At 43.7% G+C, this 576,716-nt stretch overlaps 2 protein-coding genes across 14 annotated transcripts in view; both read left to right on the top strand.

Moving 5' to 3' along the window:
* LOC130297316 (speedy protein 1-A-like) overlaps window positions 1–5,745 on the top strand; it is a 19,771-nt gene extending 14,026 nt beyond the window's left edge. The window contains exons 3-6 of one of the 2 annotated variants that reach the window (XM_056549654.1): window positions 4,684–4,742; window positions 4,884–4,966; window positions 5,189–5,357; window positions 5,440–5,745. In XM_056549654.1, the coding sequence (XP_056405629.1) occupies window positions 4,684–4,742; window positions 4,884–4,966; window positions 5,189–5,357; window positions 5,440–5,661 (533 nt within the window). In that variant the 3' untranslated portion in view covers window positions 5,662–5,745. The remainder of the gene's footprint in view (window positions 1–4,683; window positions 4,743–4,883; window positions 4,967–5,188; window positions 5,358–5,439) is intronic. The other variant, XM_056549655.1, reaches the window with a different exon arrangement.
* A 118,245-nt stretch (window positions 5,746–123,990) lies between these two features.
* On the top strand, window positions 123,991–557,696 carry PTPRT (protein tyrosine phosphatase receptor type T). 12 transcript variants are annotated; one of them, XM_056549647.1, is made up of 35 exons: window positions 123,991–124,021; window positions 320,743–320,868; window positions 321,236–321,501; window positions 341,160–341,241; window positions 350,813–350,928; window positions 352,639–352,813; window positions 378,631–378,924; window positions 427,420–427,716; window positions 429,574–429,683; window positions 429,776–429,977; window positions 430,095–430,197; window positions 431,528–431,801; window positions 434,006–434,042; window positions 440,995–441,051; window positions 441,251–441,386; window positions 461,326–461,355; window positions 468,305–468,447; window positions 474,353–474,430; window positions 474,739–474,774; window positions 476,341–476,418; window positions 477,929–478,116; window positions 505,283–505,370; window positions 507,486–507,562; window positions 507,660–507,696; window positions 509,725–509,822; window positions 511,084–511,200; window positions 511,283–511,437; window positions 513,330–513,465; window positions 515,280–515,429; window positions 519,540–519,713; window positions 520,159–520,290; window positions 536,324–536,449; window positions 537,734–537,897; window positions 552,571–552,706; window positions 556,878–557,696. In XM_056549647.1, the coding sequence occupies exons 1-35, from the start codon at window positions 124,006–124,008 to the stop codon at window positions 556,929–556,931; spliced, it is 4,488 nt and encodes a 1,495-aa protein (XP_056405622.1). In that variant the 5' UTR covers window positions 123,991–124,005; the 3' UTR covers window positions 556,932–557,696. The 12 variants fall into 12 exon arrangements, with proteins under 12 accessions (XP_056405622.1, XP_056405628.1, XP_056405619.1 ...); XM_056549653.1 differs by lacking the exon at window positions 123,991–124,021 and adding an exon at window positions 126,855–127,199; XM_056549644.1 differs by lacking the exon at window positions 123,991–124,021 and adding an exon at window positions 173,603–173,997 and having other exon boundaries at window positions 511,286–511,437.
* The last annotated feature ends 19,020 nt before the right edge of the window (window positions 557,697–576,716 follow it).

Below are 576,716 nucleotides of genomic sequence, written 5' to 3'. Positions count from 1 at the left end.
AGAATATAGTGCATAATGTGTCAGTGACTTTATACACACATGTATCTATATGTAGAATTGTTATATAGTATAGAATATAGTGCATAATGTGTCAGTGACTTTATACACACATGTATCTATATGTAGAATTGTTATATAGTATAGAATATAGTGTATAATGTGTCAGTGACTGTATACACACATGTATCTATATGTAGAATTGTTATATAGTATAGAATATAGTGCATAATGTGTCAGTGACTTTATACACACATGTATCTATATGTAGAATTGTTATAGATAGTATAGAATATAGTGTATAATGTGTCAGTGACTGTATACACACACGTATCTATATGTAGAATTGTTATAGATAGTATAGAATATAGTGTATAATGTGTCAGTGACTGTATACACACATGCATCTATATGTAGAATTGTTATAGATAGTATAGAATCTAGTGTATAATGTGTCAGTGACTGTATACACACATGTATCTATATGTAGAATTGTTATAGATAGTATAGAATCTAGTGTATAATGTGTCAGTGACTTTATACACACATGTATCTATATGTAGAATTGTTATATAGTATAGAATATAGAATCTAGTGTATGTGTCAGTGACTGTATACACACACGTATCTATATGTAGAATTGTTATAGATAGTATAGAATATAGTGTATAATGTGTCAGTGACTGTATACACACACGTATCTATATGTAGAATTGTTATATAGTATAGAATATAGTGTATAATGTGTCAGTGACTGTATACACACATGTATCTATATGTAGAATTGTTATATAGTATAGAATATAGTGTATAATGTGTCAGTGACTGTATACACACATGTATCTATATGTAGAATTGTTATAGATAGTATAGAATATAGTGCATAATGTGTCAGTGACTGTATACACACATGTATCTATATGTAGAATTGTTATAGATAGTATAGAATCTAGTGTATAATGTGTCAGTGACTGTATACACACATGTATCTATATGTAGAATTGTTATAGATAGTATAGAATCTAGTGTATAATGTGTCAGTGACTGTATACACACATGTATCTATATGTAGAATTGTTATATAGTATAGAATATAGTGTATAATGTGTCAGTGACTGTATACACACACGTATCTTTATGTAGAATTGTTATATAGTATAGAATCTAGTGTATAATGTGTCAGTGACTGTATACACACATGTATCTATATGTAGAATTGTTATATAGTATAGAATCTAGTGTATAATGTGTCAGTGACTGTATACACACATGTATCTATATGTAGAATTGTTATAGATAGTATAGAATATAGTGTATAATGTGTCAGTGACTGTATACACACATGTATCTATATGTAGAATTGTTATATAGTATAGAATATAGTGTATAATGTGTCAGTGACTGTATACACACATGTATCTATATGTAGAATTGTTATATAGTATAGAATATAGTGTATAATGTGTCAGTGACTGTATACACACATGTATCTATATGTAGAATTGTTATAGATAGTATAGAATATAGTGTATAATGTGTCAGTGACTGTATACACACATGTATCTATATGTAGAATTGTTATATAGTATAAAATCTAGTGTATAATGTGTCAGTGACTGTATACACACATGTATCTATATGTAGAATTGTTATAGATAGTATAGAATATAGTGTATAATGTGTCAGTGACTGTATACACACATGTATCTATATGTAGAATTGTTATATAGTATAGAATATAGTGTATAATGTGTCAGTGACTTTATACACACATGTATCTATATGTAGAATTGTTATAGATAGTATAGAATCTAGTGTATAATGTGTCAGTGACTGTATACACACATGTATCTATATGTAGAATTGTTATAGATAGTATAGAATATAGTGTATAATGTGTCAGTGACTGTATACACACATGTATCTATATGTAGAATTGTTATAGATAGTATAGAATATAGTGTATAATGTGTCAGTGACTTTATACACACATGTATCTATATGTAGAATTGTTATATAGTATAGAATATAGTGTATAATGTGTCAGTGACTGTATACACACATGTATCTATATGTAGAATTGTTATAGATAGTATAGAATATAGTGTATAATGTGTCAGTGACTGTATACACACATGTATCTATATGTAGAATTGTTATAGATAGTATAGAATATAGTGTATAATGTGTCAGTGACTGTATACACACATGTATCTATATGTAGAATTGTTATATAGTATAGAATATAGTGTATAATGTGTCAGTGACTTTATACACACATGTATCTATATGTAGAATTGTTATATAGTATAGAATATAGTGTATAATGTGTCAGTGACTGTATACACACATGTATCTATATGTAGAATTGTTATAGATAGTATAGAATATAGTGTATAATGTGTCAGTGACTGTATACACGCATGTATCTATATGTAGAATTGTTATAAATAGTATAGAATATAGTGTATAATGTGTCAGTGACTGTATACACACATGTATCTATATGTAGAATTGTTATAGATAGTATAGAATCTAGTGTATAATGTGTCAGTGACTGTATACACACATGTATCTATATGTAGAATTGTTATATAGTATAGAATATAGTGTATAATGTGTCAGTGACTGTATACACACATGTATCTATATGTAGAATTGTTATAGATAATATAGAATATAGTGTATAATGTGTCAGTGACTGTATACACACATGTATCTATATGTAGAATTGTTATAGATAGTATAGAATATAATGTATAATGTGTCAGTGACTTTATACACACATGTATCTATATGTAGAATTGTTATAGATAGTATAGAATATAGTGTATAATGTGTCAGTGACTGTATACACACATGCATCTATATGTAGAATTGTTATAGATAGTATAGAATCTAGTGTATAATGTGTCAGTGACTGTATACACACATGTATCTATATGTAGAATTGTTATATAAAGTATAGAATCTAGTGTATAATGTGTCAGTGACTGTATACACACGTATCTATATGTAGAATTGTTATAGATAGTATAGAATCTAGTGTATAATGTGTCAGTGACTGTATACACACATGTATCTATATGTAGAATTGTTATAGATAGTATAGAATATAGTGTATAATGTGTCAGTGACTGTATACACACACGTATCTATATGTAGAATTGTTATAGATAGTATAGAATATAGTGTATAATGTGTCAGTGACTGTATACACACATGTATCTATATGTAGAATTGTTATAGATAGTATAGAATATAGTGTATAATGTGTCAGTGACTGTATACACACACGTATCTATATGTAGAATTGTTATATAGTATAGAATCTAGTGTATAATGTGTCAGTGACTGTATACACACATGTATCTATATGTAGAATTGTTATAGATAGTATAGAATATAGTGTATAATGTGTCAGTGACTTTATACACACATGCATCTATATGTAGAATTGTTATAGATAGTATAGAATATAGTGTATAATGTGTCAGTGACTGTATACACACATGTATCTATATGTAGAATTGTTATAGATAGTATAGAATATAGTGTATAATGTGTCAGTGACTTTATACACACATGCATCTATATGTAGAATTGTTATAGATAGTATAGAATATAGTGTATAATGTGTCAGTGACTGTATACACACATGTATCTATATGTAGAATTGTTATAGATAGTATAGAATATAGTGTATAATGTGTCAGTGACTGTATACACACATGTATCTATATGTAGAATTGTTATAGATAGTATAGAATATAGTGTATAATGTGTCAGTGACTGTATACACACACGTATCTATATGTAGAATTGTTATATAGTATAGAATATAGTGTATAATGTGTCAGTGACTGTATACACACATGTATCTATATGTAGAATTGTTATATAGTATAGAATATAGTGTATAATGTGTCAGTGACTGTATACACACACGTATCTATATGTAGAATTGTTATAGACAGTATAGAATCTAGTGTATAATGTGTCAGTGACTGTATACACACATGTATCTATATGTAGAATTGTTATAGATAGTATAGAATATAGTGTATAATGTGTCAGTGACTGTATACACACATGTATCTATATGTAGAATTGTTATAGATAGTATAGAATATAGTGTATAATGTGTCAGTGACTGTATACACACATGTATCTATATGTAGAATTGTTATAGATAGTATAGAATATAGTGTATAATGTGTCAGTGACTGTATACACACATGTATCTATATGTAGAATTGTTATATAGTATAGAATATAGTGTATAATGTGTCAGTGACTGTATACACACATGTATCTGTATGTAGAATTGTTATAGATAGTATAGAATATAGTGTATAATGTGTCAGTGACTGTATACACACATGTATCTATATGTAGAATTGTTATAGATAGTATAGAATCTAGTGTATAATTTGTCAGTGACTGTATACACACATGTATCTATATGTAGAATTGTTATATAGTATAGAATCTAGTGTATAATGTGTCAGTGACTGTATACACACATGTATCTATATGTAGAATTGTTATAGATAGTATAGAATATAGTGTATAATGTGTCAGTGACTGTATACACACATGTATCTATATGTAGAATTGTTATAGATAGTATAGAAGATATTGATTGAATAGATAAAAATAATGGTATTTCTGTTATTTTTGTAGACGAAGGACACATCCAGCTATTTCTAGGCAGGGACAGCTGCTATAAGATCGCGGACAAGGTAGTATATAAAGGGAAAGAATAGATGTTGTACAGATAGTAGTAAATACAGGGATATACTGGAGACACACAGGTACTGTATAATAGAATGTATTTAGAGAAGAAATGTATTACCCGCCTCTAACTCTTCTCATCCCTCTAGTATCTCCTGGCCATGGTCTTCATCTACTTCCGAAGAGCCAATCTGCGTACGGAGGAATATAACACCTACTTCTTTCCAGCGCTGTGAGTTTATAGTAATGTTATTGCATTTATACACATCTATATAAATACATATATATACACATCTATATAAATACACACATATATATATATATATATATATACATACATCTATATAAATACATCTATATACCAGGCACTCTATATTGTACCATTACTACCAATGATATCAGCCCTTGGTTCTTCTTCCTCTTGTGATATGTTGTATCATTTTCTTCCTTTTAGGTTTCTTGCCAACCAGTTCGAAGAGGACGAGATGTTTAGACGCGAGATCTACCCCTGGGCCCTCGGACCGATGTGGACGGCGATGAAGACCTGGATGCTTCACCTGCGGAACCTGCTGCTCCTCCGGATGAGATTTAACGCTTGGGTGACCAGAGACACCTGTGATCGGGTCAGTGACATAAAATATAAACTATTCACTAGGAATGAAAGTCTGTGTTTATTATAACAATTTCTATTGTGTTTAATTCTAGATCATGGCACAAGACCCCGAGCACTGGGCATGGAAGAGAGAGCGGCAGGAACATCACGGCTGGGCCATACGCTGGTACCGGAGGGATCCTGGAGAGAACATCCCGAGAGGCCCATGGTGGATCCCTCCCGCCTGCTCCGTCTGTAACACCGATCTGCAGCCGTGTGCCGGGGAAGAAAACACCAAGCGAAGAAGGACGAAGGAAGAAGACCAGAACGGATGAAGACCAAGACGTCCCAGATATATTCTTAAGGGCACGTTCCCACTTGGCGTTTATGTAGAGTATTTCACGCTGCCCAAAATCTGCAGCATCAGCGGGAAATACGCTGCGTATCCCTCGCTCACCATACACACAAGGCTTTCCAGAGGCAGCCCTATGTGCGCAGAGGCGGATCCACCTCCAAAACTCACTGCGCACATAGGGCTGCCGCCAGAAAACCTTGTGTGTACGGTGAGCGAGGGATACGCAGCGTATTTCCCGCTGATGCTGCAGATTTTGCACAGCATGAAGTACTCTGCGTATACGCCAAGTGGGAACGTGCCCTTATAGTATATTTATTGTTACACATAATGCACACACTAAATCACAGTACCCAAATCACACACACAAAATACTTACAACATTCATCCCCTACACACTATCACTACATACACATTCATCCCCTACACACTATCACTACATACACATTCATTCCCTACACACTATCACTACATACACATTCATCCCCTACACACTATCACTACATACACATTAATCCCCTACACACTATCACTATATACACATTCATCCCATACACACTATCACTACATACACATTCATCCCCTACACACTATCACTACATACACATTCATCCCCTACACACTATCACTACATACACATTCATCCCCTACACACTATCACTACATACACATTCATCCCCTACACACTATCACTACATACACATTCATCCCCTACACACTATCACTACATACACATTCATCCCCTACACACTATCACTATATACACATTCATCCCCTACACACTATCACTACATACACATTCATCCCCTACACACTATCACTACATACACATTCATCCCCTACACACTATCACTACATACACATTCATCCCCTACACACTATCACTACATACACATTCATCCCCTACACACTATCACTACATACACATTCATCCCTACACACTATCACTACATACACATTCATCCCCTACACACTATCACTACATACACATTCATCCCCTACACACTATCACTACATACACATTCATCCCCTACACACTATCACTACATACACATTCATCCCCTACACACTATCACTACATACACATTCATCCCCTACACACTATCACTACATACACATTCATCCCCTACACACTATCACTATATACACATTCATCCCCTACACACTATCGCTACATACACATTCATCCCCTACACACTATCGCTACATACACATTCATCCCCTACACACTATCACTACATACACATTCATCCCCTACACACTATCACTACATACACATTCATCCCCTACACACTATCACTACATACACATTCATCCCCTACACACTATCACTACATACACATTCATCCCCTACACACTATCACTATATACACATTCATCCCCTACACACTATCACTACATACACATTCATCCCCTACACACTATCACTACATACACATTCATCCCCTACACACTATCACTACATACACATTCATCCCCTACACACTATCACTACATACACATTCATCCCCTACACACTATCACTATATACACATTCATTCCCTACGCACTATCACTACATACACATTCATCCCTACACACTATCACTACATACACATTCATCCCCTACACACTATCACTACATACACATTCATCCCCTACACACTATCACTACATACACATTCATCCCTACACACTATCACTATATACACATTCATCCCCTACACACTATCACTACATACACATTCATCCCCTACACACTATCACTATATACACATTCATCCCCTACACATTATCACTACATACACATTCATCCCCTACACACTATCACTACATACACATTAATCCCCTACACACTATCACTATATACACATTCATCCCCTACACATTATCACTACATACACATTCATCCCCTACACACTATCACTACATACACATTCATCCCCTACACACTATCACTATATACACATTCATCCCCTACACACTATCACTACATACACATTCATCCCCTACACACTATCACTACATACACATTCATCCCCTACACACTATCACTACATACACATTCATCCCCTACACACTATCACTACATACACATTCATCCCCTACACACTATCACTATATACACATTCATCCACTACACACTATCACTATGTACACATTCATCCCCTACACACTATCACTATATACACATTCATCCCTACACACTATCACTATATACACATTCATCCCTACACACTATCACTACATACACATTCATCCCCTACACACTATCACTACATACACATTCATCCCCTACACACTATCACTACATACACATTCATCCCCTACACACTATCACTACATACACATTCATCCCCTACACACTATCACTACATACACATTCATCCCCTACACACTATCACTACATACACATTCATCCCCTACACACTATCACTATATACACATTCATCCCCTACACACTATCGCTACATACACATTCATCCCCTACACACTATCGCTACATACACATTCATCCCCTACACACTATCACTACATACACATTCATCCCCTACACACTATCACTACATACACATTCATCCCCTACACACTATCACTACATACACATTCATCCCCTACACACTATCACTACATACACATTCATCCCCTACACACTATCACTATATACACATTCATCCCCTACACACTATCACTACATACACATTCATCCCCTACACACTATCACTACATACACATTCATCCCCTACACACTATCACTACATACACATTCATCCCCTACACACTATCACTACATACACATTCATCCCCTACACACTATCACTACATACACATTCATCCCCTACACACTATCACTACATACACATTCATCCCCTACACACTATTACTATATACACATTCATCCCCTACACACTATCACTACATACACATTCATCCCCTACACACTATCACTATATACACATTCATCCCCTACACACTATCACTACATACACATTCCTCCCCTACACACTATCACTATATACACATTCATCCCCTACACACTATCACTACATACACATTCATCCCCTACACACTATTACTACATACACATTCATCCCCTACACACTATCACTACATACACATTCATCCCCTACACACTATCACTATATACACATTCATCCCCTACACACTATCACTACATACACATTCCTCCCCTACACACTATCACTATATACACATTCATCCCCTACACACTATCACTACATACACATTCATCCCCTACACACTATCACTACATACACATTCATCCCCTACACACTATCACTACATACACATTCATCCCCTACACACTATCACTACATACACATTCATCCCCTACACACTATCACTACATACACATTCATCCCCTACACACTATTACTATATACACATTCATCCCCTACACACTATCACTACATACACATTCATCCCCTACACACTATCACTATATACACATTCATCCCCTACACACTATCACTACATACACATTCATCCCCTACACACTATCACTACAGACACATTCATCCCCTACACACTATCACTACATACACATTCATCCCCTACACACTATCACTACATACACATTCATCCCCTACACACTATCACTACATACACATTCATCCCCTACACACTATCACTACATACACATTCATCTCCTACACACTATCACTACATACACATTCATCTCCTACACACTATCACTACATACACATTCATCTCCTACACACTATCACTATATACACATTCATCCCCTACACACTATCACTACATACACATTCATCCCCTACACACTATCACTACATACACATTCATCCCCTACACACTATCACTACATACACATTCATCCCCTACACACTATCACTACATACACATTCATCCCCTACACACTATCACTACATACACATTCATCCCCTACACACTATCACTACATACACATTCATCCCCTACACACTATCACTACATACACATTCATCCCCTACACACTATCGCTACATACACATTCATCCCCTACACACTATCACTACATACACATTCATCCCCTACACACTATCACTACATACACATTCCTCCCCTACACACTATCACTACATACACATTCATCCCCTACACACTATCACTACATACACATTCCTCCCCTACACACTATCACTACATACACATTCATCCCCTACACACTATCACTACATACACATTCATCCCCTACACACTATCACTATATACACATGACGAGGGGATATCCTTATCCTAATTACTGGCCCTTAAGACCCACTATACCTTAGAAACGACAAACACATTAGTTGGGTACAAGGGCCACAGCAGACACACATTTATATACATAACAATTTAAACATTGTTTTAACAAAATTAACCCCCTCCCGTATGAACATCATACAACCAAACCAAATACAAAATACTTTAACTTATACCTGCCCAGGATAAGGACTAGAAGACACCACTAATTCCAAGGGGGGGGCCTCCTATTTACCCCGAGCCGTGCATCACCAAGCCCAGGGGCCCCAATTATCGGAGACCCACAACCCTCCCTGGGGGCCCCCATGCCCTCAGGGAATTATCCACCAGGCTGGGTACCGTCCCCAGCCTTAACTCAAACCTCCTATCAGCTGCCACAATAACCATACATGCCTCCAATCCCTATCCTGCTACCTCTGCTGCGACAAAACATCCGAAAAACAAACTTAGGGTGAGTGGGCGGGACATCTGCTCCTGTGGCCATGATCCAACTGACCCCCCCACCCCGCATCACCCCTTTCCAGTCTCGCTCCCTGACCTCTCGATAACCTTAACCCCTTCCTGGCCACTAGTCTCCCCTACCATGTGCCCCTCCACTCCATGCCCTACACACTATCACTATATTCACATTTGCAGTCATGTTATAGCGTAATCCTCCTTTAGTATGCCCAGAGGAAGGGCCATACAGCAGCCATGGATTCCCTACAGGTTTCCTCCCCTATGGGGGTTTTTCCTGTCCTGAGCGCTGCTGTACACTCTTCGTGAGTGATGGGAGGTTACAGCACATTAAAAATACATATAAAATATAATAATAATAATAATAATAATAATAAACTTCCCATTAATTACATTTATTTACCTTGTCGGACTCTTATGTTATTATTATGTGTGAATGGAAAACTTTATTTGTGTGTGTTGAATGCTCTGATGCAACCTACAGTATGTTCTTTCCTTCCCCCTATTAAAGTAAATATATAGGTTTCAAAAATTAGCAATTTTAAGCAATTAAAGTTAAATCCCAGGGTGTATAGGAAATGCAGAAGGAGAAGTGACACCAGGGCCATGTCATTGGCTACTACCCCACTACGCCCCTTTTTTTCCTTTTCTTCTTCTTTGCAACCATCATGTTTAGACATGAATGGAGGGGGCGTGGCATGACGTTAGGGATTTAAAGGGGTACTCACGCTTTTCGTGAGTAATGGAAGTTTACAACACGTTAACAATGTAGCCGATTGTTTAGAACACCAGGTGCTGCGGGAAATGGCAAGGGGGGGGCCCAGCGGCGGGACCTCCATGATCAGACATCTTATCTGCTATTCTTTGGATAGGAGATATGTCTAGCAGCAGAGTAACCCTGTAATCCTGAGTCTGCAATAATTTTAGGTGTCTGGTGTGTGGTTTACATTCATTTAATGTAACGGTATGGGGTCTGAATTACAAAAGGGATCTGATATAAGGTAAGAATTAATTTTTGGTTGCCATAAAGGCTGGGGATAGCTGCAGAAGAATGAGGCTTTACATCAGGAGTCATGGCAATCATAGACTGTATGAAGAAGAAAAGTAAACTGATCATGTACAAATAAAGAAGGCGTCACCTGGGAGTCCTGGATTTATAGAGAACTGTCACCATGTTTACAAAATATTTAAATATATAAAAAAACAAATTTTTGTTACCATCCATGTCATTGGATGCATTAAAGGGGTACTGCGGTGGAAAACTATTTTTTTTTTTTTTTAATCAACTGGTGCCAGAAAATTAAACAGATTTGTAAATTACTTCATTTTAAAAATCTTAATGCTCCAGAGGAAGTTGTGTAGTTCTTTTCTGTCTGACCACAGTGCTCTCTGCTGACACCTCTGTCCATGTCGGGAACTGTCCAGAGCAGGAGAGGTTTGCTATGGGGATTTGCTCCTACTCTGGACAGTTCCTGACATGGACAGAGGTGTAAGCAGAGAGCACTGTGGTCCGACTGAAAAGAACTACACAATTTCCTCTGTACTATACAGCAGCCGATAAATACTGTAAGAATTAAGATTTTTAAATAGAAGCAATTTACAAATCTGTTTAACTTTCTGGCACCAGTTGATTTAAAAAAAAGTTGTTTTCCACAGGAGTACCCCTTTAACATTTACCAATCTGTTTGTGTGTATTTTAGCATTAAAAACCTATAAATTTTTTATCTCTACTTTTGATTTTTTATTGATAACGTTGTAGACAGTGTGCACATACAGAAAAAGCTGCCTATTGCTCTCATTCTAAAATGGTTCCTGTTTCCTCCTGTAAAACATATACTTAAAATGTATACAAACATATTGCTTGAGGTTTGCCTGTATCTTAGTATCAATGTTCCAATATTTTTTCAAACTACGTAAACATTCATGATGTACTGAAAGTTTATCTGCAAAAGGTATTTGTGTGCATCCCGCCATATTCATTACATACACTTAGGTACTGTATTATAAGACGTAGGCTACCATCAGTAACACACTACGCTGCCAGGGACTCAAATCATGCAGTGCCAGACGTGTCCCCTGCTTAAGCCAGTACATGTCCCGGCCCGCCTGAAGTTTGTTAGAGAGCATTTGATGATCCAGAAGAGGATTGAGAGAATGTCATATGGTCAGATGAAACCAAAGTAGAACTTTTTGGTAAAAACTCAACTTGTCGTGTTTGGAGGAGAAAGGATGCTGAGTTGCATCCAAAGAACACCATTCCTACTGTGAAGCATGAAGTAAAAATGAACAAAAAGAGGTGCGCTCCTAGTGAAATATTGCGGGGTAATCAGTAAGATGAATGTAAAATAATGCACCTTACCATGTGGTGTTGCACTGAGAGTGCAACACCTTCGATGACATATAGACTCTATGAGCCAATGAAGGTAGCAGCCTCCGCGTCCCTTTTCCCGTGACTCTGCGGTCCGGTAGGAACATGAAGAAAGGATTAAAGATATGGAACCTCCGGACGGCGCCTTCCTTAGGAATTGAAAAAACTTGCCAGAGCGTTAAAAAGGCAAATTTTTATTCGTAAAATGGTGCTATTTATTTTCCGAATAAAAATTTGCCTTTTTAACGCTCTGGCAAGTTTTTTCAATTCCTAAGGAAGGCGCCGTCCGGAGGTTCCATATCTTTAATCCTTTCTTTATACTGTGAAGCATGGGGCTGGAAACATCATGCTTTGGGGCTGTTTTTCAGCAAAGGGACCAGAATGACTGATCTGTGTAAAGGAAAGAATCAATGGGGCCATGTATCATGAGATTTTGAGTGCAAAACCTCCTTCCATCAGTAAGGGCACAGAAGATGAAACATGGCTGGGTTTTTCAGCATGACAATGATCCCAAACACATTGCCTGCCCGGGCAACGAAGGAGTGGCTTTGTAAGAAGCATTTCAAGGTCCTGGAGAGGCCTAGCCAATCTCCAGATCTCAACCCCATAGAAAACCTTTGGAGGGAGTTGAAAGTATGTGTTGCCCAGCGACAGCCCCAAAACATCACTGCTCTAGAGGAGATCTGCATGGAGGAATGGGCCAAAACACCAGCAACAGTGTGTGAAAACCTTGTGTAGACTTACAGAAAATGTTTGCCCTCTGTCATTGACAACAAAGGGTATATAACTAAGTATTGAGATGAACTTTTGTTATTGACCAAATACTTATTTTCCACCATAATTTGCAAATACATTCTTTAAAAATCAGACAGTGATTTTATGGATTTTTTTTTTCTCATTCTGTCTATCATAGTTGAGGTTATAACCTATGATGAAAATTACAGGCCTCTCATCTTTTTAAGTGGGAGAACTTGCACAATTGGTGGCTGACTAAATACTTTTTTGCCCCACTGTATGTGTGTGTATGTATATACACATACACACACAGACATGTTTGCATTGCATTTTCAGGTGTATACGCCAGGTCGAGGATAAATCTGAATGGGGCCTTACTTGCATATTTCCTTTTATTTGCTTTCCTATTCATTCTACTCCTGCAGTCTGTAGAGATCAGGTTTGTGGGGTGAGGCAATAACCAAGTCTTGTATTGTTCTATATTAGAACACAGAAATATAGGTATTGAGACAGAAAGGTGGAAATCCGTGCACACACTCCACCCTGTCACCAGAACCCCCCCTCCCCAAAAAAACATAGGTCTGTAACACAATTAATTATAGAATGTAATCACCCTCTTAGCTCCCCCAGGCTGTCCAAGCCAATTCGCTAGTTCCCTGCAGATCCTCAGTGACTAACACACCCTTGGAGGGACACCAGCCTTTAGTAATTAAGACGGGATTGGGAAAATAATTAATGACTATAAAGTTGTAATTGGTGGGATGATTGATTAGTTGTGCCTGTGATGAGATAGCTGTCTATAGTCACATATTGATTCTCCGGCTCCGCACTCGCTGTGTAATTACACAATTCCTTTTCATTAGATTAGCATTAAAGAACATTTTCACGTTGAGTAATTTGCAATTAACGAGTTTGCGCTAAGACCTGGAACACAATTTAAAACAGGGCTATGGTGCAGCTATGGTGGGGGGGGGGGGGGGGGGATGGAGTACAGAACAACTCCTGCATTCTATATTGGAGGTATGCACACAGTATGTACACACATGGTCAGGGTTGTATTCCTTTTGTCACTGGAGACTGAAATAAAGGAACTATCTAGGTCATTAACCCCTTAGCATTACATCAGATGTGTACAGAAATAATATAACACAACTTCAGGAGCTGAGCCTGCTCCACATGTGGCAGGGCTGGCTGTATTTTGAATAGTTATTGTGTAATATTATGTCTGATACTTCTCTTTGTTTGTACCCCATAATTGTAAGCGCTGCGGAATCTGTAGGCGCTATATAAATAAATAAAATAAAATAAATAAAAAGTAGGGTCAAACAGAACGGATCCGCAGCGTATTTTATGCTGTGGATTAATTCCGTGTGACCCTACCCTGACAGTTGAAACCTGCCTGCAGCAGCTGGGATCAGAGGCAACTCTGATCCTGGCCATTTAAAGAGTAAACTCTCATTTTAAACTGTGTATATATGTATTAGGAATCGATCGATTATCGGTTTGCCGATGTTATCGGCCGATATTCACGATTTTGGACGTTATCGGTATCAGCAATTACCTTGCCGATAATGCCCTGCCCCCACCCCACCGCGCCGCTCTGCCCTGGCCCCTGCCCCATTGCCTCCCCCATCCCCGGTTTTATAATTACCTGTTCCCGGGGCCCACGCAATTTCTGGCTCCTGCGCGTCCTGAGTTACGCTGTGCGCTGCGCAGCGCAATGACGAGTGACGTCCTCAAGGCGACGTCACCGTCATCGATCCCTAATATGTATGTATATATTAGTTTGGAGTAGCTGTATTAGTCCAGTGATGCGGTTGAAAAATCATCAAGAAAAAATGCTTTTGACTTGACAAAAGGAGGACTCCCGAAAGCTTGTCTTTACACAATACTGTTAGTCCAATAAAAAAAGGTAATATATATGAATGTTCTGAAAAACCAATGCAATGCATATATCCTCTTCCTTTTCCGCTTACAAGGCTCCCTGCTCCACTCTTCTCTGGCCAGCAAAGTAAAGCTTTACTGAGAAATCAGGTTACACTTTCCAAGGAAGTCTATGGAGAAGGGAGGGGCAAGTAAGAGTAGGAGTATGAGTGAGAAGGTTTAAAAAAGTGCAGGAAAAGAGGTCGAAACACAGACAAACTCTACAAGCAAGCTTATCTTACTATAGTGGTGGATTCGTGGCTTAGACTGCTCAAGTACTGCTCTATAATGTTCTCCATGATGCTGCTACATCTGAAGGTTTGCTACAGAGAGGTAGGGCAGAAAGATCCCATTTTTGTGTGTATGCTCTTTACCATAGCCATCATTTACACCCTCAAGCCTTCTGTATTAGTTTAGTTCTCACATTATGCCCTAGCAGAGGGGTAATAGGGTAACTGTAAAACCACTAAAGCACCATGTCCTACAATACAAAAACAATTAAGTAGTGTACAAGTGATCACATAATCACATGCTCAAGGCCCTTTAAAAAAAAAGAGTTTACATTTTTTTTATCTTTTTCCTTTTATTGTGTAAGTAAAAAGTATACACGATAAAAAAGCAAATATAATTGGTATTATGTCCCAATAGTCATCCCACACAATAAACATCATAAAGAAAAACTTAATGCCAGAATTGCAAAAAAGTTATCAAAAAGTTGTATGTATCCCAAAATGGTACTAATAAAAACTAAACTAAAAAAAATAAGCTTTCCCATGTCAGAATACTTGTTGGCAACACAACGCAAATAAAGAAAAAAAAAATTTGTATACAAAGGCTGGTGAGACTAACAAGCACTGGGCCTTCTTTCTCCAGCCCCATATCGGTTGCATGGTTTGCCTCCAAGGCATGTACGCACATAAACAATAGATCAGACCTGTCCCATCGGTGGTGCTGATATAGAACACTTCTAATATTCAAGACATTTACCTTTAGCTGTATAACATTTTCTAAAATATTCTGTAACGTTCAGCTTAATAGCAGTTTTTACATCGTGCCAGAACTTGTCCCTGCAATGTTAATAATAAATCTGCTCCATCGTGGCAACCAGGTAATGTATATTTTGTGTCAGGGGAACGAACGCAAGTAAAATAATTTCCATTTCAATACTTACTCTGGGCCATTCTGTAAATCATGGGTCATGGGTTCATGTTGTGCACCATGAGCAACAAAGTTCTCTTCAACCAGACAAGGTTCTTCAGGCCTCAATTACTTGGCAACCCACAAATTAGATCCCGGAGGGAGAAAAACACAGAAGGGAACGGAGGGTGCTGTCTAGGTCAGGCATAGGCAACCTTCGGCAGTGCAGATGTTTTGGACTACATCTCCCATGATGCTCTTACAGCCAAACTGCTGCAAAAGGATTATGGGAAATGTAGTCCAAAACATCTGCAGTGCCGAATGCCTGGTCTAGGTGTAGTATTTAAAACAGCAACAATTGTCAGTATAGATACCTGGATTTTTTTTTGCAACCTCTGGGCACTACTCCGCATAACACCTGGTGGGTCATAAGACCACTATCTTTGGAATCATGGAAGGGCTCCAATCCAGCATTCCAAGTAGTGCTGGGCGGTATACCGGTTCATACCGAATACCCAAATTTTTGGCCTGCACGATATGAATTTTTCCCATACTGCAATACCGGTTGGGCACCTCCCCCTCGGGAATGAATTATCAACCCAGCGCTGCGCTGTCCCCCCATCGGGGAACTAATCATATGCCGGCTTCTTACATGAAAGTGCGCTCAACCTATCACCGGCCGAGGCGGAACATCGCTGCGGCCGGCGATAGGCTGACGGCTCTCCGGCATTCTCAACCCCAGGAAGCAGGTGAAGCCGATACCGAAGGGGAGTTAAAGTTTATTTTGTTAAGCTTTTGCCGCCAGTGCATAGGGATACAGCGTACAGTACAGAGTTCCAGCGCCGGCGGCCTGCAACAAACAGGAGGACGAGGAGGGCAGCGCTTGCGGGTGACATGTGATTAGTTCCCCGTTGAGGACAGCACAGCGCTAGGCTGATAATTAATTGGGTGGGGGGGGGACCACCATAAGTTACAAAAATACACTGATACACATTTTTGGTCATACCGCCCAGCTCTAATTCCAAGTAGGTTACAATGTTGTCTGGTGAGTTTTAGTGGGATGGTATTGATCAATAAAGTGTCCCAATTGGTAGACAGCAGTCCAGACCTATTCTATCACAACCACTGGCCCTACCTACTTCGATGACCCTTCCAAAATGGCAGCCCCCAACTGGGCAATTGTCTCTACACCCACTACATGCATGGGATGCAAAAAGGATGGTCAGACTGGGCGGGTCAATAACACATGGGCACAACAATAACCAAATCAGAAACACAAGAACGGAAACCAGAGACAAGCCAGAGTGTTTAAACCAAGAGAGCAGCGCAGTACAAAACCAGAATCAGAACACTTAACTGGCAGTGGTCAAACCAGGAAGTCGTGTCCAAATCAGAAGGCAGATGTGAGGTCAGATCAGGAACGCAGGGAACACACAAAGAACGCGAGTGATGTGAGGAACCACTAATAAGGGCATCTCAGTAAGACAGATGCCTGTTTAAATGTCCTGCCGCTGGTTGGTGTGGCAGCAATGCCACCGATGCTACCACCTCCCGTTTGTAAGGATATTGTAGAACACCAGAAACAGTACTTAGTAGGGACCCGAGATGGCCATGTGAGTTTGTAACAAAAATACTGTTTTATGGCACTGTTTAACTCTACTTGGAAATCTATGAAACAAACTCCTCCTTTATACAATGTATTTCGCCCTTGGAATAAAACCTTTGTGAGGTAGCTGGTAATAAAGTCTGATCATCCGGATAGCCTACGTTAGTGAAGGGGTTGTTCAGCCGGGACAAGTTCACAAATGAACAACCAGCAATATTGTCTTCTTCTAAACCCTGTCTATGATATCAAGGACTTCAGCTGACTATGACCCGCCTGACTACTTACATTTATTTTGTCAATAACCTTCATATAGAATTACTGTTTCCATAAGACTACTGACTGAGTGCTTTCTTTTGTGTTTTGTACCATTCTCTGTTAGGAAAACCGCAGAAAATAAAATCTAAAGCCAGCAGATCCTTTACAAATAATGTTTTTACAATTGTCATTTCTCATACAATAAACTCACAGGATGGTTCAATGGAATTACATCTCAGCAGGTGGAAATACAAGGACTCTGTGTCCCTTCAAATCAGGTTTAGGGCTAAATGATCTAGAATTAAATGTTTTTAGCCAGAAAACAAAATTCAACCAACAATATAGTTTTTCCCTATAAATTTAGATTTTTATTATACAAAGGGATTGTCCAAGCAGAAAAAAACATTACATTTCCTTGCTCCCTGATGGCTCACTTTCTGCTTTGTGCTAACACAGTCCTATAACTTCCTCTACTTTTAAAGAGGGCAGGCTGTGTTAGTGGGGCAGGTACTATGCTGCGACTGCCACACTCAGGTGAAACCATGCCTGCATGCAGTGGCCAATGGTCACATAATGTTGTGGCAACATCATGGGTCCATCTGCCACCGTATTCAGGTGTGGTTTTACCAGCTTGTCGTGACTGACATAGCCTGCCCCTTTGGAGTAAGAAGGAGTGAGCCATTCAAAAGAGAGAGAAAATGAAAAGGTCTGGGCTGCTGCTCCAGTCTCGGAAACCTCTGTGTTTCCAAGACTGGAGATGTGACGTCATGCCACGCCCCCTCCATTCATGTCTATGGGAGGGGGCTCTGGCCTAGTCTGTTGTGACCACAATACCTTTGCCACTTCTGGCAACACCACATACATTCTACACCAGGACCAATGAATGAACTTAAGTTTCTCCAGTTTGTTGTTGCAACTTTTTTTGCAAGATCTAGCTTACGTCAAACAACAGGGGTTGTGAGGACACAAAAGAAGCCTACCACCTGGTAATGCTAAGTACACCACTCATTAGACTTGTAATGACTGCGCTCGTTCACATCTCAGAAGAGTGCCCTCCATCTCCATCCTCCTCCACTTAATTCCTCTATATTCCTCCAGTTGCCCCATTTTCCAAGAAGATTCATCATCTTAGTGTCATTTATGCTGGAATTTCAGCCTCTAAGTACTCTGCCGAGGTGCTAATAACTATTTATTCTAGAAAAATGATCAGCGAAGACAGAACGAAGAGGGCTTTAGTACTTACTTAACTCACGCAGCTAAAGCGGTTGCCTAGGTTACTGAAGACATATTCTAAAATTGTGGATAATGTAGTCAGGGTGAGGAAATTATGTTAAAAAGGCTCCTTAATTTTAAAAATAAAGTGAGAAACTGAAGCAATGTGCTTTGGCTGTGCATGTGTTGTTACAAACTGGGTGCATCAGCTTCTTACACATTAAATCCTTTCATATTTAACTCTTTTAGGAAAGACGAAGGCCAGGTAATGCACCGTTAATGGAACGCCATTACCACTCCTTATATCTAGCCGCTATCATGCTTCAAGATGTTACGTATTCTGTTAGGATTCATTTCATTTAGCCCAATTTTCCCCACTAATGGGTATAATTAAATGAATGGAGTGCTCTTGCCAGGCTGAAGAGTTTTTTCCCTGCATTGTGCGGTGGGTATTGGAACATTTTTGGCATAGCAGACCCGCTACTAAATTTGAATACTAATACAAGTATTAATTTGCACACTATAATAAGCAAGATCAGGGTGAGGAGGTGGAGGGAAGAGGAGGGCAGCTGGCTCTGTGGACGTGAGTCTGAAAAAGGTTTACACGTCGAAAGTTTTAATCGGTTGGGGTCTTAGTGCTGGGACACCCAATGATTGCGAGATAGATCTGATTCTTTGCAGGAGAGTGTTCCCATAGACTTCCTATGAAGCTGTCTCTTGTAATGAGTCCGATCAAGCGGCAAGCCGATAAGTGAAGCAAACCACCCGGTGTTCCTCCCTGATCAAAACTTCTGACATCTCTGTGTCAAACATTAGCAGTGAAGCACTTGTTGGCCCACAGCTCTATTTGCTCAGGTCATATTGCAGCGTTCCCATACCCGTGTCCCAGCTATAAAAATATAAAGCTGTTAAGTGGCTGAGAAATCCCATTGCACAAATACCTAAATTTGTGTTTGGGGTATCATGAGTTAACATATTCAGCTGCCATTTTGTGTTTTACACTACCATTTTAGAATTCACCTTGTTATTGTGAAAGTGTAAGGGTCAACATTTGCATTACATTTGTACAAGATGAGTGCATTATTGGTCAAATGACACTTCCCAGACAGGTTCTATGTAGACGCTTCTAGAAAAGCAAAGGGAGGAGAGAACTGGACTCAAACCAGTTGAGTGTGGATCCAGCACTAGTTGTGTGCTCTACTAGCTCTACTCCTGCTAGACAGATTAGTTTTGTCTTAAAGTTTGGCTTAGGTCAAAGAAGTGTAGGCACCTAGTCAGAGTTCACATGTATTCAGTGACTAGTTAAAGCTAAAGTCTGCTGCACGCAAGAGAACAAGTACTGTTCCACTTGCTAGAATCTTTCGATCTGAGATAGATCTGGGTTGTGCGCACAGTTATCGCGGCACTGTGCAAAGTTTTGAAGGTTTCACCCAAAGGTCGTAGAGGGCATCAAACTCCAAATATCCTGTGTCCAGGTCCTAGAAGGGAATCTACTAGTTAGAAATGGAGAACCAGATAAGCAAGGACCCTTCTGCGAAACACTAATCTCTTTGTGGACTTCGAGATAGTGCTGCTTGACTAAACGCGTAATGAAGTTTCTTCAGCATATGCCCAGCACATAGGGTAACTGTGAGTAAAGTCTTCAAGTATCTGCACCACAGTAAGCCAACATGTGTAGGCACCTCACAGTAGAGTCCGATCTAAATGGACTCTGCCTTTATCTGCAACTGCATCTGTTCTGAGCAACTATCTCACTAGTAACATTACCCAAAAAGTGCAAGAAGCACTACAGAGAATTCTAGACAGTATATCTGCTACTAAAGCAATCTTAAAGGAAACAGTGACCATCGCTGACTTTCCTCAAATCTGCTTGAAAGTCTGTAACTTTCTATATCTGCTGCAAAGTGACTTTATTTACCTGGATTTTGCACAGTGAATTTAAAGGGGTACTCCACTTCCCCAGCGTCCGGAACATTTTGTTCCGAATGCTGGGTGCGGACTGCGAGGGTCTGGACGTCGCATCCACGCCCCCTAGTGACGGGACACCACGCCCCCTCAATGAAAGTCTATAGGAGGGGAGGTGGCGGCTGCCGAGTTGGACTGTTCTGGACTTGATGGTTCTGGGGACAGAATCTACAGAGACTACATGTGAAGTTCCCTCTGGGGGTGCTCTTCTCCAACCATGTGGAGTGTTTATTAACATCTAACAGGTGACGCGAGGGCATCACCCAGAGTGGTACTTCGTCGATGGGTGACTAGGGGTATTTTTGTAAACATCCTGACAGGAGAGATGTTGTCTTAAGAGGGGGGGGGGGGAAGTTCCCGTGGAGATAGACCACCTAGGTTTTAGTCCAGTCAGCACTTTTTCTGACACACCTGTGAATTCTGTAACTAGTGACATAAGTTTAGGTCCTTTTAAAGGTAGGAAAATATCCAGGTTCTCTCCTCCAGTCGTCCCTGGTAGCTCTCTTGATCTGTTCAGGGAGGCTGTGAGTAGAAAGGTAGAGTGGTCTCAAACTGGTGGCCCTCCAGTTGTTGCAAAACTTCAACTCCCAGCATGCCCGGACAGCCATTTGCTGCATCTAACGGCTGTCGGTAATGCTGGGAGTTGAAGTTTTGCAACATCTGGAGGGCCACAAATTTGAGACCCCTGCTCTAGATCCTGCATTAATCCATTGCACATAGTGCAGTCCTCGTCACCCGTCACACACAGACCCTTCTCCCGGCCGGCCCACTAATCCAGGTCCTTATCATGGCTTATTACTGATTACTATTTCATTATCTTAACTGACACCACTTCAGGGCATTTCGAGGGCAGCAATCAGGATCATCCTTGTCTTTGTGGAATGGTTATAATTATTAATGTCTCTGTTTTCTTTCAATCACTTTGGTGGTTACCTGTTCATTCTGGAATCAAAAATTATTATTTTTTTAATCAACTACAAAGTTCTCCATGATGATACACCTTGGAAATAGAGATGAGAAAATCTCCCCGGATTCATTCCTGGTCTAATTTCTGCAAAACTGGGGTTAAAGGGGTACTCAGGTGGAAAACATTTTTTTTTTAATCAACTGGTGCCAGAAAGTTAAACAGATTTGTAAATTACTTCCATTAAAAAATCTTTACCCTTCCAGTACTTTTAAGCAGCTGTATGCCACAGAGGAAATTCTTTGCTTTTTGAATTTCTTTTCTGTCTTGTCCACAGTGCTCTCTGCTGACACCTGATGCCCGTATCAGGAACTGTCCAGAGCAGCATAGGTTTGCAATGGGATTTTTCTCCTGCTCTGGACAGTTCCTGATACAGGCATCAGGTGTCTGTAGAGAGCACTGTGGTCAAGACAAAAAATAATTTCCTCTGTAGTATAGCGCTGCTAAAGAGTACTGGATGGGTAAAGATTTTTTTATAGAAGTAATTTACAAATCTGTTTAACTTTCTGGCACCAGTTGATTTAAAAAAAAAAAATGTTTTCCACCGGAGTACCCCTTTAAGATGTGCCCTGATTGCCCTGCAAAGAAATAAATAAATAAAATTTGCACAGGAGCAGGGACACCTGTCGAAAGCAAGAGTCCCTGCTCCTTTACAGTTGACTGAGTGATTTGGCTGGGTGCAGAATGCCTGCCTAGGGAATGCAATAAGTAGAACAGTGTTTTCCAAATAGTGTGCCTCCAGCTGTTGCAAAACTACAACTCCCAGCATGCTTCTGAGTAGAAGCTGCAATACATACAGTTTATATACCTTCATATCTTCTCACTAGAGCATTATTTACCAGGGTGCCTCCAGCTGTTGCAAAACTAAAACCTCCAGTATTCCTGGACAGCCAAAGTTGATTGCAAGAAAAAAAAAATCTGCCGGTAGCTCTGGAAGCTGATCGGGACCACGACAGCAAAATAGCAGGGTCCTTAAAGTTTCAATCACCCCCCTTTTCCCATTTTTCAAATAAAATAATGTAAAGAAAAATAAATATAAACATATGTGGTATCACCGCGTTTGCAAATGTCCTAACTATTAAAATATAACGTTAATTAAACTGAACGGTCAATGGCCTAAATGTAAAAAAATACCAAAGTCCTAAATTGATGATTTTTGATCACTTCATAAACCAGAAAAAAAGTCAATAAGAAGTGATCAAAAAGTCCCATCATAACAAAATTGCCATATATCTATAAAAACAACAGATCACGATGCAAAACATGAGCCCTTATACATCCCTGTATACGGAAAAATAAAAGAGAGACTATTTTAAGCACACTAATTTTCACACAAAAAGTATAATTTTTTTTTGTTAAAGTAGCAAATTAAAACCTATATAACCTGGGTATCATTTTAATCGCATGGACCTATAGAATAAAGATAAGGTGTCATTTTTACCAAAAAGTGTACTGTGTAGAAACGGGAGCCCATAAAATTAGCAAATTGGCGTTTTTTTTTTTTTTCAAATATCGCCTCAAACATTTTTTGTTTGGTTTTGCTGTAGATTGTGGAGTAAAATGAGTGATGTCATTACAAAGTATGATTGGTGGCGCAAAAAACAAGCTCTTGTATGGATCTGAAGGTAGGGTATTGAAAGCGTTATAGCTAGTAGAAGGCGAGGAGGAAAAAACGAAAGTGCAAAAATGAAAAATACTGATGTCCTTAAGGGGGTTATCCACCATAAGCTGATATTACTACTTATTACCAGACAGTAACGGACATGCTTAGGAAATATCCGTGATTTTCTTGGGCTAAATTACTATGTTGTGAGTCCACCATAACACTGCTGCTTTCTTTTTGTGAATTGGCAATTTCCTGTTAGAGTCTCTTCCCTCAAACTACAAATCCCATGATTCCTGTTTGTAAGTGTGAAGTCACTATTCTCCCTCCCACACATCAGACACCCCATCCACTAAAACACACCTGGGACAATTCCCTGCAGCCCTGTGGAGAATGATCTCCATCCCACCCAGCGGTCGCTCCCCCCCATTGAAGCACAGACAGGCTCCCTTTCAACACCTGACTAGTGATGCAATGTCTCGGGCCGCACTGCAACCTGCGAAAACCTGAAACAACATTAATTTTGTATGCTGCTAAAAATGAACATCGGGGCAAAGATCACAGAAGAATTGTGAGACCACCATCAACCACAGGAACAGACACTATGTAAAAAGCCTAATTGGCTGCATTTGTGGGAGTGGCGTGGGGTATATAAACTCCCCTCTCCCTCAGGTAGGGGCGTATGACTCGTGGGCGGTATTTCTCTTGCAGGATACCGTGTTAGGGCGTACGTCTCGGAGGTGTCAGTTGTTGCAGTGGGTTGCAGTTATTTCGTGTTTCGTGTTTCAGTGACGGCGTCGCCCGGCACCGCGGCGCTGCCGCTGCTCAGCCGTAGGACGCTGCCACTGACGGCCTCCACACAAACGGCCCCAGCCATAGGGGAGGGGTTTCCCAGGACCCGCAATACAGTCCCGCTCCCCTTCGCCGCTCGGCTGGGGGGGGTCGATTCGGTTTCAGTTAGAGCCACGCACGGAGGCCACAGCTTCCCTCCCCCCCCCCCCCCCCCCCGTTTTCACATACAAGGTGGGCACATGGCAGGAGCCGCCAGGCCCAGCAGGTCCTGGTTGCCAGGGGGAGGGGGCGTCAAGGGAGGGGGGTGGGGAGCTGCTTGTCACCACTACGGCGCGGAACTTGTTTGTTTGATGTCACTGTATACATATATTTAGCTTGACGGCCGGTGGCTCGTCAACGTTGGCAGTCACGGTCAGTCAGGGTGCTTCCTGCCTCATCACGTTTTGCTTGCTCCACAGGGTACCAGGTGGTCGGATTGTGTCCGTATTCCCGTATACATCTCATACAGCTTTCAGTTGAGGTACTTACAGAATCAATATTAGAGAGGGGAACCGTATGTTCTCCCCCCGTCTATCACTCCATACTCATCCCGTACATTTACGCAGTCACGAGCACTCCCGCCACCGGTTAGGACGCTGCTACTGACACGTCTTCAGAGCCACGTGCGTCACCACACTCACGTCAATCGGCCCCAGCCTGACTCAATTTCAGTTGGGGCTTGACGACATGGTTATTTCTGACTCTTCTTCAGAACGACTCGACATCACTCATAGGCAGAGGATCACCTGCGGCTGACTCATCTTCAGTGGGGTCCTCTGCGTATGCTGTTCTGACTCTTCTTCAGCGCAACAGCATACATTTAGCCTCAATTTCAGTATCACACTTTCCTCCATCACGCCTTTTTCGGTCGGTCACATTCATGTGTAATTAATCTTTTCCTTTAAAATATCCACAGCCGGAAGCCATTTACCGTGCGGTCAGTACTCCCGGTGTTGGAAGCTTTTCAGGAAATTCAGCAGGTCAGTTCCCTCCTGTAGCCAGGAGAACGGAAAAAAAAAAAAAAAACCTGTGTACAGAGAGTATATATGCATATATAGGGAGGGTATATATATATATATTTTTTTTTTCTTTTTTCACTAGTCATTTTTTATTTGTTCCCTTTTCCTCTTATTCTTGCCGGCACCCTTCTATGGCCCGGACAGGTTGCCAGCAGCATGTCTCAGCCAGCGGATATCGAGGAGGCACTCTCGGTTCCTGAGACTCCTGCCAGGGCCTCGGACCGAGGCAGCTTGCCCTCGTACAGGTCCTGGACCATCCCCAGGCTAATGGAAGAGTTGAGAAGGAGGGGTGTCCCCTTTCCGGCCTCAGCTAGGAAGGGCGAGTTATTCAACTTGCTGAATGCTGACCAAGCCCCCCGGGGTAGCCAGGCTGCGGCCCAGGATCAAGTTTCAAGCGCCTCCTTGTCTCAGCTTCACACGATGATGACTGAGGTGCTTACGACGGTGTCAGGTTTCAAGGCTAGGCTAGACCTAATGGAACTCTCCAGGAGTGACGTAGCAGTCCCGACCGCAGCTTCGCCCACGGCTTCTACCTCTCAGGCCACGCCTTCAGGTATGCCACATCCTCCACCGATCATCACGCCCGCACATTTCATCCCGGCAGCCATAAAAAAGGACATCCTTGAGGGAAAAGAGGTCAACCTCGCCTCTCTGCTAATTGCCACCACGGACGTACATGATACCAAAACCGTTGCCTGCGGGGAGCTGGCGGTCACGTTCAAAAGCAAGGACGCTAGGCTCAGCAGGAAGTTGAGTGTCACTGAGTTTGTGCTGGCATTTGGACTATTCAGGGACGTACTCTGTTCAGTCAGCCCTGGCCGCAGGGAGGAGTTGGACCTGTACTTACACAGGGTTGTGCAGATGGCGTACAAGTACGGGGGTACCACGTTTTACGAGTATCACAAGTCTTTTTCAGCAAAAGCAGCAGCCGCATACGCGCAGTTCGGCTACGTCACCAACTGGGGGTCCATAGACACGGAGCTATACTGCGAACATTTCGCGGGTCTGAAAGCCCCCTCCTGCACCGCATGCGGGGTGACCACGCATTCCTTCAGCTGGTGCCCGCAGGTCAGCAACCCAGGGGAACCCAGCACCAGTAGGAGCCTGAACGCCTTCACCCCTCCAGCTCCAAGGAACGTGGCCGCCCTAGATAGGCTCGGTAGACCAGTGAGGTACCTGGGCAAGACCCAGATCTGCAATAATTTCAATCTTTCCTCCTGCGTGTACAGCAATTGCAGACTACTACATGTGTGTTTCATTTGTTTCAGGGCTCACCCCAGCTCTATCTGCTCCCAGAAGGGCCCTCAGGCATGACTAGGCGTGGTACAGGTCCAGGTCCTCGCCCAGGTCCTAGCTGGTCATCCTGAGCCCGACTGGGTGAGATGGCTGGTGGCGGGTTTCTGCGATGGGTTTCACACAGGTTTGGTCGCTTTGCCACAAAGCACGCATGAATGTGGTAACCTGTCGTCAGCCCTTTCTGAGCCAGAGATCGTGTCCGGGCTAATCCAGCAGGAACTGGCAAAAGGTTTCATGATAGGTCCCTTTGATGTGCCCCCTTTTTCATGTTGGAGAGTCAGCCCTCTGGGGCTTGCCACAGGCAAATTTTCCAATAAAAGAAGATTAATCTATGACCTCTCAGCGCCTTATTCCTCCATCATTCCCAGCATCAATGCTTTAATCCCCTCCGACGAGTTCTCCATGAAATATGCTACTATTGACCGAGCCATACAGATCATCCTACAGTCAGGGAGAAACACTTGGTTGTCCAAAGCGGACATAACGGACGCTTTCAAACTACTCCCGATCAGACAAGACCTCTGGCAATGGCACGGTGTCAGGTGGCTGGACAAGTATTATTTCGCAGTTAAGCTCACATTCGGGGCAAAGAGCAGCCCCTGGCTCTTTGACCAACTAGCCACAGCACTGCATTGGGCACTCCAGAACGTGGCTGACTGCCAGCACGTCATACATTACCTGGATGACTTCTTACTACTCGAACATCCTAGTCTCGCTCCTTGCAACCTCACTTCACTACTGTCTCTGTTCAAGGAAATCGGGGTCCCAGTGGCACCTCACAAGACGGAGGGCCCCGTCAGGCAACTGGTGTTCTTGGGCGTCATCCTAGACACTGTAAACATGCAGGCTAGGCTTCCCCAGGAGAAACTAGTCAGAACCCGGGAGATGATACACAACCTATCCAGGAGTCGCACAGTAACCAGGGTCGAACTCCAGAGCCTCCTGGGCATGATGGCTTTCGCTATGAGGATCATCCCGCAGGGGAGAGCCTTCATATCCAGACTTTTGGACCTTCTCCCTTCAGTATCGGGTCAGAGGCAGGTCATCCACATCAACAATGAGGCGATGGCTGACCTACTCATGTGGGATCACTTCTTGGAGAGCTGGAACGGCGTCTCTTTCTTCGTTCCCCCTTTATCAGACGGGTCCCCGACTATAGTGTCCGATGCCTCATCGGTTGGCTTCGCAGCCATTTTCGGGAACAAATGGTTAGCCGGCCCCTGGCCAGCTGAGATCCGCAACATTCCTGACTTCACAGTCACGTCAGCCCTGTTTGAAACATTTCCCATCGTAGCCGCCGCTGCTGTCTGGGGAAACTCCTGGGCTAACTCCACAGTTCGATTTCTGTGCGATAATTCCGCTACGGTCGACATTCTCAACAGAGGACGCTCTAGGTCCCCCCACATAATGCGCTTTGTCAGGAGGTTCATTCTGTTGTCTCTCCAGCACAATTTCCATTTTTTGGTCGAGCACATAGAAGGTAGGAAGAACTTGGCGGCTGATGCACTCTCTCGGGCTAAATTCGGTGTGTTTTTTCAGGTACAACCAGACGCAGACCGGGTCGGAGTCCCGGTGCCTCCGTTCCAACAACTGCTAACGGACTAGCCAGATACGTCTCCATTGCCAACACTCTAATCAAGAAGTCTTTAGCTCCCAGCACGGTCCGGGCTTATGATACCGCTTTGGCGGTTTTCTCCTCCTTCATGCAGGGCTTAGGGCTTTCCCCCACAATCACTTTACACTCTGCCCTAGCTTTTGTTGGTTTTTGCCATTCTTCTTTACACTTATCCCAGAACACCATCAAACTTCACTTAACAGGTCTTCAACACCACAGGTCACTCTCGCACCCTCACGCCTCTTCTCTACTCTCTGCTCATCCGATCAAAGCAGCACTCAAGGGCATTTCAGTCTTGTCACACCCCAAATCTCTTTCTCGCGCTCCGGTCACGGGGGATCTTTTCCGGGCTATGTCTTCCTTACTGGACACGCACCCTTTTGGCTTTCACCTCAGCACGGTCATCAAAGCTGCCATACACCTTGCTTTTTACGGCTTCCTTAGAGCGGGGGAGTTCACGCGCACTGGCTGCCGAGCACCCGGGCCGACCCTGAGCCAGCTATCACCCAACAGGCTAGGTTTCATTTTCACCCTTCCGTCCACCAAAACCTGCAGATGGGGAGCATCCATCAGATATTTCCCCACCTCACATCAGTGGTGCCCAGTCTCGTCTCTCACCGACCTCCTCTCAATGCTGTCCGGGCAAGCAGCGGACAGTCCGCTCCTCCCGGTGGCTGGGCATGCTCTGTCTTCCTCCCAGTTTACCAGATACGTCCGCTCCCTAGTCACCATGCTAGGTCATGATCCCGCTGTCATCTCAGGACACTCATTCAGGATCGGAGCGGCCTCCGCAGCCTCCAAACATGATGTCCCAGCTCACATCATTAAGAAGCTAGGCCGCTGGAACTCCAGCTGTTTTGACCGGTACATTCCGGATCCCTCTACCGAAATGGCTAATGTGTTTAAAGTGTTGGCGTTGTGATACAAATAAAATAGAGTTACACCCTACTCTTGACTCTTTGCCCTCTATAGGCGTGCCCTCGGTCGCGGTTATTGGGCACACCTCATCCGCTGTTTGTATTTCTTAAATTCTGTACTAGGTCTACCGGGGTTCCAAGGCTCAGGACGGTAAGTACTCTTGTTCTCCTTTTTCGTATACTTGCTCGTTCGGCCTTTCGAGCCATGACCACAAGTAAAAAGCCTAATTGGCTGCATTTGTGGGAGTGGCGTGGGGTATATAAACTCCCCTCTCCCTCAGGTAGGGGCGTATGACTCGTGGGCGTCACCCACCCAACCCTCCCTTTTTTCTATCACAATCCATACATAGGGCATGCCCTCTATAGGCGTGCCCTCGGTCGCGGTTATTGGGCACACCTCATCCGCTGTTTGTATTTCTTAAATTCTGTACTAGGTCTACCGGGGTTCCAAGGCTCAGGACGGTAAGTACTCTTGTTCTCCTTTTTCGTATACTTGCTCGTTCGGCCTTTCGAGCCATGACCACAAATAATGAATAATGAACTACACTAACTTTACAGCCCCTGTAGCATAGTCAAACAAAAACAAAATCTGTAATACCCCTTTACAGAGTTAAAACCTCTGGTTACCTACCTCTCTCATTTCTGTCTTCAATATATTTCCTTTGTTTCACCCATGTTATCAAACGGTTATCTTAGACACTTAGACTGTCTAACAATATTGTTGTTATTGATGAAACAATGTTATTATTATTATTATTATTATTAATAATTGTTATACCTCTGGTACTAAATAGTTGTGACCATTGGAAATGTACCCTATTAGTTCTCACCTATTAGCAGTAAATGCTTCATCTAATTCACTATCACCCTAGAGAAATACACATTGGGCACGACAAGGATATGATACTTTTAAGGATGCAAATTATACTTTATTTGAAAAGAAAAACTTTCTTGTAACTATAAATGATCAAATCCATTCACCTCCATCCTTGGGGTGAGCCATAATGCTGTAGGCATCAGAGCTTCCACTTGCAAAAAATTACTGGGACACTCAGTGTACTGAACAGGAGCAGGGATTCTTATCTTTGACAGATATCCCTGCTCCTGTATCACTGGTAACACTATGCATGGCATTAATCAGTGTAGGAAAGCATTCTGAAGTTGTAAAAGTCCTCTATGGTGTAGGTATAAGTTGAATAACAATTAAAATAAATAAAAATAAGCCCCTCTCCTGATAAAAATCAGATTCCTACCCCCTTTTAATTTTTTAAACAAACCCCCCCCCCCCACATATTTGGTATTGCCGCATGCAGAAATATCCAAACTTTTAAAACAGAATGTTTATGATCCCATATGGTGGACAGTGTAAACGTGAAAAAAAAATTGTCCAAAAAGGTTGCAGATTTTGGTCACATCACAGAAAATTCTTAAATGCGCAAAGGTGGCACCAATAAAAAAAACTAAAGATCATAGCCCATAAAATGAGTTTAAATACAGCAGCAAAAATAAAATAAAAGAGTTATAGGGGTCAGGATAGGGCAATTTTAAACAAAAGCTGTCCGGGCATGCTGAGAGTTTTTGCAACAGCTGGAGGTCCACTGGTTGGGAACTACTGGTATAGAGACATTTCTTACTGAATAAGGGAATGACATAGCTTAATTAGCAATTTATTCCTACATTTCCAAGAGGAGTAACAGTAGAACAGAACAATGCAAAGTTCTTAAAAAAAAAGATATTCCAGAATTGTTATTTCGTAAAACGTTGATTTCCTCACAAAATGGCACCACTCCTGCCACCAGGCTGTGTGTGGTATTGCAGCTCAGTTCTATTAAATTGAATAGAGCCAAGTTGCAATACCACACTCAACCTGAGGACAGGTGTGGCACTATTTTTTGAAAGAAGTTAGCTCCGTTTTTCTGTTCCTGCATCACCCCATTTAACCCCTTCCCAATATAAGACGTATAGGTACGTCTTGTCAGTCGGTACGTTCCTGCAACAGGGCATACCCATTCGTCCTGCATATTCCCTGCGCTGCTGGGCGCGGTGCAGGAGATTGGTGGTGGGACCCAGTCTTGGCAGTTAACCCTATAGATGCCGTGGTCAGTACCATGGCATCTATAGGATTGAAAGGGGGAGGGACTTCCTTTGTCTCCCTCAATTTTTGGGGGGATGGTTGCCATGACCACAGGAAGCTAGCTGATAGCCTCTTGTCTGTCAGGACCTTGGCAAACAACAACCATAGGCTGAATCTCACTGTAGCATGGCATGACAAGTAAACAGTAAAAGGTATAAAAATACAAGTTTTTTTCAACAAACTGTAAATAAATAAATAAATAATTAAATAAAAGCCCTGTATTATCACAAAAAAAAACAACATACCAAAAATGTATTGCCACATTCGTAATGACTTGTGCTATAATACGACAATGTTATTTATCAACAAAAATTTACAACAAAAAAGCATAAGAATTGCTCATTTAGGTCCAAAAAGTGGAATAAAAATGATCAAAAGGTAGCATGTATTGCAAAAATGGCACCAATCAAAAGTACAGCTGGTTCTACAAAAAATAAGCCCTCACACAATGGGGTCGAATGGAAATAAATAAAAGATCTTTTGGTGAAATTGAAAAACCAAAGAACATAAAAAGCTATATAAATTGGGTATCGCCGTAATCATGCCGACCAACAGAATTAAGATCATTTTTACCATGCAGCCAATGCTGGAAAAAATTATTTAAAAAAACAAAACAAAATGCTAATTGTTAACAATATTTTAGTTTTTCACAAACAACATTTATCACTAAGTACAATATGTCACAAAAAATGAAATAATCTCATAATCGCTTCCAAAGTTATTACCACTTAAAGAGACAAGGGTCAGATTTGAAAAATGGGGCCTGGCCAATAAGATAAAAACTATTTGGTGGAAAACTATCAACTGGTGTCAGAAAGTTAAACAGATTTGTAAATAACTTCTATTTAAAAATGTTAATCCTTCCAGTACTTATCAGCTGCTGTATACTACAGAGGAAGTTGTGTAGTTCTTTCCAGTCTGACCACAGTGCTCTCTGCTGACACCTCTGTCCGTGTCAGGAACTGTCCAGAGCAGGAGATGTTTGCTGTGGAGATTTGCTCCTACTGTGGACAGTTCCTGAGAAAGACGTGTCAGCAGAGAGCACTGTAGTCAGACTGGAAAGAACTACACAACTTCCTCTGGAGCATACAGCAGCTGATAAGTACAAGAAGAATTAAGATTTTTTTTTTTACAAATCTGTTTAACTTTCTGGCACCAGTTGATTTAAAAAATAGTTTTCCACCGGAGTGCCCCTTTAAGGGGTTAACACATTGCTATTGTATGCTAAAAGAGGCTTCGATACATACTGGGAAATACTGAGAACATACAGTACAACTCGCAAGAGAACACAATGTGTTACTGAATATTAGCGAGGGGAAAACAGAGGGAATGATTGTTCCCGACACATAAATGATGTATTAAAAGATGTGTGTAATGGAGCGGAGAAAAAAGTAAGAGTAATTATAATGATAAATACACAAATGTTCTGGTAATTCGGATTCCTTGGTTACGAGGTCCCTATGGGAGCCACCTTTCCAGCAGTATCATCAGAGCATATGTAGCGAGGAGGAGCACGTAAATACCAGGATGTCTCCTCTCCCCATCATTGTTCCTCTAACATATATTAAATATGCAGCAGTGTGTCAAGTATTATGGATAATGCAACCAGAGCTACATCTGTATTATTCACACAGCAGAGAGTGTCTGTATACTGCAAGAAAAGGACAAACAAGTGTGCTGCTCGAATATGATGCCCGTGCCGGCTATGGAAGGATTCCTGCATCACCTATCATTTCGGAATTATTCAGATTTGTTGCAAATTAAAAAAACAAATTTAATTGGATTTGTACAAATCCAAATTTTTGTCATTCGCTTCGGAAAAATCTGGTATAAGAGCTGTTGCACTTTTTACACCTGGCTGCTCAGCCTCTAAATAGTGTAATACTCACCTGCTCCCTGGTCCTGTCTGTGGCTAGGCCCAGACCGGTGTTTTACTCTAGTGTAGACCTATTGGTCACTAGAGAGCTGCAGAGGAAACCACAGATCTGGGCCTCCCCACAAACCAGAGCTGGTTGTGTATTTTTAAACTCCGCCTAAGGGTGTGTTCTCTCGAGCCCCCTGGAAAGCAGAGAAGCAGGGACTTCTATCATCTTGACAGGAGTCCCTGCTTCTCTACAGTAAGCAGCAATACGCTATGCATCGTTGTTGTTTCTACAAGGAGGTAAGTGGCAATGTCATGCATCACCATGTAACTCATTGTACTTGCTGGGCCAGGCGCTCGGCACCTGGCCCAATGAGTATTCACTGAGAAGAAGGCATAAAGCATATGGTTTTAATGGCGACCAAGCAGAGGGCACCATGGAAGCAATGTAGAGAGCAGACAGTAACAATGGGCAGACAGTAACTTTCTTGCAGAGCCGTGCCCCCATCAATAAAGCACTCTAGGTGGCTGCCTATTGTGCCTATAGGTGGAGCCAGCCCTGCCTACAGTGAAGCATGGTGGAGGCAGCATCATGTGTGGAGGAAACTAGGCACTGCCCATCACCTGCCCAACACCATCCCTACAGTGAAGCATAGTGGGGGGCAGCATCATGTCTGGAGAAAAACAGGCACTGCCCATCACCTGCCCAATACCATCCATACAGTGAAGCATAGTGGGGGGCAGCATCATGTCTGGAGAAAACCAGGCACTGCCCATCACCTGCTCAATACCATCCCTAAAGTGAAGCATGGTGGGGGCAGCATCATGTCTGGAGGAAACCAGGCACTGCGTATAACCTGCCCAATACCATTTCTACAGTGAAGTATGGTGGGGGCAGCATCATGTCTGGGGGAAACCGGGCACTGCCCATCACCTGCCCAATACCGTCCCTACAGTGATCATGGTGGGGGCAGCATCATGTCTGGAGGAAACCAGGCACTGCCCATCACCTGCCCAATACCATCCCTACAGTGATCATGGTGGGGGCAGCATCATGTCTGGGGGAAACCAGGTACTGCCCATCACCGGCCCAATACCATCCCTACAGTGATCAGGGTGGGGGTAGCATCATGTCTGGAGGAAACCAGGCACTGCCCATCACCTGCTCAATACCATCCCTACAGTGAAGCATGGTGGGGGCAGCATCATGTCTGGAGAAAACCAGGCACTGCCCATCACCTGCCCAATACATCCCTACAGTGATCATGGTGGGGACAGCATCATGTCTGGAGGAAACCAGGTACTGCCCATCACCTGCCCAATACATCTCTACAGTGATCATGGTGGGGACAGCATCATGTCTGGAGGAAACCAGGCACTGCCCATCACCTGCCCAATACATCCCTACAGTGATCATGGTGGGGACAGCATCATGTCTGGAGGAAACCAGGTACTGCCCATCACCTGCCCAATACCATCCCTACAGTGAAGCATGGTGGCGGCAGCATCATGTCTGGAGGAAACCAGGCACTGCCCATCACCTGCTCAATACCATCCCTACAGTGAAGCATGGTGGGGGCAGCATCATGTCTGGAGAAAACCAGGCACTGCCCATCACCTGCCCAATACATCCCTACAGTGATCATGGTGGGGACAGCATCATGTCTGGAGGAAACCAGGTACTGCCCATCACCTGCCCAATACATCTCTACAGTGATCATGGTGGGGACAGCATCATGTCTGGAGGAAACCAGGCACTGCCCATCACCTGCCCAATACATCCCTACAGTGATCATGGTGGGGACAGCATCATGTCTGGAGGAAACCAGGTACTGCCCATCACCTGCCCAATACCATCCCTACAGTGAAGCATGGTGGCGGCAGCATCATGTCTGGAGGAAACCAGGCACTGCCCATCACCTGCTCAATACCATCCCTACAGTGAAGCATGGTGGGGGCAGCATAATGTCTGGAGGAAACCAGGTACTGCCCATCACCTGCCCAATACCATCTCTACAGTGATCATGGTGGGGGCAGCATCATGTCTGGAGGAAACCAGGCACTGCCCATCACCTGCCCAATACCATCCCTACAGTGATCATGGTGGGGACAGCATCATGTCTGGAGGAAACCAGGCACTGCCCATCACCAGCCCAATACCATCCCAACAGTGAAGCATGGTGGGGGACAGCATCATGTCTGGAGGAAACCAGGCACTGACCCTCACCAACCCAATACCATCTCTACAGGGATCATGGTGGGGGCAGCATCATATCTGGGGGAAACCAGGCACTGCCCCTCACCAACCCAATACCATCCTTACAGTGATCATGGTGGGGGCAGCATCATGTCTGGGGGAAACCAGGCACTGCCCATCACCTGCCCAATACCATCCCTACAGTGATCATGGTGGGGGCAGCATCATGTCTGGAGGAAACCAGGCACTGCCCATCACCTGCCCAATACCATCCCTACAGTGATCATGGTGGGGGCAGCATCATGTCTGGAGGAAACCAGGCACTGCCCATCACCAGCCCAATACCATCTCTATAGTGAAGCATGGTGGGGGATTTCATAATGAAAACCTCATCTAGAATATGTTCTACAAAAAATAGTCTGTAAGAACATTTTAAATGAAATCTTGGAGTACTTTGGAAGCTAAGGGCCGACAGAGGTGTGGCGGGACAGTAAGCTGCTCATACATTTGCACATATCGCCTGCAGCCTATAATATGCATTCCACCAGGATAAATGTCCTCGGTTTATAATGGTTGGTAGTCCCTTAATCCCCAGTCATAGTATGTGGGAGAACGCCTGCTGATATTCCTCACTTAGCCAACATACCTCTGGCAGCCGTTCTGACAACCCAGACATGTACTATATCTGTGGCAGACGACATAACACACATTACAGACAATAGGATTGTAAAATGCACAGGGAATGTAAGTTCATCTCTTCTGCATTATTATCGGAGAGAAGAAAGTGAGAACGCCACTTGCTGATGGATTGCTGCCAGTATAGCCATGGGCTAAGTGCACTCTTATTATGCTTCCCCGACTCCTCTTATTCCTAATTAGATACAAACTGAGCTGGGAAATCATCTCTGCGCCCGCTATTGTGCCCGCCACAGTAGTCTATTGGGGTACGGAACTTCATCGGAGTCTAGACAATGCCGTCTGCTTAAAAGGGATATAGAAATAGACCAAATTTCATCCAAAAACAGCACCACCCCTGTCTCCATTCACACACGTGATTCCATTCACTTCAATGGAAGTGAGCTGCAATATCACACACAACCTGAGGACAGGTGTGGGGCTGTTTCTGGAAGAAATCTTCTCTCTTTTTCTAATTATGGATAACCCCTTTAAATTAGGAAAACAGAACTAATTTCTTAATTTAAAATAAAAAAAGACAGTGCCACCCCTGTACTCAGGTTTTGTGTGGTATTTCAGCTCCATTTTATGAATGGATTGAGTCAAGTTGTAATAACACAAATCACCTAACGACAGCTGCGGTGCTGTTTTTAAAAGAATTTAGCTCAGTTTTTCTGTTCCTCGAAAATGTCTTCAGAGTGTATGTTCACACTGAGGAACTGACAAGGAATTTAACTGTGTAATTCAGCACCAGGACTCTTTGAATAAAGTTCCGTTGACTTTAATGGGAGATCAAGAAGGTGACTGGAAGACATGCAGGTTTATCTTCGGCGCTGGGCGAGGAAATTAGCAGGACCAAGGGAATAAAACCAGGCTTGTTTACACCCTGTTCCAAATTATTATGCAAATTCTATTTAAGTGTCACAAAGATTAAATATTTTGTTTTTCAGTGTAACTCATGGATACATTGTGTCTCTTTTGATCACTGAAAACAATCTCGGACACCTGTGATAATTAGATTGCCAGTTGAGCCCAATTTAGGGAAAAACTACTAAAGGGGGGGGGGGGGGGGTTTGTTCCACATTATTAAGCAGATACCATCTTCAAGCACTATGGGGAAGAAAAAGATCTCTCTGCTGCCGAAAAGAGTGAAATAGTTCAATGCCTTGGACTAGGTATGAAAACATTAGATATTTCACGAAAACTTAAGCGTGATCATCGCACTATTAAGAGATTTGTGGCTGATTCAGGACACAGACGGGTTCGTGCAGATACAGGCACATTGAGGAAGATTTCAGCCAGATCCATGCATCGGATCAAGAAACCCTAGCACAAATTCTGAGCCTAACGCTCAAATATCCACTCACCTCTGCTGGGCCTTTTCACAGGTGGAGTTTTAAATTGTATATGGATCCAGTCAGAGGCTATATGCCCAGCAGAGGTGAGTGGATATTTGAGCGTTAGGCTCAGAATTTGTGCTAGGGTCCCATCCTAAATGAGGCCATCTCCCCGTGGTGGATGGGGGACACGTTTTGATCAAAAAGTGCGCTAAGAGCCTCAATTTTTTGACCAATGTGTGCTGCTGCAATCCTCTTTTTTTGTATAACCTATATTTATGTCACGCAGTGTTAACTGTCTATGAAGTAACCGCAGGAGCTGCGCTAGCTCAAAAGATCACGCCAATATTCACCATTAACCCTTTAGATGCAGTGATCAATGGCGATCATGGCATTTTAAGTTAAAAATCACAGGTGCCAGGGGTGTGGGGGCTCTCATCGACCACCAAAGTGCAGTCGCGGGGGTCTGATGAGTTCAAATGGCGGCAAGAGGGCTCTATTGCCGCACTGTATTTTACAGGCTGCTACAGCAGCCTGTAGTAATAGAGTGCAGATAACACTGATCAACAGTGTGCTATGGCACAGCATTGTCCAGTGTTACGCCGGGTTTACACTGAGAATCTACGGCCAGAAGAATTCCGGATGGAGATTCCAAATGTGTGGCCAGCGCTGACTGAAATAAGTCAGTGCGGACATTGACCTCCCAATTACTGTAAATGTCTGCTGCACGGATTCCACCAGAATATTAAGCAAGTTCAATGTTCCGCCAGAAAATTCCATCCTGCAGAAAATTCTGCAGTGTGAATAAGGTAACAGTAAACTATGAAGCGAAATTCCGGTAGGAAATTCCATAGTGTGTACTTGGCCTTAGCAATCAAATAATTGCATGTAATAGTCTTCTATGGGGACAAAAATATTGGGGAAAAAAATATATAAAAGTGTTAATGAATGTGAATAAACATTTCCCCAAATAAAAGTTTAACACCATAAGGACATGAATTTTTTATGGTATTTTTTTTGCACTTCGGTATTTTCCTCCTTATCTTCTCAGCCATAACGCTTTTAATTTCCGCCCTACAGACCCATATAAAGTCTTGTTTTTTGCGCCACCAATTGTACTTTGTAAGACCTTGTAATTGGAAAAGAAAAGGCCATTTTGCAACTTTTGGGGGCTTCCGTTTCTACGCAGAGAACTTTTCGGTAAAAATTACACATTGGGTGATATTTATCAAAACCTATGCAGAGGAAGAATTGGCCAGTGGCCCATAGCAACCAATCAGATCGCTTCATTCATTTGTAAAGAGGCCTGTGAAAAATGAAAGGAGCGATCTGATTGGTTGCTATGAGCAACTGGGCAACTTTTCCTCTGCACAGGTTTTGATAAATCTCTCCCATTATCTTTATTCTGTAAGTCCATAGGATTACAGTGATATTCCAATTTTTATAGGTTTTGTTTTATTTAATTACTTTTAAAAAAAAGTAAACTTTTTATAAATATTGAAAATATGAAAATAGTATGCTTAAAAAGGGTACTCCACTGCTAGACATGTTATCCCCTATCCAAAGAATAGGGGATAACATGTCTGATCGCAAGGGCCCCGCTGCTGGGGACCCCCGCGATCTCTGCCGCAGCACCCCAGCCATCCGGTGCATGGAGCAAACACTGCTCCTTGCCAGATGACTGGCGAACATAGCCGCCAGGCCCCCTCCCATAGACATGAATGGAGGGGCCGTGGTGTGAGGTCACGATTACGAATACTCCAGGATTCCGTGACCGTAGCCCCGCAGCGCTGGCCCAGAGATCAAGGGGAGGCTGGATCCCCCGTGATCAGACATGTTATCCCCTATCCTATGGATGGGAATAAAATGTCTGATCGCGGGGGTCCCGCAGCACCCGGCATTCTAAACAAACGCCGGGTTCCTGCGGCAGCGGTTGTTACATCACAACCATACCCCTTGTGACGTCATGCCATGCCCCTCCATTCATGTCTATGGGAGGGGGCATGTCGGCTGACACGTCCTCTCTCATAGACATGAATGGTGGGGGCGTGGCATGACGTCATTAAGGGGGGCATGGCTCAAAGCGTTCTAAACATTTTAAAATTCCCCTTTTAAACTGTTCTATTTTGACCCCAATAATTCCTTTATATTTCCGTAAACGGGAGAGCTAATTTTTTTGCACAGCGATCTGTATCTTTTATTGGTACCATTTTTGTTTTGATGTGACTTTTTTATCGCTTTATGTAAGTTGTTTTCTGGTTTATGAGGTGACAAAAAAATCTGCAATTCTGGACTTTGGGATTTTTTTTACGCTTATGCCATTGACCGTGCAGTTTCATTAAAGGGGTATTCCAGGCCAAAACTTTTTTTTATATATCAACTGGCTCCGGAAAGTTAAACAGATGTGTAAATTACTTCTATTAAAAAATCGTAATCCTTCCAATAGTTATTAGCTTCTGAAGTTGAGTTGCTGTTTTCTGTCTAACTGCTCTCTGATGACTCACGTCCCGGGAGCTGTGCAGTTCCTATGGGGATATTCTCCCATCATGCACAGCTCCCCGGACGTGACATCATCAATGAGCAGTTAGACAGAAAACTTCAGAAGCTAATAACTATTGGAAGGATTAAGATTTTTTAATAGAAGTAATTTACAAATCTGTTTAACTTTCCGGAGCCAGTTGATAGATATATAAAAAAAAAAGGTTTTGCCTGGAATACCCCTTTAACATCATATGTCATTGATTCAAACATTTACGCACGCAGAGATACCACATATGTTAATTTTTTTTTCACATTATTTTATTTGAAAAATGGGAAGGGGGGGGGGGGGGGGGATTTAAACTTTTATTAGGGAAGGGGGAGTGAGCCACAATGGCCCTGTGGCTTATCTATGTTAAAAACACATCTGTCTAATTTGTACATTAATAAATAAATATTTATTTATTTATTGTAGTGTGATCTCAATGTCCAGTTGACCTTAGAGCACCCAAAATATATACTCCGGGCATGCTGGGAGTTGCAGTCTTCCAACAGCTGGACGAACACTTTAATTAAGAAGACTGGATAATCTCCCTCATAACTACAGTATGATTGACCTTCTATACTTCCGGTTCAGGCCTAGGTGTGGGGTTTTTACCCAAGCCAAGCTTCTATATATATTTGTTTTGTAAGTTGATTGAAATATCCAAATTAAAGGGGTACTCCAGTGGAAAACTTTTATTTTTTTAAATCAACAGGTGCCAGAAAGTTAAACAGATTTGTAAATTACTTCTATTAAAAAATCTTAATCCTTCCAGTACTTATTAGCTGCTGAATACTGCAGAAGAAATTATTTTCTTTTTGGAACACAGAGCTCTCTGCTGAATCACGAGAACAGTGCTCTCTGCTGACATCTCTGTCCATTTTAAGAACTGTCCAGACTAGGAGAAAATCCCCATAGCAAACATATGCTGTTCTGGAAAGTTCCTAAAATGGACAGAGATGTCAGCAGAGAGCACTGTGGTCATGATGTCAGCAGAGAGCACTGTGTTCCAAAAAGAAAAGAATCTCCTAAGTAGTATTCAGCAGCTAATAAGTACTGGAAGGATTAAGATTTTTTAATAGAAGTCATTTACAAATCTGTTTAACTTTATGGCACCAGTTGATTTAAAAAAAAAAAAAAAAAGAGATTTTCCCATCATGACTATGTGAGCTGAGATCATCCGAATAAAAAGAAAAGTGGATTAAAATATCTGTTATTTAAGAAAACTTTACACTTTATATAAGAAGACTGAGTCTCACTTATAACTACAGTATGCTTGACCTGCCATACTTCAGGTTCAGTCCTAGTGGTGAGATTTCCCCAACTTGATAATGTGAGCAAAGATCACTCAAATAAAATGTCTGTTATTTAATAAATGTTTAAATTTTTACATCTTTACATTTAAAACTTTATTTAAGAAGACTGAGTGCCTCTCATAACTACATTATATTTGACCGGCCGTACTTCAGGTTCAGTCCTAGCTGTGAGATTTTTCCACCATGACGATGCGAGCCAAGATCACCCATATAAAATATCTGTTATTTAAGAAAACTTTAAGAAGCTTTACATTTTAATCTTAATTTAAGAAAACTTAATCTCCCTCATAACTACAGTATGATGGACCTGCCATACTTCAGGTTCAGTCCTAGCTGCAGAACTTTCCCAGCATGACAATGTGAGCCGAAATCACCCAATATAAAGAAAGAAAAAACTGTTATTTAAGAAAACTTTAAACTGTATTTCAGACTTAATTACTCTCATAACTTCACTATAACTGACCTGCCATACTTCAGGTTCAGTCCTAGCTGTGGGATTTTCCCAGCAGGATGACACAAGACAAGATCTCCCAAATTTAATGTCTGTTATTTAATGGAGAACTCCGGCGAAAATTAACTTATCCCCTATCAACAGGATAGGGAATACGTATCTGATTGTGGGGGGTCCGACCACTGGAGCCCACCGTGATCTCCAGGACGGGACCCCTGAGCTCTCAGTGAGGCGTGTGTGTTGTCTACCGGTAGACGGCACATGCTCCATTAATTTCTATGGGAGCGCTGATGATGCACAAGTGCTGTACTTGGGTGTTTTTGGCGCTCCCATAGAAATGAATGGAGCCTGTGCCGGCTGCAGCATACGCTCCTCACTGAACGCCGGGTCCCGCCCCATCAATCGGTGGTCAGTGAGGATCGCGTACTGCAGCCGACACTCGCTCTCTCCACCCCCCCCCTTACCCCCCCCCCCCGATTTGCTACTTATTTCCTATATTGTGGATTGGAGATAAGTTAATTTTTGCCGGAGATCCCCTTTAAGAAATCTTTAAACGGGGCGTGGCCTGCATGCTGGACTGAGAGGACATGTGAGACTGAGCTCCCGAACCCTTAGCCACAAAAAATCCTGAAATACCTATCCTGAGAGTCCGCAACTCACCTGGCCTTGCTGGGGTGGTTGGCTGCTGCTGCCCTGCCTGTGGTGGAACACTCAATTCTCCTGACGGGGAGTCCCTTGGTCCGGAGCCGAGGGCAGTGGCTGTCAAGAGGTGCCGGAACCTGAGAGGTGGCTGGTGCTTATCTGTGGAGGCGAGTTCCGGGGGTGCCGCGGGTCCGGTGTGCAGGTGTCGGGGAGCTTTGGGTGGATTTCTGGAGGGCACCGCCATTGTTGCCTTCATGGGCGGCCCCAGCTGGTCTCTTAGGAAAGTTCCACCGGCGGGACCGCGTGGCGCGCTGCACTTCCCTTCCTCTCCTCCCGGCACTGCTGACTTCCGGCTGACGTGCAGTGCGCACATCTCACCGCTGCTGAGAGCTGCACGGGCAATCCCCAGCTGGTCATCTGGATTAGTGCTAATGGTGGGAGAGCCCTACCCTCCCTTTCGGGGCCTCTGCTAATCCTCTCCTACTAGTGAAGTGGAACCTCCTCTGCTGTGCCTGTCTGCCAGTGTCTTGGGCTGCTGCTGCTACCCTGCTCTGGAGTCTTGAACTGAGTCTGCTGGACCATGTTGTTCTTCCCCTTGGTGCTGGACTGCTGCCTTATTTATACTGCTGCCTGTGCGATACCTTCTGGCCTGTTCCCCTTGTGTCTACTCTCTACTTATTGCTGCCTACCCTCTGTGTTGCTATGGGGGCTACCGCAACAAAGCTTAAAAGGTTGTTGCGGGGGCGGCCTGGCAGTCCTCTAAGGATGACAACTCCTCTGATGAAGGTTCTCAGTGGTCCGGTGAACCTTCCCGTAGACTCATGTGTACCTACTCCATTAACATCTAAAGTGTCGACCCATGCGGCTAAAAGGCTCAGTCAATACTCCAGGGCCCAGGACCACCCAGGCCATGCTTCTCCTGACCCTTCCCCACAGCCCCATTCTCCGGCCCAATCTGCCTATACTGCCTAGGATATTGACCAGAAATTTGCCGAGGTACTGGCAGCCATTACAACATGCCAAATGTTAATGCTTTCCAGGGTTGATGAACTGAGGGAAGACTTTGTAATTCTGCGCCATGAAACCCAGAAGATCAGAGAGCGCACCACGGAGGTGGAGTGGAGGATATATTGCAGCCAATTCCTCAGCAAATAGCTACTCTCCAGCGCCAGATGAAAGGAGTGGCTGATGGGGCAGACGACTTTAAGACACGTTTACAGAGAAATAATATCGGATTGGTTGGCCTCCCGGAGAGAGCGGAGGGTGCTGATGCTGTTGCCTTCCTTGAATCCTGGCTTAAGGAGCTCCTGCCTGCCGATACTTTTTCTCCTTACTTCTCAGTGGAGCAGGCGCATAGGGTCCCTTGCAGACCTCCCCCACCTGGGGGTCCTCCTTGACCATTTCTGGCAAAATTGTTGCACTACAGAGACGCTATCGTGAGAGCGGTCCACATTAAGGGTGAAGTTCTTTTCAACTTTGCCAGTGTGGCTTTTTACCCAGACTTCTCGTTGGAACTCCACAAGCAAAGAACGAAATTCACAGAGGTTCGCCAGTGCCTTAGGTCCAAAGGATACCAGTATGCTATGCTGTTCCCAGCACGGCTGCGAGTGGTGGATGGCGAGTCTACGAAGTTTTTCACCTCTCCTTCTGATGCTCTGCAGTGGGTGGGTGCTGCGCCACCTGCTCGCTCTCCCGACTAAACTCTGCTGCTACAGGACTTATAGTCTCCCCTTATTGTTTAGTTAGTCCAAGAGTTAGGGATTTCTGCTCCCCTAGGGCTTTCAATCACAAGGGTATTGGCCTTAGGTGGGTTAGTTGTTCCCTATAATTCTTTGGTTGGGGAGTGGATTGCTGGATTGTCTTCTTAGCTAGAGCTAGCTTCCCCTTGACTGTAGTTCTGTTTAGGGTATAGGTCTTCATGTGTTTTCTTAGTGTAAGACCGGGAGTTTTGGGAATGTTCTTAACTGTTCTTGTTTTTCTGTGCCCAGTTTGTTGGTATGTCCGTCGTCTCTCTGATTTGTGTGCTCTGGGGTGCTCCTCCCTCCACCTGGTGTATTGGCATTGTCTCCTCTGGTAAGTTGCGGTCTCTGATGGTATTATGGGGTCACAAAGTTTTTTGTTGAAATGTCCGAGGCCTGAATTCTAAGTTTAAGCGGGCCTTGTGTTTGGATTTTGTTAAGCGCCACTCCCCTCATATAATTTGCCTACAGGAAACTCATTTGATGGATCAGAAGGTGTTGGCCCTTAATAGGGCATGGGTAGCCAGGGGTTATCATGCCTCCAATCCACTTCTGCTAGGGGGGGGGTTCTGGTGTCTAAAGCATTGCCTATAGAGATCACTCAGGTAGCCTGTGACCATTTTGGGTGTTTTGTTATTCTCCACTGCTCTTTGTATTCTTTTAGTTTTGTCTTGGTGTCCTTGTATGTCCCTCATCCTTTTTGGATGGAGGTGTTGGATGTAATTACTGCTAAATTGCTTACCTTTCCTGCTGACCCTGTTTTTTTTATAGGTGACTTTAATGCTGTCCCTGATCCACAGCTCGATTGCACTAATGCCGCGGACCTTGGCTCTCTTCAACTTGCATCTTGGCGTCTGGCGTTGGCTCTCACCAAAGACTACAGATGGAAGCATCTGATTGACTTGGGCTTTTCCTTTTACACTGCAGTGCACAAGTCCCTTTCCCGAATTGACCTTGCCTATGCCTCGGCTGACCTACTGCCTCTGGTAAGCGATATCCTATAAACTAGTAGAGGGATCTCAGATCATTCTGCTCTTATTCTTACTCTAAGATAGGGCCCGGACTCTTCCTCTCAACTCTGGCATATGCACCCTGGGGCTATGGAGGAGGCACATACTAGTTATTGCTCATTTTCACCCGGATGCCCTGGTCCAGTAGGATGCTTATAAGGAGACTATGAGTGGGGCTTTTATAGCAGGGGTGGCTGGCCAAAGGACCCTTCATGCAGCTACGGAACGTGCCCTACAGACTGAGATGTGGTGCTGGAAGCGACGATGGTTAGGGATCCCTCTCCACAGGTTGAACAAGCTTGGGCCAAGGCCCAGAGATCTTTATTGATTTTGCAAAAAGATCAGGTACTTTTGAAATTGGTCGATAGGGAGGCTGCCTTATTTGAGTTTGGGGATAAGAACGGAAGGCTCCTGGCCTATTTGGCGAAGGAGACTAGACCGGTGTCGTCTATTCCCTGTATCCGTGGAATGGATGGCGTCTTAGTCCGAGATCCTGTGGTGGTTAATGGGGTTTTTAAGACCTTTTATAGTGATTTATATTCTTCTAGTTATTCTAGTGTCCCGGAGGGCTTGGGTCCATTTTTGGCAGGTCTTTCTCCCTTTTCCTTCTCAGGCTTCCGCTCCTGATGCTCCTTTTACGTTTTAGGAGGTGTCTCAGGCAATTAAGGAGCCACCCCCCGGGAAGACCCCAGGCTTGGATGGGATGGTTGGGACCTGGTATGGGCTAAATGAGGAGAAGCTAATCTCTACATTGCTCAAATTATATAATGCTGCTTATGAAATGAGAAGACTCCCTGACTCTATGAGAGAGGCCTTGATTGTTGTTATCCTTAAGCCCTATTTCCCTTTTAAATGTAGATGTCAAGATTATTTCTATAATACTCGCAAATAGGCTTAAGGGGGTTATTACTTCCCTCGTTCACCCTGACCAAATGGGATTTATGCCAGGTAGGGCTACGGATGTTAACGTTAAAAGGATTCAACTCAATTTATCCGCCTCATGGGTGATGCATCTGCGGGATTCATGGCCAGCTTGGATGTCTATAAGGCCTTTGATTCCGCTGAATGGCGTTATCTTTGGTGCCTACTGTGTCCTCCAATTCGGACCTCGATTTGGGAATTGGATTCGGATGTTGTATGATCAGCCTAGGGCCCGCATCCGCACTAATCTTGATGTATCTGACTCTTTTCCTCTAGGAAGGGGTACTCAGCAGGGCTGCCCCTTGTCACCATTCCTGTTTGCTCTTGCAGTAGAGGCATTAGCGGTGGCGATCCGGGTCTCTAGGTCTTTTCATGGTATTTGGAGGGGGTCCTTGGAGGAGAAGGTCTCTTTGTAAGCTGATGATACCTTAGTCCATCTAGCGGATGCTGATTCCTCATTAGTGGCTTTGTTTGACCTTCTTGACACCTTTTCGGGGTTACGTGTTAATTGGGCCAAATGCACTTTGATGTCTTTATCTAGGAGCGTGGTTCTCCAGCATTCTCTTCCTCAGGGCCTTCGGTTGGTGGAGGGTTTTTGTTATTTGGGGTGGAGGTATCTGTCTCACAGGGTTTCTTTATGGACCTTAATCTGGTGCCTTTGTTGACTCTTACTGCCACCAGACTGAGGGGTTGGTCCTCTCTGCCTCTATCGTTAGCATGTCGGGTGAATTTATTAAAAATTATCTACCTTAATATGTTTCTCTATCTCTTCCATCTGTCTCCTATTGTTCCTCCTAAATGGTTCATTAAACAACTGAATGCTACTCTGAGATCCTTCTACTGGAAGGATAGACCCCCGAGACTGAGTCAGGCTCTTCTCCAGGCGCCAAGGCGGCCTTGCAGCTCCGAATATGTATGCTTATTTTCTTGCTTCACAGCTGGTGTACGCGGCATGGTGGATCGACCTGGATCTCTCTAATGCAGCAACGGCACTGGCAGGGGCGCTCATGGGGTCTTATGAGTCCTTGACTAATAAGCTATACAGGTATTCCTCCTCCTCCTTGTTGTTTGGTCCTATCAAAACTGTGGCATTGGTCTGGTCGGTGGTCTCAGCTCGCTTTCCACTATTGGTGGTGTTTCCTCGAGCCCCCCTGGGGGGTAACCAAAATTTGGCACACCTTCAGGGGTTAGAGGCGGCCAGATTCTGGAGCTCACATGGAGTCAAGTTAGCTATGCACCTATTTGAGGAGGGCGTATTTCCTTCCTATTCTGCTATGCAGACCAGATTTAATATCCCTAGGAGTGCCTATTTTACGTATCTTCAACATGCACAGTTTGGCTCCTTGGATGTAGCTCCTGCTTTTTCTGATGTTGAACTGCTGCTGGGTACCACCGACCTTGCCAAACCACTTACGCAGTCGTATGGGTTGCTTCATACTGTGGAACCAGATCCTTTTGCTCTGGCTTATCCAAAATGGGTGGAGGATATACCGGGCCTGTCGGAGGAACAGTGGAAGGAGGTGGTGCTGTCCTATTATCCTACTGTATTTAGTTCCCGTAATCTCCTTATTCAGTTTTGTCTCATACTCCGTCTGTATTATACATCCGTCTGCCTGCTTCGCATGGGTGTTTCACCTTCTGATAGTTGCTTCCGATGTTGTATTCACAGGGGCTCGCTTTTACATGCTGTTTGGGAATGCCCGTGTGTGGTTCTCTTCTGGAAGGAGGTATTGCAGTTTTTGTCACATTGAGTTTTCATATGTTTATGCCCAGGAGGTGTGTCTGTTGGGTGTTCTTAATAGGTTGGAGTCTGGAACGCATAGGCGTCTCTTAGTTCGTTTTCTTCTTTTCTGTGCTTGCAAAGTAGTCACCATGGCCTGGAAAGATACTGAGGGAGATTTATCAAAACCTGTGCAGAGGAAAACTTGCCCAGTTGCCCATAGCAACCAATCAGATTGCTTCTTTCATTTTCCACAGGCCTTCAAAAAAATGAAAGCAGCAAGCTGATTGGTTGATATGGGCAACTGGGCAAGTTTTTCTCTGCACAGGTTTTGATAAATCTCCCCCTCTGTTACTCCCCCGCTTTCCAGTTGGGTGGCCTTTGTTAATAGGTATGTCCCCCTGTATCGTGCCTTGTACATAAGTCGTGATAAGGAGTGGTCACCTTGGTTGCGGCTGGAGGCTTCGGCTGATCCTCCGGTTAGATCTGAGTCACAGACTTAGTGGGCTTATTATTGTCGTAGAGGAGTGGAGGGTGGGGCCCTCGGGGTTGTGTGCGTGAGTGTATGGTGGTGGGTTTGTGTGCTGGGCTTGTTCTTGCTGGGAGCTACATGGGCTGGGACTCCTCCTTTGGGGTATTGTAAGAACAATATGGGACTCTTCTGATACAATTTATTATGTGGACTTTGCCTGTCTGTTCCCATTCACCTGTTCTTGGAACTTGGTATCCTTGCTTTGTGGTCGCTCCTGTGGGGCTCCTAACTGTATTGTTTTATTTGTTGTGTTTATTACTATTCTTTCAAAAAAAATATATAAATAAAAAGAAAAAAAAGAAATCTTTAAACTTTGCACTTTAAACTTTATTTAAGAAGACTGAATCCCTCTCATTACCACAGTATGATTGACCTGCCGTACTTCAGGTTCAGTCCTAGCTGACGATGTGTGCCGAGATCACCCGTATGGTTTTGGATACCCAGAACCTGTATATAAAATGCTCAGTTGAATCTAATACAACATGAACCTTCTTTACAATACAACATATTCCCGAACGGATCCAACTGGCAATTTAATGTGAGTCTCATATAGAAAGAAAATCACATTACCAGGGGACATTAATTCTGGCCCACACTATGCATTAAAATGGTGATCCGGCCAGTCGGAGTTTATAGGCACTTAGCTGTGCAGCAGCGATAAGGGAGGTACTGCTTTGTTATAATACGCTCGTAAGTAATACTTTGTGCACTATACAGGATCTGTGCTGTGTGCCAATGATAGAGGTTATTATGTGCAAAGTCTAATATGCAGCCTGCAGAAAATGGAATCGTTGGGCTGTATGGCAGTTGTTTGTATACAGCATTGCCATCTCTTATCTATGTTGTTTATTCGCTGTTATCTCCAGCCGGTGATAGATTAGTCAAAAATAGCCAGATAATGGCAAAATAATGACTTTTGCTTTTTCCAATGTGTAGATGCATGCGGCAAACAAGGGAACTGATGCCGCTGTGGCAAGTTTGTTATCTAAAACAACTTATGGGGGATATCATAATGCGCGCTTTGTGTTTACAGGTGAGGCATTGCGTTTTCGGAAGGCTGAGAATTTTAGGTAAGACTCGAAATCCAAGTTAGGGCAGAACCAAGGAATTAGAAAGGTTGTCTTATAAAGCCATGGCAGCAATAAGTGGATCACAGCAGCTGCCGAATATCTATGGCAGAAACATCTGCCGCAGAAACTCCAATTCCTGGCTCTGCCTAAAGAATTAACATGTCAATCCTTTTGGCAGAATTTGCGCGGAAATGCTTTGCCGTCTACAGAGATGCCGAACTTCCGTGCAGATATTCCGCAATGTGAACATAATTAGTGTCTCTTTTATCACTACTTGTATCCAAAGGATAGGGGATAAGATGTCTGATTGTGGGGAACCCGCTGCTGGGGCCCCCCGCCATCTCCCGATGCACCCAACGTTCTAAACAAACGTCAGCTTCCTGCGGCAGTGGTCGTGACGTCAGGATCACGGCCTCTGGCTCTGATCGTTCTGAACAAAATGTTCAGAACTCTGGAGCACCGGAGTACCCCTTTAATGGGCTCTACGACACTATATTTTCTTATGCTAAGCACCTGCAAAGGGTTCGGGCAGAGACAGGTGTGTGTAGTGATGGTGCCACCTGTGTCTGGATGGTGGATAAGGGAACTGTGGGTGCTGCTCGGGCTTATCAACTGATCTAACAATCCTCTTTGAAGCGTATCCGAGTGTGAGGTGGGGGAAACACCATTACGGACAGCTGCACTGCACTTTGGTGGGTATGCTCTGCCATAACTATATGGCGGTAGATATTGTATGCACTAGCACTTTATCTGGATATTTATGGCTGCTTATCATCTGCTTATTTACCTACATGGTGTAGGACAGGTTGTATTATATTTTGAACACTTATATATATATATATATAATTTATCATATCTAGTTTTCAGCTCCTTTGTATATTCAGTCTGCCCTTTTATAAGATTCATATATTTTATTTCCAGGACTGGTGCAATGATTTTTGCCACCCTAGGCAAAAGCTAATTCTGCCGCCCCCTCGATTTAGCCCATTAACTCACCTCACCTTACTGCAGGGGTGACATATTAACAAACTAACCTCCTCCTCATGTAATCACATAACTATAGTGAGCGGTTGCTATCAGGACCTGGAGACAGTGTGCAATAACTTTCTTTCAGTGGACAGAGCAGCGCCCCCATCAAGAAGGCGCTCTAGGCGGCTGCCTATTTTGCCTATAGGTGGAGCCCTGTTCATTTCCCAAGGTGTGTTATTCTAGTAGTTGGTCCCAATACATTTTCTACATTAGTGTCATTCTTTACTGCATATTTAGGATGGTGTTCCCCCACCATAGGTTTTTAACATGTCCTTTGTGTTAATGTTTTTAGGAAGGGGGGCTTTTTGTTATTATATACATATTGTATTTTTTTTTATGATTAATAAAATTTAATGTATTTACAAGTATTGTGATGTTTATATTTTTTACCATGATTGTGAAGAATTTGGGTTTCAGTATATCTTGCAAAATTTTGGCATACACACATGATTTGCGGTTCTGCTTATGTAGGTATAACACTCTGACTGACCCTTTCGTCCGGACATAATTTTCGCTCCTTTTTGGTGGTGTTGACTTAATGAAACTTAAAGGGGTACTCCACTGGAAAACATTTTTTTTATTTTTTAAATCAACTGGTGCCAGAATATTAAACAGATTTGTAAATTACTTCTATTTAAAGATCTTAATTCTTCCAGTACTTATCAGCTGCTGTATGCTACAGAAAGTTCTTTTCTTATTCATTTTCTTTTCTGTCTGACCACAGTGCTCTCTGCTGACACCTCTGTCCATGACAGGAACTGTCCAGAACAGGAGTAAATCCCCATAGCAGTCTTATCCTACTCCGGACAGCTCCTGACAGCAGAGGTGTCAGCAGAGAGCACTGTGGTCAGACAGAAAAGAAATTCAAAAATAAAAGAACTTCCTCTGGAGCATACAGCATCTGATTAGAACTGGAAGGATTAAGATTTTTAAATAGAAGTAGTTTACAAATCTGTTTAACTTGCTGGCACCAGTTGATTAAAAAAAAAAATAATTGTTTTCACCAGAGTACCCCAATAAGCTCCTTCTTGGTGGTGTTGACCCATATATGCTAGATGAGACATAAAGGGGTACTCCACTGCTAGACATCCTATCCAAAGGTAAAAAGGGGTCCTGCTACTATCTCTCACAGCACCCGGAATTCTAAACAAACACTGGGTTCCTGCGGCAGTGGTTGTGATGTCACGGCCACGCCCCTCGTGATGTCACACCACGCCCACTCCATGTCTACGGGAGTGGGCGTGTTGGCTGACACGCCCCCTCCCATACACATGAATGGAGGGGGCGTGACAAGACATCACGAGGGGACGTGGCCATGGCGTCCTGATGACAGCCTCCAGCTCCGAGCGTTCTGAACAAAATGTTTAGAATATTGGAGCACCGGAGTACCCCTTTAACTTTCTATGCCCTAGCGTAGCCTCCGATTATCATTGGAGATTTATGTCAAAAAAGGGATCTAGAAACCAACCAAAGGTCTGTAAAAACTTATAACGCTCTTTTACTTCTGAAACATACAGCATACAGGTAGGTTAATCTAAGCATTAAAATGGGTTTCACGTATAAAATTTTGGTTTAGCTAAAACCACGAGAGGAACCAATGCAGAGAAAAACTCTCTCTTGGACCAGAGGGTGCAGAGAAAGCAATCGCAGCAGGGCACTGTGACTAAAAGGGCCCCAAGCCACCATTGCCCCATGAGAAGACACCAATAGTATAAATGGTTAAGATTTTGCATTGGGGCCCAGACGCTACTAGTTGCACCTCTGTCTTGGACCCGTTACTGGTTATGGCTAAAAATACTTACCAAAATACTACATGTGAAATAAGTGTTGTGTTCCAGTACCAGAGTGCGTCCTGTCAGGTGAACATTGCTTCAGGTGCCTACAATAGGCCCTGCTGCTCAGGTGTTTGTGGAAAGTGAACGGTGATTCCAAGGGAAGCCTAAAGAAAACCTCTTATCAAATCAACCCCACCATTCTGCAAGTGTTCCCTGCATAGGAGTTGGTGAGTTCTTATCCTGGCGGTGTCAGTAAATTGGACCTTAGCAGAACCCTAGTCAGTGTGGGATATCTCAAAGTCTCAAGTCTGTCATATGTAATAGCCAGTCAATTCAAGTGGGTGAAAAGCACCATAAGACCCAGCAAGGCCACAGAGCTCTCACAGGTTACACTGCATCCCTTCTACTCTGCTCTTTATTGTGAGTATTGTAACATCTGCTCCTGCCTCAGTAAAAAAGTCTGTTATCTGTAACCTGGCATCGGTGTGTTTATTGCCCCGCGCCCGGCCCAGGAGAAGCTGTCTCCACCTCGGACTATGTAGGTTAACGGTGCCCTGGCATCACGATTTTTCAAGTGTGTCACCACTTAAGCCTTTTTATATAAGAGGAGGTAAACTAACCAAGCAATAATCAACAGAAGTCCAAACAAGAGCCACAAAGATCAAATAGCTTTTGGAAATGCTAAATTTCCTGAACCAATAACCAATCACTGTTGCAGAGGGAGACGCATCACACAGGCACCCTGTCTTTGATGGTCTCTGAATACCTGTGCCATGCAACACCCCTTTAGGCCCTGGTCTTGGCACAACACAGTGTAAACAGTTACTTAAAGGAGAACTCCATAGGGCATATGTAGCTGATCGTGGGGGTCTAAGCCACTTATCCCCTATTCTGTAGGGGATGAGTTCATTTAGGCTGGAGTTCTCCTTTAATTTTTTTTCTTTACGTTTAATTGATTGCATCTTATTTCTCCCATGGATACGCTTAAAAATAAACAAACACCAACCCATACAACATATGGCAATAGTAGCCTTTATAACTGTGTAATACCTTGTAGTGAATTGTTAATATGTTTGCATCTATAGTTCTATAAAGCAGATGCTGGTTATTTTTGCATTGAACATTTGTGTAGCTCTAGAGCTTTCTGCTCCCAAATTAAATGAACAGAAACAGGGCGGACAAAGTGGAGGACAGATGGCACCGTGTCCAAGCAGTAAGAAGTGTGAGGCTACTATACAGTACCTTGGATATGAACAGTATTCTGCAGTGATATATACATGTAAAGCATGTGCCTTGTAACAAAAAACTATACAGTAAGGTTGTCTACTATAGAAACAAGTATAATGTCACAAGAGGAAAAGAGTCATGGGAGTTTGGGAGTTTGGCGTACCTATTGGGCATGTAGAGGGGGCCCAAAAACCACTTAAATGGACACTGTCAGAATAAACGTTTTATATGTTGTACATCTTGATAAAACATTAACCTTTCTAATATACCTACTAATATAAGATTTTTTTTGCTCCTTTTTATAGAAATCGTGGCTTAAAAAAAGGCCACTAGGGGTTCCCATACCATCCAGAAAATAGCTACTATATATCGTGATCCCATAGAGATAGCAGCAGTATACAGCTAGAGCTGGAGGTAATGGGTTAACTACTATATAGTATAATCCAATAGAGACAGCTGCAGTATACAGATAGAGCTGGAGAAGAGGTGTATTAATACTATATATCCAGATCACATAGAAATAGCAGCAGTATACAGATAGAGCTGGAGGGGAAGTGTATAACTACTATATATCCTAATCCCATAGAAATAGCAGCAGTATACAGATAGAGATGGAGGAGAGGTTTATAACTACTATATAACCTGATCCCATAGAGATAGCAGCAGTATACAGATAGAGCTGGAGGAGAGGTGTATAACTACTATATAGTCTAATCCCGAAGGCTGTCCGGGCATGCTGGGAGTTGACGTTTTTCAACAGCTGGAGGCACCTTGGTTGAGAAACACTGGTTTAGTATTGCATGAATACAGCTCTAGGAATGATCTGCAGAGAGGTAACGGCGCCACTTTCTGAAACTACCTTAAAGCTCAAGTCTTGCATTTATATTCCATATGGATACAGTATATTATTTCTTTTGTTTCCTGAGTATTTAACCTTTCTCCACAGGCGCCATCGGTCATTGACTACATAATTGTAAACGCGTAATTCACGTGGGGCGATAATTGCGCTAAAAATCAGCAAAAATATTACAAAAGAAGGCTGCTGAATATTTACATGATGCTGGTGGGAAAGGATATGTTGGGGGGGAATTATATGTTGGGGGGGGAAATGATATGCTGGGGGGAATGATATGCTGGGGGGAATGATATGCTGGGGGGGATGATATGCTGGGGGGGGAATGATATGCTGGGGGGAATGATATGCTGGGGGGAATGATATGCTGGGGGGGATGATATGCTGGGGGGGATGATATGCTGGGGGGGATGATATGCTGGGGGGGATGATATGCTGGGGGGAATGATATGCTGGGGGGGATGATATGCTGGGGGGAATGATATGCTGGGGGGAAGATATGCTGGGGGGGATGATATGCTGGGGGGGATGATATGCTGGGGGGGATGATATGCTGGGGGGGATGATATGCTGGGGGGAATGATATGCTGGGGGGAATGATATGTTGGGGGGAATGATATGTTGGGGGGGATGATCTGTTGGGAGAATGATATGCTGGGGGGGATGATATCCTGGGGGGGGGGGGGGAATGATATCCTGGGGAGGAGGAATGCTATGCCGGGGGGGGATGCCGGGGGGGGGGGGGGGGGAATGATATGCTGGGGGGATGATATGCTGGGGGGAATGATATGCTGGGGGGAAGATATGCTGGGGGGGGAATGATATGCTGGGGGGATGATATGCTGGGGGGGGAATGATATGATGGGGGAATGATATGCTGGGGGGAATGATATGATGGGGGAATGAATGATATGCTGGGGGGAATGATATGCTGGGGGGATGATATGCTGGGGGGAATGATATGCTGGGGGGAATGATATGCTGGGGGGATGAATGATATGCTGGGGGGAATGATATGCTGGGGGGATGATATGCTGGGGGGGGAATGATATGCTGGGGGGAATGATATGATGGGGGAATGATATGCTGGGGGGAATGATATGATGGGGGAATGATATGCTGGGGGGAATGATATGCTGGGGGAAATGATATGCTGGGGAAATGATATGCTAGGGGGGAATGATATGCTGGGGAGGAAGCGATATGTTGGGGGAATGATATGCTGGGGGGGAATTATATACTGGGGGGGAATGATATGCTAGGGGGATGATATGTTGAGGGGGGGGAATGATATGCTGGGGGGGATCGATATGCTGGGGGGGAACGATATGCTGTGGGGGGAATGATATCCTGGGGGGGGGATGATATGCTAGGGGGATGATATGCTGGGGGGAATGATATGTTGGGGGGGATGATATGCTGGGGGGGATGATATGCTGGGGGGGAATGATATGCTGGGGGGGAATGATATGATGGGGGGAATGATATGCTGGGGGGAATGATATGCTGGGGGGGAATGATATGCTGGGGGGGAATGATATGCTGGGGGGGAATGATATGCTGGGGGGATGATATATTGGGGGGGATGATATGCTGGGGGGGGATGATATGCTGGGGGGGATGATATGTTGGGGGGGAATAATATGCTGGGGGGTGATATGCTTGGGGGGCATGATATGCTGGGGGGTGGGTGATATGCTGGGTGGGATGATATGCTGGGGGGATGATATGTTGGGGGGAATGATATGCTGGGGGGAATGATATGCTGGGGGGAATGATATGCTGGGGGGAATGATATGCTGGGGGGAATGATATGCTGGGGGGAATGATATGTTGGGGGGGAATGATATGTTGGGGGGGAATGATATGCTGGGGGGAATGATATGCTGGGGGGAATGATATGCTGGGGGGAATGATATGCTGGGGGGGATGATATATTGGGGGGGATGATATGCTGGGGGGGAATGATATGCTGGGGGGGAATGATATGCTGGGGGGGAATGATATGCTGGGGGGGAATGATATGCTGGGGGGATGATATGTTGGGGGGGAATGATATGCTGGGGGGGATGATATGCTTGGGGGGAATGATATGCTGGGGGGTGGGTGATATGCTGGGGGGGATGATATGTTGCGGGGGGAATGATATCCTGGGGGGAATGATATGCTGGGGGGGGGTGATATGCTGGGGGGGGAAATGATATTGTGGGGGGAATGATATCCTGGGGGGAATGATATGCTGGGGGGGGTGATATGCTGGGGGGGGAAATGATATTGTGGGGGGGATGATATGCTGGGGGGGATGATATGTTGGGGGGAATGATATGCTGGGGGGAATGATATGCTGGGGGGAATGATATGTTGGGGGGGAATGATATGCTGGGGGGAATGATATGTTGGGGGGAATGATATGTTGGGGGGGAATGATATGCTGGGGGGGAATGATATGCTGGGGGGGAATGATATGCTGGGGGGGAATGATATGCTGGGGGGGATGATATGCTGGGGGGGATGATATGCTGGGGGGGATGATATGTTGAGGGGGAATGATATGCTGGGGGGGATGATATGCTTGGGGGGGGATGATATGCTGGGGGGGGATATGCTTGGGGGGAATTATATGCTGGGGGGTGGGTGATATGCTGGGGGGGGATGATATGTTGGGGGGGGAATGATATCCTGGGGGGAATGATATGCTGGGGGGGGGGGGGGGTGATATGCTGGGGGGGAAATGATATTGTGGGGGGGATGATATGCTGGGGGGATGATATGTTGGGGGGGAATGATATGCTGGGGGGGGGAATTATATGTTGGGGGGGATGATATCCTGGGGGGAATGAAATGCTGGGGGGGAAATGATATGCTGGTGGGGAATGATATGCTGGGGGGGGAATGATATGCTGGGGGGGAAGCGATATGTTGGGGGGATGATATCCTGGGGGGGAATGATATTCTGGGGGGGGATGATATGCTGGGGGGGAGTGATATGTTTGGGGGGAATGATATGCTGGCGGGGGGTGATATGCTGGGGGGAGTGATATGTTTGGGGGGAATGATATGCTGGGGGGGGGGATGATATGCTGGGGGGAAAGTAATATATAGTGCACGCCATATACACACACAGTGCAGTAGACAGCAGGACTATACATCATAGTGATCTGTACATAATACGCCCGTCCTGTTGTGCGCAGTATACAGAATTGTGGCGGTGATCGGGGACAGACTCTGTCTCAAGACGCTCCAGTTCCGCCTGCGAGAAGCTCTAATGAAGATATAATGTTGACATACGTCTCGGCTCCTGACAGCCTCACAATTTCTGATCCCCGACAGCTCCTCATTTTAATACAATCTGTGGCTTCCGCTATAAACAGGGGTTAACCCATTGTTGGCGAGCAGCAGATCTTCCCGCCCTGCTCCTTGCTCCCTCATCTCCGGTGGCTCTTCCATGATATACTGTATGGTGGGGCCTTTAATAAAGCAGCATCAAGGTGACGGCCATGTATTCTAATGTAGCGAGTGTTATCGAATGATTCCTCGGGTTTTATTGCTTTCCATTAAAGCGTTAGGCTCTGTTCACATCACGTTATCAGCCTATATTTACCGAATACCCTAGGAATATATATATCGCAGTGAATATAATGTATCCACAGGCAGGGACAGAGTTAGAATTTATAGGGACCCATAGGAAAAATCTGAATTACCCCCATTCCTTCTTCCCCAGACCTGCCAGGCCACCCACTCATTGTGGACTATCAAGCCACATTCGCTCATTGGAATTTACAAGCGAAATCTGGCGGAAAAATTCAGACTTATTATTTTCAATAAGATTCTGCTGCTACGGCACATTTCAAAAACGGTCCTAGCCGTGGACGGAATATTCTGCAAATATTACACTGTGTGAGCATGGCCTTAGGGTATGTTTACACTGAAGAATTGATGAGTCAAGTTCTATTGACTTAAAAGGGTACTCCGGTGGTGATTTTTTATAAATCAACTGGTGCCAGAAAGTTAAACAGATTTGCAAATTATGAATTCGGGTAGAAAAAGAAAGATTTGCAAATTACTTCTATTAAAAAATCTTAATCCTTCCAGTACTTATTAGCTGCTGAATACTACAGAGAAAATTCTTTTCTTTTTGGAACACAGAGCTCTCTGCTGACATCTCTGTCCATTTTAGGAACTGTCCAGAGCAGCATATGTTTGCTATGGAGATTTTCTCCTACTCTGGACAGTTCTTAAAATGGACAGATTTCTGCAGAGAGCACTGTGCTCGTGATGTCAGCAGAGAGCTCTGTGTTCCAAAAAGAATTTCCTCTGTAGTATTCAGCAGCTAATAAGTACTGGAAGGATTAAGACTTCTTTCTGTCTCAGGAACTGTCCACAAATCTCCATAGCAAACATCTCCTGCTCTGGACAGTTCCTGACATTGACAGAGGTGTCAGCAGAGAGCACTGTTATCAGACTGGAAAGAACTACACAACTTCCTCTGTAGTATACAGCAGCTGATAAGTAATGGAAGGATTAAGATTTTTAAATAGAAGTAATTTACAAATCTATATATGTGTAGCAGAGAGATAGAAAAATGGAACAACTCACCACACCGACCTAGGTATTCTTTGCAAGTGGTTTCTTTATTCCATGTCTTCAAACATAGAAAACAAGCAGGGGAGAGTGAACGTAGGACGCGGGGGTATCCTCTCAGTGACGGGACCGTTTGGTGCTGAGGCGCTTTGTCAGACCCGGTCTGTTTTCTATGTTTGAAGACATGGAATAAAGAAACCACTTGCAAAGAATACCTAGGTCGATGTGGTGAGTTGCTCCGTTTTTCTCTCTCTCTGCTACACATATATTGATTGGACTTGCCTTGACGTAGAGCACCACTGAAGTCCCTCCAGCAGTTGCAAGGGAAGGTACAGGGAAACCGGATATAGAGCTATATCCCAAGTGCTTACAGTGGTGGTGCCGGGTCTTTCTTTATTTGAGTAATTTACAAATCTGTTTAACTTTCTGGCACCAGTTGATTTAAAAAAAAAAAAGTTTTCCACCAGAGTACCCCTTTAAAAGGGGTACTCCGCTGCCCCAGCGTTTGGAACATTTTGTTACGAACGCTTGGAGTGGGTGGCGGGGGTCATGATGTCACTGCCATGCCCCTCATGACGTCACACCACGCTCCCTCAATGCAAGTCTTTGAAAGGGGGCATGGCAGCTCCCATAGACTTGCATTGAGCAGGCGTGGTGTGACGTTACGAAAGGCATGGCCGTCACGTCATGACCCCTGCCGCATGCACCCAATTATCACTTAAAACGTCACTCTATTGCCGCCTCTACATGTTTCACTGTGACACCGGCTTTCTCAAGAGGCAATGGTGGCAATGGCTCAAGCCATTGCCATCATTGCCTCTTGAGAAAGCCATTGTCACGGCGAAACATTAAAACGTTGTATTTACCAATCTGGTCCACTCCGATATCAGTATTATATCTTTTTGTTATACGTTTTAACAGTACACAGTAAAAGTTATGTTTTAGGGGTTGTTTATCAAGGTTTTTTTTATACCCTGGGCCGTGGCCCAGGGGGTTTGGAATTTAGTGTCAATTGGCCCCTAACTGCCCTCGGATAGTATTTATGACTATCCTTTGAAAGGGGATCAGATGTCTAGGGGATGAGTACCCCTTTAATTATCTTTCCCCCGCTCTGTTATCACTAAGGAATTTCCACGGATAAATTTCTGGCGCAGAGTAATATTCCACCTGAAGATTGAACACAAACGGGTAAAAGCTCATTGAAATCAATACGACTTTAATTTTCCTGACAAAAATACGTTTGGAGGGGAGAATTTTCGCGTGGGTGAAACCCAAAAGTGTCTGAACTTACTCCACTGCATCTCCTGATCCTCTTAAAATTCCAAGTCAACTTCCGCACCAATTTGGCGCCATGTAGAAGATGGCAGATTTCCGGAAATTCCTGACCGAAATGATTCCTTTTCAATTCCCCAGTCTGAACATATCCTTATAAGATATAACACAGTGCGGGGAGTAAATATATAGGATATAACGCTCCAGTGCAGAGAGGGAGTAGATATAAGTTATATAGAATATAGCTGCAGAGCAGGTAGGTTGTGGACTATAATAAATTTATGGGGGGGGGGGAATTTATCAAGAGTGGTGTAGGTAAAGGATTTTTCTACACCTCTAAGTTTGTGTGGTGGTAACATATATGTGCGCCAAATGTATTTAATGGTTGCAGGGCATAATAAATAATAATACATGACCTGTATTCATAACCAGTGCAAAAATGTAACCAGACTATCGCATGGCCACACAATTTTTAATATAGTCTTTAAAGAAAATGTCACAATGAGAAGTATCTAAACAGCAACTGAGATAAATAAACAACACACAAAAAGGTTATAAGCAGAGCTCAAGTCCTGCAGGAACGCGTGGAAAATGAGTTCCTGCCTTTTTTCCACAGCAGGAATACAGTTCCCATTAGCAGGACCAGCTCTTGAGTTGAAATTTTGGGTGAGTTCCCACACTTTTTTTCCACCCAAGGACTTGACCCCTGGTTATAAGGCTCCAGCACTGAGCCTCATTGCAGAGGAGAGCTTCCTGTGGCCAAGAGCCCCTCCTGCTTTATAGAGCATTAAACTTATAATATCCCATATCTTTATAATAGTCCACAACCTTCCTGCTTTATAGAGCATAATAATATCCCAAAAATTGAAAAATACAAAGCATGTATAATGCTTTTTAGAGCTGTGAGGATGAAGGTGAGGGGATGTTCCTCCACTATAACGATTCTGCTTAAAGGGGTACTCCGGCGCAAAGCATCTTATCCGCTATCAAAAAGATAGGGGGACAAGTTGTTATATCGCGGGATACCACTGCTGGGGACCCCCGTGATCGCGGCACCGCGGTCATCCGTGCATGGAGCGAACTCCGCTCCGTGCTGGATGACTGGCGACTACAGCCGCTGTGCCCCCTCCATGCAGGTCTATGGGAGGAGGCGTGATGGCTACGTACTGGCCATCATACCCCCTCCCATAGACATGAATTGAGGGGGCGTGACGTGACGTCACCAACATTGGAGCTCCACGCTTCCGTGTTCCAGACTTCGCTGCTGCCGGCCCGGAGATCACGGAGTCCCTAGCGGCGGGACCCCCACTATCTAACATCTTATCCCCTATCCTTCTGATGTTTTGGACCGGAGTACCCTTTAAGCCCTGGGAGGTAGAGGGAGGGCCATATGACAGCGGCTGGAGCTGGGTGGAGGAGGCTACCGCAAAGCTGCTGTTCTGGTAGGGAGAGAGGGGATTACTTCTTGACTGGTCACACGTGTTCCAGGGTACTGGGCCCGGTATTGGCAGATGACGTCTCAGCATAAAACCACCAGAGAGCCTGGGCAGGAAAAGCTATGTGCAGATCTGTATGACTGCGACCGCGGAGCGTACATAATCCTTTAGGTAGGCTGAGGGCATAGAGGCAGACCATGGAACCCCAGTTGGGCCCCATGTTCTACGGGCCCCATAGCAGTTGCATGGTCTGCTTATATGGATACTACACCACTGCCCTCCGACCTCCATTCACCTAAAGTTTGTCCTTGTGGTCTGCATCTGGCAGATATACCTTTTTTTAGTATGGTATAGCATAGTAGACTACACTATCCCATAAAAAGGTATAGGGTACTCAAGTTTACCAAGTGGTATTTGTTTTTGGTACAATTGTAGCCTTTTAGAAACATGCCTATAAACTGTATGTCAAGAGAAATCCCCATTATGTAACTCCAACATACTGCTCTTAAAGGGGTAGTCCAGTGCTGAAAAACGTATCCCGTATCCACCAGATAGTGGGTGTCAACCACCGCACAAAGCGGCGGCCGACACGCCCCCTCAATACATCGCTATGGCAGAGCCGGAGATTGACGAATGCAGCGCTCCGGCTCTGCCATAGAGTTGTATTGAGGGGGCGTGTCAGCCGCTGCTTCGTGCGGTGGTCAAAACGCCCCCTTGCTGGGGGCTGCCGGGGCCCCGTACAAGAGATCGCGGGGGGCCCCAGCGGTCGAACCCTCCTGCGATCTGAAACGTATCCCCTATCCTTAGAATAGGGGATGAGTTTTTCAGCACTGGATATCTCCTTTAAGGTAATGTGAGCAGGGCCTACTGTAAACTATACATGAATAAGGAAGGTGACCGGAAAAGCAACAAACAGGAAGACAATTTGGGTTACAGCTAAAAACTAGGTAAGGAATAAGAATGGGCGAAGACAGTGAGAGGTTTATTGAGTGAAATTAAAAGAGACAGAGAATGGGATGAGAAAACCGGAGATAATTTATTGGAGACAAGAGAGAGGACAGGACGAGGAGCGAAGGGACAAAGTAAGTCGTGAAGAGTTATTGTCATTTAAATAAACATTCGACATGTCAAAAGTTTAGATCGGTCGGGGTCTGATTGAGTGCCGAGCCCAGGTATAGCTGACGGCCAGAGGGGGTCCAAGACCAATTTAACTTTTGACATGTCTATGCCATGTATATAACATGTGAAAAGTTTATTTAAAATGACAGTAAGGGTTTATTCACACAGCAGAATTTCTGCCTCAGATTAAAGCCCATAGACTTCTATGGGATTCCGCACTCCAATTCACACTTCTGAATTTCCGCTTGCGGAAATTCAGAAGTGTAAATGGGAATGCGGATTCCCATATAAGTCTATGGGTCTTAATTTGAGGGTTAAATTCTGTGTGAATAGACCCTAACGCTTTAAGATAGCAATTCACCATCAATACTTGTTATCCTTACATCTATACGGCAGACAGCTATCTCTCCCGTTTACTCCATACACGTTTACGACTATTCATATTTAGGTTCAGGTTTTTTTTCTATAGCATAATCAAACATTTAAAGAAGCACTCCAGGTTTTTTCCTGCCCATATCATGCACACTCACCATCACTACTTCTACAGCGCTATCTGTTTCATTCCAGCACAGCTGCAAATAGGTGTTTCACGATCGCGGGGGTCTGATGGGTTAAAATAGCAACTGGAGTCCTCTTACCCTCCTCTGTACTGCAGGGACTTTCATCATCTTGTATGGTCTGCCTGACTTTTGGTCACATCTTATATCCCAAAAAAAGGACAAAAAGAGATTTAAAAAAGTCCAATCTATACAATGACCCATCTAAACGATGATACCGATTAAAACTACAGATCATGGCACAAAAAGGAGTCTCACACACTCCCATATATGGAAAAAATATAAAAAGTGATAAGGGTCAAAATTGTAAGTATACTTAATTTGTCAAAAAAAGTGGTGCAATGATAGAAAAGCATGTTACCATGGGTATCTTTTTAATCAAATTTAATCATATTGACCCACAGAATAAACACCCAAAAGTCTCTTAAAGCGCAAGGGGAAAAAACGAAAAGGCAAAAAATGAAAATTGGCAGCGTCGTCAAGGGGTTAAAGGGCTACTTCGGTAGAGCACAAATATTTTCAAATCAACTGGCTTCAGAAAGTTAAACATATTTGACTTCTATATAAAACTCTTAAAGGGGTATTCCAGGAAAAAATGTTTTTTTTTACATATCAACTGGCTCCAGAAAGTTAAACAGATTTGTAAATTACTTCTATTAAAAAAATCTTAATCCTTTCAATAATTATTAGCTGCTGAAGTTGAGTTGTTGTTTTCTGTCTGGCAACAGTGCTCTCTGCTGACATCTCTGCTTGTCTCAGGAACTGGACAGAGTAGAAGAGGTTTGCTATGGGGATTTGCTTCTAAACTGGGTGGTTCCCGAGAAACGTGTCATCAGAGAGCACTTAGACAGAAAATAACTCAACTTCAGCAGCAGGATTAAGATGTTTTAATAGAAGTAATTTACAAATCTGTTTAACTTTCTGGAGCCAGTTGATATATATAAAAAAAAGTTTTTCATGGATAACCCCTTTAATTCTTCCAGTACTTAGCTGCTGTATACTACAGAGGAAGTTGGGAGGTTCTTTCCAGTCTGACCACAGTGCTCTCCGGAGCAGGAGAGGTTTGCTATGCGGATTTGCTTCTACTCTGGACAGTTCCTGACATGGACAGAGGTGTCAGCAGAGAGCACTGTGGTCAGACTGAAAAGAACTACACAACTTCCTCTGGAGCATACAGCTCACATAAAAATGTTATATATAAGTAATTTACAGATCTGTATAACTTTCTGCCACCAGTTGATGTGATTTTTTTTTCTTCACCGGAGTACCCCTTTAAAGAAATAAAAATTCTGATAATGGAATTAGACAGCAAAAAAAAAAAAAAAATATCTAAAAAAGGTAACATATGTAAATGCATACAACAACTACTATTGCTCTATGTCTACAAACTCAAAGACCTCTGAGAGAACTGTAAAGAGAAACAGCACGGCTTAAAAAAATGGGGAAAAAATGGTATAAAACCAACCTCTGACCACTCTATATCTACTTCATTTTTTTTTTACTCCTAAAATAATGCTCAGTTTAGCTATATTTATAGCCTAAATGAATCACGACAGCGCTATTTATTACATAGCTCTAAGTGGCCCTATAATGGTGTTCCTCTGCTGAACTGCACAATATTATTTTATTATCTACTCTGTCAAATGTGCGGACCCAATGTTCTCCTCTTCCGAGATGCACAAATCATGGGTTTCTGGGGGTATGGAGATGGCTGTGTGTGTTCTCCGTAAAGCGAAACGCTATTATAAAAAAAAAGTTTAAAAATTAAAAAAAAAATACCCGCAACTTTTTTCTATTAATTATTAAATAGCTTGGATTAATACATAGAGAAGTCCTACAACAGTGGTGTCAAACAGTGGCCTTCCAGATATTTCAAAATTTCAACTCCCAGCATGCCCGGACAGCCAAGCACCTGTCTGCCTCCTCCAGAGGATCTCCACTGATCATGAACGGTAAATCAAGGCTTCCCTTTTGCAAAACTTCAACTCCCAGCATGCTTTAGTGCATGGAGTCAAGATTGGGGAGCTACATCTCAAAATGTCCAGCTTTGGCTGACAACTTCTATATCACTTCTATATGACGACTATCATTAAATTAAATGTTTAGCAAATACATCAACTTCTCTGAGAGCGTTGTTCTTAATATTTCCCTAGACCCATCTGTTGTTAATATTTTAAGCTCTAATTACTTCTCCACTTGGCAAACAAAATCTTTTCAATATTTGGAAGTCAATGTCCCCTCTGACTCTCACGTGCCCCATGGACAACATTTTGCTCCTTAACTTGGTCATTTCGGACTTGATTTATCCAAATAGGAATACACAAAAAAATTCTCATGAATTTTCTGTCTCGCCTCTTGTACCTGCACAATAGGAATCTGGGAAAATGGCTGCTTATCACGGTTATTAGTCATTTACATATCGTGACGTCAAACCTTTCTAATGGGAGCCTGTAATAATGATAATCCTATCTAATCTGCAGGTATCCTGTTATAGAGCAGGAGGAGCGGAGCAGATGATATATACAATACAGTACAATCTGCAGGGATCATGTTATAGAGCAGGAGGAGCTGAGCAGATGATATATACAATACAGTACAATCTGCAGATATCATGTTATAGAGCAGGAGGAGCTGAGCAGATGATATGTATATATATATAATACAGTACAATCTGCAGGTATCCTGTTATAGAGCAGGAGGAGCGGAGCAGATGATATATACAATACAGTACAATCTGCAGGGATCATATTATAGAGCAGGAGGAGCTGAGCAGATGATATATACAATACAGTACAATTTGCAGATATCATGTTATAGAGCAGGAGGAGCTGAGCAGATGATATGTATATATATATAATACAGTACAATCTGCAGGTATCATGTTATAGAGAAGGAGGAGCTGAGCAGATGATATATACAATACAGTACAATCTACAGGTAACATGTTATAGAGCAGGAGGAGCTGAGCAGATTATATATACAATACAGTACAATCTGCAGGTATCATGTTATAGAGCAGGAGGAGCTGAGCAGATGATATATACAATACAGTACAATCTGCAGGTAACATGTTATAGAGCAGGAGGAGCTGAGCAGATGATATATACAATACAGTAAAATTTGCAGGTAACATGTTATAGAGCAGGAGGAGCTGAGCAGATGACATATACAATACAGTACAATCTGCAGGTATCATGTTATAGAGCAGGAGGAGCTGAGCAGATGATATATACAATACAGTACAATCTGCAGATATATTATAGAGCAGGAGGAGCTGAGCAGATGATATATATACAATACAGTATAATCTGCAGGTAACATGTTATAGAGCAGGAGGAGCTGAGCAGATGATATATACAATACAGTACAATCTGCAGGTAACATGTTATAGAGCAGGAGGAGCTGAGCAGATGATATATACAATACAGTATAATTTGCAGGTAACATGTTATAGAGCAGGAGGAGCTGAGCAGATGATATATACAATACAGTAAAATCTGCAGGTAACATGTTATAGAGCAGGAGGAGCTGAGCAGATGACATATACAATACAGTACAATCTGCAGGTATCATGTTATAGAGCAGGAGGAGCTGAGCAGATGATATATACAATACAGTACAATCTGCAGATATATTATAGAGCAGGAGGAGCTGAGCAGATGATATATATACAATACAGTATAATCTGCAGGTAACATGTTATAGAGCAGGAGGAGCTGAGCAGATGATATATACAATACAGTACAATCTGCAAAGACTTATTGAAAGAAACCACTTAATGGGGGCATCTACCTAATAGGAGGTTCTCTACCTACCTACTATCTACAGGGGGCTTCTACTTCATAGGAGGAGTCCCTAATTATCTACCTACTGGGGGCTTCTACATAATGGGGGGGGGACCCTAACTACTGGAGGCTTTAAACTATTTGGGGTAATTCCCTACCTACCTATTAGGATCTTCTACCAAATAGTAATTCCCTATCAACCTATCTATCTACCTTCCAGGGGGTACTACCCGATAGGGGGGATTCCCTACCCACTGATGGGTTCTTTTTAATAGGAGGGATTCTCTACCTACCGTATTACTGGGGCTTCTACCTAACAGGGGGAATTCCCTACCTACTCATCATTTGGGGGCTTCTAACTAATTGGGGGGGATTTCCAACCTATCAATCTTGATTCGCTACAAAATTAATGGGGGCTTTTACCTATTGGGGGGGGGGGGTCCCTACCTAACTACTAGGGCATATCTTAGTTATAAGTTTCAGTGAGAGCCTCCTGTTTGACTTTTGCCTAAGGCTGTACAAAGTTTAGAGCCCCCTCTGCAGTCACATGACATTAAACAAAAGTATCGGTAACTGGTATTGGTGAGTAGTTGAAAAAAGTATCAGTACTCAAAAAAATGGTATCTAGACATCCCTAAAGTATACTGTAGAAAACATACTGGGGCTAAAATATAGATGATACATAAGGCCAAGATATATACATAGGAACAGGAAAAGTTGAGTTGTGGTGACGGGGTGGTACTGGTGATAGTGTAGGGTATATTGGTGTTAACCCTTAACTGTCGTGAGGCCAGGGTGAGGTTTCCTCAATGTAATGGTCCTACCGCCATGGTCCCACAAACGGCAGGGAGAAATAACGCAATGTCCACAGCAGATTTTCTGAAGTAACTTTACTGTATATTTTGTGCAACCGCATGTAACACAACAGTCTTATGAGTGAACCGGGATACAGGTTCCTCACAGGTTTGCTGGGACTCCGGATCAATGAGCTTTGATTGCTAGCCACTGTGCTACTATGTTTAGGAGATTTGAGTTTCTAGTAGTCACACAGGATTCAGTAATTTGAGCTTGAATAACTCACGTTTAGTGGCTGCGGATTCTTAGGCTTTGGGCCTAGCTTGAATTAATTGTGCTGAGATGTGCTTCTCTGATAATCCGGAACTAAGAGAGAGAATTTAGTGGCAGCAGCCCCTTATATATTAAGGGGGTAAGACAAAGCTCATTGGTCAGCAGAACCTGTCAGTTATGAACCCAGTGAACTCTGGGTATCAAATGACCCAAAGGTCCTTGAACCATAATACAATTAATTAAAGGCACGTGACCTCTAAGGTCCTATACAGAGATATTCCTATATAACATATTAAATATACATTTGTACATTATAGAACATTTACATGAGGCGACTAGGGGTAAGTCCTAAGGGAGAGCCCTATTGTCATGGAGGGACTCTGGCTGTGGGGACCCTAGACAAAGGGACAGGACCAGGTCCTGTTCTGGGACACCACACAGGTGCCACAGAAAACCTCAGCAGAAGCCGCCACCGCAGCTCCACCGATTGTGACTCAACTTTTCCAGGAACAGATATGACGAAGGAACAGATCTCACCTTGACGAAGGGTCATCCAAACATTTTATTTTAAGGAAATGTTCTACGAGAAATTAAATGAACAGAATAAGGAGAAATTGTCAGACACTATGAGAAAGCTAGAGGAGGATGAAAAGGGATTAACAGAGAAGGAAGGGTGTGACATGACAGGATGTCAGCAGAGGGATCCGTGTAATTATTCTGTAGGGGTTAAATACGAGGCACCCCCCCCCCCTCCCCCCGTATTAGGGACCGCTGCGAAGAACGCAGCCCGGGGATCTAATTGCCTCTTTCTCTCCGCATGGTCTGCGAGAGGTAATGAACTTAGGGCCATAGAAATGAACAGGGCCCCCTCGCTGTCTGCGGCTAAAAGGGAATAAATGCTAATTATCCGGGATTGAAGAGGCTCCTTCAGCGGGGGAGGGGAGGGGGGAGTTGGGGGGGAGGGCAAGAGATTTGCTTTCGTGCATCTTTGGGAAATACCGGATCATTAATTTAGTTTATGATTAGTGTAAAGGGATTGACACACTAACCTCTTTTTATAGGATCCCCCAGGGATATGTGGGTGAGAAGCAGCATTCGGTCCTCATTTCAGCACAGACATTGCCATTTACCCCTTTAATGCTGAATTACAGCCGCCGCTACGCTGTCTGCATTTATTATGTAGGAGATTACGATACTAGGTAACCCGCAGACGGAGGCGGAAGGAGTACGACCCAATGCAGTATCTAAATAGGGGTCTTACCCCTAATATGGGCCATTTATAATATATATACCGTATATATATATATATAATATATATATATATATATATATATATATATATATATATATATGTTCTCCTGATGCAGTAAAGCAGTTTTCCCAATATAATCGCCTCCAGCTGTTGCAAAACTACACTTCCCAGCATGCTCGAACAGCCTTTGGTGTCTCAAAGAAACAGCATTTAGTGAGAAAAATGGTTGGATGTGTTCAATACTTAAATCTCACCCGCTGTAAATGCCCCTTTCCTAATAAATCACTGTATTATCACAAGAAAAAAAACTATAAATAATAGGAATCTCCACGTTCATAATGACTTGAACTATAAAACAATAAAAAGAAAAAAAAAACCTATAAATACCCGGTAATAGGAATCTCCACATTCATAATGACTTGAACTATAAAACAATAAAAAGAAAAAAAAATATCTAAATAATAGGAATCTCCAGGTTCATAATGACTTGAACTATAAAACAATAAAAAGAAAAAAATATATATATAAATAATAGGAATCTCCACGTTCATAATGACTTGAACTATAAAACAATAAAAAGAAAAAAGAAAACTATAAAAAATAGGAATCTCCAGGTTCATAATGACGAATTATAAAACGATAAAAAAAATAAAAATATATATACAGTGGTCTCTTAACATACGTTGGTAATCCGTTCCAAACAGACCATCGTTTGTTGAAACCATCGCATGTTGAGGGATCCGTGCAATGTAAAGTATAGGACAGTGGTCAACAACCTGCAGACCTCCAGATGTTGCAAAACTACAACACCCAGCATGCCCGGACAGCCGTTGGCTGTCCGGGCATGCTGGGTGATGTAGTTTTGCAACATCTGGAGGTCCGCAGGTTGTAGACCACTGGTATAGGAATTTGTACTCACCTGTCCCCGCCGCTCTGGACCGTCACCGCTCGTCACCGCTGCCCAGGTTGCGCCGTCCATCGCTGTCGCCGCGTCCCCAAGGTGTCCCCGACGCTCCGGCAAGGCCTCTGCTTCCCCGGCATCCGCGCTCTCCGTCGCCACCATCCTATTGGATGACGGGACGGCGTGCGCAGCGACGTGATGATGACGATGGAGAGCGCCGACGATGCAGGGGATCCCGAAGAGGACGCGCCGGAGCCCCGAGGACAGGTAAGTGATCGTCTGCAGACCACACGGGGCACCGTAAACGGCTATCAGGCGGCAGCTGAAGTAGTCTGCGCTGCCGGATAGCCGTTTATGCGATGGCCCCGACATACAAAAGCATCGTATGTTGATGCTGCCTTCAACATGCGATGGCCTCTGAGAGTGATCGTATGCTGAAATTATCGTATGTCGGGGCCATCGTAGGTTGAGGGGTCAATGTATAAATAATAGGAATCTCTTGGTTCATAATGACTTGAGCTATAAAACGATTAAAAGAAAAAAAATTATAAATAGGAATCTCCAAGTTCATAATGACTTGAACTATGAAACAATAAAAAGAAAAAAAACTATAAATAATAGGAATCTCCACGTTCATAATGACGAATTATAAAACGATAAAAAAAAATATATAAATAATAGGAATCTCTACGTTCAATGACTTGAACTATAAACGATAAAAAGAAAAAAGCACACAAATTGCTTATTTTGTTCCAAAAAGTGGAATAAAAATGATAGGCAGCATGTATCAAAAGGTAGCATGTATCGCAAAAATTGTACCAATAAAAAGTACAGCTCATCTCGGAAAAAATAAAGCCCTCACACAATGGGGTCAGACGGAAAATAAATAAGTTATAGCTGTCGGAACATATCAACACAAAAAGGGGACAAAAGAAAAAAAAAAAAAAAGGTTCCCTTACGTCCTAACCAGCAGCACAAGTGGGGTGTTCTGCCCCTGTGAAGCTGGCAGGACGGTGGAATTTTTAATTCCGCCCAAGCAATTTAAATTAATTAGCCCCCCCATAAAAGGCCTCCTCCCCTAGGCCATCTCGCTTTTTTTCTGTCCTGTGTAAGGACAGCAGGACGGTGCAGGCTCCTTTGGAGCCTGCCTGGATGTCTCCCCTGTATTGGGGAGATATTTTTGGGGCGCAGTACCTTTTTCAACTGCCCCCTGTTTTTTTCTCTTTATATTATCTGGGCCTCCGGCCTGGTTTATCTTAAAACTATTTGTTTTGACTATTTTATTGCTACAAGGATCCGGTGATCCCTCATAGCATTAGGGATGCCGCTGCAGGTTTTTTTCTTACCCGCCTGGCGTCCCACGTGTCCCGGCTCACGCTCGCCTCCATTACTCTGTGCGAGCCGTGGACCGGAGGTACGTCATCTGACGACTTCCGGTCCCGGCCTCACTTTCTTCAGCGCTTTGCGCTGCCTTTTAAGTTTTATACTTAGGTGGAAAGTCAGGCGTGAGCCCTTTCCTAGTTAGGGAAGGGCTCAGTGGATAATTTTTATTAAAAATTCCCTTCCGGGTGTTTCAGCCTATTGCAGGCTGATCTTCTCTGAAGGGGGCGGGGCTTCCGGGCCCTTTCCCATATAAAGACAGCTGAGACCTTCATTCAGTCTCTGCTGCCATCATAGCTAGTCCTATTTACAAGCCTAGCATTAGTGGTTAGAGCTCCTATCTGCATTATAGGTATCTCTCCCTCTCTATTTGGCGTTAGGGCGATAATAATTTTGTTTATTATCCCTAACTTATTTTCTTTCTTTCCAGAGTCATGTCTACTCCTTCCTCTAGTGACCCACACTCTGGTGGTCGTAAGGCTAGCGCCAAAAAACGCCATCTAGCTTGCGCCAATTGCGGCACTCCGCTTCCGGACGCTTACGAATATAACAGGTGTCCCGGTTGCCGTCCACCCCCTAATCCAGCTGAACCTACTGTCCAGGACATGTTCATCTGGATGAAGGAGTTTATGGGAAATTCCATATCTGAAATTAAGAGTGCTCTTGTTCCCAAAAGAGCTAGAACTGAATCCACTCCTCCTTCTGTGGCGGAAGAATCCGTTATGTCGATCGATGTATTGGACCAGAGGTCATCTGTACAGTCTGAACAGCCTGTTGAGGTGAAGATGTGTCCGCCTCTTTTCCCTGCGGAAAAGACGCAGAGATTACTTAGGTCCATCCGGTCAAGGGACCAGGATGTTGACCAAGGGGAAGCCTCTGCATCCACCTCTAGAGAACCTTGGGTTTTCAAGGTGAATGATGCACGCAAAAAGATGATGAAGGCTGAGTGGAAGCACCCAGATAAACCTGCGCTTGTCACTCGTACCTTCAAATTGATGTACCCTCTCTCGGACGCGGAATCTGATTCCTGGATGCCACCTCCTAAGGTTGATATGGCAGTAAATAAACTGTCCAAGAGAGTCTTGGTTCCCGCGGATGATGGAAGCAACCTCCAGGACCCGCTTGATAGGAAGGTGGATTCCCTTCTCAGACGCACATATTCAGCAGCATCAGCGTCTGCCTCTGTGGCTATTGCCTCGGGAGAAGTGTCTGACTTCGTGAAGGAGCGTGTGGAGCGCATACAGACTGAGATTGACAACAATGTCCCTAGGGAAGACATCTTGGACAGCTTCAAGACACTCCTCCTTGGTATAGACTTCCTCTGCGAGGCCTCCCAGCAACACCTTAAGCTAGCTGCCAAGTCCATGGCACTCGCTTCTGCTAGCAGACGTCCCTTGTGGTTACGCCCTTGGGTAGCGGACAACACCTCCAAGTTTAACTTGTGTGGGATGCCTTTCGAGCCTACTTGGCTATTTGGTTCTGAGCTGGATCGCATAATGGAAGGTTATGCTGACAAAAAAGGCAGGTGCCTTCCTGTTCAGGCCTTTCGGGGTAAAGGTAGAGCAAGAGGGGGGAAGTCCCAGGGCCCTCCTAGATCCCAGAGACGTCAGTCCTTTCAAAAACGTGGTGGAGGTCGCGGCCGCGGTAAAGACCGGAAGGCCGAGCTATGACTCTCCACTGACATCCACCAACGTTTTCCCTCTCCCTTCCCCTCAAGTGTTTGTTGCAGAGAATCTATCTGCCCATCCTCCTCCAGTAGGAGGACGTTTAAGTTTATTCCTTACAACCTGGATGCAAGAAATCCAGGATCCCTGGGTTCTGAAGGTTATTCAGTCGGGGTACAGGATAGAATTTACCTCCCCTCCCCCAAGGAAGTTTGTCTTAACAAAGTTACTTCCTCAGCCAAAACAGGCTGTCATAGAAACCTCAGTTCTCCAATACTTGGGAAAGCAAGCTTTGGAAGAAGTTCCCCCAGATCAAAGAGGATCTGGCGTCTACTCCCCGATATTTTTGGTTCCCAAACCAAATGGCGACTGGCGCATGATAATAGACCTGCGCTACCTAAACCGATTTATAAGGAAAAGGCGGTTCAGAATGGAAACCATTCGCTCGGTGGTCAGTATCCTGAACCCACAAGATCTCATGGTCACTATAGACTTGAAGGATGCATACCTTCATGTCCCTATATTTCCTGCCCACAGGAAGTTCTTAAGAATCGCCGTCACCATAAAAGGTATGGTAAGGCATTTCCAATTTGCTGTTCTACCGTTCGGCATTACCTCCGCTCCCCACACCTTCACAAAGGTGGTGGCTCCAGTTGTCTCTGCTCTAAGACTAAAAGGCCTAGAGATTGTTCCTTATCTAGACGACTGGCTTTTAAAAGCCGCGACTCTAGACATTCTTCAAGCTCATCTTCAACTGACCCTGGATTTTCTTCAACACCTAGGGTGGCTCATAAATTGGGAAAAATCCGAGATCATCCCATCTACCTCAAGAAGGTTTCTGGGGTTTGTCCTAGACTCCTCTCGGATGACGCTGTCTCTCACCCCAGAAAGGAGAGAGCGCGTCATAAAAGCCGCAGAGTTTTTGTCGGTACCACGCAGAGTGCCCATCAGAACTCTAATGAAGATGTTGGGCCACATGTCAGCGTCTGCAGAAGCAGTCCCCTGGGCCCTGTGGCACCTCCGACCTCTCCAAGATCAGGTCTTGACTGCCTGGAATCGCAACCCCAGTGGGTTGGACAAAAAGTGCACCCTGTCGTCCGAAGTCCGTGCCTCTCTCAGGTGGTGGACGAACCTGACAGATGGGAAGTCCTTGATTCAACCTCTGTGGATCACTCTGACCACAGACGCCTCCCTTCTAGGGTGGGGAGCCCATCTGGACGACCATCCGGTTCAGGGTACCTGGACCCCTCAGGAAAGGTTACTCTCATCCAACATGAGAGAACTGAGAGCAGTTCGTCTTGCGCTCCTCCACTTTGCTCCCCATATCTTAGGGAAAGCAATAAGAGTCCGGTCAGACAACACCACTGTAGTGGCTTATATCAACAGACAGGGTGGCACAAAGTCCCAAGTGCTCCTCAGGGAGACCGGACTTATTCTATCATGGGCAGAGCTCAACCTATCCCACCTTGTTGCAGTCCACATCAAGGGGGATCTCAACGTAGTGGCAGATCGTCTAAGTCGCGGGCTTGCAGTCCAGGGAGAATGGTCTCTCAACGAGAAGATCTTCAGGAGGATAACCCTGAAGTGGGGTACACCAGAAATAGACCTCATGGCAACCCGGCTGAATGCCAAAGTGAGCAAGTTTTGTTCCCTTTACAAGGAGGACAATCCGGTGGCGATAGACGCTCTGTCCATCGCATGGAGGTTCAGGCTGGCCTACATATTCCCTCCACTTTCCATGATACCCAGGGTATTGATGAAAGTCAGGCAAGACCAGACCTCAGTGATTGCCATCATCCCATTCTGGCCGAAGAGGTCCTGGTTCACCCAACTCATGAGGATGAGTCAGGGGTGTTATTGGAGGCTTCCCCACGTGCAGAACCTTGTGTCTCACAACACAGGCTCCTGCCTAGATCTGAGGAGACTCAATCTGACAGCCTGGAGATTGACAGGACCCTACTAAGGAGTGGGCTTCCTGCGGAGGTCTTGAGAACTATTGCACACTCGAGAGCAGAGTCTACAAACAAGGTTTACTCCAGGATAAAGAAGATTTTCCTTCAATGGTGTGCAACGAAAGAGGTAGTTACCTCAGATCCTCCTCTTTCTGCAATACTGCGTTTTCTCCAGGATGGCCTTGACAAGGGTCTTAGCCCATCCACCTTAAAGGTTCAGGTCGCAGCACTCTCTGCCTTCCTAGGCAGGTCTCTATCACAAGAATCCCTGGTTAGAAGATTCCTCAAAGGGGCTGAAAGACTTAAACCTACAGTTCTCAGACCTATTCCCAGTTGGGATTTAACCACTGTTCTCAGGGGGTTATGCGCTCCCCCCTTTGAACCTCTGGAAGAAGTAGACTTTAGGTATTTATCCCTTAAAGTCACTTTTTTATTGGCCATAACCTCAGCCAAGAGAGTGGGTGAGCTTCAGGCCCTTTCGGCTTTCGAGCCTTACACTGTTTTTCTACAGGACAGAGTCCTGTTGAGGTTTTTACCTACCTTCCTTCCTAAGGTTCCGACTTTCTCCAATACCAACCAGGTCATTTCTCTTCCAGTTCTACTGCCTAATCCATCCTCTCCTGAAGAAGCGGTTGACCACACTCTGGACATCTCTAGAGCTCTCAGAGTCTATATCTCAAGAACTGGAGAATTCAGGAAGTCGGAACACCTCCTTGTCTCTTTTTCTGGAAAGAACAAGGGCTTGAAAGCCTCTAAACCTACCCTGAGTAGGTGGATTAAGGAGGCAATCCGAGAGACCTTCATAGTCCAGGAGCTAACTCCTCCTGCCTTTGTCACTGCCCATTCCACTAGGGCAGTCTCTACTTCCTTTGCTGAGAAAAGGTCTGTTCCTCTGGAACAGATTTGTGCTGCTGCTTCTTGGAGCACCCACAATACTTTTTTGAGTCATTACAGGGTTAATGCCAAACGATCGGAAGAGTTGGCCTTTGGGCAGTCAATCCTAAGTGCCACTCTGCCGTAGTCCCTCCCTATTTGTGTTGTTACTCGCTAAGTCCCCACTTGTGCTGCTGGTTAGGACGTAAGGGAAGCGTTAATTTTTAACGTAAATTTGTTTTCCCTTAGTCCTAACAGCAGCACACAAATTTCCCGCCCTAAACTTTTTTGTTACTTGTTATTAAGCGAGATGGCCTAGGGGAGGAGGCCTTTTATGGGGGGGCTAATTAATTTAAATTGCTTGGGCGGAATTAAAAATTCCACCGTCCTGCCAGCTTCACAGGGGCAGAACACCCCACTTGTGCTGCTGTTAGGACTAAGGGAAAACAAATTTACGTTAAAAATTAACGCATTTTGTTGTAAAATGGAAAATAAAAAAAATAAAAGGCTATAGAAATTTAGTATCACCATAATAGTACTGACCCACAGAATTAATACCACATCCTTTTTACCGCACAGTCAACACCATTAAAAATAATCAGAAAAAAAAACAAAACATACATTTTTCAATTTTTCACAAAATTTCACAAAAAATTTACCACTCCAGGTAAAAACAGGCGGCGTCCTTAAGGTTAAAAATAATAGAACACCATGTAAATTAGCAATATTTGCAAACAATCAGAAAAAGACTGACACAAGGTGAGTAGAGGATAGCCCTTCTATGCAGTACAGATTAAAGGGGTATTCTGGCCATAGACATCGTATCCCCTATCCTTTGGATAGGGGATAAGATGTCTATGGCCAGAATACCCCTTTAAGTAGGCTGCTTCTGGTTGGGATCCACACCAAAAATTCCATTCCTAAAGGTAACCTTGGTAAAAAAAGGATATCCAAAACGGCATTTACCCTGCTTTTTACATGTAGTTTTCCCTAGTTGTCAGTGTTTAATTCCATCTTAAAATCTGGGAAACTGACTGGGAATGTATGCCAGAAGGAAAGAATAACCATCTGTAGTTTTGTGTTGATTGTCCTTTGTCAGTACAGAGCAGGGTGTTGGCTAGATGGTGTAAGGCCTATCATTGTGGGATTAAAGGGGTGATGTTTCTCCTTAAGGACAGTGTCATAAAGACGTGTAGAGACTTATAGGCTATTTACGCTCCACTGGAAATTCTGAGAATAAAGCAAATGTGAAACAGCTCTCATATTTTTTCCAAGTGCTTTTCCCTTTAAAAGTCATTGTGTCACTTTGGCTGTTTCGGGGTGATTGCCCATCGCCAGTACAGAGCAGGGTTTTGGCTGGCTAGTGAGAGGCCTATCATGATGGGACTAAAGGGATAATGTTTCTCCTTAAAGGGGTACTCCCATGGAAAACTTTTTTTTTTTTTAAATCAACTGGTGCCAGAAAGTTGAACAGATTTGTTAACCACTTCTATTAAAAAATCTTAATCCTTCCAGTACTTTTTAGGGGCTGTATACTAAAGAGAAATCCAAAAAAGAAATGCATTTCCTCTGATGTCATGACCACAGTGCTCTCTGCTGACCTCTGCTGTCCATTTTAGGAACTGTCCAGAGCAGGAGAAAATCCCCATAGCAAACATATGCTGCTCTGGACAGTTCCTAAAATGGAGTACAGGAGTACCCCTTTAAGCAGTCAACTCAAAACAGCAGTCTGCAGATGGCTATTTTTCATTTGCAGAGATCTCTAACTTGGCATACATTCCCAGTCAGTTTCCCAGACACCTAGTTAGAGTGAAACATTGATTTTTAAAGGGAAAACCACTTGGAAAAAGAAGAGCTGCCTTGAATATCCTTTCTTCCCAAAATTCCCAATAGAGTATCAAGGGCCTATAAGTCTCCATGAGTCTTTATGACAATCTTCTTGAGGATAAACATTACCCTTTTGTCTAAAGGCACCCTCCTACCCATTCCTACTTACCTAACCTATCCTACTTACCTAGCCCCCCTCCTTAAAGGGGTACTCCCGCGGAAAACATTTTCTTTTAAATGAACTGGTGTAAGAAAGTTAAACAGATTTGTAATTTACTTCTATTATAAAATCTTAATCCTTCCAGTACTAATCAGCTGCTGTATACTACAGAGGAAGTTCTTATCTTTTGGAATTTCCTTTCTGTCTGATCACAGTGCTCTCTGCTGACACCTCTGTCCATATCAGGGACTGTCCAGAGCAGGATAGGTTTTCTATGGGACTTTGCTCCTACTCTGGACAGTTCCTAAAATGGACAGAGGTGTCAGCAGAGAGCAGTGTGGTCAAACAGAAAGGAAATTCAAAAAGAAAAGAACTTCCTCTGGAGCATACAGCGGCTGATAAGTACTGGAAGGATCAAAATAAGTAATTTACAAATCTGTTTAACTCTCTGGAAGCAGTTGATTTAAAAAAAAAAATGTTTAACCGTGGAGTACCCCTTTAACCTCTCTCCAACCCCTTTGCCCTGGTTCAGTCCCCCCACTGCCACCTAGTCATGTTAGGCCCCCCTATAGTTCTAAAGCCAGGGGCCCCCTATATTTTTCCAGCTTGGAATCACAATACATTGTACCTAGACATACTGTACAAACAAATATTGCTTGCTTAGTGTGAGGTATTTCCATCTTTTTTCCCATTCTAAGAAAGATAAAATATGAGGCCTGCCACAATACAATCATGCCAAGCTGCCGCTTAATACACACCGCTAGACCGTGCCAACCACTTGGAGATGCGGCTATGCCAGCCAGGGTGTTTATTTGTAGACATAGAACCGTACAGCATCAATCCACCCATTCACATGTGCACACAATGCTTCTGTGCCAGACTATTCAAGGAGGTCTCTGCCAACCGGCACCGCCAGACAAGGAGTTAGCGCCAATAAATAATATGGTCAGACTCTTCTTTATTCTCTCATTTTCTCATCCATATTTGATGCCATGAGATATTACCATCCTGTCAGGAATATCGCTTGCTGAAATGACAGGTATTGTATCAGCGAGGAGCGAGCGGAAACAGATCAGCAGTAAAGGAGTCTGCGGAGGTAAAGTCTGGTGAAAGGGAATAGACTGGAGAAGCGGGCTCCTCTATCGGGCCTTATGGAGATACAAGGCTTGTCTGAGATATTAAAGGGGTACTCCGCCCCTAAACATCTTAGCTGTGGTTGCCCATCATCTCACACGGAGCAAAGTTTGGTCCATGCACTGGATGCCTGGGGTGCCATGCTGTAGATCACGGGGGATCTCAGCGGCCAGACTCCTTTGGATAGAGGATAAGATGATTAGGGGCAGAGTACCCCTTAAAATGGGCACTATTACTTAAAGGGGTACTCCACCCCTGCTCCGGAAGCGATGGAGGGTCTGGGTCCTGACCACCTAAACGGAAGTCCGTGACGTCACGACTCCGCCCCCGTGTGACGCCACGCCCCGTACCCTCAATGCAAGACTATGGAAGGGGGCGTGACGGCCCCCTTCCATAGACTTGCATTGAGGGGACGGAGCGTGACGTCACACGGGGGGCGGAGTCGTGACGTCACAGACTTCCATTCCGGTGGTCGGGACCCAGACCCTCCAGCGCTTCCGGAGCAGAAATAGGTGGGTGCCGCATGCTATATTGCGGGGGTCCACAGCAGCGGGACCCCCGCGATCAGACATCTTATCCCCTATACTTTGGATAGGGGATAAGATGTCTAGGGGTGGAGTACCTCTTTAAAAGTTTTGACACATCCTTGCTAGTTTTTTTGTTTCTCGGGGTCTGAGTGTTCAGACCCCGACCTATCACTAATATTGGTTGGGAGAGAAGCGCGCTAATGAGACAAACTTAAAATGTAAATCTATGGGATTATTTCGCTTCTCTCCCCGTCCAATCTAGTGATTGATCATGGTCTCAACACTCAGACCCCGACCGATCAAAAAAATTTTGTTTTGTCTCTAGGACATGTTTTTTTTCTCTCTTAAAGTGACAGGTACATTTTAATAAATGTAACTAATTTCAGAAAATGTAACAAAATAGAAGAACCTTAAATCCTTGCAGCTCCAGCGCCAATGCCAATGCTGCTACAACATCACATACACCAACATGACCACTGTGTCCAATCACTGGCCTCACTGGTGATGTAAGTATGCACACCATGTGACTTCTCCAGCCAGTTAATGGTCATGTGAATGGAGGTCACGTGACCAAGAAAAATGGCCGAAGTATTGGCATGGGTAGGACATGGAAACTTTTAGTAAAGTTAATTTTTTTACATTTACAGTAATTACTTTAGTTTGTTAAACTCGCCCACAGCAGTGCTGTAAAACAGTTACAGTACCTGATAGTATGGGGTTTTGCTTTACCTGGGGGCATCACTATGTCTTCAATTTCCAAACTTTGTATCTTATAAGAAACCATGCATTGTCTGAGTATCACACGGCAAGAGCATCTCTTAGCTTTCGGGGGGCCATAGCAAATATCAGAATTCTTTTTAGTATAATTATCAAAGAGCTTGTAGAGGGATAATATTGTAAAGTATTAATCTTTAAAGGTGATAAAAACTCTGCAAAGCGGTTAACACAATAGAAGACAGTGCACTGTGTACAGTAGATACAATAGAAGACAGTGCAGTGTTTATAGCAGATTACATAATAGAGGACATTGCACTGTGTATAGTAGATAACACAACAGAGAACAGTGCACTGTATATAGCAGATAACGCAATAGAGGAAAGTGCAAACGTGCACAATATAGTATAGTGCACTGTGAGGATAGTGCACTGTGTAGATATCTACTATATACAGTGCACTGTTCTCTATTGTCTTATCTACTATATACAGTGCACTGTACTCTATTGTGTTATCTGCTATATACAGTGTACTGTGTTATATTGTGTTATCTACTATATACAGTGCACTGTCCCCTATTGTGTTATCTACTATATGCAGTGCACTGTTCTCTATTGTGTTATCTGCTATATACAGTTGTGTGGTAACACAATAGAGAACAGTGCACTGTATAAAGCAGATAACACAATAGAGGACAGTGCACTGTATATAGCAGGTAACACAATATGGGAAAGTGCACTGTATATAGTCGATAACACAATAGAGAACAGTGCACTGTATATAGTAGATAACACAATACAGAACAGTGTACTGTATATAGTAGATAACACAATAGGGGACAGTGCACTGTATATAGTAGATAACATAATAAGGGACAGTGCACTGTATATAGCAGATAACACAATAGAGGACAGTGTACTGTATATAGCAGATAGCACAATAGAGAACAGGGAACTGTATATAGTAGATAACACAATAGAGAACAGTATACTGTATATAGTAGATAACACAATAGGGGCCAGTGCACTGTGTATAGTAGATAACACAATAGAGGGTAGTGCACTGTATATAGTACATAACAAAATAGAGGACAGTACTCTGTGTATAGTAGATAACACAATATAGGACAGTGCACTGTATATAGCAGATAACACAATAGAAGACAGTGCACTGTATATAGCAGATAACACAACAGATGACAATGCACTATGTATAGTAGATAATACAATAGAGGGCAGTGAACTGTGCATAGTAGATAACACAATAGAGGATAGTATACTGTATGTAGTAGATAACACAAATGAGGACCGTGCACTCTGCATAGTAGATAACACAATAGAGGACAGTGCCTTGTATATAATAGACAACACAATAGAAGTCAATGCACTGTGCATAGCATATAACACAATAGAGGACAGTGCACTGTGTATAGTAGATAACACAATAGAGGACAGTATTCTGCCTTTATGGGTGGTCCATCACAGTCTAGAAGGAACAAGTGAAGGCTCACGATGACTACAGGCACTCATAAAACCGTGAAAAACTAATACTGAAAAATTTAGGAAAATCAAATACGTTGTACGATAAATACACTGCTGAAACCACAAGAATGAGTTAGATTTTCCCAATTCAATGACTGCGATCTCTACGATCAAACAGATAATGTGGCACAATTTGTCCTAATAAAATATCGGCATATAAACGCAAAGCTTAGATCAATGTTCTTGGAAATAGTCATTTAGGCATCTATCTGATTCCAGGAAGGATGAGGGGGGGGGGGGGGGGGGGGAATGAAGAATACATACTCAGTCCAACCTTTACTGATAAAGTCGATGTGTAATAAAAATATGGGGGTTTGATTTATCTAATACAGACTGGAGCAGTAATATTTCAAAACCTAAACAGGACATCTCACGCACGGTAGATTTGTGTTATGTATTCCGACTTCACTCCTCGAATACATTACATCCAACAGATAATGAAGGCAACGAGAGTTTGCGGCTTGTGAATCAACTTACTCACTAAACCGATGGCGCGGTCAGTAAAATGCGCTCCGGAACTGTTGTAAAACTACAACTCCTAGCATGCCGTGACAGGTCTGGGCATGCTGGGAGTTGTAGTTTTGCAACAGCTGGAGGCACACTGGTTGGGAAACGCTGCCTTAACCAATAACTCAACCATCCAATGGGATTGAATGGTTATCATTTAAGACATCCAATGGAGATTTGGGATGAGAAGTGGCAATTTTGGTTCAACGCAGATAAATGTAAAGTTATGTACATAAGGAGGACATATATCTAGGTTAGGAATGTGTATTAAATAGGAAAACACTTGGAGCGACTCACATGGAAAAGGACTTAGGAGTTTTAGTCAACAAATGTATCTGTAGCAACCAGTGTCAGGCAGCTGCTTCCAAGGCAAATAAAATCATGGGGGACCCAAAAGGGACAAGGAAATAATTCTACCACTGTACAGATCACTAGTCAGACCACACATAGAATACTGTGTACAGTACTGGTCAGACCACACATGGAATAAGAGTTTTTTTGACTTCCTCTGGATCAACACAGAAGGGACACAATGGGGGTGTAGGCTGAACTAGATGGTCTTTTTTAACCTTATGAACTATGTAAGTATGACCACCAGGGGTTATCCTAGAAGCTACTCGATATTGTCATTTTCATTCTTTTTTAGCCACTTACTCTTTGCAGCTCTGATCTGATCACAGCACAACGGCCATCTAAATGAAGCCTAACCTTCATTAGGCTTCATTTAGATGGCCGTTGTGCTGTGACCCGTTCAGGTTTTTTGCGACAGACCGACCCTGAACAAGTCGGAACACAACTGACACCACCAGTTCTGGATGGATGCCATTGTCTTGAATGGAGTCGTCGGGTGCTTACAAGAGTTGAGCGGAAAAAATAATCAAACACGCTCAACTTCCGTTTGTCCGATGGACTGGTCAATGGAGCTTCCTTTAGCCGAGCATGGCGGCTGTGTGAACGAGCCCATAGTTGTGACAGATATAGGCACAATTCTATTTCTCCCATAACAAATCCCGATACTACTGTTCATATACATGAAGTGGCCACTACTAAAGAAGTCCAAAAAATACTGGTTACTATTTCCATTAGATAGAAGAGGGTCCACTGAATGCCAAACCGTTATCAAATTCTTCCTTTTTATTTTCAAATGAAATGATAAAATCGGCCAACGTGTTTCTATACTTAGCACTTGCGCTTTCTTCAGGTCTAAAGAATACTTACTGCTTTTCAGTCTTCATGGAGTGGAACATCTCAAAGCTGGGGTTGGTTTGATATAAGTTGTAGTGATGAGATTTGCTTTCAGTCAAACTCATTGTTTTCCAACCAGTGTGTCTCCAGCTGTTGCAAAACTACAACTCCCAGCATGCCCGGAAAGCCAAAGGTTGTAGTTTTGCATCACTTGGGGATGCTTTGTTTGAAAAACCCTGTGCTAGAGGTTGGAGGAGCTTGCTCTAAACCCAGCCTCTCTACAGAAAGGAAACGGAAGTTTTATTTTGGCGTCACGAACAGGACATAAAGCTGTGGAGGGAAACCCCTGGAACCTTACTACAAATCCTGAGCTCATCCATGGAGATGAAACTATGCTATAAAGTAACTATCTGGCATGCTGGAAGTTGCAGTTTTGCAATAGCCGTAGGAACCTTAGTTGGGAAACACTGGTCCACCTAAACAGAACATCCAAAATTATCTTTAGAGGAGAATGGACACCTTGAAAAATACTGGATCATCGGTTCTCAAGACGGCAAAAAAGTAATTATCACTGTCAATAAACACCATACAGAAATGCAGCATTAAAGGGGGCACTCCGCCAGGTCGTTTAAAACACCTGCATCTCCCATAGCCAAGATAATCTGCCAGATCGTTGTACGGAATAGATGGCCATAAACGTTATATTAACATTAAAGAACATTAAAGGAGATGTTCACTTTTGCATATTAACTTTTAAAGTTTATGACCTATCGTCTTTACTGGAGATATGGATCAGCTACAAAAGAGACAAGAGACATCCACACAATTTACATTCGTCTATTGCTTCTCAGAAAATAACAACATGTTTCAGGTGCAACACATTTCAAGCGCAATGCAAATGTAGAACGAAAAACAAAAGAGACATGACTGTACATCCATACGATGTACATTTATCTATTGCTTCACAGCAGACTCAGGGAGGAAGTGAATGCATGGTGAGTGAGGGCGGGCTCAGTGCTTGCCTCTGACATGCCCATTCTTGAGCAGTGGACGTCAGAATGAGTGAGCAGCAGAACAGAGGGATTTGTGAGTCAAATACAAAAGCTAGACAAACACATATAAAGCTCATTTTTGTCCTGTATGCGGTTTTCCCACCGAACCTAAAACCGTGGTCCACCACGGTTTTAGGTCCGGTGGGAAAACCACATATGGGACAAAAATGAGTCGACTGGAGTCAGCGCTTCATTGGTCGGCTCATTGAAATACATTACATATGGGAAGCAAACGGCAGGGATACGGGAGCGCCCCGTTTTATTTCCCCCCACCCCCCCCAGCGGTATTCAGTCCCGTATTGCATAAAACGTAACGTGAACCCAGCCTAACACGGAATTAATTCAGAGACAACAGGACTATTTTGCTTAGACCTTTGACTGATGTCAAACCACAGGGGTGGCTTGGCATCACAGACCAGGCTTGCCAATAGGGGTAGAGGTGAGTTATCCAAGCATCTTACCAGTGCTCCTGCACATGAAGCCATGCCCTCTGACCTCCACAGTTGGTAGCTGCTGGTGTGCAGTGCGTTCCGCTCAGTTTTTCCTCCTCATTGCAGGCTCTTGACTTCCTCCCCTGTGACCATTTCTGGCGCACTCTGTAGGGGCCACCCTCATGCACGGGCTGTCACTTTTAAGAAATTGTGCATGTCCCTGATTCCTGTCCTCCTCCAATCCCTGTCAGGCACCACCTGTTTAAGGGAACTCCTCTATTCCCTTGGTGTCTGATCAATATTGTGTATCTGTGCTGCAAAGGTGTCTATCTGTTTCCTGACTCTGCCTTAACCTGATCCCTCGGTACCTGTCTTCTCACCCGAATTGCTGACCACAGCTCTGTCTGCTGATCAGTTTTTAAGCTCTGCTGTTCTAACAGCTCCAGCTCAGCTTTACACTAAGTCCGCTTTGCTTCATTAGACACTTTTGCTGCACTAATACCATCAATAGCATCAGTCACTAAACCAGGACAACTTTTGCAAAATCTACCTGCTATCTTCCCTGCAGCTGAAGTCTAGCTTCTGCATCCTGTAGAGGGTGAAAACCAGGGGAACACTTAGACACCACCCCCCAAGGCAAACCAGCAAGTGATACAGTAGGAAAATGTGAAGTATATTCACCCACCTACGAAAATTGAACGTTTCAACCTCACAATGAGGTCTTTTTCAAGCCTAGTGACAAGTGTTTATACAGAGTATATATGAGGACATCAATTAATGACATCATAAAGAAGGAGTGGTTAAATGGTGACATCATATGTATATACAATTAAGTGTGACATTTCTGTGCGTGAGCATGTACACATAAGATGTCCAATACCACAGCGGTCATGAAGCCATGCCCCCAGTGAACCTTAGAGGGGTACTCTGCTGCTCAGGAACGCTGGAGCTGGGAGCTCGTGACGTCATAGCACCGCCCCCTCATGACATCACATCCCGCCTCCTCAATGCAAGTCACGCCGTCACGCCCCCTCCCATCGACTTGCATTGAGGGGGCGCTGTGTGACGTCATGATGGGGCGGGGCTATGACGTCACAAGCTCCCGGTGCCGGCTCCCGCGTTCGGAACTATTTGTTCCAAACGCTGATCGGCAGAGCACCCCTTTGAGGACTAATTTATATATATATATATTTTAAAAAAATGGTAATTATTGGACAATACCGGATCGGAGTCACGCTTGGCGCCCCTTCTTTTTCTGCTCTTCTGACACCTGGATGTAGTGTAGCACCTGCATCAACCCAAAATAGTAGATTATGAAAAAATATTGATAGTAAAATGGAAAATTAGAAATAAATGACCAGAAATTCTTTTAATATCAGTATAAAGCGTACCTGTCATATCACAGACAAAATATAATGCTTCTATTTGTTACTCACTAGGTCATGTCTTATTTATGTGTCTATCTTCTGTATTTAGCTCACAAATCCCTCTGTTCTGCTGCTCACTCATTATGACATCCACTGCTCAGGAAGGGACGTGTCCGAGGCAAGCACTGACCCCACCCTAACACCATGCATTCACTTCCTCCCCGAGTCTGCTGTGCTGTGTCTCTTCATCCAATCACTGCAGGCTTCTCTGTAACCCCCTCCTCTCTGTTTCCATACTGCAGTCTGAAAGGACAGGAGTGAGCACAGAGGAGTGCTAGTCCCGCCCTCACCTCATGGCCTTTGTCCCTGCCTCTGCTTTAGCTGGGACAAAGATGATGCTGCAGCCAGACAGGATTTTGTTCTGGATGGTATGGGGACCCCTAGTGGTCTTTTTTTTTTAATAAGCCATGATTTCTATAAAAAGGAGATACCATTTATTAGATAAAGTATATTAGAAAGTTTAATGTTTTGTCAATGTTTTAGATTTTTTCAGGGCCCATTTAACATAAACACTTGATTTAAACAAGTCATTGTCTGAAGACACGTTCCCTTTCTGATGCCAAGACAGATAATATGGTGTAAGCCAGTGGTCTTCAAACTGTGGCCCTCCAGATGTTGCAAAACTACAATTCCCAGCATGCCCGGACAGCCGTTGGCTGTCCGGGCATGCTGGGAGTTGTAGTTTTGCAACATCTGGAGGGCCACAGATTGAAGAGCGCTGGTGTAAGCCATATGTGACTGTTCCCTATGGAGGAGCTGGGTACTCGTATAGATTCCCCAGCTAAGGGTGCATGCACACCACGTTTTTGCTATACAGTTCCCGTATTAGGTTTTTGATGAAAAACGGATTCCTCAAAACCTGACTAAACTGTATCAAAATGTGTGTACAAATTTTTATCTGTATATGGTTTGAAAAATGATGTCCGGTTGCATCAGTTTGTTAAGAAAAAAACGTATACGTTTTTAACTTTTCGCTCCATTTTGAATAAAGTTTCACTTGTTTGATTGAAATTCCAAGAAAAACAACTGTGCCAAGTCAAAAACCGTATGGTGAAAACCGGATGGAACCGTACGCACATACAGTTCTGTACGGTTCCCATTGACTCCCATGTTTAAAAAAAAAAACGTAAACGGTTTAATACAGTTTTTCACCCGGACCAAAAAACGTGGTAGACTACGGTTTTGGGTACGGGTAAAAAAACACGGACAAAACCGTATACGATGCAAAACGGACTAAACTGGATGATGCGTTTGACGTACGGTTTACAATGTTAAGTCAATGCATACGGTTTTCTATACAGTTCCGTACGGTTTTTAACTTGAAACCGTATACGGGAACTGTATAGGAAAAACGTGGTGTGCATGCACCCTAATTAGACAGACTTCAGCTGGCAGAGCTCCCTGGCCTGTGCTGTTTTACAATATGACTCCTGGCTTGGGTTTAACAGCGTTGAGTCCAGAGCTGCGTTATTAATGAATAATAATGTAGAATGTAAATGAAGTGCATGTATGAATGGGTAACATCTGCAAGCCCACTCCTGCACGTACACGCCTCTGAGCGGCTATAAAGCCTATGTACGGCAGCATTATGCCAACGTCTGTATATCCGCAAGTGCAGCCTCTGGCATCAATGTTTAATATAGACAGAGAGGCACAATATTCTTTAAAGGGGTACTCCGGCAGAAAACTTTTGTTTTTTGTTTTTAATCAACTGGTGCCAGAAAGTCAAACAGATTAGTAAATGACTTCTATAAAAAAAAAAAAATCATAATCCTTCCAGCACTTATTAGCTGCTGAATACTACAGAGGAAATTATTTTCTTTTTGGAACACAGAGCTCTCTGCTGACATCACGAGCACAGTGCTCTCTGCTGACATCTCTGTCCATTTTAGGAACTGTCCAGAGAAGCATATGTTTGCTATGGGGATTTTCTCCTACTCTGGACAGTTCTTAAAATGGACAGAGATGTCAGCAGAGAGCACTGTGCTCATGATGTCAGCAGAGAGCTCTGTGTTCCAAAAAGAAAAGAATTGCCTCTGTAGTATTCAGCAGCTAATAAGTACTAGAAGAAATTTACAAATCTGTTTAACTTTCTGGCACCTATGGAGATGCATCAATCAGTGTTAAAGATCAGTTAATGCAATGTTATAGCCCCCCCTATAGGAGCTATAATATTGCATTAAAAAAAAGTGTAAAAAAATCATTATCCCTTTCAATTATCCCTTCCCCTAATAAAAGTTTGAATCACCCGGCATTTCCAAGAATAAAAAAAAACACAGTGTAAATAAAAATAAAAATATGTGGTATCGCCGCGTGCGGAAATGTCCAAATTATAAAAATATACCACTTTTTAAACCGCACGTTTAATGGCGTACGCGCAAAAAAATTCCAAAGTCCAAAATAGTGCATTTTTTATCACTTTTTATACCACAAAAAATAAATAAAAAGTGATTAAAAGTCTTATCAGAACAAAAATGGTACAGCTAAAAACTTCAGATCACGGCGCAAAAAATTAGCCCTCATAGCGCCCTGAACACAGAAAAATTAAAAAGTTATAGGGGTCAGAAAATGACCATTTTAAATGTATAAATTTTCCTGCATGTATTCATGATTTTTTTCTGAAGTGATACAAAATCAAACCTATATAAGTAGGGTATCATTTTAACCGTATGGACCTACAGAATAAAGATAAGGTGTCATTTTTGCCGAAAAATGTACTACGTAGAAACGGAAGCCCCCAAAACTTACAAAATAGTGTTTTTTCATAAATTTTTTCGCACATTGATTTTTTTTCCCGTTTCACCGTAGATTTTTGGGTAAATTTACTAATGTCATTACAAAGTAGAATTAGTGACGCAAAAAATAAGCCATCATATAGAATTTTAGGTGAAAATTTTAAAGCGTTATGATTTTTTAAAGTTAAGGAGGAAAAATTGAAAATGAAAAAACGGAAAAAGCCCGGGTCCTTAAGGGGTTAAAGTCGTTGTATCACCTTTTTTTCTTTCCCGTTCCTATTGTCTTCCTCCTATAGCACAAATTTGCTTCAAATTTATATTTTTCCACCATTTTCTTTTGAAATAGTCCTTCCTAAAGTTGTAGTTTTGCATCATCTGGAGGAACATAGCATGTATACTATGTATGTGTAATGGTGTGCAAACTGTGGAACTTTGGAAGTTGCAAAACTAAAACTCCCAGCATGCCCGGACAGCCGATGGAGTTGTAGTTTTGCATCATCTGGAGGTCCACAGTTTGGAGACCACTGTTGTGCTCATATTTATTTATGACTTATAACATCATGCAGTGTCGTTGTCTTCAAAATGATGGAAACTGTAAAGCCATTGGGATCTTTTGGAAACTATTTGGATCTGTTGTGACAAAAATAATTGGGATGCTGGGTGTCGTAGGGATGCTGGGAGTTGTAGGGATGCTGGGAGTCATATGGATGCTGGGAGTCGAAGTTTTTTTATGATATGGAGGGCCATATCGTTGGTCATACTTATTTGTGACTTATATAGGCAAGAACATAACAGCATTCAGTTTTTCGGAAACTATTCAGATCTGTTGTTACAAAGAATTCGGAATGGGATGCTGGGAGTTGTAGTTTTGCATCCTCTGGAGGTCCATTGTTTGGAGACCACTGACTGGCAAGAACATATGATCAGTGTCGTTGTCTTCAAAATGATGGAAACTGTAAGTCATCGGGATCTTTTGGACACTATTCGGACCTGTTGTAAGAGAATTAGGATACTGGGAATCCTTGGGATGCTGGGTGCTGTAGTTTTGTATCATCTAGATCAGGCATAGGCAACCTTCGGCACTGCAGATGTTTTGGACCACATCTTCATGATGCTTTGGCAGCATTTTGTCTGAAAGAGCATCATGGGAGATGTAGTCCAAAACATCTGCAGTGCCGAAGGTTGCCTATGCCTGGTCTAGAGGTTTTATGACTTTTGACATAACAGCATGTAGTGTAGTTATTGTCTTCATAATGATGGAAACTATAAGTCATTGGGATCCTTCGCATCTGTTATTACAAAGAAATGGGAATGGGATGCTGGGAGTTGTAGTTCTGTATCATCTGAAGGTCCACAGTTTGAAGATTATTGATATACAGCAGCTAACTCTATATATTTGTCTGTTTAAAAAACCCTGCCCCAAACATGTATAAAACATACACGTCACAAGGCACCCCTGGATAAGCCCTCACCCTATACTATATAGTGATACTATATGGACCCTCATACTATGTAGTGACCGCCATACTTTATTTTTTTTCTGTGTGTGTATATATTTATTGCATTATTTCTGTGCTTAGAGTACACACCATTAAAAGGTTAAATGCGGAGCTGGCAGTGTGGGGCCGGCCCATATATCGTGCCTGGCAGTGAAGGGCACAGGGATATAAATTAGCGTCTCGGCCAGGGGCAGAAGAACATTTTATGTGCCTGCACGTGTTCAATCAATAGGGCTGAAATGTGCCATAAATCACAACCTGCAACTATCCTCCAGTTCCACTGCTTGTGGGTAAAAGGGACGGGAATTGGGAAGAGTTATAGACAGAATCCTTTTATGGGGCAACAGAACATGGATGGGGTGGCGGGGGATCTTTAAACTGCAAAATATTGCGGAATATGTAAAGTAGGAAAAAAAAGGCTTGTCAGGTTTATCCATAAAGAAGATGGTAGTATAGGTGGGCTGAAAATAGGTTACATTTTTTTTTTTATAAATCAACTGGTGCCAGAAAGTTAAACAGATTTGTAAATTATTTCTATTTAAAAATCTTAATCCTTCCAGTACTTATCAGCTGCTGTATGCTCCACAGGAAGTTGTATAGTTCTTTTCTGTCTGACCACAGTGCACTCTGCTGACACCTCTGTCCATGTCAGGAACTGTCTAGAGCAGGAGACGTTTGCTATGGGGATTTGCTCTTGCTCTGGACAGTGATTTAAAAAAAATGTTTCCGGAGTACCCCTTTAAGAACTTTGCTGTGCTATATAGTCTACTTACTGTACAAGAAGTAATATGAATAAGGAGTGAACTGGGTCATCGTACGCGCGAAGTGTGGCCCTGTGGCATTGTAAATGGGTTTAAAGCTGCGGACACCAAATTGTGGCCATCAAGATGTTGAAGAACTACAACCCCCAGCATGCCCGGACATGAATGTTTAGCTTGGGGAGAGAGGGGTTAAGCCACTGCCAGGCAGTTCTTGCAGCAAATTATCTCCCAGCCTACATAAATGGTCAGGCCTTTGAAATCGATCATACCCGATCCTTCTATTCCCCCAACATTATCGGTAGGTTAGCAAACAGGAACCAGATATAAAGGGGTACTCTGGTGGAAAACTTTTTTTTTATTTATTTATTTTTTTTAAATCAACTGGTGCAAGAAAGTTAAACAGATTTGTAAATGACTTCTATTAAAAAATCTTAATTCTTCTAGTACTTATTAGCTGCTGAATACTACAGAGGAAATTATTTTCTTTTTAGAAAACAGAGCTCTCTGCTGACATCATGACCACAGTGCTCTCTGCTGACATCTCTGTCCATTTTAAGAACTGTCCAGAGTAGGAGAAAATCCCCATAGCAAACATATGCTGCTCTGGTCAGTTCCTAAAATGGACAGAGATGTCAGCAGAGAGCACTGTGTTCCATAAAGAAAATAATTTTCTGTAGTATTCAGCAGCTAATAAGTACTGGAAGGATTAAGATTTTTTAATAGAAGTAATTTACAAATCTGTTAAACTTTCTGGCACCAGTTGATTTATAAAAAGAAAAAAAAGTGTGTTTCGGTCATTAGTCCTTAATACCATCCAGAAAATAATCCTGTCAGGCTTCAGCATTATCTCTGTCCCAGCTGAAGCACAGGCAGGGACAAAGTCCAGGAAGTGAGGGCGGGACTAGCATTCTTCTGTGTTCACTCCTGTCCTATCAGACTGCAGCAAGAAAACAGAGAGGAGGGGGTTACAGAGCAGCCTGTAGTGATTGGATGAAGAGACCAAGCACAGCACAGCAGACTCAGGAAGGAAGTTAATGCATGGTGAGTGAGGGTTGGCTCAGCACTTGCCCCTTCCTGAGCAGTGGATATCAGAATGAGTGAGCAGCAGAATAAAGAGATTTGTGAGCCAAATACAGACACACATAAAAAAGACATAAAAAGAATCTGCCCGACCTTGTGAATAACATATAGAAGCATTATTTTTTCTGTGATATGACAGGTGCACTTTAAGTTCCTATAGGGGACTACTAATAGTAATCATTCAATGGCAAAGCGCTGATCAGTACTATCGGTGATCTACTTATACATCCTAGGCAGCCTGCTTAAAAAGATCGTAGAGCAGGTGGCAAGAGGTGAGAAGCCCTGCGGTTGCAATGTAAGCTGATTGAGACCGCCGTACTACAGAGGTCCCGAGAAGACCCCCCCAAATCCCCGACACCTGTCATTTCTCACTTTTAGGTGCCACATCTGGCATTGATGTGATCGTGACTGATGTTATCGCTGATGTGTCCGTCATTAGTGACGAGTCCTGGCTGATAACAGCTGGTACTCACCGGGTATGAAGCAGGCTCAGCCCTCTAATAGGCAGCTGCTATATATATATATATATATATATATATATATATATATACACACAGCATTTTGCATGAAGGGGTTAAAGGGTATCTTTCATCAAAAAAACTTTGGATATGTTATAGATGAATGTATGTAGAATAACTTTCCAATAGCATGTTATTATCCTTTTTTTTATAGATTTCGGACTCATGCTGGAGTCCTAAATCTCAGACTGCAGCCGGGACACAGACAAGATCAGCACTGCTCCCTTGCAGGGAGCAGTGCTGAGTTTGTCTGTGTCCCGGCTGCAGTCTGAGATTTAGGACTCCAGCATGAGTCTGAAATCTATAAAAAAAATTAAAAAAAAGAACTGGTAGGAAGACCTCTAGTGGTGATTTTTTCAAAGTGGAAAATTAAAAAGAAAGACGCATATTTTTTTATAACATGCTATTGGAAAGTTATTCTGCATACATTAATCTATAATATATCAAAAGTTTTTTTCATGAAAGGTACCCTTTAAAGCGCAACTGTGATGAAATCTGGGTGCAATAACCTGCACACAGCCTTTGTACTGTGTGCAGGTGATGGGTATAGCAATGTTTTTACCTAATATTTGTCGGCTTTCATGACCCCAAAAAATGCTTTTGATCAAAGCCACCGACGGTCGGATAGGCGTGGTGCGAGGTACGTGATGCCCCGCCGCCACGCCCACCCCCTGTATGTCAGCGCTGAGACCGTTGTGTGATTGACACACTGGTCCCAGCGCATGCGCCCTTCAGCTCATCTAACGTGCGCTCCCCACCGAGCCCTCGCTCCCGCCGCCGTCTTCCTCCACAAAGCGCCTGCGCAGTGCTTGGTGCAGAGAGCGCACTTCCTCTCTGCCCCTAGTATCGGGAATTGTCCTGCTTGTGCGCGTGTCTCCACCAGAGAGAAGAAAGAAGATAACGGGCACGAGTATAATAACCAGCCAAAAAAGGTGAGCTGAAGGGCGCATGCGCTGGGACCTGTGTGTCAATCACACAGCCATCCCAGCGCTGACATACAGGGGGTGGGCGTGGCGGCGGCGGGGCATCGCGTACCTCGCACCACGCCTATCCGACCATCAGTGGCTTTGATCAAAAGCATTTTTTGGGGTAATGAAAGCCTGCTATACACACCGACTGCACACAGTACAAAGTCTGCGTGCAGGTTATTGCACCCAGATTTCATGACAGTTGCGCTTTAAGACAGTGCTTCCAAACTAGGGTGCCTCCAGCCGTTGCAAAACTACAACTCTCAGCATGCCCGGACAGCGAACGGCTGTCCGGGCATGCTAGGAGTTGTAGTTTTGCAACTACAAGGTAGGCCACTGAACAACAATTTTTCACCGAAGACGGCAGATGTAAAGGCTTTGGCTCCAGACCGGGCGACAGTCAATGTGTAGTGCAGCACATAAGAGGTTAATGAAAGATGCTCCGACGATGCCCACAGTTGGCGGGGCCGGGTTAACCTGCAGGCCGTGCTGTTGTGCAGCTGTTTGTGTGATGCTGTAGAGCGATGTGTAAATTCCGCTTGCTCAGACACATTTTAGTAAGTCCCCTAAGCCCAGACTGCCCCTTTATGGTTCTTCAATAGCTGGAATGGAGCGCGCACATTTTTTTCTGCCTTCACATTAAAGACACATCTGTATCTTTTGGCTTCTGTAGACAAAGTGTCTGGGCCGCTCGCTGATGCCCACAAGAATCTCAATGATCACTGAACTCTTAGTTCTGCATCTTGATGTTCAGACAGTAAATGGAGATGTTGGGCACACATGGGATGACGGCCATACGAATGACATTAATAAATTACCAACACCATTAAATGTATCAGATTATAATGTGTGACCATACAAAGCCCGGACGGGGTTAGTAGAGTCGTGTCAGACAGGACGGACACCTTTTGGCCCCTGTAATAAGGGATTATTGACAGATCTGCAGATGGGGGGCCTCTCTGGCTGGGGAGCGGGCGCGCTGTCACCGAGACATGTGCAGTGTGTTAGAGGAAGATGTTATTATGCTGAATAACAAGGACATCTAATCTGGTTAATTATGGTAATCACCTGACTGAGACACATCAGATTAGACCACTAGGAAACCGGGGGGGGGAGGCTGCAGCGACAGCAATATGTCAGCCTGCCATAAGGGTCTGCAGGAGAGGTGAGGAGAGTATGGTAGGGTAAAGCCTTCATTCATGGTACAAGTAAAATAATGTATACAGGTAATATATATAGTAACACAACAATCATCACCGGATTAAAGCCTGTACCATGAGATATTCAACCAGTATGTATGTGTGTAATATACAATAGGTATGTATTTGTGTAATATACAGAATGTATGTGTATAATATACAATAGGTATGTATGTGTGTAATATACAATAGGTAGGTATGTGTGTAATATACAGTATGTGTGTAGTATACAATAGGTAGGTATGTGTGTAATATACAATAGGTAGGTATGTGTGTAATATACAATAGGTTTGTGTGTATAATATACAATAGGTATGTGTGTAATATACAATAGGTAGGTATGTGTGTAATATACAGAATGTATGTGTGTAATATACAATAGGTATGTATGTGTGTAATATACAGTAGGTATGTATGTGTGTAATATACAGTAGGTATGTATGTGTGTAATATACAGAATGTATGTGTGTAATATACAATAGGTATGTGTGTAATATACAGTAGGTAGGTATGTGTGTAATATACAATAGGTATGTGTGTAATATACAGTATGTGTGTAGTATACAATAGGTAGGTATGTGTGTAGTATACAATAGGTAGGTATGTGTGTAATATACAATAGGTAGGTATGTGTGTAATATACAGTATGTGTGTAGTATACAATAGGTAGGTATGTGTGTAATATACAATAGGTAGGTATGTGTGTAATATACAATAGGTTTGTGTGTATAATATACAATAGGTATGTGTGTAATATACAATAGGTTGGTATGTGTGTAATATACAGAATGTATGTGTGTAATATACAATAGGTATGTATGTGTGTAATATACATTCTGTATGTGTGTAATATACAATAGGTATGTATGTGTGTAATATACAGTATGTGTGTAGTATACAATAGGTAGGTATGTGTGTAATATACAATAGGTTTGTGTGTATAATATACAATAGGTATGTGTGTAATATACAATAGGTATGTATGTGTGTAATACACAGTGTGTGTATAATATACAATAGGTATGTCTGTGTGTAATATACAGTATGTGTGTGTGTGATATACAGTTGGTGAGTGTGTGATCTACAGTATGTATGTGTGTAATATACAGTAAGTGTGTGTGTAATCTACAGTATGGATGTTTGTGATATATATATATATATGAAGAACATTTGAGGTGGAAAGGCTTCCAGGAAAAACGGGACATCAGATAGGGAGCCGGAATATATAAAATAAATGATGACGTTTTATTTAACAGGTGCAACGCTAAAACACAGAGCGTTTCGAGTCTGAACCAGGCTCTTCGTCAGGCAGTAGAAAAAACATGTGGAATACTCAACATGATAAAGGAATACAGTAAAATTACTTCCGGGTGAGCCCACGGTAATATAAACCGGAAGCATAAGAAATAGTGCAATATAAAACTAATATTAAAACAAACTACTCAATAGATCAAGAAAATTGGGAAATAAAACACCAGCAATAAATTAGCAATAAATAAAAAAAACAATTAAAACCAATATGAGTGTAAATATAAAACCAAATTGTTACCGGGACGATAAGACCGGTGATAGCCGTAATAGGATACCTGAATGCGCAATAGGTGTGAAGACGCTGCAATACGTATGAGACGTAAGTACTGGAAGAAAAGCTGGCGCATGCGTATTGCTAGTGATTGGGAAATTGATGATATATATATATATATATATATATATATATATATAGTTGGCCTCATCTGACCACAAAACTTTCATCCAGTTTTCCTCTTAATCATTCAGAAGATCATTGGTAAACCTCAGCCGGTCCTGTACATGTGATTTCTTGAGCAGGGGGACCTTGCGGACACTGCAGGATCTTATTCCCTTACAGTGTGTTACCAATTGTTTTCTTGGTGATTATGGTCCCACCTTCCTTGAGACCATTGACCAGATCCTCCCGTGTAGTTCTGGGCTGATTCCTCACCGTTCCCATGATCATTGAATCTCCACGAGGTGAGATCTTACATGGAGCCCCCGACGGTGGGAGATGGACGGATATTTTATGTTTCTTCTATTCCTGAATAATCTCACCAACTGTTATATACTTGTCCCCAAGCTGCTTGGCGATGATCTTGTAGCCCATTCTTGTGTAGTCTACAATCTTCTCCCTGACATCCTTGGTAGAGCTGAGCGAACTTACAGTAAATTTGATTCGTCACGAACTTCTCGGCTCAGCAGTTGATGACTTTTCCTGCATAAATTAGTTCAGCTTTCCGGTACTCCGGTGGGCTGGAAAAGGTGGATACAGTCCTAGGAGACTCTTTCCTAGGAATGTATCCACCTTTTCCAGCCCACCGGAGCACCTGAAGGCTGAACTAATTTACGCAGGAAAAGTCATCAACTGCCGAGCCGAGAAGTTCGTGACGAATCGAATTTACTGTAAGTTCCCTCATCTCTAATCCTTGGACATTTCTTTGGTCTCGGCCATGGTGGAGAGCTTGGAATCTGACTGATCACTTCTATGGACAGGTTTCTATTATACAGGTAACAAGCTGAGATTAGGAGTGTTCCCTATAAGAGAGAGTGCTCCTAATCTCAGCTCGTTACCTGTATAAAAGAGACCTAGGAGCCAGAAATCTTGATTAATAGGGGATCAAATACTTAGCAGGAACATAAGATGTATGTGCAATAGTGTGCAAACTGTGGACCCCCAGAAGTTGCGAAGGCTGTCCGGGCATGCTGGGAGTTGTAGTTTTGCATCATCTGGAGGTCCACAGTTTGGAGACCACTGTTGTGCTCATACTTAGTTGTGACTTATAACATCATGCAGTGTTGTTGTTGTCTTCAAAATGATGGAAACTGTTAAGCCAATGGGATCTTTGGAAACTATTCGGATCCGTTGTGACAAAGAGAATTGGGATGCTGGGAGTCGTAGGGATGCTAGGAGTCGTAGGGATGCTGGGAGCCGTAGGGATGCTAGGAGTCGTAGGGATGCTAGGAGTCGTAGGGATGCTACTAGTCGTAGGGATGCTGGGAGTCGTAGGGATGCTAGGAGTCGTAGGGATGCTGGGAGTCGTAGGGATGCTAGGAGTCGTAGGGATGCTGGGAGTCGTAGGGATGCTGGGAGTCGTAGGGATGCTGGGAGTCGTGGGGATGCTGGGAGTCATAGTTTTTTATGATATAGAGGGCCACAGTTTGGAGACCACTACGTTGGTCATACTTATTTGTGACTTATATAGGCAAGAACATAACAACATTCAGTCTAAAAGAAACCTAGGAGCCAGAAATCTTATTTCTCTTAGTAAAATGCAAAGCAATTTATAACTTATATGAAATGCTTTTTTCAGGAATTTTTTTTGTTGTTATTCCCTCTCTCGCTGTTCAAATAAACCGGCCATTAAATTTATAGACCGATCATTTCTTTGTCAGTGGGCGATGTGTCTATTGTGCAGCGCAGCGAACCTATCGCTAGCCTGTTACCTAGGTTCACTGGTGCCAATGTGATTTTGTTTCTCTCCTTGGGGTAAGTGGAGTGCACCCCCGCCCCCATAATTGAATATGTTAATGCACCATTAACACTGTTGTCACCTATTTGCACATTATGCATTGCATGTATACATATGTGTAATGAATTACTATAGCACTATGGCGCTGTATTTATCTCAGTCTTTTTATTAATAATGAATGATCTGGATGCACTGAAGACTTAATTGGATACATTGATTATCATTGTATAATACCTGAGACTGATCACTATGTGGTGAGGATCGATATATCTGAAAGGACAGGATCTCATATCTATCTATCTCATATCTATCTATCTATCTATCTATCTCATATCTACCTATCTCCTATCTATCTATCTCATATCTATCTATCTATCTATCTCTCATATCTACCTATCTCCTATCTATCTATCTCATATCATATCTATCTCATATCGTACCGCCATGCGTATCGTCATGCACATTGTGGTCATCCGTTAATTCGGATCCCACGTGCGCTTTAGGTTCCCCCTTTGTGCGCACGCATAGGGTGGGAGCCTCCGGTGCTTAACCCTCTTGTATTTGCCCACATCATATTCACTTGCTTGAGGGCTGCCAGACCCTCCTATGGCAATACAGGACTCACTAACACACTCTGCGCTTGCGCGCAGCTCTGTGGAGATTTGCTACCATGGCTGCAGTGACGCCGGCCTGTGATTGGCCTCCCGCTCGGTGAGTCATTCTATGTGCATGCGCGTTGACCCTCTGGACGGCGCGATGCGCTGGATGTACGAGCGGCGTCCCACGCTACTATAGCAGCCATGGCACAGACGGCTTGAACATACATACAACTGTACTTTAATATATGAATTCATGTATGATCTGCCCCTCTGTTATCGGATTATTACACTGTCACTGTAATTGGTACCTGACCTTACTATATGCAGATCACTGGTTTCAGTGTGCAGCATCTAATTTGTATAACTCAATTTACACGTGTCTTATGATCGCACTTTATATATTATTGTATCATTATACATAAAAGATGACTTTTATCACTTATCTTAACGTTGTTAACCAATTGAATTGCTGTTCACTTCCTGTATAAATACTTGGTTATTGTCATTGGTTGCTGAGCTTGAGAAAGACTGAGATCGGGCAGATAAAACGTTGTTCCTTGATGTCAGGTCAATAAACCTTTTTTCATCTTTACTCATTGAAGTGCTGCGGTCCCTGCATTTTGTTGTGTATATCTATCTCATATCTATCTATCTATCTATCTATCTCATATCTATCTATCTCATATCTATCTATCTCATATCTATTCATCTATCTATCTCATATCTATCTATCTCTTATCTATCTATCTATCTATCTCATATCTATTTACCTATCTCATATCTATCTATCTATCTCATATCTATCTATCTATCTATCTATCTATCTCATATCTATTTATCTATCTCATATCTATCTATCTATCTCATATCTATCTACCTATCTCATATCTATCTGTGGTGGCCCAGTACGGGTGATGTTACCCCGTACCCTTGCTGCCCTGTCCAGCAGCCTCCTTCAGTATTCCCTGGGCCCTTTGTACTTGTTTCTCCCTTGTACATATGTTCTGCATTGTAAAGTGTTATAAAAATGTGATGTTGCTTTAAGAGTTATACCATGTAATATGTCATGTGATTGTTACCCAGGAGGTACCAGTGATCAGGTGACCCCAAGAGTGACCTATGGGCTCCCTGCTGGTCTCCCCCATATAAGCCCTGGGTGGATCTTCTCTCTCTCCTCTGCTGAGGTCCAGTGCAGTCCTGTCTAGTGTGTGTGTCCAGAGTGTTGGAGACCTCAAAGTCCAGTCCTGCAGCCGCCATCAATTCAAGTAAGATAAAGTCACAGCTTTATGAGTCAAGTCAGTCCCTGTCATCTGTCAAGTCAGCGTGGTCTGCATTCAATTGTCCAATCCTACTACAAGTCCCAGCAAACCCTTAAGGTCTCTGGGTCACTGGTCACCTCCTTGGGCCCTGGCTGAACTGTATAGACTTTATCATCTGTCTACCCTCAGTAAAGCTTCTCTTGTCTGTAACTTGGCGTCGGAGTCTTTATTGCCCCCGTGCCTAGCCCAGGATCCAGCGTTATACCTTCGGGTGGTTTTAGGCTAAATCACATCCTGGCATCACGAATACAAGGGGTTCATGCCATCTGTCCTAAGGGTAACAACATCTGCACTCATCACACCCAGTTACCACATATCTATCTCATATATATCTATATATCTTTCTACTTATCACTCTATTTAATATCTATCGTATCTATCAAGAAAAATATCATAATATCCCCTTTTCTATTACACAGGGAATTTTCATTTCTTAATAATGAATCCCTATATAAAGACTGACCAAGTCTCTTCCAGGTATTTGCTGGATGTAAGACGAGTATTGGGCAGAGTCATAGTAATATACTTGCATAGTAGCCCTGTATTTGGTGTAGGAATAATGACACCAAACATGGTCAGCTTTTCTGGTCGGCGTCACGTGCCGCTGTACATTTTATAGGCCCCGGCAATGAGGCAACTTTACAGATGAGTTTGTGCCTGTGCGGTGGAGGAAAAACCTCAGTCAGAGCGGTGTACAGCTCCGAGCCATCAGGTCACCTCCGCCATGGGGGACTCAACCAGTGAAGTGTTTAGCTTTCATCCCACATACAACCCTGGAGGCCAATGTTTCTACAAGATCTCTCGGAGGTTATTTCTGCTCAACAACATCTATGAGATAGAACCCTGGAGAAATCCTTGTAGTCAGAGAGCAACAAATAGTCTGATTCCCCTATGAAGACACAATGTGCGGTGAAAGCATTACGTGACAGACAGGACCTATGGCGGGGAACATGAGAATAGGATCATGCTCTGCACACTGATCGTGAGCTGATCCTAATGTGACAGGACCTGCTTTACAGCACGACACAAAGGCTTGTTCTTTTATTTTATCTATATATAACCAAGTGGTCTCTAAACTGTGGCCCTCCTGGACAGCCAGTAAGTCTAGATGTCTACAGTTTGTAGACCCTGAGTCCAAAGAAGGGATAGTAATGGTAGCCATACACCAGGCACATCAGGACACAGGAATGACTAAGGACCCTATCACACAAGGGGGGATTATCGTCCATATAGGCCAATATCGCCCTGTGTAATAGGGCCAGCGATGAGCTGCCCATTCATCAGCTGATCTGCAAAAAAAAAAAAAAAAAACATCCCTCGTCGCCCATACATCTCCCCATGTGATCGTTCATGTGGCCCTTTCCACACAATGGTCATGAAATACTGTAAGTTCTTCAAAAAAGAGCTGATCTAGTGACTTATAGATGACATCTTCTCTGATCAGAGGTGTTCACTTTCCCTTTTCTCCGTTCGGCCCAGACCGGCATGATGATTTCTTCGATTCACAACTTGCGTATGCAGAACCAGCCCCACACACATCTTAGATTCCGCACTTTAGGCTGCCACACAAACATCTCAGGCTCCCCACAAATGGCAAAGACTAACCTTCCTTTTTTGTCTGGCTACAGACAGGAATCGAGTCAGCTTAGTGGTGGATGAGGAAGGAGGACATGGAGAATGAGGAGGGAGGATGAGGGAGGAGCAGGCTTAAAGGGGTACACTTCTGTTCAGCGTTCCAAATGCTGGAGCCAGGAGCTCGTGATGTCATAGCCCCGCCCACTCACGAAGTCGCAACCCGCCTCCCTCAATGCAAGTCTATGGGAGGGGGCGTGACATCAGTCACGCCCCCTCCCATAGACTTGCATTGAGGGGCTGTGAAGTCATGAGCTCCTGGCTCTAGCGTTCAGAACAGTTTATTTCAAACGCTGAGCTGCGGAGTACCCCTTTAAGTCCTGCAGGAACGCATGAGAACTGAGTTTCTGGACTTTTTCTACAGCAGGAACACTGTTCCTATTAGCACGAGTCCTGCAGGACCAGTCCTTAAAGGAGTAGTCCAGTCCTGAGAAACGTATCCCCTATCCGAAGGATAGGGGATAAGTTTCAGATCCCGGGGGGGTCCGACCGCTGGGGCCCCCCGCGATCTCCTGTACAGGGCCCCGGCAGCCCGCGGGAAGGGGGCGTGTTGACCACCGCACGAAGCGGCGGCTGACACACCCCCTCCATACATATCTATGGCAGAGCCGGAGACTGCCGAAGACAGCGCCAGCATTTTTATCTATTTATTTATTTTTTACAGCAAATCGGCATGTAAAAAAAAAAACTACACGCTGAATTTTACGCAGTGTGAACCCAGCCTTACTTTTAAATGTGATTGTGGATATGTGTGGATATAGGTGACCTTGTGTGTATTAAAGGGGTACTCCGGTGAAAAACTTTTTTTTTTACATCAACTGGTGCCAGAAAGTTAAACAGATTTGTAAATTACTTCTATTAAAAAATCTTAATTCTTCCTGTACTTATTAGCTGCTGAATACTACAGCGGAAATTCTTTTTGAAACACAGAGCTGTCTGCTGACATCATGAGCACAGTGCTCTCTGCTGACATCTCTGTCCATTTTAGGAACTGTCCAGAACAGCATATGTTTGCTATGGGGATTTCCTTTTACTCTGGACAGTTCATAAAATGGACAGAGATGTCAGCAGAGAGCACTGTGCTCGTGATGTCAGCAGACAGCTCTGTCTTTCAAACGGAAAAGAATTTCCACTGTAGTATTCAGCGGCTAATAAGTACAGGAAGGATTAAGATTTTTTTATAGAAGTAATTTACAAATCTGTTTAACTTTCTGGCACCAGTTGATTTAAAAAAAAAAAAAAAAGTTTTTCACCGGAGTACCCCTTTAATGTATAACAAGTGTTCATGCCTGTGTATGACAATGGCCTCAAAGTGTTGCCCTCTAGATGTTGCAAAACTTCAACTCTCAGCATGCCCGGACAGCCAAAGGCTGTCCGGTCATGCTGGGAGTTGAAGTTTTGCAACATCTGGAGGGCAACACTTTGAGACCATTGTCATAAATAGAAAGCGTATGTGTCTGTGACTATGTACTATGACTATATTTGTGGCAGCTTTTGTGTGTTTAGAACTTTGGGGTGACAGTTTGTGTATGTGTGCGACTGTGTACAGTAATTTAATATGGACATTTATGTTCGTTTTAGGTGTATAGGGTACATTCTGTTATCTACCTTTTTTTCTCCACGATTTCTTCATCCAACCTCTGTGTTATTTTCCTTTCAGATCCGGCTGCTACGTTCCCCACCTGGCAGCAGTACATCTAACAAATTAATATAAATAAGAGAAAGATTGTATCGGGTTTATTATTGGAATAATCATGTCTCATAAAGTTATACATGAACTTCTCAATAAAGATATATTCAAAGTATGGAATGTTAAAGGGGTTATCCACAATATGGTGATTTAGTACTTACCTGCCAGACAGTAACTGACATGCTAAGAATGGATCTGTGCTTGTCTTGGGGCTAAATGGCTATTTTGTGAGTCCACCATAACGCTGCTGCTTTCTTTTTGTGAAATGGCTATTTCCTGTTGAAGTTCCCTCGCTCCAACTACAAGTCCTGGAATCCCTAGTTTGTAAATGTGAGGTCACTTTTCTTCCACACATCCGTCACCCCACCCATTGCAGCACAGCTGAGCTCCCTTCCATGCTCTGCTGTGCTTGAAACTTCAATTCCCTGCAGCCCTTTGGAGAATGATCTCCCTCCTACTTAGCTGTCGCTCCAACCATTGAAGCACAGACAGGCTCCCTTTCAACACCTTACTAGTGATGTAATGTCTCAGGCCGCACTGCACCTTTGGAAAACCCCAAGACAACACTCATTTTTTATGCTGCTAAAAATGAACATCTGACCAAAGATCACAAGAATTGCGAGACCACCATCAAACACAGGTACAGACACTATATTACGAAGAACTACACTAACTTTACAGCCTCTGTAGCATAGTCAAATAACATAAAATGGAATACCCCTTTAAGGCCTTCACTTTTTCCTCCTTCATTTTCTTATATTGTGTACTAGTTATTTGTAATATTATATTTGTTTTTTCCTTTGTATATTTAGTGTACTGTAAGGAGCTGCATGGGCTGTGATTTTCTCCATAACCACTACTGTTGTCCATTAGATGAGGGTGGGGCGTGCCAATAATTGGGTGGCAGAACTAATCCATGGATCGGGGGGTGGGGGTTACCAAACCAAATTTTTGACCAAAAATTTCCCAAATATAACAAGTTAGTACATATTCTACATACTAGACAATCATCCTACGAAGCGGTTAAACTATGCCGCAACACGTTTTGTCGTCATTTGCCCTGCCAGGTCCTTATGAATCCTAACAGAGGTCTGGGAATTAGGACAAGATCTGCATTGGCTGCGGAACGAATACAACTAAAGCTTGTACCAAAACATCCAGCGCAGAGAGGATTATGGTTTTTGGCAGGTATTCACATCCAACTACACACGCGGTGTGAACTGTCTTGTATCTGCTGGGCTGATCATAAATTGCCTTCCTTCTTTATACTTTGCCTTGTTCTCAGAGTATAAGGCATTGCAGGCAGGGAGTACGAATTGTTTTTTAAAGGAGGATCTAACGTTTTATATTGTTTTTACTTGCAATGATCCTAGAAGAGGTTGGTAGAAGAACGACTTTAGCTGAAATGAATAGTGAAGTGTAAAAAAATGTCTTAAACACTCATGGGGGAAAATGTTAAATACTAGCACACAACACTTGCTATATAAAAGTGTCTAATTGTTGTACCGTAAAGTGTTAACGCAATTTTATCACTTTTTTTTCTACTTTTTATGTTTGGTTTTTTTACAGTTCTTTCTTACATTATTTCTTTTTTGTTAAATTTTTTTTGTACATTATTACAGGGGCAGCCATCTTGTTTGAGGTGTTTTTAACAATATTTAGTGATATGCTTTACAGCAGGACCCATGGATATAGACAACAATAGACATGAGCTGTCCCATTCAAATGAATTGGAGACGTTACTGCTCATTCTCTGTGACCTTTTAAGAAATGATTCTTCACGGCAGGGTAGGCTGATCTGTAAGCAATCATTTTTGTGTGTACTCCTGTTATTTATAAACTAGTGCAGTGTTTTCCAAACAGCCTGCCTCCCCCTGTTGCAAAACTACAATAGACAGGAGCCGTCCCATTGGCATTATTTGGAGATGTTACAGGGCATTCTCTATGACCTTTTCAGATATCATTCCACAGGGAAGGGTAGGCCGATCTGTAAACAATAGCTATTGTGTGTACTCCTGTTATCTATACACGAGTGCAGTGTTTTTCAAACAGCCTACATCCAGCTGTTGCAAAACTACAATAGACAGGAGCTGTCCCATTCACATGAATTGGAGGTGTTACTGGGCATTCTCTATGACCTTTTCAGAATTCATTCTACAGGGAAGGATAGGCTGATCTCTGAGCAATAGCTATTGTGTGTGCTTGTTATATATATACTAGTGCCTTTGGCTGTCTGTGCCTGCTGGGAGTTGTAGTTTTGAAACAGCTGGAGACACACTGATTACAGAACACTGCAATATTTCAGGATTATGTTATAATATAAATAATAAAATGGGGAAAAAAAATTGATTTAAATGGGCACTGTCAGAATCAGAAAAACTTTTTATATGTTGTTCATCTGTTGTAAAACATTAACCTTTCTAGTATACTTCATAAAAAATGGTATCATTGAAAAAAGACCACTAGGGGTCCCTATACCATCCAGAACATAATCCTGTCCAGCTGCAGCATCATCTTTGTCCCAGCTGAAGCACAGTATGGGACAAAGTCCAGAAAGTGAGGGTGGGACAAGCATTCCTCTGTGCTCACTCCTGTCCTATCAGACTGCAGTATGAAAACCGAGAGGAGGGGGTTACAAAGCAGCCTTCTGTGATTGGATGAAAATACCCAGAATAGCACAGCAAACTCAGGGAGGGAGGAAGTGAATGCAGGGTGAGTGAGGGCAGGCTCAGTGCTTGCCTCAGACATGCCCCTTCCTGAGCAGTGGATGACAGAGTGAGTGAACAGCAGAACAGAGGGATTGGCGAGCCAAATACGAAAGCTAGACATATAAAAAAAAAGACATGTAAAGCATCTGCATGACCTAGTGAGTAACATACAGTATTTCATGCCGGCACTAGGGACCCCACGATTAGACATCTTATCCCCTATCCAAAGGATGTCTAGTGGCGGAGTACCCCTTTAATGTGTGTGTTTGTTGACTGAGTGTGTGATTCTGTCTGTGTATGGGAGTGTAAGCAGTGAATCTGATGCATTTAGGAAATTCATTGGCAATGATTGTATACAAGTATGTTTTATAGTACTAAACACTAAGTAAAGTGAACCTGTGATTATAAACAGCACTCCATAATACGCAATAGTACAAGTGAAGAGAAGAAGCTTTGTAATGTATCTTATTACAGAAAAAGGGTCTTCACTTATTAAACTCTGCATCTCCCCCCCCCCCCCCCCCTGTATTGATCTCTCAGGCTCTATTCACATTGCTTTTGCAGCGTTAATTTCTCTGGCTTCCCAACATATATCAGGTCAAACATAGTTCCAATTCTACCAATGGAGGCCAAGAGTGTCCTTTCATCCTCCGATGGGCAGGCATATGTTGGTGCAGTGGGTACTGCTATTCCAGACAGAGGCATCCAGCAAAAAACATACACCACATATGCTATGGATACCTTTGGGAATCTATTGGTAATCGTTGGAATGATATTGTCCTCCTCCCCAGTGCTGGCATAATATTGTCCTCCTCCCTAGTGCTGGCATGATATTGTCCTCCTTACCAATGCTGGCATGATATTGTCCTCCTCCCCAGTGCCGACATGATATTGTCCTCCTCACCAATGCTGGCATGATATTGTCCTCCTCCCCAGTGCCGACATGATATTGTCCTCCTCCCTAGTGCTGGCATGATATTGTCCTCCTCCCCAGTGCCGACATGATATTGTCCTCCTCCCTAGTGCTGGCATGATATTGTCCTCCTCCCTAGTGCTGGCATGATATTGTCCTCCTCCCCAGTGCTGGCATGATATTGTCCTCCTCCCCAGTGCTGGCATGATATTGTCCTCCTCCCCAGTGCTGGCATGATATTGTCCTCATCCCTAGTGCTGGCATGATATTGTCCTCCTCCCCAGTGCCGACATGATATTGCCCTCCTCCCTAGTGCTGGCATGATATTGTCCTCCTCCCTAGTGCTGGCATGATATTGTCCTCCTCCCTAGTGCTGGCATGATATTGTCCTCCTCCCTAGTGCTGGCATGATATTGTTCTCCTCCCTAGTGCTGGCATGATATTGTCCTCCTCCCCAGTGCTGGCATGATATTGTCCTCCTCCCCAGTGCTGGCATGATATTGTCCTCCTCCCTCGTACTCGCATGATATTGTCCTCCTCCCCAGTGCTGGTATGATATTGTCCTCCTCCCCAGTGTCGGCACGATATTGTCCTCCTACCTAGTGCTGGCATGATTTGTCCTCCTCCCCAGTGCTGGCATGATATTGTCCTCCTCCCTAGTGCTGGCATGATATTGTCCTCCTCCCTAATGCCGGCATGATATTGTCCTTCGTATTGCCGGCATGATATTGTCCTCCTTCGTATTGCCGGCATGATATTGTCCTCCTCCCCAGTGCCAGAATGATATTGTCCTCCTCCCCAGTGCCAGAATGATATTGTCCTCCTCCTTATTGCCGGCATGATACTGTCCTCCTCCCCATTGTCGACATAATATTGTCTACCTCTTTTGTACCGACATGATATTATCCACCCTAGGAGCAGCAGCCGCGTTCCTCTCTTTCTCCAAATATATTACAAGTTTCTTATCTCCGTCCGTTCTACTTATTTACGAAGAGCTGTTTATAATTGTTGGTACACTTTAGTATTCCCGGGTGCATGGCCATGTGGGCAGCAGATCCCTACTGTACGGACAAGCTGTGCACACTGTTCTGTGTACACAGCTTCATACTTGGATTATCTATGTAATTGTATACACACAGCTTCTATGTAATCATTCTGCTATCATGGTCGCCTGAGAAAGGCCTTAGATTCTTATTAATGACCCCCTTAGTGTTCAGTACATTGGACTCTGTGTAATGAAACAACATAAACTCTTTACGTAGCAGATGTCATGTTGTATCTGCTATTTGGTGCAGCCTCGTGATTGCTTTTGTCGCTTTTTTCATCTCTTTTAAATTGTTAGTTCCAGCTCCTTCTCCAATGAGCCTATTCTATTAATCACCTCCAGTCAATACAATAAGAAAACCATTCAGTTCTGCCTAATACTAACCGCTCGTGTGTGTTCCTGGTGTAATGGAGAGTGGAGAGTCATACAATACCGTATGGTATCACAATGAAAAACTGCTATATCAGTTTTTTATGGTGCCTATAACCTTATTGTCTGTACGTCTATATAGCTGCATGCATCTATCATTGACTGCCATTATTATCCAAAATACTCTATTTTATTCTACCCATCAGTTTACACATTTGTATAGAAAATACAGTCAAATCCTGATGTATACTGTCAAAACATATGCAAAAGGAATTTTTGGACTCTATTTGCACTAAAATTATAGGTCTATTACCAATGTTCCACAGATGTTGTGTGAACTGAGCCTAGCTGCTTTCTGTGCATTCCAGTCTGATAAAATTAAAGGGGAACTCTGTTGCTAGACATTTTATCCCCTATGAAAGGATAGGGGACAAGATGTCTGATCACGGGGGTCCTACAGCTGGGAGCCCCCCCCCCCCCAGGATCTCCGTGCAGACACTGGGCAAGGTGAACATTATGTTCAGAACACTGGGTTCGGGAGGCCTTGGCCTTGCCTCCTCTTAATGTCACGCCAAGCCCCTTCCATTCATGTCTATTGAAGGACCTAACAACTGTCACGCTCCCTCCCATAGACATGAATGGAAGGGGCGTGGGGAACAAATCATATGTGACCTGCGAGCGCTGTTCTGCTTTTCTTCCGCCCCCCAATGAATTATCAGCTGCGCTGTCCCCACATCTGTCCCTACATCATGTCAACTGCAAGCGCTCCTCTGCTCATCCTCCTATGAGTTGCGGAACGCCGGCGCTAGAAATCTGTACTGTACGACAACTAACGTTGCCTGGGCTGCAAAACTAAACTAAATAAACGTTAACTCACCTTCCGACGTTCCCCGTTACCAGCCTCACAGTCCCTCCGCTGCTTCACAGAGCTGTCAACCTATCACCGGCCGCAGCGATGTCCCACCTCGGCCGCTGATAGGCTGAGCCCACTGTCATGTAAGGAGCAGGCCGGCTTCATCTTCATACATGACAGTGCTCTCAGCCTATCACCGGCCGCAGCGATGTCCCGCCCCGGTCGATGATAGGCTGGCAGCTCTGTGTCTTTCGCGTCCCAAGGAAACAGCAAGAGGACAGTGAAGACGGTACCAGAGCCCGGGAAACGTTATTTGTAGTACAGTACCGATTACTAGCGCCGGCGGCCCGCAACTCATAGGAGGATGAGCAGAGCGCTTGCGTGTGACATGATGTGGGGACAGCGCAGCTGATAATTCATTGGGGGGGGGGGGGTGTTGGAAGAGAAGCAGCGCCCAGGACACATAGGGGTGGGGGGGAAGAATACCGTTAAATACCGTGGAACCGCCATCACTTACAAAAATACCATGATACACGTTTTTGCTCATACCGCCCAGCTCTAACGGAGGACCCCGTTTACGGCTTATTCCACTTATTCCACCCAATAGAAGAACACATTTCTCCAGGAAGTTACTGAGTCTACAGTAATCTCTCCTAGTAAGAGGATGTGGTGACTTGCTCTTCTACCTCCTCTTAGGGAAGAGTAGGCCTCATAAAGGACATTGGGGCCCAGTTATTCATATTATATCCTAGTGATTTATTCAAGTCCTCATCTGAATGCTGGAAAGGGTGAAAAGGAGACAGTGATCGAGACCTTGGGGATAAGGCATGCAATTGCCCTATAGTTGAATACTAGGATTGTTCAGGGCTTTAGGCCAGTTCTAGTACAGTGTGGCTTTTAGGTCAAGCACAGACCAGCACCCTACAGTTGGGAACTGTGGAATCAAGCAACACGAATTGAAAAGATAGATACTGATAGTACCTGCAGACCTTTTTTTAACAAAAAAGTGTCGGGGCTTAGCTGAAGGGAGAGTGGCCTTCTGCAGTCCAACAATTACGAAAATGAATGCTGGAAATTAACATAAATTGTACAGAAATCTAAACTAAATAATGTTCAATTTCAGGCATGTGTCTCTTACTAAATAAAAAATAACACAATCTCAGAAGGTCTCTGGGAAAATAGATTAGGTCCAAAATTCTTTTGGATTAGTGGGCTTAAAGGAGTACTCTGCCCCTAGACATCTTTTCCCCAATCCTAAGGATAGGGTATAAAGATGTCGGATTGCGGGGGTCTGGGCCGGCAACCCGGCGTTCTAAACATTTATGTTTAGATCGCTGGCTTCAGGCATCCGTGGTGTGATGTCCAGCCACCCCCGTTATTCATGTCTATGGGAGGGGGCATGACGGCTTTGGTCAGCCGCCACGCCACCTCACTTAAACATGAATGGAATGGGCATGGCGTGAAGTCATGACCACGGCCGTCCAAAGCCAGCGTTCTGAATATGAATGTTCAGAACGCTGGGATGTCGGCCCCCAGAGATCACGGGGATTCTCAATGGCCGGTGCCCCCCCCCCCCCCCCCCCCCCGTGATCAGACATCTGATCAGACCCCCTATCAGTCTTTTGATGTTGTGAACTGTTTGCTCTTTCTCTAAAAATGTGGTGGTGGTCAGGTGTGAATACAACCTATACTACAGGACAGATTTCAAGGTAATATGGTACTTCAGGTTTTAATAGTAGCAATTACGGTATTTATAAAGAGTGATCTGACAAAAACTTCATGTGACTTCATGTAACAAGAATCATACAACATCCATAGATTAGACAAACTATGAAAACAAGAAAATAATATTTTGTATTTCACAAGAGTTTGGAGATCAATGCAGATTATTACCAAGGGGTCTTTGGCTTAAACTTTTATTATTTAATTCAAAGCATTTGCAAAACTAAAAATGTTATTATCTAAACCCTACAGCTACATATACACGTAAATATTTAAAGAGTTCCTCCGATGGAGTGAGATTTGTGAAGCGGGATAGCCGCACACGTCCATTATAATGGACATGAACCGATCACTAGATGTCACACTGCTATGTCCAACTACCATCAGCTCACTACACCTGCAGCGCCACCACAGGAGAAATGATGCATTACATAGTGCCCCAGGTCTTTAAAAGTGAGAGTAGGGCTGGGCGGTATGGCCAAATATGGATATCACTGAATTTTTGTAACTTATGGCGGTTCCACGGTATATAACGATATTTCCCCCCATCCCCGAATTTTTTTTTTATTATTAGCCTAGCGCTGCTACTCACGTCACCCGCAAGCGCTGCTCTCCTTGTCCTCCTGTTTGTTGCGGGCCGCTGGCACTGACACTCCATTATACTGTAAGCGGTATCCCTATGCCCGGGCTGCAAAAGGTAAACAAAAATAAACTTTAACGCCTGTTCCTACGTTGGCCTTACGCTCTGTTCTGCCTCGGCTGGTGATAGGCTGAGCCCACTGTAATATAAGAAGTCAGATTCTTACATGACAGTGGGCTCAACCTATCACCGGCCGAGGCGTAACATCGTAACATTTCCGACGTTCCATTCCCTAGGAAGCTGGTCCGGACCGACGGGGAAGGTGAGTTAAAGATTATTTTGTTTACCTTTTGCAGCCCGGGCATAGGGATACAGTATAGAGCAATGGTCTTCAACCTGCAGACCTCCGGATGTTGCAAAACTACAACTCCCAGCATGCCCGGACAGCCAACGGCATGCTGGAGGTTGAAGACCACTGGTATAGAGTGTCAGCGCTGGCGGCCGCAACAAACAGGAAGACGAGGAGGGCAGCGCTTGCGGGTGACATGTGAGTAGTACCCCGATGTGGACAGCGCAGCGCTAGGCTAATAACTAATTGGGGCGGCAGAACAGCGCTCGCGGGTCACATAGTTCCCCGATGTGGGGACAGCGCAGCGCTGGGCTGATAATTAATTGGGGGGGGAGCAGAACAGCGCTCGCGGGTCACATATGATTAGTTCCCTGATGTGGGGACAGCGCAGCGCTGGGCTGACAATTCATTCATTCCCGAGGGTGAGGGGCCAAACCGCTATTGCGGTATGGGTTAAAATTCATATCGTGCAGCACAAAAATTTTGGTATTCGGTATGAACCGGTATACCGCCCAGCCCTAAGTGAGAGATGCTCTGCACTCTTGGTAGTAGATCTTAAAAAATAAATTAATTAATAAATAAATAAAACACAGCACATCTATAAGGGCCCTAAAAAAAAGGTCGACAATCCATGACCCTCGCTCCGCCAGGCAAGGCAGCTGCATCCAACTATAGACTGAAAGAGGGTAAACATCAGAGCCGCATCAATATGAAATAAGCGATAAGCTACGGTACTAAGATTACTAATAGCATCTATGTTTAAAGGGGTTATCCAAGAAAAAACTTTTTTTTTTTATATCAACTGGCTCCAGAAAGTTAAACAGATTTGTAAATTAGCATCAGTTCCCTGATACAAGAATGAGAATTAATAATAATAAAAACTGGATCGTGCTTCAATTAAAATATGAAAATGTATATTTATTACACTGTTTAAAATACGTATAATTTTTTGTCAGTATATCCTCTAAGCACAGGGCCCTTGTGCCGAGGGAATTATATAAAATAGAATAAAAATAACAATATCAACAAACACCGATAACTTGCATAGAAAATGTATAGGAATGTAACAATTTTAATGTCACTTTGGATGATCCGGCCTCCGGTGATCCGGAAGATGAGCTCAAATCCTATAAATGTTGTAAATTCCAAAACAATATAGGTGAAATAGGGTAAATTTATAATTACCAGTCTGCAATATACTTGTCACCTGGACTTATGTTGTGAGGTCCGCACTTTTAAGGTGGTAGCAGACGCTGGCATGCGTCTCAGCGGCGGTCCGCCTGCCACATGCCAGCGTCTGCTACCACCTTAAAAGTGCGGACCTCACAACATAAGTTTTTATTATTATTAATTCTCATTCTTGTATCAGGGAACTGATGCTAACTTTGAGGGGTTGGCTACTGTTTAAACAATTTATTTGCTATTCCCTAACACCTGGTGTAGGTGTATAGCCCTCTTACCTCGGATAGCTAATTGTGAGCTGCACATCCCCAATTTCTTTTTACCTACTAGATTTGTAAATTACTTCTATTAAAAAAATCTTAATCCTTTCAATAATTATCAGCTGCTGAAGTTGAGTTGTTCTTTTCTGTCTGACAACAGTGCTCTCTGCTTGTCTCGGGAACTGCACAGAGTAGAAGATGTTTGCTATGGGGATTTGCTTCTAAACTGGGCAGTTCCCGAGACAGGTGTCATCAGAGAGCACTTAGAAAATAACAACTCAACTTCAGCAGCTCATAAGTACTGAAAGGATTAAGATTTTTTAATAGAAGTAATTTACAAATCTGCTTAACTTTCTGGAGTCAGTTGATATATATATATATAAAGTTTTTTCCTGGATAACCCCTGGAGAATTTTCTACTCAAGGAAACCCGTAGGATCTAAAAGAAGAACCCACAGGAGGAGTACAAGTCTAAGGCTGGGTTCACACCACGTTTTGTACTTACGAAACACGTTTTTGCCTACGGTTGGGAAACCGCATACGGCCGAAAACGCAGCCGACCGGAGGCTGCGGTTCACTCCGGTCGGCTCATAGGCATGCATTAAATACGGTTCCCCTATACGACTGAGTGCGGGCGCCGCGATTAATCCCCGCCCCCTCCTCCCAGCCGTATAAGGGAACCGTAAGTACAAAACGTGGTGTGAACCCAGCCTAAGAAGTCAGGTTTTTACATCCTTACACTGTACGCTTCTTGGGTGTAGCAGTTAAAGAGTCCCTGTCACCAAACTTTTAATATATTGTTCCTTATGTAATTATAAGACACTTTGCTATTTACTTGCTGTTAAAATTCTCAACCTTTATATGTTTTTAATGTGATTGAAAAAATGCCCACTAGGTGGCTCTGTTCTGTTCCCTGCGCAAGTCAAACAGTGACAGCCTGGCAGGAGACAGAACTCAGGAAGTGGGTGCGGGGCATGGCGAGGCACAGCTCTCAGTGACGCCGTGACTGCTGGGGAACACCCAATTTCTCCTGCACATATAATTTGAGGAAGGGGAAAGGTATGATACACAGATTTTGAAAGCTCGGAAACATATTTTAAGGGCAGGGGGGGTGTTAGGAGTTGCCCAGTTGTCCATAGCAACCAATCAGATCAATTCTTTCATTTTTAACAAGGCCTCTGAAAAATGAAAAAAGCAATCTGATTGGTTGCTATGGACAACTTTGCCTCTGCACAGGTTTTGATAAATCTCCCTGTCCAAGGACACTTCAACAGAAGTTCTGTTGAAGTGTCCTTGGACACGAAATGCGTCAATTCTATCTTCTCTTTGCGAGTTATTTATTTGTCCTGATGGTCATACTGTGATTTGAAAGTTCCCAATAGATTGAAGACTTTTTATTACTGTGATCGCTGGCCTCCCCTTCGTGTTTGCTATATTGGTTTGGAGACCAGGCTGTGCTGATTAGAGGTGGTGAGCGGATCTTTATTCTTCCAGTTTCTAGCTGCTGTATGCTCCACGGGAAGTTGTGTAGTTCTTTCCAGTCTGACCACAGTGCTCTCTGCTGACACCTCTGTCCATGTCAGGAACTGTCCATAGTAGGAGCAAATCCCAATAGCAATTCTATCCTGCTCTGGACAGTTCCTGACACGGACAGAGGTGTCAGCATAGAGCCCTGTGGTCAGATTGGAAAGAATTACACAACTTCCTGTGGAGCATACAGCAGCTGATAAGTACTGGAAGGATTAAGATTTTTTTAAATAGAAGTAATTTACAAATCTGTTTATCTTTCTGGCACCAGTTGATTTGAATTTTTTTTTTCCACCGGAGTACCCCTTTAAGTGTGAACACTGGCATAAATGGTAAAATAAGTTAAGCTGTGACTACTTAGTGAAGTGGAGTATATTGTTTTCATTGCATCTGGAGGTGATACAGCTACAGAGTCTTCACGATAAGAACCCTTAGGCTATGTTCCGTAAAATGTGCGGAATGACTGATGCGTGGCTCCGACCCCAAACCTCACTGATTTTATCAGGCTGCCGCTGGATAGCCCTGTGCGTGTGCTGATTGGAGAATATGCAGCGTATCTCACGCTGAGCACAAGGCTGGTGCAACGAGTTTAGCCACCCTAGGCGAAAGCTAATTTTGCCACCCATTGGCTGCGCCCTTTGACACGTCCCACCTTACTGGGGTGACACACTGAAGCAAACCTCCTCCTCATGGGGCAGATGTATGGAGGCGCGTGCGATGTCAGGACCTGCCTGTCTGACCTTTGAGGTGGCCCTTCGCTCCTCCAGCAGGCTGAAGAATGCAGATTATTATGGTAACGGATGTGGGGGGCAGGAGTTGCGATGGTGGGCCCTGGCTGGGCGGGTACTTCCGATGGATGGTGGCTGGCTCCTAAGTTGCAGCGGGCAGAGTGGCGCCACCATCAAGAAGACGCTCTAGGCGGCTGCCTATTTTGCCTACAGGCAGAACCGGCTCTGGTTGAGCAGCACAATTTGCGCAAAGTGAAATACACTACATTAGCACTATATGGCAACGTACCCTTATAGAGTATTTTAAGATGTTTTTTCAGAACCAGACAACCCCTGTAGAGGTACAAGACATCAGTGTGTGGAGAGTGATTGTTGTAATAATACACAGAGGGAGAAACAGGAGCCATGATTTATAGGAGGACTGATGGCCATTTCCTTTGTACAGATCACGGTATCATCCCCCAGGGGATGCTGGGATCTCATTACGTAAACATGGAGATTGACATTTAACACATGCCGCCATCTGCGGAGCTGCTAAGCCTTTGTATACCGTAATCCAATAAGTAATGAAATTCATCTTCAGTTTTTATGTGCAATTTTGCTAATATGGAAATTTTTTAGTTAAGTGACAGGTCCCCTTTAAAGAGGTAGGTACTCAGCTGCTCAGCGTTTGGAACAAACTGTTCAGAACACTGGAGCCAGGAGCTCATGATGTCATAGCCCCGCCCCCTCAATGCAAGTCTATGGGAGGGGTCATGACGGATGTCACACCCCCTCCCATAGACTTGCGTTGAGGGGGCGGGGTGTGACATCATGAGAGGGTGGGGCTATGACATCACGAGCTCCCAGCGCCGGCTCCAGCGTTCGGAACAGTTTGTTCCAAACGCTGAGCAGCGGAGTACCCCTTTAAAGGGCCAGTGGTGTGGAAATTATTATTATTTTTTTTAAACTACTTGTCCAAGGGACTAAAATGGAGCAAAATCTACTTGTCCCTCATGATGATCCACTTGTCCCGGTACACAAAATAATTTTGACCAAAATAATCTGTAAATAAGGTTTTTATTCGTTTATTTCGTTTTTGCACTTTAGTTTTTTCCTCATCGCCCTATAACAGCCATAACTCCTATTCTTCCATCTACAGACCCATAAGAGGCTTGTTATTTGCGGGACCAATCGTACTTTGTATTGGCATCTTTTATTGTTCTATAACATATGCTCCGAAACGAAGAAAAAATTATTTGTGAAGTGAGATTGCAAATATGGGTTTTTTATTTTTTACGCCATTCCGACTTACATGGTATTTTGATACTTTAGGTCACCCTGATTACAGCAATACCAAAATTGTTTAGTTTCCGTCATGTTTTACTAATTTAAAATTCTAAACTTTTTTTTGTTTTTTTGAGGGCTAATTTTTTATCGGTACAATTTTGGTATTGATCGGATTTTTTGATCGCTTATTACATTATTTGGACATCAGGTTAACATTTTTTTTTTTATGTTAACACCATTGACCGCACGGGATATTAGGGGTGGGCGGTATGACCAAATATGTGTATCACGGTATTTTTGTAACTTATGGCGGTTCCACGCTATATAACGGTATTTCCCCCCCCCCCCCCCCTCCACACACAAATTAATTATCAGCCCAGCGCTGCGCTGTCCCCATTGGGGTAAATACTCACATATCACCCGCAAGCGCTGCCCTCCTTGTCCTCCTGTTTGTTGTGGACGCCGGCGCTGACACTCTATACTGTACGCTGTATCCCTATGCCCGGGCTGCAAAAGGTAAACAAAATAAACTTTAACGCACGTCCCTACGTCGGCCTTATGCTCTTCCTGGGAACGGGAACGTCGGAGAGCTGTCAGCCTATCACCGGCCGCAGCGATGTTCTGCCTCGGCCAGTGATAGGCTGAGCCCACTGTCATGTAAGAAGCCGGCTCCTTACATGACAGTGGGCTCAGCCTATCACAGGCCGAGGCAGAACATTGCTGCGGCCGGTGATAGGCTGACGGCTCTCCGACGTTCCCGTTCCCAGGAAGCTGGTCCGGACCGACGGGGAAGGTGAGTTAAAGTTTATTTTGATTATCTTTTGCAGCCCGGGCATAGGGATACAGCGTACAGTATAGAGTGTCAGCGCCGGCGGCCACAACAAACAGGAGGACAAGGAGGGCAGCGCTTGCGGGTGATATGTGAGTATTTACCCCGATGGGGACAGGGCAGCGCTGATAATTAATTGGGGGGGCAGAACAGCGATCGCAGGTCACATGTGATTAGTTCCCTGATGTGGGGACAGTGCTGCGCTGGGCTGATAATTCATTCATTCCCAAGGGTGAGGGGCCAAACCGGTATTGCAGTATGGGAAAAATTCATATTGTGCAGGACAAAAATTTCAGTATTCGGTATGAACCGGTATACCGCCCAGCCCTACGGGATATATAATGTTACATTTTAATAGTTGGGACAATTATGCATGTGCCAATACCAAATATGTTTATTTTTATTATGTTTACATGTTTTTTTTTAGAAAATGGGAAGGGTGGGGATGTGAACTTTTAATATGGAAGGAATGTGTGTTTTAAATTTTTTAACACTTTATTAGTCCCTTAGGGGACTTTTAAAAGGAATCATTCAATTCCTCACACAGATCAATGCAGTTCTATTGATCTGTGTGATCTGTGCTCATATGATTGAGCCTCCTCTAGGCAGGCTCAATCAAATACAGATCCATGTCAGCCATGGAAGGAGAGGTAAGCCCTCCGGCTACCTCCATAGTGGATCGCGTCTAGACCACCAAAAATGGTTAAAAGGTACCTTTAGACGCCACTGTCAACTTTGGCAGGGACATTCTAAATGGTTAAAGGGTACTCCGGTGGCAAACATTTTATTTTAATTTTTTTAATGAACTGGTGCCAGAAAGTTAAACAGATTTGTAAATGACTTCTATTAAAAAATCTTTACCCTTCCAGTACTTTTTAGCAGCTGTATGCTACAGAGGAAATTCTTTTATTTTTGAATTTCTTTTTTTCTTGTCCACAGTGCTCTCTGCTGACACCTCTGTCCGTTTCAGGAACTGTCCAGAGCAGCATATGTGCTCTGGACAGTTTCTCGTGCTCTGGACAGTTCCTGATACGGGCATCAGGTGTCAGCAGAGAGCACTGTGGACAAGACAAAAAAAATAAAAAATTTCCTCTGTAGCATACAGCTGCTAAAAAGTACTGGAAGGATAAAGATTTTTTAAGTCATTTACAAATCTGTTTAACTTACTGGCACCAGTTGATCTAAAAAAAAAATTTTTCACTGGAGTACCCCTTTAATAACTGGCCGCGGTGATCGCCACATGCCGGGGTATGGAGCGGGCTCTATACACTCTGAGCGCCGCGGGGTTGTCTGGCCGGCTCTGCTAGCCCGAAGCAGGGCTAAATGTCAGCAAAATTCACCTGCCCAGCACCCGAAACTGCATGTCCTGGGCATCGGGCGATAGGATTTCCCCATCCCTGACAGTGACAGAAGGGGACGGGGCAGAGCTGTCACCTCAGCAGTAGTTGTCCGGTCACACTCTTTGCGCTGCTTGCGGTCCATCACTAAGAATAAATATTTATGTATAAAAAAGAAACAATAGCCGCAAGCAAACCACGCTACCAAGCAAAAGAGGGTGCAGACAGTCTGTGAGGGACTGGGTCCAAAGTCCCTATAAGGAACCAAAGCAACCAGCCCCTCCCCCCCTCACATAACAGTACTCCACTTACTCCCCAGCCCCCCTCACATAACAGTACTCCACTTACTCCCCAGCCCCCCCTCACATAACAGTACTCCACAGCCCCCCCTCACATAACAGTACTCCACAGCCCCCCCTCACATAACAGTACTCCACAGCCCCCCCTCACATAACAGTACTCCACAGCCCCCCCTCACATAACAGTACTCCACAGCCCCCCCTCACATAACAGTACTCCACAGCCCCCCCTCACATAACAGTACTCCACAGCCCCCCCTCACATAACAGTACTCCCCAGCCCCCCTCACATAACAGTACTCCACTTACTCCCCAGCCCCCCTCACATAACAGTACTCCACAGCCCCCCTCACATAACAGTACTCCACAGCCCCCCTCCCTCACATAACAGTACTCCACAGCCCCCCCTCACATAACAGTACTCCACAGCCCCCCCCCCCCCATAACAGTACTCCACAGCCACCCTCCCTCACATAACAGTACTCCACAGCCCCCCTCCCTCACATAACAGTACTCCACAGCCACCCCCTCACATAACAGTACTCCACTTACTCCCCAGCCCCCCTCACATAACAGTACTCCACAGCCCCCCTCACATAACAGTACTCCACTTACTCCCCAGCCCCCCCTCACATAACAGCACTCCACAGCCCCTCCCTCACATAACAGTACTTCACAGCCCCCCTCCCTCACATAACAGTACTTCACAGCCCCCCCCCCTCACATAACAGTACTCCACTTACTCCCCAGCCCCCCCTCACATAACAGTACTCCACTTACTCCCCAGCCCCCCCTCACATAACAGTACTCCACTTACTCCCCAGCCCCCCCCCCCCTCACATAACAGTACTCCACTTACTCCCCAGCCCCCCCCCCCCTCACATAACAGTACTCCACTTACTCCCCAGCCCCCCCCTCACATAACAGCACTCCACAGCCCCTTCCTCACATAACAGTACTCCACAGCCCCCCCACATAACAGTACTCCACAGCCCCCCCCTCACATAACAGTACTCCACAGCCCCCCTCACATAACAGTACTCCACAGCCCCCCTCCTTCACATAACAGTACTCCACAGCCCCCCTCCCTCACATAACAGTACTCCACAGCCCCCCTCCCTCACATAACAGTACTCCACAGCCCCCCCCTCACATAACAGTACTCCACAGCCCCCCTCCCTCATAACAGTACTCCACAGCCCCCCTCCCTCACATAACAGTACTCCACAGCCCCCTCCCTCACATAACAGTACTCCACAGCCCCCTCCCTCACATAACAGTACTCCACAGCCCCCCTCCCTCACATAACAGTACTCCACAGCCCCCCTCCCTCACATAACAGTACTCCACAGCCCCCTCCCTCACATAACAGTACTCCACAGCCCCCTCCCTCACATAACAGTACTCCACAGCCCCCCTCCCTCACATAACAGTACTCCACAGCCCCCCTCCCTCACATAACAGTACTCCACAGCCCCCCTCCCTCACATAACAGTACTCCACAGCCCCCCTCCCTCACATAACAGTACTCCACAGCCCCCCTCCCTCACATAACAGTACTCCACAGCCCCCCTCCCTCACATAACAGTACTCCACAGCCCCCCTCCCTCACATAACAGTACTCCACAGCCCCCCTCCCTCACATAACAGTACTCCACAGCCCCCCTCCCTCACATAACAGTACTCCACAGCCCCCCTCCCTCACATAACAGTACTCCCCAGCCCCCCTCCCTCACATAACAGTACTCCCCAGCCCCCCTCCCTCACATAACAGTACTCCCCAGCCCCCCCTCTCACATAACAGTACTCCAAAGCCCCCCCTCCCTCACATAACAGTACTCCACAGCCCCCCCCCTCACATAACAGTACTCCCCAGCCCCCCCCTCCCTCACATAACAGTACTCCAAAGCCCCCCCCCCTCCCTCACATAACAGTACTCCCCAGCCCCCCCCCTCACATAACAGTACTCCCCAGCCCCCCCCTCACATAACAGTACTCCACAGCCCCCCCCCCCTCACATAACAGTACTCCACAGCCCCCCCCCCCTCACATAACGGTACTCCACAGCCCCCCCCCCTCACATAACGGTACTCCACAGCGCCCCCCCTCCCCTCACATAACAGTACTCCACAGCCGCCCCCTCCCTCACATAACAGTACTCCACAGCCCCCCCCCCTCCCCTCCCCTCACATAACAGTACTCCCCAGCCCCCCCTCCCCTCACATAAAAGTACTCCAGACACTTTCCCCCTCACATAATAGGACCTTATATACTTCCCTGCCACCACATGACAGTACTCCACTTACTCCCCCTCACATAACAGTACTCCACTTACTCCCCCCCCTCACATAACAGTACTCCACTTACTCCCCCCCCTCACATAACAGTACTCCACTTACTCCCCCCCCTCACATAACAGTACTCCACTTACTCCCCCCCTCACATAACAGTACTCCACTTACTCCCCCCCTCACATAACAGTACTCCACTTACTCCCCCCCTCACATAACAGTACTCCACTTACTCCCCCCCTCACATAACAGTACTCCACTTACTCCCCCTCACATAACAGTACTCCACTTACTCCCCCTCACATAACAGTACTCCACTTACTCCCCCTCACATAACAGTACTCCACTTACTCCCCCTCACATAACAGTACTCCACTTACTCCCCCTCACATAACAGTACTCCACTTACTCCCCCTCACATAACAGTACTCCACTTACTCCCCCTCACATAACAGTACTCCACTTACTCCCCCTCACATAACAGTACTCCACTTACTCCCCCTCACATAACAGTACTCCACTTACTCCCCCTCACATAACAGTACTCCACTTACTCCCCCTCACATAACAGTACTCCACTTACTCCCCCTCACATAACAGTACTCCACTTACTCCCCCCCCTCACATAACAGTACTCCACTTACTCCCCCCCTCACATAACAGTACTCCACTTACTCCCCCCCTCACATAACAGTACTCCACTTACTCCCCCCCTCACATAACAGTACTCCACTTACTCCCCCCCTCACATAACAGTACTCCACTTACTCCCCCTCACATAACAGTACTCCACTTACTCCCCCTCACATAACAGTACTCCACTTACTCCCCCTCACATAACAGTACTCCACTTACTCCCCCTCACATAACAGTACTCCACTTACTCCCCCTCACATAACAGTACTCCACTTACTCCCCCTCACATAACAGTACTCCACTTACTCCCCCTCACATAACAGTACTCCACTTACTCCCCAGGCCCCACATAACAGGACCCCCCCCCCCCCCCCCTCACACAGTAAAGTATTATGTTCCCTTTCCTCACCTGGTGCCGCACATCTTCCCCGAGCAGCTCCAGTGATTATGTGCAGGAGGAGAGGTGAGTGTCCGGTCTGTACAGCTCCCAGTACAGACTCTATGGTCCCCGGACCTCCGCTCACTGTGTCCGCTGTCAGTGTGAGGACCTGTGTGTGATTCTGCTGTGCACAGAGGTCCTGAGTCCTGACAGGATGATACAGTGACTTGTCGGGACTGTCCTCAGCCACTGCCGGCACCTCACACCGGAATTTCCCCGGTATCCTGGTAGGGCAGTCCGGCCCTGGATATGTGGTGGCCCAGTACAGTAGTTGCCCCCCTGTACCCTTGCTGTCCTGTCAGGCAGCCTCCATACAGTGACCCCTGGGGCCCCTGCACCTGTTCCTTTGTATATCTGCTTCTATGCCTGTTATATAGAGGTTTTTATATAAAATGTGTTATGCCTTTGAAGGACATCTGCTGCGTTTTAACACTTATCCCCTAACCTTTGGATATGGGATAAGTGTTTGAAGTCCGATCGCTGGGACCCCCGTAATCTCCTGAACGGGGCCCCCGCATTAGCGCTCAGTGAGTGCGCTAATGCGCGTAGCGTCAACCAAGAGAGGTCCACAGTGCGCCCCTCCCCATACATCTCTATGGAGGAGGCCTGTCGGCTGTGATGTCACGCTGTGGCAGGCACACCTGCACGGGAGAGCCATGGCCCCGCGCAGGAGATAGCGGGGGTCCCAGCGATCGGACCCCCGCAATCAAACACTTATCCCGGCCTATCCTGCGGTTAGGGGATAAGTTGTTTTAGGCCACAGATGGCCTTGAAGAAATGTGTCATGTGATTGTAAGCCAGTGAAGTCAAAGTCAACCAGTCAAGTCAGTCAAAGTCAATCTGTCTCAAGTCAACTTGGCCTGCATCAAATTGTCCCAGTCCACCATAGGTCCCAGCAAGCCCTGTGGTCTCTGAAGTCACTGGTCACCTCTATGGACCTAGCCAAGCTGTATAGACTGTTACATCTGTCTGATTCAGTAAAACTGCCGTTGTTCTGTAACTTGGCGTCGTTGTAATTATTTGCCCCCCATGCCTAGCCCAGGATCCAGCTAGGATAGTGTAGAGAAGAAACCATGCCTTGGCGTCACGAACACAAGGGGTTAATGCCATCTGCCCCTATCACACCCTCACCACAGATAGATATGAGATAGAAGTAAGCTTTGCTGAATAGAATTTGTGCGGAATTGCGGAAATTCTGCCATGTGAACATTGGGGGGAATCCGCTCTGAAACACATTGGGGGAGATTTATCAAAACGTGTGCAGAGGAAAAGTTGCTGAGTTGCCCATAGCAACCAATCAGATCGCTTCTTTCATTTTTAACAAGGCCTCTGCAAAATGAAAGAAGCGATCTGATTGGTTGCTATGGGCAACTGGGCAACTTCTCTTTTGCACAGGTTTTGATAAATCCCCCCCCCCCTCAGAGAGACTGTGCAGTTGCTCATGGCAACCAGATCACTTCTTTCATTTTTAAAGAGACCTGTCAAAAATGAAAGAAGCCATCTAATTGGTTGCTATGGGCAACTGCACTGCTCTTGATCTGCACAGGTTTTGATAAATCTCTCCCTTTGACTGTGGAGAGGGTTTATAGCTGGGAAGGCTATGTGAGTCCTGCAGGAATCAGGTGAACCCTTTAGGGTGCGTGCCCACACGGCGTATACGCAGCGTATATGACGCTGTGCAAAATTTACGGCAGCAGCGGGAAATACGCTGCGTATTCCTTGCTCACTATACACACAGGGCTTTCCGGCGGCAGCCCTATGCGTGTAGTGAGTTTTGGAGGCGGGGCCGTGTGCCGGCGTGACTGTGACAAGCGGCTCCGCCTCCAAAACTCACTACACGCATAGGACTGCCGCCGGACTGCCGTCGAATACGCTGCGTATACGCCCTGTGGGAACGCACCCTTAGACTAGGTTCACGCTACGGAATTTCCGCTTCCAATTCCGCTTTAGAAATTTCAGGCAGAAATTCCGCTTACTAAAATGTATAGTATAGTGAATGGGTTTCCGTTCACAAATTCACACTTCGGAATCTGTGAAGCGGAATTTGTGAACGGAAAATCCGCTTGGAAATTTCCGCCTGAAGAATGGCGTTGCTCATTCTTCAGGCGGAAATACTCAAACACATTGCAGTCTATTGGAGACTGCAGTGTCCGCGCGGTCCTAGCGCCGACTGATTGAGTCAGCGCTGGCCGCACTCGGAAACTCCGGGCGAAATGTTCTGCCCGGAGATTCAGTAGTGTGAACCTAGCCTTAGAGATGTGTTTTCCAACCATTGTGCCTCCAGCTGTTGCAAAACTACAACTCCCAGCATGCCCGGACAGCCTTTGGCTGTCCGGGCATGCTGGGAGTTGTAGTTTTGAAACAGCTGGAGGAACACCGGTTTGTAAACATTGGGGGAGATTTATCAAAACCAATGTAAAGGAAAAATTGTCCAGTTGCCCGTAGCAACCAATTAGATTGCTTCTTTTATTTTTAAAAGGGCCTCTGAAAAATAAAAGAAGCGATCTGACTGGTTGCTATGGGCAACTTTTCCTCTACACAGGTTTTTATAAATCTTCCCATTGAGTTAGGGACAGACAAGTGGTCTGTTCCAAGAGGACTTGAACCAAAGTGGAGTGATTTTCTTACAGCAACCAATCACAGCTCAGCTTTCACTTTACCTCATCTGCTTAGCTGAGCTGTGATTGGCTGCTGTAAGAAAATCCCTCCACTTTTTCCCTCACACAGTTTGATAAATCTGGGCCAGTGGCCAATCAGCCAATCACAGCTCAGCTAAGGAGCTGAGGTAAAGTGAAAGCTGAGCTGTGATTGGTTGCTGTAAGAAAATCACTCCACTTTTTCTCTCACACAATTTGATAAATCTCCCCAAGTGTTACTGATTTTAAAAGAGTGTTTCTGACCAAATAGAAGGGTCATTTGCAAAATTGACCTTGCTCGGGGCAACTCGCCTCAGCAGAGTCCAAGACTAGAGATGCAAAGTTAGGTGAGGGAGGCGCCATGATGTCGTTGCTAGGAGCAACAATCCTCGCCAGAAAGCGTCTGTCACTACTATACTTCGCTAGGAGCCATGTTGGAGGTGCCTGACTGTCCTATAGTCAGGAGGCTGGAGAAGATGGAAGTAAATACCTAAGAGGTGCTGGTGGGTGGAATCTCTCTAATGGCTGCGGAGGTGTCAAGGGACTATCTGGACATTATTTCATTGGTAAGACTCTTCTAAGGCTGTATTTACACCACATTTTTGCAATAAAGTTCCCGTATCAGGTTTTTGATGAAAAATGGATTTCTCAAAACCTGACTAAACTGTATCAAAATGTGTGTACTAATTTCAACCCGTATACAGTTAAAAACCGTATACGGTTTGAAAAATGATGTCCGGTTGCATCCGTTTTTTAAGAAAAAAACTTTTACGTTTTTAACTTTTCACTCCATTTTGAATTAAGTTTCACTTGTTTGATTGAAATTCCAAGAAAAAAAACTGTGCAAAGTCAAAAACCACATGGTGAAAACTGGATGGAACCGTACGCACATACAGTTCTGTACGGTTCCCATTGACTCCCATGTAAAAAAAAAAAAAAAAAAAAAAACGTATACGGTTTAATACAGTTTTTCACCCAGACCAAAAACCGTGGTATACTACAGTTTTGGGTACGGGAAAAAAAACTGACAAAACCGTACAGGATGCAAAACGGACACAACCGGATGCATCTTTTGGCATACGGTTTTCAATGGAGAGTCAATGCATACGGTTTTCAATACGGTTCCATGCGGTTTTCCCATAGAAAACGTATACGGGAACTGTATTGCAAAAACGTGGTGTGAATGCACCCTTAGGCTGGGTTCACACCACGTTTTTGCAATACAGTTCCCGTATCAGGTTTTTGATAAAAAAACGGATTCCTCAAAACCTGACTAAACTGTATAAAAATGTGTGTACAAATTTGAATCTATATACGGTTTGAAAAATGTATACGTTTTAACTTTTCATTCCATTATGAAAAAAGTTTCACTTGTTTGATTGAAATTCCAAGAAAAAAACTGTGCAAAGTCAAAAACCGTGTAGTGAAAACCGGATGGAACCGTACGCACATCCGGTTCTGTACAGTTCCCATTGACTCCCATGTTTAAAGAAAAACATATACGTTTCAATACATTTTTTCACCCGGACCAAACAACGTGGTAGGCTACAGTTTTGGGTACAGGAAAAAAACTGACAAAACCGTACAGGATGCAAAACGGACACAACCGGATGCATCTTTTGGCATACGGTTTTCAATGGAGAGTCAATGCATACGGTTTTCAATACGGTTCCATGCGGTTTTCCCATAGAAAACGTATACGGGAACTGTATGGGAAAAACGTGGTGTTAATGCACCCTTAGGGTGCGTTCGCATGTGCGCATTTTTGCTGCAGATTTGCTTCTGCAGATTTTGCTGCCCATTAAAGTCAATGGGCAGCAAAATCTGCAGCAGCAAGATCTGCAGCAAAAATATGCACATGTGAACACACCCTTAGGCTGGGTTCACACCACGTTTTTGCAATACAGTTCCCGTTTTACAGGTTTTTGATAAAAAACGGATTCCTCAAAACCTGACTAAACTGTATAAAAATGCGTGTACAAATTTGAATCTATATACGGTTTGAAAAATGTATACGTTTTAACTTTTAATTCCGTTATGAATACAGTTTCTCTTGTTTGATTGAAATTCCAAGAAAAAAACTGTGCAAAGTCAAAAACCGTGTAGTGAAAACCGGATGGAACCGTACGCACATCCGGTTCTGTACAGTTCCCATTGACTCCCATGTTTAAAGAAAAACATATACGTTTCAATACATTTTTTCACCCGGACCAAACAACGTGGTAGGCTACAGTACGGGAAAAAAAATGACAAAACCGTACAGGATGCAAAACGGACACAACCGGATGCATCTTTTGAGCAGGCACACAGTGATGTGCGAGTCGCCGCGCGCATTCATGTCATGTCTACGATTACACTGCGCATGGAGACTCGCAGACCGCTGTGTTTCTGCTCGTAGCGGCGGATTTCCCCTATGAGCAGGCACAGCTGGAGGCACACTGTAGGGTCCGACATCGGGGAACCGCAGCATAAAATAGGCTGCGGATCCGTTCCGTGTGATCCTACCCTAAGGGTACGTTCAGACGAGTGGATTTTCGCAGTGTATTTCGCTGCGGATCCACTGCTGAAGGACCTCCTATATGCTGGCTTTACATGTGCCTGAAAAGAGCGGCAATACGCCGCTACGAGCAGACACACTGCGATGTGCGCTGTATCCTCGCACATCGCGGCAGCTTATTGAGCAGGGGGAGCAACCGCGATGTGTGTGAGTACACCCTGCAGGCGCGGCAACTCGCACATCGTTTCAGTGTGTCTGCACGTAGCAGTGTATTGCTGCTCCAAGCAGGCACATGTACAGCCAGCATATAGAGGTCCTTCAGCGGCGGATCGGCAGCGTAAAATACGCTGCAAATCCGCTCGTCTGAACGTACCCTGAAACATGTTTTGGAACTGTGTGCAGAGCTGGAGGTCGAGGGGGGAATTTAAGAAAAGTAGTGTTGTTACGTGATTTGTTTCCATCCTTTTGTTGGGTGGTGGTTTTGTATCGACATGCCAGAGTTATCAAAATGGTGCAGAGCATTTGATAACTCTGGCGCAACGTCACCAAACCACCACCAAACAAAAAAAAGTGGAAACAAATCACGTAACAACAATCCCCTCCCCAGTGACATTTTTTTTTGCTGTGTGCCGTCAGTTTCTCATGTGTGGTCTGCCCTGGCGTGGGTTTGCGCCATGGCAGACCTCCTTGTGCCAAAAAATCGCAACTAAGTAAAAAAAAGACAAATGTAGTAAATCCATGCCCATTGCAAAAGGCAAAACCGAAAGTGTTTTAAACTAGAGCACTTTTGATTTTGCTCTAAAAAGTCCCAATGTGTTGGCGCAAAATGTGCCTGCACCAAACACATGCGACAATTATACAGTAGCACAAAAAAAGCTTCCAAAATTAATGTTAAAGGGGTACTCCAGCCCCAAGACATCTTATCCCCTATCCAAAGGATAGGGGATAAGATGTCTGATCGCTGGGGACCCCCACAATCTAACATGCAGCACCCACCTGTAAGCACTGTTGGAAGCGCTGGAGGCTCTCAGTGTTATGCCTCCCGACCACGGGGACGGAGTATCGTTACATCATGACTCCACCCCCGTGTGACGTCCTGCCCTGTCCCCTCAATGCAAGTCTATAGGAGGCGGCAGTGATGTTTTGGGCACTGTTGCTGGGCAACACAGACTTTCAACTCCCTACAAAGGTTTTCTATTGTGTTGAGATCTGGACACTGCCTGGGCCACTCCAGGACCTTGAAATTGCTTTGTTGCCCGGGCGGTGTGTTTGGGATCTTTGTCATGCTGAAAGACCCAGCCACTTTTCATCCTCAATGTCATTGCTGATGAAAGGAGGTTTTCACTCAAAATCTCACGATACATGACCCCATTCATTCTTTCCTTTACATGGATCAGTCGTCCTGGTCCCTTAGCTGAAAAACAGCCCGAAAGCATGATGTTTCCACCCCCATACTTCACAGTAGGTATGGTGTTCTTTGGATGCAAGTCAGCATTCTTTCTCCTCCAAACACAACGAGTTGAGTTTTTATCAAAAAGTTAAATTTTGGTTTCATCTGACCATATGACATCCTCTCAATCCTCTTTTGGATCATCAAAATGCTCTCTAGCAAACTTCAGACGGGCCCGGACATGTACTGGCTTAAGCAGGGGGACATGTCTGGCACTGCTTGATTTGAGTCCCTGGCACCGTAGTGTGTAACTGATGGTAGCCTTTGTTACTGTGTTCCCAGCTCTCTACAGGTCATTCACTAGGTCCCCCCGTATGGTTCTGGAATTTTTGCTCACCGTTCTTGTGATCATTTTGACACCACGGGGTGATATCTTGCGTGGAGCCCCAGATCCAGGGAGATTATCAGTGTTCTTGTATGTCTTCCATTTTCTAATAATTGCTCCCACAGTTGATTTCTTCACACCAAGCTGCTTGTCTATTGCAGATTCAGTCTTCCCAGCCTGGTGCAGGTCTACAATTTTGTTTCTGGTGTCCTTCAACAGCTCTTTGGTCTTGTCCATAGTGGAGTTTGGAGTGTGACTGTTTGAGGTTGTGGACAGGTGTCTTTTATATTGATAACAAGTTCAAACAGAAGCCATTAATTAATACAGGTAATAAGTGGAGGACAGAGACTCTTAACCCCTTAAGGACCAAGCCCATTTTGGCCTTAAGGACCAGAGCGTTTTTTGCACATCTGACCACTGTCACTTTAAACATTAATAACTCTGGAATGCTTTTAGTTATCATTCTGATTCCGAGATTTTTTTTTCGTGACATATTCTACTTTAACATGGTGGTAAATTTTTGTGGTAACTTGCATCCTTTCCTTGTGAAAAATCATAAAATTTTATAAAAAATTTGAAAATTTTTACATTTTTCGAACTTTGAAGCTCTCTGCTTGTAAGGAAAATGTATATTACAAATAAAAAAAAAATTTATTCACACATACAATATGTCTACTTTATGTTTGCATCATAAAATTGACGAGTTTTTACTTTTGGAAGACACCAGAGGGCTTAAAAGTTCAGCAGCAATTTTCCAATTTTTCACAAAATTTTTAAACTCACTATTTTTCAGGGATCAGTTCAGGTTTGAAGTGGATTTGAAGGGCCTTCATATTAGAAATACCCCACAAATGACCCCATCATAAAAACTGCACCCCCCAAAGTATTCAAAATGACATTCAGTCAGCGTTTTAACCCCTTAGGTGTTTCACAGGAATAGAAGCAAAGTGAAGGAGAAAATTCACAATCTTCATTTTTTACACTCGCATGTTCTTGTAGACCCAATTTTTGAATTTTTACAAGGGGTAAAAGGAGAAAATGTATACTTATATTTGTAGCCCAATTTCTCTTGTGTAAGCACATACCTCATATGTCTATGTAAATTGTTCGGTGGGCGCAGTAGAGGGCTCAGAAGCGAAGGAGCGACAAGGGGATTTTGGAGAGTACGTTTTTCTGAAATAGTTTTTGGGGGGTATGTTGCATTTAAGAAGCCCCTATGGTGCCAGAACAGCAAAAAACCCTCACATGGCATACCATTTTGGAAACTAGACCCATTGAGGAACGTAACAAGGAATAAAGTGAGCCTTAATACCCCACAGGTGTTTCACGACTTTTGCATATGTAAAAAAAATATTTTTTTTTCCACTAAAATGTGTGTTTCCCCCAAATTTCAAATTTTTCCAAGGGTTAATAGGAGGAAATACCCCCCAATATTTGTAACCCCATCTCTTCTGAGTATGGAGGTACCCCATAAGTTGACCTGAACTACACTACGGGCGAACTACAATGCTCAGAAGAGAAGGAGTCATATTTGGCTTTTTGAGAGCAAATTTTTCTCGGGGGGCATGTCGCATTTAGCAAGCCCCTAAGGTGCCAGAACAGCAAAAAATAAAACACATGGCATACCATTTTGGAAACTAGACCCCTTGAGGAACGTAACAAGGGGTACAGTGAGCATTTGCCCCCCCACTGGTGTCTGACAGATCTTTGGAACAGTGGGCTGTACAAGTTTTCATTTTCACGGACCACTGTTCCAAAGATCCATCAGACACCTGTGGGGTGTAAATTCTCACTGCACCCCTCATTACATTCCGTGAGGGGTGTAGTTTCCAAAATGGGGTCACATGTGTTTTTTTTTTTTTTGCGTTTGTCAAAACCGCTGTAACAATCAGCCACCCCTGTGCAAATCACCTCAAATGTACATGGTGCACTCTCCCTTCTGGGCCTTGTTGTGCGCCCCCAGAGCACTTTGCGCCCACATATGGGGTATCTCCGTAGTCGGGAGAAATTGCGTTACAAATTTTGGGGGTCTTTTTCCCTTTTACCTCTTGTGAAAATGTAAAGTATAGGGCAACATCAGCATGTTAGTGTAAAAAATAAAAAAATTTTACACTAACATTCTGGTGTAGACCCCAACATTTCCTTTTCATGAAGGGTTAAAGGAGAAAAAGCCCCCCAAACCTTGTAACGCAATTTCTCCCGAGTGCGATACCCCTTATGTGGCCCTAAACTGTTGCCCTGAAATACGACAGGGCTCCAAAGTGAGAGAGCGCCATGTGCATTTGAGGCCTGAATTAGGGATTTGCATAGGGGTGGACATAGGGGTATTCTATGCCAGTGATTCCCAAACAGGGTGCCTCCAGCTGTTGCAAAACTCCCAGCATGCTTGGACAGTCAATGGCTGTCCGGCAATACTGGGAGTTGCTGTTTTTCAACAGCTGGAGGCTTTGCTTTGGAAACAGTGGTGTACCGGACGTTCTTATTGGGGGGAGGGGGGCTGTTTAGGGGTATGTGTATATGTAGTGTTTTTAACTTTTTATTTTATTTTGTGGTAGTGTAGTGTTTTTAGGGTAAAGTCACACGGATAGGGGATTACAGCGAGTTTCCCAGCGCAAAATTTGCTGCATCTCAAACTTGCAGCGAGAAACCCACTGTAAAACCCTCGCCCATGTGAATGTACCCTGTACATTCACAGGGGGGGTGCACCAGCTGTTGCAAAACCACAACTCCCAGCATACATGGTCTGTTAGTGCATGCTGGGAGTTATAGTTTTGCAACAGCTGGAGGCACACAGGTTAGGAAACACTGAGTTAGAAACAGACAATGTTTCCCAACCAGTGTGTCTCCTGTTGTTGCAAAACTACAACTCCCAGCATGCCCAGACAGCTGAAGGGCATGCTGGGAGTTGTAGTTCGGCAACATCTGAAGGGCCAGATGTTGCTGAACTAAAACTCCCAGCATGCCTGGACAGTCAGTGCATGCTGGGAGTTGTAGTTTTGCAACAGCTGGAAGAGCACAGATTGGAGACCATTATACAATGGTCTCCAAACTGGGGCCCTCCAGATGTTGCAAAACTACAACTCCCAGCATGCCCAGACAGCCAAAGGCTGTCTAGGCATGCTGGGAGTTGTAGTTTTCAGACTCCTAGAAGCAGCAGTGAAGATCTTCACTGCTACCTCTGAGGACCATATACTTACCCGCCGGTCCCGTCGCTGCTCGTCCACGTGGCCCGTCCCGCGCTGCTCCTCGGTCCCGCCGCTGCTCCAGGTAAGGCCTCCGGTCCCCGCGTGTTCCCCCACCTATGCCGCAGGTCCCCGTGAGCCCCCGCAGCCATCGTCCCCCGTTCTGCCCGACTTCCAGGGGCGGGCAGTGCGGGGGATATGAACTTTCACCTCAGGTCACTGTGATTGGTCCACAGGGACCAATCACAGTGATCGCTGACCAGGACCATCAATGGATGGTCCTGGGGGGTGAAGCAGAAGTTGTGCCCTGCTGGAAACAGCGGGACTTCTGCTGGTTAACCCGTGCGATGCTGCGCATCGCCGGGTTAACTGAATGTCATTTATAAACGTCGGGATGCGCGAACGCACTGCACAACCCGGCGTTTATATATGACATTCTGAGGGAAGGGGTTAAAGAAGAAGTTACAGGTCTGTGAGAGGCAGAAATCTTGCTTGTTTGTAGGTGACCAAATACTTATTTCCCACCATGATTTACTAATAAATTCTTTAAAAATCAGACAATGTTATTTTATGGATTTTTTCTCATTCTGTCTCTCATTGTTGAGGTTATTACCTATGGTGACAATTACAGCCTCTCATCTTTTTAAGTGGGAGAACGTGCACAATTGGTGGCTGACTAAGATAGATGTGAGATAGATAGATAGATATGAGATAGATATGAGATATAGATAGATATTAGATAGATATGAGAAAGATAGATAGATATGAGATAGATATGAGATATAGATAGATATTAGATAGATATGAGAAAGATAGATAGATATGAGAGAGAGATATATAGATATGAGAGATAGATGAGATATAGATAGATATGAGATAGATAGATAGATAAATAGATATGAGATAGATAGATATGAGATTGATAGATAGAAAAATAGATATGAGATAGATAGATAGATAGATAGATAGATAGATAGATAGATAGATATGAGATAGATAGATATGAGATAGATAGATATGAGAGATAGATGTGAGATAGATAGATAGATGTGAGATAGATAGATGTGAGATAGATAGATAGATATAAGATAGATAGATATGAGATAGATATAGATATTAGATAGATAGATAGATATATAGATAGATATGAGATAGATAGATATGAGATAGATGATAGATAGATATGAGATAGATAGATAAATAGCTAGATATGAGATATATAGATAGACATGAGATAGATAAATAGATATGAGATAGATACATATATAGATAGATATGAGATAGATAGATAGATAGATAGATATGAGATAGATAGATAGATAGATATGAGATAGATAGATAGATTGATATGAGATAGATGATAGATAGATAGATAGATAGATATGAGATAGATAGATAAATAGATAGATATGAGATAGATATGAGATAGATAGATAGACATGAGATAGATAAATAGATATGAGAGATAGATAGATATGAGATAGATATATAGATAGATATGAGATAGATAGATATGAGATAGATAGATAGATATGAGATAGATAGATAGATATGAGATAGATAGATATGAAATAGATAGATAAATAGATAGATATGAGATAGATATGCTATAGATAGATGAGAGATAGATAGATAGATAGATAGATAGATAGATAGATAGATATGAGAGATAGATAGATATGAGATAAATAGATATGAGATAGATAGATAGATATGAGATAGATAGATAAATAGATAGATATGCTATAGATAGATGAGAGATAGATAGATAGATAGATAGATAGATAGATAGATATGAGAGATAGATAGATATGAGATAAATAGATATGAGATAGATTTGAGAGATAGATAGATATGAGATATATAGATAGATAGATAGATAGATATGAGATAGATAAATAGATAGATATGAGATAGATATATAGATAGATAGATATGAGATAGATAGACATGAGATAGATAAATAGATATGAGATAGATAGAGATTTTTAGAAGTAGAATTTCCTATTTTGTATTAATGAATAGCATTAAACCAGTCATAAAAGATCTACAAATAGTGAATATGGAGTAAAGTCGTGATAACAAGTGGTGACATTTTTCTGGACTGAGCAGATGTCATTAAACTGCACTTGAAATATATATATATGCGACTTTTAAAGGATTACGTATCCCTTGAATGCATTCATAGTATCATTTACTTTAGGATAAGCCCCTTAAAGTGCATTAACGTGTAATGAAATGAAAGGGAGGTAGTATGACTTTTCCGTATACCGTTGCCCTATTGACTGGGATGTGGCGGGGGTAGTTTATAAGACCCTGCGCCCTAAAAGGTACTTACGAAAAACAAGCTAGGATTTATGGCGAATACCGAAAGTACATGAGTCAGACGTGGCCCCGTTCTAGTATTGGTACCAGCGGGGACCTCCAGAAAGGCATGAAATATATGGCTCCTCTCTTCAGCCACCGATCTCCTGATTAATAATTTACTGCGACAGACAACCGCAGAGGAGCGAGAAAGAAAAACCTTTAGTGGAGAATAATTTGTTTCAGCAGATAAAGGAAATAATTTTAGAAATAATTTTATTAGGAGATAAAGGTTCGGATTCGGTGCCTGTTGAGGGGTGATGGAAATCTCAATGTGAAATAGTCTGAACCGCGCTTCATGCTGAGATATTCCTATTATGCTAGGAACTTGTAACCAGGGACTGGAAGGCATTTAAAATAACTATTCAGGGTGTAAAACTGTTTTTATAAGGGTCTTGTGTAACGGTTGTCAATGCCACATTATTATTATATTATTATTATTATTGTATAACACAGTGTTTCCCAACCAGTGTGCCTCCAGCTGTTGCAAAACTACCACTCCCAGCATGCCCGGACAGCCTTTGGCTGTCCGGGCATGCTGGGAGTGGTAGTTTTGCAGCAGCTGGAGGCACACTGGTTGGGAAACGATGGTAAAACAGGTACAGGAGCTGTTTTTTGTTCAGTGGGGGCACAGTTATTAGTGTGTATGTAGGGTGCATGTGCAGTGTCTCTCATAGATAGCTAGATATGAGACAGAAAGAGAGATAAGAGATATGAGATAGATAGAAAGATAGATATGAGAGATACATATGAGATAGGTAGAAAGATAGATAGATATGAGATAGATAGATAGATGGATAGATATTAGATAGATAGATAGATAGATAGATATGAGATAGATTGATATGAGATCGATGGATAGATATGAGATAGATATGAGATAGATAGATATGAGATAGATATGAGACAGATTGATATGAGATAGATAGATATGAGATAGATAGATAGATATGAGATAGATAGATATGAGATAGATAGATATGAGATAGATAGATAGATATGAGATAGATTGATATGAGATAGATAGATAGATAAATATATAGCTAGATAGATATGAGGTAGATAGATAGATATGAGACAGATAGATAGATATGAGGTAGATAGATAGATATGAGAGAGATAGGTAGATAGATAAATATATAGCTAGATAGATATGAGGTAGATAGATAGATATGAGATAGATAGATAGATAGATATGAGGTAGATAGATAGATATGAGAGAGATAGGTAGATAGATAAATATATAGCTAGATATGAGGTAGATAGATAGATATGAGACAGATAGGTAGATATGAGGTAGATAGATAGATATGAGAGAGATAGATATGAGATAGATAGATAGATAGATAGATAGATAGATATGAGACAGATTGATATGAGATAGATAGATATGAGACAGATTGATATGAGATTGATATGAGATAGATAGATAGATATGAGATAGATAGATATGAGATAGATAGATAGATAGATAGATATGAGATAGATAGATATGAGATAGATTGATATGAGATATATAGATAGATAAATATATCGCTAGATAGATATGAGGTAGATAGATATGAGACAGATAGATAGATATGAGGTAGATAGATAGATATGAGAGAGATAGGTAGATAGATAAATATATAGCTAGATAGATATGAGGTACCGTAGATAGATAGATATGAGATAGATAGATAGATATGAGATAGATAGATATGAGACAGATAGATAGATAGATAGATATGAGATAGATAGATATGAGACAGATAGATAGATATGAGGTAGATAGATATGAGAGAGATAGGTAGATAGATAAATATATAGCTAGATAGATATGAGGTAGATAGATAGATATGAGATAGATAGATAGATATGAGGTAGATAGATATGAGACAGATAGATAGATATGAGGTAGATAGATAGATATGAGAGAGATAGGTAGATAGATACAGTACAGACCAAAAGTTTGGACACCCCTTCTCATTCAGTTTTCTTTATTTTCATGACTATGAAAATTGTAGATTCACATTGAAGGCATTAAAACTATGAATTAACGCATGTGGAATGATAAACATAACAAAAAAGTGTGAAACTGAAAATATGTCTTATTCTAGGTTCTTGAAAGTAGCCACCTTTTGCTTTGATTACTGCTTTGCACACTCTTGGCATTCTCTTGTTGAGATTCAAGAGGTAGTCACCTGAAATGGTTTTCACTTCACAGGTGTGCTGGTGTGGAGGAGGAGGTGTGATGGTGTGGGGGGGCTTTGCTGGTGACTAGAGATGAGCGAACTTACAGTAAATTCGATTCGTCACGAACTTATCGGCTCGGCAGTTGATGACTTTTCCTGCGTAAATTAGTTCAGCCTTCAGGTGCTCCGTGGGCTGGAAAAGGTGGATACAGTCCTAGGAAAGAGTCTCCTAGGACTGTATCCACCTTTTCCAGCCCACCGGAGCACCGGAAAGCTGAACTCATTTATGCAGGAAAAGCCATCAACTGCCGAGCCGAGAAGTTCGTGACGAATCGAATTTACTGTAAGTTCGCTCATCTCTACTGGTGACACTGTTGGGGATTTATTCAAAATTGAAGGCATACTGAACCAGCATGGCTACCACAGCATCTTGCAGCGGCTGCTATTCCATCCGGTTTGCGTTTAGTTGGACCATCATTTATTTTTCAACAAGACAATGACCCCAAACAAACCTCCAGGCTGTGTAAGGGCTATTTGACCAAGAAGGAGAGTGATGGGGTGCTGTGTCAGATGACCTGACCAACACAGTCACCGGACCTGAACCCAATCGGGATGGTTTGGGGTGAGCTGGACCGCAGAGTGAAGGCAAAAAGGGCCAACAAGTGCTAAGCATCATGGGAACTCCTTCAAGACTGTTGGAAAACCATTTCAGGTGACTACCTCTTGAAGCTCATCAAGAGAATGCCAAGAGTGGGCAAAGCAGTAATCAAAGCAAAAGGTGGCTAGAACCTAGAATATGACAGATTTTCACACTTTTTTGTTATGTATATCATTCCACATGCGTTAATTCATAGTTTTGATGCCTTCAGTGTGAATCTACAATTTTCATAGTCATGAAAATAAAGAAAACTCTGAATGAGAAGGTGTTTCCAAACTTTTGGTCTGTACTGTATATATGATATGAGATAGATAGATATCTAGGAAGGATGCCGCAGCACACGGAGAGTTCAAGTACAAAAACAGTGGTTTATTCCATGGTAATACAAGCTAGCAACGTTTCTGCTGCCAATGCAGCCTTTTTCAAGCAACAAAATGGTGACCATACAAGATATTTATATGCAAATGAACAAACAAATCAATCAAACATGTGGTAAATCAATTAGTGCAAATAAAGTGTAAAATATACGTTTAAGATATAGGGTAGTTCACACCACTATAATGTAAATATTGCACAAGTGCCCATTAATGAAATTCAAATCAATATACATATGAAAAGACTGCTACATATAATATAAAAGTACATCACAACATAAATAATTTTGCAAAGGTCCATGTGTACCTAATCAGAAATGATGAGAGGCGGGGGCAGGATGGTCACGTTCTCCCAACTCGTCTCCATGAGAACCGCCGTTGCTGTGGGTAACAGCAAGGTTACAGCATATGTCTAACATAATCAAATCCTTGCAGGACTCCAAGAGCAGCCACATGACCACGGTATCAGCTGACTCGGATGTCACGTGACCGCTCCCCCGCCTGCGCACGCGTACTATAGAAAGTAAGCACATACTGCCATGGTGGATAAGGGAAGGTCGGGCAACCTGATTTCCCTATCCGGAGTGCATCTGAATAAGACGCACATCGGAGCGCAAGTAACAAGTGCATAATCTGAATGTGCATGTAAGAGTATGTGAGTGTGAAAAAACTGGAAAAAAGCTGAGTAATCCAGCATCACTGTCATCGGAGCACAAGTGACAGGTGCATAATCTGAATGTGCATGTAAGAGTATGTGAGTGTGAAAAAACTGGAAAAAAGCTGAGTAATCCAGCATCACTGTCACGAATGTGCCTAAGCAAAGGCACAAACCGAGACATAGATGATGGATATACATTTTGAGCAGAAATAAAGAAGTAGAATAAAGATAATCAAAGTAAAAAAAAATGAATGGTAAATCATTTTAAATGATAAAAAATGAATAAACAAAAAAAAAATAAAGAAATAAAAAAAAAATGAAATTAATATAGAAATAATAAAATAATAATAATAATAGTTGTAATTATACATTCTAGATGATGATAATGCATTCTGGACAGTGGTCTAAACCCGGCTCCACGCATGATTGACACACACATCGGGCTGTTCAGGCCCAGCACCTCAGTCGCCCATACTCGCCCCAATTATTTTGGGGGGATTCACCTCAGGGTACCCGCCGGCGTTAACCATCAGTTTCGGGTCCCCAGTGATAGGCCTATAGAGGTGGGTATCCACCAAGGGCAGCCCAGCAATACTCTCTCACACACTAAGCGCGGGTATATTAAATACCACTGTCCATTTCACTTTACAAAGTATATATTCAATAGTCGAAAATGATGAATATAAATAAATAACTAATGGCTGAATAATAATAAATAAATCAATAAAAACCAAAAATAAAAATACAAAGAAAAAATATAAAAAAATAATAAATAAAAACTAAAAATTGAAGAATATAAAAAAATATAAAAAATAAGAATAGACACGGTTAAATATAAAAACAAGCGAAAAAATAATAATAAGAAGAATGTAGAAGAGAATAAAAACTAAAAATGAAAAAGTAAGGTGGTAGTGGGAAATAAAGATAGTGAATTGAAAGAAGCATAGACATAATCTACCTATGGACATAGATATGTCAATATATGTGCACAAAACTAAGTGAACTAAAAAATCATTTATTACAACCCCATGGCAGAAGACATTTGAAGTAAAATCATTATAAAATTAACAGCTGACAAGCAGGGACATCTGTGACCACCCTGTTCCCATGTATATCTGGAAGACAAAAAACAAAAGATATAGGGGGAGATTTATCAAAACCTCTGCAGAGGAAAACTTGCCCAGTTGCCCATAGCAACCAATCAGATTGCTTCTTTCATTTTTATGAAGGCCTGTGAAAAATGAAAGAAGCGATCTGATTGGTTGCTATGGGCAACTGGGCAAGTTTTCCTCTGCACAGGTTTTGATAAATCTCCCCCATAGTAGTTACAATATAATCATAGTGAAAATTTATGTACATGAATGTCACCATTCCTACTGTTGGGGGGTTACATCGAGTTTATTTATCATCATTACTACGCATTATAAATTTGAGGTGTAATACTGAAATCTACATTAAGCCCTTTAGGTCGGAGCGCCTGTGTCTGAAAAATCCATTTCAGTTCCAATTTCCTGAGTTTATTCGTATGATCGCCCCCCCTCTTTAATGGAGGGATGTGATCCACTAGAATGAATTTCAGATCCCATTCCGAGTGGCCTTTCTCCACACAGTGTTTTGACACCGGCAAGTCTAATCGTTTTTTACGAACAGTGTATCAATGATGATTAATATGAGTTTTAAGGTCCCATGTGGTCTCACCAACATAGATGAGACCACATGGGCACACCAAGATATAGATGACATACGAAGAAGTGCAAGTTAGGTAATGTTTTAATTTATGGACCCTGCCGGTGTTCGGGTGTACAAACTGGGGTCCCTTCAACATCTGTGGACAATTGATACATTGGCAACAAGAATATGATCCTTTGTTTTGCAACGTTAAATATGCTTGTGTAGGCATTTATTTTGAAACGTCCGTCTCCACAAGTTTATCCCTGAGGTTGCTCGACCTCCTGTATGACATCAGGGGGGGACTGGCAAACTCAGGGATATTTGGAAAACTTCTTTGTAGAATTTTCCAATGACTATTAATTAGGGATGTAAGAAAAAATCGATTCTCGCGATAATCGCGATTTTTCATTTGCCGATACAGAATCGATTCAAAATATTTTTGAATCGATTCTTTTAGGGATGTGGAATTTTTAATAAAACGCACTTTATCTTACCTGCCAACGAGCCCGCGGAGCTCCGGTACAGGTGTTCGGTCCCCGGGCTGTATTCTTCTTACTTCCTGTTAGTCCGGCACGTCACATGGAGCTTCAGCCTATCACCAGCCGCAGCGATGTCCCGCCTCTGCTGGTGATAGGCTGAAGCTCCATGTGACGTGCCGAACTAACAGGAAGTAAGAAGAATACAGCCCGGGGACCGAACACCTGTACTGGACTGTACCGGAGCTCCGGGGGCTCGTTGGAAGGTAAGATAAAGTGTGTTTTATTTTATTTTGCAGCACCGGAGTACTAGATCGCCGCTGTCAAAGCTGACAGCGGCGTCTATTGGGATCTATGAATGCTCCCAGGTGGGCGATATATCGCGATGTATCGTCACCTAGACGGTATCGCGATATATCGCGATATATCGAATCGCCACACTGGTATCGCGATTCGAATCGAATCGCCAAATTCTTGGCGATTCACACCCCTACTATTAATGGTTCGGGCAATTTGGCTTGAATGTGAGCCAAATGTAGTTACGCATGCTACTCTAGGGTTGGGTGACCGATTCCTAGACTCGTGTATAAGATCATGTCTATTCATATCCATCACCTTCTTCTTACTATCTCTCAGCAATCGTGGAGGATAACCACGTTGCAGGAAATTTTTTGTCATTTGATCTAATGCCAATTCCGCTTCATCATCTTTCTTGATGATGCGTTGTGCCCGTAGCATTTGGCTTGCTGGCAGTGACCGCACCATGGGGCGGGGATGATTACTCTTGTAATGTAATGTAGAATTAGTGTCAGTCGGTTTGACATATAAATTCGTAACAAGTCTGTGATCTTGAATAGATACTGGTGTATCTAAAAAATTTACAGAATTACGTGAGTGTGTCAAAGTAAATTTAATATGCTCATTGATGGAATTCAGAAAGTGATGGAAAGAAAATAAAGACTCTTCTGTACCCCTCCAGACCAGGAAGACATCGTCTATGTACCTCCACCACCCCAATAAATTATTGGAGTGGTGGGATACATAGACAAGGTCCTCCTCCAGTACACGTTGGCATAGGTGGGGCCACGTTTGTGCCCATGGCGGTTCCGGTGGTCTGGAGGTAGAATGCATCATTAAACATAAAGTAATTGTTACGTAAGATAGTGTATAGTAACTCAATAATGAAGTCGACTTGTGCAGAGGAATAATCCAATTCTATCATGGACCTGACAGCCTGTACACCCCCATCATGTGGACCAGATCATTGAGGGCGTGTATTTCAGCACGTGTTAAATTGGTGTTAGAAAAATCTATCTGTGTAGTTTTAAGTTGTTCAATGTCACGTCTAACGAATTGACAGTATGTTTCAAAACCACAGGAGTCAATGGAAGGCTGGAAGGCTTGGTATACATAAATCAAAGTCAGAAAAATTAAAACAGTCAGATTGTAATGCATTAGAAGGTACAAATATGTTATCTCTAACTGGATGTTGTGCAAACCATATTTTCAACTGAATTTTTCTAAAAAATTGTAATAGATCGAGTTCCAATTGGAACCAATCTGTCTGACTAGATGGACAATAATTAAGTCCTTTAGCAAGAAGTATCAATTGGTCAGGAGTTAGTACAGCGGAAGATATTTACCGGTGATGGTGATTCTATTTCTTCTTGAATGGCAATTTGGCTTGAGTTGACTTGGGATTCCTCTGTGCGCGGGTTTTGATGGGGCCATCTATGTCGGCGGCCTCCCCGCCTGGTGGGTTTCCTTCGGAATGTTGACCTGTGCCTAAAAAATTAGGGTTAGTGTTATCAGCAGAGTTAGCACTAGAAGTAGCATTATCAAAGTCCATATTAGAGTCTTTGTTTTTTCGGAATCGTTTCTGAGAAGAATTTTCTCCCCATGTGTAGATGCGTCCTGTTGTATAATCAAAATTGTCCCATTGCCATTTGTGACGTTTAGTTGTTTCATGGTCCAGTTTAAATTTTTGAAGAAATTGTTCTTGTTTATCCACAAAAAAATCTTCTTCCGTGCAAATCGAACGCATGGAGGTCACAATTGTGGCAATCCTGGCCTGAGTATCTTGAGCGTCCTTTTGAAGGAACTCCATGTTAAGTACCATTAGATCAAAAGAATATTTGTTAGAAATAACTTTGTTGTGTATATACATGTTGTGTATATCAGGTACTGGGTAAGTTCACTGTGAGTGCTGAACCCGGCTTGCTATGGGTAGGGCAAAGTTGTGTCCCCTGGAGTACCCCCTTAACCTATTGGTGATGAAGGGCATACAGGTACGCCCTTGCTCCCTGGTACCTGTACGCCCGTGGGAATTTCGGTCCCTGCTGGGAATGCCTGCTGAAATCATTCAACAGGCATCCCGTGACAATGCGTGGGGGGGGGGGGGGGCTGAGAAGATCGCAGGGTATCCCAGCAGTCGGACCCCAACACTTATTTCCTATCCTGTGGAAGGGGAATAAGTTGTTAAATACCAAATACCGGAATTCCCCTTTAATCATGTGTCTTATAAAGGGACACTACTTTGGGTGGTAGATTAAAAATAGGGCTCCGAGTTGCCAGCAATTTCACGGCTAAGAACTTAATGCCGAGTGACACTCCTGAGTGTAGATTTCGATATCATCTACGCCAGTGGTCTCCAACCTGCGGACCTCCAGATGTTGCAAAACTACAACTCCCAGCATGCCCAGACAGCCAACGGCTGTCCGGGCATGCTGGGAGTTGTAGTTTTGCAACAGCTGGAGGCACCCTTGGTTAGGAAACACTGACCTATACTACTACTACTGCTATATATTCCAACATGCTGGGAGTTGTAGTCTTGCAACAGCTGGAGGTGCCCCTGGCTGGGAAACTGACCTATACTATATGCTACTATATAGTCCAACATGCTGGGAGTTGTAGTTTTGCAACAGCTGGAGTCACCCTTGGTTAGGAAACACAAACCTATACTACTACTATATATTCCAACATGCTGGGAGTTGTAGTTTTTCAACAGCTGGAGTCACCCTTGGTTAGGAAACACTGACCTATACTACTACTATATATTCCAACATGCTGGGAGTTGTAGTCTTGCAACAGCTGGAGGCACCCCTGGCTGGGAAACTGACCTATACTATATGCTACTATATAGTCCAACATGCTGGGAACTGTAGTTTTGCAACAGCTGGAGGCACCCTTGGTTAGGAAACAATGACCTACTCTATATACTACCAATGACTGTCCTGGCATGCTGGGAGTTGTAGTTTTGCAACATCTGGAGGTCCACAGGTTGAAGACCACTGATCTACGCCTTCCATCAGGGGTAACCGCGAGATCCTGCTGACGTCTGGCAACACTGAAGTCACAGTCACGTCTCCCATAGGAAAGCTCCTCTATTACAGGAAGTGTCAGCGCGTCTGCGATACCAGACGAGTGCAGTCAAACACTAAATAATAGATACCCTCTGTTTATTGCCTTGTTTTTGATTTTTAATCATCTCATAAATGAATAAGACATGCCGAAGAATGTCACAAATCTGACAGCGCTTCAAGAGACCCGCAACTGTATTAACCAGATCAGTCCCAGATAAGAGAGAGAGAGGGGAGGGGGGGCCTGAGACGTGAGCCATATTCCCAGTATCATGTGCAATAACCACTCTGTAAGATGTGCTTTGTAGCTAGATATTGATCCCAGAGAGAGTAATGCAGTTTATAGGCAGTAATACCATTTGATCTGCCAACATATCAGCAAAGTTAGTTGTTCCTCTGTTGTGTCGTAACATGCCTCTGTAATATAGGATCTCGCAGGACTGATATTCTGCTGCATGAAAAGCGCTTTCATGTTATAAAATATCGTATTAATTCAGCTTTTCCAATCCTCCATCTGTTACTCCATGTAACACAATTTTACACTGTAAAGATTTCTGTCACCTTGTACTATTTACAGTGGCTATAAATCCACCATTGTGGTAATCTACCCTCCCTTACCAATGCTGCCATACATCTCCTCCGCCATTGGGGTCACCATTTTTAGATAAAATAATTCCATGGTCCTCATCATAAAGACACTTGATCATTAAAACCCCCCACAGATCATGAGAACTGGGGTCCCAGTGTAAATGGAGAGGCAGCCAAGTATATAACAGCATTAGGCGATCTTCAGCAGTCTCATACAGTGTGAATGGAGCATCAGTTAAAGGGGTTCTCCACTGCCCTGCCTTCCGGAGCTCCGCTCGCAGCGTCCGGAAGTTTATTACTCCAAACACTGTGTGCGGGCATCCGTGTTCGAGGCCGCCCCCTCATGACGTCACGCCTGCCACCTCAACGAAAGTCTATGGGAAGGGGGTGGGCGTGACGTCATGAGGGGGCGGCCTCGAACACGGAAGCCCGCACACAGTGTTCGGAGTAATAAACTTCCGGACGCTGCGAGCGGAGCTCCGTAAGGCAGGGCAGTGGAGAACCCCTTTAACTGATGCTCCATTCACACTGTATGAGACTGCTGAAGATCGCCTAATGCTCTTATATACTTGGCTGCCTCTCCATTTACACTGGGACCCCAGTTCTCATGATCTGTGGGGGGTTTTAGTGATCAAGTGTCTTTATGATGAGGACCATGGAATTATTTTAATAAACTTCCGGACGCTGCGAGCGGAGCTCCGTAAGGCAGGGCAGTGGAGAACCCCTTTAACCCCTTAAGGACTCAGGGTTTTTCCATTTTGTCATTTGACATTTTTCCTCCTTACCTTTAAAAAAATCATAACTCTTTCAGTTTTTCACCTAAAATTCTATTTGACAGCTTATTTTTTGCGCCACCAATTCTACTTTGTAATGACATCAGTCATTTTACCCAAAAATGTACAGCGAAACGGGAAAAAAAATCATTGTGCGACAAAATTGAAGAAAAAAATAAATTTTGTCACTTTTGGAGGCTTCCGTTTTTACGCAGTACATTTTTCAGTAAAAATTACACCTTATCATTATTCTGTAGGTCCATACGGTTAAAATGATACCCTACTTGTATACTTTTGATTTTGTCGTACTTCTGAAAAAAAATCATAACTAGAAGCAGTAAAATGTCTATGTAAAAAATTGTCATTTTCTGACCCCTATAACTTCTTTATTTTTATGGGGACGGATTGGTGTGAGGGCTCGTATTTTGCGCCGTGATCTGAAGTTTTTATCGGTGCCATTTTTGTTTTGATCGGACTTTTTGATCACTTTTTATTCATTTTTTATGGTTTGAAATGTGACCAAAAATATGCTATTTTGGACTTTGGAATTTATTTGCGCGTACGCCATTGACCGTGCGGTTTATTTAATGATACAGTTTTATAGTTCTGACATTAACGAACGCGGCGATACCACATATGTTTATATTTATTTTTATTTACATGTTTAATTTTTTATTATGGGAAAAGGGGGGTGTTTTGAACTTTTGTTCAGGAAAGGGTTAATACATATTTTTTAACTATTTTTTTCACTATTTTTTTTGCAGTTTTATAGCCCTCATAGAGGGCTATAGCACTGCACACTTTGATTCATTGCAAAGATCCCTGCCATGGGTTACCATGGCAGCGATCAGTGTTATCGGCACTTGACTGCCCCTGCTAGATCTCAGGCACGGAGCAGCCATTCGGGGATCGGACGCTGAGGAGGCAGGTAAGAGCCCTCCCAGTGTCCTGCTCGCTGTTCAGGACGCCGCGATTTCACCGCGGCGGTCCCGAACAGCCCGACTGACTAGCCGGGATAGTTTCACTTTCACTTTAGAAGCGGCGGTCAGCATTGACCGCCGATTCTAAAGGGTTAATACCGCACATTGCCGCTATCGGCGATGTGTGGTATTAGCCGCGGGTCTGGGCGTTGATGAGCGCCGGGACCGACGCGGTATGATGCGCTTCATATCGCGGGAGCTGGCGCAGGACGTAAATATACGTTCTGCGTCGTTAAAGGGGTACACCAATGGACAACTTTTTTCTTTTTTATCAACTGGTGCCAGAAAGTTAAACAGATTTGTAAATTACTTCTATTAAAAAATCTTAATCCTTCCAATACTTTTTACGGGCTGTATACTACAGAGGAAATGCTTTTCTTTTTGGATTTCTCTGATGTCACGACCACAGTGCTCTCTGCTGACCTCTTTTAGTTCCTTTTAGGAACTGTCCAGAGCAGCATATGTTTGCTATGGGGATTTTCTCCTGCTCTGGACAGTTCTGGACTGTCTGTCTGGACTCTGCGTCACGGAGCACATTACATATTTTAAATAATTAATTAATAAATGTCTATCCAGTATTCAAGATCCTGAGCCTCAATTTTCCTTATAATTAATTTACAAATCTGTTAAACTTTCTGGCACCAGTTGATTTAAAAGAAAAAGTTTTCCACGGGAGTACCCCTTTAAACTTTTTAACTAATAGCGCACGGCTATCTTCATCTATCAGGTTAAAGGAGTACTCCATTGGACAACATTTTCTTTTAAATCAACTGGTGCCAGAAAGCCTAACAGATTGATAAATGACTTCTATTTAACCCCTTAAGGACTCAGGGTTTTTCCGTTTTTGCACTTTCGTTTTTTCCTCCTTACCTTTTAAAAATCATAACCCTTTCAATTTTCCACCTAAAAATCCATATTATGGCTTATTTTTTGCGTCGCCAATTCTACTTTGCAGTGACATTAGTCATTTTACCCAAAAATGCACGGCGAAGCAGAAAATATAATCATTGTGCGACAAAATCGAAAAAAAAAACGCCATTTTGTAATTTTGGGGGCTTCCATTTCTACTCAGTGCATATTTCGGTAAAAATTACACCTTATCATTATTCTGTAGGTCCATACGGTTAAAATGATCCCCTACTTATATAGGTTTGATTTTGTCGCATTTGTGGAAAAAATCATAACTACATGCAGGAAAATTTATACGTTTAAAAATGTCATTTTCTGACCCCTATAACTTTTTTATTTTTCCATGTTCAGGGCGGTATGAGGACTCATTTTTTGCGCCGTGATCTGAAGTTTTTATCGGTATGATTTTTGTTTTGATCGGACTTTTTGATCACTTTTTATTCATTTTTTTAATGGTATAAAAAGTGACCAAAAAACGCTTTTTTGGATTTTGGAATTTTTTTGCGCATACGCCATTGACCGTGCGGTTTAATTAATGATATATTTTTATAGTTCGGACATTTACGCACGCGGCGATACCACATATGTTTATTTATTTATTTTTTTACACTGTTTTATTTTTTTTATGGGAAAAGGGGGGTGATTCAAACTTTTATTAGGGAAGGGGTTAAATGACCTTTATTAACACTTTTTTTAAACTTTTTTTTTGTAGTGTTATAGGTCCCATAGGGACCTATAACACTGCACACACTGATCTCCTATGCTGATCACTGGCGTGTATTAACTGCCTTGATCTCAGGCACGGAGCAGTCATTCGTCGATCGGACACTGAGGAGGCAGGTAAGGGCCCTCCCGGTGTCCGATCAGCTGTTCGGGACGCCGCGATTTCACCGCGGTGGTCCCGAACAGCCCGACTGAGCAGCCGGGTCACTTTCAGTTTCACTTTAGAAGCGGCGGTCAGCTTTGACCGCCGCTTCTAAAGTTTTAATACCGCACATCGCCGCGATCGGCGATGTGTGGTATCAGCCACGGGTCCCGGCCGTTGATGAGCGCCGGGACCGGCGCGATATGATGCAGGATCGCGGCGCGATCCCGCTTCATATCGCGGGAGCCGGCGCAGGACATAAATATACCTCCTGCGTCGTTAAGGGGTTAAAAATCCCAATCCTTCCAGTACTTATTAGCTGCTGTATACTACAGAGGAAGTTCTTTTCATTTTGAATTTCTCTCCAGTCTGACCACAGTGCCCTCTGCTGACACCTTTGTCCACATCAGAAACTGTCAAGAGCAAGAATGGTTTTCTGTGGGGATATGCTCCTACTCTGGACAGTTCCTGACATGGACAGAGGTGTCAGCAGAGAGCATTGTGATCAGACAGAAAGGAAATTGAAAAAAGAAAAGAACTTCATGTGGAGCATACAGCAGCTAAGTGCTGGAAGGATTAAGATTTTTAAGTAGAAGTAATTTACAAATCTGTTTTAACTTTCTGGCACAAAAAAACAAAAAATGGTAAAAAATTTTTTCCAGTGGAGTACACCTTTAAATGGTGTGACAGCACATTTAGCCTTCCACGGCTTTATTCTATCAGAGACACTTGGGGCACCACGATTGTTGGCGAAAGGTTATAAAATGTTATTAGGGGGAAAACCCTATTTACATCACTAGTATACATGCTATTGAGGTTCTGCCTTTGCTTGGCACACAATAATATAAGTGTAACACCTGGCTCTGGCCGTACACAAATAATTTATTGACTCTAGTTGGACTGGAGCTGCTTTGGAGCTCACCTGTGTCGTCTGGGTGTGGTTCTCAGCTCTGCTACCTATCAGGAAGGTGTATCCCTGATCACCTGCCTCTATAAGGCTGGGTCCACACTACGTTTTGTAGGTCCACACTACGCAAAAATGAGCCGACCGGAGCGAACGTTTCACTCCGGTCGGCTCATTGAAATGAATGGCATACGGGAGCGCATACGGTCACATACGGGAGCGCGAGGTTTTAGCTCCCTCCTGCCGTATGCGCTCTCGTATGGGACAAAACGTAGTGTGGACCCAGCCTAAGATAGGAGTAGTGATCAGTTAATTGTCTGTGAGAGGTTATACCTTACCTGACACCTCCTGCCTACTGGATACCTGCTTGTTTATTGATCTTTGGCTTTTCCCTTGACTCTTCTCTTGCTCTGCGTTCCTGTACTCTGCTATTTTCTGTACCGACCTCGGCTAAACTGACATTGATTTGACCATCTGTGTGTCTTAGTGTATCTTTGTTAGTTTGTGTGCCTCCAGCTTTTCACCGACTCCTACTGTTCTTGTATTTTATTATTTTGACAGCGCTGCCCTAGCACTTAGCAGGAAGGGTTTGTCATCATGGTTGTCGATCCGTCCCTTAGGGCAGATAGGCAATAGGTAGGGACACTGGCTGTGGGTGAGTTAGGGCTTCACTGTTCCCTGCCCATATGTTACAATAAGCTTTATGATCTTAAATTGATTCCTTAAACCAATATGAATAATTCTTGGGCGTGGCATGGTGACCATTGTTGTTTTAAAGGGGTTGTCCGAGAAGCAGAAAAGTTCTGACCTATTCTGTTCCCCGGTGCTTCACCTCTGCTCCCTGGTCATCTTGGAAGTATACTCTTCTGAGATGGGAGGGTGCAGGGGCTTTTTATTGCAATGTCCAAAAGACACATGATGTTGCCCCCTCCCATCTCAGAACCGAATACTTCTGAGATGACCAGGAAGAAGAAGAGGAGTGCCATGGAGATAGGTTGTACCTTTTCTACTTGGCGGACAACCTCTTTAAAGATGAAAGCTGGGGTGTTAGCTATAGGCTGAGGTGTAACTTCAAGCTCTTGGGCACCGATGCAATATCTGTGCCAAGGTCCAGACCTACCATGGACCATATTGATACTGGTATCTTCATATAAGATTTGTCAGACATGAGGGCCTGGTGGAGACTACTACTGGTGCACTCACTATAGCTACACACCTATACAGAGGTAGAAGTTGCGCCAGATCCCTGAGAAGGTTCAAAGGCCAGTTTTCTATACAGGTAAGGTAAACCTCAGTTATGTAAATGATAAGTTGGGGCCCTGTTGGAGAAGTTACATTGGACCCATAATTTAAGTGCAATGCCAGTGAAAGCTCAGGGGACAGGGTATATGCTTATATTGTTATTCTTGTTCCTGTGCCTGAGACTTGCAGGAGACTACGACATTTAAAGGGGTATTCCAGGAAAAAAAAAATTTTTGTATCAACTGGCTCCAGAAAGTAAAACAGATTTGTAAATTACTTCTATTAAAAAATCTCAATCCTTCCAATAATAATCAGCTGCTGAAGTTGAGTTGTTCTTTTCTGTCTGACAACAGTGCTCTCTGCTGACACCTCTGCTTGTCTCGGGAACTGTACAGAGTAGAAGAGGTTTGCTATGGGGATTTGCTTCTACTCTGTTTCCGAGACAGGTGTCATCAGAGAGGACTTAGACAGAAAAGAACAACTCAACTTCAACAGCTCATAAGTACTGAAAGGATTAATATTTTTTTAATAGAAGTAATTTACAAATCTGTTTAACTTTCTGGAGCCATTTATTCCTGGATAACCCCTTTAATCTTTGCGGAAGTCTCATGCAAGTACAGTATATGGGATTTTTGCCAAATCAGTAGAATTGCTAAAGGGGTATTCCGGGATTTGTTTTTATTTGACTAGGCTACATGGGCTGTAAAGTTAGTGTAGTTCATAATATAGTGTCTGAACCTGTGTTTCATGGTGGTCTCGCAATTCTTCTGTAGTTTTTGCCCAACTGTCTATTTTTAACAGCATACACAATGACCATTGTTTCAGGTTTTGCAGTATGGCCTGAGGCATTACATTACTAGTCGGGTGTTCAGAGGGAGCCTGTCTGTGCTTCAATAGTGGCGCAATGGGTGGGAGGGAGATCATTCTGCATGAAATTGTAGTTTTTGCAACAGCTGGAGTCACCCTGGTCGGAAAACACTGGTCTATTGCATAATAGGGATTACAGGTGTGTTTCAATGGGCAGGATGGCTGATGTGTGGGAGGGAGAAAAGTGACCTCACACTTACAAACAAGGAATCATGGGACTTGTAGTTTGAGAGACTCCAACTTAAAATAGCCAGTACACAAAAAGCTAGCCACAGTGTTATGGTAATCTCACAACCCAGTCATTTAGCTCCAAGACAAGCGCAGATCCTTCCTAAGCATGTCCATTACTGTCTAGCAGGTAAGTACTAAAATCACCTTATGGTGGATAACCCCTTTAAAGGGGTTCTCCACTGCCCTGCCTTTCGGAGCTCCGCTCGCAGTGTCCGGAAGTTCATTACTCCGAACGCTGTGTGCGGGCTTCCGTGTTCGAGGCCGCCTCCTCGTGACGTCATGGCCGCCCCTTTGTGACATCACGCCTGCCCCCTCAACAAAAGTCACGCCCCCTTCCCATAGACTTCCGGACACTGCGAGCGGAGCTCCAGAAGGCAGGGCAGCGGACAACCCCTTTAAGTTACACCACAGGATGACCGTAAACGAGAACTGGTACATTGGTTCCTTAACCTGTTGCTCACCTTCCGGCACTGATGTTTATGGTCTGGACCTGTTTGTCTTTAATGGTTGATACGTATGTAACGTACATATTTCCATACGTTGCATCTGTACAGCCGCCTATAACACGCCGAGCGAGAGAGAAATTTATTTTTTTGACAAGCCCATCGATGGCATCTCCAAGTTGTAGCCTATTCCCTCTGGTCATACGTGATGATGATAAATAGGATTCTCCCACATAGTAAACAACATCAAGTAATAATTAGTTTTTTTTTTATTATTATTTATAAGCTGCAACATATGCTGAGCAGCAGTGAATATATTCCTACTGTTCCCTGTCATACTCCCTGTAGTGTCTCACGTTGCTACACATAATAGGACCTCGAAATCTTCCGACAGAAGCTCTTGTGTTATTAATTCATTACTGGTAGAAGTCAGCTGTCTTGTAAGCTGGATGGTATTTTACCTTCGGAGCGGGTCCCAAAGTGGTGTATCCGACCTCCAGGCCACTGTACGTCTGAAGCTCTTCTTGAATGGTCTCCAAGGTGTCTCAAAAGCTTCTTGATTGAAGCTCAGACACAATAGGGGCTGGTTTACTAATGCTGGCTAAGTCTTAGACCAGTGTTTCCCAACCAATGTGCCTCTAGCTGTGGCAAAACTACGACTCCCAGCATGTTGTCCGGGCATGCTGGGAGTAGTAGTTTTGCCACAGCTGGAGGCACCATGGTTGGGAAACCCTACCTTAGTGTAAATTTATACACAACTTATGACAAAAAAAAAAAAAAAAATATATATATATATACGTTTTTTTTAAATTGATATATATATATATATATATATATATATATATGTTTTTATATATATATATATATATATATATATCTCAATAAAAAAAAAATATATACATATATATATATATATATGTTTATATACCGGTGTGTGTGTGTGTGTATGTGTATATATATATATATATATATATCTATATATATATATATATATATATATATATATATATATATATATATATATGTGTGTATATATATATTTTTTTTTTTTACTGAGATATATATTTATACATATTTATATATATATATATATATATATATATAAAAATATACATTTATATATATATATATATATGTGTATATATATATATCTCTCTTTATATATTTTATTTATTTTATTTATTGAGATATATATAGTCAACAGCACAAGGTGGGGGAGGAGGAGAGTATAAACCGTGTGGTATACAAAAGTTAGTGTAATGAAAAACAAAAGGAACCGATGTTGTGCAGTATGTAGATTTTTACTCCGACACGTTTCAGAAACAAATGTTTTCTTTCATCAGGGGGGTAGCAGTCTGGTTCAGGCTTCTTATACATACCAGTGACCTTCACGCGGCTCTTAGACTTGGTAGCGCACGAATCATAGTGCTGATGTTTATTGTATGCACACTCATATCGGTAAAGTATGCACAATTATTAAACAGATTTGTACACACATCCATATTGCATTAGTCTTAAATGCCAATCCCCCACTTGGTATTTAGTAACATACACAGTATGAAGGCTACACACTGCATTAGCCATGCTATGTGCTGGGAGTTGTCGTTTTGCAACAGCTGGAGGCACAATGGTTGGGAAACACTGCCTTAGACAGTGGTGTTTTAAAATATGACAACAAAAAAAACTTTATAGTCAACACTACAAGGTAGGGGGTAAGGTAGAGTATAAACCGGTGGTATAGAGCGTTTAGTGTAGGAAAAAATAAAAGGAACTGATGTGATGCAGTACAGAGCCTGTTACTCAGACGGGTTTCAGAATCTAATGGTTTCCTTCTTCAGGGAATTAACAATCTGGTTCAGGTTTTTTTTTATCTATACCAGTGAGGCAGTGACCTACCACAGGGCTCTTAGGCTTGGTAGCGTGCAAATCATAGCACTGATGTTTTATTGTATGCACACTCATATTGGTAAAGTGTGCACACATCAATTTTATAATACGGATTTGTACTCGCTTCCATATTGCATTTGCCTCAAATACCCCTCCCCTACTTGGTATTTACTTACATAAACAGTATAAATGCCACGTACTGCACCGGTCAAAAGATGTCCGGGCATGCTTGCAGTTGTAGTTTTGCAACAGCTGGAGGCCCACTTGTTGGGGGAAACACCACCTTAAAAAGTATAGGCTTAGATTAGATAGTCTCAAAATGTGACAAAAAATATACATATAAATATATTCAACAGCGCAAGGTGGGGGAGAGGGAGAGTATAATCTGGATGGTATACAAAGGTTAGTGTAGGGAAAGATAAAAGTAGTTGATGTCTCGCTCAAGCGGTGTTATAAGGTCATTCTCCAGGCTGTGCCGTCACTATGGAATCCTGCGATTAGTCTGACGCATTTCAGAAAAAAATTAGTTTCCTTCATCAGGGAGGTAGCTGTCCTCTCTCTCTCTCTCTCTCTCTCTCTCTCTCTCTCTCTCTCTCTATATATATATATATATATATAATATACCTGTGTCCTTCTTACAATAACTAAATATGGCAGTACTTTCTTGGCCTATATCCATGGTATACCTCACCCCAAACTCATTTATTCCATAAAGCGGTTTCAGGGTCACCTCTGGTGAAAGGAGGGTCTTCTACTCCAGTCTTTCCCAACCAGGGTGCCTCCAGCTGTTGCAAAACTACAACTGTAAGGATTTCTTCCTGGGGATAGCTCTGAGATCGACCTTGACACAATAAGGTGTAAGACATAAGACAGTAAAAAACATAACCCTAGACCATATAGTCACTAACTAAACAATCCAGCATGCCCTGACTATCTACTGGTGGGTTTTTCCCGGCCAGTTAAACTTATGCCTCCTGCAACCTTCTACTCACCGTTCACACACAGCGTTTGCAACCTCTTGCTGTGTGTCTCGTCCTTGCCACTCTTTGGGGCCACTCACAGTTCGGGCTGTGTGTTCCTCAGCAGGATCCCTGCCTCCCCCTACAGCCACCTTGCTGTCTTCATGGAAGAGCCCCAACTATCCTGTCTGACTTCCTTTTAAACACACTTCCCCTTTCTTCTACCTCATTAATTAGGCCACAGGTGGAGGTTTCTCCAGGGATAGCTAGGGAAATACACCCTTCCCTTGCCGCACTGTCACAATATATATATATATATATATATATATATATATATATATATATATATATATATACACAGTGTATGTGGAATATGCAAGACAGCTCACCACACCTAAGGAGAATATACCAGCACCAATACAATGCTACACAGTGTAGGCAGTCATCATCGTTATTGCAGTACCTGCAAATAGAGAACCATGTTAACATCGCATTACACATGACAAAATGCATTGCCTGCAATATAATAGGCATCAAACTGTAACATGTAACCCTCACTGGGGTAATATCAGTCTAATGCACCGCAATAAAGATCAGTACCCTTTACATGAGTATGATGAATGATTTAGATGTTTAACGCTCAACCACCCCCTTACATGTCTGCTGGAATAAGCCAGTGCAATATCCATAATCCTTACAAACTATGGCTGTGTTTCCCGGGTGCCTCCAGCTGCTGCAAAACTACAAATTCCATCAAGCCCGGACAGCATGCCCGGACACAGTACCACGTCTTTATAGGAACTGCTATTTTAAGGGGTATTCCAAGAAAAAACTTTTTTATATATATCAACTGCCTATAGAAAGTTAAAGAGATTTGTAAATTACTTTACTATTAAAAAATCTTAATCCTTTCAGTACTTATAAGCTGCTGAAGTTGAGTTGTTCTTTTCTGTCTAAGTGCTCTCTGATGACACCTGTCTTGGTAACTGTCCAGAGTAGAAGCAAATCCCCATAGCAAAAACCTCTTCTACTCTGTGCAGTTCCCGAGACAAGCAGAGATGTCAGCAGAGAGCACTGTTGCCAGACAGAAAAAAAAACGCAACTTCAGCAGCTGATTATTATTGGAAGGATTAAGATTTTTGTAATAGAAGTAATTTACAAATCTGTTTAACTTTCTGGGGCCAGTATCTGAGGCAAGCACTGAGCCCGCCCTCATTCACCATGCATTCACTTCCTCCCTGAGTCTGCTGTGCTGTGCTGGGTCTGAGTTAATGTGAATTTGTCTTTTTAAAATGTTTTGCATGCGTGTTCCTTGATTGTTAACTTACCAATGTGAACAGTTGTCTATCGAATATCTCTATATAATCCTTTCCCTCTCCACACCTGGTACGCATGACTAAGGGAGCACGCCCCCGAAACGCCGTCGCGTCCTAGGTGTCGAGCAGATGGAAGATTACAGCTCCTATTTGTCTGTTTAACAGCTTTGCTCCACTTTGTAAGAAGATTTTTAATGAAATAATGAAAATAAAAAGCTTTTGAATACATATGAAATGAGCTTCATAATCGTCAGTTACTACCCTGCTGGGTCTTTGAAAATCATGGACATTGCCTGTATATTGTCTTAGCCCACTGTGTGTTACCTTATCCTGTGCTGGGTCGCGTCACCCAATCACTGCAGGCTGCCCTGTAACCCCCTCCTCTCTGTTTTCATTCTGCAGTCTGATAGGGCAGGAGTGAGCACAGAGGAGTGCAAGTTCTGCTCTCACCTCCAGGACTTTGTCCCTGCCTGTGCTTCAGCTTGGACAAAGTTGGATGCTTCAACAAAACAGGATTATATTCTGGATGGTATGGGGACCCCTAGTGGTCTTATTTATAAGCCGGGATTTCTTTTAAAAAATAATTTTTTATCTCAAGTATATTAGAAAGGTTAATGTTTTGCCAAGATGTACAACATATAAAAAGTTTTTGTGATTCCAACAGTGACCATTTCAGTGTCCTGCTCTGCATTGACCTGCACTTAAAGGGAGCCTTTCAACATCATGAAGGTGCAATCCAAACTATCAGTATCATGTTATAGAATATATATACATGGTCAGATTTTTCTATAACACGATACTGATAGTTTAACTTAGTTTACCTTCATATACTTTATATATATATATATATATATATATATATATATATATATATATGTATATATAATAAAAAAAATAAAAATAAATATATATTTATTAGTATATGAGGAAAAAGATTTAGTGTAATCCCAAGTAATCAGACAATTTACCCCTTTAATTAATGCATCTTGACCTATTCTGTTATCTTCTAAAGATGCAATATATAATTTTTAATGGATAAACCTATTGTGTTTTTTCGACTTCATGTAGAACACAACTCCAAACAGCTTATGCCATTACCTCAATGCGTAGAACCATTATGTGATGCCAGATATTCCCTAGTGATACGATAAAAAAGAAAAGGACACATAGAAGGTGACCCGCGGTTCTCTGATGTATTATACGTCTTTAATATACATTATGATGATCTAAATTTAAACTATATTCCTTAGCCAGCCAGACATTTTATAGCTTTGGCGCTAAACGGGTTAACACCTTGTATTCCTGGATGTTGTCCAACTCCATTACAGAACATTATGGGAGGTGGGGGGGGGAGCGAATCCTTTTTTTTTTTTTTAATTGGGGCAGACGAGCAGAGGCGAGAAACTTGGCCGAACATTGGAATAATTAAGTATTTCTAGAGTATCTGGAAGTGGAAAGCAGGAACGAAGCAAAGTCAGGATTACAGGATCCCAGGAGAAGACAAAACTACTGGAGTCAACTCAATAGTCGGAGTTAGCCTGTCTCTTGGTCTCATCCCCATTGATGCTCTCTCCCCCAGTCAGCAGTTATGTCTACTTAGTCTATACGTCTTCTTTTCTGCTCAACCACTTACTTTGGAAAAGCACAACTTTAAACTTTTATTGTCATAAAAAAGAGCATAATATTCAGAAATACATATAAAATAAAAGATTTCAGACATTATTTCCTTTAAAGGGGTACTCCACCCCTAGACATCTTATCCCCTATCCAAAGGATCTGATCGTGGGGGTCTCGCCTCTGGGGACCCTGGTGATCTCGGCTCCGGCACCCCAGACATCCGGTGCACGGAGCAAACTTCGCTCTGTGCTGGATGACTGGCGATTTGGGGAGGAGGCTCGTGACATCACGGCCATGCCCCCTCAATGCAAGTCTATTAGACTTGCATTGAGGGGGCGTGGCCGTGACGTTTTGAGCAGGGCACGGCCATGATGTCATGTGCCTCTGGTGCTCAACCCGATGCTGAAAACGAACGCCGGGTGCAGCACGGAGAACGCGGGGATCCCCAACGGTGGGACATCCGTGATCAGACATCTTATCCCCTATCCTTTGGATAGGGGATAAGATGTTTAGGAGCGGAGTACCCCTTTACAGTGTAGCTGTGTCTACAACATGGATACAGTTGAATACAATGGTGGAGCAGCGAGACGTTGGCTCCCTGCCCTGTCATTCTCTCACAGACTAGTGTGTAGCTTGCAAGTTTCCATCCTGATGGCAGCATGGTGTGAACATAGGCTTGTTATGAGTACAGTGGTGATGTGATGTACTGTTGGGATACTATGCTATTATAGGGGGAACGTTGGTTATGCAAAACCTATAGATAAGTGTCTGTTCTAAAGGGTTCCGACCCCTGGACCACCAGCAATCTTCAAAATGGGATCCATCTTATACCTCTGATCACTCCGGCTCCCACCTTCTGAGACAAACTGGTCTCAGAGGTGGTGACCCGCTCCACCAATCACCAGCCATAGCAATGTCCTACCTTAGCAGAGTGGGCAGCCACTCCTGAGACCAGTTTGTCTACGAAGGTGGGAGTCGAAGCTTTCAGAGTTAAGAAACAGGACTCCTTGTGGAGATGAGACAGAAATCCTCCATCTGTGGACAGAGGATATGTTTTGCATAACCGAAGAACCACTTTAAGGTCTCCATATGCATTGTTAAAAAAGTCAGCCAACCCACGGATTTTGGTGGGACCAGCCAACAGATGATATAGTCCCCTCTACACTCCGACAGATGATATAGTCCCCTCACATTGATGTATGGCTGGTCAAGAAGGGTCGAGCAGTTGAAATCCTTTTTGTTTTCTACAAGTTAAGCTTCCACCAGAGCTGTCAGGCAGTGGCTTACCTCCTCTTTGGCCAAGCATGTGTATGGGGTATATGTTCATGCGTATGGGATGAAAAAGAGAGATAGGTGCACGGGAACTTGTAGTGTTGATCGGCTCGATGCCTAGCAGGAATGGGATGCTCCTTGTTTTTCTTAGCACTTTTTGTGGGGGCACTAAGGAGACATTTTTACCTTGTATGGGCCAACTTCACTTGGGATGGACAGTGAGGGGGCATTACCATTGTGTATGGACAGTCAGGGCCAGCCCTACAATGGGTCATGCTGGGTCCGTTAGTCCCAGGCGACACCTTCACAGGGGCCCCCGAGACAATGGCGTTGCTAGGGGGGTGCGACCACACAGGGTGACACCCCTAAGTGAGGTGACACCACCAAGCGGGAAGTAATCCTGCAATGGTGTTACCCCAGCAACGCTGCGTACACAGAGGCAGTATGTCACTCTCACACGCTGCGAGCACTTCATGCCACTGGGACTCGATCCCCTGGCAGGCCTGTGTTATGATGTGATGTTATTGCGCCTGCCCCAAGATCCCGTCCCTGCGGCTCACACGCTTGCCGCAGGGATGGGATCTTGGAGCGGGCGCAATGACGTCACATCATAACACAGGCCTGCCAGGGGCATGAAGCGAGGGAGAGACCAGTGTTTCACTCATGGACCCAGGCAGCACAATGAGGCCACTTAAAAGGCAATAATACTATGGTTGGGGAACTTTTACTATCTTTTTTTGGGGGGGGGGGGGGGGCACTAAGAAAAGCATAAATAGCATGTTAAAAATAGTAGTACTATGATTGAATACTAATTGGGTACACTACAGGATACATTTAATGTATTAAGGCACTATTACTATGTTGACACCACCAAGAGAACACTATGACTATGTTGGGCACAAAGATGGCTACAATTATTTTATAGGGCACTATTACCATCTAGGGTTATTTTTTTGGGGAGGGGGGTAGTTATTGGGACACATGGAGCAGCAGCAGGCACAATATTGGAAGGAGCATAGTCATAACTCAGGGGTAGCAAGCCATATAGGACTATAAATGACTTCTAAGCCACTAGTTGGGGACCACTGTTTCACATATTGGGTGTTTGACATTGCTTAACATTCTTTAGAAAGTAAGACTATACGAGAACCCAATCCATAATGCCATGGGGCAAATATTGGTACAGCAAGAGAAAAATGACCTTTTGCCAGGTGTTCGAAAGTCCAAATGATGTCACAACCAAGTCATGGAAGTGAATGAAGGTTCAAACTTTATTGGTAGATAGCAACAACGCGTTTTGGGGTTAGCATACCCCTTCTTCAGATTGACAGACTAATCTGTCAATCTGAAGAAGGGGTGTGCTAACCCCGAAACGCGTTGTTGCTATCTACCAATAAAGTTTGAACCTTCATTCACTTCCATGACTTGGTTGTGACATCATTTGGACTTCCGAGCACCTGGCAAAAGATCATTTTTCTCTTGCTGTACCAGTTCACTCACAGGATTTCCTTATGATCCATCTTGAGACCTGCGGGCCTGCTCGGATTCCTACATCACTACCTCAGTTTGAGGTTACATGCGCATTTAATATACGCTCCAGGTGAGCGGCCACCCATTAGACCCCCCACCTGTCCCCACTTTTTGTGGGGTGCTACCCGCTTCCTAGGGTAATGCACTAGGCGCCTCCTTGGGCCTTTTCCTTTTTTCTTTATCTACATGGGGCCCATATAACAGTCGAAGCAATGTCGCCTATATACCAGAAGCTCGATAGGGTACAAATTAGCGCAGTTGCTTCCAAAGCTCTAGAATGACTTTCAGCTTATGATATCACTTGTTACGTGCTTTTAATACATTGTTATTAAATTAAATAACTATGGAAATCCATGGGTCCCTTCAAGAAAAAAAAGGGGTTAAATTAGGTAATAAACTGCCTAAGTGATAAAGCACAGAAGGTGCATGCATTATTAATCAGATAATAAGAGTGAGTTCATTTATTATAGAGATAAGAATAATAGGGAATTACAGAGAGGTTCATTATAACTTGACAGTGCAAAAAAAAAAAACACGTTAAATTTCTGATCAATGGGAATTGTGGGCAATTTAAAAGTAGATTTATTTCTACTAATAAATATTAGAAAGTTATTTCTACTAACCAATATTAGAAAGTTAAAGTATTTAAAAAGTCACTAAAAAAATCTTTTAGGGTTTCCGGCAAGAAAATACAGTGATATTCTTGGACCAGTTCAGCTGAAAAGTAAGGAAAGGTTTTTACTAGGGTACAGTCTGAGCCTAAATCAAACCCCGGGGTAAGATCTAATATGTATAGTTTGCTTTTGAGTCATTATTGGAGTCTCTATGTGTCTCTTTCTCCGCCCCTATCTCTGAATTTGCTGCTAACTCCATCTCTTTTCTATAGACTTGTATGGCAGCATGCAACCTTATCTTACAGTGAACAGTTAGTCCTCTAGGGTGGGATTGATCATTTTTTTCAGAATGAAGAAAATTGAGCAGGGGTGGGCTTGAGGAGAAATAAGCATTATTCTCTGATATGATGTATGACAACGTTTCATACATTTTGTTTGTTCTATTGATTCCTACAAAGTTTGTCGAAGAGACTATGAAGGATTAGGGCAGGTGAGTATGGCACCTCTTAGGGACATTATAAAAAAAGTTAAGTTCATCCCTGACAACCCCTATAATGCTAGGGTCATCAGGAAGATTGAAGATGGACCGACAGATTGACTAGCTGCAGATAACAATCGTGGATCTCAATGATCGGAGCCCATTTGCTAGGCCTTCTTAAAGGGGTACTCTGCTGCTCAGCGTTTGGAACAAACTCTTCCAAATGCTGGAGTTTGCGCTGGGAGCTCGTGATGTCATAGCCCTGCCCCCTCATGATGTCATGCTTCGCCCCCTCAATGCAAGTCTATGGGAGGGGGCGTGATACGCCCCTCCCATAGACTTGCATTGAGGGGGCAGGGTGTGACGTCATGAGGCGGGGGGCTATGACGTCACGAGCTCACAGCGCCGGCTCCGGCGTTCGGAACAGTTTGTTCCAAACGCTGAGCAGCGGAGTACTCCTTTAAGGCTTGATCAGTCTTGATTGTTCATGTGGTCCTTCACTTTATCATTGTTGGCCCACACTGCCTTGGGGCAATGTGTGGCCAATAACAATGTTTTATAGGGTGCAGAAAATATGCAATTTATGATTGCTGGCCCTTTGACATGAGCCATTTATTGGGAATGAGTATTCCTACAGAAGCTCATTTGCCCGATGATTGGCCCGTGCAGAAGGACCTTAAAGGGGTACTCCACTGTAAACATCTTATCACCTATCCAAAGGATGGGGTTTAAGATGTTAGATCGGACGGGGGGCCGCTGGGGACCCCCACGATCTCCGCTGCGGCACCCCTGTCTTTCGGTGCACGGAGCGAACTCCGCTCGATTCCCGAAGACTGGCGATGTGGGCCCGCCACGCCACCTTCATTCACGTCTATGGGAGGAGGCGTGATGGCTATTCATAGACATGAATGGAGGGGGCATGGCGTGGCGTCACGAATGCGGAAGCTGTAAGCTGCTGGCCCGGAGATAGGGGATAAGATGTTTACAGCAGAGTACCCCTTTTAAGGGATAAGCATTAACTAATCACTGTCCTGTGCAGTTCCAAGACAAAGGAAGCCTAAGCCACTTAGGGTAACTTATAATAATGCCACTTGCTTTCTACTACTGGTATGACTGGCATGTCAAAGTGAACTCCATCAGTGACCACCATCTTGAAGTAAGGGATCTACAGTCAGGTAGAAACTACTATATATATATATATATATATATATATATATATATATATATCTATCTACATTAAACTTAATGGTTAACTATCACTTTAAGAAAATTCTGATATTTCTTAGTGGAATGTCAGAAGTTTAGATTGGTAGGGGTCCAGATGCTGAGACCCTCACTGATCTACACCTCTGACATGTTTACCCTTTGAAACTAAAACAAACGTATTTTCTGAAATATAGTATTGTTTTCGGATGTAGGAATCTCAGCCAAAACCATAAGAACATTGTATTAGGAAATGTTCCATTAAAGAAATATGTTATTGATCTGGGCTCCTTGGATAAACTCTAATTATAATTAAATTAATAATTGGTTGATGATCTTAGAAGACAACACAGGAGTTATGTAAATGTAATGTCCAGGTAATTGCATTGTTTAATGAAAGTTACACAGCGGAAGAAGAAATCACTGGCCATGAAAGGAAAACTTTTAGAAGTGAACAAACGATAAGAAGAACAAATTCTGGTCACATCTTACAGACTTGATTTGACTGAATTGACTACTACTTGTTCTCCCGGTTGTACTGACTTGATTGGATAGGAAGGACCGCTGTATCCATAGCTCTATTCTGTTTCTGGATGCTTGAAATAGGATTATATTGCCTTTTCCATTTTATCCAGAACATTGTAGGTGTATAGGGCTGGCGTTATAGAAAATGATGACCCGGGCAAGAGGAAAACTAGGCTCCACCCACTTGACACTTTTATTTTTCTTAATGTTCATTTCAAAGTCTACATGCAGCTTATGTAATGCCATGTAATACCAAATAATACTTTTAAAGGGGTACTCCACTGGAAAACATTTTTTTTTTTTTATCAACTGGTGCCAGAATGTTAAACAGATTTGTAAATTACTTCTATTACAAAATCTTAATCCTTCCAGTAATTATCAGCTGCTGTATGAGCCACATGAAGTTTGTTTCTTTTTGAATTTCCTTTCTGTCTGACCACAGTGCTCTCTGCTGACACCTCTGTCCATTTTAGGAACTGTCTGGAGCAGGATAGGTTTTCTATGGGGATTTGCTCTTACTCTGGACAGTTCCTAAAATGGACAGAGGTGTCAGCAGAGAGCACTGTGGTCAGGCAGAAAGGAAATTCAAAAAGAAAAGAACTTCCTGTGGATCATTCAGCAGCTGATAACTACTGGATTTTTTTTTATAGAAGTAATTTACAAATCTGTTTAACTTTCTGGCACCAGTTGATTAAAAAAAAAAAAAAAAGTTTTCCAGTGGAGTACCCCTTTAATTCTTTGCTCAAATAATGCACTAGAATGACTATAAAAAGTATTTAAATAATACTGCCATGAAGTGCCTACATAACACTGCTCTTATTTCCTACACAATGCTGACATCCAATGCTTTAAGCAAGCTACCATTGAGTGTGAACTAATACCGCCATACAATATACCAAAATGGTAAAGGAGTAAATGGTAAAATTTTCTATATACAGTATTCTATATGTGGTCTGACCAGTACTGTGCACAGTATTCTATGTGTGGTCTGACCAGTACTGTACACAGTATTCTATGTGTGGTCTGACCAGTACTGTACACAGTATTCTATATGTGGTCTGACCAGTACTGTGCACAGTATTCTATGTGTGGTCTGACCAGTACTGTACACAGTATTCTATGTGTGGTCTGACCAGTACTGTACACAGTATTCTATATGTGGTCTGACCAGTACTGTACACAGTATTCTATGTGTGGTCTGACCAGTACTGTGCACAGTATTCTATGTGTGGTCTGACCAGTACTGTACACAGTATTCTATGTGTGGTCTGACCAGTACTGTACACAGTATTCTATGTGTGGTCTGACCAGTACTGTACACAGTATTCTATATGTGGTCTGACCAGTACTGTACACAGTATTCTATGTGTGGTCTGACCAGTACTGTACACAGTATTCTATATGTGGTCTGACCAGTACTGTACACAGTATTCTATGTGTGGTCTGACCAGTACTGTGCACAGTATTCTATGTGTGGTCTGACCAGTACTGTACACAGTATTCTATGTGTGGTCTGACCAGTACTGTACACAGTATTCTATGTGTGGTCTGACCAGTACTGTACACAGTATTCGATATGTGGTCTGACCAGTACTGTACACAGTATTCTATGTGTGGTCTGACCAGTACTGTACACAGTTTTCTATGTGTGGTCTGACCAGTACTGTACACTGTATTCTATGTGTGGTCTGACCAGTACTGTACACAGTTTTCTATGTGTGGTCTGACCAGTACTGTGCACAGTATTCTATGTGTGGTCTGACCAGTACTGTACACAGTATTCTATGTGTGGTCTGACCAGTACTGTACACAGTATTCTATGTGTGGTCTGACCAGTACTGTACACAGTTTTCTATGTGTGGTCTGACCAGTACTGTGCACAGTATTCTATGTGTGGTCTGACCAGTACTGTACACAGTATTCTATGTGTGGTCTGACCAGTACTGTACACAGTATTCTATGGGTGGTCTGACCAGTACTGTACACAGTATTCTATGTGTGGTCTGACCAGTACTGTACACAGTATTCTATGTGTGGTCTGACCAGTACTGTGCACAGTATTCTATGTGTGGTCTGACCAGTACTGTACACAGTATTCTATGTGTGGTCTGACCAGTACTGTACACAGTATTCTATGTGTGGTCTGACCAGTACTGTGCACAGTATTCTATGTGTGGTCTGACCAGTACTGTGCACAGTATTCTATGTGTGGTCTGACCAGTACTGTACACAGTATTCTATGTGTAGGAGTTGACTCCAGAAGGAAGGGACAGACAAGATAGTCAGATATTTTGTTGTAGGAGGTGTCTTGTTCTTTCTTCTCTGTTCTGTAGCACACAATAGAAAGGCTACTTTACAACTATTGTTATCAGTAGTATTTATTACTATGAGGCCGACCTATGTGATCAGGATATTTGGTTAGGATGTGAGGACAGAATAAAGGGGCAAGATATGAGGAAAGGATATAAGTATGGGATATGAGGATGAGATATAAGGAAAATATGAGGTCAGGGTTGTGAGGTCAAGATATGAAGATAAGATATGAGGATGGGATATGTGGTCGGCATATGAGGTTGAAATATGAGTAAAAGATATAAGGTCAGGCTATGAGGACGAAATATGAGGAAGGGATATGAGGACTGTCAGGATATGAGTTTGGGATATGAGGACTGGATATAAGGATTGGATATGAGGACTGTCAGGATATGAGGACGGGATATGAGGCGGGATATGAGGTCGGGATATGAGGTCGGGATATGAGGTCGGGATATGAGGACGGGATATGAGGACGGGATATGAGGACGGGATATGAGGTCGGGATATGAGGACGGGATATGAGGTCGGGATATGAAGATGGGATATGAGGACGGGATATGAGGACTGTCAGGATATGAGGTTGGAATATGAGGACGGGATATGAGGACTGTTGGGATATGAGGTTAACGAAAGGCGAATAAGGTAAAGAAACCTTTTAGCGGAGCCGCTGCACAACTGTGGTCATGAATAGAAGACTCGAGCAGCACAGGACAATAAAACTTTTATTGGTATAATTGGGGACAACGCGTTTTAGTTTAGTATAGTTCCCAGAGGTTAATTATGCTCAGTTCTGGGTTGCTGGTTGTGGGGGTCCTGCGAGTATCTGTGCTGCCGCGGTCTGTGGCAGCGTGCTGGGAGCACGCGTATTTGGCAGACTGGCAGATGGGATATGAGGACAGGATATGATAACAACAAGTTTTTTTTCCGACTCCCACAAGGTTTAAGTAGGAAGGGCCGGGAAACGCTAAGTACTTAGCTAGTCCACGATAAATTCATTCATTTGCGAGACTAGACCACAATTTTTTGCAGTTTTTTTTAAGAAGATGTAAATTTAGGAGGCCGCACGAAAGAAAAAAGAAAAAAACCCTAATCCGTGGTGCACACGCTAGATCACGCCAGCCACTCTGCATAGGGTTCTCGCACCCACCTCAGCCCAGGCCTCTCCACAAATCAGTGCCAACAATACATTTAGGAAGCCATCCAAGCATCCTTTCTACATTTCATGCTTAAAGTTAAAATAATGACTCCCACATCATTTTCTATTCAGTAGTTCATAAAGTCTAGCCATTAATCCTGCATTTTAAAGTTTTTATGTGCTCTAAATACATTACTTTACAAGGTCTGAGCTTTTGTTATCAGTGGTACTTATCCTTTAAGCCTCATAAATCATTTTGACAAACCTTTCTTCTCCTGGAGCTTGAATGGACATTTGAGTTTTCTCCAATCCCGGCTCCTTAACATATCATACGGCAGTGGCTGTCCCCGAGATCTTGGAGAAGAAAGTGAATGGTAAGATGTTTATCTTTGTCATCTTCTTGTTTTGAGACGTCGCTGCGCTTCCAGCCGTGTTCCTGGCTTTGTATACAGGATAATTGGAGATCCTTTATTTTAGAAAAAAGGGCATTCAAAAAAAAAAAAACAAATTTTAAGGAATTGTCCTTTTTTATTTTTCTCCAAAATCAGCTCCAAATCTGTCCATGGGCAATGTGGTACTGAGCTTAAAGGGGTACTCCACCCCTAGACCCTAGCATCTTATCCCCTATCCAAAGGATAGGGGATAAGATGTCTGATCACAGGGGTCCCGGCGATCTTCCTGCTGCAACCGGCGTTCGTTTAGAGCGTGGGGTGCATCGCCAGAGGCTCGTGACTTCACGGCCATGCCCCCTCAATGCAAGTCTATGGGAGGGGGCGCCCCCTCCCAGAGACTTGCATTGAGGAGGCGTGCCCGTGACATCACAAGCAGGGCATGGCGGTGACATCACGAGCCTCCGCATTGCAAGTCATCCGGCACGGAGCGAAGTTCACTCCATGCACCCGATGTCTGGGGTTCTGTAGCCGAGATCACGGGGGTCCCCAGCAGCAGGACCCCTGTGATCATACATCTTATTCCCTATCCTTTGGATAGGTGATAAGATGTCTAGGGGTGGAGTACCCCTTTAACTGACTTGCAGTACCAAACATAATGGACAAAAGTTGGACTACTTCTTGGGTTAAAAAAACAAATTAGGATTTAGGTTTAGGAAAAACTTAAACTTTTTAAATCAGTACTTATCAGCTGCTGTATGCTCCAGAGGAAGTTGTGCAGTTCTTTCCAGTCTGACCACAGTGCTCTCTGCTGACACCTCTCTCCATGTCAGGAACTGTCCAGAGCAGGAGAGATTTGCTATGGGGATTTGCTCCTGCTCTGGACAGGTGTCAGCAGAGAGCACTGTGGTCAGATTGGGAAGAACTACACAACTTCCTCTGGAGCATACAGCAGCTGATATGTACTGGAAGGATTAAAGAGGTACTCCACTGGAAAACGTGTTTTTAAAATCAACTGGTGCCAGAAAGTTAAACAGATTTGTATATTACTTCTATTGAAAAATCTTAATCCTTCCAGTACTTATCACTCCCGCACTCCCATTCACACTTCAGCTGCTGTATGCTCCACAGGAAGTTCTTTTCTTTTTGAATTTCTTTTCTGTTTGACCACAGTGCTCTCTGCTGACACCTCTGTCTGTCTCAGGAACTGTCCGGGGCAGGATAGGTTTGCCATGGGGATTTGCTCCTACTCTGGACAGTTCCTAAAATGGACAGAGGTGTCAGCAGAGAGCACTGTGGTCAGACAGAAAGGAAATTCAAAAGTACTGGAAGGATTAAGATTTTTAAGTAATTTACAAATCTGTTTAACTTTCTGGCACCAGTTGATTAAAAAAAAAGTTTTTCAGTGGAGTACCCCTTTAAGATTTTTATATAGAAGTAATTTACAAATCTGTCTGGCATCAGTTGATTAGAATTTTATTTTTCTCCAGAGTGCCCCTTTAAATTGTGTAAGGCTGTATTTTCAAAGCATTTTGCCCAAAAAACACATACAAAAAAGAAAACACCAAGAAACACCACAGCAAAATGTTAGCAGGGAGTCAATAAAGAAATATGAAAGGCCAAACCCACTTGGTATTTTTTTTCCCTTGACTAGGTTCACACTGTGGAATTTCTGAGCAGAAATTCTGCCGGAGTTCGAGCCGGCGGCACTATTCTGCAGTGTGAACCCAGCCTTAGGGTCTAGTCACACGGCAGAATTTCCACTTGCTGAATTCTGCCTGAAATTAAATCCCGTAGAAGTCTATGGGCTTTAATTTGAGGCAGAAATCTGCACGGGAGTAGAGGTGCAGCAGTTTCCCATTGTTTTCGGTGGGATTCTGCTTCACAACGGAATTTCCGCAGCCGTGCGGCAGCCTCAGGAATCGAGGGGATTTGAGGGGAAGTGTTACTCTGTATCAGTGTTTCCCATTTTATTGTGTCAAAAGAGACCAGCGTTTTCCAACCAGGGTGCCTTCAGCCGTTGCAAAACTACAACTCCCATCATGCCCTTTGGCTTTTCCAGCCTATTCAATTCAGTATATTATGTCATGGGTTAGCAGAAAGGAGGATGGCTTGTAAATATGTGGTGTATGGTGATTGCCCAGAGAAGTAAGGTAAAGGAAGTCCATGTATGTGTACTACTTGAGAAAATAGCTCTGATCCCGCTCCCCGAAATGTAGAGAATAAAAAATATCTGTGCACCATAGAGCGGACTCTCAGAGGTGCAGTGAGAGATAACTCTGAAGGGTTAATCTAATAAAACCATGTGGGTTTTTAAAATGTATTCTCAAAATACAGGTACACTTGAAGGTATTCTTGTGTGAACTGTTGTAGTTTTAGGTGCAAATTGGTGCTAAAAAAATCAGACACTGCTTTCACACAGATTTTGGGATGGAATTTTACACCTCAATAAACCTTCCTAAAAAAATGTGCAATAAAATAAAACCAAAGAAATGTTTCAATTCTAAAAAATCATGGAATAGTTGGTCAGGTTAAAGGTTCAAACACTTATCTTCTATTTACAGGATAAAGGATAAATGTCAAATCATGGTGGGTTTGAATGCTTAGAACCCCCCCCCCCCCCCCTGCTATTTTGGAAATGGGGTCAAGCTTTGGGGTGGAGTGGGTGTTGCACTTGGCAATCTACACTTTGCTATTCATCCATCTATCTCATATCTACGGTATCTATCTATCTATCCATCTATCTCACATCTATCTATCTCATATCTATCTATCCATCTATCTCACATCTATCTATCTCATATCTATCTATCTCACATCTATCTCATATCTATCTATCTCATATCTATCTATCTCATATCTATCTATCTATCCATCTATCTCACATCTATCTATCTCATATCTATCTATCTCATCTATCTATCTCATATCTATCTATCTCACATCTATCTCATATCTATCTCATATCTATCTATCTCATATCTATCTATCCATCTATCTCACATCTATCCAGCTCATATCTATCTATCTATCTCATATCTATCTATCTCATATCTATTTCATATATATCTATCTATCTCATATCTATCTATCTATATATCTATATCTCATATCTATCTATCTCATATCTATCTATCTCATATCTATCTCATATCTATCTATCTCATATCTATCTATCTCATATCTATCTATCTCATATCTATCTATCTCATATCTATCTCATATCTATCTATCTCATATCTATCTCATATCTATCTATCTATCTCATATGTATCCATCTATCTCATATCTATCTCATATCGATCTATCTATCTCATATCGATCTATCTATCTCATATCGATCTATCTATCTCATATCTATCTATCTCATATCTATCTCATATCTATCTCATATCTATCTCATATCTATCTCATATCTATCTATCCATCTATCTCACATCTATCTATCTCATATCTATCTATCTCATATCTATCTATATATCTCATATCTATCTCATATCTATCTATCTCATATGTATCCATCTATCTCATATCTATCTATCTCATATCGATCTATCTATCTCATATCTATCTATCTCATATCTATCTATCTATCTATCTATCTCATATCTATCTGTCTATCTCATATCTATCTATCTCATATCTATCTCATATCTATCTATCTCATATCTATCTATCTCATATCTATCTATCTCATATCTATCTATCTATCTATCTATCTCATATCTATCTATCTCATATCTACTCCACAAACGAGAGACCGCAGCACTCCAATGGATAGGTGAATAAGGTTTGTTGACCCAACATCAAGGTTTATTGATGTTGGGTCAATAACCCTTATTCACCTATCCATTGGAGTGCTGCGGTCTCTCGTTTGTGGAGTGGCTATCTATGGGACCCCTGACCCGGGACCTTTATAGTGCCTGCACCCGCTTGCATCAGTCAAGGTTGTGCTGCTTGGTTTATATTCTTTGCTATCTCATATCTATCTATCTATCTATCTAATATCTATCTATCTATCTATCTCATATCTATCTCATATCTATCTATCTAATATCTATCTATCTATCTCATATCTATCTATCTCATATCTATCTATCTCATATATATCTCATATCTCATAAGCCTAAGCCTGTCAGGGCATGATGGGAGTTGTTGTTTTGCAACAGTATAAAAGCCAGCGATTGGGGGCATGCTGCTATAAATGAACGTCTTCTTAGGTTATTTAAAAAAAACTACAACTCCCATAATTTCCGTCATGATGGAAGTTATAGTTTTGCAACAGACTAAAAGCCACAGCGATGTATCTTTCCGGGTTGTTTCATGATGGGAGTTGTAGTTTTGAAACAGCTCGAGAGGCACCCAATAATGCTGCTATAAACAAATGTCATAGAGTCAGCATTGTGGGGAAACAAACAGTTAACCACCACAAAATGTAACTTTTTAGCTTTTCCATTAATAAAAATCAGAAGTATCCCCCCTGGTGCCCCCGGCCATAGGATCCCACTTGTTGCCGGATCTAATCCTCCCCTGGAGTGTCTTCTGCAGCCTCTACGATCTCTGCCCTTCATTCCCCACTAGAACGCATTGTCTTAACTTCTCCTTCTCCCCCTTTTCCTATCTCATCTTTTTGACGCATCTTTTCCTTCCCGTTGCCACATTCGTCCGCCTCGATATGTAATTGTAACATCCAATTTTCCTGTTTCGATATTTTGGCTGATGGGTTTTAACCCTAAGAAAGCTGCAGCTGACGGCTGCTTCCCGGTGGAAAGGGGAGGGGTGGATGAGAGGAAGGCAGGCATTAGGGCTCCGGGGAAATCTTTAAACTGTTCTCTCGCTCTCTCTCAATCCTTCCCCGATCAGTTAAAGCCACTTCACTTGTGAGCAGAGCATCCGAGAACTGCTGCGGCGATCCAGCTCCGGTGAACAGCTGCCTATGCCAGCCCCCCTCCTGGCTTCTCCTGAACATACCTCTCACCTCTGCCGACATGCCTCTAGGATGCTAACCCCCTCGTCCTCTCGCCAGCCTGGCACTTGGTGGATACTCTTCGCAGGTTACAATGTTTGGGACTGCCGGTCTTCTGACCATTCTCCTACAGTTATTCTGTGCAGCAGGGGGAGACGTATCTGCAGGTAATGTAACTTTCCTCCTCTACCTTCTTCGTCTTGTTCCCGAAAACCTGCATAGCATTTTGCACTGATGGGCACTAGGGTTGGCGTCACCTTGTGTGGTAGTATTTTCGAGGGGGATTACCAAGTGTTGATAGTTACAATGTTTTGTAGAGTTGACAGCTAAGGTCCATCGATGACTGCAGAAGATCAGGCTCGGAACCATGTTGGGTTTTTAGATCAGTAGTGGTCCATATAGATCGCACAGTACTTAGAGTTAAGTGATTTCCCCCCCTTAAATCATAGGGAGCGGGTCATGTTGAGTTGTCCATGTGATGATCTCAAGGTGGTGTTGGTCCTGCTGGATCTATGTGCCCAGCGATCCCCAGACAATGCAGAAATGAAGGCTAAGGTGCATTGACCAGACTCGGAACCATGTTGGGTTTCTACATCAGGACCATCCGAGGTCCATATGGATTGCACAGTACTTGTGATCCCTTAACTGCAGATCATAGGGACCAGGATCATGTTGAGTTTTCCATGTGATGATCTCTTTGTAGTCAGTCCAAGGTGGTGGTCCTGCTGGATCTGTGGGATAGGGGTCCCGGGATCTCCTTGTCTGCGGGTTATCAATGTACCTCTCATGTTTGCCGACATGCTTATACCTTTTTATACAAAATGACACTTTGGGCAAGAACAGACAATACCAAGTTAACGCCTAAGGTCCATTGACCAGACTCGGAACCATGTTTGGGTATCTAAATGTGGACCATCCTAGGTCCATATGGATCGCACAGTACTTAGAGTTAAGTTATCCCCTTTAATCATAGGGACCGGGATGATTCAGTGTTGATTTTTCCATGTGATGATCTCATCGTAGTCGGACCAAGGTGGTGGTGGTCGTGCTGGATCTGTTTGATAATGGTCCAGGGATCTCCTTGTCTGCAGGTTATCAGGCTGGCATCAATGTACCTCTCACCTTTGCTGATGGGATGCTAACCTCCTCATCCTCTCTATACAAAGTGACACTTTTTGGGGCAAGATCAGACTATGCAGAGTTGACGCATAAGGTCCATTTACCAGGCTTGGAAGCATGTTTTGGGTTATATATGGGGACCATCCTAGGTCCATATGGATCTCACCGTACTTAAAGTTGAGTGATCCCCCTACTTGCAGATCATAGGGACCTGGACCAATGTAGAGTTGTCCATGTGATGATCTCATCATAGTTGGACCAAGGGGGTGATGGTCATCTGGGTCCAGCCATCTCCTTGTCTGCAGGTTACCAGAACATGGGATCGAACAGTCATTGATCTGTTACGGCTGAGAAGCAGAAGGCTCTGTTTGCTATTACAAATGTCATTCATATCACTGTAACACTGCCCGTTATGTCTTATTGCAACATTTGTTATAGAGGAGAAGAATCCTAACCTTGCTTGTATTTATTGTCCTCATCGGGAACTGAAAGAGGATTATGTCGGTGAACAGTTCGGGGATGTCTATTGTGGCATTTTTAGGGGTTGGACAGAGACCATTCCTGTAGATTTTAAAGTTAAAGAGACACCAGCCCGGTGGTCTTCGAAGCGTGGACCTCCAGATTTTGCAAAACTACAACTACTAACATGCCCGGACAGCCAACGGCTGTCCGGGCATGTTGGTAGTCGTAGTTTTGCATTATCAAACGGTTAACCGACCTAATCCTCTTTCACTACAATAGCCCCTTACTGATGTTGTTGGATATAATGGGACAAAGTCAAGAAGTCTTCTATGCCCCATTGGTCACTACCGCACCCATCAGATCTCCAGTCCTGAGGACTTCAAGAGATATTGACAGTCATAAATGAAGATGATATTAGAAGTGATCTGGATAAGGATTTACTTTGAGAAGACTTAGCATTGCCTTCTTTGACTGAGCAATATGAGTCTTTTGTTCTGCTTGGGATGTAGATGAGAACATGGACTTGTGTAGGAAAAGTGAAGAAGAGTACATAGGATGACACACAGCCCATGAGGGGTGAGGCTACCCCCCCCCCCCTCCAATGTCCCAATATAGCTTGACCAATTTAGCTTGAGAGCTTGTTATCCCTCAGCTGATGCTCTGAGCTGTATTGTGATCGCAGCTGGCACTGGGCTCGTGTCTGAGCGTGAAAGTGCAAATGTGTGTCTGGCAGCAGCGTTATTTTTGGGGGATTGTTGGTGGTGTTGGGAGTGTGAGACACTTGTGCTAGCTGCATTCCCTGAAATCCAGAGGAGTGTGCGGGGAGTGTGACACATGTGTAACCCAAGCTAGAAGAATGTCTATTGAAGAACGCACCTGCTGTGCAGCGGAGCGTCTATAGGGGATGAGAAAGAATTCCCCTATACTTACACAGGATAGGATGTATAGATTCATTCACTGGGCAATATAACCTATATTATCTATCTATCTATCTATCTATCTATCAGAATATGTAGAAAAGCAACTCATCAAAAGGAAGGAATACAAAATGTGGGTGCCTTACCATATTTGCCTATCTATCTATCTCATATCTATCTATCTCATATCTATCTAGCTATCTATTTCATATCTATAAATCTATCTAGCTCATATCTATCTATCTATCTATCTATCTATCTATCCATCCATGCATTTAAGTAGTTAAAATTATAGATCAGATTTACAAAAGTTCTGCACTGACTTGACTCTATTTTGCTTGCTTATAACTTGTGTTTTTATTCTTTTTTATACCTATTTGGATAAGACAATAATTGTATCATTGCTTCTCTTTTATGACTTGATATCCATGTAAAGCAATAGGTGCCTATTGATTTGAGTAGATGCAGCTGTCCTCTAGGGCTATGAGTTAACACATAAGAGGGGGGTGGGGGGGGGGTTGTGATCGGAAGAACCCCTCTCTATTTTCACACACACACACACACACACATGTTCACATACACACACTCACATACACACTCACATACACACACACTCACTCACATACACACACACTTGCATAAACACACTCACATACACACACACTCACTCACATACACTCACACACATGCTCACATAAACACACACATACACACTCACTCATTCATTCACATACACACACACTCCCATACTCACTCACATACGCACACTTAGATAAACACACTCACATACATACACACACACACACATTCACACACACACACACCACACACACACATTCACACACACACACACCACACACACACACACACCACACACACACACTGACATACACATACTCACATACACACACAGGCCATAATAGATTATAATAGACTGATTCTGCAGTCTGGCAGGTTCTTGATGCAGATCATATAGAATGCGTTACTTATGTAGATACCTATAGGGTTTTGTTGACTAAAACATTCAATATTTACCATCCTGTTATTATACAATATTTACATGTGATCACTATGTGAGAGACTATACATCTCTTGAAGAATTATACGTATCCAAAGTATCAAGATTTATCAATACTGAATACTAATTCCAAAGCTTATAAGACGCCCAAAAATATTTCCCGGGAGGGGACAGGTCACATGTTGGTACAATGTTGGGTCTGGATATTATGGTCCAGACTTGGGGGCTGTCATGGAACACATCTGTATTGGAACACATCACTATTATAGACAAACTGTCGATCGCACAAGCCTTCCCGGGCGTCCTTTATATTGGTAGAAATACCTCTCTTTTGCGCTTTTACCCATAAACGCAGATTGATGGGAATGATCCGTTTACTGCAGGAAAGTCTGCAATTTCGGCGACTTAAAGCAGAGATGCAATTGTTTCCGATGAGAGCTTGTCCTCCCTCTGTCTGAGGAGACGTCACTTTTCGCCGTGAAGCAAACAAGGTTAATTTATGGCTTTATTACAGACAATTAGCTGAGATTGTCGTATAGGATCTGCAGTAATTGAGTAATTCCAGCAATAAATATTGCCAAATAACAAGTGCCATGCACCTAGACACCGGAGGTCTCATAGGCTGGAAAGTATGGAAGGCATCGGAATAATGTGATGGTGATCTCTAATTTATGGCTCTCCAGCTGTTGCAAAATTACTACTCCCACTATACCCTGACAGCCGAAGGCTGTCAGGGTATAGTAGGAATAGTAGTTTTGCAATAGCTGGAGAGACACAGGTCAGATAGAGCTGATTGGTTGTAGTTTTGCAACAGCTAAAAGGGAAGGATTGTTAGGGTCCTGGACCGTGTTGCCCGGGGAATGTGCTAAGTTTTGGCTACCAAAAAAGTGGTGGACTAGGGAGCGAGGCTCATAATAGCAAACCATTTATGTCTATGGTCACCTTTGAAAAGCATTTTTTAATTCTTGCTTTGTGCTTATTATGATGCTAAAAACAGGGTCTCCAAAGGTCTTTATTAAAAATTCTGCTTAGTTTCCCTTCTACAGCCTCTGCAGCTTGCTGTGTAAGCTCGGTTTTCTGCCTATAATTGTACACAGCCTATAAGCTTCTCCTCTGCAGACTGCCTTGTGTCTGGTCTCCTCTCTATCTACAGCCTGTGGTGTGAGCTCTGTTTTCTTTCTATACTTGTACACAGCCTATAGGATTCTCCCCTACAGGCTGCCTTGTGTCTGCTCTCCTCTTTATCTACAGTCTGTGTGAGCTTACATGTTCTATCTTCTTGTGCACAGCATATAAGATTTTTTACCTGCAGATGACCTTTTATCTGCTCTCCTGTCTATTTACAGCCCATGTGATCTGTCAACCACTCACCTATCTACAATCTGTGCTGGTGTGTAGCTAACACCACCTTCCTGCTGCTAACTCTAACATCGGGAGAGCAGGAAGTCTATCTGACTGATTTATCATATCTCTTTCTTAGTAGCAGCTAAATGGAAGAAAATCTTTAATAAAGTCTATTTAGAAAATTGCTTCATTTTGCATTCAGGAAATAAAGCAACCATAAGGTGTTCATAGCCTTAATGTAACTATATCATACACACAATACTCCGAGGATCTCCTTTGGTTATATATAAAAAATATGCATATTTTTTACAGTAATAGCGTCACCATTCTCTGTGGGTTGTGTCTGGTATCTCAGTTCACCAGAACATGACTGAGCTGCAATACCAGACTCTGCCTCTGGACGCGAGTGGCGCTATTTCTTAAAAAAAAAAAAGACATGTTTTTTTTTGTAACTCTTTATGTAGAACCCTTATGATCTATGGATATGTTGGTGCACAAAAAAAAACTGTTTAGAACAGCGGTCAAACGGGTAAATTTGTTAGATCTGGGTGACTTTGCAAATGTGGCGACTTCTATTTGGAATGTTCTGGTGAGCTAGACCTATACCCCTATTAAATAGTAAAGCGAGCTTCTCAAAAATCCTGTTTCAAGTCCTCCTGACTGGCAGAATGTAAATATTCACTGACAGGCCCTGCAATATTTGATCAATTTCTACAAACACTTTGAAATGGAGGAGAGCGAGGGAGACGGAGGGATGTGGGAGATCTAAACGCTGCGAATCAGTGGGCCGGGGAAACCAAACACAACCTGCAGGGTTCTCATCACACAGCTAGACTGCGGTAACTGTTTCCAGGCCAGGATGTCCTCTGCATGGCACAGTAAGAGTTCATCGTAATAATCCCATAGATCTGTGTTTCCCAACCAGGGTGGGAGTAGTAGTTTTGCTATAGCTGGAGAACCACAGGTCAATTGGAGTTGTTGGGCATCCTGAGAGTTGTAGTTTTGCAACAGCTGAAGGACAACTGTTTTTGGGGAGGTTTGTCGTGGTCATGGGCCGTGTTGCTGGGGTAATGTGCTAAGTTTTGTCTGCCTTGTTAACACAAAAGTGGTTGGCTGGGGAGCGAGGATTGCAATAACAAACCATTTAAGGCTATGGTTATGTTTAAAAAGCATTTTTGAAATTCTTGAATTGTGCTTATTATGATATCTTCAGAGGTCTTTATTAGAAATTCTGCTTAGCTTCCCTTCTACAGCCTCTGCAGTTTGCTGTGCAAGCTCTGCTTTCTCTCAATACTTGTATTCTGAGTATTAGATTCTCCCCTGCAGACTGCCTTGTATCTGCTCTCCTCTATATCTGCAGCCTGTCTTAGGCTGGGTCCACACTACGTTTTGTCCCATACGGGAGCGCATACGGCAGGAGGGAGCTAAAAGCTCGCGCTCCCGTATGTAACCGTATGCGCTCCCGTATGTCATTCATTTCAATGAGCCGACCGGAGTGAAACGTTCGGTCCGGTCGGCTCATTTTTGCGCCGTATGCGCTTTTACAACCGGACCTAAAACCGTGGTTGACCACGGTTTTAGGTCCGGTTGTAAAAGCGCATACGGCGCAAAAATGAGCCGACCGGACCGAACGTTTCACTCCGGTCGGCTCATTGAAATGAATGACATACGGGAGCGCATACGGTTACATACGGGAGCGCGAGCTTTTAGCTCCCTCCTGCCGTATGCGCTCCCGTATGGGACAAAATGTAGTGTGGACCCAGCCTTAGCTGTTTTCTCTCTATACTTGTACAAAGTCTATATGATTCTCCTCTGCAGACTGCCTTGTATCATCTCTCCTCTCTATTTACAGCCTGTGTAAACTCTGTTTTCTCTCTATACTTTTACACAGTCTAATAGTTTCTCTCCCGGAGACTGATTTGTGTCTGCTCTCCTCTCTATCTTCAGCCTGTGTAAACTCTGTTTTCTCTCTATAGTTGTACATAGTCTATAAGATTCTCCTCTGCAGACTGCCTTATATCTGCTCTCCTCTCTACCTACAGCCTGTGTAAGCTCTCTTTTCTCTTTATACTTGTGTATAGTCTACAAGATCCCCCCCCCCCCTGCAGACTGCCTTGTATCTGTTCTCCTCTCTACAGCCTGTGTAAACTCTGTTTTCTCTCTATACTTGTACACAGCCTATAAGATTCTCTCCTGGAGACTGCCTTGTGTCTGCTCTCCTCTTTATCTACAGCCTGCGTCAGCTCTGTTTTCTCTCTTCACTTGTACACAGCCTAAAACCAAACCCAACCTGCAGGGCTCTCACTCCAAGACCGGAGGTAACTGTTTCCAGGCCAGGACATCCTCTACCAACCTACATGGCACAGTACTGATCCCATACACCAGTGTTTCCCAAACAGTGCGCCTCCAGCTGTTGCAAAACTACAACTCCCAGCATGCCCGGACAGCCAACGGCTGTCCGGGCATGCTGGGAGTTGTAGTTTTGCAACAGCTTGTTGGGAAACACTGCCATAGACCCACTGGCAGTCTAGAGAGTGTCTCCAATAGAGAAGCCGTATTAAATATATATATATATATGTATTTGTTGCCTGCCGCCTGAAGATGCATGAAATGGAGGAATGTTATTAAATTCTGAAGGAAATGGGTTGGTTGTAAAAAATAAAAAATAATAAAAAATAAAAAATGCAATGATAATGCGCCGAATATTACGCCCTGCGCTATGGGATATGAACTAGTTCTTATGAGAAAACGTAATGAGTTATTCATTCCTCCTTTCCGAATGGAGGTTTTTCCTCGCTAAAACTGCGATGATTGACGGCGCCCGCTCTGGCTCCCTGCACCACAACGTATAATATAACTTTTTGTTGCCATAGGCGCCTGACGCACATGGCAATTTCCAGTAATAACATACATACATAGCAGGACCGAAGTGGTCATTGCGACCTTAACAGGGAGATGTATTACTATGCCGTAGTGGTCGTCTCCTATGGCTGTAAAACTAAAACTCCCATGATGGGAGTTGTAGTTTTTCGACGAGAGATGCAGTTTGGAGAACACTGACAAACTCAACTCTGCTGCACCTTTATCAATGCAAAAGATGTGTAACCTTAAAGGGGTATTCCGGTGGAAAACTTTTTTTTTTTTATAAATTAACTGATGCCAGAAAGTTAAACAGATTTGTAAATTAATTCTATTAAAAAATCTTAATCCTTTCAGTACTTTTAGCACCTTTATACTACTTATTCTTTTTGGATTTATTTGTTATGACGACCACAGTGCTCTCTGCTGACACCTCTGTCCATGCCAGGAACTGTCCAGAGCAGAAGAAAAACCCCTTAGCAAATCTCTCTTGCTCTGGACAGTTCCTAAAATGGAAAGAGGTGTCAGCAGAGAGCACTGTGGTCGTGACAGAAAAGAAATCCAAAAAGAAAAGAACTTCCTCTGTAGTATACAGCCGATAATAAGTACTGGAAGGATTAAGATTTTTTAATAGAAGTAATTTACAAATCTGTTTAACTTTCTGGCACCAGTTGATTTAAAAACTTACCCCTTTAATGTATCCTTAATTAAGAGCAGTGTTTCCCAACCAATGTGCCCCCAGCTGTTGCAAAACTACAGCTCCCAGCATGCCCGGGCAGCCGTTGGCTGGGAGTTGTAGTTTTGCAACAGCTGGAGGCACATTGATTGGGAAACACTGATTTGGTGCAAAAACAATATAGCCTGATGGGAGTTTGCAGTATTGCAACCCCTGGATGGAGTCGAGCTGCAGTATGGAGAACACTGCTTCAAAGAACATAATGACAAACTCAACTCTGCTGCATCTATATCAATGCACAAGTTGTGAAGACCTATATTACCTTTATTTTAGTGCAGTTTTTTTGCCACCTAGTGTGCCTCCAGCTGTTGCAAAACTACAAATCCCAGTATCTTAATTAAGAACAGTGTTTCCCAACCAGGGTGCCTCCAGCTGTTGCAACACTACAACTCCCAGCATGCCCGGACAGCCGTTGGCTGTCCGGGCATGCTGGGAGTTGTAGTTTTGCAACAACTGGAGGCGCACTGTTCGGAAAACACTGATTTAGAGATTTCTTATTATGCCAAAACAATATAGCCTGATGGGAGTTGTAGTTTTGCATCCTCTGGAGAACACTCTGGAGAAGAGTATTATGGCAAACTCAACTCTGCTGCATCTATACATCAATGCACATTACCTTAATATAGAAATTATGCAAAAATAATATAGCCTTATAGCAGTGGCCTCTCTCTCTCTCATCATCATGAACATCATCAATAGCTGTTCTACTTAAAAAGTAAAATGACCCATAGGCTGGGTATGATGGGTGTTGTAGTTCTGCGCAAGCTGCAGAGCCACAGGTTGGGTAACACTATATTTTCTCTTTAGATAATGTTGTAAGATCTTGTGCATTTACACATGGATGTAGCAGAGCTGTTTGTCATTTACTTTTTAAAGGAGTACTCCAGTAGAAAACTTTTTTTTTTTTAATCAACTGGTGCCAGAAAGTTAAACAGATTTGTAAATTACTTCTATTAAAAAATCTTTATCCTTCCAGTACTTATTAGCTGCTGAATACTACAGAGGAAATTCTTTTCTTTTTGGAACACAGAGCTCTCTGCTGACATCATGACCACAGAGCTCTCTGCTGACATCTCTGTCCATTTTAGGAGAGGTCCAGAGCAGCATATGTTTTCTATGGGGATTTTCTCTTACTCTGGACAGTTCTTAAAATGGACAGAAATGTCAGCAGAGAGCACTGTGGTCGTGATGTCAGCAGAGAGCTCTGTGTTCCAAAAAGAAAAGAATTTCCTCTGTAGTATTCAGCAGCTAATAAGTACTGGAAGGATTAAGATTTTTTAATAGAAGTAATTTACAAATCTGTTTAACTTTCTGGCACCAGTTGCCCTTTAAGGCAATGTTTCCCAACCTGTGGCTTTCCAACAGAACTACAATTCCCAGCATGTTCTGACAACTTTCGGCTTTAGGTGGTTTTACTCTTTCAGGGTACATTCCCACACGGCGTATTTGCTGCATATTTGCTGCTGCATATTTTATTTTCTCTGTTGAAGTCAATGGGTAGGAAAATACGCAGCACCAAATACGCAGCAAATACGCAGCAAAATACGCCGTGTGGGAACGTACCCTAATAAGCACTTTGGCTGTGATTCCCATGATCAGTGGGGGTTCCGGTGGTCGGCCGTGTCCAAAAGAGAAAAATTACCCAAAGCCAAAGGCTGTCAATTATGATAGGAGTTGTAGTTTTGCAACAGCTGGAGACCCACTGGCAGGGGGACACTGCCTTAAAGAGTACAATGACAAACTCAGCTCTACTGCATCTATACATAAACCTTCAACTGAGAGAAAATATAGTGTTACCCAACCCATGGCTCTGCCGCTTTTGTAAAACTATGACTCCCATCATGCCCTGCCAGTTGCCAGTTTTGCCTTTGGCTGTCCGGGCATGCTGGGAGTTGTAGTTTTGCAACAGCTGGAGGCACGCTGGTTGGGAAAAGCTGATCTAATGCCTGGCTATAGACTCCTTGGCCAAGGCATACTGCTAGAGAAGAAATAAATCATATATGCAGTACAAGTACTGGCCATAAGGGGGCACCCTCAGCACACAACCTTCTCATAGACCTATGGTTTATTTTTTCCTTCTGTAAACCCCGTTCTTTTTAAGTTGATAAAATCTTTCAATTAAGGATCTAGTATAACTCGCCCCGCTCTCGCTTTGTAAATCTAACAAACGTTTAGGGCGTCACACGGGTGGGTGCAGCCCGTGACCGCTGTCTGTGATCGGAGAGAGGGGAAAAAGCCGTTCCAATGGATTAGTGCCTAAAACCCGGCACCTGGCATTTTCTACAGTAGGCCGTAATACTAACCCTGTTAGTGCAAAATAAAAAAAGAAGTGATAAGACGGGAGATTGGTCAAGTTAGTCGTGTGCATACTGTGTCTTAGATATGTGGCCCCCAGCTTGTAGCTCCCGTGCCCCAATGCATAATCTGTTATGGGGCACCGTCTATTATGTACCGTACTGTACCCTTGGACCTCTGCACCTCCTTTAACAGGGGTCTCCAAACTGTGGACCTCAAACCTTGCCAGTTTTGCCGTTGGCTGTCCGGGCATGCTGGGAGTTGTAGTTTTGCAACAGTTTGAGGAGACCACTGTCCCATAGTTATGCTTCTGAACCTATGCATTCCACTAAAGGAGTGTTTCCCAACCTTTTTCAGCTCGGGGCATCGCCCCCTGTATAAAGTTTGCCCCCAGTAGGTAGTGTGCCCCCCAGATGTAGCTAGTTTGCCCCGTTGTATATAGGATCTTTCTGTAGGTAGGACTCCACTGTAAGTAGCTTGCCCCCTGTAGGTAGGACCACATGGAGAAAGCTGCTTTTCCCCATGTATATAGGGCCCCACTGTAGGTAGTTTTCCCCTATATTAAGGGCCCCCCTTTGTTCAGAGGTTGGAACCCCTCCAGAAAAAAACCTCACCCCAGTTCTCCTGCAGTCACCGACGCCTTCTTCAGCTTCCTCCTGTGGCCACTAGAGGCTACTAGAGAGACATTTTGCATGTCCCAGAAGAAGAAAAGTCCCCTGCCTCTAGTGGCCACAGGCAGCGTCACTAGAGGCCGGAAGCACCCTGAAGACCTCACCACCGGGGTCATTGTGTGTCCAGTTACTTTCTTCCCCTCTGGACTGCCACAGCACACCGGGCGGGCCCTCACGGCACACCAGTGTCCGGGTTGGTCCCATTCCTTTTACTATGGGTAAGAAACCATGCAGAACTCCTCTTTCCAGTGAACTGTCAGCAAATTAATGGGGTGGGAGTGGGGGCCGGTATTGACCAATGGGTCATGAAAGCAAAGGGAAATAACCACCAGACCTTTCTTTCCTAGAGGGCTAGGAAAGGGCTAGGCTATATTTCCTATGGGGCCCCTTTTCTTTGTGCACCACTGGAGTTAAAAGTAGCTTCCGCTAGTGGTAGTTTCCTCTGCTGTAGGCCAAGTTAGACAGTAGAGTAGAGAGTAGAAAGGGGAGACTGAAACTTTAGGGACAAGTTGTACAAGCCCCCAATATACAAGAACCTTTCAGGGCTTCACCCCTCTGTGCTCTGTGCAGCTAACACTCCTCTATGCTCACTCCTGTCCTATCAGACTGCAGCATGAAAAGGGGAGGACTCTTCTCCTGACTCGGTGAGGAAAATTAGTTATGAAGAGTAAGGGACATGCTCCAAAGTACAAAATGGCAAAGCAATTAAGTAGATAAAAGGTATTTGTGAGAGAAATATCAATGCTAGACACATAAACTTATTACATGATCAGGATTAGGTACTGACTAATATGAAACTTGTTTTTTTGGGGATATGACAGGTACGCTTTAAGGCCTGTTTTACATAATTGTGTTGGTAAAGGTCCATAATATGAATCTGAAACACGAACAGATGATATTCTAGGGGAATACTGGTCACATGAGGATTAGACCTAGTTCAATATCCCATTTTTGCTCAAAGTCTGCTTTAAAACAAGACACCAAACCCTGGCTTTGCCGGCGAGTCAGGAGTTCCTGCTGCTAAAATTCACTTGAGTTAGACCTGGGTCGATCATGGTGATGGCAGCACCGTAGAAAGGTTTTACCCATGACTGTTTCCAGTCCACGCCAAGAGGGCAATTCATCTCAAGTATCCTGTTCCTGCTCCAAGAGGGAGAATCATCAAGACAATAGAGAGAATAGCTGAACAAGTACTCTTCTGCAAACACTTAAAGGGGTACTCCCGTGGAAAACTTTTTTTTTTTTTAAATCAACAGGTGCCAGAAAGTTAAACAGATTTGTAAATTACTTCTATTAAAAAAAATCTTAATCCTTCCAGTACTTTTTAGGGGCTGTATCCTACAGAGGAAATTTATTTTCTTTTTGGATTTCTCTTCTGTCACGACCACAGTACTCTCTGCTGACCATTTTAGGAACTGTCCAGAGCAGGAGAAAATCCCCATAGCAAACATATGCTGCTCTGGACAGTTCCTAAAATGGACAGCAGAGGTCAGCAGAGAGCACTGTGGTCGTGACAAAAGAGAAATGAAAAAAGAAAAGCATTTCCTCTGTAGTATACAGCCCCTAAAAAGTACTGGAAAGATTTTAATCCTCCAGCTGTGGCAAAACTACAACTCCCAGCATGCCTGGACAGCCGAAGGCTGTCCAGGTATGCTGGGAGTTGTAGTTTTGCAACAGCTGGAGGCGCCCTGGTTGGGAAACACTGTTCTAACCCAAGGTACATAACTAAATCCGAGACTCCAGACTGCCAATGCCTTGGGCAAGGTGTCTTTACTGCCATCCATCCCAAACTCTACTGTAAAGTACCTGCCAGAGCGAAGAACAGGAGGAGAGGCTGATATCTGGGGTCTCCAGGCTGGTTAGCCCCCCTCTCACTATCTTAGGACATACTGAAGATTTCTGTGACAGTTCAGCTCAGAGGGCTGTGTGACTTTTGCAGCATCGTCTTTCAATGTTCATCTTTGTCCTTAGTTTTACCTGCTGTGAGTAGAAGTCATTTCATGCCGCCTGAAATGCTTTCATCTTAAAGGGGTTATCCAGAAAAAAACTTTTTTATATATATCAACTGGTTCCAGAAAGTTAAACAGATTTGTAAATTTCTTCTATTAAAAAATCTTAATCATTTCACTACTTATGAGCTGCTGAAGTTGAGTTGTTCTTTTCTGTCTAAGCACTCTCTGATGACACGTGTCTCAGGAACTGTCCACAGTAGAAGCAAATCCCCATAACAAACCTCTTCTACTCTGTGCAGTTCCCGAGACAGGCAGCAATGTCAGCAGAGAGCACTGTTGCCAGACAGAAAAGAACAACTCAATTTCAGCAGCTGATAATTTTTGGAAGGATTAAGATTTTTTTTTTATATAAATAATTTACAAATCTGTTTAACTTTCTGGAGCCAGTTGTTATAAAAAAAGAGGTTTTTAAAAAAATCATTGTGCGACAAAATCGAAGAAAAAACGCCATTTTGTAACTTTTGGGGGCTTCCGTTTCTACGCAGTGCATATTTCGGTAAAAATGACACCTTATCATTATTCTGTAGGTCCATACGGTTAAAATGATCCCCTACTTATATAGGTTTGATTTTGTCGCACTTCTGGAAAAAATCATAACTACATGCAGGAAAATTTATACGTTTAAAAATGTCATCTTCTGACCCCTATAACTTTTTTATTTTTCCACGTACAGGGCGGTATGAGGACTCATTTTTTGCGCCGTGATCTGTTTTTATCGGTATGGTTTTTGTTTTGATCGGACTTTTTGATCACTTTTTATTCATTTTTTAATGGTATAAAAAGTGACCAAAATACGCTTTTTTGGACTTTGGAATTTTTTTGCGCGTACGCCATTGACCGTGCGGTTTAATTAATGATATATTTTTATAGTTCGGACATTTACGCACGCGGCGATACCACATATGTTTATTTTATTTTTTTACACTGTTTTATTTTTTTATGGGAAAAGGGGGTGATTCAAACTTTTATTAGGGAAGGGGTTAAATGACCTTTATTAACACTTTTTTTTTTTTTTGCAGCGTTATAGGTCCCATAGGGACCTATAACACTGCACACACTGATCATTGCTATCCCATAGGGACCTATAACACTGCACACACTGATCATTGTTATCCCATAGGGACCTATAACACTGCACACACTGATCTCCTATGCTGATCACTGGCGAGTATTAACACGCCTGTGATCAGTGTTATCGGCGCTTGACTGCTCCTGCCTGGATATCAGGCACGGAGCAGTCATTCGCCGATCGGACACCGAGGAGGCAGGTAAGGGTCCTCCCGGTGTCCTGTCAGCTGTTCGGAACGCCGCGATTTCACCGCGGCGGTCCCGAACAGCCCGACTGAGCAGCCGGGTCACTTTCACTTTAGAAGCGGCGGTCAGCTTTGACCGCCGCTTCTAAAGGGTTAAAACCGCACATCGCCGCGATCGGCGATGTGTGGTATTAGCCGCGGGTCCCGGCCGTTGATGAGCGCCGGGACCGACGCGATATGATGCGGGATATCGGCTCGATCCCGCTTCATATCGCGGGAGCCGGCGCAGGACGTAAATATACGTCCTGCGTAGTTAAGGGGTTAAAGGGGTACTCCGCCGAAAACCATCTTATCCCCCTATCCAAAGGATAGGGGATAAGATGTCTTATTGTGGGGGTCCTGCGATCTCCGGGCTGGCAGCAGTGGAGCTTCCGTGTTCGTGACGTCATGCCACGCACCCTCCATTCATGTCTATGGGAGGAGGTGTGACGGCTACGTAGTAGCCGTCACGCCTCCCCCCATAGACCTGAATGGAGGGGGAATGGTGGCTGTAGTTGTCAGTCATCCCGCACGAAGTGGAGTTCAATCCGTGCATGGATGACTAGGGTGCCGCGCCGGAGATCATGGGGGTCCCCAGGGGATAGGATGTTTTTCAGTGGAGTACCCCTTTGAAGGCTGTTTATGTTACAGTATATTTAAGCATATTGTGGCCCCAGGATTAAACAACGACCGCCCAAGCTTCTCTGCCTTTAAATAAGATTTATGGCCATCAATCCTTTTGTTCCACTGTTGTGCGGAGATAGAAGAGTAAACATCTTTTGTTTTACACAGTGCTGTCTGTGAGGAACACTTGACCACCCTCTTATAAGCTGAGTAAAAACTCCTGTGGGAGCCAGAATGGCAGCAATAGTATTTGGCAGGCATTGCTGAATAGAATGTTTAACAAGATGGATCCTTTACATCCGGTTGTGCATCGAGTCTTTATTGTCCATATACAATATATACATATGTAGGCTAGTCGTGGTGTAGTGTGTATTCTGCAGTCACTCTGTCCTGAGTCTAGGAAAAGGTTGCCGCAGCATTCTGTGAACACTAAGGGTCTATGCACATGGCAGAAGTCCCGCTTGCGGAATTCCCCTCAATTTAAAGCCCTTAGACTTCTATGGGATTCCACACTCCCATTCACACTTCTGAATTTCCGCTTGCGGAATTCCCCCTCAATTTAAAGCCCATAGACTTCTATGGGATTCCGCACTCCCATTCACATTTCTGAATTTCCGCTTGCGGAATTCCGTCTTTATTAAAGGGAACCAATCATAATATTTTACCCTATATAACTCTTGGCACAGCGTTTTATATAGGGTAAAATCTTTATCCTCACCATCCCCGGGGGACCCTCCTGTCCCTACGGATGGTGAAGATATGAAGTTATAAACTAGTCCCCGCCGGCCCCACAAGTAGTTGCCTGGGCGGGGAGCTCCTCTTACCAGGTCCCGTCGCTTCGGCCGGCAGCGACGCCCCCTCGGCTTGATTGACGGCCCACGTCACTGAACAAACAGAGCAGAGCGATGACACAGCCCATCAGTGGAGCGGAGGGGGGGTTGCTGCCAGCTGAAGAACGGGAGTAGGTGAGTCCCCCGGGGATGGTGAGGATAAAGATTTTACCCTATATAACGCTTTGCCATGCGTTATATAGGGTAAAAATCTGATGATTGGTTCCCTTTAAGTATAAAAAGGCAGTTTGACAGTATGGACAATGCGTTTCAAAGGTGGTACCTTCTTCTTCTTCACCAGGGTGAACCCTGTACAATGTGTAACTGGACCTGAAGAAGAAGGTACCACCTTTGAAACGCCCATTGTCCATACTGTGAAACTGCCTTTTTATACTTAATAAAGACATCACTGTTCTACACTATCTGAAGCCTCCGGGAGTGCGCCTTTGAGCCAAAAATCGGACCTTTTTTCCCTGGTCATGAAGTCAGCCTCGCCAGGCTGTCTTCCCACTAGCTGTTTCTTCCTGCATCCTCACCACTGGCATTACGGGACCCACGGCCTGACACAAAGCTATTCTTACAAGAGCTAACCAGTGTTGTGGCTGCCCGCACAACACGTAAAGGTGAGCAAATCTACCATTTTCCTTTGTATTTATCCCAAAATAACTGGGATTAAATGCAGCGCTGCTTCTATGTTTTTTCTCTCCTTCTCGACATTCACATACTGGGAAGGGGTGTTCCCCAGAAGGTGTGACATCATCTGAAGCCATACAGGAGAGAACTTCCTCCCTCACTCTGCTACACACAGCCCAGAGCAGTTCAGTGTGAGATGAGCTATGATTGGCTAAGGCTGCACACACCCACACCCCCCTTAGCATTTGATTTTGGACTTCTGTCAGGCCAACAGGAATCCAAAGTCTGTGCAAGAGATGGGGTAAATGTGCTCTGGACAAGTACCAAGTGGCAGCTTTTTTAAACACAAATAAAACATAGAAAACTTCATTAGACAAAGTACATTAATAAGATTTTTTATTTACCATAAGGAGCAATAGCAAAAATTTGTTTTAATGAGAGTGCCCATTTAAGTATTGGAGTAGCCCTTTAACGATTGATGTCACACCTCTCATCCTACATTGCTGTGGTCTGAAAATTACTAGAAATAATGTCCGTTGTTACTGCCCCTTTTCTTGAGCACCTGAGTTCCAAGGTAGACGTGCATTTCACCAGATCACCAAAAAAAAAAAAAAAAAAGCTCATGTTGGCACCGGCCATAAAACTATCCATACTTGCTAAATAATTTCCCAGAAATGTGTGAGGATGATCTGCCTTTACCCAAAACATTTCATGTTTAAAGATATTAACAAAAAATCATTGGGAGGCTCAGAATACAACTCCTCCTTCTGAAGCTTTATGCCATGCTAGTAAGCAAGCATATCCTGATATCAACCCCCTGCTGAAGATATTACAAAGTCTATCCAGTCACTACCTTGGGCTAAACGCAGCATTAGCTCCCGAAAACATATTTACCATTTACGCAGCATTATGGGGCAAAATCTCTGAAATGGCTTGGATTTCTTTCATATGCATAATAAAACGAAAGACTATAATTTGGCTCCATTTAAGAAATCACTAAACCCTTTTTGTTCACAAAATGACATAAAAAGATGTTTCTACAGTGGATATTTTGAGTGGATTTCTTCTTCAACATGTGGACGAGAGTTTCATAAATGGTCTCTGTTATTTCAAACAACTGCCCTCCATGTGATAGCCTATGTGATCTGTAACACATTTTTAAATCAATTTATTTAAGCAAGAGAAAGGAAGTGCCTGCATGAATACTGCTGGCAAACAGCCCAGCTCTTATCCTCTCCGCTGAAATAGAGAGAATTAGAAGCAGCTGTGAACCATGGAAGGTGCAATAACAACAGGCATAGCACATAAGCAGTAATCCTCTCTCCCACCTTCCTTAAAGGGGTACTCCGGTGGTCAACGTGTTTTTTTTCATTTTTTGACTTACCCTATTTGTTTAGTTTGATTTCTATTCTTGTTGTTTAGCCTACTCTATTTCCGTTCTTTGTTGTCTTTTTATCCCCCACTTTGTTTTCCTATCTTTGTTCTATTTCCTGTTTCTTGCTGTGCTGAAAACTACAAATCCCAGCATGCCACATGCCTTGCTGGTTTTGTGCGGCTCCTTATTTTTTTGTTTGTTCTGCCCTTTACCCACCCTACAATTTTCCCGGGTCAGCCCCCTTATACACAGCACACTAATATAATCAGCCCTGGTTGGGATACACTGTCATACACACACAAAAGGGACTACAACTCCCAGCATGTGTCATTCAGGAGTCCTGAGTCTGTGGTATAACACCAGCATGCTGCCTCTGTAGTCTCTTGGGGGTTGTAGTTCACCACACCTCTATAGGGCATACACCAGTGTTTCCCAAACAGGGTGCCTCCAGGTGTTGCAAAACTACAACTCCCAGCATGCCCTGACAGCCTTTGGGCCTGCTAGGAGTTGTAGTTTTGCAACAGCTGGAGGCACACTGGTTGGGAAACACTGGTGTAACATGATGTGTATGCTGAATAGGCTAGAACAGTGTTTCCCAACCAGTGTGCCTCCAGCTGTTGCAAATCTACAACTCCCAGCATGCCCAAAGTCTGTCAGGGCATGCTGGGAGTTGTAGTTTTGCAAAAGCTGGAGGCACACTGGTTTGTAAACACTAGCACACACACACACAACAGGGACTACAACTCCCAGCATGTGCCCTTCAGGAGTCCCCCCCCTCCTCCTTCACATATAGGGGGAGATTTATCAAAACCTGTGCAGAGGAAAACTTGCCCAGTTGCCCATAGCAACCAATCAGCTTGCTGCTTTCATTTTTATGAAGGCCTGTGAAAAATGAAAGAAGCGATCTGATTGGTTGCTATGGGCAACTGGGCAAATTTTCCTCTGCACAGGTTTTGATAAATCTCCCCCATAGAGATCATTCCCAGTATGAGATTTATTCCCCTGCAGTCCATACATCCCCGGCCCGTGCACCTTCTCATCCTCCCCTTCAGATAACACTTATATTCTCTGTGAGGTCTTTCTCCTATGTAGACCTGTGTCCTTAGAATACAGAGCAGGGGGGGGGAGGTTAGGAGCTGTGTACTCAGCTGGATGAGGGGGCGTGGCTTATTCCTCTCATGCAGACAGAGAGAGAGAGAGAAAAGAAAAAAAGCTGTGACATCTTGTCCACAACACACTCAGAACTGTGGACAACAATAAAAGAAAACCCCCTGAACTACAGAACTTCCTGCCCAACAAACAGGTAAGAAAAACACATACATGCTGCCAAAACATATAACACATGTATATTGCAAAAAAACTAAACTTACAAAGAAGATGCCATATAGTCAAAAAAATTTACCACCGGAGTACCCCTTTAAGCTTGTAATCAGCAGTAGGATATTGCTTAGTCTTGGGCTACTTTTGTGACATAACCCTTAACCTAAAATGACATACAGTGAGGATTTTATATCTGCAGCATGTCAATTTATGTTGCAGATATGTTGAGAAATAATTTTAGAAGGTAACGTCCACAGTGATGCGGCATTTGCTGTTGAAACACTCTATGCATGTTATGTTTATTAGGTTGGGCACTCAATTTAGTACCAATACTTGTATGGCTTTTATGAGAATGCAATATATTTTATGCTAATTAATTTGTTGGTTAATTAAGTTTTGATTCACAATTGCTTAAATGCTTTGGTCACATGTCTGCTTGTTTTGTTATGATTTATGTACCATGGAAGCATGGACTGTTTTGGGGCAGGCCCCAACTTGGTGACAACATCCCCCTTGAAATGTATTGTGTATGCTATCTGATCAGCTCCTCCAGCTCTATAACATGATACCTGCAGATTGTACTGTATTGTATATATAATCTGCTCAGCTCCTCCTGCTCTATAACATGATACCGGCAGATTGTAATGTATTGTATATATCATCTGCTCAGCTCCTCCTGCTCTATAACATGATACCGGCAGATTGTACTGTATTGTATATATCATCTGCTCAGCTCCTCCGGCTCTATAAGTTGTTACCTGCAGATTGTACCGTATTGTATATATCATCTGCTCAGCTCCTCTTGCTCTATAACATGATACCTGCAGATTGTACTGTATTGTATATATCATCTGCTCAGCTCCTCCTGCTCTATAACATGATACCTGTAGATTATACTGTATTGTATTTATCATCTGCTCAGCTCCTCCTGCTCTATAACATGATACCTGCAGATTGTACTGTATTGTATATATCATCTGCTCAGCTCCTCCTGCTCTATAACATGATACCTGCAGATTGTACTGTATTGTATATATCATCTGCTCAGCTCCTACTGCTCTATAGCATGATACCTGCAGATTGTACTGTATTGTATATATCATCTGCTCAGCTCCTCCTGCTCTATAACATGATACCTGCAAATTGTACTGTATTGTATATATCATTTGCTCAGCTCCTCCTGCTCTATAACATGATACCTGCAGATTGTACTGTATTGTATATAACATCTGCTCAGCTCCTCCTGCTCTATAACATGATACCCACAGATTGTACTGTATTGTATATATCATCTGCTCAGCTCCTCCTGCTATATAACATGATACCTGCAAATTGTACTGTATTGTATATATCATCTGCTCAGCTCCTCCGGCTCTATAATATGTTACCTGCAGATTGTACTGTATTGTATATATAATCTGCTCAGCTCCTCCTGCTCTATAACATGATACCTGCAGATTATACTGTATTGTATATATCATCTGCTCAGCTCCTCCTGCTCTATAACATGATACCTGCATATTGTACTGAATTGTATATATCATCTGCTCAGCTCCTCCTGCTCTATAACATGATACCTGCAGATTGTACTGTATTGTATATATCATCTGCTCAGCTCCGGTCTATAACATGATACCTGCAGATTGTACTGTATTGTATATATCATCTGCTCAGCTCCTCTTGCTCTATAACATGATACCTGCAGATTGTACCGTATTGTATATATCATCTGCTCAGCTCCTCCTGCTCTATAACATGATCCCTGCAGATTGTACTGTATTGTATATATCATCTGCTCGGCTCCTCCTGCTCTATAACATGTTACCCGCAGTTTGTACTGTATTGTATAAATCATCTGCTCAGCTCCTCCTGCTCTATAAGATGGTGCTTGCAGGTTAGACTGCATTTTCAACATAACAGGTTCCCCTTAATAGCTTTTGCTCTTAAGTAGTTGAACATTTTATTCGCTTTAAAATATCATGTATTCAAACTTAAAAGGGTTGACAAATTATTTTGCTACAGGCATTCTCTGGGTGCCTTATCGGACCTTATCAACTAAATCTGAGGAACTGAGGATTGTAGTTTTGCAACAGCTGGGTTGGGAAACACTGCAGTACTGCATGTTCATCTGCTCTACAGAACAACCACAGGAGAAATGAGGCATTACACAATTACCAATTAAATCAATGTGTAGAGTATGTATTTTACAGGACTGGGAAACACTCCAGTAGCACGTGTTCATCTGGTCTATAGCACCATCACAGGAAAAGTGAAGTATTACACAATTTCCAATCAAATCAAGGGGTATAGTATCTGTTGAATAGGACTATTAAAGGGGTTATAAAAAAAATAGAAAAATAGAGCTAATTCCAAAACAATGCCACCCCGGTCCTTAGCTTGTGTGCAGTATTACAATTTGTCCCTATTCACTTCAATGTAACTGAGCTGCAATACAACCTGAGGACAGGGGTGGTGCTGTTTTTCAGAAATTATCTCCAGTTTTCTATTCCTGGACAACCCCTTTTAAAGGGGTATTCTGGCTTTATAAATCTTATCCCCTATCCAAAGGATAGGGGATAAGATGTATAATCGTGGGGGTTCCGCCGCTGTGGACCACCATGATCTCTGTTCAGCACCCGGCATATAGACATGACATCACGGCCACGCCCTGTAGTGATGTCACGCCACTCCCCCTCCATTTATGTCTATGGGAGGGGGCGTGACTGCCGTCACGCCCCCTCCCATAGAAATGAATGGAGGGGGCGTGGTGTGACAACACTAGGCGGAGTTGCTGTGGCATGATGTCACTAGGGGCATCTTGGCCGTGATGTCCCGTTCCCGTCTCGGAGGCAGCGTCCGGCACAGAATGCCGGGGGCTACACTGAGATCGTGGGGGTCCCCAGCGGTGGGACCCCTGTGATCATACATCTTATCCTCCTTTGGATAGGGGATAAGATGTATAAAGCTGAAATACCCCTTTAAGGCTGGGTTCACACTACGTTTTCTCCCATACGGGAGCACATACGGCAGGGGGGAGCTAAAACCTCGCGCTCCCATATGCCTTCGTATGCGCTCCCATATGTCATTCATTTCAATGAGCCGGCCGGAGTGAAACGTTCGGTCCGGTCGGCTCATTTTTGCGCCGTATGCGCTTTTACGACCGGACCTCAAACCGTGGTTGACTACAGTTTTAGGTCCGGTTGTAAAAGCGCATACGGCGCAAAAATGAGCCGACCGGACCGAACGTTTCACTCCGGCCAGCTCATTGAAATGAATGACATACCGGAGCGCATACGAAGGCATACGGGACCGCGAGGTTTTAGCTCCCCCCTGCCGTATGCGCTCCCGTATGGGAGAAAACGTAGTGTGAACCCACCCTAACTCAGATTCCTAAACAATAAAACAAAATGTTTTGAAAAGTGGGAAATAAGATGTCAATAGTAAAGACTCTGTATAAAATCATTGCGCTCTTTTATTTTGCTATAGTCAACTAAATAAAGATTAGCTAATGTCCAGAAAACACCTTCAATCCCCATCTAGATCCCCAAGAAACATTGCTATTATTAGGCACCATCCTCCTTATCCATTTCTTATGAACAGAACAGCAGAGCGCGGGGATCTACTCATTGGCTCTGAACGACTTGTATTATAACAAAGGCAATTTCCGGATATGTTTTAGTTTCCTGCTGGAAATGTTTGTTTTGTCTCATTAATGCGCTGTGACACATATACAAGAGCGGAGCGTGACAGCACCAGAAAGGAGACGCAAAGGAAGGGTGAACGTGATGAACAGGACTTGTACCAGCCTCAATGACTGTGTAACTAGATGCGCAACTCATTGACTTTTGGGAGAGAAAAAAAAAATCATGAAAGTTATTTTCATCCAGAAACATGAGAAGATAAAAGTGAAGGCTCAAACAGCACAAAATAAAAAGCAAACCATAAAGCAATATATAATTTTTTTTTTTAAACAGAATAAACAGAAGGTCTGGGGGAATGTTACCTCTCAACTGAGTCTGAAAAGATCATAGACATTTCTCCCAGCAGCAGACGTGTCGGGTGAGATCGAAAGACTGGATTACCATAAACATATTGATATAGAGAGGGTAGAAAGGTAGAAGGAAGCCTTTATAAAGATAAAAAGATGTATGTTCTTACCAAGGACGGCCTAATGATGGTACCTCGGCTCTATCTTAAAAGATGGGTAGGAAGATAGATACATAGATATGAGATAGATAGATATGCGATAGATAGATATGAGATAGATATTAGATATGAGATAGATAGATATTAGAAAGATAGATATGAGATAGATAGAGATAAATATTGTAGATAGATTGTAGATAGATTTTTTATAGATAGATGTATCTTTTATCTTACATTTTATATCTATCGTAGATCTATCTAAAGTATACTGCTTCTTTGAGACATCAGTACCTGCTATTTCCAGGTATTTTTGAAGTTCTCCAAGTGTCCTTGGCTCTTGGATAACTCTTCTGATTATTCTTCTTGCTCCTCTTTCAGACATCTTGTGAGGATCACCTGGTCGAGGAAAATCTATGGTAAAAAAATTGTCTTCCACTTCCGTATTATGGCCCCAACAGTGATCACTTTGACATTCAGAAACTTAGAAATGCCCCTGTAACTAACGCCATTGTTATGTTTTACAACAATTAGGTAGTGATGGTCTGGAGACAGCTCTTTGCTTTTACCCCTCATGAGATGTGTCTTGTGTGACACCTTGGCAATGAGACAATTTTGTACCATCAGTTGGAACTAAACCAAGACATCTCACAGATCAGTGGTCTCCATCCAAGTCCTCTAGGCCTGGGTTGGGGACTTATGCCATAGATGGCTAATTGGATTAAAATCTGAGCAATTTGGAGGATTAGTCTTCACCTTTATCTCTTTTTGTCATGTACCTCAAACCACTACTGGACAATTTTTGCAGTGTGGTTGGGGCAGAGGCCTGTGCCAGAAAGAGATGGACTTGGATGTACAATGATTTGGTACAGCAGGTGATATATTGCAAAGTCACATCCACATGATGCCACGATTAAAGGTTTCAAGTAGAACAGTGGGCAGAGTGTCACCCTACCTCTACCTGTTTGTCTTCTTCCCTTAGTCCATCTTGCTGCCATCTTTACCCTAGATATGCAATGCACAAATAGTGGTTCACATGATGTAAACAAAAACACAATTCATCAGACCATGCCGCTTTCTTCTATTGCTCCGCTGTCCGGTTCTGATGCTCATGTGTCCATTGTAGGCCCTTTCAGTGGTGGACAGGGGGTCAGCCTTGGCAATCTGACCAGTCTTTGCCTACATTGCCTTATACACAAGCTGTGATGCCCTGTGCATTCTGACAAATTTCTATCATAGCTAGCAAGCGTGTTTCTGTGGGATCGGACTAGATGGGCTAGATATTTTCTGCATAGATGAACTTTGGGAAACCATGATCCTGTGCCTGGTCACTGACTGTCCTTTTGGTAGTCACTAACCATTGCATATCCGAAACACTACACAAGACCGGCTGTTTTGGGAATTCCCAGATCAGTCATCTAGCCATCATAATTTGGCTCTTGCTTTAAACCATTGTTCCTTCTATGAACACAACAATGTCAAGAACTGACTGCTCACTTGTAGGATTGGCACCTGGCTGGTATTTTGGCCATCCTGACGGTATTTATTCAACCAATCCTCCAACTTCCGGAATGTTGCTCCATAACCTAATCCAGTGTTTCCCAACCAGAGCATCTCCAGCTGTCGCAAAACTACAACTCCCAGCATGCCTGGACAGCCAACGGCTGTCCGGGCATGCTGGGAGTTGTAGTTTTGTAACAGCTGGAGGCACCCTTGGTTAGGAAACACTGACCTATGCTACTACTGCTACTATATATTCCAACATGCTGGAAGTTGTAGTCTTGCAACAGCTGGAGGCACCCCTGGCTGGGAAACTGACCTATACTATATGCTACTATATAGTCCAACATGCTGGGAGCTGTAGTTTTGCAACAGCTGGAGGCAGCCTTGGTTAGGAAACACTGACCTATACTATATACTACTATATAATCCAACATGCTGGGAGTTGTAGTTTTGCAACAGCTGGAGGCACCCCTGGCTGGGAAACTGACCTATACTATATACAACTATATAGTCCAACATGCTGGGAGTTGTAGTTTTTGTTTGGGGCAGCTGCTGAGCAACAGGTTGTATCAGGGCATGCTGGAAGTTGTAGTTAGTAACTAACTGCAACTCTGGAAAAGTTACATCAAAATAAAAATGGTCCTGTTAAAAACTACAGATCAGGGCGCAAAAATTGAGCCCTCATACATCCCTGTATAAGAAGAAATAAAAAAGTTATAGGGGTCAGAATAGGAATAATTTCCCCCACATATGTGTATCCTGTCATGTTACACATATATAATTTATTTAATTATGCAAATTTGCATGGCTGGTATTTTTTTTTTTTTAAAGAAAGTTGGCAACCTTACTTACTTGCCAAATATCCCCCTCCCCCCGACAGGCACAACTATCACCAGATAATGGTATTAACGTCACCTGTTTAAATGTTATGGTTGTTTGGTGTATAAGGTGTTTAGATACATATAATGTTTAGTGAGGTATTGAAGGGTTTATCCAGGAATTTTTTATATATATATATATATATATATATATATCAACTGGCTCCAGAAAGTTAAACAGAATTGTAAATTACTTCTATTAAAAAATCTTAATCCTTTCAGTACTTATGAGCTGCTGAAGTTGAGTTGTTCTTTTCTGTCTAAGTGCTCTCTGATGACACCTGTCTCGGGAACTGTCCAGAGTAGAAGCAAATCCGCATAGCAAACCTCTTCTACTCTGTGCAGTTCCCGAGACAAGCAGAGATGTCAGCAGAGAGCAGTGTTGCCAGACAGAAAACAACAACAACTCAACTTCAGCAGCTGATAATTATTGAAAGGATTAAGATTTTTTAATAGAAGTAATTTACAAATCTGTTTAACTTTCTGGAGCCAGTTGATATAAAAAAAAAAGTTTTTTCCTGGCATACCCCTTTAAAGATTTAGCATCATTGGCTAATATAAAATATTTACATGCATCTCTATCTGATAGATTTATCTTGTGAAGAATTCTCCTCTGTATCTGGAATAACAAGATTTATCAAAAGCAGCAGCAGTAGCCATAAGGCTGAATACTAATTCCGAAACCTGAAAGATGCACAAAATTACATTTGAAATGTAAAGTGCTACTGAATACATTGACACTACGAAAAGATTGTTAGTATCAGGGGGCGCCCATGAGCCACTCTACCTTGGCCAGGGTATTTAGGTATAGGACTAGGGCACCAAACTAAATCCTTGACTATGGCATATGGAACAAGTTCATCCTAATGGGACACGGACAGTTAGGTGATATTGAAATAGTAGCAATTGTCTAATATGCTTTTACCATCAGAGCTGCTCCTTACATGAGAATAATTACATTGATTGGTATTATTATAATTAAACAATACCGCCTCAACATATTTCAGGGAGCACACCCCCTTCTTCAGATCAAGTTTGGTCTGAAAAAGGGAGTGTACATTCTGAAACACGCCAAGGCTGTACTATTTTAATATGTGGTGAGGGTGGGATGAGGGCAGATGGAATTACCCTAAGGGCAAATGGCAATTACCCCTTGTGTTTGTGATGCCAGGGCGTGGTTTATCCTCTATACCACTCGAAGGTATACTGCTGGATCCTGGGCTAGGCACGGGGGCAAATAATGACTCTGACTAAAAGTTACGGAACAACAGCAGCTTTCCTGAGTCAGACAGGTGTAACTGTATAAAACATGTTAAAAAAAAGAAAATGGCAGCAGCACACTTGGTGAACAAAATGGAGGCTCTTAGCGCACTTTTTGATCAAAATGTGTCCCCCCATCCACCACTTGGAGGGGGCCTCATATCAGATGGGACCCTAACACTCACCTCTGCTGAGCATGCAGCCTCTGACTGGGCGACATGTTTGATCCACTATAAATCCAAACCACCTCCTGTGAAACAGGGGAGGGGATGCACGGCTACAGAGGGAGCCACTCCCCACAAATTGCACAGAAATAAAAAAAATGTAGCCAGCACCTATACCCAATACATGGGTGCATACTGCTGTGGCAAGTACAAAACATGTAAAAAAAGAAGATTGCAGCAGCACACTTGGTCAACAAAATGGAGGCTCTTAGCGCACTTATATGTAACAGTCTATACAGCTTGGCCAGGCCCAAGGAGGTGACCAGTGACTTCAGAGACCTCAGAACTTGCTGAGACTTATAGTGGACTTGGACAATTTGATGCAGGGCCACGCTGACTTGAGATAGATTGACTTGGACTGACTTGACTGAGACTGACTATAACAGACTTCACCCCGTTTGTAGCTGGCCAATTGTAACACACTAAGGTCTCCTCCGTGCTTTAGACAAACATGGCGAGAGATACAGCGTTTCATAAAGGAATTCAGTATATCGTTCCAATAGTGACGTAAGTGTGTTACAATTGGCCATCATTGAAACTATACTCTTTAATATTAACAACAGTTTTTAAAGCCTTAATTAGTAGAGAATCTTACTGGATTTTTATGTTTAACACATTGGCCCTGGAAGGGCTTAATGAGGTCATAGAACTATTATTTGATTTCATACTATCAGTATATTTTCAATGTTTTATAATGTTTATTTGATGTCATATATATTTATATATATATATATATATATATATATATAAAAAATATATATATATATATGTGTGTGTGTGTGTGTATATATATATATATATATATATATATATATATAAATATATATTATTTTTTGTTTTGTAAAATGTGTGTATTGATGATGTCATTTCTTGTCATGTGATTGGAATTATGGGTATTTATTCTAAGCATTAAAGTGTACCGTCAGATCCAACAAATTTTTAAAAAAAAATATATATCACTCAATACCTAATCCTGACCATGTACCGTACATCTTTTTTATGTGTCTAGCACCTTTATTTCTTTTTTTATTACACTTTTAATTTAGCTCACTAGTCTGAATTGCTCTCAATGGGAGGGGGCGTGGCCTCACTGTGCAGGTCTCCGCCCCCTCCCTCAGTATGCTTTCTGCTCACATCTCCCCTGCATTAGCAAAACTACAACTCCCAGCTTGTCCTCACTGACAGTAGCGGGACACAAGCTGACAGTGGGTGGATTTTTCCTCCAGCTCTGAGCCCTGCATTCACAGCTGTCATTCAAGGAAGTGTGTCCACGACATAGGTGATGACTCATGGACACAGCAGGACTAGTATGTGTCCAAGCAGGCAGGGGGGGGCAGTTGTTTGACTGGCTTTTTCAGTATGAAATACTGAACATTTTCTAATGAAAGCAATTGCAAAACCAATTGGTTATACATGCTTTACAAAATATCAAAAGTTTTTGTATCTGACAGTGCCCATTTAAGTGATTTTTGTCATGTCTGAAGAAGAAACGGTTTCATTTTCGCGTAGCATGTTTTAATAAAATACGTTTTATTATCACCCCTGGATCACCTACTGGCAGTGCCTATTATCCTCCGTGGAGTATGGAGTGATATTGGAATCTACCACAATTATGAGGTGGCAATGACTTGAAGATGGCTGCATAGCCATGGATCCATCTTCACGTCATTTCTACCTCATAACTGTAGGTGACTTAGGCTAATTCATCTCAAGAAGGTGAAAATTCATCTGCAGGCGGTAATGTTAGGCACCCTACTGGACCAATGGTATCACACCAGACCCCCTCCTCCTGGATTTTTTGTTATCCTGTCAGTGAAGTAAATTGGCTGGTAAGCTTAGAATTTTTTTTAAATGGGTACTCCCCTGGAAAACTTTTTTTTTTAAACAACTGGTGCCTGAAAATTAAACAGATTTGTAAATTACTTCTATTTAAAAATCTTAATCCTTCCAGTACTTATCTGCTGCTGTACACTACAGAGGAAGTTCTTTTCTTTTTGAATTTCCTTTCTGTCTGACCACAGTGCTCTCTGCTGACACCTCTGTCCATTTTAGGAACTGTCCAGAGGAGGAGCAAATCCTCATAGAAAACCTATCCTGCTCTGGACAGTTCCCAAAATGGACAGAGGTGTCAGCAGAGAGCACTGTGGTCAGACAGAAAAGAAATTCGAAAAGAAGTACTGATAAGTACTGGAAGGATTAAGATTTTTTAAATAGAAGTAATTTACAAATCTGTCTTACTTTCTGGCACAGTTGATTTAAAAAAATGAAAAATAAAGTTTTCCAGGGGAGTACCCCTTTAACAGTAGAGGTTTTATTCGATCCAACAAGGCCATTCTGCTTTGACATCTGGTACAATCATTAGAGATGGTTGGTTAATAGCAGGATCATTTATGATGATCATCTATGGATAGTCTCATCCTGACACCATGTAGAACACAACAATTATTGTCGCTGGTGGAAGAACCCCCCCCCCCGCAGTTTATAAGCACCTGAATTACATAACAGGCAGACATCCTGTACACTGAGATTACAATATGATAATCCTATCACTGCTGAGCGTTAGTCACCTGGACCGGGAATAGGCACCGTGCCCAGTGAGAGCGTGAAATATTGCTATCTGACTGTAAATGAAGCCACAACAAAACCGCCTGATGGAGACCCTGGACATTGCTCTGCAGGGACGTGCACAGGTTAACTAGAAAGGGGGCTTGAGCCCCTGCCCTTTTGATGTTCTTCCTGTAAGTGCCCTGAGCAGTCTGGCATCATTATATGGGCATTTATATAAATAATTATAATAAGTCGCTTTTTTTTTTTTTTTTTTAGTTCAGCCCCTGCCCCCCAAAATGTCTGTGCACGTCCCTATTGCTATGCCAATACAGAATCCATGACCGATGCGGCCAATCCAAGACTTTATACCTGTGTCAGCTATGAACTGCAATGGTAAAGCCTTAAAGTGGTACTTCACTGCCCCAGCATTTGGAACATTTTGTTCTGAACGCTGGAAGCGGGCTGTGGGGGTCGTGACATCACGGCGACGCCCCCTAGTGACGTCACGCCACGCCCCCTCAATGCAAGTCTATGGGAGGGAGCGTGGTCAGACAGAAAAGAAATTAAAAAAGAAAAGAACTTCCTCTGTAGTATACAGCAGCTGATAAGTACTGGAAGGATTAACATTTTTTTAATAGAAGAAATTTACAAATCTGTTTAACTTTCTGGCACCAGTTGATAAAAAAAAAAAGAAATGTTTTCCAATGGAGTACCCCTTTAAAAACAGTGAGTACAAAGCAACGGTTCTGCCAAAAATGGGCACATTTCAAAAACTTAGTTCTGCTGTAAAGCATATCTCTAAACGCTGTTAAAAACAGCTCAGGTGTGATGGCTGCCTCCCATAATAATGTGCAAAAAAATAATTTAATTAAATTACATTACAATTAGAAAAAAGAAATAGATTAGAAAAAAAATGAACATGTTTCAGTATCTTGGGCTAATAGGTAAAAAAATTTTTTTATCTAAGCAATACATTCTCTTTAGGAAGGGAAAAAGTGTAGACTTATGCACCTTTAGTAGGTTATTATACTTTAGTAGTGTTTTCCAACCAGTACGCCTCCAGCTGTTGCAAAACTACAATTCCCAGCCGAAGCAGAAAGTTGAATCTAGTCACAGCTAAGACTCCTAGCCAGTAAGTGAAGCAGTTGTCCCACTTTCAACTTTGACCCCTAGCCTTGGAAGAGGTGGATAATAATCTCTTTACAGCTGCGTTTATCAACCAGGGTGCCTTCAGCTGTTCTAAAACAGGTTACAGTTTACCCCTGAAAGAAAGTTGTGTAGTCCTTTTCAGTGTGGTGTTGTCTCCAGTAGCCCAGCTCTTCTCTCTCTCTTAACAGAAAGTTGTATAGTTCTTTTATTTTTAATTTAGTGTTGTCTCCAGCTCCCTGGCTCCTCCTTGTCCCCTGACAGGAAGTTGTGTAGTCCTTTTGTCAGTGTGGTGTTGAATCAAGAGCTTCACCCCTTCTCCCTGCCTCCTAAGATGACGCATCATAATCTGCTGTCTCAGAAGGCTGGATCTTGTCTACATGTATATCTTTATTGGGACACTTTATTATACTGTACTTTTGAAGTAGTGTTTTCCAACCAGGGTGCCTCCAGCTGTTGCAAAACTACAACTCCCAGCATGCCCGGACAGCCGAAGCAGAAAGTTTAATTTAGTCACAGCTAGGACTCCTAGCCAGTAAGTGATGCAGTTGTCCCACTTTCAACTTTGACCCATAGCCTAGGAAGAGGTGGATATTGATCTCTTTAGAGCTGTGTTTATCAACCAGGGTGCCTCCAACTGTTGCAAAACTACAACTCATAGCATGCCGGGCCAGCCGAAGCAGAAAGTTGAATGTAGTCACAGCTAAGACTCCTAGCCAGTAAGTGAAGCAGTTGTCCCACTATCAACTTTGACCCATAGCCTGGGAAAAAGTGGATATTGATCTCTTTAGAGCTGTTTTTTTATCAACCAGGGTGCCTTCAGCTGTTCCAAAACAGGTTACAGTTTACCCCTGACAGAAAGTTGCGTAGTCCTTGCCAGTGTGGTGTTGTCTCCAGCAGCCCAGCTCTTCTTTCTCTCTTAACAGAAAGTTGTATAGTTCTTTTATTTTTAATTTAGTGTTGTCTCCAGCTCCACGGCTCCTCCTTGTCCCCTGACAGGAAGTTGTGTAGTCCTTTTGTCAGTGTGGTGTTGAATCATCAGCTCCACCCCTTCTCCCTGCCTCCCAAGATGACGCATTATAATCCGCTGTCTTAGAAGGCCGGATCTTGTCTGCATGTATATCTTTATCAGGGCACTAAAGTTATTATACTTTGAAGTAGTGTTTTCCAACCAGGGTGCCTCCAGCTGTTGCAAAACCACAACTCCCAGCATGCCCGGACACCCGAAGGCTGTCCGGGCATGCTGGGAGTTGTAGTTTTGCAACAGCTGGAGGCACCCTGGTTGGTAAACACTGCTTTGGAGCATCGGACAGGAAGGTGTTAAGCCTATATTCTTACCAGGACGTGCAGTTTGCAGGCATTTGTCAATAGAAGAGATTTGCGGAATGGATGAGTTGGTATGAAGATCCAACAGGTATATGCTGCGCTTCATGCTCTCTGCCCCCATCATCACAGACACATGCTCCCGAGCGATAAAAGAAGATCTGTGGAACTTGTTCTGATAATAAAATAAATTCTTGGCCCCGGTTGAAAAAGTTTTATATATTGTTAACGTTATCATCGTCCTTTTCCAATCATAGTTTTGTGGGTGATGTCATATTATCTAGGTCATTGGGAATATAGTCTACTATCTGGAATAAGCCAAGGAGACTAGTAACGCACGCTATGTTCAGAGGATTTGTCTGAGATTAGAAAATAGTCTGCTTTATTTCTACAAAAGACAGCGCCACCTCTGTCTGTGTGTGATATTGCTGCTTGGTATCCATTGACTTTGATGAGGCCGAGCTGCAATATTATGCACAGCCCATGGATAAGATTGAGGCTGTTGAACCCGCCCTCACTTACTATGCATTCACTTCCTCCCTGAGTCTGCTGTGCTGGGTCTCTTCATCCAATCACTGTAGGCTGCTCTATAACCCCCTCCTCTCTGTTTTTATGCTGCAGTCTGATAGGACAGGAGTGAGCACAGAGGAGTGCTTGTCCCGCCCTTACTTACTGGACTTTGTCCCAGCCTGTACTTCAGCTGAGACAAAGATGATGCTGCAGCCAGACAGGATTATGTTCTGGATGGTATGAGGACCCCTAGTGGTCTTTTTGTTTATAAACCATGATTTCTATAAAAAGAAGATAACTTTTTTTTTTATTAAGTATATAAGAAAGGCTAAAGGGGTACTCTTTTGGGAAACCATTTTTTTCATTTGAACTGGCTCCAATAAGTTAAAGGGGTACTCCACTGGAAAACATTTTTTTTTAAATCAACTAGTGCCAGAAAGTTTAACAGATTTGTAAATTACTTCTATTAAAAAATCTTAACCCTTCCAGTACTTATCAACTGCTGTATACTACAGAGGAAGTTATTTTCTTTTTGAATTTCCTTTCTGTCTGACCACAGTGCTCTCTGCTGACACCTCTGTCCATGTCAGGAACTGTCCAGAGCAGGATAGGTTTTCTATGGAGATTTTCTCCTACTCTGGACAGTTCCTAAAATGGACAGGGGTGTCAGCAGAGAGCACTATGGTCAGATGGAAAATTAATTAAAAAAGAAAAGAACTTCCTGTGGATCATAATGCCGCTGATAAGTACTGGAAGGATTTCGATTTTTTAATAGAAGTAATTTACAAATCTGCTTAACTTTCTGGCACCAGTTGATTCAATTTTTTTTTCCAGTGGAGTACCCCTTTAAACATTTGTAAATCACTCCTATTAAAAAAATCTTAATCCTTCCAGTAATTATCAGCTGCTATATACTGTACTACAGAGAAAGTTGAGTTGTTCTTTTCTGTCTGAACCCAGTGCTCTCTGCTGACACCTCTGTCCATTTTAGGAACTGTCCAGAGTAAGAGCAAATCCCCATAGCAAACATATGCTGCTCTGCTCTGCTTATCCATGTGCTGTGTCATCAGAGAGCACTGTGGTCAGACAGAAAAGAACTACAAAACTTTCTCTGGAGCATACAGAAGCTGATAAGTACTGGAAGGATTAATATTTTTTATATAGAAGTAATTTACAAATCTGTTTAACTTTCTGGCACCAGTTGATTTAAACATTTTTTTTCCCACCGGAGTACCCCTTTAATACCTGCACACCTCATGAAAGTTTGGGGAAAAAAACACACAGACACAATAGAAAGAGATATGATCGGCATTATTTTATTATAATCTATGCCACTTCTCCACTGTTCTTTGATAAATCTCTGTATTGAATTGGTGGAGCAAACATCAGGCCAGTGGTGCTCTCTTGGGGAGATTTATCAAATCCAGAGGAAAAGTTGCTGAGTTGCTCATAGCAACCAATCAGATCGCTTCTTTCATTTTTGAAAAGGCCTCTGAAAAATGAAAGCAGCGATCTGATTGGTTGCTATGGGTAACTAAGCAACTTTTCCTCTAGACAGGTTTTGATGAATCTCCCCCAAAGTGCACCGGCGCACCCCTGAGGACAAGTTTAGATTTACACCGAAATCCGAACTCCATCCGTTTATATATATATATTTTATTTAGGAAAGGCTCCTTTATCCACAATGGCTGACTGTTTCTATCTGTCCTGCCACCATCGTTGTTAACAATCTCTAAATAGGTTCTTTCTTTACCGCAAAGTGGCCATTTATTTATGTAATGTAGGTGATGAATATTATTATGTTTTACGGCTGCTCTTCAAGTTTACGCTCCTTCCTGATGAAGAAAGCAAAAGGGCAAACCTGCTACGGTACAGTGGGAAGCCGGGCCATGAAATCGGTTAGTCTCATTTATTTTTATGGCTCCTCTAAAATAACCCTTTAATGTAGATTAGGAGAATGGCCAAAAGAGAAGCATTCATGCGAGCATTCTTTCCAGTGATCTTTTTTATACCTAGGTCGATAACCAACACAAGGGGGCATCTTCTACGTCTAGAGGAAAGAAGGTTTCACCATCATCACTGACAGATTCTTTACTGTAAAAGCAGTGAGACTATGGGATCTCTATGACACATGATGTTGTGATGTCAGACCCAATGTCTGACAAGGGGGCATCCTCTACGTCTAGAGGAAAGAAGGTTTCACCATCATCACTGACAGAGATTCTTTACTGTAAGAGCAGTGAGACTATGGGATCTCTATGACACATGATGTTGTGATGTCAGACCCAATGTCTGACAAGGGGGCATCCTCTACGTCTAGAGGAAAGAAGGTTTCACCATCATCATTGACAGAGATTCTTTACTGTAAAAGCAGTGAGACTATGGAACCTCTATGACACATGATGTTGTGATGTCAGACCCAATGTCTGACAAGGGGGCATCCTCTACATCTAGAGGAAAGAAGGTTTCACCATCATCACTGACAGAGATTCTTTACTGTAAGAGCAGTGAGACTATGGAAACTCTATGACACATGATGTTGTGATGTCTGACCCAATAATCAAGTTCAAGGGGGGCCTGGATGTTTTTTTTTTTTTTGGAAGAATATACTATTACAGTTGATGGATAGGAGATTTATGAGGATAGAACATTGACATTTTTTTTAATAGAAGTAATTTACAAGTCCGTTTAACTGGTGCCAGAAAGTTAAACAGATTTGTAAATTACTTCTATTAAAAAAATCTTTACCCTTCCTGTACTTTTTAGCAGCTGTATGCTACAGAGGAAATTCTTTTTCATAAAAAAAAAGTTTTCCACCCGAGTACCCCTTTAACACAGTAGGGTTTTAAGTTGAACTCGATGGACTATGTTACTCTTATCCTAGTAAAGCCGTGGCCTGTGTATATACTACTTTTGTAAAGTAAAACCCCTATATAAATAACGCTCCTTATACATAATTGGTCTCAAACTGTGGCCTTCTAGATGTTGCAAAACGTCAACTCCCAGCATGCCCGGATAGCCAACGGTTGCTCCACCCATTGAAGCAAAGACAGGCTCCCTCTGCTCACCTTAGTGATGTAATGTATCGGACTGCACTGCAACCTGGAAAAACCTAGGACGACACTCATTTTGTATGCTGTTAAAAACTAACTTGTAGGACTACCATGAAACAGAGGTACAGACACTATATTATGAACTACACTAACTTTACAGCTCCTATAGCACAGTCAAATTAAAGAAATCCCGAAATACCCCTTTCATACCCCTCTTCATGGTCTAACAATATCAAAACATAACATTTGCTCTGCATTGACGGACAATGTAAAATGTTTTTAAAATTGAAGCTAAGTAGACATAGTTCCAGATAGATTTATCCTGAGTACATTCACTGATAAATATGTCCACGGACATTAAGGACAGATATAATGTGAACATTGAAAGAAACATGTGATTTCATGATCCTATAAAGGTCCACACCCTCTACCACGTGGTCATCATGTGGAGAACACCAGGAGATGATCTTTAGCAAGTCATGGTTCACTTAAAGGGGTACTTCGGCCCTAAGACATCTTATCCCCTATTCAAAGGATAGGGGATAAAATGTCTGACCGCGGGGGTCCCGCTGCTGGGGACCCACGCAATCTTGGGCCGGAGTATTGTGACGACTCCGCCCCTGTGTGATGTCACCCCCTGTCCCCGCTATGCAAGTCTATGGGAGGGGGCGTGACGATACTCCGGCCCCATGGTTGGCACCCGGCAGTTTGTGAGCTGGCAGTGCGGCATGCAGCTCAAAGAGGTGGGTGCCGAATGCAAGATTGCCGGTCCCCAGCGGCGGGACCCCTGCGGTCAGACATCTTATCCTTTTGGATAGGGGATAAGATATCTTAGGGCCGGAGTACCCCTTTATGCCACCCTTTAAAGTCTGTATCCTAATGGATACAAAAATCGTAAATTTTTACAGTCCAAAAACTTCAGAAATAACATTTTGTTATAAATATGCTTACAATGTAAAATTCATTGTATGGAGGGCCCTTGTAGACTTCTATGGGACACTATTAAAGATCCTTTTCTGTCGTATTATGGAGGCATTCTTCCTAGTACAGAGCATGCACCAAATTTCTTTTTACTATACAATTGTTACGCCTAGCGCTCCGGGTCCCCGCTCCTCCCCGGAGCGCTCACGGCGTCTTTCTCCCTGCAGCGCCCCGGTCAGTCCCGCTGACCGGGAGCGCTGCACTGTCATGGCCGTTGGGGATGCGATTCGCACAGCGGGACGCGCCCGCTCGCGAATCGCATCCCAGGTCACTTACCCGTCCCGGTCCCCTGCTGTCATGTGCTGGCGCGCGCGGCTCCGCTCTCTAGGGCGCGCGCGCGCCAGCTCTCTGAGACTTAAAGGGCCAGTGCACCAATGATTGGTGCCTGGCCCAATTAGCTTAATTGGCTTCCATCTGCTCCCTGCCTTTATCTGACCTCCTCCCATGCACTCCCTGGCCGGATCTTGTTGCCTTGTGCCAGTGAAAGCGTTTAGTGTGTCCAAAGCCTGTGTACCTGAACTTCTGCTACCCATCCTGACTACGAACCTTGCCGCCTGCCCCCGACCTTCTGCTACGTCTGACCTTGCCTCTGCCTAGTCCTTCTGTCCCACGCCTTCTCAGCAGTCAGCGAGGTAGAGCCGTTGCTAGTGGATACGACCTGGTTGCTACTGCCGCAGCAAGACCATCCCGCTTTGCGGCGGGCTCTGGTGAAAACCAGTAGCCTCTTAGAACCGGTCCACTAGCACGGTCCACGCCAATCCCTCGCTGACACAGAGGATCCACTACCTGGAAGCCGAATCGTGACAGTAGATCCGGCCATGGATCCCGCTGAGGTGCCGCTGCCAAGTCTCGCTGATCTTCCCACGGTGGTCGCTCAGCAATCGCAGCAGATTGCCCAACAAGGACAGCAGCTGTCGCAGTTGACCGCCATGTTACAGCAACTTCTGCCTCTGCTACAGCAGCAACCATCTCCTCCGCCAGCTCCTGCACCTCCTCCGCAGCGAGTGGCCGCTCCTAACCTACGCTTGTCCCTGCCGGACAAATTTGATGGGGACTCTAGACTCTGCCGTGGATTTTTGTCTCAGTGTTCCCTGCATATGGAGATGTTGTCGGACTTGTTTCCTACAGAACGGTCTAAGGTGGCGTTCGTAGTAAGCCTTCTTTCAGGAAAGGCCTTGTCTTGGGCCACACCGCTCTGGGATCGCAATGATCCTGCCACAGCCACAGTCCAGTCTTTCTTCGCTGAAGTCCGAAGTGTCTTCGAGGAACCTGCCCGAGCCTCTTCTGCCGAGACTGCCCTGCTGAACCTGGTCCAGGGTAATTCTTCCGTTGGCGAGTACGCCATACAATTCCGTACTCTTGCTTCTGAACTATCCTGGAATAATGAGGCTCTCTGCGCGACCTTTAAAAAAGGCCTATCCAGTCGCATCAAGGATGTGCTGGCCGCACGAGAGATTCCTGCCAACCTCCAAGAACTCATCCATTTGGCTACCCGCATTGACATGCGTTTTTCTGAGCGACACCAAGAGCACCGCCAGGAAAAAGACTTAGATCTCTGGGCACCTCTCCCACAGCATCCTTTGCAGTCTTCGCCTGGGCCTCCCGCCGAGGAGGCCATGCAAGTGGATCGGTCTCGCCTGACCCAGGAAGAGAGGAATCGCCGTAGAGAAGAAAATCTCTGTCTGTACTGTGCCAGTACTGAGCATTTCTTGGTGGATTGCCCTATCCGTCCTCCACGCCTGGGAAACGCACGCACGCACCCAGCTCACGTTGGTGTTGCATCTTTTGGTTCTAAGTCTTCTTCTCCACGTCTCACGGTGCCCGTGCGGATTTCTTCTACAGCCAACTCCTCCCTCTCAGCCGTGGCCTGCTTGGACTCTGGTGCCTCTGGAAATTTTATTTTGGAGTCGTTTGTTAATAAATTCAGCATCCCGGTGACCCGTCTCGTCAAGCCGCTCTTCATTTCCGCGGTCAACGGAGCCAGATTGGACTGCACCGTGCGTTACCGCACAGAACCCCTCCTGATGTCTATTGGACCCCACCTCGAGAGAATTGAGCTCTTCGTTCTCCCCGGCTGTACCTCTGAGGTCCTCCTCGGTCTGCCATGGCTCCGGCTTCATTCCCCCACCCTTGATTGGACCACCGGGGAGATCAAGAACTGGGACTCTGCCTGCCACAGGAAGTGCCTCTCCCCCCCTCCCAGTCCCGTCAGGCAAGCCTCTGTGCCTCCCCATGGCCCCCGTCCTGGTGTCACACTGCCCCGTGCCAGGCCTCGCCCTCTGCCCTCCCTCCCCATTCCCACTCCTGCTGTACTGCCTGCCGTTGAGGAAACCCTCCATTCTTTCCCGGTGTCCTCATCCCAGGGGAGGCAGTTACCGGACAAAGAGAAGGGGAGACCTAAGGGGGGGGGTACTGTTACGCCTAGCGCTCCGGGTCCCCGCTCCTCCCCGGAGCGCTCACGGCGTCTTTCTCCCTGCAGCGCCCCGGTCAGTCCCGCTGACCGGGAGCGCTGCACTGTCATGGCCGTTGGGGATGCGATTCGCACAGCGGGACGCGCCCGCTCGCGAATCGCATCCCAGGTCACTTACCCGTCCCGGTCCCCTGCTGTCATGTGCTGGCGCGCGCGGCTCCGCTCTCTAGGGCGCGCGCGCGCCAGCTCTCTGAGACTTAAAGGGCCAGTGCACCAATGATTGGTGCCTGGCCCAATTAGCTTAATTGGCTTCCATCTGCTCCCTGCCTTTATCTGACCTCCTCCCATGCACTCCCTGGCCGGATCTTGTTGCCTTGTGCCAGTGAAAGCGTTTAGTGTGTCCAAAGCCTGTGTACCTGAACTTCTGCTACCCATCCTGACTACGAACCTTGCCGCCTGCCCCCGACCTTCTGCTACGTCTGACCTTGCCTCTGCCTAGTCCTTCTGTCCCACGCCTTCTCAGCAGTCAGCGAGGTAGAGCCGTTGCTAGTGGATACGACCTGGTTGCTACTGCCGCAGCAAGACCATCCCGCTTTGCGGCGGGCTCTGGTGAAAACCAGTAGCCTCTTAGAACCGGTCCACTAGCACGGTCCACGCCAATCCCTCGCTGACACAGAGGATCCACTACCTGGAAGCCGAATCGTGACAACAATGATCAAAGTAATATGCAAAATAAGAGTTCATAACGCATTTCTGGGCTAAATGCCCCTTCATCCAATAAACAAGATAATGCGTCTGATGAAGGGGGGGGGGGGGTTAGCCCAGAAACACGTTACGATGTGACATTCTGAATAAAGTCTTCTGTGAAACACATCCATCTTAATGTGCATATGGCTTATTACTAAATTCTATCCTAGAAGACATTAGTAGCATTAATGGCACATAATAGGTTCAAAGGGCCGCAAGCTCCAGGGTTTTTCTTCATATACTATGCATGAATTTAGATTTAAATGACTGCATCATTTATGGCTTCCCTGTGACGGCTAAACGTATTCCTTATTGTACTACAGGCCCATTAAGTTGTTGTGTCTTATACACACAAAGGTGTGCAAAATACTTTGGAGGTCTACCACTTTCTCTCACTTTTCCATCCATGTCCTACCTTTTCTTTTCAAAGCTGTTTCTAGAATAGAAGAGATAGAAAAGTCTTGGTGCAACTGGTACCCAGAGCCGGCTCTGCCTATAGGCAAAATAAGCAGCTACCTAGAGCGCCTGATGCAATAAAGTTAGCCAGTATCCGAAGCACCTGCCCAGCCGAAGCACCTGCACATCAAGTAAAACCCCACCACTTTACCCCCACCTCACCCGTACTATAATAATCTGCTTTTTTTTCAGCCTGCTGGAGGAGCTCGGCACCACCTCCGAGGCAGACAGGAGCGATCACTAAGGTCAGGTCCATCCAATATCCTGACATCGCGCGCGCATGCATACATTGGGAGGAGCCAATGGGCGGGGTCAAGGGGCGGAAAAATTAGCTTTCACCTAGAGTGTCAAAAATCCTGGCTGATACCTCCACCTTCAGTAAAGCCATGCCCCAGTCTATGAATGAGAACAGATTTGCTATTTAGGGATGACCATCTCACCATAAATTGCCACCTGAATGGTGGCCCAGATCAATGCCATGTTCATACCCCAATAAATGACAATGTGTTTTGAAGAAGTTTTTTATGAAAACAAATATGAATTCCAAAAGATGTGAAATACGTGGCACTCACCGGATGGTCATGGAGATCTTGGCCTGTTAATTGTGGCATCACAGTGTAAGAGAACACAGAAGCTGCCACGCGAAGGGAGGAGGTGGAGGAGCATGACATGCTTTACAACATAAACAATAGAACACAGTAGCTGCCACGCCAAGGGAGGAGGTTCAGGAGCAAGACAGGCAACATCCGTTTCACTTCAGATGACGGTTCTTCCTGCCTTGGAGGCCGGAAGAAGTGTCATCTGACACGAAATGGACGTTGCCTGTCTTGCCCCTCCTCCATTGGCGTGGCAGCTGTGATGCCACCATAAGCAAACCAAGATCTTTATGACAGTCCGGTGAGTGCCTTGTTTTTCCATATCTTTTGGGCTTCATATTCGTCTGCAGAACTTTGTCTTATTACATTGAGCACCCCCCGATGTCAGTCAGCCGACGTTTCCCCCCCCCAATAGGCCAAACAGCCATTAACTTTCTCCGCAATCTGTCAAAAACGATACATTTCACACTAGACAAAGAAAAAGAACCATAACATATCTGAATATCTTGTAGACCTTTTGTCGCATCCATATATGATGGGGATGGAGGGTCAGAAAAAGTGAGCAATGGGGGAGATAAGCCTCCACCGATAATTCATCTTCAGACCGGCTGCTCATCTCTCATGGTGATAAGATGGCGAAATGATGGATTTTTCTTTGTTTGTATTGACCGTTAAATCATACGACGCCGCATTCTTCTATAAACTAATAATTCTCCAAATGCAAAGAAAAGAAAACTTTATCTGTTCATTTTTATTTTCATAGTAAAAAAAAGAAAATTCACTCAGGGCGAACGTCTATCAAAAAACCAAAAGGCTGTTTTTTTGTGTATTTTTCCAAATTGAATTCCTTTAAGAAGAAATATATTGTATGGATTTGAATGGCGCTTGATTATGAGCGGTTGGCGCAATCAGAACAACATCTTTTATTGCCGAGGACCTGGCGCCTCATCAAGCGGGCACATTAGTGATGGGGTTTCTTTCTCTTCCTTCGCTTTCTACCTTGGCTCTATTCAAAACCCTTCGCAGGTTCTGCATGATTGCATCCCCTGGCATAAAAAAAATAAAAAAAATGAAAAAAAAAAACGTAATCTGTTTTCTGCAATGCATTCATTGTGCTTTTCATTTTTTTTCATGTGTTTTTTTTTATGTCTGTATAACACAATTAAATTTTCTACTCTATACAGAAAAAATATAAATAAATGAATGAAAATAAATATTTTTGCTGCTAGGGCAAAAGGCACTACGTCGGTTCACTATCCCACCCAAGCTGCGATCCGGCCTGGGAGTGGAAGAGTTAAATTCCGCTTAACAGTGGCATTTAAATGGCTTCTGATCCCAGGAGGAGAATAAAGACTCAGATAAATCGGCCGTGTCAGAACCTCGGTGGAGACTGTAAATTATATGAGGCAAAGTAGAAATTGTAGCTCTGAATGGGAGGAAGTTAATTTGAAAAGACCCAGGGGGAGAATTGGAGGGGATGGGGGGCATGGAGTGATACAGCCGCTCTCTGCTTATCAATATCCTACACTAAACCCCCTCTCCGGAACCATAGGCCATAGTGCTAGAAGAGGGGGGGGTATTGTTATATTAGTACTGTCATGTATGTCAGTAATGGTTGGGTTTGAGCGAATACTTTAATTTATAGTGCCTCATCTATCCTGGGCTAATCGAGGTGGACACTGAGATCGGTTACTCGGCTCTGCGTTGTAATAATATTTGTACTAGATAGATATATAATATACTGTGATTAAATTATTCGGGTTTGCGGCATCTTCATAATGGTCCCCTGCAGTGCACAGTGCACAACAGTTTACTGAGTGCCAATTCCTGCTTCTTTGTGCCTTGTATGCATTTTTTTTTTTAAGTCATAATTTTTTAAGTCATAAATGCAAACTGTAGCGCTATATCGTGTTGCTTTATTGTACTGGATTGGGTAACATCAACTTCAGAACCCTCATCCATCAGACAGTACAAAGAGTGGCTACATCTAGGACATCTTGATCTGGAGGACTCAAGTGTCAAAGAGGCTGTGCTGAGCCTCCTACCGCCCCCAACCCTCCCTGCCTCCATTAATTGATGTACAGTTATCGTCTTTCAGCCCCGACTCATGCACATCTATTAATCAAGGCAGGGAAGGGTGGGGGAGGGAGTAGGCATGCATGCTGCAGCCCAGAAAAGCCTCTTTGACATTTGAGCTATGAGCATGATCTAGAGCCAAGAGATTCTCTTTCAACTGAAAATGACAGTGCTCACTCAGAGCTCCAGTTTCAAAGAGTCTGCTTAGCCACAGCATGCATGTCTCCTCCCTCCCCTACCTCTCCTACCCTGCCTTGATTGATTGGCATGCAAAAGTCAGTCTGAAAGAGGAGCCATGTATGTTAGTCAATCAAGGCAAATCCCTGATGGTTTAGGTTAGCGAGACAGTTACTTCTAAAGGTCCCTATATACTTAACTGAACCCACCAATTCAGCCGGACCCACTAACTATATCAAAAGTGTATTGGGACCTCCCAACTTGAGAGAAGGATCGGGCATGTTGGGTTTTATCTGTACAACCCTTTTTCTCTCAAAGAGTTAGCCCTCCTCTCTTCTTACACCTCAACGTTCATAGGTATGGGAAGATTTGGAGAGAGAGCCGTCAGCCAAAGGGATGTTCAACCAACAGCTGTTAAAGGTTCATGGTCACCTTTAATCAGTGAAGGATTGATATTACATTCTCTTTAGGGCAGTGACCAGATCAATGGTAAAATCAGGATACTGCTGGGCAACTCATCCTTACAGTCCCTCAAGGAAATGAGTGCCCTATGTATTTGCCAATTGACCTTCCCATAAAACAAGCCCTGCCTATGGACATCATTTGCAGAGACATTATGTCTTACTGATCCTGAGTTAAAGCCTGTATGACAATGTTCGTCTGACTTTGGGGCTGAAATCTCCTAAGATTACTTACTGGCTCATAATGTGCCCATTATTTGTATTCTAGGCATTGTACATTGATCTAAAGTAGGATAAAGTAAACCTGCCCATAGATATTAGATAGCTGTCATGGATGGCTGCCTCTCCTGATCCTTTTCTACATATATAAGAGTGTGTGCGTGTTTCCTAGAAAGGTAAGAGGGAGAACACTGTTGCCAGACACCCTTGGCAGGGATTTAGTTCTACTGAGAAAAAAAATATAGGGCAGTTGAAATGCAACAGGGAAGAGTTGAGAGGGCACCATGCACATTAGATGGTTGGCCTCAATCGAAGTCCATGGCCAACAATAATCTAACGTGTTTGGCATTACCTACATTACTATGGGGACAGCTACAGTATGTGTATATATATATATATATATATATATATATATATATATATATATATAATATATATGAGCTTTCTGCACAGCATTTAGAGATATACTTTACAGCAGTGCCATGGACAGAAACAATAGACTGTAGAGGACCCTATTGACTTCTATGGGAGAGTTTTGTATGCATGCTTTGTGATTTGTGTATGGTTAATTGTGCAGAAGGAAGGGGGTGAGCTCTGACCATTACTTTAAAAATGTTGCAGAAGCATATAGCATTGCTTATCTGTTTGCTCCAGTTCTAAAAACAACAAAAATCCATTAGTTTCATAGTCCTGTATTTCTTGGTTGTCCTTCCTGGTCGAGCAGTTTCTCAGCACTACATTTCCCAGAATGCATTGCTTTCCCTCAGCATGTCATCACAGTTCTCCCACCATGCCTATTCCCCTATGCCTGCAGCACCTGCTAATCATTTCATGTCTCCTACTCTGCCTTTGGCATTGTTCCGCACAAGGCAGCATAATGTAAATCTACCTTATTGCCCTGAAATAGATATATATGTAGACAAGATCCAGCCTTCTGAGGAAGCAGTTAATGATGCATTCATCTTGGGAGGCAGGTAGAAGGGGTGGAGCTGATGATTCAACACCACACTGACAAAAGGACAACACAACTTCCTGTCAGGGGACAAGGAGGAGCCGTGGAGCTGGAGACAACACTAATCTGACAATAAAAGAACTATACAACTTTCTGTTAGGAGAGAGAGAGGAGCTGCTGGAGACAACACCACACTGACAAGGACTACACAACTTTTTGTCAGGGGTAAACTGTAGTTTTGTAACAGCTGAAATCACCCTGGTTGGTAAACACTGCTCTAAAGAGATCAATATCCACCTCTTCCCAGACTAAGGGTCGAAGTTGAAAGTGGGACAACTCTTCCACTTACTGGCTAGGAGTCTAAGCTGTGACTAGATTCAACTTTCTGCTTCGGCTATCCAGGCATGCTGGGAAAGAACAGTGTTTTATGTTATTAGTTTCAACTTTTAGTGGCCGCTGTTGACTTTTTTTTGCACTATTAACGGTTATAGTCTTAGAGTCACCGCATAAATTGTTTGTGCACCATTGAACATGAGATCGGGCCACTGTTTGTTGTTGTTTCTTCTTTATAGTGTTTTTTCTTTGCCATCGTTGCTATCCCATCTACTGAAGCTGCTGGATAGCTTTTAAAATGGCTAATAAATGAAAGCTCTGTTAGCGCAGTGCCGGGCTATATGACATCCCCCCGGTTAGTGTTATATGAGGGGATGGGAGGAGCTTTGATGACAATACATTAGGATAAGTTACGGCGCGGGGCTGCGTGACGTACAGTGGTGGAGGCAGTTAGCGGAGAGGAGTTATAGAACACAATGGGAAGAATTACAGTCAGGGGGGTTATATATGTAGCTGGAGCTGAAGTTCTAGACAAGGTTTAATGGCGCAATAGTGTGAGTTCGGGGAGCCATTACGCGGGACAATATAGGAATCCTAGCGACAGTAATGAATTTCGAATCAATATCTCCGAAATTGGATTTGAGAGGATTGTTTTATGAGCGCAATAAATAACGGCAGGCAAAGATGATTTTAATCAGAGATAAAATATGTATTTTTTTATTTTTTATTATTTATTTCTTTTTTTTGCTGCCGCGCGTGATTCATCCAGCGTCTTAACGTCTTTGCCAATTTGCCGGCAGCCAAGGGATCATTTCCTCTTGTGAACATACATGTTATCTGTATCAACCTGCTATCTCTGGATACAGGATAGATAAGCTGTAAATGTTTAGTAGGTTTTTTTTTATTATTATTTCCGATCGGGACATAAATTATCCGCAAACGGCGGCGGAGGAAGGGGAGGAAGGGGGGGGGGGCACAACTCCCAGGGACGCAGAGTGAGCATAAAAATTAACCATGCAAAAATCTTATCAGCTAACTGGAAATGTAATAACCTTAAAGCAATGTATTGTCTGCTAATGTCGTTTAGGGAGGTTAACCCCTTCGCCACGCAGCCGCATGCGATTTGAAGATGCAAGCGATGTCTATATATATATATATATATATATATATATATATATTATTTTTCATTTTTTTTTATTTTTCATTTTTCTTACGTTTATTTTTTATTTTTTTTACATTTGTGTCTTCTTGTGGTTCATCTGTATTAATTGCATATGAATCTCTTAACAATTTACGCCATGCAATTCGTCCTGGCAGCAAAGGGAGCTTGTACAGAGAGAGAGATTGGGGAAGAACACTAAAGCACCGCTGTGGGCTTATGTACTTACCCTGCAAGGAGACAGAGGATTAGCCTCCAAACGGATTGGAGCTGAACATGATCTGTTAGGACTCATTCACGTGGAGATTTTTTTTTTTGCGCAGCCGAACAACCGGATGAACACATTTTCCTGTGGGTTAATTCATTCAGACAATTGCAGGAGCCTTTTGAAAAAAAAAAAAAGAATAAAATAGGTTTCAATTCAATTTCGGATGCTAAATCTGTTGTCGCTACAAAGCCCATTGTGTGAAGCGGCCCAGGGAAGCATACAATTTATTTGTGCTAAAATTCACAACATGGTTACGAAAGGCGATTACCGCGTCTTTCCTATAGGGCAAGTCGTGTCGCAATTGACGTTTAGACCGGGTTGACACAGCGGAATCTCCAGACGGAATCTCCGTCGGAGATCCCGCAGGCAGGGCCAGGACCGCGTGGACTGCAATGCCGTCCCAATTGACGGCAAAGCATTTTTGAGCCGATCCGCTGAAAGATCGTCTCAGATCGGCTCAGATGCATTGGTGTCTATGGGAACGGCAATTAAGTCCTCATGGTCCTAGTGCCGTTCGCGAGATTTACAGCCAAAATTCCCTCCGGAGATTCCACAGTGTGAACCCAGCCTTAGGGTATTGTTCACACGGCGGAATGTCCACCCGTAAATCTTCCTTTCCGCCATGTGAACAATACCCTAAACCTTCCGTAGGCTGGAAGAACATGCTGGTGCCTTGACCACTTGGAAATGCGCCAACTCCATAGACGGCAATGCATTCTGGAATTTCAAGTGCTGTCGCGGAAATCCTGCCACGTGCGCGGTGCAGCAGAATACCATTGAAAACAATGGACCTCTGCTGCAACAGAATTTCCAAGCGGAAAAATTGCGCTTGGAACATCTGCCATGTGAACATAGCCTAAAGGGGTCAGACAGGATTAAAAAAAATTGTCACCTCTGTCCATGGGTTGCATTTGGCTGCTCAGCTCTGTTGAACTGACTGGGGTCGAGGTGCAGTACCACACACAACCTATGGATGGGGGCGCGCTGTTTTATTTGGAAGAAGGCAGCCATGTTTTTCTAATCCTATGTTTAAATCCTATAGTTTGTAAGGCTGAAAAAAATATATGTCCATCCATAAGTCATTGTGTTCTGACTAGTATCCTATAGCAGCGTTTCCCAACCATGGTGCCTCCAGCTGTTGCAAAACTACAACTCTCAGCATGCCAGGACAGCCGAAGGCTGTCCAGCCATGCTGGGAGTTGTAATTTTGCAACAGCTGGAGGCACACTGGTTGGGAAACATTGGTTTCTGCTCATTTGGACTTAGGAGTCTAGTGGGTGGTCCTACTCAGTGATTGACAATTATCTCTGTATGCACACTAATACAGATAAAAGAGAAGCTGGAAGGAGGGGCGCCAAGCTCATTTGCAATTTATAAGAGCCTACTCACAGGAAAATATAAATACTGTGGGACGCACTGTGAGACAACTAATAATACAAGGGCATAATACTATAAGGGGGGGGGTAATGCTACAGGAGCCCATTATACTACAGGAGGACCTAATTCTACAGGGGGGCTACTACTACAGGGAGACCTAATACTGAGGGACCTAATACTACAGGAGGCTAATACTACCGAGCCGCAATGTTACAGGGGGGTCTAATGCTACAGAAGCACCTAATTATAGTGCATCTAATGCTACAGGGGGGCCTTATACTACAGAAGGACCTAATGCTACAGGGGGGCCTAAAACTACAGGGGGCTAATACTACAGGGGTGCTAATGTTGAAGGGGGGTCTACAGACGCACCTAATACTACAGAGGGATCAAATGCTACAGTGGGGTCTAATACTATGGGGGACCCAATATTATAGTGGACCTAATGCTACAGGCGGGCCGTATACTACAGGGGGACCTAATGCTACAGGGGGACCTAATAACATAGGGGAGCCTATTGCTGCATGAGGACCTAATACTAGAGGGAGGGCCTTATTCTACAGGGGGACCTAATACTAGAGGGAGGGCCTTATTCTACAGGGGGACCTAATACTGCAGTGGGAACTAATGCTACTGGGGCGACCTAATAACATAGGGGAGCCTATTGCTGCATGAGGACCTAATACTAGAGGGAGGGCCTTATTCTACAGGGGGACCTAATACTAGAGGGAGGGCCTTATTCTACAGGGGGACCTAATATTGCAGTGGGAACTAATGCTACTGGGGGGACCTAATACTACACTGGGACCTAATGCTACTGGGGAACCTAATACTACGAGGGCACCTAATACTACAAAGGGGGTCAAATGCTATAGGGGACCTAATGCCTCAGGGGGCCTTATACTACAGAAGACCTTGTACTACAGGGGGATCCTAATACTACAGGGGGACCTAATACCACAGGAGGGCCTAATACTACAGGAGGACCTAATGCTAGAGGGAGGCCTCATGCTACAGAGGGGCCAAATACTACAGGGGAACCTAATACTACAGGAGGACCTAATGCTAGAGGGAGGCCTAATGCTAAAGGGGGAAATTATACTACAGGAGGACCTAATGCTACAGGTGAGCCTAAAATTAAAGGGGGCTAATACTACAGGGGCGCTAATGTTGCAGGGGGGTCTAATACTACAGAAGTGTAAAGAGAAATAGAGATGAACGAAATTCTTGTCTTGTTACGCTATGCGCTCAAGTCTCACACACTGGCCGTGAGCGCATGGTCCCTTTACCTTCTGCTGCCGACGGGGCTGGGACTCGCACTGCGGGACGCACCCGCATGCGAGCCCCAGTCTGTCACTCTCCGGGTGTTTCCCCTGCCTCTGCTTCCACCTCTCTGCTCCGGCGCATAATGATAAATTCCTCCACCCTCCTTAGTTCTCTGCCGGATCTTTGTTGCCTTGTGCCCTAGAGAAAGCGTTCCTTTGTATTGCCTTGCTGTGAACCAGATCTCCTGCTGTTGTGACCTTGACCTTGCTTCTCTCTCTGCTGCCTGCCTACTGAACTTCTGCTACGTCCCGACTACACTACTGTGCTGCCTGCCCTGACCTACAGCTATTCTGACTACGAGTTGTCTCATCCCTTCTGTGCTTCGCATCTCCTCAGCCGCCTGTGTGGTCGAGCCATTGCCGGGGGTTACGACCTGGGTGTCTCCTGCAGCAGCAAGCCCATCCTTATTTGCGGCGGGCTCTGGTGAAGACCAGCGGCACCTTAGACTCCGTTCCCTGGCACGGTCCGAGTCATCTGCCACACAGGTCCAGCGGATCCACATACACCGGAGTTGCTGTCTTCAGAAACATGAGTGTTACAATGCGTTCCGGCTTATGCCTTTATCAACTGCACCATCTACCTCATCTACCTGGATAATACTACAAAAGCACCTAATACTACAGAGGGACCAAATGCTACAGTGGGGCCTAATACTATGGGGGACCCAATATTATAGCGGACTTAATGCTACAGGGGGGCAGTATACTACAGGGGGACCTAATGCTACAGAGGGACTTAATAACATAGGGGAGCCTATTGCTACAAGGGGACCTAATACTAGAGGGAGGGCCTTACTCTACAGGGTGACCTAATACTGCAGGGGGACCAAATACTTCAGGGGGACCTAATGCTAATGGGGGAGGACCTAATACTACAAGGTGACCTAATACTACGAGGGCACCTAATACTACAAAGGGGGCCAAATGCTATAGGGGACCTAATGCCTCAGGGGGCCTTATACTACAGAAGACCTTGTACTACAGGGGGATCCTAATACTACAGGGGGACCTAATACCACAGGAGGGCCTAATACTACAGGAGGACCTAATGCTAGAGGGAGGCCTCATGCTACAGAGGGGCCAAATACTACAGGGGAACCTAATACTACAGGAGGACCTAATGCTAGAGGGAGGCCTAATGCTAAAGGGGGAAATTATACTACAGGAGGACCTAATGCTACAGGGGAGCCTAAAATTAAAGGGGGCTAATACTACAGGGGCGCTAATGTTGCAGGGGGGTCTAATACTACAGAAGTGTAAAGAGAAATATAGATGAACGAAATTCTTGTCTTGTTACGCTATGCGCTCCAGTCTCACACGCTGGCCGTGAGCGCATGGTCCCTTTACCTTCTGCTGCCGACGGGGCTGGGACTCGGACTGCGGGACGCACCCGCATGCGAGCCCCAGTCTGTCACTCTCCGGGTGTTTCCCCTGCCTCTGCTTCCACCTCTCTGCTCCGGCGCATAATGATAAATTCCTCCACCCTCCTTAGTTCTCTGCCGGATCTTTGTTGCCTTGTGCCCTAGAGAAAGCGTTCCTTTGTATTGCCTTGCTGTGAACCAGATCTCCTGCTCTTGTGACCTTGACCTTGCTTCTCTCTCTGCCGCCTGCCTACTGAACTTCTGCTACGTCCCGACTACACTACTGTGCTGCCTGCCTACTGACCTAATGCCACAGGGGGCCTTATACTACAGGGGAACCTAATACTACAGTGGAACCTAATACTACAGAAGCCCTAGTACTACAGGGGGACCTAACACTACAGGGGGACCTAATGCCACAGGAGGGCCTAATACTACAGGAGGACCTAATGCTAGAGGGAGGCCTAATGCTACAGAGGGGCCTAATACTACAGGGGAACCTAATACTACAACAGGAGGACCTAATGCTAGAGGGAGGCCTAATGCTACAGGGGGACCTAACACTATGGGGACCTTACACTACAAATGGACCTGATACTACAGGGCCACCCCCCAACGATCTAATACCTATGGCCTATGCTTGTATAAGTATTTAAAAACACCCTTAACCAGAGATAACACTTGAGTATACAAAATCTGGTGTCTTAATATGCAGGTCTTAGGAGTTGAAAAGAAAGGTGAGGTTAACTGGATAGAGCATCGGCCAAAAGCCTAAGATGTTTTAGTAAGGTATTGTAAGAATAAAGGGACAGCTAAGGCACTTGAGGAAGAATAACTTACAGAAAGTTTTCTATTGCTAGGTGCCATCTAATCTCTGTCAATAAAGTGTCACATTATGATGGTATTTATATGCTGATCACTCCCGGACATCACTAAGATGATTATCATTCTAACGTGGTCTCTTATTCTCTTATTGGGTACTTTGGATATTAAATATATAAAAGTCAAATGTCGGGGATAGACAAGGCTGACTTTCTTCCCTATGCTTCTTCTTTAGTCTAAAGCGCTGAATTTATTTATGAAAATATTAATATTCTACAATATTTTTGTCAGGTTTTTTTCCAATTAGTGTGAAACGTTCCCAATTTATTAACAGAGACCGATCGGCGGCTGAATGGGTAATGTGATGTAACACCATAGACGGTGCAGGATGATCTCTCCTTTCGTAATCGCCGCGCTTAATTGATTGCAAGCTCTTAAGTTAATTTGGAACGGCCATTTAAGGGCCTCGTTAACAGAGGTTAATGAGTGATGTGATAATGAGGCTTTAATGAACAACCCTATGGAGGATGGAACATTGCGGAGGGAAGGCAGGAGTCCTTTATGGCTACAAATATAGCTTTGGCAGGATGAGAAGCCGTAGTCAGTCATTCAGGGCTTATGTGTTAACCCCTTGAGGCACTGCGACTATCTACATCTATCATGGGGCATGGTGAAAGCCAGGCCTTGGCAGCAACAGAGTTAATCTACTCTGTGAATGAAGCTGATTGCCTTTTGTGTGATGCCCGCACCGGGGGTGAGCTGGCAGGGGGCAGGGGGCACGGTAATTGCCGCAGATGTCAGCAATGCAGCGATGTAGAGATAATCTCCATCCAGCTTCAAAATAGGATACAAGAGAGGACGTCACCTCTCGAGTGCTGCAGACTGGCGCCCGGCGCAAAGACGAAGCTCACATACAATCTCTTGCACCATGTCTTTGTGGTTTGTACGGTGGAAAGATGAAATGAACAAAGTCGAGAGAGAGAGAAAAAAAAGTGGCGTAAAGAGGAGGTGGAAAAAGGGGCGGGAGGCGGAAAGTACGAACAGTGGCGATAATTGAGAATGAATGCGACACGAAGGGGAGGCAATGAGTCATTTTAAGGAAGATGATGGTAGAGAATGGACACAGATGAAAGAAAAATACAAAAATTTGTTGTTTTTTTTTAAAAATTTGCTTTTATATGTACTGTATACTAAAACATTCTCTCTACAATTAAGATAAATATAATATTTGTTAGAGGTACTCCAATCTTATAAAGTGATAGCATATCGCTAGGTTAGGCTGCCACTAGAGAGGAGAGAATCGATTAGAAAACTTTCACCAATTTTTATAAAAAATTAAATAAATAAAAAGCGTATTAGATAGAATCCATGCACGTGGCATGGCAGCTGCTCAGTGTACAGGAACAGGGCTGAAATGAATCCAAAACTAATTATAAAGAGTTTGGATTCTAGCGAGTCACATTTTTTTGTATGATTCAGATCACATTCAATTAATATGAAATTGATTTGCTTCTCTCTGGTCATGAATGCACCCCCCCTGATTGACACTTAGCAGGGTGGTTACCAGTGCACCCCCTTGTGTAGTCAAAGGATCTGTCAGTTTCATTTTGGATTCAGATCCCTATTCAGAAGTTCCCTAGTTGCCCTGGAATTGCTTATACAAAGTATTTACAGTAGCAGGGACACCTTTTGAAGATAGGAGTCCCCGTTCCTGTACAATACACTATTTGGCTGGCTGGGCACAAGTAGTAAGTGGAAGGTGAAATACATGCAGCATGGCCTCTTACCTCCGGGATGCTTAGCCTACAGGACCAGGGACTACTAAATGAATCTGAAATGAATTACAAAACGTTTGGATTATACTGGATGCGTGCATGAGTCCATGCTCTGGCATTTAGCATGGTGGTAACCAGTGGACCCCCTTGTTTGTGCAAGGGATCTGTCAGATTCATTTTAGATTCAAATCTTTATTCAGAAGTTCCCAAGTTGCTCTGCAATTGCCAATGCAAAGTATGTACAGAAGCAGGGACATCTTTCGAAGATAGGAGTCCCTGTTCCTGTACAATATACTGTGTGGCTCGGCCAGCATGGCCTCTTACCTCTAGGCTGCTCAGCCTACAGGACCAGGGACTAAATAAATCCAAAATTAATTTCAAAAAGTTTGGATTATAGTGAAGGAATGCATGGCCTGATTGGCACTTAGCAGGGTGGTTAACAATGCATATAGCTGTTAGAAGATTTCATACATTATACATTCTAAACAACTAGCCTTATCAGTCTACTCTCTTTTGGGAAAATTCTGTAAAAAGCCTATAAAAATGCATAAAAATTAGTTGCACAGTAAGGAAGCGTCATTCCTATTTTATACGAATTCAGGCTTGAAACGCCTGACCCGGCGACCTCCACTACAAGATACAGAATGTAGGTAGAATGAAGAGGTAACGTTACCGGCATACGGATGTGAAAGCAATATGTCACGCATGGAGACAGGTTCATGACATCTCTTCCTATTGGCCTGTTGCTGAAAATACATAAAAGAAAAAAGAAAGAAAAAAAAGAAAAATTAAAAAAAATAAGAAAACACCCAAGAAAGTACGGAACTGTTCTTTGTTTTATAGGATTGAATGAAACCCCTCAGGTACAGAAGTTGCTTGAACAGACAAGACCCATGGCCTGCATTTACATTTGTGTTTTATGTTTGTGTGCGTATCTAATTTGCGATCTATATTAAGCGTGGCGTGCATTATCTGTACTTCCATTGAGTGTGTAATCTGCGCATATTATGCGGGGAGGAATTGCAAATTCCGACTCGGAAATTTTCCTCCCCTCCCTTCAAAACAGATGACTCTGCCGCCGAAAAATAGTAACAAGCTCTTAATTAACTCTGCCGAGCACAAAGCCCCCTCTAATTCGCAATCCAATTAAGACTAATCTGCTGACGAGTGTAATGAGGAGGCTTTGGAACTACTCTACAAAGGTGGAAGCTGTCTATGCAGAGGAAGTGATAGGTAGGCATTCTGACAGATGTCTGCACTACCTAGGGGAAAAGAGGGGTACGTGCAAGGAGAATGCTTCCTTACCAGATATAGAGAGGTACATACTATATGATTCAGCTGTCCGGGTATGATGGGAGTTTTTGTTTTGCAACAGCTGAAACTGCTTTATTTAGGCCAGGGTTGCGCCAGCTGTTGCAAAACAACAATTCACAGCCTGCCCGGACAGCCTTTCTATATGGCATTTTACAGCAGATTGCTGCTCTGCAGGCTTCATCTCTAATTTGCAGTTCTCCCAGAGCTGGTAGGTTGAGCTCCCCCTCTCCATAGACTTGTATTGCTTGTGTGGTGGCCCAGTACAGGAGGTGTTACCCCGTACCCATGCTGCCCTGTCAGGCAGCCTCCCTACAGTGTCCCCTGGGCCCCCCTGCATCTGTCCCCCCCATGTAAATATGTTTCTAATGTATTATACCATGTAATGTGTTCAGAAAGCGTTGTCACTTTAAGACTGTTTACCATGTGACTTGTCATGTGATTGTTACCCAGGAGGTACCAGTGACCAGGTGATCCCAGGGGTGACCTATGGGCTCCCTGCTAGTCTCCCCCATATAAGCCCTGGGTGGAGCTAGCTCTTTCTCTTTCCTTACAAGTCTTTGCTGAGGTCAAGTCGAGTCCTAGTGTGTGTATCCAGAGTAATTGGAGGGCTCTGTTACGCTGAGCGCTCCGGGTCCCTGCTCCTCCCCGGAGTGCTTGCGGCGTTCCCCTCTCTGCAGCGCCCCGGTCAGACCCGCTGACCGGGAGTGCTGCACTGACACTATTCACCTATCCCGGTCCCCGGCTGTCACGTCCTGGCGCGCGCGGCACCGCTCTCTAGGGCGCGCGCCAGCTCTCTTAAGATTTAAAGGGCCAGTGCACCACTGATTGGTGCCTGGCCCAATCACTGTAATTAGCTTCCACCTGCTCCCTGCTCATATAACCTCACTTCCCCTTCCCTGCTTTGCCGGATCTTGTTGCCCTTGAGCCTAGAGAAAGCGTTTACTGTGTTTGCCATACCAGTGTTTCCAGACCTTTACTATCACCATTGACTACGAACCTTGCCACCTGCCCTGACCTTCTGCTACGTCTGACCTCGCCTCTGTCTAGTCCTTTTGTCCCACGCCTTCTCAGCAGTCAGCGAGGTTGAGCCGTTGCCGGTGGATACGACCTGGTTGCTACCGCCGCAGCAAGACCATCCCGCTTTGCGGCGGGCTCTGGTGAATACCAGTAGCAACCTAGAACCAGTCCACCGGTATGGTCCACGCCAATCCCTCGCTGACACAGAGGATCCACATCCAGCCTGCCGAATCCTAACAGCCTCAAGTCCAATCTGCAGCCACAGTCAATTGCAAGTAAACTACAGTAATAGCTTTGTCAGTCATCAGTCAAGTCAGTCCCTGTCAGCAACTGTCAAGTCAGTGTGGCCTGCATTAAATTGCCCAGTCCTACTACAAGTCCCAGCAAGCCCTTAAGGTCTCTGCGTCACGGGTCACCTCCGTGGACCCTGGCTGAACTGTATAGACTTTACCATCTGTCTACCCTCAGTAAAGCTACTGTTATCCGTAACTTGGCGTCAGAGTCATTATTGCCCCTGTGCCTAGCCCAGAATCTAGTGGTATACCTTCAGGGGGTATCGAGGATAAACCACACCCTGGCGTCATGAATACAAGGGGTTAATTCCATCTGCCCCTAGGGTAACAACATTTGCCCTCATCACACCCCGTTATTACACTTGTCTTGCAGACACAGGACAAAGCTGAGCTGATTTTCAGAGAAGAAGATTTGAGAAGCAGGAGGAGGAGGGAGGATTTCATAAGAGGAGAAAGAAGCATTTTTGTCTAATATGATTTATTGCAAAGTCTATTATATTTGCTTGAACTATTGATGTGGGAAAAGTTTTTTCAAATGACACAGAGCCTATTTAAGTTCCTGAGGAAAATTGAAACGAGTGTAGACAAACACAAGGCCCTTGTACAGGTCTTTCCCCATGATACCCCTTTTGAACGATGTTAAAGAGCTGAATAATACTTCTAGCTGGTCTTTAGGATTAGGCAACAGGCTTGGCTTTAATTGGAGACAGTACTAGTAAAATATGTTGCCTATTTATAGGCGGGATGCCTAACTTTAGCTATACCTAGGTTCACTAGAATCAGTCTCCTTAGGAATGTGTGAGAGAAGCTGACATACTCTCTGACCAAAGGCCAGGCTAAGGCTAGGTTCACACTGCGCTAGCTCTTCTGTCAGATGTATTCCTCGGCATAGCAAACACCAAAAATACAGATTTTTAACCACTTTGCACTTTCGTTTTTTCCTCATCACCTTCTAAAAATCCTAAAGCTTTCAACTTTGCAAATACGGACCCATATGAGGGCTTTTTTGCGCCACCAATTGTACTTTGATGTCATTATAATAATTTCCCCACAAAATTTACGGCGAAACCAGAAAAAAAATATTTGTGGGGCAAAATTGAAAAATAAAACCCCCCCACCATTTTGTAACTATTGGGGGCTTCCGATTCTACACAGTGATAACAATGACACTATATCTTTATTCTGTAGGTCTATATGGTTACAAGGATACCTAATTTATTAACTACATGCACCAAAATTAGTATGTGTAAAATTGTCATCTTCTTATTTTTCCATATACAGGGATGTATGAGGGCTAATTTTATGTAGTTCCATAGAACCACATTGATGTGTGTGCTCGGTAGCCAGCACAGGAACAGAGGTAAGCCCTCCGGATTCCAGTAGTGGAATTTTGTTTAAAAAAAGTTAACTTTTTATTTTTTTAAATAGTATAATAATTGAAAAACTATATAAATTAGGTATCTTTTTAATCACATTAACCTGCAGAATAAAGATAATGGCCCTGATTTACTATTGTAAACCCGACATGTTTTGTTGGGTTCTGTGCCAGATTCTGGCTCATTGCTGCAGAATTTGCCCCAGAATTGAAAAAAAAAAAAAAAAGACCAACTCTCCATTTTTCGCAGAAAACCCAAAAAGGGCATGGCCATCTGCAAAAATCCCAACATATTTAATGTTTCCACAGAAAATGTGGTGGATTTGAGCTGAGGAAAACCCCACAGATCAGAGCATGTGTAAAAAAAGCAAAATGTAGAGAAACGTGCAAAATTAGTAAATACCGTGGAAAAATAACTGATGGGTAAAAAACCCACAAAGAAAACTCTACTCCACTCTTAGTAAATCAGGGCCAATGTTTTTAACAGGAGAGGAGAAAAAAATGAAAATGCAAAAATGCATGCATTCGCCTTTGGCTGTCTGGGCATGCTGGGAGGTGTAGTTTTTCAACAGCTAGAGGCCCCCTGGTTGATAAACATTGCTCTTAAGAGATCAATATCCATCTCTTCGTTGAGTTGAGAATGGGAAAACTGCTCCACTTATTGGCTAGGAGTCTTAGCTGTGACTAGATTCTGCTTTCTGCTGTATAGAAATATGCATTGCAGACACAATGGTTAACCCCTTTCACACTAGAGAACTTGGTGTATGCATGTGTTGACAATACAAGTAAAAAAAACTATGCAATGTTAGGCCTCCAGCACCTTAAGTACACATTTTACTGTCAAACAAACTTTAAAATCACTTCAGCCACCCAACTTAGTTCAGCATAGCAGCTGGTACAACTCTCTGCGGCCACCTCTGTCCGTGTCTGGAACTGTCCAGAGCAGGATAGGTTTTCTATGGTGACTCGCTCCTGCTCTGGACACATCCTGACACGGACAGAGGTGTCAGCAGAGAGCACTGGGGTCAGACTGAAAAGATCTACACAACTTCTTGTGGCGCATACAGCAGCTGATAAGTACTGGAAGGATTACGATTTTACAAATGTACAAATCTGTATAACTTTCTGGTAGTGATGAGCGGCATAGGCCATATTCGAATCCGTGATATTTTGCAAATATTTGGACGAATATTCGTCTTATATTCGCGAATTTCTCATATTCGTTCACTTTTTTTTTTCATGCGAAATTCGTAATAGAATTCGCAACATGCGCATGCACGATTATATTGTATTGTATTGTATTTGCATCCTTCTCATTGGCCCACAAGCTTAAAGAAGGGAGGGATCAGTGTCCTCTGGAAGTTCCCATATTCGCATATTTTTCGCATAAAATTCGCGTTCGCATATTCGCCTTCTTTGGACCACAAGCTGGAAGCAGGGAGGGATGATCCCTTTTTATTTTACACAGTACACATCATTGTGATGTGTACTGTGAAAAAAAAACTAATATTCGTCATAACAAATATAATTCGTGATATTCTAAATATGCACTAAATCGCGAAGTGCCGATATTCGCGGAAAAAAATGTGCTATTCGAATATTCGTGCTCAACACTACTTTCTGGCACCAGTTGATTTGAAAACAAATCCCCCCCCCCCCGAAGTACTCCTTTAAAAAATTAATCAGTCTGTATTTTTTTTAAGGCTCTGGTGGTAAAAAGGCAGAGCTTCACTTTAAAGCATACCTGTCAGATCCAACAAAAAACTTTTTTTTTTATATATCACTCAGTACCTAATCCTGACCATGTACAACAATTTTTATGTGTCTATCACCTTTATTTATTTTTTTATTACACTTTTAATTTAGCTCACTAGTCTGAATTCCTCTCAAAGGGAGGGGGCGTGGCCTCACTGTGCAGGTCTCTGCCCCCTCCCTCAGTATGCTGTCTGCTCACATCTCCCCTAGCATTAGCAAAACTACAACTCCCAGCTTGTCCTCACTGACAGTAGCCGGACACAAGATGACAGTGGGAGGATTTTTCCTCCAGTTGTGAGCCCTGCACTCACAGCCATCAATCAAGGAAGTGTGTCCATGACATAGGTGATGACTCATGGACACAGCAGGACTAGTATGTGTCCAAGCAGGCAGGGGGGGCCGTTGTTTGACTGTCTTTTTTAGTATGAAATACTGAAAATTTTCTAATGAAAGCAATTGCAAAACCTATTGGTTATAGATGCTTTACAACATATGAAAAGTTTTTGTATCTGACAGTGCCCATTTAAGGGCACCGATGGCTCACAACCGTCTGTGATGAAGAACTAATATGCCGCCATCATATGTTTCCCGCCACTTTGACGTTATTTTGCGTCTCTTTTGGATACTTAATGTCATTATTAGACAATATTTGAATAGAGTGGGAGTTTAATACGAAGTCTTCATACACATTGTACCTGATAATCTGCAGAATCTGCTCTGCGGAGGCCGGAGACGTCTTTCCTATAATGCTCTGACATTTGGAGCTAACAATTATTATCAAATCCATAGAGCCCTTTTTTTTTGCCATCTTTAGAGTTAACCCTTTTTTGGCGGATGACATTGTTACAAACGCGTCACTTGGAAAGGGGGGGGGGGTGTAATCCCGTGATTTTCAAAGCAGCCTAGCCCCTCAGATGTGTCTGGAACGTCAGGGTGACCGCACTGTGAAGTAAATTGCCAGGGGCTGACGGCTGCTGGTTTAGCTGTCAGGACAAGCGCTTTCTGAGAAGGCCTCACAGGCAGATGGAGAACAGAGGCTGTGAACTCCATTAGCCAGCAAATTGCTGGTGTCTGTCATTTCCTGAGGGCTTAACATCTCATTTGGTTCTGCCTGGCCTGCAGAGCTTACAGTCTAATACCTATAAAGCACTTGGCATTTAGAATCTGCCTCATTAGTACTTAGCCCTGGGGTTTCCCAATCAGGGTGCCTCCAGCTGTTGCAAAACTACAACTCCCAGCATGCCCGGACAACTAACAGAACAAACAGTCATCTTCTAGCATAAAGAAGAGGGAAAAAACCCTCTGGAGGAAACCTTAAAGGGGTACTTTGCCCCTAGACATCTTATCCCCTATCCAAAGAATAGGTGATTAGATGTCAGATCGCCGGGGTCCCACTGCTGGGGACCCCCGGGATCTCCACTGCGGCACCGCGCTATCATTACTGCACAGAGCAAGTTCGCGCTGCGCATAATGACTGGCAATACAGGGGTTGAGGCATCCTTACATCACAGCTCCGCCCCCTTAATGCAAGTCTATGGCAGGGGGCGTGATGACTGCCACACCCCTCCCATAGACTTGTATTGAGGGGACGGGCCGTGATGTCACGAGGGGCGGAGCTTTGACGTAACAATGCTCTGGCCTCTGTATTGCCCGTCATTACGCACAGAGGGAACTCGCAGCGGGACCCCGGTGATCTGAATCTTATCCCTTATCCTTTTGATAGGGGATAAGATGTCTAGGGACGGAGTGCCCCTTTAAGGGTGCGTTCCCGCCTGGCGTATACGCAGCGTATTTGACGCTGCGCTAAATTTACGGCAGCAGCGGGAAATACGCTGCGTATTCCTTGCTCACTATACACACAGGATTTTCCGTCGGCAGCCCTATGCGTGTAGTGAGTTTTGGAGGCGGGGCCGTGTGCCGGCGTGACTGTGACGCGCAGCTCCGCCTCCAAAACTAACTACACGCATAGGGCTACCGCCGGAAAGTCCTGTGCGTATAGTGAGCACGGAATACGTAGTTAATTCCCGCTGCTGCCGTAAATTTTGCACAACGTGAAATGCGCTGCGTATACGCCAGGTGGGAACGCACCCTAAAGGGGTACAATTTTTTCAAAACAACTGGTGCAAGAAAGTTAAAAAGATTTGTAAATTACTTCTAATTTAAAATCTTAATCCTTTCAGTACTTATTAGCTGCTGTATGCTCCACAGGAAGTTCTTTTCTTTTTGAATTTATTTTCTGTCTGACCACAGTGCTCTCTGCTGACACCTCTGTCTGTATCAGGAACTGTCCAGAGCAGGAGCAAATCTGCATAGTAAACCTATCCTGACATGGACAGAGGTGTCAGCAGAGAGCACTGTGGTCAGACTGGAAAGAACTACACAACTTCCTGTGGAGCATACAGCAGCTGATAAGTACTGGAAGGATTAAGATTTTTAAATAGAAGTAATTTACAAATCTGTATAAATTTCTGGCATCAGTTGATTAAAAAAATGTTTTTTCCCCACCGGTGTTATCCAACCAATGTACCTCCAGCTGTTGCCAAAACTACAACTCCCAGCATGCCCAGACAACCAATGGCACAAATAGTCATACTAAGAAGAGGAAAACCCGCCTGTGAAAGAAACCTCTAGGACAGTGTTATCCAACCAGCATACCTCCAGCTGTTGCAAAACTACAACTCCCAGCATGCACGGACAGCCTTCGGCTGTCCGGGCATGTTTGAAGTTGTAGTTTTGCAGCAGGGGGAGGCTCCCTGGTTGGAAAACCCTGACTTAGACGATCATTCACCGCTGCCAGTCCCCAAATCCTTGGCCGAACCTCAGAAAAGACATTTTACCTCGAAATATGGAAAGAGGTTAAATCATTGTTGACTTGTATTAACACAAATTACCTCTCCTAATCTCTTTTTGGTAAATACGTGGCCCTCTCCCCGCCCCTCTGCTGCCCTCCCTCATCAGGTAGTTAAATATTCCACTTCATTATTATGGTAATTGCTTCCAATTTCATGCTAATTAATTCAGCGGCACAATTCGCCAAGTTCCTCATGTTAGCCAAGACTTCTGGGATTCGGTGCCCTTTCTAAAGGGTGTCACACAGCGTGACTTGTAGGGACAACACTAAAGAGCTGTATAATGGGCGCAGCGGTGTGGGCTCCTGGATGATACAAAACACCGCCATGGCTACAGGATTATTCTCCCAGAACAGCGCGTTCTTGTATTCTGTTATGGCGGTGTGTGTGTGTGTGATGAACATAGGAAGGGGATAAAATCAGGGCGGACTACATATCTATCTATCTATCTATCTAAAAAGGGATAAGTTGGCCAGCACATACTGATACCAAACTACTGCATGGACCTGGCATACAGGTGCACGCTGCTAGGCTAGATATACATAAACAGGAGAATACAGCAGCACACTGCCAGCACAAAGATACAACATGAAATGCCATATTACTACAATGCAAAAAATGAAAAAATTGAGGTGCTTTGCTCACCATTTGGCCAAATAGTTTGGACCATCCCACCGCCATAAGGTGACCTCATTGGGACGGACCCTACACTGTGAATGTGCCTCTGTACAATCAGTTACCAGGCTTGTAAGGTCTGGAACATCCACGCGGTGGTATGGTCCAAACTGTTTGGCCAAATGGTGAGCAAAGCACCTTAATTTTTTCATTTTTTGTATTGTACCAATATGGCATTTCATGTTTTATCTGTATCTTTGTGCTAGCAGTGTGCTGCTGTATTCTCCTGTTTATGTATCTATCCATCTATCTATCTATCTCATATCTATCTTATATCTATCTCATATCTATCTATCTTATATCTATCTATCTCATACCTATCTATCTATCTCATATCTATCTATCTATCTCATATCTATCTATCTCATATCTATCTATCTCATATCTATCTCATATCTATCTCATATCTATCTATCTATCTATCTCATATCTATCTCATATCTATCTTTCATATCTATCTATCTATCTATCTATCTATCTCATATCTATCTATCTATCTCATATCTATCTATCTATCTATCTCATATCTATCTATCTCATATCTATCTATCTCATATCTATCTCATATCTATCTCATATCTATCTATCTATCTATCTATCTATCTCATATCTATCTCATATTTATCTTTCATATCTATCTCATATCTATCTATCTATCTCATATCTATCTATCTATCTCATATCTATCTATCTATCTATCTATCACATATCTATCTCATATCTATCTATCTCATATCTATCTATCTATCTCATATCTATCTATCTCATATCTATCTATCTCATATCTATCTATCTATCTCATATCTATCTTTCATATCTATCTATCTCATATCTATCTATCTAGCTATCGTTCTCATATCTATCTATCTCATATCTATCTATCGTTCTCATATCTATCTATCTATCTCATATCTATCTATCTAGCTATCGTTCTCATATCTATCTATCTCATATCTATCTATCGTTCTCATATCTATCTATCTATCTCATATCTATCTATCTAGCTATCGTTCTCATATCTATCTATCTCATATCTATCTATCGTTCTCATATCTATCTATCTATCTCATATCTATCTATCTAGCTATCGTTCTCATATCTATCTATCTCATATCTATCTATCGTTCTCATATCTATCTATCTATCTCATATCTATCTATCTAGCTATCGTTCTCATATCTATCTATCTCATATCTATCTATCTAGCTATCGTTCTCATATCTATCTATCTCATATCGATCTATCTCATATCTATCTATCTATGAGGAGGGGATATGGGGACGGGCTATGAGGTCGGGATATAAGGATGAGATAGCAGGTTGGGATATGAGGACTGGATATAAGGACGAGATTTGACAACAAAGGCATCTTTTTTTTCCCTCTTGTACAAGGTTTCGGTAGGAAGTCCGGGAAATGCTGAGTACTTTGCCATTTGAATCTATATAATATATCTTCATCGTACATACAGCACTATATGGGAATACAATATATATATATATATATATATATATATATATATATATATACATACAGTGGTCCCTCAACATACGATGGTAATCTGTTCCAAACGGACCATCGTTTGTTAAAACCATTGCATGTTGAGGGATCCGTGCAATGTAAAGTATAGGACAGTGGTCTACAACCTGCAGACCTCCAGATGTTGCAAAACTACAACACCCAGCATGCCTGGACAGCCGCAGGTTGAAGACCACTGTTAGAGGAAGTTATGCTCACCTGTCCCTGCCGCTCCGAACCGTCACCGCTGCCCGGGATGTCGCCATCCATCGCTGTCGCCGCGTCCCCGAGGTGTCCCCGACGCTCCGGCAAGGCCTCTGCTTCCGTGGCATCCGCGCGCTCCGTCGCCGCCATCACGTTGTTACGCACGCCGCTCCTATTGGATGATGGGACGGCGTGCGCAGCGACGTGATGATGTCGATGGAGAGCGCTTACGATGGAGGGGATCCCGAAGAGGATGCGCCGGAGCCCCGAGGACAAGTAAGAAACCTCACTGGAGCACACAGGGCACCGTAAACGGCTATCCAGCAGCAGCTGAAGCAGTCTGCGCTGCCGGATAGCCGTTTATGCGATGGCCCCGACACAAAAAAGCATCGTATGTTAATGCTGCCTTCAACATGCGATGGCCTCTGAGAGGCCATAGCATGTTGAAATTATAGTATGTCGGGGCCATCGTAGGTCGAGGGGTCACTGTATATATTATATCTTCATCGTACATACAGCACTGTATGGGAATACAATATATATATATATATGATATTTTCAATGCACCCTTTAACATTAGTGCCCAGCTAGGTTGCCCTTACAGCTGTGCCCAGCAATTGTTGCTATGGCCACGCAGATTATACCGTAGTAGATTTATGCTTGGTTAACACTACTTGAACTATGTAAAAGTTACATGCGTTTACCAAGCGCGGCCCAGCGCTGCCCTGATTTATCCTTGTATCTCTCTGTAGAAGTTCTGCAAACCTTCCTTCAGAATTATTTGTGTACTGCGCTTTCCTTCTAGAAGGGTTTTATTGAAACGTATAGCCCTGTGATGTCCAGCTCCTCCATGATGTTTATACCTGTGTGTTAGAGTCGGGAAACAAAAGCTGGCACAGGGTCCGGGTCTTGGAAGGCCTCCAGATGCTCGCTGAGCCACGGCTCTGTCTGTCATATCGTCCCCAGCTAGGATCTCTGGCCCTGATTCAACCAAAGACTTAATGCAGCTGAGTTTGGCTTTCATGTGATGTAAACTCCGCAGACAGTAGACTTCAGTGTAAGGAATATAATGGTGTGCTGTGTCCACTGCAAAGGCTCCGAAAACAAATTCCTAGGTTATATGTTTGAAGGTTATCGATGATTAAAAAAAAAAAAAAAAAAATTCCTTTATGAAAGAAAGTTAAATGGTACTCTGCCCCTAGACATCTTATCCCCTATCCAAAATATAGGGAATAAGATGTCTGGGGACCCCCACGATCTTGGCTGCGGCACCCCAGACATCCGGTGCACAGAGCTGACTTCACTCCGTACTGGATGACTGGCGATGCGGGGCAGAGGCTCGTGATGTCACGGCTGCGCCCCCTCAATGCATGTCTATTGGAGAGGGCATGCCCCCTCCCATAGACTTGCATTGAGGGGGCGTGGCTATGATGTCATGGGCGTGACCGTGACATCACGACCCTCCGGCACTGTACCCAACGCTCTAAACAAATGGAGATCGCGGCGGGACCCCCGCGATCAGACATCTTATCCCCTATCCTTTGGATAGGTGATAAGAGGTCTACGGGTGGAGTACCCATTTAATGTTCGGTACAAGGCTTACAAACGTGCCCATACACTTTGGTGAAAAGGCTGCCGAAGGTGCTCACTAGGGCAAGTTTGGCCAAATCTCCAATATGTATGGGGGTCAGACATGTTGGATTTTACCTACCCGGCCCATTTGTTTTTCAGGAGATAAGCCACCACCAGAGATGTCCGTCAGTGACTTACCCATCCTCTACCCATAGAAGACACGTGAACATTCAACAATACCGAATGTTCAAATGTTTGGGGAGATTGCATAAACACTGTTGCATAAACAGCTTTTGAAGGTGTATGGGAAAAAAATGGGTTGTCTACTGTCCAACACCCCAGAATTCTCCATGTGGCAAATGCCTTCTATGAAACCATCAAGTTCACCGATTTCATTGGGAAGGCATTTTAGCCTAATATGGAGCAATTGGTATCCGTCTCTGGGTTTCTTGTTTCCCCTTGGCTCAACACAGTTGGGTTATAGGGGGAAGTTGATGGACTCTTATTTCAACCTTACGGACTATGTTACTATGCATGTTCCTTCTTCAACATCTTTCTACTATAGATCTAAAGATTGAGCGTAGTATACAGAGAAACATCTCTAAAGGACCCTCTGTCTGAGAAGATTACCCACTTCTTCAGGCCACATTTTATGTGATGGTTTTTCAGGAGCCATTTTCTTCAGGAAGAACATTTTACAATGCAAATGTGGGTGGTCTTCTCAAAGTGGTTTTCCCTTTTTTTTTCCCTATTGGCCTGGCCCATATCCACATTTTGATACCTTTTTAGTGCTATACATACCTCTCCATACCTCATGTTCCAGCAAGGGTAGACAGATACCCATAGAGAAATGATAACCTGGGGAAGAAAGGAAACCTGATGAAGACCCTAGTCCAGGGTCAAAACACGTTGTTTATATGAATAAATTCAATTGATATGTACACTCCAGTCTTATTGATGCACCAGAATACAGGAAAACGTTTTATCTCTCTGAACATTTACCATACTGGACGTGGTAACTCCCGAACCGGGTTGTTCCGTGGCCACTCATTGTGTCAAGGATGGCTTGAGGTGAGGCATTAAAATGTGAGTGATTGCTGCTGCATATTGCTGAGGGCCGGCATAAGCAAATTCACACCAGACAGAATGTTGGTATAAAAACTCTTTCCTCAGCAGCAGTTCTCAAAGAGTTTATTTTTATTACGGAAGTACATTGTTTTTACATCTGACAAAAAAAGGGTGGTTTAGTTATGACGTCAAAATCATCATGTTACATTTTGATTGGTTATTTGAGCTTTATCTCTATATATATAGACGTACCCGGGTCTCCTTTTTTTTCTATTCACATAGAGAAATAATGGACTAATATGGAGTTGTTATGGAAGTCATATAGAGATCTGTGCTATTACTTTGAAGATGATCATTACGATTTTTAGGCCGAAGATCAAGAGAGCTGAAATTCACGATGAAATTTATCGGCGCCCAATTGAATTTGATCAGTTTTGAGCTTGCTTTCTGACTCTTATCTACAAACCCCCATATCTGGAGAGGAGTTGGTTGGAGAACGTCAACTTTGAAGTGCCATTCGGTAGTGGTGTTGAGGCAATTGTTGGCCAGAAGGGCTGATTACTGCCCTGTGTAAAAGACTCAGCTGAAGAATGAGCAGGGATCATGTTGTCCTGAAAGTCAAATGGGCCGACAATGATGAAAGTAAAGGGCCACACGAACGATCCGGTGATCCGGTGATTTGCCCTCACAACCATTGAACGCCAGATTGAAGCCAACTCAACAATATGAATGTCTACAGTCTTCTCTTTCAACCATCATACTACATGAGCGCCATTGTAATTTTATAGGTAGAAGAGGATACCCAGCACTCACCAGTAATGCTCAGTGAAGATTTATTATGCCACAGTGTAGTGCAAGGACACGTTTCGGCGTGGGAGCCTTCCTCAACTGTCTGCCTATCGGCAGACAGCTGAGGAAGGCTCCCACGCCGAAACGCATTCTTGTACTACACTATGGCATAATAAATCTTCACTGTGCATCACTGGTGAGTGCTGGGTGCCATCTTTCTTCTACCTGTGTGTGGTAACGGGGTGTGATGCAGGGCAGATGTAATTGCCCTAGGGGCAGATGGCATTAACCCTTTGTATAGGTATACCTCTGAATGCTTGGCTAGGCACAGGGGGCAATAATGACTCCGACGCCAAGTTACGGACAACAGTAGCTTTACTGAGGGTAGACAGATGGTAAAGTCTATACAGTTCAGCCAGGGCCCACGGAAGTGACCAGTGACTCAGAGACCTTAAGGGCTTTCTGGGACTTGTAGTAGGACTGGACAATTTATTGCAGGCCACGCTGACTTGACAGATGACAGGGACTGACTTGACTGATGACTGACAAAGCTGTGACTGTAGATTACTTGCAATTGACTGTGGCTGCAGACTGGACTTGAGGCCTCCAATGACTCTGGACACTCTCTAGGACTAGACTTGACCTCAGCAAAGACTCAGGAATTAAGAGTGGGTGGGGATAGCTAGCTCCACCCAGGGCTTATATGGGGAGACTAGCAGGGAGCCCATAGGTCACCCCTGGGATCACCTGATCACTGATACCTCCTGGGTAACAATCACATGGTAAGTTTCTTAAAGTAACAACATATTATATATCACAATACACTGCAGAACATATGTAGAGGGGGGAAACAAGTACATGGAGGCCCAGGGGACACAGAAGGGAGGCTTCCGGACAGGGCAGCAAGGTTACGAGGCAACAACTCCCATACACATGTGGCTTTACTCTACCACGTGCACCACCGCAGATTCCACAGAAGTGCTGACGTATCCCTATACTAAAATTGTAATTTTATAGTCCTAGTCATATCTGTATTAAAGGAGTATTTTTTCATATCAACTGCTTCCAGAAAGTTAAACAGATTTGTAAATTGCTTCTATTAAAAAATCTTAATCCTTCCAGTACTTATCAGCTGCTGAAGTTGAGTTGTTCTTTTCTGTCTGACAACAGTGCTCTCTGCTGACACCTCTATCTGTCTCAGGAAATTACCAGAGTCGGAGAAAATCCCCATAGCAAACCTCTCCTGCTCTGGACAGTTCCTGAGACAGACAGACAGGTGTCAGCAAAGAGCACTGTTGTCAGTCAGAAAAGAAAAACTTAACTTCAGCAGCTGATAAGTACTGGAAGGATTAAGATTTTTTAATTGAAGTAACAAATCTGTTTAACTCTCTGGAGCCAGTTGATATGAAATTTTTTTTTTTTAATGGAATACCCCTTTAAACAAGGTTTATAGAGCAAAATAAAAAGATTCTGAATAAACGTAACTTATGCAGCTCAGAAATCGAGCCACCGTAATAGCCAGAAATGTGGCTTTTGCAAGAAGATCACTCTGATTATACATATATATATACTCTATGGAGGAGAGGCACGAGGGCAGGCATATACTGTAGGGTTATGTTCCCGTGTATAAACCTTTAAAGCATATTCACCGAGTGACTGGATGGTAGTAAACCTTCAGTGATTACCACCCAACCATAGGTTAACTTTTGGCTGTGCAAACTGGAGTTGCCATGGTTCCTGGGTTGCTATGGTTCCCAAACCACATTAATATAACTATTTCGAATTAATGACTATTAAACAACAGTTGTCTTTTAATTAATATTGCGATCATGCATTTGCCACCCGAGTGAATTTTTCTTTTGTTTTTGTTTTTTGGCTCTTGGATCTTTGTCAGCTTCTAAAATTTGCATGCATCCATATGAAAATTGAGAATTAAAGGGGTACTCCGGTGGAATTATTATTATTTTTCTTAAATCAACTGATGCCAGTAAATTAAACAGATTTGTAAATTACTTCTATTTTAAAATCTTAATCCTTCCAGTAGTTATCAGCTGCTGAAGTTGAGTTGTTCTTTTCTGTCTGACCACAGTGCTCTCTGCTGACACCTCTGTCTGTCTCAGGAACTGTCCAGAGCATGGGGATTTGCTTCTACTCTGGACAGTTCCTGAGACAGACAGAGGTGTCAGACAGAGCACTGTGGTCAGACAGAAAAGAACAACTCAACTTCATCAGCTGATAAGTACTGGAAGGATGACTTTAAAAAAAAAAAATTATAGAAGTAATTTACAAATCTGTTTAACTTCCTGGAGCCAGTTGATATGAAAACAAATTGTTTTTCACCAGAGTACCCCTTTAAGTAATCTTTTGGTTATGGAGCTATTGGAGGATAAAACAACAAGTATGGATCGTGGGGTGGATTGCTTCTCATTTCTTTGTCTGGTGGACAACATCTGCCGTCGGCTGAAGATCTCACCTGTTGCCACCGCTCCACTGCTACAAGGCGTCTCTCTTCATCTGCACACAAGCAGCGCCTGTCATGTATAAAGCACCAGGTCTCCAGGAAATCAAAGCCTGTGATCTTGTTCGTGTGCGTTCCTCTTTTGTTTTCCGAGAAGCGAAGATTCTGCCTTATTAATATTCCCCCAGTCTGCTTGTTAAACTTCTTTCTAGTTTTCCTGTTCTGTAAACATTCCCATGTTACCAAAAAAGCCATTGAAGATCATGTTTCTTCTGAACGTAGTTTTGTTACTTTTCTTGTTAAAGGGGTACTCCGGTGGAAAACATTTTTTTTAATCAACCGGTGCCAGAAAGTTAAACAGATTTGTAAATTACTTCTATTTAAAAATCTTAATCCTTCCAATACTTATCAGCTGTTGTATGCTCCAGAGGAAGTTGTGTAGTTCTTTTCTGTCTGACCACAGTGCTCTCTGCTGACACCTCTGTCCATGTCAGGAACTGTCCAGAGCAGGATAGGTTTGCTATGGGGATTTGCTCCTGCTCCGGTCAATTCCTGACATGAACAGAGGTGTCAGCAGAGAGCACTGTGGTCAGACAGAAAAGAAATTCAAAAAGAAAAGAACTTCCAGGACGACTGTCTGTTTATTAGTTATTTTTATTATGTGTACAGTGACATAACTGGTGCCTTATCTTTTCATTCAATTCCTTTGTTTATTTCACACATGGGGTGAGTGTAAGCGCTCACTCATAATCTGTAATGGCGTCCCCCACTTTCTACGTGCCCTTTTATAATCCGGCCATCTTCTTATGAGGAGAAGGGGTTGTTGGGTCTCATCAGGCGTTAGGACCCTGGTGGGACTATAATGACCCATGTTTCTTGTTCCAAAATATATAGTACTCTAAAACAGGAAAAAGGCGGAGCTTCCCCTGAGATGGTATTGCTGGTGTAATCAGGTGCGTTCGCGTTATATACAGTCAGCAGAATTGCTCACCTGATTAGGTTATGTACCAGCCACAACCGCTATATGCGTATGGATCCAAGAGAGTGGTGCTGCTTCCCTGGTGAAGGGATTTTCAGCCGATTTTGTAGTAGAGAGAGATGCAGGAAAAAGCAGGATAGTTACATAGTTACATAGTTAGTATGGTTGAAAAAAGACATATGTCCATCAAGTTCAGTCAGGGAATTGAAGGGAAGGGTGTAAGGGGATAAGGGGAAGGGATGTTGTTTTATAATTCTGCATAAGCTTTAATGTTATTTTGTTCCAGGAATGTATCTAACCCTTTTTTAAAGCTATTAATTGTTGCTGCTGTGACCAGTTCCTGAGGTAGACCATTCCATAAATGCACAGTTATTATGGTAAAGAAGGCCCTTTAGACTAAGCCTTTTCTTCTCCAGACGGAGGGAGTGCCCCCTCGTCCTTTGGGGGGGGTTTAACCTGGAACAGTTTTTCTCCATATTTTTTTGTATGGGACATTTATATACTTATATACGTTTATCATATCCCCCCTTAAGACTAAACAATTGTAACTCCTTTAATCGCTCCTCATAGCTAAAATGTTCCATGCCCCATATTAGTTTAGTCGCGCGTCTCTGCACCCTTTCCAACTCCGCAGTGTCCCTTTTATGGACAGGTGCCCAAAACTGAACAGCATATTCCAGGTAAGGCCGTACCAATGCTTTATAAATGCGGAGTATTATGTCCCTGTCCCTTGAGTCCATGCCTCTTTTGATACATGACAATATCCTGCCGGCTTTGGAAGCAGCAGCCTGACATTGTATGCTATTCTGTAGTCTGTGATCTACAAGTACACCCAGATCCTTCTCTACCAGTGACTCTGACAGTTTAATCCCCCATAAGACATACGACGCATGCAGGTTATTAGTACCCAGATGCATTTGCCAAGTGGATGCCCAGACACTTAGTCTATCCAAGTCATCTTGTAACTTATGCACATCCTCTATAGACTGTACCGTGCTACAAAGCTTGGTGTCATCTGCAAAGATAGAAACAGAGCTGTTAATACCATCCTCTATATCATTGATAAATAAATTAAACAACAGCGGGCCCAGTACTGAACCTTGGGGTACACCACTAATAACCGGGGACCAATCAGAGTACGAATCATTGACCACCACTCTCTGGGTACGATCCATGAGCCAGTGTTCAATCCAGTTACAAACTAAAGTTTTCAAGCCCAAAGGGGGAGATTTATCAAAACCTGTGCAAAGGAGAAGTTGCCCAGTTGCCCATAGCAACCAATCAGATCGCTTCTTTCATTTTGCAGAGGCCTTGTTGAAAATGAAAGAAGCGATCTGATTGGTTGCTATGGGCAACTGGACATCTTTTCCTCTGGACAGGTTTTGATAAATCTTCCCCAAAGACCTTAACTTACCTGTCAGACGTCTATGAGGGACAGTATCAAACGCTTTAGCAAAATCCAGAAACACTATATCCACAGCCATTCCTCTGTCAAGGCTTCTACTCACCTCTTCATAAAAGCAAATTAGATTGGTTTGACAACTTCTATCCTTAGTAAACCCATGCTGGCTATCACTTATAATACTATTATCCCCTATGTATTCCTGTATGTAATCCCTTACAAGTCCTTCAAACAATTTACCCACAATGCATGTTAGACTTAATGGTCTAGGTAGCGAAATCGACTCAAACTTCATTTGAAAGTAAAATTCTTCTTTATTGAAGCCAAATAACGCATTTCGAGGCTAACACACACCTCTTCATCATGTAAAACAGGCTTAAATCTGTTGTCTGATGTAAGCCTGTTTTACCTGATGAAGAGGCGTATGTTAGCCTCGAAACACATTTTAATTTGGCTTCAATAAAGAAGAATTTAACTTTTCAGTGACGTTTGAGTGGATTGCGCTACCTATCCGGCTTTTTCCTGCTCTAGTTCCAAAATGGCAGCCTTGCTTCTATCTACTTCAGAATCGCTACTACCTTTTTTTTCCCCCTTTACACAACGTACAACTGAGAATCCATTTAAGCAAATAAATGTACAGTAAATAGTTTGATTCCCCCCTCCTTAAATATTGTATTTAAAGTTTCCAATTGCCTCCCATGCGTGGCAGAGCTGTGACAGGAGGATCCTCACGCACTGTGTAATTACTTATCTCCTCTCTCATTTACTTCCCTGCTTACCGCCGCTATTGATGAGACTGCAAGTGGAAAATGTATAATAAGCATGAGCTGCTCTTCATTACTCAACTTTTAGACATTGTGAGTATTGTCGGATGAATTAAAATGAGGCAATAAGTGCCATGAAATGACATGAAGCATGGTAGCTGTAGGTTGACCTGCTGGATGGACGCTAACGCCCTCAAGGCCTGAATGAAAGGGGTTAAAGGGGTACTCAGCTGCTCAGTGTTTGGAACAAACTGTTCCGAACGCTGGAGCCCGCGCCGGGAGCTCGTGACGTCATAGCCCCGCCTCCTCATGATGTCACACCCTGCCCCCTCAGTGCAAGTCTATGGGAGGGGGCGTAAAGGCTGTAGATGTTCTTTAAAGGGGTACTCCAGTGGGGGGAAAAATGTTTTAATCAACTGGTACCAGAAATTTCAACAGATATGTAGATTACTTCTATTAAAAAAAATCTTAATCCTTCCAGTACTTATCAGCTGCTGTATGCTCCACAGGAAGTTCTTGTCTTTTTGAATTTATTTTCTGTCTGACCACAGTGCTCTCTGCTGACACCTCTGTGCATGTCAGGAACTGTTCAGAGGAGGATAGATTTGCTATGGGGATTTTCTCCTGTTCTGTATGGTTCCTGAGATGGACAGAGGTGTCAGCAAAGAGCACTGTGGTCAGACAGAAAGGAAATTCAAAAAGAAAAGAACTTCCTGTGGAGCATACAGCAGCTAAGTGCTGGAAGGATTAAGGCTCCAGCGTTCGGAACAGTTTGTTCCAAACGATGAGCAGCGGAGTAACCCTTTAAAGGGGTACTCCACTGGAAAAAAAATTTTTTAAATCAACTGGTGCCGGAAAGTTAAAAAGATTTGTAAATTACTTCTATTACAAAATCTTATTCCTTCCAGTACTTATCAGCTGCTGTATGCTCCAGAGGAAGTTCTTTTCCTTTTTAATTTCCTTTCTGTCTGACCACAGTGCTCTCTGCTGACATCTCTGCTTGTATCGGGAACTGCACAGAGTAGGAGAGGTTTGTTATGGGGATTTGCTTCTACTCTGGACAGTTCCTGAGACACGTGTCATCAGAGAGCGCTTAGACAGAAAAGAACAACTCAACTTTAGTAGCTCATAAGTACTGGAAGGATTAAGATTTTTTAATAGAAGTAATTTACAAATCTGTTTAACTTTCTGGAGCCAGTTGATATATATAAAAAAGTTTTTTCTTGAAATACCCCTTTAAGGTGTAGGTAAAGTGTAGGGCTTTCTTCCTAGAAAATTCACATGATTTTCAGAGTGGTTTTCAGAAAAGACCAGTGATTTTGGATGAAATGTAGGGAACACGCCTATTTTGTTGTTTTTTTTTTTTTCTCTGAGTGTTTCAGATTCTGTCGGGTTTTTTCTGTCGCACATTCTGTTGCATGGCCCGTGCCACAGAATTTAGTCGCAGAACCCGACAAAAACAGTAGGAATCCTGTTAGTAAATGAGGTTCAGTGTTCAGGAGCAGGGACACTTCCAAATCGGATTCAGAAACAAATCTGATATGGATGAATCTTGGGATATTTGCTCATCTACTACTACTTAAAGCCAACGTACATCTATGACCAAACTGACTTTGAATATGATATCAAGTTACTTTCGAGAACTCGACAAACTATAAAATTCTACTATAATGATCTACTATCTGGAACCATTCACCAATGTAACAGAACATTTCACTTATTTCCCCAATTACATATATGCTCAGACCAGCCAAAACCAGTCTATCAATGTATCTATATAGAGGTTCTCTGCTCAATGACCATCAACAGCAACCTGCCCTTAAAGGGGTACTCCAGTGCTACAGTGTTCTGAACATTTTGTTCAGAACGTTCGAAGCCGGAGGCCGTGATTGGGATGTCAGGCTGACACGCCCCCTCCCATAGAAATGAATGGAGGGGGCGTGGCTTGATGTCATGAAGGACGTGGCTGTGACATCACATCACGCCCCCTCCATTCATGTCTAAGGAAGGGGGAGTGTCGGCTGACACTCCCACTTCCATAGACATGCATGGAGGGGGCGTGGCTTCACATTATGAAGGACGTGGCTGTGACATCACGTCACCCCCCTCCATTCATGTCTAAGGGAGGGGGAGTGTCGGCTGACACTCCCCCTCCCATGGACATGACTTGAGGGGGGGATGGCGGGACGTCATGAAAGACATGGCTGTGATGTCACATCACGCCCCCTCCATTCATGTCTAAGGGAGGGGGCGTGTCAGCTGACACGCCCCCTCCCATATATATGAATGGAGGGGGCGTGGTGTGATGTCATGAAGGACGGGGCTGTGACATCACATCACGTCCCGTCCATTCATGTCTAAGGGAGGGGCCGTGTTGGCTGACACGCCTCCTTCTATATACATGAATGGAGGGGGCGTGGTGTGATGTCATGAAGGACGGGGCTGTGACATCACGTCACGCCCCCTCCATTCATGTCTAAGGGAGGGGGCGTGTCTGCTGGCATGCCCCCTCCCATAGACATGAATGGAGGAGGCGTGCCGTGACATCATGAAGGATGTGGCTGTGACGACACGACCACTGCCGCAGGAGCCCGGCGTTTGTTTAATACCCCGGGTGCTGCGGGACCCCCCCCTTTGGAAAGGGTATAAGATGTCTAGCAGTACCCCTTTAACCCACTAGACCAGGGGTCTGCAACCCGCGGCTCCGGAGCCACATGCGGCTCTTTTACTCCTTTGCCGCGGCTCCGCAAGTCTGTCCCAGGTCCCGGTCACCCTCATTCTGGGACAATGCAGTGTCCCGGAATGATCTGAGCCCGTCAGCCGCCGTCACGGTGTCGTCAGTTTACTTACCTGCCCTGGTGCCATCGGAGCGGAGTCTCTTCTTCTGGGGCCGCGCGGATCCTCACTGTCATGTGACAATGTAACGTCACATGACAGTGACATTGCCGGCCTGCGCCTCAGTCGAGGAGCGCCGCCGGGAGAGGAAGACGCCACGAGAGGAGCTGGTGAGTATGTAAAGTACATTACTCACTTGACAGCGGGGCGCTAACCCCTCACCAGCATTAACGCTGCCGCGGGGTGAGGGGTTAACGCTACTGCTGCCATGGGGTGAGGGGTAACTTAACCCCTCACCCCATGGCAACGTTATCGCTGCCGCGGGGTGAGAGGTTAACGCTGCCATGGGGTGAGGGGTAACTTAACCCCTCACCCCATGGCAGCGGCAGCATTATCGCTGCCGCGGGGTGAGAGGTTAACGCTGCCGCTGCCATGGGGTGAGGGGTTAGTTACCCTTCACCCCATGGCAGTGGTAGCATTAACCCCTCACCCCGCGGCAGCATTAACCCCCCTCTCCCCAGCCCACCCCAGGCCTGGGCCCCAAAAAAGCCCAACCCAGGCCTGGGCCCCAAAAAAGCCCACCCCAGGCCTGCTATGGGGCCCTCTAATTTCTAATTATGTCCCTGTTTTGGACCCCTGTAGGCCAGCCATGGATAAAGGCAAGAAAAGAAAATTTTCTGAATTTCATATTGTTAAGTGAAAGTCCTTTTTTTCTTCAGATTGACAGCTGACTGCATGATCCTGTATATATTTGTTTTAAATGTCGCAATGGTTTTGCGGCTCCCAGTTTTTTTCTTTCTTCGGAAACGGGTCCAAGTGGCTCTTTTTGTCTTAAAGGTTGCAGACCCCTGCACTAGACTAGACTTTTCATGGCAAAAGTGTTTGTATGGAGCCATAACAGGTCTCCCGCTGAGGTGCACGGGGCCTCTACTGTACGTCCGTATGCTTCTGATGTCTTATCAAATTCTTACTGAAAAATCGTGACGTGATCCATCTAATCCCATATGAACAGAAGTATTTTTCCCCGGCAACTGAACGGCAGCACTCGGAGGTGGTGCAGCTGGGCCATATGCACAAGTCAAACATTTGAAAGAATATCTGCCTGATATCATAGAAAATGTCATCCCTTCACCACCTGGCCATCATTATAGAATGACTCAAGGCTGTTACTGTCTATGCAAATGTCTAGACAGGCATGTGTTCTGTAGGAACTGCGCGATACCAAATAGTATGCATGAGAATGTGAAGGTTATTGTACACACAATGGCATTGGTTTATGGTTATATAAGAGCAGAAATGTTATGCATTTCTGTATGAAGAAGACACTAGAGTCTGTGGTGTCCTGCAACACATATTAACAGTTTCATCAAAGCATCTTTAGGGCTCCAAAGTTTTCTACACAAGTTTAACACTTGCTCCTAGTTTTTCCTTAAAGGGGTACTCCACCCCAAGACATCTTATCCCCTATCCAAAGAATAAATACACAATGAAGATCAAGCCAGGAGTATAACAAGAGCTAGTGCAGATACAGACAAACACAAGCAATGAATGACAGGCTTTCTGGCAATACATCCACCTGAGAGGAATGTGGACATAGAGAGCAGATATTATCTGTCCAAGCCTCCTGATATGACTGGGCATAGCCAAAGCTACACATGGTGCTTCAGCCAAACAACTGAAAACTTAACCCTTCAGCCAAAACAAGGTTGAGTCATTACAGATGTCAAAGGAAGTTCCTGATAAGGATTATTTTCTGCTTCAAAAAATGACATGTCAGTTTCAAGCAGAAATTGAGGCAGAATACATTGCAAGAATCTACTTCAAAATACCTATTTTACATGGGTTTCCTTATGGAGAAGTAGATAATTTCCGCTTTTCCATTGAGGAAATTCTGACGTGGGAATAGTCCCTAGGACTACTCCATACATACCCATATAATGTATTTGTAAAACTTCCATGATATATAAAGTTGTTAGAGGACATCCAGAGAAATCTATAGCACCATAGTCAAATTTTACATAGAGACATAGTTTTTTTAATATTTTTTATACCTGGCAGAATTGTAACGCGCCCCATACTATTGCGTTTCTTCTAGACTAGCACCATTATACACACCAAACACCTCTGCCATGTGCATAGTGCCTCACACTGATTTTCTTATTAAATCACTGTGGGGAATAGAGTGTGTTTTAATGGACGTCACAAAGGAGAATATATACTGTATTCCTATAGGAAGACAAAAATATTCAAGCTTAACCTATTATTTTCCAGGAACTGTATTGAAACTGGCTTTGAAGATTGGGCTGGGGACCTCTGCTCTATATCACTTATATACAGATCTGGACTGTTGGTGGCCTTGAGGACTGAGTTGGGGACTTTTGCTCTATACCATTCATGTAAACATCTGCACTGTTGGTGGCCTTGAGGACTGGGTTGAGCTTGAGGACCTCTGCTCTATACCACTCATATAAAGATCTGGACTGTTGGTGTTTTTGAGGACTGGGTTGAAGACCTCTGCTCTATACCACTCATATAAACATCTGGACTGTTGGTGGCCTTGAGGACTGGGTTGGGGACCTCTGCTCTATACCACTCATATAAAGATCTGGACTGTTGGTGGTCTTGAGGACTGGGTTGGGGACCTCTGCTCTATACCACTCATATAAAGATCTGGACTGTTGGTGTCCTTGAGGACTGGGTTGGGGACCTCTGCTCTATACCACTCATATAAAGATCTGGACTGTTGGTGGCCTTGAGGACTGGGTTGGGGACATCTGCTCTATACCACTCATATAAAGATCTGAACTTTTGGTGGCATTGAGGAATGGGTTGGGGACCTCTACTCTATACCACTCATATAAAGATCTGGACTTTTGGTGGCCTTGAGGAATGGGTTGGGGACCTCTACTCTATACCACTCATATAAAGATCTGGACTGTTGGTAGCCTTGAGGACTGGGTTGGGGACCTCTACTCTATACCACTCATATAAAGATCTGGACTGTTGGTGGCCTTGGGGACTGGGTTGAGGACCTCTGCTCTATACCACTCATATAAAGATCTGGACTGTTGGTAGCCTTGAGGACTGGGTTGGGGACCTCTACTCTATACCACTCATATAAAGATCTGGACTGTTGGTGGCCTTGGGGACTGGGTTGAGGACTTCTGGTTTATAGGACTTATGTGCCATAAAAAGCTGGCTAGACTATTAATCTTTTTTTGCAATCCACCCATTTCTTTCATTAACATCATTTACTCTCATAAACCAAAGGAAGGGGGTAAGCATAATTCTAGGGGAATGTGGGACGGCAAGTTGACACGGCTTGTGTGGAAACAGTGTGCAGTAACATTCTTGCAGTGAGCGGAGCAGCATCCCCATCAAGAGGGCGCTCTAGGTGGCTGCCTATCTTGCTTATCGGTGAAGCCGATTCTGCTTACTCTCATAATTTGACAATATAAATCACATGATAATGCAATATGTACATAATCAAGGATAAACAACATAGGCTCTAGCTATAGAACATAGTGCACAATGCAAATGTTCCAGCACTCCAGTATATATATAAGCTTTATTATAATAGCAGCAAACAAAAATAAAAAACTAAGTATTGGTCACTTATTGGTGGAATTCAGGTTTCTGGTAATGGGGTCCCCCGTTATTTTTTCAGTAGACCTATCATAGTTCTGCAATGGTGGCCACATCATTTGATTTTTAGGCCCAAGGTGTTCTGCATAACTTGCAGTTTTCCACTCTTGAACGGGTGCTGCACACATTAATGCAAATCACCTTAATGGGAAATGATTTACTACCGCCACTAAGGTAGAAAGAAATCTCTTTCCTAAATGTCACTGTTATAGGGGCCAACCTGTCATTACTAGAAGTGTTCTCTTTATAGTCCCACGCACAGCTGGTTCACAAAGTAGAAATATACTATGAAAAGGAGGTGGTCGCTCTGTAAGAACGGATTTGTGTCCACAGATTCCATTTATGTACAGTCTTCAGAGAAATAAATCTTTGGCTTCAAAGGGGTTTCCAAGTTCTTATACTTTAGATTCGGCACTAGTCCTGTGTATGCATGGCTCATCCATAAATAAGGATGCAAAGCTTTTTGGATAGATGTAATCTAAGTATTAATAATCAATAGGTTATACTCTTTTCTAGGTAAAAACAATTAATGAGAGAACATAAATGGCTATTTAAGATGGCAGTATACCATAAAATTTAGGGATCGACCGATATGGTTTTTTTTTAGGGCCGATACCGATAATCGGTGGAGGTTAGGGCCGATAGCCGATAACTTATACCGATATTCCGGTATAAGTTATCGGCTGCAGATCATTGATTTAAAGCGGGCGCTTTAAATCAATGCACTGCAGTGGCTTTTGCGGGGCCATAGGCCGCCGCCGCCGCCTCCACCACCCGCTTCCCTCCCCCTACAAAGTCAGGGTGGTCCGGGCCATCCATCGTTCCTGTAGTGTACGGCGGCATTCCGGGTGAAGGGTGAACCGGTCTGGGCTGTCCTTCTCCGGCGGTCATCTTCTCCACTCCGGCCTAGTACGCTGCATAGATGCCGCTGCGCAGTGACGCCCGTGCGCAGCAACGCACCTGACGTCACGGCGTAGCGGCGTCTATACAGCTACTAGGCCGGAGCCTGCCCGGAGTGGAGAAGATGACCGCCGGAGAAGAAGGGCAGCCCGGACCGGTTCACCCGGAACGCCCCCGGACACTACAGGAACGATGGATGGCCCGGATCACCCCCATTACGGGTAAGTTTAATTTTTTTTATTGACTCGGAGGGTGGGGGAGGGGCCCGACCGGTATAGTGGTATGGGCAAAAATCCATACCGGTATACCGCCCAGCACTACGGTGGGGGGGTGATGCAGTGCGGTGGGTCGGGGGCGGTGCGGGGCATTATCGGCTTATCGGCAAGTTAATACCGATAATGCCCAAAATCGTGATTATCGGCCGATAATATCGGCCATACCGATAATCGGTCGATCCCTAATAAAATTACCACTACCTATCTGCCCCCGATCCCCCGCCAGTGCTGGTCCGTCAGTGGTGGTCATGCTGCTTGTGGGTTTCCGGTCTCAGATGCAGAAATGCCTGCTCAGCCAATCACTGGCCATGGTGGGTCATTGCTACTGCCAGTGATTGCCTGACTGGCCATTCCCTAGAAGGAGTGCAAAAAAGTTTTGGCAGTGGGGACTGTCACAATCGGAATGGCACCGGCAGGGGATTGGTAGTATGTGTTTTTTTTATGTAAATCATTTTGTTTCTCTAGAATAGCAAATTTATTTTTCTGCAATGCTCCAATTCAAGGACCACATAGACTATAAAACAAAAAGAGCAAAACAAAAAGCACCTTATTGTGCAGACAACTCTGAGCCATGGTAGGCTATATGATGGTAACTCTTGGAATCTCATGTAGGAAAGATAAGGGTCAGCTAGAGTTCCTTTAGCGGGTAGATATGATGTATCACCACCATTTGCATAGTGCCCTGTAGTCAGAAAAAATGGAGATGAAATAGGGTTGCTGACTGGTAAAATTGGGAACTTTTTATTAGCATCAGTTGAATGGATACGTGTTTCAGCACCAGATCATAGCCTTCATGAGGCCAATTTCCAGCCACTTGTCAAAATGCGCCCAGTTCTAAAATGAACAGTCATGTGATGTCAATAAAAATTGTCTTAATGTGTCAACTATCCCGGATAGTGCCATTGAAGATCTACTATTCCTAACTATTAGACATCAAGAATTGAACTGCCTTGCCATCAGTGGCATGCCTAGGGGAGGTAGAGATGTGCAGTGGCACCCAAGCCCTGCTTCTGAGAGGCCTAAAGAGTCACAAGAGGATAGCAGTCCTGTAAACGAGAGACACCTAATGGCATGGGGGGGGGGGGGGGGGGGGCGGTGCTTATAAAGATTTCAACAAAACAGATCATTGTATAAAACCAAAGTACTGTACTAAAGATATTGTACTACCAAGAACAAAACATATACACCATGAGACCACCTCCTTAAGACCAGAGTTTATCTGAAGGGTTTTCAGTCCTCCATACATTATGCCTAGTGGCCATTTTCTTTGGGAAGACTACTCCTCTAGAAAAACATTTTTCTATTTAATTTCGGGTGGCTTTCTCATAGAGCTTTCACTGTATTCATCTCACGGGACACATAATAGGAACAGTATCGAAGAGAGGTGAGTACTTAAACTTGAGATACTGAAAGGGCGGTCTATCTACTGAAGGTTGGCATCAGTTGGTAGAGGCTAGCTATACAATAGGCAAATTTATAAAATTTTAACCAAAATTTAGGCAACAAAGGTCCATTGTTTCTAAATAAATGCCTTCAATGTGTAAATGCCTTCAATTTTACCCAAAAGAAGGCTTTAAATCGTGGAACAGTCTTGGGTCCTGAGGCTAGATTCCCGAAATGAGGTTCTCAATCCAGTAGTTTATAGCCAAGGAAATTGCACTGTAGACTGGGTAGGGAAGAAACGTCAGACTATTCTGGTGTAAGTGTTTGCTTCTCAATCATTTGTAAAAGTTACAGTGTAAAGTCATGTTAATACGTGCTATTCAGCACTAGGACCAACCACTGTTATTAAAGCAAACACTAGGCTTTTGTTTTATGATTGATTTTGTGCCTGTAGAAAATTACAACCTTTCCATAAAATGGCTTTACAATAGCCGGATTGAGTCTCTTTTAATTCACCAACTATTTAATCGCAGGAGTTCTAAAAGTGGGATAAAAGAGGAATATCCTTCAGACACATTGAAAAGATAATAATAGCCAGAGTGTAAATAAAAAAAAAATGACATTTATTAAAGAGCGACTAATAACCATCCGAAAATACATATATAAATGTTTGTGGAGATTCGCAGAATTGAAGATAGGTTATGTTAAGTAGGTAACATTTCATGGAGGTAACATTTTTCTGCACTTCCTGCCTGTAATCCCATTGAAAATGAGAACAGTCAGCATCTTCTCCACCTTAAGTACAGACAGTAGCTGCTTATAGAGCTTAAACTCAGTTGGCCAGCAGATGTACATATGATAGGATAAGAGATCATTTTGCTTTTATGACCTATAAAATATTAAAGGAGTATTCCAGACAATAATACTGACCCCCCTCCTATCCACAGGATAGAGCATAAGCGTGATCAAGGGAGTACAACTGCTGGGAACCCACTCAACAGGGTTGTTTAAGGTCTCATGGTAGAAAGGAGAAGCTGTTGTGTGAGCACTATACAAGGACCCCTGGTGATCATACACTTATCCCCCATCCTGTGGATAGAGAATAAGTGTTATTGTCTAGAATGCCCATTTAAAGTGTACCTGTCATTATCAAAAACTTTTCATATAATGTAGATAATACCATTATTTGTACATTTGTAATATACATTGATTAAAAATCTTTATATTTTGGGTTAAAAAATGCTGTCTCTGCAGCTATTGCCTGTGTGTCTATATGAGGAGACCAAATACAGGAAGTGAGGGCAGGACAAGCAGGGCTCTGTGCAGGCTCCTAGCTTCTCAATCATCTTGATTGAGGGGGCCAGGGGCATGTCATAGAGCCTCACTGCACAGAGCCCTGCTTGTCCTCAGTGTACAGAGCCCTGCTTGTCCTAAGTGTACAGAGCCCTGCTTGTCCTCAGTGTACAAAGCCCTGCTTGTCCTCACTGTACAAAGCCCTGCTTGTCCTCACTGTACAGTGCCCTGCTTGTCCACAGTGTACAGAGCCCTGCTTGTCCTCAGTGTACAGAGCCCTGCTTGTCCTCAGTGTACATAGCCCTTCTTGTCCACTGTGTACAGAGCCCTGCTTGTTCTCAGTGTACAGAGCCCTGCTTGTCCGCAGTGTACAAAGCCCTGCTTGTCCTCTCTGTACAGAGCCCTGCTTGTCCTCATTGCACAGAGCCCTGCTTGTCCTCAGTGTACTGAGCCCTTCTTGTCCACTGTGTACAGAGCCCTGCTTGTTCTCAGTGTACAGATCCCTGCTTGTCCTCAGTGTACAGAGCCCTGCTTGTCCTTAGTGTACAGAGCCCTGCTTGTCCTCAGTGTACAGAGCCCTGCTTGTCCTCAGTGTACAGAGCCCTGCTTGTCCTCAGTGTACAGAGCCCTGCTTGTCCTCAGTGTACAGAGCCCTGCTTGTCTTCAGTGTACAGAGCCCTGCTTGTCCTCAGTGTACAGAGCCCTGCTTGTCCTCACTGTACAAAGCCATGCTTGTCCTCACTGTACAGAGCCCTGCTTGTCCGCAGTGTACAGAGCCCTGCTTGTCCTCCCTGTACTGAGCCCTGCATGTCCTCAGTGTACAGAGCCCTGCTTGTCCTCAGTGTACAGAGCCCTGCTTGTACACTGTGTACAGAGCCCTGCTTGTTCTCAGTGTACAGAGCCCTGCTTGTCCGCAGTGTACAGAGCCCTGCTTGTCCTCTCTGTACAGAGCCCTGCTTGTCCTCATTGCACAGAGCCCTGCTTGTCCTCAGTGTATTGAGCCCTGCTTGTTCTTAGTGTACAGAGCCCTGCTTGTTCTCAATGTACAGATCCCTGCTTGTCCTCAGTGTACAGAGCCTTGCTTGTCCTCAGTGTACAGAGCCCTGCTTGTCCTCAGTGTACAGAGCCCTGCTTGTCCTCAGTGTACAGAACCCTGCTTGTCCTCAGTGTACAGAGCCCTGCTTGTCCTCAGTGTACAGAGCCCCGCTTGTCCTCAGTGTACAGATCCCCGCTTGTCCTCAGTGTACAGATCCCCGCTTGTCCTCAGTGTACAGAGCCCTGCTTTTCCTCAGCGAACAGAGCCCTGCTTTTCCTCAGCGAACAGAGCCCTGCTTGATCTCACACAGACAATAGCTGTAGCATCAAAAATATACACTTTTTAAAGCAATGTTACAAATATACAAATAATAGTATTATAATCTACATTATATAAAAAGTTTTTGTTACACTTTAAGCACATAAGCCTGTTGACGTGTCTGTGCTCCAGCCGGTAGGGGCCCCATTCAATTCAAACACGCAAACATAGTCACCTAGCGTCTGCATTTTCTGAGTATATTTGACAAAAAAACTTGAATACGCTCAAAAAATGACGCAAACGTAGTGACTAAGTTAGTACGTTCTGGTCATTGAATTGAACGTGGCACGTGCCTGTCCAAGCACATGGACATCGGCAGCCGATATCGAGATTCTACAGATGTATCCGTTAGAGATGAGCGAATTTTTGGAAAAAAATTGTTTTGGTTTAAATTTATTCACAGCGAATCGCTATTAAAAACGGCTATTTCTGGGTTACATAGAGTATCAATAGAGGTGTAGAACACTTTGCCTTGTCGTAACACTCATAGGGAGTGTGCTGTGTTAGTTATTCACTACAAACTGTAGAAGGCTAAAAAAAAAAAAAACAAGTGTGTAGCTTTGTCTGGCCTGTTACAGTAACTAGGCCCAAATTAGTTTAACAGGAAAATATATAAAGGACACCACGTAGGTGTACGTTGTCACGATTCGGCTGGCTGGAGGTGGATCCTCTGTGCCAGAGAGGGATTGGCGTGGACCGTGCTGGTGGACCGGTTCTAAGTTGCTACTGGTATTCACCAGAGCCCGCCGCAAAGCGGGATGGTCTTGCAGCGGCTGTAGCAACCAGGTCGTATCCACCAGCAACGGCTCAACCTCTCTGACTGCTGAAGATAGGCGCGGTACAAGGGAGTAGACAAGAGCAAGGTCGGACGTAGCAGAAGGTCAGGGCAGGCAGCAAGGATCGTAGTCAGGGGCAACGGCAGGAGGTCTGGAACACAGGCTAGGAACACACAAGGAAACGCTTTCACTGGCACAATGGCAACAAGATCCGGCAAGGGAGTGCAGGGGAAGTGAGGTATAAATAGGGAGTGCACAGGGGAACACACTAATTAAGCCAGCTGCGCCAATCAGTGGCGCAGTGGCCCTTTAAATTGCAGAGACCCGGCGCGCGCGCGCCCTAAGGAGCGGGGCCGCGCGCGCCGGGACAAGACCGACGGAGAGCGAGTCAGGTACGGGAGCCGGGATGCGCATCGCGAGCGGGCGCCTCCCGCATCGCGAATCGCATCCCGGCTGAGAGAGGTATTGCAGCGCACCCGGTCAGCAGGTCTGACCGGGGCGCTGCAAATGCGAGGATGTTGCGAGCGCTCCGGGGAGGAGCGGGGACCCGGAGCGCTCGGCGTAACAGTACCCCCCCCCCCCCCCCCTTGGGTCTCCCCCTCTTCTTGGAGCCTGAGAACCTGAGGATAAGACTTTTGTCTAGGATGTTGTCCTCAGGTTCCCAGGATCTCTCTTCTGGACCACAGCCCTCCCAATCCACCAAGAAATTTTTTTTCCCTCTGACCGTCTTGGAGGCCAGAATCTCCTTCACGGAGAAGACGTCAGAAGAACCGGAAAAAGGAGTGGGAGAAACAAGTTTGGGAGAGAAGCGGTTAATGATGAGTGGTTTAAGGAGAGACACATGGAAGGCATTGGGAATACGAAGAGAAGGAGGAAGAAGGAGTTTGTAAGAGACAGGGTTAATCTGGCACAAGACTTTGAAAGGACCAAGATAGCGTGGTCCCAGTTTGTAACTGGGGACACGAAAGCGGACATATTTAGCGGAGAGCCATACCTTGTCTCCGGGAGCAAAAATGGGGGGAGTTCTTCTTTTCTTATCGGCAAACCTTTTCATGCGGGATGAAGCCTGTAAAAGAGAATTTTGGGTCTCTTTCCATATGGTGGAAAGATCACGAGTCACTTCATCCACAGCGGGCAAACCAGAGGGCAAGGGAGTAGGGAGGGGGGGAAGAGGGTGACGGCCGTACACCACGAAAAATGGGGACTTAGCAGAAGATTCGGAGACTCTGAAGTTGTATGAGAATTCAACCCATGGTAGAAGATCTGCCCAGTCATCCTGGCGGGAGGAAACAAAATGCCGTAAATAGTCACCCAGGACCTGGTTAATTCTTTCTACTTGCCCATTGGATTGGGGATGATAAGAAGAAGAGAAGTTTAATTTAATCTTGAGCTGTTTACAGAGGGCCCTCCAGAATTTAGACACGAATTGGACGCCTCTATCCGAGACGATCTGCGTGGGCAAACCGTGAAGACGAAAAATGTGTACAAAAATTTTTTTGCCAACTGAGGCGCTGAAGGAAGACCAGGAAGAGGAATAAAATGTGCCATCTTGGAAAATCGATCAACGACCACCCAAACAACTGTGTTGCCACGGGATGGGGGTAAGTCTGTAATAAAGTCCATACCAATCAGTGACCAAGGCTGTTCGGGGACAGGCAGAGGATGAAGGAGACCAGCAGGCTTCTGACGAGGAGTCTTATCCCGGGCACAGACAGTACAGGCCCGCACAAAATCAACAACATCCGTCTCCAGAGTCGGCCACCAATAGAAACGAGAGATGAGTTGCAAGGATTTTTTGATGCCCGCATGGCCTGCGAGGTGGGAGGAGTGTCCCCATTTGAGAATCCCAAGACGCTGGCGTGGAGAAACGAAGGTCTTCCCTGGAGGAGTTTGCCTGATGGAGGCTGGAGAAGTGGAGATCAGACAGTCAGGAGGAATGATGTGTTGCGGAGAGAGCTCTACTTCCGAGGCATCCGAGGAACGAGAGAGAGCATCAGCCCTAATGTTCTTGTCGGCAGGGCGAAAATGAATTTCAAAGTTAAAACGGGCAAAGAACAACGACCACCTGGCCTGGCGAGGGTTCAGCCGTTGGGCAGACTGGAGATGGGAGAGATTCTTGTGATCAGTGTATATGATAACTGGAAATTTTGATCCCTCCAGCAGATGCCTCCATTCCTCAAGCGCCAATTTAATGGCCAGTAGTTCTCGATCCCCGATGGAGTAGTTTCTCTCCGCCGGAGAGAAGGTCCTAGAAAAAAAACCACAAGTAACAGCATGCCCGGAAGAATTTTTTTGTAGAAGGACAGCTCCAGCTCCCACTGAGGAGGCATCTACCTCCAATAGGAAGGGTTTAGATGGGTCAGGTCTGGAGAGCACGGGAGCAGAAGAAAAGGCAGACTTGAGATGTTTAAATGCGTCTTCCGCTTGGGGAGACCAGGACTTGGGATTGGCATTTTTCTTGGTTAAAGCCACGATAGGAGCCACAATAGTGGAAAAGTGTGGAATAAATTGTCTGTAATAATTGGCGAACCCCAAAAAACGTTGGATAGCACGGAGTCCGGAGGGGCGTGGCCAATCTAAGACGGCAGAGAGTTTATCTGGGTCCATTTGTAGTCCCTGGCCAGAGACCAAGTATCCTAGGAAAGGAAGAGATTGACATTCAAACAGACATTTCTCCATTTTGGCATAAAGTTGATTGTCTCGAAGTCTCTGAAGAACCATGCGGACATGCTGGCGGTGTTCTTCTAAGTTGGCAGAAAAAATCAGAATATCGTCCAGATAAACCACAACACAGGAATATAAGAGATCACGAAAAATTTCATTAACAAAGTCTTGGAAGACAGCAGGGGCGTTGCACAGGCCAAAGGGCATGACCAGATACTCAAAGTGTCCATCTCTGGTGTTAAATGCAGTCTTCCATTCGTCCCCCTCCCTGATGCGGATGAGATTATAAGCACCTCTTAAGTCCAGTTTGGTAAAGATGTGGGCACCTTGTAGGCGATCAAAGAGTTCCGAGATAAGAGGTAGGGGGTAGCGGTTCTTTACCGTGATTTTATTAAGTCTGCGGTAATCAATGCAAGGACGTAGGGAGCCATCTTTTTTGGACACAAAAAGAAATCCAGCTCCGGCAGGAGAGGAGGATTTGCGGATAAACCCCTTTTTTAAATTTTCCTGGATGTACTCTGACATGGCAAGAGTCTCTGGAGCAGACAGAGGATAAATTCTGCCCCGGGGTGGAGTAGTACCCGGGAGGAGGTCAATAGGACAGTCATAAGGCCTGTGAGGAGGTAAAGTCTCAGCTTGCTTTTTGCAAAACACGTCAGCATAGTCCATATAAGCCTTAGGAAGACCGGTTACAGGGGGAACCCCAGGGTCACGGCAGGGAGTACTGGGAGCCGGTTTAAGACAGTCCTTGAAACAAGAAGTACCCCAGTTCTTGATTTCTCCTGTGGACCAATCAAGGGTTGGGGAATGGCGTTGAAGCCACGGTAATCCAAGAAGAATTTCGGAAGTGCAGTTGGAGAGGACCAAAAATTCAATTTTTTCGTGATGAGGTCCGATGCACATTAGGAGAGGTTCCGTGCGGTAACGCACGGTACAGTCCAATCTTTCATTGTTAACAGAATTGATGTAGAGGGGTCTGGTGAGACTGGTCACCGGGATGTTGAACCTGTTGATGAGAGAGGCCAAAATAAAATTTCCTGCAGATCCGGAATCCAAGAAGTCCATAGCAGAGAAGGAGAAGGTAGAGGAAGATATCCGCACAGGCACAGTAAGGCGTGGAGAAGCAGAGTAGACATCAAGAACTGTCTCATCTTTGTGCGGAGTCAGCATACGTCTTTCCAGGCGGGGAGGACGGATAGGACAATCCTTCAAGAAGTGTTCGGTACCGGCACAGTACAGGCACAGATTCTCCATGCGGCGTCGTGTCCTCTCTTGAGGTGTCAAGCGAGACCGGTCAACTTGCATAGCCTCCACGGCGGGAGGCACAGGAACGGATTGCAGAGGACCAGAGGAGAGAGGAGCCGGGGAGAAAAAACGCCTCGTGCGAACAAAGTCCATATCCTGGCGGAGCTCCTGACGCCTTTCGGAAAAACGCATGTCAATGCGGGTGGCCAGATGAATAAGTTCATGCAGGTTAGCAGGAATTTCTCGTGCGGCCAGCACATCTTTAATGTTGCTGGATAGGCCTTTTTTAAAGGTCGCGCAGAGGGCCTCATTATTCCAGGATAATTCGGAGGCAAGAGTACGGAATTGGATGGCGTACTCGCCAACAGAAGAATTACCCTGGACCAGGTTCAGCAGGGCAGTCTCAGCAGAAGAGGCTCGGGCAGGTTCCTCAAAGACACTTCGAATCTCCGTGAAGAAGGAGTGTACAGAGGCAGTGACGGGGTCATTGCGGTCCCAGAGCGGTGTGGCCCATGACAGAGCTTTCCCAGACAGAAGGCTGACTACGAAAGCCACCTTAGACCTTTCAGTAGGAAACTGGTCCGACATCATCTCCAAGTGCAGGGAACATTGCGAAAGAAAGCCACGGCAAAACTTAGAGTCCCCATCAAATTTATCCGGCAAGGATAATCGTAGGCCGGAAGCGGCCACTCGCTGCGGAGGAGGTGCAGGAGCTGGCGGAGGAGATGATTGCTGAAGCTGTGGTAGTAGCTGCTTTAGCATCACGGTCAGTTGAGACAGCTGGTGGCCTTGTTGCGCTATCTGTTGCGACTGCTGGGCGACCACCGTGGTGAGGTCGGCGACAACTGGCAGTGGGACTTCAGCGGGATCCATGGCCGGATCTACTGTCACGATTCGGCTGGCTGGAGGTGGATCCTCTGTGCCAGAGAGGGATTGGCGTGGACCGTGCTGGTGGACCGGTTCTAAGTTGCTACTGGTATTCACCAGAGCCCGCCGCAAAGCGGGATGGTCTTGCAGCGGCGGTAGCAACCAGGTCGTATCCACCAGCAACGGCTCAACCTCTCTGACTGCTGAAGATAGGAGCGGTACAAGGGAGTAGACAAGAGCAAGGTCGGACGTAGCAGAAGGTCAGGGCAGGCAGCAAGGATCGTAGTCAGGGGCAACGGCAGGAGGTCTGGAACACAGGCTAGGAACACACAAGGAAACGCTTTCACTGGCACAATGGCAACAAGATCCGGCGAGGGAGTGCAGGGGAAGTGAGGTATAAATAGGGAGTGCACAGGTGAACACACTAATTAAGCCAGCTGCGCCAATCAGTGGCGCAGTGGCCCTTTAAATTGCAGAGACCCGGCGTGCGCGCGCCCTAAGGAGCGGGGCCGCGCGCGCCGGGACAAGACCGACGGAGAGCGAGTCAGGTACGGGAGCCGGGATGCGCATCGCGAGCGGGCGCCTCCCGCATCGCGAATCGCATCCCGGCTGAGAGAGGTATTGCAGCGCACCCGGTCAGCAGGTCTGACCGGGGCGCTGCAAATGCGAGGATGTTGCGAGCGCTCCGGGGAGGAGCGGGGACCCGGAGCGCTCGGCGTAACATACGTACAGTTTAAACTTATGAGAGTAGGACAATACGCTCCACTACAAACTGTATAAGGCTACAGAAACAAGTGGGTAGCTTTGGCTGGCCTTTCACAGTAACTAGGCCCAAATTAGTTTTTCAGGAAAAAAACCTACACCACGTAGGTGTACCTACAGTTTTCACTTATGAGAGGTGGACAATACACTCCGCTTAAAACTGTATAAGGCTACATAAACAAGGGTGTAGCTTTGGCTGGCCTTTCACAGTAACTAAGCCAAAATTAGTTTTTCAGGAAAAAAAAAGTACACCACCTATTTACACACAGGTCACACTTATGAGAGGACAATAAGCTCTGCTATGCAACCTGTATTAGGCACTGTAATCAGGTGACTATGGCTTTTCGTGCTCACCCTAACTGGCCCCTGTTAGCTTTACAGTTGTTGTACAACCAACTGCAGCAGTACAGAATCGCTGTGTAGTAGAGCCCAGTACAGTATTATTAGGCACTAATAGCAGGTGACAATGGCTTATAGTGCTCATCCTAACTGGCCCCTATTAGCTTTAGAGTTGCTGTATACCACTGCAGCAGTGGAGTCACTGTGTATTACATCCAAAAGTTCTAGTCTTACATGAAGTTGCTCATATGGCTGTTTCTTTGGCTTTTTACTTAAAAAAAAAAACACATTCAAGAAAATTAATGGATACCATCATGCTAATAGTCTATGCTACACAAATATTTGCTTAGGTTCTGCTATATACTTGGCATTTATGACACTGGAAACCTTGAGAAAAATCTGATTACAGGGCAATGGGACCTGTCAGGTTTAGCTATTTAGAGAATATGGACACCATTGCACCATTTGTGATGTTGATTTGCCTTCTGAATATATTCTCACATAGCACACTGTAGAGGGTGTAGAAGAGAAACTAAGAAAACTGTTTAAGAGCTATGGAAAGGGTGTTTTTTTTTGTTTATGTTTTTTATTTTGCACCATAATGTGCACAAAGTAAAAATAGTCTTAAAGGAGACATCTGGCGAAAATTAACTGATCCCTTATACACAGGATAGGGGATAAGTAGCTGTTGGGGGGGGGGGGGTCTGACCTCTGGGGCCTCTTGTGATCACTGGGATGGGACCTGGGGCTTTATCAGAAGCACATGCTGCTTTAATTTCTATGGGAGCTCCTATAAAAATTTATGAAATGTGTGCCGTCTAATGGTAGACGACACACGCTCCTCACTGAGAGCGTCGGGGTCCCGCCCTAAAGATCCCTTAAAGATCAGCTACTTATCCCCTATCCCGTGGATTCGGCATAAGTTGATTTTCGCCAGAATAGTCCTTTATAGATAACTGTGTTACAGTTGTACATTTGCAATTGTTGCAGTGCTGTTGTGTATGCATTATTTTTTTTTCTCGGTGTTTTACAATTGTATTCAGACGATTTTTATGTAGAAACTTGCTCATTGGTTTAACTTGTGCTTCCTCTGGGAGACTGAATATGCTTGCGGTTCAGCAGAGACATAAAAACGTGCGTCCAACTGCACAATCCACAGCAGTAACCCTCCAAGAGTATTGGGTCTTCTAAACCAGAGGACCAATTTAACACGTAATGCCAATGTTGTTTTATCTTTTGCTACCATAATCCATTTCACTAGGCGTCAAGTTAATGGTTTTAAAATTATACGTTTGCCAGGATGATACTTTTGGGATAATAGCAGTTTCGTCTGTACAGATAAAATTCATTAAAACCGTTAAGGCTAATTAATTGGATTAGTCAATTAATTTCAAGGAAAAAAAAAAAAAAAAGAGTACAGAAAGCGAATAAGCCCATGATGCAGTTTTCCACTGGCTTTATTTAGTATTCGTGATAACTAGTTAGCTTAAAGGACATTGTGGACTGTTTGATTGAGTCGACTGGCATGTAAAGGGAACGTGTCACATTGTACATCTACTGTAGTCTATTCTACCAACATCATGTTACAAATCAGGAAGAGCTGAGCAGATTGATATATATCTTGATGGGAAAAGATTCTGTAGATTGAAATTCTGGAATTTTTCATGCTTAGGAGTCCAGTGGGCAGTCCTATCATTTAGTGACACCGCCCACTGGACTCCTAAGAATAGATTCCAACCACCAAGTTATGCTGAATCTTCCCCCACAAGATATATATCAATCTGCTCAGCTCCTCCTGCTCTATAACATGATGCTGATAGATTAGATAAGGTTTTCAATGTGAAAGGTTAAATTTTATTTTATATAGTACTAGCTGAGTACCCGGCGTTGCCAGGTTTTTCCTTCCAAATCCTTGTTGGGGAGGAAAATAAACAGAAGAGGAAGCTTTTGACTTCATATCCCGTCCTCATATATTATTGTCATATCCCGACCTCCTATCCCGTCATCATATCCCGACCTCCTATCCCGACCTCCTATCCCGTCCTCCTATCCCGTCCCCCCTATTTCATCCTCCTATCCCGTCCTCCTATCACGTCCTCCTATCCTGTCCTCCTATCCCGTCCTCCTTTCCCGTCCTCCATTCCCATCCTCCTTTCCCGTCCTCCTATCTCGACCTCCTTTCCCGTCCTCCTATCTCGACCTCCTTTCCCGTCCTCCATTCCCATCCTCCTTTCCTGTACTCCCATCCTGTCCTCCTATCCTGTCCTCTTATCCCGTCCTTCTATCCCGTCCATCTATCCCGTCCTCCTGTCCCATCCTCCTATCCCGTCCTCCTTTCCCGTCCTCCTTTCCCGTCCTCCTTTCCCATCCTCATATCTCGACCTCCTTTCCCGTCCTCCTTTTCCGTCCTCCTATCCCGTCCTCCTATCCAGTCCATCTATCCCGTCCTCCTATCCCGACCTCCTATAATGTCCTCCTATCCGTCCTTCTGTCCCATCCTCCTTTCCCGTCCTCCTATCTCGACCTCCTTTCCCGTCCTCCATTCCCGTCCTCCTTTCCCATCCTCCTATCTTGACCTCCTTTCCCGTCCTCCTATCTCGACCTCCTATCTCGACCTCCTTTCCCGTCCTCCTTTCCCGTCCTCCTATCCCGTCCTCCTATCATGACCTCCTATCCCATCCTCCTATCACGACCTCCTATCTCGTCCTCCTATCACGACCTCCTATCTCGTCCTCCTATCACGACCTCCTATCCTGTCCTCCTATCACGACCTCCTATCCCGTCCTCATATCTCGACCTACTATCCAGTCCTCCTATCACGACCTCCTATCTCGTCCTCCTATCACGACCTCCTATCCTGTCCTCCTTTCCCGACCTCCTTTCCCGACCTCCTATCCCGACCTCCTATCCCGGTCCTCCTATTCCGGTCCTCCTATCGCGTCCTCCTATAGCGTCCTCCTATCCCGTCCTCCTATCCCGTCCTCCTATCCTGACCTCCTATCCCGACCCGTAATATGTGTACCAGTTAATGAAATATCTACAGCCGTACGGAAGTTATGTGGGAACATACATTTCCCATTGATTTGCATGGGACTTTAACCCCTTAAGGACCAAGGACGTACCGGTACGTCCTTGGTCCTGCTCTTCTGATATAACGCGGGGTTACACAGTATAGTGAAGCCGGGACCCGCCTCTAATAGTGCGCAGCGCCGATCGCGGCGCTGCGCGCTATTAACCCTTTAGCCGCGCGCTCAGAGCTGAGCCGCGCGGCTAAAAGTGAAAGTGAAAGTTCCCGGCTAGCTCAGTCGGGCTGTTCGGGATTAGTATTATCGAAGTATTATCGAAATATCTCCAGCCGTTTGGAAGTTATGCAGTAACATATATTTCCCATTAACTTGTATGGGACTTTAAACATAAACCCCGCCCCTGGCAAATGGGGGTGAGTAAGGGTTAAATCACCTATCCTATGTTTGTTGTTGACATATAAGTAACATGTGTGCCAAGTTTCATGTTAATATCTTTAGCCGTTTGGACGTGATGCTGGAACATACAGTGATCCCTCAACTTACAATGGCCTCAACATACAATAGTTTCAACATACAATGGTCTTTTCTGGACCATTGTAAGTTGAAACCAGTCTCAACATACAATGTACGGACAGTCCAGATCTGTGAAACGTGTCAATGGCCGGAAGAACCGACCAATCAAAATGGGCATTCACTGGTAAAACCCCTGTATTACTGAAGCGTATGCACTGACTGGTGTCTGGTAGCGCCCCCTACAGTAGAGGGAAGTATTACATGTTCTGTACACTTTACCTGTGCCAGGGTTAGCTGTTCCTTTGGACACCAGGTGAGGGCGACTCCATTACTTTTTTACTTACAGGACCCTGAAGAAGCTCCTGTCCTCTACATAGACCAGTGTTTCCCAAGCAGGGTGGCCCCAGCTGTTGCAAAACTACAACTCCCCGCATGCCCGGACAGCCTTTGGCTGTCCTGGTATACTGGGAGTTGTAGTGTTGCAACAGCTGGAGGCTCCATGCTTGGAAAACACTGACATAGACAGTGATTTACAGCTCCCAGCAGATCGTTCTTACTTTTATATGTAAGGATTTGCTTTATCTACATTAGTTATCTACTTATTTTTCTTTAAGTCTCACTTTTTCCTATTTTTGGATGACATTTTGGTGCCTTTAGAACCAATTACCAGGTTTCCATAGAGTTCTGGTCTCAACATACAATGGTTTCAACATACAATGGTCGTCCCAGAACCAATTCATATTGTAACTTGAGGGACCACTGTACATACTTACATACACACATACATACATACATACATACATACACACATACATACATACATACACACACACGTTGAGTTTTATATATATAGATGAACTTCACACAATAGACTAGGTTTAAACTTGATCCTAGCATTACATTCAGATGGATAGTTTTAAAGGGAAAAACGTATCCTATGTATAGACCAGTGTTTCCCAACCAGTACACCAGCTGAGGCAAAACTACAACTCCATGCATGCCCAGGGTATGTTTTGCCACAGTTAGTGGCACACTGGTTGGAAAACACTGTTATAGACCATTTGATCAATGGGGAGGGGGGGGGGGGGGGGGGCTGACTTCTGGCACTGGAAGGGTTAAGATTTTTTAACAGAAATAGTTTAAAAATCTGTATAATTTTTTGGCATCAGTTAATATTAAAAAACTTCCCCCCCCCCCCCCACTGGAGTACCCCTTTAAGGATCCAGGAAGGATGTAGGTCCTTTGACTGTAGCAGAAATGGACTTCTAATGCAGGCATCAGCACTAATTTTCGGGTGCGTTGGTTGTCTGTCTCCTGGGTTGTGTCCAGGTCTGTCTTATTAGTTCATAAAACTATCTAATATTCTAATTAATTGCAAGACTATAGTAATCATTAAGTTAATGATTAATTAAAAGCTCAGAATATAGATAGCAGTTAAATTAAAGCTATATAAAAAAAATTATCCGCACTGTCTTCCCCCACAATCTCACAGAAATGTACCTGACAAATCCTTGTCACCTGTTACTCTGTGATCGTTGGATCATGCTTTCCACTTTATTTTCATTATACCTGAATAGAATAAAATCCCGGATTGACACGTTGGCTGAACTTGACTTTCCTTCCTCCTTTTCCTTGATCATCCCGAGTTTTACTATTTTCTATGTGCACAGTTATCACCTCTAGCAGTCAGTGCTGACTGGCTGGGTTTACATTACGTTTTAAGCAATACGGGACCATATACGGTTGGGGGGAGCGAAAATCGGGCGCTCCCGTATCCCCGTATGTAATGCATTTCAATGAGCCGACCGGAGTGAAACGCTGACTCTGGTCGGCTCATTTTTGCCCTGTATGCGGTTTTCCTACCGGACCTAAAACCGTGGTGTACCATGCTCCCTACTATAGACTTGCATTGAGGGGGCAGGGCGTGATGTCACAAGGGGCGGAGTCATGACATCAAAAAACTCTGGCCCGTAGTCATGACCCTTCATACACGGAGCAAACATCGCTCTGTGCAGCTGCCACAGGTGGGTGTCTGCATAAGAGATTGCGGGGGTCCCCAGCGACGGGACCCCGCGATCAGACATCTTATCCCCTATCCTTTGGATAGGGGATAAGATGTCTAAGAGCCGGAGTACCCCATTAATCATCTCTGAAAGTAAGCTCAGTTTTGTCCTGTGTCTTAAAGAAAAGCAATACAATTCTATGAAGGGGGAGGAGGGAGTTCCACGCACCAGCTCTGAGAGAACTGCAAATTAGAGATCAAGCCTGCAGAGCGGAAATCTGAAGAACATGCTGGGAGTTGTAGTTTTGCAAAAATTGGAGACACCCTCGTTGGGGAACACTGTCATAATGGCCTACAAAGGATGGTGTTTTATCTTGTCAGTTAAAAATGATACACCAATGAATAGGCATTAGCTCGTCCTTTGGCTGGTTGCTTGCTCAATTACGCTTGCCAATGCCCAACCAGAAACCTTGTAAAATGCAAGTACCAAGAGGAACTTTGCCCTTATGCTCCAATGTATCCAAAAACTGTTTATTTGGGACAGAGGTAACCAATGGCCACTTTCGTCCCTGGGTACTTGATCTGGTCTTAAAAGGGTATTCTAGGATTTTTTTTATTTATTTGACTATGCTACAGGGGCTGTAAAGTTAGTGTTGTTCATTATACTGTATAGTATCTGTACCTGTGTTTGATGACTGGTCTCTGTTTGACTTTTGCCTCAATGTTTATTTTTAACAGCATACAAAATAGGTGAGGTTGCAGTGCGGCCCGTGATATTACATCACAAGTCAGGTATTGAAAGGGAGCTTGTCTGCTTCAATGGGTAGGGGATAGATAATTCTCCACGGGGCTGCAGGGAATTGTCTGAGGTGTGCTTCAATGGGTGGGATGGGGTGGCTGATGTGTGTGAGGGAGAAAAGTGACCTGACACTTACAAACAAGGGATCCTGGGAATTGTAGTAAGAGGGAGGGAACTCCAACTGGAAATATGCATTTAACAAAAAGAAAGCAGCAGCATCATGGTAATCTCACAACACAGCCATTTTGCCCAAAGACCAGCACAGATCCTTCCTATGCATGTCCATTACTGTCTGGCAGGAAAATACTAATATCACCTTATGGTGGATAAACCCTTTGCTTTTGGGCTATATCCAGAGTGGCTGTCGTCTACGCATCTCTAGGCAATACATAGGTGGCTGCTTGAGGATTCAGCCTCAGTCTTCTCCTTCCCTTTCTCTCTGAATAATGTCCCTCTCCCTCCCTATCAGACTTGTTGCGTCTTATCTTCTCCTGTGATTCCTGGGGAGTAGAGGCAGCGCACGCCTCTGTAATGAGGTACTGGCATTGCCTCACTCACATCTAAGGCCTGTGTGATCCCAGACGGATGAGACGAGAAAGGTGGGAAGAAAAGGAGATAGATGAGACATCTCGACGGCGTGTCACACAGGCCTCAAACTGCTGAACTGTACTACCATTACCTGTTCCTGCCAGAAGGATGGGAGCAGCTCGCCTTTTTATTTCGTTGAAGGCTTTTCAGTTAATTTTACCCTTTTACATCCTGACAAGCTATTCTAACATTCTTTCTTATAGCCCCCGTTTTAGCACCCATCTTCTTAATATTACGGCTCATCAATTCTGTAGGACCTGGTGACAGCACCTTAGAATAAGACTCGTTGGGTGTCAGGTCCTTATGCCGTCAACAATACCCAAAAGATTTATAGACTGTGTTTTTTATTGAGTACTCAATACTGGGTATCCATTAATGCATCTGCCAGAGGTTTGGAGTTTTATTAAAGGGAATCCGTCACATATTACATATGTCATGTTATAGAGCAAGAGGAGCTGAGCAGATTGACATATAGTTTTGTGGGAAGAGAACCAGGTTAATTTTTCATTTATGCATGTAAATCTCTGCTCATTCTGGGCTAAGTAGTCAAGTGGGCGGTCCTTGGACCACACACTTGACTACTTAGCCCAGAAAGAGCAGAGGTTTACATGAAAAAATCTGCTCAGCTCCTCCTGCTCTATAACATACCTGCAGATTAGGGATCGACCGATATCGTTTTTTTTGGGCCGATACCGATAATCGGTGGAGGTTAGGGCCGATAGCCGATAACTTATACCGATATTCCGGTATAAGTTATCGGCTATTTATCCCCCCGCGACACCGCTGCAGATCATTGATTTAAAGCGGGCGCTTTAAAACAATGAACTGCAGTGGCTTTTGCGGTGCCATAGACCGCCGCCGCCACCCGCTTCTCTCCCCCTGCCTGTCCGGGGGTCCTGAGTCCTATCACTGCCACCGCTCCCCCCACCACCGCACCGCTCCTCTCCGCACCCCCTACCACCCCACCGCACCACGCCGCATCGCACCCCCCACCGCACCGCCCCGGCCCCATTGCCTCCCCCATCCCCGGTTTTATAATTGCCTGTTCCTGGGGCCCAGGGTCCACTCTAAATCTGGCTCCGGTGGCGTCCTCCTGAGCTGTGCGCACTGACGGTGACGTCTCGTTGCGTCACGTGTCATTGCGCACAGCATAACCCAGGACGCAGCAGGAGCCGGAAGTAGCGTGGACCCCGGGCCCCGGGAACAGATAATTATAAAACTGGGGATAGGGGAGGCAATGGGGCCGGGTAGGTGCGGTGGGGGGTGCGACGCGGTGCGGTGGGGGGGTTGGGGGGGTGCGGTCGCGGTGCTGGGGGCGGGCATTATCGGCTTATCAGCAAGGTAATTGGCGATACTGATAATGCCCCAAATCGTGATTATCGGCCGATAATATCGGCCAAACCGATAATCGGTCGAACCCTACTGCAGATTGTACTGTATTGTATATAGCATCTGCTCAGCTCCTCCTGCTCTATAACAGGATACCTGCAGATTGTACTGTATTGTATATATCATCTGCTCAGCTCCTCCTGCTCTATAACATATTACATGCAGATTGTACTGTATTGTATATATCATCTGCTCAGCTCCTCCTGCTCTATAACATGATACCTGCAGATTGTACTGTATTGTATATATCATCTGCTCAGCTCCTCCTGCTCTATAACATGTTACATGCAGATTTACTGTATTGTATATATATATATATATATATATATATATATAATCTGCTCAGCTCCTCTTGCTCTATAACATGATACCTGCAGATTGTACTGTATTGTATATATCATCTGCTCAGCTCCTCCTGCTCTATGACATGTTACATGCAGATTTACTATATTGTGTATATATATATATAATCTGCTCAGCTCTTCATGCTATATAACTTGATACCTGCAGATTGCACTGTATTGCATATATAATCTGCTCAGCTCCTCCTGCTCTATAGCATAATACCTGCAGATTGTACTGTATTGTATATATCATCTGCTCAGCTCCTCCTGCTCTATAACATATTACCTGCAGATTGTACTGTATTGTATATATCATCTGCTCAGCTCCTCCTGCTCTATAACATGATACCTGCAGATTGTACTGTATTGTTTATATCATCTGCTCAGCTCATCCAGCTCTATCACATGATACCTGCAGATTGTACTGTATTGTATATATCATCTGCTCAGCTCCTCCTGCTCTATAACATGATACCTGTAGATTGTACTGTACTGTATATATCATCTGCTCAGCTCCTCCTGCTCTATAACATGATACCTGCAGATTGTACTGTATTGTATATATCATCTGCTCAGCTCCTCCTGCTCTATAACATGATACCTGCAGATTGCACTGTATTGTATATATAATCTGATCAGCTCCTCCTGCTCTATAGCATAATACCTGCAGATTGTACTGTATTGTATATATCATCTGCTCAGCTCCTCCTGCTCTATAACATGTTACCTGCAGATTGTACTGTATTGTATATATCATCTGCTCAGCTCCTCCTGCTCTATAACATACCTGCAGATTGTACTGTATTGTATATATCCTCTGCTCAGCTCCTCCTTCTCTAGAACATGATACCTGCAGATTGTACTGTATTGTATATATCATCTGCTCAGCTCCTCCTGCTCTAGAACATGATACCTGCAGATTGTACTGTATTGTATATATCCTCTGCTCAGCTCTTCCTTCTCTAGAACATGATACCTGCAGATTGTACTGTATTGTATATACCATCTGCTCAGCTCCTCCTTCTCTAGAACATGATACCTGCAGATTGTACTGTATTATCATCAGTTCAGCTCCTCCTGCTCTATTACCTGATACCTGCAAATTGTACTTAGCATTTAATGTGACAGGTTTCCTTTTATGCCTTTCTTGTATTTATTTACAATTTTATTTAATTTATAAAAGAGAGCAGCAAAAGGTAAACAAAACCAGAAGCCATATATGTTCCATAGTGTTAATATGGCCATGTGCATGAACCCTCAGCAGTTCTGCGTATGATAGGAAACAGAATGGTCCTACATATCCCCCCCCCCCCCCCCCCTTGCTTTCTACGTTCCTTCTTTCATGCCCCCTCCCATAGCACAGGACACAGGTGCAGCTTGGCACTGTCTGATATGAACCGATGTCTGGCGCTAGAATGGGTCCCCGTAGGTTCCCAGGATCCCTAAGGGAAGGTAGGGGGGCTAGATGGAGGGGACAGGATGTTGCAGATGCTGCCACTTCTCATTCTAATCAGAGGTTCAGTAATTAGAGCTTAAGGATGGAAAACCACGGAGATCCTGTAAAACCAATATAACAGATGTTCAGCGAGAGGAGGCAATGTGTGGGGGACACATGGGTGCTAACCTCTATGATGTGACAAGGTAAGGACAGAACAACATGAAAAGGCCAGATTTTAACAATTTGTTAACTTAACCCTTATGATGTTAGCTTCTCTGAAGAGCAAAATCTTGCTTCAGTATCCAAAGTATTCCTAGGTGGATAGAGATAGAAGATTATGAACATGTATCTTACATATCTTACAAGACTGTGCAGAGCGAAGACCACATATTGCATCTGAGATCAGATAAAAAGACCCCCTTAATGCTGCTAAGTGCTGTATATGAGCTTTAGATGTGCATTCTCCGCTGCCCCACCGGCCTCTCCGATAAGGCTTCGAAAGGCTTATCTCTAGTGAGCTGAAAATGCTGCATACATTAGCCATAAAAGCATTTTTCGAAGGTAAGAATATTAAGTGTGGTGTAAAATAGAAGCTTTACGGTCCAAGAACTTCTGCATACAAAGAAGTTGGATATAAGAAAGACTTAAAGAACTGTGTAGAAGGGAGAAAGTCAAGATATCTCCAAATTACAAAGTTACAGCAATGATGGTGTCTGCATATTAAAGAAAAAAATAAAGAGATTCGGACCTGGTGTTGTTGTGGCACAATGCAATGATCAAGCTGAAGTGGTTTGTTTTATTGGAAACATGGTCTACCAGCCAGAGGAAGGGAAAGGTCTAATACCATAAATGGTCTACGAGCCAAAGATTGTGGATAGGATCCGCTTCAATGGGAACATTGTGGCGCTGACGAGACTCAAGTACGCACAGCCAAATTAAGATGATACAAAGTTTCAATCCCAAAAGGCAATGTGTTTCACTGCACTTGCGCAGCTTCTTCAGGCATGACGAGGAGAGGTAAGATGCATACTTATAATAGTAGGAGTTTGCATCTTACATCCACAATTACATTTCAGCTGGAGGGCAGCAGATGACTCTGTTCTTTCTATATGTGGTTACCATTGTTGTGTATGTTGCTACTAGAGATGAGCGAACTTACAGTAAATTCGATTCGTCACAAACTTCTTGGCTCGGCAGTTGATGACTTATCCTGCATAAATTAGTTCAGCTTTCAGGTGCTCCGGTGGGCTTGAAAAGGTGGATACAGTCCTAGGAAAGATTCTCCTAGGACTGTATCCACCTTTTCCAGCCCACGGGAGCACCTGAAAGCTGAACTAATTTATGCAGGATAAGTCATCAACTGCCGAGCCGAGAAGTTTGTGACGAATCAAATTGACTGTAAGTTTGCTCATCTCTAGTAGCTACACAACCCCTCAGGATAAGTGGCTTTCATGCATTTCCCCTATTTTCCAATTTCATAAATTAATTTCAATATGGAGCACTCTCACCTTTGCTTTTAGATTAAGAACCATAGATGGCCCACCAGCCAGAGGAAGGGAAAGGTCTAATAACCAGCGATGGTCTACCAATCAGAGAAAGGGAAAGGTCAAAGAACCAAAGATGGCCCACCAGCCAGAGGAAGGGAAAGGTCTAATAACCAGCGATGGTCTACCAATCAGAGAAAGGGAAAGGTCAAAGAACCAAAGATGGCCCACCAGCCAGAGGAAGGGAAAGGTCTAATAATCAGTGATGGTCTACCAATCAGAAACAGGGAAAGGTCAAAGAACCAAAGATGGCCCACCAGCCAGAGGAAGGGAAAGGTCTAATAACCAGCGATGGTCTACCAATCAGAGAAAGGGAAAGGTCAAAGAACCAAAGATGGCCCACCAGCCAGAGGAAGGGAAAGGTCTAATAATCAGTGATGGTCTACCAATCAGAAACAGGGAAAGGTCAAAGAACCAAAGATGGCCCACCAGCAAAAGGAAGGGAAAGGTCTAAGAACCATAGATGGCCCACCAGACAGATATCAGTAAGGCAGTCCACTTATTCTTTTTTTCTGAAAAACTGAGCATTATGGAAATGTTCACAAGAGCATTACCCTCATGGTTTTGATGTGGAAACTGTGTTGATTTCCATGTAAAAAAAACACATACATTTTGACTTAAAAAAACAAAAAAACTCCCATGTACATTAAACACGCAAAAACCAGGCTGCAATTCCCCCTTTATTTTCTTGTCTGCTGCTCAATGCCGTGTTTATCACAACAGTCTAAAACAAAACTGTCTTTGTTGCCCATAGTGACCAATGAGTTTTGATAAATGAGGCCCATGTCTCCAGCCCCTTGTGCACTCTATATTCTCCTCCCACACTTTTCAGCCTCTCACATTAGTTCCTAGCTCCCATCCACTGCTTTTTCAGCTCCCCCTCCTATAACGCTTACAACTGAGCATGTGCGACCAGAAACTAAAGCTGAGCTACAGGTCATAACCAAAGGCGACCGACTATAAACATAGTAGGAGATTTATCAAAACCTGTCTAGAGGAAGAGTAGTGCAGTTGCCCATAGTAACCAATCAGATCCCTTCTTTCATTTTTCACAAGCCTCTTTAAAACTGAAAGTAGTGATCTGATTGGTTGCTATGGGCAACTGCACAAATCTTCCTCTGCACAGGTTTTGATAAATCTCCCCCATAGTCTTTAGGGCCATGACTAGTAGGGCGAGTAGTGAGGCATTATGTGGGAACTACAGAAAATAAAAAATTACTATACATTAAGGACATTTACTCAGTACTGCAGTCAACATTTGTGTACAGGACTACCCCTTTAAGTCTATTTCAATCCATGATTTTTCCAATATTTTAAAAACAGTTAGGATGAACAACTAAATTCAACCATTTAAAAGGGGTATGCCATGAATAAACTGGTACAGGGATCATCACAGTTGATCACGTCTCCTCTATACACTTCTCCTCCAGTGCCCAATGCAGGGGTAATGGATTATTACTTGCCATGGATACAAATAACTTACCAACCATGTGAGGCAAGTGGTCTAAAAAAATCTCCCCTCTGGTTCATATAGGGAAGCCAGATGCAATGGGGTTTATGGACCCTTCTAAAGGTCTTAAAAATAGAATGTACTAATTCTTCCTTAAAAGGGTCCAGTCCCTTAAATTCTCTTTCAAAGCACCTCAGAAAATTGTAAAATAATAAAAGAATCAACATTCATCTTATTGATCCCGTCACTCCTATTTTTGGTACTTCCCAGTATTTTAACCAGTTTCTACTTCCTGGTCCCGCTCAACATAGACATAGCCTACACAGGAACCCATGAGTAGGACACTGCAAAATTATCGTTGTGGACCTGAGGAAGGCGTGAGAAGATGCCGAAACGCGTTGTCCAGTTGTACATTTTACGTACGAATAAAACAAAAGAATCCTGTGAATCCATTGGCATCCTGACTTATTTCCACAGTAGCGCTTGGGAGACAGAACCCTCGCATTTTCTGTGCTTCTAATCCCTTCAACATAGACATGTGACTTCTGCTTTTTTCACCGATTGGCCAGTAATTAGCTACATAAATCACATGTCTGTGTAGATGGAAACAAAGAAGTATAGGCCACTGGAGGACAAGAAATATAAGTAAGAAAAGTATGACTTCTCTTGCACCCAAGCACCATACAGAAATTGCACTTTGAGCAGAATTTTATCATCACGGCTTAATGTCTGTGCAGACTTTACAAAAACACTTCGGGAAATTTATATATATTTTTTTATTGTAGATGAAATAAATGTAGAGAGTGATTGTAACGCCAAGCGCTCCGGGCCCGCTTCCCCTCCGGAGCGCTCGCGGCGTCACTTCCCTGCTTGCAGCGCCCCGGTCAGCGAGTGTGACCGGGAGTGCTGCTCTGTGTCCCTCGGCGGGGATGCTCTGTGTCCCTCTGCTCAGTCCCGGCGCGCGCGGCCCCGCTCTCTAGGGCGCGCGCGCGCCGGGTCTCTCGAATTTAAAGGGCCAGTGCACCATTAATTGGTGCCTGGCCCAATTAGTTCCTAACACTCCCTACACTATATAAACCCACTTCCCCTTCCTGTCCCTGCCGGATCTTGTTGCCTTGTGGCTGAGAAAGCGTTTCTGTGTGTTCCATTGCCTGTGTATCCAGACCTTTGCCGTTGCCTCTGACTACGAACCATTGCTGCCTGCCCAGACCCTTCTGCTACGTCCGACCTTGCTCTTGCCTTGTCCTTGTGTACCGCGCCTGTCTCAGCTGTCAGTGAGGTTGAGTCGCTATCGGGTGGAACGACCTGGGGGTTACCTGCCGCTGCAATCCCATCCCTCTTTGCGGCGGGCTCTGGTGAAAACCAGTAACCCCTTAGATTCCGTTCCCCTGGTACGGCCCACGCCATCACCTCACTGACACAGAGGATCCCCCACCCGTGTCCTCCCGCATACCTGTCCGAATCCTGTCAGTGATAAACAACTAACAATGGTGTCTCCCCCTGATGACGTCACCATGCCTGTTGACAGAAACATGTTGGGAGTGTTTTTTTTCTGTTTTGGGGTTTGCCCCTTGGAGCATGCTCAGGGACATGTTCTGATTTCAATATACTTAAGATACTTTTTGATACAATGTGGCTATACCACATGACTACGAGTGAGACCATATTTTTATAGGCTCAGGTGACACACTTTTACAATCACGGTTTTTGGGTGTTTTTTAGTATCTGACGATTAAAAGTTAAGTTTTAATCAAGCATTTCTTCATGTCCCAAATAGTTGTTGGCGCACTCTGTTGAAAATGTTGTATGTTTGGCAAAACAGGGTTAAATGTCGCTCTATGGAAAATTACCATCTTTTCAGGCAGCATGAGCGTGTGAATATAAGACTGTAGCATCAATGTGAGCGCCTGGTTTACACAGACTATAAGAGCAGACAGTAAAAATAAATTAAGAGGAAATCTCAGCATTTCCGCTCTGATTCATCTCACATTCATTGAGACACATTGGTGCACCAAAGCACTCAGCAGGAAAAATAGCATTTCGGCAAACACAGTTCACTTGCGGTAATATGTCACCGTGCGTTTCTCCAAGCCGCCGTTTTGTTTATGCGTATTTATAATATAGGAGAAGTTAAGCTGTGTTGAGTTCCTTTCTCCGCACACAGCTGCCGTAGGCATTATTATTGCACGCCGCCGCAGAAAGGGGCAGTAACTTCCCATATGATAAGGCCGAGGATAGTCTGGCGGATCAGATACCTTGCTGAGCTAATGAGGATTCGGATACCTAGAGAAAGAAAATTCATGCAGAGAGATGCACAAAAAAAAAGGAGAAGCTATTCTCTGTGTTTACCTGCAATGGAAATTGAATAGGTTTTAACTTACGTTTTTACTTTTCCTAAATATAAATGGGAAAATGTTCAAAGACTTTATTTTGCACCTCAAAGACTGTTAACTGCGCCTCCTTTTCAGAAGTGTGTTTGGTCTTTTGAAAATTTGGGGCAAATAGCACAAATAGCAATTTAAAACCAGATATACTTGGTATTAACTGAGACACTTTGTGGACCAGAAACTGGTGCTAAACCTTTGAAAATAGGGTGCTAATAGCACAAAAAGCCTAGCCACGCCCCTGTGTTTAAAGGGGTACTCTGCCGCTAGACATCTTATCCCCTATCCAAAGGAGAGGGATAAGATGTCTGATCATGGGCTGGGGCCCCTGTGTTCTCCCGCAGCATCCGGCATTCTACACAAACGGCGGATTCCTGCAGCAGTGGTAGTGACATCACTGCCACGCCCCCTCGTGATGTCACACTACACCCCCTCCATTCATGTCTATAGACATGAATGGAGGGGACGTGCTGTAAAGTCACGAGGGGGGCGTGGCCATGCTGTTACGATCACGTCCTCCTGCTCCTAGTGTTCTGAACAAAATGTTCAGAATGCTGGAGCACCAGAGTACCCCTTAAAAATAACTGTGCATTCAAAAGTGTTGACAGTGAACGTGCCATAGCAATATAAAGACAAGTTACATGTATTTACCTATATTTTCTGGCATTTGTAGCTGTGTTTAACATAAATACGCAATTCTAGCATTAAGAGTGAAAGTTGACTAATAGGTGAATGGCAAATCACCCATAAAACATAAAAATAACAACCAAATATTTTTCAATAAAAAAAATATGTCTGTGGACAGAGCACCCCTGCCAGTAAGAATGTTGGTGGCAGTCCACCAGGACACCGATTCTATTTCACTGACTATACGCCATTTTTTTGCTCCATAGTTTGGTGTTAAACTAGGTGACTGGGGACTCTAGAACCAGCTTCATGCGAGCAGGACTGGTGCAAGGATTTTTGTCACCCTAGGCAAAATCTTTTTTTTACTGCCCCCTTGACTCCTCCCATTGACACAATCCACTTTACTACTGGAGTGACACACTGTGACAAACCTCGTCCTCATGTGATTTCCTTACTTCTGGGGTGACACACTGTAAAAAGTTCCTCCTCATGTAATCTCCTTACAACCGGGGTGACAGCTTAGTGGCTGTAAGGACATGGAGGAACAACTCTCTTGCTGAGTTCAGAATGGTGCCCCCATCAAGAGGGCACTCTAGGCGGCTGCCTATTTTGCCTATAGGTAGAGCCGGCCCTGCATGTGAGTCTGGGAAGGCGACCTCAGTCAGAAGCTGGATACTGAACAGTGGCATAAGTCTTTCTTACTGACCCATAACATGTCCATTTCCTCTAGACTTCAAGATCTAAATAAAAAAATTGTCTTACATTGTTGTCTTGCTGGATATGTGATAGTACATTCTCTGGTGGAATGTTTCAATGTTGGAACTCAATGGGGGGGGGGGGGGGGGGGCATGAAAAGACTATACAATCATCTCTGTCATACCAATATGAATTTCACACCCTTCATGGCTTGACTTTTTGTCCTACCAGGCCATATCCCCTCCCTCAAAACAGTCCTCCGCGGGCACTTCATTGGAGCCATAAGACCTCCTATTTGTAGACTGTGGATATCTCCCTATCCCCTTACTCGCTTGACATAAGTTGACACGTGTAATCACATTATACGATTCAAATTGGATGACAATAATTCTACTATCCACTTTGATGCATTTTAGGCCCCATGGTAGCAATTTAGCTTCTATCAAGCTTTGCCCTCTTGGGTGTTCTTGGGGTCACTTTTTTGAGTTGTGAACAACTCTTATTCTCCATTGGCTGCAAGCCCCCCCACCCACTCATTCCTTCCTTATTTTTCTGTAGTTGTTTGTTTTTTATGTTTTGGGTGTCTGGACCATCTAGTTTCACGACGGCAATTCATCCTTATTTCTTATTTATTTTCTTCTTACTACAGTTGATGGTTATTGTAGGGCTGCTGTATTTCACTGACTACGCCTACACAGTTTTTGTTGGATGTTTATTATTCTTGTTTTTGGAACTCTAATAAACACATTTTGAACCATAAAGATTTCAGAGAATCCTCAAAGGAAAGCCCAAAGTCTCTCAGATGTTCTAATAAAGGGTAAAAGCGCTCTACAGAAAATGTACTGCCTAGCAAGTGTTATATCTTCTTACTGAATAACCAAACATTTTCACACATTATCACTACAGATTTTACCACTTTTACTGTAGCAGAATCGTCATGCCTACCCTGCTTATTCTGTGGATTGGTGGTTATATCCGCAGCAGAAAAAATTCTGCTATATGTGACCATATCCTGATGGAGTTTTCTGGTCACAACATATTGTGGGCCTATCAATGAGGGGCAGACTCTCGGTACCCCATTAGTCAGCTGTTTGCCCAAGCCAGGGCTCCAGCATACAAGCAAAAACAGAGCTGAAAGCATCTGGACTGCAGTAACCCATTATGGCCACTATACAGTCTATGGTGCTGTCTGCTTCTGCTTCTATTTACTGTGTAAGCTGAAGCAGATTGGCAAGGTGCCAGGTGTTGGACACGCACAGGTGAATTATTGATGACCTATCCTAAGGATAAGCCCTCAATATGGGCATTTTAATATAAAAATATCTCTTGAGTGTACTGCTGCCATCTATTGTCTTATGTAAGCTGCCATTTCAATAAAAAGAATGACAGGAAGTTAAAGGGGTTATCCGATGACTTTAGTTGATGCTGGGGACAGCCCTGAAAAAAAAAACACATACTCACCTCGGTCCTTCGGGTCTCACACTGTGACATCATCCAGTTCCCTGCAGCTTTGGCTACTTCCTACTTCCAAGAAGAGCACTTTAAGAGCACATCACGGGGGGCGTGGCCAACCCCCGCAGCACGAAAACAGCATTCGGAACATTTAGTTCCAAACACTGGCCAGTGGAGTACCCCTTTAATGCATTAAATGGCTCAGCCAATTATTGATAGCAGTATCTTGCCTCACTCCGTGACTGGCTGAGGTGCTGTCACTGCAGTCAGGAGCTCTTCCCTTAAGTAGAGCTGGGAGGGATGGATGACATCAGGCCAAAAGGGGGGGGGGGGGGGGGAGAGAGGTGTCTATGGCTTTTTTTTTTTTTTTCTTAGCCATCTATGCACAAGTTACATGTATTTTCTGGGTTTAAAGAAACATATAGTATTTCTCCCTGGGTTTAACATAACTGCACAGTTATGTGCAGTTTTATGAATTCAGGATGTTCATTTCAGGCCTTTATTTTCTGGGTTTAATAAAACAAACAAACATAGAGTTTGTACCTGGGTTTAACATAAATACACAGTTCTAGCATTAAGAGTTAAAGTTCACTAACAGGTGAGACAAATCACCCCAAAAAACATAAAATCAGTTTATTACCAATTGAAAAAGGAATAGGGACAAACCAAGACAAGGACCCCTTAGCAGCTGCATGGTCTGTCCCTATAGTACCTATGCCCATGGTTTCATCCTACTATAAAGCAGTGTTTTCCAACCAATGTGCCTCCAACTGTTCTGCAACAGCTGGATGCACCCTGGTTGGGAAACACTGCTATAAGGCATGTGCTACATTAATATATAATACAGTACTAGAACATCAGTTATGCTGCACTGTCTATTCCAGTTTACACTCAGTATCCATAAATACATATTTTTTTAATGCAACATTTTATTTGCCTTAATCTGTAGCCTTATTTATAAGGCTCTTGAGTTTAGGAAACTTAAAAAAAAAAAATGAATAAAAAAAAAAAATTAATCGCAAAATGAATCGGAAACAAAATAATGTAACAAAAAATAGGTGAGCCCCCCCCAGCAAGACTTTCCTCTACCCCTATCCCATAAAACACTGTCGCTGTCTGAATTTATGGGGTGGATTTAAAGGGTTAATAGATTTGGTCTTTTTTTTTATTTAATTTTTTTATTAGAGGCATCCCACGTGCCCGCACATCTGCTAAATTAAATTAGACAATTAGGGAGAGCTTTTAATTTATGCCAGTCTGGCTGCTGCCACATCCGCTGGGCAACATCAGAAGCAGTTTATCGAGATTATAATTTACTTTGCCACGGAAAAGGGAGAGGGAATGGTGGCGGAGGGGTGGGGGATGGGTTGAGTCTGGCACTTTTCCTGCCTGAACTTTCTGTACTTATAGTATTTTAGCAGTGTGCGCCAGAGATTGAAGGCCCCGAAATAAGCACTGCTTGCGTTTTTTTTGCATACATCCAGTATTATGGGAAAGTGTTATGTGTAAGAGGGCGAAGCGCTGAGATAAACACCGGCTCCGTTTGCTATACGTATAATATTATAGGAGCCGGTGAAGGTGGGAGCGACAATTGGAAAGGACTGGGATAATCAAGGCTTGTGCGCTGTGCAAGTACTATAATAGCTGTATGTACATGAGTTGCATAGGAATAATCTTGAAATAACTGGCATAGGAAAAAACAAACAGAAACCTTAAAGGGGTTATCCACCATAAGGTGATTTTAGTACGTACCTGCCAGACAGTAATGGACATGCTTAGGAAGGATCTGCGCTTGTCTTGGGGCTAAATGGCTATGTTGTGAGATGACCATAATGATGTGACTATCTTTTTGTGAACTGGCTATTTCCTGTTGTAGTTTGTTCCCTCAAACTACAAGTCCTAGAATTCCTTGTTTGTAAGTGTGAGGTCACTTTTCTCCCTCCCACACATCAGCCACCCACCCATTGAAACACCTCTGTGCTCCCTTCAATGCAATAGACCAGTGTTTTCTGACCAAGATGCCTCCAGCTGTTGCAAATTCTTGCAGAATGATCTTCCTCCCACCCAGCAGTCACTCCACCAATTGAAGCACAGACAGGCTCCTTTGAACACCTAATTAGTGATGTAATGTCTCGGGACACACAGCACCTGAGCAAACCTGAGAAGACACTCATTTTGTCTGCTGTTAAAAATAAATGTAGGGGCAAAGATCACAGAAAAATTGCAAGACCATCAAACACAGGTACAGACACTTTATTATAAACTACACTAACTTAGCCCCTGTAGCATAGTTACATAAAAAAATATCCTGTAATATCCTGGTTCACACTTGAGAAACTCCAAAAAGGAAAACTTCCATCTAGAGCAGGGGTCTCAAAGTCAAATTATCTGGCAGCGGCTGGAGGTAGAGGCTGGGCCACATCAAGTTTTCCACAAAAAAGAGTCATAGGTTGTGCAAAGGTATGCTGGGAGTTGCAGTTACTACCAACAACTCCCAGCATGTCCTAATACAGCCTACAGCTCGGCAGGTGACCCAAAACTAAGGCTCTCAGCATGTTGCACCATAACCTATACTGTGCTACTATATGGTGCAACATGCTAGAAGTTTTAGTTTTTGGTAAGCTGCAGAGCCATAGGCTGTATCAGGGCATGCTGGGAGTTGCAATTACTAACTACAACGCCCAGCATACACTGATACACCCTATGGCTCTGGAGCTGACCCAAACCTATAACCCATGTTGTACCATATGCATGGACCCTATATATAGCTTAATAGGTATACTTTACAGTTCCTATGTACTATTGTGTTTTTTGTGTTTACATTTTGGTTAAAATAAAAATCCACAGCGCGCACCAGACATGCCCAATGCTTACCTATTTTTTTTTCCCAATCTGTCACCGTCTGTTTAATTTGCAAAATGTGGGCATGGTTTTCTTTTTTTCACAATCCTAGGCATTTATTACATTACCCTGTTTTTGGCTTCTTTTCAGGGCAGGGTGTTTCACTTTCTACAGATGGGATACAAACTTTGGCGCACTTTTGCATATTTTTGACTCACCAAAGTTAAAAACATGTGGATCACGTCCATAATTAGGATGGAAACATGAAAAAAAATGAACTGTTAAAGGGTAAAAGGTAGCAGGGAGGTTGGAGTACTGAAAGTAGATACAAGGCAATTTGCTGGAGAGAGTCATATAGGCTGTGTACAAGTATAGAAGGAAATAGAGCTCACACTTCAAACGACAGAGACTGTAGAAGCAAAAATTATCAGAATTTGAAAAATTTTAGAGAGAAGTTTTTTTGCACCATAATTTGTACAAAACAGAAATTAAAAAATGTTTTTCAAAGGTGACTATAGTATTTCAATTTTAATTGAATTAAAAATGGAAATAAAAAATACTGCAGTCCACATGCATGTAAGTCTTATTATGTTTTATATTATATTAATAAATCACCAAATTATTTTTGCAAATTTTGTTTTTTTAAAGAACATTTCACTTTTGGGGCCCGAGGCCATTAACAAGGAATTAATTATTGTGCTCCTCACAGCCCACTCAACTGGCTACAAGGGAAAATAATTAGTTTAGTAAATCATTAACCATCAACACCGAGGAATCATAATTGAACAACTGCTCGAGCCCTTTGCTCTGGTAAAACCTAAATGAGTTCAGGTGCACGAATTATCCTGACAAGTCACACAATTACGGGAATGTCGTCTCTTTCGAGTGAAAATCATTGGACGCGGCAGCAGAATAAACATGTCTGCACTATATGACTCTAAAGGGACTGGAAATACATTTTCATAAAAACCTTAAAGGAGAAGTATCATGGACAAAAACGTATCCACTAACTACAAGCTGCCACGCTACCTCTATATAGCTTTATGGGAGAGCCGAAGATGGTCGAGAGGCTCTCCCATAGAGCTATATGGAGGGGGTGTGGCAGCCCCTGCTTCAGGCAGGGGGCGTGACACGCCGCTGTGGAGGAGAGCCGAGGCTCCATACGGGAGATCACGCGGGGGGGGGGGGGGGGGGGGGCAGTGCTCGGATACTGGAGGACATCAGCGATCCACCATAGTTCTAAAGAATTCTCTATAGGCAGGCTGTAATAGAAGATCGCCTATTGATCAGATGAATGCAATGCAGTGGTTAGCACTGCTGCCTTCCATCACCGGGGTTCTAGGTTTGATTCCTACCAAGGATCAACATCTGCAAGAAGTTTCTATGTTCTCTCCGTGTTTACGTTGGTTTCCTCCCACACTTCAAAAACATACTGATAGATGAACTTAGATTGTGAGACCCAATGGGGACAGGAACCAATTTGAATGTAGAGCGCTGCAGAATCTGTGTGTGCTACATAAATAAATTATTATTATTATTGCATATGTATAGCATTTATCTGTATAAGCAATCTAATGATTGTTTATACAAGTCCTCAGGAACACTAAAACAGTGTGAAAAAATGTGAAATATATATATATATATATATATATTTTTTTTTTTAATCCTCTCATGAGAAAATGCTCCATCCATTCTCTACGGCAGCTGCTGGAGGTTGTCAAGTACAGCATTCAGTTATCTCCATGGCTCCCATAGAGAATAAATGGTGATGAGCATGCGCATCCCGCTGCTTTGTTCTGGTGGGAGACTCTGGTCCCTTTTCTTGAAATAGTCAGACTCCCTGCAATCGTGTGGATAGGGGATAACTTTGATAGTTGGGACAAGCCCTTTAAGGGGTTAATGGCACATAAAACAACAGACCATGCATTACTGAGTAGTGTTGAGTGCGAATATTCGCAATTCGAATATTTATTGTGAATTTCACATATTTGAGAATATGGCGAATATAGCACTATATATTCGCAATATTCGTAATTTTTTCCCCACAGAACACATCACAGTGATCTCATCCCTCCCTGCTTCCAGCTTGTGTTCTAAAGAAGACTCCTATACTATTTACTGTAGTAGACTGGAGAGCGAATTTTCGCAAATATGAGAATATGCGAATATTCGCGAATATCCTCATATTCGCAAATATCGTCACTATAGAATATTAGGAGATAGATGGATAGATCGATAATATAGATCGATAATATAGATCGATAATATAGATAGATACTATAGATAGATAAAATAGATCGATAATATAGATAGATAGGTAGTTATTTGCATGTGCATATATGCATGCGCATACGCACATGCGAAAATAATTGCAAATATGCGAATTTCACAATTATAGGAAGAATATTCCTCATTACATTCGCGAAATTCGAATATGGCATATGCCGCTCATCACTATTACCGAGTTTGGACAAACAATTGTTTAGATGATTTACCTTTTAATTCCCTTATACCTAAACTGCTGAGCTCAGCCAACTTTAATGTAACATATATGACCGGTTGTCAGGGTCTGGACTGGCGGCTGGTGAGGACACAGGAGGTGGATCCTCTGTGCCATAGAGGCGATGGAGCAGGTCGTACTGGAGGATCGGTTCTAAGTAGTTACTGGTGTTCACCAGAGCCCGCCGCAAGGCGGGATGGACTTGCTGCGGCGGTAACTACCAGGTCGTGTCCCCCAGTAGCGACTCAACCTCTCTGGCAGCTGAGAATGGCACGGTATACAAGGGCTAGACAGAGGCGAGGTCAGACGTAGCAGAAGGTCAAGGCAGGTGGCAATGGTTTGTAGTCAGGGGCAACATCAGGAGATCTGGATACACAGGCAAGGAACACACTAAACGCTTTCTCAGGGCACAAGGCAACAAGATCCGGCGAGGACAGGAAGGGGAAGTGGGTTTTTATAGAAATGGAGGTGATTGCACTAGATTGGGCCAGGCACCAATTAGTGGTGCACTGGCCCTTTAAATTTCAGAGAGCCGGCGCGCATGCACCCTAGAGAGCGGGGCCGAGCGCGCCGGGACGAGACAGAAGGAGGACGGGGCAGGTAAGCAGAACGGGATGCGACCCGCGGGCAGGCACGTCCCGCCACGCGGATCGCATCCCCGCCGGGGGACTCAGAGCAGCTCTCCCGGTCAGTGAGTCTGACCGGGGCGCTGCTAACAGAAGATGAACGCCGCGAGCCCTCTAGGGGAGGAGCGGGACCCGGAGCGCTCGGTGTTACACCGGTTTTTCGATTAGAAGGCAGGGCAATGGTTAACTGCTCAGAGAATGATGCTCTGAAAAGATGTTTTAATTACTTGTGTCACATGGTCACAATTCTGAAAATTCATCGATACAAAAATCAATTCTCTTTCTTATTCACTAATTTGTGACTCTGAGTTCTGTAAACTGAAACGTTCAGGTGACATTTTCAATACATTGACTGTAGTTCTTGAAGCCCGGTCTCATTTTTATTTAAAAAAAAATCTATTATAAGAATTACATAAACACTAATATGATATGGGTTGTTTGTTGTTTTGCTCTTTATATCGTGACCAAATAGACTGCATTCATTTTAGGTAGCATTCCAGAATTATTTTCTATTTTAGCTAACAAAATGCAGAATAATAAAGAATAATGTACACCTTTTTTAGTTGATATGCCATGTATAGTTTTTCTGCCATCTCAATTATTTTCCCTCTGATATGGCTCTCCTACATATCCCATGATGCTTTTGGCTTAGTAGAGACAGAGGAACTTGCTCTAGGTTCTGTCTAGGTGTGGCAAGTGATGGATCAGTGACCTAGAACGTTTGTCCCCTAATTCAGATGATAGCGTTTCAGTGCATTTCTAGGAGATGCAGCTTTAGCCAATCTCTTGGTGACTGTTTTCCTACATGTAAGAGAAGACAGGGGGAAAACTGTGTCAAGCTGCTTTCTATAGGAAACTTTACAAAATATGTAAAAGATAACAGAGACATGAAGTGAGTCAAGAGAGTTTTATAACTCCGCAAAGATTTATCTACTATATCACTGCACTCCGGATACCCCCACCCCCCCACCCCTACACACACACCAGATAAGGCAGAAATTATATCTTCACCAGTGCCGACAAGTTTGGACCAGTTGAGTAGTGATCACATGACCCAGGTTCGATATTTATGGATGCAGCCAATTACTCTGCAGGAATACTAGTAACTTAGCTTTAATGTGAAAGCATTTCTGCTAGAATAACATGTATAAACAATAAACAGAAAGCACAAATATCCAAACCAGGGTTAAAGGTTCAGGAGCAAAGATGCTTAAAACACTATACAATGTGACTCATACATAATATGCCTTGTAATTATCACTATCCCCTGTAAATGCTACAAGACCCCCTCCTACATTTCCCATGATGCTTTTGGCTTTGTAGAGAAAGAGGAAGTGGTGTCTGATCACTGCACTTGCTCTCGGTTCTGTCTAGGTGCGGCAAGTGATAGATCAGTGACCTAGAACGTCTGTCCCCTAATTCAGATTATAGCGTTTCAGTGCATTTCTAGGAGGAGCAGCTTTAGCCAATCTCTTGGTGACAGGTTTCTCCCTGTCTTCTCTTACATGTAGGAAAACAGTGTTAAGCTGCATTTTATAGGACACTTTAGAAAATATGCAAAAGATAAAAAGATAACAGAGACATGAAGTGAGTCAGGAGAGTTTTATAACTCCGTAAAGAATTATCTACTATATCACTGCACTCCGGAACCCTGCCCCCCCCCCCACACACACACACAGGATAAGGCAGAAACTATATCTTCACCAGTGGTGACAAGTTTGGACAAGCTGAGTAGTGATCACATGACCCAGGTTCGATATTTCTGGATGCAGCTGAGTTAGGATGAAGCCAATTACACTGCAGGAATACTAGTAACTTAGCTTTAATGTGAAAGCATTTCTGATAGAATAACGTGTATAAACAATAAACAGAAAGCACAAATATCCAAACCAGGGTTAAAGGTTCAGGACCAAAGATGTTTGAAACACTATACAATGTGACTCATACATAATATGCCTTGTAATTATCACTATCCCCTGTAGATGCTACTAGACCCCTGCATGGACTACCATATTTGTTCTAAAATAGAGATCTGGAGCTTTGGCTGATTCATGTACTGCACATAACATTTACCACACATAGGATGACAATATAATTAGAGACATCATAGTTTAGATGGCTATATTATGCAAATTGTAGGCAGGGGATCTATTTCCGACTGCCAGATACTGGAAGCAGAACATCAGTAAATATTTCCCGTTCTTTCTTTATTAGTTCTTTTTGCTTTTTTTCATCTAAACAGGTCCATAACCATTTCTAAATACAACTTTATAATAATGGTCAGAGCTCCGTTTCTCTTAATCCCTTAAGGACAAACACAGTAAATGTATGTGGCTGCAGAAGCCATTAGTAGCAATCACGCTGATGTCTGCCATTAACCCTTTAAATGTTGCCGTCACCGGCATCTATAGGGAAAACAGGTGTGATCGCTGGGGTCCGATGAGTGCAATTGGCTGCTAATGATCTCTTACCTTTCTCCATCATGCAGGACCATCATTCACTACAGGCTGCAGAATCAGGCTTCATCAGTAGAGCACCAATCTCCCTGCACAATACTATGTGTGTGTATTAAAGGGGTACTCTGGCGCTAAGACATCTTATCCCCTATCCAAAGGATAAGGGACAAGATGCCTGATCGCGGGGGTCCCCCACTGTGGACCCCCGTGATCTTTCATGCGGCACCCCATTACCATCAGCCCCCGGAGCATGTTAGCTGTGGATCTGATGACTGGCGATCACGGGGCCGGAGTATTATGACGTTACACTCCGCCCCCTCAATGTAAGCCTATGGGAGGGGGCGTGACATACTCTGGCCCCATGATCGTCAGTCATCAGACCCGGAGGGAACACGCTCTGGGGGCTGATGGTAACGGGGTGCCGCATGAAAGGTCACAGGGGTCCACAGCGTTGGGACCCCCGTGATCAGGCATCTTATCCCCTATCCAAAGGATAAGATGTCTTAGCACCGGAGTACCCCTTTAACAGCATATTTGTTATCGCCAAGTGTGGATGGCATTAAAAAGTACCCATTGCTGATTTTTGGTTACTTTGTATACCAGAAAAAAAATGAATAAAAAGCAATCAATGAATTCCATCTAAACCCAAAATTGTACCGAAAAAAAATACAGATCACAGAGCAAAAAAAAAAAAAAAAAAAAAAGAGCCCTTATACATTCTCAAATGAATGAGGTCAGAACAGGGTGATTTTGACCATACTTTCTTTAAATATAAATTGGGTGTCATTGTAATTGAATTGACCTACAAAATAAGGGTAACATTTAAAAAAAAAAGAGGTAATTTTAACCATAAAAAAAGAAAAAGAAAAAAAAAACAGTTGCCAAATTGCATTGTTGAGTGATTTAGGAAACACATTATAAACCTAAAGTAGTCATTTCATTAAATAGATATTTTCTCCCAAACTGTCTTCAATGACAGATCAGGAAAACATCTAGTCATGCACTTGTGTATCCACCAGTCAGATCTTTATATATTGATTTCCCAGTGATTGGTCTCCTGTGGATTAGAAAAGCAAGATTGATCACATGACCTATATTTCAAAGGACTCGGCCATCATTGGAGCAGTTATCATTGAGACCACAGCATGGGTCATATTGAAAGGCAACACATTGATGTGATGGGTATCTTTTGTCTCCATGCGACTATCTTTAAAGGAGACTTCTCAGACTATACAGATAAATCTTTAGTGGGGTACTCTGCCCCTAAACATCTTCTATCTAAGATGTCTGACCCCGGGGGTCCGGCCACTGGGACCCTCGAAATCACCGACGCGGCATCCCAGCCATCCGGAGCACGGAGCAATCTGAGCTCCATGCCGGATTACGGTTGACCACAGCAATCACGCCCACTCCAATCATGTCTATGGGAGGAGGCGTGACGGCTATGTACTAGCCATCATGCCCCCTCCTATAGACATGAATGGAGGGGGCATGGCATGACGCCACAAACACGAAAGCTCCAAGCTTCCATGTTCATAACGCAATGGGATCCCCCGCGATTAACCCCTTAAGGACTCAGCGTTTTTTCCATTTTTGCATTTTTGTTTTTTCCTCATTACAGTTAAAAAATCATAACTCTTTCAATTTTGCACCTAAAAATCCATATGCTGGCTTATTTTTTGCACCACCAATTCTTCTTTGTAATTACATCAGTCATTTTACCCAAAAATCTATGGCGAAATGGAAAAAAAAATAATTGTGAGACAAAATTGAAAAAAAAACACGCCATTTTGTAACTTTTGGGGGCCTCCGTTTCTACACAGTACATTTTTCGGTAAAAATGACACCTTATCTTTATTCTGTAGGTCCATATATAGGTTTGATTTTGTCGTACTTCTTGGAAAAATCATAACTACATGCAGGAAAATGTATACGTTTAAAATTGTCATCTTCTGACCCCTATAACTTTTTTATTTTTCTGCGTATGGGGCGGTATGAGGGCTAATTTTTTGTGCCTGAAGTCTTTAGCGGTACTATTTTTGCATTGATAGGACTTATTGATCGCTTTTTATTCATTTTTTCTTGATATAAAAAGTGACCAAAAATGCAGTTTAATTAACGATATTTTTTTATAATTCGGACATTTCCGCACACTGTTTTTTTTTTTTATGGGAAAAGGGGGGTGATTCAAACTTTTAATAGGGAAGGGGTTAAATGATCTTTATTTACTTTATTTTTTCACTTTTTTTTTGCAGTGTTATAGCTCCCATAGGGGCCTATAATACTGCACACACTGATCTTTCACATTGATCACTGGTTTCTCATAGGAAACCAGTGATCGATGATTCTGCCGCTTGACTGCTCATGCCTGGATCTCAGGCACTGAGCAGTCATTCGGCGATCGGACAGCGAGAAGGCAGGTAGGGACCCTCCGGCTGTCCTGTAAGCTGTTCGGGATGCCGCGATTTCACCGCGGCTATCCCGAACAGCTCCCTGAGCTAACCGGCATGCTTTCACTTTAGACGCAGCGTTCAACTTTGAACGCCGCATCTAAGGGGTTAATAGCGCGCGGCAGCGCAATCAATTTTGCGCGCTATTAGCCACGGGCCCGACCAGCTATAACGCCGTGGCCCCACGTTATAGATCGGTAGCGGACTCATGACGTACCGGTACGTCATGAGTCCTTAAGGGGTTAAACCTCTTTTTCCGTTTTATTTTGCGCAGTGCACTTTACATTAATACTGACACATTCTCTTTATTCTGTGGGTCAATATGATGTAACTGTTACCTATGGTTACATGCTTTTCTTTTATTGCACTACTAAAAAAATGGAAATTTTTTTAAATTATACTCTTTTGACCCCTTAAACTTATTTTTTTGTGTATATGGGGATGTATATTGGGAAAATTTTTTGCACCACAAACTTTAGTTTTTTATCGCTACCATTTTCATTTAACAGGACTTTTTGATTGCTATTCATAATTTTTTTTTGGGACCAAAAAATAAGCAATTCAGGCATTTGGTGTTTGTTCTTTATTTTTACACCGTTCATCATGCAGGATCATAAACATTTTATTTTAGTAGTTTGGAAAATTCCGATACCAAATATGTTTTTTTTTTTACATTTTTGTTTTTAATGGGTAAATAGGGGTTGTTTTCAAAATTTTTTTTAGGAGGGATAGGCTTTTATATATTTTTAAAACTTTTTTTATTTATTTCAAGCTTAAGTCCTCATAAGGGACTCATATATGCAATCATTAGATTTCAATGTTCTATGCAATAACTTGCTGATCAGTACCCTCGGCAATCTTAAGTCCTCATAAGGGACTCATATATGCAATCATTAGATTTCAATGTTCTATGCAATAACTTGCTGATCAGTACCCTCGGCAATCTTCTTGTACAGACTGCATAGGCAGACCACACAAGAAGATCCGAAATCCTGCATGCCAGAGGAAGGTAAGAGATTTTTAGCCACCATTTGCACTCACCGGCATCTCCACTTTCTCTATAGACATGGAGCCATATGTTTACGATAAATGTCCTTAAGGTGTTAAAGGGCATGAAATATGTGAATGTGAAGTTATACACTTCGGCCAGGATGTGAACACTGGTGTCAACCGTGATCTGGATTCAGTGATGGATATGGGCTCCTTGGACCCACCAGACGAAATTACTCTTAGGCTCCATCATACATCTACTGTCTATGTACATCCACTTGTACAATCATTTTAAATAGAGTAGAGGGTGCCCAGCCCCACAAACCCGGATTCGATCATTGGGGGGTTCAAGGCTCATCAAACTTTCGAACATGGCCAGGCAATGTTGAGGCGTGAGCTGTGCTTGCAGCTGACAGCTGCAAGTACAGCTCAGCCCAGCAAGAAAGGATTTAATTAGTGCTGCTGTGCATATAGTGTATAAAGTAAAGAGACTGATACTTACCATCTCACCGCTGGTCAGGGCCTCCACATGTGTAGCTCTGCACCCATCATTAAGGATTCACTGGTTTACTGTGACAAAAGAGTTAACTTGTTCTTAACAGCAGTGCAACTTAACTCTTTCACTGACGGTTTGCATGTGTGATAGCCTGGGGGGAGTAGGGTATGGGGAGTGCAGCTGTGCGGTAATCAAAGGGTGCTTGATAACCCTTGCTATTCATGACAACAGGGTGAGGGCTCCTCAATAAAGCTTTTCCTACCGCCGCCCTTCCCAGGAACGATAGGGAGGTAGATGCTAATAGGTTTGAGGTAGAGAATAATAGTTTGTCCACAACTGGAGAGCTTCTGTAAACATTGTTAACTTTTACTGAAGATTTTCTGTATACTTCATTAACATAACAGTCTCTTAGCATAACAATGGCTTTCCTTTGGAGATTGACAATGGTTGGGACTTTAGCATTCAGAGTCTTTTAGTCTATTGCGCTGTTCCACTGGATTTAGGGGAATTAGTTGCGGTCCAGTAGTCACGCTAGCATTAGCAGGAATTCAGATTTCAATTCACGATTTTGGTTCTGCTGAGGCCGTAGGTTTTGAGGCCTAGCGGGTCTTTGAAAGTTGCGTAGCACACCGTCCTGTTAGTCCGGCATCCACGAGAGCAGCAATCCAAGAGAGCGATAATTGGACGCAGCTCCCTTTTTTGGGCAGGGGCTTGACTAACGCTAATTGGTCCATACTGATGTCAATCACTGTTACAGAGATTTGTGGGTAACACGTGACCCAAGGTCCTACAACATACCATAGAGGCAACTAGGGGCTGTCCCACCTGAGGAACCCTACCTGAACGTAGTTACTCTGACTTTGGGGACCTCTACACTAGGTACGGTATGCAATACGGTATCGGGACACACCACATGGAACTTCGGCGGAAACCAAACACTTTTCGTAAGTTCGGCGAGTACTTTCCGAAAGCTCACTAAACTCTAATTTTAATCATTGTTGCCCAAAAGGAAGAAAATACATAATCTCATGCTAAACCAAGGTCTTTTCCAATAGGAAGAGTCAACCATCTTGAGACAACTGTTTCAGGGTTCTTGCTTTCTCACCAATAGCGGGATGCTGGTTGGCAAGAAAGATTCCATAAAACAAGCGTGCATGATTTGCGTCACATTTTTGCCACTTTTTAGAAAAAATTTTTGTATGTTTTTTTTTTTTTTTTTTTTTTTTAGAAAATAATTACTTCACTAAAAGTATCATGGCTTTAACACCCCCAAAAATGTGTTACATTTGGACCACAATTCTGGGGTAAGTGCGTCTACTAATTGACGATCTAAACTTGGACAAGATAACCAACAGATGCACGAGATTTATCAAACAGCATGAACTCACCATGTTCAATCAATAGTCTTTAAAGAACTAAATTTAAACCCATATTTTTTCGTATGACAACCCACTCAATACATTTTTGCACCAGGTGTTCAGACCCCAGATAAAGCACCAGATGTGAGAGATTATAGCCAATGGCGCCTGTGCAGCTCCGTTCTATAACTAGGTCTATATTGGAAATGTAATATTAAAGTTCAGTTTCCAAAGGAACTGAGAGCTTAAAATTCTCCCGGGTAACCTAATATATTCTCAACAGAATCCAAAGAATAGGCCGCTATTTACAGTATGTGACACTATTTCTGTAAATGTTGGTAAATGTTGAAATCCGTAGTCGCCATTCCTGATCAAACAATGTCTAGAGCCGGCTCCCTCATTAGCGCAGTGGTTCTCCCACCTTTTCAGCTTTAGTATTAATTAAACCGCCACATATGCTTCAGGATCTAGCGGAACTGCGGTGGAATTGAAATGATTTATTTGGCATATTTTTTTTTTTCATTTATTCAAACTATACTGAAAATGTATTCATGTTTAAAATGTTAGATGACAGCGCTCTACCCTACCGAATGAATCTGCTCTCCTTGGGTCAGCCGTCTGCCTAACTTTACCGATGCACTTCAGTCTATTTAGTGATTTTATGAGCCTGTCCTTGGTTTAATATCTCAAGTTTTGACAGTTTTCCTTTTTTAGTTGTAACCTTCATTGATCTCTCTGCAAGGTCCTGGAGTTTTTAGTCTCCAATGTGGTTTTTCTTGTGGTGCAGAACTTGGATGGTTTTCTGGGTACCTGTACCGATTACGTACACCAATGGTGTTTCTTCTATCGTTTCAGTCATCCAAGTTTTTCTGGCTCATCACTCTTCGGTGTGATTTAGTTCTGCCTTAGGGTAATCACTTATGGCGTGTCAAGCTCTGCAGTACAAGATAGAAGCAATGTCCTATTAAACTCAGAGCCGCCATGACATCCACACTCAATTTTCCTCATCAGACTCCTAAGGGTGCTTTTACATGCAGCATTACAAGCAATGACTAGCACGTGTGGTAAAGGTAATTGCAGGTAGGATCTGGACTTGCTGCTTTGAACAGTGGAAAGTCTAAGTCCCACCTGTAATTATATCTATGGCAAGTACTAGTCACAGCAGGTAGCACTGCATTTAGGAGCACCCTGATGAAACTGTGATGATGACACCTATTTTCATCCATGTAATAAATGAGAATTTATCAGTCAATACAGTTATTTTACTTCCTTTCTGTCTGTCATACTTTCCTTCTGTTTGCTTTGTTGTCTTCCTTGCCCTACTTCCTGTACTTTCAGTATCAGATTTCCTGCTCCTGCTGTACACGCTAGATGGGGTTTCACCCAATTCTATCTCCCTCCCACTATGTGGTAGGCTCCTGTGGGTGTAGTGCAGTGCTTGAGGCATAACCACACTCCTCCTATGTAGTTTGCCCTCTGTAGGTAGCTTGCATCGTGTAGGTAGGACTGGCCTGTAGGTAGTTTGCCCCCTGTAGGTAGGACTTACCTGTACGTAGTTTGCCCCCCTCTGCAGGTAGTTTGCCACCCTGTAAGAAGAAACTACCTACTAGGGCAATAGGGCCCCAGCAGGTAGTTTGCCCCCCCCCCTCCTCTTCCTTTTGGTAGGGTCAATACACATCACTCTTTTCCCCTCATAGCGTTACACTGTACAGGCACAGTGGAGGAGACAGTGTAATGTGAATGGTCATATACTCCTCCATATGACGCAATGATGTGCACAGGAAAACCAACCAGCACACAGAAGAATGGGGGGAATGGAGTGGAGTTTAAGTTTTACAGAATGGGACTGCAGACAGGATGAAGTATATTTGTTAGTGCCGTCTTCTTGCGAGAAACCTACACAACACTGGTTGATAAACATTGGTATAGCCGGTAGAGTTATAGTCAAGAAGGTGTAGTAGCAGGGAGATAAAGTTAGTTGAATTCCCATCTAGAGTGTACAGCAGAAACAGGAAGTCCATTACAGGATGTACACTGAACACAAAGGGGGGCAATGGGGAAAAAATAGCGAACGGTTTGCACCAGAAACTGAAAGAGAAAAAAACACGAGGAAAGTAAATAAAATAACCAAATATTTTTAGGTTTGAGGTTGAGGATGCACAATGAAAAAAAATTATTCTGGAACAACACCACATAGTCTTTGTGGTAATATTATGTGTAAGGGAATGTACCGGGTTGTGTTAATCACATTCATTAGTTGTGGAATCGTATATTTAGTACTTGGCATAGCCTTGCACTCCGTGGAGTGGCGACATCAACAATGTCTTTCCAATAGACCCTCACACCCCGCTCGATGAAAATAGGAGCCAGGTGCAAGTCTCATCTTCTGTGACGCACTGTCAACACACTGCAGATAGTACAAACAGCAAGTCGCTTCCTCAAGATGATTCCCCAGTGGTATTTGCTGTCACTGACATCTATTCTGTAACAGAACACACAATTCTTCAGTGAAAATGCCAATAAAAACAAAGGCGTGTTCACATTTTAACTTAATAATTTAACATTTTACACAGTAGGGGATCTGTCATGTCAGTCATAAATCATGTATTAACAGAAGCTATGATCCAAGTATGAATAGAGCCTAAGGCCGACAGCCAACAGTTATTGCTAGAGGGGGTTTCAGACCCATGTCTAAAAATGACTGGATAAAAAGAAAGAGCAGTACAAAAAAAAAAATAATTCATACTCACCCCTACATTTGGTTCTGGTCCTGCACCCCTACCACTCTGGACTGGCAGTAGTGCCCCATTGATGTTGCTGTATACTCTCCATTGAATTGTGTTGTGATAAATACAGTCTTATCTGCAGGTATCATGTTATAGAGCAGGTGGAGCTGAGCAGATGATATATACAACACAGTACAATCTACAGGTATCATGTTATAAAGCAGGAGGAGCTGAGCAGATGATATATACTATACAGTACAATCTGCAGGTATCATGTTATAGAGCAGGAGGAGCTAAGCAGATGATATTTACAATACAGTACAAACTGCAGGTAACATGTTATAGAGCAGGAGGAGCTGAGCAGATGATATATACAATACAGTACAAACTGCAGGTAACATGTTATAGAGCAGGAGGAGCTGAGCAGATGATATATACAATACAGTACAATCTGCAGGTATCATGTTATAGAGCAGGAGGAGCTGAGCAGATGATCTATACAATACAGTACAATCTGAAGGTATATTATAGAGCAGAAGGAGCTGAGCAGATGCTATATACAATACAGAACAATCTGCAGGTATCAGGTAATAGAGCAGGAGGAGCTGAGCAGATGATCTATACAATACAGTTCAATCTGCAGGTATCATGTTTATAGAGTAGGAGGAGCTGAGCAGATGATATATACAATACAGTACAATCTGCAGGTACCATGTTATAGAACAGGAGGAGCTGAGCAGATGATATATATAGTACAGTACAATCTGCAGGTATCATGTTATAGAGCAGGAGGAGCTAAGCAGATTATATATACAATACAGTATAATCTGCAGGTATCAGGTTATAGAGCAGGAGGAGCTGAGCAGATGATATATACAATACAGTACAATCTGCAGGTATCATGTTATAGAGCAGGAGGAGCTGAGCAGATGATATATACAATACAGTAAAATCTGCAGGTATCATGTTATAGAGCAGGAAGAGCTGAGCAGATTATATATACAGTACAGTACAATGTGCAGGTATCATGTTATAGAGCAGGAGGAGCTGTGCAGATGATATTTACAATACAGTACAATCTGCAGGTATCATGTTATAGAGCAGGAGGAGCTGAGCAAATGATATATACAATACAGTACAATCTGCAGGTATCATGTTATAGAGCAGAAGGAGCTGAGCAGATGATATATACAATACAGTACAATCTGCAGGTATCATGTTATAGAGCAGGAGGAGCTGAGCAGATGATATATACAATACAGTACAATCTGCAGGTATCATGTTATAGAGCAGGAGGAGCTGAGCAGATGATAGTTGATGTAGGAAAAGTTCCATGGTAACTTGTCATTTGCGATATATGTAAATCTCTGCTCATTCTGGGCTAAGTAGTCAGGTGGGTGGTGCTAATCAGTGATTGGCATTTATCTGTGTATATAGTGAGAACTGTTAATCATGAATAGAACTTTTGTAATGCAGTGCTCTTTACGGTAAAGCTAACATGTTATCTTTATTCTGTGGGTCAATACGGTTACAATGATACCCGTGTTCACAGAGTTTTTCATTGTAACCATGGTAAAGCATGCGCTTGCAACACACTAAGATTTGAACTCTGACTTGGAAGCTTTGGTCTAGGCTGTTTACTTACGAATTTGTGGGATAAAGCTACATCAATAATAATGCTGGATCAATCGTCTTCTCTTGTCTGCGATCACTAAGGAACAACCGGATGACATATACCCGATGACGTTGAGTGAAGTTGTAAGATGGTAAAGCAGAGTTCATTATTCTGGATCCTCACAATGGAGAGATCTCTCCTCTGCTTGGCTGAGATTAGGAATGAGAATGAGAAGATGTCGGAGTATTTCCTCCCCTTTTATTGTGACTGTTTACAAACCGATCCCATTCTTCACTGTCAAGAAGGGATGATGCACAATTACCTCCAGCTTTATGAGTAGCAGATGCCTATTGCATTGTAATTCTCTTATTTCTGCTGTTCACTATTTGTTTCTTCCTCATAATCCTTTGTTTACAATGCTGTATTTGCTCTCATTAGCATATTAATATAATATTTACAAATAACTGTCTTCTCGGAGCTTCTGTGTCAATTGTAGCGTCCTCCCCGATCAGCGATCTACTAAGCTATTCTTCCGGATTTAAAGGGGTATTCTGGGTTAATACATCCCATCCCCTATCCAAAGGATAGGGGATAAGATGTATGATTGCAGGGGCCCTGCCGCTGGGGACCCCCGCGATCTTGGTGCAGCCCCAGAAATTCTGTGCCAGTCGCTGATTCCGAGACTGGGACGTAATGTCATGGCCACACCCCTAGTGACTTCACGCCACGCCCCATCCATTCATGTCTATGGGAGGGGGCGTGACAGCCCCTCCCATAGACATGAATTGATGGGGCATGACATCACTAGGGGGCATGGCCATGACATTACGTCCCAGTCTCGGAATCAGTGCCTGGCACAGAATGTCAGGGGCTGCACCGAGATCGTGGGGGTCCCCAGCAGCAGGACCCCTGCAATCATACATCTTATACCCTATCCTTTGGATAGGGGATACGATGTATAAACCCGGAATACCTCTTTAATAAAGTAGGTTATTTCAGGCCGTCGTTCCTATGCAAGAGAAGTAATTGTTATCCCAGAAGACATACAGTTCTGTTGGTCTTGTATGCATTTCACAATAGAAAGAAGTTTCCATTATCAGCCCCTTGATGTCCAGTAGAACTTTTCTTAAAGGGGTTATCCACCACAAGATGATTTTATTACTTACCTGCCAGTCAGTAATGGACATGCTTAGGAAGGATCTGCGCTTGTCTTGAGACTAAATGGCTATGTTGTGAAATGACCAAACACTGAGATTATATTTTTGTGAACTGGCTATTTCCTGTTAGAGCTTGTTCTCTCAAACTACAAGCCCCACGATTCCTTGTTTGTAAGTGTGAGGTCACCTTTCTCCCTCCCACACATCAGCCACCCCCCCCCCCATTGAAACATACTTGTGATCCTTTCAATGCAATAGACCAGTGTTTTCTAACCAGGTGTTCCAAAACTACAATACTTTGAAGATTGATCTCCCTCCCACCTATTGAAGCACAGACAGGCTCCCTCTGAACACCTGACTTGTGATGTAATGTCTCGGGCCACACTGCAACCTGACAACAGTCATTTTGTATGCTGTTAAAAATAGTGGGACAAAAATTACAAAATTACAATTGCAAGACCACCATAAAATATAAGTACAGACACTATATTATAAACTACACCAACTTTACAGCCCCTGTAGCATAGTCAAATAAAAGAAAAAATCCCGAAATACCCCTTTAAGGCCAGTGTCATCAGCTGCCATTATTTTGCCACCGTTCCATTGTGAAATACTTTTGTCACTTTAGTTTATTGGGAACCAGTGTGAACATAGCCTTTAGCTGGTGTCAGACGTGGCCAAAGTGGATTCAAAGGTAATGAAAAATATAAAGGAAGGACTTATACTTCTTATATTTCCTTCCTGCCGGATCCATTTGGAGATTGGCAATTACTAAATCCCCAGTTCATCTACTGTGTCCACTTAAATTAAATGGGGCTTTTTGGGTAAAACATGTTTGTACCTTGGTAATGTCTGGGCATGCTGGGAGTTGCAGCTGGAGGCACTCTGCTTGGGAAATACTGCCGTAAAGTTATATGCAGGTGTCTACCTTATAACATCAGCCCATTGCCCCTTCTTTCGTATAATAACATCTCTAATAAATTACTGATGGATTAAAATGTAATGTTCCAAATTGTTTCAGGAGCCATCAGTCTTCCCGACTGACAGAATGGGACACTGCTCATATATATTAACCGTGAGTGATTATCTTGGCATCATTCTTCGTTCTCAGACGCATCAGACCTATGAGTTTGCAGATAAATACATCTACTAATAGACTTCTTCATTCTGTATACACCAAGCAGAACCACCACAAAACGGGAACTGACCAGAGCAGGATAAGTTTGCTGTGGGGATTTTTTCCTGCTCTAGACAGTTCCTAACATGGACAGAGGTGTCAACAGAGAGCACTGTGGTCAGATTGAAAAGAACTACACAATTTCCTGTGGAGCATACAGCAGCTGATACTTACTGGAAGGGTTAAGATTTTTAACTAGAAGTAATTTACAAATCTGCATAACTTCAGGTGATGAGTGGGGTTATACAGTCAGGCGGTATGTATTAGGTATACTCGCCCCTTAATGTACAACACTCACACCCCATGACTGTATAATCCTGCCCATCGCAATATTTAAATTAAGTCCTCGCCCACCTGACTGATTCCTCAATTGTCACTCAAACTATAAACCCTCATATCTCAAGAACGGAAGGACATATCTAGAAGCGGTAAAAAGGTGTGTGATCTAATTTATGGGTTGTGTACAAGTCCTCTTTAACCTCTAGAGGACACTTACATATACATCGCTGTATCCTGGTACTTAGCACTCAACAACGTTTATGAAGCCTTGATTGATAGATCTCTTTCTGTTTAAGTATAGATAGGCCTCTGCCAGTCAAGGCTGGTGGGGCAGGCAGATCTCTTCTTTTTTGGGAATAGGTAGTCATCTGCCAATCAAGGCTGGTGGGGCATGCAGATATATTCTTGTTTGGGTATAGGTAGACCTTCGCCAATTGAGGCCCCACCAGCCTTAACTGGCAGATGTCTTTCTATAGCCAAAAAAGAAGAGATCTGTCTGTGATGTCCCAGTATAGGACATGGTCCTGGACTACCCTTAGGCCCTGTCAGGCTGAATCCATCAGTGACCTGGGGGCTTCCCTGCAAGGTCTCCCCCTGTTGTTCCATAATGTTGTGTATATCACTTTAATGTCTAGACAGTATCCTTATGTATAGGTAGAGCAGAGGACCTGTGGGAGGTCTCAAGGACCTGTGTAAGTCTGTCACATGTTATGTTATGCAGTCACATGATTTGTTGTCACATGTTCTCCCAGAGAGCACCAGCTTAACCTATGACCGCAGCTTGATCAATGGGCCTTAGTCCAGCCCCCCCACTATATAAAGGGGCGGCAATTACAATTCAGTCTCTTAGCCTACCTTACTGAGCACAGCTAGAGATGAGCCAACTTCCAGTGATTCGCTTCATCACGAACTTCTTGGCTGAACGGTTGCTGACTTTAGCCTGCATAAATGAGTTCAGCTTTCAGGTGCTCCGGTAGGCTGGAAAAGGTGGATACAGTCCTAGGAGACTCTCTTCTAGGACTGTATCCACCTTTTCCAGCCCACCGGAGCACCTGAAAGCTGAACTAATTTATGCAGACTAAAGTCAGCAACTGCCGAGCAGAGAAGCTTGTGACGAATCGAACTACTAGAAGTTCGCTCATCTCTAAGTTCAGTAACCACCAGAGATCTCAGTGCAAGTGATCAGCGTCTGGAAGACCCCCAAAGCTACAGTCATTCCAGTAAGTCTCAAGTCTATGTCTGTTGTCACTGAAACTAGTCAAGTCCTGCATATAGTCAAGTCAAGTCCAATCTCGAGTCAAGTTAATTACAAGTATATTGGTCCAGCAAGCTGCGAGGTCCTTCTGGGTCCTGGCCACCTCTCTTGGGAATCTGTCCTTAGCTGTGAATATAATTCCATCTGTGTTATACTCCGTAAAGCCTCCGTTTGACCATAACTGGTTGTGGACTCTCATTTCACTACTAGCAACTGGGATAGCGGAGGAACCGGTCGTGTGGTGTTCTGGGACCCTAAAACCACACTGGCGTCACGAACATTAGGGGTTAACAACCTCTTGCCCCCTCGGTTAATACCATCTGATCCTACCACTCACTCAGCTACACCTGTGGCCCCGCCATACACCCGTGGGTCACCACATGTCTACCCAACCAGCCTTGACTGGCAGATGTCTACCTATACCCAAACAGGAAGAGATCTAACGATCAGGGCTGGTGGAGCAGGAAGCATAAATGTGGTGACAGGTTCCCTTTAACCACTGACATTGTGAGTCGGGATATACTGTATAAAGCTCCAAGTAAAAGCTGTATAATTCAGTCTATATTGCTATACTAACCACTAAGACTGTCAAATGCTATATAGAAAATGCCGTAAAATCAGAATATGGGGTCAGACTCGGTTTCCATTGTCATTACCGCTTACTTGCGGTGAGATAAACAGAAGCTGCACTGGTAATGGGTAAAGATCATATTATTACCCAGCCGTCAAGCCTTGAGTGTTGTGTGTTTTACTTGCAATGTTCAAGGATGCATACAAATTGCCATCACATCTTTCGGGAGAGCATAAGTCATTTTTTATCTTTACCAGTATTTAATTGTCTTCTCCTGCTAACACAAGCTGTTCTGCTCCAAACAAACACTGCAATTCACCTCCACATCTCCCCAAATCTACAAGAATTTTAGCTAAAGGAAAATATGACAATTACGAGGCAGACATAAAACATATGCTCCGAGCTCTGCAAAGAAATGGAGCAAAAAAAAAGAATATATTTGTATACACTTGTACCAATCCAAGGAACAGAAGTGACCCTTGTTTCTTATCAGACAGCTGGTCACTCTTCAGTAGAATACATCATTTCTGGAATGTACAGGAGACCAGATATAGGGTTAATTTGTGATCTTGTTTGTTGTTTATAGCATCAGCATTTAAATGGGCAATCCGGCCATTGGGGGGCTGCGTCTCCAGTCTTGAAAAGCTATTTGTTTCCGGGACTGGAGACGTGACGTAACGCCATGCCACCATGAATGGAGGGGGCATGGCGCAATGTCACAAAGTCCCGTCTCCAGTCCCGGTAACAAAGAGCTTTTCGAGATTGGAGACGCAGCTCCCGCATAGACTGGCGGTGCTGCTCTTTGGCCAGATAACCCCTTTAATACTTTTTTTTTTTTTGCAATACCCCACGGACCACGCCAGTTTTAGTTTTCGCATTTTTGTCCTTTGTATTCTTTACCTTCTAAGCGACACAGTTCTTCTTCTCTTCAGCAGAGCCACATGAGGACTTGTTTTTTGCAGGACCAGTTATAGTTTTTAATGACATCCATAAAATGGAAGGGAAAAGAAAAAATTAATATTAGAGGGGGGGGGGGGGGTGCAATGGCAACCTCCACTGCACGATCATGGGGTCGTGATCAGCCTGACGCTTTGCCATTTTTTTTTATTTCTACCCATAAACAATTCTTCTTGTGGCTGTGCCATAAAGTTGTACAAAGTACAAATGGTCCCGCATAAAATGAGCCCTCATATGGGAAAAGTGAAAGACTTATGGCTCTTAAAAGGCAAGGAGGAAAAAAAAAAACATGCAAAAATGAAAAATCACATCCCTAAAGGGGTTAAATGCTGTGCATGTCCTTATTCTGGACTCCTACAATTTTTTTTCCCCCCATCTACATGGCTGTGTAAGAGTTTGTTTTTTTGTGCAGTGAGCAGTAGGTTTTCTCCATATCATTTCGGGGTAAACGGGAGTTTTTATTTAATTTCTTTTTGGGTTTTATTTTTATTTATTTATTTTTTATTTAAAAAATGTAAGATTTGAAACAGTTTTAATCTTTTTTTCTTAGACTTTTCTAGTCCCCCTAGAAGATTTGTATAGACAATCTTTAAAAAATAAATAAATATGTATATATATTTTTTTTATATTAGATTTTTAAGCAGGAGGAAGTTGCATTTTTAAAACCCTTTTTTAAACTTTTTTTTACACTTTTTATAGTAAAAATCTTTCAATGCATAGGTGTCTGTAATAAAGTGGCCATATAGTTTATAAGATTTTTTTCCCAGCACTCCCAGCACCATCAAATCAACCATCATGTTCCCTTCTCGACCCTTAAAGGGGTGCTCCGCCCCTAGACATCTTATTCCCTATCCAAAGGATACGGGATAAGATGTCTGATCGCGGGCGTCCCACCGCTGGGGACCCCGGCGATCTTGGCTGCGGCCCCCAGACATCCAGTGCATGGAGCAAACTTTGCTCCGTGCCAGATGACTGCCGATGCGGGGTGGAGGCTCGTGACATCACGGTCACGCCCCACTTTTGATGCCATGGCCATGCCCCCTCAATGCAAGTCTATTGGAGGGGGCGTGATGGCCGTTACGCCCCCTCCCATAGACTTGCATTGAGGGGGCGTGGTCATGACATGACGAGCGGGGTGCGGCCGTGACATCACGAGCATCCGGCGCTGCACCCGACGCTCTAAACGAATGCCAAGTGCAGCAGGGAGATAGCGGGGGTCCCCGCAATCAGACATCTTATCCCCTATCATTTGGATGGGGGATAAGATGTCTAGGGGCGGAGTACCCTTTTAAGGCACCTCTAAAAATATATATATATCTGTATCACTTTCTCAAGGCTTCGAGTTTCCTAAATGCAGGATTTGAGGATGTAGTGGAATTTTACTCACAATAACCAACGACATCCCATGATGCACAGGTCGACCCATTACATGCCATATAGTTTAAATGGTCTCTGTGCTCATTATATCTGGTATGTTCCCTGCCAACTGCCCTCAAAGACCTGTTGAAGATGCCAACAACCAAAATGTTGGAGCTAGTGAGAGAATCGGGAGGCTGAGGCCCATTTGTCAACTAAGCTATGTAGATCTTGGCATTGTCGGATTGTCCTGAGGCTGGTGATCGTGTCATCAACTTTTGGCTGGAAAAACCGCCGCCATATGGCCACTCTTGGTCCTTGGAGCTGATACTGAACGGTTCTATCTAACCAGTTAACCATCAGTTAACCATGTGCATATGCAAATTTGTGACTGGTTCCAGTTCACTAGACTGCTGGATTATTTTCTTTGTATATTCTATTTTTAAAGGAAAATACGTAATAAATGGGTAGTAAAAAAAATGACATTCGAGGTAGTCGGCACATTCCAAAGGTTCTATAGGAGTACTCTATTCAGGGAAAGGCTTTCCTTCGGTGAAGTGGTATCCTAACTGTGGCCCTCCAGATGTTCCAAAACTACAACCTCCAGCATGCCTGGATAGCCAAGGGCAGGTAGTATGAGCATGTCACAGAGCCTCAGCGCACCGAGCAACCAACTGTTGGCTCTGAAGAGTGAGAGAGGAAGTTCCCACGAGATGTGAGGGCAATCAAGAAAGCACCCCTCCTCCTCAGTGAACTGCAGGCAATTTGAACAATTAGGATCCATAAAAGGATAACAATACAGGATTTAAGCACAGCATTTTTTAAGAGGTACACTTTAATATATTAAATACAAAAAAGCAAACAAAAGCATAACTATTGTGTTTAATATATATATATATATATATATATATATATATATATATATATATATACAGTATATATATAAATATATATATATATATACACATATTTTTTTATTGTATCTTTAGAAAATAAATAACAATTTAATTGTAAGGGTATTAGAGGATAAAATTAAAAACAATTGTGGGGCAATATATCTGTACTGTTACATATAAGTATGTATACCCCAACATTCCAGGTATCTACCACATATCTTACTATAGCAGTATATTACTATTTATTCACAAGGGGTAATACTGAATTGCACTGAGTTCCCTGTTGCTGTAGCTAACTGTTACTGAATCTCTTCATAGACCAACTGGACCCACCATTCCTTCCTCCTATAAGAAATTATCTCCACAACGTATAAATGCCATAGCTTACCCAAAGTGCCAGTATTCTGCCTCCACTGGCTCCGACATACATTTAGTTTTCACTTTATCAGTTGTGACTTTAATCTATGTCTATAACGGATTAAAAGACAATTCTAGGCGACACATTCAATTTAATTGGTTAAAAAAAGATAAAGAATATAAACTCTAAATAAAGTGACAACCAATATGGCACTCCCTGTCACAACTTCATAGAAAGATCCCAATATCTCTGCAGATGACCAAACTTTGCCTACTGGTGTAACATCTTATTTACTAATACAAACATACGTCGAGGGATATCAATAACCAGTCACCCTCTACTGACTTAGATACTGTTGCCCTTGGAGACAGACTTAGATACTTAGAAAAGAGCGAACGCTACCAATGAGGCCGAGATATTTAACATTTAGTAGATTCATATAAAAATGCAATCAAACACAGGTACAAAATATGGGCACAATAAAAACATACAAATAATCCCCTCGGCATAAATCAATATGACACTCAAAAGAGTAATGTACAATAGATGTCTCTGATATACAAGAATTAGTCAAGGAGGGAAGAAGGGATAGGGTACAGGTGAGTAACCTAACCAACAATGAGCTCTACCTACTCTAACCTTTACCCTCACTACCAGTAAGTGTGGATAGGGGAAAGGATGAACATTAGGTACCACTCAGATATAATAGCACTAGGTGGACCCTATCTAAATTCTCATGCTCCAAAACTCCAACACGTTTCTTCCATATTTTTCCAATGGGTTCATCAGGGGTGGAGGAGAAATTGACCTAACACAATCAAAAAGATAAAACATGCATCTCATACATGAGATCAACAATAGAAGTGCTTGAGGCAATAGTTGAAAGTCAAAGGTCACGGCCATGTCTGGTTTAAATGCCAACGAGCCGGAGATGACGTGCGCACCACTGTGAGATCTGCGCATCTACGGAAGCGCTGCCTCAGAGGGCTGTGGAACGCAATGCGTTCGAAGTAATGGAAATTATGCATATGCAGATAATCTGCATCAGTCAGAAGAAGTCCGTTCACGTCAAAGAGAGTAGTGTGCTGTCAATGAGATGTACAGACCCACATCATGCAAAATAGGCAGAATTGGGGGGTTTATGTAATTATTAACCTATCTATTTTAAAGAGGGCAAAATACAGGCACAAACTTGCCAGGGAAAGTGAGGATAATGTAACACTCACAGTTAGAAGAGAGGAACACTGGAGGTAGTGGATCCATGAGAACTGTGTGGCAGATGATGTGGGCCATACCAGGGAGTGGAGTCTAAGGTGCTGCTAGTTTTCACCACAGCCCGCCGAAAAGCAGGATGGTCTTGCTGCAGCAGGCGGCACCCAGGTCGCTACCCCTGGCACGACTCAATCACACAGGCGGCTGAGGAGATTGGAGGCACAGGAGAGATACAGCAACTCGTAGTCAGGATAGCAGAAGGTCAGGGCTGGCGGCACAAGTGCGTAGTCAGGAACGTAGCAGGAGGTCAGTAGGCAGGCGGCACAGAAGCAAGGTCAGGTCACAGAACAATAGTCTGATGTCTCCACCCCACATCGCCAGCCATCCGGCAGGGAGCGAAGTTCGTTCTGTGCACCAGATGTCTGGGGTGCCACAGCAGAGATCAGACATTTTATCCCCTATTCTTTGGATGGGGATAAGATGTCAAGGGGCGGAGTACCCCTTTAAGAGCTGCCCTTTCCCGAGGATGTGGGACTTTTTCCCCGGATCCCAAGGCAGGTGCCCCTTACCCTACAGACCCAGTCGTTGTAGTACCCCGGTTATGCCCCATGGTGCAAATCTCCTTTTCCCATACATGTGACACCTCTTAATAAACTTCCATTAATTGTATTCACATCATTGCTACCCACCTGTGACAGATGGAGAAGCAATTTTGCAAAACTTTAATATTTTTGGACAGATCTCGTAGATCTGCATGATTGAACTCACCGGATGAGAGCAGTCCCAGCAGGGTGTGAAGGATGCGGTGACAGATCTATGTTGTTGCCCGCTGTGCATCATGATTTCACAAGTAATTTATTTAATAAGATTACCTGCTGACGCCTTGTCTCACATCTGAGGTTCTGTCCTAAAATAATTAACTTTACTTAGTGGAATGTAAGTGCTGATCATTTGGGAGTATCACGCCTCGCCATTACTGACTATTGTACCGGTCTGCTTTTCCGCTTTAAATTGCTGTCACTTTTTGGATGTTGTAGGTCTCCGGGGGCAGTGAAATGATATGGCTTGGAAATTAATGACTAGCAAATTATTTAAGAGCATTTCTCTTTTTTTTTCCACCTATCGGATTCCTTTGTCCTGGAGCTTTAGCTGTCCTGCCTGGCTGCTTATGGACGCCATATAGTTTTATCCCCATAATTATGTGGACTCTCTATAAGCATGCTGGATGATTCCTTTAATGGAGGCTAAACGTGTTTTGCATGTAACTGCAGAGAGGAAATATAATCGTCAGCCCCTGTAAGTTTAGAACAAATGTGAATGAATCAACTTAAAGGGGTTAGCCAGGAAAAAAACTTTTTTATATATATATATATATCAACTGGCTCCAGAAAGTTAAACAGATTTGTAAATTACTTCTATTAAAAAATCTTAATCCTTTCAGTACTTATGAGCTGCTGAAGTTGAGTTGTTCATTTTGGTCTAAGTGCTGTCTGATGACACGTGTCTCGGGAACTGTCCAGAGTAGAAGCAAATCCCCATAGCAAACCTATTCTGCTCTGTGCAGTTCTCGAGAGAAGCAGAGATGTCAGCAGAGAGCACTGTTGCCAGACAGAAAACAACAACTCAACTTCAGCAGCTGATAATTATTGAAAGGATTAAGATTTTCTAATAGAAGTAATTTACAAATCTGTTTAACTTTCTGGAGCCATACATATATAAAAGTTTTTCCTGGAATACCCCTTTAATACTAGTTGTGATGGAAATTATTCTTGAAGTCATGAAACTTCACAGAACCTAGTTTGCGGAACAGGGAGATCAAGTGTCTCGGCTACAACTCCCAGCATGCCAGGACAGCAAAAGGCATGCACACCTCCCAGAAGATATTTAAAGGGGTACTCCGGTGGGAAACAATTTTTTATTTATATCAACTGTTGCCAGAAAGTTAAAAAGATTTGTAAATGACTTCTATAAAAAAAAAAATCTTTATCCTTCCAGTACTTATCAGCTGCTGTATGCTCCAGAGGAAGTTGATTTGTTTTTTGTCTGACCACAGTGCTCTCTGCTGACACCTCTGTCAGGAATTGTCCAGAGCAGCAAAGTCCCATAGCAAACCTCTCCTTCTCTGGACACTTCCTGACCCGGACAGAGGTGTCAGCAGAGCGCACTGTGGTCAGATACAAAAGAACTACACAATTTACTCTGGAGCATACAGCAGTTGATAAGTGCTGGAAGGGTTAAGATTTTTTAATAGAATTAATTTACAAATCTGTATAACTTTCTGGCATTTTTTCACCAGAGTACCCCTTTAAATCTCCTGGTTGTGGTTGCAGTTCTCCTGTCTCAGAAGCTTTTGTATTCCTGTTGCTTGAGCTCTGACCTTTTGGCTTGTTTACTGGCTTTCCTCCGGCCTGCCATCCTGTGCCGTGTAGTCCGGCTGCTCTGACCCTTGCCGGCCTTTGGTTGCCCTTTCTGCCTAAAGTTTTGTACCTCTGCTCTTTCTGGTTTTGACTCTGGGCTGCCTGACTTTGCACTGTCTGTCTGTTAGTTTGCTGTATATCTGCTTTGTGCTCCCTAGTCTGTTCCTTAGTTAACCCTTTGCCTACCACTCTGTAGAGGTACAATTCATTCTACCACATGGATAGATGGGCATTGTTGGATGTTAAGACAGTAGAGGGCAAAATTGCCAAATTTGAACAAATAAAATGTACATTTAAACGTTCTCTCATTTATGGTTTCTACTATTTCCAACTGGAGAGCGGGCACAGGCTCTTTCCAGCACATCATGGGTAAGATTCTTCTCCATAAGGAACATGATTATTATGCACTTTGGTAGCGCCAGTTTCCATGGCTTAAAGGGTTACTTCGCCCCTAGACATATTATCCCCTATCCAAAGGCTAGGGCATAATAAGATCTCTGATAACAAGGGGTCACCGCTGGGATCGATAGCAGCTGGACCCCACACAATCAGACATCTTATCCCCTATTGTTTGCATAAGGGATGAGATGTCTTGGGGCAGAGTACCCCTTTAAATTACTTAGCTTTATATCAGGTAGCCCTTCTTCAGTGGGCCCTATTTAGGGTTATGATATTTCCACTGTGGGACTTATATGCAATAGTATTTGAATCATATCTGTGGGTGATAGTTCTATACATTGTAGCCTCTACTTATAGTTATGTGGTTGCTTAAAAGGTAGATACTTGCTTTTTTTGTTAGCATGTTCCTGGTAACACTCCAATTGTATAAATTGTATTCTATAAAGTTACAAGTTTTATAATGATATCTAAAAAAAATCTGTTTAAAAAAATGGGAGGTGCTGAACTCCATTTGTGTGTGTATCTGATCTAGTAGTGAGTTTCTTCTCCATAGCTGTGTATACGGATGTACTGACACCATTTGATTGATATGATAGCAGACAAGATGGTGTCTTTTTGGACTATTGTGTCTAATATTTCCAACTGTGGCATACTCTATGGTCTAAATTTACATGTTATGACATAAGATTATAAGTTCAAGTAGGACAATGTAACCTTAGTCAACACCACACCGTGTAGGCAGCTCTAACAGGCTTCTTAAAGAGCCTGTTAAATGTTATAATCCTCCCAGTTCACTGCCCCCATCATGGGTAACCACCCCCTGCCTTTATTTTTATTATGGTTTAGTTTTCTCCCTTGATATTGCTCTGTATTTTCTGTCATATTCACAGACTGGGAAGGGGCGTTCCCCAGCAGGCTGTGACATCATCTGAAGCCATACAGGGGAGAACTTCCTCCCTCACTCAGTTCAGTGTGAGATGAGCTATAATTGGCTAAGGCTGCACACACACACCCCTCAGCACTCTAGACTGCATTTCCTGATTTTGGATTCTGCCAGGCCAGCAGGAGTCCAAATTCTGTGCAAGAGATGGGGAGAAATGTGCTTTGGACAAGTAGGGAGACACCTAGTGGAAGCTTTTTTTTAAACACAAATAAAACAGAATACAAATATTTTTTTTAAGCAAAGTACATTAGAAAGATTTTTTTATTTACCATAAGGAGTGCAATAGCAAAAATTAGTTTTAATGACAGTGCCCATTTAAGGCAAACTTGCAAAGGCCTTGAGGAAGTCGAAACAGATTCTTCATTCCTTGCCTATGCATGATAAGGAGGAATCAGGGTCGGCTCTGCTTATAGGCAAAATAGGCGGCCTCCTAGAGCGCCCTCTTGATGGGGCAGGGAGGGCGCAGCTTTTCCTACCACAAGAAAGTTACAACCAGCATCCAGGTAAAGATCCTTCACTTGAGTGTCTCGGCCCCATTAGATGGTGTATGTCTTCAGGCATCAAACTAATAGTCATAACTATTGGGGGAGATTTCTCAAAAGATGTGCGGAGGAAAAATTTACCAGTTGCCCATAGCAACCAAGCAGATCGCTTCTTTCATTTTATAGTGGAAGCCTAAATGGACCGTTCGTGAACAGTTAAAAAATTTTAATCAAATATAAATTTTGGGTATTTTATTCCGAATTTCACCACAGTCATTATTTATTGAGGGTAAAGCCTGGTTTATTATTGGCCCGGAGCAGACAATACCATCTTAAGAAATGTGCGCGTCTTGTTCAGCACCAAGATTCATCTAGCAAAATCTCATGTTGCGTGCGTGAAACTCCATCTCATGCCCTCAGGTAAATTGTCTGACAAACCTCTAGGGATGGCGAGAACCAGAGAATTGTGATGAGCCTGCATTTCATTTGGATGAAAGACGGTGTACCAGAAAAAACTTTTATAAAGACGTGCTAAAAGTCTCACATAAGACATCAAGTTGTAAGGTGGATGATTTCTCAATATAGCCCTGGAAACCTTGATAAATCTTTCATACCACCTGAAGGGCTGCAGCAAGTGTACCTCTAATTTCCAGTTGAGATTAAAAATTTTCCATCATTACAGATAAATATTGTTCTCTTATATATTTCAAGTATTTTCCAATTCCCCTAGTTACTGCAGGTATGTGAGGCTATAGCATGTTATCCCAATGCTGGTTTGTTCTTACTAAGTACCGGGTTAAAGGAGTACTTTGGTTTATAAAAAATTATCCCCTATCCCAAGGATAAGGGATGAGTGTCAGATGGTGGAGGGTCCGATGGCTGGGACCTCCCGCGATCTCCCGTACGAGGCCGCAGTCAGACCCCCACAATCTGAAACTTATCCCCTATCTTTAGGGTAGGGGATAAGTTTGTACATCCTTGAGTACTACTTTAAATGCTACTTTAAAGGACATGTATCATGTAAAAAAAACATATCCCCCCTTTGGATATCCCCTATCCCAGTGCTCGGACCCCCTGCGATCTCCTGTTTAGAGCCCTGGTTCTCCTATACAGCGGCGTGTCACCCCCCCCCCCCCCCCCCGCCAAAGCAGGGGCCACCATGCCTCCACATAGCTTTATGGAAGAGCTGTTCGGCAATCCCCATAGAACTATATAGAGGGGGCACGCGTGGAGTCATGACGAGCTGCTGTATAGGAGAGCTGGGGTTCTAAACAGGAGATCGTGTTTTACATGATACTTGTCCTTTAACTATCTGAAATGGGTTCTACCAATTGAACCGTATTTATCCAATATTTGTCATACGGTGCAGCAGGGTGGGCAGCAGAACCTGGCAAGGTAGGCCAAATAACGAGATCCACTGGAGGGGGGATGAACCATTGCCACTCTGCTTACAACTTGTACTTTTCCTTACACGGAACGGTAGAAGAAACTACATAGGACACGACTGTGTTCTGTTGCATCCAGATTGGGATGTGCTGTATGGGAGGCAGAAAACAGTAACAATGACCTCCTGGATGCTTGTTCTTCCACCACCAACTACAGATGTAATCTTGGCGGAGATTACATTTCTGAGCAGTCCTTGGATTGTTCTGCTGGCGGAGATTACATCTGGTGCCGGCAGAACTCGGATGACATTGCATTTCCGAGCACATTTCTTTAGAGAGCATGAACATGTGCTCCAAATTGTCCACCACGGAAATTCTGGAGAGTAAATGGTGCAGAATTCCATTAAAAAGTTCTGCGGCAGAACTTTGGAGCACAATTCCGCTCAGAAAATAAGTGAGGATTTTCTTTAAAGAGAACATGTAGCCAACCCAAAAAGATATACTGGCATTAAATAGTTTGGGGTGTATACATTATACAGCCATCTATATGGCTTTATAATGTTGACAGTGAAGAGAGTAATACTTACCATCTTGTCATTGGTCCGGGCCTCCTCTTGTGTAGCCCCACCTCTAGCGATGATGTCACTAGGGGCCCGGACCAGCCACAAGATTGTAAGTATCATTCTCTGCACTGTACACATTATACAGCCATATAGATGGCTGTATAATGTATACCCCCAAGGAGTTAACTAGCGCTGCTCAGCAGCACTTATTAACTCATTCCTAGCTGGGCTGAGCTGTACTCGCGGCTGTCAGCTGCAAGCACAGCTCAGCCCCAACATTGCCAGGTTCAGGCCAGCTATACCTGGCAATGTTCAAAATATTGGGGAGCCACGAACCCCCCCCCCCCACCGAAGTTCAGATTGAACCCGGGTTCGGGGAGCTCGGCTCACTCAACTCTACTCATAATCAATAAATTGGATTCAGCACTTTCAGCACTGAAGAAAGTTAAAATCAAGTCTTGAATCAGTCCAAAATGTATTAAATTAGTGGTCCACAAGCAGCTGGTATAAAAGTATCTAAATACCTTGGCTTATCAACACTTCATACACATGCACCAGCTGATAGTTCCCCCTCCCCCCATAGCTAGAGCCATGACGAAGGGGCTGGAAAATCAGAAATGAGAAAATCACGTCTACCAGTTTATGGATTGTTTTAGGTTTTACCTCAGCTCCATTGGATGGTATTGAACCACAACACCACAAACAACCGGTGGCAGAGATGGCTTTGCTTATTTAGAAGAAACCAGCCATGTTTTTAATATAATACCAATGATAACAATAGCATTTAATAAACTAAACACAAAGTCGATAAAAACGTTCTGTTAAAGGGGAACTTTGGTGGAAATTTTTTTTTTCAAATCAACTGCTGCCAGAAAGTTAAACAGATTTGTAAATTAATTTTATTTAAAAAATCTTATTCCTTCCAGTACTTATCAGCTGCTGTATGCTCCAGAGGAAGTTGTTTGGTTCTTTCCAGTCTGACCACAGCACCCTCTGCTGCCCCTCGGCCCGTGTCAAGAACTATCCAGAGCAGGAGAGGTTTGCTATTGCTTCTACTCTTGGCAGTTCCTTACACAGACAGAGGTGTCAGCAGAGAGCACTTCCTCTGGAGCATACAGCAGCTGATAAGTACTGGAAGGGTTAAGATTTTTAAATAGAAGTAATTTACAAATCTGTCTAACTTTCTGGTGCCAGTTGAACTGAAAACATTTGTTTTACACCTGAGTACCCCTTTAATTCCCTTTAACAACCATTATTCAGAACAAATTCTGATATTCTACTATACCGCCCACTGGGATTATGAGATCTCTCCTTTCCTCCTCCTTTTCCCTGTAATATATTCCTTCTATTTATTACTTTGCTGTTTATCCCATATAATATCCTGCCCGTTCTATGCAGTTTATGAACTCTCTGCCCTTTCCTCCAGGTCACTTCCTATGTCTGCTGAAGCGGCAGAAATGTCTACCTGTCCTAATTATTCTGCCTTATCTCTATTTCAGTGGACTCTTTAAGCTGTAATCTTTCACACTAAATATTGTTTTCCTCAATCTCATTACATTGATCTCAGAAATTGCTCCTGCCCGAGCCCCATCACCCTGCACGTGTAGGTGAAGGATGGGGCTTCATAGCGGAAATGACATACATTTTGGTTCTGATCTTCAAGACTTTGTTAAAGGACATTACTTGAGATATTTTACAAAAGATCTTGATACCATATCACTAGATGACTTTCTGCATGGGTAGCCCTGAATAGACCAACAGTGGTTACAACCATTGGACGTTGATGGTCCAATCTGGAGGACTTCGGTGGCTATAAACCCTACTGACCTATCATAGACTGACCTTGCAGAAAGTTCTTGCAGATCCAAGAGCCTAAGAGACATTGTACTTTCCTAATTTTGTTGACACTTTGCTCTAAAGTGATGGTCTCCGAACTGTAGATCCCCCAATGTTGCAAAACGACAACTCCTAGCATGCCCAGACAGGGACAGCCGTTGGCTGTCCAGGCATGCTAGGAGTTGTCGTTTTACAACATCTTGGGTCCACAGTTTGGGTCCACAGTCCAATCTACAGTTTGGGTGGCCCTGTATAGACAGTGGTCAAACCCTACTGACCTATCTTAGGCTGACCTTGATTTTTCTTGTAGGTCCAAGAGGCAAAAAGACATTGCACTTTCCTAATGTTACTGATACTTTGTTCTTAAAGGAGATATCCAATGAAATAAAACTTAAGTTTTAGATTGCAAGGGGTCAGAGCACTGGGGCCCCCTGCGATCTCCTATATAGAGCCCCGGTACTCCCATGGAGTGGCACGCCATGACCCCTGCCCGAAACGGGGGTTGCCCCTCGCCCCTCCATATATCTCACGAGAGAGCCGGGGCCCCATACAGGAGATCACGGGGGGGGGGGGGGGGGTTGAAGGTCACCGCTTGGTAAAAAGTAAGGACATGACTGTATAGGGCCTGCGATCCTGAATTGGTGCATGTCTCTGATTAGTTACTTGACCCCCTTTAACCCCCTATAAAATTAGGCTTTGGGAACCATAGGTCGTTCCCCACTGCTGCACAGTCCAACCTCTTCATCAGTTAGTCATGCCCATCTGTGCACTGGTCACCAAATCTACCCCAATATTTGACAGCTACTGGGCTTTGCTGTAATCCCCATCTCTGCCCTGTACTCTAGCGGCCATGGGGAACCAACTGGGCACCAAAGCCTAATTTGCATATGTTTAAAAATCTGATATCTCGATGCTAGAGGGATCAATTAACTAATGAGAAAGAAAAACAGATATAGAGTAAAAAGCAGTATACAGCCAGGACCTTACTATATACCCTAAAAACCAGACTGCTTTAAATGTGAACATCAGACTAGATAAGATTTAGATACAATACACCTCCAGAGCACTGAATAAAACTTAACACAAAGTCCTGACCTGCAGCACAATGCATAAAAGATGTCAAATGTTTAATCCCCTATCTAGATTACTTTAGCTGGATGCCAAGATTAGGACACTATCACACAACAAATGATCTCAATGGAACCTGGCTAAACTGAGTATATTGCAGCCAGTTCCCAAAGATAAGCCAACGCTGCTTGGCTCTCTTCTCTTTATAAATAGGCACGAGAGACATAAGCTTAAGAACAATCTAAAGAGTTTCTTAGTTTAATGTAATACAGGGTATTGCCTTTCCAGTGCGTAGACTTTTTCCTTGGCTTGACCTATACTTCTCTTTTCTCTAGGCGGATGCACGTTTGAAGAGCTTTACAACAGCTGTGGTTACAGTGTGGCCCTGGGTACCAATGGATTTACTTGGGAACAGGTCAACACATGGGAAAAGCCTCCAATGGATAGCAGCGTTCCAACAGGTGACATTTACCAAGCAAAACAGCCATTTTGCACCCTCTGTGTCTTCTTTTTCCTACTATCTTCCTTCCTTCACCTTCTTTTGTGTCCATCACGTTTATGGTCCTCTTAAAGGAGTTATCCAGGATTCGAAAACAGACCTATTTTTTTTTCAAAGACCGCTCCCTGTCTGTCTCCAGGTATGGTGTGGTATTACAACTTGGCTCCATTTACTTCAATGGAAGTGAGCTGCAGAACCACACCCATCCTGGAGACACCCAGGGAACGGTCTTTAAAATAAATTATCTCTCTTTGTTGATTCCTGGATAACCCCTTTAACCTACTTCGTAGTTGACTTTGCTTGTTTCTCTTGTTCCTTTTTTCATCCAGGATCATTCATGCTGGTTAACAGCACGGGGTTTGCCACTGGACAGAAGGCTCACCTACTCCTACCTGTACTTAAAGAAAATGACACTCATTGCATCGACTTCCATTACCACATGTCTGGCCGCACCAGCCCTGGTTCTTTGAACGTCTATGTAAAAGTGAATGGTGGACCACAGGGGAACCCAGTATGGAATGTATCCGGAGTGGTTACCGAAGGCTGGGTACGAGCAGAACTTGCGATTAGCACTTTCTGGCCCAACTCTTACCAGGTACGTAAAGTACTGAAGACGTAACTTGTAACAATGTCCTGTAATGTGCCGAACGTAACCTTCCACAACATGTAAACAACATGGAAAAACATTGTCAACCCAACATCAAAAGCTACCAAGTTGCTTGTGTAGTAGTGGTTGAGTTTCAGCCAAGACATACTGCAACTGTTACACAATAGAGTGGGCTGGGATACTGCATGGTTGGCGATGTCGGGCTTCACCATATGTTCAGAACAAATGTGATCCATCTGTGCCCTTGTCTTTCAAGGAAAAATATAAAACATAACACATATATTTATAAAAATATAAAACATAACACAAGGATAGTAGGTTTCAAAGAAATAAATATGACGGAAAAGGATTCCAAATGAGCATTAACAACTAATAGGACTATGCAACGCGTTTAACCGGATATTGGCTTCATCAGGAATTGCCTAATGAAGCCAATATCCAGCGAAATGCTTTGCATGGTAGAAAAATAAATGTTACTATACCTAGTGCCTGATGAAGCCAATATTCGGTGAAATGCGTTGCATGATGGGAAAATAAACGTTACCATTCCTAGTGCCTAATGAAGCCAAAATCCGGCAAAACACATTGCATGATGGGAAAATAAACATTACCATTCCTAGTGCCTGATGATGCCAAAATCCGGCAAAACACGTTGCATGATGGGAAAATAAACGTTACCATTCCTAGGACCTGATGAAGCCAAAATCCGGCAAAACACGTTCCATGATGGGAAAATAAACATTACCATTTTTAAGTGTCCAAGCGCCTGCTTTGAACCTGCTGAGTTGGAGGAAGTTGCTTGTGTAGTCGATATTATTTGTGGCAAGGGGAGAAGCAGGGATCCTCTTCTACACGCTCTATCCAAAGCTACACACATTTTCAGTTATTGTGAATTACACATATCTACAATATCACACCACGGAGCGCCATCTGTGTTTATTTTTTTTAAGTACCATACGTAAAGAGCCAGCTTGCAGGTCACGGTCTCACGCGCGGTGTTCAGTTTTAGCAGAATGCAGTTGTTCCTCATACCACCTCCCCAGCTTTAGACGGAACGCCATGTTGACATTTGCCGATAGTTTGTGTAATTTGCTCTCTGCTCTTTCGCACCTACGCCGAACGTTGGCATTTGCACAGTGCTGCTTCTTCTAGGACCCGCTCCTGACAAGTGCGCCAGCGTAATTACTGTTACACATGAAGCACTTTACTTTGCTTCAATTGACCTTTAACATCTGGATATTTTCTTTTTAGATGATACTTTCCAAGGTAAATCAACATCCGTAAATAGATAAAGCCGAGGCAATGGTAGAGCAAATAACATCAATGTATATGGTATGGGGAGATACTGCCCGGAATTTATTTTAATTTGCAAATGTATTTTTATTATAATAATTTTTCGGTGAATCATACAATGGTTAACATTTCTGACCTAATCTATCGCTGTATTCAGGTGGAAGTGGATGGACGACCTAATGTCAAATTTTTTAATGAGATTTATTGCTTCCCATTTTGTAAACCTCAGGTCTTTGGAATATTCGCTTGGAAAAGATGTTTCTTCGTGATACGGAAAGGATAATTTATAGTAGGGCAGTCGGCAAGCGCTCGCATTGACCCCCTTATTGAGTTGTTATGTTCTAATGAACTGTTGGCCTCCTTCAAAGGGAGAAGAACTCTGCCACCTATCTAAGGCAGCATTCTTTCGAGTCACTGTTCAACCCTTAAAGAGGAACTCCGTCCCATGACATATTATCCCCTAATTAAAGGATAGGGGATAAGATGTCTGATCGTGGGGACCCCCACGATCTCGGCTGCAGCACCCCAGACATCCGGTACATGGAGCGAACTTCTCTCCTTGCCGGATGACTGGCAATGCGGGGCGGAGGCTCGTGACCTCACGGCCACGCCCCACTCATGACGTCACGGCCATGGCTCCTCAATGCAAGTCTATGGGAGGGGGCGTGACTTGTATTGAGGGGGCGTGACTGTGACGTCATGAGCAGGGCACGGCCATGATGTCACAAGCCTCCGGCGCTGCACCTGACGCTCTAAACGAACGCCAGGTGCAGCAGGGAGATCGCGGAGGTCCCCAGCATTTGGACCCCCGCAATCAGACATTTTATCCCCTATTCTTTGGATAGGGGATAAGATGTTTAGGGGCAGAGTACCCCTTTAAAGTGTACAGTACCTGATACTTTAAAAAAAAACTTTTGACATGTCGTAGAGTTTTAAGACCCTGACGAATTGCTGAAATGAGCCGGGAGAAGCCCACATGGCTTAGACCTTCTCTCTTCACTCTCTGTGCATGTGACTAAGACCGTTCCATAGACTTTAGGAGTACGCCTCGGCCACGTAGAGCAGAGCTGGGAAAAATGCGTTTAGTAGGCACTTCTCCCAGTTTATTCTACTGATAAGTTGGGGTCCCCCCACCAATTTAAGCTTTTGACATGTCAAATGCCTTCTAAAGTGACAGTGTCTATTTAAATAGCCTTGGGGAATAAAGGCCAAGCTAAAATCTCTCCCAGATGGGAAAGTTGCCCATCTGTAGAAAGCTGTAGATTAGAAAGCATGGTGGTGGCTGGCTAGGAGAGAGACCTTTAATGTGGGATTAAAGGGGTAGTATATTTTATTGGAAATAGCACCAAACTGGTTATACAGATTTGTAAATTACTTATAAAAATCTTAATCCTTCCAGTACTTATCAGCTTTTGTATGCTCCACAGGAAGATCTGCAGTTCTTTCCAGTCTGACCACAGTGCTCTCTGCTGACACCTCTGTCATGTCAGGAACTGTCTGTTTGCTATGGGGATTTGTTCCTGTTTTGGACAGTTCCTGACATGGACAGAGGTGTCAGCAACTTCCTCTGTAGTATGCAGCAGCTGATAAGTACTGGAAGTATAAATATTGTTTATATAGAAGTAATTTACAAAGCTGTAAAACTTTCTGACACCAGTTGACTCTTTTAACACAATAATAGTGATCTATATTGAGTTTGTATATTTGTTATTCATTGTTGTATCCACAAGTTACATGGTTCATATTTTTTGCTCTCCTTCTGTTTATACCACATATATACAAATTTAAAGCCTAATTAGGCTGGGAGGGGTACGGGATATATAACGACCCAGGTCCCGCATGCACGTGCGTATGTTGCGTTTGGCGGTTGTTTCAGGTACCTGTACACCGCTGCGAGCTCATACGTCCCTGGTGGTGAAGAGTTGGTGTGTTGTTATCTTCTTTTCCTGGCTCAGTTTTCTGGTTTGGTAACTAGATTCAGTGGTTCCCTGGTGTGCAAATGTTTTCTGCGGGTAGTTTTGGCGGCCTCCAGGTCCCCTGGCGGGGGTCACATGCGACAGTGGTTTATGCGGGGTGTGGGGCGGCGCACTCTGCTCTCCCAGTGGCCCAGCTGACGGCATTTGTTGCTGCCGGGGCGTTGGGGGAGGTGGGTGCGCTGCACTACAGCACGTAGCCTGGATCTAGCATAGCTGTGGTTTGGGTCTCTTGTCACCCGGGCGGCGTCCGGTGGGGCCAGGATGCTAGAGTCTGGCGGGCAGTCATATCCGGGCAGCCGATGTGTAGTACCTGGGCTGCGTCTCCGGTAAGTAGTTCCGACCGGGCGGATGTTTTGGGCTCAGCCAGCATGGTTGCATGTATTATTATTGTTGATGTTTGCATGCAGCCTGGCAGGTCAGGCTATCCGGGCTGGGTAGCTCATAGTGTTCATTGGTGCACGGTTAATGCATTAAGTTATACTGTTATCTGGTCGAAACAGGTGTCTTATATCTGCTTTGGTCTCATACTCCATTGTTTACCGTCGCAAATCATACTTTCCAAACTCTAGCTGCATGATGCGATGCTTTGTATGAATTGTTTGGGTTATATGTAGGTTGTTCATTGACCCTTGTAATTGCATAAAAAAATTATAATAATAATGATAAATATATATAAAAACTGTTTTTTTTTTAAGGTGGATAGGTATGTATGGGTATACGTATATGTATGTGTATTCACGTGTATATGTGCACACATATTGTATAAACATGGAGGGGAAAAGCCGGGTCATTTATGTACATGTTTATTTCTTTCTTTTTTAGCTGGTACATTTTTGGACTCGATTTGGCGTTGATAACAAAGGGCTGTGAGCAAGAGGTTGGTTGTTGTGCTGTGTACAACTATGCTCCCTTTCTTCATGTTAAAGGGGTAGTCCAGTGGTGAAAAACTTATCCCCTATCCTAAGGATAGGGGATAAGTTTGAGATTGCGGGGGGGGGTCCGACCGCTGGGGCCCCCTGCGATCTCTCTGTACGGGGGCCAGGCTCTCCGGCCAGATAGCGGGTGTCGACCTCCGCACGAAGCGGAGGCCGACACGCCCCCTCAATACATCTCTATGGCAGAGCCGGAGATTGCCGAAGGCAGCGCTTCGGCTCTGCCATAGAGTTGTATTAAGGGGGCGGTGTCGGCCGCCGCTTCGTGCGGAGGTAGACACGCCCCCTTCCCGCGGGCTGTCGGGGCTCCGTACAGGAGATCCCGGGGGGCCCCAGTGGTAGGACCCCCCGCGATCTCAAACTTATTCCCTATCCAATCAGGGCAGACGGCTGTCCTTACCAACACACACATAGGCAGTAGTTTTACCGCAAATCCTGTCATGCATTCAGGGGAGGCTGCTGCATGGTTGATGTATACTGACACGTCTTCAGAGCATCAACGGTATTATACAAGTAAGGGTTGCCATGTAGTCCTGACACGTCTTTAGGGGTAACCTTTTGCTCTGTTGCTGTTGCTGACACGTCTTCAGAGCAGCAATATCACATATGGTTAGGCAGTGGTCACGTTACATTTTTTAGGAAGACTCTGCCCACATACGATGTCGACAGTACACATAGGCAGTTGGCTTTACTGCTAACTCTGACACGTCTTCAGGGGAGGGGCTGCTGCGACAGTGCTGCCATTTGTTTCCTTTCAGGGCAGCTTACTAACACACATAGGCTTTGGTTTTACTGCTAATCCTGACACGTCTTCAGGGCAGGCACGACGCTATTGTTGTTACCCACACATCTTTGGAGCAACAAGTTTGCATATATCATATCAGTTTCATACTCTGCTTCACTGTTCCTTTACGGTACAAAGGGTGCTTGTTACATAAATCCAGTCTCGCAATAGTCATAGCATGATTGTTCTTTCACGTTTCACCTTGTATAAATGCTGCTTACGTTATTCTCATATGTTTTTCCTGTACGTAATCAATGGTAATATAGTCGTCTGGTCACGGTTGGTCATGTATTGTACATCTTGGATTACACGCACTACCTTGTCTGTAGGTTAAGATGACTTCAGGGATGGCAGGTTTTCAGGTGTTACTGATGTGTTATGTTATTTTAGGTTCCGGGGTTCTGGACACTTTCAATTCGGCTAGGTGTGCTGCAGGTCAGTAGCAGAGTCTACAGTGTTTTAGGACAGTTTAGCAGGTTTTTCACAGTTATCTGCATTTCTTTCCCCATCTCCCGTTTCTTGCCCGGACAAGTTGGATTTCAGCAAGTATGTCACATGGGTCTGACATAGATCCACTGTCAGTGCCAGAAACTCCGGCCAGGAGTTCTGAACGTGGGCAGCGTCTTCGGCATATAGAACCTGGACTATCCCGAAACTAATGGAGGAGCTATGTAGGAGGGGCATTCCATTCCCAGCATCGGCCCGCAAGGCTGAACTATACAAACTTTTGATGGCTGATCTGGAAGCAGGGGGTAGTGAGGAGACGGTCCCAGGACAGTCTTCTTCTGCAACTTTAGATCAGCTTCATGCCATGATGGCATCTATGTCCAATTTCAACTCATGGTTGATGCTTGAAAGAGGCAACGCTCGGGATTCTACAGTCACTGATGCAGTGGCAACGCCCTCAAAATCTCAGGCTGCAGGGTCAGGTATGCCCATGGGGTCCCCGAGGGTTGCCCTGGCGCATTTTGTACGCGTCTGTTCGAAAGGACCTATTGAACTGTAAGGACATCAACCTGGTGTCGTTGCTCATTTCTTCACAGGACCTCACTGACACCAAGACAGTTGCATGCGGGGAACTGTCCGTTGTGTTGAAGAGCAAGGATGGCAAGCTTAGTCGCAAACTGACTTTCCAAGAATTTGCAATGGCATTTAGTATGTATAGGGATGTCATATGCTCAGTAAACCCCAAACGCAGGGAAGAATTAGATGTTTACCTGTATCAGTTGAAGGAATTTCCATATAAGTATTTTGGGTTAGTCATTTCTACGACTACCATAAATCTTTTTCTGCAAAAGCGGCAGCAGCTTTTAGTCAATTTGGTTATGTCACTGGTTGGAGTGTTGCCGACGCTGTACTATTTTGTAAACATTTTGCAGGTTTGAAGTCTCCAGCCTGTGCAAACTGTTTTTCATTCAACAGCTTGGTGTGACAATAATTATCAACAACCGGAGACCAGCACAAGCAAAGGGGCTACGTCAGGGCCGGCCCCCGCTCAGAAGCCTGCTCCTATGGTTGACAAGTTGGGGCGTCCAATCAGATTTCTGGGCCGCAGCCAGATCTGCAACAATTATAACTTGACAACCTGCAATTACAGTAATTGCCGTCTACTCCACGTCTGCTTTCTATGCTACAGGGCCCATCCTAGCACAGTGTGCTCGGCAAAGGGGCAGGTGTGACTAGGCAGGCGTTGGCCCGGGTGTTGCAAGATCATCCAGACCCTTGCTGGGTTGAGTGGTTGATTAACGGATTTTTGCACGGGTTCCACACTGGTTTAGTTGCTCTACCACAGTGCACCTATGAATGTAACAACTTAGTGTCTGCATGTAGGGAACCACAAGGGGTATCCGAACTTCTTCAGACAGAGCTCGATCGGGGTTATATGATTGGTTCACACAGCCACCTTTTGATTGTTGGCGAGTAAGCCCTTGTTGGTGTGGTCACTGGTAAATTCAATAATAAAAAGAGGATGATTTATGACTTGTCCGCACCTTTACTCTTCTGTGATACCTAGCTTGAACTCTAACTCTAATTCCATCGGACGAAGTCACACTGAAGTATACTTCTATTGATTAAGCCATACAGCTTATCGTACAGTTAGGGCCAGGGACATGGCTATCCAAAGCAGACATCATGGATACCTTTAAGCTGTTACCCATCCACCCAGATCTCTGGAAAACTCACGTTCGGTTCTAAGAGTAGCCCGTGGCTATTTGATCAGCTAGCACAAGCACTGCACTGGACATTGGTCAACACTATGGACCATAGACACGTCTTCACTACTTAGACGACTTTCTGCTCATTGAAGCATCAACTTCTAATCCTTCGGACCTGACTAGATTGCTACAGCTAGTTAATCACCTTGGTGTACCAGTTTCTCCTAAAAAGACACAAGGTCCTGCCACGTGGTTGACTTTTCTGGGTGTGGTCCTGGACTCAGTTGATATGCAGGCTAGCCTACCCACAGAGAAACTATGTAGAATCAAAGACTTTATTCATCAGTTCACCATTTCTCAGGTTACTACCAAGGTGGAACTATAGAGTATATTAGGCTGCTAGCTTTTGCTATGCGCATAATCCCACAAGGGAGATCGTTTGTCTCACGACTGCTAGCCTTACTTTCTCTTGCTCCAGAACAAGATAGTCGCATCCATCTAGACCCACAAGCAATGGCCAATTTAATTATGTGGGACAGATATATAGCAGAGTGGAATGGTATTTCAATGTTCCTACCAACAGTCTCGGCTAACTCACCTAGAGTGATCACAGAAACATCGGCGTCAGTGGGTTTCGCTGCTATATTTGGAAACCGCTGTGGCTGATTGAAGTACTTAAAATTGTTGGGTTTAACAAAACATCGGCTTTATTTGAGATTTACCTATCGTAGCGTCAGCGCAGACTTGGGGGCACAATTGGGTCAAGTGTACTGTTCTGTTTTTATGTAACAATGCAGCAACTGTAGAGATTGTGAATAAAGGAAGGTCTAAGTTGCAAACAGTCAAGAAGTGCGTTAGAAGGCTTGTTTGGCTCTCTCTTCAGCACAATTTTAATTTTATTTGCCAATATGTTGCCGGTGCAAATATTGCAGAAGATGCATTGTCTCGAGCTAAACTAAACGTTTTCTTTCAGGTCATGCCGGATGCGTATCCTGTGGGCTCTCCGGCGCCATCATGCCACACGTTAATGATGGATTAGTACATTTCACTGACATAGCCGTCACACTTATCAAGAAGAATTCTCTCGCCCCCAATACTAGAAGATCTTACGAGTAAATAACTATAAAGAGTAAATAAATATAAGGATAAAATAACTATGAAGAGTAAATAAATATAAGAAGTAAATAACTATGAAAAGTGAATAAATATAAGGATTAAATAACTATGAAGAGTAAATAAATATAAGCAGTTAATAACTATGAAGAGTAAATAAATATAAGGAGTAAATAACTATGAAGAGTGAATAAATGTAGCACATTTTAGTATTCCTCTTGGCCATGACTCTTTTTCTGGGCATTCTAGTGAGGAATAAAACATTTCTAAAAAACACATATTACTTAGAGCATTCCATATATGCTAAAGTTTTTGGCACAACTGGTGCCAAAATTCCGACACATTTTGCTTAATAAATCTGTTCCATTATTTCTCTTTCCCGTCAACTTAATTCATCAGATTTTAATTAAGTATGAGATGATTGTGTCTATTATTTGCACCAAAATACTTTCTCATGTGACTTACTGCCCCATTTATTATAAGTTTGAGACCCTTTTCAGACACTTTTCCACCGCATCCAACAAAGAAGCTGTAACCTTCAACCAGAGGGGTGTTGGTTGTGATGCGACACTGTGCACCCATATTGTGCCAGATTACATTGGCAGTAGATGCCAGAATGAGTGAGTAGCAGAACAAAGGCATTTGTGAGCCAAATACAGAAGCTAGACATATAAAAAAAGACATGTAAAGAATCTGCATGACCTAGTGAGTAACATCATTTTTTTTCTTTGATATAACAGGCACTTATTAAAGAGGTATTCCAGCCATAGACACCTTATCCCCTAGGGTATAAGATGTCTGATCAAGGGGGTATTGTGCCACTGGGACACCCCGCAATCTCCATGCAGCACCCACATTCTATGCAGGGCTGCTGCTCCAGCCTCAGAAACTCTGTTTCCGGGATTGAAAACGCATGAATGGAGGGGACGTGGCATAACATCACGAGGGGGCATGGCGTGATGGCCCGTAGACATGAATGGAGGGGAAGTGGAGTGACATCACGAGGGGGCTTAGCGTGACATCACGCGGGGACCGGCGGCCTTACCTGGAGCAGCGGCGGGACCGAGGAGCAGCGGCGGGACCGGCCACGTGGAGGAGCAGCGGCGGGACCGGCAGGTAAGTACATGGTGCTCAGAGGCAGCAGTGAAGATCTTCACTGCTAATTCTAGGAGTCTGAAAACTACAACTCCCAGCATGCCCAGACAGCCTTTGGCTGTCTGGGCATGCTGGGAGTTGTAGTTTTGCAACTTCTGGAGGGCCCCAGTTTGGAGACCATTGTATAATGGTCTCCAATCTGTGCTCTTCCAGCTGTTGCAAAACTACAACTCCCAGCATGCACTGACTGTCCAGGCATGCTGTTAGTTTTAGTTCAGCAACATCTGGCCCGACAGATGTTGCCAAACTACAACTCCCAGCATGCCTGGACAGTCAGTGCATGTTGAGAGTTGTAGTTTTGCAACAACTGGAGACACACTGGTTGGGAAACATTGTCTGTTTCTAACTCAGTGTTTCCCAACCCGTGTGCCTCCAGCTGTTGCAAAACTATAACTCCCAGCATGCACTGACAGATCACGCATGCTGGGAGTTGTGGTTTTGCAACAGCTGGTGCACCCCCCCCCTGTGAATGTACAGGGTACATTCACATGGGCGAGGGTTTTACAGTGGGTTTCTCGCTGCAAGTTTGAGATGCAGCAAATTTTGCGCTGGGAAACTCGCTGTAATCCCCTGCCTGTGTGACTGTACCCTAAAAACACTACACTACACTACCATAAAATAAAAAGTTAAAAACACTACATATACACATACCCCTTCACAGTACCCCCCCCCCCCAATAAGAACGTCCGGTACGCCACGGCCATTGACTGTCCAAGCATGCTGGGAGTTTTGAAACAGCTGGAGGCACCCTGTTTGGGAATCACTGGCGTAGAATACCCCTATGTCCACCCCTATGCAAGTCCCTAATTTAGGCCTCAAATGCGCATGGCGCTCTCTCACTTTGGAGCCCTGTCGTATTTCAAGTCAACAGTTTAGGGCCACATATGGGGTATCGCCGTACTCAGGAGAAATTGCGTTACAAGGTTTGGGGGGGCTATTTCTCCTTTAACCCTTCTTGAAAAGGAAATGTTGGGGGTCTACACCAGAATGTTAGTGTAAAAAATTAAATTTTTTACACTAACATGCTGGTGTTGCCCCATACTTAACATTTTCACAAGAGGTAAAAGGAAAAAAAAGCCCCCCAAAATTTGTAACGCAATTTCTCCTGAGTACGGAGATACCCCATATGTGGGCACAAAGTGCTCTGGGGGCGCACAAGAAAGCCCAGAAGGGAGAGTGCACCATGTACATTTGAGGTGATTTGCACAGGGGTGGCTGATTGTTACAGCGGTTTTGACAAACGCAAAAAAAACAAAAACCCCACATGTGACCCCATTTTGGAAACTAGACCCCTCACAGAATGTAATGAGGGGTGCAGTGAGAATTTACACCCCACAGGTGTCTGACAGATCTTTGGAACAGTGGTCCGTGAAAATGAAAACTTTTGTAAAGCCCACTGTTCCAAAGATCTGTCAGACACCAGTGGGGGGTAAATGCTCACTGTACCCCTTGTTACGTTCCTCAAGGGGTCTAGTTTCCAAAATGGTATGCCATGTGGGTTATTTTTTTTGCTGTCCTGGCACCATAGGGGCTTCCTAAATGCGACATGCCCCCCGAACAAAATTTGCTCTCAAAAAGCCAAATATGACTCCTTCTCTTCTGAGCATTGTAGTTCACCCATAGTGCACTTCAGGTCAATTTATGGGGTACCTCCATACTCAGAAGAGATGGGGTTACAAATTTTGTGGGGTATTTTCTGCTATTAACCCTTGCAAAAATGTGAAATTTGGGGGGAAACACACATTTTAGTGAAACATTTTTTTTTTTACATATGCAAAAGTCGTGAAACACCTGTGGAGTATTAAGGCTCACTTTATTCCTTGTTATGTTCCTCAAGGGGTCTAGTTTCCAAAATGGTATGCCATGTGTTGTTTTTTTTTTTTTTTTGCTGTTCTGGCACCATAGGGGCTTCCTAAATGCAACATTCCCCCCAAAAACCATTTCAGAAAAACGCACTCTCCAAAATCCCCTTGTCGCTCCTTCGCTTCTGAGCCCTCTACTGCGCCCGCCGAACACTTTACATAGACATATGAGGTATGTGCTTACTCGAGAGAAATTGGGCTACAAATATAAGTATAATTTTTTTCCTTTTACCCCTTGTAAAAATTCAAAAATTGGGTCTACAAGAACATGCGAGTGTAAAAAATGAAGATTGTGAATTTTCTTCTTCACTTTGCTGCTATTCCTGTGAAACACCTAAACGGTTAAAACGCGGACTGAATGTCATTTTGAATACTTTGGGGGGTGTAGTTTTTATAATGGGGTCATTTGTGGGGTATTTCTAATATGAAGACCCTTCAAATCCACTTCAAACCTGAACTGGTCCCTGAAAAATAGTGAGTTTGAAAATTTTGTGAAAATTTGGAAAATTGCTGCTGAACTTTGAAGCCCTCTGGTGTCTTCCGAAAGTAAAAACTCATCAATTTACCCTGCAGATGGTAAAGTTACTGTAGTTCAGAATATAGTGTCTGTACCTGTGTTTCATGTTGGACTCGCAATTCTTCTGTGATTTTTGCCCCAATGTTTATTTTTAGCGGCATAAAAATGAGTGTCGTCTCTGGTTTTCCCAGGTTTCATTGCGGGCCGAGACATTACATCACTAGTTAGGTGTTCAAAGGACCCTGTCTTTGCTTTAATGGGTGGAGCCACTGCTGGGTGGGGAGGGGGGGGAGGTTGAGATCATTCTGCAAGGAATTATAGTTTTGCAACAGCTGGAGGCACCATGGTTAGAAAACTGGCTGTCACGATGCCGGCTGGCGGGTAGTGGATCCTCTGTGCCAGAGAGGGATTGGCGTGGACCGTGCTAGTGGATCGGTTCTAAGTCACTACTGGTTTTCACCAGAGCCCGCCGCAAAGCGGGATGGTCTTGCTGCGGCGGTAGTGACCAGGTCGTATCCACTAGCAACGGCTCAACCTCTCTGGCTGCTGAAGATAGGCGCGGTACAAGGGAGTAAACAGAAGCAAGGTCGGACGTAGCAGAAGGTCGGGGCAGGCAGCAAGGATCGTAGTCAGGGGCAACGGCAGGAGGTCTGGAACACAGGCTAGGAACATACAAGGAACGCTTTCACTGGCACAATGGCAACAAGATCCGGCAGGGAAGTGCAGGGGAAGTGAGGTGATATAGGGAAGTGCACAGGTGAAGACACTAATTGGAATCACTGCGCCAATCAGCGGCGCAGTGGCCCTTTAAATCGCAAAGACCCGGCGCGCGCGCGCCCTAGGGAGCGGGGCCGCGCGCGCCGGGACAGGACCGAGGGAGAGCGAGTCAGGTACGGGAGCCGGGGTGCGCATCGCGAGCGGGCGCTACCCGCATCGCGAATCGCATCCCGGCTGGAAGCAGAATCGCAGCGCCCCGGGTCAGTGGATCTGACCGGAGCGCTGCAGCGGAGAGAGTGTAGCGAGCGCTCCGGGGAGGAGCGGGGACCCGGAGCGCTCGGCGTAACAGTACCCCCCCCCCTTGGGTCTCCCCCTCTTTTTAGGGCCTGAGAACCTGAGGAGCAGACTTTTATCTAGGATGTTGTCCTCAGGTTCCCAGGATCTCTCTTCAGGACCACAACCCTCCCAGTCCACTAGAAAAAAAGTTTTCCCTCTGACCTTTTTAGAGGCTAAGATCTCTTTGACAGAGAAGATGTCCGAGGAGCCGGAAACAGGAGTGGGAGGAACAGATTTGGGAGAAAAACGGTTGAGGATGAGTGGTTTAAGAAGAGAGACGTGAAAGGCATTAGGGATACGAAGAGAAGGAGGAAGAAGAAGTTTGTAAGAGACAGGATTAATTTGACACAAAATTTTGAAAGGGCCAAGATAGCGTGGTCCCAACTTGTAGCTAGGGACACGGAAGCGGACATATTTAGCGGAGAGCCATACCTTGTCTCCAGGGGAAAAAACGGGAGGAGCTCTTCTTTTCTTATCCGCGAACCTCTTCATGCGTGATGAAGCCTGTAGGAGAGAATTTTGGGTCTCTCTCCATATAATGGAAAGGTCACGAGAAATTTCATCCACAGCGGGCAGACCAGAGGGCAAGGGGGTAGGGAGGGGGGGAAGAGGGTGACGGCCGTACACCACGAAAAATGGGGATTTGGAGGAAGATTCAGAGACTCTGAAGTTATACGAGAATTCGGCCCATGGAAGGAGATCTGCCCAGTCATCCTGGCGGGAGGAAACAAAATGTCGCAAATAATCACCCAAGACTTGGTTAATTCTTTCTACTTGTCCATTGGACTGGGGATGATATGCAGAAGAAAAATTTAATTTAATCTTGAGTTGTTTACAGAGAGCCCTCCAGAATTTAGACACGAATTGGACGCCTCTATCCGAGACGATCTGCGTAGGCAATCCGTGAAGACGAAAAATGTGTACAAAAAATTGTTTAGCCAACTGAGGCGCTGAAGGAAGACCAGGAAGAGGGATGAAATGTGCCATTTTGGAGAATCGATCAACGACCACCCAAATAACAGTGTTGCCACGGGAAGGGGGTAAATCAGTAATAAAATCCATACCAATCAGAGACCAAGGCTGTTCGGGGACAGGCAGGGGATGAAGAAAACCAGCGGGCTTCTGGCGAGGAGTCTTATCCCGGGCACAGATAGTGCAGGCTCGCACAAAGTCCACAACATCCGTCTCCAGAGTCGGCCACCAATAGAAGCGGGAGATGAGTTGCACAGATTTCTTGATGCCCACATGACCAGCGAGATGGGAGGAGTGACCCCATTTGAGGATTCCGAGGCGTTGGCGTGGAGAAACAAAGGTCTTTCCTGGAGGAGTTTGCCTGATGGAGGCTGGAGAAGTGGAGATCAGGCAGTCAGGTGGAATGATGTGTTGCGGAGAGAGTTCCACTTCTGAGGCATCCGAGGAACGAGAGAGAGCATCGGCCCTAATGTTCTTATCGGCAGGACGAAAGTGAATCTCAAAATTAAATCGGGCAAAGAACAGAGACCACCGGGCCTGGCGAGGATTCAGCCGTTGGGCAGACTGGAGGTAGGAGAGGTTCTTGTGGTCGGTGTAAATAATAACTGGAAATCTTGATCCCTCCAGCAGATGCCTCCATTCCTCAAGTGCTAATTTAATGGCTAGAAGCTCTCGATCCCCGATGGAGTAGTTCCTCTCCGCCGGAGAGAAGGTCCTAGAAAAAAAACCACAAGTGACAGCATGCCCGGAAGAATTTTTTTGTAAAAGAACAGCTCCAGCTCCCACTGAGGAGGCATCAACCTCCAATAGGAAGGGTTTGGAAGGGTCAGGTCTGGAGAGCACGGGAGCCAAAGAAAAGGCAGACTTGAGTCGTTTAAAGGCGTCTTCCGCTTGAGGAGGCCACGACTTGGGATCGGCATTTTTTTTGGTTAAAGCCACGATAGGAGCCACAACGGTAGAAAAATGTGGAATAAATTGCCTGTAATAATTGGCGAACCCCAAAAAGCGTTGGATAGCACGGAGTCCGGAGGGGCGTGGCCAATCTAAGACGGCAGAGAGTTTGTCTGGATCCATTTGTAGTCCCTGGCCAGAGACCAAATATCCTAGAAAAGGAAGAGATTGGCATTCAAACAGGCATTTCTCAATTTTGGCATAGAGTTGATTGTCACGAAGTCTCTGAAGAACCATACGGACATGCTGGCGGTGTTCTTCTAGATTGGCAGAAAAAATTAGGATATCGTCCAGATATACAACAACACAGGAGTATAGCAGATCACGAAAAATTTCATTGACAAAGTCTTGGAAGACAGCAGGGGCGTTGCACAGGCCAAAGGGCATGACCAGATACTCAAAGTGTCCATCTCTGGTGTTAAACGCCGTTTTCCACTCATCCCCCTCTCTGATGCGGATGAGGTTATAGGCGCCTCTTAAGTCCAATTTAGTAAAGATGTGGGCACCTTGGAGGCGATCAAAGAGTTCAGAGATGAGGGGTAGGGGGTAGCGGTTCTTAACCGTGATTTTATTAAGACCGCGGTAGTCAATGCAAGGACGTAGGGAGCCATCTTTTTTGGACACAAAGAAAAATCCAGCTCCGGCAGGAGAGGAGGATTTACGGATAAAGCCCTTTTTTAAATTTTCCTGGACATACTCAGACATGGCAAGAGTCTCTGGGGCAGAGAGAGGATAAATTCTGCCCCGGGGTGGAGTAGTACCCGGGAGGAGGTCGATAGGGCAATCATAAGGCCTGTGAGGAGGTAGAGTCTCAGCTTGTTTTTTGCAGAAAACATCCGCGAAGTCCATATAGGCCTTAGGGAGACCGGTTACTGAGGGAACCACAGAGTCACGGCAAGGGTTACTGGGAACCGGTCTTAGACAGTCCTTGGAACAAGAGGGCCCCCAACTCTTGATCTCCCCAGTGGACCAATCCAGGGTTGGGGAATGAAGTTGAAGCCAGGGAAGTCCAAGGAGAATTTCCGAGGTGCAATTGGGGAGGACCAAAAGTTCAATCCTCTCGTGATGAGATCCGATGCTCATTAGAAGGGGCTCCGTGCGGAAGCGTATGGTACAGTCCAATCTTTCATTGTTTACACAATTGATGTAAAGGGGTCTGGCGAGACTGGTCACTGGGATGTTGAACCTGTTGACGAGAGAGGCCAAAATAAAATTTCCTGCAGATCCAGAGTCCAAGAAGGCCACGGTAGAGAAGGAGAAGGCAGAGGCAGACATCCGCACAGGCACAGTAAGACGTGGAGAAGCAGAGTAGACATCAAGGACTGTCTCACCTTTGTGCGGAGTCAGCGTACGTCTTTCCAGGCGGGGAGGACGGATAGGACAATCCCTCAGGAAGTGTTCGGTACTAGCACAGTACAGGCAGAGGTTCTCCATGCGGCGTCGTGTCCTCTCTTGAGGTGTCAGGCGAGACCGGTCGACCTGCATAGCCTCCACGGCGGGAGGCACAGGAACAGATTGCAGGGGACCAGAGGAGAGAGGAGCCGAGGAGAAGAAACGCCTCGTGCGAACAGAGTCCATATCTTGGCGGAGCTCCTGACGCCTTTCGGAAAAACGCATGTCAATGCGAGTGGCTAGGTGAATAAGTTCATGTAGATTAGCAGGAATTTCTTGTGCGGCCAGAACATCTTTAATGTTGCTGGATAGGCCTTTTTTAAAGGTCGCGCAGAGGGCCTCATTATTCCAGGACAATTCTGAAGCAAGAGTACGGAATTGTACGGCATACTCGCCAACGGAAGAATTACCCTGGACCAGGTTCAACAGGGCAGTCTCAGCAGAAGAGGCTCGGGCAGGTTCCTCAAAGACACTTCGGATTTCCGAGAAGAAGGAGTGTACAGAGGCAGTGACGGGGTCATTGCGGTCCCAGAGCGGTGTGGCCCATGACAGGGCTTTTCCGGACAGAAGGCTGACTACGAAAGCCACCTTAGACCTTTCAGTGGGAAACAGGTCCGACATCATCTCCAGATGCAGGGAACATTGGGAAAGAAAGCCACGGCAAAACTTAGAGTCCCCATCAAATTTATCCGGCAAGGATAGGCGTAGCCCAGGAGCGGCCACTCGCTGCGGAGGAGGTGCAGGAGCTGGCGGAGGAGATGACTGCTGAAGCTGTGGTAGTAACTGTTGTAGCATAACGGTCAGTTGAGACAGCTGTTGGCCTTGTTGCGCTATCTGTTGTGACTGCTGGGCGACCACCGTGGTGAGGTCAGCGACAACTGGCAGAGGAACTTCAGCGGGATCCATGGCCGGATCTACTGTCACGATGCCGGCTGGCGGGTAGTGGATCCTCTGTGCCAGAGAGGGATTGGCGTGGACCGTGCTAGTGGATCGGTTCTAAGTCACTACTGGTTTTCACCAGAGCCCGCCGCAAAGCGGGATGGTCTTGCTGCGGCGGTAGTGACCAGGTCGTATCCACTAGCAACGGCTCAACCTCTCTGGCTGCTGAAGATAGGCGCGGTACAAGGGAGTAGACAGAAGCAAGGTCGGACGTAGCAGAAGGTCGGGGCAGGCAGCAAGGATCGTAGTCAGGGGCAACGGCAGGAGGTCTGGAACACAGGCTAGGAACATACAAGGAACGCTTTCACTGGCACAATGGCAACAAGATCCGGCAGGGAAGTGCAGGGGAAGTGAGGTGATATAGGGAAGTGCACAGGTGAAGACACTAATTGGAATCACTGCGCCAATCAGCGGCGCAGTGGCCCTTTAAATCGCAAAGACCCGGCGCGCGCGCGCCCTAGGGAGCGGGGCCGCGCGCGCCGGGACAGGACCGAGGGAGAGCGAGTCAGGTACGGGAGCCGGGGTGCGCATCGCGAGCGGGCGCTACCCGCATCGCGAATCGCATCCCGGCTGGAAGCAGAATCGCAGCGCCCCGGGTCAGTGGATCTGACCGGAGCGCTGCAGCGGAGAGAGTGTAGCGAGCGCTCCGGGGAGGAGCGGGGACCCGGAGCGCTCGGCGTAACACTGGCCTATTGAATGGAAGGCAGCTCATTTGTGTTTTAATGGGTGGGGTGGCTGATATGTAGGAGGAAGACAAGTAAACTCACACTTACAAACAAGGAATCATGGGACTTGTAGTCAGAGGGAGGGAATTCCAACAGGAAACAGCGTTTCACGAAAAAATATAGCCACAGTGTTATGGTAATCTCACAACATAGCCATTAGCTCCAAGACAAGCGCAGATCCTTCCTAAGCATGTCCATAACTGTCTGGCAGGTACGTACTAAAATCACCTTGTGGTGGATAACCCCTTTAATTCTTTGGGTCCGGACCTGTTTGGCGACAGCACGAGCCACGCTGGTTCATACAGTATACATTCAAGCAGACAGCGGAAGTTACTATGGGATGGTCTGTGTGTGTGTGTGTGTGTATATATATATATATATATATATATGTGGTGTTCCGGCACAGGACCTGGTACTGTCCCTGTCTAAAGTCCCCTCAGCCAGAGTCCCTTCATTCCCATAGGGCTCTCCTGCAGGGCTTACCCCTGGTCGCCTCATATAAATTGTATAGGAAATATAACTGTATAGGACCTTAGCAGGTGATGTGACTATAATAATGGTTGTACTATTGTTCAAGGACCTTCCAGGGTCCTGTGATGAACCCAGAGTTCACTGGGTTCAGGACTTACAGGTTTGCTGACCAATGAGCTTAGTCCAGACCCTTATTATATAAAGGGCTGTAGCCACTAAATTCACTCTTAGTTCCTGTTCTTGTTCCTGCACTATCAAGAAGCACAAACATCTCAGCAGAAATCTCAATTCATCTAGGCCAAAGCCTAAGAACCTGCAGCCACTAAACCGTGAGTTACAAAGCTCAATCTATCAAATCCTGTGTGACTACTACCAGCTAAAATATTATAATTAGTAGCACAGTGGCCTTCATCAAATCTCATTGCTTCAAAGTCCCAGCAAAACCTGTGAGGAACCTGCATTCTGGTTACCTCTTAAGAGACTGTTATGTATAGAGACTGTTGCATAAAATCTTCAAGTAAAGTTCTTCAGTTTACTCATAAAGTCTGCTTTGGACATTCCGTTATTTTTCCTACCGTTTCTGGGACGGTTGGCGGTAGGACAATTAACACTAAGGAAACTTCACCCTGGCGTCACGACATCTAAGGGTTAATACCACCAGACCCTACACTTACATCACCGCAACACCCCAGACACCACAACTCTCCTGGTTCACCACATATATACATATAAAATAAAAATTTTGGCAAACTTTAGAAATTTACTCAAAACCAATGATATATTTGAGGCAAAAGACGTTAACATTGTTTTTCTTTCTCCATTTAAATGGAAAAAAAGCAACTTTGTATCAGTTTAAACCAATGGTCTTAAACTGTGGCACTCCGGATGTTGCAAACATCCGGAGTGCCACAGTTTAAGACCATTGGTTTAAACTGGTACAAAGTGGCCACAGTTTGAGACTACTGGTTTTAACCATTTTTGTTTATGTAGATATGTAGATTCATTTTCCTATGTAGATCTGAGTGTCTCGTCAGTCATGTGTCTGAAAAAAAAAATTGTACAAAAGAGGGGAAAAAAATCCTAAAATTATCCATTTGGCCGTGTGCCCAAAAGGACTTTATCAGTGAGCGAGAACAAAGACAAAAGGAAAAGATTCCTACTTATATTTAGTGTCCTGACCATTTGATGTATTACATGATGTATTGTATGAAAATTGGCCCTGTATGTGTCTGGACTAGGAATGAGGGATATCAATGAGAACTTTCCCAAAGTCACATTGAGGTCTTAGACTGGATTCTAATTGACATTGGTTGTGGATATTACAATCTATCGATTTTTTCTTCTTCTTTTTGCAGATTATAGTTGAAGCTGTCTCTGTTAAAGACCACCCTGGATATATTGCTGTGGATGAAGTCCGCGTTCTGGCGCACCCATGCCGTATGTATATTTAACAGATATGTTTTTTAATGTATTTTTAACCAACTAAAAATGTCTTCTCAATGCCAAAATAATTGGAACCATTGGCAGACCCAGATAGCTTAGCCCAGAGGAAAACAATCTTTTTCAAATCAAGAAATACACAACTTTCTCTAGAGCATACAGCAGCTGATAAGTACTGGAAGGATTAAGATTTTTAAAAATTGATGATTTAAGATTTTAATAGAAGTAATTTTTTTTTGATTGAAAGAGCTTTATTTTCCGTTCAGTCATTACAAGTCGTACAATAAATTACAGTCACACAAAGCATGATAGTACAATACACAGCAAAGGTTCCCTAAGCTATACATCGCACACCATGCTACTCTAACACTCAGCTCAATCCTGCAATAGAAAGGCACAAGAGATCGAACAACAAAACAATACAATCTGTGATCGGGGTAGGGGTGTGGGTGACTATGTGGGGGTGGGGAGGGGGCGGATCACAGGGCCAAACTGCTGGGCTGTATCTTCAGGGAGACATGGGAGGAGGAGAGGGGTCTTCACTCCTCTTCTTCCTCATCAACGGCCGGGCTGTCCAAGCTGGAATAGTCTCTAAGCAGGTTCTTGATGAACCTGCGGCAGTCCCGGACGGACATGTTTTCCCTGTTGATCACGAGGCGGTTCCTGGCAAGCCACACTGCGTCCTTAGAACAGTTCATAAGGCGCCAGGCCTCAAGGATGGCCTCCACGTCGTGGGTCCCAGGAAACAGACCGTAAAGCACCGAATGGTACGATAGGCAGCTCCTGGGTACAGAGTCTCTGAGTTCATGTTCTAGGGCGTCCAACAGACCCTGTGCAAAGGGGCACTGCCAAAACACGTGGAAAGATGTTTCCTCCACGTAGGGGCACCGAGGGCAGTACCGGGTCTTGCACATGTCGCGGGCATGCATGAATGACCTGAGAGAGAGACCTCCCTTGACGGCCATCCACGACAAGTCCTTGTGTCCATTGGTAAGCCGCTTTGAGGCCACATTTTTCCAAACTGTCTCTGCAGTGGCTGCGGGGAGTCCCGGAACCAGCTCCGTCAAGTCCTTAGCTCGGATGAGCTTGTGGATTGTCTTCGGCTTCCATAGGTCGGGTTTCAGTCCTTCCAGCTGGTGCTCCCTCACAAACCGGACAACATCCCCATAGAACCAGGGAGTGTTCCAGTTGTAAGGGATGGAGCTGTCCCACTTGTCCCAGCCCAGCTGTCTCCAGAGGGGCATGAGAAGCAAGCGAGACATAGACCTGCCCGCTGAGCCAGTCTTTTCAACAAGAGTCCGCTGCACGGTGACACATGCAAAGGAGGCCCTCAGCAGAGTGGGGATAGAAGTAATTTACAAATCTGTTTAACTTTCTGGAGCCAGTAGATTTGAAGAAAATTGTTTTCCACCAGAGTACCCCTTTAAGGAGGGTGTCATAAAGACTTGTGGAGACTTAGAGGCTGTTTCTGCTACAATGGGAATTCTGGGAAATAAGGATATGCAAAAATAGGATATGCTAAATATGTTTTTTTCACTACAACTAGAAGTCTTGGAAATTGACTGGGAATGCAGGACTTGTCCTGCATTCCCAGTCAGTTTCCAAGACTTCTAGTTGTAGTGAAAAAAACATATTTTGAAGGAAAACTATTTTTGCATATCCTTACTTCCTAGAATTCCCATTGTAGCAGAAACAGCCTCTAAGTCTCCAGAAGGAGATCTGCAGTCAGCTGTTTTGGGGTGATTGCCCCTTGTCGGTACAGGACACGTGTTGTTCATTGACCACGTGAAGCATCTCTATTAATTTCTCTTTAACATTTGACACAATTCACACACACGTAGGACATAGACAGCACATCGTCACAGGGCATATATCCAACACTGACTACTTACAGGTCGCATAATTCAATCATCAGGTATTTCCCCCCAATTATTAAACCCCAATAAATTCGACAGAGGCTCCAACAAAGACTCACCCTGGAGTCTGGTATGCCGTGTCCACTTTGTGTGTAAGCCCTTCTTCAGGCATCATTAGAGGGGTATTCTGGGGAACCTATCTTATGCACTATGCATAGGAAAGGGAAAAAGTGCCTGATCGCTGGGGGTCCAACTGCTGGAATACCCTGGGTTTATTGTATTGAGCCCAGATACTTAACAGTCTCGAGAGCAATCCTGCTGCCTACTTCGCAGACGGGCTCGTGTGATGACTTGCTTAGCCAATCACCAGCTGAGGTAGGATTCGTTGTCAGCTGGTGCTTGTCATGAGCGGGCTGTCACTCCTTCTCGTCTTTAAAGGTAGCCAGGTCCCATAAAAGAGATCACAGGGGGTCCCAGCAGTCTGACCCCCCCACGATCAGACACTTATTCCCCATCCTGTGGATAGGGATAAGTTAGGTTCCCCAGAGTACCCCTTTAAAGGTACTCTGCCCCTAGACATCTTATCCCCTATCCTTTGGATAAGATGTCTGATCACGGGGGGTCCCGTTGCTGGGACCCCTGCGATCTTTGTGCAGCACCCAGCGTTCATTTAGAAGTCTTGGAGTGGGCGGTGGGGGTCGTGACAACGTCACACCACGCCCCCACAATGCAAGTCTATGGGAGGGGGGCGTGATGGCCGCCACGCCCCCTCCCATAGACTTGCATTGAGGGGGTGTGGCGTGATGTCACTAGGGGTGTAGACGTGATGTCACAACCTCCGCCGCCTGCTCCAAGTATTCGGAACAAAATGTTCCGAACGCTGGGGCAGTGGAGTTCCCCTTCAAGGGGATTTTCTAGGCTAAATATATTGCTGACCTGTCCTCAGGATAGATCATCCATATCAGATTGGTGAGATGCCAACATCCAGCACCACTCCAATCAGCATGAGCCAGAGCTACGGGGTCGCCAGACACAGAGAACTGAGCTAGAAGCAAACAGCGCCATACATGGTATAGTGGCCATACTGGGTTACTGCAGCTCATCTCCCATTTGCACAAATGATGGGTGGGCTTTTTCTAGTGTGATTTTAGGGCTATCTGCTATGACCGATCACATGTCTCCACCATGTTCCTTCCTTGTTCCTGTCACGGCACACATTGAAGCAGAAGCACTGCAGCTGCACCCTCTTCTCCCCTCAAGTATTTACTGATTTTTTTTTTTGGGAGACTGAAGAGGTTTCTGAAAATTTAGAGAGAACCTACAAGTATTTTAAGGTGAACTGTGAACAATTGAAAAATGAGGACTTTACCCTACAAAGAAGCATTACAATTTGATATATTCACATGTGCATAAAATGAATAATAGGTGGAAAGTTCTCCGTATTTCAATCTAATTGAAGCTTGTGCTGCCTCATAGCAGCAGTGTAGTACAACATCCTGCCGCCTCATTATCTTCCCTCTAATTGTCCTTTATACTGGAGATCACTGGCTATAAATACTGCGCACTTCCCTGTTTTTCGTTCCCCGCTGAATATCACGCTGCGTTCTGTCTCTTGCTAATTTAAAATCCGGCTTTATGTTTTCTTGTATTTTATTTCCTAAATATTTGAGATGATTCCTTTTCTCATTTCAACAAATATTGTACTGAGGTAGGATTATAAAGAATTGTTAATATTGCAGGCGGACATAGATGTCACAAAGAAAATACCTGACTGTTTGCCCCTTTAAATGTTAATAAGCATTCAGGGTTAAAGGGGTACACTGCTGTAAAACATAATTTTTTAATCAACTGGTGCCAGAAAGTTAAACAGATTTGTAAATTACTTCTATTTAAGAATCTTAATCCTTCCAGTACGTATCAGCTGCTATTTGCTCCTCAAGAAGTTCTTTTCGGATTTATTTTCTGCCTGCTCTCTGCTGACACCTCTGTCCATGTCAGGAACTGTCCAGAGCAGTTTAGGTTTGCTATGGGGATTTGTTACTGTTCTTGACAGTTCCTAAAATGGACAGAGGTGTCAGCAGAGAGCACTGTTGTCAGACGGAAAGGAATTCCAAAAAGAACTTCCTGTGGAGCAAACAGAAGCTGATAAGTACTGGAAGGATTACAATTTTTTAATAGAAGTAATTTCTGGATTAACTTTCTGGCACCAGTTGATTTAAAGAAAAATGTTCTCCAGCGGAGTGCCCCTTTAACCAGGATGGCGCACTGACATGTTTTGTTCTCTTGTTAATTTTATTGTTTTTGCTACTTTATAAAATACTAGATCCTATGGATAGAAAAAACAGATCTACTGGCGTAAACAGAAGGCAAAGGGGGAGGGTCATACCCAGTTAGCAGGAGTGGGAGGTTTATGAACAAGCAGGAAGTAGCTGTGGTGGGGATTATCTTTACCACATGAGAATTCGCCCATATTATAAATGGCATATAATAGGTTGATGGCCGTGTGTCACATATGGACAGGGAAGAGTGAAGCCCTAACTCACCCACAGCCACTGTCCCCACATATTGCCTATCCGTCCTAAGTGACAACCATGATGACAAACCCTCCCTGCTAAGTGCTGGGGCAACATTGTCCGGTAGGAGTCAATAAACAGCTGGAGGCACACAAACTAACAGAGATACACTAAGACACACACACAGTCAAATCAATGTCAGTCTAGCTGAGGTCAGTACCAGGAGATACAGGACAGGACCGCAGAGCAAGAGAAGAGTCAAGGGAAAAGCCAAAGATCAATAAACACGCAGGCATCCAGTAAGCAGGCGGTGTCATGTAAGGTATAACCTCTCACAGACAATGAACTGATCACTGCTCCTGGCTTATATAGGCAGGTGATCAGGGATACACCTTCCTGATAGGTAGAAGAGCTGAGAACCACACCCAGGCGACACAGGTAAGCTTTCAGCAGCTTCAGCCCAACTAGAGTCATTTAACTCTTCGTGTACGGCCAGAGCCAGGTGTTACCACATCGTGTTTTAGATTAAGAGCTTCAAGTGAAAAATGCTATTAGTGGCTGGTTTTTACCTACTGAGGGATTAAATGGCAGGTATGGTGCATAATTTGGAGACCTGGGACACAATTTTACAAGCAGTTCTGTCCTCTGCCCTACTGCTCCCCAATGTAACCACAATGAAATAAGGTAGTGTGACATAAGGTTGGTATTCTCTTTTTCAGATGCCCACTTGTGTATATACCATCTATTGATAAGATTTTGCCATATTTGCACTTAAGAGGCTACATGCCTGCACCTTATAGTCAATTTGGATATTGTACATTGGATTATGTGGTATTCTGGCCTCTATTCATTACCTATCATCTATTTCTAATATCACTATATTTACACTTTAGAGGTTGTTTATCTTTACATTGTATACCTTGTTATACTTACCTCCATTTGCATACATATATATATATATATATATATATATATAGAAACTATTGCGAACACTGTTTAAATTATTTATAACACTATGTACCACAAAAGATACCTATATGTATTCTGCATGTAGTAATTGTGGTAGTTTTAATATATAAATACTCATCAGGTGTTCCCCCACCGCATGTTTTTATCCTGTCTATGTGTAGATATGTTTTTTTAGGGGTTGGCTTTTTCTCGCTGTTTTTGTAATATTAAATCTTTTTGCTAAAATACTTGTTTTCATTTCATGGGATATATGTGGCAAGGTCTTGTAGGTTTATTACATTGTGTGTTTCTTTGCCTTTTTTCTGACTTGTATATGTAACATCAGCGCTCCGGCCAAACACGCTGGCCGTGAGCGCTCTCTTGACATGTCCCTGCTGCCGGCGGGGCTGGGATTCGCATAGCGGGATGCGCCTGCATGCGAATCCAAGCCCGTCACTCACCTCCCTGGTCTTCCTGGTCTCGCAGCCCTGACGCGCATGCCCCCGCCTCCTAGGGCACGCGCGTGCCGCAGCTCTTTCATTTAAAGGGCTGGTACTTCCCTAATCAGTGTTTTCACCTGTGCTCTTGGTATAAGTGCTTGCTCCTCCCTTGTATTCCTCCCGGGTCTTTGTTGCCTTGTGCCCTAGTGAAAGCATACTGTGTTCCTGATATATTTGTTCTGTTACCTGACCCTGCACCTGTGCCGCCTGCCCTGACCTACTGCTACATTGACCTCTTCTTGCCAGTTTCCTTTTGTGCCACGCCACATCCCAGCAGCCTGTGTGGACGAGTCATGGCAGGGGTAGCAACCTGGGTGCCGCCTGCTGCAGCAAGACCATCCCGCTTTGCGGCGGGCTCTGGTGAAAACCTTAGACTTCGCTTCCTGTCACAACTCAAGTCATCATCCACACAGGCCCAGAGGATCCACCACCTGCTGTGACCCTTACACTATATTGATGATCTGACTCATGTAGGTTTTGTGTTAAGGTTAGGCAAGTAGCCTAAGATTCCCTTTGTGAATATCATTGGTTTTACTGTTTGGTTGTTATGATATGTCCTATTGGCATGTACCATACACGCTCCCATATTACTGTAGGAAGGATTTGCTTTATTGGTCTTTGCCATAAAGGTCTTTGTCCACATCTGAGAATGCATCAGCCAGACTATATTAGACAGTCCCACGATACATAACCATAGCTTCAAAAGACACGTTATCTAATGGAATCTTCCGTAAAACAGTCTCTTTCATTATTTCCATGTCTCATTCTCATGGCACAAGATTCAGTGTCTTAATAAGACTGCGGTGATGCGGCCGTGTCTATTAGGGCCTCGGGAGAGGGGATTTCTCTGCATTTCGGAAAACCCTTCATTCGGAAGGATATGTGTGATGCACAAGCTTATCTCAGCCGTGGTTGGGACTCTGAGACTTATAATAATAGTTTGCTCCAACAGTGGAGACAGATTTACAGACCTAATCTAGGCATGTTTGTGCTTTCGCTAGAAGTCCCTCGTGCCTGTTTATTACCAAAAGTTGAAAGATACAAATCTTGTTGTCTGTGTTCTTGCAAGCAAAACGGCCGGGTAATATTTTCCCAGGCTTGGAACGAGTGAGCGTAACATTTTCAATTATATTAGGAAAAGGAGATTTTAAAAATCTATGAGGGTAGTTTTAAGAAGAAATGTTCACGTGTTGGTGTAGCCTGAAGACATATGAGTCGTAGCACCTATATAGTAGGAACAGGTCATGGCTACATTTTGTGTATATATATATATATATATATATGTGGGTAGGTATGTATGTGTATATATAACGTAACATATATGTTTATATGTTTTACCATAACTTCCCGAACCGCTGGAAATATATCCATTCAACTTGGCACAAGTTTCTTCTAATAAAAATATAGTAGAGTTTAGGGATTTCTGTGCAGCCCAGATAGATAAAGGGGTACTCTGCCCCTAGACATGTTATCCCCTATAAGGGGATAAGATGTCTGATTGCAAGGACCCCCGCGATCTCCCTGCTGCACCCGGCGTTCGTTTAGAGAGTCGGGTGCAGTGCCGGAATCTTGTGACGTCACAGCCGTGCCCCGCTCATGACGTCATGGCTATGCCCCCTCAATGCAAGTCTATGGGAGGGGGCGTGACGGCAGTCACGCCCCCTCCCATAGACTTGCATTGAGGGGGCATGGCCGTGATGTCACGAGCAGGGCGCGGCTGTGACGTCACAAGACTCTGGCGCTGCCTTCTGGGGGCGGAGTACAAGACTCCGCCCTGCCAGTCACCACCAGTCCCCGGAAGTTCACTCCGTGCACCGGATGTCTTGGGTGCCGCAGCCGAGATCGCAGGACCCCTACGATCCTTTGGATAGGGGATAAGATGTCTAGGGGCAGAGTAACCCTGTAAATAATACTTTACTGTGACTCGGGCTGCAGAGATTGCCTGGGAGTTTTAAACATCCTTGCAGCCAGACCAACGTGATGGTAAAGTAGGATTTAACTGTCTGGCAGATAGATGCAGAGAATAGTTAGTGCAGGAGCCGGGAGAGGAGAAGGGGTGTATAGCTGAGAGAAGCGTGAGGGGGAAAATAAGGCATCAGAGTGGGGATAGGGAGAGGGAAAGGCAGCACTGCTGCAGTAAGGAGTGCGCTGGGATGAGGAGCTAAGCACTGGTGGGGCAGTATGCGTGCCACCCAGCTTTCCCAGTCTCCTGAAAAGCATTGCTTCTCCTCTCCTACAAGGTTTAGGTAAGTATTAACAGGCAATGCCGGGTACTCAGCAAGTATAATATATAAGTTATAAAGGTTGATTGAGTTTTGAAAAAAACTACTTTTTATGTAAAATTTTAACCCAACTTGGGGCAGTGATGTAAAGGTGAAAAATGTTTCTCAAACACCCCTGAAAGATTGTGTATTAGAAGTTATATTGGCAACTGGTGTAATCTTTAGCCAAATACTATGACATAGACAAATCAGGATAATGTACACCAGATGTAGAAACAGCGATACAGTAGGGACCTGGAATGTTATTAGAGGTAAATGAAAACATGGCTACTAATCATTGTAATACCAGTAGTTGGTCATGTTGGCTGACTGTCACTCCGAATACTTACCGTTATTGTCCATGTCCCACTCTTTCTCTCTGTCTGTCACCATGCTGCTTCTCCTTCTATTGCTTATCCTGCTCTGACCCTGACCTGCATATGGCAGCTCCATGTCTTCCCTAGAAATGTATTCTACAAAGCTGTTTTGATATCCTATGATGATTGATGCCTAAATCTAATGTATCGTATCGAGTCTCCAGGGTATGACCTAGATGGCTGACCGTAAACCTGACTACTTGCCATGACTTTCTTGCCTGTACCTCACTTTACTACTTTGCCAACTGTCCAAGACCCACTCCTAAACTAAAATCCACCTTTGCCTGATCCCTTGGTGCCTTGCAACAGTGCCTTTTGGTCCAGTAGGCCCAAAACCACTATAGGGGTAGCAACTTGGTACCATCCAGCAGGTAAGCCCAGCCTCCATGGCCTGGAGGGTGAAACCTAAAAGATACACTTAGCTCCTTAGTTTGGTCTAAAGTCAAAACTGGTTGGGTATCACGGCGGGTCCACACTTGTTGCTTGTTACACTCATCAACACTATACATGACACTACATTGTAGAAGGTCAGCAAGAGTGCTGAACTCAATGTGCTTAGACCATAGGCTGGTGTAACCAATGGCTTTTACATGATCAGGACAATCTCACTAGAGAACAGAAAAGAAGAAAAACTATTTTCTACTGAATTATCAAATAACAGGAACACAATTTCCTCTACCGACCACCACTTGGTTCTAGTAATGATGGTTCCAGCATTTGTCATGTAGTGCTATATGCCCAGGTCGTGAGTTCCCACATATGGCGATATTGAATGTTATGGTAGGAAAAGGTGCAAAATCAGAGTTACCATGTATTTCCAGATGACTGTATTTATGCTGCGTGTCCTTGTATGTGTAGTAGAAACAGATTAGAGACATGTCCCTGACATTTCTGTGAATGCATTTTTTTTCTGATCTTTTTATAGTTGCCTTGAAATTGTTCCAGGCACTCACAGAGTGAGCAGTAATTCTCTGCCTGTAGCTCATTTAGGGGACTGTGCAGACAGCAGCTATACCTTTAGTCCTCTAATAACTAAAGCTAGACGGGGAAACTGTTTACTTGTTACTTTAAAGGTCCCCGTGCTAATATTGAGATATTTTTCTTTGTGTGCAGGGAACGCTCCCCATTTCCTACGCTTGCAAAATGTGGAGGTGAATGTGGGACAGAACGCCTCTTTTCAGTGCATCGCTGGAGGAAAATGGTCTCAACACGACAAGCTGTGGCTGCAGGTAAGAAAGACACTAAGACCAAGACAGGAAAAAATAAACAGGATTGTTACAAAAAATACAATATCAAAGGAAATTAGTGTAGGTACCATAGATTCAGTTATTGTACCAATCTTAGGTTCTCCAACCACTTCATTAAAGGGGAACTCCGCCCCTAGACATCTTATCCCCTATCCAGAGGATAGGGGAGAAGATGTCTGATCGCGGGAGTCCTGCACCTGGTACCCCCGCGATCTCTGTGAAGCACCCGTCGTTCATTTAGAACACTGGGTGCGGGCAGTGGGGGTCGTGACATCATGGCCACGCCTCTTGTGATGTCACACCACGCCCCCTCAATGCAAGTCTATCAGAGGGGGAGGGGCAGATGTCATGACCCTTCCCATAGACTTGCATTGAGGGGGCATGGTTTGATGTCACAAGGATAGTGGCCGTGATGTCACTATCCCCGCCGCCCGCTCCAAGCGTTTGGAACAAAATGTTCCAAATGCTGGGGCAGCGGAGTACCCCTTTAAGCAACATAAACCTGTGAAAGGCCCATCTACTCCAATCCACTGGTGCTCATACAACCTTCCTCATTCTGCAATCACTCCAGGTATATCTTACAAGGTGGAAGGGCAGGTGGGCTGAGCAAATAGGGGTTCTGATGGCATGAGCCACCACATTTGTTGTGCCCATTCCGATACATTCATTCCAAATTATGGAATATACTGCATCATGCCAAGCAGTATGTGGTGGCTATGGGGGGAACATGGTAGGATCTTCATGGTCCTCAAGCCCAACCCCCCCCCCCCCCCAAACATGACCTGGTGGGGGGAGGGGGCGATATGAGGATCGCGCTTGGGAAACACTGTGCTAGCATATGACTTGTGGCCTATATATATTAGGTATGCCTGACATTAGCAGTACCTAGGCTTACTAAACTTTAGTCTCCTCAGGGTTAGAAAGGCTGAGGGACAAGACATGTGGCTCCGGCTAAGGCCAGATCAACACTTACCTCTTTTCTCTAGGAGAGGAGGGAGAACTTGGGACTACCTCCTGCATCTATTGGTCGGGAGTCTGCAAGAGACCAAATCATTCATTAGGTTTTAATGTAATAACATTAACCCTCTGCACACTTTAAAACTCAGGATATGTTTTTAACTTGACCTGAAAGAAATCATTAATAATGCTGAAAACACACTTTACATGATCATACAATACTTGAAAACATAATATGCATCCAACAAACCAATTATGCCGCAGCCACCCGACTACTCTGTTGAGTAGCTGCAGAAAATGCTATACTGGGCCACCACAAGTGTATGTACACAGTGCAGCAGAATGTGTGGAAGAGCAGAACAGAATTTGCCATAAGTATTTGATCTGTGGAGGAAGTAACTAATGGGGCCGCCATTAATAACCGGAATCCCAAGTTCCCTGTTTGTAGGAATAAAGATGGCCAAATATCTGTCACCCCTGTAAACTGCAATCTAGCAACATAAAATGCTGAATGTGATGAGTATGAATTCAAAGGCCCATTTGTAAAGTATGTTTAGGCCAGAATCTGGTCCTCAGGACTGACCACAGCCAACTTGGCTTGTTACCATTTTTTCTTTTAATAGTTAGCAATTTTGATTTCAATTTTCCGGAAATAAAAGTGGATTAGACAAGCTGTCCTTCCCTTCTTGCTGTCGGCAGCGTGACTGATTGTGAGCCTTTATCTCTGTTCTGCAGCAGTGGAATGGCCGCGACACAGGCCTCATGGTAACTCGCGTGGTAAATCACAGACGCTTCTCTGCCACAGTCAGCGTCGGGGACACGTCTCAGCGAAGTGTCAGCAAATATCGTTGTGTCTTAAGATCAGCAGGAGGTTCGGGGGTGTCTAACTATGCAGAGCTCATTGTAAAAGGTAAGTAGAATGACCAAGTGTCCTCATAGCGATCCTTCTTATTGCACAACTGAATGTCGATAAAGATCAAACATTATTTCCTTCTTTTAGGGAATTAACTAATTTAGATGGAATTCCTACTGAAGACAGTGTAAATGTCCAAAGGGTTAAAACTAATTTCATGTGATTATATACATATATATTATATATTTCTTTATTTATCTATGTAATTATTTAGTTATTGTTTTACTTATATAGTTATGTATTTAATTATTAAAGGAGTACTTCAGCCACAGACACTTATCCCCTATGACTGCAGTGTCTGACCGCGAGTGGTCCTACCGCTGGGACTCCCCCAGGATCTCCCATACAGGGACCCGGCATTACTACGGTTCTGCGCGACTAATTCCACGAGTTCCACGACACGCCCCCTCCATACAGCTCTATGGGAGGGGCAGGGATGCACAAACACTGCATCTCCGCCTCTCTCATAGAGATACATGGAGGGGGCGTGTTGGCCAGGGGCATCATTCCGGGGCCGACACGGCTCCTGCACAGAACAGCCGCAACAGAGCCGGGGCCCCGTATAGGAGATCGCCGGGTTGGGGTCTCATCGTTCAGACCCATTGAGATTAGACACTTATCCAGCTTATAGGGAATAAGGGTCTATGGCTCCAGATCTCCTTTAATTATTTATTGATTAATTTAATGTATTAATTTAGTTATTTTTGTATGTATGTATTTATTTCTTTTCTGTGTATTTATTCAGTTACTTATTTATTTAGTTAGTTAGTTAATTTTAAAGTTTGGTTTTAGTGTTAAGATTTAGTGTTTGCATGTATTTATTTATTTCTTTAGTTATTTATTTATTTTTGTATATATTTAGTTAGTTTAAAAAAAATGTGGTTTTAGTGTTGAAAATAAGTGTTTGCATTTATTTATTTTTGTATGTACTTAGCTGTTTATTTGTTTATTTAATTAGTTTTAACGAAATTTGGTTTTAGTGTTCAAATTTAGTGTTTGCATTTATTTAGTTATTTATTTTGGTATGTATATATTTATTTATATATATTCATTTATTTATATATTTATTTAGTGAGTAATTTAATTATTTATTTAATTATTGAGTCTTGAAAGCAGTTTGGTTTTAGTGTTGGCATATTGCAAATATTCTGCCGGAATGGTATTTATAATATTTTAGCTTATGGCGTAACAGTACGGTTTAGTATGCAAACTCGGAGGGGGGGTGGGGGGGTTGGTCCTAAAACCATTTGTTTTTTTTATATATCAACTGGCTCCGGAAAGTTAAACAGATTTGTAAATTACTTCTATTAAAAATCTTAATCCTTCAAATAGTTATTAGCTTCTGAAGTTGAGTTGTTTTTTTCTGTCTAACTTCTCTCTGATGATTCACGTCCTGGGACGTGACATCATCATTGAGCAGTTAGACAGAAAACTTCAGAAACTAATAACTATTGGAAGGATTAAGATTTTTTAATAGAAGTAATTTACAAATCTGTTTAACTTTCCGGAGCCAGTTGATATATATAAAAAAAGGTTTTGCCTGGAATACCCCTTTAAAGCGTGTAATGTTCTGGAACGATTAAGCATCTTCTAGAAAAGGATGTTAGTACAGCGCTTAGAACTTTTCAGCTTTTTTTTTAATTACTATCATCTAGAACAATGGTCTCCAAGCTGTGGACCTCCAGATGATGCAAAACTACAACTCCCAGCATGCCCAGACAGCCAACAACTGTCCAGGCATGCTGGGAGTTGTAGTTTTTCAACATCCGGAGGTCCACTGTTTGGTGACTACTGATCTAAAAGACAATATTGTGATTGTTTTTATTGTATCTTTATGAACTGTGTGATCTGTTCCAATCTGAACATCTTGCTTGAGCTATTTTAACAGCATTTAGTAGTATGCTTTACAGCAGAACCCTTGAATCATAGGCAACAATAGACAGGATCTGTTCCATTTAGATGAATTGGAAATGCTACTGGACATTCTCTGTGACCTTCTCAGCTAATTTCTGCTGTGAATGGCGGTGGATCCAGTGTTAATTCTCTACTGGTCATCTTTCACTGTGCCTCTGAAAAGAAAGACATTACTGGGAATTGATCTCCCGGAGCTTTCGGTGAACAAGCACTGATCTTGTAGGTGGGCACACGTTTAAAGAGCCTATTAAAATGCTTTGGCATCGGGCAGGGAGCATTACTTGATCTTTCGTGGGACTGAAGGAGTAATGTTTCTCTTTAAAGGGGTACTCCGGTAGAAAACATTTTTTCAATGGTGCCATAAATCAACTGGTGCAAGAAGATTAAACAGATTTGTAAATTACTTCTATTTAAAAATCTCAATCCTTCCAATACTTATCAGCTGCTGTATGCTCTAGAGGAAGTTGTGTAGTTCTTTCCAATCTGACCACAGTGCTCTCTGCAGACACCTCTGTCCTTGTCAGGAACTGTTCAGAGCAGGAGAGGTTTGCTATGGGAATTTGCTTATACTCTGGACAGTTGCTGACATGAAAAGTTTTCTTTCCTTCTGGAGAGAACTCTGGCTTAGATTCTGGCGTACATTCCCAGTCAGTTTCCAAGACGCATAGTTTGAGTGAAACCCTGATGTGAAAGGAAAGCCTACTGAAAAATGTGTCGGAGGTGCTGCTTTGGATTTTACATGCGATCCTTTGCTCTAGTGTGCCATTTGCCCTAGTGTGCCAACATGTGTTTACAGACATGGTTCTATCAGTCAGGAGCAGAGCCAGCTCTGCCTATAGGCAAAATAGGCAGCTGCCTAGGACACCCTCTTGAAGGGGGCACCGCTTTGCCTGCTGCAAGAAAGTTATAACTAGCATCCGAACCACTTGTTCAGCCAGCATGGGGCATGTCAAAGTGCGGGTCAATGGGTGGAGTCAAATGGGCGGCAAAATTAGCTTTTGCCTAGGGTGACAAAAATCCTTGCACCAGCCCTGGTCAGGAGATCTTATTTTTCTGAAAACCTTATTGTCCCCACTAAGTTTTTACCCCCTTACCAAAGTTGGTTCACCTGTAGAAATAAACATCAAATGTGAACTATAGTTCTATTTATTGAAGCACAGAACCAGTCAGTGTCCATATGTATGGATTCGAGTAGAATACAGACATGGCGCACATCTACAATCTTGTATAATGATCTGATTGCTTCTCAGCACAATATCAAAAACTAACAGGTTGTTAGTATACATTTTTGATCAAAAAGTACAAGCCCACTCGCCACGTCAAGGCCACCTATTCAGAGTGGGTCCCACCACCGCCACGACACAGGTGCCCATGGGGGGGGGGGGGGGGGAGCGACCCACTGGCAGAGCGGCCCCAATGCCTCTCCATGTCCATATGTATGGGTTTACCGTTGTTTCACTTGCAATACTTACAATTTATACGGTCGGAAGATATTTCCAACACATCATTTCGTTCTCTTTAAAAAGAATTTGTCTTTTGTTGGTATTAAACATTTCATTCTATCTATAGAATCCCTTTCTGTAACACTTGCTCCTCCTGAGCAACACCTAGATCTACATTTCTGCTGGTTTTCTCCTATGGTTCCGTCTCTCTGGGACCCTGTTCCCTTTATTTCCTACAGTGCGTATGTCCCAGCAGGTATCTAGAAGCCTCCTTCCCTCCCGCTGTCTTCTCACTTCCATCTTGAATATCCAACTGTGTGTTACTGTCTTATTATTATTGTCTACATTTCCTCACAGCCCTCCTACTGTCTTTTTAGATTTAATCTAAAAAGGTAGAGAGGACTGGTAAAAGATTAGTAAAAAAAAAAATGTTTTCAGAAGGTAAAGCATTAAAGAGGTCTAACTAAAAATATTGATGAGAAGTCCTTAAAGACCCTGGTTATTTCGGTTGGTGGGAGTCCACTTTCCTTGAGAAGAATTAGGGCTTGAGTGGCTCAAATGGACAAGCTACAGTGTCTAGGTATTTATTGATCACATTGATCTGATGATCATAGGTGATCCTGCGTGGGAGTTTTAAACGTCCTGCCGGTGTCATGTGACTTGTTAGTGTTACAAGGTCTCAGGTCTATTTCCCCAAAACAACCTCTGGATATAACGCTGAGTATGTGCACTGAACTTATTTGGTCAACCATGGCTAAGCCTGTTCTGAGAGGAACCTGCCCTGTGAAACCACTGTATGGTCTTGCCCACCATGCTGCAGCTCAGTTTCAGGCTCTTGGCAATCCTCTTATAGCCTAGCCTTCCAGGCCATCATCATGTAGAGCAAAAATTATTTTTCCAGATCCTCAGAGAGTTCTTTGCCATGGGGTGCCATGTTGAACTTCCAGTAACCAGTATTAGAGTGTGTGAACCATAACACCAAATTTAAGACACCTGCTCCCCATTTACACCTGAGACCTTTTTACACTAATGTGTCACATGGCTAATGAAAATGGCTAATTGGGCCCAATTTGGAAATTTCCACTTCACCCTCTATAGGACTGCTGAACGTTTCCGATTACTTAACTCTGAAACATTCAGTGGCCCCATAGAGAATTAATACAGTTGTGGTGCAATCGATTAATTCCCCTATGGATAGGGAACAACTTGAAGAGTTCAACAGCCCCATAGGGGATCACAGTCAAAATGTGGCTGAAATACAATAATAGCCCATAAATATAAAAATACAATACAAAACAGTGAAAAACAATGTACAAGTACAACTGCATAAAATATAAGGCACTTATACTATGACATCCAACCAACATGTTGAGCAGGGCTCATAGTGCGAAACTGTGCATGCCCCCAAGTACCTGACCCATGCAATACCTACAGTCCCCTATGGTTCCTGCGTACTATCCATTTTGGTTGGGTGCCATCAAGCCATTCACAAATGTTGAGCAGATAAGCTAATAGAAGTGGGCAGTTAATACACTGGATACATGGATACAGTCCAGTGTGTTTGTGCATAGTGTGTTCCTCCCCACGCCTCTTAATGGTTGAAATATGCAGATGCCTGGCAACCAGCCATCAATCACCGCTAAGATGGGCTGGAAGAGTATGTGGCTCATAATCGTCCGTCAGGTTTACCAATGCACCTCTTATGAATCCAGAAGGGGTGCTTCCGGCCCTACGGCACTCTAACTGTAAACTTTGATGTACGGGAGTACGTTCGTCACACACTGACAGCTTAGGTAAAACTCTGCTTGCGGTGGTGCTCAGTCCATAAAGACAGGTGTAAGTGAAATGAAAACAAGAGACGAGAAGACGGCACTCACCATGCAGGGAAGTCTTTATTTTCTTAGGGCGGTATATCGGTGTAGACATTCGGGGAAGGTACAGAGGAGGAGTGGTGACCGGGACACAGTGTTTCGTGCGCCTGCGCGCACTTCCTCACGCCGGAACTACGTCCTAGCGTGTCATCACCCAATATGTATGGCTGACGTGGTGGGTTGCTAGGAAACCTGGAATGCAACTGAGGTCACGTGACTATCATGTGACCTTCAGAGTAACACATGATTATAACAACAAATATAGGTAAGTGAAAAAATCCAATACTGAAACTAAACAGTTAAAAACTATCTCAGTCATAAATATGGTAACAAATGAAGTGCTCATAAAAAAGCGCTATATTCATTGCGGTCATTAAGTCCCAAATTATTAAGGGCATCTAGTTTAGCAATCCAGAGTGCCTCACGTTGTAGCAGTTTATGTGCTCGATCACCTCCAAATTTAAGTGGAGGTACTCTCTCCAGCCCACAGAATTGGAGATTGCTGCAATTGCCCGCGTTTGCCTCGTTCATGTGGGAGATGAGCCTGGGGGCACCAGATCCAGTTTGGACAGAGCGGACATGCTCTCGAAACCGGACCTGGAGCTGCCTAATGGTCTTCCCTACATAGAACCTGCCACACGGGCAAACCAAAGCGTATTCTACGTATGGCGTCCTACAGGTAATGAAGTCTTTGACAAAATGTGCAACGCCCCCTATCTTGATATGTTTCCCCGTGATCATGTGTGTGCAGTGGGGGCAAGAACCACACGGATGAATGCCAGTAGCTGAACATTTTGTAAGCCAATCAGATCCTGTGCTAGAAGGAACTAATTCTTGGTGTGCTTTCTTAAGTTTCTCACCAAGGGTGACGTTCTTTCTAAATGTAATTAATGGGGGAAGTTTAACCACATCTTGTAGATCGACGTCTGACTCCAACAGGAACCAGTTGCGTCTAATAGCGCTGGAAGCATTCTGGTTCATGTTGGAGTTGGCCAGGGAAAAGGTGAAACGTTTGCCAACTTCCTTAGGAGCAGATTTACTTGTCAATAGCGTGGACCTGTCAGTACTTCTAGCTCTATCCAGGCCGGTGTTAATAACACCTTCTGGATATTGATGTTGTAAAAGGCGATTTTTTAGATCTTGAGCCTATGTCTCAAAGACATGGAATTCGCTATTGATCCGTCGAAGACGGAGAAACTCAGAATAAGGGATGCTCTTCTTGACATGTAGGGGGTGGGAACTATGGAAATGAAGCAAGGTGCTGCGAGCGATATCCTTCCGGTATCCTTCAGTAGTCAAAGACCCGTCAACTACCTTCAGCTTCAGATCCAGAAACTCTAATTCGTCACCCACAAACATGGCATTGAAGAGCATATTCCCAGATGACTAGTACGTCATCGACGTATCTGTGGAAGAATTTAATAAACCTTATGAAGGGGTTGGAGGGAGAGAACACGTAGCGACGTTGAAAGATGGCGAGAAACAAGTTGGCATAAGTGCAGGAGACTGGCGTGCCCATTGCTGTGCCGGTCTCCTGCCTATACCAACTCTCGCCATCTCTGAATTCATTGTGAGTCAAAATGAACTGCATTGAGTCGCATACGAATTGAGTGAAGTCTGTAGTCTTGTCGGTTTCGGACAGAAACTCACTGATAGCCTGTACAACCGCATTGTGAGGGATGCGGGTGTACAGGCTATCAACGTCAACAGACGCTAGTCTGTAGGTGGGCTGCCAATTAAAGTCACGAAGTTGGGATAACAAATCACCAGTGTCTTTGATGTAAGTGGGGGTGCCAGGTAGTAAGGGTTTTAGCAGCCATTCAATATAATGAGAAAGGTGTTCGGTCACAGAGCCGATCACTGCCACAATGGGGCGTCCAGGGGGTCGGCTCTGCGACTTATGCACCTTGGGCAAAAAGTACCACCTAGGATGTCGTGGTGCATTTGGAATTAATTTCTCTGCAGTTTTCTGAGAAATTAAGCCATGCGCACTACTAGTTCTGAGGAACGTCCTGAGTTGTTTCATGGTTTTTTCTACCGGGTTAGATGGGAGAAGGCGATAGGTGTCAGTATCACTTAATAATCGTTTTTTCTCCAAGGCGTAGGCTTTGGTGGTCATTACAAAAGTGCTTCCACCTTTGTCTGCCTTAACGACTCTGAGGTCTGGTCCAGACTGTAGCCACCTTAAGGCCTTCTCGTCTCCAGCTGTGAGGTTACTCTTAACAGGAGGGTATAACAGAGCCTTTACATCCCTACTGACTGCCCGGGTAAAGAGGTCGATGGAACTTCCTGCTGGGGTCGGAGGGGAAAAACTAGAAGGGTTACCTTTCCTGAAGGGGGGTACCTCTGTGGGAGACAGATTCTCATAAGATTCAGTGTTCTCTGCTAGTGAGCATAGTGTATGTAATGTATTCCTATCTACAGGTGTAAGATCTAAGATAGGGGAAAAACCTAGGGGACCAATGGTGGCAGGAACTTCAGCTTCTCCAAGTACATTAGACACAGTAGATGCATGTGATTTATTGAATAGCTTGTGCAACCCCATTTTTCTGGTAGCCTTATACAGGTCTACCTCAAATTGGGTGTAAGAAAAAGTTTGGCACAAGCCAAAATTGAGCCCTTTTGACAAGAGTGACATACACTCGTCAGTGAGGGTAACGTCCGTCAAGTTCAAGACATTATCTGTCACAGGGGTAGTCTCTAGTCCCTCCATGTCACCCCTTTCCTTTTCCCTCCGGTGCCCTGAATTTCTTTTCCTTCCTCTACCCCTCCTGATGCTCCTCCTAAAGGGGAGGGACCGCAGGCACGGGTGGTTTTGCCAGACTGAGAATCATCGGACTGGGTGGCATCTGACTCGGAGGTCCAGTAATCGGGGGGCTGCCTTCTCGGGTTATTGCGTCTCCGAACTGGGGGATTCCTGGGGCGCCTATTCTGCTTCTTGGTATTCCATGTGAATGGAACGCCAATATCCAGAAGGTGTTATTAACACCGGCCTGGATAGAGCTAGAAGTACTGACAGGTCCATGAAATTGACAAGTAAATCTGCCCCTAAGGAAGTTGGCAAACGTTTCACCTTTTCCCTGGCCAACTCCAACATGAACCAGAATGCTTCCAGCGCTATTAGACGCAACTGGTTCCTGTTGGAGTCGGACGTCGATCTACAAGATGTGGTTAAACTTCCCCCATTAATTACATTTAGAAAGAACATCACCCTTGGTGAAAAACTTAAGAAAGCACACCAAGAATTAGTTCCTCGTAGCACAGGATCTGATTGGCTTACAAAATGTTCACCTACTGGCATTCATCCTTGTGGTTCTTGCCCCCACTGCACACATGATCACAGGGAAACATATCCAGATAGGGGGCGTTGCACATTTTGTCAAAGACCTCATTACCTGTAGGAAGCCATACGTAGTATATGCTTTGGTTTGCCCGTGTGGCAGGTTCTATGTGGGGAAGACCATTAGGCAGCTCCAGGTCCAGTTTCGAGAGCATGTCCGCTCTGTCCGAACCGGATCTGGTGCCCCCAGGCTCATCTCCCACATGAACGAGGCACACGCGGGCAATTGCAGCAATCTTCAATTTTGTGGGCTGGAGAGAGTACCCCCACTTAAATTTGGAGGTGATCGAGCACATAAACTGCTACAACGTGAGGCACTCTAGATCGCTAAACTAGATGCCCTTAATAATTTGGGACTTAATGACCGCAATGAATATAGCGCTTTTTTATGAGCACTTCATTTGTTACCATATTTATGACTGAGATAGTTTTTAACTGTTTAGTTTCAGTATTGGATTTTTTCACTTACCTATAATTGTTGTTATAATCATGCGTTACTCTGAAGGTCACATGATAGTCACGTGACCTCAATTGCATTCCAGGTTTCCTAGCAACCCACCGCGTCAGCCCTACATATTGGGTGAGGACGCGCTAGGACGTAGTTCCGGCATGAGGAAGTGCGCGCAGGCGCACAAAACACTGTGTCCCGGTCACCCCTCCTCCTCTGTACCTTCCCCGCCTGTCTACACCGATATGCCGCTCTAAGAAAATAAAGACTTCCCTGCATGGTGAGTGCCGTCTTCTCGTCTCTTGTTTTCGTTGCACCTCTTATGACTTATGCAGCCATTGTGGTTGGGTATGAATAATTACAGGTTATACCGTCAGTCCCGCAAGAGATTCAAAACAAGAGCATTCTTTATTGATACAGTCAACCAGAGGATGGCTTGTAGAGTAATTTTTTTGGTTCATTAATACAAATATAGACAAGCGAGGCAGAGTTATAGGATGAGACATTTCATGCATTTATTATCATATAGGCTTTAATATGTACTAGAAATTGTGAAAGAGTCAATTTGTCTCATCTGTAATACAGTGACAACATTTGAAGGATTGCTAGCCGCTAGGAAGGTTCTTCCAATTTGCAGAGTTTGGCCCTGTGGAAAACCCTTGGGATAGAGTTGGGATCTGTGAACTTGTTCTTTAATTCGAGCCCCTGAGGTGGGGACACAGCTGGGACAAAGAGACAGACGTCACTCAGCTCTGACAAGATAGTTAGCACATGACAAATTATTTCCTCCTCTCATCACATTATGAAAACAACAATTATGGATGGTAGTGACAGAAATATCACGAAATTGTGCCTAATGGAACTGGAACTATAAATATACAACAAGCTAGAAACAAGAGCAGGAGAAAAAGGCAATAAATCTATGTTCTGTAATGACTGTGTATTACATGATCTGGGAGTAGCCATGAAGATACAATCACATCCGTTCCTGATGTGTACTACTATTTTTAATAAGCATTTGATGCTTTAGTATGTCACATAGGACAGGGAGAAGTGCAGCCCTGAGCTTATCCACAACCCCTTTCCCTTCCTACTTGACGATCTGCCCTATGCAACAGACCCCTAACTGGTCAATGGTCCCTATTCTAAATAAAGTGCTAAGTGTAGTGAGGTCAAACACAAAAACCCACCATTATGTAAGTCAGGGAGGAAGTTAGGAAACAAGGGGTTAACCAGGAACTTGACCAGTGAGCAAAGACAGTTGAAGAATAACCAGACAACAAAACAGAAAGTGCAAGGTCAGGCAGGTCAAGCCAGAACCAGGAAGTCACACAGTACTAAATCACTAAGCAAAGGAGTAGTCAGGGAACTATCCAAAAGGTCAGGAGTACAAAAAGACAGCATAGCAAATGCAGGTATAGGGGGAAAGGACAAAACCTCTATCACAGGCAATGCAATAAAGCAAGTCTGTGACTTAAATAGCCCACCCTAGGAGGATGTGGATGCTAAGGGCTCATACCATTGATACATGGATCATCATACATGCCTCCTGAAGCTGCAGGTGGCCTGGCCATATATTTCCCTACAACACAAACAAAATGGCCAACAATGTCAAATAGTAATAAGGAGAAATAAGAAAGTAGCTGCTGCTAAATACTTAGAAGGAGAATCTCTTTATGAGTCCCATATTCCATAATATGCAGATTTCTCCCCCCAAAAAAGTGTCACCCAGCTATCCCTCTTCAACACAGAGCAGAGTATTGGTTGGGCAGCAAGATGCCTTTAATGCAGTTAGAGGGGGGGGGGTTGACGACTTATTTAGATCAGTGGTATAGAGATTAAAGACTTAATTTTCTGGCAATGCTCAATGGGAAACAGTATGCAAATCTACTGTCCTCTATAAAAAAGAAAATTACCTCATACTAGACAAAGTTTCCCCCAAAAAGGAGTAGTCACCTGCCTAAAAAAGGAGATGTTGGCGGAGGATCAGGTGGGGTTAGCCGAACTTGAAATAAAGTTTCCATTCACCACTAAATCCTTTCAAGGCCAATTAAATCTTGAACATATTCGGTAGTAAAAAAATGGGAGTAGTCTTAAGGAGGCAATTCCTTTACCTTACAGACGTTTAAGAATAAATAAAATACTGGCCTTCAAGTCCACATTATCACCATTTTGGCTGACCACCATTTGTGGTCTTTTCTGAGCTTCCGCGAAGGGGTATTTGAACCTGGACCCTCGCAGGTGCCTTTGGTCCCCAAAGGGAAGGTCTGTGGGTACTGGCAATACAGAATATGGGGCTCAAGGTCACGGATATTTAACCAATTAACTATTTATTGTGTAGAAAAAATGTCAACATCTATATATATATATATATATATATATATATTAATAAAATACACTGTGACCTGCGACTCACAGGGCTCTTGTGTGTCGTCAGGATCACTACATCTAAAATCTGGATACTAGAGATGAGCAAATTTTTGAAAAATTAGATTCGCCGAATATTCAGAAAAAATTTGGTTCGGTACGAATTTATTTGCGCCAATTTCGCTATTAAAAACTGCTATTTCTGGCCTACAGAGAGCCTCAATAGGTGTGTTTGTCTTACTGTAACACGCATAGGGTGTGTGCTGGGTTAGTGAAATAATACTGTTATTCAGTATGACATGCAGAAGAGGCGTTGCTATTAGAATCACTGTCGCAGAGCGGCACAATGACAGAGCCTGGAGGTGGCATCAGTATGAGGAGACCATATAGTGGCTGAATGACACAGCGTGGAGGTGGCGGCAGCATGAGGAGAACATATTGTGACTGAATGACACAGCCTGGAGTTGGCAGCAGCATGAGGAGACCATATACTGGCTGAATGACACAGCCTGGAGTTGGAGGCAGCATAAAGTGGACGGATGACACAGCCTGGAGTTTGTGGTAGCATGAGGAGAACATATAGTGGCTGAATGACACAGCCTGGAGGTGGCGGCAGCATGAGGAGAACATATAGTGGCTGAATGACACAGCCTGGAGGTGGCGGCAGCATGAGGAGGCCATATAGTGGCTGAATGACACAGCCTGGAGTTGGTGGCAGCATGAGGAGAACATATGGTGGCAGAATGAGACAGCCTGAAGCTTGCATCAGCATGAGGAGAACATATGGTGGGAGAATGAGATAGCCTGGAGGTGGCATCAGCATGAGGAGAATATATGGTGGCAGAATGAGAAAGCCTGGAGCTTGCATCAGCATGAGGAGAACATATGGTGGCAGGATGAGACAGCCTGAAGGTGGCAGCACCAGCATTAGGATTCCTGGAAGTGACCAGGTGACAGAGTGGTGCGGTGGGTGGCAATACCAGTACTGGTGACGAAGGTGGGTGAAAAAGGAGAATTTGGCATCAGATGTGTGGCATCAGGTGGGTGACAGGATCAGAATAGTACAGGTAGGCAGAAGAAAACAGTCTCTTTTGTAAAAGTGTTAGTGTGCACAAGTAAGTATTGAGTATATGCATTACGTAAAACGTAACTTTTAATAATATGCTAAGGATAAAATATATGGACCCCATTTTTTTTTTTTTTAATCAAACAAAAGGAATGGTGTGCAAAAAAACACTGTGTACCACCTACTCCACCAAGTATTGATGTGATGCAAAGACTTCTAAAAGGTGGAAGGGAACAGTGTATGGTCCATTGTAACCTGTGGGGGTAAACACTTCCCCTGTAAGGCCCTACTCTCGCCCTATTAATTCCCTTCTTGGCAAGTGTTACTCACCCTAAAAAAGGGCTGCCCCACACAGCAAAAACTCTCTATTTCCAACTAAAAACCCTGGGAAATGGCAGTATTTGTAGGGGGAAATAGGGAGAGGTTCCTGTGTGGGGCTGCCCTTTTTAGGGCGAGTAACATTTGCCAAAAAGGGAATTAATAATGCGTTTAGCTAATGCATATCCTCAATATTTATTTGTGGTCTGATGGCAAGGAATGTCTGTAACTGGGAAGCAGTACCTTAAACATGTTTTGAACCATCCATATTTGTGAAATGTTGGTGTGGCACCATGGTCAATCTACTCTGATGCATCAGCCATTGGTGGGTGGAAATCCTGGCTGAACCATGCCTGATTCATCTTCACAAAGGTCAGTCTCTCCACATTTTTCGTAGACAGATGAGTTCTCCTTGGGGTTACTATGGCCCCCGCTGTACTAAACACCTGCTCTAATGGCACACTACTGGCCGGGCAGGACAGATTTTCCAGGCAAACTTTGCTAATTGTGGCCACAAATCAAGTTTGGCTGCCAAGAAGTCCAGCGGATCTTCAAGGTGTTGGCATAGTCATGTCAAGGTATGCCACCACCTGCTGGTTCAGGTGCTGCTCCAGGTCTACCTGCTGCTGATGAGTTACTTCCCTATGTGGGTGAAGAAAGCTACTCATCAGTGGCTATAAACTCAGCCATGGCAGTGGAAGGTGAGCACAGAGGGCCCCCCGAGTCAGACCCTGCGAAAGGATGGACAATGGCGCAGATAGGCATCGGCCAACTGACTACGTAGGATGTCTCTATAGAAGGTCAGTTTGTCCTCTCTCTCAGTGGGTGTAAAAAAGGCCCCCATTTTGTGCCGGTAGCGAGGGTCCAATAAGGTGGAGAGACAGAAGTCATCCCGCTGCCGAATGATGCAAGTGAGCATGCATCGTGCCATTTGTGCAAGTGACTCGGAGGGACTCCCTGCCTCCATCTCCACTGCATACTGCCATGGTGTGTCTGGGTCTTCTGTCTTGCCTTCTTCATAACCCTCTAGCTCCTCTAGCTGCTCCTGCTCCTCCTCTCCTGTCAGATGATTAGAAAAACCGCCCATCTCGTGAAACCTAAGCTGTGCTCCATTGTGCCCCTCCCCTCCTCCTCCTCCTCCTCCAGTTCAGTCCACAGAGGGCTCATGTGGCCATGAGATGTAAGCGCCACGTCTATAGTGCCCTGACCAGCCATCGTTTCCAACACATGTTGTAGTAGATGAAGCAGTGGAATGAAGTCGTTCATCCAGTAATCCTGGCAACTGACTAATAATGTGGCTTCCTCAAAGGGCCTGAGCAAATGGCAGGTGTCATGTATGAGCTGCCACTGGTTGACATTGAAGTTACACAGGGGAGCCCCTGATCCGCTTGGATCATCAAAAAATCAGTGATGGCTTTTCTCTCTTCGTAGAGTCGGTCCAACATATGGAGGGTGGAAACGTCGCAAATCAGACTATGTTGGGGGATGCCTTTATGATGCTGCAACTCAAGGAGAGTGTGCTTTGCGGTGTATGAGTGGCTGAAGTGCATGCAAAGTTTTCTTTCCATTGTTAGGATGTCTTGCAGATGGGGGGAACACTTCAGGAACCGCTTGACAACCAGATTGAACATGTGTGCCATGCAGGGCGCATGGCTCAGCCTTCCTTGACAAGATGTTCTTCCCGTTGTCGTTCACCATGGTTCCCATTTCCAGTTTCCGTGGAGTAAGCCATGATTCGATTTCTTTTTGAATGACTTTTAGCAGTTCCTCCCCTGTGTGACTCCGTTCACCAAGGAAAACCATGTGAACAACAGTGTGACACCGCCGTGTCCTGCACACATGGTATGCTGGAGTGGCACTGAGACTTGTCAGTGCAGTGGAGGCTGAGGAGATGGGGGAGGATGAGGAGGCGGAGTCGCACACTGTCACAGGGCCAATGGCCTGAGAGCTTGGAGGCAGAAGCGGGGTGACCTATCCAAGTCGCTGTTGTTGCTGTGCAGGAACCACATTCACCCAGTTGGCCATAAAGGACATGTATAGTCCCTGACTGTAGTTACAGCTCCACATGTCGGTGCACTTTGGTACACACTGACATGCTCAAGGACTGGCCCACCTTCTGTTCCACAAAATTGTGCAGGGCTGGTACTGCCTTCTCCACAAAGAAATGATGGCTTGGGACTCTCCACCTTGGCTCGGCACAAGCAATCAGTTCTCTGAAAGGTGCAGAGTCCACCACTTGAAAAGGGAGGGACTGCAGCAACAGAAACTTGGACAAGAGCACATTCAGCTTCTGTTCCATTGGATGAGTGGGCGCATACTGTTGTCTCTTGGACATGGCTTCGCCAATGGATTGCTGGCAGACTCGAAGTAGGAGGAGCAGAAGCATCTGGAGTGACAGAAGATGGGTATGACACACAGCTCCCTTCGGCTGAGGTAGTGGAGCCTTGGCTGTCTGAAACGGAGCAGCATGCCACTGGGTGATGCAGCAGGCTGGACCATCACATCGGAGCCACAGTTCTCCCAGGCCACTTTATGGTGACACTGCATATGTTGAGGGAGGGCCGTGGTGCCAACATTGTGACCCTGGCCACGCTTCATACAAAAGTATTTGTGTACAACACCAGCAGTACACACCAGTGCTGCAGCACACAGTCGCTGTGTACTACACCCAAAATTGCACTTTCTCTCTCTCTCTCAGTGCTTCTAGGCAGGATTTGTGCTTGAGCGGAATCGCTGTTGTTCTGTGCAACACACTGCTCTCTGTCCCTCTCCCTTGTGGAGTATCAAGGTGATCACAGGTGTGTGGTAGGGGAGGGTAAAGTATGAGGCTCACCCAGCTAGGTTGTGCAAAAACCCACACAACAAGGAGACACGTTTGATTATGATAGTGGAGGTCTGCACTTCGAAAATGCAGGATTTCAGGCGCTGACCAAGGAGAAGAAGCTGGAGCCAGGTAGGTAACGAACAGGTTCCATGCCAGGCGTTTCACCGCGCTTGCGCGGTTTCATCAGACCTCTCTGTAATAGAATGCTGTAGTGACTGGAAGGTTAATCGCTGCAGTAAGAATGCTTTTCTGTGCAACACACACTGCTCTCTGTCCCTCCGTGCAACAGAATGTGACAAGGAGGTGGATCGCTGCTGTAAAAAAGCTTTTCTGGCCAACACACAGCGCTGTCTGTCCCTATCTATCTCTCTGCAATGAAAGGCTGAAGTGACTGGCCGCACTATGGCTGCCAATTATATAGGGCTGTGACATCACAGGGGTGACTGACTGCTGATAGGCTGCACGCTGCGTGTGATTCAGGGTCATACCACGTACCCTTGTTCCCGCCTTCCCAGGATTCTCTGCCCAATGTCCTCACATGTGGATCCGCCATTTTAGATGCCCTGGATCCTGGACCGCACTAAATGGAGTTTAATAAAGTGATTTGCGTGATCGAATCACGCAGATGTTCACATTAGTTGCGAATAGAATCTTTCCTGAAATTCTTAACGAATTTGGATTCGTCAGATTCGATTCGCTCATCTCTAATGGATACAGTAAAATGGTAAAAATAATATGCAATAAGAAGATAATGCAATAAAATAGTGTAAAAATGCGACCGCACACCTAATGGTCTATCATAGAAATTATAATATGCAGAAAGTTCCGTTAGTATCCTTAGACAAACTAGCAACTAGTATATATATGCTGGAGATACTAGTGTTCATAAAGTTCCGTATTATCCTTAGGTACGGTATTAACTGGTAAGTATATGATGAATTATATCCAAAAGTAATGGACTCAGTTTAACAAAAGGTGAAATGCTCTCCGATCCAGGAGTGGATGCCTCTACTGATGTTGAGCCGTGATACCCGTTAGCAGATGCTGATATAGTGAAGTTTTACTTTCCAGGATGCGCTGGTCTTTGCCCCCGTGTCTGCTCTCTTGGCTGGAGAGAGCACTGCTGGAGACTCAGCCGTCTCTCTAGATCGAAGAGCTGGAGGTAGTGGGCTCCGACACGTGTGTCTGCAGCGCGCGCTGTCAGGTACTTTGATTGACAGACCGAGGTCTTTGGCAAATAAAGTTCATAGATGCATTAAGGTCACAATATAGGTGTTAGTGGTGGTCACAAAACTTGATAGATAGTGGGCTTGATGCGTTTCAGGACCCCCATAGGTCCTTTCCTCAGCAGCTTAAAGTAGATATTTTTGGGGGTCAATTACTCAACAGTATATATGGTAAACCCCTCCTCTTAATTACTGACGTCACATCCAGTATGTATTGTCAAATTGACAACAATATATTACTAGGTAATAATGGGGATAAGCTTATACTAACATTAATAGGGACTATAGGTAGCAGAGAATTCTATATACAATAAAAACATAGATTAGTGAGACATATGCATATAATATATATAATACAAATACATAATATAGAAATAGAACAATATAATTATATAGTTTAGCCTGTATGTCTTTAAAATCGCATACTTGCATATATAGTCAGATTGGATACATATTTTTGTATATAGATAAATATCACAGGATATCAAAAAATATAAATCACACCCTAAAGAAACATCATATAATATTAGAAATAATAAAATATTAAAATATAAAAAATCACACACTTCATAGCTAAATGTAGGTAGGAGATGGGGAGAGGACCCAATAAAGGGCTCGTTGGAGTGCCGGGAACACAGCCAAATGCCGACGGGACATCCAAAGGGACCATCCCCTGCTAATCTAAAAAACCAAACAGTTCTAGATCGCTGTTTAGTCCTCTAGGTGTGAGAGCCAAATTCAAAGATTTTTCTAGATTTGGCTCCCGACAATTTTGCAAATAAAGGTGCCTCCCCGCCAATCTTGTTGGACTTGCTGTATTGCGATAAATCTTAGATTATTTGGATTACCTTGGTGAAATTGTTTAAAATGTGCAGATAAAGGATGTTTATCTATTTTTTTATGTTATATCTGTGTTCCAGAATCCATGTTTTTAGGGCTCGTGAAGTTAGGCCTACATATTGTTTTGAGCATGGGCACTGAATAATATAGATTACTCCCTTACTTGAACAGTTTAAAAATTCATTAATTTTATGAACAAAATCATCACAGTCGATTTGACCTCCATAGTTCTTTTTTCGAAATTAGTGGCCTTACAATTAGGACACTGTCCACATCTAATGAAACCTTTTAGGTCGACTAAGGTGGAAGTTGGTCTCCAGTTAGGATTATTTGTACGGACCATGGGAGCTATTTGAGTTCCCAAAATTTGGGGCTCTGGTATATACAAAGGGTGGTTTAACTGGAAGAATATGACTCAACATTTTGTCTTGGCAAAGTAACGGCCAATATTTTCTAATAATAGTTTCTATTTTGCGATGTTGTGTATTAAAGGGAATAATTAATTTAGAATGTTCTTTAGCTGCAGGTATAAGTGTATTCAGATTTTTTGGAATAAATAATGTTGTCCTGTCTAAACTGCGCACTTTATCAAGAGATTGTTGTAGATTTACCAAGGGATATTTCTTCTCAAATGGTTGGTAAGGGAAATAGCTCTCAAATTGGTAGTTGTTGGTGCAATTTCGTTTGAGTCTGCGGAATTGGCTGGTTGGAACACTGACCAACCATTGAGGGAGGTGACAGATTGTATTAGTGGTAATTAGTAAATACAAAAATTCAACAGATACTGTACTAATGTTAGGTGAATTTGAGATTTAAATTATTAGTGTTAAGAGATTAAATAAAGTTAACAATATCCGGTTTGGTTCCACACCTAATGAAAAAAATGTCGTCTATGTAATGCCGCCATGACACCAGATCACCACCCAGTTGTGGATTGATGGTGGTACTCTCCCAATTTGCCATGAACAAATTTGCATAGCTGGGCACGAATCTGTTGCCCATGGCAGTTCCGTTAATTTGCAAGTAACAATCAGATCCAAACTTAAAAAAATTGTGTGTTAATATGAATTCAATACTGTCTATAAGGAAGTTGATTTGGTCCAGTGATAGATCTGCATGACTTTCCAATGTTTTGCGGATGGCAGTTAAACCTTGTTGATGATTAATGATTATACACAGTGAACTTGCGTCCAGTGTGACCAAAAACCAAGTTGGATCCCACTTAATAGCTTCAATAATCTGAATAATTTGTGTTGTATCATGTAGGTATGATTCGGTTGACTTAACATACGGTGGAAGATATTAATCAATGTATTGGGATAACTTTGATGTTATGGATCCGATCCCTGATACTATTGGGCGGCCTGGGGGTTGTTTAGGGTTTTGTATGGATCTTTGGTATGGTGTAAAAAATGGTATGTGTTCCTGAGTGCCTGTGATAAAATAGAATTCCTGTTTAGATAAAATACCATGCTCCTTGGCTCTTTTGCATAATGTGTCTAATTCATCATAATATTGTGTGGGAGTAATCTACATTATTCAGTGCCCGTGCTCAAACAGTATGTAGGCCGAACTTCACGGGCCCTAAAAACACGGATTCTGGAACACAGATATAACTTTAAAAACAGAATGATAAACATCCTTTATCTGCACATTTTAAACAATTTCACCAAGGTAATCCAAATAATCTGAGATTTACAGCAATTCAGCAAGTCCAACAAGATTCGCAGGGAGGCAACTTTATGAGCAAAGGCATTTATTTTTACGAAGCATTTGACAAGCCTTAGTCTGAACACCCCCGCTGTCTTTGTGCCCTTGTTCCCTTTTTTGTGAGTATGCAATAAAGAAGTTCTACAGAATCGGTGAGTGCCATATCTCTTTGTTAATTTGCATTGTGAACTCTCACGTACAAAAACTGCACCACAATAGACTTCTAAACTAATCAAACAATGGATACCTGAGACACATTCTCCAAATACTACAGTGCCAGACTACCTAGTGCTCATATCTGTACGCAATGGACTAAGTGATAGCCAAAAAAAATCTGCAGGCACAAAGAAGATGACAGAACGGCAGTGTTAAGATGCACACCAGATTAGGTTGATTTGTACCCGGAGAAGTAATTTTTTACAATATTTGCTCCTCAAAGATAAGAGAAATGATTTGCCAAGACCAAAATTGGAGGTAATTGGGCTATCTGAATAGAAGCTAGACAGCAAATGTGCCATTACTGAATACAGGTGCTTAGGCAACACATGGCAGGAGCTCAGTCTTTATTTTTCTCTCGATCCTGAAGAGCTGCTCTCGGCATACAGCAGTCATTTTGACATAATATGTATAATAACCAGTGATTATTTTTAATTAGTTAAGAATCCTTTAACCATTGTACGGCCTTGGCTTACATTGGAACACCATCTTGATTTTTTTTTTTTTACCGTAATTTAAATAACATTGAATAACTTCCCAAATAACTATCTTTACCTATTTTGTACTGCTCCTGAGCGGTGAAAAATTGTAGTCAGTTCTCATTCAACATTCTCCTGGTTTGTTCCCAGTCCTGAACTTACATATCTCCCGGGCTCCCTGCTGTACAGTGTCTGTACGGAGTTATGTTCTGTCGATTTGCTTTCTCGCCGACGTAGTCTCTATTCAAACAATGCACAGTAATCTGAATAACAACTAACCCTTCTAGAATATATTATTTTATCAACAGGATTCCATCTGAAAGACCACTAGGAATGAAGAGTTACTGGTGATCAGCTAATCGCCTCATGGTCCAATGGCTAAAACCTCTAGTTGCCCTCTAGTGGTAATAGTTTGCGTATCTATAGATACCCCATGTCATGGTTGGGCTCATATTCATAGTAAACTATAACAAAGAGCCAAACAGTGGCTTGAAATGCATCATATATGTGTGTGTGATGGCCCAGTACGAGAGGTGTTACCCCGTACTCTTACTGCCCTGTCAGACAGCCTCCCTACAGTGTCCCCCTATGTAAATGTTTCTAATGTATTATACCATGTAATGTGTTCAGAAAGCATTGTCACTTTAAGACTGTTTACCATGTGACTTGTCAAGTGATTGTTATCCAGGAGGTACCAGTGACCAGGTGATCCCAGGGGTGACCTATGGGCTCCCTGCTAGTCTCCCCCATATAATCCCTAGGTGGAGCTAGCTCTCTCTCTTTCTTTACAAGTCTTTGCTGATGTCAAGTCGAGTCCTAGTGTGTCCATAGAGTCATAGGAGGCCTCAAGTCCAGTCTGCAGCCACAGTCAATTGCAAGTAAGCTACAGTCATAGCTTTGTCAGTCATCAGTCAAGTCAGTCCCTGTCATCTGTCAAGTCAGCGTGTCCTGCATTAAACTGTCCAGTCCTTCTACAAGTCCCAGCAAGCCCTTAAGGTCTCCGTGTCACTGGTCACCTCCGTGGGCCCTGGCTGAACTATATAGACTTTACCATCTGTCTACCCTCAGTAAAGCTACCGTTATCCATAACTTGACGTCTGAGTCATTATTGCCCCCGTGCCTAGCCCAGGATCCAGCAGTATACCTTCGGGTGGTATCGGGGATAAACCACACCCTGGCATCACGAATAAAAGAGGTTAATGCCATCTGCCCCTAGGGTAATAACATCTGCCCTCATCACACCCCGTTACCACATAAATAGATATGTATATATATATATATATATATATATATAAAACGAAGTTTCTTATATTGGCTTGTACTATTGATTTATGCAAAGTTTGTTCAAATGACAGTGCTTATATGCAACAGTGTGGCACCAGACAGTGGAAAACTCCAAGCCTATGGCTCTAAAGTATTGACTCGATTATGTGTCTTTCATTATCCGTATTATGTATAGTGACTGAGTGAGTAAAAAACTAAGAAGTTAGCTTTACTTATTCTCCGTGTTCAGTAAAGACAAGCTCCTGTGTAATGTCAGCCTCTCCTGGCCCGTTCTGTAGCTTTCGGGCCTTGGTGTACCCTGTCTCTCCCCTGTGCTATGCGTCCATTTACCTAAATATTCCCACAATTAATTGCAGTGCGGCTCCATACAATCAATTATTGATCGCTTCAGTTCTCGGCGGAGATAATTATCCAGGTATTATTCTGGAGACGCTCAATGTGGACCGGGGAGACAACCATCTAGAACACTCATAAAAACCTCATCTTTTATTTATTAGGGGCAGGAGTGCATTATACAGAGCAGTATCTTCATTACCTGCGTATAGACATTCCACATCGCATGCTTTCATCACTAATGTAACATAGTGCTGGCTCATTATCATTGTACCAATATGTACGGTATGTAAAATGTCAGCCAGTGTATTGTATGTGAACATTGCTGCTGCGTATAGAGCAGTGTTATAAATAGTACTGAAAAGAGATGAGAAAATCAATCTGGAACTAATCAAATTTGTCCTGAATTATACAAAATCTGATTTTTTTTTGTCATTGTCCTTAGGCAAATTTGTACAGGAGCAGGGACTCCTGTCGAAGACAGGAGTCCCTGCTCCTGTACAAATTTGCCTAAGGACAATGACAAAAAAAAATCACACTACGTCATCTACTGCATGAATATGGAAAAAAGTCCAGCTCAGATGCAGATCAAATAAGCTCAGCTTTATTTCACATCACGCCAAAAGCAACAGGTACAAGTTGGAAATAACGCGCATGTGCTGGCCTTAGTCATACAATAATTACAAGTTCCAGCCATGACTCATTTTTCATTAAACAATATATAAATTGTAACACGAAATACGTGGTTTATTTGTTCACATGGGAGTCATGTCTGGTGCAGTACGTGGGATACACCATCAATCCACTTAAGGTGCAAGTAAGGAAACATCTTTCCGATATCCTTCACTTTAATAATAGAAACACATCTATGATCACTAAACATATAGCCGAGGATCATGGAGGAGACTGGTCATGTGTGAGGGTCCAAGGGATAGAGAGAGTATCCCCACCATTCCGAGGAGGAGACCACAGAAAAAAAACTCATGGAAAGAGAAATATATTGGATACTAGATATCCTAGAGGTCTAAACAAAAGGTTGGATGTTATTTCTCATTACTAGTTGGGCATTATTTTCTAATCAGTCTTATTGTGTTCAGTATTAGGTCAGTTTCATTATGCATATGTTTCTTTGCAGCTTCTTCTTTTTTCATGGATCTATGTATACTACATTCTGTTTTTATAATTGATATGCACTGGAGATGTATCCTACTATTAATGATATATCATAAATACAATATGGATTATTTTTATGTTGATGCATCTCTCATTGCATATCATATAGTATAGTGTACTATATCTCAATAGGATAAATGACTTGGAGACGTATGCACATATGGCTATTTCATTTTTGATCCCGCATATAAATACAGTAAAATACATGATTATTATAATGCAGTCATTCTTTGTAGTTCCTTTTTTACAGAAGTAAAATATTCTAGGTTAGTAACAACATTTATGTATATTTAATAATGAATATTTTGTATATTTACATACTATTTTTCAATATCACTTTGTTTTAACAACTACTTGTTGCACAGCCTCATGACAGTATATGCTATTGATTTTTTCATAGTTATGAATTTTTGTATTTGTATAGGTGCTGACATGCGAATGTCTAACAATTTGTTCGTTTTTTTGTTACATTCATAATTGTCTATAACTTTTTTATGAATAAAGATCATTATCTTATGTTATTATTTTATGTATATGTTCACATTTGTATATAGAAAAAAACACAGTAGTTCCTTTGTGAATGGAGTTGGGAGGAGAGGTGCAGCAGGAGTTAATCCATCACTCTCACCTGTTGCTGCATCTCGTTACCTCCCACTCCGTATAAAAGTATTCTTAGAACTTGTAATTATTGTATGACTAAGGCCAGCACCTGGCCGAAACGCGTCATTTCAGACTTGTACCTGTTGCTTTTAGCATGATGTGAAATAAAGCTGCGCTTATTTGATCTGCATCTGAGCTGGACTTTTTTCCATTTTCTTATTGTGATTGAGTGCAAGTCCACACTTTCTCCGTGCTCGATATCCGGACCAGGGGTGAGCTGGCTCTGCTTCAATATTTGCTTGTAATCTACTGTATGCATTGCCACTTAGGCTTGGTTCACACTACGGAATTACCAAGCGAAATTCGGTCCCCTTACTGTCAATGGAATTTCGCTGCACAGTGCACACAACAAAATTTTATCGGTGGAGCTTTTTGCCCTTGAAATTAATCTGCCGAAAGAATGGACTTGTTCATTCTTTCAGCGGAATACCACCTTGAATACATTGACGTCTATGGGGACTGATTCAGACGGTGCCATCCCTAAAGATTTCTGCCCAGAATATGCTGTAGATTCCATAGTGTGAATCCGGCCTTACAATCTTGCACTGCTTTGGCCGGTCAATCTGCACGACCAAGTGAGTGTTCACTGAGCTGGAGGCATGCAATGTATGCTTCCTTCTCAATGCATAGTTTCCATGGTGTCTTAGCATAGGCTGCTACTCAAAACTAAGAAATGAAGCAGGGACTTCTCACATTTTGGCAGAAGTCCCTGCACCTCTACAGTAAGTAAGTGATGTACTATGCATTTCTGCATACTGCACATGGGTACAAGGAGATAAGTGGTGATGCTAAGCATTTCTAGTTAATTCCTTTGTCTGTCAGACTCCTGCTCAATACATAGTTTTGATGTCTTAGTATAGGCGTTCAGGCTGCTACACAAAACTAAGTAATGAAGCAGGAACTCCTGTCATTTTGACATGGATAGCAATTGGCATGCTGGGAGTTGTAGTTTTGTAACAGTTGGAGGCGCCCTGGTTGGGCAGCACTGCTTTGGATAATTCCTTATTGTGAGTAAACTATTCTAAAATATGTTTTCTAAACCAGACGGCCCCTTTTTTTATTATCTCTATGTAAATATGAGCCTCATTATGCGGCACTGAATTGATGTCATTAGCAGTTAATAGGTAGCGGAAATTTCATACACAATAGAACGCATATGCCCCAATTATCAGTAAATGTTTTTGTTTTTACAATTATACATGCAAAAATAAATGGTTTGTTATTGTTGCTTGATACATTTATATTCATTGTTCGTATAAATATGTAGAGAATATACTGTAACAGCAAGAATTTGAATCCTTTTTTGGGTTCGTTTTGCTTATATAGTGCAGTATAGATTTTTTTTAGAGAATAATGTAAAGGTTCTTGTTCATACCTTGTGCTTACCTGTTTTCACTGATGTGGCAGGCATGGGGTTTCTCTATGGGATACATGTAGGGGGCATGTCAGCCGCTGCTCCCTGCGGGGGTAGCACGCCTCCTTCCAGCAGACTGCCGGGACCCCGTTCAGGAGTTCGCGGGGGGGCCAAGTGCTCGGACCCCTGCGATCTATAACTTATCCCCTATCCTTTGGATAGGGTATAAGTAATATTTCACTGCAGAACTCGTTTAAGTAAACCAACTAATAGATGGTCTAAGCTTACACCAGACTAGCCGTTGGCTGTCCGGCCATGCTGGCAGTTGTAGTTTTGCAACAGCTGGAGGCACTACATGCGAAGTGTTCCCCAGCTGAGGATACATCAGGAAATGAATCATCGCATAATGGAAGACTGAAAAATATATTTGAAAAAATGAAAAAATGTCACATTAAACTTTTTTGTATGTAAATGTTTTCATATAATTGGTTTGTGAAAGTTCAAGAAGTTCAAGCAACAAAGCTCCGAGCGATGAGCACTAAAAAAATGAAAGGTTCTTATTGTACCTTACGGTAGGCGTTCCACCAGGGACAATAATTATTCAAAAGTGACATTAATATGGATAGAAATTGCTGTGATAAAAAATAACTATAAAGTCAATTATTAGGGGTATTACAATAATTGTGACTACAGCGCTATATATTGTGTGTGTGTGTGTGTGTATATATATATATATATATATATATATATATAATATATATATTGAGCTGTAGTGGCAATTTAAATATTAATATATATATATAAAAATATTTTTTATATTTATATATAAAAATAAAATAAAATATATATATATATATATATATATATATATATATATTTCTGCCCTATAATGTATTGTCAAGTATGCAATCATATTAATAACCATGTCCTTCCCTCTCTGCTCTCCCAGAACCACCAAAGCCCATTGCACCCCCCGAACTTTTGGCAGTAGGAGCGACATACCTGTGGATTAAGCCAAATGCCAACTCCATCATTGGCGATGGACCCATCGTCCTGAAGGAAGTGGAATACCGGACTACTTCAGGAAGCTGGGCTGAGACCCACGTCATGGACGGACCTACGTACAAACTGTGGCACTTGGATCCAGATGTGGAGTATGAAATCCGCGTCTTGTTGACCCGCCCGGGGGAAGGCGGCACAGGACCACCAGGACCTCCTCTTACAACCAGGACAAAATGTGCAGGTAAGTTGTGGTATAACTAAATGTGCACTGTATGGGTGTTACATCAGACATGAAAAGGAAGCGTGTAACTTCGGTCAGTGGTTGTGTTTTAAATTCTTGGTTTTACTTTTTGTTAGGAAGTGGACCATCCTGTTATGTATCTGTATTATTTTGGCAATTTACACTCATTATACCACCTATGGATGGTAATGTTAAATAGAAGACACATTTATCACTTAAAGCACACCTGTATTTCACATTCTTTCCATTTTTGAGGGGATGGGATCAGAGTTGGGCTTTTTTGCCAGCAGTACTTACATCTGGACTTACTTTACCTTACTTCTCTGGCAAATCACAAAACAGCAGCTACTCTTCTCTGCTATGCAATGACATAGTACTGGAAATAGTACTCTGGACTGATCAGGCTGGCACTGTTCTGAGGGGGGGATTTACTCAGTACACTTTTATGCATGGCATGTGTCGGGGAGAAGGGGGTTATTAATGCATTGTGTCTGCAAGGTGCTATAAGAGCAGAAAGGAAAGCAACAATAAGATAACAGCATGGAAAAGGCTACATCACAAAAGCTGCCCTGCTCTAAGCAGTGAACTGCTGGTAATGATGGTCGCTAAAAGGAGAGTGGAGTTAATTACTCTTAGGAGGCAGCACTGTGTACAGATTAAGAACACAAGTATTTATACACATTTAGAACAGCTGCCCAGAACTTTATGGGTGTAAAGAGATAAGAGGCAAGCCTTGATTTTCCTTTCAGGGACAAAATGGACCCTCTGGAGCACAGTGTGGACTATACAGCACTATTTAGGCCTGCAACTCGGTCAGTGCTCATTCTGTAGAAACACTTGTTATGGTGACCATTAAGAAATTGGTAAAGGCCATTCAAAACCTCTCAAAGAGCAATGTTCTCAAGATCAAAAGTGATCCCATATCCTCAGCATTGGGGATAACAGGCTGATCAGTGGTGGTCTGATCCCTGGGTCTTCCTTTATGAGAACAGAGGAAAATTGTCCCCTAAATGTAAGGAGCATAGTGCAGGTGCATGGCCAATATTCCAGGCAATTTCTATGGGGTTTTTGAGAAATGTTCATAAGTCCCATTGGCCATACATGTGCACTGTGCTGCATTTGTTCAGGGGACAATCTCATGTGGGGATCCCAGCGATTGGGCCACCAAAGATCAGCTTGTTATCCCAAGTGCTGTGGATACAGTATAACATTTGACGTTACCGATACCCCTGTAAATGTTCTTCACCTCACCAACATTTCAGTTTGTGCTATTTTTCCCGTAACCCAGTTTTAATAAACACTGTTTTCAACAGTTCAACACTGTTCTCCATACTAATGTATATGTCACGATGCCGGCTGGCGGGTAGTGGATCCTCTGTGCCAGAGAGGGATTGGCGTGGACCGTGCTAGTGGATCGGTTCTAAGTCACTACTGGTTTTCACCAGAGCCCGCCGCAAAGCGGGATGGTCTTGCTGCGGCGGTAGTGACCAGGTCGTATCCACTAGCAACGGCTCAACCTCTCTGGCTGCTGAAGATAGGCGCGGTACAAGGGAGTAGACAGAAGCAAGGTCGGACGTAGCAGAAGGTCGGGGCAGGCAGCAAGGATCGTAGTCAGGGGCAACGGCAGGAGGTCTGGAACACAGGCTAGGAACATACAAGGAACGCTTTCACTGGCACAATGGCAACAAGATCCGGCAGGGAAGTGCAGGGGAAGTGAGGTGATATAGGGAAGTGCACAGGTGAAGACACTAATTGGAATCACTGCGCCAATCAGCGGCGCAGTGGCCCTTTAAATCGCAAAGACCCGGCGCGCGCGCGCCCTAGGGAGCGGGGCCGCGCGCGCCGGGACAGGACCGAGGGAGAGCGAGTCAGGTACGGGAGCCGGGGTGCGCATCGCGAGCGGGCGCTACCCGCATCGTGAATCGCATCCCGGCTGGCAGCAGAATCGCAGCGCCCCGGGTCAGTGGATCTGACCGGAGCGCTGCAGCGGAGAGAGTGTAGCGAGCGCTCCGGGGAGGAGCGGGGACCCGGAGCGCTCGGCGTAACAGTACCCCCCCCCTTGGGTCTCCCCCTCTTTTTAGGGCCTGAGAACCTGAGGAGCAGACTTTTATCTAGGATGTTGTCCTCAGGTTCCCAGGATCTCTCTTCAGGACCACAACCCTCCCAGTCCACTAAAAAAAAAGTTTTCCCTCTGACCTTTTTAGAGGCTAAGATCTCTTTGACAGAGAAGATGTCCGAGGAGCCGGAAACAGGAGTGGGAGGAACAGATTTGGGAGAAAAACGGTTGAGGATGAGTGGTTTAAGAAGAGAGACGTGAAAGGCATTAGGGATACGAAGAGAAGGAGGAAGAAGAAGTTTGTAAGAGACAGGATTAATTTGACACAAAATTTTGAAAGGACCAAGATAGCGTGGTCCCAACTTGTAGCTAGGGACACGGAAGCGGACATATTTAGCGGAGAGCCATACCTTGTCTCCAGGGGAAAAAACGGGAGGAGCTCTTCTTTTCTTATCCGCGAACCTCTTCATGCGTGAAGAAGCCTGTAAGAGAGAATTTTGGGTCTCTCTCCATATAATGGAAAGGTCACGAGAAATTTCATCCACAGCGGGCAGACCAGAGGGCAAGGGGGTAGGGAGGGGGGGAAGAGGGTGACGGCCGTACACCACGAAAAATGGGGATTTGGAGGAAGATTCAGAGACTCTGAAGTTATACGAGAATTCGGCCCATGGAAGGAGATCTGCCCAGTCATCCTGGCGGGAGGAAACAAAATGTCGCAAATAATCACCCAAGACTTGGTTAATTCTTTCTACTTGTCCATTGGACTGGGGATGATATGCAGAAGAAAAATTTAATTTAATCTTGAGTTGTTTACAGAGAGCCTTCCAGAATTTAGACACAAATTGGACGCCTCTATCCGAGACGATCTGCGTAGGCAACCCGTGAAGACGAAAAATGTGTACAAAAAATTGTTTAGCCAACTGAGGCGCTGAAGGAAGACCAGGAAGAGGGATGAAATGTGCCATTTTGGAGAATCGATCAACGACCACCCAAATAACAGTGTTGCCACGGGAAGGGGGTAAATCAGTAATAAAATCCATACCAATCAGAGACCAAGGCTGTTCGGGGACAGGCAGGGGATGAAGAAAACCAGCGGGCTTCTGGCGAGGAGTCTTATCCCGGGCACAGATAGTGCAGGCTCGCACAAAGTCCACAACATCCGTCTCCAGAGTCGGCCACCAATAGAAGCGGGAGATGAGTTGCACAGATTTCTTGATGCCCCCATGACCAGCGAGATGGGAGGAGTGACCCCATTTGAGGATTCCGAGGCGTTGGCGTGGAGAAACAAAGGTCTTTCCTGGAGGAGTTTGCCTGATGGAGGCTGGAGAAGTGGAGATCAGGCAGTCAGGTGGAATGATGTGTTGCGGAGAGAGTTCAACTTCTGAGGCATCCGAGGAACGAGAGAGAGCATCGGCCCTAATGTTCTTATCGGCAGGACGAAAGTGAATCTCAAAATTAAATCGGGCAAAGAACAGAGACCACCGGGCCTGGCGAGGATTCAGCCGTTGGGCAGACTGGAGGTAGGAGAGGTTCTTGTGGTCGGTGTAAATAATAACTGGAAATCTTGATCCCTCCAGCAGATGCCTCCATTCCTCAAGTGCTAATTTAATGGCTAGAAGCTCTCGATCCCCGATGGAGTAGTTCCTCTCCGCCGGAGAGAAGGTCCTAGAAAAAAACCCACAAGTGACAGCATGCCCGGAAGAATTTTTTTGTAAAAGAACAGCTCCAGCTCCCACTGAGGAGGCATCAACCTCCAATAGGAAGGGTTTGGAAGGGTCAGGTCTGGAGAGCACGGGAGCCGAAGAAAAGGCAGACTTGAGTCGTTTAAAGGCGTCTTCCGCTTGAGGAGGCCACGACTTGGGATTGGCATTTTTTTTGGTTAAAGCCACGATAGGAGCCACAACGGTAGAAAAATGTGGAATAAATTGCCTGTAATAATTGGCGAACCCCAAAAAGCGTTGGATAGCACGGAGTCCGGAGGGGCGTGGCCAATCTAAGACGGCAGAGAGTTTGTCTGGATCCATTTGTAGTCCCTGGCCAGAGACCAAATATCCTAGAAAAGGAAGAGATTGGCATTCAAACAGACATTTCTCAATTTTGGCATAGAGTTGATTGTCACGAAGTCTCTGAAGAACCATACGGACATGCTGGCGGTGTTCTTCTAGATTGGCAGAAAAAATTAGGATATCGTCCAGATATACAACAACACAGGAGTATAACAGATCACAAAAAATTTCATTGACAAAGTCTTGGAAGACAGCAGGGGCGTTGCACAGGCCAAAGGGCATGACCAGATACTCAAAGTGTCCATCTCTGGTGTTAAACGCCGTTTTCCACTCATCCCCCTCTCTGATGCGGATGAGGTTATAGGCGCCTCTTAAGTCCAATTTAGTAAAGATGTGGGCACCTTGGAGGCGATCAAAGAGTTCAGAGATGAGGGGTAGGGGGTAGCGGTTCTTAACCGTGATTTTATTAAGACCGCGGTAGTCAATGCAAGGACGTAGGGAGCCATCTTTTTTGGACACAAAGAAAAATCCAGCTCCGGCAGGAGAGGAGGATTTACGGATAAAGCCCTTTTTTAAATTTTCCTGGACATACTCAGACATGGCAAGAGTCTCTGGGGCAGAGAGAGGATAAATTCTGCCCCGGGGTGGAGTAGTACCCGGGAGGAGGTCGATAGGGCAATCATAAGGCCTGTGAGGAGGTAGAGTCTCAGCTTGTTTTTTGCAGAAAACATCCGCGAAGTCCATATAGGCCTTAGGGAGACCGGTTACTGAGGGAACCACAGAGTCACGGCAAGGGTTACTGGGAACCGGTCTTAGACAGTCCTTGGAACAAGAGGGCCCCCAACTCTTGATCTCCCCAGTGGACCAATCCAGGGTTGGGGAATGAAGTTGAAGCCAGGGAAGTCCAAGGAGAATTTCCGAGGTGCAATTGGGGAGGACCAAAAGTTCAATCCTCTCGTGATGAGATCCGATGCTCATTAGAAGGGGCTCCGTGCGGAAGCGTATGGTACAGTCCAATCTTTCATTGTTTACACAATTGATGTAAAGGGGTCTGGCGAGACTGGTCACTGGGATGTTGAACCTGTTGACGAGAGAGGCCAGAATAAAATTTCCTGCAGATCCAGAGTCCAAGAAGGCCACGGTAGAGAAGGAGAAGGCAGAGGCAGACATCCGCACAGGCACAGTAAGACGTGGAGAAGCAGAGTAGACATCAAGGACTGTCTCTCCTTTGTGCGGAGTCAGCGGACGTCTTTCCAGGCGGGGAGGACGGATAGGACAATCCCTCAGGAAGTGTTCGGTACTAGCACAGTACAGGCAGAGGTTCTCCATGCGGCGTCGTGTCCTCTCTTGAGGTGTCAGGCGAGACCGGTCGACCTGCATAGCCTCCACGGCGGGAGGCACAGGAACAGATTGCAGGGGACCAGAGGAGAGAGGAGCCGAGGAGAAGAAACGCCTCGTGCGAACAGAGTCCATATCTTGGCGGAGCTCCTGACGCCTTTCGGAAAAACGCATGTCAATGCGAGTGGCTAGGTGAATAAGTTCATGTAGATTAGCAGGAATTTCTCGTGCGGCCAGAACATCTTTAATGTTGCTGGATAGGCCTTTTTTAAAGGTCGCGCAGAGGGCCTCATTATTCCAGGACAATTCTGAAGCAAGAGTACGGAATTGTACGGCATACTCGCCAACGGAAGAATTACCCTGGACCAGGTTCAACAGGGCAGTCTCAGCAGAAGAGGCTCGGGCAGGTTCCTCAAAGACACTTCGGACTTCCGAGAAGAAGGAGTGTACAGAGGCAGTGACAGGATCATTGCGGTCCCAGAGCGGTGTGGCCCATGACAGGGCTTTTCCGGACAGAAGGCTGACTACGAAAGCCACCTTAGACCTTTCAGTGGGAAACAGGTCCGACATCATCTCCAGATGCAGGGAACATTGGGAAAGAAAGCCACGGCAAAACTTAGAGTCCCCATCAAATTTATCCGGCAAGGATAGGCGTAGCCCAGGAGCGGCCACTCGCTGCGGAGGAGGTGCAGGAGCTGGCGGAGGAGATGACTGCTGAAGCTGTGGTAGTAACTGTTGTAGCATAACGGTCAGTTGAGACAGCTGTTGGCCTTGTTGCGCTATCTGTTGTGACTGCTGGGCGACCACCGTGGTGAGGTCAGCGACAACTGGCAGAGGAACTTCAGCGGGATCCATGGCCGGATCTACTGTCACGATGCCGGCTGGCGGGTAGTGGATCCTCTGTGCCAGAGAGGGATTGGCGTGGACCGTGCTAGTGGATCGGTTCTAAGTCACTACTGGTTTTCACCAGAGCCCGCCGCAAAGCGGGATGGTCTTGCTGCGGCGGTAGTGACCAGGTCGTATCCACTAGCAACGGCTCAACCTCTCTGGCTGCTGAAGATAGGCGCGGTACAAGGGAGTAGACAGAAGCAAGGTCGGACGTAGCAGAAGGTCGGGGCAGGCAGCAAGGATCGTAGTCAGGGGCAACGGCAGGAGGTCTGGAACACAGGCTAGGAACATACAAGGAACGCTTTCACTGGCACAATGGCAACAAGATCCGGCAGGGAAGTGCAGGGGAAGTGAGGTGATATAGGGAAGTGCACAGGTGAAGACACTAATTGGAATCACTGCGCCAATCAGCGGCGCAGTGGCCCTTTAAATCGCAAAGACCCGGCGCGCGCGCGCCCTAGGGAGCGGGGCCGCGCGCGCCGGGACAGGACCGAGGGAGAGCGAGTCAGGTACGGGAGCCGGGGTGCGCATCGCGAGCGGGCGCTACCCGCATCGTGAATCGCATCCCGGCTGGCAGCAGAATCGCAGCGCCCCGGGTCAGTGGATCTGACCGGAGCGCTGCAGCGGAGAGAGTGTAGCGAGCGCTCCGGGGAGGAGCGGGGACCCGGAGCGCTCGGCGTAACAGTATATATATTAACTATAACTGTTCAGCATATTCACAATCGGCATCATTAAAAGTCTGCAACAGACTCACAGTGTATAACAAAATCAAGATGCCAAATTATTTCATACCGGGAACGGCAAGGTCAAAAAGTGCCGACCCAAGCCCTTGCCACTGGGGCGGCATGCCTGTGTGATATGGAGAACACAAAGTTGGAGAACGGTACTCATCATAATTGTTGAGTTTTTGCAGGTTGGGGTTTAAAGGTGTACTCCGCCTCTATACATCTTATCCCCTATTCTTTAGATGTCTGATCGCGGGGGTCTCTCTGCTGCCCCGGCATTCTTTTAGATTGTCTGGTGTGTGGTGGCCCAGTACAGGAGTTGTTACCCCGTACCCTTGCTGCCCTGTCTGGCAGCCTCCCTGCAGTTCTACTGTAATTGTATATTATCCCCTATGTTTTGTATATAAGAATGTTGTATCTTTAAGAAAGGTTAACATGTGATCACCAGTTGTCATGTGAGTTGTCATGTGATTGTTACCCAGGATGTATCAGTGACCAGGTGACTTAAGGGTGACCAATGGGACCCCACCAGAGTCTCCCCAATAAAAGCCCTGGGAGGAGTCTCTTCTCTCTCTTAGTTCCTGAGTCTTTGCTGAGGTGCAGTCGAGTCTAAGAGTATGTCTGGAGTCATAGGAGCCTCATTTCAAGTCTGCAGCCACAAGCTACAAGTCTACAAGTAAGATAAAGTCACAGCTTAGTCTGTCTCCAGTCAAATCAAGTCAGTCACTGTCATCTATTGTCAAGTCAACGTGGCCTGCACTAAATTGTCCAAAACCACTGCATGTCCCAGAAAGCCCTTAAAGTCTCTGAAGTCACTGGTCACCTCCGTGGGCTCGGCTACACTGTATAGACTGTACCATCTGTCACTCAGTAAAGCTACCGTTGTCCGTAACTTGGCATCAGAGTCATTATTGCCCCCGTGCCTAGACCAGGATCCAGCAGTGTACCTTCAGGTGGTATTGAGGATAAACCACGCCTTGGCATCATGAATACAAGGGGTTAATGCCATCTGCCCTGCATCTCACACCCCATACCACAGGTGCAGCGCCAGAGGCTTGTAATGTTGCAGCAGTGCCCCTCGTGAAGTCACGGCCACGCCCCCTCAATGCAAGTCTACGTCCCATTGACTTGTATTGAGGGGGCATGGTCGTGACATCACAAGGGGCGTAGGCGTGACTTCATGAGCCTCCTGCACCGCATAGCTAGTCATCCGGCACATAGCGAAGTTCGCTTCATGCACCAGATGACTGGGGTGCCGCAGTGAAGATTGCGGAGGGTCACAAGTGGCGGATCCTTGCGATCAGGCAACTTATCCCCTATCCATTGGATAGAGTGTAAGATGCCTGGGGGCGGAGTAGCCCTTTAAGTCTAGGCCCCTAACATTTTTCTTGTCTCTTTGTAGAGTTGAGACATTCTATGATATAGTTGGTCTAATTTGTAGGCAGAGGTCATTTTGTGGTTGAAGAGCTATGATTTAGTAACCTGACCTTATTCCTATAACTCCTTATTCAAAGACCCTACCTGTAGCGTTATAAAGTAAGGCTTAGCTGCTCTGATCTAAGGCACATTAAAAGCCTCTTCATGCTAATAAATAGACATTTAGAAGTAGGTTCAAGAGGCCTGTTATAGAGGGAGGGGGCAGACGGTGCCAATATTTGGTAGCTGGAGGTATGTGACAGCTATAATTGGTGCAAGGCTTCAGACTGCCACTTACTGTTAAGTGCTGTCTCCAACCTTCTGCTCTGAGTATCACTTCATGTCTTCTTCCAACTCACGATGTGGGGTGCAAAGTAAGAACCTGCTCTCTCCTGCCCTTTCCATTTCTGTTTAGTTGAGCAGGAACATGCTGCTTTTTGCGTTCACGTGTTACACGGTAACCTTTGTCTCAGAAGCTTTCTGCCACTAGACGTTTGCCACCGACTGCTTTTAATGGAAATCTGAAGTGACCCTGAAGCCCTCTGCACTGAAAGGTATAAAAATCCTAATGCAATTTGCAAATAACCGGCGGTATATAGCTTTCAAAGATATCTCAACATAGGAGTTGCACTCTATTATCTTTTATCTTTATTTTTGCTGGAAATGCATTGGTAAATAGTATACATAGCAAGATTCTCCTATTGTTAGGCTTGGTGTCCACTGTGTCCCTTTTCCTTTCTAACATTGTTATAGTTGGACCCATCGTGTCTTCTTTTAGCTCCCAGCTGATAAACATTTGTTGTGGTAATCTAGAAGGCCTTTATAGCAGTGTTTCCTCCCTTTGAGGGAGACGCAGGACTGATCAGGCTGGCACTGTGAGGTGGATGGTTTACTATATATAGATGGCATGTATGGGGGAGAAGGGGGTCATTAATGCACTGTGTTTGCAAGGTGCTATGAGAGCCGAAAGGAAAATCGCAATTGGATAACAGCAAGAAAAGGTTACATCACAAAAGCAGCCCTGCCCTAAGCTGTAAACTGTTGGTAATGGTAATAATGGTAACTAAAAGGAGGGGGGAGAGTTGATTACTCTCAGGAGGCAGCACTATGTACAGATAAGAACACAACTATTTATACACAGGACAGCTACACAGAACTTCATGGGTGGTAACAATGGAAAAAGGCACCTATTGGCCAATGGAAAATGAGAAAGGGCATGCAGCTTTTCTCCTGGTGAGGATGTTACTGTCGAGCATTATCTCCTGTCCCATTAAACTAATGGATTTTTTTAAATTATTGTCTGATCCCATCTGATATGTCACTAGTCGCCCACCAGTCTTTATGTGCCATACTAAAGCAGTGGTCTCCAAAACAACTCCCAACATGCCCAGACAGCAACTTTCAAACACAGTGAATCCTTTTTGGATTTCGCCTACAATGCAATGCCTTCAAAGGAATTCTGCAGGATCTTAAAGGGGCACTCCGCTGCCCCAGCGTTCAGAACATTTTGTTCCGAACGCTTGGAGCAGGCGTTGGGGGATAGTGACATCACGGCCAGGCCCCTCGTAACATCACACCACACACCCTCAATGCAAGTCTATGGGAGGGGGCGTGGCAGTTGTAACGCCCCCTCCCATAGACTTGCATTGAGGGGGTGTGGTGTGACATCACGAGGGGCGTGGCCGTGACATCACGACCCCAGCCGCACGCACCCAGCGTTTTAATGCTGGGTGCTGCACCGAGATCGCGGGGGTCCCAGCGGCCGGACCCCCTTGATCAGACATCTTTTCCCCTATCCTTTAGATAGGGGATAAGATGTCTAGGGGCGGAGTACCCCTTTAACATTTATTGCAAATGCTCAGGATAGACTGTCATTGTTAGATCCGTGGGTGTCCAAGCTCAGGGAACCTAGCAGATCAACACAAAGATGGAGCGGACTACTTGAATGGACCAGCCCTACCGATCAAATATTAGGATGTTTCAGTAATTTGGAAAAACCTTTGAAATGTCATACAGACAAGTTTTGATCATTTGTGGTCTGGGTGCTCAGACTCTCACCAATCTCTAGAACAAGTGAAAAAAAGCTATGGCGCCTGTCTCCTGAAGCGAGATATGGAGCGATATGGTGTAGGTCTACCAATCAGACCTCAACCAAAACTTTTGACATGTCTCTATAGCCAATCGTAAGAATAGGTTGTAACGTCTGGCTCTGGCAGAACATGAAGAGCTAAATTACTCTAGTTGGGCTGGAGCTGCTGGGAGCTGCTTGTTTATTGATATTGGGATTTTCCCTTGACTCTTCTCTTGCTCTGCGTTCCTGTACTCCGCTATTTCCTGGTACCGACCTCGTCTAGACTGACATTGATTTGACCGTGTTTTTTTTAGTGTATCTCTGTTAGTTTGTGTGCCTCCAGCTGTTCCCCGACTCCGTTTGTTTTGTATTATATTATTTTGACAACGCCGCCCAAGCACTTAGCAGGGAGGGTTTGTCATTGTGGTTGTCAATCCGTCACTTAGGGCGGTTAGGCAATAGGTAGGGACAGTGGCTGTGGCTGAGGTAGGGCTTCACCGTTCCCTGCCCATACGTGACATAGATTGGATACTTTCTCATTTCCTGCTTTGACCCAATTCTCTTGGCATCTTGGCTTTCCGTCCATCAATGGCTCCTTTATTTCCTTGCCTTTGTTTTTCACACTTAATTTCAATACAGCTCTGTCAATAACCTCCGTATATTTTACAGTCAATGTCTCCTGTCTATCTTATCTGCATGTTAATTTCTCATCTTTTCTTTTGCTTTATTCCCCCAGATATCTAACTGTGTTTTCTCGTTCTCGCTCTCCTGTTATCTGCGTCTGTTTTACTCCCCCGTCCCTAATATACCATGCACTTTAAAGCCTTGTATCTCCTTTATTATCATACAATTATTTCAGAATGGAAGACTTCTTAAAAGAAAGCATTTTTAATATGTTTTTAAAATGTGAAAAATAAATATCTTATCTGAGTTACCAAGGAACTGAAATTGCAGACCTCTCGTAAGGATCTTCTGTGCACGTGTCCATAGACAGAAGATTGTCGGTAGGATTAGCCAACAGGATTTGAATCCTTCCTTTTTTCATAGATTATTATCAGAGAGGTATTTTACAAATAAATTAATTAATAATTAAATACCACAAAGGAAAATTAAATGTATAAAATTGCTTAGAGGAACATTGCACCGCAAAAATGGCTTAGAGGAACATTGCACCACTCTGTCCCTAAAGATCAGTAAACAACCTGTGTATGATGTCAAAGAGAATATGATAGCAACTTAATACAATGTTATTAGCAGTATTGCAGAGATCTCTCCATGTCAGCTGGGCTGTCCGGATTGTTGCTGTGACGTTCCGTCACACTCTCTTAAAGCAAAGCTCACTCCCTGCTCTCCCCTCCCCTCTTGTCTGCTCAGGACAAGACAATTGATGTGAAGAGGGGAAGCTGATATTACTGCTCATTAGATTTTAAAGATGGAGGATGATTTCACCATTTGAACCCACCACGATCAGACATCTCTCTCTCTTCTCTATGCCTCCCCTCTTATAATATGTTATCATTGCCCTGATTTCTTTTGAATATTTAAAGAGGTTATCCAGTATAACAAAACATATCCTCTATCCGCAGGATAGGCGATCAGTGTCAGATCGTGGGGGTCCTAGTGATAGGGACTCTCCGTGATCTCACACCCTGGGTCTAGGCATGAATGGAGGCATGTTGGCCATGGCTTCGTGTGGCCCCCTCCACGTATCTCTGCATTTGTGTCTCTCGAGCTCTCCCATAGAGATGCATGGAGGGGGATTGTCGGCCACAGCATTGTGCCATTGTTGACACACAACATTCTTACAGAGAGGCAAGAAACCGGGCAGGAGATTATGGAGGTCCCATCGGTTTGACCCTCCTCCACACCCCCCAGCCCCCCTTCCCCCCGCGATCTGACACTTCTCCCCTAACCTGCAGATAGGGGATAAGTTTTGTAATACTGGACTACTCCTTTAAGGATGCCTCTAGCGACATCCTATGTTTAGGAGATAAGTCTTAGGGGACAACCCCTGTGAGCTTCTTGGTATTCTGACGTTGTCCCATCTTCACTTGTGTTGTGATATCTCAGTATAAGTCTCATTACTTTTCTTGTTGGGCGCATCCATCTCTAGCCCTGACCTTTATAGAATTCCTAGCAACTTCATCACGTCTTATACTACATCCCCTTCTCTCACTGTCTTCTTGCGCCTGTCTCTCGCTGTCTCCTAACACTTTTCTCTCTCGTCGTGTACAATCTCCTCTATTGGGTTCTCTGCCGATTCCATTTCTCATTTCCTGTCGTTGTGATCCCTGGCCCTTTATGTATCCCATCCTCTCTGGTGTTCTTCTGTGCATCTCCCTTTCTGTCCCATCCCCGTTGATTTTCTATGCTTCCCCCTCTCTCTTGCCGTGTGCTATCGCTGCCATTGTTTCTTTTTTAGAGCTGTGAATATTTAAAGACTCTTCTCGCCATCTCCGCGTGTATTTATACTCGCTGTCAATATATGCAAACCCTGTGTACCCATTTATACTCCCTGCTTATTGAAATTGGAGCTCGCTTATGTTAGGAAGATATCTTTTTTTTTAACTACGAGGTGCAGAACACCGAAAAACTCCGCGCACGTGCCCAGGGGGGGTCATGAAAGGCTAAGAAAGACGGCATAATATAATATATTTACCCATCATTTATGGAGATTCCTGTCTTTACTGAGATTTCCATGTGTATATTAATATGTATGTCTACGCATCTGTATGCACATATTTAGCATTTTCCTCCGTTTGGTGACTACCGTATTTTTCGTCATATAAGACGCTCCAGCATATAAGACGCACCTAATTGTATAGGATAAAAATCTAGAAAATAAAGATTCTGAACCAAATACAATGTAAAGTATAGGACAGTGATCTTCAAACTGCGGACCTCCAGATGTTGCAAAACTACAACTCCCAGCATGCCCGGACAGCCGTTGGCTGCCCGGGCATGCTGGGAGTTGTAGTTTTGCAACATCTGGAGGTCCGCAGGTTGAAGACCACTGGTATAGGAGGTAATACTCACGTGTCCCTGCCGCTCCGGACCCGTCACCGCTTGTCACCGCTGCCGTGGATGTCGCCCTCCATCGCTGTCGCCGTGTCCCCGTCACTCCGGAATGTCTCTGCTGCCGGGTATCCTCGCTCTCCGTCGCCGCCATCACGTCGCTACGCACGCCGACGCACATGCGCTACGACGTGATGATGACGAAGGAGAGCGCCGGCCATCCAGGGGATCCCGGCACGGAGCAGACACCGAGGAGGCAGGTAAGGTCCCTCCCGGTGTCCTGTAAGCTGTTTGGGACGCCGCAATTTCACTGCGGCATCCCGAACAGCCCGACTGAACAGCCGGGTTAGTGTTATTTTCGCTTCAGACGCGGCGGTCAGCTTTGATTGCCGTGTCTGAAGGGTTAATACAGGGCATCACCGCGATCGGTGATGTCCTGTATTAGCCGCGGGTCCCGGCCGTTGATGGCCGCAGGGACCGCCGCGATAGGATAGGTATTTGCCGTATAAGACGCACCAACTTTCCCCCCCAGTTTTGGGGAAGAAAAAGTGCGTCTTATACGGTGAAAAATACAGTAAGTTATATATGTGATGTTCGTGAACACTTTGTTGGAGGACCCAGAATAGTTAAACACCTGCGTTGCCTGCTTTCCTCTCCTCATCTCCCCCCAACCTCCTGGATTGGTGCAGTAGGAGAGGGAGGCACTAGGCCTGGGATCCCCGCAGGTAAAATTAGGTGTATTTATTGTAATGAGGGGAATCTAGTGCCGTCTTTCTGCAGAGAACCGATGCACCATACCGCGTCCGTCACAATGACTGCTCCATGGGAAGCCACTCTCACTCTCACAGCCCCACCCACAGCCCACTCAGGATTGGGAACAAGAATTCCTCCTAATAATATAGTAGGACAAAAAATGCTACATTAACCCATTCAAAATAACTCGCTTTGCATTTGTATGGATATATGGGTTTTCGGATCAGTTGCACAGGTCTCCGCATAGACCGACTTGGAGCGTCTGTTCCTCTTTTTTTGTGTGTTTTTTTCCGTCAGATAGGGAGTAATTAGTGTTCGCCTGGAAATAAAATTGCGCTTAATGGTAATAATCTGACAATCCGCTCGGCGCCACCTCTCACTGAATATTTGCATATAGAAAACTGCATATTGTGCACTTAACCGTAACACATGCAAAGATTAAGACTTTCTTCAAAAGATTTGACATTGTCTTGGTTCGTGGAAGGCAATTACTGTACAATGTAAATAGTAAATGCATTTCTAGTACGCGAAAATAGGCGTTAATCATGATCCCACCCTCCATCCTGCTTTGATGTTCTATTCAACATGTTCTGCCTTGCTTCATTTGTTTCCTTTAGTTAAAGGGGTTATCCAGAAAAAAAAACTTTTTTTCTATATTAACTGGCTCCAGAAAGTTAAACAGATTTGTAAATTAGAAAAAACTATGTAGGTGTGTGCAGCTCACAACTATTACGCACCGAGGTCAAACTGGGCAAGCAACTATACCTTAATTGCTAGAACAGGAAAACCAAAAAATACAATGTAGCCCGGACCTTCTAGGTGAGTATAAAATGGATATACGTGGATCGTGCTTCAATAATAATTATCATTTATTTATAAAATATAAATAAGATTTCGACACTTCTCACAGGGCCCTTGTGAGAAGAACATACATATTAAAAGGCAACCTAACAATGTATTAGGCAATAGTATTAAAACTATAAACTTGACATAGAATAATAAAATGAAATAGCAGAGTAAGATCTGTACCATGCAAATATATTAGAGAGTTGCTCTTCTAGATATTTAGGGTAGATATGTCCCTTTTAGATACAGTAGCAAACAGTCTGTGTTATTAGAAATTGTTACCGGTCTGTAAATTGTAGCTCAGGAGATGGATATTGCTCCCGCAATGGCTGAGTGTCCGTGGTGTGCACAGTTCACTGTACGGTGCTATGAGGAATACCAACTCCAGCGCACGCCAGCGCCAGCAGTCCCCGGACACCACTACGATCTTCGGCGCCTGCCAGCGCCTTAGCCGACAGCGACTGCCACCACGCTCAGATCCTACTGGACAAGGCTTACAATTGGAAGCACCGTACAGTGAACTGTGCACACCACGGACACTCAGCCATTGCGGGAGCAATATCCACCGCCTGAGCTACAATTTACAGACCGGTAACAATTTCTAATAACACAGACTGTTTGCTACTGTATCTAAAAGGGACATATCTGCCCTAAATATCTAGAAGAGCAACTCTCTAATATATTTGCATGGTACAGATCTTACTCTGCTATTTCATTTTATTATTCTATGCCAAGTTTATAGTTTTAATACTATTGCCTAATACATTGTTAGGTTGCCTTTTAATATGTATGTTCTTCTCACAAGGGCCCTGTGAGAAGTGTCGAAATCTTATTTATATTTTATAAATAAATGATAATTATTATTGAAGCACGATCCACGTATATCCATTTTATACTCACCTAGAAGGTCCGGGCTACATTGTATTTTTTGATTTGTAAATTACTTCTATTAAAAAATCTTAATCCTTTCAGTAATTTTTAGCTGCTGAAGTTGAGTTGTTCTTTTCTGTCTAAGTGCTCTCTGATGACACCTGTGTGTCACCCCAGTAGTAAGGAGATTACATGAGGAGGAGGTTTGTTACAGTGTGTCACCCCAGTAGTAAGGAGATTACATGAGGAGGAGGTTTGTTACAGTGTGTCACCCCAGTAGTAAGGAGATTACATGAGGAGGAGGTTTGTTACAGTGTGTCACCCCAGTAGTAAGGAGATTACATGAGGAGGAGGTTTGTTACAGTGTGTCACCCCAGTAGTAAGGTGATTACATGAGGAGGAGGTTTGTTACAGTGTGTCACCCCAGTAGTAAGGAGATTACATGAGGAGGAGGTTTGTTACAGTGTGTCACCCCAGTAGTAAGGAGATTATATGAGGAGGAGGTTTGTTGCAGTGTGTCACCCCAGTTGTAAGGAGCTTACATAATGAGGAGGTTTGTTACAGTGTGTCACCCCAGTAGTAAGGTGATTACATGAGGAGGAGGTTTGTTACAGTGTGTCACCCCAGTAGTAAGGAGATTACATGAGGAGGAGGTTTGTTACAGTGTGTCACCCCAGTAGTAAGGAGATTATATGAGGAGGAGGTTTGTTACAGTGTGTCACCCCAGTTGTAAGGAGCTTACATAATGAGGAGGTTTGTTACAGTGTATCACCCCAGTAGTAAGGAAATTACATGAGGAGGAGGTTTGTTACACTGTGTTACCCCAGTAGTAAGGAGATCACATGTGGAGGAGGCTTGTTACAGTGTGTCATCCCAGTAGTAAGGGGATTACACGAGGAGGAGATTTGTTACAGTGTGTCACCCCAGTAGTAAGGTGATTACATGGGGAGGAGGTTTGTTACATTGTGTCACCCCAGTAGTAAGGAGATTGCATGAGAAGGAGGTTTGTTACAGTGTGTCACCCCAGTAGTAAGGAGATTACATGTGGAGGAGGCTTGTTACAGTGTGTCATCCCAGTAGTAAGGGGATTACACGAGGAGGAGGTTTGTTACACTGTGTTACCCCAGTAGTAAGGAAATTGCATGAGGAGGATGTTTGTTACAGTGTGTCACTCCAATAGTAAGGAGATTACATGAGGAGGAGGTTTGTTACAGTGTGTCACTCCAGTAGTAAGGAGATTACACGAGGAGGGGGTTTGTTATAGTGTGTCACCCCAGTAGTAAGGAGATTACATGAGGAGGAGGTTTGTTACAGTGTGTCACCCCAGTAGTAAGGAGATTACATGAGGAGGAGGTTTGTTACAGTGTGTCACCCCAGTAGTAAGGAGATTACATGAGGAGGAGGTTTGTCACAGTGTGTCACCCCAGTAGTAAGGAGATTACATGAGGAGGAGGTTTGTTACAGTGTGTCACACCAGTAGTAAGGAGATTTCATGAGGAGGAGGTTTGTTACAGTGTGTCACCCCAGTAGTAAGGAGATTACATGAGGAGGAGGTTTGTTACAGTGTCTCACCCCAGTAGTAAGGAGATTACATGAGGAGGAGGTTTGTTACAGTGTGTCACCCCAGTAGTAAGGTGATTACATGTGGAGGAGGTTTGTTACAGTGTGTCACCCCAGTGGTAAGGTAATTACATGAGGAGGAGGTTTGTTACAGTGTGTCACCCCAGTAGTAAGGAGATTACATGAGGAGGAGGTTTGTTACAGTGTGTCACCCCAGTAGTAAGGAGATTACATGAGGAGGGGGTTTGTTACAGTGTATCACCCCAGTAGTAAGGAGATTACATGCGGAGGATGTTTGTTACAGTGTGTCACCCCAGTAGTAAAGTGATGCGTGTCTAAGGGCAGGGCCAATGGGCAGGGTAAAGGGGCAGCAAAATTAGCATTCCCTTATGGTGGCGAAAATCTTTGCACCTGCTCTGTCTATGCGGCGTTTGTGCCATTAAGTGGAAGCTTAGTATTAAACCTAGCTTACGTTTTTGTTGGCTTTTTGTTTTTTTAATAGAAGTCTATGAGAGGAAATAAAGATTTAGAGAAGATTTAGAGAAAATAACACCATAGTCTCTGTACGCTGCTGCTGCTGCCATAAAATGCCAAAAAAGAGTGAAAAAACACAAAAAAAACACCAAAGGGGTTGGCATTTCATGTTTTTTAATTGACTCCTAGATAACATATGGCCGCAGTGGGTCTTTTCCGGAAAAAAAAGAAATAAATAAAACAATATATATATATATTTATAGTAGCCTCAGTCGTGAAAAACTGGAGTTTGGGTCCAGGTTTTAGGAGTGACTGAAGGTTCTGGTCATGAAATCCCTTCCATACTCCAGTTCGTTGTGTGTGTCACAGGACTGAGTTTGGTCTCCCAGGTGTGAGTGAGCACTCCTAGAGAGCAGTAGGAAGGAGTAGGTCTGAAGCCAAGATCAGCTTGTGTGTTACACTTAGACACTGCTATGTTGCGCCAAAAAGTTTACAGAACCCACCAGATTTGGGGTGCGAAGCTTGGAAGTTCAGGTTGGATGGATAACCTGATTTTAAGGACATTAATCTGAATACATGGCTTTATGATTGTGTTTCCCAACCAGGGTGCCTCCAATTGTTGCAAAACTACAACTCCCAGCATGCCCGGACAGCCTACAGCTGTCCGGGCATGCTGGGAATTGTAGTTTTGCAACAGCTGGAGGCACCCTGGTTGGAAAACACTGCTATAGGCAACAAACCCAGCTGAGCTTTAAAAACCTGCCTGCGAGTGTCTATTCGCTTGGCTACAACATGCTACCCAAATAATAGCGCCATATATCAGCCAAACAATCCTACCATATATACTGTAGTTTCATAGTTCAGTGGAAAAAAAGTTAAACAGTTGCCTAAATGACAACACTACAAAACAGGTATGATATATATATATATATATATATATATATATATATATATATAATACTGCGCACAGGGTTAGGCAAAATAGGCAGCCACCTAGAACACCCTCTTGATGGGGGGCACCGATCTGCCTGCCACCAAAAAGTTAGACAACCAGCATCCGAACCACTTGCTCAGCCAGCAGCATGAGGAAGAGGTTTGTTACAGTGTGTCACCCCAGAAGTAAGATGATTACATGAGGAGGGGGTTTGTTACGGTGTGTTACCCCAGTAGTAAGGAGATTACATGAGGAGGAGGTTTGTCACAGTGTGTCACCCCAGTAGTAAGGAGATTACATGAGGAGGAGGTTTGTCACAGTGTGTCACCCCGGTAGTAAGGAGATTACATGAGGATGAGGTTTGTTACAGTGTGTCAACCCGGTAGTAAGGAGATTACATGAGGAGAAGGTTTGTTACAGTGTGTCACCCCAGTAGTAAGGAGATTACACGAGGATGGGTTTGTTACAGTGTGTCACCCCAGTAGTAAGGAGATTACATGAGGATGAGGTTTGTTACAGTGTGTTACCCCAGTAGTAAGGAGATTACATGAGGAGGAGGTTTGTTACAGTGTGTCACCCCGGTAGTATGGAGATTAGATGAGGAGGAGGTTTGTTACAGTGTGTTATCAGTGTGTGACCCCAGTAGTAAGGTGATTACATGAGGAGGAGGTTTGTTACAGTGTGTTACCCCAGTAGTAAGGAGATTACATGAGGAGGAGGTTTGTTAGTGTGTCACCCCAGTAGTAAGGAGATTACATGAGGAGGAGATTTGTTACAGTGTGTCACCCCAGTAGTACGGAGATTACATGAGGAGGAAGTTTGTTACAGTGTGTCACCCCAGTAATAAGGAGATTACATGAGGAGGGGTTTGTTACAGTGTGTCACCCCAGTAGTAAGGAGATTACATGAGGAGGGGTTTGTTACAGTGTGTCACCCCAGTAGTAAGGAGATTACATGAGGAGGAGGTTTGTTACAGTGTGTCACCCCAGTAGTAAGGAGATTACATGAGGAGGGGTTTGTTACAGTGTGTCACCCCAGTAGTAAGGAGATTACATGAGGAGGGGTTTGTTACAGTGTGTCACCCCAGTAGTAAGGAGATTACATGAGGAGGAGGTTTGTTACAGTGTGTCAACCCGGTAGTAAGGAGATTACATGAGGAGGAGGTTTGTTACAGTGTGTCACCCCAGTAGTAAGGAGATTACATGAGGAGGAGGTTTGTTACTGTGTGTCACCCCAGTAGTAAGGAGATTACATGAGGAGGGGTTTGTTACAGTGTGTCACCCCAGTAGTAAGGAGATTACATGAGGAGGGGTTTGTTACAGTGTGTTACCCCAGTAGTAAGGAGATTACACGAGGAGGAGGGTTGTTACAGTGTGTCACCCCAGTAGTAATGAGATTACATGAGGAGGAGGTTTGTTACAGTGTGTCGCCCCGGTAATAAGGAGATTACATGAGGAGGAGGTTTGTTACAGTGTGTCACCCCAGTAGTACGGAGATTACATGAGGAGGAGGTTTGTTACTGTGTGTCACCCCAGTAGTAAGGAGACTACATGAGGAGGAGGTTTGTTACAGTGTGTCACCCCAGTAGTAAGGTGGGGCATGTCAAAGGGTGGGCCAATGGTTGGAGTCAAGGGGGCAGCAAAAATTGCTTTTGCCTAGGGTGGCAAAAATCCTTGCACCAGTCCTGACTGTGCGGTGTCTACACAGCAGTATTACATAGCATCACGTGCTTCACAAAGTGAATGTTGCCATTCAATGGTCAAATAATGCCGGCGACAAAATAAAAGCAAGGAAACAGAAAAGGAAAAAATAAGGAAAGTTTGAAAATAAAATAAAAACAAAAATCAAATGTAGCATCACAATGGGGAAGAAAGGGTACTTAACCCCTTAAGGACGCAGCATTTCTTTTATTTTTTGCATTTTCATTTTTTTTCCTCCTTGCCTTCTTCATTTTTCCACCTACAGACCCATACGAGGGATTGTTGTTTTTTGTTCCACCTATTGTACTTTGTAATGGCATCAATCATTTTTCCACAAAGTCTATGGCGAAACCCCCCCCAAAACATTTTTTGTTAACATTATATTTTAATAGCTTGGACATTTACGCACACGGTCATACTAAATATGTTTATCAAATTGTTCCAGAAACTTATACAGATTTGTAAATGACTTCTATATAAACATCCCAATCCTTCAAGTACTTTTCAGCTGCTGTATGCTCCACAGGAAGTTCTTTTCTTTTTGAATGTCTTTTTAGTCTGACCGCAGTGCTCTCTGACATGTCAGTAACTGTCCAGAGCATGAGCAAATCCCCATAGTAAACTTCTCCTGCTCTGTACAGTTCCTGAGATGGACAGAGGTGTCAGCAGAGAGCACTGTGGTCAGACAGAAAAGAACTACACAACTTCCTGTGGAGCATTCAGCAGCTGATAAGTACTGGAAGGATTAAACTTTTTAAATAGAAGTAATTTATGAATCTGTATAACTTTCTGGCACCAGTTCATTTAAAAAATATTTTTTGTACCCGAGTACCCCTTTGAGGCGCCTATTACACGGCTCAACTATCATGACAGTAGGGCTGCACCAGAGGTTGATGGATTATACGTGAGGCCCTTTACTTCCACCATTGTTGGCTAGACAACCCCCATTACATGAGAAGATGGACGGCTGAAGAGTGATGGTTTTTAACCCTGCCTAAAAGGCATCGCTTGTTGGTTGATCACTGAGCCTATTACCCAGGGCAATATATACCTGCTTGGACGATAAGGTCCTGTGCTATAGATCATTTAGTCTCTGGTTTCAGCTACAAATTCTCTGGACTTGATCTGTAACTGATGAAGTGAGTCCATAGTCCAGAGATCACCAGTCTAGCACCAATGAGGAGAAAGTCTAGAAGACTGTATTTAAGAGTACAACCTTAATATCTTAGATAGTAACAGGTTTGAGGTTTTATTAAGGGTTTGTTGAGTCAACACATGTAATGCCACCTGATTTTACCAAATCTTAGTCCAAAAAACATTGAGGTAAACATTTCTCACCATATGTTGGTCATAATATGGAAAATCGAAAAGAATATCCAGCGCTCCAAAGGAGATTGGTCAAATAAAAGATTGGTCAAATAAAAGCAAGATAATACTGAAGTCACAACACACTCATAGCTTTGCGTGTTTCGGGAGTCACCCCTTAGTCATAAGCTGCTGGGAGTATGAAGTAGTGTTACAATGCTGTACCACCTGGTTGGTATTTTATAGTTCATTTTGTGGGCTTTACATAAAATGCTGATTTTATTTTTTTATTTATTTTTTGCCATAGTAAGTACCTTTGCCTAGTGAGGGGAATGATAAGAGCAATTCATCTCCTACTTGGAGCTAGCTTGGAAAGCATGCTTGGTGACATCAAGCTTGGGTTGCAAAATTCAAGGACAGTATGGGTGGTGACAGTATGGGCGGTGACACTATGGGCGGTGACAGTATGGGCGGTGACAGTATGGGCGGTGACAGTATGGGTGGTGACAGTATGTGCGGTGACAGTATGGGCGGTGACAGTATGGGTGGTGACACTATGGGTGGTGACAGTATGGGTGGTGACAGTATGAATGGCGACAATATGGGTGGGGGCAGTATCGATGGTGACAGTATGGGCGGTGACACTAGGGATGGTGACAGTATGGGTGGTGACAATATGGGTGGGGGCAGTATCGATGGTGACAGTATGGGTGGGAGCAGAATGGATGGTGACAGTTAGTGATGAGCGGCATAGGCCATATTCGAATTTGCATTATTTCACGAATATTTGAACGAATATTCGTCCTATATTTGCGAATTTCGCATATTCATTCCCTTTTTTTCCGTGCAAAATTCGTAATAAGATTCGCTAAATGTTCATGCGCGATTATATCAACCAACTACTTTCCTATTGGTTGCTAGGGATGTTGCTAACTGTTTTTGCATCCTTCTCATTGGCCCACAAGCTAAAAGAAGGGAGGGATCAGTGTCCTCTGGAAGTGCCGATATTCACATAATTTTTCGCATAAAATTCACATTCGCATATTTGCCTTCTTTGGATATTAAGCTGGAAGCAGGGAGGGATGATCACTTTTTATTTACACAGTTCACATCGTTGTGATGTGTACTGTGAAAAAAATGGGGGGAAAAAACTAATATTCATCATAACGAATATAATTTGCGATATTCTAAATATTTGTGAAATTGCGAAGTGCCGATATTCGCGAAAAAAATTAGCTATTCGAATATTCGCCCTCAACACTAGTGACAGTATATATGGTGACAGTATGGGCGGTGACAGTATGGGTGGTGACAGTATCGATGGTGACAGTATGGGTGGTGACAGTATCGATGGTGACAGTATGGGAGGTGACAGTATGGGTGGTGACAGTATGGGAGGTTACAGTATGGGTGGTGACAGTATGGGTGGTGACAGTATGGGTGGTGACTGTATGGGTGGTGACTGGTGGCTGTATGGGTGGTGACTGTATGGGTGGTGACAGTATGGGTGGGGGCAGAAACCTTTAAGATACCTGTGTAAAGAGTAGATAGCTGGTTATCAGTATTATAGTTTTGCTGAAGTCTGAGATGTTGCAGGACCACAACTGTGTTCAGACTTGTGAACAACATTATTGGGATGTGGGAACATCAAGAGTTCGAAGTAAAAGCAGCTGTGACATGATGAGAAAGAAAAAGGCTTGCCAGGTGAGACAGTGTGGAATGGAAAGGTAGATAAACCTGGGGCAAAAAACTAGGTATCTACTAATAGGAGGCAGGGGACCATCTGTTGTGAAGAGACAGGTTTTTGGCAGGTTGAGCTTACAGGTGTCGAGTGTGATATGAGCAATAGGGGTTTTGCCGAGAGAAAAGATTTGGTCCATAGTGAAGGACGTGTTCATGGAAGTGCTTAGTATTGGATGTCAGCCAAGAAGGTTTCCAGTCGGACCCGCGCTTTAATATGCATGGGATGAAGCCAGTCAACAATTCTAGTTGCTTATGAAGCTATTAGGATTTTTTTGGCCTCCATTGTATTTAGCCCTAATAAGTAGCTATTCTGGGATGTGAACGCACCCAGATGAAACAAGGGAACAGCTGGGGAATAGCTAAGAAAAGGGATTGAGGAAAGAGGAGAAATATAGTTTTCACATGTATGTGAGGTGTAATACTAAAATTGTATTAAATATATAAAATTGATCAAACCATGAGATGTCTTATCATTTAGGTCTAGCTTGAATTAGATAGCAGGTAAACAAGTTATTTATGCAAATATTCGTAGAATTTATTATATAAATGGATTTTATTAATTTTAGCGCACCTGTCACTTTTAATATATTGTTCCTTGTGTAATTACAAGAAACTTTGCTATTTACTTGCTGTTAAAATTCTCAACCTTTATATGTTTTTAATGTGATTGAAAAAATGGCCACTAGGTAACTCTGTTCTGTTCCCTGCCACAAGTCAGTTTGGTGTCTTCCTGGCCTGCTGGGGAACACCTACTTTCTCCTGCTGGGAGCTCACAGAATGTGAGCAAGAGCAAAGGTATGATACACAGCTTTTTAAAGCTCAGAAAATTTAAGGGCAGGAGGGTTGATAGGAGTAGTTAGGAAATATAATCTGAATTAATTTAGAAAATATGGTTTGATGACAAGTACTCTTTAAAGAATTTAGATCCCGAATATGGTTATACCCACTAAAATGTAAAACAGGACTCTGTACACTGAGGACAAGCAGGGCTCTGTGCACTGAGGACAAGCAGGGCCCTGTACACTGAGGACAAGCAGGGCCCTGTGCGCTGAGGACAAGCAGGGCTCTGTGCACTGAGAACAAGCAGGGCTCTGTGCACTGAGGACAAGAAGGGCTCTGTACACTGAGGACAAACAGGGCTCTGTACAATGAGGACAGGCAGGACTCTGTACAATGAAGACAAGCAGGGCTCTGTACACTGAGGACTAGCAGGGCTCTGTACACTGAGGACTAGCAGGGCTCTGTGCAGTGAGGACAAGCAGGGCTCTGTGCAGTGAGGACAAGCAGGGCTCTGTGCAGTGAGGACAAGCAGGGCTCTGTACGCTGAGGACCAGCAGGGCTCTGTACGCTAAGGACCAGCAGGGCTCTGTGCGCTGAGGACAAAGCATGGCTTTGTGCACTGAGGACAAGCATGGCTCTGTGCACTGAGGACAAGCAGGGCTCTGCGCTCTGAGGACAAGCAGGGCTCTGCGCACTGAGGACAAGCAGGGCTCTGTGTAGTGAGGCTCTATGACATGCTCCCGGCTTACACATCAGGATGATTGACAAACAAGGAGCCTGCATGCACAGAGCCCTTCTTGGCCTGCACTCACTTCCTGTATCTGGACTCCTCATAGAGACACACAGGCAATAGCTGCAGGGACACCATTTTTTCACTCAATATTATACAAATTTCTTATCAATGTATATTACAAATATATAGGCAGAATACGGACTGATCAGCTAGCACCGGACCATCCTCCCAAAAACAACACACGGCAGGTATATGGCGGCACAGAATGCAGGAACAAAGAAAGAAGATGCCAGCGAGGTATAGCGGATCCCAGGTTTATTAAATGGATAAAAACAGGAACGGTAAACAAAGGGTTACGCGTTTCAGGCGTGTAGCAGAACGCCCTTAGTCATACCACATGACACAGTATGATTAAGGGCGTTCTGCTACATGCCTGAAACGCGTAACCCTTTGTTTACCGTTCCTGTTTTTATCCATTTAATAAACCTGGGATCCGCTATACCTCGCTGGCATCTTCTTTCTTTGTTCATATATATATATATATATATATATATATATATATATGTATAGATATATAGATAGATATATTTATGGTGGCCCAGTACAGGAGATGTTGCCCTGTTCCCTTGCTGTCCTGTCCGGCAGCCTCCTTCAGTGTCCCCAGGGCTCCTTGCACCTGTTTCCCCCCTGTACATATGTTGTGCAGTGAATATTATTATAAAATGTGTTGTATCTTTAAGAGTTATGCCATGTGATTGTTACCCAGGAGGTACCAGTGACCAGGTGATCCCAAGAGTGACCTATGGGCTCCCTGATAGTCTCCCCATATAAGCCCTGGGTGGAGCTAGCTCTTTCTCTTTTCCTTACAATTCTTTACTGAGGTCCAGTGCAGTCACCTAGTGTGTGTGCCCGGAGTGTTGGAGGCCTCAAAGTCAAGTCCTGCAGCCACCATCAAGTCAATTAAGCTAAACTCACAGCTTTATGAGTCAAGTCAAGTCAGTCCCTGTCATCTGTCAAGTCAGCGTGGTCTGCATTCAATTGTCCAGTCCTACTACAAGTCCCAGGAAGCCCTTAAGGTCTCTGTGTCACTGGTCACCTCCTTGGGTCCTGGCTGAACTGTATAGACTTTACCAACTGTCTACCCTCAGTAAAGCTACCATTGTCCGCCACTTGGTGCCGGAGTCTTTATTGCCCCCGTGCCTAGCCCAGGATACAGCGGTATATCTTCAGGTGGTTTTAGGCCAAACCACGCCCTGGTGTAAGGAATACAAGGGGTTGATGCCATCTGCCCCCATATAAAAAGTTTTTGTTATCGACAGATACACCTTAATAATCTATGACTTTACGGTATGGAGCAAGCACTGTTGCCATCTATTTAACTATTTAGATGCAGCTGTCAGTGCTGACATTGGGTTCAGGGGTTAATGCAATCATAGTGAGCCAGTCAGTTTTTATAAAAGCTCTCTTTAGGCTTCCTTGGCTGCCATGACAGTTCTGCTATTACAGCCTGAACAGATCACGTCAATACATATGTGTTATAATGATCTCTTTAAGCAACTGGATGACTGATTACACAAAAAGTCAAAAAAAGTTCTTAAAATTGAAAAGAAATCAATCATGATAAGAATCCAAATCACACCGCTTTTCCAAGTTTTGAAATAAAAAATGTAAAATAAATAAACAGAAATAATTGGTTTTGCCACATGCGTAAATTGTTATTGATCCCACGCAGTGAAAGCTATAATGGAAAAAATATACAAATCACAGAAAATAATTTAATACAAAACTAATCAAAAAGTCCCGTCTAGACAACAATGGTAACGATAAAAACTACAGCTCACTTCCTCACTGTAATGTCCTTTTCTGTGTTTTTCCCATGTTTCTGCGTTTTGCTGTCTGAACAGTTTCAGTGCTAATTCTCCCTGGCTTCGGAAGAGTTAGGGCTAGCCTTTGGAAGCTCGGGTGTGGTTATTTAGACCCGAGCTCTGCTTGATCTTGCTGCTGTAGTTATATCTGTACTCTGACCATGTCTGGTTTATTATGTTCACTTTAACTATTGTTACTTGTCCAGTTTGATATATAGATATTAGCCTGCTTTGTTTTAGTACATTTGTCGGGTTTTAGTAGTGTGTAAGTTCGTCCTGCATTTGCTATGTCATAGTCTGTATTCACACTGTGCATTTTGTCAGTCCTGTTTTGACCTTTTGATCCTGCTACTCCTAGGATAGAATTCCTGAGCCTTGTGCTAATCCGTCTATCTAGGAGTGAGTGAATCTTGTGTCTGTACCATACTTGTATTTAGTATTTCTGTTTCCTCCTAGGACAGTATCTTAATCATCCGGTGGAGAGTGCCCACTGGCTAGGAGTCTATTTGGCTTTGGTATTGATGTCCCTCCATGTTTGGAGTCAGGTGTCTAGTTTGTTCATGATTACTGATCTATAGTGTTTTTAGTACATGATCACTGATCATAGTGTACATGATCACTGATCTATAGTGTCCTCTGCACATTACCATTGATCTATAGTGTTCTCTGTACATTAACACTGATCTGCGTCCTTTGAACTTGTATCTGCTTGTTGCTTCGTTGTATTCCCGTTATGTTCCTGACATGTACAGTTCCGTTTGTTTTGTTGACTTCTACGCCCAGGCACTTTAGCGTTAGGAAGGGACCGGCTCCAAGTTGTTGATCCGTCATTTAGGGCGGATGGGCAAGTAGGCAGGGAGAGTGTTTCTGGGGACAGCTTAGGGCTCACTTCTGCCTAAACCCCCCCTCTGAACCCCCCCGTTCATGACACTGACCTAGCTTCATAGACTAAAGATGAAGAGGTTATAGGGGCCAAGCTATGGCGATTCAGAGCACTTTAAAAAAATTGTTTTAATAGTAGAAAAACATAGCAAAAACTGTGAATTAAAGAATTAAGATAGCATTTAATTTCTACAGCACTGTGAACAGCGTAAAAAAATTGAAGAGTGTCATTACAAAGTTCAGTTGGTTCAAAATTAAAAAAGCCTTAAGAAACTAAAAAAGAGTCATGATTCTTGGAAGACAAGAAGAAAAGAAAGTAAACACATAAACAAAAATCGCCAAATTGGGATGGCTAGACGACTAGTTCAGATCATCTCCAAAATGGCAAGTCTTGTGGGGTGTGCAGTGGTTAGTAGCTACCAAATGTAGTCGAAGAAAGGACCACCAGGATCATGGGCACCCAACACTTATAGACACACATGGGGTGAGAAAGATAGCCTGTCTGTTTCGGTGCTACAGGATCCAAAATTGCTGAAAATTCAGGTTATGATGGAAAGGCATCAGATAACTCTAACACACAGACTGGTCAGAGGGCCATTGCCAGTCCCTGTCTGCCACCAATGATGAGTACATGAGCATCAGAATTGGACCATGGAAATAGAAAACGGTGGCCTGGTCTGATGAATCTATTATGTTTTCCGTGTGGACAGCTGAGTGTGTGCATTGCTTACCTGCAGGAGAGATGGCACAATGATGCACTATGGGAAAAAGGCAAGCCGGTGGAGCCAGCATGATGCTCTTGACAGTGTTCTAATGGGAAACCTTGGGTCCTGGCATTCATGTGGGTGTGACATTAACATGTACCCCCTACCTATACATTGTTGTAGATCAATTACATTCCTTAAAGGGGTACTCTGGTGGAAAATATTTTTTTTTTTAAATCAACTGGTGCCAGAAAGTTAAACAGATTTGTAAATTACTTCTAGAAAAAAAATCTTTACCCTTCCAGTATTTATTAGCAGCTGTATGCTACAGAGGAAATTCTTTTCTTTTTGAATTTCTTTTTTGTCTTGTCCACAATGCTCTCTGCTGACACCTGATGCCTGTATCAGGAGAAAATCCCCATAGCAAACCTATGCTGCTCTGGACAGTTCCTGACACGGACAGAGGTGTCAGCAGAGAGCATGTGGTCAGACAGAAAATAACTACACAACTTCCTGTGGAGCAGCTGATAAGTACTGGAAAGATTAAGATTTTTAAATAGAAGTAATTTTCGAATCTGTATAACTTTCTGGCACCAGTTGATTTAAAAAAAAATATTTCTACCAGAGTACCCCTTTAAGGTGCCTATTACACTGTGGACAAGACAAAAAAGAAAGTAAAAAAGAAAATAATTTCCTCTGTAGCATACAGCTGCTAATAAGTACTGAAATTATAAAGATTTTTAAATAGAAGTAATTTGTACAAATCTGTTTAACTTTCTGGCAACAGTTCATTTAAAAAAAAAAAAAAAAGTTTTCCACCGGAGTACCCCTTTAATGTTCAGAGTATTCCTAAATGGCAAGACCTCTTGTAGCAGAATAGGTCCACACTGCAAATATGGTTCTGAATGGTTTAAAGGGGCACTCTAAACATTTTGTTCAGAATGCTTGGAGTGAGCAGTGGGGGTTGTGACGTCACGGCCACACCCCTCGTTCCGTCACGCTACGCCCCCTCAATGCAAGTCTATGGGAAGTGGCTTGGTGGCAGCCACACCCCCTCCCATAGACTTGCATTGAGGGGGCGTGGCATGACGGCACAAGGGGCATGACCGTGACATCACGATCCCTGTCACCCACACCCTGCATTCTAAATGAACGCAGGGTGCTACACAGAGATTGTGGGGGTCCAGGCAGATAAGACATCTAGAGGCGGAGTACCCCTTTAAAAAAATATTACAAATTTGGAGATCAAGGCCTTCAGATTTTTCATATCTCAGTCCAATTCATCATCTGTGGAATGTTCTATAAAAACAAGTCCAATTCTTGGAGGCAGGGCCTTTCAACCTACAGGACTTATAAAGCCCGCTCCTGACGTCCTGGTGCCAGAGACCCCGGGACATCTTCAGTGTTTTTGTGGAGTCTATGCCTCAACTGGTCTGAACAGTCTTGGTGCAATATTAAACATAGTGATGAGCAGCAGGGGCCATATTCGAGTTCACGATATTTTGCGAATATATGGATGAATATTCGTCCTATGTTCGTGAAATTTGCATATTCGCTATGTTTTTTCTCTTTTTTGTTTTCCATGCGGAAATTCGTAATGAAATTCACATTCACATATTTCACCTAAAAGAAGGGAGGAATCAGTGTCCTCTGACTGGTAGTGCCGCCATTCAGGAATATTTGCATATATTCGCATATATTTGCAAAAAAAAATTATTATTCGTCATTACGAATCTATATCACTTCATTGAAAATACTTGCGAAAAAGCGTAGTGCCGATATTCATGGTAAAAATTAGCATTTTGAATATTCGCGCTCAACACTAATTAAACATTAAGATTAGTAATATTTTAGAGATGATTGACAAAATATTGCTGTTGATGTTCTTCAACCGTATACCACTGCATTGCTGCCTAAAGCCTCCGCTCCGGATGTGGCTTTCGTTTTCTCTGATACACATCTTATCATGGTTCTGCAAGTATTGATTTCTTTGCTGTGCCTCCATGTTAGCAGGTCTTTGACATTTGAAGCTCTCTGACTCTGTCTTCGTGACATCCCCACCAACGAGGGCCCATGATAAATAGGTGTGTTACTGAACAGTTACTCCAGATATTATTTTCATTGACGATTTAACAATATCCTGTAATTGCTTTACCCATCACCAACCCCATAGCTGTCCCTAAACGTGACTTGCATTTTAAGACCTCTTTCTTCCTTGGCTGTTTGCATGAGGTTAATGATTTCTATCTTAGTCTGAGACCAATTGGTCATGAAGAAAGCCTAGCCACTTTTTAGTCTTTTCTTGAAAGCTTGGTTGCACAGTCTGATCCAGCATAGCCATCACACGCTTTAGACATTGAAGAGTTATTTCTTCTCACAAGTAATCAGGATTGTCTTGTTTACTATTTCGTACTCAGTAAAGCAGCTTTGGACTTTTTTTTTTTTTTTTCTGACTCCTTAGTCCAAGAAAATCAACAGCCTCATCAGGAGCGAGTGAAAATCAGTAGTCTCATTATTTAAGCCACATAAATCTTGGTTGTCCTCCATTACTTGTCTTCATTCAGGCAGAACAAGGACTAATTATTTAGACTTGAGCTAGAAATATACTTGTATTATGTTACGGCCACCAAAACAGTGTAGGCAACTGAATTTGGATGTTGGGGTATGGGGGGTAAATATGAAGTCACACAACTTTCTTTGATTCTCCATTGGAATCAGTAGAGATGTTGAACTTTAGCGCCATCTTCTGAGATCTGACCATTGTGTCGCACATACACACATTAGGGCAGATTTACTATTGCAAATGGGATTTAATGGACAACAGGGTTGGACTCACTGTGCCACCAAAGCAGTTTTACTTTTGGGCACTCCTATGGGGGCTGCTTAGACAACACCCCCCTATTTTTTACCCTCTAACCCCCAGTAAGAGGATCTGGACTTCACTGCAGTGAGCTACCAGCTGTCTAAATATGGGATTGGTGCCGGTGTAGGTGGCAATTGGCCCAGCAGAAAGAGAGATGCCGATACGAGGAACCGAGAACCAGTCAGTAAGAAGTCTGGGTCATACACTGGAGAGGCAAACAAGGTACAAGGGAGCAGATAGGAGACAGGCTAAGGTCATACACAGAAACAAATCCACATGCAGAAAGACGCCTTCACTGGAACACAATGAAACCTTTTCTCAGGCAAGGTGGAGCAGGTGGAGCTGCTTTGTATAGCAGGTGATTGATAGGTGGAATTGAGATGGATCGGAACAGAACCCGGTATCAGATGAGTATCCGCCCCCTTCCTAATTAGGTATGAGGATCAGTGTATGCTCGAGAGAAGAAAATCACTCAGACACACAGTTCTGCAAGTGATATTTACTGTATTTACAACAGTTACAAGGGTTTATATAGACTGTACAATGTGCTATGTGCAAAGCCATACATCATGAACAGCTGTCCTTGTGATTGGTTTCCTCCATCTGCAGGTGTTCCTCATCCAGGATGGAAGCCTTATCATCTTGGGTGTAGCTCTCTGGAAACGCCATCTTATACACATTGTTTCAAGCACGATGGGAGGGGAGAGTGAGCTAGTGAGTGGCCATTTTAGCAAGCATATTTAAAATAGTAATTTTAGCTTATCCATTACAGAATAATCTGGATGTGTGCACTGACCCCTTAAGAATCAGAAAGGAAGTAAGTGGGTACCCTACAGGCAGAGCCATGAGCAACAGAGAGCAGTGAAGAGGAACATGGACCAGGCAACACGGGTTAGTTGTAATAAGGTGGCTGCGCATACTGGACCTGACAAAAGAGAGAAGGTTACTCTTGAAATGCGCTGTCCGAATAAAGTCTTTACCTTTTTTTATTATATCCGGTGTTCACAATCTAATTCTCAGCAAGCGCCTTGCAAAACCCACTTTTCTATGTGTATCCAGGTAAAACACTATTGGCACAATCCTGGGAGCCTTAGTATGTCGGTGGTAGCGGACCGCTGGTGTTACATGTGCAAGAATTCTATTGTAATTTGTACCCAAAAGCTGTCTTAGAAAACTTGGTAGACACATTTGGGGCTTGCCCAGCTTACTGACAAAGGGGTTGTAGCTTATTGGGGAAGGAGTGTGGCTTCCCTGGAAATGGCGCCCTAGGCATGTATCTGGCAAGACTTTTCTATTTTCTGTCAGGTACCATATGAAACCAAAGAGCGGCAAGTCTATTGGCACCTTATTACAGCTCCTCGTAGGCAAGTCCTCACTTGCCTCCAGGTGGTAAATGGGTCTAGTGGGGAGATGATCAAAGCGCTCCATTAGACGGCCATCTCTCCCATTAATCCCTGACACAGCACTGATTTCAGCCCGGCGCACAGTCACACCTGCTCGGTACAGATAAAGGAATCAGGAGACAAGGTAGAACCTGAATAAAGCATACATCAGGGGCAATGCCAGGCTTTCTGTTGTATAATGCACGAAATGGACAACCATTGAAGTGTGGGCAGCTTAAATCTCCTTCTCCTCTACCACGCCGGTGAATTCAATTTCTCCGGGGGTTTTCTTTAATCATCTTTTTTTTTTTTTTTTACACTTTTCATCCCGCCTCATCTGTCACTCTATACATGGAGTCATTTTGCAGAAGCATCCATCTGTCCCTGGCTGAATCCTCCATTGTTGATGACTGTTCCCTGTTTGCCCCTTCGCTTTTCTTCCCTTTGCTCACCGTCTCCCATGTTTATCTCTCTTTTCCCATACAGCAATTCCTTTTGTGCCAGATCATTACCGACCTGCATTTTTCTTCCCTCCATTTCCCTATCTTGACTTCTACTTTCACTCATTCTTCACGTTGATCTATGGCACCTCTCCCTGCCAGCGTCTTCTTCTCCATTGTCTTCTATAGGAAACGCGTTTCTGTATTTACTGTAGTTCCCTTCTTCTGTCCTCCCCCCCCCCCCCCCGTAATTTCATGCTACCCTGCTCCATTCTTATTTCTAGCTCACTCTTTTTTCTTATTCTTTTTACTATCCTATTCCGCTCGCTCTTTGTTTCCGCTTGTTTTCCTCTTACCTCTTTTTTTCCTACTTCTCAGGCAAGTTTAGGATTCGTCGCACGCTCCAAGCTGGACAGGTTTTTTTGTTGTTGTCTTTTTTTGCGTATTCGATAGCTCCCAACTTCCATGAGTCAGCTCAGAGAGCCGCGGCCCCCATTGTCTGGGGTTTGCGAATATGTCATGATGAAAATGTAATCACACTGAAAATAAGACACACAATTTTTTTTTTCCAGGGACAGAGCAAAATAAATGAAGCAGAAAGTGTATGATAATGTGCGGAAATGACTTGGATCCGACTGCATTCGGTTGAGATTTAAATAGGGCTATGGGAGGATTTTGTTTGTTAACCCCTTTGTCACAGTCTGCAGTGGCAAATGGGGGAGGCAGGCTTTTAGGATGACTGCAAGTGCACAGCATACATTACCTATGCTATGTTCCTTTATATCACTGGTCTCCAAACTGTGGCCCTCCAGATTTTGCAACGGCTGTCCGGGCATGCTGGGTGTTTTAGTCTTGCAACATCTAATGGTCCACAGTTTGGAGACCTATGCAACTATTCAGGAAAACAGCATAGACACCAGTTGATTTTAGCAAACTGGTGAAAACAACAATACTCATCTGCCCTGATCTCCTGCAACAGTCCCCGCCACTTGCCACAGCTTCCTTGTTTCTGTAATGCATCAACCTTATTCGGGCAATCCTGCGTCACAGGAACCAGGAAGCCGCAGTGAACGTCTGACTGGGAGCCATTGAGACAGCAGCAGCAGTGGAACAGGGCAGGTGAGTATCACTTTATTTTATTTATTTATATATTTTTTTCTTAAAGATCCCCTTTTCTAACATTTTTCAGAGATTGAAATAGCCCCCAATGTACGGTAGTAATTTTTGGCGACCGCAATTTAGTTTCCCCTCTTCTGAAAGCCTCTTTTTTTTATTTCTATTGACATAGCCATATGAGGACTTGTTTTTTGTGGGCCAAGATATATATATATATATATATATATATAAGGGGTACTCCAGCATTTGACAATATTCCCTATGCATAGAAAAGGGAATAAGTGTCGGAACCGACCTCTGGGGTCAGAGCACTCTAGGACCCTCCAATTTCCCCACTACACAGAGCGCAGGGTCTACACTTGCTCCATGCATTCTCTATGAAAGGGCAGAAGATACAAGAGAAGCATGGAACAAGTGCAGACCCTGCGCTCTGTGTAGTGGGGATATTGGAGGGTCCCCGTTCTGGAGAGCATGGGGGGTGCCATAGGTTTGACCCATGGAAACTTATCCCCTATACTGTTTGACCCATGGAAACTTATCCCCTATAAAGGTTTGATCAGGTTCCTCAAAGTGGGAAATGGTCCTTGTACCAATTGTCATTCTGGCCAAGAGATAAGGATACTGAAGAGATGAATGAACTCTGAATTACAATTAATAGAGTGTATGAAAATGGTTTTTCTAAACTAGAAAAAACCTATGATACACCCTGTTGGGGAAATAGAAGGGGTTCTTCTGTTCAGGATCTGCATCTCTTGGTCAGATTAAATGGATGTTATAAAGAGCCTTTCTCCCTCTGGAGGACTGGCCCTATCCTGTATGACAGTGGTTCCCAATTCAGTCCTCCAGGCCCAAAAACATAGCATTTTTTTCAGTTGTTCTGTTGGATCAGAACCAGGAAAAATTTAAATCGAGAACTGTTGGTGGCCTTGAGATTTGAGTTGAGGACCTTAGCTGTATGACACAGCCATTCTAATGTTTTGAATGAACATTATAATACTTAAAGGGGTTATCCACCATAAGATGATTTTACTTACCTGCCAAACAGTAATGGACATGCTTAGGAAGGATTCGCGCTTGTCTTGGAGCTAAATTGTTCTGATTGCATTACACTGTGGCTATCTTTTTGTGAACTGGCTATTTCCTGTTGGAGTTCCCTCCCTCCAATTACAATTCCCATGATTCCTTGTTTGTAAGTGTGAGGTCACTTTTCTCCCTCCCACATCAGCCACCCCACCCATTGAAACACACCTGAGCTGCCTTCCATGCAATACACCAGTGTTTTCTAACCAGGGTGCCTCTCCCTGTTGCAAAACTACAATTCACTGCAGAATAATCTCCCTTCCACCCAGCGGTCGCTCCACCCATTAAAGGTGATGTAATGTCTTGGGCATGGGAAAACCTGAGACGACACTCATTTTGTATGCTGTTAAAAAGAAACATTAGGGCAAAAATCACATAAGAATTGTGGGAACAACAAGAAACACAGGTACAGACACTATATTATGAACTACACTAACTTTACAGCCCCTGTAGAATAGTCAAATAAAATGCTCTTTCTAAACATTTTTGCTCTTCTGACTAGTTATTTACCCCATTAGTCACCTATAGTTTCATAGTACCCCCTTAAGTAATCTCCACCCCTCAGAATTATCTAGGTTTTAAGCCTTTTCTAAATTTAAAAATAAAATAGTTTACAATAATCTAGATAGACACATATTGAAGACCTGCTCGATTTTCACCCAACTAAAAGCTCATCCAAATAGCTGTAATGATGGCAGACACTGACAATATGGCTGCCGTCATTACAGTAGATGGTAAGGCCATAAACGACCCCCTACCTGAAGGCAAAATTGGCTGAATTTACAAAGTAGTAAACTGTATGAGATGTAATCATGTATTCATATTCATAGACAAACTCTACAAGACTTTGTAGAATCTGTTATTCTATAATGGGGTTTCTGAAGCCAAATAACCAAAATAGAAGAATAATGTAGAGTTAATGCTGGTAAAATTGGAAATGAATAGTAACAATTTAAACCAATAATTAAATGTTCTTCATCATTAGACAAAAAATGGAAATTAAGAAACAAATGAAAATACAACTCACTGGAATTGTCCTATAACATGTTTTGCTAACAGTTTGGTACAATATAAGCAAAAGTTGTAAACTCAAGAAATAGTTTTCAGTAGAATTTCAGTAGAATTGTTTTTGTTTTTAATTAACCCCTTCAGGACATCGGGTTTTGTCATTTTTTTACTTTCGTTTATTCCTCCCCACCTTCTAAAAATCCTAACGCTTTCAATTTTCCACCTACAGACCCATATGGGGCTTGTTTTTTGCACCACCAATTTTACTTTGTAATGACATCAACCATTTCACCACAAAATCTACATTGAAACAAATAAATATATATATATATATAAATATAAAAAAAAAAATATATATATATATATATATATATATATATATATATATATATATATATATATATTTGTGAAGTAAAAGTGAAAAAAAAGCCATTTTGAAACTTTTGGGGGTTTCCGATTCTACGCAGTGCACTTTTTGGTAAAAATTACATGTTATCTTCATTCTGTTGGTCCATTTGATTAAAATGATACCCAATTTACATAGGTTTTATTTTGTTTTACTTCTTTTAAAAAATTGGAACTTTTTGTACGAAAATTTGTATGTTTAACCCCTTAAGGACATAGTGTTTTTCCGTTTTTGCACTTTCGGTTTTTCCTCCTTACCTTTTAAAAATCATAACCCTTTCAATTTTTCCCTTAAAAATCCATATGATGGCTTATTTTTGGCGCCACCAATTCTACTTTGTAATGACATCAGTCATTTTACCCCAAAATCTACGACAAAACGGGCAAAAAAAAATCATGGCGCGACAAAATGGAAGAAAAAATGCCTTTTTGTAAGGGGGTTTCTTTTTCTACGCAGTACAGTTTTCATTAAAAATTACAACTTTTCTTTACTCTGTAGGTCCATACAATTAAAATGATTCCCTACTTGATTTTTGATTACTTCGGAAAAAAATCGTAAGTACATGCAGGAAAATGTATACTTTTAAAATTGTCATCTTCTGATGCCTATAACTTTTTGATTGTTCTATGTACGGAACAGTATGAGGGCCCATTTTTTGCGCCGTGATCTGCAGTTTTATTGGTACCATTTTTGTTTTGATTGGACTTTTTGATCTCTTTTTGTTAATTTTTTTATGTTATAAAAAGTGTCCAAAAATACGCTATTTTGGACTTTTGAATTTTTTTGCGCGTACACCATTGACCGTGCAGTTTAATTCATTATATATTTTTATAGTTCGGACATTTCCGCAGGCGGCGAAACCACATATGTTTATTTTTATTACACAGTTTTTTTTTATGGGAAAAGGGGTGATTAAACTTTTATTAGGGAAGGGGTTAAATTATCTTTATTAACTGCATCCCAGCTGATCGGGACATCGTGATTTTTTATTTCATACACTGTTCAATGCTATACCATAGCATACCATTGATCAGTGTTATCGACTTGATTGCTGCTGAGGCTTCCTGGAGCATCCAGCCACCGATCGAATGGCGAGGAGGCAGAAAATTGCCGTCCTCTCAGCTGATCAGGATACCGCATTTTCACTGCAGTGGTCCTGAGGATTTTTTTTTTTTTTTTAACATTCTAGATGCAGCAATCAACTTTCATTGTGGCGCCTAAGGGGTTAATGCTAGACATCACTGTGATTGATGATGTCCTGCATTAGCCACGGGTTCCGGTCTGACAGGAAATAGTCTGTCTGACAGGAAATTGTCAGTTGGGCGGGAACTTAATTTTACTAATTGGAATGATTATCAGGTGATAATACATAGGGAGGCGGTATATAAGGCAAACATGCAACAAAATGTACCACATACACATGCCCTGAATGTAAAATCCCACCCATCACCTGATAGTTACTCCCTTGACTAAAGTTCACGCCCATCTGACTGATTTTCTGAATAGTCAGACAAATAGCAAACCCTCATATCTCAGGAACGGGAGGGCGTATAAAGAAACTGTAAAAAGGTGTGTGATCAGGGCACCCTAAGCTATTTAATGGCTGTGAAATCTCAATTTCTTTGGATTGGTCACAGGTCCTCTTAAAATAAAAAACAGTATGTTACCTATAGCAACCATTCAGATTCCCAGTCGTCCTGTTGTATCCAGGCTGGAAATGTGATCTTCTATGGGTAATTGCTTAACTTTATATTTGATCTTTCTAATGTTCATCTTTCATTTGTTTGCACTGTGTAGTCAGAGCAGCATTTTGTGCTCCAGAGATGTTCTTTTGTACATTGAAATAGGAAGCTTTTAACAATAGGAGACTGAGCAGAACTATCTTTGGTCACTCGGGCTGCATACAAATATTCCCAGACCCTCTATTTCCTTTTTGTCCCTCTCCATATCAGTCAATCCTTAGCTGGCATTTATCTTGCCGTATCGCCTTGTACACATGCAGAGTATGCATGTGTTTTTTTTTCTTTTTATTGAAAAATGTTATTGAAATTTTTGGATTTTTTTGGTAATATTTATACAGAATAAAGCAAAGCATTAAAAAGCAACAGCTGGAGCAGGATAAACAAGTGAGTCATCCAGCTCACCTTCCCTGATGTAAGGTGCTCGGACCGGTGCCCGGCAAGGCATGCAATATTGAAGAAAGAAGGTACAGAGGGTCCAGCACTTCGTTGCAAGCAGCTTTATTGACCATACATCACACCATAAAAATGACAGTCAGTCGCTGTTTCAAGCGCAAGCGCTCTTCCTCGGTGACCAAAAGGCAACCAAGCAAGGCTATAACTATGGCGGATCGAAGGAGCCTGAAGGGGCCCAAAGGTCTCTTTCTTATAGGAGTAGACCAGTGCTATAAATAAAGCAGTTAGGGGCCCTGTTACAGGTTTTGCTTTGGGACCCCTTGTCATCAAGTTATGACTATGACTACAATCATTACGGAGGAGATCTACCATGGGCAAAACTGGAATATTCAGAGAAAAAAATCGGTTAATTAATGGTCTAAATGATTTGCACAGAGTTTATAATATATTTCAGCCAGATAATTTTGTTTTTGTGCTTAGTGTGCTACAGTGTAGGTTTTTCTCTTCTTGAGGGTGTGGTTTCTTATTAGCATGTGTCCGGACATAATGGGAGTTGTAGTTTTGTGGTAGCTGGAAGCACCCTGGTTGTGAATCATTGTCCTATCCTGTTGATTAATTATTACAATAATACACCCACCATAGAACTCAAATACATATTGGGAGCTGGTATTTATTATTTTATTTTTATTTTATTTATTTATATAGCGCCTACAGATTCCGCAGCGCTTACAATTATGGGGTACAAACAAAGACAAGTATCAGACATAATAATACACAATAACTATTCAAACAAGAGGTGTGGGGATATGTTGAGGATATGTTGAGGCCAATTAGAGAATGTTATAGGCCTGTCTGAAGAGATGTGTTTTTAGGCCACGTTTGAAACTATGGATGTTGTTGTTGAGTCTGAGGGATTGAGGGATGGCATTCCAGAGAACCGGTGCAGCACGAGTGAAGTCTTGGAGACGGGAGTGAGAAGTTCGGATTATAGAAGATGTTAGTGTGAGATCATTAGCAGATCGGAGAGAACGTGTAGGATGGTAGACAGAGATGAGAGAGGAGATGTAGGGAGGTGCAGCATTGTGGAGAGCTTTGTGTGTGAGACTGAGGATTTTGTACTGTATTCTGGACTGAATTGGTAACCAGTGTAGTGACTGAAACAGGGAGGAGGCGTCGGTGTAGCGGCTGGAGAGGAAGATGAGTCTGGCTGCGGCATTAAGGATGGACTGGAGAGGAGAGAGTTTGGAGAAAGGAAGGCCTATTAGTAAAGAGTTACAGTAGTCGAGGCGGGAGTGAATCAAAGCAATAATGAGAGTTTTAGCAGTATAAGTAGTGAGAAACGGGCGGATTCTGGAAATGTTTTTGAGATGCAGGTGACAAGAACGTGAAAGGGACTGAATATGGGGAGTGATAGACAGATCAGAGTCAAGTATAACTCCAAGACAGCGAGCCTGCTGCCCGGGAGTTATGGTAGTACCACATACCGAGATGGAAATGTCAGGGTTAGGTACAGTATCAGCTGATGGAGAAAAAACAAGAAGTTCTGTTTTAGAAAGATTTAGTTTCACATATAAAGAGGACATGATGTCTGAGACGGCAGAGAGACAGTCACTGGTATTCTGTAGGAGTGCAGGGGTGATGTTGGAGGAAGAGGTATAGAGTTGGGTGTCCTCAGCATAGAGGTGGTACTTGAAACCAAATCTACTGATGGTTTTTCCAATGGGGGATGTGTAGAGTGAAAAGAGTAGAGGACCCAGGACCGATCCCTGGGGAACCCCGACAGCAAGGGGAAGAGGAGAAGAAGTAGAGCCAGAAAACGAGACGCTAAAGGAGCGGCCAGAGAGATAGGAGGAAAACCAAGCGAGAGCAGAGTCCTTGAGACCAATGGAGCGGAGACTACTTAGGAGGAGTTGGTGATCCACAGTGTCAAAAGCCGCAGACAGGTCCAAGAGAATCAGTAAAGAGAAATTTCCATTTGATTTGGCCGTCAGAAGATCGTTAGAGACTTTGGTTAGGGCCGTTTCTGTGGAGTGAAGGGAGCGGAAACCAAACTGTAAGGGGTCAAGGAGAGAGTTCTTGGAGAGATAGCGGATAAGGCGGGAGTAGACCAAGCGTTCCAGGAGTTTGGAGATAAAAGGGAGATTTGAGATGGGTCGATAGTTGGCGGCACAGGACGGGTCCAGAGACTGTTTTTTCATTAGTGGGGTTATGATAGAGTGTTTGAAGGAGGAGGGAAAGACCCCAGAAGAGAGGGAGAGGTTAAATATTTTAGTTAGGTGACAGCTGATAGCAGGAGAGAGAGACTGAATGAGGTGTGAAGGCATGAGGTCACTAGAGCAGGTAGTGGGGCGCGCGGAGGAGAGGAGCCTGGAAACCTCATCCTCCGTTGCAGGCTCAAAAAATGAGAGTGATGAAGAGGAGACGTGGCTGGGAATTGGATCAGAACTTTTAGGGGACTGGGAGAGGATTTCATCACGAATGTCATCGATTTTAGTTTTGAAGTATTTGGCCAGGTCTTCAGCACAGAGATCAGTGATTGGGGTGTGTACTTTAGGCCGAAGAAGAGAGTTGAACGTGTCAAAAAGGAGTTTTGGGTTGTTAGACAGAGAGGAGATGAGGGAGGTAAAATATGTTTGTTTGGCGAGATGAAGAGCAGGGTAATAGGATTTAAGCATGAATTTATAGTGCAGATAGTCTGAAGAAGTCTTAGTTTTCCTCCACAGACGTTCAGCACACCTAGAGGATCGCTTGAGTAAGCGGGTTGTTAGCGCGTGCCAGGGTTGTTGCCGTCTGTGTCGGGAGGTTCGTGTTTTAGAGGGTGCCATTTGATCCAGGGTAGACTTTAGGGTGTCATGGTAATGTTTGGCTGCTAGATTAGGGCAGGAGAGAGAAGAGATTGTAGAATGTCTATCAATTGACTGGTGTTTATGGCACGCAGGTTTCTGTAAGTGTACAAGGTTGAAGTGTCTGAAAGAGGATAGGAGTTACTGATAGAGAAAGAGAGAAGGTTGTGGTCAGAGAGCTCAAAAGGAGAATTAGTGAATTTAGAGACAGAGCAAAGTCTAGAGAAGATCAAGTCCAGTGTATTCCCATCCTTGTGTGTGGGAGAGTCAGTAAGCTGTGAAAGGGCAAAGGAGGAGGTTAGAGACAGAAGCCGAGAGGCAGAAGAGAAGATTGGGGTATCAATGGGGATATTAAAATCACCCATGATGAGTGTAGGTGTTTCTGAGGAAAGAAAGTGAGTTAAAGGGGTACTCCCATGCCTTAGCGTTCTGGACATCGCGGCCACGACCCCTCGTGACATCACACTACACCACTCCATCTATGTCTATGGGAGGGGCATCACTCCCCCTCCATTCATGTCTATGGGAGGGGCGTGACTACCGTCATGCCCCTCTCATAGAAATGAATGGAGGGGGCGTGGTGTGGTATCACAAGGGGGCGTGACCGTGATGTTATGATCACGGCCGCCTACTCTAAGCGTTCTGAACAAAATGTTCAGAATGCTGAGGCACCGGAGTACCCCTTTAACTCTGAGGCTTAAAAATTCTTAAATCCATCTAAGATAATTTTGAAGAACTAAAATTAATCTCTCAATCAGTTTAGCCCCCGTTGGGTTACACTCCTTGCATACGAGATAGAATAAACTCTTTGTGACCTAGCAGATCGCATAGTGTTCTATCACATCCAGCAACAAATTAACTTGTTTAATTAGGGTCTAAGCATTTTCGCCAACCAGCCCTTGGGGTACGTGAATATCCCAAACTTCTGGCTGGCTGTAGCGCAGCTGTAAATGACTATTAGTCCGGCATTTTCACTTCCTGAGGCAACTACTAAAATAGTGCACGCCTTCACATCTCTTTACCGAGGATAGCATACATTTATTTAGGCTATTCTTAGCCAGGAGTGAACAGGATAAATACATACAGTAATAATCCATGCATGGGGGAAAGGGATGTGCCACCACAAAAATTAACAAAGAGGATTTTACTGGATTTGTAAATGTAGTTGATGTACAAATAGGGGGGTCTTCATGAGCACTGGTGTCTTGTATTGAAGAGCATCTTTATCCAAACACAAAAGTTTCCCAGTCTACACCAGTGGTGTTGTTAGGCCTGGACACCAGGGGCATGTGCCTGGTAGTCATGATAGAATATTTACCTGTAATGAGCAGGACCTTGTTCTGCCTGAAGAGTTAAGTTCTCTGTTGTTTGGCCTTTCATTATGGGTAGCTGTGACAATGCCCGGTACTATCAGGGGACTTGGTCTTACAGCCTTACATCTGTCCCTTGTGCCTACACTCTTCTCAGGTGCATATACATTTACAGCCAACCTGCCATTCATTGCACATGTTTGTTTTTCTCTATCAGCACTTGCTCTTTTGCTTTTGCTTTGCTATAATATGTGTGTATATTTGACCCCTGTATATTGTCTCCTGACCATTTTCCTGTCTTCTGTATCGTTACTGTGTTGCTCTCTCTGGTAAAGACTCAACCCATTGACTCTGATTTTACATTTGTTGGTGCATTCCCTGTCTGTATTTTGACTTGAGTTTTTTACCTGTAACCCATGATATTCCGACCTGGTTTTCTTGACCATTGTACAGTGCAGTGATGGTCGACCAGTTGTTGCTATTTAGGACAGATAGGCTAGTAGGGAAAGGGGTTCTGGGTGAGCTAAGGGACAAACTGTTTCCTACCCTATGTGACATGACAATAGGAAAACTGTTTAGTACCTGATTGATTTGATACCTTTTTATTGGTTAAATAGATTACTGATGCAAACTTTCCAGACAGCTTAGATCTCTTTCTCTGGCATTGTGCGGTCAAGTTGTCCCCCAGGTGAATTGAGTTTGCATGCACATGTTATTTCCTATTCTTTGGTTGGGGTAAACTTCAAGTCATGTGATAACACCTTTTAAAATTACAGCTCATATATCTATTACAAACATGTTGCAAATATGGGTGGGAAACAATTTTTGGAAATGGGCTGTCAAGGGGTAGTCGGGCAAAAAAAAGGTAAGGAAAAATTCTCTTCATCAATTACTGCCATAATTGCATAACTTTTCATTGTTAAAAGAATAATCTTGAGCTGCGTATTTTCTACCAAAGACTGGATCAGTTTCTCACCGAACAAGGCAAGTCTCTTGTTAAGAAACCTTTAGGAAAAGCTTTCCTGATCTCAGAAGACAAGACCTGATCCTATACCTGCTGTAATACAGTCAGGAGCATGAGCCCTCATTTGCATTCAACCATGAGATCTCTTATAGTCGAAATTTCTTTCTTGTTGGGCTTAGATCGGGCAGTCAGGAAGGTGTTCTGACCTGATCCCCCGTAGGGTTATGGAGGTTGAAGAAGTGTAGCGGCTCTGTTGAAGAGTCTGTACACCAGACAGCTCACAATATATGAAAATCCCAATGGATGTTTGACAGTTCTTGTAGCCGTTCCCGCTCCTGCTGTCACAGAGAGCCGTAAATAAAATATTATTCTGTTGGTGAATAATAATCAGTGAATATATTTTATTCCATAGTCCTGTACAAAGGAAGAAGAAAAACACTCAAGCTATTATATCATTAGTAAGAATGAAGAGGGATCTTACACGTTTCTTGTCTGTCATAGGCAATAAGTGGCTCATTTCTTCTAATCAGTGGCTTGCGGAATAATAGTCTAATGATGTGACATCTCAAGCCCCTGAATATGTCTAATATAATTATTACACCGTCCAAATCATCACCTTTCTGGAAAATCAGATATCGCTCAACACCTTATACATGGTCTTTGTAACCATTTTATTAATTGTTAAATTGTAGTATGTATATGAGGGTGGTGAAGGGGTTGAAAAGGGGGAATTACATGGTCTCCAGAGAAGTGGATAATTTGTAACTCATAGGACAAGTGTCAGGTCTTGGCAGAGGAGCAAGACACCAGGCTGTATGAGTGACATGGGCACTGTGACACATCTCACTAGGGAGCTGGCACCGTCCGTAAGATCCGCGCGGCATGATAACGACAGAGTTCCCTGTGATTTGGCTTTAACATGGGCACGGGAGAAGATAACTTAAAATCAGGGCAACAGAGATGATTGAGCGTGAGATTGGAGACAAGCTCGTGATGAGGTTGGTGAGGAGATCTTGGGTGGGAAAGATCTGGGATTGACAGTCATGTTGTGTAGAGAGAGAAGTAGAAACCCAAGAAAAATAATTGCATGATATCACTGTGTGAAGCTAACGGGGCTCAAAGACACAATGATAATATGGCCAATGGGATTTTGTGTAGCAGAGTATTACTACCCTATAGGTTTTCACACTCTCATCGAGGGCTCCATAGTAGCCGCATAGTCTGTCACTATGGTACATACACCCTTGAATCTTCCCCAGGATGTGGAATCTGGACTTCTGCTGCCAGGGGGTATCAGGTCGTTCTACATGCATGGTTCCAGTGTGGGTAGTGGCTGGCCCAGTGGGCCAGGGGGTGCTGTTGCATGGCAGCAGGGGATCAGGCAAGAGAGTGTGGTGAACCAGGAGAGTTGTGGGGTCTGTGGTGTTGCGGTGTTGTAAGTGCAGGGTCTGGTGGTATTAACCCTTAGATCGTGACGCCAGTGTGAAGTTTCCTTAGTGTTAATGGTCCTACCGCCAACCGTCCCAGAAACGGTAGGGAAAATAATGGAATGTCCACAGCAGACCTTATGAATAAACTGAAGAACTTTATTTGAAGATTTTATGCAACAGTCTTTATACATAACAGTCTCTTAAGAGGTAACCGGAATGCAGGTTCCTCACAGGCTTTGCTCTGACTTTGAAGCAATGAGATTTGATGCAGGCCACTGTGCTACTAATTATAATATTCTAGCTGGTAGTAGTCACACAGGATTTGGTAGATTGAGCTTTGCAACTCACGGTTTAGTGGCTGCAGGTTCTTAGGCTTTGGCCTAGATAAATTGAATGAAGTTATGCTGATTGTGCTTGCTTGATAGTCCGGAACTATGAGAGCGAATTTACAGACTACAGCCCTTTATATAATAAGGGACTGGACTAAGCTCATTGGTCAGCAAACCTGTAAGTCCTGAACCCAGTGAACTCTGGGTACATCACATGATCCTGGAAGGTCCGTGAATAATAGTACAACCATAATTATAGTCACATGACCTGCTAAGGTCCTATACATTTATAAAACCTATGTATTTATATTATCTTTATATATTAAATAATATACAATTTATATGAGGCGACCAGGGGTAAACCTTGCAGAAGAACCCTACGGGAATGAAGGGACTCTGGCTGAGGGGACTATAGACAGATACAGGACCATTTCCTGTACCGGGACACCACAAGAGTGTCATCAAACTGGGTCAACCATGGGAAAGGCAATAGAAAACATAGGAATCAGGCAAAGGTGCTTCAAAAACAGGCAAGAAAGTTGAAACAAGCGGCACAGGTTTTGGGTCAGCAATCTGGGGAAGGCATAAATGAGTTTATACATAGAGATGAGTATGCCAAGCCCGGCAAACCCGGTTGGGCTCAGAACTTTAGGGAAAATTCGTGTCGCAGAACTTTTGCACTTTCAAGGCTCAGCTTGCGTGAGCCTGGCATTGATGTTTTTATTAGCAGACATAATGACAAAAAATACCCCAGTGGAGAAACAGGTAAGTTCCCAACTCTAAATAACACAAGACCCCTAACCAGGGATCATTACTACCCTTTCTTTATATCCCCACATGAAAACGTAACTTTTATTTGTGTTTTAGAAACAGTACCGGTATAACCAGAAATTGAAAACACCAGTGTCGCCAGTCAGTGATAGCTATGTAACATCACTATAACATCATCATTTCCTATCACTTGGACTCACCGCCTGTAAAAAAAAAAAAGAAAATGAGCTTTTACGTAGTGTTGAGCACGAATATTCGAAATGCCAATTTTTTACCACCAATATCGGCATTTCGCGAATATTTAGAATATAGCGAAATATATTCGTAATTACGAATAATCGTTAGTTTTTTTTTGTTTTTTTCACAGTACGCATCACAACAATGATGTGTACTGTGTAAAAAAAAAAGTGATCATCCCTCCCTGCATCCAGCTTGTGGTCCAAAGAAGACTCCAATAGTATTTACTGTGTGAGTCGGTGTGGAGCGCGAATATTTCGTATATGCGAATATTCACGAATATCGTCACTTCCAGAGGACACTGATCCCTCCCTTCTTTTAGGTGAAAGATATAATTGCACACGCGCACTATGCTAATTTCATTACGAATTTTCTCATGGAAGAAAAAGGGAGCGATTATGCGAATTTCGCGAACATAGGATGAATATTCGTCCATACATTCATGAAATATCGCAAATTTGAATATGGCCTCTGCTGCTCATCAATACTTTTACGTCATATAGGTCACTGTTTTTGGCTGTAGTCCAAACAACAGATGATAATAATGGACCGGCGACACAGGCTTATTAAAAGCTCAAACACATAGCCCCCCTGACATGTTTCCATCCTCAGAGCTTCATCAGGGGACTGGGCTAATGGCTAATAAAGCACTCTTAAATATATAGTTCTGGCTACAGAAAGGTGGGGGACAGATTAGCAGTGTGGGACCCCTAAAGGGGTACTCCGGTGGAAAAAAAATTTTTTAATCAACTGGTGCCAGAAAGTTAAACAGATTTGTAAATTACTTCTATTAAAAAAAATCTTTACCCTTCCAATACTCTTTAGCAGCTGTATGCTACAGAGGAAATTATTTTCTTTTTAAATTTCTTTTTTGTCTTGTTCACAGTTCTCTCTGCTGACACCTGATGCCCATGTCAGGAATGGTCCAGAGCAGGAGCAAATCCCCATAGCAAACCTATGCTGCTCTGGACAGTTCCTGACATGGACAGAGGTGTCAGCAGAGAGCTCTGTGAACAAGACAAAAAAGAAATTAAAAATGAAAAGAATTTCCTCTGTAGTATACAGCTGCTAATAAGTACTGGAAGGGTAAAGATTTTTTAATAGAAGTCATTTACAAATCTGTTTAACTTTCTGGCATCAGTAAAGAAAAAAGTTTTCCACAGGAGTACCCCTTTAAAGGTTGACCCAGAATGCGCTGAAGCATAGTAGCAGCAAGAGGCCCGCAAGGGTCAGCAGAGGGTGGTGACAGGATGACCAATGGCTGACAGTCGTAGTTTTGTAACATCTAGAGTTCCACAATTTGAAGTCTACTGTTCTAGAAGAAAGCCAATTGCCATGTTTTTCTAATACTGAACAATCCCATTAAGCCGATTTCCTTATTCTGCCTCTGTTCCAGGATCAACATCTCTTCAGGGCTGAGATTTATTTTCTTACATATTCCCTGAGGCATGAAACTGACACCTTAAAAAATTCCATTATTTTTCAGCTCATAAATGTGTAATTTGTTTTGTCCACAGAGCCCGTGCATGGACCTCAGAATGTGGAGTTGGTGGATATCCGGGCACGACAGCTGACCCTGCAGTGGGAACCTTTTGGCTATACCGTAACTCGATGTCATAGCTATAATTTAACATTACACTATAGCTACCAACTAGGGGAGGAACGAGTGGAAACTGAGGAGCTAATTCTGACTTCAAGTCACTACACCTTGCGGAGTCTACGGCCGTACACCGCTGTGTACCTACGACTTGTCCTCAGCAACCCTGAAGGGAGAATGGAGAGTGGGGAGGTTGTTGTGCACACCGAGGAGGATGGTAAGTACTAGATTTAAAGGGGTATTCCAGGAAAAAACTTTTTTGATATATAAATATATATATATATATATATATATATATATATATATATATATATCAATTGGCTCCAGAAAGTTAAACAGATTTGTAAATTACTTCTATTAAAAAATCTTAATCTTTCCAATAATTATCAGCTGCTGAAGTTGAGTTGTTCTTTTCTGTCTGGCAAAAGCACTCTCTGCTGACATCTCTGCTTGTCTCGGGAACTGCACAGAGTAGAAGAGGTTTGCTATGGGGATTTGCTTCTATTCTGGACAGTTCCCGAGACAGGTGTCATCAGAGAGCACTTCAGAGAACAACTCAACTTCAGCAGCTCATAAGTACTGAAAGGATTAAGATTTTTTAACAGAAGTAATTTACAAATCTGTTTAACTTCCTGGAGCCAGTTGATATATATATAAAAAAAAAAATTTTCCTGGATAACCCCTTTAATACAAATCTTTGAATTGCATATAGGGTTGCCACCTTGCCGGTATTTTGGGCAACCTGATGGTATTTTTATATTAAAAATACCGGCAATGCAATGGCCGGTATTTAACCAACGAATCCTCCAACTCCCGGAAGGTGGCACCATATACTATACCAGTGTTTCCCAACCAAAGCTCCTCCAGCTGTTGCAAAACTATAACTCCCAGCATGCCCGTACAGCCAACGGCTGTCTGGGCATGCTGGGAGTTGTAGTTTTGCAACAGCTGGAGGCTCCCCTGGTTGGGAAACATTGACCTATACTGTATACCACTATATAGTCCAACATGCTGGGAGTTGTAGATTTCATTTGGGGCAGCTGCTGAGCCACAGGCTGTATCAGGGCATGCTGGGAGTTGTAGTTAGTCACTTACTGCAACTCCCTAATTTAATTAAAAAAAATTTGATCAAAAATTCCCATCAAAACAAAAATGGTTCTGTTAAAGGGGTTATCCAGGAAAAAAAAATTTTTTATATATCAACTGGCTAAGATTAAAAAATCTTAATCCTTTCAGTACTTATGAGCTGCTGAAGTTGAGTTGTTCTTTTCTGTCTAAATGCTCTCTGATGACACGTGTCTCAGGAACCGCCCAGTTTAGAAGCAAATCCCCATAGCAAACCTCTTCTACTCTGTGCAGTTCCCGAGACAAGCAGAGATATCAGCAGAGAGCACTGTTGCCAGACAGAAAACAGCAACTCAACTTCAGCAGCTTATAATTATTGAAAGGATTAAGATTTTTTAATAGAAGTCATTTACAAATCTGTTTAACTTTCTGGAGCCAGTTGATATAAAAAAAATTTTTTTTTCCTGGAATACCCCTTTAAAAGCTACAGATTTGGGCGCAAACAATAAGCCCTCATACAGGCCCGTATAAGGAGAAATAAAAAAGTTATAGGGGTCAGAATAGGACAAAAATGTGTATATCCTGTGATGTCACGCACATATAATGAATTATGCAAATTTGCATGGCCAGTATTTTTCTGCAAGAAAGGTAGCAATCCTAATATGTATGTAGTTTGTAATTTGGAAATTCATAATGTCTATATTACAAGATCCATAGAAAATGTAGATATTGACATGGGTATACCCATCTTGTTAAAGGGCTCCCCAGTCAGGGGTGTCCGGGGTGGACTGGAAGCTGAGACAGCTGTGCCAAATATTTTACAAAATGTTCCCAACTTGAACGGGAGTTGCGTATGCAGGGTAGCACTAAGAGCTGGCCCTAATGTCTTTGGCTTACCGATCATCTCCAACAGGCCTAAGGGGGCGTGGAAACCCTTTTAGCCAATTGGAATCACTTATACATCAATTTCTTCCTGGTAAATATTAACTGAAACTGTGTACCCCTTTAGTGCCCGGTCCAATTCCTTTGGAGTCCATACAAGGGGGACCTTTTGAAGAGAAGATTTATCTGCAGTGGAAACCTCCCAATGAGACAAATGGGGTCATCTCCATGTATGAGGTACCAAGCAAGTGTCCATTGCCAGTTCTTCTACATACGAATTATACCTTTGACCTGTAACCATACCTACTTTATGCATCTTCTTCCCTCAGATCTCCTACAAGGCCGTAGGCTCTCTAGATCCAAATGCGGAGCTGGCAAATCAAAAAGGCCGAATCTTCAAACTGCGCAATGAGACTCATCATCTGTTTGTGGGGTTGTATCCTGGATCCACCTACTCATTTACCATAAGAGCGAGTACTAGCAAGGGCTTCGGACCACCCGTCACAACACGCATTGCTACAAAAATCGCAGGTTCCTAACAAATTTCTCTCTATTTTCCTTGTATTCTCGTGTACCTTTTGACCACCTTCTGTCCCTTTTACAAGACAATGTCTTCTTTTCTAACAAGTGTCCCTCTGTCCCTCGTAGCTCCTTCTCTCATTGATTCAGAAGCCGAGGCTCCTTTAAATGAAACGGAAACCACTATTACAGTTTGGCTGAAACCAGCACAGTCTCGGGGGGCTCCTGTAAGGTAAAGTATTTATCCATCCAAGTCACATCTCCAGTGAGGGCACATGGACAGTCATTCCACAGATGGACGTGGTGCATGTCTCATTGATTTGCCCAACCAATATCATACAGGAGATAGCCTTTCCTTTTGCAAGCAGTTGCATATAGGACTAAAGTAGTTGCATATAGGACCTGCCATGGGTGACGTTATAGAAAAAGCAAGGACTATGTGGTAAATGGAGAAGAAAATGCCAGTGGCCAACTGCATCTCTCTCAAATACCATCCCAGACATTTATGACATACACACATATTTGGTTGTTATTCTTAGGTGGTGGCCCCAGAGGTGGGATCTGTATCTATCAGACATTCATTGTATATTCTGTGGATATGCCATAAATGCCTCAGATGTGAAAAAAAAACTTTTAAATTGTAGAGGAACAACCTTTCGATATTACAAGTCAATTAAAGAAACTTTCTACACATTTTTGCTGCTAAAAATCAGCTCACTGAGAGATCAGGTTACAGCCAATTATAGAAGTTTATGGAGAGAGGAGGGGGAGGAGAAGGGAGCTGTACAGTAAGATAAAGGCAGAGAAATGCTGCTGAAAGTGTTATATCGTAGCCCAGTGCTTGAGCTTGCAGTTCTTATTACTGTTCTATAATGTCCTTTATGCTGCTGCTTCTGAGTGGGTGCCATAGAGACACAGGTGAGCAGAGTATCTGTATCTGTGTGTGTGCTGTGAATGAGAGACATCATGGAAGGTAGTCTCCACCCACTCGTTAAGTTAAAACTGTTAAAATGCCATATACATGTTATATAATGGTCAGAAATAGTGTCACTCCACATGTAAAAATGTTTGTCTAAACATGAGTGGCCATTTAAGTTCTATCTTGCTTTTGACTCTGGATCAACTCTAAAAGGAAGTGATATAGGCAACCCTGTATCAAAGCCTCCACCATTAGGGGGTCTTCATTTTCATGTCTCTAAATATTTCCTTGAATCTAGTACTAATACTTGTTTCTATAATTGACTTTTGTAGTAATATTGCACTGTATCTGTTCCTGTGCTCAGAACAGCCTCGTTTTTTTCAGTGCGTGGACAACCATAAAGCGTTTCTAGCTAAGTAAGCACACAATAAGACAGTCTCATCAATCTCTAATGAGCAGCTGGCCTTTCATATTTTCCCAGAAATCAGTCCAAGCAATACAGATCCTAATAATCTAATGATAGTTAATGAGCCCTGTCTTCTTTTCTTCAGATCTTTCCTCTCGTCTGTTTGCATCTACACTCTGCAAAATATTTAATCCCTCATTTAATGTCGTCCCTTTTCTTATTGTTCTTTTCCCACAGTGTATACCAGCTAGTGGTAAAGGAGGAGCGGACACAGAGGTCAGGGAGGGCTGCAGATGGCAGCGGGTGCTTCCCAGTACCGGTCAGTTACCGGAATGCCTCAGTTATGGAGTCCTCCCATTACTTTGCGGCAGAGCTGAAACCGACACAGTTGGCCTCTTCACAGCCCTTCACGGTTGGAGACAACAGGACCTACAATGGATACTGGAATCCACCTCTTTCCCCTGTGAAGAGTTACAGCATTTATTTCCAGGCTTTGAGTACAGCCAATGGGGTACGTGCATAATTTTCACTTGATTTCAAGGGTTTACACGTTGCTTAAAGGGGTACTCTGCCCCTAGACATCTTATCACCTATCCAAAGGACAGGGGATAACATGTCTGATCGCAGGAGGCCCACCGCTGGCGACCCCCCACAATCTCGGCTGTGGCATCCCAGACATCCGGTGCACAGAGCGAACTTCACTCTGTGCCGGATGACTGGCGATGCCAGGGGGGGCTTTTAACGTCAAGGACCACGCCACACTTGTGACGTCGCAGTCACACCCCCCTCAATGCAAGTCTATAGGCTTACATTGAGGGGTGCAGCCTTGACGTCACGAGCGGGGCGTTGGCGTGACGTCACAAGCCTCTGGCACTGCACTCGAGTGCAGCAGGGATTTCACAGGGGGGCCCCAGCAGCAGGACCCTCGCAATCAGACATCCTATCTCCTATTCTTTGGATAGAGGATATGTCTAGGGGTGGAGTACCCCTTTAAATAAGCCTGTGCCTTCTCATGGGTAGTGTAGCGCTATAAGTGCAGATTTGTTGGAAAACAAGCCAAAAAAATGACTGAAGGGTCTTTTTGGCCTTTTTCCATTGAATTTTACTGACCCAACTAGTTGGTAATTTAGGCCTCATTCACACAACATTTTCATGTTTATGTTGGGCTCTGTCAACATCCTGTAAATGGAAATGCAAATAGTCAGGTTGGGCTATATATTGACATCCCATTTCAACAGGTAGCTGACTGTGACAAATTTAGTGCTGGATGTAAACACCAAAACATGGTGTAAATGTGGCCTTACATGTCATCCAACACCATACAGAGTACCATTTTTGTACATGCTCACTTCTCTCACCGAATACAAAGTGTAATGTAACAGAGCAAAGCACACTTTACAATAAACTCACTCAAAAACAGCCCTTTCTTGGGTTGACCCGCATTGTATCCAGATTTGACATTGGGTATCTGTTTCCAGCTTGATGGAGTAAAAGCATGCAGAGGGAAGATGCAAGGTTTGGTTCAAGGACTCCATGTTTTTAAAAACACAATAAGGCATGCAATAGACAAAAAAAAAAAATCCTTACTCAAGAAAAGCATTCAAAATTTTAGCCTGAATTATTTTATTTGAACATAAAACTGTTTTTATTTAGAAAATAATTTAGAAATCATTACAGTAGATTGAGACAGCAAGCTGAGGACGAAGAAGTCCAGGGCCAAGGCGTAGGCAGAAGTGTTGGGCTATATTTTGAATGTAAGCAAGCTGGTAGATATTTTCTTACATTTTTGCTTAGCAACTCTAAAGGCTTGGCACAGAGGAAGTAAATCTAGCACATTGCATTATGGGGGCTTAAAGGCTATGAAACACCTGCACCTGAGTTTTCTCATTGAAATTGTTGATTTCTAAATAGTCTTTATGAAAAAAATCCCTACCATTTAGCTGTTACTCAGAGAAAGACAAGATAATTATATCAGATCTGCTTTCTGCTCTCTTCGTATTAGAGATAGCAGCAGGGAGGGGAAGGAGTTTACCCAGCACAAACACTGTCTAAATAGTCTTCATTAAAATTCCTACTTCTTAGCTGCTACTCGGAGCAGGGGGAGGTTGCTCAGCTCAGATTGTGGACAGGGGAAGAGAAACCTTGGAGGACAGCTCACACAGCCTGGAGAAAGAGAGAATGGCAGATACAAGGCAGTCTGTTCAGATGAATCATACAGACTGCATCAATATAGAGATAAAGCACAGCCAACTGTAAAGGATACAGAAGAGAAACTAAGCAATTTTGTTTTTTAATAAAGACCCCCACCAATCTGATTTTAGAAGATTGCATGAGGCTGTAAGTACCCAAAAGTCTGGAATTAGCAGAATGTGAAGCTTTCTTAAAGACATCTTAGGCTAGATTCAAATATGCGTCCGAGTCTTTATCGCAGATTCCGTTCCGGAAGAAGGAATGGTGGCAGATAGACTGCTGCATGACGGACTCCAATAGATCCCAAGATACCCCATTGGCGTTAATAGGGTTTGTCAAGTTTCCATCCAGTATGGAGAATCTATTGAACATGTGAACAAACCTTTATTACGTACATAACAAAAAGAGACACACACACAGTATACACTGGGTAGACACCTCACAAAAAAACAACACATATGAATGGTACATTCACAAATATGGTTGGGTAATAAAGTTTTTCTTTTTTGTGTTTTTTTTATACAGGAGACTAAAATCAGCTGTGTCCGTCTGGCCTCAAAAGGTGAATATTTTTTTTATTTCATAGGGTTGATATATATCGGTGAATAAAGTTAGAATGTCAGAAAGTGCTATAGGGGAAATGTATTAAAACTAGTACTAGGCAAGATTCCAGTTTACGTTTTTCTAAGGTCTTTTTGGAATGTGACTGGCTGATGTTTTAGTATTCTTTTTACTTGCTTTGATATGTTTCTCCCTAAATGCTATTATAAGTGCTGTTACCACGAGTAGAACAGGTATATTATCAGAGTAGTGGAATTCACTGCTCGCCTTGTAGGGTTGCGTTGTTGGTACAACCCAAGGAGGGTACTAAGAAATAAAGTAAAAGTGTGGATTTTTCCGATGGACCTGACGAAGAGAACGGTCAGTTCTGGAAACGCATTGGCTTCACCATGTCATGTATGGGCAGGGAAAAGGTGAATTCCTGCACTCGCCCACAACCCCTGTCACCTCCTATTACATATCCGCCCTAACTGACGGATCCACAACCACATAGACGGTCCCTGCCTATCTACATGCTGGGACTTCAAAGTCAAAATAACAAACTACAAAAATACTCAGTCAAAAGTCAGGGGATTTGTCAGGAATACAAAAGGTAAGCGTACACTAACAATACAGAGGTAAACAAACCAACAGATAAATCAGAGTCAGCTAGCCAAAGTCAGAACCAAGAGAACAAATATAGGCCAAGATGCAAACCAGATAGAATATCCTAAGACAAAATCCGGGGGTCACAAAATACCAAGAAAACAAGAGAAATGTAGAAAGCAGGATAGGAAAGCAAGCTTCAGAAACAAAGTTCTTTCATAGACAACCAGGAATGGATCAGGCAGACTTAAAGGGGTACTCTGGTGGGAAACCTTTTTTTTTTTTTTTTTAATCAACTGGTGCCAGAAATTTTAACAGATTTGTAAATTTCTTCTAATTAAAAATCTTTATCCTTCCAGTACTTGTCAGCTACTGTATGCTCCACAGGGAGTTCTTTTCTTTAATTTATTTTCTGTCTGACTACAGTGCTCTCTGCTGACACATCTGTCCATGTCAGGAACTGTCCAGAGCAGGAACAAATCCCCATAACAAACCTATCCTGCTCTGGACAGTTCCTGATACGGACAGAGGTGTCAGCAGAGAGCACTGTAGTCAGTCTGGAAATAACTACAAAACTTCCTGTGTAGCATACAGCAGCTAAGTACTGGGAGAATTAAGATATTTTAATAGAAGTAATTTACAAATTTCTGACACCAGTTGATTTTAAGACAAATTGTGTTCCGTTGGAGTACCCCTTAAAGTACCTAGGATGAAAGATGGGATAAAGAATGGATAAAGTAACAGCATACAGAATAGGCTAGGGTGTTGTCACAGCAACTAACTAAAAAAACTGAGATTTAAAGAGACACCGCTCTGACTCACTGAGGGTCTTTTGGATAGGAGAAAATAAAAATATTTTAGAAACATGCACAATATCGATATGGCCCTTTAAAGAAAAGAGGATCGGTGTTTAGCATTCCGTTTTTGCAAGGCTTTCTGTCCACCCATATGCTGCGACTGGTTGAGCATACGTTTCGTGATATGTCTGGAGTATTTTGGAGCATTATCAAGCATTGGTCTGCACCAATCTCATGATGTAGTTATACCCTTGACTCGTTGATAGAAGTGGAAATGAATCCTCGCTTTGTTTGGAAGATCCATTTCTGTTCATCAGTCTGATTAAAAAGCAACAAAAACAAAATGAAAAAAAAAAAACTCTAAAGAATAATATATCAAAATAAAAAAGTACAACCAAGGAATGTTTTTGCTTTCTCACTGGACATGTTATTGTTTTTTGGCACTTAACCCAATGTGTTATGTTTTCCCTTCTTTGTTTTTAAGGTGAAGGTTCACGACAATTTACAGCAATTCCCTAAAATTACTCCAATTGCTCCTTTTTACAATTGAAAGTAATTGGCCGGCATAGGTGCGGGAAATCAAATTTCTCGCACCCGCTCGGCAGAATACGGGAGCTTTTGATGTTTTTTTGTTTTCTTCGACTGTCGAGAGGCTGCAGTAGTGCTTTATTTTGCAATCATGTAAAATAGTATTAGTTTCTATAGACATTAATGATGTTTTCTGCTACCAGGGCTTTTATATATGACTGACAATAGTTTGGTGGTAGAGGATGACATTGATTTCACCCAAGGTGCTATTAATATGCATCAATCACTCCATTACTTAAAGGGGTACTCTGGTGGAAAACGTTTTTTTTTAATGAACTGATGCCAGAAAGTTAAACAGATTTGTAAATTACTTCTATCAAAAAATCTTTACCCTTCCAGTACTTTTTAGCAGCTGTATGCTACAGAGGAAATTATTTTCTTTTTGAATTTCATTTTTGTCTTGTCCAAAGTGCTCTCTGCTGACACCTCTGTCTGTGTCAGGAACTGTCCAGAGCAGGAGAAAATCCCCATAGCAAACCTATGTTGCTCTGGACAGTTCCTGACGTGGACAGAGGTGTCAGCAGAGAGCACTGTGGAAAAGACAAAAAAGAAATTCAAAAAGAAAAGAATTTCCTCTATAGCATACAGCTGCTAAAAAGTACTGGAAGGGTAAAGATTTTTTTAATAGAAGTAATTTACAAATCTGTTTAACTTTCTAGCATCAGTTCATTTAAAAAACAATGTTTTCCACCAGAGTACCCCTGTAAAGGGCTACTCCTGCCCCGGACATCTTATCCCTTATTCAAAGGATAGGGGATTAGATGTCTGATCACGGGGGGGGGTTCCTAGCAGCCATGGTCATGCCACATCTCCTCCATTGATGTCTATGGGAGGGGTGTGACGGCTATAGTAACTCTTCACGCCCCTTCCAATAGACATAAATAATGGCAGCGTGGAGTGCTCTCTGCTGACATCTCTGTCCGTGTCAGGAACTGTCCACAATAGGAGCAAATCCCCATATCAAACCTCCTCCTGCTCTGGACAGTTCCTGCCATGGACAGAGGTGTCAGCAGAGAGCACTGTGGTCAGACTGGAAAGAACTACACAACTTCCTCTGGAATATACAGCAGCTGATAAGTACTGGAAGGATTAAGATTTTTTTAATAGAAGCAATTTACAAATCTGTTTAACTCTCTGGCCCCAGTTGATTTGAAAAAAAAAAATAGTTTTCCACCAGAGTACCCCTTTAATTTATCCTCTAAAGCTAAATATATAGATAGCATATAGAGCTTCCAAACTGTAGACGTCCAGCTGTTGCAAAACTACAACTCCCAGCATGCCCGGACAGCCAACGGCTGTCCGGGCATGCTAAGAGCTGTAGTTTTGCAACAGCTGGAGGTACACCATTTGGAGACCACTGGCTTTGACAAATGCAAAACCATACATCCTGTCCGAGTAAATATTTTGAGAAAAACAATCTTTAACGTCCATACACTAAGACGTCTGTCATTTATTCAATTTCCCACAGCAGGTGACCCACGGAGTCTTTCAGAGCATAACGCCTGTCACATAAATACAGTGTTTAGATTGCCATGTTCAAGAGCCTGTCGGTACACACACACACACACATATATATATATATATATATATATATATATATTTATATATGTGTGTGTGTGTGTGTATATATGTGTATATATATATATATATATATATATATATATATATATATAAATATAAAAAAAAAAATATATATATATATATGTATAAACATTTTTCCATGGAGAATGTATCCCAGACAAATGGCACTTAAATAGCAGTAAAGTGCCGTAGCCATAGGGAACAATTCTCCAGACCTTCCTCCCCATTCATCACGTATTAGCAACCATTCAATTTCAAATAGAAACGGGCACTTATGCTTTCATGATGTCACGCGTTTTCCGCAAATTGACAAACTGCTTTCTCATGAATAAAGCATGACCATAGTAATACTATAAAAAAAAATACACAGTTATGATAATTCAGAATCCATCTAGAAAAAAAAATGTCTACGTCTCGTGAAGGTCAAGTCTACTTTTAAACTTTTCTTAAATGTGCCATAAAATAGGAGTCGTCCGTAAGAGGAATGGATTTAATTAATAGGCAGTAATTGCAATTTATTTATACCAAATTAATTTTCGTCCGAAAGTCACTGAGGTAGCATTTCATACAGAAGCAGCTGTAATATATTGTTTGCTTATTATGCATTCTAGATACGCTGGAAATTAATAATTCTTTTCTTCCGTATAATGTGGCTTCACTTCCGACACAGAAAAATAATTGTTTCCAAAGAGCTACTTTCTTGAACCATGGTAAAATTACATTTAGGTTTTTTTTTATGCAGTACAATCTACAGGTTATAGAGCAGGAGGAGCTGAGCAGATGATATATACAATACAGTACAATCTGCAGGTATCATGTTATAGAGCAGGAGGAGCTGAGCAGATGATATATACAATACAGTACAATCTGCAGGTATCATGTTATAGAGCAGGAGGAGCTGAGCAGATGATATATACAATACAGTACAATCTGCAGGTATCATGTTATAGAGCAGGAGGAGCTGAGGAGATGGTATATAAAATACAGTACAATCTACAGGTATCATGTTATAGAGCAGGAGGAGTTGAGCAGATGATATATACAATACAGTACAATCTGCAGGGATCATGTTATAGAGCAGGAGGAGCTGAGCAGATGATATATATAATACAGTATAATCTGCAGGTATCCTGTTATAGAGCAGGAGGAGCTGAGTAGATGATATATACAATACAGTACAATCTGCAGGGATCATGTTATAGAACAGGAGGAGCTGAGCAGATGATATATACAATACAGTACAATCTGCAGGTATCATGTTATGGAGCAGGAGGAGCTGAGCAGATGATATATACACTACATTACAATCTGCAGGTATCATGTTATAGAGCAGGAGGAGCTGAGCAGATGATATATACAATACAGTACAATCTGCAGGGATCATGTTATAGAGCAGGAGGAGCTGAGCAGATGATATATACAATACAGTACAATCTGCAGGGATCATGTTATAGAGCAGGAAGAGCTGAGCAGATGATATATACAATACAGTGCAATCTGCAGGTATCATGTTATAGAGCAGGAGGAGCTGAGCAGATGATATATACAATACAGTATAATCTGCAGGTATCATGTTATAGAGCAGGAGGAGCTGAGCAGATGATATATACAATACAGTACGATCTGCAGGTATCATGTTATAGAGCAGGAGGAGCTGAGGAGATGGTATATAAAATACAGTACAATCTACAGGTATCATGTTATAGAGCAGGAGGAGTTGAGCAGATGATATATACAATACAGTACAATCTGCAGGGATCATGTTATAGAGCAGGAGGAGCTGAGCAGATGATATATATAATACAGTATAATCTGCAGGTATCCTGTTATAGAGCAGGAGGAGCTGAGCAGATGATATATACAATACAGTACAATCTGCAGATATCATGTTATGGAGCAGGAGGAGCTGAGCAGATGATATATACACTACAGTACAATCTGCAGGTATCATGTTATAGAGCAGGAGGAGCTGAGCAGATGATATATACAATACAGTACAATCTGCAGGGATCATGTTATAGAACAGGAGGAGCTGAGCAGATGATATATACAATACAGTACAATCTGCAGGGATCATGTTATAGAGCAGGAGGAGCTGAGCAGATGATATATACAATACAGTATAATCTGCAGGTATCATGTTATAGAGCAGGAGGAGCTGAGCAGATGATATATACAATACAGTATAATCTGCAGGTATCATGTTATAGAGCAGGAGGAGCTGAGCAGATGATATATACAATACAGTACAATCTGCAGGTAATGGTGAGAATTCACTGTCAGGGGGTATTTATTAGGGATACACACCCCTCCATGTACAATATTCACACGTCCTGACGGTATATTCTTACCCATCACTTGATGTTGTTTCCCACAGTTCCTCTTTAAGTTACAACCAAAGATTCCAAAAAACTGTCCTGTCTTACTGGGACCTTATTTGGTTTATTCCTACATTTGTTTTCATACAACCCACCGCAGCCTCATAAAACCCCCATCAATATGCAGCAGCAGCGCTCCCATCATGATCACATTTTTAGAAGCGCAATTGTTTTTAATCATCCTATTCAGAAATGATGGATTGCTCCAGCACTCAGCAACTTCTATGACAGGGCAAGAGATATCTAGAACGCGCAGCGGTAGAAGCTTTTTGGAATTGATTTTATGTAAAATAAAAAACAATTTGAAACACTGTTTAAGTTTACAGACATTATTCGAGTGTGTGCCGAAACTCCAAAAATGTTATTGGGTCTATAAAATCAGTTTTAGGTTTTATTTTAGATGATGCCAATGATAGAAGTTCTGTATCCTGGTCAATTTGCTCTTTTATTTATTTTTATTTTTTCTTAAAGGGGTATTCTAATGAAAAACACTTGTTTTTCATATCAACTGGCTCCAGAAAGTTAAACAGATTTGTGAATTTCTTTTATAAAAAAAAATCTTAATCCTACCAGCTGCTGAAGTTGAGTTGTTATTTTCTGTCTGTCAACAGTGCTCTCTGCTGACACCTCTGTCTGTCTTAGGGACTGTCCAGAGTAGGAGCAAATCCCCATAGCAAACCTATCCTGCTCTGGACAGTTCCTGAGACAGACAGGGGTGTCAGCAGAGAGCACTGTTGTCAGACAGAAAAGAACAACTCAACTTCAGCAGCTGAAAAGTACTGGTAGGATTAAGATTTATTTAATAGAAGTAATTTACAAATCTGTTTACCTTTCTGGAGCCAGTTGATATGAAAAAATAGTTTTTCAGTGGAGTACCCCTTTTTTACCCCCCAAATCAGTCAAGGTTCTATCCAAGTCCCATTAGACATATGGAGGGACTAAAGTGGCCAATGTCTCCCTCCTGCGTTCTCACTATGTTTTCCTCTCCTGCATGCTTACTGGCGGAATCCCTCCCTCATCTTAGCGGTTACCTCCAGCCTTCCTCCTATCACTCGCCTCCCCCCAAGCCAGCCAGTTACAGGTGACTATACGTCCTTTCCAGGCACCATCAGACTTACTTATTTTATCAAATATCCGCCACTAAAAAGTATCCGGAGGCTTAAAAATAAATCTTTAACCTCTTCGCTGCCAGAACCAATTGTGCATGCCATGATGACCAATACGACATAAGCCTTATCTACAAAAACTAAGGCATTGCTTCCCCCTTCTTTTTCTTAAAGGGGCTTCCACGCAGAATACCAACACAGTGGAGCCGGAGAAGCCAGCTGACAGTACAGTGCAGACGGCGGGCGTGATTGCAGGGATGCTGATGTTCATTATTATACTCCTTGGGGCCATGATGACCATCAAGAGAAGGTTAGAAAGGAGAATGATAGGTTGTGAACGTTGTGTTTACTGTGAACTCTGGCAGAGAACAGGTTAAAATTATTATTTGATCAAATTGGTTCCAAGCCTTCTGAAGAAAAGTATGGATTTGTTATGACTTCTGCCATATAACAATGCCTTCTCCATGCTGTGTGTTGTCTATATTCTATCTTCTGGACTTTGTCTAGTTGTCCATCTGTCTACTCTCTTCTCTTCTAGTCACTCTCTTTGGTCATGTGTTTCTGTAACCTCGGAATATGTAATGTTGTATCTTCATCAGTGTGCACATGGTCCTTGTACTGTCTGAGTAGAATATCTGTTCTGTAGAGTGCTGCCCAGCACCAAGGTATTGACCAGAGGTCCACAGAGGTGTCCACATGAAGAGTTTGTAACGTACATGTAAGACCCAACGGGTTGTATACAAATAGATGGGTCTGGGACTGTCCTTAAGTCCATGTGTATAATATTGCAGTTTAATGCTGTCTATAATACAACACAGGGAGGTTTTACACCATCACAGAAAAAGCAGACCAGCACTACTCCCCTACTTCCAGTGTCCAGTCCCCAGTGAGGTTTAATAGACACAAAAAAACGTCTGGACCAATGAGGCAGCACAATCGATGCATAGAAAAGGAAAGCCCATGAGAAAATAAAATCTTTAATCCCTTATTGATCCATTTTAAAAAGCCATTGACTCGTGTCGGACACATTCAATAGCTGTAATTATGACTAAGTGTGCTTGCATGTATCCGAAACACGTCGGTGAACTGTTAACTGTGTTTTAAAATGTATTAACTAAGAGTTAAAGCTATTATTTTGTGCAGGAGCTGGATTTTCTTTCCGTATTGAGGTTTTACTCTCCTTAACCTATAAGGGTCCACAAGGATTTACCATTTGCATGAGCTCACTGTTTAAAACCACGGAAAAAGCAAGCCCCCCTACTTCCAGTGTCCAGTCCTCAGTAGGGCTTTATACACAAGGGTGCGCTGAAAACCTCTTGGATAGATAGATAGATAGATCAGAAGAAGTCACTGACATATTTCGGACACATGCAACAGCTATGACTAAGGGTGCTTGCATGCATCTGAAACATGTTGGTGACGAGCTGGCTTTTTTAAATGAATCAATAAAGGATTCAATATTTTATTTTGTCAGGGAGCTGGATTCTCTTTTTCTATGGATCTACATGTAGGTTTTTTTCCTAGTTAATCTATAAGGGTCTTCATAAGGGATTTATTATCTGCATGAATCCTAAAGGAAACCAGCACTGCCCACCTACTTCAAGTCCTCTGTAGGGTGCACAGAAACCCTCCGGACCAATGAAGAAACACATTAGTTAGTTAATTAGATACATAAAAAAGTAAAACCAATTATACACTGCTGAAAAAAATAAAGGGAAGACCTAACACAATGTAACTCCAAGTCAATCACACTTCTGTGAATTCACACTGTCCACTCAGGAAGAACACTGATTAATAATCAATTTCACATGCTGTTGTGCAAATGGAACAGGCAACGGGTGGAAATTATAGGCAATTAGCAAGACACCCCAAATAAAGGAGCGCTTCTGCAGGTGGTGACCACAGACCACTTCTCAGTTCCTATGCTTCCTGGCTGATGTTTTGGTCACTTGAATGCTGGCGGTGCTTTCACTCTAGTGGTAGCATGAGACGGAGTCTACACCCCACACAAGTGGCTCAGGTAGTGCAGCTCATCCAGGATTGCACATCAATGCGAGCTGTGGCAAGTGTTACGCCGAGCGCTCCGGGTCCCCGTTCCTCCCCGGAGCGCTCGCCTCATCTTCGTTGTTGCAGCGCCCCGGTCAGATCCACTGACCGGGTGCGCTGCGGTCCCGCCTTCAGCCGGGGTGCGATTCGCGATGCGGGTAGCGCCCGCTCGCGATGCGCACCCCGGTCCCCGTACCTGACTCGCTCTCCCTCGGTCCTGTCCCGGCGCGCGCGGCCCCGCTCCCTAGGGCGCGCGCGCGCCGGGTCTCTGCGATTTAAAGGGCCAGTGCACCAATGATGGTGCCTGGCCCAATCTTCCCAATTAGCTTAATTGGTAATCACCTGTGCACTTCCCTATATTACCTCACTTCCCCTGCACTCCCTTGCCGGATCTTGTTGCCTTAGTGCCTAGTGAAAGCGTTCCCTAGTCTGTTCCTAGTCCGTGTTCCTGACCTCCTGCCGTTGCCCCTGACTACGATCCTTGCCGCCTGCCCCCGACCTTCTGCTACGTCCGACCTTGCTTCTGCCTACTCCATTGTACCGCGCCTATCTTCAGCATCTTCAGCAGCCAGAGAGGTGAGCCGTTGCTAGTGGATACGACCTGGTCACTACCGCCGCAGCAAGACCATCCCGCTTTGCGGCGGGCTCTGGTGAAAACCAGTAGTGGCTTAGAACCGGTCCACTAGCGCGGTCCTCGCCATCCCTCTCTGGCACAGGGGATCCACTACCTGCCAGCCGGCATCGTGACAGTAGATCCGGCCATGGATCCCGCTGAGGTTCCCCTGCCAGTTGTCTCTGATATCGCCCGACAGATCGCCCATCTAACCCACCAGCTGTCGGAAGTGTCCACCATTTTGCACCAACATCCCCTGCCAGTTGCCTCTGATATCGCCCGACAGGTCGCCCTTCTAACCCACCAGCTGTCGGAAGTGCGCCAACATTCGCAACTTCTTCAGCAATCATCTCCTCCGCCAGCTCCTGCACCCCTTCCGCAGCGAGTGGCCACTCCTAGCCTCCGCCTGTCCTTGCCGGACAAATTTAATGGGGACTCTAAGTATTGCCATGGCTTTCTTTCGCAATGTTCCCAGCACTTGGAGATGATGTCGGACCAGTTTCCTACTGAAAGGTCTAAGGTGGCTTTCGTGTTCTGCCTTCTGTCTGGAAAAGCCCTGTCATGGGCCGCACCGCTCTGGGACCGCAATGACCCCGTCACTGCCTCTGTACACTCCTTCTTCTCGGAAATTCGAAGTGTCTTTGAGGAACCTGCCCGAGCTTCTTCAGCCGAGATTGCCCTGCTGAACCTGGCCCAGGGTGTTTCTTCCGTTGGCGAGTACGCCATTCAGTTCCGTGCTCTTGCTTACGAATTGTCCTGGAATAGTGAGACTCTCTGCGCGACCTTTAAAAAAGGCCTATCCAGCAACATTAAAGATGTTCTGGCCGCACGAGAGACTCCTGCTGACCTACATGAACTCATTCATCTAGCCACTCGCATTGACATGCGTTCTTCCGGATGGCGTCTGGAGCTCCGCCTGGATATGGACTTTGTTCGCACGAAGCGTTTTTTCTCTCCGGCTCCTCTCTCCTCTGGTCCTCTGCAATCTGTTCCTGTGCTTCCCGCCGCGGAGGCTATGCATGTTGACCGGTCTTGCTTGACACCTCAAGAGAGGACACGACGCCGCATGGAGAATCTTTGCCTGTACTATGCCGGTACCGAACACTTCCTGAAGGATTGTCCTATCCGTCCTCCCCGCCTGGAAAGACGCACGCTGACTCCGCACGAAGGTGACACAGTTCTTGATGTCAACTCTGCTTCTCCACGCCTTACTGTGCCTGTGCGGATATCTGCCTCTACCTTCTCCTTCTCTACTATGCTCTTCTTGGATTCCGGATCTGCAGGAAAATTTTTTTTGGCCTCTCTCATCAACAGGTTCTACGTTCCTGTGACCAGTCTCGCCAGACCCCTCTACATCTATTGTTTTTACAATAAAAGATTGGACTGTCTTGTACGTTTCCACACTGAACCCCTCCTAATTTGCATCGGACCTCTTCACGGAAAAATTGAGTTTTTTTTCAGGTTCTTTGGCCCCAAGAAGAGGGGGAGACCCAAGGGGGGGGGTACTGTTACGCCGAGCGCTCCGGGTCCCCGTTCCTCCCCGGAGCGCTCGCCTCATCTTCGTTGTTGCAGCGCCCCGGTCAGATCCACTGACCGGGTGCGCTGCGGTCCCGCCTTCAGCCGGGGTGCGATTCGCGATGCGGGTAGCGCCCGCTCGCGATGCGCACCCCGGTCCCCGTACCTGACTCGCTCTCCCTCGGTCCTGTCCCGGCGCGCGCGGCCCCGCTCCCTAGGGCGCGCGCGCGCCGGGTCTCTGCGATTTAAAGGGCCAGTGCACCAATGATGGTGCCTGGCCCAATCTTCCCAATTAGCTTAATTGGTAATCACCTGTGCACTTCCCTATATTACCTCACTTCCCCTGCACTCCCTTGCCGGATCTTGTTGCCTTAGTGCCTAGTGAAAGCGTTCCCTAGTCTGTTCCTAGTCCGTGTTCCTGACCTCCTGCCGTTGCCCCTGACTACGATCCTTGCCGCCTGCCCCCGACCTTCTGCTACGTCCGACCTTGCTTCTGCCTACTCCATTGTACCGCGCCTATCTTCAGCATCTTCAGCAGCCAGAGAGGTGAGCCGTTGCTAGTGGATACGACCTGGTCACTACCGCCGCAGCAAGACCATCCCGCTTTGCGGCGGGCTCTGGTGAAAACCAGTAGTGGCTTAGAACCGGTCCACTAGCGCGGTCCTCGCCATCCCTCTCTGGCACAGGGGATCCACTACCTGCCAGCCGGCATCGTGACAGCAAGAAGGTTTGCTGTGTCTGTCAGCATAGTGTCCAGAGCATGGAGGCGCTACCAGGAGACAGGCCAGTACATCAGGAGACGTGGAGGAGGCCGTAGGAGGGCAACAACCCAGCAGAAGGACTGCTACCTCCTTCTTTGTGCAAGGAGGAACAGGAGGAGCACTGCCAGAACCCTGCAAAATGACCTCAAGCAGGCCACAAATGTGCATGTGTCCACTCAAACGGTCAGAAACAGACTCCATGAGGGTGGTATGAGGGCCCAACGTCCACAGGTGGGGGTTGTGCTTACAGCCCAACACCGTGCAGGACGTTTGGCATTTGCCAGAGAACACCAAGATTGGCAAATTCGCCAATGGCACCCTGTGCTCTTCACAGATGAAAGCAGGTTCACACTGAGCACATGTGACAGATGTGACAGAGTCTGGAGACACCGTGGAGAACGTTCTGCTGCCTACAACATCTTCCAGCATGACCGATTTGGCGGTGGGTCAGTAATGGTGTGGGGTGGCATTTCTTTGGGGGGGCCACACAGCCCTCCATGTGCTTGCCAGAGGTAGCCTGACTGCCATTAGGTACCGAGATGAGATCCTCAGACCCCTTGTGAGACCATATGCTGGTGTGGTTGGCCCTGGGTTCCTCCTAATGCAAGACAATGCTAGACCTCATGTGGGTGTAATGAGGTTTCCACTTTGATTTTGAGTGTGACTCCATATCCAGACCTCCTTGGGTTGATACATTTGATTTCCATTGATAATTTTTGTGTGATTTTGTTGTCAGCACATTCAACTATGTAAAGACGAAAGTATTTCATACAATTAGTTCATTCATTCAGATCTTGGATGTCTTATCTTAGTGTTCCCTTTATTTTTTTGAGCAGTGTATGTTAAATGCTTTATTGACCCATTTCAAAAAGCCACTTTGACAACGGCGTGTTTCGGACGCGTACAGGCGGCCTTAGTCATCGTTGTGACTAAGGGCTCTTGCATACGTCGGACACAGAAAAAGAAAAAAAAACAGCTTCTGGTAAAATAAAATCTTTAACTCTTTATTGAACCATTTTAGTCAGTTTGTCACTGACTTGTTTTGGACAAAGCAACAGTTCTCAGTCATAGTTATGACTAAGGGTGCTTGTATGCATCTGAAACGCGTAGGAGACAAACTGGCTTCTTAACCCCTTAAGGACGCAGGACGTAAATGTACGTCCTGGTGAGGTGGTACTTAACGCACCAGGACGTACATTTACGTCCTAAGCATAACCGCGGGCATCGGAGCGATGCCCGTGTCATGCGCGGCTGATCCCGGCTGCTGATCGCAGTCAGGGACCCGCCGGCAATGGCCGACGCCCGCGATCTCGCGGGCGTCCGCCATTAACCCCTCAGGTGCCGGGATCAATACAGATCCCGGCATCTGCGGCAGTTCGCGATTAAAATGAACGATCGGATCGCCCGCAGCGCTGCTGCGGGGATCCGATCATTCATAACGCCGCACGGAGGTCCCCTCACCTTCCTCCGTGCGGCTCCCGGCGTCTCCTGCTCTGGTCTGTGATCGAGCAGACCAGAGCAGGAGATGACCGATAATACTGATCTGTTCTATGTCCTATACATAGAACAGATCAGTATTAGCAATCATGGTATTGCTATGAATAGTCCCCTATGGGGACTATTCAAGTGTAAAAAAAAATGTAAAAAAATGTAAAAGTAAAAGTAAAAAAAAAGTGAAAAATCCCCTCCCCCAATAAAAAAGTGAAACGTCCGTTTTTTCCTATTTTACCCCCAAAAAGCGTAAAAAACATTTTTTATAGACATATTTGGTATCGCCGCGTGCGTAAATGTCCGAACTATTAAAATAAAATGTTAATGATCCCGTACGGTGAACGGCGTGAACGAAAAAAAATTTAAAAAGTCCAAAATTCCTACTTTTTTAATACATTTTATTAAAAAAAAATTATAAAAAATGTATTAAAAGTTTTTTATATGCAAATGTGGTATCAAAAAAAAGTACAGATCATGGTGCAAAAAATGAGCCCCCATACCGCCGCTTATACGGAAAAATAAAAAAGTTATAGGTCATCAAAATAAAGGGATTATAAACGTACTAATTTGGTTAAAAAGTTTGTGATTTTTTTTTAAGCGCAACAATAATATAAAAGTATATAATAATGGGTATCATTTTAATCGTATTGACCCTCAGAATAAAGAACACATGTCATTTTTACCAGAAATTGTACGGCGTGAAAACAAAACCATCCAAAATTAGCAAAATTGCGTTTTTCGTTTTAATTTCCCCACAAAAATAGTGTTTTTTGGTTGCGCCATACATTTTATGATATAATGAGTGATGTCATTACAAAGGACAACTGGTCGCGCAAAAAACAAGCCCTCATACTAGTCTGTGGATGGAAATATAAAAGATTTATGATTTTTAGAAGGCGAGGAGGAAAAAATGAAAACGTAAAAATTAAATTGTCTGAGTCCTTAAGGCCAAAATGGGCTGAGTCCTTAAGGGGTTAATATGCATCAATAAGGAATAAATTTTTTTTTTATTTGGACGCATGTGAATACATGGCTGTTACAATGAGCACTTGCATGGGTCTGAGACGTGTTGGTAGCATACCAAAATAAAGTATTAAAGATTTTATTTTATCCGAGAAGTGGATTTTCTTTTTCTACATGCAAAGTTTATACTTAACCCTTTATAATCTATCATGATCCACAATGACTTACCGTCTGCAGAAGCCCACGGTGTATCAAGGGGGTAGCAACCATGGAGGTTCCCCAAATTGCTGGTAAAATCCCCAAAAATTTTTTTCGGGGTTTTGTAACAAAAGAACCACAATATCATTTCTGTTTGTGGTTGACCGTATAATTTATTGTTACCAAGAACTAAAGATTCCTATGGCTATTGTCTGCCATGTCATGCCTGGTTTGTAGCTATATTCTTCAATTCTCCATCCTGCACAATATATAGTATATGTTTTTTAAACAGTGTGACTCTGCCTTAAGCTTTGGGGCCCTAGTGCAACTGCTACCACTGCGTCCCCTATATCAGTGGTTTGCAACCTTGGATTCTACAGGTCCAGTTTGCAGAACTACAACTCTCAGCATGCCCGGACAGATGTTGGGAATTTTTTAAACAGTGTGACTCTGCCTTAAAGGACAACTGCAGTGGTACACATTTATATATGCCCATGCCCGGACCTCAAAAATAAACAAAATAAACTCATACATACCTTCCTACGAGCCCCCGTTGGTCCGGCACAGGCCTCACGGTCCGGCAGTGCTGGCGTCATTCCACTTCCTGGGGACGGGGACGCCGCAGAGCCGTCGGCGTATCACCGGCTGTAGCGATTTCCCGCCCCAGCCTGTGATAGGCTAAGCCCACTGTCATGTAAGGAGCTCTGGCCGGCTTCTTACATGACAGTGGGCTCAGCCTATCACCGACCAGGGCGGGACATCGCTAAGGCCGGTGATACGTCGACCGCTCTTTGGCGTCCCCGTCGCCAGGAAGTGGAATGACGTCAGCACTGCCGGACCGTATTACCTGTGCCGGACCCTCGGGGGCTCATAGGAAGGTATGTATGAGTTTATTTTGTTTATTTTTGAGGCCCGGGCATATATAAATGTGTACCACTGCAGTTGTCCTTTAAGCTTTGGGGCCCAAGTGCAACTGCTACCACTGCGTCCCCTATATCAGTGGTTTGCAACCTTGGATTCTACAGTTCCAGTTTGCAAAACTACAACTCCCAGCATGTCCGGACAGCCGTTGGGAGTTTTTTAAACAGTGTGACTCTGCCTTAAGCTTTAGGGCCCAAGCTCAACTGCTACCACTGCGTCCCCTATATCAGTGGTGTACAGTTCCAGTTTGCAAAACTACAACTCCCAGCATGCCCGGACAGCTGTTTGGAGTTTTTTAAACAGTGTGACTCTGCCTTAAGCTTTAGGGCCCAAGTGCAACTGCTACCACTGCGTCCCCTATATCAGTGGTGTACAGTTCCAGTTTGCAAAACTACAACTCCCAGCATGCCCGGACAGCTGTTTGGAGTTTTTTAAACAGTGTGACTCTGCCTTAAGCTTTAGGGCCCAAGTGCAACTGCTACCACTGCGTCCCCTATATCAGTGGTGTACAGTTCCAGTTTGCAAAACTACAACTCCCAGCATGCCCGGACAGCTGTTTGGAGTTTTTTAAACAGTGTGTCTCTGCCTTAAGCTTTGGGGCCCAAGTGCAACTGCTACCACTGCGTCCCCTGTATCAGTGGTGTACAGTTCCAGTTTGCAAAACTACAACTCCCAGCATGCAGGGGGTTGTATTTTTGCAACAGCTGGAGGCACACTGATTGGAAAAGACTGATCTAGATGCATAAACACCTACAGGATTGTCAGCGTATGCACACTTATACACAATGCATGCACTAGACTCAGATGTTATATAGAAGTGATGGGCTGGGGTATAGTTATAGACAGTTAAACATCACATTATCTCCCAATTTCAGGCTCCTTCTCTGTTCGCCGCATTTCCATGCTGTTATCTGTGCATTTATCATCCGATGCATGAGTTCTTCCCAAAGCATTTCCATAACCATCTATTAGGCCTGGGTATTAGCATACGTATTTGTGTCTGTCAGCACATCCCTATGTACAGCTTCCTATATTTATTTATCACTGTCACCCTGTGTTGTAGATATTGAAATGAGTGTGAATGCGGTCCAGCTAGTGTAATGCGGAGAGAGGAGAGCAGTGAGAGGCGGCTGGGCATCTTATTCAGGCCTGTGTAAATTTGGGAGAAGCATATAGTAGTTCAGTGCAGATGTAGTAGAGCTGAGGTTGCGTTTGGCTGTGAAATCGGGATATGTTGTAAAGTGTTTTCCGATGGGATATGTTGTATAGGGTTTTCCGATGGGATATGTTGTAAAGTGTTTTCCGATGGGATATGTTGTATAGGGTTTTCCGATGCGATACAACTGGTACAGACACTCAAACATGGTGCCCCTGGTGAGATCTTGAGAACAAGGCCTCTAGTTTTTGTTTTGAATGTGACAAGTCGCGCATGCGCGCCTCTGCTCCATGCATTGTCTACGGAGTGCCCGAAGTTTGTGGAGCACTGTTCTCAGCTATTTCCGACAGCTCCATAGACAGCTTTGGGCACTCCATAGACTATGAATGGAACAGAGGCGCTCATATGCGACTCAAATGAGCGCCTCCGTTCCATTCATAGTCTATGGAGTGCCCAAAGGTAGTCAAAGGGGTACTCCGGTGGAAAACTTTTATTTTTTAAATCAGCTGGTGCCAGAAAGTTAAACAGATTTGTAAATTACTTCTTAATTAAATCTTAATCCTTCCAGTACTTATTAGCTGCTGAATACTACAGAGGAAATTATTTTCTTTTTGGAACACAGAGCTCTCTGCTGACATCACGAGCACAGTGCTCTCTGCTGACATCTCTGTCCATTTTAAGAACTGTCCTGAGTAGGAGAAAATCCCCATAGCAAACATATGCTGATCTGGACAGTTCCTAAAATGGACAGAGATGTCAGCAGAGAGCACTGTGCTCGTGATGTCAGCAGAGAGCACTTTGTTTCAAAAAAGAAAAGAATTTCCTCTGTAGTATTCAGCAGCTAATAAGTACTGGAAGGATTAAGATTTTTTTAATAAAATTGTTTAACTTTCTGGCACCAGTTGAAAGTTTTTCACCCGAGTACCCCTTTAAGTGCTGTACTTGGCTATCTAGGACAGCGCACCTCCGCTCCATTCGATGTCTCTGGAGTGGTCGGAGGCTTTGGCTGTCCGGGCATGCTGTGAGTTGTAGTTTTGCAACAGGTGGAGGCACCCTTGTTGAGAAACGCTGTCCTATTGCAATCCCCATTGCAGTTTTTCCCAATGAGTATGCCCCCAGCTGTTGCAAAACTACAATTCTCAGCATGCCCAGACTTGTAGAACTGCAAGTCCCAGCATAGCAGAGTTTTTATTGCTGTAGATCTGAATATCTACTCCACACTATATACAGCAAGAGAAGTAAAAAGGGTATTGTACAGGGTCATAGATTAAAGTAGGAAGAGATTAGATCTCCATTAAGCCAAGATACAGGGAGGATAGTGATAAGTCCGGAAAAGGAGAATACAATCTGTTATTGGAATGGAGGAAAATGTAGTCTTGTATATGAAGTTATATATATATATATATATATATACTCACATGTGATATAGCCACAGTACGGTCTCAAAATAGTTTTGCGCTAATACGTCTATCTATAGATAAGTACACTCACGGGCCACTTTATTAGATACACCCATTCAGTTGCTTGTTAACACCAATAGCTGATTAGCCACTTACATGGCAGCAACTCAATGCATTTAGGCATGTAGACATGGTCAAGACAACTTGCTGAAGTTCAAACCCACTGTCAGAATGGGGAAGAAAGGGGAGTTTAAGTGACTTGAAACAAGGCAGGATGGATCCATGATTTCATGTTGTTAAGACCCTGCCTTCTGAATTTCCTAGCTGCAATTCCCTCATCAGACCAGCCAACGTTCTTCCATGGTCCAGTTTTCGTGACCTGTGTGAATTGTAGCCGCAGTTTCCTGTTCTTAGCTGACAGGAGTGGCCCCTGATGTGGTCTTCTGCTGCTGTAGCCCATCTGCTTCAAGGTTGGACCTGTTTTGCGTTCAGAGGTGGTATTCAACAGACCTGAGCTGCCATTGCCTTAATATCATCTCGACCCAGTCTGCCCATTCCTCTCCGACACCTGATTTGCCGTTGCCTTTATGTCATCTCGACCTAGTCTTCCCATTCCTCTCCGACAGACCTGAGTTGCCGTTGCCTTTATGTCATCTCAACCCAGTCTACCCATTCTCCTCTGACATCAACAAGACATTTTCCTCCACACAACTGCCGCACACTGGATATTTTCTCTCTTTCGGACCGTTCTCTGTAAATCCTAAGAGATGGTTGTGGAGGAAAATCCCAGAAGAACAGCAGTTTCTGAAATACTCAGACGAGCACGTTTGGCACCAACAACCATGTCACGTTCAAAGTCACTTAAATTCCCTTTCTTTCCCATTCCAATGCTTGGTTTGAACTTCAGCAAGTTGTCTTGACTGCATCTACATGCCTAAATGCATTGAGTTGCTGCCATGTGATTGGCTGATTAGCTATTTGTCTTAACAAGCAATTGAACAGGTGTACCTAATAAAGTGGCCAGCTAGTGTATGTGATGGTAGAAAAGTTATAGTAGATGTACGTGGTAAAGTAGCTGTGGTCATAAAATGACAGGGTGCGGCTCTTCAGCATTATGTTGTTCTGCTACATTGTAACTAGTGATGGTGAATGTGATCCCATGGCAATTCACAACGTACTCCGACATGATAGGTCGCTATCATTAGTAGCGATTGTTCCAGTGCAGCCTTGTGTTCTAATGTCTCATGAGCACAAGTCACGGTGTCGCCTTAGCCTGAAAGGAGAGGAGGACCTGGCCGCAAGTATTCTGTAAAATACAATGATGACTTGTATGAAGCCAATGGTATAGTATATATTAGTGATTCCAAACTTGTCGCCTCTGCTGAAAACCACAACTACTGGCGAGCCCTGACAGCAGAAGGGGGAGGGGTCACAGAATCCTGACTCTAGTGTCATAGACCATTTCTACTCTATCTTGAGAACATTTCTTTAAATAGAGCGGTAAGTCGCGCATGCGCGATGCCTCTCCATTCATTGTCTATAGACATGTTGGAGATTACATAGTACAGCACTCGGCTACCTTTGGGTGCTCCATAGGTAATGAATAGAGTGACAGCACCCCTGGTTGGCACTTGGCACCAAAACTGGAAAGTCTACAATGTATATTTAACCCTTGCATCAGAACCAAGACAGTCACAGAGATCTACATCTTATCACTGTCACTTGTCAATAATATATGAAGCAGCGCAGAGCATAATCTGTCAGATATTGTAGAGTACAGTGCTCAGCTACCATGGGGCGCTCCATAGAGTCTATGGCATAGACAATGAATGGAGTGGTGGGGCGCATGCGCGATTCCCAGCTCCATTGAAGACAAAGACTAGGTGCCCTGTTCTTGTAATCGTGGGAGGCCCCAGAGATTAGTGTTACCCTTGTAACACTTATCCTGTGGATACCCTTTTAAGCCATAAATTGGGGAACACTGTTACAAAATAGTCAAGGGGTTTGTTACCTGTCTCCATGTATAAATTATATATGACACTAGTGACAAGATCCTGTGCTCCCTCCCCCAATTCTACACGTATGCTATGTAAATTTGGTGCAACTTTGTCTCGATCATAGCATCATCAGAATCTCCAAAAAGTGACATAGAGAGTCACACGCACAGGCCTTTCTATTAAGTGCTGAATCCTCAGTATATAAATAAATACATTCATATATGTATATATATATATATATATGTGTGTGTTTAACTCCCAGCATAACTGTCAGGTCATGACGGGAGTTGTAGTTTGCAACAGGGACGACAGATTTAAGATTATATATATATATTATACCATTGGCTTCAAATAGGTCAAGGATCATTGTATATAACAGAATACATGCAGCCAAGTCCTCCTCTCCTCAGGGCTGGCGCAAGGATTTTTGCCACCCTCAGCAAAAGCTAATTTTTCTGCCAACTTATCTCTGCCCATTGGCCCACCATTTGACACACCTCACCTTACTACTGGGGTGACACACTGTAACAAACCTCCAATTCATGTAATCACCTTACTACTGGGGTGACACACTGTAATAAACCTCCTCCTCATGTAATCTCCTTACTATTGGGGTGACACACTGTAATAAACCTCCTCCTCATGTAATCTACTTACTACTGGGGTGACACACTGTAACAAACCTCCTCCTCATGTAATCTCCTTACTACTGGGGTGACACACTGTAATAAACCTCCTCCACATGTAATCTACTTACTACTGGGGTGACACACTGTAACAAACCTCCTCCTCATGTAATCTCCTTACTACTGGGGTTACACACTGTAATAAACCTCCTCCACATGTAATCTACTTACTACTGGGGTGACACACTGTAACAAACCTCCTCCTCATGCTGCTGGCTGATCGGGTGGTTCGGCTGCTGGTTGTCTAACTTTCTTGCGGCAGGCAAAGCGGCGCCCACATCAGGAGGGCGCTCTAGGCTGCTGCCTATTTTGCCTATAGGCAGAATAATAATAAACCTCCTCCACATGTAATCTACTTACTACTGGGGTGACACACTGTAACAAACCTCCTCCTCATGTAATCACCTTACTTCTGGGGTGACACACTGTAACAAACCTCCTCATCAGGTAATCTCCTTACTATTGGAGTGACACACTGTAACAAACCTCCTCCTCATGTAATCACCTTACTATTGGGGTGACACACTGTAACAAACCTCCTCATGTAATCTCCTTACTACTGGGGTGACACACTGTAACAAACCTCCTCCAAATGTAATCACCTTACTACTGGGGTGACACACTGTAACAAACCTCCTCCTCATGCTGCTGGCTGAGCGGGTGGTTCGGCTGCTGGTTGTCTAACTTTCTTGCGGCAGGCAAAGCGGCGCCCACATCAGGAGGGCGCTCTAGGCTGCTGCCTATTTTGCCTATAGGCAGAGCTGGTCCTGCCTCTCCTTTCAGGCTAAGGCGACATGGTGACTTGTGGTCATTGGACATTAGAACAAAAAGAAAGGAAGAAATCCAGCATGGTTGGACTTCGGGCGACTATAAGTAAGCTGTGGATTGCAGTGGGACCATATTCACCATCACTAGTGTCCTATATAATCTGTAACAGGGCCCCCCTATAGCAGTATTTCTTAACTAGTATGCCTCCAGCTGTTGCAAAACTACAACTTCCAGCATGCCCGGACAGCCGAAGGCTGTCCGGGCATGCTGGGTGATGTAGTTTTGCAACAGCTGGAGGCACCCTGATTGGGTAACACTGCCCCACTACACTCCCTAGCTGCCACTTGGCACCAGAGTCGACTAAGTCTGCAGTGCACACATACTTAGCACCCGCCTCAGAACAAAGACAGTCACCGAAATCTGCATCCCGTCACTGTCACTTGGCAATAAGATATGAGGCACCGCAGAACGTAATCTGTACTCGCCTCCATGCTCTGCATATAATGAACATTTAAATACAAAACCCAGAATCACAAATCACCATCTGGGCGCATTTCTCTTTTTTTTATTTTCTATTTTTTTGGCAGAAAATGTGCAGTGTCAGGATCCACGATATTCTGTTTGGTTAATTTGCTCCTATTTGCAATCGTTTTTTCAGAGCCGACGCTGATTTAACATTTATTAGATTTAGGTCATTTTAATAGCATTTGACAAAATTGGACAGTCTTTATTTTTTCATTAGGCGCTTTATGTCACAGATCAGCATTGGCCACCTCTGTTCTAGAAGATATATATATGTATATATGTGTATATATATATATATATATATACCTTATATATATATATATATATATATATATATATATATATATTGTTGGCAACCCTGACATTTTTCTAGAAAATGAAGTATTTCACACAGAAAATGATTGCAGTAACACATGTTTTGCTATACACATGTTTATTCCCTTTGTGTGTATTGGAACTAAACCAAAAAAGGGAGGAAACAAAGCAAATTGAACATAATGTCACCAAACTCCAAAAATGGGCTGGACAAAATTATTGGCAGCCTTAACTTAATATTTGGTTGCACACCCTTTGGAAAAAATAACTGAAATCAGTGTCTTCCTATAACCATCAATAAGCTTCTTACACCACTCAGCCAGAATGTTGGACCACTCTTCCTTTACAAACTGCTCCAGGTCTCATTGGAAGGCGCCTTTTCCCAACAGCAATTTTAAGATCTCTCCACAGGTGTTCAATGGGATTTAGATCTGGACTCATTGCTGCCACTTCAGAACTCTCCAGCGCTTTGTTGCCATCCATTTCTGGGGCTTTTTGATGTAAGTTTGGGTCATTGTCCTGCTGGAAGACCCAAGATCTCGGACGCAAACCCAGCTTTCTGACACTGGGCTGTACAGTGCGACCCAAAATCCATTGGTAATCCTCAGATTTCATTATGTCTTGTACACATTCAAGGCACCCAGTGCCAGAGGCAGCAAAACAACCCCAAAACATCACTGACCTCCACCATATTTCACTGTAGGTACTGTGTTCTTTTCTTTGTAGGCCTCATTCCGTTTTCGGTAAACAGTAGAATGATGTGCTTTACCAAAAAGCTCTATCTTGGTCTCATTTGTCCACAAGACGTTTTCCCAGAAGGATTTTGGCTTACTCAAGTTCCTTTTGGCAAAATGTAGTCTTGCTTTTTTATGTCTCTGTGTCAGCAGTGGGGTCCTCCTGGGTCTCCTCCATAGCGTTTCATTTCATTTAAATGTCGACACATAGTTCTCGCTGACACTGGTGCTCCCTGAGCCTGCAGGACAGCTTGAATATCCTTGGAACTTGTTTGGGGCTGCTTATCCACCATCCGGACTATCCTGCGTTGACACCTTTTCATCAATCTTTCTCTTCTGTCCACGCCCAGGGAGATTAGCTACAGTGTCATGGGTTTGCAAACTTCTTGATAATGTTGCGCACTGTGGACAAAGGCAAATCTAGACCTCTGGAGATGAACTTGTAACCTTGAGATTGTTGATATTTTTCAACAATTTTGGTTCTCAAGTCCTCAGACAGTTCTCTTCTCCTCTTTCTATTGTCCATGCTTAGTGTGGCACACACAGACACACAATGCAAAGACTAAGTGAACTTCTCTCCTTTTTATCTGCTTTCAGGTGTGATTTTTATATTGCCCACACCTGTTACTTGCCCCAGGTGAGTTTAAAGGAGCATCACATGCTTGAAACAATCTTATTTTTCCACAATTTGGAAAGGGTGCCAATAATTTTTTCCAGCCCATTTTTGGAGTTTGGTGACATTATGTCCAATTTGCTTTTTTCCTCCCTTTTTTGGTTTAGTTCCAATACACACAAAGGGAATAAACATGTGTATAGCAAAACGTGTTACTGCAATCCTTTTCTGTGAGAAATACTTCATTTTCTTGAAAAATTTCAGGGGTGCCAACATTTACGGCCATGACTGTATACACACACACATATATATATAGATGACATATAATGAGGTACAGCTAGGGAAGGCGAAAGATAAATCTTTACATTGTTCAAATTCAAGGGTATTTTTACATGTGACGTGTGCGCTGTGGATTTTATGCTATTTTCACATATGTATTGATTCATTCATTTTAGTCTAATGGAACGTAGCTTAAAAATTATCATAAAATTTACAGCATAACATATTTGGCATAGAATTTGTAGCATAAAATCCACGGCATAACATCCTTCCCAAAAATCTACAGCATAAAATCTGCAGTATAAAATGCATAGCAAAAAAAAACAAATCCACAACGTAACATCCTTGGCATAAAATCTACAGCATAAATAAATACAGTATAGTATAAAATATAAGACAAAAAATATGCAGCATAAAATCTACAGTATAAAATATATAGCAAAAAATCTACAACATAACATCCTTAGCATTAAATCTACAGAATAAATACAGTATAGTATAAAATATATAGCAAAAAATCTACAGCAAAACATCCTCTGTCAAAGAAAAAAATCTACAGCATAAAATATTTAGGATTAAATATAAAGCAAAAACATCTAAATCTAAATTTGCAGCATAACATTTAGAGCACAGAATATATAGAAAACAAATCTACCACATAAAATCCTCTGTAAAAAAAAAAAGGAAAAGAATCTATAGCATAACATCTCCATTATAAAATATATAGCAAAAATCTATATAATATAATCTGCAGCATAACATTGTCAGCATAAAATCTACAGTATAAATATAAAGCATAAAATCTGTAGCATAACATCCTCAGTATAAAATATATAGCATAAAATCTGCAGCATAAAATGTTTAGCATAAAATCTACAACATAAAATATATAGCATAGAATCTGCAGCATAACATCCTCAGCATAAAATCTACAGCATAAAATATATAGCATAAAATGTTTAGCATAAAATATACAGCACAAAATTTACAATATAAAATATATAGCATAAAATCTGCAGCATAAAATCCTCATCAAATTATGTACAGCATAAAATATATAGCATAAAATTTGCATCACAACATCTTGCCCCTCTAAAAAATCTACAGCATAAAATATATATCACAAAATCTATAGCATATCATTCTCAGAAAATCTGCAGCATAAAATATACAATATAGTATAAAATATATAGCAAATAATATAAAGCATAACATACTCTAAACATTCTATAAAATAGCAAAAAAATCTACAGCATAAAATATGCAGCACAGAATATACAGTACAGTATAAAATATATAGCAAAAAAATAGATAGTATGAAATCTGCAGCATATACACTTCATGTGAACATAACCTGAAGGTGTTGTCTATATATATGCTGCAGATTTTATTACCAGTATACAGTATACATTTAGTTATTTATTTGTTAGTTTTTTACTTATGTATTTATTCAGTTATTTATTTAGTTAGTTGTTAGTTTTTTTACTTATATAATTATTTATTTAATTATTCATTTACTTTTTTGTGTATTTATTTATTTATTTTTACTTATTTATTTATTTATTTATTTAGTTATTCATTCACTTATTTATTAATTTTTTTTAGTTATTCATTCTTTTATTTATTAATTTTTTTAGTTATTCATTCACTTATTTATTCATTTATTTATTTAGTTATTCATTCACTTATTTATTTATTTAGTTAGTTAGTTATTCATTCATTCATTCATTCACTTATTTATTTATTTTTAATCAGGCTCAGAAGCTGACAATTGTGAGACAACTGTGGGACCATATTCACCATCACTAGTGTCCTATATCATCTGTACTTGGGCAATCTGTAACAGGACCCCCCTATTGCAGTATTTCCTAACTAGTATGCCTCCAGCTGTTGCAAAACTACAACTCCCAGCCTGCAGCTGTCCAGGCATGCTGGGAGTTGTAGTTTTGCAACAGCTGGAGGCACACTGATTGGGAAACACTGCCCCACTACACCCCCTAGCTGCCACTTGCGCCAGAGCTGGCTCATTTGTTTAAATTTTTTTACTTATTTATTTATTTAGTTATTCATTCATTTTTCTTTTTATGTATTTATTTATTTGTTTTTTTCTTATTTAGTTATTCATTCATTTATTTATTTATTTGTTAACATATTTATGTATTTTTTTATTTGTTTTTTTACGTATTTATTTATTTAGTCAGTTAATTATCCATTTATTTGTTTTTTACGTATTTATTTTGTATTCATTTTTTTCTACTTATTTATTTAATTATTCATTCATTTATAATTTTTTTAAGTACGGTATTTATTTAATTTTTTTCTTTGTTTTTTTACTTATTTATTTTAGTTATTAATTTAGTTATTTTATTAGTTTATTTATTTAGTTAGTTAGTTAGGTATTCATTCATGTATTTATTTATATTGTTAGTTATTCAATCATTCATGTATTTATTTATATTGTTAGTTATTCAATCATTTATTTATTTATTTTTTATGTATTTATTTATTTATTTAGGTGTTTTATTTGTTTTTTTAGGTATTCATTTTGTATTCATTTTTTCTACTTATTTATTTATTTAATTATTAATTTATTAGTTTTTTTACGTATTTATTTCAATTTTTTTCTTAGTTTTTTTTACTTATTTATTTTAGTTATTGGTTAGTTATTGATTTATTTATTTTACTTTTTTATGTATTTATTTATTACTTTTTTAAATTTATTTAGTTAGATATTCATTCATGTATTTATTTATTTTGTTAGTTATTCATTCATTCATTTGATTATGTATTTATTTATTTTTTAAGTATTTATTTATTTAGGTAGTTAATTATCCATTTATTTGTTTTTTTTTTTACGTATTTATTTTGTATTCATTTTTTCTATTTATTTATTTAGTTATTCATTTATTTATTTGTTTTTATTTAATTTTTTTCTTTGTTTTTTTACTTATTTATTTAGTTATTCGTTTATTTATTTATTTAGTTAGGTATTCATTCATGTATTTATTTATTTTGTTAGTTATTCATTCATTCATTTAATTATTTATTTTTAATCAGGCTCAGAAGTTGACTATTGTAGACAGACCGTTGTGTCACTACGTCCTTGGGTCAGACATTTTTTGTGCTATGCTTCTCCGCTTTCATACACCTTCTCTGATGTCACTCTGTCACCCTGGTGAGGTCATGCTGTCACATCTAATTATTCCTCTTTTTTCTTTTTATTTCTCGTTTTACGGTCCCCCCCATGTGACCGCTCTCCATCCTCTAGAAGAAATGTGTACTCCTATTCATACTATCTGTAAGTACCTGCAGAAATCACTGCCCCTTTCCCCATTGGCACATCCCCTCAACCATCCCCTGTTCCTCATACCATGGCTTCTTCATGTGTTACATACCGCGTTGCATGCAGGAAGCAAATATTTCACCAATGGTATCATTCATATCCAGGGTGGGCGGATGAACACGGGAAATAAAGGGGGCCCCTGTCTACCCTTTTTGAGCTAATGCACACGGTGGTGTTGCTTCTCTGCTAGGCCAGGTTCCAGGGACATGTACACATAGACTCGAAAGGCCCTTTTAATGCACCTGCCATCACTGATTGGGACCTCCGTGGGGTGATGCCGGTCTCATTCAGGTGACATGACTGCCGGAAGTCCCTTACCTCAGGAATTGTGTTGTGTTAAAGGGGTACTCCGGTGGAAAACATTTTTTTTTTTTAAATCAACTGGTGCCAAAAAGTTAAACAGATTTGTAAATTACTTCTATTAAAATTCTTTAATCCTTCCAGTACTTATTAGCTGCAGAATACTACAGAGGAAATTCCTTTCTTTTTGGAACATAGAGCTCTCTGCTGACATCACGAGCACAGTGCTCTCTGCTGACACCTCTGTCCATTTTAGGAACTGTCCAGAGCAGCATGGGGATTTTCTCCTACTCTGGACAGTTCCTAAAATGGACAGAGATGTCAGCAGAGAGCACTGTGCTCGTTCTATTGTGTGCCAAAAAGGAAAAGAATTTCCTCTGTAGTATTCAGCAGCTAATAAGTACTGGAAGGATTACGATTTTTTAATAGAAGTAATTAACAAATCTGTTTAACTTTCTGGCACCAGATCATTAAAAAAAAAGTTTTTCTCCGGAGTACCCCTTTAAGGTTTTACATAAATTTTTTTTTTAATTAGAAGTGTCCTTTTTTTCTTCCTGAGCCCCTCCCCCCAAAAATTGTCTGTGCACGTTCCTACCAGGTCTATTCCTGCGAAATACAGACACATTCTCTTTCGTATAAGGTTAGGGCTACGTGGCGCCACAAAGAACATGCAATGTCCCACATGATGTTAGTGAATGGAGTCACACGCAATATGGCGCAACTGTAAGGCTATGTTCGGACATCGAAATGTCAATCCAAAAAATTTCCTCGCAGAATATGTCGGCACTAGGACCGCTCGGAAATACACGACAATGCATTTCGAGCAGATTTTGCAAAAGACCTGACCAGTCAATTCCTTCTACAGAGGCCGGAATCAGAATTTTCTTGATCTGCACGGTGCAGCAGAATCCTATTAAAAACGATAACACTCTGCCGCAACAGAATTTCAGAGCGGAATTTTTTTTGCCGTATTCCGTTTGGAAATACCACCGTTTGAACATAGCCTAACAGCAGCAAAAAAAATTCCAAAGATAATGGATTATTGGTCGCAGCTCAAGTCGCGCGCAATTACCGTATGCCACAATTGACTTCAAATCAAGTGGCGCGCAACCTCAACTTCCCTGCAATATGTCTATTTTGTTTATAGCCAAGGCACACCTGTAATAAAGTCATGTAAAAGCGAGGAACACAAAATGTGGTGCGACTTGCCGTGGTGCAGCATGTGTCGCCATGTAGCCCTAACCTAAAAGGAATACTCCGCCCCTAGACATCTTATCCCCTCTCCAAAGGATAGGGGATAAGATGTCTGATCGCGGGTCCCCTGACCCCCCGCCATCTCGGCTGCGGCACCCCTGACCGTGCATGGTGCGAACTTTGCTCAGTGCCGGATGACTGGCACCTCCTTGACGTCACAGTCACGCCCCACTTGTGACGTCACGGCAACGTCCCCTCAATGCAAGTCTATGGGAGGGGGCGTGACGGCCGTCACGCCCCCTCCCATAGACATGCATTGAGGGAGCGTGTTCGTAATGTCATGAGCATGATGTCACGACCCCCCGGCTCTGCACCCAACGCTCTAAAGGAACGCCGGGTGCAGCAGGGAGATCGCGAGGGTCCCCAGCGGCAGAACCCCCGCGTTCAGACATCTTATCCCCTATCCTTTGGATAGGGGATAAGATGTCTATGGGTAGAGTACCCCTTTAAGACAACAAGTGTGTGCCCAACCAAGGATCTGGTAATCCAAACAGACAGTTCAGGTCATCCCACCGGCGGTCAGGCCAGGATGTGTATACGTAATATTACTCACTTCCAAACATCCTGTCCATATGGAGGAACTGTGTGATTTCATCATGTCCATATGGAGGAACTGTGTGATGTCATCCTGTCCATATGGAAGAACTGTGTGATGTCATCATGTCCATATGGAGGAACTGTGTGATGTCATCATGTCCATATGAAGAAACTGCGGGATGTCATCATGTCCATATGGAGAAACTGTGTGATGTCATCATGTCCATATGGAGGAACTGTGTGATGTCATCATGTCCGTATGGAGTGAAATCTCTGAGGAATGTTCCCAGCACCTTGTAGAAAGTATACAACCAAGAACTAAGGCAAAAGGACCTGGTACTAGCACAGTGTACCCAATAAAGTGGTCAGTCAATGTATTTAAATACTTTAAGAAATCTAAACATAAACAGAACCCCTAGAACGTCCCATACAAATTCCTTTTCAATAGCTTACATTGAAAGATAAGTAAAGGGCTGTTTATGGCTTTTTGATGGGGATCACAGGACATACCTCTATCCGTTTTGTACATATGCAGTTTTCACAAATTCTTCCTCCAAAAACTTCATAAACAAAGACGTACTTTTATACCAAGCCACTAATTTTACATTATTTTAAAGAGTTTTTTTCCAGGAATAAAAAAAACAGAGCTAAGTTCTTTCAAAAACAGCTCCACGCCTGTCCTCAGGTTGTGTTTTGTATTACAGCTTTGCTCCATCCACTTCAAAGGAACTGAGCTGCAGAACCACACCCAACCTGGAGACAGACAGGGAGCGGTTTTTGACTGAAATTAGCTCTGTTTTTCTATTCCTGGATAATCCCTTTAAGGACCTCGACCTGGACAATCTAATTTGCGCATTTCTAAGCATTTTGGTCTCATCAGACCGTAGAATTTTTTTTAGATTTTACAGTTCTTTCTTTGTTCCGCTTTGTCAGATTTATAGCTGTGACATTTCCATTTTCCCCCTGTTACTTTTCAATGACCTTGTCGCAGATTTGTTTAGATGTATTCACTTCGTCAGCATCTTGTCCCGTGTTTTCCAAAGAGTGCTTCTCCAGCTGTTGCAAAACTACAACTCCCAGCATGCCCGGACATGCTGGAAGTTGTAGTTTTGCAACAGCTGGAGACGCACTGTTTGGAATACACTGGTCTAGTCTAGTCTAGAGCTGGATTAGACCTGGGTGAGCTCCATTTAAAGGGGTTATTCTCGCCTCAAATAGAACATACTGATCAGTGGGGGTCTGACCAGTGGAACCCTTGTCAGTCCCAAAAGTGAAGGGAAATGTAGTGTACCCTTCATTCTGCTGAGCTTTTTACCTTCATTCTTGGGACCGGTGGGGGTCCTAGTGTTCGGACCACCAACCACCACCACCACCTCCCCCACCCAGCATGCTAATTATTTGTTAAGGGGATACCCCTTTAATACCCCTTTAACTTTTTTATGCTACTAAAACCAATGAATGGTTTATATTAATGTTTTATGCTTGTCATGAATGGAATTGATATTAAACAATTTAGTAGAAAATTGGCTTTAATGGAATTTGTCTTGTTCATGATCCAAATACTGCCCAAATAAGAGTTTGTTCACACGTGTGTATTTTGTTGTGCGCATACATTCTCCTACTCCCTTCCTTGGAGAATGTCCAATTGACCATGTACAAGTCGACTGGTGCTCACATATAGAACCCTTTATAGGGCCTGACATCTGCCAATGATCGGCCGCCCCAAGCGATTGCTGGATCGTTCGGATGGTCCTTTACAATTATTAGTTTAGATAATATATCCCCCGATAACAATGGTGGACTAATGATAATTATTAGTCCTGCAATATACTAGTGATCCTTTCCTCATAGGTAGGCTGATCCTGGTGCCTTTTAACAGGGCAATAATCAGCCCATTTGGCTTCCAAGGGGTTTTCCAGTGATAAAACCCATTTTTAACTGTCTTATAAAAAAAATATAAGGTATATTGATCAGAAAAGTTATTTTTCTACCTTTCTGTGGTTTTAATACTCTCCATTGCCCTTACTTTCTAACTGTTATTTATCCTGTAATACACTTCCTGTCCCTGCTTTATACTCTAGCTGGGATTTTCGCAGATTCTATATCTTTCGACTTCACCTTCTTGACTATAACTCCATCCACTTCACCCACAGGAGCCTCCCACATTGCAGGAGAGAGAGTTGGCTGAAATCCCAGCTAAAGTGTAAAGTAGGAACAAGAATACTATTACAGGATGTACACTAAAATATAAAGAATATGAATTACGTTATTTTACTTGCTTTTATTAGTTTGTCTGTTCTGTTATCTCCATTGCCCCATTTACTTAAAGATGTATATCCTGTAATGGACTTCCTGTTCCTGCTTTACACTCTAGTTGGGATTTTGGCAGATTCTATATCTTTTGAATTCACCTTCTTGACTCTTCATCCACAGGAGCCTCCCACATAGTAGGAGAGTTGGCTGAAATCACAGCTAGAGTATAAAACAGGAACAAGAAGTTCCTTTCAGATTGTACACGAGGATATACAGAATGAAAAATAGTTGTTTACTAACTTTTTGTGGTTATTAATATGTTGTCTTATCTATTCTCTCCATTGCCTCCACTTCCTGACTGGTGTCCATCCTGCAATGGACTTCCTGTTCCTGCTTTACACTTTAGCTGGCATTTCAGCAGATTCTATATCCTTTAACTACACCTTCTTGACTGTATCTATTCTTTTTTAGGAATCAATTACATCCCTTCCTCCTCTTCTTCTCCTTCCTTCTTTTCTTTCTCTTCATTCTTAAACCAGTTCTATCCATACTGTAGAGTACCTAAGGACTGGTCTTTCCGATTCTTGACTGTACCTCCAACCACTTCACACACAGGACCCTCCCACCTAGCAGGAGAGATTTAGGGTTGGCTGAAATTCCAGCTAGAGTGTACAGCAAGAACAGGAAGTCCATTACAGGCTGTACAATAGAATATACAGTATAACGTAAAGAGGAGAGGAACCGCACTCACCAGCCTTTCCATGCAGATATTCTTTATTCCATAAACAAATAGAACAGTGAGCACAATGGTGCAGAGCAGTCGGCTAGGATTCCGGGAACATTCACAGGACTAGCTAGTTATGTTACTTACTTTCTTTGGCTTTTAATACTTTGTCTGCTGTGTTCTCTACATTGCCCCCTACCTGACTGGTATCCATCCTGTAATGGACTCAATGTTTTTGCTTTACACTCTATCTGGGATTTCAGAAGATTCTATACCTTTCATCTACACATGCTTGACTATTTTTAGGAATTACACCCCTTCCTCTTCTTTCCTAAACCAGTTATATCCACACTCTAGAACATTGGTCTTTTTGCGTCTGTACCATGACTCCACCCACAGGAGCCTCCCACATAAAAAGAGGGAGATAGAGTTGGCTGAAATCCCAGCTAGAGTGTAAAGCTAGAACAGGAAGTCCATTACAGGATGGACAGTAAAAATGAAGCAGGCAATAGAGAAAATAAACACAATTTGCATCTGGGAAAGCACGAAAGACCACAGAAATCTAGAAAAATAACTGTATTTACCAATTAATGTTTCATTATTAGACAATTGGAAATAGGTTGCTGCTCCCTTAGATCAGTGTTATCCAACCAGTGTCTCTCCAACTATTACAAAACTACAACTTCCAGCATGCCCGGAAACCTACCTCATTCCTCTGTAAGTGTCCCGATAAAGATATACATGTAGACAAGATCCAGACTTCTGAGACAGCAGATAATGATGCGTCATCTTGGGAGGAAGGGAGAGGTGGTGGAGCTGATGATACAACACCACACTGACAAAAAGACTACACAACTTCCTGTCAGGGGACAAGGAGGAGCCAGGGAGCTGGAGATAACACTAAACTGACAACAAAAGAACTATACAACTTTCTGTTAAGAGAGAGGAAAGAGCTGGGCTGCTGGAAACAACACCACACTGAAAAGGACTACACAACTTTCTGTCAGGGGTAAACTGTAGCCTAATTTGTAACAGCTGAAGGCACCCTGGTTGATAAACACAGCTCTAAAGAGATCAATATCCACCTCTTCCCAGGCTAGGGGTTGAAGTTGAAAGTGGGACAACTGCGCCACTTACTGGCTAGGATTCTTAGCTGTGACTAGATTCAACTTTCTGCTTCGGCTGTCTGGGCATGCTGGGAGTTGTAGCTTTGCGTCAGCCAGAGACACCCTGTTTGTAATGAGAATGGCAGCATGCTTGTACTGTAAGTATTCGATCCCCTGCCCATTTCCTTTAAATAGAAAAATATCATCACAGCCATTCGCTTCCCATTACTAATAACAACCGACTCCAAGTCATTAGCGATCTGTGGATAAATCTCTCCTTGTAGGGGAAATGTAAGGTGTTAATTACCAGGGCCTACAAGGAAACCGTGCCCAAGTGTCACAACATTACAACTGCGTGTAACCTTATGTCTGCCAAGCATCCCTGAGCACCCAATTACACCATGAAAAGCCGTAATATTACTTGGCCCTCTCTAAAAGAGAGATGTGCCGCGCAAACTAGATGCATTAGCCAGTTGAATCACATCTATATCTGATTATCCAATGATCTGCCAATTATAATGCCTTCACATCAACCAGACAAAGCTATGCCACCTATCCCCGGGATGTGTCACTCAACGGGTACGGGAAGCCTTCTCCATAATAGAAGTCACGCTGCGTATTAGTCTGTGTTTGGAAGAGACTCAACGTGTCGATGCCAATGTCACCTACCATGTGAGCCTCGAGCTTTTGTCAGACACTGCTCTTTTTTTTTATTTCTTGTTGCCTCCAGGAAATTGGCTAAGAAACAGAAAGAAACCCAAAGTGGCTCTCAGAGGGAGATGGGTCTGGTGGCTTCCGATAAAAGCTCCAGCAAACTGAGCTCTACCCGCAACGAAGACACTTTCTCCAGCTGTCAGGACGTCAATGGATTTAGTAAGAACACCGCAGTTATTGGGGAGGGAGATACTGTATCATTAGGACAATTATCATGTATGAGAGATGAAGATCCATTGTAGAGCGTAAAGCATTTACACAATTGGAAAGAATTATTAATTCCCACTGGGAAAAGTATTACTGTCTTTCCTCAGACGGGCACGGTCTCCTCCGATGCCGTTTCCGCCGTAGACTGATAGACCGGCTATTAAAGCTTTAATGGAATAATTCGCCGTCTGAACGCTTGTACCGAGATCCAGCTATGAACATAAGCCTTTAAAATAGGCATTTTCTAAAAAGTTCAATAACATATTAGAGAAAACATTGAACCCCCCTGCCTTTGTTTATTTCCAATGCTGAGCACTGTTAAAAGTTCCTCGATGGGAAATTGTCGCTCCCCACAAGTAAACATCGATTCAATTTTCACACTTTATGATATTTGTCCTTCAGACAGTCCAGTAATTGAAAGAGCGGGATTTAGCACCGACTGACATATTTTACAGAACATTCGTTTACGAGCAAAATTATGCAACATAAATGAATGGTACTGATGCCTAGTGGTGCACAAGGTGAACGATCACCCGATCAGGAAGGGGTACTCTACTGGAAAAGATTTTTTTTTTTTTAATCAACTGGTGCCAGAAAGTTAAACAGATTTATAAATTACTTCTATTTAAAAATCGAAATCCTTCCAGTACTTATCAGCTGCTGTATGCTCCACAGGAAGTTCTTTCCTTTCTGTCTGACCACAGTGCACTCTGCTGACACCATTTTAGGAACTGTCCAGAAAAGTAGCAAATCCCCATAGCAAACCTATCCTGCTCTTGACAGTTCCTGACATGGGAAGAGGTGTCAGCAGAGAGCACTGTGGACAGACAGAAAGGAAATCTAAAAAGAAAATAACTTCCTGTGGAGCATACATCAGCTTCATATGTACTGGAAGAATTAAGATTTTTTAATAGAAGTAATTTACAAATCTGTTTTACTTTCTGGCACCAGTTGATTTAAAAAAAAATGTTTTCCAGGGGAGTACCCCTTTAAAGCTGTCCTTTAAGTAGCCATCTATTGGTAAAAATAAGTCCATGGCCAAATGGGGCTCAGCCTTAGGTTTACTGCCATACATTATCTTTCCCTATATTTAGTTCCAGCACCAAACAATAAGCATTTTTCCAAATATGTAAGTGCCCAGAGGACAATTCCCAGTGCCACAAGGTCAGAGACTTGGCAAACGCATCTTTTCTTACTCTTGGCCTGCTTGTATCCACCCAATATCACCCTCCCCCTCCTTTTCAATGATACCCCTTAAAGGAAGGGGTACTCCGATGCAAAACATATATATGTATATATTTTTTTAATCAACTGGCTCCAGAAAGTTAAACAGATTTGTAAATTACTTCTATTAACAAATCTTAATCCTTCCAGTACTTATCAGCTGCTGTATGTTACAGAGGAAGTTGTATAGTTCATTCCGGTCTGACCACAGTGCTCTCTGCTGACACTTCTGTACATTTTAGGAAATGTCCAGAGCAGGAGCAAATTCCCAGAGAAAACCTCTCCTGCTCCGGACAGTTCCTGACATGGACAGAGGTGTCAGCAGAGAGTACTGTGGTCAGACAGAAAATAAATTCAAAAAGAAAAGAAGTTCCTGTGGAGCACACAGCAGCTGATAAGTACTGGAAGAATTAAGATTTTTTTAATAGAAGTAATTTACAAATCTGTTTAACTTTCTTGCACCCTTTGATAAAAAAAATGTTTTCCACTTGATTACCCCTTTAAGCTGTCTAATTCTATCTGTATCCCTACATACGGTAAATCTTACACAAGAGCAGTACAACTGGGTGGGGGGCATCACATGGGCAGTCATCTAATGTCCCATTGGCAGCTTCAGGGCTGCTCTGTAATTGTAAACTGCACAAGTACAGGACAGCTATGAAGCCACCAGGAGAAGACTTACAGTCAGATGGCTCTTTTACAAGAGAAAAAGAGAAGACAGCTTATGGGCCAAGTGGGCCAGAAGAAAGGGTAGGAGAAGAGATGGGTTGACAAAGCATGGGCTCTTTCGGCACTCGGGAACGCCCTCTAGGCACTTTTGCCTAATTTACATATTAAGAATTATGCTTACATTTTGGTGCTGGAACTCAATATGGGACATTAAACTTGCCGTAAGCCCTTTATGCCCATTGGCTTATTTTTACGACTAGATGGATTCTGACAGGACCTCTTTAAAGGGGTACTCCGGTGGGAAACCTATTTTTTAAATCAACTGGTGCCAAAAAATTAAACAGATTTGTAAATGACATCAATTAAAAAAATCTTAATCCTTCCAGGACTTATTAGCAGCTGTATACTACAGAGGAATTTTTTTTCTTTTTGGATTTCCTTTCTGTCTGTCCACAGTGCTCTCTGCTGACACCTATGTCCATGTCAGGAACTGTCCAGAGCAGGAGAGGTTTGCTATGGGGATTTTCTCCTGCTCTGGACAGTTCCCAACATGGACAGAGGTATCAGCAGAGAGCACTGTGAACAGACAAAAAAATAAATACAAAAAGACAAGAATTTCCTCTGTAATATACAGCCTCTAATAAGTACTGGAAGGATTACATTTTTTTAATAGAAGTAATTTACAAATCTGTTTAACTTTCTGGCACCAGTTAATTAAAAAAATAAAATAAAAAAAAGTTTTCCACCAGAGTACCCCTTTAAATTTTATAAACATAAAATGGCTCATAGCTTTTGGGCAATATAGATGTCCCCAAAATACTAATGTAAATTTTTTCAGTCCAAAATGTTAATTTATTTATAAAATAAGTTTGGAAGGGGCTGTGTCCACTCCCAACTGGGGCAACAATTTCTTGCTCCAACTTCACGCACGAGTAAGAGGGGACACCGCCCATTCCAAACCATGACCTGCATGAAGCTTGCATCACATATCGTGAATAAAAGAACGAGTTGTTGTTTTGGAGAAATCTATATTGCCCAAACGATATGACCCTCTATTATAATTCCCGCTTTTTTCGACTAATGTTGTCATACATAAAAGGTCTGATAGAGTCTAAGCAATGGGAACATTATACAAACTATATTTAACAAAAACACACAATGCATATTGGGGTTTTGTCATGAGGATAAAACTTAAATGGGTACTCTGCTGCCCCAGCATTAGGAACATTTTGTTCCAAATGCTTGGAGCGAGCGGTGGGGGTCATGACGTCACGGCCACGCTCCCTCATTGCAAGTCTATGGGAGGGGGCGTGGCGGCCAGGTGCTGCACAGAGATCGCGGGGGTCTCAGCTGCGGGACCCCTGCGATTAGACATTTTAGCCCCTATTCTTTGGATAGGGGATAAGATGTCTAGGGGCGGAGTACCCCTTTACAGGGGTACTCCGGTGGAAAACTTTTTTTTTTTTTTTTAAATCAACTGGTGCCAGAAAGTTAAACAGATTTGTAAATTACTTCTATTAAAAAATATTAACCCTTCCAGTACTTATTAGCTGCTGAATACTACAGAGGAAATTCTTTTCTTTTTGGAACACAGAGCTCTCTGCTGACATCACAAGCACAGTGCTCTCTGCTGACACCTCTGTCCATTTTAAGAACTGTCCAGAGTAGGAGAAAATCCCCACAGCAAACATATACTGCTCTGGACAGTCCCTAAAATGGACAGAGATGTCAGCAGAGAGCACTGTGCTCGTGATGTCAGCAGTGAGCTCTGTGTTCCAAAAAGAAAATAATGTCCTCTCTAGTATTCAGCAGCTAATAAGTACTGGAAGGATTAAAATTTTTTAATAGAAGTAATTTACTTTCTGGCACCAGTTGATATAAAAAAAAAAAGTTTTCCACCAGAGTACCCCTTTAAGCGCACTGTACCAGAGACCTTAGTTTGGTGAGAATAAATTGGATTATTGTTGGTAAATGTGGTAAATTTATGATGGAGACTGTTACCAATGTATTTCCTATCGCCCATGTACACATAACTTCATGTCAATGGGCCAACAGTGTAATTGCCAAACTTCCAAAATTCAGTATTTACGAGCAGGAAGCCCCAAAGGTCTCACCATGGCAGGAGCCTATGCTGCCGATATTTTTCAGTTCCCTGAGCCATGTCCCAGTCATGAGTAACTTTATACAGTAAATTCTTGTATTCGTTGCTTTCACAGAGTAGAATATGGTGCTAGCTCCCAAAGATACACAGGGCTTTTATACCTTCCGATAGATAAAGTCCTGCTCGATGCGTTAGAGACTTGGCAAGCAAGGTGAGCTCCTAGGTAAATAGAGAAATGTGTATTGAGATTAGGAATCTTACCAAATGGTTTTCCATTTTGGAAGAGCCCCCACGAACCACTAAAAAGACGTCTGGCTTCAGTTTTAAACTATTTTTTTTCATATCAACATCGCTCCAGAAAGCTAAACAGATTTTTAAATTACTTCTATAAAAAAAATCTTAATCCTTTTAGTACTTATCAGCTGCTGAAGTTGAGTTGTTCTTTTATGTCTGACCACAGTGCTCTCTGCTGACACCTCTGTCTGTTTCAGGAACTGTCCAGAGTAGGAGCAAATCCCCATAGCAAACCTTTCCTACTCCGGACAATTCCTGAGACAGACAGAGGTGTCAGCAGAGAGCACTGTTGTCAGGCAGAAAAGAACAACTCAGCTTCAGCAGCTGATAACTACTGGAAGGATTAAGATTTATTAATAGAAGTAACTTACAAATCTATAGCAACAGAAGCACGTACGTGCACTCACCGATCGGCGGAGACAACTCGGCGTGGGGGGTCCGGTCCTCGGAAGGCTGGGTCACAGTATCGGTGCAGATAAATGGGCGCTCGGAGGCTACACCAGCTGTTTCACACGTGTATGCGTGCTTCTTCTTTCCTCGAGGCCGGAAGAAGCATGCATACACGTGTGAAACAGCCGGTGTAGCCTCCGAGCGCGGGGTCCGGTCCTCAGAAGGCTGGGTCACAGCATCGGTGCAGATAGATGGGCGCTCGGAGGCTACACCAGCTGTTTCACACGTGTATGCGTGCTTCTTCTTTCCTCGAGGCCGGAAGAAGCATGCATACACGTGTGAAACAGCCAGTGTAGCCTCCGAGCGCGGGGTCCGGTCCTCAGAAGGCTGGGTCACAGCATCGGTGCAGATAGATGGGCGCTCGGAGGCTACACCAGCTGTTTCACACGGCTGTTTCACACGTGTATGCGTGCTTCTTCTTTCCTCGAGGCCGGAAGAAGCATGCATACACGTGTGAAACAGCCGGCGTAGCCTCCGAGCGCGGGGTCCGGTCCTCAGAAGGCTGGGTCACAGCATCTGTGCAGATAGATGGGCGCTCGGAGGCTACACCAGCTGTTTCACACGGCTGTTTCACACGTGTATGCGTGCTTCTTCCGGAAGCACGCATACACGTGTGAAACATCCAGCGTAGCCTCTGAGCGCCCATTCATCTGCACCGATGCTGTGACCCAGCCTTCTGAGGACCGGACCCCCACGCCGACTTGTCTCCGCCGAGCGGTGAGTGCACGTATGTGCTTCTATTGGTATAGTTATTGATACTTCATACTTTTCGCATATGCACCCCACAGGAGACTCACTATGGGCCACTGATTTTCCGCAGTACCTCCGTTTCAGGTGCAGTAACACTTTAGTGTGCTCTCTCCTTTCTTGCTCTTTTGTGTTGTATTAATTTACAAATCTGTTTAACTTTCTGGAACCAGTTAATAGTTTTTTACAAGAATACCCTTTAAGTAGAACTATATATCTGAGCCCAACCCAAGTCATGGTAGGCGCACATTTGGGAGACACAGAGTTGCTTTGCACAGTCCATCCTGTTGGCCATAATGTAGAGGACCTCTCTTGTGAAGACTATGCTGGGTGTTCCATAGAGAGACTGATATGTAACCTGTCTTTCTGCAGGCACCTCCTCTCCCTGCTCCTTCTCTATACAAAGCAAAAACCTGCAGGGAAAATCCTTACTCAATTCCTGCTACTCAGGTAGGGCTTTACGATGGACAAGCCTATCCTGTGAGAATGCAATTGCAAGTCAGTGAGACTGTCAGGAGTACGACTGCCAGAGCTAAAGTGCATGAGCAAAATTAGAAATAAGTGAGACTGTCCTTAAAAATAAAAGAAATGTGGTGAGAATGACAATATCAATGAGGGGCTTATAGTTTAGGTGCAGTAGTTCTATTTTATCTGTTCCCTTTAGTAAAACTTGTCTAGACCTTCGGATCCTGATTCTGTGTTTTCTCTCCTTTCCTTCCTCATCCTCTCTGCTTCCTCGGGCTTCATTCTCCTGCCAGTTTCCTCAGACACCGTTCCCTCCTCAACGCTTCTAGGTAACAATACCATAGCTTACAGCTTGTCACTGGGCTTAGTCTTTAAAAGGGTACTCCGCCCATAGACATCTTATTCCCTATCCAAAGGATAGGGGATAAGATGTCTGATCATGGGGGTCCCACCACTGGGACCCCCACAATCCCCTTGCAGCACCCAGCATTTATTTACAATGCTTGGAGCGGGCGGCTGGGGTCATGATGTCACGGCCACGCCTCTCTTGACATCACATCAAGCCCCCTCAATGAAAGTCTATAGACTTGCATTGAGGGGGCATGACGTGATGTCCCAAGGGGCATGGCCGTGACGTCACGACCCCCGCTGCCCGCTCCAAGCGTTTGGAACAATATGTTTCGATTGCTGGGGCAGCCGAGTACTCCTTTAATAGTAATCTATGTATTTTGATATTGATGTTTCTGGACAGCATGCATGACGGTCAATTGGTGGCTCTATATGCCATTCATATTTCATTTAATCCTATTTCCACTAAAACATGTAAGTTCAGTTAATAGCTCCCCAATCTTTATGTCCCCTACTCCACTGGTCCCCAACCCAGTCCTCCAAGCCCACCAACATTCTGTATTTTTATTAGTTACTCCATTGAAATTCAACTGGGAAAAATTTGAATCCTGGACTGTTAATGGGCCTTAAGGACTGGGTTGGGGACCATTGCCCTACTCAGTAAGCTGAGACTTGTGGTGCTGTTTGCTAGGGCCCTTACGGCATCGAATAGCTTAATCTGCCTCATATTTCCCCATAGTACATACATGAAGGTTAAAGGGGTACTCCGGCCCTAGACATCTTATCCCCTATCCAAAGGATCTCTGCTGCGGCACTCCAGACATCCGGTGCACGGAGCGAACTTCGCTGGCACGAATTGATATTAAAATAATTGTTTTCCACCGGAGTACCCCTTTAAGCTTTCCTTCACATGGATTTTCTTCCCTCTCTATGTATTTGAATGTCCTGGCCAAGGCAGAGGGGCTTACTGGTATTCTTTTTCCAACACCTACCCAGTACCCCCTTAGGTACCACCTGGTGTATGAAATTGAAAACCATTTTTGGTTAACGTCCGTCCCTTTAGGGCTATGTTTCCTCTTAGTTTTTGTGGCCATATTTTGGGTCTTAAAAAATCCATGAACAGCTGAAAATTTTATTTTATCAGCCGATTTGGTATTAAAAATAGACTTTTTAAGGCTGGAAATACTGACCAAATAAAAGCATTTTTTTAGCTGTAAACAGATGAAAACATGTACATGCCACTTCACTATATATGTTACAACTACGCCCTTATAATGTATGAAGAGATAACTGTTTTACTTTGCAGTTCTATAAAACTCAATAGTAAAAAAAAAAAAAGGATGTTTTGTGGGGTAAAAACACAGACGAAGCCCATTTTCCATTTTTTTAATGGTTCAAAATGGTGGAAAATAATAAAAGTCATGCTCACCAATCCTGTTCTGAAGCTTTCCGGGTCCTGCTGGTCTCTCTACTTTCTGTGTTTATCTCTCGACATGGACATGTGACCGCTTCTGCCAATCACTGGCCACAACAATGACCCACTACAGCCTTTGATTGGCTCCGTGTCGAGACTGACCGGGAAGAAAAGACCAATGGGGAACTGGAACAGGAGCAGCGGGGCATTGGTGAGTATGCCTTCTTTTATTATTTTCCCCCTTTTTGCCCTATCACACCTGAATTTCCATATTTTCTTGGGCATTTGTAAGCTTCTCTTGTTAAAGCATTGTATAAATTGTAGCTTTAAAGGGGTACTCCAGTGGAAAAATTTTTTTCTAAATCAACTGGTGCCAGAAAGTTAAACAGATTTGTAAATTACTTCTATTTTAAAAATAGTACTTATCAGCTGCTGTGTGCTCCACAGGAAGTTCTTTTCTTTTTGATTTTCCTTTATGTCTGACCACAGTGCTCACTTCTGACACTTCTGACCTCTGTCCATTTTAGGAACTGTCCAGAGTAGGAGCAAATCCCCATAGCTATTCTGCTCTGGACAGTTCCTGACATGGACAGATGTTACGCCGAGCGCTCCGGGTCCCCGCTCCTCCCCGGAGCGCTCGCAGCGTTCTCTCATTCGCAGCGCCCCGGTCAGACCTGCTGACCGGGTGCGCTGCGATATTACTCCCAGCCGGGATGCGATTCGCGATGCGGGACGCGCCCGCTCGCGATGCGCATCTCGGCTCCCGTACCTGACCCGTTCCCCGTCTGTGTTGTCCCGGCGCGCGCGGCCCCGCTCCTTAGGGCGCGCGCGCGCCGGGTCTCTGCGATTTAAAGGGCCGCTGCGCCACTGATTGGCGCAGCAGGCCTAATCAGTAATCTCACCTGTGCACTTCCTACTTATCCTCACTTCCCCTGCACTCCCTCGCCGGATCTTGTTGCCATTGTGCCAGTGAAAGCGTTCCCTTGTGTGTTCCTAGCCTGTGTTCCAGACCTCCTGCCGTTGCCCCTGACTACGATCCTTGCTGCCTGCCCTGACCTTCTGCTACGTCCGACCTTGCTCTTGTCTACTCCCTTGTACCGCGCCTATCTTCAGCAGTCAGAGAGGTTGAGCCGTTGCTGGTGGATACGACCTGGTTGCTACCGCCGCTGCAAGACCATCCCGCTTTGCGGCGGGCTCTGGTGAATACCAGTAGCAACTTAGAACCGGTCCACCAACACGGTCCACGCCAATCCCTCTCTGGCACAGAGGATCCACCTCCAGCCAGCCGAATCATGACAACAGAGGTGTCAGCAGAGAGCACTGTGGTCAGAGAGAAAGGAAATTCAAAAAGAAAAGAGCTTCCTGTGGAGCATACAGCAGCTGATAAGTACTGGAAGGATTAAGAATTTTAAATGGAAGTAATTTACAAATCTGTTTAACTTTCTAGCACCAGTTGATTTAGAATTTTTTTTTTTTCCAATGGAGTACCCCTTTAAATTGTGTCTTTTCATTGTTACTGTACAAGGTATAATTTCTTTTATTGGGGTTTTGTCATTGTAAAAACCAAGATTCTAGCAATCTGTTAGTGACGTAGCACCTCAGCAGATACATCAAAACAAATAGGCCAGTCTTCCAATCTCACATAGACAGGCCTACCTACTGTACAGGCCTATTCCCCTTTCCCAGTCTGAATTTTTACCCAGAACTTACCTTTCTCACAGACAGCAGCCACGTAGAGTTGAACCAACCCACATTAACTATACAGACCCATCCGTACCGGACATGTGAGCCATTGGAGATGGCGTATCCCCGTGGACAACTCCAGCCAGCCATCCGTGTGGCAGATCTTTTACAGCACATTACCCAGATGAAGAGAGGGCAAGGGTATGGGTTTAAAGACGAATACGAGGTGAGTTTTACTTCTTTTATGTATATGCTCCATTTTTGGAATGTTTTTACATTCTTGGTGTTTTTTAGCAATTTTATGCCTGATTAGTGGAATATTTTTAGAAACATTTCTTTCTCTGTTGTTCCTCAATGACTTTCATGCTTTTGTTAATTTATAGGTTATATTTCTAATGAATAAAAGTTAAAGGGGTACTCCGCCCCTAGACATTTGTGGTATCCCGGTACCGCATCCTATGCGGTCCCTTTTTGTGTATGGGTCCACATAGCCAGAGTCCCTAGGACGTAGGGGTCCATGTTGTATCGTCTACCCCTTGTCACCTCTATTCCATCTAGTAAACCAGTAACTTATGCAAGGTTTATGTAAATATAGTTATATAAATGTAAATGAATAGTTAATTACCTGCGCGTAGCGTACCAGGACCTGCGGGTCACGTGACTAGGTGAACTCTATCGTATTTCTGCTTGAGGACCTGTGGAGGTCCCTATGACGTATGCAATCCCATCATTCTGTGTACTAATGAATGACAGGTACCAATCAGATTCACCCCGACCCTGCCCATATAAGAGAGCAGCGGCCATTATTCTCTCTCTTGTTCCTGGGCTGTCAACCGAGAAGGACCTGCACAGCTATTCTCGCAGTGAGTTAGGCCTGAGCCTTGCGGCGACGGCTGATCAATACTAAATTGAGAGTGTATCAATCCCCAGACACTCTGCAGCATCACCGGACCTAATCTAACCCCTAAATCCGTACGGATCTGCAATATCTACCCTAAATTCAGAGACTTTCTAAATACCTCAAGGTCCGCAACAACTGTCAGTCACTGAGCAATATAAGGACTGTTATATTAGACTGTTACTGTGCCTTGGATGTACCGTAAGCACTTAAGTAAAGTTGTTCAAGTTCAAGTAAAATCTCCTTGTGGACCTTCAGTCATTTCATGCATCTATCGTTACTGGGAAGGGCGGCGATAGGCCGGAGAATTACCTCAGCATACTAGCCCTCAGCCTGGTGTCACGAACTATAGGGTTAACATTAACCCCTCATATACCGATACAACATCCCCACTACTATACACCCCCCAAGGGTTACCACACATTTTATCCCCTATACAAATGATATGATGTCTGGTTGTGGGGGGGGGTTCCACCGCTGGGGACCCCTGCGATCCCCCTGCTCCCCCCGGCATTCGTTTAGAGCGTTGGGTGCAGCACCGGAGGCTTGTGACTTCATGGTCGCTTCCCGCTCTAGGCCACGCCCCCTCAATGCAAGTCTATGGGCGTGGGCGTGATGGCCGTCATGCACCCTCCCATAGAATTGCATTGAGAGGGCATGGCCGTGACATCACAAGTGGGGCGCGACCGTGACATCATGAGCCTCCACCCCGCATCGCCAGTCATCTGGCTCGGAGCAAAGTTCACTCTGTGCACTGTGCATCGGATGTTTTCTATTACTAAATTACAAGATAATTTTTATTTATTTTTTTAAATTTTTTATTTATTTATTATTAATGTTTTTTTTTCTTTATAAACTATGCTGTACGTCTACATCCGACATCTGCTGCTTTATGGGACACAAGCCAATAGAATTTACATTGTTTAGTCTATTTCTAGGCTCTTTCGTGCATCTAAATCTGCTTCAGAAAACAACTTTGGTTAGGCGCTAATATTAGACGTATATAATTTCCAATCACCTTTGGCTCCTCAAGTTATTTTTCTTGTAATTAGTTTATTTGTGAATAATTTACAGCCAGAAATATCTCTCACTTCTTTGATGTAGAATATTATTAAGTTAAAAGGATGTTTGCATCTCAGACATTGAGAAAACAGTGGCCAAGGGCGTTTGCACCCCCCTCCCCCTATGTATCCCAGATTAAGGGACCTAGAGCTAAGCCCCAGCTGGGGTATATAAAAAATATGTGAACATTTTTAGATATTCCCTATAAATAATACAGTCAAACAATAAAAGGAACTACTATAAAATGAACAAATACTATCCCCATACTGTTACTTGACCAAATCTGCTATACCAAGGCCAATAATACCAATAGTAGCCCTATAAAAAGGTCAAAAATACCATCACATTATGACCACTTACTACCACCATGTAATTATACCACCATACTGTTACAGAATAAAAACAATTATACCAAGACCAGCAGATATGGACCATAAAGAAGATAGCATTTCCCCTAAAGTGTTCTGAAGACCATAAACGTTACAATACAGATATATCCCGTGACTCAAAAGTGGCATCTTTTCTGTCTGGAGTTGCTCACATTCTCAATTCCTCCTAGACCACCATGAAGATTTCTTCCAGCCACAACTTGTATCTGCCAAACTTGCTGGACAACACCTTTGGCTCCTCACGTTTCCAGGACCCTCCTTATCTCTTCCTCACCCACAGTGCCCAGCACAGTAAAAATGCCACCATACACAGTCACAGTACTTCTGTCTTTAAGCCCCTCCGAGTTACAAAAAAAACAGTAATGGTGCCCCACACTGTAATAGTGCTTCTCACAACCATAGGGACACCTGTGTACCCTTCACATTAGTAATTCCAACTTTTATGCTCCCACAAAGTAATAATACCCCTATTTGTAGCACAACACAGTAGATGCAACCCTTACCCCATTGTGCCTCTACACAGTAGATACCTCCATCTTGTTTTTCCAACTAGAAATAAGGCTCCATCTGTTTCTGCACACAGTAGTTAGGCCTCTTCATTTCCCTATGGTAGTTAAAGGGGTACTTTGCTGGTTGTTCCGAACGCTTGGAGCGGGCGGCGGGGGGCCATGCCCCTCGTGACATCACACCAAGCCCCCTCAATGCAAGTCTATGGGAGGAGGCGTGGCAGCCACCACGCCCCCTCCCATAGACTTGCATTGAGGAGGCATGGCGTGACGTCACGAGGGGTGTGGCCGTGACTCCACGACCCCCCACTGCCCCCAGCCAGCGTTCTGAACAAACGGCGGATCTGCACAGAGATCGCGGTAGTCTAGGTGATGGAGTACCCCTTTAAGCCCTCTCTGTGGCCTCCACACTAATTATACCCCTTTGTGTCATGGGCCAAGGAGCCAATGGCCCTCAGCTCTGTCACAGTTTTTAATCAGATCTGAATCCTGAGGATACAGTTGGAAGTGACCCTACTGATGGTTCCGCTTACACTCTATGTCCTACTCATGAAATGGCCCTTTCAAATAGCTGATTAGTGGGAGTATCAGGAGTCGGACTCCCACAAATCTAAGAATAGGCCATTGATTTTACAGCGCTAAATTACTCACTTAAGATCTCGAATTGATCTGCAGAGTCTCTACTACTATCTCATCTATGCTCATGTAGGTGCTTCGATGAGGACTCATTCATGTGCCCCTTCACCTTCTCCCACTTTTACTATTCAGTGGTTATTCTCTAATATCCAGAAGCATTTTCCTCTGTGGCCCTGGTAATTGTTGAGCCAGGAACACAGCTGGGAGCGGAGACTGTCCCTTTCCAGCTTAATAAGAGCCCATCTCTTCTCCATTAGGACTATCGAGGGCGATTAACATCTGCCCCAGGGAAGGAACCATTAAAACAGTCACAGACAGGCTTAGTCTACAGATTAACCTCCGAGAGGCTGTACTGGATAAGACGATGTTATATCCCCCAGCCCTCTCCCATTTAGCACTGGCTGTCCTTTTAATAGATCAATGCCCTTTTCAAAGCACTATAAATACATTTTCTAAATCCCTCAGTGCTATGTTAAATCTATCCCATTTTGCTTTCCCGACATCCTAATTTGGTTTGTATTTTGCTTTTTATTTTAGCTTAAATAAATTGTAAGGGATATTATTATATTTGTCATGCATCTGTCGTGCCCAGCATTTGAATCCAAAGAGGACATTTGCAAGCATAATATTATAGTATCTATTTACAAAAAAAGGAGAAAATACATGACAGAAAAATATAGGACTTTATATCAAATAAACAAAGGAGATGGTCCGTCAATGTTAGATTTAACAACCAGTCAAGTCTTTGGTGAAGTCTCTACAGAGATGCTTTGAAGGGACCCTGAGCCTACAAAACTGGCTTAGAGGAAACAAATACAAAGTGGTCACCATCCAAGGGTGTACGTACCATAGTGTCAACCATTTGGCTTCTATGGGGCCCTTGTAGAGAGAGGGGACCATTTCTGGTTGGTCCCATTCTTTTTTTATTGGTAAGAAACTGTGCAGAACTCCTTTCTCCAGGGAACTGCATTGTCAGCAAATTAATAGAATGGGGAAAGCAAAGGGAAATAGACACCAGACCTCTCGGTTCTGAGGGCAACATAAGACACCATTCTCAATATTTCCTATGGGGCCCACTTTCTTCTATGTACCCCACTGGTACCATCAGCAGCAAATTTCTTTCAGTGGTTACTAGACAAAGTTTGACAAGCCTACCAGAGTATTCTCCTACTAATGGGTTCTTCGGCTGGTCTAAGCTGTGACACAATAATGTACAGTGCCCCTAATATGGGTCTACAAGGGTCTAGCAAAAGACCTAAATTGGAGCTGACTTCAAAACCAGTTACCAGATATCCTATAAAACCATAGACGAGCAATGGTTACATTAAAGTGGACTTCTAAAAATAGGGTAGCCCCACAATCATTTCCTTTGGTAGACCCAATGCACTTCATTTTGACTCTTCATTCTGCTAGTGGGATCCTTTTTATTTTACAAGAAGATCCATTATTGATTGTAAGGCCCTGCGGATCCTCTGTTTGGTCTGAAGAAAGTTCACTGGTGACCTTAGTGTTACCTTCATTAAAGAGTACCTGTCACCAAACTAAACTTTTAATATATTGTTCCTTATGTAATTATAAGACACTTTGCTATTTAATTGCTATTAAAATTCTCAAGCTTTATATATATGTTTTTAATGTGATTGAAAAAACGGCCACTAGGGGACTCTGTTCTGTTCCCTGCACAAGTCAAACAGTTAGTTTGGTCTCCTCCCAGCCTGGCAGGAGACCAAACTCAGGAAGTGTGTGCCGGGCATGACGGGGCACAGCTCTTGTAGGCTTCAGTGACGTTGTGCCTGCTGGGGAACGCCCACTTTCTCCGGCCGGGAGCTCACACAATGTGATACACAGCTTTTTAAAGCTCGGAAAGTTAGTTTAGAGTTACTTTAGAAAATATGGTTTGATGACAGGTACTCTTTAAAGCGCTACGGGCAAACGGACAGACATGAAGCAATTCTGTGTGATGACCCCCCTTCCCAATAAAAAAATAAATTTTCCAATAATGTCAGTATATCATGGGGGGGAGGGGGGTACTTTGGAGATTGTTTCTGGCTCCTGCAGTTAGTGCCTCTACTTCTATGTTATCTATGGCTTTCCTCTGTACAGTTTAAAGTTTAAGAAAGGCTAAGCCAAAGTCCTGACCTTAATCCAAGGACCTAAAGTGAGCAGTAAGTGGGAGGAAACCCACCAATATAACAGAGCTGTTTTGTACGGAGGAGTGGGCTAAGCCGATGTGAAGGATTAATCAACAATTATGGGAGATGTTTGGATGCAGTTATTGCTGCACAAGGGGTCATACCAGATACTGAAAGCACATAGGTTCACATACTTTTTTTTTCCGTTTGTGAAGAAACATTGAAGATTCTTAGGGGTTCACAAACTTTAGGTGCTGTCACTTAAATCGTCATTGATATTAGTGTCATAGACAAAGTTACACCTATATGACATACACCCGGTACCTTCTTCTTTCCGATACAATAAAACAATTGTAAAAAGACAGTGTGCACCACGTGAAGACAGTCAGGATGAATATAAAAAAGGACAAATAGTTGGGACCTTACCAAGGAGTGTTATGCTGAGGGCACAACACCTATTAGCAAATGGGTCATATGTAATCAGCAGCCTCCGGTCCCCCGGTATCCAATGGCGTCCATCGGTCAACAAATAAAGCAATGGTGGCAATAAGTTGCACAAACAATGGGACATCTATGGGGTACTTGACTGTCAGAATGATGAAGGCATGAAGTCCAACGTACCAGAATGGGCTTTATTAAATAAACTGAAATGCAAACACAGGCGTTTCCAGCCCAGACCGGGCTCTTCGTCAGGCATCATGGCTGACAAGAAGCTCGGTCTGGGCTGGAACCCCCTGTGTTTGTGTTGCAGTTTATTCCATAAAGCCCATTCTTTTACGTTACACTTAGATTACCTCATAGATGTCCCATTGTTGGGGAACTTATTGCCACATTGTTGTTTATTCTCCTTTCCCATAGTACGGTAGCACACGGTTCTCGACCGGTCCTTCTAATTGATCCATTGTATTACTGGTCAAGTGCCGTCCACAACATAAATTTCTCTCTAGCAGCGTCTACCAGATACCTGCAGAGTGGAATACAAAGATTTGTTATTAGGAGTCACAAGGGTCCTTAATCTTCCTCGACATTAAGAAGCCTTTATTAAATCTAGGGGTCAATTGTGTGACTCATTTTTCAGCGCAACTAACGCTACAATAAAGACTTCGCCGACATCAGAAAATTACAAATTATGTTGTTGTGAAAATATAATTAAAATGTACAAATTTAGACTCTTGTTTTAATCAATATTAAGCATTATAAGTTATCTGCACTTGTATAATAGGTCAAAGTGTCCAACGCTACCCGCAGAAATGAATCTCAACTTTAGTACCGTACCCATTACTCATGTACAGTATGATCTTGGTGTCATGCCCTGATCTACTGTGGCTGCAATGAAACTTCTTGGCCTTTCTGGTCTTCTTAAAGAAAATGGCAGCTGTGCATAAAGTATAATAGACTGAAAACCCATTGGACAAAATCTGGAATGCACATGAGGATGGTATTCTTGAACAGATAGACTTTTTGGAGCTGTTCCACTGTATGCAATGGATAGCTACTAAGAGAGGTGCAAGAAAAGACATGGCAGCCAAGGCTCATTGATGCCCGTGTGGTACAAAGGCAAGTTCTTCTGATCCAATACCATGGAAGCACTAATCTAGCTCACAAAATTTGATGCATGCTGTGACAGAGATCACAGCTTGTTGCGCTTGGGGCTACCTAGCTGCAGCCCGGTCAGGGAGCCCACAATGACCTCTGTTTACCACTGCAAGCAGCTACAATGGGCATGAGAGGAGCAGATGTGGACTATGAGAAATGTAAGAAGGTGGTCTGGTCTGATCAATCACACTTTCTTTTACATCATGGGGATGGCCGGGGCGGTAGGCATCTTTTGTCTTGGAAAGAGGCAGCACTAGGGTGCATGTAGGACACAATAACTGGCATTTAGTGCATCAAAAGGGGCATCACTAGTCAGACCACACATGGCATTCTGTGTACAGTACTGGGCACCAGTGTACAAGAAAGATATAGTGGAGCTGGAGTGGGTTCAAAGACAGGCAACCAGGGTAATAGGGGGAATGGGAGGACTACAGGACCCAGAACGATTATCAGAATTAGGGTTATTTATAAAAAAGAAGGCTTAGGGGAGACCTAATAACTATGTATAAATATATCAGGGGCAGTACAGAGATCTCTCCCATGATCTATTTATACCCAGGACTGTATCTATAACAAGGGGGCATCCTCTACGTCTAGAGGAAAGAAGGTTTCTACACCAGCACAGACGGGGGTTCTTTACTGTAAGAGCAGTGAGACTATGGAATTCTCTGCCTGAGGAGGTGGTCATGGTGAACTCAATAAAAGAGTTCAAGAGAGGCCTGTTCTTGTTTCTGAAACACAACGACATTGTAGGTTATGGATTTATAGGGACAGAACATTGATACAGGGATTGATTAATAATGCCATATTTAGAGTCGGGAAGGAATTTCCCCCCTAGTATGGGGCAATTGGCATCAGCCTCATAAGTTTTTTTTTTGCCTTCCTCTGGATCAACACAGTAGTGACACCATACAGATATAGGTTGGACTTTTTTCAACCTTATAAACTATGTAATATGTATCCCCTACTTGTTGCAGACAAAGTACATCCCTTCATACCAGCAGTATTCCCCATGGCAGTGGTCTCTTTTAGGAGGATAACCCTCTGGCTTCACTGTAAAAATTGTTCATGAATGGTTTAAAGAGGTAATCCACTGACCCAGCTTTCCAAATGCTGGCTGCGGACTGCGGGGGTCGTGACATCACAGCCACGACCCCTCGTGACGTCATGCCCCCCTCAATGCAAGTTTATGGGAGGGGGCATAGCGTTTGCCATGCCCCCTCCCATAGACTTGCATTGAGGGGGTGTGGCATGACATCACGAGGGGGCATGTTCATGACGTCACGATGCCCACACCCAGCGTTCGGAACAAAATGTTCCGAACGCTGGGGCAGTGGAGTACCCCTTTAAGGAACATGACAGAGAGATCAGGTCTCCAGATCTCAATCTGATCGAGCATCTATGTAGTGATCTCCACACTGTGGACCTCCAGAGGATGCAAAACTACAACTTTCAGCATGGCAATGCTGGGTGTCGTAGTTTTGCCACAGCTGGAGGAACCCTGGTTGGGAAACACTGATCTATGGGATGTTCTGCAAAGGCCACACCTCAGGACATAAAGGATCTGCTGCTAACTTCTTGGTGCCCAACACCACAGGACATCTTTAAAGGTCTTGTAAAGCCCATTTCTTAAAGGATCACTCCGCCCCTAAACATCTTATCCCCTATCCCCCCGATCCCGGCTTCGGCACCCCAGACATCCGGTGCACAGAGCGAACTTCGCTCCGTGCCGGATGATTGGGGATGCGGGGTGGAGGTTCGTGACGCTCGTGACCTCATGACATGCCCCCTCAATGCAACAGCCATCACACCCCCTCCCATATACTTGCATTGAGGAGGCATGACTGTGACGTCACGAGTGGGGTCCAGCCATGGCGTCACGAGCGGGGCCCAGCTGTGACGTCACGAGCCTCCGGCTCTGCACCCGACACTATAAACGAACGCTGGGTGCAGCAGGGAGATTACAGGGGTCCCCAGTGGCGGGACCCCTGCTATCAGACATCCTTTGGATAGGGGATAAGGTGTCTAGGGGAGCAGTAACCCTTTAAAGGGTTAGAGCTGTTTTTGGCGCACAATGGGGACAAACACATAATATTAGGCAGACAGATTTCATCTTATGGCTCTTTTGTATTAACAGCATAGCATGGAAGCTTAGAGATTCATAGCGCTATCCGCCTCTTCGTCCCCATTGCTTGTGATTTTTCCCTCTTTATTACATCTCTATTTCGGCATTCATTCCTACATCTCCAAATTCAATTCCCCATTCCACTTCTGTTGTGCTGCCTCTCTCCACCGTTCTTCAGTCGAGTTATATCAAAGGCAAAAGAGTTTCTAGCCGTGCCGTATTTTCCTGTGTGTTTGCATTAACACTATTTCTCAAAGGACGCTCTGTTGTAAATGCACAAGAAATAATACCAGGGAAAGGCAAAAAAAAATAAAAAAATAAAAAAAAGCAGGGCCTTAGGAGATGCAAACAGAGCCCGTATTTCATTGTAGAACATGAAATGCTTGACTGAGCAATGTCTCTTTAAAACAAAAAAAAAAGCAAGAGAAAATAAATGTTCTAGCAGCGAGAAGAATGGAAAATATGAAAATGAACTGCTAAGTGCTAAACGTTATTGGAAAAAAAATTTTTTATTTGTTTTATTATATATCACAAGACTGTGCTAGGAGGGAGGTAACCCACCCGCCCGACTTAAGCTTCATGTGGCATATGCCAAACAATGCATATCATCTGCAAAACCCCCTTCTTAATTATTTTCTGCCTGAATGTCTCCAAGACGCCTGTCATGTCTCTTTCTTTGCCTCCTTTTGTTTTCTTCCTTCGTTACAATTGTGCTTTGTGTTTTCTTATTGCTACTTGTGACGCCTCTTTAGAAATGTTTATATTAGGTTTGCCCAATGTAACCAAGCCGTCTCTAAGCTTCACATGGCGACTTTCTTCCTGTTTCTCTTCTTCTGCAATTTTTGAGTCTATTTTTAAGAGTTGACCCCCTCGGTCCTCTGCGACAGTGGTATCCAAAATGTGGCCCTCCAGATGTTGCAAAACTTTAACTCCTAGCATGCCCAGACAGTTGTACAGTTTGGAGACCACTGGTCTATGACTCCTTGTTCTTAAAGGGGTTATCCAAGAAAAAACTTTTTTTTATATATTAACTGGCTCCAGAAAGTTAAACAGATTTGTAAATTACTTCTAATACAAAATCTTAATCCTTTCAATACTTATGAGCTTCTGAAGTTAAGGTTGTTCTTTTCTGTCTAAGTGCTCTCTGCTGACATCTCTGCTTGTCTCGGGAAATGTCCAGTTTAGAAGAGGTTTGCTATGGGGATTTGCTTCTAAACTGGGCGGTTCCCGAGACACGTGTCATCAGAGAGCACTTAGACAGAAAAGAACAACCTTAACTTCAGGAGCTCATAAGTACTGAAAGGATTAATATTTTTTAATAGAAGTAATTTACAAATCTGTGTAACTTTCTGAAGCCAGTTGATCTATAAAAAAAAGTTTTTTCCTGGATAACCCCTTTAAACCGTATACTGTTTTTAAAAGTGCATACGGTTCCGTTCGTATACATATATATACATGTGCGTTTCCCATTGACGTCCATGTTAAAAAAAAAAAACTATGCGATTGCAGTATGGTTTTTAAACCAGAGTCAAAACCGTGGTTGACCATGATTTTGGCTCCGGTTTAAAAACCATACTGCAACCGCATAAGTTTTTTTTAACATGGACGTCAATGGGAATCGCACATATATATACGGTTCTATATGGTTTTTACTTTGCACATGCGCATTTACATCCTAAAGTCCACACCCAGCACCCCTCCCATTAAAAATGGACAACATTTTCAAAAACATGTCTTTTTGTTTTATAAAAACGGACGGAACAGTATGAACTTTTAAAAACAGTATACAGTTTAAAAACACATACGGTTTCCTTTTTCCCATACGGTTCCATCCGTTTTTTATGCCATACGGTTTTCTTTAGAAAAACTAATTGAAAACAGTATGGCAAAAACGTGGTGTGCACCCAGCCGTACTATTGTAGTTTGTGTTCTCTTATTTCTACTTGTGACGCCTCTTTAGAAAGGTTTATGTTAAGTTCGCCCAATGTAACCAAGCCCTCTCTAAACTTCACATAGGCACTTTTTTCCTGTACATCTTCTTCTGCAGTTCATTGTGCCAGCTGACCCCTCACCTTAAGGGTTCCTTCACACGTGCGGATGTACAGCGTATTTTACGCTGCAGATCCGCCGCTGAAGGACCTCTGTATGGTGCCCTTAAATGTGCCTGCTCGGAGAGGCAATACGCCGCTCTGAGCAGACACACTGCGAGTCGCCGTGCATTAGCGGCGTACTCTTACACATCGCGGCCGCTTCCCCTGGCCGAGAGCCGCCGTGATGTGCGGGTATGCTGCGAATGCGCTCGGCGACTCGCACATCGCAGTGTGTCTGCTTGTAGCGGCATATTGGCGCTCCGGGCAGGCACATGTAAAGGCAGCATATAGGAGGTCCTTCAGCGGTGGATCCGCAGCTAAATACGCTGCAAAAATCCACACGTGGGAACTTACCCTAAAGGGGTATTCCAGGCAAAAATATTTTATCCCCTATCCTTTGGATCTCCCTGTAGCACCCGGTGCTGAGTCTCCAGTTTTGGAAACCTCCGGGTTTCCGGGACTGGGGACGAGATGTCACGCCACGCCCCCTCCATTCATGTCTATGGGAGAGGGCGTGACGGACGTCATGCCCCCTCCTATAGACATGAATGGAGAGGGCGTTGTGTGACGTCACGTCCCCAGTCCCGGAAACCCGTAGGTTTCCAAAACTAGAGACGCAGTCCCTGCAAAGAATGCGGGTGCTACAGGGAGATCGCCGGGGGTCTCAGAAGTGGACCCCCCGCGATCAGACACCTTATCCCCTATCCTTTGGATAGGGGATAAAATGTTTTTGCCCGGAATACCACTTTAATTCATCTACGACAGTGGTGGAGTTGTAGTTCTCCAACATCTGGAGGGCCAAAGTTTGGAGACCACAGCTCTACACCTCCTTCCTTTTCATTGCCCTCCATCTCCCGCACTCTACCTTTACCTGTCTTTTTCCATTCTCTTCTCCTTTATTCCTTTATTTATCCTGCTCATCCCCCCTTTTTTTCGTTTTTCTGCATCATTCTTCCCCTGGTAACTTAGCATTACAGAATAACTTTATAAATATGTATCAGTCGGTCCTCTCAGCAGAGCTTCTATTTGGAGATATTGAGGGAATTAATGGGGGGGGGGGGGAAATTTCAGCACAAACCGCGCATTTCTTTGCTTACAATCAGAGACGATTCAGAGGCTTCAGCTGCATTTATTCGCTGCCCGAATTCTATTTGTTGTCAAGGAAACCGGGGCTTAGAAAACCATGATTGCTTATGCTGTGTTTGTGGCGTTCACACAGCGTGCAGACATCTTTATTACCAGGCCCTTAAATATATGTCATGGATTCTGTGCGGCCAGTGCAGCGGGCGGATCGGCGACATTGTATTTCTGTGTCAGAAAATCAGCAAAGCAATAAATAAGTCGTACGTGATGAGCGACGCTTCCCCTATTAAAGAATCATTTTGTGTGACTCCTGTCATGTGACCTCGCGGTTTCGGCTTTATTTTTGCAAACGACGCTTGTTGCATTATTAAGGGGCCATGGGTATTACTATGCTATTACCGAGGCCCGGCTCAAATCTCCGCACAGATTTTTCTTTTCTCTCTAAAAATTCGTGTGCCAAAAAGAAAACAAATACATTGTAACGGAGCGAGACGCAGATAAGGCCCCCGTTCCATTAACGTAGGCCAGATTAATGTGATTTTCAATAAGAGGAGCGCAGATTAGTTCAAGTGTCAACGAACCGCCGCTAAACGGAATGTTTACTCTAATAAAAAGGACGCAGATGAGTAGAAATCGATAATGTAAATAAATGAGAATTTGGAAGATGGCGAGCGCTAATTTCAATAGAGCGGCGCCCGATAACAGGACGTTGGCTGAACGTGGAGAATCAGCAAGCAGATGGGGAAAGTAGCTCTACCAAGCAAGATTCCCTTTTTGTTTCTCGATAAGATTATACTGAGGAGGTTTATTATCTGTAGAATAAGGTTAGGTTCAGACACAGTCTTTTTCGAGCTGTAAGGCAGCTTTAAAAATTGCCAAATAAGGTTGTTTTGTTGAGTTCCATTCAAAAACTTACATTTACAACCATAAAATTAAGTGCACTGTTCGTTTTTTGGCTGCGTAGGCCTCGAAAAACATGTTTATTTTTTTTTGGAACTTTCTTCTCATATTGGAGATTTATCAATCTGTGTAGCGGAGGAGTGGTGCAGTTACCCATAGCAACCAATCAGATTGCTTCTTTTTGCTGCTTTGACTGGTTGCTATGGGCAACTGGGCAACTTTTTCTCTGCAAAGGTTTTAATAAATCTCCCCCATAGGACCCAAAATATGTCTTCATGTACTTCCTTGGCATCTGGGATGTCGTGGAGCTTTAAGTTACTATGAAGCGAACGCAAGAGCTGCGCTCGCCTATAGGGGGTGAGAGATGGCTACTAACAATGGAGGAGATTTATCGCAACCTGTGTAGAGGAAGAGTAGTGCAGTTGCCCACAGCAACCAATCAGATCGCTTCTTTCATTTTTCACAGGTCTCTTTAAAAATGAAAGAAGTAATCTGATTGGTTGCCATGGGCAACTGCACCACTCTTCCTCTACACAGGTTTTAATAAATCTCCCCCAATAGCCAGGACCTCACTGCCACTGCCGCCATCATGAACCCTTTAGACGCCATGATCAATGTCGTTAACAGCGTCTAAAGTGAAAGTAAAAGTGAATCAGTGCCAGTTAGCTTGATCACGTCGCTGGCGTCCAGTGAGCTAAAATGGTGGCGGAAGGGGGAGCTGGGGGAGTAAGGAGAGTCAGGCTGTGTCAGTTGACCGCCGAAACCACAGTTCGATGCTATGCAAAAGAATAGCATTATAAAGTGAATGCAATATAATGACTGCATATAATAGTCCCCTATGTAAACTTAAGTGAAAAATAAATTTTTTTGTAAAATTATATTTAAAAAAACCTCCCCTAAAAAAAAAGAAAAAAAATTCACCCTTCTTTTCCCATTTTACATATAAATAACATAATAATATAAGCATGTTTGATATCGCCACATGTGTTATTGTTCGAACTATTGAAATAAAATGTTTATAGATTGATTGCTAAATTGCTACCAGATATGACTATTGACTGATTTCTTTAGAATAGGAAAATAAGAAATTCTTTGCAGTTTTTTCACTCTTCATAGGTATTTTTTCGGCCCAGTGGTAGTTTTCTAAAATTCGAGAATTCCCAGCATTCCCTAATACGGTATTAGAGACAGTATTTTTCTTCCATGGATTGACTTTATCCATATAGCCCTAAACATACATTTCCTGCACAAAATGAAAAGACAAGGACATAAATCAGAGTAAATACTTAATACCACTATAAAGCTGCAATGGTAAGGTTAAAAACAGACACAGTGTTTCTGTATTTTTTGGGGTATTATTCCCCCATTTTTTTTATTAAAAAAAATAAAATACTTGTCACCTGATGGAAAAATCGCTAGACTTGTAACGAGAAAAACGCAGGGGAAACAATGGCAAGTTAAAACTAATACATACTATTTTTCGAGATAAAACACAAAAACTGTATCACGGAGGTGATAAACAAGGGGGTCAGATTTTTGTGGTGTTTTTTATTTTGTTATTTTTATTTTTTCTTCAAAACATCACAAAGCAAAAATCGTGTCTATTCATAGCCTAAAGCTGGAAGTTGGAGAAGTATAGGATTTTGTGTTTGGATCAATAGTTTTTTTATTTATTTGTTTTTTTTACTTTTTTACGTAGATGTTTTGGATTTTGAATGACAAAAGAATTCTGCCATCTCGGGTGCCAACCATGTTTCATAATTGCAAATCCATAGTGCGTGGTAGTGAGGGTTGCATTACCATTCTCTAGTAAATTTATTACCTTTGTGTGAATAAGTGGATTCTCTTATGGTCGTGTTCATTGCTTTTATTACCACTGTTCCACCATACTGCAGTGATTTACAGTCTTCAAATGGTCGATTTGAGAAGGCCCAGATGTTTCCAGGGAACTTGTTACCAGAACAGCTTCTACTAGTCTGTCTACATATCATCTTATTCTTTTGGTGTTGCTAACATGTTTGTAATTGGAGGAAGACAGCATACATGCTCATGACTTCTATTGAAGAATTAGGGGCAAAAACACCAGATAAAAATGCCAATAAACTGTTTTGTTTGTTAAAATTTTCTTTACAGCCTGTATAACAGTGTTAAATGTTGTGTCCCCTCAAAATAACTAAACACAAAACCATTTAATGTCTAAACCTTGGCAGCAAAGGTACACCCCTAAGGGGAAATTTCCAAATTCAGCCCAAAGTGTCAATATTTAGTGTGGCTGCCATTATTTTTCAGCACTACCTTAAAGGGGTGGTCCAGTGCTGAAAAACGTATCCCCTATCCTAAGGATAGGGGATAAGTTTCAGATCGTCGGGCGTCTGACCGATGGGGCCCCCTGTGATCTCCTGTATGGGGCCCCAGCTCGCTGGCCAGATACCGGTTGTAGATCAATGCACAAAGTGGCGGCTGACACGCCCCCTCAATACATCGCTATGGCAGAGCCGGAGATTGCCGAAGGCAGCGCTCCGGCTCTGCCATAGAGTTGTATTGAGGGGGCATGTCAGCCGCCGCTTCGTGCGGTGGTCAACATGCCCCCTTCCCACGGGCTGCCGGGGATAGGTTTTTCAGGACTGGATATCTCCTTTAAGCCTCTTGGGCATGGAGCTTTACAGGTTGTTAATGGAGTCCTCTTCCACTCCTCCATGACCATATCACAGGGCTGATGGATGTTAGAGACTTTGCGCTCCCCCACCTTACATTGGATGCCCCACAGATGGTCAATAGGGTTTAGGTCTGGAGACATGCTTGGCCATCACCTTTACCCTCAGCTTCTTTAGTAAGGCAGTGGTGGTCTTGGAGGTGTTTGGGGTCTTTATCATGTGTGAATACTGCCCTGGGGCCCAGTCTCTGAATGGAGGGGATCATGCTCTGCTTCAGTATATCACCGTACATGTTGGCATTCATGGTTCCCTCAATAATCTGTAGATCCCCAGTGCCAGCAGCACTCATGCAATCCCAGACTGTGACACTCCCACCACCATGCTTAATTGTAGGTAAGACACGATTGTCTTTGTACTCCTCACCTGGTTATCACCACACACGCGTGTGCAATCCAGTGAATTCTATGGCGCTGACCAGGACAGAGACAATTCAGGTGAGTAGGTTCAGGTAAAAAGCTTTATTCAGTCAAGATGCAACACGTTTCACTGCGCAAGCGCAGCTTCCTCAGGCATCCTGCTTTCACTGCTTTCAACGCGTTTTACTGCTCAAGCGCAAATTCCTCAGGCATCCTGCTTTCACTGCTTTCAACGCGTTTCACTGCTCAAGCGCAAATTCCTCAGGCATCCTGCCTGAGGAAGCTGTGCAAGCGCTGTGAAACACGTTACATCTTGGCTGAGTAAAGCTTTTTACCTGAACCTACTCACCTGAATTGTCTCTGTCCTGGTCAGCGCCATAGAATTCCCTGCCACCTACGAAGTTCACTGGATTGCACAGGTTTACATGGGAAGGCTGCAGACGGACAACAAAGAATCCTCCATTGTTCAATATGTGCTAACCATTGTTGTGTATGTCGGTACACAACTGGAGCGGGTAAGAGACCATCTTGACCCCCGTCCCTGTCCAGCATTAGCATGTGTGATCCTCCACAGGGAGCGCCTCTGCTTTGTGTTTTCACCCCACACGCTTGACACCATCTGAACTAAATAAGTTTATCTTGGTCTCATGGGATCAAAAGATATGATTCCAGTAATCCATGTCCTTAGTTTGCTTTTTGATGCAGTGTGAGGAATATGGTCTGAGCCCTGGCAGACACCTCAGCAACAATGCTGGCAGGACTCCTACGTCTATTTCCCAAAGACAACCTCTGGATATGATGCTGAGCATGTGCACTCAATGCCTGTGGGCAACCATAGCGAGGTGTATGCTGAGTGGAGCCTGTCCTGGGAAACCGCTATATGGTTTTGCCCACCGTGTTGCAGCTAAGTTTTAGGGTCTTGACAATCTTTTTATAGTCTAGGCCATCTTAAGACACATGCTCCATGTTTATACCTGGGACCTTGTAACACTAACAAGTCACATGACCAGGGGAGGGAAAATGGCCAATTGGGCCCAATTTGGACATTCACTAAGGGGTGTACTCACTTTTGTTGCCAAGATTTAGACATGAAAGGCTGTGTTGAGTCATTTTGATGGGACACAACATTAAACACTGTTAAATAGACTGTGCACTTACACTTTCCGTGTAGCAGGGGGGTCATTTCTTCAGCGTTGTCACATGAAAAGATAGTCACAGCATTGTTGGCCCCATTTTACAAAAGAAAGCGTAATGCCATCCTCGATGTCCAGCTTTAGGCACAGTAGTTATGATCAGGCACACAAGTGCAATAAGGTGTTTTGTGAGAATTATATTGCAAATTATTATAATTATATTGCAAATTTATAAGCAAAAACGATCACATCCTTAGCCTTGTGTCAGTTTTAAAGGGGTTCTCCACTGTACAAGTGTTTGGAACATTTTGTTCCGAGCGCTGGGTGTGGGCTGCGGGGATCGTGATGTCAAGGCCACGCCCCCTCAATGCACGTCTATGGGAGGGGGCGTGGCAGCCACCACGCCCCCTCCCATAGACATGCATTGAGGGGGAGTGGCCATGACGTCACGACCCCCGCAGCCGGCACCAATCATTCGGAACAAAATGTTCCTAACGCTGGGGCAGTGGAGAACCCCTTTAAGGAAAGATCTGAGGTGAAATCATAATATTTATTTATATAGTGCCAACAACACTTATAATTGGCTGAATATGCAAAATTCTCCACCTTCAGGTCATGGGAGGTTTTCAGGACTGTGGTAATGATGAGTTTAAACAAGCAACCGTGAATAGAGATTAAATGTATTACATATGAAAACCCTTATGGAATTGATGCACGGCATTTAAGATGTCCTTAGCGATTGCTGTAGAAAGTGATTTGATGAGCGTCTCACGGTCTTTCAGATGACGGTCATAGGGAGAATAATCTGCTGAAACAGTTCAGCCTTCAGCTCTGCCATACCATTTGCCTAAGGGCTATGTGGGGGGGGGGGGGGGGGTGAACTAAATTTATGGAGGTTATTTCCAAGACCAAGAAGGAAGTGTTCACCTTAAAGAAGGGGGAAGGCATTTTTTGGACCTATCAACACCTTCGAGTACCTAATACCTTCTGGAACGGCTGACAAATCATGATTTCATAACTGAGGAGCCCACTCTACTGTGCATTTTTATGGATATATTTCCATGGATACGTTTTACTGTATATTTATTCCACAGTGACAGGTTGGGAGCATCAGTTATATATTGTTAGTGCTAATAAATAAGCCGTGTCCTTAGATGTCCTAAGACTCCTCTCCATGGATGATCTTAACTTACTCTACGGTAAAATACATTTGTGAAGTATACAGGATTTGTATTGTTATTATTATTAACGTTTATGAGACTCGACTCCGCATCTCCTGGTGAGTGTGTTGGCCCCTTCTATTATCGGCCCATTTTTTTGTTTCTACTTAACCCCATTTTCGCCCGATACACCCACATCACAAGTCCTTCAACCACAATCTCTTTAGCACAGCTCAGCCCCACTTTACTCCACAAGCTCCACATCTCTAGGTGAATGTGATGGTCCAGCTTGCAAGCCACACCCTTTCCCGCAAGCTACTCTTTGCAAAGCCACATCCTCTTTTATTTTTGGCCTACAATCTCTTCATCACAACTCAGCCCCACTTTACTCCACAAGCTCCACGTCTCCAGGTGAATGTGATGGTCCAGTTGCAAGCCACACCCTATCACACAAGCCACACCTTGCAAAGCCACACCCTCTTTTATTTTTGGCCTACAATCTCTTCATCACAGCTCAGCCCCACTTTACTCCACAAGCTCCATGTCTCTAGGTGAATGTGATGGTCCAGCTTGCAAGTCACACCCTCTCCCACAAGCCATGCCTTATAAAGCCACACCCTCTCTTATTTTTTGGCCTATAATCTTCATCACAGCTCAGTCCCACCTGAGGCCGGGAAAGGAGGACAAGATATAAGAGCGAGATATGAGGACAGGATATGACGGCAACATATGAGGATGGGATTTGAGGACGAAATATGAGGATGGGATATGATGTCGGGATATGAAAATGGGATATGAGGACAGAATAGGAGAACGATATGAAGTAGAGATATGAGAATGAAAACATCATTGTTGCTTTTCCTCTCACCCAAGGTTTAGGTAGGAAGACCAGCAAGGCTGGGTACTCTGCGAATGTAGAATAGTCATACATGTGCGCCAGCCACATGGCGGCTGGTGACTTGTGTATTTCCCAGGTGTATCAAAGCCCTTTTTGGGGCCCACACAAAAAAAAACAAATGCCTTTTCAAGATGGCAGCTTTCTCCCCAAAAACAAAGGTGTACCAATAAATAAATGATAGCTGCTGATCCGGGAGGTCAGAGGGGAAGGGGAACCCTGCTATATAACATTCAATAAAGTAGCAAGTTGTGGATATTCATAAATCCAGGATGGTGATAAAATAATTAAAAAAAAGTAACATTTACATATTTCGTGGGTAGCCTCCCCCTTCCTCAGAACTTGTAACTTATTTTATAATTTTATCACCAGTAATTAAGTCCTATTCTGAATTTATGAATATCCATAACTTGCTACTTTATTGAATGGTATACTGCAGCGCCTGGCTACCAAGGGTCATTTCGTGCTACCTTTTTATCTTTCATGCTTGAGGACATTGCCTGAGGAACCATGACTAGAGGCCTACAAAAAAGTATTGCTTATTGACTCAAACTAAATGTTTCATAGCTATGGTTATAATTTATAGTCTAATGACTATTAGGCTGCTCACAAGAAAAATGCCGCTTTTCTGTGATGTTTTTCCTAGTTTGTTTACCAGTTTGTTTGTTTTTTTGTTTTAATATGGAAATATAAAACACCTTACAAGAAAGAAGCCTAAGGGTGGTTTCACACAAATTAAATAAGCAAAGCTGTCGAAACCTACACAATCCTAGCAACAGCATGTACAACGCAGCAACAACACTGACATCATAGAACCTACAAAAACTACTGCAAGCAATTACAATCATTAGATATCTTTAGTTAGAAACTATCCATACACAACAGAGGCCCCCATCCGGAAAAAAAAAACATAAAAGATACCCTCACTTAAAGAGGATCTGTGGCCAACCCCAAAAATTAAGTTTACATCATCATTACATATCATAGGGTGGCCAGATCAAACACCTCTTTACAGTTTTTTGATACGTCCTCCTGTTCCTGAGATATGAGGATTTATAGTTCATCTGAATTCAGGGAATCAGTCAGATGGGCGGGGGCTTAATTTTAATAGTCAGAGTGATCAGGGTGATGGGTGGGGTTATACAGTCAGGGTGTGTGTATTAGGTATACACACTCCTCAATGTACAACACTAACACCTCCTAACTGTGTAACCCCGCCCATGACCTGATAGACACTCCCATTATTATATGTCCCCACCCATCTAACTGATTCCCTGAATTGTCAGACAAATTAAAAACCCTCATATCTTGGAAACAGGTGTATCAAGAAACTGCAAAGAGGTGTGTGATCAGGACACCTTAAAGGGGTACGCCGGTGGAAAACTTTTTTTTTTTTTTAAATCAACTGGTGCCAGAAAGTTTAAACAGATTTGTAAATTACTTCTATTAAAAAATCTTAATCCTTCCAGTACTTATTAGCTGCTGAATACTACATAGGAAAATTATTTTCTTTTTGGAACACAGAGCTCTCTGCTGACATCATGAGCACAGTGCTCTCTGCTGACATCTCTGTCCATTTTAGGAATTGTCCAGAGTAGGAGAAAATCCCCATAGCAAACAGATGTCAGCAGAGAGCACTGTGGTCATGATGTCAGCAGAGAGCACTGTGTTCCAAAAAGAAAATAATTTCCTATGTAGTATTCAGCAGCTAATAAGTACTGGAAGGATTAAGATTTTTTTATAAAAGTAATTTACAAATCTGTTTAACTTTCTTGCACCAGTTGATAAAAAAAAAAAAAAAAAGGTTTCCACCGGAGTACCCCTTAAGTTATTTAATGACTGTGAATGTAAAATCTGTCCAAAAAAAAATAGGGTTGGCCACAGGTTCTCTTTAAAGGAAAATGGTCACCCGATACACCTGGTTATAGTAGTGCGGGTGAACAGGAGACCGATGCGGGGTCTCTGACTGTTATACCTACCTGCAGTCCAAAGCCCCGATCCCCCGAAGGTCCCCCTCTTCCAGCTCTGACTTGCGCTTTGAGGCGGGCCCACCGGCTAGATTTACATATTCATAAGCGCCTGTCACATGAGCGCTCAGTAGAAGTATACAGCATGCAGCAGTATATAGCATGCATATTGCAAAACACTATGCAAAGCTTCTCCGTAGACCTAAATACAACACAAGATTTTGCAGAAATACTACTTTTTTATGTTTTTTTTTTTAACTTAGTTTTATGGCCGTATTTTTGTAAAAAAAAAATAAAAATAAGGCTCATTTTACACTGGGTAAACTTAGCCTAAAGGGTAAACTTTGTTGTCTATAGCAACCAATCACAACCCAGCTTTCAGTTCCAAAACTTTGTCCATAGCAACAATTCACATCTTAGCCCATAGTAACCAGTCACATCTCAGCCTATCGCAACCAGTCACATCTCAGCCTATCGCAACCAGTCACATCTCAGCCTATCGCAAACAATCACACCTCAGTCAATAGCAACCAATCACATGTCAGCCTATAGCAACCAATCAAATGTCACTCCATAGCAACCAATAACATCTCACTCCATAGCAACCAATCACAGCACAACTTTCATATCTTATTGAGCTCTGGTAAAATTAAAGTTGAGCTCTGATAAGTTGCAATGGGCAAATAAGACTTATATATATATATTTTTTTTTTTCTCCTTACTGTACCCCCATTCTTCTAAGGCCTTTATACGGAGCCCCCGGCGGCCAGTCCATCGAAACGACTAAACTACCGGATCTCCGACTGATCCCATTCAAGTCAAGGGAAGCCGTTGGGACCCAGTGGTGTCAGTTGAGCTCCGACCAGTTTTAGGGACGTTTGGTGAAAAAAAAAAAATGGGCAAAACAGACCCAGAACGAGAGTCAGCATGACTGCAGTGTGAACCTAGCCTTATTTCCTGAAAAAGCTATAAAAACAGTCTATAGCAGTGGTCTCCAAACTATGGTAGTTGGTAGTTGTAGCTTTGCAACATCTGGAGGTCCACAGTTTGGAGACCACTGGTCTATCACTATAACCACGATGAGAGGCCACACTAAGTCTCACATCCGTATTTTTCCACGGTGGACTTCCTTCGATTAAGACGCCGTTTTTCACTGTTGACATCTTCTTTGGCAGTTCGGATGCACGCCGTATTCCGCGGAGGATTTATGCGTTCACATCTCTTTGAAATAGCTGCAGCCTCCAGCTAATCGCAGATAAAGTGATTTGCATAATTTTAGAACTATTTGAAGCCATCATACATGCTAAATAACGCCGAATATCCCCCCCTTATCTGATTGGACACACTTTACAAGTATTAGATTGCAAACCGCCGCTTCCTTACATTATTCATAGGCTGTAAGGGAAAGATTTCACCGCTATCCTGTTATATGGTCACAGCTTATTTTTCTCCCAGAGGACTAGGAGAAACACACCATATGTGCAGCTTGTGCAACTGCATATGGGCCCCTATAGGTAAGTGGCCCCACCCCTGTTTCATGTTTATGTTTTCCATTTATTTAATCAATTTGAACTTTTTATGCTTCGTCCAGAAAGGTCGAAAATATCAATCGCGTTCTAAGATGTGCTGTGATCCTGAGTTATAACCGGCGAAGTGCACATCCGCATGGGCTTCACTCCCCGGCTGTCAGTCAAATTTACTGCATTGGTCTATCAAATGACTGAGTTGGATCGGGCAGCTGGACAGGCAGTAAAGTGGGCTACTGCGCAATTCAGCCAGCTATTACCTGCAAATCATGATCAGCTTCACTTTCAGGATGTCTGTCAAGTCCAGTTTATTCACTCCATAGACTTTGATGGAATGAATGAGTTTGGATTGGGCAGCTGGCGTGGTGGAGAAGCGCGCAACCGCAAAATTCAGCCAGCTGTTACTCACAAATCACCATCGCAGCTTCACTTCCAGGCTGTCTGTCAAATCCAACTTATATACTCTGGACTATGGAATGAATGGGTTGGATTGGGAGGGCCAGCTAGGGAGAGAAGCGTTCTGCTGTGCACTTCTCCTGGGTAATAACTCATGATCGTAGCATGTCTCAGGACGGAGACTCGATGCAATCTAATCTTCTATAGTAACTAAACTAACGCTTTTAGGGTGTATGTACAAATCATGTGCATATTTGATTAATAAGATTTGAAGCTGAAGATTTTATGCTGCAGAGTTCAGTGTAAACTTAGGCTATGTTCATATGACGGAATATTAGCGAAATGTCCACCCAGAAAACACGTTAGGAGCTAGGACTGCTCTCCATAGATGGAACTGCATTTCTGCGGAAATTCCACCTTGTGCACAATGCGGCAGAATTCCACTGAAAAAAATTCCACTGAGTAGAATTTTTCCATCGTGTGAACAAGCTTCAAATCTGCAGCTTTGAATCCTGCTCATCAAATATGCTCTGGATACTGTACGTATGGATAGACCCTAAAAGGGGTTTCCCATGTACAAAAAAGATAGCTTCCCCGCCATCTCCAGGATGTTTGCAGCTGGACAAGAAATAGTTCAGTCAGCAGTCTTACAAAATTTGTGTAACTATCATTGACATTAATAGGCGGTGCACACCCGGTGTAGCACCGGGAAGTACCCCGTCTACGTAACTCTGTATACGTAATTCTATCTACATAAATAGTGTGGCTTACCGGCCTTTTTGCAGCCGGTGAAGAAAAAGCTCAGTCGGCTGTTTTACGCAATTTGTAAGTTTATGTAACTCCAGAAGTGGAGCTCGCCGGGCGATATTTGTTTAACACAAATCACGTTAATGTTAATTGGAGTTGTAAGATAACCGACTTGACTGTTTGCTTCTTCTCCAATGGTCACATGGAAAAAACCATTGTCTTACAAGTGTATTGAGGATGAAGTTCTTTCCCGTCTGGAGGATGGCTACTTTGCATATTTCTTTTCCCATATATCGTTGCATGGCTTCATATGCCAGTTTGGTGGTCTCATTAAGGAGACACATTACGCCCCTCAGTCCCAAGTGCTGATAGATTGTATTACAATAGAGACATTACCATAGCAGCGAGGGATTCTTCGGAGAAGAACTCTATGGTGATTAGTTAATGCTTGTCAGAGGTCAAGAGGCAGGGCGTCTACATAGCGTTCTTGCACAGGGCTTCTGTCTATTCCCGCCTCTGCATGGATAGAGACGAAATGTAGAAGGTGGTAAATACAGTAGGTAGGTGGGCTGATGGATGTCAGAGGGTAGGTTTGCTAAGACTTGACATTCATTAATTCTCTGAAGGTACCAAATGTTACCCAAAATGTGGAAAGATACAAAGCCAAAAAGAGAGAACTCTGAGAAGTGAAAATCCCAATGACATATTTATAAAGTACGAGCTGACAAAAGCCCCCCTCCAAGACCCTGCGGTTTGATAATACTGTCTGTTTTCCCCTCGGCTGCTTTGAAGTGGGATGGAAATGAGCTGTTGCCGCTCACGGCGTCTCTGCCGGGAGATTAACTGCTATTAGGATGCTGGATCTTTTAAAGGCAAATAGACCTCTGATCAAAGCCTTGTTCCCAATTAACCGCTCATTACCTGTCTTTCCCTATATAAAAGATCCGGCTTCAATAAACACAAAACGTTCGGGCGAGGCCTTGTCATCCCTGCTAGTCTATCGCACCTGTTAACCACTTTGCAGCCAGCTAGGCTGGAAATAAAAGAAGGCGATATGAAAAATGATATCAAAGAGGAGAACGGAGAAAGGAACCAAGCAGGTAATGTTGGGTTATAAAATGTAATGGCGTAATTACCTGAGGATAGAGGCTTCTCAATGAAATCCAGCTCCGACCAATGCAGTCGCCTTCACAAACACTGGTGAAAGAATGGGCCGTTCTGCTGACTCAATACCGGTAGAGATCAAACCTCATCTGCCATCAAAATCAGCAAAAAAAACTGTGCCCTGCCGAGAGCTTCATTGCTTGGCTTTCCATAGCCTTATATCACCAAGCACAATGCCAAGTGCCGCCACCACTGGACTGCAATGGAAACGTGTTATATGGAGTGATGGATCACACTTCTCTATCTGGCGTCTAATGGATGAATTTGTGACTGTTGAATGCCAGGAGAATGTTACCTGCAGGACTGCTTTGTGCCAGCTATAAAGTCCAATTAAAGGGGTACTCCACTGGGGTACTGCCAAGCCCCTTCAATGCAAGTCTATGGGAGGGGGCGTCACGCCCCCTCCCATAGACTTGCATTGAGGGGGCGTGGTATCACGACCCCGTGACGTCACGACCCCCGCAGCCTGCACCCAGCATTTTGAACTAAATGTTCCCAGACTTGGGGCAGTGGAGTACCCTTTTAAGGAGGCATAATGCTATGGTGATGTTTTTCAGAGCTTGGGCTAGGACCCTTAGTTCCAGTGGAGGGAAATCTTATGGCCTCAGCATACCAAGAAATTTTAGACAACTGAATCCATCCAGCTTTGAGGGAACAGTTTGGGTTCGACCTGTTTCTGTTTCGACATGACTGTGCCCCAGTACACATGTGGCGGCCACGGAGTGTTAGTAAGAGTACCTGTTCACGTCGTGACGCCAGAGCACTGTTTTTCCAATCCACGGTCCTATGGAGGCAGCTTCTCCTGGGCCAGACAGGATGAGCAAATAAACACACCAACGTCAAGTTACGGATAACTGTCTTTACTGAGCTTGTGCAGATGGTAATACACAGAGAGCTGGCCTTGGTGTGTGAGTGCAGCGTACGCCTTGCGAGCCCCGTTGCCTTGCCGAGACTTGTGGTGCTTTCACCGGACAGAATCGTAGACTGTAATTTGAGATTCTGGTTGCTAGGGTCCTTCCAAGGCACTGTGGACTATTCTGCAGGGGCATGAATTCCTCCTGCGAGTGAACCTTTTAGGAGGACCAGTAGAAAGATTAAAGCTGGAGTAGGCAAAGAATTTGCAGTAAATTTGGTTGAAGAACATAGTGAATGTTGAGGTACTGCCTGGAGGTTAAAGGGGTACTCTGGAGGAAAACATTCTTTTTTTTTTTTTTTTTTTTTTTTTTTTTTTTTTTTTTTATCAACTGGTGCCAGAAAGTTAAACAGATTTGTAAATTACTTCTATTTAAAAATCTTAATCCTTCCAGTACTTATCAGCTGCTGTATGCTCCACAGGAAGTTCTTTTCTTTTTGAATTTCCTTTCTGTCTGACCACAGTGCTCTCTGCTGACACCTCTGTCCGTGTCAGGAACTGTCCAGAGCAGGGGAGGTTTGCTATGGGGATTTGCTCCTACTCTGGACAGTTCCTGACATGGTCAGAGGTGTCAGCAGAGAGCACTGTGGTCAGACAGAAAGGAAATTCAAAAAGAAAAGAACTTCCTGTGGAGCATACAGCAGCTGATAAGTGCTGGAAGGGTTAAGATTTTTAAATAGAAGTAATTTACAAGTCTGTTTAACTTTCTGGCACCAGTAGATTTTTTTTTTTTCACTGGAGAACCCCTTTAAGTTATAGGACTGAAGTATAAGGTATCCCGGCATCGTAGATCAATAATTATGGACACATTCTGCTTTACCTAGTCACACATTCTAACATAAAAGAAAAACACTTCAAATAGCAATGCACACAAGTAAAAAGAGACTTTTAGAAGCCTGGTATAGACAGGACGCCTTGCACATTTCTAGAGTAATAGTAAGCAATGCCAACATTTACTATAGAAGAAATAAGTATAATAATTGCAAAAATTGTTAATTTTCCAGGCACTACCTGAGGGTCAGACGGCATCTTGGGATACAGCAAAAGAGGATGAAAACCGTAACAAGAACAGATATGGGAACATAATCTCATGTAAGTTTAACCTTAGACATAGAATGAGGATTATGTTTGAAGGTTCTGCATGCAAATATGAGCAAGAAATCGGATGATATATTAAACCCTCCATGAGTCCAGCACTATAAAACTGTGTTTACATATCATTTTCTGAGCCATATTTTGGGTCAAATGCAGAAAACAGAATGCTAAAAATAAGGCTTAAAAATTGTGTGTAAAAATGGCCTTTAAAGGGGTACTCCGGTGGAAAGCTTTTTTTTTAAATCAACTGGTGCCAGTAAGTTAAACAGATTTGTAAATGACTTCTACTAAACATTCTTGATCCTTCCAGTACTTATTAGCAGATGTATACTACGGAGGGAATTCTTATCTTTTGGGATTTCTTTACTGTCATGACCACAGTGCTCTCTGCTGACACCTCTGTCCATTTTGGGAACTGTCCAGAGCAGGAAAAAATCCCTATAGCATACATATGCTGCTCTGGACAGTTCCTGACATGGACAGAGGTGTCAGCAGAGAGCACTCTGGTCGTGACAGAAAAGAAATCAAAAAAGAAAAGAATTTCTTCTGTAGTATACAGCCGCTAATAGGTACTGGAAGGATTAAGATTTTTTTTTTTTTACTTTCTGGCATCAGTTGATTTAAAAAAAAAAAAAGTTTTCCACCGGAGTACACCTTTAAAGGGGTACTCCCCTGGAAAAAAAATTTTTTTTAAACAACTGGTGCCAGAAAGTTAAACAGATTTGTAAATGACTTCTATGTAAAAATCTTAATCCTTCCAGTACTTATCAGCTGCTGTATACTACTGAGAAAGTTATTTTCTTTTTGAATTTCCTTTCTGTCTGACCACAGTGCTCTCTTCTGACACCTCTGTCCATTTTAGGATTTGTCCAGAGCAGGAGAGGTTTTCAAGGGGATTTGCTCCTACTCTGGACAGTTCCTAAAATGGATAGAGGTGTCAGCAGAGAGCACAGTGGTCAGACAGAAAAGAAATTTAAAAAGAACTTACTCTGGAACATACAGCAGCTGATAAGTGCTGAAAGGGTTAAGATTTTATTAAAATAGAAGTAATTTACAAATCTGTTTAACTTTCTGGCCCCAGTTGTTTAAAAAAAAAAAAAAAAAAAATGTTTTCCAGTGGAGTAGCGGGGTACTGCCACGCCCTCTCAATGCAAGTCTTATCATGGGGGTCCCGCTGCTGGGAACCCCCGCTATCTCTCGGGGGTTACTAGTGGCGGATAGGGAATTAGATGTCTAGGGGCAGAGTAGCACGTTAATTTCTCTCCAGCACCCCCAGAGGGGAAATCAAACATTACACAATACTTATTGATATGTCAACAAGTTGTAATGTAATGCTGGACATAGCAGGTCCTACAAAGCTAGATACCGCCACCCCTATAAGCTCAGGATTACCTAATAGGGTACGTGAAAATGTATTTTCTTAACTGGGGAACCCTTTAAGATCCAAAAGGCCCTCAGGAGGAGAACTGACCGGTCCTACCAGTCCATATTACAGTCTCTTATAGTGTTACAGATTACCTATTTCTCATACGCTCTTCTAAGTTTGTCTTAGTTGACTTAAAGGAGTAGTGAAGTGAAAGATAACTTATAGGGGATAAGTTATAGATCACGGGGGGGGGCGACCGCTTGGACCCCCTGCGATCTCCTGAATGGGGTCCCAGGAGTCTGCTGGAAGGGGGTGTGTTGACCCCCTGCACGGAGTGACGGCCGACACGCCCTCTCTATGTATCCCATAGAGATACATAGAGGGGGCGTGTTGGCCGCGGCTTCCTGCGGGGGTGGAACGGCCACTTCCGGCAGTCGGCAGGGGCCCTGTTTAGGAGATTGTGGGGGTCCCAGCAGTTGGACCACCCGCGATCTATAACTTATCCCTTATCCTTTGAATAGGGGGTCCGTTTTTTTTTCACTGCACTACTCCTTTAATGTCAATGAATCTCTGGTATTTAAAAACTTTGTCTTGCCAATAGCGGTGATTGTGACTTTGTCACTGACTTTATCAGTAACTTTGCCGCCGGTGACATGTGTCATTGCCAGTGAACCGCACATCAATGATTTCTGCCTGTCACTTTGCAGCTGACCTTGATGTGACATCTCAGTGTCTCTTTCCCTCAGATGACCATTCCCGGGTTCGGCTACAGCTGATAGATGGAGACCCTCATTCAGATTACATCAACGCTAACTATATGGATGTAAGTTGTGTATTCCATATGCTTCGTAAAGTGATACAATCTATCAGTCAAGCTACATCAATAAGTGCTCTTTTGTTTTGTTTTTCCTTTTTTACAGGGTTATCATCGGCCTCGCCATTACATTGCCACCCAAGGTAAGATCTTCAAAAACTGAAGTCTGATTTTTAAACTCTAGGATTATTTCAAACAAGGAATGACGGGTCTAAAGCCCTATTGTCATATACGTTATTTTACTGTTGTCTGTGCAACATTCTAGATAGCGAATGCACATTTCATGCCTTATTATCTAAAATTACAATGCATTCCCTCTGTACACACTATTAGGAGCTCAATTTTGTAATGCTGGTGAACTGCTCTACCCAGTGGGCACAGCCACAAGATACCCCTGTCTGGTCTGTGCCCCCTTTGGCTCCTGCTGCTGCCACTTCCATTGTCTTTTCTTATCCTGCCCATAGGGTGCATACGTGTCCACTCTTTGACCCTTAAAAGGCCAGCGTGTAACCCAAAATCCTTCCTCCTCCAATCATCTTCTGTCTCTGGGTATAAAGTATATGGCAGCTCCACCCTTCACTTCTCACCCGAACAAAAGGCTCTAAATGCTCCACTGTTCTAGCAAAAGTGCACTGCATCTGTTTTCATAGTATATGACCCCTGCTTGTTTTAACTTCATCCCTGCCTACTACTTTGTACTATGTTGTATCTATTGAGTTTGACCTCAGCTTGATACTTACTATGTGCTCCCTACCCTGGACTGTTTGCCCATCCACTGAACAAGCCCGTAGACTACAAGCCCAAGATCTTGACCTGTATCTGAACTCTTTACTGCTGGGCCCCTCGATTCTCTGCACTGGCACCACTTGACCTTCAAGAATAGCTTATACCTTCCCAAGATCTGGTAACCCCTTGCAGCAAAGATTGAATCCATGTGTGTTGGTTAAAGGGTTACTTAGACAACACCCCTGGGAGTAGCCCAATGTCAAACTGGTCAGTTGGCACTGTAGGTTCTTGCCTGCTGGTCTTTACAGGTTTATTAAATGGTCACTCTCATTAAAACAAATTTTTGCTATTGCACTCCTTATGGTAAATAAAAAATCTTTCTAATGTACTTTGTTTAAAAAATAAGCTGCCACTAGGTGTCTCCCTACTTGTCCATAGCACATTTCCCTCCATCTCTTGCACAGACTTTGAACTCTTGCTGGCCTGGCAGAAGTCCAAAATCAGGAAATGCAGTCTGGAGTGCTGAGGGGACAGGGTGCAGCCTTAGCCAATCATAGCTCATCTCACACTGAACTGCTCTGGGCTGTGTGTAGCAGAGTTCGGGAGGAAGTTCTCCCCTGTATGGCTTCAAATGATGTCACAGCCTGCTGGGGAACATCCCTTCCCAGTCTGTGAATCTGACTGAGACTGAGCAGAAAATACAGAGCAATATCAAGGTAGAAAACTAACCAATAATAAAAAATTAAGGCAGGGGGTGGTTGATCATGATGGGGGCAGTGAACTGGGAAGATTCTAAAATTTAACAAGATCATGATAGGTACTTTTTAAAGGATCAAGTAAGAAACAGGCATCTAAAGACAGACGTCAAAATGACAGATTCTGATGGTCATCTCCCCATGTTGAGTAGCCATTTCAAGAGAATTGTACCTTCTCTTAAAGGGGCATTCCAGGAAAAAACTTTTTTTTCATATCAACTGGCTCCAGAAAGTTAAACAGATTTGTAAATTACTTCTATTAAAAAATCTTAATCCTTTCAATAATTATCAGCTGCTGAAGTTGAGTTGTTGTTTTCTGTCTGGCAACAGTTCTCTCTGCTGACATCTCTGCTTGTCTCGGGAACTGCACAGAGTAGAAGAGGTTTGCTATGGGTATTTGCTTCAAAACCGGGCGGTTCCCGAGACACGTGTAATCAGAGAGCATTTAGACAGTAAAGAACAACTCAACTTCAGCAGCTCATATGTAATGAAAGGATTAAGATTTTTTAATAGAAGTAATTTACAAATCTGTTTAACTTTCTGGAGCCAGTTCATATATAAAAAAGTTTTTTCCTGGATAACCCCTTTAAAGCCAGATATTCAGCATGACCATTAAATAATCTAGAACCAAATCGTAACTTTAAGTTTATAGGCATCAAGGTTCCATTGTGTCTTCTGTTTATCCCCCAGGTCCTATGCAGGAGACAGTGAAGGATTTTTGGCGGATGATCTGGCAGGAGAACTCAGTCAGTGTGGTGATGGTGACAAATCTGGTGGAAGTCGGAAGGGTATGAGACCTACACTTGAGAAAAGAATTGTGATCATAATCTTACAGTGTTAGCGGTAAGGAAAGGGTTAGGGTTTAACAACTGGTGTAAGACAAAGATCTTAAATCTAATAAGAGACAGGAAAACACTACAAAAATAAAACACAAAAAGCTATTTGGATAAAAAATTAAAAGCAAAATCCATTCTCTGTTAGCTAAAAGGTTGTGCTCCGTACAGTCTTGTTGTATGAATCATCTAGATTTGCTTAGCTTTAGAGGCATTCTGTATTCCTTTCTTCGATGTGAAATGTCAAAATAAGTTATTATAATGTATATGAGATGACTTAGGGACAAGAATACTAAATATTACCAATCTAGATCTTCATTTCACTATGAACATCCATGACCATGTGATCTGACCTTCATACCGGTGGTGTATATAGAGGAGAGACCTCATAGTAAAGATCAAAGATGGACCAGATGTTGTCACCTAAAACAGAAGGACCTGGCATTGGTTTTTTCACCTCCTTACTATAATCCATGGGCCAATATTGTACTCCAATGTTTGATAATAATGCAGTTCCTCTGGAAAGGAAAGTCCTTTCTCACCACCGGGTTACAAAGAAGACGGGACCAACTGGGGATAGGTTCTCTCTCAATAGGATAACTCAAATAGAGGCAAAAAACGGTCTAACGAGGCGCTGCTTAGGAGGTCACAAAACGGAGAGACTCAAGTCAGCACAGGACAAGTGATTTTTGTTTGCAAAAAGGACAACGCGTTTAGGCACATACAAAGTGCTTTCCTCAGGTCCAAACGTACGGCCAGACCACGCCAGCGCCGCACCACACAGGTCCAAACGTACGGCCAGACCACGCCAGCGCCGCACCACACAGGAATCCTTACAAGCATCTATTGCACCCACCAGCATTTGAAGAGTGCTGATGTACATTTGGACCTGAGGAAAGCAGTTTGTATGTGCCGAAACGCGTTGTCCTTTTTGCAAATAAATTCTTGCTCAGAATCCAGTCCCGGTCTGAGTGCAGCAGCTTCCTAATACCTCTACCCACCGATTCTCCACAGAGAATTGCACCAATGGGTGAGTAATATCACCTAGGTGTGGTGGAGGGACCCACAGTTCTTTTATCTGTTACAAAGGGAGTGCCCCCTGTCTCTCTTTTTTGTCTTTTATTTCTGAGCTCTCAATAGGATCTATGTTATTGCTCTATGTGCACTTCCCCCATTTTCCTTCTATAAACAGTTTTTGTTTCTGTTGTATCTCTAGGTAAAGTGTGTCAGGTACTGGCCTGATGATACAGAAGTCTATGGGGACATTAAGGTGTCCCTTATAGAAACAGAGCCATTGGCAGAGTACGTCATCAGGACATTCACAGTGCAAAAGGTATGTAATGCACAAGTTAGATTACTGTTTGAGACTTTCTGTTAGACCTTGAGATGTTAATGTTTTTGTCTATGTTTCTCAGAAGGGATCTCATGACATCCGGGAGATTCGCCAATTCCACTTCACCAGCTGGCCAGACCATGGTGTGCCGTGTTACGCCACAGGTCTTTTGGGCTTTGTTAGACAGGTGAAGTTTCTCAACCCACCAGATGCTGGACCTATCACTGTGCATTGCAGGTAACAATAGTTTCCACATTCAGTGGGGTAGATATTTTTGATTACTCCCATAGCAAGAAACAAGGTGCCCCCCCCCCTACTTTCTGGTGCTGGGTCACACTTTCACATGTAACCATATTATGGGCATGAAGTGCCATTGACTTGTATGCCTTTCTCCGACCCCCCCCCCCCCCCCCCCGAGATAACAGGGCTATAAGATAAAAGGGCTGGGCAACCTCTTGGTCAGTTCTTCTGCCTTTTTTAACTAGGCCAACAAAGCCCAGGCCTAGGGTGGCACTTTATCAAGGGACGTTAGCAGGGGAAAGGATGCTTTTTATTTGTTTAAGTCCTTGGCAGCTGCCACCAACTTGACTCTCACCATTCACCAAGATATATGTATTAAGGTCGCCCCTATCTTGGAGAAGCACCCCCCTACTAGCTCAAAATCCCACCCCCCACCCCCACTGCAGACGTGGGCCAGCACAAAACCTAAGTATACCACTGACTATGGAAAGGGGAAGCCTTGTTTATATTAGCAACTAGGATGCCCCATCCTGATCCAGGCCTTGCTTCTCTGTGGCCACATAGTAGCTGCATGGGCTACCTCCACGGTAAATACCCAAGTAAACAGTCCACCTATATGTGTCACATAACTACTGTCTGCACACATAGTATGTCATCGTTGGTAGTAATACAGTACCTCTTCTTTTTCTAGCCAAATGTATACCCAAACCCCTCTACCAACAATACAGCACAATGATGCTCTATGGTGCACATTGAGATGGGAAGTGAACAATATATGTTCAAGTCTTTCTAGTCTTATTCCAAATTAAATTCAACAAATGTTAAAGCGGGGGTCTGATTGGCGTTCCAGGGGACCCCAAGGTAAACCCTGGCTTTGACATTATAATGGCCCCAATGATCCAGCAGAAGACAACCTAATTGAAGGTGACTATGGAGCCAACCAGGGTCATTAGGGTCTGTTTCTTATAGGTTAATGACAAATTGCATATTAGCTCTTATTGGTGATCTTCCTTTTTGTCCAATGGTAACAACAAAGATTACAGTGTGTTTAAATGGGCACTGTCATTAAAACAATTTTTTGCTATTGCATTAATAAAAAAAATCTTTCTAATGTACTGTTTGAATTTTTTTTATTTTTATGTTTTATTTGTGTATAAAAAAAGCATCCACTAGGTGTCTCACTACTTGTCCAGAGCACATTTTCCCCATCTCTTGCACTGACTTTGGACTCCTGCTGGCCTGGCAGAAGTCCAAAATCAGGAAATGCAGTCTGGAGTGCTGAGGGGTGAGTGTGCCGCCTTAGCCAATCATAGCTCATCTCACACTGAACTGCTCTGGGCTGTGTGTAGCAGAGTGAGGGAGGAAGTTCTCCCCTGTATGGCTTCAGATGATGTCACACCTGCTGGGGGACACCCCTTCCCAGTCTGTGAATCTGACTGAGACTGAACAGAAAATACAGAGCAATATCAAGGTAGAAAAATAACAAATAATAAAAATAAAGGCAGGGGGTGGTTTATCATGATGGGGGCAGTGAACTGGAAGGATAATAACATCATGATAGGTACTCTTTAAGGGTTGACTTGACATGGTCTATATTTCTGTTTCCCAACCAGGATGCCTCCACCTGTAGCAAAACTACAACTACTAGCATGCCCAGACAGCTGTCCGGGCATGCTATGAGTTGTAGTTTTGCTACAGCTGGAGGCATCCTGGTTGGGAAACGCTGTTCTACATAGATAGAGGGGCCCTCAGGATCCTATCCTCCAGTGAACACAGGAACCACCAAAGTCTTTGGTGTGAGATCTCTGAATTTACAATGACCTGTATTTCAATGAAATGTGTTTGTAATAATATACTATTATTTTTTGACTTTTCACTTGATTGCATAGTGCTGGAGCGGGCAGAACGGGCTGTTTTATAGCCATCGATATTATGCTGGACATGGCGGAGAACGAGGGAGTGGTGGACATATTCAACTGTGTGCGGGAGCTAAGAGCTCAGAGAGTCAACATGGTACAGACCGAGGTGAGAAAGATGGATGGTTATAGCCAGTGAAGTGCACTAGGTAATGACTAGCCTGCGCTACTACATCTATAATGAAACACCTATGGGAATATTACACCTGGGAAACAGCACAATGAACAGGCGGCCGTCCTGAGCAACCATGCATATGATTTTGCGCATGATTATCATCCATTTCTATATAACCCTGAGGTATTGTTATACACAGTACAAGAAATTCATCTTTTTTTATTTTTAGTCTTTTATTTTTTTTTGCTTGCGAGTGGTACTAATGCATTGTCTTGCGCTTACATAAATGTACAGGATATTGTTATACCATATAAATAAACTTGCATCAGTCATGTAAGTAACAGAGAAGCTACATTGCAAAAATCTTCGGATCTCTGGTACCTGTAATCTTGGCATGCCAAGATTAAAGGGGTTAAGGTGATTTTAGTACGTACCTGCCAGACAGTAATGGACATGCTTAGGAGAGATCTGCGCTTGTCTTGGAGCTAAATGGCTGTGTTGTGAGTCCACCATAACAATGCTGCTATCTTTTTGTAAAATAGTAAACGAAAGACAACCGCACTCCCATAAGGTGCAAAATGTTAGGTCTTTATTCACACAAACGTTTGTGTGAATAAAGAGCTAACATTTTGCACCTTATGGGAGTGCAGTTGCCTTTCATTTACTATTTGGAGGGATTCGTGACTCGGACTTGAAGCAATTGAACGCACCCTAACACCACTGCATCTGCCTCAGGAGTGCTGCTCTCTTGGACTTTTTCTTTTTGTGAAATAGCTATTTCCTGTTGGAGTTCCCTCCCTCCAACTACAAGTCTGATTATCCTTGTTTTTAAGTGTAAGGTCACTTTTCTTCCTCCCACACATCAGCCACCCCATCCATTGAAGCACACCTAAGCTCCCTACCATGCTTTGCTGTGAATGATAGACCTGTGTTTTATAACTATGGTTCTTCCAGCAGTTGCAAAACTACTATTCCCTTCAGAATGATCTCCTTCCCCCCCCCCCCCATTGGTTGCTCCACCCATTGAAGCAGACAGGCTTATTTGAACATCTGACTAGTGATGTAATGTCTCGGGCCACACTGCAACCTTGAAAAACCTGAGACAACACTAATTTTGTATGCTGCTAAATATAAACATCATGGGCAAACATCACATAAGAATTTGGACACCAATATCAAACTTAGGTACAGACACTATATTATGAACTTCCCTAACTTTACAGCCCCTGTAGCATAGTCAAATATAAAAATTCCTGGAATATCCCTTTAATGGCACCAGAGAACCGAAACGCATCAGCATTTGTTGTTCAACTGCTAAATATATATAATTGAATAAAGCTTCCCGTTCTTATCGCACCTATGAGCCAGAACTCTTTTGTTTTCATGAACCTTGGACCTCTTGTTTGTTAAAAAAAAAGTCCTGCACAGGTTATCATCACCCAATAGGATGGGACCAACCAACCAAGACTGGCCCCAAAGCTGTGCCTATTGTACTATGCTACTGATGTAACATACACGCAATTGCTTAGTGAATACAATTCTATAATACACGCAGAGAGGAGTTGACCTCTTTATGCTTGAATGGAAAAATGGAAAAAGGAAAACACAAACCAATAACCTCAGACTGCAGGTATAAAATACCTTTGTGATTTGGCATAAGAGAAAAGCCAAAACGGTCAATATAACAGTAGGGGCACGCGCAGAGAATGTCATTAAAGTAGACGTAAATGCCAACAAAAAACGATTAAATTATTGAAAAAATTTCTAACTTGCTGTTCCCCGTGACTGAGTTTGCTCTTGTTTTCTAGGAGCAGTATGTTTTTGTTCACGATGCCATCCTTGAAGCTTGTTTGTGTGGCAACACCGCCATCCCGGTCTGTGAATTCCGCTCTGTCTACTACAACATCAGCCGCATAGATCCACAGACCAACTGCAGCCAAATCAAAGATGAGTTTCAGGTGTGTTACCGAACAAGGTGCCAAAGACATTAAAACATTGTTGGTTTATTTTGGCAGCACTGGATGACTACCCCATGTGTATAGGCATCTTCTGGCTCTCCCTCTATGGCAGGTGACGGGGAAGGGAGGATAAAGTATGGACAAGTTGGATTTCAACTTGTCTGAGCCTTTGTTTCCCACAGGAGATAGTTGGCCTCATTGGCTAATTTAGTCTTCTCCATTGACGAAAAACATGCATGCTTTGCCAAGTGCTTGTGGTGGAGCTGGGAAGAGTGACTGATAGTTGTACAAGTTCTCAAATGTATTTCTGTGGCACATTCATTGTTCCAAAAAGGATAGCTTATTAGTAGTCAGACAAGGCTATCGATAGTAGACCCCACCACAATTATCAAAAAATTCACTTTCATTGTTCCTATGTTTGTTTTATTTATTTTAACCCTTCCCTTCAACCAAGGGTGCTATATAAATAAATAATAATAAATAATGTATGACCAGCTTAAAGGGGTACTCTGCCCCTAGACATCTTATCCCCTATCCAAAGGATAAGAGATAAGATGTCTGATCGCGGGGGTTCGGCTTCTGGAACCCCGCTGTGATCTCCTTGCAACACCCGACGTTCTGAACATTATGTTCAGAGCTCTTGGGTGTTGGCGGCTGTGGTAGTGATGTCACACGACGCCTCCTTGTGACATCATGCCACGCCCCCTCCATTCATGTCTATGGGAGGGGGCGCGACGTCACAATCACAGCCCCCTGCACCAAGGGTTCTGAACATAATGTTCAGAACGCAGGGTGCTGCACGGAGATTGCAGGGGTCCCAGAGGCCAGACCACTGCGATCAGACATCCTTTGGATAGGGGATAAGATGTCTAGGGGCGGAGTACCCCTTTAATGCATAGGCTTCCAACAATCACACTGATCAAGCCTCCGGGCTTTTTTCCTTTATTGCAGTTTTACAAATATTTAAGGATAATGGAACACATGAGTAGATTTACTATTGCAAATGCACCAGAATTGTAGAACTAGCACAACATTTAATATGAGTTTTAGAAACTTTTTAGATACTTTTCTGCCAGGTCTCACAAAAGGGCAATGGCCTCGGTAAAAACAGCCTGGCTTTGGGGAAAGAAAGCGAAGGCTTCAGATGGGACACCTTGCCAAAAGTGTGTCTGGTTCTTGTCTCGGACAGGTAGCAACCAATCACAGATCATCTTTCATTTCTAAAATTGCTCTAATTAAATAGAAAATGAAGCTCTGATTGGTTGCTTCTTGCTACCTGGGCCCCTGCTCCAAAAAATGTGCAAGATTCTGAGATAGGTCAAGCCAATTTAGTGAACTTACAGGGGCCAAGAAGGCCCCAAAAAATAGCAGCGATCTTGTTGATCAGCATTCAATGAATGTGTGGGCCAGGTTGCACGAACAATGGCTAGATTGTTTGTTATCGGCCCATAACGTTCATCCCATAAAGAGGATAATGTGTAAATCCCATATAGATCCGATAAACACGTGTTTGCCAGCTGTTGGCTTGTTCTTTTACATGGGCCACGTAACAGGAACAAGCATTTCTAGCAATGTTTATTTGCCCAATAATTGGCCCATGTAGAAGGTACTTTAGCCTAGACAGTCCTCAGGATAGGCCACCAATCACTCATCAGAAAGTGGTTCCGGGTTACAGATGTTGAGACAAGAAGCCATGGGTTGCGCATTGTGTAGCGATGGCGCCAGGTTACTGCAGCTCATCTCCAATTAATGGCCTATCCTGAGGGTAAGCTATCAATCATTACAGCCCGGAAAACCTCTTTAAGTACCAGACAGACCCGTGTGCCGCAAAGTGTGCACGATTATCCCTGTATTTCTCTAGTCTCTCCACTTACAATTCTAAGCCTTTCACTACATATTGGTACTGAATGGGTGCCCCAGTGTTTAGGTAGAATTCTGCAACACAAGTAGTAACATAATTAGATTTTTTTTCACAGGGAAAGCAGCGAGCCAGGGAAGATTGATAGCAGGAACATTGTAGGGTCATTTACAAGCCGCCTGTAATTGTTTGAACAACCGATCGTCAAAAAACTTTGAATAATGGAAATACATAAAAAATACCAGACTTTGCCACCATCACCATCAATACATGGGGGCATTAGAAGATATCTTGACGTAATCACCAGAGACATAATCCCACAGGAACACTATGTAAACTAGATTTTCACTCTTTCTGGTATGGAAAAGCCTAATTCGCTCTTCCATGACAAATTTGTCTGTATCTGGGTCTGGTCCTTTTGTCATACTTGATTTCCAGTATGGCCTAGAAACCCTTCTCTTCTAATGGAGGTGTGAACAGATGGTTTCCTATTAATTGTTGTTGATAGGCCTGAACCAAACCTAATCTTCCACTCACGGCAGTCCTGGTATAATAGATTCCCAGATGCCCCAAGCTATCTAGTTTGAAGGTAGTCCCAAATATGTTTGAACACTCCGTTTAACTGGAATAGCAAGGCCATCCTCTCCTTTGGATCTGAGTATTTTCCTATTCCTGTGTGATTTCTCAAAGTATATAGAATATTTATAAGCATGGTCAAAGAGTAGTGGTCACCAACCCGTGGCTCTTCATGTCCCCTGGCATGCTGGAGTTGTAGTTTTGAAATAAATGGGAGGCCACAGGTTGGTGACCACTGAACTGTTGGGTGCATACAGTATGCTGTCTGAGATGGGGAAAGTTGAATTAAGGGCTCCAAAGGGAACAGTGGCTGATGTAAATATATTCATCAATGGATTATATATGAAATGGATCATTACAGGCCTCCATACATATTAAAGGGGTATTCCAGGCAAAAACTTTTTTTTTATAAATCAACTGGATCTGGAAAGTTAAACAGATTTGTAAATTACTTCTATTAAAAAATCTTAATTCTTCCAATGGTTATTAGCTTCAGAAGTTGAGTTGCTGTTTTCTGTCTAACTGCTTTCTGATGACTCACGTCCCGGGAACTGTCCAGCTCCTATGGGGATATTTTCCCATCATGCACAGCTCCCGGGACGTGACATCATCATTGAGCAGTTAGACAGAAAATTTCAGAAGCTAATAACTATTGGAAGGATTAAGATTTTTTAATAGAAGTGATTTACAAATCTGTTTAACTTTCCGGAGCCAGTTGATATATAAAAAAAAGTTTTTGCCTGGAATACCCCTTTAATAAAAAGTCACATGTACCTTCTTTATATGGTGGAACTGACTCCCTATCTATTGTATATGTGGCCTCCCGACCCTCAAAAAATGGCATTGGTGGATAGAGGGATGGGGCATGATGGATCTATAGAAAGATGGGACATGTTGGATTTAGAAAGGGCTCTGGTATTTTGGATGTAGGGAGGGATCTGGCATGTTGGATTTAGAGGGGGATCGAACATGTTGGATTTAGGGGGAATAAGCCATGTTGGATTTAGGGGGAATCAGCCATGTTGGATTTCGGGGGAATCAGACATGTTGGATTTAGAGGGGGATCGAGCATGTTGGATTTAGGGGGAGTCAGCCATGTTGGATTTAGTTGGGCATCAGGCATGTTGGATTTAGGGGGAATCAGACATGTTGGATTTAGAGAGGGATCGGGCATGTTGGATTTAGAGAGGGATCAGACATGATGAATCTAGAAAGGTACCCGACATGTTGTATTTAGAGGGGCATCAGCCATTTTGAGCTTAGAGGGGCATCAGGCATGTTGGATTTATTGGGGCATCAGGCATGTTGAGCTTAGAGGGGCATCAGGCATGTTGGATTTAGAGAGGGATCAGGCATGATGGATCTAGAAAGGGATCCGACATGTTGTATTTAGTGGGGCATCAACCATTTTGAGCTTAGAGGGGCATCAGGCATGTTGGATTTATTGGGGCATCAGGCATGTTGAGCTTAGAGGGGCATCAGGCATGTCGGATTTAGAGAAGTATCGTGCATGTAGGATTTAAACTGCCTACTCCTTTTGTTCTCAGTAAGATCTGTCTGGCAGCAGCTTTCCTCCCCTTTCCCTATTTCCCACTTCTAAAGCAAAATGTTTACTGCAACTGTAATGCATTTTTCTGCATTTCATAGTAAAAAAACAAAAACTTGTCCACCTTTAGACCTTGAACATTGTGACACCTCGAGCGAGGCCAGAAGACTGCAGCATAGGACTTTTACCCCGGAACCATGACAAAAACCGGGCTTTGGATGTCCTACCCCTGGACCGGTGCCTTCCTTTCCTCATCTCACTGGATGGAGAGACTAGCAACTACATCAACGCCACACTCATGGATGTACGTATATATACATGCTATTAGTTTATACCAAGACCTAATTCCATCCAGACGCAGGTATATACTCACATAATCTGTGCATTACTGTCTGTCACGCCGAGCTGTGAGCCTGATCTGTCACAGGAAGCGTCCTGATTGTCACACTCCGGGGGGTGGCCTGATCTTGCTGCTCGTGTCGGAGATCTGACAGCTCCTTGCTGCAAAGGGAATATTTCCCGGATAATCCTGTCTCACACCCAAGACTGACAGATTATGTGATCAGATACTGCCGAATAAACTGTGCATTAGCCGGTCTGCAATAAACACTGCCTTATGTCACTGCCTGTCAGAATGTCTCTGATGATACAAACACAAACATGTCTCCGCTCAATGATATCTACCAGTGACTGCAATGATCACTTTACCTATTTTACCTTCAACCACATTGTGTTTTCGTGTTTTCTAGAGCCATAAAAAGCCAGCAGCTTTCTTGGTCACGCAGCACCCGTTACCCAATACTGTGCCCGATTTCTGGAGGTTGGTCTTTGACTACAACTGCTCCTCAATCGTCATGCTCAACGAGATGGATGCCGCCCAGGTACAGTCACCACTTGTGTTTACATTATCTTCATTTTAAAAGGAATATTAAAGGGGTACTCCACTGGCCAGCATTCGGAACTAAATCTTCTGAAGGCTGTTTTTACTGTGCGGGAGTTTGCCACGCCCCTTGTGATGTCACGGCCATGCCCCCTCTATGCAAGTCTATGCAAGTGTCCCATAGGCTTGCATTGAGGGGGCATGGCCGTGACGTCACGAGGGGCATGGCCAACCCCTGCAGCGCGCAAACAGTGTTCAGAACATTTAGTTCTGAACGCTGGCCAGTGGAGTACCCCTTTTAATATTACTAATTTCAATTTTATTATGAACTTAAATGTCCCATAATGACAAACTGATAACAGAATGTGAAAATGCTTTGCTAATGTATTGAAAAGGAAAAACAGGAATCTTGCAGTGACATAAGTGTGGTGTGCCATGTGGGTGCAATGTGAGGAGTATGGGGCAGATGTTGTAGTCTAGGGGCAGATGGTATTAACCCTTAAATGTTCGTGACACCAGGGGCGTGGTTTGCCTATGTAACCACCCGAAGGTAGATCTGCTAGTCCTAATTAGGCAGGGCAAATAAGAGTCCAAGGCCAGGTAAGGGTTAACGGTAGCTTTACTGGGGGTAGACAGATGGTATAGTCTGGTACAGCTAGGATAGGATCCCAGAGAGGTGACCAGTAACACAGGGGACCTTGCAGCTTGCTGGGACTTGCAGTGACTTGGACAGACTTTAGGACAGCCACACTGACTATAATAGACTTGACTGAAGATAGTGAAAGCAGACAGAGATGACTTGACTTCAGGGGCGTTGCTAGGCCTCCAAAAGATCCGGGCCATGGGCGGAGCCACAAAAGAGGAGGGGCAATGGGGCGGGCCACTCAATGGTTGGGGCCACTCTGAAGTATAATACAGGATATAACTCAGGATCAGTACAGAATAAGTAATGTAATGTATGTACACAGTGACCTCACCAGCAGAATAGTGAGTACAGTTCTGAAGTATAATACAGGATATAACTCAGGATCAGTACAGGATAAGTAATGTAATGTATGTACACAGTGACCTCACCAGCAGAATAGTGAGTACAGCTCTGGAGTATAATATAGGATATAACTCAGGATCAGTACAGGATAAGTAATGTAATGTATGTACACAGTGACCTTACCAGCAGAATAATCATTACAGCTCAAGAGTTGCACTTATTATTCTGCTGTTGGGGTCACTGTATAAAATTACATTACTTACCCTGTATGTACATGGATTTACATTAGTGTCTACACTGTATACAAGTATTCCCCAACTAGGGTGCCTCCAGCTGTTGCAAAACTTCAACTCTCAGCATGCCCAGACAGCCATAGTTTTGCTACATCTGGCACCCTGGTTGGGGAACACTGTCTTAGAAGTTACAGATGGAGTAAACATGGTGGTGAGGAGGTATAGATATGTGGTACTTTACACAGCAGGGCATATCTGCATCTCCTCACCACCATCTTTACTCCGTCTGTAACTTCTAGGGCAGTGTTCCCCAACCAATATACCTCAAGCTGTTGCAAAACTACAGCTTTCAGCATGCCCTCTGGCTATCTGGGCATGCTGGGAGTTGTAGTTTTTTAACAGCTGGAGGCGCCGAGGCTGGTTGGGAAACTGCACTGCATATGTACTGCACCTCTCCTTATTTGCTCTACAGACCATCAATATACAGCAGTGTTTCCCAACCAGGGTGCATCCAGCTGTTGCAAAACTACAACTCCCAGCACGCCCGGACAGCCCAAGGGAGATGCAGTTTTGCCAAAGCTGGAGGCACCCTGCTTGAGAAACACTGCTCTACAGCAGTGTTTCCCAACCACGCTTCCTCCAGCTGCTGCCCGGGCATGCTGGGAGTTGTAGTTTTGCCACAGCTGGAGGCACCCTGCTTGGGAAACACTGCCTGGAGGCACCCCGGTTGGTTGGGAAACCCTGTGGGTGTAATGCACAAGGAGGCAGCTGTCCCTACACTTTGGAGGCTTTGTCCAATGGCCACTGAAGTAATGTCTGGAGCAGCCCCCGTCTCTTACCTCCACACAGCAGCGTCGGCCTCTCCTGGGTCATGGTCGCGTTCAGGGTCCTCTCCCCCGGACTCCGCCCCCTCCTCCCATCCGTGTCCAAGGCACTCTTGATTGACTGGTGAGAGAGTCAGTGCAGAGAGAGGCAGGAGGGGATTCAGCAGCAGGCACCCTGAGGGCCCACACATGCGTGGCTCCTCAGAGCGCTGTCCCACTGACACGTGACATCCATTTCCTCCTGCGCGGGTCAGCAAGCTCACGGTCTTAAAGTGGCCACGGCCGGCGCTATTAAGCAGCTCGGGCTGCGTCGGCGCTGTGGCCACTTTAGAACTGCAAGAGCAGGGACCTAGGTGGCCCTAAAAAAAAAGAAAGAAACTGCCGTGTGCATGTTAGCTGACATTCGGGGCACCTTGGCTTAGCATTCGGGGCAGGGGCCCCGAATTATTTGACCTAGTGACGCCCCAGCTTGACTTGCTGACTTGTGGCTGTAATTTAGGCTTGAGGCCTCCAGATGTGCTGGACACCGGCTCTGAGACATCTGGACTTCACCTCAGCAGAAAGTGAATCACAAGAGAGAGATTGTAGTACCTCCCCCTCTTATAAAGGGGGGCTGAGCAAGGAGCCCATAGGCTAACTGCGGGTCGTCTGGTCACCTGGTGCTCTCTGGGTAACAAAACATGTGACTTTAACATGTGACAACAGTATCATGTGATCAAAGGTCCTTTACACATAATATACAACTAATTACATTATGGGGGTACACTGCAGGTGAGCCCTGGGGATGTGCAGGGACTCAAGCTGACGGGACTGTGAGATGCATATCCCGTACTGGGACATCACATAAGTATTCAGACCCTTCACTCACATGAAGCCCCTTTGGCAGTGATTCCAGCCTCCTGTCTTCTTGGGGATGAGGCCATAAGGTTTACACACCTGGATTTGGGGATTTCCTGCCATTCTTCTCTGCAGATCCCCCCCAAGCTCTCTCAGGTTGGATTAGGATCGTCGGTTAAAACCATAATCAGGTCCCTCCAGAGATGTTATATTGAGTTTGGGATCCTGCCCCCACCATGATCACTGTAGGGATGGTATTGGGCAGTGCCTGGTTTCCTCCAGACATGATGCAGCCCCCACCATGATCACTGTAGGGATGGTATTGGGCAGGTGATGGGCAGTGCCCGGTTTTCTCCAGACATGATGCTGCCCCCACCATGATCACTGTAGAGATGGTATTGGGCAGGTGATGGGCAGTTCCTGGTTTCCTCCAGACATGATGCTGCCCCCACCATAATCACTGTAGGGATGGTATTGGGCAAGTGATTGGCAGTGTCTGGTTTCCCCCAGACATGATGCTGCCCCCACCATGATCACTGTAGGTATTGGGCAGGTGATGGGCAGTGCCTGGTTTCCTCCAAATATGATGCTGCCCCCACCATGATCACTGTAGGGATGGTATTGGGCATGTGATGGGCAGTGTCTGGTTTCCCCCAGACATGATGCTGTCCCCACCATGATCACTGTAAGCATGGTATTGGGCAGGTGATGGGCAGTGCCTGGTTTCCTCCAGACATGATGCTGCCCCCACCATGATCACTGTAGGGATGGTATTGGGCAGGTGATGGACAGTGCCTCGTTTCCCCCAGACATGATGCTGCTCCCACCATGATCACTGTAGGGATGGTATTGGGCAGGTGATGGGCAGTGCCTGGTATCCCCTAGACATGATGCTGCCCCCACCATGATCACTGTAGGGATGGTATTGGGCAGGTGATGGGCAGTGCCTGGTTTCCCCCAGACATGATGCTGTCCCAACCATGATCACTGTAAGCATGGTATTGGGCAGGTGATGGGCAGTGCCTGGTTTCCTCCAGACATGATGCTGCCCCCACCATGATCACTGTAGGGATGGTATTGGGCAGGTGATGGGCAGTGCCTGGTATCCCCCAGACATGATGCTGCCCCCACCATGATCACTGTAGGGAAGGTATTGGGCAGGTGATGGGCAGTGCCTGGTATCCCCCAGACATGATGCTGCCCCCACCATGATCACTGTAGGGATGGTATTGGGCAGGTGATGGGCAGTACCTGGTTTCCTCCAGACATGAAGCTTCCCCTCCACCATGATCACTGTAGGGATGGTATTGGGCAGGTGATGGGCAGTGCCTGGTTTCTCCCAGACATGATGCTGCCTCCACCATGATCACTGTATGGATGGTATTGGGCAGGTGATGGGCAGTTCCTGGTTTCCTCCAGACATGATGCTGCCCCCACCATGATCACTGTAGAGATGGTATTGGGCAAGTGATTGGCAGTGTCTAGTTTCCCCCAGACATGATGCTGCCCCCACGATGATCACTGTAGGTATTGGGCAGGTGATGGGCAGTGTCTAGTTTCCCCCAGACATGATGCTGCCCCCACGATGATCACTGTAGGTATTGGGCAGGTGATGGGCAGTGTCTAGTTTCCCCCAGACATGATGCTGCCCCCACGATGATCACTGTAGGTATTGGGCAGGTGATGGGCAGTGCCTGGTTTCCTCCAAATATGATGCTGCCCCCACCATGATCACTGTAGGGATGGTATTGGGCAGGTGATGGGCAGTGTCTAGTTTCCCCCAGACATGATGCTGCCCCCACGATGATCACTGTAGGTATTGGGCAGGTGATGGGCAGTGCCTGGTTTCCTCCAAATATGATGCTGCCTCCACCATGATCACTGTATGGATGGTATTGGGCAGGTGATGGGCAGTACCTGGTTTCTCCCAGACATGATGCTTAGAATTGAGGCCAAAAAGTTCAATATTTTTTAGTACAGGAAATTTTGTTTCTAGCAGCTTGAGAGTCCATAATCAGGTCCCTCCAGAGATGTTATATTGAGTTTGGGATCCTGCCCCCACCATGATCACTGTAGGGATGGTATTGGGCAGTGCCTGGTTTCCTCCAGACATGATGCAGCCCCCACCATGATCACTGTAGGGATGGTATTGGGCAGGTGATGGGCAGTGCCCGGTTTTCTCCAGACATGATGCTGCCCCCACCATGATCACTGTAGAGATGGTATTGGGCAGGTGATGGGCAGTTCCTGGTTTCCTCCAGACATGATGCTGCCCCCACCATAATCACTGTAGGGATGGTATTGGGCAAGTGATTGGCAGTGTCTGGTTTCCCCCAGACATGATGCTGCCCCCACCATGATCACTGTAGGTATTGGGCAGGTGATGGGCAGTGCCTGGTTTCCTCCAAATATGATGCTGCCCCCACCATGATCACTGTAGGGATGGTATTGGGCATGTGATGGGCAGTGTCTGGTTTCCCCCAGACATGATGCTGTCCCCACCATGATCACTGTAAGCATGGTATTGGGCAGGTGATGGGCAGTGCCTGGTTTCCTCCAGACATGATGCTGCCCCCACCATGATCACTGTAGGGATGGTATTGGGCAGGTGATGGACAGTGCCTCGTTTCCCCCAGACATGATGCTGCTCCCACCATGATCACTGTAGGGATGGTATTGGGCAGGTGATGGGCAGTGCCTGGTATCCCCTAGACATGATGCTGCCCCCACCATGATCACTGTAGGGATGGTATTGGGCAGGTGATGGGCAGTGCCTGGTTTCCCCCAGACATGATGCTGTCCCAACCATGATCACTGTAAGCATGGTATTGGGCAGGTGATGGGCAGTGCCTGGTTTCCTCCAGACATGATGCTGCCCCCACCATGATCACTGTAGGGATGGTATTGGGCAGGTGATGGGCAGTGCCTGGTATCCCCCAGACATGATGCTGCCCCCACCATGATCACTGTAGGGAAGGTATTGGGCAGGTGATGGGCAGTGCCTGGTATCCCCCAGACATGATGCTGCCCCCACCATGATCACTGTAGGGATGGTATTGGGCAGGTGATGGGCAGTACCTGGTTTCCTCCAGACATGAAGCTTCCCCTCCACCATGATCACTGTAGGGATGGTATTGGGCAGGTGATGGGCAGTGCCTGGTTTCTCCCAGACATGATGCTGCCTCCACCATGATCACTGTATGGATGGTATTGGGCAGGTGATGGGCAGTTCCTGGTTTCCTCCAGACATGATGCTGCCCCCACCATGATCACTGTAGAGATGGTATTGGGCAAGTGATTGGCAGTGTCTAGTTTCCCCCAGACATGATGCTGCCCCCACGATGATCACTGTAGGTATTGGGCAGGTGATGGGCAGTGTCTAGTTTCCCCCAGACATGATGCTGCCCCCACGATGATCACTGTAGGTATTGGGCAGGTGATGGGCAGTGTCTAGTTTCCCCCAGACATGATGCTGCCCCCACGATGATCACTGTAGGTATTGGGCAGGTGATGGGCAGTGCCTGGTTTCCTCCAAATATGATGCTGCCCCCACCATGATCACTGTAGGGATGGTATTGGGCAGGTGATGGGCAGTGTCTAGTTTCCCCCAGACATGATGCTGCCCCCACGATGATCACTGTAGGTATTGGGCAGGTGATGGGCAGTGCCTGGTTTCCTCCAAATATGATGCTGCCTCCACCATGATCACTGTATGGATGGTATTGGGCAGGTGATGGGCAGTACCTGGTTTCTCCCAGACATGATGCTTAGAATTGAGGCCAAAAAGTTCAATATTTTTTAGTACAGGAAATTTTGTTTCTAGCAGCTTGAGAGTCCTTTAGGGGCTTTTTTTTTTGCAAACTCAGGGCAGCTTTTACTGACTCATTCTGCCATAAAGCCCAGATTGGTGGAGGTTGCAGTGATGACCTTCTGGGATCAAAGTATAGAAACATATTAAAGATGATCAAGAGAAATGGGAGGCCCCCAGAGATAAATTTTAAGTGTCAGAGCAAAGGGTCTGAACACAATGCAAAATGTATTACTACATTTTCAAAAAAAAAAATCTAAAATTCAGTTTTCACATTCTCATTATGGGGTATTGGGTGCAAAATGATAGGGAAAATTTCTAAATTTTATTTTACGACAAGAAACATTACAAAATGACAAAAAAGTGAAAGGGTCTAAAGACTTTCCTAATGCATTATAAGTAGTCAAAATACAGAGAGGACCATCAATGGAGTATACACCGAATCTTGTATTAAAGGAAAACTGTCAGCCAGTTCACCCGCACTAAACCCAATACACTGGGTTATAGTGGGGGTAAACAGGAGTCCATACACAGGTCACATACATTTTTTGGTTTTGTTGCCGCCGAGTTTTTGTCCTCTGAAGTTCCATAATTCACCTCCTCAGTTGTGCTCTGCAGGCGTGTCCCCCGCCGGCAGTCATGGTTTGGGTTCTGGAGGGAAGGGCCTAAGCCCGCCCCCTTATTTGCATATTATTTTCTTCAACTCCACGTCCTGATGACGTGGAGTCACACGCCCCCTGAGAGCGGCGCTCTGTATACAGAGCGCATGTGCGGAAGTTTTTACCCAGCTCTCTCATGTCTTGATGACATGAGAGCTGTGCGTCAGGAGAGCCGCTCTGCCGTAACTGCGCATGTGCCGGTTCCTCGCTACACCCAACTTCCTGGTGTAGCGAGTGCACACGGCTCTCCCGACGCACAGCTCTCACGTCATCAAGACATGAGAGCTGGGTAAAAACTTCAGCGCATGCGCTCTGTATACAGATGGCTGCGCTCAGGCGGCGTGTGACTCCATGTTACTAGGATGGGGAGTTGAAGAAAATGAATATGCGAATAAGGGACCTGGGCTTAGGCCCCTTCCTCCGGAACCAAAAGCATGACTGCCAGCGGGGGACACGCTTGCAGAGCACAACTGAGGAGGTGAATTATGAAACTTTAGAGGACGAAAACTCACCAGCAGCAAAACAAAAACAAAAAAGTAAGTGACCCGTGTATGGACTCTTGTTCACCCACACTATAACCCAGTGTATTAGGTTTAGTGTGGGTTAACTGGCTGACAGTTTGCCTTTAAATGTGTGGTGGCCCAGTACAGGAGTTGTACCCCTGTACCCTTGCTGCCCTGTCAGGCAGCCTCCATACAGTGACCCCTGGGCCCCCCTGCACCTGTACCCAATGTATTTTCCTAAGTGACTGTGTTGTATAGAGCATTGTATATAAAATGTTTTATGCCTTTAAGACCTGTTGTCATGTGAATGTAACCCAGGAAGGTACCAGTGACATGTGACCTACAAGGTGACCTATAGGACCCCTCAGAGTCTCCCCCATATAAGCCTGTGTGGAGCCTCTGCTCTCTCTCTCCCTGCTTAGCTGAGTTGCAGTAAGGTCAAGCCCTGTAAGAGTGTGTCTGGAGTCCAGAGGAGACCTAACGTCTACCACGGATTCACAAGTCCACTACCCCCCAGGTCCAAGTCAAAACCTGGTAAGCTACAAACGGGGTATAGTCAGGCTCAATCAAGTCAGTCCACGTCCACCATAAGTCCCAGCAAGCCCTGTGGTCTCTGAAGTCACTGGACACCTCTTTGGGCCTAGCCAAGCTGTATAGACTGTTACACCTGTCTGACTCAGTAAAGCTGCCGTTTTTCCGTAACTTGGCAACGGAGTCATTATTTGCCCCCATGCCTAGCCCAGGATCCAGCAGCCTACCTTCAGGTGGTGAAGCGGTTAAACCAAGCCTTGGCGTCACGAACACAAGGGTTTAATGCCATCTGTCTCTAGGGTAACTCCCTCTGCCCTTATCACACCCTCACCACAGATATAGATTCTGTATCCTAAAACATTATTGACTACACTTCAGTCAACCAACAAGTCACCGTCTACTTATCTAAGGGCCGGTTCACACTACATTAGTAGTAGACTTTTTTTCCTTTTAATTGGATGAGTTACTGTCAAATATCTGTTGGACAATTAATCTGTGTGTTCATATTTTCGTATTCACCCAGAAATATCCAATTATACGTCAGGTTTTATTTGGTAAAGAAGAGTTTATTTCTGCATTAGATTAGTTCAGAAATAGAAAAGCTGTCAGGTCAAATAAAACAGGCTTGGATCTGTATTAGGCTCGGTTCACACTACGTTTGTAGTGTACGGGGGGCCGGATCCGGTTGGGAGGAGCGAAAACCGTCCACTCCTGTACCCCAGCCGGCTCCGGACAGAACCCGATACATTTCAATCCGGTCGGCTCATTTTTGCCCCATATACAGTTCTCTAACCGGACTTAAAACCGCGGTATACCGTATGGGAAAACCGTATATGGGGCAAAAATGAGCTGACCGGAGTCAGTGTTTGACTCCAGTCGGCTCATTGAAATGAATTGGGTTCTGTCCAGAACCGGTTGGGGTACAGGAGCAGCCGTTTTTCGCGCCTCCCAACCAGATCCAAGCCTGTTTTATTTGACCTGACAGCTTTTCTATTTCTGAACTAATCTAATGCAGAAATAAACTCTTCTTTACCAAATAAAACCTGACATATAATTGGATATTTCTGGGTGAATACGAAAATATGAACACACAGATTAATTGTCCAATAGATATTTGACAGTGACTCGTCCAAGTAAAAGGAAAAAAGTCTATTTTTAATGACAATTTACACTTTTGCACTAAAAAAATCTACTTTAAAGGGGTATTCCAGGCAAAACCCTTTTTTTATATATATCAACTGGCTCAGGAAAGTTAAACAGATTTGTAAATTACTTCTATTAAAAAAATCTTAATCCTTCCAATAGTTATTAGCTTCTGAAGTTTTCTGTCTAACTGTTCAATGATGATGTCACGTCCCTGGAGCTGTGCATGATGGGAGAATATCCCCATAGGAGCTGGACAGCTCCCGAGACGTGAGTCATCAGAGAGCAGTTAGACAGAAAACAACAACTCAACTTCAGAAGCTAATAACTATTGGAAGGATTAAGATTTTTTTATAGAAGTAATTTACAAATCTGTTTAACTTTCCGGAGCCAGTTGATTTATATAAAAAAAAGTTTTGGCCTGAAATACCCCTTTAACCCCTTCCCGACCTATGACATACCTGTACGTCATGAGTGGCAAGGTGTTCCCGACCCATGACATACAGGTACGTCATGGACATTACTGCCGCTACTCGCGGCATCCCGCAGCGCACGGAAAGATGGTGGCTATCACTGATAGCCAGCCATCTTACCGTGCGACCACGGGGGGTTTCGTCCCCCACCCCCCCCAGCGATCGCTGGTATCAGCTGGTCAAATCGGACTAGCTGATAGCAGCGTTTCGCTATCAGAATACTTAGCAGCGCGGTGTGTGAGTCCCGATCACGGGGATCGAGACACACACCGCTCTGCTAAGTGTCCCTGTCCCGTCCCCCGGCGTCACTTACCCGTCGGAGCGGTGTCCCGAGCGGTCCCGGCGTCCTCCGTGCGGTCCCAACGTCCTCCGTGCGGTCCCGGCTGCGCTGCGTCCCGGAGGTGAGTTTCCGGCAGCAGTGCAGCATCTTCATTGGCAGCAGTGAGATCGCCGTAAAGCGATCTCACTGCTGCCTCTGAGAGTTTCAAAACTGCAACTCCCAGCATGCCCAGACAGCCTTTGGCTGTCTGGGCATGCTGGGAGTTGTAGTTTTGCAACATCTGGAGGTCCACAGTTTGGAGACCACTGTATAATGGTCTCCAATCTGTGCTCTTCCAGATGTTGCAAAACTACAAATCTCAGCATGCTCAGTCTGTCCAGGCATGCTGGGAGTTGTAGTTCTCTAACATCTGGAAGAGCACAGATTGGAGACCATTATACAGTGGTCTCCAAACTGTGGACCTCCAGATGTTGCAAAACTACAACTCCCAGCATGCCCAGACTGCCCAAGCATGCTGGAAGTTGTAGTTCGGCAACATCTGATCCTTCAGATATTGCCGAACTACAACTTCCAGCATGCCTTGGCAGTCTGGGCATGCTGGGAGTTGTAGTTTTGCAACATCTGGAGGCACACTAGTTGGGAAACATTGTCCGTTTCCTACCTCAGTGCCTCCAGCTGTTGCAATTGTTGCAAAACTATAACTCCCAGCATGCACTGACAGACCATGCATGCTGGGAGTTGTAGTTTTGCAACAGCTGGAGGCACACTGGTTTGGAAACACTAAGTTTGGTTGCAAAACACTTGAAAGTTTATTACTTAACTTAGTGTTTCCAAACCAGTGTTCCTCCAGCTGTTGCAAAACTACAACTCCCAGCATGCACGGACAGCCAAAGGGCATGCTCGGAGTTTGCAACAGCTGGATGTTTGCCCCCTCCCCCCAATGTGAATGTACAGGGTACACTCACATGGGCGGAGGTTTACAGTGAGTGCTGCAAGTTTGAGATGGCGCAAATTTTGCGCTGCAGCTCAAACTTCCAGCGGCAAACTTGCTGTGAACCTCTGCCCATGTGACTGTACCCTAAAAACACTACACTAACACTAACCTAAAATAAAAAGTAAAAAACACTACATATACACATACCCCTACACAGCCCCCCTCCCCCCAAAAAATGAAAAACGTCTGGTACGCTACTGTTTCCAAAACGGAGCCTCCAGCTGTTGCAAAATAATAACTCCCAGTATTGCCGGACAGCCATTGACTGTCCAGGCATGCTGGGAGTTTTGCAACAGCTGGAGGCACCCTGTTTGGGAATCACTGGCGTAGAATACCCCTATGTCCACCCCTATGCAAATCCCTAATTCAGGCCTCAAATGCGCATGGCGCTCTCTCACTTTGGAGCCCTGTCGTATTTCAGGGCAACAGTTTTGGGACACATATGGGGTATCGCTGTACTCAGGAGAAATTGCCTTACAAATTTTGGGGGGCTTTTTCTTCTTTAACCCCTTATGAAAAGGTGAAGTTGGGGTCTACACCAGCATGTTAGTGTAAAAAAATAAATTTTTTACACTGACATGCTGGTGTTGCCCTATACTTTTCATTTTCACAAGAGGTAAAAGGGAAAAAAGACCCTCTAAATTTGTAACGCAATTTCTCCTGACTACGGAGATACCCCATATGTGGATGCAAAGTGCTCTGGGGGCGCACAACAAGGCCCAGAAGGAAGAGTGCACCATGTACATTTGAGGCGATTTGCACAGGGGTGGCTGATGGTTACAGCAGTTCTGACAAACGCAAAACAATAAATATCCATATGTGACCCCATTTTGGAAACTACACCCCTCATGGACTGTAATAAGGGGTGCAGTGAGCATTTACACCCCACTGGTGTATGACAGATTTTTGGAACAGTGGTCTGTGAAAATGAAAAATAAAATTTTTGATTTGCACAGTCCACCGTTTCAAATATCTGTCAAACGCCAGGGTGTAAATGCTCACTGCACCCCTTATTACATTCCATGAGGGGTATAGTTTCCAAAATGGGGTCACATGTGGGGGGGTCCCCTGTTCTGGCACCATAGGGGCTTCCTAAATGTGACATGCCCCCCAAAAACCCTTTCAGAAAAACTCACTCTCCAAAATCCCATTGTCGCTCCTTCCCTTCTGAGCCCTCTACTGCGCCCGCCGAACATTTTACATATGCATATGAGGTATTTCCTTACTCGAGAGAAATTGGGTTACAAATTTTAGGGTGATTTCTCTCCTTTTACCCCTTGTAAAAATTAAAAAATTGGGTCTACAAGAAAATGCGAGTGTAAAAAATGAAGATTTAGAATTTTCTCCTTCACTTTGCTGCTATTCCTGTAAAACACCTAAAGGGTTAAAACACTTACTGAATGTCATTTTGAATACTTTGGGGGGTGCATTTTTTATAATGGGGTCATTTATGGGGTATTTCTAATATGAAGATCCTTAAAATCCACTTCCAACCTGAACTGGGCCCTGAAAAATTAAGATTTTGAAAATCTTGAGAAAAATTGGAAAATTGCTGCGGAACTTTGAAGCCCTCTGGTGCCCTCCAAAAGTAAAAACTTTTCAATTTTTTAATGCAAACACAAAGTAGACATATTGTATATGTGAATCAATATGTAATTTATTTGGAATATCCATTTTCCTTTCAAGCAGAGACTTTCAAAGTTAGAAAAATGCAAAATTTTCAAAATTTTCATGAAATTTTTAGATTTTTTACCAAGAAAGGATACAAATATCAGTGAAATTTTACCGATAAAATAAAGTAGAATATGTCACGAAAAAACAATCTCGGAATCAGAATGATAAGTAAAAGCATTCCAAAGTTATTAATGTTTAAAGTGACAGTGGTCAGATTTTCAAAAAATGCCCAGGTCATGAAGGTGAAAATGGGCTGGGTCATGAAGGGGTTAAGGGTAGGGTCACACACTGGGCAGACGTAGCGTATTTCAAGCTGTGGATGTGCCGACATCAGTCAGAAGAGTGAGCTCCCTGCTGCGGCTGGGTGTAATGACTCGTCCCAGTCGGGTCCCAGGGATTAAACTTTTCAAGTTTCTGGCTTTGTCTATAGTTGCTGTGGCAACGCCTTGACCTATCCGTGGGTCTGTCTCTTTAGACATTCAGATATCTTGTGTGACCGCACCTGCCTATATGAACCCCTTGCCTGTCAAAACAGTATTTCTGGAGCTAGCATTCTTTATTGTATTGCATTGTACTTCCTGGTATTCTGACTTTGGCTGTGTTTCCTGGCTTTACCCCTTGATTTTGTATTTGGCATCTCTCTGCTTCTCTCGGTTCTGATTTTGGCTTGTTGGCTTATCTGTTGGTTTGTTTGTCTCCCGCTGTATTGCTAGTGTGTGTTCACCTTTTGTATTCCTGACATGGGTGAGATCATGGGCTCATTACTTCCCTGTCCATACGTGACACTGGGAAGCTCTGTGTGTCCCCTCGTAGCGGCAGATTCTGACGCTAAGAGCGGACACACAGAGCTACCCGGCCGGAGCAGGGAGCCATTGGCTCATCCGCAACATGAAGGGTTTTCTACAATTTGACATTGATGTCCTATCCTTGGGGAGGTGGTCAATGTGTGATTGGTGTGGAAAATGCCCATAGGACCCCTATAATAAGTAGTGGCGCTTGCTAGACAATGACTACGTATCCTTGCCGCCGTGTCTGGTTTATAATTTCTGCCCTATTTAATTGAGTGTACCAACCATGGCTGAACAAAAAGAGATATTGTTGTGTCAGGTACTTCCATGCTACTAACCCCCTACCAGTAGAGGCTTGCTAGAGTGGGACTCCCACAATTCATTTATGGTGGGCATCGCCCTATTAAGTCAGGTTTGCTTTAATTTGGCCTTATTTTTAATCAAATTGTGTTGTTTCTTCTATTTAAAGATAATATTAGAATTCTACTGGTTTCCTGTTACCAAAGAGCAGGGCATTGTGGGAGCCAGGATAAAAGCTATACAGTTAGATGTAGGTTGTAAGGACACATGAAAATGAAAAATGGTTGGCATGAAAATGAAGCTTAACCTGTCACGTCTGGACAGGGAGTTAGTGAGGCCCTAAACTCACTCACAACCCCTGTCCTTTCCAATTGCGTATTTACCCTAACTGACGGATCCACAACCATGTAGACGGTCTCTGCCTATCTACGCGCTGGGACTTCAAGTCAAAATAACAAACTACAAAAATACTCAGTCCCAGGTCAGGGAATTTGTCAGGAATACAAAAGGTAGATGCACGCTTACAATACAGAGGGAGACAAACAAACTAACAGAGAGTCAACAAGCCGAAGTCATAACCGAGAGAACCAGAGAGATGCCGAATCAGAAAGCAAGGGGTTAAATCCAGGGGACACACACAGCCAAAGTCAGAATACCAGATATTAAAATACAATACAGAACACTAGCTGCAGAAACAAAGTACTTTCATAGACAACCAGTAAATGAACCAAGCCGCTGCTCAGCGTTTGGAACAAACTGTTCCGAACGCTGAAGCCGGTGCCGGGAGCTTGTGATGTCATAGCCCCACCCCTCATGACATCATGCTCTGCCCCCTCAATGCAAGTCTATGGGAGGGGGCATGACAGCCGTCACGCCTCCTCCCATAGACTTGCATTGAGGGGTCGGGGTGTGACGTCATGAGGGGGTGAGGCTATGACGTCACAAGCTCCCGGCACCGACTCCAGCATTCTGAACAGTTTGTTCCAAACGCTGAGCAGCGGTATACCCCTTTAAATACCCAGGCCTAACAGGGTTTGGATGAAAGATGGTATCTGAATGGACAAAGAAATAACAGATGGGATAGGCTAGGGTGTTGCCACAGCAACTACAAGCTAAGCCAGAAACTAGAAAGGTTTAACTCCTCGGACCAGACTAGGACTAATCATTACACATCCTCTGTGTGTTTCCAAGGGCAATAAGGAAAACTTTGAAGATATGGCCACGCCCCATCCCATAGACTTGCATTTAGGGGCGTGGTGTGACGTCATGAGGGGCGTGGTCATTACATCATGACCCCCGCCGCCGGCACCCATCATTCTAAACAAACGCTGGGTGCTGCACAGATATTGTGGGGGTCCCAGCTACTGGAACCCCACAATCAGGCATCTTATCCCCTATCCTTTGGACAGGGGATAAGCTGTACCCCTTTAATAATGGCTGGCACATAGTGGTTTACAGAAGAGCTGCCACAAGCATCATTGTGCCCTATGTACCCCCTTCTTTTATTATTTTATTATGACAAAGCTTTTTCATTCCAATAAAACTCCACGACTCTCTGCTGAGACTTCATCAACACCGGGAACACAAAGCTAAATGGAAATTTAAATAACAATTGGAGATTGGCAGCCTCTTTTTCTTCCAAAATATATTCCATTTTAGTTTGAATTAGTTTTATTTATTTTTTTTTATCGGAAGTCTAGCTTTTCTACTTTTGTACCTGCAGGCACTGTAGTTCCCTTCTCAATGTACAGCTGTCCATCCCACATGCACACATGTCATTTCATCACACTGTTATTTCCCTCTATGTGATTATGCGACTCGGCGTGTTGTTCTGTTTCTATGATTGCTGATTATATCCCTGAATCTTATTATTTTTCTATTCCTTTGTTATTCTATCAGTGTTTTTGTTTCTCCCAGCATGCTCCTGTAGAACTCTACACGCTCTTACGTTGCTTTGCATTGGCATGATCATTGTCTAAGTGTCAGTTCTTTCTTCTAGCTGTGTCTCCAGTACTGGCCCGAGAAGACATCCTGTTGCTATGGACCAGTGCAAGTGGAGTTTGTATCAGCGGATATTGATGAGGACACCATAAGCCGGATATTCCGGATCTGTAATATGGCGCGGGTAAGACAATGAGACCTGATAAGGCTGGGTTCATACCACGTTTTTTGTAATACAGTTCCAGTATACATTTTCAATTTGAAAACCGTACGGAACCGTATTGAAAACCGTATGCACTGACTCCCCATTGAAAACCGTATGCCAAACGATGCATCCTGTTGTGTCCGTTTTGCATCATGTACAGTTTTGTCAGTTTTTTTCCCGTACCCAAAACTGTAGCCTATCACAGTTTTTGGTCCGGGTTAAAAACCTTATTGAAAAGTTTTTTTTTTAACATGGGAGTCAATGGAAAACCTACAGAACCTTATGCGCGTACTGTTCCATCCGGTTTTCACCATGTGGTTTTTGACTTTGAGGAGAAGAAATTGCCAGCGTGGAATATGCAGAACATCCCTTTATTGAATAAAATCTGAAACATAGGACAGGAAAAACATGACGCGTTTCAGGCGTGGATCGGTTTTTGACTTTGCACAGTTTTTTTTCTTGGAATTTCAATCAAACAAGTGAAACTTTATTCATAATGGAGTGAAAAGTTAAAAACATATACCTTTTTTTCTTAAAAAACCCATGCAACCGGACATCATTTTTCAAACTGTATACGGTTTTCAACAGTATGCGGATTAAAGGGGTACTCCGGTGGAAAACTTATTTTTTAAATCAACAGGTGCCAGAAAGTTAAACAGATTTGTAAATTACTTCTATTAAAAAATCTTAATCCTCCCAGTACTTATTGGCTGGTGAATACTACAGAAGAAATTATTTTCTTTTTGGAACACAGAGCTCTCTTCTGACATCACGAGCACAGTGTTCTCTGCTGACATCTCTGTCTATTTTAAGAACTGTACAGAGTAGGAGAAAATCCCCATAGCAAACATATGCTGCTCTGGACAGTTCCTAAAATGAACAGAGATGTCAGCAGAGAGCACTGTGCGCGTGATGTCAGCAGAGAGCTCTGTGTTCCAAAAAGAAAAGAATCTCCTCTGTAGTATTCAGCAGCTAATAAGTACTCGAAGGTTTAAGATTTTTTAATAGAAGTAAGTTACAAATCTGTTTAACTTTATGGCACCAGTTGATTTAAAAAAAAAAAGTTTTCCACCGGAGTACCCCTTTAGACTTTGTACACACGTTTTGATACAGTATAGTCTGGTTTCAAGCAACCCAGTTGTTCTTTAATCAAAAACCTGATACGGGAACTGTCTTGCAAAAACGTGGTGTGAACCCAGCCTGAGACTTGCAACCATTCCAATCATGAACAGAAGATAGATTTATTTTTCGTTTGCATTCCAGCCTCAAGACGGGTATCGCATTGTACAACACCTCCAGTATATTGGGTGGCCGGCGTACCGTGATACTCCTCCGTCAAAGCGATCAATACTGAAGGTCGTGCAGAGGTTGGAGAAGTGGCAAGAACAGTATGATGGCAGGGAAGGCAGGACAGTAGTACACTGCCTGTAAGTACCGAATCTATTCATGTTTTAGTACAGTCTAGGTTTTACATACTACTATACACTTATTAACATAAAAAGACATGGCAGCAACTCATTAGGCATGTAGACACGGTCAAGACAACTTTCTGAAGTTCAAACTAAGCACCAGAAAAATGGGATTTAAATGACATTGAATGTGGCATGGTTGTTGGGGCCAGATGGTCTGGTCTGAGGATTTCACAAACTGCTGATCTACTAGGGTTGTCACCCACAACCATCTCTAGGGTTTACAGAGAATGGTCTGAAAAAGAGAAAATGTCCAGTGAGCGGCAGATGTGTGGACGGAAATGCCTTGTTGATGTCAGAGGAGAATGGGCAAACTGGTTCGAGAAGACTAAAAGGCAACAGTAACTCAAATAACCACTCGTTACAACCAAGGTATACATATATATATATATATATATATATATATATATATCTGACTGCACGACACATCCACCATTGAAGCAGATGGGCTACAGCAGCAGAAGACCACACCGGGGGTCACTCCTATCAGCTAAGAACAGGAAACTGAGGCTACAATATACACAGGTCACCAAAACTGGACAATGGAAGACTGGAAGAACTGGAAGAACGTTGACTGGTCTGATGAGGTTTAATCCAGCGGCAACATTCAAATGGCAGGGTCACAACATGAAATCATGGATCCGTCCTGCCTTGTATCAGCGGGTCAGGCTGGTGGTGGTGAAATGATGTGGGGGACATTTTCTTGGCCCACTTTGGGCCCTTTAGTACCAATTAAGCCTGGTATAGACACGACAGCCTACCTGAGCATTGTTGGTAACAATGTCCATTCTGGGAGTTTTAGATATGCAACCGCTGGAGGCACACTGGTTCTATACCACTGCTCCAGAGTGAGGCATTATTTGTAACCATTCTACATTCTGACCAAGAGGTAAAGATCCTGAATGCCAAACCCTTCACTATTAACTAAAATGACCATAATACGGTGTACAAAAATGTTTTTTTCTCAGTTGCACAACCCCTTATAAAGTCCCCCTATGCAAATCCTTCATATACTTTCTTATGTCTTCCAAACTTTACTAGAACTACATATAATTGAAATATAAAGAAAAATGAAAGAAAAAAAAACATGTTTTATTCAACTCTAAATTTATATTTAGACTTGTAAACTAAAGTTCTGGATGTGAGAGATAAAGATTTACTAAGACATACAGCGCTGTACATATTGTTCTCTGTATTTACTGGAAGCCATAAATTTACCATAAATTGCTTAAGGGAAGTGTCCACAACATAACATAAAACATTCCGCTGTCCTTTCATCATTCTTGAGCATTACACATTTCTGGCCCTAAGCAGTGTACAGGCAATCCAGTGACATTTGGTCAGCGCTGTCCTTGGTGCTGAAACTGTTCTGTCTGAACTTACTGGAGTCACTACTAGCTTGGTGATGGTTCCCTAATTCTGTTTAAATAAAGAGTCTCACAATGTATGCTACTAGGTATAGATTTGCCATATATTAGATACATGTACATATGATATACATATATATACTGTATTATACTATGATATATACCTGTATCTATTATACTATCTTATATACTGCAAATATATATATATATATATATATATACAGTTTATGTATAGTAAATAGGATTTCAGAAGAAATGTATTCCATGATGTACACAGAGACTACGTTTTGGTGGTCTCTGTATATATCATGTAATACATTTCTTCTGAATTGCATCTCGTTGGTGTGCTGCATCTTATTTACTATACATAAACTGTGTATGTATATATATATATAGATTTGCACTATATAAGATAATATAATAGATACAGGTATATATGATATATATATATATATATATATATATATATATATATATATAGTAGTAATAATAAATATTTATTTATTTTTTATTATAGTATATATATATATATATATATATATATATATATATAAAAATGTAGGGGGAACCGGCACTGTACAAAAGGACTTAAAGTCCAAGAAGGGTGCTCAGCTTCCACGGGTTCAAACTCCAAACCTTTCTTTAAACACCTCCAAAAAAGAGAAGCGGCACTCCAATGGCAAAAAAAATTGTGTATTTATTCACCCATCAAATCATTGCGACGTTTCAGCCTCACAATGAAGCTTGAGAAAGGCTTCATTGTGAGGCTGAAACGTCGCAATGACTTGATGGGTGAATAAATACACCATTTTTTCTGCCCTTGAAATGCCGCTTCTCTTTTTTGGAGGTATATATATATATATATATATATATATATATATATATATATATAAAATTATACTAAAATATATTATACTATCATATATACCTGTATCTGTTATACTATCTATGGATTAGAGGACCCGTTGCATAAACTTCAACTGTTTGGATGTGCAGCTTATATATGGACATATATATATATATATATATATATATATATATATATATATATATATAGATATATATTCATATATATATATATATATATATATATATAGATATATATTCATATATATATATATATATATATATATATAGATAGATAGATAGATAGATAGATCATACATAAGTGTAAAATAAGATATTCAAAGTAATACATGATATAGTAATATAAGGTGGCCCCCTACATTTTTTCCCTTAATTTTTCAGTTTTTCATGCATTTCTTCTGCTAATTTTTTTAAAGGGTTTTCTGATCTTTGTAAAAAAAAAAATTGATTAAAAAAAATTAGGGCAAAAGTAAAAATAATAAAATAAAAATGTTTTTACCCCTCAGCTCCCTGCATGGCAGCCTGAAAAGTTATGTTTTAGGCTAAAGGTGGGCACACATTACCAGTAATTGTTACCCGACCTCCCCATACACATTCATGTATCTTTTATAGTAAGGGACGGGGTAAGTTACAACCAGACTTCTCTGGTGCTGGCTAATCCTTCCCAGGTCCAGCATGTCCGAACCTTCTCTTTACTGACATCACCTATCAGTGGAGAGTCGGGAGGCCGCGATACACCCTAGACAGTAGACCCATAGCAACCAATCAGATCGCTTCTTTCATGTTTGAGAGGCCCTTTTGAAAATGAAAGAAGCGATCTGATTGGTTGCTATGGGCAACTGGTCAACTGGTCAACTATTCCTCCGCACAGGTTTTGATAAATCTTCCCCTATATTTTTTGGCTGGATTTCTTGACAAGTTCATATGTAAAAGTCTCAAGTTCCTTTATGTTGTTGTGTACAAAGGTGTCTCCACCATCCACACTCGGTACCATTGGGCCTAAGGCTTTTCTTCTCTTTCCGAAGAACCTGTGGTTCTGCCACCTGCTCGGCACAGGGTGCTCACACACATTCGCACCAAGGTGTGAGCACCTGGTCTGTGTTTTAACAGGACAGGTTCCCTTTAAGATGTGGAAAGTGTTAGGGACAAGCGGCCACTTATTTTATTTTTTCGGTAAAACCCAACTATAATTTTGCTATTTAGCCAATTTAAAGGAATACGGTCATCTGATCACCAACACTAAACCCAATACACTGGGTTATGGTGTGAGTGAACAGGAGACCAATGAGGGATTAATGGGTTTTTTGCACCTGCACTCCGGAGATCTGTCCCTCCAATGATCAGCATCCATCTTCAGTGAATTGCATGCTGGAGGTGGGCCCGCCGCCTCAATATGAATATTCATTGTCGCGAGTCATGTGACCTGCGACAATGAATATTCAAATTGAAATGGATCCGGCGGGCCCGCCTCCAGAGCGCAATTCACTGAAGATGGAAGAAGATCTTCGGAGGGACATATCACCGGAGTGCAGGTACATGTTTAATCCAATAATCCCTCATTGGTCTCCTGTTCACCCACACTATAACCCAGTGTATTGGGTTTAATGTGGCTAAACGGATGGCTGTTTTCCTTTAATGCCACTTACTGCTCCATGCTGTAGCTTCAAATTTTATTCATAAAAAAATAATTACTATTAATGTTTTCTCATAGAAAGAAAGCTTTGGTGTATTTATTTATATATTTAGTGATGTTTACTCACCAATGTTCCGTTTTTCCATTCACTTAAAATTGTCATGCGAAGCATGTAAACAGCATTTGAAAAAGACAACTCCATTATAGGAAATAGGAAGTTTTTAGTTTAGAAAGATTATACAGATGACCAAGGAGGCTGATCTTACAGATATTGACATTTTCCTGATTGAGAAATCTATAAGTGTAAACCCAGCCTCCCCACTGAATACCTGTTTAGCTGGGATTCTGGTGAAACACGTGACCCGCCTTAATACATTCAGGCTACGGCTGTGTAATAGAAAAGCAGTGGTTGGATGACACAGGCAAATGTATACAGTTATGAGGAGATTCATTGTTGTAAAGGGTTAATACTTGGTTACACGATAGAAGAAGTTGGGGGCTGGTCGCTGGGGGCAAAATCTCTCCAGTTTTTCTCTCCGCAACAGGAGAATACAGCAGCACACTGCTAGCACAAAGATATAGATGAAACATGAGTATATAGATAAAACATGAGTATATAGATAGAACATGAAAAGCTATACAGCTGTAATGCAATAAATGAAGATATGAAACTATGAAAATATGAGGTACTTAGCTTGCAAATTTGGCGCCAAATAGCGTGGACAGTTTTTCTCTCCCACATTTTGGACCGTTGTGTTGAAAGTGTTTCGTGGCAAATTAAAATCCTTAAAGGGGTACTCCGCCCCTAGACATCTTATCCACTATCCAAAGGATCTCGGCTGTGGCACCCCAGACACCCGGTGCAGGGAGCAAACTTTGCTCCGTGCCGGATGACTGGCAATGCATGGTAGAGGTTCATGACATTACGGTCACGCCCAGTTTGGGACGTCACGGCCATGCCCCTCAATGCAAGTCAATGGAAGGGGGTGTGACGGCCGTCACGCCCCCTCCTATTGACTTGCATTGAGGGGGCACTGCCGTGACATCACAAGCGGGACACGGCTGTGAAATCACGAGCCTCCAGTGCTGCACCTGACACTCTAAACAAACGCCGGGTGCAGCAGGGAGATCGAGGGAGGTCCCCAGCAGCAGGACCCCCACGGTCAGACATCTTATCCCCTATCCTTTGGATAGGGGATAAGATGTCTAGGGGCGGAGTACTCCTTTAATAAAACTAAATGAAGAGTAGGGGTATGTTCACACTGAGAAATTTGAGGCAGATTCCATATGGATTTTCACATAGATTCTGCCTCAAAATCTGCCTAAATTTTGTCTGGAATCTGAGACCCTTTGATTTGATTTCAAATAGGAAATATGACAGGGATTTGTTTTATGCTTCATGAATTAACAAGACAATCCTATGGTGAGCATTATGTGTGGAATTATGCCCTTGCACTATTAAATTTTGTGCCTTGGTGCACCCTCACAACAGCGATCCTGGATTCCTCAGCACTTGCCAAGTTTTTGGCAAAGAGACTTCTGTGGTAGCGGGGTGTGATGAGGGCAGATGTTGTTACCCTAGGGGCAGATGGCATTAACCACTTGTATTCATGATTTAGCCTAAAACCACCCGAAGGTATACCGCTGGATCCTGTGTTAGGCACGGAGACAATAAAGACTCCGACGCCAAGTTACGGACAACGGTAGCTTTACTGAGGGTAGACAGTTGGTAAAGTCTACACAGTTCAGCCAGGGCCCAAGGAGGTGACCAATGATGCAGAGACCTTAAGGGCTTGCAGGGACTTGTAGTAGGACTAGACAATTGAATGCAGACCACGCTGACTTGACAGATGACAGGGACTGACTTGACTTGTCTCATAAAGCTCTGACTTTGGCTTACTTGAATTGATGGTGGCTGCAGGACTTGACTTTGAGGCATTCATCTGTCAGGGACCGACCAGGGGACAGGGAGAGTGAGCCCTGAACTGACCCTAAAACATGTCTCCCTGCCTACTTGCCCATCCCTCCTAAATGGTGAATCGACAACTGGGCGCCGGTCCCTCCCTCAAAAAGCAGCAAAATAACAGGAACATGGAACTCTATAGAATAAAGTTCAGAGGACGCAGATCAGAGAGTAGTACAGAGGACACTATATCAGCGGACATGAACAGAGGACATAGTGGTCATGAACAGAGGACTCTATAGATAAGCGGTCATGAACAGAACTCCAAAGATCTGAATAAAGAACTAATAAAAAATATAGAGTTCAAAACACCAGACAGGAAAACGGAAGTCTGAACATACTCCAGAACAAAACAGGAATAAGCTTAATCCCCTAGAAAACCATCAGTAGACACAGGAATAATAATACCCTCTGAGTCCCCACGTACAGGTAAATGGGATGTATGGCTAAACAGGAATTATCGCAATCCCTCCAAACACCTCCAGTAGACACAGAGTCCCCATGGACAGGTAACAGGGATGCCAAGTTAAAACTCAGAAAAACGGATACAACAGGATATAATTATAGAACACTGTTCACACTCAACACAAGACAGGAATAATCGCAATCCCTTCAGAACACCTCCAGTAGACGTAGGAATAACAATACCCTCTGAGTCCCCATGGACAGGTAACAGGGATGCCTAAATACACAGGATATAATATAGAACACTGTTCACACTGACAGGAATAGCAATCCCTACAAATACCTTCAGTAGACAAGGAGTCCCCATGGAGCGGTGACAGGGATGCAACATAGGACACTGTTCACACTGGACACACAAACTGGACACTCCACTCCACTAACAAAGTAGCCATAAATAATAAATCCAAATAGACTACTGGACAGCGGCACACTCCACAGTGTGGTTAGAAGCTGACCCAGTAGGAAAATAGAAATATAAAACACAGAACTTCATATAAACAGATACAAGAGAAAACACAGTGTGAACAGACACATAGCAAAAAGAACATACAAATCCTAAAACCAACTAAACAAACACAGCTTAAAATCTACTAAGAGCATGCCACATAACATTGGCTAAAACCAGAAAATACAAAGTGCATGCTAAAACAGGGATAGTAGATAAAAGCTCAAACAAAGAGTGTTTCACCAAGAGCTTCATGCAGCATGTCCAGCATCTTAGCAAGTCAGGATATAATGAAGTCACACCAGCCCAGAGGCAAGACTGGACTGACTTTAAATAGACACACCAAAGGAGCTATTGGCTAGCAAGCCAAAGGCTATTAACAATTCCCTGACCAGGAAACATAAAACTGTTCTCACACAACCAAACCAATAGCTGTGTGTGAACACAGGCCAATACAGACATGACACCAACACTCTGGACACACAAACAAGGCATGACTGCACTAGACCTCAGCAAATACTTGTAAGGAAAGAGAGAGAGCTAGCTCCACCCATGGCTTATATGGGGAGACTAGCAGGGAGCACATAGGTCACCCCTGGGATCACCTGGTCACTGGTAAATCCTGGATAACAATCACATGACATAACTCTTAAAGATACAACACATTTGATAATACAATACACTGCAGAACACATGTACAGGGGGGAAACAGGTGCAAGGGGCCCTGGGGACACTAAAGAAAGCTGCCTGGCAGGGCAGCAAGGGTACGGGGTAACATCTCCTGTACTGGGCCACCACACTTCTTTAAGAATTTAAGTTACTTAACCAAAAGGCGTACTTGTCATATCACAGAAAAAAATAATGCTCATATATATGTTACTCACTAGGTCATGCAGATGCTTTAAATGTCTTTTTTTATGTGTCTAGCTTCTGTATTTGGCTCACAAATCCCTCTGATCTGCTGCTCACTCATTTTGACATCCACTGCTCAGGCAGGGGCGTGTCTGAGGCAGTTCCTCCCTGCTGTGCTCAGTCTCTTCATCCAATCACTGCAGGCTGCTCTGTAACTCCCTCCTCTCTGTTCTCATACTGCAGTCTGATAGGACAGGAGTGAGCACAGAGGAGTGTGTCACGATTCGGCTGGCTGGAGGTGGATCCTCTGTGCCAGAGAGGAATTGGCGTGGACCGTGTTGGTGGACCGGTTCTAAGTTGCTACTGGTATTCACCAGAGCCCGCCGCAAAGCGGGATGGTCTTGCAGCGGCGGTAGCAACCAGGTCGTATCCACCAGCAACGGCTCAACCTCTCTGACTGCTGAAGATAGGCGCGGTACAAGGGAGTAGACAAGAGCAAGGTCGGACGTAGCAGAAGTTCAGGGCAGGCAGCAAGGATCGTAGTCAGGGGCAACGGCAGGAGGTCTGGAACACAGGCTAGGAACACACAAGGAAACGCTTTCACTGGCACAATGGCAACAAGATCCGGCGAGGGAGTGCAGGGGAAGTGAGGTATAAGTAGGGAGTGCACAGGTGAACACACTGATTAAGCCTGCTGCGCCAATCAGTGGCGCAGTGGCCCTTTAAATTGCAGAGACCCGGCGCGCGCGCGCCCTAAGGAGCGGGGCCGCGCGCGCCGGGACAAGACAGACGGGGAACGAGTCAGGTACGGGAGCCGGGATGCGCATCGCGAGCGGGCGCCTCCCGCATCGCGAATGGCATCCCGGCTGAGAGAGATATTGCAGCGCACCCGGTCAGCAGGTCTGACCGGGGCGCTGCGAATGCGAGGATGCTGCGAGCGCTCCGGGGAGGAGCGGGGACCCGGAGCGCTCGGCGTAACAGTACCCCCCCCTTGGGTCTCCCCCTCTTCTTGGAGCCTGAGAACCTGAGGATAAGACTTTTGTCTAGGATGTTGTCCTCAGGTTCCCAGGATCTCTCTTCTGGGCCACAGCCTTCCCAATCCACCCAAAAAAAAAATTTTCTCCTTCACGGAGAAGACGTCAGAAGAACCGGAAACAGGAGTGGGGGAAACAAGTTTGGGAGAGAAGCGGTTAATGACGAGTGGTTTAAGAAGAGAGACATGGAAGGCATTGGGAATACGAAGAGAAGGAGGAAGAAGGAGTTTGTAAGAGACAGGGTTAATCTGGCACAAGACTTTGAAAGGGCCAAGATAGCGTGGTCCCAGTTTGTAACTGGGGACACGAAAGCGGACATATTTAGCGGAGAGCCATACCTTGTCTCCGGGAGCAAAAATGGGGGAAGTTCTTCTTTTCTTATCGGCAAATCTTTTCATCCGGGATGAAGCCTATAGAAGAGAATTTTGGGTCTCTTTCCATATGGTGGAAAGATCACGAGTCACTTCATCCACAGCGGGCAAACCAGAGGGCAGGGGAGTAGGGAGGGGGGGAAGAGGGTGACGGCCATACACCACGAAAAATGGGGACTTAGCAGAAGATTCGGAGACTCTGAAGTTGTATGAGAATTCGGCCCATGGTAGAAGATCTGCCCAGTCATCCTGGCGGGAGGAAACAAAATGCCGTAAATAGTCACCCAGGACCTGATTAATTCTTTCTACTTGCCCATTGGATTGGGGATGATAAGAAGAAGAGAAGTTTAATTTGATCTTGAGCTGTTTACAGAGGGCCCTCCAGAATTTAGACACGAATTGGACGCCTCTATCCGAGACGATATGCGTGGGCAAACCGTGAAGGCGAAAAATGTGTACAAAAAATTGCTTTGCCAACTGAGGCGCTGAAGGAAGACCAGGAAGAGGAATAAAATGTGCCATCTTGGAAAATCGATCAACGACCACCCAAACAACTGTGTTGCCACGGGATGAGGGCAAGTCCGTAATAAAGTCCATACCAATCTGTGACCAAGGCTGTTCGGGGACAGGCAGAGGATGAAGGAGGCCAGCAGGCTTCTGGCGAGGAGTCTTATCCCGGGCACAGACAGTACAGGCCCGCACAAAATCAACAACATCAGTCTCCAGAGTCGGCCACCAATAAAAACGAGATATGAGTTGCAAGGATTTTTTGATGCCCGCATGGCCTGCGAGGTGGGAGGAGTGTCCCCATTTGAGAATCCTGAGATGCTGGCGTGGAGAAACGAAGGTCTTCCCTGGAGGAGTTTGCCTGATGGAGGCTGGAGAAGTGGAGATCAGACAGTCAGGAGGAATGATGTGTTGCGGAGAGACCTCTACTTCAGAGGCATCAGAAGAACGAGAGAGGGCATCGGCCCTAATGTTCTTGTCAGCAGGGCGAAAATGAATTTCAAAGTTAAAACGGGCAAAGAACAACGACCACCTGGCCTGGCGAGGGTTCAGTCGTTGGGCAGACTGGAGATAGGAGAGATTCTTGTGATCAGTGTATATGATAACTGGAAATGTTGATCCCTCCAGCAGGTGCCTCCATTCCTCAAGCGCCAATTTAATGGCCAGTAGTTCTCGATCCCCGATGGAGTAGTTTCTCTCCGCCGGGGAGAAGGTCCTAGAAAAAAAAACACAAGTCACAGCATGCCCGGAAGAATTTTTTTGTAGAAGGACAGCTCCAGCTCCCACTGAGGAGGCATCTACCTCCAATAGGAAGGGTTTAGATGGGTCAGGTCTGGAGAGCACGGGAGCAGAAGAAAAGGCAGACTTGAGATGTTTAAATGCGTCTTCCGCTTGGGGAGACCAGGACTTGGGATTGTCATTTTTCTTGGTTAAAGCCACGATAGGAGCCACAATAGTGGAAAAGTGTGGAATAAACTGTCTGTAATAATTGGCGAACCCCAAAAAACTTTGGATAGCACGGAGTCCGGAGGGGCGTGGCCAATCTAAGACGGCAGAGAGTTTATCTGGGTCCATTTGTAGTCCCTGGCCAGAGACCATGTATCCTAGGAAAGGAAGAGATTGACATTCAAAGAGACATTTCTCCATTTTGGCATAAAGTTGATTGTCCCGAAGTCTCTGAAGAACCATGCGGACATGCTGGCGGTGTTCTTCTAAGTTGGCAGAAAAAATCAGAATATCGTCCAGATAAACCACAACACAGGAATATAGGAGATCACGAAAAATTTCATTAACAAAGTCTTGGAAGACGGCAGGGCGTTGCACAGGCCAAAGGGCATGACCAGATACTCAAAGTGTCCATCTCTGGTGTTAAATGCAGTCTTCCATTCGTCCCCCTCCCTGATGCGGATGAGATTATAAGCACCTCTTAAGTCCAGTTTGGTAAAGATGTGGGCACCTTGTAAGCGATCAAAGAGTTTCGAGATAAGAGGTAAGGGGTAGCGTTTTTTTACCGTGATTTTATTAAGTCCGCGGTAATCAATGCAAGGACGTAGGGAGCCATCTTTTTTGGACACAAAAAAAAATCCAGCTCCGGCAGGAGAGGAGGACTTGCGGATAAACCCCTTTTTTAAATTCTCCTGGATGTACTCCGACATGGCAAGAGTCTCTGGAGCAGACAGAGGATAGATTCTGCCCCGGGGTGGAGTAGTACCCGGGAGGAGGTCAATAGGACAGTCATAAGGCCTGTGAGGAGGTAAAAGTCTCAGCTTGCTTTTTGCAAAAAACGTCAGCATAGTCCATATAAGCCTTAGGAAGACCGGATACAGGGGGAACCACAGGGTCACGGCAAGGAGTACTGGGAACCGGTTTAAGATAGTCCTTGTGACAAGAAGTACCCCAGTTCTTGATTTCTCCTGTGGACCAATCAAGGGTTGGGGAATGGCGTTGAAGCCACGGTAATCCAAGAAGAATTTCAGAAGTGCAGTTGGAGAGGACCAAAAATTCAATTTTTTCGTGATGAGGTCCGATGCACATTAGGAGAGGTTCCGTGCGGTAACGCACGGTACAGTCCAATCTTTCATTGTTAACAGAATTGATGTAGAGGGGTCTGGCGAGACTGGTCACCGGGATGTTGAACCTGTTGATGAGAGAGGCCAAAATAAAATTTCCTGCAGATCCGGAATCCAAGAAGGCCATAGCAGAGAAGGAGGAGGTAGAGGAAGATATCCGCACAGGCACAGTAAGGCGTGGAGAAGCAGAGTTGACATCAAGAACTGTCTCACCTTTGTGCGGAGTCAGCGTACGTCTTTCCAGGCAGGGAGGACGGATAGGACAATCTTTCAAGAAGTGTTCGGTACCGGCACAGTACAGGCAAAGATTCTCCATGCGGCGTCGTGTCCTCTCTTGAGGTGTCAAGCGAGACCGGTCAACTTGCATAGCCTCCACAGCGGGAGGCACAGGAACGGATTGCAGAGGACCAGAGGAGAGAGGAGCCGGGTAGAGAAACCGCCTCGTGCGAACAAAGTCCATATCCTGGCGGAGCTCCTGACGCCTTTCGGAAAAACGCATGTCAATGCGGGTGGCAAGATGACTAAGTTCATGCAGGTTAGCAGGAATTTCTCGTGCGGCCAGCACATCTTTAATGTTGCTGGATAGGCCTTTTTTAAAGGTCGTGCAGAGGGCCTCATTATTCCAGGATAATTCGGAGGCAAGAGTACGGAATTGGATGGCTCGCCAACAGAAGAATTACCCTGGACCAGGTTCAGCAGGGCAGTCTCAGCAGAAGAGGCTCGGGCAGGTTCCTCAAAGACACTTCGGATCTCCGTGAAGAAGGAGTGTACAGAGGCAGTGACAGGGTCATTGCGGTCCCAGAGCGGTGTGGCCCATGACAGAGCTTTCCCAGACAGAAGGCTGACTACGAAAGCCACCTTAGACCTTTCAGTAGGAAACTGGTCCGACATCATCTCCAAGTGCAGGGAACATTGCGAAGGAAAGCCACGGCAAAACTTAGAGTCCCCATCAAATTTATCCGGTAAGGATAATCGTAGGCCGGAAGCAGCCACTCGCTGCGGAGGAGGTGCAGGAGCTGGTGGAGGAGATTGTTGCTGGAGCTGTGGTAATAGCTGCTGTAGCATCACGGTCAGTTGAGACAGCTGGTGGCCTTGTTGCGCTATCTGTTGCGACTGCTGGGCGACCACCGTGGTGAGGTCGGCGACAACTGGCAGTGGGACTTCAGCGGGATCCATGGCCAGATCTACTGTCACGATTCGGCTGGCTGGAGGTGGATCCTCTGTGCCAGAGAGGGATTGGCGTGGACCGTGTTGGTGGACCGGTTCTAAGTTGCTACTGGTATTCACCAGAGCCCGCCGCAAAGCAGGATGGTCTTGCAGCGGCGGTAGCAACCAGGTCGTATCCACCAGCAACGGCTCAACCTCTCTGACTGCTGAAGATAGGCGCGGTACAAGGGAGTAGACAAGAGCAAGGTCGGACGTAGCAGAAGGTCAGGGCAGGCAGCAAGGATCGTAGTCAGGGGCAACGGCAGGAGGTCTGGAACACAGGCTAGGAACACACAAGGAAACGCTTTCACTGGCACAATGGCAACAAGATCCGGCGAGGGAGTGCAGGGGAAGTGAGGTATAAGTAGGGAGTGCACAGGTGAACACACTGATTAAGCCTGCTGCGCCAATCAGTGGCGCAGTGGCCCTTTAAATTGCAGAGACCCGGCGCGCGCGCGCCCTAAGGAGCGGGGCCGCGCGCGCCGGGACAAGACAGACGGGGAACGAGTCAGGTACGGGAGCCGGGATGCGCATCGCGAGCGGGCGCCTCCCGCATCGCGAATCGCATCCCGGCTGAGAGAGATATTGCAGCGCACCCGGTCAGCAGGTCTGACCGGGGCGCTGCGAATGCGAGGATGCTGCGAGCGCTCCGGGGAGGAGCGGGGACCCGGAGCGCTCGGCTTAACAGAGTGCTAGTCCCGCCCTCACCACCTGGATTTTGTCCCTGCCTGTGCTTCAGCTGGGACAAAGATAATGCTGCAGACAGGCAGGCAGGATTATGTTCTGGATGGTATGGTGACCTCTAGTGGTATTTTTTATTAGCCATGATTTCTATAAAAAAGAGAGAACATTTTTTTTTATGACGTATATTCCAAAGGTTAATGTTTTGCCGAGATGTACTACATATAAAAAGTGTTTGATTCTGACAGTGCCCATTTAATGGTGACATGATAAATAACATCCTGGAGAGCTTTTAACATCGCTACTGACAGGTGATTGAAATCTTCGCACCCTGTACATGACAACTTGGTTTATTTAACAAAAAGCAGAATATGTTCAAGGGAAATAAAAAAAATATATAAAATAAAATAATAATAACCACATTTCAAGGAAGCAATTTCTCTTGTTTGTCATCTTCTATACTTTACTGAGTTAAATGGCCTGGAAAAAAGACATAAGCGCGCGTATAGTGTTTCCTTTACACTCCGCAATGTGCGGGCAGAGCCTGTGGTACTGAAAATGGTTTTGATAAGGAATAAAGCGGCTGCAGATCTATCTTCTTAGACATATCTGCTTGAGCTTCTTGGCGTTACCTTAAGCCCCGTGCCCACAGCGTGGGTTGTGAGTCACCGGAGTTCTTTCGAGGTCATCCCCATCACCTTGAATGTTGAACTTCAAAGAAGCGTCCATTAGAGGGTATGACAAGCAGAAAGTGAGTGGGTAGGCTTGACGGTAAACATATAAATTGTTGTTCTATGCAGTCTTACGGAAATATTGTTTCATCTATGATATTTGTTCACTCGCCCTTGTAGCAGAATAACAAATAAGAAGCAAAGAAATAAAGATTTTTTTTTTTTCGTGATGCCTTCTGGGCCTTTGCTAGAAGTTTCTAGAAGATCCGTAGGACCCTCACACCCCACGTAGAACTCACTTCTCCATTCATCCTACAGGGCTTACTTCTTACACAGCCGCAGACCACCACTGGGCATACAAGATCTAGCAATACACTGTTTACCTCAGCCAGAAAATGCCTTTCCGAATGTATCGCTATGCACAGGAACTGTAATATTGACCACGGCGCTGCACCCTTTGTGAAAAGTCTTTGTGTCAGACGTATTATTTTCTCCCCCAGGAACGGAGGAGGTCGCAGCGGAACATTCTGTGCTATCTGTAGCGTGTGCGAGATGATCCAGCAGCAAAACATTATTGATGTGTTTCACACCGTGAAAACCCTGCGGAATAACAAGGCAAACATGGTGGAGACACTGGTGAGTGACAGGTCGCGGAGAAAGCTGGCAAAAATGCAAAAAAATAAAAAATACTGTATTTTTCGTCATATAAGACGCTCCGGCATATAAGACGCACCTAATTTTATAGGATAAAAAAATCTAGAAAATAAAGATTCTGAACCAAATACAATGTAAAGTATAGGACAGTGATCTTCAACCTGCGGACCTTCAGATTTTGCAAAACTACAACTCCCAGCCGTTGGCTGTCCGGGCATGCTGGGAGTTGTAGTTTTGCAACATCTGGAGGTCCGCAGGTTGAAGACCACTGGTATAGGAGGTAGTACTCACGTGTCCCCGCCGCTCCGGACCCGTCACCGCTGCCCTGGATGTCGCCCTCCATCGCTATCGCCGTGTCCCCGTCGCTCCGGAACGTCTTTGCTGCCCGGTATCCTCGCTCTCCGTCGCCGCCATGATGTCGCTACGCACGTTGCTACGCATGCCGCTACGCACGCCGCTCCTATTGGATGACGGGACGGCGTGTGCGATGACGTGATGACGACGAAGGAGAGCGCTGGCCATGCAGGGGATCCTGGCACGGAGCAGACACTGAGGAGGCTGGTAAGGTCCCTCCTGGTGTCCTGTAAGCTGTTCGGGACGCCGCGATTTCACTGCGGCGGTACCGAACAGCCCGACTGAACAGCCGGGTTAGTGTTATTTTCGCTTCAGACACGGCGGTCAGCTTTAATTGCCGCGTCTGAAGGGTTAATACAGGGCATCACCGCGATCGGCGATGTCCTGTATTAGCGGCGGGTCCCGGCCGTTGATGGCTGCAGGGACCACCGCGATAGGTGTGTGTATTCGCCTTATAAGACGCACCAACTTTTCCCCCCCAGTTTTGGGGAAGAAAAAGTGCATCTTATACGGCGAAAAATACAGTATAAGGTCAGTCTTTGCAATAAAAAATAAGAATAAGCCTTAGTATTCATCCGATAAATACATACCAGCTGTAGTCATGGTGTAGTCACGTCTTGTGTGTGGGAAGGGGGTTTAGCATCTGGTTGCCACAACCATATTTACCTTCTCTAGATTGTACAGATTTTCTATAAAGTATTTACATACTGTCGCCGGTCTAATGATCTCATGTTCTCCCACACAGATAAATATATTTAGTCATAGTTTCTTATCTACTCCATATTCTCCCATCTCTTCTGCCTACACACCCTGATATGTGTTGATATGTAGTACGAAGACTGGTTCCCAAAGGGTCTCGCTAGACTTCTTGGGACAGTATCCAGCTCACATCTCTACTTTCTTACGTACATAGGGGACTTGTGTTTCAAGAGTTGGTAAAAAAAAAAAAAAACTCTATGAATACTTTTGAACTGATATTTTTTGTATTTTAATTTCTTTTGTTAAAAGGGTACGCTGGTGGAAAATGAGGGCAGAACAGATATTTTCAAATATACAGATTTGTAAATTATTTCTGTTCAAAAATCTTAATCCTTCCAGTACTTATCAGCTGCTATATGATATAGAAAAAGTTGTGTCGTTTTTTTCCAGTCTGACCACAGTGCTCTCTGCTGGCACCTCTGTCCATGTCAGGAACTGTCCAGAGTAGGAATAAATCCCCATAGCAAACCTCTCCTACTCTAGACAGCTCCTGACATGGGCAGAGGTGGCATTGGAAAGCACTGTGGTCACAGACTGGAAAGAACTACACAACTTCCTTGATGCATACATTAGCTGACAAGTATTGGAAGGATTAAAGCATACCTGTCAGATCCCACCAAAATAAAATTAATATGTTACTAAGTAATTAATACAGACCATGTACATCTAATTTTAGCTCACCCATTGAAGGTTTTTAAATAGAAGTAATTTACAAATCTGCATAACTTTCTCTAGAACCAGTTAATTTGAAAAATAATGTTTCCAGCGGAGTACCCTATAAAGGCAAAATGAAGAGAATTTATAAATAGTCTCCATTAAAAATTTCCAACCATTTAGCTGCTACTCAGCAAAAGATAAGGTAAATCGGTCAGACAGATTTTCAGCTTTTTTAGTGCAGGAGAGGGCGTTACACATTACCTCAGGTTGTGGGCAAGAAGGAGAGAACCCTCAAAGGATAGCTCACACAGGCTGTAGAGAACTGGCAAAATGTAGAATTATATAAGCTATGAACAGATGTAGCCATGGTCATTGTGTTAAAGAGGTACTCCGCTGCTAGACATCTTATCCCCTATACAAAGGATAGGGGATAAGATGTCTGATCGCGGGGGGCCTGCTGCTGGGGCCCCCCGTGATCCTGCTCAGCACTCGGCGTTCTAAACAAACACCGGGTGCCTGTGGCAGTGGTTGTGACATCACGGACATGCCCCCACGTGTCATCATGCCACGCCCCCTCCATTCATGTCTATGAGAGGGGGCGTGTCGATCACAGCCTCCAGCTCCGGCCAGAGCACCAGAGTACCTCTTTAACACAATCCATTAAATCATGTTAGGTGATGATGATGATTATAATAATTATTGTTATTATTCTTTTTATATTTCTTTTATTATATTTATATTATATTACAGGTAAATGAGAGGCAGTGTAAAAAATTAGGTTTGTGCAATGTGTTAGGATAATTTATCTCAACCTCAGGAGTGCAGTAAAAATATCTTAATACTTTAGGGATCAAGATGATGCGGGCTATATCTGTACAAGTATAGAAGGAAAATAGAGCACACGTAGCAAGCATTTCCGAGCGGCCCTAGTGCCTTCTTGTTCTGCCGGCATCTGCAGAGATTCTCTAGTGTGAATGAGTCCCTGAGTTTATGAGAATTTTTTGGATACATAATCTCCCTGTTCTATCTGCAGATTATTGTCACTGCCTATATCAATGGCTGTCAACAGCAATTATATTAAGGGGCTGCTATTTATGTAATACCTTAAAGGGGTATTCCAGCCTATAACATTTATCCCAGTAGTCATACCCCCTGCCATGTCACGGAAGGAGTCTCAAGTATCCTTTTGGAATGGAGCGGTAATAGTAAAGGAGTAGTGTAGTGAAAGAAAACTTATCTCTTATCCAAAGGATAGGGGATAAGTTATAGATCACAGGGGGTCTGTAATGTTATTACTCTCCAGAAACATGTCTAGGTCTCTATTAAATTCTTTTTTTTTTGGAGTTCCCCATGACCACTTCCTCTGGCAGAAAGCTATATACCGTATTTTTCGCCGTATAAGACGGGGGGAAAAAGTTGGTGCGTCTTATACGGCGAATACACACCTATCGCGGCGGTCCCTGTGGCCATCAACGGCCGGGACCCGCGGCTAATACAGGACATCACCGATCGCGGTGATGCCCTGTATTAACCCTTCAGACACGGCAATCAAAGCTGACCGCCGCGCCTGAAGCAAAAGTGACACTAATCCGGCTGCTCAGTCGGGCTGTTCAGGACCGCCGCTGTGAAATCGCGGCCTCCTGAACAGCTTACAGGACACCGGGAGGGACCTTACCTGCCTCCTCGGTGTCTGCTCCGTGTCGGGATCCCCTGCATGGCCGGCGCTCTCCTTTGTCGTCATCACGTCGTCACGCACGCCGTCCCGTCATCCAATAGGAGCGGCGTGCGTATCGACGTGACGACGGCGACAGAGAGCGTGGATCCCGAGGAAGAAGACGTCCGGAGTGTCAGGGACACCACAGGGACGTGGCGACAGCGATGGAGCGACATCCAGGGCAGCGGTGACGGGTCCAGAGCGACGGGGACACGTGAGTATTACCTCCTATCCAGTGGTCTTCAACCTGCGGACCTCCAGATGTTGCAAAACTACAACTCCCAGCATGCCCGGACAGCCAACGGCTGTCCGGGCATGCTGGGAGTTGCAGTTTTGCAACATCTGGAGGTCCGCAGGTTGAAGATCACTGTTGGGTTCAGAATTTTTTTTTTCTAGATTTTGCACCTTTAAAATTGGGTGCGTCTTATATGCCGGTGCGTCCTATAGGGCGAAAAATACGGTAGTCTCACATCTCTTACAGTAGAGAACCTCTGTCTGTGCTGGTGCAGAAACCTTCTTTCCTCTAGTAGAATTAACTGCTGAATATGCTAAAAACAATAGATGTCTATGCGCCTATGGTCAAGTTGGCGCGTACAGTTGCTTACTTCTTGCGGTGGAACCTCTATTATTTATTTCCTGAGATATTTTTATGCTTTTCCTCTTTTTCAGGAACAATATAAATATGTCTATGAAGTTGCCTTGGAATATCTGAGTTCCTTCTGATCCCGTCAGCCTGGGGGAAAAAGGGAGGTGAGAGAGGATGACCTGGTCCTATGCAGCCCCTGTGTGGCCTGGAAGACTTCTACATGGGGTGGGAGGGTGAACAGTGGTTGTTGCCGATAAGGAACGAACCCTTTTTTGCACTGTACGGAATTCCACACATTTTTTTTTTTTAGAAAGTGCACATTCGGGTGGAGAGATCGAGCAGCAGCATCTTTAAGAGCACATCAAAGAACAATGCCTTTTTCTGACTATATTTACTCTTTTTTTTCTGGGGTCTCTTTTCATTCCGTCTCTGCTTTCCTGTTCTCTTCTACCACATAGACACTATATGCATCAACTTGTGACCTGACAAGCTCAGAAAAGAAAGAATCAAAGACAGTGAAGTGTTTATTTTTTTCCTCAAACAGAGCTCGAGGGTCTTCTCTATATGCGCCAATGCAGAACTCCAGCCATTTTCTAAGGACATTTGTGTCTTATCATGTCGGTGACCCACGAACCACCTCTCTAATAGATGCACTGGCAGAGACGTTGAATCTCTGCGTCCACTTATTACTATGAGAGAATGCCCCCTTCTTTAAGCAGTGTTCTGTTGCTCTTCGTAGCAACCCCCAAGGTACAGGTGGTGTGGTCTTGTCCTCTTTCTTATGAACCTGTCTTTATTTATTGCTGTAAATGTTCTTGGGGAGGGGGCAGAGCAGTTTGTATTCTGAAGAAATGTCTTGCAATGGAGCGTCCAATAAAATTGTGATGTCTTTTTCTTAGTCACGCCTGGACTGTCATGAATATTGTGTAATGTTTTACCTTCAATATGGGAGTCTTCTTGAGGAAGAGCTCTTTAGAGCAATGTTTCCACACTGATGTGGGGTGTAAGTAAGAATACCTTATCACTTCGTGACGCCAGGGCACCGTTATCCTATACACGGTCCGAGGTTGGAGACAGCTTCTCCTGGGCCAGACACAGGTAGTAAATGAACACACCGACGTCAGGTTACGGATAACTGTCTTTACTGAGCTGGTGCTGATGCTATTACCCATACAGCTGGCCTTGGTGTGAGAGTGCAGCGTAACCCCTTGGGAGCCCTGTTGCCTTGCTGAGACTTATGGTGCTTACACCAAATTGATTTATACTGGGGAAGATTCTCAAAAACTGCTGTAATTTCTGTTCCTGCAATATTATTCACACCTTTTTTTTTCCTCCTCACATTTTCAAAGGTCTCTTGTTCTGCTTTGAAAACATGAAAATATGTGAAAATTCATTTTCGAGCCACTTTTGGTCTTTTATCACGCCCAAAAAAATATTTTTTGTTGCAGCAATATTGGATTTTTTAGCTCCAAAATTGCAGAGTTTGCCGCCAAAATCGGCAATTTTACCCCAAAATTTACGATTTTTGTGCCAAATTTTACATCCCAGAAAATTCTGGCAGAAACATCTCACAAAATATTCCATGGTTACTAGTGCCCAGACAAGCGATAACTGTATAAATAAAACATTTATGAGCTTAAATGTGAGTGCAGGTGCAGTGAACAAGAAAATATATATTTTTTAAATATATATATATTTTTAATAACATCTTTCAATAATAATAATTTTTTTTTTATTGCTGAAATAACACATCCCCCCCCAAAAAAAAAACTAAGAAAAAACAAAACAAAAAAAATGACAACCATTTCTGTGATTTCTACACTATCAAAAAGGTGGTGTGAAATTTTTTATGTAAACTGGACACACTTTGAAAATTTCATGTAAAGCAGACAATATACATGGAGACACCCACTTTTACAAAACTGACGTGAACAGTGTAAACCGTGGCACAAAGCTCTTTGAAAATGTGGTTGTTACTTTTTGTGCTAAAATTTTGGCGCAAAATTGATTTTTCTTGGGTGAAAAATTCTTACTTGTGAGACGGAAGATTGGTTCCTGGTAGCTAGGATCCCATCAAGGTACTGACGACTGTTCCACAGAGGCATGAATTTCCTCCTTATGAGTAGTCCTTGCAGGGAACTTGTATCTGTTGGTAAAAAATCTTATCTTATGAAGAACCTGTCATCAGATTTTACCATAAATAACGCGTGGCAAGGCGTTATATATGGTAAAATCTTCATCCTCACCATCCCCGGGGGACGCTCCTGCCCAAGTGAGGATGTGAAATCAATAAGTTCCTCGCCGGCCTTGTAAGTAGTCCCCTGGGCGGGGAGCTATACTTACCTAGTCCGGCTGCTTCGGCTGAAATCACGCCCCCTTAGTGGGATTGACAGTCCAGGTCACCTCTGAGCAGAGGGAGCAGAACAATGACGCAGGCCATGCCCAGGCTGTCAATAATGCTGAGGGTTTAGGGATTAAGATGTCACCAGCTACATCTGTACAAGTAAAGAAAATAGAACACACGCAGCAAGCTGCAGAGGCAAAAATAAGCAAATATTTTAACAAGGACCTACAGGGGAAATGCTTTTTCCACAATATTAGGTTAAAAATAAAAAGTGATAAAAATCTGAGACACTGTCTTACACTGTCCTACAGCATCATCTCCCAAAAAAAAACTGTTTTTTTTACTTGAGATTCCTTTTGTTGATTTTGCAAAATGGTATCAGATAAAATATGACTGACAGTTCTTTGTTGCATTGATACAGATCAGACAAAACAACCCTTTTGTGTCATTGTATGAAATCAGAGGCATATTAATGTATAGTAGTGCCCATAGGCTTTTATGGGTGTGTTATTATGACTCCAAGGGTGTACAGAGCAATGATACAGAGGACCTGATGAAGAGGAGATTACCTCTAGAAACAAGTTTTCCATAATAAACTGTTTGCTATTTTATTATATCACCAGGGCCGGCGCTACCTTAAGGCAGCTTAGGCAGCTGCCTTAAGGTGCTGAGCTGGGGGGGAGGATTGTGGAGTCAGGACGAGGACTTCACTTCAGTTCCATTCTGGCTATGGAGCAGGTGAGCAGCAGCACTGAGCAGCAGAGTAGAGGCCAGAGGCGCGTGGGTGCATTGCCGTACATAGTGAGTGAGTTACTGTTAACACCCCCCCCCCCCCCCCAATATAGCCCACCCCTTTTGATGTCACCATCGAGTGGTGGCATGGTAGTCATACTCAGCACTAAAAGAGTCTCTAAACATGACTGGGGCATCTTAGCCAAGCCAGAATCTCTCCCAGATGGGAATGTTTTTTGGGATCCTGGGTTCTTACCTCTGGTCAGTGCCACCTCTTTTCCTTTTGGTGGCGCACTAGTTGTCACAATAAAACAGTACAATATCCAAATTTCTCATCTATAGAAAACCCTTGAAAATATTTTTTTTAGATAATTGTGGACAACTTCATTGGCGGAGCTGTTTCATTTACACAAATTCTTCATTACTTAAAATAAGTTTAAAAAAAAAATGCATGGGACCTTCAACAATTCCCAGTACTCCCGATAAGGTTCTGTATTACAAAATGAATTCTAGCCCTACCATTGACAATGGATTAAAAACTGGCAGGAGTCTGTTGTGTAAGTGATGCCCGTAACCTTTGCCAGCATCCACGAGCATTCACGGGAAATCAAGCTACATTGTATTGCTCTAGGCCCATTCATAAGGTAGCAATGGAGTGTTAATCCGAATAACTAACCCATTGATTTCTTCATCGTAGTTCAAACAAAGATTCCAAAAAAAGAGAAAAAAAATTGGCTTCTTATATCCAGCAGGGAATGAATTTCCTACCTTATTTGGAGTCATTAAGAACACTGGAGCAAGGATCAATGGAAGGATTATGCTTCATCCCATTAAGAGGCTGAAGTCATCGTTCATTTATGAGCTCTCTGTTGTTGATCGTGGTGTGAACTGAAATCGATGATGTAAAAATGTTATTTAAATGCCACGACCTAGGCCAGAAATAGAAAGGTCTGCGATCCAGCGGCCACGGAACAAGAAGTCCCAGCATATGGCCTCAGAGTTCAACGACTGAGGAGCCACAGGGTCCCAGACACCAATTTAGACTAAAACAATTCAATGCAAGAACTCGGCAATGTTATAAGAGACTGTAGAGAATTAGAAAATCACTGCGCCTTTCTTACAAAAATAGTGTAACACCTGTCTAACACCTTAATGACACAGGGAATTCATGTACATAATGATTGTGGTCCGGGTGTATGAAGCACAAGACTCACTGGTAATGCCAGACACCAGCTGATGTCTGGCATTAAATCATACCTGTCATATCTTACTTTCTTGCGGCAGGCAGAGTGGTGCCCCCCATCAAGAGGGCGCTCTAGGCAGCTATCTATTTTGCCTATAGGCAGAGCCGGCCCAGATAGGCATAGCACTGATCAGGAGCGTAGCTATAGGGGGTGCTGAGGTAGCAGTCGCACCAGGGCCCTGATGCCTAAGGGGGGCCCCAAAGCACATCTGCCCCATAAGAGACCAGAATTATAATTGCCACATGGTGCCCTGTTGCAGATTTTGTATCGGGGCCCAGAAGCTACAAGTTCTGCCTCTGGCACTGATCAGTATTATCTGTAAGAAGAAGAGTGCAGAAGGCAGTGAGCGGAGCTGCGCGGGCCATCTTTACACATCGGACCCCCACAATTGCAACCCTGGTGGTCCGATGTGTGTCAGATCTGTATTGATCACGACAGCTGGAGGGTTAATGGCGGACATCCACAGGATCACTGATGTCCTACATTATTCATGAGGTCCCGGCTGGTGATAACAGCTAACAGATAATGGCCGGTTCAGATCACCATGTCGGACTATGTGCGACGTACGTGTATGTCTCTGGGCGCTAAGCACCAGGGCACAGTGACGTACATGTACGTCACGTGACCTCTAGGGGTTAAGATATAAAACCTTAATCTAGTAATGAGAGTAGGCTTGAGATGTTAAGACTAGACTGCTGTTTGATGTATTGCAGTGGTCTCCAAGCTGTGGACCTCCAGCTGTTGCAAAACTACAACTCCCAGCATGCCCGGACAGCAGTTGGCTGTCCAGGCATGCTGCGAGTTGTAGTTTTGCAACAGCTGGAGGTCCCCAGTTTGGAGACCACTGACCTACAGGATGTCTGAGAAGAAATTCCCAAGAATTATGTGTAGGTAGCTAAGGTATTAAAAAAAAACAGAGCTGTCCTAACTTAAAGAATGCGGCATGTAAATCGGACGGTCTTGTTTAAGAAGCGCCGGAATCATCTGTCCCTGTTATTAAAACGAATGTAGCCGCTACTTCGGCTCAATGTTTATTTAGATGAATCAGCGAGGAAGTCAATTAAAGCGGAAAACACCCGGGGAGGAAATAATTGTCTGTCTTCGCCCATTAAAAATGGCCGCTGGACTCTAAACTATAGCCGCGGCAAGACGGTTTGATTTTTCAGCTAGAAATGCAGAATTAAGTAATTCTGCTCCTTGAGCTCTCTTGGCTTAAGAGGGTTTCCTATTAAGATAAATCGTCCTACGTTGAGGCATAAAGTGCAGATAAACATGTTAGTAATGGACTGTTTGAGAGATATACGCTTACTAATGCCCATGTGCTTGCTTTGTTTTTATAGCCTGTTACCATTGGTAACGTGACTTTATGGCGGTCAGTAAGATGGTCACACATGCTCAGTTCGTCTGCAATCGCCTGGTCTGTCCCACAAGTCTCATTAGTCTTCAGGGGGACTGTATTAAAGTTGCACGGCGCACAGCCATTGGAAAAAAAAAAAAGAAGGACCGTCCCGTATTTTACATGTATCTAGTACACACAGTGGGAATACCCCTATGTCAGTGTGTTTCACAACCTTTTTTGGCTCGGGGAGCCCTTCGGAAAATAATTTTTTCAATCGGAACCCCAACCGAAGTTGAGGAGTAAGAAAATAAAAGGAAAGCCGCAATGCAATGTACAACATCTATTTATCTGTGGGTATGTAGATTACAGTGCTGCTTTATACAGCAACTCACACGTGACGTCTTCTAAAATCAGCGTTGTTTCCTTCTCTTCTCCATCTGGTCCGCGCCATCAATTTCCAGCCACAATTCTTCACCGTTAAGCCTGCAAAACAAACCTATTAAGGGCGGGTTCACACAACGATTTTGCTATATGGTTCCTGTATCAGGTTTTTGATTAAAAAAAACAGATTCCTCAAAACCTGACTAAACTGCATAAAACCGTGTGTACACATTTTTATCTGTATACGGTTGAAAACTGCATACAGTTTGAAAAATGATGTCCGGTTGCATCAATTTTTTAAGGAAAAAAACGTATACTTTTTGAACTTTTCACTCCATTATGAATAAAGTTTCACTTGTTTGATTGAAATTCCAAGAAAAAAAAATGTGGAAAGTCAAAAACCATAATGTGAAAACTGGATTGAACCGTACACACATACAGTTCTGTACGGTTCCCATTGACTCGCATATTTAAAAAAAAAAACGTATACGGGTCAATACGGTTTTTCACCCGGACCAAAAACCGTGGTAGACCAAAAAAAAGGAAAAAACCGTGTGGTTTGAAAAACTGAGACAACCATATACAATATGGTGCATACAATTTTGAATGGAAAGTCTATGGCCACGGTTTGCTGTACGGTTGCATACGTTTTTTTTTTTTTTTTTAAATAAACGTATCCAAAAACTGTATAGAAAAATCCTGGTGTGAACCCACCCTAAGCTCCGCACTTTACCAGCATCAGCCTCCAGATTCCCCTTTTAGAAGTGAGGAGGAATACAGGGGCATATAGGTGCAAAGGGGTAACAGAGGGGTGCAGAAAGGTGTACATGGGTGACAGGTATGTTGAGGAGTGTATGTGGGTGACAGAGGGCTGTATATGGATGACAGAGGAGTGTAGAGGATTGTACATGGGTGACAGAGGGGTATATATTGCTCAGTCTGTATATAGAGGAAGTACAAATGTATAGGACCTTCCTAGGTCATGTGATATATTATAATGGTTGTACACATGTTTAGGACCTTCCTGGGTCATGTGATAATGTCATGTGATGTACCCAGAGTTCTCTGGGTTCAGGACCTACAGGCTTTTCCACCAATGGGCTGTAGTCCAGCCTCCTCAGTATATAAGGGGCTGTAGTCTCTAAATTTGCTCTCTTGTTCCTGCTCGCTCTTATCTTCTGGATTTCAGCCAAGCACAATCAGCGTATCTCAATTCATCTTAACAAGGCCAAAGCCTAAAGAACCAGTAGCCACTAAAACCGTGAGTTATAAATCTCTGTTTACTAAATCCTTGTGACTACTATTCAACTCTAATCCTATAATTAGTAGCACAGTGGCCTGCTTAAAGGTCCAGACTATTAGTCCTAGCAAAGCCTGTGAGGAACCTGCATCCCGGTTACCTCAGGAGAAACTGTATATTTGTAAAGACTGTTTGGACAAGAAGTTAAGTAAAAGTTCCAGTTATCTCATAAATCCTGCTGTGGACATTTCGTTTATTATCCTGCTGTTTTTTGGCTGGTTGTCAGCATGGCCTTTTATACAAAACCACCGCATCCTGACTTCACGACAAATCAAGGCTTAATACCACCAGACCCTGTAACATCATTGCCTCACCTTGTCACCACAACTCTTTTGGCGTCACGAACAGGATACGGGTGTGTGCCTTTAATAACTTCAGTTACCCTGACCGCCCGCAATGTAAAACGGATGTATACTGTTATTGCAAGTGCCATAGTCCTCCCCCTATTCAGAACTTTGAAGCTGTTTCAAGAATTGTGCCAGTTTCATGACTGTAAGAAGCTCCGGACTACAGCCTACCACCCCCAGGGGAATGGATTGTGTGAACGCATCAACCAGGTCTTCATACACATGCTGTGAGCAGCGTCAGTATCCAAGCACGAAGAGTGGCCCCGGCTATTGCCTGAACTGTTGGAGATGTACAACAATACCATCCATTGCTGCACGGGGTACACTCCCTTCTTCCTGATGGGACGACATGGGCAACTTCCCAAACACCAAGCAATAATTCTCCACAAGCCTCACAAGACTGGGTCTCTGATCATCAAAGAAGAATTCAGGAAGCTAAGGAGATTGTTGGAAAGAAAATGGGCGAGGCCCAGGAACGTCAGCAGAGAGACTACAACCGTCACGCATCTGCTAAGCCGTTACAACTGGGAGACAGGGTTTGGCTAAGGAAGTTCCCCAGCACACACAAGTTAGATTCCATCTGGGAGATGGAACCTTATACTATAACCGCTGTGCCATACCCAGACTCAGACGTCTACGAAGTCCAGAAGACTGGTTTTGAGCCGCAGGTGGTTCATCGGAACCGGATCAAATTGTGCCTCAGAGAGAATTTACTGGAACCTCCTCCTACTCCCATCGCTGCTAGACCCGTGTGAGGGAATATGTCCCAGGAGAAGGGATCCATCTGTTGATGTACATTCCGATGTTCTCGTCCAACCAGCCTGCAGTGTTCTGTGCAATGCCCTATCCAGCTCCAGCACAACCGTCTCTGGTTTCCTTGCCTGCTGTAAGCCTGTCTCCCGTGGCAACTGCTGTAAGACAAGATCCGACATCACCGATCCCCACAGTCCAGGATTAAGTGCAACTCCTGCATCCAGCCCTAAAACTGGTCCCTCTGGGACTGAAGTAACATGAGTTCTGGCAGAAGAAGGCACTCCTGAAGGGTCGACACAAGGAAACATACCAATCAGAACATTCAAAGTTCAGTACACATAACTTATAAACTATACTCACAAGGAAAAAAAATAGGTATATAAAAATATCTCACAAATAAACACAAAAATGAGTCTTAGGGACTGTAACATGTTCTATATCAGTCCATACCACTGTTATGCAGAAATGTCATGCACTAATATGTTCTTTTGTCTCTACGTGTTCAGGATGCTCTTCCTGGCCAGAAGGTATTCCTGTAGCTAATTAAACAATACACGTATCCAGTAACGTAACAGTATGCTTAATTGTTATCTAGATTAAGAGTTCTAGGGGTAAGTGTGTAGTACCGATAGACTAAGGCAGCTAGCATTGGGCAGAATAGCTAAGGCATTGGGCAGAAAGCCTCAGGCAACCCAATCCGCAACTAGTGTATAACAAATGGAAATAATGTGTGGTGTTATATCAAATGTATGTCAATAAAAAGGTAACAGTGATTTCAGCATGTAGAAGCATTATACATCCAGTTTATATGTCAGTCAAAGGTCAAATGTCAGACATCAATCAAAAGTCAGATGTCAATCAAATTTTCAGCTATAGACGAATGTTATAGCTAGGATGTAATTAAGTTTCATGCATAGTCAGTAAATGCATAATCTCATAAACTAAAGTAAAATAGAGATACCAAAGGTATAAAATCATACTCATTCTAACCAGTATATCCTGTTCGTGAATAAGGACTAAGATGATCCTGTTCGTGAGTAAGGACTAGTATCATCCTGCTTTCAAATGATATTCCGTCATTAGGTTGTATTCTGTTCACGAATCAACTCCCAACAATCCTGTTTGTGTATCAGTTTTAAGAGCATGTATGGACATTGCTTAAATGCACAGAGACTCTCTATATATTTTTTCTCCATTTTATTATCACCATCCTGAACTTGGACATTTGCATTAGTGCTTCAGGACTGCATCCGGCCCTATGGCCATTCTGTCCCTCTACCTTAGGGGACCTGTGTCAAGGACAACTCATCTTAAGTAAGGGGGTTTGTGATGTCCCGGTACAGGACCTTGTCCTGTCCCTGTCTTAAGTCCCCTCAGTTAGAGTGCCTCCATTACACAGGGCTTTCCTGCAGGGCTTGCCCTTGTTCACATCGTATAAATGTGTTCCTGTATATTGCTCAGTCTGTATATAGAGGTAGTACAAATGTATAGGACCTTCCTAGGTCATGTGATTTATTATAATGGTTGTACAAATGTTTAAGACCTTCCTGGGTCATGTGATAATGTCATGTGACTCTGGGTTCAGGACCTACAGGCTTTTCCACCAATGGGCTGTAGTCCAGCCTCCTCAGTATATAAGGGGCTGTAGTCTCTAAATTCGCTCTCTTGTTCCTGCTCGCTCTTATCTTCTGGATTTCAGTCAAGCACAATCAGCGTATTTCAATTGATCTCAACTAGGCCAAAGCCTAAAGAACCAGCAGCCACTAAAACCGTGAGTTATAAAGCTCTATCTACCAATTCCTTGTGACTACTGTTCAACTCTAATCCTATAATTAGTAGCACAGTGGCCTGCTTAAAGGTCCAGACTATTAGTCCCAGCAAAGCCTGTGAGGAACCTGCATCACGGTTACCTCAGGAGAAACTGTTTATTTGTAAAGACTGTTTGCACAAGAAGTTAAGTAAAAGTTCCAGTTATCTCATAAATCCTGCTGTGGATATTCCGTTTATTATCCTGCCGTTTTTGGGCCGGTTGTCGGCAGGGTTGTCTATACAAAACAACCGCATCCTGGTGTCACGACAAATCAAGGGTTAATACCACCAGACCCTGTAACATCATTGCAACACCCCGGCACCACAAGTGCACATGGGTGACAGAGGGGTGTACATGGGTGACAGGTGTGTAGAGGAGTGTATATGGGTGACAGAGGGGTGTACATGGGTGACAGAGGGGTGTAGAGGAGTGTACATGGGTGACAGAGGGGGTAGAGGAGTGTACATGGGTGACAGAAGGGTGTAGGGGTGACAGAGGGGTGTTGAGGAGTATACATGGGTGACAAAGGGGTGTACATGGGTGACAGGTGTGTAGAGGAGTGTACATGGGTGACAGAGAGGTGTAGAAGAGTGTACATGGGTGACAGGGGTGTAGAGGAGTGTACATGGGTGACAGAGGGGTGTAGAGGAGTGTACATGGGTGACAGAGGGGTGTAGAGGTGACAGAGGGGTGTTGGGGAGTGTACATTGGTGACAGAGGGGTGTGGGGTGACAGAGGGGTGTTGAGGAGTGTACATGGGTGACAGAGGGGTGGGCCGGGTAACATCAGGCGGGCCGGATAACATCAGGCTGGCCGGGAACAATCCGGTGCACTATCCCCATTGCATTAAGCCTCTCCCGGCCTGCGCGCCTGTGAATAACTCACGGCGCCGCTGTGTGTGCAGTGCACGCAGGGTTCACACAGGGTTCACGCAGCGCACGCAGGGTTCCTTTCTCCCCTGTGCCACCGTGACGCGCAGGCTGGTGCGGGAGATTTAAAAAATAAAATAAGAATGAGGGGGCGTGGTGTTACATCGCGAGGGGATGTTGCAACTCCCGCAGCTCGCACCCAGCCTTCAGAACAAAATGTTTGAACGCTGGGGCAGTGGAGTATCCTTTAATGTGACTGCAAAAAGGTAACCGCAAAAGTATTTGCTACTTAACTATTTACTAGGGAGAAGGAAAAAACCTAGTGAAGGTTACATCAGGGCATTTGGGTCACACACATCTCACATTATCCACACTTTGTAACAAATTCTAAGAGAAGAAGTGACTCAGAAAAGGTAAATAAATGTAATTAATGTGAAGTTTATTATTATATTTTTATATGTATTTTTAATGTGCTGTAACCTCCCATCACCCACGAAGAGTGTACTGCAGCGCTCAGGACAGGAAAAACCCCCACAGGGGAGGAAACCTGTAGGGAATCCATGGCTGCTGTATGGCCCTTCCTCTGGGCATACTAAGGGAGGATTACTCTATAACATGACTGCAAATGTGTATGTAGTGATAGTGTGTGGGGAATGGAGTGGAGGGGCACATGACAGGGGGAGACTAGTGGCCACTAAGGGGTTAAGTTTTGTGTGGGGAATGAATGTGTATGTAGTGATAGCGTGTAGGGGATGAATGTGTATGTAGTGATAGTGTGTAGGGGATGAGTGTGTATGTAGCGATAGTGTGTAGGGGATGAATGTGTATGTAGTGATAGTGTGTGGGGAATGAATGTGTATGTAGTGATAGTGTGTGGGGAATGAATGTGTATGTAGTGATAGTGTGTAGGGGATGAATGTGTATGTAGTGATAGTGTGTAGGGGATGAATGTGTATGTAGTGATAGTGTGTAGGGGATGAATGTGTATGTAGTGATAGTGTGTAGGGGATGAATGTGTATGTAGTGATAGTGTGTAGGGGATGAATGTGTATGTAGTGATAGTGTGTAGGGGATGAATGTGTATGTAGTGATAGTGTGTAGGGGATGAATGTGTATATAGTGATAGTGTGTAGGGGATGAATGTGTATATAGTGATAGTGTGTAGAGGATGAATGTGTATATAGTGATAGTGTGTAGGGGATGAATGTGTATATAGTGATAGTGTGTAGGGGATGAATGTGTATGTAGTGATAGTGTGTAGGGGATGAATGTGTATGTAGTGATAGTGTGTGGGGAATGAATGTGTATGTAGTGATAGTGTGTGGGGAATGAATGTGTATGTAGTGATAGTGTGTAGGGGATGAATGTGTATGTAGTGATAGTGTGTAGGGGATGAATGTGTATGTAGTGATAGTGTGTAGGGGATGAATGTGTATGTAGTGATAGTGTGTAGGGGATGAATGTGTATGTAGTGATAGTGTGTAGGGGATGAATGTGTATGTAGTGATAGTGTGTAGGGGATGAATGTGTATGTAGTGATAGTGTGTAGGGGATGAATGTGTATATAGTGATAGTGTGTAGGGGATGAATGTGTATATAGTGATAGTGTGTAGAGGATGAATGTGTATATAGTGATAGTGTGTAGGGGATGAATGTGTATGTAGTGATAGTGTGTAGGGGATGAATGTGTATGTAGTGATAGTGTGTAGGGGATGAATGTGTATGTAGTGATAGTGTGTAGGGAATGAATGTGTATATAGTGATAGTGTGTAGGGGATGAATGTGTATGTAGTGATAGTGTGTAGGGGATGAATGTGTATGCAGTGATAGTGTGTAGGGAATGAATGTGTATATAGTGATAGTGTGTAGGGGATGAATGTGTATGTAGCGATAGTGTGTAGGGGATGAATGTGTATGTAGCGATAGTGTGTAGGGGATGAATGTGTATATAGCGATAGTGTGTAGGGGATGAATGTGTATGTAGTGATAGTGTGTAGGGGATGAATGTGTATATAGCGATAGTGTGTAGGGGATGAATGTGTATATAGTGATAGTGTGTAGGAGATGAATGTGTATGTAGTGATTGTGTGTAGGGGATGAATGTGTATGTAGTGATAGTGTGTAGGGGATGAATGTGTATGTAGCGATAGTGTGTAGGGGATGAATGTGTATGTAGTGATAGTGTGTAGGGGATGAATGTGTATGTAGTAATAGTGTGTAGGGGATGAATGTGTATGTAGCGATAGTGTGTAGGGGATGAATGTGTATATAGCGATAGTGTGTAGGGGATGAATGTGTATGTAGCGATAGTGTGTAGGGGATGAATGTGTATGTAGTGATAGTGTGTAGGGAATGAATGTGTATGTAGTGATAGTGTGTAGGGGATGAATGTGTATGTAGTGATAGTGTGTAGGAGATGAATGTGTATGTAGTGATAGTGTGTAGGAGATGAATGTGTATGTAGTGATAGTGTGTAGGGAATGAATGTGTATGTAGTGATAGTGTGTAGGGGATGAATGTGTATGTAGTGATAGTGTGTAGGGGATGAATGTGTATGTAGTGATAGTGTGTAGGGGATGAATGTGTCTGTAGTGATAGTGTGTAGGGGATGAATGTGTATGTAGCGATAGTGTGTAGGGGATGAATGTGTATGTAGTGATAGTGTGTAGGGGATGAATGTGTATGTAGTGATAGTGTGTAGGAGATGAATGTGTATGTAGTGATAGTGTGTAGGGGATGAATGTGTATGTAGTGATAGTGTGTAGGGGATGAATGTGTATGTAGTGATAGTGTGTAGGGGATGAATGTGTATGTAGTGATAGTGTGTAGGGGATGAATGTGTATGTAGTGATAGTGTGTAGGGGATGAATGTGTATGTAGTGATAGTGTGTAGGGGATGAATGTGTATGTAGTGATAGTGTGTAGGGGATGAATGTGTATGTAGCGATAGTGTGTAGGGGATGAATGTGTATGTAGTGATAGTGTGTAGGGGATGAATGTGTATGTAGTGATAGTGTGTAGGGAATGAATGTGTATGTAGTGATAGTGTGTAGGGGATGAATGTGTATGTAGTGATAGTGTGTAGGGGATGAATGTGTATGTAGTGATAGTGTGTAGGGGATGAATGTGTATGTAGTGATAGTGTGTAGGGGATGAATGTGTATGTAGTGATAGTGTGTAGGGGATGAATGTGTATGTAGTGATAGTGTGTAGGGGATGAATGTGTATGTAGTGATAGTGTGTAGGAGATGAATGTGTATGTAGTGATAGTGTGTAGGAGATGAATGTGTATGTAGTGATAGTGTGTAGGGAATGAATGTGTATGTAGTGATAGTGTGTAGGGAATGAATGTGTATGTAGTGATAGTGTGTAGGGGATGAATGTGTATGTAGTGATAGTGTGTAGGGGATGAATGTGTATGTAGCGATAGTGTGTAGGGGATGAATGTGTATGTATTTTGTGTGTGATTTGTGTACAGTGATTTAGTGTGTGTAATATGTGTAACAATCAATATACTATAAGGGCACGTTCCCACTTGGCGTTTATGTAGCATATTTCACGCTGTGCAAAAAAATGTTAAATAAACTAATGTAAATAAATGTAAACATTTGTGGTATTACCTAGCAGACTAGTAAAATATATATATATATTTTTTTTTAAATCAATTATGTAAACGAAAGAAAAAATTAAGTAAATAAAAACTACTGGGGAGATAAATCAAAACCTGTGCAGAGAAAAAGTTAACCAGTTGCCCATTGCAACCAATCAGATTGCTTTAGAGGCCTTTGTTATAATGAAAGAACCAATTTGGTTGGTCCCTATGGGCATCTAGTCAGTTTTTCCTCTGTACAGGTTTTGATAAATCCTACCTCAAAAATCTTTACTACACGTACAGTAGGACTAAGTGTCCTAACATTGCCAAATATACCTGTAACTCCAAACCTGGGCCCATGTACAGAGGAGTAACTTGTAGCTTCTGGACCCCCAGTGCAAAGTCTGTGGCAGGGCCCCATGTCCAGGGTCAGATTAAGGCTGCCTGGAAGATGGAGCACTTCATTATGATGCCCCCCCCCCCCTGACAGTTCCCCCACATTAGGTGTAGTATAGTTCCCCCACGTTAGGTTGGCAGTGTAGTTCCCCCACATTAGGTTGTAGTTCCCCCACATTAGGTGTGCAGTACAGTTCCCCGCACATTAGGTTGGCAGTACAGTTCCCTCACATTAGGTTGGCAATACAGTTCCCCCACATTAGGTGCAGTAGAGTTCCGCCACATTAGGTGCAGTACAGTTCCCCCACATTAGGTGTAGTATAGTTCCCCACATTAGGTGTAGTATCGTTCCCCACATTAGGGGCAGTACAGTTCCCCCACATAAGTTGGCAGTACAGTTCCCCCACATTAGGTTGGCAATACAGTTCCCCCACATTAGGTTGGCAGTACAGTTCCCCCACATTAGATTGGAAGTACAGTTCCCCCACATTAGGTGCAGTACAGTTCCCCCACATTAGGTGCAGTACAGTTCCCCCACATTAGGTGCAGTATAGTTTCCCCATCATTAGGTGCAGTATAGTTCCGCACATTAGGTGCAGTATAGTTCCCCCACATTAGGTGCAGTAGAGTTCCCCCACATTAGGTGCAGTATAGTTCCCCCACATTAGGTGAGTACAGTTCCCCCACATTAGGTGCAGTACAGTTCCCCCACATTAGGTGCAGTATAGTTCCCCACAGTAGATGCAGTATAGTTCCCCCACATTAAGTGCAGTATAGTTCCCCCACATTAGGTTGTAGTTCCTCCACATTAGGTGCAGTATAGTTCCGCACATTAGGTGCAGTATAGTTCCCCCACATTAGGTGCAGTAGAGTTCCACCACATTAGGTGCAATATAGTTCCCCACATTAGGTGCAGTATAGTTCCCCACAGTAGATGCAGTATAGTTCCCCCACATTAAGTGCAGTATAGTTTCCCCACATTAGGTTGTAGTTCCTCCACATTAGGTCCAGTATAGTTCCTCCACATGTGGTGCAGTATAGTTCCCCCACATTAGGTGCAGTATAGTTCCCCCACATTAGGTGCAGTATAGTTCCCCACATTAGGTGCAGTATAGTTCCCCCACATTAGGTACAGTACAGTCCCCCCCCCCCCATTAGGTGCAGTATAGTTCCCCCATATTAGGTGCAGTATAGTTCCCCACATTAGGTGCAGTATAGTTCCCCATATTAGGTGCAGTACAGTTCCCCCACATTAGGTGCAGTATAGTTCCCCACATTAAATGCAGTATAGCTCCCCCACATTAAATGCAGTATAGCTCCCCCACATTAAGTGCAGTATAGTTCCTCCACATTAGGTGCAGTATAGTTCCTACACATTAGGTGCAGTATAGCTCCCCCATTTAGGTGCAGTATAGTTTCCCCACATTAGGTGCAGTATAGTTCCCCCACTTGACTAAACAGATATACCAGGCACTGCACTAAGTAACACTGAAAGTCCCGTATAGAAAAAGATAATCGGCTACAGGTGCTTGTAACAGCTGGCTATGTCTTCGGGTGCGGACTATCACAAATAATTTCGACTGCATATGAAGTGTAAAGAAATGAAGTCGCACTCACCCAGACTTTTGCTTCAGCGTGTAGTTTTTAATTCCAATAAAGCAGCTGTATGATACATAGATTGCAAACCACTGATAGGTTACTAGTTCCCCACATTAGGTGCAGTACAGTTCCCCCACATTTGGTGCAATATAGTTCCCCAACATTAGGTGCAGTATAGTTCCCCCACAGACATCCAGCCTTCAGCCATATAAAGTGTATGGCTGGAGGCTGTATGCCTGTTTACTGCCCCACTTCAGTGTTCCAACCACCACTCCTCCGGTCTGGGGACCCCGGGGACCGCGCTCGCGTCGTCGTCCTCGATGCTCCGCTCCACTCTGCTCTGTTACTATGGGTGCAAGTACGGGAAGTCAGCGACGTCCCTGTGTGCGCTACCTTCCGACGGCCCCTGCATTTTTAAAGTTAGCGCGGGGGCCCCCGCAGAGAGGTAACCGCTGGGACATCCTTGTGTCCTGAAAAGATTTTTCGGGACACAGGGATGTCCCGAATGTGATGGGGGCCCCCTGCAGGCACGGGGCCCGGAGCAGGCGCTCCATGAGTGCCAATCATGATCCGGCCCTGCCCATGTCTACCATGTGCTATTTCAAATACTGGTGTCTTTTTATGGGACAGTGGAGTCTTGGGGCCCTTCTGACACCAGGGCCCCGGTGTGACTGCTACATGTGCACCCCTATAATTATACTCAGTGGCGTAGCTATAGAGGTCGCAAGGGTCGCAAACGCGACTGGGCCCCGTAGCCCGGGGCCCACTTCACTATACTATACTGCAGCCAGGGCCGGGCTGGATATCGGGCACACCGATTTGCCTGGTGGGGCCGGGCCGTCCAGTGGGCTGTCTGCTTCAATGCAATGTTTAAAAACTTTTTTTTTTTTTAAGTTTGCGGCCGCTCTTACCCCTCCTCCTGCTGCAGCGGATTGGCTGCTGGAGGCAAACGTGCGCCGCGCAGGCACGAACGTCTTCTTGCTCCTGATGCCGAGGAAGAAATGGAGGCTGGCAAGCAGATGGGAGCCGGTGCTCCACATCTGCCTCTGACCCCAATATCTGCGGCAACATATTCCTGGTGACCGTCAGGGGGGGGGGGGGGTTGCCTTCTGTCTATGTAGGGGCCCCCCTCCGAACTAAAACCCATAAAAACCCAGAACCCCAACCTTTGGCCAGGGCATTAAAGCTTCCGTGCGGCCTGTTGCCTCCGATGCTGGATTCCTGGGACCGGATCACCCTGAACTCACGGCGTATGCAGGTGAGGAGGCCGAGGACCAGGGGGGGGGGGGGGGGGCAAGGATCATGTGTATGTATGTTTGCATGTATGTGTTATGTGAGGTGTGTGTGTATGATGTGTGTGTATATGTATGTTTTATGTGTGAGTAAATGTATCGTTTGTTTGTATTATTGTGTTTGTGTATGTATGTTGTGTGTATGTATGTGTAAGCGCGATGTATATATGCATAGGGGGGTTTGGGGTCTGGAGGCAGCGTGTGTTTGAATGATGTGTGTGTATGTATGATGTATGAATGATAGATGTTGTGTAAGCAAGATGTATGTATGATGTGTGTAAGCTAGAAGGATATATGTATGATGTATGGACATGTATTATATTGGGGGATCTGGAGGCAGCAGGTGTATGTATGATATGTGTTTATGTATGATGTGTATGTTTTATACATGTGTGGGGGGCCCAGAGGCGGCGTGTGTATGAATGATGTGTGTGTATGTACTGTATGTATGATGTATGAATGATGTGTGTAAGCAAGATGTATATGTATGATGTGTGGAGATGTGTGTAAGCTAGAAGGATGTATGCAGAGGGATCTGGAGGCGGCGAGTGTATGTATGTATGTATGTATGATGTATGTGTATGTATGATCTGTGTGTATGTATGTATAATGCATGTGTTTGGGGGGTCCGGAGGTGGCATGTATGAATGATGTGTGTATGTATGATGTATGTATGAATAATGATGTGTGTATGAATGATAGATGTGTGTATGCAAGATGTATGTATGATGTGTGGGAGGGTACAGCGTATAGCATGGTTATTTTTGAGGGTTTATATTCAGGGGCACTGTGTGTGGCAGTATTAGGCTGCATTCACACCACGTTTTGTACATACGGGTGCCGGATCCGGCGGGGGGAGGGGCAAACCAGGCACTCCCGTACCCCAGCCGGATCAGCCCATGACTCCATTTACTTTAATGAGCCTACCGGAGTCAAACGGTAACTCCGGTCGGCTCAGTTTTGACCCGTATGTGGTTTTGGACCGGACCTAAAACCGTTTGACTCCGGTAGGCTCATTAAAGTAAATGGAGTCACGGGCTGATCCAGCTGGGGTACGGGAGTGCCCGGTTTGTCCCTCCTCCCGCCGGATCCCGGCACCCATATGTACAAAACGTTGTGTGAATGCAGCCTTATATTTAAGAGGTACAGTGTGTGGCAGTATTATATTCAGGGTGAACACTAGGTGGCAGTATTATATTCAGGGGGTACAGTGGGTGGCAGTATTATATGCAGGAGGTACAGTGGATGGTAGTTTTATATTCTGGGGGTGCAGTGGGTGGCAGTATTCTATTCAAGGAGTACAGTGGATGGTAGTTTTATATTCAGGGGGTACAGTAGGTGGCAGTATTATATTCAAGGAGTACAGTGGACGGTAGTTTTATATTCAGGGGATTAAGTAGGTGGCAGTATTATATTCAATGAGTACAGTGGGTGGTAGTTTTATATTCAGGGGGTACAGTAGGTGGCAGTATTATATTCAGGGGGTACAGTAGGTGGCAGTATTATATTCAGGGAGTACAGTGGGTGGCAGTATTATATGCAAGAGGTACAGTGGACGGTAGTTTTATATTGAGGGGGTGCAGTATTTAGCAGAATAATAATGATTATTGTCTTCGTACAGAGGATAAGGATCTACTGACAAAGTGAGAACCTGTGATGTCTGGGTGTCACACTCTTGAGAAGATGGAGCTGGAAGAAGTACTGACGTCTGAACCAGATGAAGAAGAAAAGAAAAGACAACAGAGAAGACGTCACTCAGGTCACTGATATCATTGTGTTTTCTCCTGACTGTCCCATCAGAGCTGGAGTCACTTGTAAGTTCCACAGTGATGATGGGTGATGTTGTACCTAATCTGTGGCTCTCCATCTGTTGCAAAACTACAACTCCTATAATGTCTGAGGCTCTCCAGACATGATGGGAGTT

This window comes from Hyla sarda, chromosome 13, assembly GCF_029499605.1.
Source record: "Hyla sarda isolate aHylSar1 chromosome 13, aHylSar1.hap1, whole genome shotgun sequence".
Lineage (NCBI taxonomy): Eukaryota > Metazoa > Chordata > Amphibia > Anura > Hylidae > Hyla > Hyla sarda.
This window is presented reverse-complemented; position numbering and strand designations above follow the sequence as displayed.

Excerpts from the sequence above, each read along its gene's own strand:
- PTPRT (XM_056549641.1), top strand. The coding sequence starts at position 173,925 with ATGTTTGGGACTGCCGGTCTTCTGACCATTCTCCTACAGTTATTCTGT. Across the intron at positions 321,502-341,159 it reads TCTGGCCCAACTCTTACCAG|ATTATAGTTGAAGCTGTCTC; the intron begins GTACGTAAAGTA and ends TTCTTTTTGCAG. Across the intron at positions 552,707-556,877 it reads CAAACATGGTGGAGACACTG|GAACAATATAAATATGTCTA; the intron begins GTGAGTGACAGG and ends CCTCTTTTTCAG.